This window comes from Giraffa tippelskirchi, chromosome 6 (genome assembly GCF_054371585.1).
Source record: "Giraffa tippelskirchi isolate mGirTip1 chromosome 6, T2T-mGirTip1v1.2.pri, whole genome shotgun sequence".
Taxonomy (NCBI): Eukaryota; Metazoa; Chordata; class Mammalia; order Artiodactyla; family Giraffidae; genus Giraffa; species Giraffa tippelskirchi.
In genome coordinates this window covers 105422227-105998942 of record NC_137280.1, presented here as the reverse complement: position 1 = coordinate 105998942, position 576716 = coordinate 105422227, and the positions used below count along the sequence as shown (strand labels likewise).

The window sequence follows — 576716 nt, the reverse complement described above, 5'->3', positions numbered from 1 at the left end:
AAAAAAAAAATTATACAAGCAACTTCTGCAGCTGAATTCCAGAAAAATAAACGACCCAATCAAAAAATGGGCCAAAGAACTAAACAGACATTTCTCCAAAGAAGACATGCAGATGGCTAACAAACACATGAAAAGATGCTCAACATCACTCATTATTAGAGAAATGCAAATCAAAACCACAATGAGGTACCATTTCACACCAGTCAGAATGGCTGCTATCCAAAAATCTACAAGCAATAAATGCTGGAAAGGGTGTGGAGAAAAGGAACCCTCTTACACTGTTGGTGGGAATGCAAACTAGTACAGCCACTATGGAGAACAGTGTGGAGATTCCTTAAAAAATTGGGAATAGAACTGCCATATGATCCAGCAATCCCACTGCTGGGCATACACACTGAGGAAACCAGAATTGAAAGAGTCACGTGTACCCCAATGTTCATCACAGCACTGTTTACAATAGCCAGGACATGGAAGCAACCTAGATGTCCATCAGCAGACGAATGGATAAGGAAGCTGTAGTACATATACACAATGGAATATTACTCAGCCATTAAAAAGAATACATTTGAATCGGTTCTATTGAGATGGATGAAACTGGAGCCCATTATACAGAGTGAAAGAAAGAAAGAAAGAAAGAAAAAGCCAGAAAGAAAAACACCAATACAGTATACTAATGCATATATATGGAATTTGAAAGATGGTAACGATAATCCTATATGCGAGACAGAATAAGAGATACAGATGCATAGAACAGTCTTATGGACTCTGAGGGAGAAGGTGAGGGTGGGACGTTCTGGGAGAATAGCATTGAAACACGTATATTATCATATGTGAAACAGAACACCATTCCATGTTCGATGCATGAGAGAAATGCTCAGGGCTGGGGCAATGGGATGACCCAGAGGGATGGGATGGGGAGGGGGGTTCAGGGTGGGGAACACATGTAAACCCATGGCTGATTCATGTCAATGTATGGCAAAAACCACTACAATATTGTAAAGTAATTAGCCCCCAACTAAAATAAATAAATTTATTAAAAAAAAAAAAAAAGAGTCAACTGTTAGGAAAAGGACCGTTTGGCATGCCAGTCAACTCATTCACAAAAACAACAGGAACCATCACTTTCAGAGTCTGAACTCAGGAGTTCTGGAAAGGTTTGTCTGCAACCAGATCCTCACCCACCTTTGGTATTTCCATCTCTTAAAATGCCTTCTAGAGAGATCTTGGGGGCAAGAGTGTTAGATTGTGTCCAAAAAGTTCTCTGATATAAACTACAAATATTCCTGACATGCTAAAGCAGTATAGTATTATTAATGCTGAGTCGTTTCATCAAAAACCTAAAGGAATGGAAATTCTGCAAGAATGAAGAGAGGGGAGATAGTTTTGAAATAGGTACCACTGACCTGGAAGTATGAGAGCACAAGACCAGCGCTGAAACAATGGGAAAGATTCTGAACTTGGAACGGGGAAACAAGGATGGTGGGAGTTAGAGAAGTGTGAAAAGACATTTAAATTTCATTTTTTCCTAGGATAAGATTATTTTAGTTCTAGCTTTCTAAAGTTAGCGCAAGGATGGTGCTTTAGAGTATCTGGTAGTTTCTTTAAACACCTGATAAAATTTAAGGTGCAAAGAACACAAGCTTTAGAATTATAATCAGTTTTAAACTACTCTCTGCTTCAGGGAAGTTAAACTCTCTGAAGCTAACTGGGGCTAGCGATATGTCTAGTGGACATATGTGGATGGCCTTGCTGGCATTCAGTTCTCTTTACCCTTTTCTTAAGAAAATTCCCCTATTTCCCAGCCAGTGGCAGTTTGGGAAGGATTAAATCCAATTCTAAATCTAATAGTTGGCTTTGATGAGGACAAACTAATCATTTCATCAGTGTAGGCTAAGGTTGCTTAGAGACCTTAGGGGGTGGGGATGAGGCTTCTGGGATACATGCTAACTCTTCCAAGACATATGCAATAGTAAGCGATTCTCACTGCTCTTACATATGGTGTGATGTGCTGATGTGAGTCATGGAATGACTGCAGCCATTTTGCTACCACAAAGGAAGCCAGCTGAAATGGATTTGATGCACAAAAGAAGGCAAAGCTGAGAGAACTGAAGAGAAATTCAGCCAGAGCAATGTTGAAATTGTACCTGAAGACTCACCTACTACTGAACCTTTTAGTTATACAAGCCAATACATTCCTTTTATTACTTGAGCTAGGTTTTGATTTATATGTTCTATTATTTGCCACCAAAATATTGCTAACCAATACATGGATCTGATAGGATTTTTGTGAGGACTGTGGCCTAGCATAGTGCTTGGTACATAAATATTAGTTAAACTAACACCTCTCTACTAGTTTATTTTTTAAAATTAACAAATATATGGTGAATATCCAGAATATCACGTATTACACAACACCAAGTTCTAGGATCATGAAGATAAATAAGACTGGATCCTTGCTTTTAAGGAGTTTATGAACCACTAAGTGGTATATACTAGTCTTTCAATAATATTTGGATATAACTAGAAAAGTGTAAGTAATCAGAAACTGTGTCCTTTCATCTAGGATACAAAGTTAGGTTACCTAGAACTTAATTCGTGAATACAGAAATATTGACTAAAAAGTTAGGTTATCTTAATATATTAATATTGACTATAGTAAGGTAATCTAATCATTTCTTGAGAAACAGATAAATAGCATATAATAAATGTTAACTGGTTTTAGCTGTGTTTTTCACTTCTTTACAAATATCAATAACTGTTAGGGCTCCTTTTGGTATCATTTAAAAATATAAACATTCTTCTGTGATTCAGAAAGTAATCTAGTAAGTACAGCAGAATTTCTAGTATGTCTCATTTAAGTATAAATTTATCATATTTCAGAAGAACTTATAGATCTTTCGTAAACGGAGAAGCATTTTTTCCTAGGATTTCCAGTTGGACTTCTGTTGCTACTGCTGCTAGTATTCTCTGAGTGGGAGAGAGCTATTTTTAGAGCCAGAGTACAGTTGCTATTATAAGCTTTCTTAAAAGTAGTAATACTTACCAGTGACCATTACTTAAAATTTGGTTGGCTTCTGAAGTGATTTAAATTTGTTTCTTGATAGTTTGGGGAACAATACATGGTGTATGATTATGCTTCTACTCTAAGTTATTCTTATACTAGCATCACATTGGATTGGGTATTATAATAATTATTTGTGCAGTGTAACTTTGCAAAGTTGATCATAGTAATTTTCCTTTGTTATATCACTCTTTGCAAAGGGGAGCACCTACTCTAAGTGAGAGGATTATTCTCAAAAGTGAGTTAAAATGTACCAATAAAATGTTTAAAATTGTTTAATGATATAGCAACTGGACTGGTTTCAGAAATAACAAGTGTTGGACACAAGCTATGTCTAAAATCATTTTCCCTATTATTTCAAGGCAATCCATTTCAGCCAAAGAATGTAGTACTCTCTTTAGCAATCTCAAATGTTGGCCTATTTAATTGAAATTTCAATGAAGAGTTTCAATGAGTAGTATCTGATTTCACTTTCGCAGGGAGAAGTTAATCAATAAGGAGTGCATGCACTCAAAATAGTTTCTCTTCAACGTAGGAAATAAATTCATGTAATGCTCCCTAAGGAAGCAATATATATTTTCTACAAGCGATGATTAAAAGAAAAGAAGGAAGATAAGGCAGCAAGATAAGAAACTAACATGTTATTACCACTTGATGTGTCAATCTATTGTTACTGATGAATGATAAAGTGTTGTTTGCTTGTCCAGCAGTTTGAGCTAAACTGCCTTTTGAATCTGCTGATTGATTGACAGTACATTTGCTCTCCAAGTTTCACCGATTTTTCATAATCCATAATTAAATGTTGGATATTTTAAAACTTTGTTTTATGTTAAAAGTATGAAGCAGAGAGGTAAATACGAAGAAAAGACAAGCTGGCCAGCACCTATTACAAAGGAAGGACCTTTGTTCCCTGTTTCAATGTTGGTTTGTTTTTGTCTCTTTTCTCATTCACACTGTATCAGCTTGAAGTCAATTCCAATGATGAACGGTTCTTTCTCTTCCTCTTCCTCATCGTCATATTAAATCCTTGTCTGCTTATGCAGAATTCAAGTAATTCAAGACCTTCTGGGACTGAGTCAGTCCTTGTGCATCTATGATTAAAAGTGAAGGTCACTTCCAGACAGGATAAGATGGTGTAGACCTGTTTTTCTCACTCCTCCCTGCTAAGTACAAATATAGACCCTGGAAATGGTGCATGAGACAACTGAAGGAGAAATGCGAAATGTGTTTAGAAGAAAGCAAGGTGGTTTGTGACCCTGAGATTGTAGAACAATATAACTGTAGGAACAATACAATCCCCCTACCCAACAAAGGAAGGCCATCCAGACCCAGGATACCTTGATTTTCAACCTAGCAATAGTAGGCAACTCAGTGGGCTCATTCCTTTCCCATACTCCCTCTGACAACACCACATAAGCCTGATACCACCAGCAAGTGAGATGTATTGGGAACACTGCCAGCAATAGGTGACCAGAGGAGGTAGCCTTCTCCTTTGCTGGGTTTGAGATTCCCATTTTCCACTGAAAGATACTAAGGCAGGCAGAGCTAGCAGGAGAGACCCAGGACAGTAGCATGGTCTGGGAAGCCTCTTTGTCCTTACAGGCCTTTGTCCTCTCCTTCCTCCCCGCCGCAGGGGAGCAGGTGGGGGTGGGAAAGGGCAGGAGTGATACTTCTCTTCCAGATGACAGACGAAAGAAGGACACTTCTCAACAAATTTTACGAGGGCCATATTATCCTGATGCTAAAACCAGACAAAGGTGGCACCAAAAAGCAAGCAAACAACAAATGTACAGATCCATATTTCTCAGGAACCTAAATCCTCAACAAAAATCTGCAACAAAATATGGGAAACCAACAATATGTTAAAAAAATTATACCATGACCAAGTGGCTCTTATTCCAAGTATGCAAGCCTAGTTAAATATGCAAAGCTCAATCAATGCAATCTACTGTATCACCAACATTCATAATGGCACTTCGATTAATGCGGAAAAGCGTTTGGTTACAAAATCTAATACCCTGTTTATGATTAAAACTCTCAGCAAATTACAAGTAGAAGATAATTAACACAACCTGATAAGAAGCATCTACAAAAACCCTACAACTCATATCATACTTAATGGTAGAAAACTAAGATCGAGGTTGGGACTTCCCTGCTGGCACAATGGTAAAGAATCTGCCTGCCGATGCAAGAGACTCGAGTTCGATCTCTGGGTGGGGAAGATCTCCTGAAGGAGGAAATGGCAATTCACCCCAGTATTCTTGGGTGGATAATCCCATAGACAGAAGAGCCTTGTGGGTTACAGTCCATGGGGTCGCAAAGAGTCAGACACGACTCAGTACAGCACTCTCTAAGATCAAGCTAAGGAGTCTACTCTCACTATTTTAATCAACATATTGCTGGAAGGTTTTTTTTTAAGTTATTGCCACTGTGATAGGCAAAAAAAGAAATACAGTTTGTAAAAGAAAACAATCTGTAATGTCAGGTGACATGATTGTCTACACAGAAAATAACAAGAAGTCTACAAAATATAACCCCACAAATTCCTAGCACTAGAAAAAGAGTTCAACAAGATGGTTCAAGACCAATACACAAAAACCAATCACATTTCTATATACCAAAATGAACATGCAGAAGTCACAATTTAGAACACAATACCATTTATAATTTCTCCAAAGAAAATACTTAGATGTATACTTAAAGACATGTCTAGATTTTATATGTTGAAAATTATAAAACACTGGTGCTGGGAAATCAAAGCAAAACTAACTGAAAGGAGGCAAATACCATATTTATAGATTGTAAGACTCAACTGAATAAAGATGTCAATTTTCCTCAAATTCATCTATAGGCTAAATACAATTTGCACCAAAATTCCAGCAAGAATTTTTGTAGTCATAGACAAGCTTATTTAAAAATTCATATGGAAAATCATAGGCCCTAGAATAGCTTAAAATCACTACAAAGTGGAAGAATTACTATACTTGGTATTAAGTCTTTTTACATAGTCACAGTAATCAAGAATATGGTATTGGCAGAGGGATACACAATCAGTAATAAGTACTTTTTGAATAAGTAAAGCAAAATAAAAATGCTCGAACTTAATACCTATATGAAAATTAACTCAAAAAGAATCATGGCTTACATGTAAAATGTGAAACTGCACAACTTTTTAATCAATCAATCCATTTTTGGCTGTGTCCCACAGCTTGTGGGATCTTAGTTCCCTGACCAGAGACTGAACCCTTGGCTGCAGCAATGAAATTGTGGAGTCCTAACCACTGGACCTGGTAGCTTAGTTGGTAAAGAGACTGCCTGCAGTGCAGTGCAGACCCAGGTTCGATCCCTGAGTTGGGAAGATCCTCTGGAGTAGGAAATGGCAACCCACTCCAGTATTCTTGCCTGGAGAATTCCATGGACAGAGGCGCCCAGCAAGCTACAGCCCATGGAATCACAAAGAGTCAGACATGACTGAGCCACTAACAACCACTGGACCACCAAGGAATCTTCTAAATCCCAATCCCCTTATAGAAGAAAACAGCAAAAAAAAAAAAAAAAAAAATCTTTAGGATCTCAAGGCAGGAAAAGACTTCTTAGACATGACATCAAAGCATTTTCCATATAAGGAAAACTTGATAAATTGGACTTCATCAAAATTTTAAAATTTTCTCAGAGAATGATCTCATGAAGAAAATATGAAGACAGGGCGAGACTGGGAGAAAACATCTGTAAAATGCTTATTTGACAAAAGACTGGTATCTTTAATATATAAAAGAACACTCAAAATTCAATATTGAGACTTCCCTGGTTGTCCTGTGGCTAAAACTCCATGCTTTCAGTGCAGGGGGCCTGGGTTCAATCCCTGATCAGGGGAACTAGATCCCACATGCTGCAACTAAGACTTCATATGCTCCAACTAAAACATCCCTTGTGCTGCAGTGAAGATCGAAGATCCTATATGCTGCAACTAAGACCTAGTGCAGCCAAATAAATACTTTTTAACAACCCTCAATAGTAAAATACCAAACAACCCAGTTAGAAAGTAGACAAAAAACACGAACAGTTATGTCACCAAACAAGTATACAGATGGCAAGTAGTCACGTGAAAAGATATTTAACATCATTAGCTTTGGGGGAAATGCACATTAAAACAATAAAGAGATACCACTACACACCTCTCAGAAGGGCTAAAATTTAACTAGCAACAGTACCAAATGTGGGTGAGAATTAGAGTATGAATCACTCATACTGATGGAAATGTAACATATTTCAGCCACTCTGGGAAATAGCTTGGCAGTTCCTTAAAAAACTAAACATCTAATTATTGATATACAACCTAACAATTGTATTCCCGGGCATTTATACCAGAAAAATGAAGACTCACAATCATACAAAAACCTGTACTTAATGTTCACAGTAGCTTTATTCATAATAGCTGCAAACTGGAATCAAACCAAATGTCCTTCAATAGATAAGTGGTTACATAAACTGTGGTAGATATTATTATATAGTGCATAATACTACTTAGCAACAAAAAGAAATGGACTATTCAGTTAAAGCTGAAGAAGTAGTAGAAGGAAAAGAAGGAGTACAAGTAATGGAAAAACAGGAGACATCTGTGAAGTAGAAGAAAAAGGATGGGGGGGGAAGCATTAAAGAAAAACCACTTTCTGAGGAAGAACCATGCACGGGCACATCAATTGCTGGTCCAGAGAAGAAGGAAAAAGAAGAAAAAGAGAGTTAATGATGACTACTGGAAGGAGCCATTGTTTCAAAGACTTCGTAATCGAATCACCTGAATATATCATGTGTAAGATTCAGTCAGAAATATACCAGAGATGCTCTCTAAAATAGTGGGAGTTTGGATGAAACAAAATGATTAATCATCAATAGCATTTCATTTCTACTTGTGCCTTGATGTCAACTCTGTTAATTTTATTATGCCATCATTTCTTAGAATATCTGCTATACAGATAAAAATATTTCCTTTATATTAAAAAAAGAAAAGAAATGAACTATTGACAGATGCAACAACTTGAATGAAACACCAAGAAATTAGGCTGAGCAGAAAAAGCCCGTCCTGGTGGACCCTTCCCTTCTGTGAGGGGAGAACATGGCGGCTCCCTTTCCTGAGATCTCAAAAGTGACCTGTGATGGAAAAGTCCAGTACTGGTCAGCCTACGGGCCTGTAAAGAGAAAAGAGAGGACCCGGAACCAGCTGTCTTGATTAACTAGAGAATAGCAGGCAGCAGCAGGGTGGACTGGACGGGCCTGTTGAAAATAAGCCTCAAGAATGCGAGCAACTGTGCTGCTCAGATTCCTTTTTCCCTTCGGAGTATGACAACCTGGGTCTGAAGGGCCAGCAAGTTACCTTAGAAGTCACTCGAGCGTCTCCTTGGAAACCACACGTCTTGAATCCTGCTGTGATGCAAGAGGCAGTTCGGGACTCCAGGCTTTTCCTGGTTGAGAGCCTGGGAGCGAGAGGCGTCCTGCTCTGGTCTGCTCAGGCTCCTTTCTGTGGATGCCGCCACTGGGCACTCACACCTGTGAGGACTTTCCAGGGCATGAACCCCTTGCAGGCGAGAGAGGGCCTGTTAACTGGCGGTACTAGAAAGATCTCCACGCTTTCCTTTCCTATATAAATCACTGCTTTTCTTCAGGTGAAGACCTTTGATGATTGAAAGGGGAGGAGAAAAGTGTTAAAGAGAAACATATGCTATTCTATTATAAAATATTCTCGAACAGACTTCTAGCCTTTAATCTCAATAAATAACTCCAGGTCCTCTACTTTTCTAGTGGGACAAGTTTAAGTCAGAAGTTGGCTTCATAGAACCTGAAGTTTACTCAATCCAAGTTCAAATGGCACTTAAAAAAAAAATTAGAAATTACAGTGAGTAGCCTTTTCCCAAGCTCGCTGACATCTCATAATTTTGGGGTTTATCCCTGCAATGCGTTAAACTACTTTAAATCCTTGGAAAATGGAGGTCATTGTTAATTTCTCATCCAATGAAAAAACTGAAACGTATAGTACTTACAGTACCTGGAGAAGGAAATGGCAACCCACTCCAGTGTTCTTGCATGGAAAATCCCATGGACAGAGGAACCTGGAGGGCTACAGTCTATGGGGTCACAAAGTGTCGGACACGATTTAGCAAGTAAACAACATAGTATTGAGAAAAACCTTTATCCTAACCTATGTTCCTTCATCAAAGGACAAGATAATGAGCAAGCCTGGCTCATTTGCTAATCAAAACAGCTGTGAACCTTAGTGATGATTGTGGCATCTCCTCCCCTTTCTACACACATGTGTGCCTGTTGCCCATCACAGTAGTCTCGAGTTTCTTTATTGGAGGGGGCTGTAGGGAAGGCCTCTGTGAATTGTTTAGTGGATAATTCTGCTGTTCTGCCGGTGTTGTTTTTTAGTCACGTATTTGTCTCTGACTCTTTACCACGCCATGTACAATATAGCCTGCCAGGCTCCTCCTGTCCATGTGATTTCCCAGGCAAGACTACCCGAGTGAATTGCCATTCCCTTCTCCAGGGGAATCTTCCCGACTCAGAAATTGAACCCACGTCTCCTGCTTAACAGGAGAATTCTTTACCACTGAGTCACCTGGGAAGCCCAATTCTGCGAGTATTGATATTTTAGGAAGCAGTCACAAGATAGAGCATTCCCAAAGGGTGTTTTCCTAATCGATGGCAGTCTCAAGAATTGGGACCTTTGAGCAAAGAGCAGGAGACACCACTCAGCGTGTCAGAAGGTTCCTGGCTCCTTGGTGCTTTCCAGGTGTTCATTCCTGGGCCTGCCTTTTCACTTAGCCTCCTGAGGCATCTAGTTGATGAATGTTTTCTCTCTGGTGGGTATAGTAATATCCTATAAATTCTTGGTGTGGTTTTCCATATCAAATGCATGTTTGCCTTAAAAAAAAAGCCCATGCCCAAAGGTTACATACTGTATGATCCCATTTGTAAATACTTCTGAATTAACAAAATTTTAGAAGTAGAGAAGAGATTACTGGTTGCCAGGGATTACAATGAGGAGGATAGTTTTGAGGAGAAGGTTGGAGAGAGATGAGTATGTTATAAAATGGTAAATTTTATTTTAAAAAGGGGGGGGTCCTTGTACTGTTCGGTATTATAACTGGTCATTATATGAACCCACACAAGTGACAATGTCATATAAAACCTCACACAAACAAACACACACACACAGAGGCACAGACCGCAGATGAGTACAAGTAATACTGGGGAAATCTGAATAAATTAGGTGGACTTTATTAATGTCAATATCTTAGTTATGATATTATGCTATAATTTAGCAAAATGTTATCACTGGAGTAAACTGAGTGTAATGTACTGGGATTTCTATTATTTCTTATAATTGTGTATGAATCTATCATTATTTGAATAAACACTTCAATTAAAAGAAGTGAAAGTCAGATTTATACCTTGAAGCTTGAAGTTGGTAAATGTGGGACAATCAGAAGAAGTTGATTGCAGATTTATAGATTTTGTTGGTCTAATTTTAGATGCTGAAAAACATGAACAGAATAATTTGAGATAGTTTTACATAGACATTCTATCCATAAGGGATTCCATAAGGTAATTAGGATATTCATCACTACCCCTAAGCTTTAGTGGAATTCATGCTCTTCCGAAAATGTTCTTTGATGCCTCTGAAATTTAATGTATTCAATAGTACTTGGAAATTGGTTGATATAATTTTTAATGTCAGTGACTGGCAATTTTTTCAGGTGTTTCTGAAGGGAAAATTCCTGTATAAATTTGATTTCCTCCAAATATTTTTCATTTGCAAGGAATAATCTCTTGTATTCAAGTTTTGTGTTCTTCTCTGGAAAATATAATTTTTAATTAAAGTATAAATTATAAGGAAAGCATAGCCTATACTCCAGCTATTTTCCATTTTTGTCTTGAACCAAGTCATGATGTAGTCCTCTGAGACATTAAGTTCTATACACTGCCAAATTTATCCTTTTATAATAATTAAGATCATCGTGAAGAATGTATAATATAAATCACTCCAAGATATACAAAATATCACCTGTTCAAAGCTCTTTTCAGCTCATTTTCAAGAGGCTTCCCATAGCAACTGTCAAATAGGAATTTTTTGGGGTGATGCTTTATAAGATACTTTATCTTCCTTTGTTTCTTAGTATGGATTTGAAGAAAGCTCAAAGTGGATAAGATTAAAATATCAACTTGTGCTAACATTCTCTTTTTTTCTCCAGAAGAGTAATACATAGAACTGCTCAGACCACAGATAGATAAACTTATGCCTGACAGTGGGAATCCCAGGTGGCACAGTGGCAAAAAAAAAAATGCCTGCCAGTGTGGGAGATGCAAGAGATGCAGGTTCAATCCCTGGGTTGGGAAGATCCCGTGGAGTAGGAGATGACCACCCACTCCAATATTCTTGTCTGCCAATATAGTTTTCACCACTATGTGGTAATCATTTTCACTTGGGCTTATTCCTGAGATTCTGGCCGCATTCATCCATAGTATATAGAAACTTATTTAAGGGTTTGAGTCTAACCTGGGGTAGGTCTGTGGTAACAATAAGGATCCTAAAACCACCTTTACAGCAAGATTAAATTAATGTGTAAGAATGCAATGGAGTTAATTCAGATCTGTGTATGTGTTAGTTGCTCAGTCATAGGCAGACCAGAAATTACACGCCTAAGAGTCCTTCAGTTTAGTAATGGTCTGAGTCAGCAATAATTCCCCAGGCACTCCCACCTCCAAGAGTCAGTGGAAACCAAATCAATTCTCTGAAGCATATGTGCAACTAGAGAGGTGGGCATGTTGCCAATACAGTCTCTCCATAGAGATCATCTTGTTATGACATCAGCCATAAAAGAACTGTCAGCCCATATAAGACAAAGCAAATGCAAAGGGATCTTTTAATACATAAAATGCATAGACCTTGGTTAATGTTTTGAAAATACATATGCATATTAGATATTTTGTAGTTGGTATTAATTTTACAGATTTTATAAATTCTATTCTATTTGGACTTTTAACAGTCCTTGTTTTACCTTTTAATCTTTCCAAAATGTACCCATAGCCTTTAAACTCTTGAGTTAATTAAATTACAATTAAATGTTATACTCAGCAGCAGAGAACAATTTCATCAATTAGGAAAGTAAAAGTAGGGCTTTATTTTCAGGGTTTTCATTATAAAAAGGATATCATTAAAGGAAGGATGATTTTGTGATTCCTAACTGATAAAGTGTAAATGGAAAAAAAACTGATCTTGACCAATATCAATATCCAGAATTATTTTCTATAACCTATATTAACCCCAGGAATACTCTTATTATGGTAATGAGGCAGACTGAAACAGTAGTGTGGTAGATAGCCAATTGTTAAATAATGAAGAATTTTTGTAAGACAGCTGATGTCACATTGGTAACTTTGGAATTGGCCATGGTGGGAATATTCATGTTACGAAAATTAGCAAATTCTACAAACCACCAGCTCCCCTTTCCTCCCCAGAGAGCCAGTTGTTAAACAGTTACCAGCATACCACTGGAGTTTACTCACACTGGTAGAGAAAGTGGCTTATTCATTTGTGATTTTGAGGAAAAACTGAGAGAGTTCCATCTTCAAGTAACTTCTTAACTAGTTTGCCATGATAAGCATTAGACCATTGTTAGATAGAGAGTTATATCCAGAGAGTCAGTCTGATAGTGAATTACAACCTAGAAAACTCATAAATTTCTATATTGTCTTGTATAATTTACAGACCTCTCAACATGGTTGGTGTCATTTGATCTTTACAACCATCCTAGAGAGCGGGTTTCATTACTATTCTCATTTTATACATGTGGTGACTGAGGCTCAAATGGATTTAGTATCTTTTTTGAAGGTTACACACCAGTGATGGAACTGATAAACTTATACTATATCTAACTTTAGCATACCTTCTACTATGCTGTATTTCGGGCTTCCTTGGTGGCTCAGGTTAGCCCCAGGGGTTTGCTTTCATCTCAAGTGCTACTTTAGACTTCTGTCAGTAGCAGTCAGGGAATTAGAAACCACTCTAGGTATTTCAGGGTTTCCCTGGTAGTTCAGATAGTAAAAAAAATCTGTCTGCAGTATGGGAGACCCAGATTCGATCCTTGGGTTGCGAAGATCCCTTGGAGAAGGGAATGGCAACCCAGCCCAGTATTCTTGTCAGGAGAATTCCATGAACAGAGGAACCTGGCGGGCTACAGTTCGTGGGGTCCCAAAGAGTTGGATATGATGGGGCAACTAACACTTTTACTTTCTAGGTATTTCTAGGTATTTATGAAGGCTTTTTTTTTTTTTTAATGAAAATTTTATAAGGTCTGAAAGATAAAATAAGGAAGGTGATGTCTAGAAATCAGTAACTGTAGGAAGTTTCTCTCACTCTCAATCTTGAAGATATTTGGAAAGCTAGCTTTGTTCAAGAGTCACCTTAGCAACTCATGTTTTTCTAGTTAATTAGTGGTTTGTACACTTTAGGGTGGGTCAGGTTGGAGAATAGGAAAGGTACTAAAGAGGTCAGGGAGAAGTTATCCTACCAACTTTGTTCTATTGTAGGCAAAATGATCCACAGTGAGGTTGATTAGGACCAAAGAATGATTTTAGAATTAGCTCAAGGTCTAGAAGTGGGATTAAAGTGGAATTAGTTTCAACACATTTAGATCTGATTTATTTTCCAAAGACAGAGGTGCCCTTGCTTCCTGTCTGAAAACACATGATATTCTTAAGGATCGGTTTCAAAGTGATCTGGAAGTCTATAGTTTGTATAAAGAGATATAATTAAAGGTGAAGAAAAAGAGCCATTTACTATACCAGGGATCAACAAAACTTGGTCTAGAAGTCTTTTACAGTTCAACGTGGTTGAATTTATTTGCTCACATGAGGCAATGCAGAGCTAATGCCACTGAAGGGTGGATGGATAAGATACAAAGCAAAAATGCTTCACAACAAAACAACTACTTATTTTTCTGTTGTATATCATATACATAAACATATTTACATATTATATGCATGTACATTACATATTATATGCATACATATTATATACACTATGTGACATTTGTTGATTATATATTATCCAAAGGCATATGATATTATACACATACACACATATTTAGAATGTAGATAGCTACAAACTCACAGTGACATTCTTTATGACTGCCCACCCCACCCTCAATCTTGTCCAGGCTCAGCCAATGGCCTGGTGGCAGTCTCATGCCACGATAGAGAATCCATAAAACATATAATCTACTTGCAAACAGTAGAGAGACATATGGGAAACTCACATTAGTGAGACCACAATGCAGAGATCATAAAGAGAGAAATTATATTTGAGGTAAAAGAGGGTAAGAATTAGCCCTTTGGTGGGACTGGAATGTCAACATCATCATGCTAGGTCATTTGAAATGCATTTTATTTTTCAGGAGCTGAAAATTTGGTAACTCACAATAGATTCATTTTACTCACATTTCTTAGGCTTGAGACGTGACAAAGATTTAAGTTGATTGTCACATTTTTTTAACCTTAGACTTTCCAGGCTGTTAGAATCCTTGTTGCTTCCTTTACTTTACATGTGGAAACTCTGTATTAAGTTGAGGACAATTTTAGACAATTTTAGTTCTTAATATACTTCTAATTTTCTGGCTCCCTAACATCTGTTCCCTCATGTTTCTCAACACAGGGGTTTGATGTCTGTTTAAAGGATAACTGACGTGGCGTTCACTAACAGGAAACATGATGAAGAAGGTGGCAGTGTTCTCCAGCTCTCCCCACAACGAAATCATATCCCTTTGTTGGAAGGCAGTCTCTCTGAGTGGTATCAAACCACCAGAAAAAAGGCTCTGGCTTTACCCTCAGCATCGACTGGAAAGATAGGGGGACTTTATTTTCTGATCATTTGACATTTGATAACCTTCATTTAGGGGCTTCCCAAGTGGCACTAACTGGCCTGCTAAAGCAGGAGGTGCTGGAGATGTGAGTTTGATCCCTGAGTCAGGAAGATCCCCTGGAGGAGGGCATGGCAACCCACTTCAGTGTTCTTGGAGAAGAGCCTGGCAGGCTATGGTCCAGGGGGTAGCAAAGAGTTGGACATGACTGAAGCAACTTAGCATACAAGCACAACCTTCATTTAATATTTATTTATTTATTATTTTGGCTGCACTGGGCCTTAGTAGCATCATGCAGGATCTTTTATTTTGGCTCACAGGCTTAGTTGCCCCTTGGCATGTTAGTTAGATCTTAGTTCCCTGACCAGGGATCCAACCTGGGTCCCCTACATTGAAAGGTGGACTGTTAACTTCTAGACTGCCAAGGAAGTCCTGACAACCTTCATTTAGCCTACTGAAAGCTACTGTCTTTGTGAAAGAAAAGTTGTGTGCCATAACACAAACACACCTAGATTATTAAACTATATTCTGAATCTCACAGCTCTCAGCACCTTTATTACTACTTCTCTGCTCCTAGTCATCATGTTGTGTGTGCACTGTTATAATAGCTTCCTTAATGGCTGCCCTTTTAGCCTAATTCCTTCAGAGCAGGCAGAGAGACCTTCTTCAGATGTAAACTGAATTATGCCAAGTGAAAAGTGAAAGTGTTGGTTGCTCAGTCATGCCCAACTCTTTGCCACCCCATGGACTGTAGCTCGCTACGGAATTTTCCAGGCAAGAATACTGGAGTGGGTAGCCATTCTCTTCTCCAGGGAACCTTCCCAACCCAGGGATCGAGCCCAGGTCTCCTGCATTGGAGACAGATTCATTACCGTCTAAGCCACCAGGGAAGCCTGAATTATGCCGAGCTCTTTGATAAATCCCCCAGTGGCTTTCCTTTACATTTCTCATTTGTAAAAATGGATTTAACAAAAATTCCTACTCACTGAGATTCTGAAAATTAAATAAGTATGTGGTATATAGTAGGTATTCAATAAATGTTCAATAGTATCATTGCTAATATTATTACATTTGTTCAATGTGTAATGAGTTGATAGTGATTTGCTACTTAAAACATTTTTTGAATTACTTGTGATGCTTCAGTTGATAATTTTTTGGAAGAATCATTAACCATTGCTAAATAAATTAGTTCCAGCTACTACACATTTTGGAATGCTATATATACAGAATGCATATATGGAAAGCAGCTTCATATGCAAATGACTGCCTGATCCTGCTTATTTGTTTGGGTTTGTATTTGAAGATGGTGCTTCCCAGGGGGCTCTAGTAGTAAAGAACCTGCCTGCCAATGCAGGAGATGTAAGAGACTTGGGTTTAATCCCTGGGTCTGGAAGATCCCCTGGAGAAGGAAATAGTAACCCATTCCAGTGTTCTTGCCTGGAGAACCCCATGGACAGAGAAGCCTGGCGGGCTACAGTCCACAGGGTCGTAAAGAGTTGGACACGACTGAAGAGACTTATCATGCACACATATTGGAAGATACTATTTTTTCTCTTGTAAAACACTTTAAGAGTGCATTACTCCTCATTTACGGTCATCTGAGTCTTGTACCTCAGTTTCGTCTGCTCCAGAAGATGAATATATTTCTCTTCCAGGTGCCCCTCAGGAACCCCTAGTGTGAAATTCAGGAGAGTCACATTCAGGTCAGAATGACCCAATCTTGCCTGGAGAATCCTATGGACAGAGGATCCTGGGAAGCTACAGTCCAAAGGGTTGCAGAGTCGGACACAACTGAAGCAATTTAGCGATCGTGCACACACACACACCCCAAATAAACTCTCCAAATTTTGAAAAAAACTAACAATTTTCATGACTGTGCAAAATGAATAAACAGGCAATATCATAATTCTTTTTCACATATTTTCTATATTCTGTTTCATTATCAAAGGAACCAAGGCAGTTTACCAAAATACTTACAGTATAACAAGATAAAAATAAAAGGGAGATAACATATGATAACATACATGATATAAGATAATTCCAGAGCTGGTTCACTAACATGCTTGTCAAAAGTTATATGGATTGCCTAGAAATAGGCTAAAAAGTTAGTTTTAGACTTCCTAGAAATCAGTGCTGGAAGTAAATATAAGAGTTAAATGATTTATGACATCTATAAGATGAAAACAACCAGCTCTCTAAAAGAAGCATGGCTCTTCCTGGTATTGTAACATAAAAGTTATTTGTTTGTTGAGCCCTCTTGTAAACGAAATCATATGGTATAGTAAATATCATCCTTAAAATATTCTGATAGTAACTGCTCTATATGAGTTTCATAGGGCTGTTTCTTATAATATCCCTCAATATCAAAACAGAAAGAGTTTGGTAGTTAAAACAAGTCTATGAAGGTGTTTTTGAGAGGGCAGTGGAAGAGACACAAAATAATATGAGCCAGATCCATCTGACTAAATCCCGGGATAAATTTGAGAGTATCTGTAGAAATTGAACTGTATATTTTTTAGAAAAGCCTCCAAAAAGTATTTTTTAAGATGAATTTTTGGTGTCATGAAAACAAGCAGCTTGAAGTTATACTATCAAGTGTATGTCTCTCTTGCTAATTAATGGCAGACATGGAGAAGCTCTATACAGTCAGCAAAAACAAGACTGGGAGCAGACTGTGGCTCAGATCATGAACTCCTTACTGCCAAATTCAGACTTAAATTGAAGAAAGTAGGGAAAACCACTAGATCATTCAGGTATGACCTAAATCAAATCTCTTATGATTATACAGTGGAAGTGACAAATAGATTTAAGGGACTAGATCTGATAGAGTGCCTGATGAACTATGGACAGAGGTTCGTGACATTGTACAAGAGACAGGGATCAAGACCATCCCCATGGGAAAGAAATGCAAAAAAGCAAAATGGCTGTCTGAGGAGGCCTTACGAATAGCTGGGAAAAGAAGAGAAGCAAAAGGCAAAGGAGAAAAAGAAAGATATTCCCATCTGAATGCAGAGTTCCAAAGAATAGCAAGGAGCAATAAGAAAGCCTTCCTCAGCGATCAATGCAAAGAAATAGATGAAAACAACAGAATGGGAAAGACTAGAGATGTCTTCAAGAAAATTAGAGCTACCAAGGGAAAATTTCATGCAAAGATGGGCTCAATAAAGGACAGAAATGGTATGGATCTAACAGAAGCAGAAGATATTAAGAAGAGGTGGCAAGAATACACAGAAGAACTGTACAAAAAAGATCTTCATGACCCAGATAATCACGATGGTGTGATCACTCACCTAGAGCCAGACATCTTAGAATGTGAAGTCCAGTGGGCCTTAGAAAGCATCACTATGAACAAAGCTAGCGGAGATGATGGAATTCCAGTTGAACTATTTCAAATCCTGAAAGATGATGCTGTGAAAGTGCTGCACTCAATATGCCAGCAAATCTGGAAAACTCAGCAGTGGCCACAGGACTGGAAAAGTCAGTTTTCATTCCAATCCCAAAGAAAGGCAATGCCAAAGAACACTCCAACTACAGCACAATTGCACTTATCTCACACGCTAGTAAAGTAATGCTCAAAATTCTCCAAGCCAGGCTTCAGCAATACGTGAACCGTGAACCGTGAACCTCCAGATGTTCAAGCTGGTTTTAGAAAAGGCAGAGGAATTGGAGATCAAGTTGCCAGCATCTGCTGGATCATCGAAAAAGCAAGAGAGTTCCAGAAAAACATCTACCTCTGCTTTATTGACTATGCCAAAGCCTCTGACTGTGTGGATTACAATAAACTGTGGAAAATTCTTAAAGAGATGGGAATACCAGAACACCTGACCTGCCTCTTGAGAAACCTGTATGCAGGTCAGGAAGCAACAGTTAGAACTGGACATGGAACAACAGACTGGTTCCAAATAGGGAAAGGAGTACATCAAGGCGGTATATTGTCACCCTGCTTATTTAACTTATATGCAGAGTACATCATGAGAAATGCTGGGCTGGAAGAAACACAAGCTGGAATCAAGATTGCCGGGAGAAATATCAATAACCTCAGATATGCAGATGACATCACCCTTATGGTAGAAAGCGAAGAAGAACCAAACAGCCTCTTGATGAAAGTGAAAGAGGAAAGTGAAAAAGTTGGCTTAAAGCTCAATGTTCAGAAAACTAAGATCATGGCATCTGGTCCCATCACTTCATGGGAAATAGATGGGGAAACAGTGGCAACAGTGTCAGACTTTATTTTTTGGGCTCCAAAATCACTGCTGATGGTGATTGCAGCCATGAAATTAAAAGACGCTTACTTCTTGGAAGGAAGGTTATGACCAACCTAGATAGCATATTAAAAAGCAGAGACATTACTTTGCCAACAAAGGTCCATCTAGTCAAGGGTATGGTTTTTCCAGTGGTCATGTATGGATGTGAGAGTTGGACTATAAAGAAAGCTGAGCGCTGAAGAATTGATGCTTTTGAACTGTGGTGTTGGAGAGGACTCTTGAGAGTCCTTTGGACTGCAAGGAGATCCAACCAGTCCATCCTAAAGGAGATCAGTCCTGGTTGTTCATTGGAAGGACTGATGCTGAAGCTGAAACTCCAATACTTTGGCCACCTCATGTCAAGAGTTGACTCAATGGAAAAGACCCTAATGCTGGGAAGGATTGGGGGCAGGAGGAGAAGGGGATGACAGAGGATGAGATGGTTGGATGGCATCACTGACTCGATGGACATGGGTTTGGGTAAACTCTGAGTGTTGGTGATGGACAGGGAGGCCTGGCGTGCTGCGATTCATGGGGTCGTGAAGAGTCGGACACGACTGAGTGACTGAACTGAACTGATATTAATTAGATGGACATCCTCTTATCAAAGCTAAGGCTAATCAGTACATGTTAGAACAAACACTAATTTCAAACAATGTAGCTTCCTATTGAATCCCCAAGGATAAACTAGTTGAAAAGAATGCCTGGGATGTAGAATTATTAACAGTTAACAGTTGGAGAATGTTTACTAAAAATAATTATTAATAACTATTTGTGTACTTACATGGCTTAAAAGACCAGCATATATAAGAAAGCCAATTGTACACAAGTAAATATTAGTTTTTTTAGTTTAAAGATCCTCTCATTCATTGGGACTTGACATTTGGAATAAGAATGGATTAAGAAGTATTTAAGTACAGACCATAGTCGTTCTCTGACTGGTGCTGTGCCTGTGAGTGGTAAAATCCACAAAGCTGTGCTGAGAAATAGGTCTTGATTTTCTCTCAGCCCTTTGCTATCCATCCTTCATATGTATAGAGTTGGTCTAGTTTAGCTTGATATAAATCACTAATTTAGGATCCTACTTTCCCTACTTGCTTTCTCCCTTCCTCTTTTCTTTCTTCCTTCCCTCCTTCTTTCTTTCTTTGCCTAGACAGGTTCAATCTGGAGAAGCAGCAGTAGTGGTAGTAAGTAATCCCTCAGTTGGACAATTTGTGCCGGGATCTCCTTATTTACTTCTTGTTACATCATGAAAAGCAGCATAAATTCATGGACTTTGGAGTCAGACATATGTATTGAAATTTTAGCTCTGCCATTCACTAGTTGAGTGATCAGAACATTGCATCGACTGTCTTCTCTTCGAGTCTGATTTTTCTCATCTATGAAAAGGAGAAAATGATACTTACCTACAATAAAAGAGATGGTTTCTAGAAAGTGTCTGACTCTCTTTGTTCAGGCACTCAGGAGTTGTTTGTTCCACTCTCTCCCATTTATTATTATGTAAAGCTTATAGGTATTATTGATAAAATTATACTAAAAGTGACTTTTATAAGTGGATCCTTATCTTAGCAACTGGGGTTAGGGTTTACTTCCGCAAAAAGAACTCAGATCCTTCTATTTGACTTGGTACCTGTGGCAGGCAGAATAATTGTCCTCCCGAAGATGTCCACACCCTAAATGCCAGAACCAATAAGTGTATTATCTCACACAGCAAAAGGGGCTTCACATTAAGTGAAGGATTTTGAGACAGGGATTATCCTGGATTATCCCAGAGAACTCAGTGCAATCACTGGAGTTCTTATAAGTGAGAGAGGAAGACAGGAGAGAATCTGAGGAGATGTGAAGATGGAAGTAGAATTTAGTGTTACGTGATGCTGGCTTTAAAGGTGGAAAGCTGCCAAGAGACAGGGAATACAGGAAGCCTCTGGAATCTGGAAAACACAAGGAAAGCAATTTGCCCCTAAACACTCCACAGTCTTGCCAACGACGAGATTTCAGCTCAGTGATAACAATTTTGGACTTCTAACATCCAGACCTGTAAGATAGTAAATTTGTGTTGCTTTAAACCACTAAGTTTGTGGTAGTTTGTTACACAGCAGTAGGAAACTAATATTGTACTGTTCTCTGCTTGTCTTTCTTACAAAAGCTCTGTTACTTGTAAAGTGTGCAAGCTAAAGGTACTCAGTTCAGTTCAGTTCAGTTCAGTTCAGTCGCTCAGTCGTGTCCGACTCTCTGCGACCCCATGAATTGCAGCACGCCAGGCCTCTCTGTCCATCACCAACTCCCGGAGTCTACCCAAACCCATGTTCATCGAGTCGGTGATGCCATCCAACCATCTCATCCTCTGTTGTCCCCTTCTCCTCCCACCCCCAATCCTACTCGGCATTAGGGTCTTTTCCAATGAGTCAACCCTTCGCATGAGGTGCCCAAAGTATTGGAGCTTCAGCTTCAACATCAGACCTTCCAATGAACACCTAGGATTGATCTCTTTTAGGATGGATTGATTGGATCTCCTTGCAGTCCAAGGGACTCTCAAGAGTCTTCTCCAACACCACAGTTCAAAAGCATCAATTCTGCGGCGCTCAGCTTTCTTCACCGTCCAACTCTCACATCCATACATGACCACTGGAAAAACCATAGCCTTGACTAGACGGACTTTTGTTGGCAAAGTAATGTCTCTGCTTTTAAACATGCTATCTAGGTTGGCCATAACCTTCCTTCCAAGGAGTAAGCGTCTTTTAATTTCATGGCTGCAGTCACCATCAGCAGTGATTCTGGAGCCCAAAAAAGTAAAGTCTGACACTGTTTCCACTGTTTCCCCATCTATTTCCCATGGAGTGATGGGACCAGATGCCATGATCTTAGTTTTCTGAACGTTGAGCTTTAAGCCAACTTTTTCACTCTCCTCCTTCACCTTCATCAAGAGGCTCTTTAGTGAGTAAAGGTACTCACTGCAACTAAATTGGGCTCATTTGGAGACTTTTCAGTGGATGGAGTTAAAAAATATTTATACAAAATTCCTCTGAGTTCATGACGATATCTTGCATCCAAATTCAGGATTACTGGCTGTTTAGGTGGTCTCTTTTTTCATCTGTATCAATATCAGAGATGGTAGAATAAGATATTGTAATTACTCATTTTGCTTTATCCCACATTACACATATAACACTCTCAGAAAAACAGCAAGACTATTACCAACAACATGATTACTGGAAAGTTAAAAAAGAAAAAAAGAAATCTTTTTGCATTTTTTTGTCCTTTAGGATAAAATCTATGAGGGATGTATAGTCAGATTATTTTAAAATCACTTGAGATTACAAGCTTTAAAAAAAATCAGTTTACATGTACAGAATGAAAATCATCATTCTTTTCCTCTGTTTACCAATCATGACCCCAAAATCTACCAGACAGTTATGTTCATTTCTTTGGATAATGTTTTAGTCTACTGAGTTTATTAATAATTAGCCTTTATTATGACAATTGTATGTAATTGGGTTTTTCTGATATCTGGAAATGAATTCTAAAGCCAGATTCTATTTTCTTTTTTGAAATCTTGGTCATGACTCTGTTTCCTTTTCAACACTACTGATAGATTTCTAGTGAAATGTCAAGGTCTGGTTTAAAAGCATGATGGGGGAAGCTGAGGGCTGTAGCTTTGGTTTGGAGTACAAACACTCCACAACTAGATTCTCTTTAGTATTCCAAAGCTAGGATTAAGTTGATTAGATAGCTTCCAAAAACAAGGGATGAGGCTTCCTAGGTAGCTCAGTGGTAAAAGAATCTACCTATGAATGCAGGAGATGTAGGAGATGCCGGTTCAATCCCTAGGTTGGGAAGATCCCCTGGAGAAGGAAATGACAACCCACTCCAGTATTCTTGCGTGGAAAACTCCATGGACAGAGGAACCTAGCAGGCTACCATGGGGTCACAAAGAGTCAGACATGACCAAGAGACTGAGCACATATACACACACACGAAAAAGAGGGATATCCCATCGCTAAGGACTCCAATAGCTATAGTAATTTTAGACTACAGAATCTATTCCATTGTAAAGAGACCACATTAATGTCTCTTTGCTGATATGAGTCCAGAACAGAAGAGTAGAGGTAAAATATGGAAAGGCAACGAGATACGTGATGACACTGGCTTTCATCGTCGTAAGTATAAACTGACAAGTGCACACTAATATATATCAGACTAAGAGGGCTAGAAAGCAGCAATATTGGCATTTGGTTGAAGTTTTTTCTTAGTTAATATCAAGTCACCCAAGCTGACAGAACGCAAAGCATTAAGTCACAGTCTAAAGGGTTAGGTCTGCAGTTGGCAGGGTTTCAGCCAGAAGCTTAGGTAGAGCTGCCTGGTGACTGGAGCAGCTGCACTGAAATACAAAGCTCTGGCAGGGTGTGGCTGGCTTTGTCAATTAGGAGAATACAAACCTGAAGCCAGGGAGCCTCACAACAACAATGAGATAGTCAGAGATTATATTAGAGCAAAGCTAAAGAAGTGAAGCCGCACTGAACTACAGTTCGGAATTCAGGTATTCTCGTGGAAACAGAGCCAGGCCACACAAGAAAGAATATAAATAGGAGAGACAGCGGTGAACTGAACCCAAAGACAGAAATGAACGCCTAGTAGTCAGGATTCTTCAGTTGCAAACAATGGAAACATTCTGGTAATGCAAGCCAAACAGAATTGAATGAAAAGCATTGCCAGCCAAGTGGGGAGGGGGGTTGGTTGTCGTGGGTGGTAAGAGTGGTCTAACAGAATTAACAGGAAGCAGGAGGCAGGAGGGCCAGGTTTGGGTAGGATCCAAAATGTTCCAAAGCCAAGTAGGATCATAACCACTGTTCAAGAGCATAGATCACAGCCCTAACCCTAACCCTAACCCTAACCTTAACTCTATGGCCAGAATGCTGCTTTTAGACGGAGTGTGATTGTAATTGTTTTTAGAGTCCATGTCTCTCTGCTCAAGATTTAAACAGGGCATCCATTGGCGTTGTTAGGGCAATGTGTTCTCCTATTACACTTCCCCCACCTGATAATACACCGATAGGGAGCCAGAGCCCCAGGTCAAAGAATACCATGAGATGGAGAAAAGTTATCAAAAGGAAATCTGGGTGCCATTGTTGTTGTTGTTGTTTAGTCGCTAAGTTGTGTCTGATTCTTTGCCACCGCATGAACTGCAACACACCAGGCTTCCCTGTCCTTCACTATGAACAACAACGGCACCCAAAACAGGAAAGGGTAAACAGATGCTGGACAGCTAATACACCACGAATGTCCAAGTATACATGGTAAAATCAAGAAAAATAGGGCCTGGAGCAGATTTAAATAATGATTTGCTGTGGACCACAGATTCAGTACCATAATTCTTGGGCTTTAAAGCTATAAAACAACTTGGGATCTGATATTTTCAACGACTGATCATCATTCATGTTGACTTAGAAAATGCAGTTTCCTAAGGGTCACATGGTGACTAGCAATGACCATGAATTTAATGCTTTCTGTATGCTAGACACCGTGGTAAGTGGATATACCATTGCATTTAATCTTCCCGATATCTTTGTGATGCAGATATTACAGATGCATTTTACAGGTGAGCCAGCTGGGGTTTCTGACAGCTTAAATTGTTCAAGGAAGAAAAATAGAAGGAAACTGAACAGTGGTATAGTTCAAATTGTAAGAAGAGGTAGAATGAGAGCTAAACGAAAGTGAGGTTCTAACTAAGGTCAATGTTAACTTTTGTTGACCTTGCGATCTTGTTCAGTCAGATATGGTATCAGCAGCATAATAGGAACAGGTGGGAGGATGAAACTATGTCGGGAAGTCAGCAGTACAGATCAAGTGCAGCCAAACATGACGGGGACTCAAGGAACATAATTAGACACAGATTCCGACCCCAATCGAGGTAGCCCTTTGTTCACTGTCCAAAGGGCACATGAAGTTCAGACATGGCTTAGATGAGCTTTGGAAACAATGTAGTACTACGCAGGAGAAGGATACAGTAATCCAGTAAGCCCAGTCAGGAGGTGATATTTAAAGAAGTTGCGTCGTTTGAGCCTCAGAGCGAGACCGTAGCCAGTGACCTAGGGTCTAGTCTGAACTTGGTTTAGTGACAATGTTCCACACCAAGTTTATACCTTTTTGATATCGGATAGGGCTCTGGGAAACCAAAGGAGAAGTCCAGGACTAGAGACTGGGAACCATTATAGGGGTAAGAGAGAGAGAAGTGGCACAGTTGGAAGGCTACTCCCTAATACCGAGCTCCTCCTTGGCACTCTGCATCTTCAGCTGGAGGACTGCATGATACCTGTGCGTGGGGCTGATGAATCACTCAGTCTTGGTCACATTTGGCCCATGAGCTGGGATGGGCTCTTGGGGAAGATACTGGGGAATATAACATAGAAGGGGGCTTCCCTGGTGGCTCAGACAGTAAAGAATCTGCTTGTAATGCAAGAGACCTGGGTTCAGTCCCTGTGTTGGGAAGATCCCCTGGGAGGGGAATGGCAACTCACTCCAGAATTCTTGCCTGGAAAATTCCGTGGACAGAGGAGCCTGGCAGGCTACAGTTTATGGGGTCACAAAGAGTCGAACACGACTGAAGTGATTATCACTTTCAACAAACATAACCATGGAAAGCAAAGGGAGACCAGGGTGAGGAAAATGGAATGGGGACCAATGATTATGGCCATCTCTAAACTTTGGCTTCATATGTGATCCAGAATTCAAACTGCAATTGAGAATATTACAAAAACAAAACAAAACAAAACCAAAAAGCATAGCTTTAGTTGATTCTTCCTTTTATTACAAAACAGCATCCTTTGAATAGCCAAACTTGTTTAAAAGCTGCCAAAATTCAGGTCTGTTAATGGAAAAAACAAAAATTAAATTGCCTGCCTAGGGATTTAACCACTGTTTTTGGCAAGAACACTTTTCAGAGTGTTTGTAGCTCTTCTCTGTAGAGAAGAGCTCCTCTCTTTATTTACTGAAGTTTTTTCTCTTTCAAATGCATTCTTTCCTCTGTGAGGTTTTAATGTTACGTTGTTTACAAATTGTCTTTTCTTATTTACATCCTGTCTAACCTTTAGATTCTCTTTCACTTATAGATGATACACTCTATATAGAAAGTATTCCTTTCAAGAGTGCTACGGACTGAATTGTGTACCCCCCAAATTCATATGTTGACATCCTGTGCGTGTTTGCATGTTAAGTTGATTCAGTCACGTCCAACTCCTTGTGATCCCATGGACTGTAGTCCACCAGACTCCTCTGTCCATAGGATTTTCTAGGCAAGCACACTTGGGCTTCCCTGGTGGCTCAAACAATAAAGAATCTGCCTGCAGTGCAAGAGACCTAGGTTCGATTCCTGAGTCAGGAAGATCCCCTGGAGAAGGGAATGTTGACACCCTAACCCCTAATGTGGTAGCATTTCTAGATGAGACCTTTTGTATATAATTAGGTTTATATGAGGTCATGAGGGTGGGTCTCTCATGATGGGATTGGTGCCCTTTTAAAAAGAGGAAGAGTGACAGATTGCATGCATCGAGAAAAGGTCATATGTGTACACGATGACAAGGCAGCTAGCCATCAGAAAGCCAGGAAGAGAGCCCACGAATCGACCATACTAGCACCCTGGTGGCTAGACTTCTAGCTTTCAGAACTGTGAGAAAAATTTCTGTTGTTTAGCCACTCAGTCTATGATATTTTTACGTCAGCCTGAGCTAAGACAAGGAGTCTGAAAGATGTGATTATAAAATACAATACTGAAGATTATGACTATAAAATACAATAAAATCTCTCAGAAAAGTTCTTTGACTCTTATATTTTCTTTTTTGCCAACTACAGAACACTTAAAATAATTTTCTTGGGCTGTGTAAATCAGTGCCTTGACCCTTTCTGACTTTACTCATGTAACAATCTGAAGGAAAGGTTGCTAAGTGATAGCTTTCCCCAAACCTGACCTAGCTGCTGTCTGTGACTGGCTTTCTCCCAGAATCCTTCCCTTGCTGCCCCTACTTCAGGCTTGACTGGGGAAGAGGTTATTTTTCTATTCTGAGCAGAACATGCATCTTTGCTTCCAAGCTCTGGCTATTGCTAGTGTCTCATTTTGCATTCTTCCTGCTTCTACTTGACCATATATTAATATTTCTTTTCCTCTTATTTTTTTAATTTTTAAGAAAATAAATGTTTTTTGAGGCCACATACCTTAATTTTTTTTCTCCTTCTAGTTTTATTGATATATAATCGATATAGAGCACTGTATAAGATTAAGGAGTACAACACAATAATTCGGCTCACATATACATCATGAAATAATTACCACACTAAGTTTAGTGAATATCCATCATCTCATATAGATACAAAATAAAAGAAAAAAATTTTTTCCTTGTGATGAGAACTCTTAGGATTTACTCTCTTTACAACTTTCATATATAACATACAAGAAGTATTACTTGTACTAATTATGCTGTACATTTAGCAGTTACTTATCACATAACTTCCAGTAATAAGACTATTTACTTTTTCATGTTTTAAAATTATATTTATTTATTAATGGCTGCGCTGGGTCTGCGTTGCTGTGTGTGGGCTTTCTCTAGCTGTGACGAGCAGGGGCTATTCTCAAGCTGTTATGCAAGGGCTTCTCATTGCAGTGGCTTCCATTGCAGAGAATAGGCTCTAGGGCACACCAGTTATAGTAGTTGCAGTTTGTGAGTTTCAGCAGTTGTGGCACATGGGCTTAGCTGCCCCATGGCATGGAACTTAGACCTGTCCCCTTCATTGGCAGGTGGATTCTTAACCACTGGACCACCAGGGAAGTTCCATTTATTTTTTCTTAATTACATCTGTCCTCCACATAAATGAATGTTTCCTCTATTTTTATTTTGAAGAGTTCTGGTAAAGATTTTAATCTCACTTTGTAGTTTATATTTAACAGTTTATCACTTGTACATCTTGGACAAATCAATTTATCTTTTGAGACCATCCTTCTTCTTTCCTAAGAGGGAAAAAAATAATATCTGCTATATTACTTCATAAGCTGTTGTCAGAATCAACAGAAAGAATCATATACATCAGAGTTTGTGCAAACGTTGCTTGTTCCATTGTTAGTTGGAAAATATCTGTCTGTATTTAACTCAGCCAGGTTGGCCACCTAGTTGATGAGTGAGTGAGTAAGTGAAAGTCACTCAGTTGTGTCCGACTCTTTTCAACCTCATGGATATACAGTCCATGCTATTCTCCAGGCCAGAATACTGGAGTAGGTAGCCTTTCCCTTCTCCAGGGGATCTTCCCAACCCAGGGATCTAACCCAGGTCTCCCGCATTGCAGGTGGATTCTTTACCATCTGAGCTACCAGGGAAGCCCTACACAGTTGATACACTACACCAAAGTAGAGTGTAATCTTTGGTGCTTATTTATATTTTTGGGGTATTTCTTGACCAATACGTGCAAAGCAAGTTTGGCTTGGGAGAGTATTTTAATAGTATGTATGAGGGGCAGAGGAGAAAATGATTATAACACAGTTCTATAGGTTAGTGCTTATAATCTTTAATGATATCCTGGAAACTTGTATTTATCAAATTTCTCTTTTGACACATGCTTTTTTTATCATGTCCTACAAACTTTTTGCTTGAGAGAAAGAAAAGTAGGTAGTTTTGTGGAAAGTAAAGCTGGCCATTTTTTCTTTTTTTGGCATGCAGTAAGATTTCAATTGAGACAAAAAAGGAAATGGAATAGCTTTCCTGCTTTTAAAACTCTAATTGAAGGCCTTATTCCTAAACTCTCTCCATTCTGGTTGTATGTGTGTGTCTGTGTGTAAATTGGAATGGTTAGGTAACACAGTGAGTGTGAAAAGACATGAGAAGAGATACAGTAACAGAAGTAAAGAATCAAAAGATGTAAGGGAGATATTGGAATATTTATACTATTAAAGGCACCCAGAAATTTTGCTTTTTCTTCCCTTTTCAAATTCTCACTTGATAAATTTTTTCCTAAGGAATTCGTGATAGTCTTAGACTGAAGTCATTTTGAAGTAACTTTCCCCCCTTGTGCTAAAATGTGTGGATAAATCTGCTTTCATCCTGTTTTTCATAGTAATAATAGTTGTTGCATGCCCAAATGATGGAATGAATATTTGCTTATATCTATACAGATATAAGGGCTCAGCAGTCAAGAATCTACTTACAGTGCAAGAGACCGCCTACAGTGCAGGAGATGTAGGTTCGATCCCTGGGTTAGGAAGATCCCCTGGAAAAGGAAATGGCAACCCACTCCACTATTCTTGCCTGGGAAATCCCATGGACAGAGGAGTCTGGCAGGAGACATTTCATGTGGTCACAAGAGTCAGATCACCACCACCATAGAGATATAAATTCAACAAAATAAAGTTCTGGGTGATAAAAAATGCGACACTGCTTTGGGAAATATGAAAATAATAATAATATAAACACCTAAGGAATAGCAAATGCTAGGAAACATGTGGTGAAATTAACTATAGATAATGTAGCAGATAAAAATGATGATCTGTCTGCTTATGCTGAGACATCATGCTACAGAATAAAGAGTTTTGGTTAAGATGCCTGTAATTTGATTATTTTCTCTTTAACATAAGTTATTTTTGTATTGCCAAATTTTTCTTAGAAGTTAATAGAACCATAAGAAAACATTATTGACTTCTTACTTAGGTTACCAGCCAATTTTAATCTATAGGAGCTTCTAAGGTCAAATTTTAACAAAAACAGTCTTTACTGAAGTGTTTAAAAACATAAACATTTATTCCGATCCAGATATAATTAAAAAATGTGACTTGATCTAATTAAATACTTGTATTTCTTAAACATTTATCAGACTTTGATGTAGACGTGTTCTTGATCTAAAAACTGAGGTTTTTGAGGTGCAGAGTATAAAATGGTTTGTTGATTGCTGATGACAATATTTACAGGTCCTGAAATGCAGACATTTCTTCTGCCTTTAGTGAGATATGCTTAATTCTGTTTCTTGTCCAGTATCTGGTCCTGGAATATATCAGAACTGTGGAGATGTGTTATTTTAGGCATATTATTCCCAAGCCCGAGCATGCACAAACTGTAGTTGCTTTTGAGTCTCTAAAAGAATGATGGTAGTGTGGTAAACACAGAAGCAGTCCTTACTACCACTGTTCCTTTATGACACTTGATACCAGTCACTTCATAGCCTCCAGTTTGGGAAAGCATGAGAGTACAGAGGTAAAAAAAGAGGTACTGTTGTACTACAAAAACAAAAATGGCATCTTGCCATACTAACTACCCCTCTGAACATTACACATTGACTCTATCGGCAGCTTGCTAAAGTAGAAAGGGAAAATGAGATAAATCCTCAAAGTGCATTTGTTTCATTGAAGCCTTTCAAGTATTTTGTGTGGTGTGTGTGTGAGAGAGACTGACTCAAGGCTTCCTTGATGCAGCAAGTGCATTGAAAATATAAAAAGAAGTTTGATGTTTGATTTTTCTTCATGCACACCTTCATGTCTGACTTTTGAAAGGACTTTAGACACAGTGTCCAAGAAATGATAGTTTCAGAGTCCTCTACAATGCCTTCATGGTGGATTGATTTCCATAGAGGTCTCCTATAATAACGTATTTTCATCCCAGATAACCAACCGTAAGAGAAAGAATGTAATCTGCCTCCCCTGTTTGGGCAGAGTGGACTGGATGGAGAACAGAGTTAGAATCGGTTTCAATTTGATGAGTTGATGAGTTGAGTGATGTTTGGTTTCTAGGAACTTCAGGAGATTGGCTAGATAGATAATATTACATAGATAACAGTAATTATAATAGTTACCACACTATATAGTTGAGAGGATTACTTGAGCTCACAAATGACTTCTCTATAGACAGCAAATGGAATGCAAACGTGAGCCACAATTTACATTTCTAAGCGTCTGAATCCTTGATACAGCACTGGAGTTATAAAAACGTGGGGAAAACGTCAATCCAGTGATGTCATTGCCAGAGCACAGGCTTTCAAATTCTTTGGCACCTGGAGGGCTGTGCTCCTCACACTACGCAAAGCCTTGGCAACCTGACTTGGCACAATGGCGCCCTTAGGCTCTCTGCTCATTCAAGCAGAGGGTAACTTTTCATTGCTCCTCTAAACCATGGGCGATTTTCTCTCAGTTCTCGCCAGACACCTACCTAAGCCTCTTCTCCCAAGGCCTCACCCAGGGAAACAGACGCGTAACCACAATTACTCCACGATCTCTACACGCACCGCGGGTGCGGAGGTGGAGAGGGAGGCGTGGCTTGACTTTTATAGGCCTTTCCAGCCAATGAACAAGCTGCTTTTCTTCCGGTCGGCAAGCCGACCAATCTGAGCAAGTCGGTGTAACCTTCGGCTGGACTCGGCTCTTTTCGCTGATGCGGGCAGCTCAAGGGGCGGCCGCCGCTGGAGAGACGCTTCCCTTTTTTATTTTTTTTTTCCCCCAAGCGTTCACTTCCGGGTCCGGCGCCGATCCGGATGCCCGAGGCAGAAGGATGTTTGACCTCCGGATAAGCGAGGAGGCGCCGCTGTGCATTCATTCCCGGCTGCATCGGTGGCGACAGCAGCGGCCCGGGCGGCGACTCTCCGACCAGAGGCGGCGGTAGGACGCACCGGCAGTAGTGAGGGGACCGAGTCCGAGCCGAGCTGCGTTACCTCCCTCGCTCGTTCCTTCCCCCTCTACCTCGCTCGCTCCCTCCCTGCGTGTCTCGCTTTCCTCCTCCGGCCGCCGGCGGGTGCAATGTGCCGCCGCCGCTGCCCCCGCCGCCACTGACTGACGGACCGGGGGGCGCCGCCCGCGCCCGGGACCGACCCGCCGCTGGCGGCCGCGCTTCTGAGGTAAAGTCCTCTCTGCGTTGGCGCCTGGCTGGGCGGCCCCGGCCCGCCGGCAGCCTCGGCTCGGCCGCGGCGCCCTCCTGCCCGGGTGGGGCTGGGTGGGCTGGGGTCCCGGAGTGGGTGGGGTGGGGCGCGGCGGGGGCGGCGCCGCCGGCGGAGGCCTCGGGAAGGGGTGGGCGAGGAGGGCCCGGGCGGGGACGCGGAGGCGCGGGACTGGAGGGGGCCGCGGCCGGGGGCGAGGGCGCCGCGGGCTCGCGGGGCAGGGAGGGGGCCGCGGGCGGCGGGCCGGGCTGGCCGCAGAAGTTGCCCGAGTGGTGCGGCGCGAGTGGGGACCGCGGGGAGGTGGGCGAGGTGGGAAAAGGCAGGGGCTTTTGGGGGGAGGGTTGGGAGGTCGGGAGTGCAGCCCTCCAGCGCTCCTAGATTTTGTCCAGACAATTCCCTTCGGAGTAGGGATTTTAGGCAAGACGGTGGGAGTTACCGGTCGGGTGGAGGGAGGGGTCAGGGGCTAGCATTCATTTTAGGGAGAAACTTCCCGATGGGGTTCCAGGTTGGGGGGGGGGGCAGGGATTTACCTATTTGTTAGTGCTTTTGACTTAGCTCAAAACTTACCCAAGGCATTAGTCGGGGGAACAAAATTACTCTGATGGTTACTGTTAGGGTGCTGGTTTGTTTGTTTATCTCACTTGCTAGGAGAAGAGACACACAGAAGCGTCGGCTCTCTTGGTCCACAGCCCCCACGTTTCTTTTCTGCGGGGTGGTGATGGAGATGTGTGTTTGCTTCTGGGGTGGGGGTAATTAGGCCTGTGTAAGAATGGTTCCACTTCTCCCAGGGAAGGAGGAAAAGTTAATGGGTGGGAGAGAGTGTGTGGGAGATGGCTACTGTTGCTGCCATTGTGCGAATTAGTTTTAAACTCTGTTGTAATGAGTGCCTGGGCTGGTCAGCAAGTGACCCTTTTTTAACCTTTGATTTTAGAACATCGACTTTAATTGGACAATTAAAAACCTACTGATTTTTAGGAAGTTAAGAAAAAGTCAGTACTTAATTTCTTTTACGTTTGCAGTTACTTCTTGTGATAGAAATGATATTGGCCCACACAAATAGTAAAAGAGGTTAAACTATATCTGACTTAGAATACTTTTTAAAATTAAAAATACCTAGTTAGTAAAGCCATGTATATGTTTTTGAAGAATATTTGCTATCCCTATAAATAAGCAATTGTGAAAGAAAAATATCATAAAAGTTGGAAGGTGTGAGGCCAGTTTAAGAAAACATTTCCCACCAAAAATCAGATCTGGTTTGTGACATTTTTAGTAACTTTTTGGGGGGAGGGAAGTGGAGAGATGTACTTTCTGTATTTTATAATTATTCCCAAACTTTTGCACTAACTGTATTCTGAGCTAAGATAAATTATCTTCATATTTTATAGTTTGTACAAAATAATGGAAATCATATTTATGGGAATTGGAAGAAAGGTGTAATAAAATAAATTGCATGACTTTGGTATAGATTCAGAGTAGAGTGTATCGACACTTGGGTATTCAGGGAGCTTCCTTTTCTGGATATGCCTCAGGTATAAGTAGTTCTTCTTAGAATGGGGAACAGAAAGTTTAATGTTGATGTGTATGAGACTTTTAGGGGAATCTTGGAAAATGATTTTTTTTTTACTGATAATTTAGTGTGCTCATTGACCAAGAGGTCATTAACCTAAAAATTAATGAATTATATACTTATTGACATTTTCATTGTTAGATTGGCAAGCATTAAGTATAAACAAAATCTTCAGCACATGAAATGCATTTATTCCTTCAAATGAAAGAACTAGGATTCAAACAAAGGAATAGTATAGTTCAAACTGAAACTTTACTGTGTGCAAGGGACTTTTGCTGTGTGTTGAGGATGAAAGAGTGGGTAGACACATGAAGAGGAATTAGATCCAGTTAGTTACCTTTAAGGGAGAAGCAGACATGCACAGAAAAAATTGCAACACAGGACTCCTGTGGGGCTTATTAGAGATGTCCGGAAGTGTGGGGGTGGTGGTGATGGTGTGTGTGTGAGAGAGAGAGACTAATTTTTGACTGGGAATTACAAACTGAATTTAAAGCTGGTGATACTCCATTTAGGCCTTAAAATATTTTAATGGCCAAAATGGTTCTTTGTGTGCAGAGGCGGTATTTTTGTAGGTGAAGGGAGCAGTTGAGCACGGACGTGTTGGTTTGGTATGGTGGGGCCTGTTGAACCTGGAGGTAAGGCTGCTGTGCCAGGAGGTCATTATGGGAAATGAAGCTATAAAATTAGGTGGTGATCAGTCCATGAACATCTAGAATGCCTTGTATTTAAAAATGAGTCAGTTCACCATATGAAGATCCAAGTGTATAGATTCTAAGGTGATAGGGAGTACCTATGAAAATAAGGCTAGTAAGTGTAAAGGAAACAAAGTATAACAGAATAGTCAATTTGTTATCATTCATGCTAATAGAAGAGAGCCAGAAGAGTATATGAAACAGTTTATACATGGCTTTGTCATATTTCTTTACTTGCTTTTGGATATGAGTGTGTGGTAATCTGGCAGTTGGTTATATGAAATAAATCTAGATTTTTAAATATGTGACTTGGAAAGAAATGGGAATCTTTGCATTTCTTCACTGAGTCCCCTCTGTAATCCCCTTCATGCTGGTAGGAGACCATCATTCTGGCATGGTTTTTTGGTTCATATTTTTTCAGAATGGAACAAGTGGTTGTTTAGTTTTCAGGAGCTTTCTAAAAGAATATAATAGACTAAATAGAGGGAATGCGAAAATAATAAACAACAAAATACAGGTCTTTGGGTAGTTATATTATTGTTAATACATTTTAAGGTGAGATTTGCTATGGATGAAGTGAAATGTGAGGAATCTACACAGGGTGAGAATTGACTATAATAGTAAGATGACAACATGAAAAAATTCCACAGTTCTGGATAAATATGTATAAAGCTTTTAGTCATCTTAAGTATCAACAACTCTGAAAAAATTTAACCCCCAACTTGATCATTATGAAAGCAGTGCTTAAAAAATATCACCCTTACAACACCAGTGTTTGATCATTTAGTCATGTTGCAGGGGAGATTGATAGTTCTTACTAACTGTTCCCTTCTTAGTGTTCAGCAAGGACTTACTTTATAACTGAATTTGTATCTCAAATCTCCCAGTAATAACAGTACCTATTACAATTTATTAAATGCCCGCTTTGTCTGTGGACCTTAAATGATACTGTTATAGCTCTGTGAGTTAGGTGGTATAACACTTGCTTTTGACAGTAGGAAACAGTCTTCTAGAATTTAAGCGTCCTGTTTAAGATATATCTTGGGAGTAGCAGAGGGCATATTTAAATCTTTTTTTTTTTTCGGCTTTGCAGTGTTAGACCAGTGATATCTTTCCTAATCTTCCATCATCTTCCTTTTTGTCTTCTCTTATGCAGTTGGCGGTATTGATTAGTGTTTTTAGTATGTGTTTGGGTGTTGTTTTTCTAAGACGTAATTTCTTTGGAAATGGTGGTTTGGGGATATCTGTAGTTCTCTAATTGTAGGGTCTCTAGGAGCAGAAGATGTGGTTCTAGTAACTTAAGCTACCGCAGAGTATCATTTTTGTGACGATCAGTAGGAAAGAACCATACATGGTATTATTAATATGTAGAAATCAAGTGTGTATTGTCTATTAATGTAAAGTGACTTTGGAGAGCCTCTGAACTAGTCAGAAACGTGGAATGAGACAGAAACGTGGAGATGGGTAAGTTTTAGAGACAGTGGACACTGCTGTTAGCCATGATCTTTCCAGCTCCCTTCTCAAAGTTGAGATTTAGGAACTGTGAATGTTTAGGTTTCTATCTATTATGGGATGTAAGGAAGATGCATAGTGATTTGTTCTTTAACCATATTAAGTGACTGGTTATAGTCTCTCCTTCTTATCCCTGCCATTCATCTTGGTTCTGAATGTGAAGTATTTGTGTATTTGGTAGATAAGACACATTTTGATCATTTTCTTTTTTTTAATGATCATTTTCTTTACTAATGACATATCACATAGTTATAATTTAATTTGATGAAAATCTGTAACTGTTACATCCAATGACTATACCATATTCACATTTTTTTTTCACAGCTTTTACTGTAATTAGGTAAAAATCTCATGATAGCTGCTCTCTTTCTTAAACACAAATTTCTAATGTTTTTTTCTTCAGTGAGTTGTCCGACTTTTAACTGTATTCAAATTTATTACATATATTTAGCTGATTAAGTGTTGAACTACGTTCGTTAGCTGAAAACAGTGGGGATAGAGAGTTTCTCTACCATTATATTTTTCATCAGGATTGAGATAACTCGTATGAAGTGCCAGGATGTGATGCCTGGCACATAGTAGGCACTGTGCAAGTCTTCTCTTAAACGTAAAAGTTGCTGATGCATATGAGTTGTCAGAGGGTTGATTGGTGCGTAGAATCAGCAAAGACTATTAGGGATAGCCTGTTATAGGAGAATCTCTCAACTCACCTCTCTTTAACCCACTCAAAAGGTTGTTGTACTCTCCATTCATTTACTGTTTGGTGTCCATGCTACATTAAAAGGCAGTAGACTACCCTCTAGTTCCATCAGTTACTGTATACCTGTTTACCTACCAAGAATCATTTGTCTTTGTACCCAACAAATTGTTAATGGCAGTTGTACGTCTTGTTGTAATTACATAGTTTAATGAAACATTATTCAGTGAACTATGAAGGCAAAAAGGTGTTTATATTGAGACCCAGTGGGTGCTTTGAAAAGCAGTTGAGTAATTGAGTAGTTGAAGTCAATTATAGTTAAAATAGTTTTAGGTGAAATAACTTAAATGGTTAGGGAAAAAAACCCTAAAGATCTTAGATTTCACAATAAGATTCTTCAGTAAAATTGCTTTTAAGTGTTGTGTGATGTGTTTCCATGTTCAAGAGACAGAAGCTGGAAATCACAGGTGATGTACTATGGGTGTGGTTTTTGCAAGAAAAATAAAGTAGGACTACAATCTGTAGACTTACGCTTGAAGGAATGGCCTTGGCAACCTGCGTTAAAAGACTGTCTTGTGATTGTTTTAGTGTTGGTGGCATTAAACTGTTTAAAGTGTAGATTTTTTATGATTCCCCTTGTTAAACTCATTTATCAACTGTTGGTTAACAATAATATATTAAAGAGGTATCTTCTTCTGAAATAACACCTCTTTTATACTCAACAGAGATTTATTTAACAGCATCCTCTTTTAAAAAAGAGAGAAATACTGGTCTTCCTGAACGTACAGTCATTCTTATTTTAGGATGACTTGTTCAATTATCAAGTCACATGGTATCCGCTTGTTTCCTGATACAGTCCCTCATCTGGTTTTCTGTGTTCCCTTTCAGCTGTTACACAGTGTCAGGGATGGATAGAGCCATTTGTAATTCCACCATCTCCTCAATCTGAATGGGGACTGCAGGAGTGAGTTGGTAGAGGAAATTGTCTTTTGGAAGAGGAAATGCCATCCCCTTGATGTATACCAGGAGCTGTTGAGCTTGGTGTAAAGCGTGCTGGTCTAACAGCTTATGGTAACTACTCACCTTTCCTGTCTAGTTCAGCCCAAGTAGAAAGGAAAGCATGCAGGTATAGGAGAAGAAGGTCCAAGTTGGAGAAGGAAAGGTAGATGGGGTATACTGTTTATCTTGGTGTCACAGATTACAACACCAGAAATGCAGTAGCTTCTGAAATGGAACACTGAAGTATGAAGGCAGGGCTAGTTTTCAGAGTGTTGGTTAGCTCCTGTGTAATTTACTTGGCTCTGCTTTCCCCTGGGTATGGGGTTCTTCTTCCTACTGGTAGCAGGATCCTGGTGCATTGACCAGGACATCTTTTGCACAAGGCTACCAGCATACTTTCCCCTTCATGTTTTTTTTCCCCCCCTTAAATTTTTGTTTTTTGGCTGTGTTGGGTCTTTGTTGCTCTGCATGGGTTTTCTCTAGTTGAGGTGAGCAGGGGCTACTCTTCGTTGCGGTGCATGGGCTTCTCATTGTGGTGGCTTCTCTTGTTGCTGAGCACCGGGTCTAAGTGTGTGGGCTTCAGTAGTTGCAGCTCCCAGGCTCAAGAGCAAAGGCTCAGTAGTTGTGGCGCACCGGCTGTCTTAGTTGCTCTGTGGGATGTGGGATATTCCTGGAGTGTGGATAGAACCGGTGTCCCCTGCGTTGGCGGGCAGATTCTTATCCACTATACCACCAGGGAAGTCCCTCTTCATGTTTTATTGACCAGAATTAGATCACATACACTTCTAAACCAGTTATGACACGGGGAACAGGGTTACTGTAGTGAGTTTCTACTAATCAGGATATAGTCCCTGCAGTTGGAGATGGGGTCACATTTCCCTGAGTTACATGGTGGAGGGAGGATGTTTTAAAAAACTGTGGGAAGAGTATGGGGGAGAGATGTTATAGAGGCAATCAATAGTGACCACCACATCTACTTGTTTAAAGGATGAAAATAAATAATGCATACAAATGCACTTTGAACTTTAAAGTGTTGTGCAGATGTAACAGATGAAAGATTAGAAAGCTGTTTCTATGTGACTGTCTTAAATATGCTCAGGTATGAATATTTTAGGAGATGAAAACACGGTTAGTTTCTTATTGACTAACATTCGCATCAATAAAATCGATTATTACTTTTTTTGTGGAAAAAAGCTATTTTAACTTTCATATGGCTATTTTAACTTTAAATTAAAAATTTGTACCTTTAAACTTGTTTAAATTTTTTTGTGTGTTGTTGCCCTCCTTCCTGGACAAAACTTGCCCAACATCTTTAATCTCATCAGATTTCTTTGTGACATCTGGAGGGAGAGTAAGATGCCTTGAGTAAATGTGAATTTATGTCAGAAATGGTTGGTTTATTTTGAGTCAACGAATCTCATTGAGGTAGGAGGGAAAGATGGGTGTTATATTATCTTGACTAGAGCCCCCCCGCCCCGCCCCGAAAATAGATGGGCCAGAGGAGAATCACAGACTTTTAGAAATGAAGTGAATTGTGGAAGGTTGAAATGCTTAAGTCATGTACCTGGTTAATAGAACCCTCCTATCCTCACTGATAGGGTGATGTTCTTTCTGACCAAAAAGGGAGAGGCCATGAAAAAGTTTGTGTATTTTGCAGTTTTGCTCAGGACCATGGGCTAGTTATGTAAAGCAGTCAGCCAAGTACCTTTAAAGTTCTCAGGGTTTGGAAAGTTGTAGCCAGAGTTGAAGTGTGTGTGTATGTGTGTGTTTGGGTGCATATGTGTTTAAATAAAACAAGCAAACAGGCAAATCTTTTAATCTTCTCTCAAGCAGTTCACAAAAACAGCACACTCGCATCTCCCCCCACCAACACACACAAAGTAACACCCCCCCCCCCCCCCCCCGCCCCAACACACAAAGGAGCTTCAAACCTGGCCTGCTGAAATGAAAAGGCAGAAGCACAGTGAGGGCTTGGAATAGTTCTTGTATTTTTAGTTTCAAGAAAGTTATCTTAAAGATTTCTTTATTGTATGTGTAAAAGAAAGAAGTTGTGTGTGTGTGTTTATGGGGACGTATACGGAGATACATGTATGTATAAATACATAATTAGTATGCATAATTAATTATTGTAATTCTAATTGCTGCAGTGTTGTTGTAAATATACAAGCAAATCCATCCATCCCCTGGAAGAATATTTACGTTAATGACATATTTATAAATAGATTTGGGATGATTTTTGTTTTTACACTTTTTAAACTTCTCTGTATTGTTTGGATTTTCAGCTATGATTGTGCATTATTTGACCATCAGAAAAAAATACTGAGTTTTTTTATTTGAGGGAAGAAAATAAAATTTGGGGATGGGATGTTTTCTCCAACCTAGAATTTACCACAGTCCACTTTCATTGTAAATTACTTCGAATAGAGTATGCACTGAATGCACTGTTACTTCGTAATAGCCTTTATTTAAAAAACTGGGCTTGTTAAAATTATGTTTCTTAAAATTTTAAGTTGAAATTAGCCATATGATACCATATGATACAAGAACATTTTGTTGAAGTAGTAGACTTCTGAATTTTTGTAATTATTAATTGTGTTATCTGTTTTAAACTTGTTTGGTTTTGCCTTCAGGTGGCATACTTGGCAGGGTATCAGAGTATGATATACTGGAGTCAAAGTTACAGTCAGAATTTCCTTTAATAAAAAGGGAAGTGAAAATTTATTTTTCCCCTTACACCCAGTCTGTGTCATGTTTATTTTCTGTTTCTGTGAAATACTTATTGCAGTGAATACTTTCAGGCTAATATAGTAGGTAATGTTACAGGGAGAGAAAATTCCTGATATTCTGCTATATATATGGCTATAAAGCCTTTTCATAAAATCCTAGTTTGGCATGTAAAAATAACCTAGCATTGTTTTGGAGGTGAAACTAGTAGGTATCAGTTGTTGGTGAGACATTTGAAAAAGAAACTGGTATTTGTAGATGCGTATTTTTATAAAACATATTTTATATTCTTTTGTTCCAGGGATCTGAAAACAATATTAACATTCCTCCCCACCTCCCAAAGTGTAAATCTTAAAGATGTGGAATCATGTAATGCCAGTTTTTATTTAAAAAAAATGGTAGACTATTTACTGAATTCTTTTTGTGTCATATGAATGTCAGAGCATATTATTGCTAGTATTTTTTTTAATATATTTAAGATTCTGAAAATATTAGAGTAGTTAAAATATCAAAATGTAATCAGCCCTTGAAACTTATTTTTTTGAGTATTTTCTGATAGTCTGTTGAAAGTTGATTACTGAAATATGTGTTGTGTGTTTATATACTGTTAATCTAAATACTCTACTAATGAAAGTTGTTTTTTGAAGGCTGACTGAACAATAAAATTCTGAGCACTGGAAATGAGAACATCAAATAAGTTAAAATAAATTTTACTATATCCACTTTTTAAAAGATGTCCCAACTGAAAATTAGTAATTTTTGTTTTTTTCTGTGACAGAATAAAGAAGAGAACAAAATTGGGCAATTTTAAAGATAGTGCTTTCAGTCCTTGCTATAGGGCTGGGAGTGCTAATACTTACTAGTGGGTGAGAGAAAGAGGTTGTGGAGAAGGCAGCTTGTTCCAGTGGCTCTCAGCCCTGACTTCACATTAACATTTTCTGTGGAGTTTCAAAAATGACAGATATTGGGATTCTACCCATGGTGTTGAATCTGGGGATGGGGCCAGGGCATTGATCTATTTTAGGATTTCTACAGGTGATTCCAGTGTGCTTCAGGGTTAAAAATGACTGGTTTGCTTTTTTATGTACATCTCTTGGCTCTTTTTGAAAAAATGACTTCCTTTTACTTTCAGATTGTCTTTTTAATCAGGGATGGAGGTGTAAAGATAAGAAAGAAATGCATAGAAAATATATGCAAGAGGAACAGGTTAATGAAGTGAGCTCTCTTCAGGGTTGCACACTCAGAATCCTTAGTGAGGCTACTGTATTGCTTGTTCATTAGCATCTTTTGAATAGTATAGCACCACAATTAGTGGAGTTTAGACATTTGGAAAATTTGTTAAAGGGAAATTTATCAGATTAAGGCACCAATTCAGATTTTGCTAGAAATCTTTTTTTTTAAACTTTTTATTTTATATTGGGATATAGCTGATTAACAATGTTGTGGTAGTTTCAGGTCAACAGCAAAGGGACTCAGCCATACATCTACATGTATCCTTTCTCCCCCAAACTCCCCTCCCATCCAGGCTGCCGTGTAACATTGAGCAGAGTTCCATGTTCTATACAGTAGGTCCTTGTTGGTTATCCGTTTTAAATATAGCAGTGTATACATGTCCATCCAAACCCATAAGCTCCTTCTCTAAGTCTGTGTTTCTGTTTTGTAAGTGAGTTCTTTTGTATCATGTCTTTTTAGATTCCACATACAAGGGTTGTCATAGGATACTTCTCATTTTCTGTCTTCTACACTCAGTATGGCACTCTGTAGGACCATCTATGTAGCTGCAAATGGCATCATTTCATTGTTTTTAATGGCTGAGTGCTATTCCATTGTATATACGTACCACCTCTTTATGCAGTCCTCTGTCAGTGGACATTAAGGTTGCTTCCATGTCTTGGCTATTGTAAACAGGGCTGCAGTGAACATTGCAATGCATGTATCTTTTCAAATCGTGTTTTTCTTTGGATATATGCCCATGAGTGGAATTGTAGGTCATATGGTAGCTCTATTTTTAGTTTTTTGAGGAACCTCCATTCTGTTCTCCATAGTGGCTGTACTGATTTACATTCCCACAACCCCACAACAGTGCAGGAGGGTTCCCTTCTCTCTCCACACCCTCTCCAGCATTTATTGTTGGTTGGTTTTTTGATGATAGCCATTCTGGCTGATGTGAGGTGATACTTCATTGTAGTTTTGATTTGCATTTCTCTAATAATTAGCGTTGTTGAACATCTTTTCATGTGCCTGATGGCCATCTGTATGTCTTCTTTGTAGAAATGTATACATAAGTCTTCTGCCCATTTTTTGAGTGGGTTGTTGGTTTCGATGCTGTTAGATGTCTTGAGATGTTTGTAAATTTTGGAGACTAATCCCTTATTGGTCATATAGTTGCTTATGGTAGTCTCTTAGGATCTTTGGTATTTCTGTGGAATCAGTTTAACTTATCCGTTTTCATTTCTAATTTTATTGATTTGAGTCCTCTCCTTTTTTTTCTTGATGAGTCTGGCTAAAGGTTTATCAATTTTGTTTATGATTTCAGAGAACCAGCTTTTAGTTTAATTATCTTTGCAATTGTTTTCTTTGTCTCTATTTCATTTATTTCTGCTGATTGTTTTGATTTCTTTCCCTCTACTATAGGTTTTTTTTTTTTCTTTAGTTTTTTTAGGTGTAAGGTTAGGTTGTTTATTTAAGATTTCTCTTGTTTCTTGAAGTAACATTGTATTCCTGTATAACTTCCTTTTTAGAACAGCTTTTGCTGCATCCCATAGGTTTTGGACCATTGTACTTTAATTTTCGTTTGTCTCTAGGTATTTTTTTCTTTTTTTCCTTTTTGATTTCTTCAGTGACCCATTGGTGGTTTAGTAGCATGTTGTTTAGCCACCATGTATTTGTGTTTTTTAGAGTGTTTTTTTTTGTTGTAGTTTATTTCTAATCTCATAGCATTGTGATCAGAAGAGATGCTTGATATGATTTCAGTTTTCTTAACTGTACCAAAGCTCGCCTTGTGGCATAGCATGTGCTCAGTCCTGGAGAATGTTCCATGTGTACTTGGGAAGAATTTGTAGTCTGCTGCTTTTGGATGAAATGCTCTTTAAATATCAATTAAGTCCAGCTCTTCTAAAGGGTCATATAAGGCCTGTGTTTCCTTACTAATTTTTTGTCGGGATGATCTGTCCATTGATGAAAGTGGGGTATTAAAGTCCCCCTGTAGTATTGTGTTCCTGTCAGTCTCTCTCTTTATTGTTGTTAGTATTTGCCTTACATATTGAGCTGCTCCTTTGTTGGGCGCATGTGTGTGTGCATGCTCAGTCGCTTCAGGCGTGTCTAGCTCTTTGCTACCCTGTTGACTGTAGCCCGCTAGGCTCCTCTCTCCATGGGATTATCCAGGCAAGAATACTGGAGTGAGTTGCCAGGAATCTTCCTGACCAGGGATCAAACCCAAATCTCCTGTGTCTCTTGTACTGGCAGACGGGTTCTTTACTCACTAAGCCATGTGGGAAGCCTATGTTGGGTGCATATATATTTATAATTGTTATATATTTTTGGATTGAACTGTTGGTCATTACGTGTAGTGTCCTTATTCCTCTCGAAATCTTAAGAAACCTAAGTGATAAAAGCAATCCTGTCTTTAAAGTTAGTGTAAGAATGTTACTCATCAAAATTTGATTAGTTTTGGGTTATATGAATATTGTTGAGTTGTATTTTTCATGGAACATAAGGATGGAAAGAGCCTTAATGGTTTTTTGGTGTAATTATACTTCTGCTTTACTCTTTTTTACCATTGTTGATGAGGTATTGTTTCGTTTTTCCCCTTGGTGGAGATAGTTTAGTATTTACAGTATATTGTGCGTGTAGTATATTATTTATATCAGATATAGTCAGTAAATGTATACGTGTAAGTACACTCTGATAATAGGGTTTTATGGTTATTGTATCTTGTCATTTATGGCAAATCCGGTTCCAAGGTGAGTCATTTACTGCTCCTCTGTAGGTCAGGAACGCTTACTGGTTATAGCATTTTTCTTATGACAAAATGAGAGCAAGCCATTTTATGAGTTCAATACATTAAATTCCATTCAATAGACATTTTTTTCATAGTGGAAAAATTGGATGTGGCATTCCTTCTATCAATTTCAAAGGTTAGATATTTGTAAACTGCCCTGATAGGAGAATTTGTGGTAGAGAAATTTAAGAGTGGGTACAGTGTAGGGGGCTTCCCTGGTAGCTCAGCTGGTAAAGAATCTGCCTGCAATGTAGGAGACCTGAGTTGGATCCCTGGGTTGGGAAGATCCCTTGGAGGAGAGCATGGCAACCCACTCCAGTATTCCTGCCTGGAGAATCCCCATGACAGAAGAGCCTGGTGGGCTATGGTCCAGGGGGTGCAAAGAGTTGAACACAACTGAGTGACTAAGCACAGCACAGCAGAGTGTAGAGGAGATATGATGTGTGAACCATTGGGAGACTTTTAGATTTATTTTGAGTTCATCAATATACTACAATAAAAGCCATGATAAAGAGGTTACCAGTTACATCTTGCACACATAATTAGTAATGGAGTAATGGGTACTCTTCTACAGGGCCACAATTTCTTATCAATAGTTTTGACATCCCAAATGCCCTGAAAACCAAAAGAAAAAATTTTTTTTGTATATTTGACACAAATTGGTTTTCTTCCCAAAACTTGTTAACTGTCTTTATTTCACGTGAATGTGGGTTTCACTGCAGAAATAGTAAATATTTAATCACAGTGCTGTCTCAGACTTCTCTGTGCCATTCCAGCTTTCTCTATGGGTATTTCAAAGTACATAGTGTTTACACACTGTATCACTTGTCAAAAATGCCCTGAAATTCTGAATTCCAGAATGATTAACTGCAAGAACTTTGGAAAAGGAATGGTGAAACGGCATTGATTTGCTTCTATCATTTGTTTTGGATAGAAACTACTCAGTATCTTACTCCTCTGAGATGGAGTTTGAGTAAGATCCTGGTAAATTTCTCTTGCTTTTTACAGTTGTAAGTATATGGATACCAAGAGGCACTTTGTTTTAATCTGGGTTTATTTCTTTAGCAGTTGTTGAAAGCTTTTCTGGTTTTTTGACAACTGAGTCTTATGGGGCCCATTGTGATCCCAGAAGCACTGTGTAATCAGGATGCTTGAGATGGAAAATGTTTCAGATAACTTCAGCGAAGCTGAGTATTCATCACACTCTCTTTAGTTCTTGGCATTATGTAAGTTTACCTCTATAACTCATGGTAACTTCATGCCACAATACCTGCAAGCACCCCTCTTTTTTTTCATATCTTGGCTTCCTTTTTCATAACAGAAAGTAGAAGGGGTGTGGTTGCAGTGCCTCTGTTTTAGTTTCCTTAAACTTCCTTAATTTGTTTTTCAGAGTTCACTGCAAAAATCTTGATACCTACTCTGGCTTCTTCCCCCCACTCCTTACCCCTCATCCTGTTTCTTTTTCTCTTGATTACTTCCCTGCCCCCTTCCCTTTAAAATAATATTCCTCAGCCAGAGAAGTTCATACTTACGGTATTCTGTACCAGAAAAGTACAGAAATTTGTTTGCTGAAAAGGTGACAGAAGTAAATGTGCACATTCTGTTTCCCTAAAGAGGACCTTTCTGTAGGGGAGTGATTATTCTACTGCTTGTGTATGGATAGTGTTCTGTGTATATAATCTTTGCTTTCTTTCCATCTTTAGATACTGAAGGGTGATGGTGTGGTGAGCACTGTGGTACATGTATTTTTGTGTTTACCGTGATACTGGACACTTTAAGGTGTAGATCCTAATGGGAAATGTAGACCTCTTCCATGGTGGCTCAGCGGTAAAGAATCTGCCTGCAGTGCAGGAGATGCAGGTTCAATCCCCAGGTTGGGAACCTCCCCTGGAGAAGGAAATGGCAACCCACTCTAGTATTCTTGCCTGGGCAATCCCATCCCGTGGACGGAGGAGCCTGACGGGCTGCAGTCCGTGGGGTTGCAAAGAGTCAGACACGACCAAGGGACTAAGCACACACAGCGTGTTTAGCTATGGTGCCCTTGCTGTGTCCTCTGAAAGCATTGTAATGCTCCTGGAGGACAGATTTAACCTTGTGTTATAGTTTGTTTAAGCTGTGTGATGTCAGGGATTGTAATGGTTTTATTTGCCATTTGTATTTCCTGTGTTTGGTATGTAATAGGCCTCTAATGATTACTTCTTTGTTGAATAGATCAATCATTTCATCTTTTATTAGGGAGAATTTTTTTTTTCTTTTCTTAGGGAGAATTTTAACATGGAAGAACCTTCATTAATTAAATCCCTCCTGAGGCACCATACTCATCCCAGACCAGTTTAGTTTGCATCATCACAGTTGTATAAGATAAAATTCAAACAAGTAAATTGGGCCTAGTTTAAATAAAGTAATAAACACAACCCTCTGACTGACTTACTCAGGCTTAAAAGTAGAGAGATAGATTATAGAAAGATTTTTGAAATGAAAAGCATGCATGGGCTAGCTAGAAAATTTAAAGGAAATATTCTGTTTTTTTTGGACATTTGAGTTAATTATGATTTTGTCTTAAGACATTTTTTATATTAAAGTTTTTCTCTCTTTTAAGTTCACACAGCAAAATTCAGTCCCTATCACAATCAAATTAGAAAACAGTTTCATCACCGTAGAATACTCTCTCATGCTGCCCCTTTGTAGTCAGCCCCTTCTTCCACTCTAGCCTCAACAACCACTGCTCTCTTCGTATACTTTTGCCAAATACCATGTAAATGGAATCATGTGGTGTGTAGCCTTTTGAATCTTTCTTCTTCCACAGTGCAGGATGCATTTGAGTTTCACCCATGTTGTAGTGTGTATCAGTAGTTTCTATTTGCTGCTGAGCAATAGTCCATCATGTGGATATACTTCAGCATATTTATCCATTCACCAGTTGAAGTACTTGTTTCTAGTTTTTGTGATCATGGATACGGCTGCCACAAAACTTTGTATGCGGTTTTGTTTTTGTGTGTGAATCTAAGTTTTTATTTCTCTTGGGTAGGTTTCTAGGGGAATTGTTAGGTTGGTCGCAAAGAGTCGGACACGACTGAGCGACTGAACTGAACGCAAGTATGTCTTTCCTGGTGGCTCAGATGGTAAAGAGTCTGCCTGCAATGTGGGAGACCTGGGTTCAGTCCCTGGGTTGGGAAGATTCCCTGGAGAAGGAAGTGGCAATACACTCCAATATTCTTGCCTGGAAAATCCCATGGACAGAGGAGCCTGGTGAGCTACAGTCCATGGGGGTCTCAAAGAGTAGGACACGACTGAGCAATTAACACACACACATGGCAAGTGTATGTTTAACTTTATAGCAAACTGTCAAACTATTTTCTAAAGCATTTTGTATTTCCACCAGTAATGTAGGAGAGTTCCACTAATAATCGGTTCCTAAAATTTAAATTGGCTATATTGAGTTACTCTAGTAATTTGTTGGTTTGATTGTATACCAGAATATCTTGACAATAACATCAATTCTGAACATGATATTTTTATAGTTGTAGATCTGTTAGACAGAGATAGTGATTTTGGGGAGTTTCACTTTTCAGTGAATGCAGTCTTCTGTATGGTTTGGAACTATTTTTTCTTGCTAAGATCATACAGCCCTGATCTTTGTTAAAAAAAAACAAAAAGCAAAAATGTAGGCCTTAACCCTGGTGTTCATGTTGGGGGTTAAGGTGCCTTTGGATCAACTCTGTCTCTGTCTTCAGGTTTATAACACTTACTTTGGGGATGGATTCTTTTGGTTTGAACTTGGCAGAAGAAAATCCTTCCTGTGGAGAAGTGGTTGTACCTTCAGCTAGTGTCTGTCACCTGTTAGATGTTTCGTTCCACAGTTTTGTAGAAGTCAACTTATTTATGATTTACTGTCAGTTATACTAGTTAGGGGCTTCCCTTGTAGCTCAGAGAGTGAAGAATCTGCCTCCAGTGCAGGAGACCTGGGCTTGATTGGGAAGGTCCCCTGGAGAAGGAAATGGTTACCCATTTCATATTCTTCCTTGGAGAATTCCATGGACAGAGGAGCCTGGCAGTCTGCAGTCCATGGGCTTGCAAGGAGTCGAACACGAATAAGCAGCTGACACTAACTATACTAATAAGTCTTTTCTGCGATGAGGGTTGACAGTATTAACTTCATAATTGGAATTTCCAAATGTTAATACCCTTGAATGACTGTTTTAAATCTGAGGCCTTTGCCTACACTAAACTGTTGTTTTTAATAACATTTTTATACAGTAGGAAACAAGCACTGTAGTTAAGAAAGAATATAACTTTGTTATGGGAACCATGCAGGAAATAGCTGCTGACTTTCCTGAGGTGTTTTCTCATTTATCTGGTATTATTAGGGAACAACCTGTTAGATAAATTAGAAGTTTGTATTTATAGTTAAATATTTTATTAAAATTGTTTTAAATGGTAAACTTTACACAGTAGTACTGTTTTCTCAGTGTTTTCTAAACATATTCGGATCTTGCTGATGCCTGGTTCTCATTCTGAACATCAGTTGCAAACTGTGGTGTTATGCGTAGATGCCAGAATTTATTGAAGATGCCAGAATTTATTGAAGTTGTATAAGGTTGCCTTCTTCCTGTTCTCTGTCATGTTTTTATAAGTCACCTCAAACTTTCCATTTTAAGTTTGATTTCTAGTGTAAACTTGTTAGAATTATGTTAAAATTAAAATAGAGTTTAGGGGCTCTTATTAAGTGAACAGAATATGCATTTTGTGACCTCCTTTAGTGAATTTTGTTTTCTTCTGACTCCTGGCTATGTCTTGGAGAGCTGAAATTATGGTATCAATGACCTTTGACTTGTGAGGTGTTACTCCACTTGCTTGTAGTATCTTTCAGAGCCATAAATGGCCTGCCCGCCCTCTGATACCTTTTTCTTTCCTCCTTTATTTGGAAAAGAGATGATTATATAAATTATGAGTAGCCTGGTGGGCTGCAGTCCATGGGATTCTCAAAGAGTTGGACACAACTTAGCGACTAAACAACAGCAACGGCGACAACAGGGTAAATAATAAGTATTTGTTGGATGAAAGTAAGTGCCCCCAAATGGAACATGATTTTTTCATTGATGGCTTGGAGTTTAACATCATTCCTGTGATTGAGATATGTAGTCAAGTTTATGCTTAGAGATAGTGAGATGACCTGCTCTTAGTATAAATTGAATGTGATGTCTGCTTGATTTTTGATTTCTATCCTGCAGGAAATAAGAGTGATCGGATGTATTTACAAATGCTTAAGGGGCTGGATATTTTCAAATTAAACATTCCTTCCTCTTTCAAATATTGAGACTCACTAGCAATGATAAGGGATGTTACCAACGGGAGTATAAGTTCACCTGTGAAATTCAAGAGGAGGCTGCTGCTGCTGCTGCTGCTAAGTCGCTTCAGTCATGTCCGACTCTGTGCAACCCCATAGACAGCAGCCCACCAGGCTCCTCTGTCCCTGGGACTCTCCAGGGAAGAACACTGGAGTGGGTTGCCATTTCCTTCTCCAATGCATGAAAGTGAAAAGTGAAAGTGAAGTCGCTCAGTCGTTTCTGACTCTTAGCGACCCCATGGTCTGCAGCCCACCAGGCTCCTCCGTCCATGGAATTTTCCAGGCAAGAGTACTGGAGTGGGGTGCCATTGCCTTCTCTGTCAAGAGGAGGCACATGTCCTCAAAAGACATTGTGAGGACCTATGAAACAGTCATATCTTAGTTAACTAGAGAACAATCAGATATGGATAATTAGAAAATTTACTTAATTAGACTCAGTAATATTTATATATTTTATGAAAGTTGAGATTTTAATACCATAACATAAAGTTGGCTTAGTTATAACTGAATATAGTATGTTTTGCTACTCCTCTGCTATTATGTATTATGCAGTAGCTTTCAAATTTAGAAATATTTTTGACTACAGCACATAGAAAAATATTTACCACAACTTAGAGAAATATATTTTGCATTGTAACCTAGTGATATGTATATATTCATATAAGGAACTAAAACAAAATCTCATTAAACAAAACTATTCTTACTACAATTGTGCACTCTATTTTCTTTCTTTTTTGGATACTATTTCATTTAAAAAACTGTTGCTTTAGACCCATTTGTTTAAACACCCAGTAATGGGTCATTATCCACAGTTTGGAGAACACTGTTGTCTAGTAGAACTGATGATAAATTTTAAAGGCTAGAATTTTCTGGGTCTTAACAGAAATATACAAGGGACATCACTGAAATCAGGTTTTGAAAATCTAAAGTGTTGTAGTTGATAGTTACTAAACATTTCTGAGATAAAATAAGTTTCTGTGGTATGTAATTAGAGAAATTGATTTCCATTTTTGTCATTACAGTTAATGATTTAGCTTTCAAAAATAAGTGTTTAGTCTTTTCTTAGACAACCACAGTTGAGCTCATGCCAGAAGCTAGTAACTGGGACACTTGCTGCTAACAGAAGCATGTGATGTAACGGCTAGCCATCACATCACAAATATCCTTACTCATTTAAATTTTGGAGAAGCTTGGAGACTTGTAGTAGTGTCATTTTTATAGAGACTGCATTAGGCATTTAAAACACTGAACGGCTCGTCTTGTGTATGGATTTTTAAATTTAAGATAACAAAACAGGAAGAAATCAATGCTATGACAATTAACGTGTGAAAAAAATTAAAAATTTCTATTCTGTGTGATTTTTTTATTTGCAAAGAATATTGAATAACACTCTGAACATGAAAAGATACCTGTAGATACTTTTAATATTTAATATTACAGGTACATGAAATTCTATATTGATTACAACATATTTTGGAAGATAGTTTCAGTTTCAGTTCAGTCACTCAATCGTGTCTGACTCTTTGCAACCCCAGGAGCCACAGCACACCAGGCCTCCCTGTCCATCACCAACTCCTGGAGTTCACCCAGACTTACGTCCATTGAGTCTGTGATACCATTCAACCATCTCATCCTCTGTCGTCCCCTTCTCCTCCTGCCCTCAATCTCTCCCAGCATCAGGGTCTTTTCAGATGAGTCAGCTCTTCACATGAGGTGGCCAAAGTATTGGAGTTTCAGCTTCAACATCAGTCCTTCCAATGAACACCCAGGACTGATCTCCTTTTGGATAGACTGGTTGGATCTCCTTGCAGTCCAAGGGAAGATAGGTAGAGTACTAATAATTATTTTAAACAATTTAGAACTGATCATTAATGTTTACTGGAAAACTTTAGCTAGCTGTATGGCTTTTTATGAAGTAGAACATACTATACTAATATGTTCTCAGATTACTTTGATTTATCTATTTGCAACTAAAGGAGGTCAGTTGGCTCTGTAATGTCCTAAATTATTGGGCCATGCAGATTAGAGAATCTGATTTTCTGTTTTCTGTTTTGAAGATTCAACAGTGATCATCAAATTAGAAGTATGCCTGTGACCTACATTTTCATTCATATAATCAGATTATATCTAATGTTTTCTGTATTTAGCAGCTCATTTATTATCTTTATTAGTGAATGATACTCCATCAAAATTGTAATTGTTTATGAAAGAAAAGCAATTGATTATTCATCTGTTCTCAAGGATAATTTGAAAATGCATCCCTTAGATACATTCTGTCTTTTTAATGTAGATATTTAAGCTAGTATGTTGAGAATTATGATAGAATCAGACATAATTTAAAATATTCTGTTACCATTTGTGTGCATTCATGTTAACTTATATTCATGTTAACTTATATATAACTTATATATTATAAAATGCATAGTTTTTCTTTTTGGTTGTATAATGTTCAAGGTTTCAGTTAAAAGAAGTAGTATGTCTTATATAAATTAAAATATCCTTAAGCCATGTGAATCACTATCTTGTGTTATGAGAACTTGCAAACCAGGGATATTTCTATGAAACTGTCTTCTCTCACCAGTTTTCATTTTTGTGGTTGCCCAATTTTAAAGTCTTGAAGCTGCATTTTCCTATTCCTTTCCTTGCTTTGAATTTAAAGCATCTCGGAGAAGCTTTGTGGGCTTTTTTCTTTTTTTTTTTTATTTCTTTTATTTTTTTTTACAAACCCTTGTGTCGAGGGCTGACTTTCAATAGCTTTGTGGGCTTTTTATCAACTGGTGTAATTTTAATGGACACTCTGAATCTTATCTACTCATATTTCTGGTTTTGCTTATCTTCCCAAAAGCAGCAGAATTAAGTATGTGTATTGAACTGCATGTTATCCATTTCGTGTGTTAGTATTACATCCCAGTTCAGTCGCTAAGTCATGTCCAACTCTTTGCGACCCATGGACTGCAGCATGCCAGGCCTCCCTGTCCATCACCAGCTCCTGGAGTTTACTCAAACTCATGTCCATTGAGTTGGTGATGCCATCCAGCCATCTCATCCTCTGTCGTCCCCTTTCTCCTCCTGCCTTCAATCTTTCCCAGCATCAGGGTCTTTTCTAGTGAATCAATTCTTTGCATGAGGTGGCCAAAGTATTGGAGTTTCAGCTTCAGCATCAGTCCTTCCAGTGAATATTCAAGACTGATTTCCTTTAGGATGGACTGGTTGGATCTCCTTGCAGTCCAAGGGACTCTCAAGAGTCTTCTCCAACACCACAGTTCAAAAGCATCAAATCTTTGGTGCTCAGCTCTCTTTATAGTCCACCTCTCACATCCATACATGACTACTGGAAAAACCATAGCTTTGACTAGATGGACCTTTGTTGGCAAAGTAATGTCTCTGCTTTTTAATATGCCGTCTAGGTTGGTCATAACTTTCCTTCCAAGGAAGGAGTAAACGTCTTTTAATTTCATGGCTGCAGTCACCATCTGCAGTGATTTTGGAGCCCCCAAAAATAAAGTCTGTCACTGTTTACCCATCTATTTGCCATGAAGTGATGGGACTACATGCCGTGATATAGTTTTCTGAATGTTGAGTTTTAAGCCAACTTTTTCACTTTCCTCTTTCACTTTCATCAAGAGGCTCTTTAGTTCCTCGCTTTCTGCCATAAGTGTGGTGTCATCTGTATATCTGAGGTTATTGATATTTCTCCTGGCAATCTTGATTTCAGCTTGTGCTTCATCCAGTCCAGCATTTCTCATGATGTACTCTGCATATAAGTTAAATAAGCAGGGAGACAATATACAGCTTTGACGTACTCCTTTTCCTATTTGGAACCAGTCTGTTGTTCCATGTCCAGTTCTAACTGTTGCTTCTTGACCTGCATACAGATTTGTCAGGAGGCAGGTCAGGTGGTCTAGTATTCCCATCTCTTTCAGAATTTTCCACAGTTTATTGTGATCCACACAGTCAAAGGCTTTGGCATAGTCAGTAAAGCAGAAGTAGATGTTTTTCTGGAACTTGCTTGCGTTTTTGATGATCCAGTGGATGTTGGCAATTTGATCTCTGGTTCCTCTGCCCTTTCTGAATCCAGCTTGAACATCTGGAAGTTCACGGTTCACGTATTGCTGAAGCCTGGCTTGGAGAATTTTGAGGATTTCTTTGCTAGCCTGTGAGATGAGTGCAATTGTGCAGTAGTTTGAGCATTCTTTGGCATTGCCTTTCTTTGGGATTGGAATGAAAACTGACCTTTTCCAGTCCTGTGGCAACTGTGTAACTAGTAGTACATAGTTTTGCTTATAATATTATTTTATTTCCATCCTGATTTCCTTTTTTAAAACTATTCTCAGTCTTTTGGTAGTATCTGTGTGTTGTAAACTGTCCTAAAAAGCTTTTTATAACAAGGTTGGCTTTTAAATTAAGTACAAATGTTATTTAATTTTAGGATAAATTGTTTCTAAGAATATATAAAATAATTCAGTGAGAAACTAGCTGTACTTTTCAACAGTTCTTAACTTTAGGGTCATACACTCGAGGATTCTTTCTTAAGGAAATGATTTGGAGGTTCCCTGGATTTTAGGTTAAGAACCAGTCCATCCTAAAGGAAATCAGTCCTGGGTGTTCATTGGAATGACTGATGTTGAAGCTGAAACTCCAGTGCTTTGGCCACCTCACGCGAAGAGTTGACTTATTGGAAAAGACCCTGATGCTGGGAAGGATTGGGGTCAGGAGGAGAAGGGGACGACAGAGGATGAGATGACTGGGTGGCATCACTGACTCGATGGACATGAGTTTGGGTAAACTCTGGGAGTTGGTGATGGACAGGGAGGCCTGGCGTGCTGTGATTCATGGGATTGCAAAGAGTCGGACACGACTGAGTGACTGAACTGAACTGAAGTGTCTTTAGTATTGGTGGACTCTATTATTGACTTCCCTGGTGGCTCTGACAGTAAAGCATTTGCCTACAATGCGGGAGACCTGGGTTCAATCCCTGGGTCGGGAAGATCTCCTGGAGAAGGAAATGGCAACCCACTCCAGTACTCTTGCCTGGAAAATCCCATGGACGGAGGAGCCTGGTAGGCTACAGTCCAAGGGGTCGCAAAGAGTCGGACACGACTAAGCGACTTCACTCACTTTATTATCATGCAGGGCAAACCAAATCAAAACAGAAACTATATAGAGGCTCTTAATACTTTGCTACTCAATTATTTGAAATATTCTTACCAAATTTTAATACTAGTTTTTAGTTATTTATTTCAGGATTAAAGTTACCTGTTTGTTTATAGTAGAGTTAACATTTTTATTAAGTTGCTGCAGATATATGCAAGAATATTAAAATAATACAAAAAGATATATAAGTAATAGTCTCTTGCTTCATGTCTTTGAATTTTTTACATTTTTCAATAGATAAAGCCACTTTTTTTTCTTAAGGAAATATTAAAAGCCTGTCATTAGGTCATAAAATGAGAAAAAAATACAACTTTAAATAAGACCATTTAATCAGGATCCTAGATAGAAGAAAATTTCATATTTAAAAGATGAGTCAGTTTGATATTTTTCAGCGTACTCAGAAGGAATTTATTATTCTCACAAACTTTAATGTTTAAGTATGTAGATTATAAATGCTCCTGTGTCTAGTGCTAGGTTCATTCCTCTCTCCTAAACCGTATCTAAACTCTCTCTGAGACTGAGCATGTTTGAAATCACTTTTAAATGCTTCAGGTGGTTACTCACATAACTTAAAATAATGTTCATACAGTTTTTTCTTTGGTTCTTCAAATTTTGCATTCTTTTTAAAACTAGTTTTCTATTTATTTTTCCACCTTTATTGAGGCAAATAAAATTGTCTATGTTTAAAGTGTACATGTCACGTGGTTGCCTTTTTTTTCCCCCCTCACCGTTAGAAGAGTTAAGATCTACGCTGTTAGGAAATTTAAAGTATTAGATTATTATTATTATTCAATTATTAGAACATTGGATCTCCAGAACTTAATTATTTTTATAACTAAATGTTTGTATCCTTTGACTAACAGCTCCCATTTCTCCCAGCCCCTGGCAACCCCCATTCTACTCGGTTTCTTTGTTTTAGATTCCACAAACAAGTGGTTTCATACAGTATTTGTCTTTCTCTGTTCGGCTTATTTCACTTAGCATAATGCCTTCCAGGTTTATCCATGTTGATATAGTGGCAGGACTTTCTTCGATTTTATGACTGAATAATATTATTCCATTGAATAGACTATATTTTCTTTATTTTCTTTATCCATGCACCCTTTTTCATCCTTGCTTTGGCTGTTTGCGGTCTTTTGTGGTTCTATTTGAATTTTAGGATTTTTTTTTCTATTTCTGTGAAAAAAAGCTATTGGAGTTTTAAGAATTTCATTGAATCTGTTGATCACTTCTGATAGTATAGATGTTTTAACAATATTAATTCTTCCAATCCAAGAACATGGATATCTTTTGATGTATTATGCCTTTTTCAGTTACTTTCATTAAATATCTTATAGTTTTCAGTGTAAAGGTATTTCACCTCTTTGATTAAATTTACTCCTCTCAGTATTTTAGTCTTTTTGATATTATTGTAAATGTGATTGTTTTCATAATTTTGCTTTTCAGAGAATTCATTGTTAGTGTATGGAAGTGCAACTGAATTTAGTATGTTAATTTGTGTATGCTCCAACTTTACTGAATTTGTTATAACTGATAAGTTTTTTGATAGAATCTTTGGAAACACTACTGAACAAAACTAATGAGATGCAGCAAAAGCAGTTCCAAGAGGGACATTTATAGCAATATATGCTTACATTAATTAAAAAAACCCCAAAGATCTCAAATAAACAAACCTAACTTTACACCTCAAGGAACAGGAACAAAAGTTGAAGAAGGAAGGAAATAAATGCAGATCAGTGCAGAAATAAATGAAATAGAGAAATTACATGACATTTCATGAAATAGAGAAATGAAATAGAAAAACAATGGAAAAGATGAATGAAACTGATGAAACTGAGATTTTTTTTTTTAAGATAAAATTGACACACTTTTAGCTGTACTAAGAAAAAAGAGAAGACTCAAATAAAATCAGAAACAAAAGAGAAGATATTGCACTTGATACCACAGAAATACAGTGGATCTCAAGAGACTGCTGTGAATAGTTAGATGCCAGCATTGGATAATCTGGAAGAAATAATGTCCTAGAAACAAACAACCTACGAAGAGTGAATCAGGAAGAAACTGAAAATCTGAACAGACAACTGCTAAAGAGATGGAAACAATAATAACAAAGAATCTTCCATGTAGCAAAAGCCTGAGGCCAGATGGCTTTACTGGTAAATTCCACCGACGTTTAAAGAAATAACATCAATTTTACTCTGACTCTTCCAAAAATTGAAGAGGAGGGAACACTTTCATTCACACTTGCTTCTTGAGTCCAGCATTATTATCCTGATACCATAGCCAGGTAAGGGCATTACAAGAAGAGGTCACAGGCCAATATCTCTGGTGAATATAGATGCAAAAGTTCTTAATAAAGTATAAACTCAGTGAATTTAACAGAACACCTGTAAGATGATATTAATATACCATGATTAAGTGAGATCTATCCCTGGATGCAAGGATGATTCAGCATACACAAATCAATACATGTGATACATGACATTAACATAATGAAGGATAAAAATGGTCTGATCATCCTAATAGGTGTGTAAACAGCATCTGACAAAACTCAAGTTCCTGTATGATAAAACTCTCAACAAATTAGATAGAGAGGGAATGTATCTCGATAAAGGTCACATGTGACAAGCCTACAGCTAACATCTTACTTAATGGTGCAAGAATGAAAGCTTTTCCTCTAAGATCAGGATGCCCACTCTCATGCTTCTATTCAGCATAATTCAGGGGGTCCTAGCCAGTGCAGTTTGGCAAGAAAAAGAGATGTACCCAAGTTGGAAAAGAAAAAGTAAAATTGTATTGTTTGCAAATGCATTATCTTTTATCTACTGAGTGATGAAATTTTAGCTCACATACTCCCTCCATCCCCTTTTGTCTTTAAATATTTGGGTAGTTATTATATTCACTTCATCTTTTGCTCCCCTTTGACACTTTTGTTCTTACATTTCTGTCTTTTTGTTCCAGCAAATTTTACATTATCTCTTTAATCTGTGCTTACTAAGATGCAGGTGTTCATATCCCTGTCCTTCCCTCTACCTCTTCTACTCCACCTTAACAGCTGAGTGTCTGTCAATTGCAGTGTTATTTTAACACTGGAAAAATTTACATTTTCTTCAGTAACATCTTATTTGGGGGGGATAAAATTGATTCTAAAAGCTGAAAATCAATTAACCTTGCTTACACTTTTAGAATTTACAGTGGAATTCCTGTGTTAGTTTTTGTTTTTTTTTTGCCGCATGTGCAGCATGTGGGATCGTCTTCCCCAAACAGCCACTGAACCTGCGTCTGCTGCAGTGGAAGCATGGATTCCTAACCACTGGACCGCCAAGAAATTCCCTAGTGTTTTTCCTTGATGAACCCCCAGGGCCCTTTTTGCTATAGCTCAGAAAAAATTTCTTTTTTTTAATTTCCTCTGTCCTTAATGCTAATTTATTGTATTAGTTGGAAGTCAGAGGTATTGAATTACTTCTCTCTGTTCCTTTATTTTTTGTTTCTTTATATTTTTGTTTCACATAATAGGATTGTTTTCCTACTTCGGTTATTTCATATAATATGGCATTATTTTCTTACTCAGTGTTTATTATTGTCCTTCTCGAAAGTCACTGAGGATCTTTTTTTTTTTTTTAAGTTCCTTTTTCTGAATGGTGTACCTCCCTGTATTTTTAAAAATTTGCTTTTTGGGGGGCATTTTTCTTTCCTATTGTTAGTTTTCTTCATGAATCTAGTGATTCTGTCAGTTCATATTTGTGAAGGAGTGATTAGGTTACTATTTCTGTGCAGATTGCTTTTTCTGTATCAGCCTCTTGAATCTGTCTATACAGATGGGGTTTATTGACCAGCATATTTCACATAAGGGTAGGCACTCTGGGAACTACAGCCAATATCATACTTAAATGGTAAAACAATAAACTCTTAATCAAGACTAGGAAAAAATACAAGGAAGTTTGTTCTCAGATCTTCCATTCAACATTGTACTGAAGAACTAGTCTTTCGGCAAGAGGTTCTTTCAAATGCCACCTTGGCTCAAATTAGAATCTGACAACAGTGAGGTGCTGTAGAGACAGTATAGGCTGGCAGGAAGGGACAGACTGTACCTGCTGATCCAGATAGAAAGGCAGACACAGTTTAGACTTTGGGAGATCAGAGAATTAGTGGAAACCCCATCAGAGTTTTAGTGGGTAAGATGTGAACTCAGGAATCTGACTCCTTGTGATTGTATTCTCACTGTACCATTCATTAACTTGATGATGCTTGTCAAGTTGTATAATTGCTTTATGTTTTAGTTTCCTTATTGGTAAAAATAGGGATTGAAATAGTATTTTATAATTGTGGGAACTGATGAGCTGATCTATTTAAAATACTTAGCAAATTAAGTGCTTAGCAAATGACAACTGGAGAGATTTTATGTAAAATCCAGGTTTCTGGATTTTTCTTGAAAAATTTGGACATCTGATGGTCCTGAACGGTAGCAGTTGTTTATAGCTGAGTGGTAGCTGCCTCTTTTAATTGGAGTATTTGCTTTCCAGATTGCTGTAGCCCCCAGTACTCCTTATTGTCTCACACTTTATTTGATTCACTGTCTTTATGGTACCTCTTTGGGCATTTGGATTTGTGACTTCTGATGTACCAGTTCTTAACTGTAGCTAAAATGATATGTGCAGTTTTCAAAACTGATTTTTCTTTGATGTTAGAACGAAGCAGTACCAAAGGCACAAACATAGACCGTAGTAGAAGAGTAATTCAGGCAAGGGAATGCTATCACATAGAGGAAATTCTTGGCAGTGCTTGTAGCACACTGGTTGGTGAGGTTTAGTGAATGCATCAGGTGAATGAAGAGACTGATGTTGGAGGGTGTGGTGATATGTAACTGGGAACCTCTAGGTAGGAACCATACCACTAAAACCTTAAAATGTTTAGAGATAGAAAAAAACTCATTTCTTGATCTATAGCTATTGACTGTCCTAGGTGCCTGACAGTATGCTAGGTTCAGAGACCACCAGGTTACATATAATGAGTCCTTGTCATCAAATACAGCAGACAATTATGTGTATAATATAAGAATAGCCTCAGAAGTCTCTTAGTCTAATCCTCCTATTTTATAATTATTAAAATAAGCTTAGACAGATTAGGCCTTGCCTAAGGCTTTACAACTAGTTGAGACTCTAAGATGACTTCTTTGTTTTTTAATACAATACTCTTTCTAGTACATAGCCAGGCAGGCAACATCAAAGTGGTTTGGAAGCACCTGGCAGGGATTCCAAGACCCGGGAGAACTGATGTATTGGAGCATGGTACAAAGATTGGGGCTTGGATGGGAAAGAAGGTTACGTTGCCTTATTTAAGACTTACTCTTCAAAGATTGGAGCTAGAGATTCTTCTTAGGGGTGTGAAGAAGGGGCCATTGTGGAGAAGTCTGTGTGGCAAGGAACTGTTGGTAGCTGCTGGTAACTGTCGACACCATGTAGGACCTGAGGGTGGCCTCTGTCTGAGAGCCAGCAAGAAGCTGACACCGTCAGTTATACACTGCAAGGGTGTGAGTTCTACCCACTATCTGAAGCAACTTAGAAGAAGATTCTTTCCCATTTTCACTTCCAGGTAAGAGTGTCGTCTAGCTGATCCTTTGATGAAGTCTGTGAAACCCTGAGCAAATGCCTCAGCTGAGCCGTGCCCAGACTTCTCTGATCCACAGAAACTGGACTAATAAATGTATTGCTATAAGCTGCTAAGTTTTTGGTAGTTTTGTTCCAAAGTAACAGAAAACTAATACTTTTGGTCATGTCCAAGTATATTATAGTCTTTAGTGTCATTACATAATAAACACCTCACTTTGCCATCTGATTTGAAATACATAATCCACACTCCGCTATGCCTTAGAAGCATGAAAATCACTGCAGTTTGTGGTTTTCTGGCAGCACTGTGAAATGATAAGAGTGCCCCACACAGTCTCACATCTATTGTCTTGTAGCATGAAACAGCTTTAACAATGCATAAATGACTTAGCATGGATTCATTCTTAATGAAAGTTTGTTTATGAACACCAACATTTGAATTTCATATAATTTTCATGAATTTCATTTGTCACAAAATACTATTTTTTTCTCCAAACATGTAAATATGTAAAGACCATTCTTAGTTTGTAGACTGTGTATAGTGGACAAGAGACTGGATTTAACCTGCAGGCTGGAGTTTGCTGACCATGACTATAGACAGACTTGTCTATACTAATACTGTTTGATAAGGTGCAACAATAGGGAAAGTATTAGCACTCTTTGGGATCCTTAATAAAAAAATATTTAATCAAAAATTCTATTTGTTAACTATATTAAAAGACTAAAAAAATCTAGTAAGACAGGTTTGTGAGCACTTTCTTGAATGTGGTGAAAAGGATGGAGTAAAATAGGAAGCAGCCTCATTCCTCCCAAACCACTAAATTGTATACTTTGATTATTCTTCTTTCCCCACTCAAAAATGATATAAGTGGCCGGTTTCCATTGATTCTTACCATATATTAATAGGAATAAGTTCAGTTTTGGCAAGACTTATTTTGGGGTGTTAATACTTGTTCCATTTTCAAGTACAGTTTTAAGCTATTTGATCACTTCTTCTTGTCTCTCGAAATTTCTTCTGGGGAAGGAATTTGGGGGTGTCTCTTGACTTTTCCTCCTGCCTCCTCAGCCATTCATTAAGCTGACCCTTGATCCTCTAGGGTCCATGTGAGTGGAGAGTTATGAGAGGGAAAAGGCAAAAGTTTTTCAGTGGATGATATGTTTTCAAATGCTGTTTCTTTTGTGAGGAAGTTTTAGTTCGTCAGAAGCTGTACACTGACGTACTCTGTAAAACAAACAGACCTGCAAGTATTGCTATACATAAATATATGCATGCACAGGCATTACAAAAAAGAGTTGGATCATATAAAACAAACTGAAAGTAATGTTTACCTCTGAGGAGAGCAAGTGGGATGAAGGATAAGGCGTATGGGCATCCCAAGGGTATTTTTACTTTGTATTTGAATTCTTACAACATGTAGAATATATTTTGAATATTTGGTAAATGAAAAGGTATGTATTGAAAATAGAATGAAAAATTGCAAATGGGAAGGAAATTACTTCCTTCTAAATAGAAAAAATTGTAGAAGGGCCTTTTTTTCATTGTTGTTGGTTGCACCTTGTGGCATGTGGGATCGGAGTTCCCCAACTAAGGATTGAACCCACACCCGCCTGCGTTAGAATGGTGGAGTCTTTTAATCACTGGACTGCCAGGGAAGTCCCCTGGAAGGGCTCTTTTAAAGAAAACCTTCTAAAATATTTACACGTTCATTAATCTTACAAAGCTGTAGTGTTTTCACATGAGTTTTGGGATAAAGTTATAGTAGAGAAAACATATGAACTTTGGGATGTAGCATTATTTTTGGAGTGGGTTATTTCTAAAAATCATGTTTTGAAGTATTATCTACATACAATACAACACATAGATTTTTAGTTTGATGAATTTATATAAATGTATACACTTGTATAATCCCCTCCCAAGCACAGTAGAGAATATTCCTTTCTCCCATAAAGTTCCCTTATGCCACTTTCCAAGCTTTCAACCACTCTTGGCAACAGCTGATCTGATTTCTATCACCACAACTTATTTTTGCTTATTCTAGAACTTCGTTTGACAAGAATTGTATAATATGTATTCATTTGTGCCTGACTTATCTCAGTCTCATATCTGAGAGATTCATCCATATTGTTACATGTATCAACAGTTCTTTCCTTTATACTTACTGAGTAATATTCCACTGAATAAATATATCAGTTTGTATATCTGTTCTCCTGTTAATAGACATTAGGATTGTTTTCAGTTTTGGCTGTTACTGATTTAGGCTGCTATAAATACAGGTGTACAAGTCTTTCTCTAAATATATGTTTTCATTTCTCTTGAATAACTACCTATGAGTGGTATTGTTAGGTCATCAGATAGGTGTATATTTTACTTAGAATAAACTATCAAACTTTCTTAGAATCAAAGTTGTACTATTTTATATTCCCATTAGGAAGTGAGAGATCTAATTGTTTCTCATTCTTGCCTGGACTTTCCTTTCTTGGGAGGTTTTTGATTACTGATTGCATATCTTTACCATTGTTCTGTTGAGATTTTTCTTTTTTTTCCTAATGATTCCCACAGTGATCACGGTGAGGCAAGACCAGAGTGGGCCTCCCAGGAAGCATCATGCCAGACCGGGGCAGCTGGAGGTCCACCTTGGACTCTCGTTTTCCCGCTGGGGAAACCATAGGCTTGAGGGCCCTGCGGTGTGATGCTGTGCCAGCCTTGGGGGAGGGTCAGTGTGGACAGAGTGTATCCACTCCTCTTGCCCATCTCTGTCTCTCTGGTTCAGGAGGGTACTTTGGCCACAGCCCTGGGTTCTGGGAATTTTTTTCAGTGGTGTCTTGTCTATGGATAGTTGCTAGTTGGTCTTCTTGTGAGGGGGACTGAAGTTGGGAATGACCTATGTTGCCCTCTTGATGATGTCTTCCTATAAAGTTTTCTGCACACACAATTATAATGTCTCTGAATAACAGTAGTTCAGCCTTTTCCTCTTCACTTTTCATGCCTTTTGCATCTTTTCTTAACTTACTGTACAGGCTAGTTCTTCTGTACAATGTGTTGAATGGAAGATCTGAGAGCAAACATTCTTTTGTTTTCTCCTTGTCTTGATCAAGAGTTCAGTGTTTTACCGTATAAGTATAATGTTGGCTATCTTTTTTTTTTTTTTTTTATAGGAAAAACCCTTTTATTAGGTTGACGTTTGATTCTCTTTCTGGATTACTGAGAGGTTTTAAACATTAATGGATTGAATTTTGTCAGATGCATTTTATTGTCTGTTGAGATTTTTTTTTCCTGTTAATTTGTTGAATTCATTTCAAATATTAAATGTTAACATTTCTAATATTAGAAATACTAGATCAGAGAGTATACTTTAATGTTTTAGTTATTTGAGACTTAAATAATGTTAGCATATGATCTTTCTTGATGAACATTTTTTGAAAGGAAATACTATTCTTCAGTTTTTGGGTATTGTATTTTATAAACGTCAGTTCAGGGTATTTGATGATATTTAGATCTACTGTTTCAATATACATACTGTTATTTTTGTCTTCTACTTTATCAAACAACAGTGAAACAACAGTGTTAACATTTCAACTATGATTGTCTTTTTCAAACAGTTATTTCAAACTAACCCTTGTTTTTTAAAGTCTTTCCTTCATTTTGCTCATTTACATGTCATTTTTATGATTTTCACGTTTTTCTGTTGAGTTGATATTTCTGTTATTATGAAATAGATCTCTGTATCTTTGGAGATTCTCCCTTATTTCGATGTTTACTTTGAAATGTTATAGCCTCTCAAGCTTATTATGCTTGATGTTTGCATTGTTGTTGTTCAGTCGCTCAGTCATGTGCAACTGTTTGCGACCCCATGGACTGCAGCACACCAGGCTTCCCTGTCCTTCACCGTCTCCTGGAGCTAGCTCAAACTAGTCCATTGAGTCGGTGATGCCATCCAACCATCTCATCCTCTGTCATCCCTTTCTCCTCCTGCCTTTAGTCTTTCCCAGCATCCAGGTCTTTTCTAATGAGTCAGCTCTTCGCATCGGGTGGTCAAAGAATTGGAGTTTCAGCTTCAATATCAGTCCTTCAATGAATATTCAGGACCGATTTCCTTTAGGATTGACTGGTTTGATCTCTTTGCAGACCAAGGAACTCTCAAGAGTCTTCTCCAACACCATAGTTCAAAAGCATCAATTCTTCAGCACTCAGCCTTCTTTATGGTCCAACTCACACATTCATACATGACTACTGGAAAAACTACAGCTTTGACTATATGGACCTTAGTTGGCAAAGTAACATCTCTGCTTTTTAATATGCTGTCTAGGTTGGTCATAACTTTTCTTCCAAGGAGCAAGTGTCTTTTAATTTCATGGGTGCGGTCACCATCTGCAGTGATTTGGAGTCCAAGAAAGTAAAGTCTGTCACTGTATCCATTGTTTTTCCATCTGTTTGCCATGAAGTGATGGGACAGGATGCCATGATCTTAGTTTTTTGAATGCTGCATTTTAAGCTGGCTTTTTCACTCTTCTCTTTCACCTTCATCAAGAGGCTCTTTAGTTCTTGTTCGCTTTCTGCCATAAGGGTGATGTCATCTGCAAATCTGAGGATGTTTGCATAGTATATCTTTTTCAATTATTTTACTTTTAGTTTGTCTGTGTCTTTGTATGTAAAGTTGTTTCTTAGAGACAGCATATAGTTGAATCTTGATTTTTTTTCATTTTTAAAGTCTTTTTGCTTTTTATGGGGAGAATATGGTCCATTTTCATTATATGTGTGTTTTTAAGTCTATTCTCTTGATGTTTTCCTTTTTGTCTCATATCTCTTTTATTTCTCTTGTTTTAATCAAATGTTTATCATTCTACTTTATTTTTTGTAGTAACTTTTTAGCTGTTTCTATTGCAGTTAATTTTTAGTGTTTGGTCTCGGTATTACAATATGCATTTTTAATTTGTCATGGGCTACTTAAAATTAATACTGAACCACTCATTCTTAACAAATAGAAGAATCTAAAAAAATAATGTCGTTCCATTTACTGTCTGCCCTGCCATTTAAAATTAATATTTAACTACTTCATTCTTAACAAATATAAGAATCTTAATATAATTCCATTTGCTTGCTTCTCCTTCCATTTCTGCTATCATATATTTATTTTGCTTCCACATATCTTGTAAATGACACTAAGAAATTATTTGTGCTTTAACAAGTAACTTATCTTTTGAGGAAATGAATACCCATGCATTTCCCATTTCTAGTGTTCCTCATTTCTTCTTAAAGTTTCACATTTCTCTTTGGTATCATGTGATTTAATTAAGCTTAATGTATTATTTAAAAAGTATTTCTTGTGGAAGTGTGCTGGTGACTATTCTTAGCTTCCTTCATCTGAAAATGACTTTATTTCATTTTCCATTTTAAAGACTTAATTTTGTCGGGTGTCATGTTCTTGGTTGAGAGTTCTTTTCCTCCTTCCATTGGTTTGAACATATTCTCCCATTTTCTTTCCAGTCTCCATTATTTCTGATAAGTTTGAAGTTCACCTGTGTGTTGTGTAGTTTTCCTCTGTCTGCTTTCAGGACTTTCCTTTTATTTTCGGGTTTTTGCACTTTGATGTACCTAGGTTTAATTTTCTTTGTATTGATTCTTTATGGAGTTGCTGAATTTCCCCATTTTGTAGGTTAATGTTTTTCAGTGAATTTGGGAAGTTTTCAACCATTATTTCTTCAAATATTTTTTCTGCTCCATTCTCTTTCTTTAATGTAGTAGAACTTTAATAGCTACTTAGTAGTTTTGAAGTCCTGTCTTCTAATTTCAGTATCAGGTCATCTTGGGGTCTGTTGCCTTTGATAGCTTTATTTCTGGCTGCATGTCACATTTACTGATTATTTTCGTGTCTGGTAATTTTTAACTGTATGCCAGACATTATGAATTTAATGTTGTTGAAAGTCTGCTTTTTTTCCCTCTGTCTTTTTAATTATGTCAACTTTCATTCTGGAATGCAGTTAGTGTAGTTGGAGATATTCTTAACCCTCTGTAGGCTTGGTTTTAGGCTTTAGGTGGGCTATTCTAGAGTAGTCCTTACTCTACAGTATGATCCTTACTGTTAAGACTTGGTCTTTCTGGTATCTCAACTGAATTCTGGGATATTAATGAGGTTCCTCCACCATGACTAGGTAGGAACTTTAAGATATCCTGGCACTCTACAGCCTTTGGTATCTCCATTCTTTATTTAACCCCAGAGTAGCCTGTCTACTAGCCTTGTTTCAGCCCTGTCACCTCCTACCCCTAAAACTGTACAGCTCCCTCACCTTCAGTACTGTCCTGCAAATTCCACTAGCTTCAACACCCCAAACTCTGATCTGTGATCACTGGGCACTGCCCGAGTCACCACTTCCCTGTGCTGTAGTCAGAAAACTGTCCCTAGCTGGAGATCTTGAGTAAAGGTGGAATTCACCTTCTCTGTTTCTGTATTCTCAGAGATCACAGTTTATTCAATGCCTGAAAATATTTGTCCATTTTCATAATTATTTACAGCAAGGGGGAAGTTCAGTATTAGTAACTCTATTGTAGAAAGTAAACAGTATGTGTAAAACTCATTAAATTTTACTTATACCAAACAGATGCTTGTATTTCATCTGCAATATTAAGAGCATGGCAGATATAATAAGAAACTTTATAAATAGATTGAGTGTTAGGAATAATTGCATATTTGGTGGGTTGCTAAAATTAATCAGAAATGTACTATTTATTTCAAACCTTGTTATGATTGCTCCATTCCCATATGTAGTTACAAGTAATAAATATTTGAATGAATGAAGAGCAAATAAAAATGTATATTTGAAAAGCCCTTGAAAATTATTAGATGTATGAACATGTGAAAGATATTAAACTCTTTTACTAATTTGCAAAATGTATTCTCTTTAAATTGATATTCCTGTATTGACTTACTGGAATTCTTTGAATTTTTTTTTTGTTTGTTTAATTGGAATGATTCTACGCTGGAAGGTCTAGGCTGGTGAATGTATATTGGCTTATGAAATACTCAATACATTTTTGTTACTTTTATTTATTTTTTTAAAAGTAAGCAGCTCACTGATTTCGTTTGGTTTTGTTTTTGTGATCCCTTTGGTATTAAAGTATAGGAATAAAGGGTAATGATTAAGAGTCTGCTGAGGTTTGATTTCAGTGGACATCAACTAATAAGTCCATTGCCTGAACTTTTGTTACGTTATTAATTCCCGAAACATGGTTTTTAATTCTCTGTAAGTTGACTAATTTTCTTTTCTTAATATTCTAGCTCTCTATCAGTATCAGCTCACATCATTGAAAAAATAATTTTGAAGACATGTTTTGCTGAAGAGACAGCTGAGAAAAATTTTACGAATGGGATGAACACGCGCCAGTTCATTGACTACCTACTGCAATTTGAATGTTAACATCACCCACCTGGTACAGTTACCTAGTGATGTACCAGTTCTCACGATATCCTATTTCAGTGTGCTTGTCTTGATTAAAGAATTCAAAGTGGAGTACCGCAAACTTGATATGGAAAATAAAAAGAAAGACAAGGACAAATCAGATGATAGAATGGCACGACCTAGTGGTCGGTTGGGACATAACACTCGAGGAACTGGTTCTTCATCCTCTGGAGTTTTAATGGTTGGACCTAACTTTAGAGTTGGAAAAAAAATTGGATGTGGGAATTTTGGAGAACTACGATTAGGTAAGACTATTTTGTTTATTCCACAATAATGGGAGCATTTTTTTTCTTTTTAATGAAGGGTACTTTTTAATGAAATGATTTAGTTACTTGTTCAGTTGTTTCATTGTTGTGGTAATTTTAAAGAATACAGATACTAAGAATTTCTTATGTACTTGTATTTTCATTTGTGAGTCATTACTTAGTATAACAGTGTCTGTTTTCTTGAGATTGGCCATCCAGATTAAGAGAAAAAAGAAAGTCAATGAAAAAGCCCTAGCAGTCTGAAAGAGATACCAGGGGAGTCTTTGCAGTGTACTCTTTAGGAATGATATTTAGGCTACCTTTTCTGATTGGAAAACATTTAGTAATTGGTTACTTTAGGAGGATAGATATGGCTTAAAGTTAAGGTAATATCCTCAAACTGCATAAAAAATCAGTGCAGTTTGCAGTGCTGTAATTTATTCCCCTCTTCCCCCATGTATGTTCAAGGTGGTTTAGGAATCTATATTCTTAACAAGGGACACAAAGTACTGATTCAGTTTATTCTTATAATCAGGTAAGTTTGGGAAACATTGGTCTACTTTAACCTCCTAACTCTACATTTAAGACATTTGAAACTCAGGGAAGGTTTCTTGACAAATGTCACACATCGATGTAATGATGGACTCACGATCCAAATCTATCTTTTTAACTCCTAATGCAATGAAGATGTGGCTGTCTTCACTGAAGAGAAACAAGAAGGAGGACGGCACGGTTTTATGGGAGTTAGCGTTGAGGTTCCTTGAGGGCTGTCTGCTTAATGCACCAGCATGAGTGTAAACTTCCTTAAATAAAAAGAAAAAGCTTACTTTTGCAATTTTCATTAGATTCAACCTTGGTGTTATAAAAATATATGCAATTGTATGTTCATCTACTCAACTACTTCTCTTTATCATCTTGTAAAACACTCTGAAAGAAAATAAGTGTTAGTCTCAAAGAGTATCAGACTCCTTGAGACCCTCATGGACTGTAGCCCACCAGGCTCCTCTGTCCATGGAGTTCTCCAGGCAAGAATACTGGAGCGGGTTGCCATTCACTTCTCCATGGAATCTTTCTAACCCAGGGATTGAATCCAGGTCTCTTGCATTGCAGGCAGATTCTTTACCACCTGGGCCCAAAACTCCAATTTTTAGTTACTTCGTTTTATTACTGTTTTATGTAGTTAATGTACATTAAATCTTTGAATGAAGCAAGCCAATGAAAGTTAATGACATATTTTATACATGTGATGTGTCTGATAGACTCTTCTGCATTTTAGTAGGGATTCAAATATTTGAAAGGGTGAATGTTTTATATTTTATTTTTTAACATATTGTAATGATACTTTGAAATTCTTAAACTGCTTCTGATTTTGGCATAAAAAAAACCAGATTATTTACTTCTCTGACCTTGAATTACACCCATCCATTACAAATTTATCGCATGTCTACAGTATTATGTGTGAAGCATGATTAGACACTGATGATACATTGGAAAAATATAAAAATTGTCTCTGCCATTATGGAACGCATAAGTCATTTAACCACATGGGGCTTCAAGTTTGTCAACTTTAAAATGGAATTATTTCTGCTTCCTGAATTACTGTGAAGACTAAATTTAGAAAACAATATAAAAGAACCAACACTATCCCTGCCTGTTTTAGGAAAGCAGTAACTGTTCTGCTCCTTCAAAGGATGTCAAAATATTTGTTCTTAATTAAGATTATAGCATGTTGTATGTATATTTAAATTTTTAATATAAATTAGTTTTCTAGCTATATATTCTGACATATATTTGTACTTTGTCACTCTCTGTGTAAATGACTATAGTGCTATAGTACTTTGGCATTTATTATTTAGAATTGATTTCATATAATTTATTTCAAAATAACTATATATATATATATTCACATCTGTGTGTGTGTATGTATGTATATGTGTCTGTGGGTATATGTGTGTATACACACAAAAGAATCCAGTGGAACATTTTAGCCAGGGCATAAGAAAACTGTATTACTCCTATATACTGAAACTAACGTGCTGTGTACTGCAAAAAACAGCAAAATACCCCCATTCTTTTGCAGTCTGTGAATAAGCAGGAATAGGGATAAGATGACTTATTAGTCTATCCATCCATCCACCCATTTATCATCATCTATTTATCTATCTATATCTAATCTACCTGTGGGTTTTTATTGTATATTTGTATAGATTTTATTTAAATGTATTATTATACGTTACTGTTTCACTACTTACGATACATGTAACATGTATACTTGCATAATTATTTTAATCATTTTTCTTTCTTGATAGGCTACTAAATAAAGGGAGGTTTTATCCGGTTATAAGTATCATTCTTTCTATGATAAATGTGAATAAACATGTTTATTTAATCTGGATAAACATGCTAGTGTTAAAAGCTGGTTTGAATTCTTAAAGTGCTTTCTTTAAAATCATGTTAATAGACATTGATTTCTGGCACTAAATTTTTTGATTAGTATTGAGTAAGAAAGAATATAGAGTATATATGTTATAGGTAAGTGATTGTCAAAAAAGATGCTATTAGCATCTTGGGCTGGACAGTTTTTTGGTTTTGTTTGTTTATTTTGTAGAAGACTGTCCCATACATTGTGTGGTACTTAGAACTTCAGACCTCTTAGATGCTAAACAGGAGTTGCATCTCCACATGCAGCCCCAGATTCCTTCCCCTCAGCCCCCACTGCCATTTCCAAAAGCCTCAAGGAGAGACACTGTTACCCTTTGTTGAAAGTACTTTTATAGAGGATTACTAAAGAAAGAAGGAAATGGCAACCCACTCCAGTATTCTTGCCTAGAGAATTCCATGGACAGAGGAGCCTGGCAGACTATAGTCCATGGGGTCATAAAGAGTTGGACACGACTGAGTAGCTTACACACACACACTAAAGAAAGAAAGCCAAACATAAAAAATTTGCCTTGAGATTAAAAAGAAAATAGTTAATCTTTTAAAAAAATCTAAAATTAAGTTTAAGTAGATGTGTTTACTATCATTTTTATGTGTATTTTTAATTGTAAAATGATGAATTGATATTTTTGGTTTTATTTTGTCCTTGTATTGGTGGTAAGGCTTGCATCCAGCATGTTGGATATATTCCTAGCTTAGACAATTAACCAAAACCCCTGGAAATGTTTTTAACAGGTATAGAATGAGACAGAACAAAGCTAGCTAAGATGTGGGGTTATAGTGTATACATTTTATATTTTCCTGGGTATTATGAGTCTTTAACATCTGAAGAAAAACTTTTCTGGTCAGCTATATAGACCTCTTACTGTGGATGTATTCTAGAATGTATGGAATACAAACCAGCTAATATAATACTGCTTTAATAATAAAAAGAAACCAAAAATCCTCAAATCCTTTCATTCTATGGAAAAACCATCCTTCTACGGTTAGCCAGTTCTTCAAGATAAAAAAAATTGGGAGCATGCCTTTGATCTGCAAACTAGCCAGTCTAGAGCCATACCTCCTCTCTCTGGCCCATGCATTCCAGCAGGCAATCTTCCTGAAGGTATCCCGTGGTAAAGTACAAGACAGCTGGAGAAACTGTCCACTGAAGGCTAACAGAGTTATTCCAACTAGTCACTCCTAAGCTGTTTACCCTCCCCTATCTTGTTTTCCCTGCAGAAATACCAAAGCTCTTGGCCAAAGCTCTTCCCTTGCTCCTGTCTTTTACCACCTGACCAAAACATGATGTTCTTCTGTGACCCCTTCTTTAGTACCAGGAAAACTTTGTTTTTCTGAGCTGCTTCTGTGTCTCCTCTTGTAGCTGTGCCTGACTGACCATCACGTGAAAGAACAGAACAAGAGTGTTATATATTGTTTTATGAATTACCATATCTGAAGTAAGATATTATAAATTTTGATTAAGTAGACACAGAAGTTTTTATAACTTTTTATTTTTGTTTAAGAATTGTTTTGCTGAAAATTCTTCAGGCCTTACCGTATATATCAAGTAAATATACAGATTTGGGTGGATTCATCTTTTTTATGTTTATTGATTTTTCTACATTTACTAGCTGAAGCTTAAAATTTTTCTGAAAAAATGTAACAAGGAGTTGGCTGTGATGCTATAAGAAAGAGGTCCTAGCATACAGCGGTGTTAGGCAAAGTAGTTTCTTTCTTTTTCACATAACACAGGCCAGAAGGACAGCACCAAGGGCTGTCAGGGTATCTCTGCACCCTCAGTATGTGGCTTCAGTCTCGATGTGTGAGTTGTTGACTCCCACTGTTGCTGTCTCCCAGACACCCAGTTAGCAAGAAGAAAAGGGCCTGAAGATAACATGTTCATTCTTGCAAGTGGGCAGTGACATACCTTATGTTGAGTCATATTTAGAACTTAAAATCACATGTCTGCACCAAGTTGAAAGAGAGGCTAGAAATGTAGTCTAGCTGGACAACCATTTTAGGGCGTTCTTTTACTAAGGAAGGTCAACAGGGATATTTCAGTTGATTAGTAGTCTCTGATATAACCATATATGGAGTTTCTGTAGAACATAGTTTTATAATAATGACCATTCAAATATCCCAATATTGGTAAACCCATCTTTTCAAGTTCAGTATGGCACAAAGTACTATTGGGAACATCTTTTGAAATTGGATTAAAACTTCAGTGAACTGGAACCAGTTTACTTGGAGCCTTCTCTTAATTGGATTTCCTCCATGCACACACTCCTCTCTCTTGCTTGTATTGTACCCACAAACATATACTTTGTGCATTGAACATACATTGTTAGTTTGTTCATATATATACCAAATATGGATTTAAAAGCTGATTATTTAAGGGCATGTGTATACAAAGGGGATCATTGAAAAAGCAAGAGAGTTGCAGAAAAATTGCTGCTGCTGCTGCCGCTAAGTCGCTTTAGTCGTGTCCGACTCTGTGCGATCCCATAGACGTCAGCCCACCAGGCTCCCCCGTCCCTGGGATTCTCCAGGCAAGAACACTGGAGTGGGTTGCCAGTTCCTTCTCCACTGCATGAAAGTGAAAAGTGAAAGTGAAGTCACTCAGTTGTGTCCGACTCTTCGCGACCCCATGGACTGCAGCCCACCAGGCTCCTCCGTCCATGGGATTTTCCAGGTAAGAGTACTGGAGTGGGTTGTCATTGCCTTCTCTGAGAAAAATGTCTACTTCTGCTTTATTGACTACGCTAAAGCCTTTGACTGTGTGGATCACAATAAACTGGACAATTCTGAAAGAGAAGGGAATACTAGACCACCTGACCTGCCTCCTGAGAAATCTGTATGCAAGTCAATAAGCAACAGTTAGAACTGGACATGGAACAACAGACTGGTTCCAAATCAGGAAAGGAGTACATCAAGGCTGTATATTGTCACCCTGCTTTTTTATCTATGCAGAGTACATCATGAGAAATGCTGGACTGGATGAAGCACAAGCTGGAATCAAGTTTGCTGGGAGAAATATCAATAACCTTAGATATGCAGATGACACCACCCTTAAGGCAGAAAGCAAAGAAGAACTAAAGAGCCTCTTGATGAAAGTGAGAGAGGAGAGTGAAAAAGTTGGCTTAAAACTCAACATTCAGAAAACTAAGATCGTGGCATCCGGTCCCATCACTTCATGGCAAATAGATGGGGAAATAGTGACAGACTTCGTTTTTGGGGGTTCCAAAATCACTATAGACAGTGATTGCAGCCATGAAATTAAAAGACACTTGCTCCTTGGAAGAAAAGTTATGACCAACCTAGACGGCATATTAAAAAGCAGAGATATTACTTTGCCAAAAAAGGTCCATCTAGTCAAACCTATGGTTTTTCTAGAAATGTATGGATGTGAGAGTTGAACTATAAAGAAAGCTGAGCACCGAAGAATTGATGCTTTTGAACTGTGGTGTTGGAGAAGACTCTTGAGAGTCCCTTGGACTGCAAGGAGAGCCAACCAGTCCATCCTAAAGGAAATCAGTCCTGGGTGTTCATTGGAAGGACTGATGTTGAAGCTGAAACTCCAATACCTTGGCCACCTGATGGTGAAGAGCTGACTCATTTGAAAAGACCCTGATGCTGTGAAAGATTGAAGGTGGGAGGAAAAGGGGACAACAGAGGATGAGATGGTTGGATGGCATCACTGACTCAATGGACATGAGTTTGATCAACTCCGGGAGTTGATGATGAACAGGGAGGCCTGGCGTGCTGCAGTCCATGGAGTCGCAAAGAGTTGGACACAACTGAGTGAGTGAACTGAACTGAACTATGCAAAGTGACAAAAATGCATTGGTAGTATTCAATCATGGCTCATTTTTATAACCTTCAAAGTTCAGTGAAATTGCTAATATTCAAAAAAAGAAAATGCTTTTAGGATTTAGTGCTTTCTTCTGTAACTTAAAAGTAAGCATTTGACCATGTAAATGACAAGAACAATATTTTTAGAAGTATTTTGTTTATTTTCATTGTATGGAATCTGTTTAAGCTAACCTTTTGTCCTGTAAATATTTTTTCCCTATGTGGTTATGAATAAATATCATACACAATACAAAATAATTCTGAGAATATGATAATGTCTTGATGAAATATAAATTCCATTTTTAAACTAAAAATTTTTCCTTTGTTAGACAGTCAGGATTTAAGTGTTCCTCAAGATTTAAATTTTTCATTGTATCATTAAATTATTCACTAAGCCAATTTTATACATCGTGTATTCTTGAAAAAATATATGGTCACATCTAAATGCTGAACTAATTTGCTAAAAAAGGGTATGTTTTCTAAAATTTTTTTTAATTTATGGGCTCAGGAGTACTTTGGCTAGAGCTTAGCATACACCACTTAGGTGCTCCTATTAATCTCTGTCTTTGTGATCAGTGTAATAGGTTTATGAGACTTATGCTACTTAGCATTAGAATGAACATTTTTTCCCCACTCATTTTTACAAAACAAGAACAAAATTTGGAAGATCATTATAATATTTGTATGAACAAACACTACTGTACAGTGTTGGCAGTGGTTCTAACTGTTTTTGCCATGACATTCTTTGTCACAAGTAGTCTTGCTGTTTGGCCGTACAACTCATTGACTATAAGGCAATTTTGCCCTAAAGGGTAAGGTAACTGGTTGACAATTTGGTTTCAGTGCTCTAAAAGATAAAAAAAAAAAGGTTGACAGTTTGATTTTGAATGGTTGACAGTTCGGTTTCATTTCTCCATGGATGCAGTGCTTTCATGATTTTTTTTTTAATTTCATTTTATAATGGATTATAGTTTATTTACAATGCTGTGTTAGTTTCAGGTGTACAGGAGGTGATTTAGTTATATATACAGCCCCATCACCTCATGGTAAATAGAAAGGAAAAAGTGGAAGCAGTGACAGGTTTTCTTTCCTTGAGCTCCAAAATCACTTTGGGCAGTGCTGCAGCCATGAAATTAAAAGATGCTTACTCCTTGAAAGGAAAGCTGTGAGAAACCTAGACAGTGTATTTAAAAGCAGAGATATCCCTTTGTCGACAAAGGTTCATATGATCAAAACATGGAAATGAGAGTTGGACCATAAAGAAGGCTGAGTGCTGAAGAATTTATGCTTTCAAATCGTGGTGCTGGAGAAGACTCTTGAGAGTCCCTTGGACTGCAAGGAGATCAAACTAGTCAATCCTAAAGGAAATCAACCCTGAATATTCATTGGAAGGACTGATGCTGAAACCAAAGCTCCAATACTTTGGCCACCTGATGTGAAGAGCTGACTCATTGGAAAAGACCCTGATGCTGGGAAAGATTGAGGGCAAGAGGAGAAGAGGGCGGCTGAGGATGAGATGGTTAGATAGCGTCACTTACTAAATGGACATGAATTTCAGCAAACTCTGGGAGATAGTGAAGGACATGGAACCCTGGTGTGGTGCAGTCCATGGTGTTGCAAAAAGTTGGACACGACTTAGTGACTGAACAGCAACAACAACAACTTTGGCTAATTTAGATACAATTGCTTGTTCTCTAATGCCATCTTTACCAGGTTTATCATGCAATTAGAAATTGAAGGCTAAAGAAGAATCAAGCTCTTCGTGTCCCCCATCAAAGAAATGGTTACACGATTCCTGATGAGTGTTAAAAGTTTCTTGAAAATCGTCAAAATTTTTGCTGTTTGATAGTGGAGAACATGATGGAGACAGTTTTTGTATCTGGTACAGAATCTAGCTTAGTTGATCTGGTGAATTATAAGGAGTGGGCATGTGTTGGAACATTTAAATGTAGTGCAGTGATTTACTACCAGTTATATAGGTTACACCTGGAGGAGGAAATGGCAACCCACTCCAGTACTCTTGCCTGGAAAATCCCATGGATGGAGGAACCTGATAAGCTACAATCCATGGGGTTGCAAAGAGTCGGAGACAACTGAGCGACTTCACTTTCTCTCTATATATAGGTTACATGTATTGATAATCAATAGGAGTGTCCCTTGATTATTCATTTTATTTCCAGGGAAATCTGGGGAGACTTAGTGTAAATTTTTTTTATATCATAGAGAATTTAGGTCCAGTATGAGATCCTGAATCCTTAATGATTTACTTTGACAAAGAAAGTATCACCTTTTCTCAGATATACCATAATACAACTATTATCATGAATCTTTACAAATTTTAAATGTTTTTTATATTTTCATTTTTCACAATAAAGTCTTTAAAAGATTTTTTTTTTTTTACTAATTTTTCATGTGTCATTGTGTCCTTTTTAAAGTTTATTTAAAATTTTACTTTCCTTGTTTTTTATGGCAAAATTGCCTTGGGCCGTTAGCTGGGCTGTGAAATTGCTTGTGGCAAAGAGTCTTATGGTGAAAATACTGCTCACTGTGGCAGCATATCCAAGACTGAAATTTTGTCTGGAAGTTTTACTGCTATTCATCAGCTGCTGAATAAAATGAAGTTAGGAGTATTATTTTCGAAAAAATGGCATGTGTGAAAGTTGATGATTACTTATTTTATTCAGTAGTCAGTGTAACCAGGGCCATTTACTGTCACAGTTAAACACAACAACTATCATTGTTCTCTTTTTCTTCAGAAATTCAGAAATCAAATATTGTTCTATTTTTTTACCCTTTTAGCTATACTTGTAAAGAAGCACATGAATTTATGTATCAGATTATCTTTATATACCTAATTCTCTATAGTGGTGTACTTAAACTACAGATACTGACCCTGTGGAATTTTCTAGATTATTTTCAACTTGCTGGTGCCAATGATTAGAGTAATTTACTTGGATTCTTTATATATTAATTATGTTAAATCTTTATTCGGATTTGTCTTCTACCTGTTCTTTGTGTAGGTTTTTCGACTTAAAAAGGTTTAAAATGTTTTAAGCTATCAAATCTGTATAAAATCTTCTGATCTCTTAATCTTTTTCCATTTTTTTTTAATGCTCAAAAGTCTTCTATATACTGGCCTGATAAATATTTTTTCTTGTTTTATGGCTTATATCTAACTCTTAAAATAATGGAATTTAATTTGGTTTTAAGGTGAGTTGCTAATAACACTTCTTCCCCTCAAAGTAAATAACTAGTTTGTCCAAGCCAGTTATTGAATAGTATTTCTAAAATTTTATTTTATTTTAAATGTATTCTAGATTTTTCTATATATTTACTAGATAATGTAAGAGCCCTATTAAGATCACATCTGATAATAACAAAGGATTTAAAATGAGGTGGTGATTGAAAAAGGAATTGTGTAGTCTTGTTTCTATATACCGTTCTGGTTTTGAAACTTGGTTTGTTTGCCTATTGATTACTTCCTAAGTGGGACACAGTGTTCTAACAAAGTAAGAGTTTTTCTATTTTTTTTTTAAATAAATAGTCTAAAGTATTTCTTAGTCTTACTTTTTTCTCTGAATCCAGGTGAAATACTAAATGTTACTGAGTTGATCATAAATTTAAATATATCCCTGTTGTCAAAGTTTCTGCTAAATAGTTGGAAGCAAAAATCTATATTTTATTTAAATGTATCCTGTGCTTCTCCTCCTATCCCCCCAGAGCGGTTTTACAAAATATATCTTTAAAAATTCACTTCTGGTAGAATCTGACATTTCTCTTTCTTTTTCAAGGGAAAAATTTGTATACAAATGAATATGTGGCCATTAAATTGGTAAGTTCATGTTTCTTATTTTTCTTCAATTATTTTCTTGTTATTTCTCTAATGATTAAGTTGCATTTTCACTAGTTTTTTCCATACCATTTGTAACTTGTGTGTTTATTTGGCAAGTGCGAGGCATAACTGATCTTTTGTTATTAAGCTTCTAGCATCAACGTGCCCCTCAAGTGTATGGTAATGTATATGTAAGATATCTGTGTCTTTCTGTGTTACAATAACTTAATTCTTTTACTGTGGCAGCATTATAGAATTGAATTCTTAAAATTTGACACTGCCTCAAAGTTGAGGAAGCTGATGTACTGGCATTTTTAATATGATAGAAGTTAGAATGCAAGGTTTTTCTTCCTGATTCAAGCATTTGGACAAAAGCATCTTTAGTATTTAGGATTACATTATTTGAAAATATATTTCCAGGTAGCTTCCAAAATCTTTTCTGTTTGTGTTTTATGTTTGGTAAAACTGGGTCTTGCTTGACCTTCAGGGATTCAGAAATTCTTGATGTGGATAGAGGTTAGCCAGGTAAGCAAACTCTCAAGGGACTGATTTGAAGTCCTAAAGAAGCCTGGTATGACAGCTGTAAGGCAGCTTTTTTTTTTTTGTATAGTTGAGATCTGGGAATTTTTATGACATGTAACTTTCTTTTGGTGCAACTTTACTATTTGGTTTGCCAGCCAGGTTTCCCTGAGGTTGAGCATGGCTTGCTTGGTTTTCCCAGCCTGCCTGCCAGTCTTGATCTTGTTTCTGCCAATATAACCTCTGTTATTAGAGTAATGTGACTACAGAAGAGACTATTCAAGCAAGAGGCAAGTTGGAGAAATTGAAAAACAAAACTTTGGGGATAAGATAGAAAACTGTGCTTTAAGTTAAAAAGCACAGTTTAAGTATCTTTGTGAGTGTAAACCAAGTTTCACTGGAACAAATGCTGTCTATTTTTACTGGAAAATAAAAATGTGCAGTAGGGGTTGTGGTGCTACTGAGATGGGCTCACTGACATGTGAGTTGGGACTGGCATTTACCTGGCATGAGTTCATATAGGTTTAAGTTCTGGTCCTTGATTTTTATGACAGAAAATCTGGTTAGGTTGTCTCATTAAAATTGTCACTGTTAATCAGAACTAGATTCACAGTATTCATCAATTCACTCAGTCAATCAAGCTCTCAGGTGTATTTCAGAAGAGTTAATTTCTAACTTACAGTGGAGGTATTTTACCATTATGTGTCCAGAATGCCCACAACAGTATAAATCATGTTTTCTTTCTGTAGGCTGGTCTACAGAGAATATTAAGTTAAAATTACAAAAAAGAAATTTACAAGGTTCCCTCATGAGGGTGTAGTCAGGACAAGGGGAGTTAGTTTGTGTGAATCACAATAGGGAGGCCAGGATGCAAGGAGTGGGCACTGCTGACTTTTCTTTTCCCATGGTCTAGGCCAGTGGTCTAAGATACAGATATTGAATGGTGTTGGGAGTGGACATGGCACACTTGGATGGCAATACCTATATTCTTTGTTATTGATGGCTTGTAGTGAGTAGTTCCACTCACGGGAGCATGTGAATGATACTTAACTGATAGATTAAGGCAAATAAATCTTTATGTCAAAATAGGAGCTACACTAGGCTCACCTTTATTTGTCAATTTCAGTCATTAACTGGTGACCCTTAGCTCCAGTTATTTTCAGATTTGAAATTTGTTTACCCTGTTGACATCTTTGATACCTTAGTAAAAATGTACTATGCCATCTGTTAGCCTTCCTCTGTATACACATGTAAGTCACTTGTTTTAGTTTACCTTCATGCTGTATCACTGTTCCCATATATTTTTTTTTAATGTCAAGTTTTTTTGATTCTGGAACCTAAACTTATTTATTAATTTATTTTTGGCTAAACTGAGCCTTTGTTGCTATGCGAAGACATTCTCTAGTTGCTGTGAGCAGGGGCAGCTCTTTGTTGTGGTGCGTGGGCTTCTCATTGTGGTAGCTTCTCTTGCTACAGAGCATGAGCTCTAGATGAGCAGGCTTAAGTAGCTGTGGTGCATGGGCTCAGTAGTTGTGGCTCCCAGGCTCTAGAGCACAGCCTCAGTAGTTGTGGTGCATGGGCTTAGTTGCTCCACAGTATGTGGGATCTTCCCAGACAAGGGATCGAACCCACGTCCCCTGCATTGGCAGGTGGATTCTTTACCACTGAGCCAATGGGGAAGTCCCGTTATTTTTTTTTCTTTTTTTGTTTTCTGACATTATTTTTCTGCATTGATTTGTCCCTTATTAAAGTACAGTGATCAGAACGACATATAATAATGTTGATATTCAGTATTCTTTGGGAGAACTGGGAGTATTTTTATATCTATATGTGGTATTTTGAGGTTGAAGTATGGTATAGAGTTATGCTTGCCTCAGATTCATCCAAAAATATATTGGCAGGACAAAATTTTTCATATAAACTGTTGAACCATGGTTGGTACTTAGTTTCCTGAATATTTGCATGTGTGTGTGTGTATGTATTTATATGTGTGTTGTATGTATATACATATATATTAAAAATGTCCTTATATATTTTTTCTATCTTATATGTTTGTCTGTTTGTATCTGTTGTCTCTGTTTATAGAAAACCACATAATTTTGTTCAGAATCTGCCTTAAAAGTAACCACTTGAAAATGTTGTACTTGTATACCTTCAGTACTATCTTATTTTTATACCTTGGTACAAAGGCATTATTTGATGACAGTGGTGTTCATTCAGAGAGCAAACTTTAGTGACTAATTTCAGTTTTGTTATATATCCCATATAAAGGTTTACATACTTATTTAATGTTACCCTAGTTCATATTGATAGTTTGCTTCAGGTTAATTTGTTAACTTGATTTCAGTCACCACTCTCATATCTTGTTTGTTCAGTTCAGTTCAGTTGCTCAGTCATGACTCTTTCTGACTGTTTGCGACTCCATGGACTGCAGCACGCCAGGCTTCCCTGTGCATCACCAACTCCCGAAGCCTGCTCAAACTCATGTCCATTGAGTTGGTGATGCCATCCAACCATCTCATCCTCTGTCACCCCCTTCTCCTCCTGCCTCCTGTCATACAACAAATGACAGGTTATTATGTATCTTGTTTATAGTTATATAATAACCTGTCATTCATGAATAATGAAAAATTCATCCTATGGTGAGGTGACTTCTTGTATGGTGGCACAATAAAATTTTAGTGCTAGTAAAGTATTGGAATCAAGCTGAACTGACTCTACTGAATTAGATCTGGGTTTCTGTTTTTACCTAGGGAATATTAGTGATTGAGTGAATTATGTATTTTACTTGTGATTGTCTACTTGGGTATCTTTTTACTATATCTTATGGTTATATACTTTAATATAGTTAACTAAAGAATTCCACTGTATGGAAGGGGCTGTTTTAAGTCATATATATGTGTGTAGAAATAAAATGAGAAAATATTTTATCTGTCTTTTGTAAATGAGGGAACTGAAAAGTACAAAAAGATTAAGTAAATCTAGCAAGTAGTGAATTTATGATTCACACCCAGCACAATTTAATTTCAGCGCCTCTACCTTTACCCTACCATCCTGCCTCTCAAGAACTAAGTTGATTGTTTTCTCTTATAATAATCTTTATGATTATAATTGTTCCACTGGGATTTTACAGCTTCCTTATTTGAAGTCTTTGTCATTGGTTCTTTCATTACAATATGTCCAAGTATAAATTTCTTTTTAGTTACTCTGTTTGGGATTCACATTCCTCTTGACTCTCTGGTTTGTTATCTTTCATCAGTTCTCGCATTTATTTCTTCAGTTATTGCCTCTGCTCGCTTTTCTTTCTCTTTTCCTTATCAAATGCATATTAGTACTCATTATATTGTCCAGCTCTTTAATCTTTTTTCTGTGTTTTCTGTTTTTCTTCCTGCATAATGCATTTTGTATAATTTATATAAATGCATTCTACAGAATTTTCTCATTCTTTAGATATTTTTCTGTTCCCAGTTTCCAAATTCTCTTTGCAGTTGTGTTAGTGTGTTGACAGATTGGCTTTAAATTTTGGTTATTTTGTTTTTTTTGTACTTTGTGAAGTTTTGTTGGTTTTGTTTAAATTTTGTTAGCTTGTTATATACTTTTCTGTTGGATCTTGTTCAGTTTTCCTGTGTTATTACTCTGTTATAGTTTTGTTTCCTACAAATATTTTCATACATTTATATCTTAAATCTACTTTGCTTCTGTTTATGTTCTATGAGTGTGTGTGTGTTTGTCTGTGTAGGTATAAATACCAAAAACATGATGTTGAATGAAAAGTCAGACATATACATATAAAACATATCGTACAATCTCATTTGCATGAAATCCAACAACAGACAAAACAAATCAAAAGATGATAGAGGTCTAAGAGAAGGGTAACAGAAAAGCACTAAAGACTTTTTGAGCTAGTGGTTGCAATTTACAAAGCTCATGAGCCTAATATTTAGAAATTGTGTGTTTTACTCTAAGCTGTACTCCACCTACGGAGAAGGCAATGGCACCCCACTCCAGTACTCTTGCCTGGAAAATCCAATGGATGGAGGAGCCTGGTAGGCTACAGTCCATGGGGTCGCTAAGAGTCGGACACGACTGAGCGACTTCACTTTCACTTTTCCCTTTCATGCACTGGAGAAGGAAATGGCAACCCACTCCAGTGTTCTTGCCTGGAGAATCCCAGGGACGGCAGAGCCTGGTGGGCTGCCGTCTCTGGGGTCACACAGAGTCGGACATGACTGAAGTGACTTAGCAGCAGCAGTACTCCACCTAAAATTTTTAAAAATGTATTTTTGCTACTGTCAGAATTTTTCCCATCTCCATCGTTGTTCTTTTTTACTTTTCTGTAATGTCACTTTAACCCAGAACCTTTCCATCAGAAATATATAGTGTAGAGGGCACAGTAATTCCTGGGAAGAGGAGAAATAGAATCAGGGCCATCATTGTCTTAGTCAAGAATGTTCACAGTATACTTTTCTTCAGGGTCAAAGAGTCAAACATAGAGTTCCCTAATGCTTGTCTAATAGCCACTTAACCTTGTGTATGTTTATGGCATTTATTTATTTTACATAGTACTTAAAGTTGATTATTATCTGGATTTAACCTTAGGGAGACAAGGATACCTAATAGAGTGTTACACTACATAAGAGTTGACGTCAAGATTTGTAACGTTCATAATAATTGGGGCCTAGTGACACTTTAATAACTTAAATATTTTTTATTTTTGCTTTTTTTTTTTTTTTTTAAAACAGGAGCCCATGAAATCCAGAGCACCACAGCTACATTTGGAATACAGATTCTACAAGCAGTTAGGATCTGGAGGTAAAGTCTTAAATTAATTTTCAAATTTGTAATAAAATGAATTGTCATGATAGTAACTCTAGTTTCAAGGAATACTATGTTAAATTTAGTTAAAAGTAATACTTCTTAAGGCTATGCTTAGTAGGTTATTTTCTTACTCACTCGAGTCTTCCCTTTTTATTTTAAATATGCCATTTTTGGAGCTTTTTGTGTTGGTACCAATAGAAATAGAGAACATTGTGAAAAAATTTAATTGGGGAATATAAAGTTCATATAGTTTCCAGACTCTTAGCCTTTTTGGTGGTATTGTGGTTACTGAAATGACTTAATGACATAGTAGTAGGCTGAAAAATGGCCCCTTAAAAGATATCCATATCACATTCCCTAGAATCTATAAATGTGACATTATAGCAAAGACTTTGCAGGTATGAATAAGTCAAGGATCTTGAGATTAAAGATTATTTTGGGTTATCTCAGTTCAGTTCAGTTGTGCAGTCTTGTCCGACTCTTTGCGACCCCATGGACTACAGCACATGGGTTATCTGGGTGGCCCCAAATGCACAGTAAAAGACAGTCAGAGGAACAGTTTACGTAACAGAAGAGAAGCTAAGTGGCCACGGAGGCCAAGATTGGAGTGATATGGCCAATAAGCCAAAGAATCCTGAAATCCTGGTGTAGGATTGTCTCGTAGAACCTCTTTGATTCAGCCTGTTGAAAGTGATTCCAAATTTTTGGCCTCCAGAATGATGAGAAAATAAATTTCTATTATTTTAAGCCACAAATGTGTAGTAATTACAGTGGCTGTAGGAAATTAATACCAGTGTAGTTTTACATAAACTCTAAATCTAAGTGAGAATGGATATTTTGTTCCATTGGAAAAAAACTAATGAGAAAATTTCCTCTTTTATGTTGTATTTACTTTACGTTAACGTTTCTCTCAGCTCCACTTTTCATTTCTGTTCTACTAACTGTAATGATTTTTATATGTACAATGTCTTACCAAGTAAGGATATTTTGTTTTCCCAGATTTAATAAAATGGAATTTTTTCATGTGTCTTTTTGTTAAGCTCATGTTTACCTTCTGCTTGGTAGAGCTGTACATTTCTTAATACATTATCAATTTTGCATTCTTTTCTTTTTCCTTAGAGCATGCTTTCTAAATGAGTCATCATTGTGGGGACACTAAATTGACATTTTGTAATAATGGTTTTATCATTATAAACTTTCTATAGTGTGTGTTTGAGTCTGATACAGACAGTCCTCCAGGACTTATCAAAATTATCAGTGACAATTGAGATTTAAATGATAAGGGGATACAGTTAGTTATATGTGAAACTATACATGTTAGTTAGGACTAGTAAGTGACAGAAAGCCCTAAGAAGCTAAGTAGGGGGGAAAAAAAGGAGTTTATTGACCACGTACTGTAAATTCAAGGAAAAGACTTGTTTATAAGACATTGCAGTACTGTCACCAGAGACATTCTTTAATTTGTCTCTATGCTCTGTATGTGTGTCTGTGTGTAAGCAAATGCGTAAGCTTTGTTCTCTGATTGGCCCTTCTTATGAAATGACAGAGAAGCTTATCAACAGCCTAGCTTAGCACTTCTAAAAGTATCTCTTAACTGAAAATTTCAACAAAAGTTCTAGAACTGAAGTGGGAAGGGAGGGATAGTTAGGGATTTTAGGAAGGTCATGTGCATACTGCTGTATTTAAAATGGATAACCAACAAAGACCTACTGTATAGCACATGGACTCTGCTCGGTGTTATGTGCCAGCCTGGATGGATGGGGGTTTGGGAGAGAATGGATGGGGGTTTGGGAGAGAATGGACGCATATATACATATGGCTGAGTCCTTCACTGTTCACCTGAAATTACCACAGCATTGTTAATTGGGTAAAAGTTTAAACTTTGGGAAAAGTTATAGCACCCAAAAAATAAAAGTTCTAGGACTGAATCGTACTTATTTTGTATCTAGTGATTTAATCACTGTGAATTTGATTGCCCAGTCTTGCATCTTGTGCTCATCTCAGGCACTTCCTGAAATCCAGGGGCCGAGAATAGGGAGAGGTGGTTGTCTCATGGGAAACTGAGATGTTACCAGAAGAAGGAAGATTGGATGCTGGGGACCATGTGTTGAGAACTGCTGAGAACTGCTGAGCTAGGAGTATAAGCATTTGTGCTAAAAGTTAAGAATGCCTGAAAGCAACAAATTTCCTTGGAAAAGAACATAACCTATGTGATAATTCTATAGTTAGTTTTTCTAATCAGACTTCAGTTTTTCTTGATCAGATCTGTAGAGTTTAAAGAATGTTGGTATTGATGTGCGTGCACTCTAAGTTGCTTCAGTCATGTCTGACTCTGTGCAACCCTGTGGACTGTAGCCCTCCAGGCTCCTCTGTCCGTGGGGATTCTCCAGGCAAGAATACTGGAGTGGGTTGCCGTGTCAAGAATACTGGAGTGGGTTACCGTGTCCTCCTTAGGGGATCTTCCCGACCCAGGGATCAAACCCATGTCTCTTATGTTTCCTGCATTGGCAGATGGGTTCTTTACCACTACTTCTGTTCTAATCCTTCCTACATGAACAATAGTGGACCTGAAAATGGAAAGAAACATCATGACAATAATTCTTTTAATAACATGCTTAACCATTGCCCACCTATAGGGAACTGAAGTACCAAGCAGTATTAAGAGTGTAGGATCTCCATATGTTATTTTGTGACTTACTTGATGGTGTTTTATCACATAAGTGAAATGCTGAAATATAAAATGAAGTGTTAAATTTATTTTGGGAGAGAGATGGTGCAATTGTACTTTCACTAGTGTGTGAATTTTGTATTCTTACCCATTCTTGAGTGTTTCTTGGGAAAAAATATACTTGTCTCCAATGTTGGAAATGCTAATAAGCATCACTGAAAATTAGTGATGTTAGAAGTTACCAGAGTAACTTTTGTCAGCCCACAGTCGATGACTTTTTGTGGTAGTCTCAAAAATGCTTTTAGAACAATTGAAATTGGGTGGACTCTAAGTTTATAGTTGAAAGTTCACTGGATATAAAAACAAATAAAAAGCTTGCTTTTGCCCATTGAGTTGGATTGTGTTCATGCTTTTCAGTAGCCAAAAAACTTTGATAAAGAGACACAGCTAGTAACTTAAAACCTCATTACTCTCTGTTCTCAACCATCTCTCCAGAGCCTCTCTTCTTTCTTGCCCTCTTGTCCCTCACCTCTCCCTTCTGGTCTTGCGTATCATATTTATCTTGCTGTGGTTGCGTTGTTTTATTTGGTGCTTGTTTAGGGTACTCCCTATCCCCTGTTTATTAGTTGCAGCTTTTCCTAATTCATAGCAATTTGATTTGTTTGCTCATTGTTAGAAAACTGCCCAGCCATGTCCTGGGAAATGGAATTTTAGTTTGGTTTTTACAGTGCTTGCTTTTTGCTTTGTACTCTTGATTTTAAAAAGATATGTAACTCTGATCCTGTACTTCAATGACAGAATTTGTGTTGAAATACATTATCCATTCTATTAGTAGTTATGTAAGAAGTTTTTGCATTCATTGACTCATGAAGCAATATGTATTTCAAAGAGTTATTTAGAGTTAGATCATTTTTTTTTTCACCAAAGATCTGTGCTGAGTCATTTTAAGGTAAAATTATGTTGAATGATAAAGCTGAGGTATTTTTATTCAGATTGGAGACTAAATATTTAATTTACTCAGTGAAATGTAATGCTGTTTATGGAATTTAGCCATCTTGGATAAGGTAGAGATAAATATTTTTGAGACTCTTTGAAACCATTAAAGAAAGGAAGTTTTGAAGAAAATGGAAGCAGTTCTCATTTGTTCCTTTATTGATCTCTTTCTCAGTATTATTTTAGAAAGCCAAAGATATATTATGTGTATACCTTGCTTGAACGTACATGTACAACTGCCAACAATGAGTTGGCTTATATGAATTCACTTACATACACGTCTTTTCAATTCAGAAATTCTATGTGAATAGATATGAATTTTGAGTTATGCCTAATAGTCATGTTTGAACAGAGGAGACTTAAAGGTTGGGAAAAAAGAAAAGTTGGTGATTTGGATAGCAGAACTGGGGTAGAAAACTTTGAAATGCAGCCTTAGAACAGAGTAGCAAGGCAGAGTAAATCTGGGCCTTAGAATGGGAGGTGTGGTGGGGAGGGAGAGGAAGGCAAAATTACATTATATGGTGGCGGAGTCTGAACACTACACAGCTGATCTGGAACAGTGTGGGTCCACTTATACATGGATTCTTTTCAGTAGTAAGTACTACTTCCCCAGTGGGCTTCCCTGGTGGCTCAGACAGTAAAGAATCTGCCCGCAATGCAAGAGACCCAGGTTCCATCCCTGGGTCTGGAAGATCCCCTGGAGAAGGGAATGGCTACCCACTCCAGTATTACTGCCTGGAGAATTCCATGGACAGAGGAGCCTAACAGGCTACAGCCTATGGGATCACAAAGAGTCAGACAAGACTGAATGACTAACACTTTCACTACAATACTACATGATATAAGGTTGGTTGAATGTGAGGATGTGGAACCACAGACACAAAGGATCCGAAACATGTATATGGAGGGCCGACTATGAGTTACATGTGGATTTTTGTGCAGTGGGGTCAGTGCCCCTAACTCCTGTGTTTTTCAAGGGTCAGTTCTTTGCTTGCTTCCAAGGAGCTCCAAAATGAAGTTCATGGTTAATAAGAATAGAAGTAAGGCTTTATAACTTTGAATATTAGGGAGAGTGTTTGAGAAATACTTACTCAGTTACAGTTAATACTTGGATTAAACAAATGTGGCCTAAATCTTTTTCCAATTCGTTTTTCTTTGTCGTCCCTGAAGAGCTTTCTTTTTTAAGTTATTAAAAGTTTCAGATGTGCAGCATTATAATTTGACATCTGTATAGGCATTCCTTGCTTTGTTGGGCTTTACCAGTATTTTTTTTTTTAATTACAAATTGAAAGTTTGTGGCAACCCTACAAAGAGCAAGTCCTTGGTGTCCTTTTTCTAACAGCCTCTGCTCATTTCATGTCTTTGTGTCACATTTGGACAATTTTCACAGTATTTTTGACTTTTCTGAATGGGAGCTTCCCTTGTAGCTCAGTTGGTAAAGAATCTGCCTATAATGCAGGAGACCTGGGTTCGATTTCTGTGTCGGGAAGATCTCCTGGAGAAGGAAATAACAGCCCACTCAGTATTCTTTCCTGGAGAATCCTATAGACAGAGGAGCCTGGCAGGCTACAGTCCATGGGGGTCTCAAGAGTCTGACCTGACTGACCAACCAAACCACCACCGTGGAACTTTTCCATTATTATTATGTTTGTTCTGGTGAACTATGTTCAGTGATCTTTGATGTTACTATCACAACTTGCTGAAGGGTTAGATGATGGTTAGCAGTTTTTAGCCGTAAATGGTTTTTAAGTTAAGGTGCGTACATTGTATTTTTAGACATAATGCTACAGTATACTTAATAGACTTCAGTATAGTGTAAACATAACTTCTATATGCACCAAGAAACCAAAAAATTGTTTAAATTTATTTTGATGTTCCCATTATTGCAGTGGTCTGGAACTGAACCCAGAATATGTCCTAAGTATGCCTGTACACACTACAAAGTGATCATCACCACATTTCTATTTACCATCCATCACTGTACAGCTGACTCCCCTTAACCCCTTTCACTTATTCCCCCAACTCCCTTTCCCTCTGGTAACCACTAAGCTAATTTCTACATCTGTGAGTTTGTTTTTGATTTATTTTGTGTATTCATTCATTTTGTTTTTTTTTTAGATCCCACACATGAGTAACATTTTGTGGCATTTGTCTTGTTTGCTTAACTTATTTCACTTAGCATAAAACTTTCAGTGTCCATCCATGTTGTCACAAATGGCAGGATTTCATTCTTTTTTTGTGGTGGAGTCGTATTCCTTCATGTATATGTACCACATCTTCTTTATCCATTCATGCATCCATGAACACTTAGGTTATTTCTGTTTCTTGGCCATTGTAAATAATGCTGCAGTATTTAGGGGTTCATGTGTCTTTTAACATTGTGTTGTGTTCTTTGGATAATACCTAGAAGTGGAAATAGCTGGGTCAGATGGTAGTTCTATTCTTAATTTTTTGAGGACTCTCATTGCTATTTCCCATATGACTGCACCAATTTTCAGTCCCACTAACAGTGTACCAAGGGTTCCCTTTATCCACATCCTCTCCAATATTTGTTTTTTTTTTTCTTATTGATGATAGCCATTCTAACAGGTGTGAGATCTTTCATTGTGGTTTTGAGTTGCATTTCCCTCATAATTAGTGATGTTGAACATCTTTTCCTGTGCCTTTTGATGTGTCTTTAGAAAAATACCTGTTCAGATCCTCTGCCCATTTTTTTAAACCATAAATGGATTTTTCAAATTCAGTCATAAATTGAATTTTGTGAGTCTGCTGAGATAATCGTGTAATTTTTATCCTTCATTTTGTTAATATAGTGTATCATGTTGATAGACTTGCAGATGTTAAACATTCTTGCATCCCTGGAATTAATCCCACTTGATCATGATGTATGATTCTTTTAATGTATTGCTGGATTTGGTTTGCTAATATTTTGTTGAGGATTTTTGCAGCTTTGTTCATCAAGGATGTGTGTGCTCAGTCGCTGAGTTGTGTCCAACTCTTTGTGACCCCGTGGACTGTAGTTCGTCAGGCTCCTCTGTCCATCGAATTTTCCAGGCAAGAATACTGGAGTGGGTTGCCATTTCCTACTCCAGAGGGTCTTCCTGACCCAGAGATCAAACCCGAGTCTCCTGTGGCTCCTGCATTGGCAGGTGGATTCTTTACCACTGTGCCACCTGGGGAGCCCTCATCAAGGATATTGGCCTGTAGTTTTTTTTTAATGGGGGTCATTGTTTGGTTTTGGTATCAGGGTAATGCTGTCTTCCTGAGATGTGTTTGGAAGGTTTTCTTCCTCTTCAGTTTTTGGGAAGAGTTTGAGAAGATTTGGTGTTAAATCTTTTGAATGTTTTGAATGATTTACTGATGAAAGCCATCTGATCCTAGATTTGAGTTTATTGGGAACTTTTTGATTATTCTTTGAGTCTCCTTACTGGTAGTTATTCTATTCAAATTATCTGTTTCTTCATGATTCAGTCTTGGGAGCTTGTATGTTTCTAGGAATTTTCCATTCTTTTCTAAGTTGTCTATTGATATATAACTGTTCATAGTGGTTTCATAATTTTTTGTGTTTCTGTTGTATCATTTGTAATTTCTCCTCTTACAGTTTGATTTTGTTTGAGTCCTCTTTTTCTTTTTAAGGTTAATCTAGCCAAAGATTTGTCACTTTTATCTGTTCAAACAACTAGCTCTTGTTTCATTCATCTTTTGTATTGTTTTTTAAATGTCTTTCATTTATTTCCCCTCATATCTTTATTATTTCCTTCTGTCTAATTTTGGGCTTCATTTATTCTTTTTGTTTCCTTTAGGTGTAAAGTTATATTATTTATTTTGGATTTTTCTTGCTTCTTGAGGTAGGCCTGTATTGCTGTGGCCTTTCTTCTTTGAACTGCTTATGCTGCATCCCATGGATTTTGGTATGTTGTTACTCTGCTTTCACTTGTCTCTAGGTATTTTTAAATTTCTTCATTGACCTATTGGTTGTTTGGTACATGTTGTTTATTAATTTCTATGATTTTGTGCTTTGTGGTTGATATTTAGTTTCATAGAATTGTGGTTGGAGAATATGCTTGATATGATGTCAGCTTTTCTGAATTTATTCTGAGACTTTGTGACCTAATATATGATCTGTCTTGGAGAATGTTTCATGTGCACTTGAAAAGAATGTATATTTTGGTGCTTTTGGATGGAATGTTCTATATATTAAGTCCATGGAATCTAATACAGGATTTAAATTTGTTTTCTTTTTGATTATTTTTTTCTGGGTGATCTATCCATTGATGTAAGTAGGGTGTTAAAGTCCTCTACTATTATTGCTTGCTTTCAATTTCTCCTTTAGGTTTGTTAATATTTGAGTTGTATATCTTAGTCCTCCTCTACTAGATGCATATACATTTATAAATGTTTTACCTTTATCCTGATTGACACCTTTATCATTATGTTTGCTCTTCTTTGTCTTTTATAGTCTTTGTTTTAAAATCTCCTTTCTCTGATATGAGTATAGCTAGTCCAAATTTGTTTTCATTTATATTTGCGTTGAAATGTTTTTCAATTTCTTCACTTACAGACTGTGTGTATCCTTTCTCCTGAAGTGAGTCTTGTGTAGACAGCATGTAGATAGGTCTTTTTTTTCCCCCTTTAAATTCAAACAGTCCCTCAAGTGTCTTTTAATTGGCTGTTCTAGTCCATATACATTTGAACTAGTTCTTGATAAATACGTACTTATTGTCATTTTGTTAATTTTTTTCTGGTGGTTTTGAAGTTCCTCTCTGTTCCTTTCTTCTCTTTTCCTCTTTCTTTGTGTTTTGGTAGTTTTCTTCAGTGTTATATTTATATTTCTTTCCATTTTCTTTTGTGTATTTACTACAAGTTTTTTTCCCAGTGGTTATTATGAGATTCACATAGAACTGTCTATATAAGTAGTAGCCTGTTTTAAACTGGTAGCACCTTAAATTCCAAAGCTTTATCTAACAAAATAAAGTTTTTCTCAATGTTTTATGCTTTTGATGACATATATTGTCTCTTAATTTAATGCATCTGTTGTTATTGGAATTTAATTTAAATTTACTGCTTTTTGTCTTTAAACCATCATATTTGCTTTATAAGTGATTGATCCACTACCTTTATTATATATTTACCTTTTCCAGTAATATTTTTTACTTGTGTATGTTTTCTTATTAATTAGTTTTCTTTTCAGCTTAAGAATTCTCTTCAATATTTCTTATAGGGCCAGTTTAGTTGTGATGAACCTCTTTAAGCTTGTGTTTACCTGGGAAACTCTTCATCCTTTCTTCAATTCTGAATGATAAACTTGCTACATGGAGAATTCTTGGTTGAATGTTTTTTCCTTTGTAGCACTTTGAATACATTATGCTACTTACTCTTGGCCTGTAAAGTTTCTGCTGAAAAATCTGATTATCTTATGGGATTTACTTTGTAGGTAATAAGTTGGTTTTCTCTTATTTTTACGATTCTCTCTTTATCCTTAACTTATACCATTTTAATTATGACGTGTCTTGGTGTATGTTTGTTAATCTTTATTGGAACTCTCTGGAATTCCTGGACCTGGATGTCTTGTTTCCTTCCGCAGATTAGAGAAATTTTTAGCCATATTTCTTTCAGATGATTTTTCTGGCCCCTTTTTTCTCTCTTCTTATTCTGGGATCTATGTAATGCAAATGTCATTTTGCTTTATGCTGTCTCAGTGGTTTCTTAAGTTAATTCCACTTTTTAAGATTCATTTTGCTTCTCTGTCTGGATAAGTTCAGTTGTTTTGTCTTGCAGCTCACTGATTCAGTCTTTTACCTCATCCAGTCTACCATTGAACTCCTCTAATATATATATATTTTTAATTCAGTTATAACTTATTTAGTACTTCCTTGTATTTCTGTCTCTGTGTTAATCCATTCTCCTCCTGAGTTCTGTGAGCATCTCTATGGCTAGAAGCAACAGGAAATGGGTTATTAGAGATTGCTAGATTAAAGAACATAAAAATACTTTTCAGTGGCACAGAGACAGGAGAAAACATCATAGAAATATTTTTTAAAACTAAGTAACTAAGAGCTATTGATAAATCTTAATTGTATCACTAGGTCTTAATGTATATAGCATAGTAAAAGCAGTATGTCAGAGTTAGAATAAACATTAATGAGTCTCTTATACACTATTTCTGAGCCTTTTGTCTTTTTTACACATCATTTGGGTAGATATAACTCAAATATGGTATGAGTGGCTCTAGTAAGAACTCATGCTAAGGTGGTGGTTTAGTTGCTAAGTCTGACTCTTGTGACCCCATGGACTGTAGCCTGCCAGGCTCCTCTGTCCATGGCATTCTCCAGGAAAGAATACTGGACTGGGTTGCCATTCCTTCTCCAGGGGATCTTCCTGACCTAGGAATCGAACCTGGGTCTCCTGCATTACTGGCAGATTCTTTACCAACTGAGCTACAAGGGAAGCTCCCATTCGGAAAAGTCAGAAATACTGTAAAAATTGTCCAAATGTGACACAAAGACATGAAGTGAGCAGATGCTGTTAGAAAAAGGGCATCAAAGACTTGCTCTCTGTAGGGATGCCACAAACTTCCAATTTGTAATTAAAAAAAAAAAAAATACTGGTGAAGCGCAACAAAATAAGGAATGCCTATACAGATGTCAAATTATAATGCTGCACACCTGAAACTTTTAATAACAACAACAACAACAAAAATAAAAGCGATTCAGGGATGACAAAGAAAAACTTGAATTGGAAGAAGATTTAGGCCACATTTATTTAATCCAAGTATTAACTGTAACTGAGTAAAGTATTTCTCAAACACTCTCCCTAATATTCAAAGTTATATAGCCTTACTTCTTTTCTTATTAACCATGAACTTCATTTTGGAGCTCTTTGGAATTAAGCAATGTTGAACTGACCCTTGAAAAACACAGGCGTTAGGGACACTGACCCTCTGCACAGTCAAAAATCCACGTGTAACTCATAGTCGGCCCTCCATATACATGTTTTGGATCCTCTGTGTCTGTGGTTCCACATCCTCCCATTCAACCAACCTTAACTCATGCTAAGATAATGATTCTTCTGGCAGGGGAAAATGTGTGTGTTTGTCTGGTGTGTGGTGCAGGGTGATGATATATACACATGAGAGTGTATGTATATATATGGGAGTGTATCTTTATACACATGGGTTGTATGAGAATCTCTGTTTTTGAGGAGGGGACCATATGTGCAGTTTGACTGTGTCTCCTTCCTTTGTGCCTATCATGACTATATTATGTTACCTTCCTATCTTCAGCTGTCCTAATGCCTCCCTTACATTCACATTTCAGGAAAAATTGGTCTTTTCTAAACTATTGATATGATAGGTAAACTGAAGTCTACTTGAGAGGTTGAATAGTTAGTATTAAGACAGACCAAGAACCTAATTATTTTGGCTTCCAGTCCAATATTTTATTTTGCCCATGCAATACTTGCTATGCAAAATGATAGAATAAACAGTAAGAGTGAAATTGCATTCCTCATACTCTTTATTTTTAAAAGAATGGGGGAAGGTTTTAGTGTATTTTAGAGTGTTTTTTCCCTTCCAAAATCATTACACAAAACAAAACAAAAAACACTTGTTAGTAAAACTGAGGCATTTAAGATGGAAGTTGTTCATTTCCTCAAAACACATAGATAGATACAGTATTAAAATGATCACCTATTATGTGTTAATTTGTTGGGAGTCTTAGTTCTAAAAATGAAGTATATGAGAAGTTCAAGAGGGAGGGGACATAATGTACATCTGTATCTCATTCATGTTGATGTATGGCAGAAACCAATACAATATTTTAAAGCAGTTATCCTCTAGTTAAAAACAAATAAATTAAAAAAAATACATGTAAAAGTAAAGTACATTCCATTTCTGTGCATTTAGGCTTTATATTTGGAGTTTGTGTTATTTTGTGTTCTTGCATAATGAATTATTTAGTAATTAGTGATATAGAATAAGAGACTTGTCTTCTCCCAGTTTCTATGGAGTCCAGGCATAGTTTAGCTTTGTCCTTTTTTGAGAGTCTTTCTAGGCTTAGATCAAGGTGTAAACCTGGACTGCAGTCCTTTCTGAGGCTCAGAGTCCTCTTCCAGGTTCATTGGTATTTTCAAAATTGACTTTTTCAGGGCTATGGGAAGCTCTCAGTTCCTAGAGCCTGCCCACCATTCCCTGGCATGTGGCCATCTTGCGCAACATGGTAGTTTGTTTTTAACGTCAGCAGAACTTCTCTGCTGCTGTTGAATATTTCTGACTTCTAGAATGGCTTTTTAAATGTCTTACCTAGTTAGATCAGGCACATCAGAGTAATCTCCCTTTTGATTAAACTCCAGTGACACGGGCCTTAATTATGTTACCTTTGCCATATAATATAATCTAATGATTAGAGGAAGATCTGGGAATCTTGCCCACAGTTGGAGGAGAAGAATTATACACCAGAGGGATGTGTACACCAGAGGATGGGAATCTTGGGGTTGATCTTAACATTATGCCTACCACAAGGTTATCAAAGAGTGCAGTGGCTCCTTTTTTCACTACAAATAAGATCTTCCCTGTGTGCCAGATATTTCTGTAGGCCATGGAAATAATAAGGCTCAAATGCACAGTTCCTTTCTGTGGTGAAGTGGTGGAGACCAACGGTGAGGCCGTGTTTATAGCGTAGTTCAGCAATGCAGGTGGAGCAGAGGTGTAACCTGGCTCCCTGTGATTCACGAGGGAGGAGGCTGGGTCAAGAAAAGTTTGTACAGAAAAAGTAAAAATCCTGCTGCAGTTCTTAAAACTACAGAATTTTTAAAAAATTGTGTATTGATTTTCTAGGAAGCAAAGTTTGATATTTAAGATGAGTAAGTTATTAAAGTCCTTCTTCTTTCCCCCAGATGGAATACCTCAAGTTTACTATTTTGGCCCTTGTGGTAAATACAACGCTATGGTGCTGGAACTACTGGGACCTAGTTTGGAAGATTTGTTTGATTTGTGTGACAGAACATTTTCCCTTAAAACAGTTCTCATGATAGCTATCCAACTGGTAAGTAAAGCAGGATGTTTCGAAGCTGCTTGAACAATTGTATGGTTCCATTTGGTTACTAAGTTACATTAAAAGTTAAAAGTTCTGCAACATTGTCATCCACAGCATTCAACCTAATAAAAATACGTCTGCTTTTCATATCATTGTCTTGTTAGGATGAATGTAGCTTAAAATAACTGATTCAGGTATTTTTTTAATATGAAAAAATTAATATCTTATTGCTTTAAGATCAGAATGCTCAGTTTGAGAATTAAGTTGTTTCCAGCACTCTTTTCATGTCAAAAATGATTACTTAGGGAGGTTCAAAAGGGAGGAGATATATGTATACCTATGGCTGATTCATGTTGAGGTTTGACAGAAAACAACAAAATTCTGTAAAGCAATTATCCTTCAATAAAAAAATAAAAAAGAATGAAAATAGCAAACGTAGATGAAAAGAGAACCCTTGAACACTGGTGGTGGTAATGTAAATTGGTACAGCCACTGTGGAAAAACAGCATGGAGATTTCTCAATAAAACTAAAAAAAGATCTGCCATATGGGGAAAAAAAAATGAATACTTAGAGAAGAGAACCCTCAGAAACACAGGTTTTTAATCTCAGTAAATTAATGTCAAATGGCCTAGGAAAAGAAGAAACAAACTAATGAGGGAGTCTTAGACATCATTTAAATTTCAGGGAGCCTATGGGGAAATAACTTAGAGGATAATTTTTAAGGAAGTTTCTAAACAATAAGTATATGTTGTAGAAGTCTTAAAATTGTTTTTATCTGTTGATTTTTTTCACTTCTTCAGATTTACCCTATAGAAGTATTCAGGTGTACGTAAAGCTTTTTGTCCAGAGATGTTTATAATAAAGTGGGAAACAACCCAAATGCAGAGAAATGTTAGTTGAATAAATTATTAATAATGATAAGAGAATATGTAGTCATTAAAAAATGTTTATTAAAAGAATATTGCATGACCTGAAAAATGCTCATAACACATTGTTATTGAAAAGTATAGGTCATAGAATGTTATGTATATATATGACCCCAAATTTGTTAACAAACGAAAATGGCTTGAGTGACTGTGTTCACTTACATTGTATTGTGAACCATGATTATTACTAAATGAAGCACTTTTATTTACTTATTTTTAATGTTTTATTTTGTGACAATTTATTCAATGAATATTGAGTAATTGTAAAGCAAGGAATAAAAATGTATTATATTATTATTAGAGTTGTATTCCAAAGTTTTCTAGTTTCAGTATCTTTTTAAATGTTTAATACGTAAGAAAAGGAAACAAGTTATGAAAAAGAAAAATATGACTGAAGGGTGCTCTGTTAACTGTTTTTAACAGTTTAGACTCTAAGTTTCTTTAGTGTAATTGTAAAAGTTTTTCCATTGTTGAACTGAAAAGGAAAAATAAATTGAAATTTTCTGAATATATCTGTTTATACTTTTAAGATTTTGTAGTGGCAGATCTGTTTGATTGTATAAGGTGGCATCATCTGAAAGTTTTGATTAAATCAGTCTTCCTGATGTGAAAAGAATTGATAAAATTCAAGCAGTTCCATTTATAAGTGACCAAAATAGAAAAAGCAGAGATTTTTAATCATAATTGAACGTGTTTTTGAGAAACTATGGAGTGATAGCATGTTGCTTTTAAGGGGATAAAACAATTTGGTTTTTTTTTTTTTTCTTCTTTACGTTGTTTTCATTGTGAAAATTGTCTTGCCGCTCTCATCCTATTTTATGCTAGTCAAGCCTAAAATAAAATTTATCTTTTTTTTTTTTTTCTTTTTTGCATCAAGATTTCTCGCATGGAATATGTCCATTCAAAGAACTTGATATACAGAGATGTAAAACCTGAGAACTTCTTAATAGGCCGGCCGGGAAACAAAACCCAGCAAGTTATTCACATTATAGATTTTGGTTTGGCAAAGGAATATATTGATCCAGAGACAAAGAAACACATACCATACAGAGAACACAAGAGCCTTACAGGAACAGCTAGATATATGAGCATAAACACACATTTAGGGAAAGGTATGTGTACCTTTTGTAAGTATGGATGTTTGAACTCAGTATGCTGACAGTGTGAGTTTTTATTTGTTATTATGGTTCAGCTTTTGCAGGTTACAGTTGCTTTTATTGTAATTTTTATTTATCTCATCTAGAGTATACTTTCATTTGTATTTGATAAGTCTTTTAAAGTAACTTGTTTAAATGGATAACAGATATTCTTATATTCACTATATCTTTTTTTTTGTAACTTGAAATATTCAACTTTGATACACTTAGGGTGATCCATTTGATTATTTCTGTTAAAAGAATGTCAGAGAATACTTAATTTTAACTGAATTTAATGTGTGTAGTGTAAAGATTTTGGATTGAGACTGTAGCTCTCTGATACAGCTAGCCAGGGAGATAGCAACCTGCCTAATACATTGAATACTGAGAATACTTACTTAGAGGTACTGTTTACTTTGTCCTATTATTTAACCTTTTAAAGAAGGTTCTTTATTTGTATAAAGGATAAAATAATATCAACTTCACAGAATTTCTTATAGCTTTTTCTCCCCCTGGTTCAAGTTCCAGTTCCGGATCACATATTTCATCTTTTTGTCATATCTCTTTAGTCTCTTTTCACCTGGGAAAGTTCCCTGCCTTTCTTTATGGTTCATGACCTTGATATGTTTTTGAGTGCAGGCTGTTTTGTAAAACGTCCTGTGTTTGAGGCCGTCTCATATTTCTTCATGATTATATTTTGGTATGCAGTTTAAGCACAGATATCGTAGAAGTGATATGATCTCAGTGCATCACGTCAGAAGGGACATGATGTCACCTTGGTTCCAAGTAGCTTTGATCACTTGCCTAGGGTAGTGACTGCTAAGTTTCTCCACTTAACAGTTTCTTATTTTCCCTTTGTATTTAGAAAATATTTTCTAAGGTGAGTGTTGAGATTTTGTAAATACGTTTGTTTCTCATCAAATTTATGCCCACTAGATTATTTTCTGACTCCATCATTCCTTATGTATTCTAGTTTACATTCTTTTGCCTACACTGGCAAAAGCTGTCCCTTCTTCCCTTATTTGTTAACTTATATAAGCATGGATTCATGGATTATTATATAATTGGATGTATTATAGTGCATTGCTGTCATTATTTATATCATCATTTATTTTGAAGCGCAGATTGTCCCAAATTTGGCTACTGGTTGCTCTGTCATGCTGGCTCTGCTGTTCCTTTGGCATGTTCTCATGACTCTTGGCAATGGCACCCCACTCCAGTACTTTTGCCTGGAAAATCCCATGGACGGAGGAGCCTGGTAGGCTGCAGTTCATGGGGTCGCTGAGAGTCGGACGCGACTGAGTGACTTCACTTTCACTTTTCATTTTCACGCATTGGAGAAGGAAATGGCAACCCACTCCAGTGTTCTTGCCTGGAGAATCCCAGGGACGGTGGAGCCTGATGGGCTGCCTTCTCTGGGGTCGCACAGAGTCAGACACAACTGAAGTGACTTAGCAGCAGCAGCATGACTTTTGGAAAACTTCTTTCCTTTTTTATGCAGCATGTTGTTCCATGCTCATCTTATAGCTTTTCTACTCTAGCCTAGATACAACACTTTCTAAGCAGCCCTGGGACCTTTTATTGAATAATAAACACACACACATAATAAAACTAGGAAACATGTGTAGGTGTGTCTGTTTTGATTTCTACCAGCAGTAAATGGGAGTTGTGTTTGTTTCAAATTCTTCACAACATTTGGTATTGTCTGTCTTTTTCATCCTAGCCATTCTAGTGAATATCTGTAGTGGTATTTTATTTTACTGTGACTGATAGTTGTGAGCACTTTTCATGTGCTTATTGACCATTTGGATATCTTCTTTTGTGGTGTGCACATTGTTTCATTGTTTACTTTTAGGAGTTCTTTATATATTCCAGATGTGAGTCTTTTGGCAAATGTGTATGCCGTGTGAACATTTTCTTCTAACCTGTGGCTTGTCTATTCGTTTTCCTAGTGTTGACAATTGTTGAGCAAAAGTTGTAAATACTTAGGAAGTCTAATTTATCAATTTTTTCTTTTATGATTACTACTTTTTAAATCCTAAGGAATCTTTGCCCCTTTTGTGTTTTCTTCTGCCACCTAGAATTCATTTTTTGTGTTGTGTGAGATAGGATTGAGATATTCTTTTTATGATATTCTTTCCCATTGGATTACTTTTGTGTGTTTCTGAAGAAAATTGGTTCTAGGTTGTGTTTACAATAGTTTATTCTTAAGTCTTAAGCCTTGGTCAGGTTTCGTATCATAGGAACTCTAACTTAAGTTTCTGCTTTTAGATTCTATATCTACTGTGTTACTCACAGAGAGAAGAGACAAGAACGTAAATTGATCAGTATTTATCCACTATCACTGCTCAATGTACCTTAAAATACAATCACAATTTGTCCAGAGCCTTAGAAGTCGTCTAATCCAACCTCTAACTCCTGATCTTAGCTGCTTCTTTAACCATTCTCTCCAGACCTGTCTGCTCTCCTTGGTTGTTTCCTGCTTCTGCCTCTCAGCCTAAATAGCACATGACATCTTCCCTGACAGCTTACCTGATAGTAGACTCGTGATGTTTTTTCAGGTTTTTGAAATACCTGAAAATGTAAGATTGCCTTTTTTTTTTAAGTCAGTAGTATTTATATTTCAGGTGGCATTTGTGTGAGTGCCTTTCAATAACAGACTTCCCTGCTAGATTTTAAAACATGTTTGAGTAGATACACAGCTTTCAGGATTGTGTCTTCTATTAAAACCAGGCACATCTATGTTTATATGAACAGTGTCTGAGAAATTTTCATTTCATGGTAGTTGTTAAGACTATTTTATAACAACTAACAAAGGTTCGCCACCATTTTATTATGAGACATGAAGTCATGATTTCCTTCTGGCCTGGTGTTCTTTATCTGAACAATGGTAAATGTAATAGGATTCTATTTTTTAGAAATGGCAAAGTAGTCTGATATGTTTGTCCTTATTAAAAAAGCCTTCAGAGCTTGGGAAATGGCATTTAACTATTGTAATAATCTCTTTTTTACTCTTCTTTCAGGATGCAAATACAAAATTTTTCTTTGGCAAGTTCTGCAAAGAACAAAAGCTGTAAACCTTACTTTCTCTCATTTGTAAAAGCTCTCATTCTCAGTTTTGATGTAGAATTTGGGAATGGATGGTAAAAATAAAAAATTTATTTGACAGATTATATGAGTTCCTTTTTTTAAAATTAAGAATGAGCTAATATAGAGTGACTTTGAGTGCTAGAGTTAAAGCATTCTATGAGTTTGAAAAGGCTGTGAACATGAAATAGTGGTGTTTTGAGTTTAGAGCACTTGGCATTGTGAAGAATCAGGAAGAGATTAATAGTGAAAAAGTGACCTTGTAGTGCTTATTTTTTTTTTTAATTAGTGCTGATTTTAATTTATGTATATATGATTTCTTCCTTTCCTACTTTACTGGGACTTTGGTTGTTACTTTTAAAGCCTTCTTATTCATTCATTCACTTTTGTGCACTCAAGGACTTCTTACTTACATGAGCTTTTCAAAATAGAGAATTTGGTCAGAGGAACATTTGTTCAGGTTTATATGTATTTTTATTTTCTGAAGATGGACACTGTATCAGGTTCAAAAAGGAAAAAGTTGTCCCTTAATATAATATGGAGGAATAGTGTTAAGATCACATTATAGAATTTAGTATCTTTATTTCTGTGGTGTATGTCTGTTGATCTTAATTAGGAGATTTATGTCTAGAAGGAAGATATAGTGATTTATTTGTATAATATTTTTCTTGTACTTAAGTCACTGATCAAAATGAAATCTCAATAAAGCTTCTGGTGACAAATGTTGATTTCCTCGGTTTGCTTTAATGGAAGCATTCTTTAGTACTATCAGGTTGAATTATTTTTAATTGCATCTCATCAAGTATCTTTCCTCAAGTGCTTTGGGCCTCATTTTATAATCTTCTTTGGATTACTTTTTTTCTTTTTTGTCTTATTGGAGTCATTTGAAATTAAGTAAATACTATGTATTTCTCTTTAGTAAGTGTCTTGAAATAAACTTGTCTTTTATTGTTAAATATTATTGAGTATTCATGAGTAAAAAGATGAGGTTTTGAGGAATAAGTTGCCAGTTGCTTTGTAATTGTTAAGAAAAATCTGTGTTCCAAAGAAGAATGGTCTTTTAATTCCCTCAGAGGAAAGTGCTCACAATGGGAGAGAAGTAATCACAGAATTATGGTGTTACAAAAATCATAATTTTTTCATTCTGTGATGTGATTCGTATGATTTCCAGCTAATTGCCCCAGATCCTGAGACCTACTCTTGAAGCCTCCCCAAACAGCTTTTTAACAGTTTAAAAGCTCGTGTTTTCATTTTTCAATTACATTTTAACAGTTTAAAAATATACTGCACAATTCCTTGCTTTTTGAAACAAAGTGTAATAAACCTAATTGATGTTTTCTTGATATTTCAGTGTCATAATGTTTGTATGATTGTTGTTCTAAAGTGATACCTCAAGGTCACTTGGAGAGTGTTAGGATGTATATTTAAATAAGTTTAGAAAAAATGCATTTCAATAGTTTTGCATTTTTAAAAAATAACATTAATTTTTAGAGCAGTTTTAAATGCACAGCAAAATTAGGCAGAAAGTACAGAGGTTTCCTTTTTACCCTGTCCCCACATGTGCTCACTGTAATACGATCACACCAAAGTGGTACATTTTTGATAATCGATGAATCCACCCTGATGCATCATTAATGCCAGGAGTCTGTAGTTTACTTTGGGGTTCACTCGTGGTGTTGTGTATTATGTGGGTTTGGACAAATTTATAATGACATGTATCTACCTGTAGTATCCTGCAGTTTAGTTTCACTTTCTAAGCATCCTCTGTGCTTCACTTAATCCCTTCCTCTCTCCAGCCCCTGACAACCACTGGACTTTTTCCTGTCTCCATAGTTCTGCTTTTTCCAGATTCCGTATCGTTGGAATCATACAGTGTGTAACCTTTTCAGATTGCCTTCTTTCACTTAGTAATATGTAGTTAAATTTCCTCCATGTAGCTCATTTCATTTGGTGTTGAATAATTTTCCATTGTCTGGAGATAACACAGATTATTTATCCATTCATCTACTGAAGGACCTCTTCATTGCTTTCACGTTTTAGCAGTTATGACTAAAACTGCTATATACATCCTTGTGTAGTTTTTGTATGACATAAGGTTTTCAACTCCTTTGTATAAATATAAAAAAGCTCAGTTGCATCAACATGTAGTATGAGTATGTTTAGTTTTGTAAGAAACCCCCAAATTGTCCTCCGAAGTGGCTACCATTTTGTATTCCAACTACCAATGAATGAGAATTCTTACTGCTCTGCATTCTCACTAGCATTTGATATTGTTAGTGTTCTGGATTTATACCAGTCTAATAGGTCTGTAGTGTTATCTTGTTTTAATTTGCATTTTCTGATGACATGTGATGTGGAGCATCTTTTCATATGCTTATTTGTCATCTCCGTATCTTCTTTGGTGAGGTGTCTATTAAGGTCTTTGGCCCATTTTAATCAATTTGGTTATTTTCTTATTGTTGAATTTTAAGGGTTGTTTGTCTCTTTTGAATAAATTTTTTATGAGATGTGTCTTTTGCAAATATTTTCTCCCAGTCTATGGCTTATCTTTTTATTCTCTTGATGGTATTTTTTGTAGAGCAGAAGTTTTAATTTTAACGAAGTCCAGTTTATCAGTTATTTCTTTCATGTATTATGCTTATGGTATTACATCCTAAAAGTAATCACCAAACCCAAGATCATCTAGATTTTCTCCTGTGTTATCTTCTAAGAACTTTGTAGTTTTGTGTTTCGTGTTTAGGTCTCATCTATTTTAGTTAATTTGATTAGTGAACAGTGTAAGTTCTTTGTCTAGATTCATTTTTCTACATATGAATGTTCAGCTGTCTTAGCACCGTTTGTTAAAAGACTTATCTTTGTTCCATTGTATTGCCTTTGCTTCTCTGTCAAAGGTCAGTTGACCGTGTTAATGAGAGTCTATTTCTGGGCTCTCTATTCTGTTAGTTGGTCTATTTGTCTATTCCTTAGCCAATACCATACAGTAGGTCTTGAAGCAGTGTTTTTTTTTTTTTTTTAACAGATTTTTATCCCATCAACTATATTTTTGATTACTTTTTGTTATTATGTGTAGTACACCTACTGCCGGCAGCACATTCTCATCTTTTGTTTTGCTTCTTGTAACCTGATAGCCAAACTTATTGGAATTATATCTAAACTAAGATAACTAGATCTTTAAGAGGATTTTTTGAGGAATAAGATGTATGCATATTTTGAGTTCCATTGCTCAGAAAATGTATTTTTTCTTTCTGAGTTTTTGATGTTGCTAGATAAGGTTATTTGGATTAGTGGGTTGTTACTGAGAATTGTCTTGCATAATTATACTTGTCTTTTTTCTTTTGAGTTTGTGTTTTCATTTCTAAAAAACTCAGTTATGTGATTTTGAAAAATGTGAATAAGCTCAGTGAATCTTGTGAAAGGGTTGAGTTTTTTTTTCCTTTTATGAGATGCCAAGGAAACATAACTTAAAACCTTTTAGAAGCAGATATAAAGTGAAACTTTATTTGCTTGTAGTGATTTTTGTTTTTATATCTTGGTTGCATATAAAGAATAAACTTTCTTCAGTGAGAATTTTTGTCATTCAGCTCTCTTGTCATGCTTGTATTTAGTTTAACTAACATGTTTTTAGCCTCATTTTTTATTTTTGCAGGGAAATGCAGTAACAAATTTATCTTTGGAAATACACGTGCATATATTAGAGAGTTTCCTACCTTTTAGTGGGACTTTTGATATTTTGGAGTGGGGCACAGGTAAATTTTATTTAATTTAAAACAATATTTTTCTGTTGAAAATTGAATAGACATTCAATTGCAATGGAAACAATGCTAGGTAATAAGTCAGCTTTAAAAAGAGGAAAATAATGTTGAGTTGCAAGAGTAGAAGTTTTAAATAGAAAAGCATTGTAGAGGTTTGTAATAAGCGTTTGATTAATTGATTGACTCTACCTTGTTTTCTGAAATGAAAAAAAGTACAGACACATCTGAAATTCTGCATAGTTTTGAGCTAGTCACAGTCATTCTGAGCCTTAATTTCTTTATTGGGGGATTACTGACACTTTGAGTATAGCTATAATTTTAAAAGATCATCTGTATGAAGCACTGACACACACTAGGCTCGTAATATGTGTTGGTTGTGTTACTTTATGTGATACATATATTCCCGAAGAGCAGAATTTTAATTTGACTCTTTACATAACTTTTAAATTTATTGGAGAACCTATTTAACACATTATTGACTGGGAGATTTTTGCAGAAACTTAACAGCTGTGGTCAGTGATTTGTTAGTTGAGTGAATATTGAAACTCTCTGGTCAATAATGTTCAGGTTACAAAAGATGTATTAATATTAATAATATTAATTGGTCTCTGGCCAATAAGTTGTTAAAATAACAATAAGTTGTTAATGATACCTATTGTAAAGAAAATTGTCACTTTTTAATGTTTTAGTTGCTCAAAGCAAGAGTTCCTATAATGAAGATTCTGCCTTTGACACAAACATCCATATTCAAATGATCCTTTGTAGTTAACTGATTTAAAGATTGTTGAACAAGATTTACTAAGGGCCAAATTACCTTTGGGAGATTTTTTTTCATCTAACTCAACTGTTAAAGACCAGAGGAGGTATTCTTTAGTTACTATGTTTCAAAGAGAAAGCCCTCTTCATGACTTCTGTTACTGCACAGTGAAATTTATTTTCAAATTTGTCAGTTGGTGATAGAAAGAAAGGAATTATGAGAGTAAGGAATATTTCAGACCGAGTTTCAGTAATAGGTTTATTTTAATAGCTCCTATTTATGATTTGAATTTTTAAATACTCTGTAGGTTATGAGACTGTTCTGTGAGACAAGCATGTAGGCAAGATCACCTTATGATCTTGACTTATTGTCACTGCGATAACTAAACCTCCCCTTGGATTGAATTCAATGGAGAATTGCCTTTATAACCAGTTCTTCTCCTTAGTAAAAATCCTACTGTAGGGCTCAGTGTACTTGTCCCTTGGTATCCACAAATTGGTTCCAGGACCCTGAGGATGCCAAAACCCAAGGATGCTCAAGCCCTTAATATAAAATTGCATAGTATTTGCATATAACCTACACATATTCTCCCATATACTTTAAATCATTTCTTGATTATTTATAATAACTAATACAATGTAAATGCTTTGTAAATAGTTGCCAACCCTTGGCAAGTTCAAGTTTTGCTTTTTGGAACTTTCTGGAATTATTTTTTACAGATATTTCAGTCTGTGGTTGGTTGAATCCAAAGAGGCAGAACCCATAGATATGGTGGGCCCACTGTATTTCTATATCACTTAGCATTTAGTCTTTAAAACCTATAATTACTGTAAGCAATACTACAAGGTATTGCTTGTATATTGATAAATTTATCCCCATGTTTCATGTTTTCTGATGCTATTGGAAATTTTATTACTGTTCACATTCATTTTCCAATTGTTCATTTCTAGTATAGGAATACAATTAATTAATTTTTATATACTGACCTTGTATCATATATCCTTGCTAAAACTCATTTACTAGTCCTAAAACTTTTTTTTTTTTTTACTGGGGTTACTTAGGATTTTCTACATATGCAGTCATATTGTCTGCAAAGAAAAATAGTTTCACTTCTTCAGTTACAATCTGGATATCTTTTAATTTTTTCTCTTTCTTTTGTTGTACTGACAGGAACTTCTAGTACAATATTGAATAGAAAATGTGAGTGAACATCCTTGCTTTGTTCTGGATCTTAGGGATGCCTTTTCCTCACATAAGAATTTTTGTTTTTGTCATAGAGGTCCGTTTTCAATATGAAGAAGTTTCCTTCTTTTTTTATTTGAATGAGAGGTTTTTTTTTGAATCATAAATGCATGTTAGCTTTCCTCAAATACTTTTTCTATATTTTTTTGAGATGTTCTTATGATTCATATCTTCTTTTAATTTTAGAGAATTATATCAACTGATTTTTGAAAGTTAAACCAACCTTCAAGTCATAAGATGACCCCTACTTCATCATGATTTACTTTCTTTTTAAGGATTTTGCACCTGTGTTAACCAGAGATACTTCCTGTAGTTTTCTTTGCTTGTAATGCCTTTGTCTGGCTTTGGTAACAGGGTAGTGAATTAAGTTGGGAGGGGTTTCCTTCTTTTCTATTTTCTGAAAGAGTTTGTGTAGAAATGGTATTGTTCCTCAAATGTTTAATAGAATTTACTAGTGATCATTTCTGGGCTCATAGTTATATTTGGAGAAGATTATAAATTATAAATTAAATTTTGTTTAATATAAAGCTGTTTTCTTCTTGAGGTAATTTTGGTAATTTATAGTTTTCAAAATACTTGTCCATTTCATCTAAGTTGTTGAATGTATTGGCTTAATGTTAGTTTGTAATGTTCCTTTATCATCCTTTTACCGTTTGTAGGATCTGTCCTGATGCCCCCAGATAATAGTAATTTGTGTTCTTTCCTTTATCTTAATGAGAGGATTAATTTGATTGAACTTTTCAAATAACCAGCTTTTGATTTCAAGGTTTTTCTCTACTGGTTGTCCATTTTCTCATTATTAGTTTTCTAATTTAGCATTATTTTTCCTTTCTTTTACTTATTTTGGGTGGTGTTGGTATAGACATAGATAATTGAATCATAATACAGTTCTGAAATAGACCCATACATAGATGCTTAATTGATTTTTGAGGATAGTGCAAAAGTTACCCAAGGGGAAAAGACAGCCTTCTCAAGAACCTTTGTGAGAATAACTAGGCATCAGTATTGAAAAAAAAGAATCTAAACCCTTACAACAAAAGCAAACAGGAGAAAAATACTTCAAATGATTTCATAGATTTAAATGTTAGAACCAAAACTATAGAATTTCTTGAAGGAAAAATAAAAAATCTTTGTGACCTGTCTGCTGTTGCTAAGTCGCTTCAGTCGTGTCCGACTCTGTGCGACCCCACAGACGGCAGCCCACCAGGCTCCACCGTCCCTGGGATTCTCCAGGCAAGAATACTGGAGTGGGTTGCCATTTCCTTCTCCAGTGCATGAAAGGGAAAAGTGAAAGTGAAGTCGCTCAGTCATGTCCGACTCTTAGCGACCACATGGACTGTAGCCTACCAGGCTCCTCCGTCCATGGGATTTTCCAGGCAAGAGTACTGGAGTGGCGTGCCATTGCCTTCTCCGTGTGACCTGTCTAGTTAAGACCTAAAAAAAGCATAAACAATAAAACAACAACAAAGATGTCCAATAAATTGGGTTTCATTTAAATATAAACTGCTGGACTTTGAAAAGGATACTGCTAAGCAAATGAAAAAAACATGCTACAGTGTGGGAGAAAGTATTTGCAAACCTTATATCTGAAAATGACTTATATCCAAAATACACAAACAACTCTTTAAGATTTAAGACAAGTAATATAATTTTTAAAAAAATGGGTACAGTATCTGAACATGTCACAAAAAGATATGTGAATGACCAGTAACAACATGAAACAGTGTTCAAAATGTTGTCACCAGTGAAACTCAAATCACAGTGAGGTAATACTTCATGGCCATTAGCATGGCTAAATTTGAAAGATTGACCATAGTAAATGATAGATTCTGGAGCAACTTGAAGTCTCATGTATTGCTCATGGAAATATAAAACAGGACAAACCCTTTGAAAAACAGTGTATAAGTTTCTTATAAAGTCAAACCTACATTTTCCATATTATGGAGTAATCCCACTCCTGGATATGTGAGAGAAATGAAAACATATGTCCACACAAAGACTTGTGCAAGAATGATCCTAACAGCCTTATTTACAATAACTCAAAACTGGAAGTTCCTCAAAGGTACATCAGTAGCCGAATAGATAAATAATTTTGGCAATAAAAAGTAATGAGGTACTAATTAATGCTTATAGCAACAGGAATAAAGCAAAAGAATCTGGATACAGTGGTCCATACTGTATGATCCAATGCATGTGAAACTGTAGAAAATCAAGTCTACTGTAGTGTAACAGAAAGCATGTGCGTGGTTGAGGCCAGGGGAGGGGGAGAATGGCAGGCAAGGCGTAAAAGGGAATCTTTTGGAGTGTTGGAAATACTTCTTGATTGTGGTAGTACTTATATGTATGTGTTGTCAAAATTTATCAAACTGTACCCTTTAATAAGTGTATTTTATTATATGCAAAATTAGACATAAGTAAAAGAAGCTTGCTTTTAGTGCTTATCAGATCTGGTTACACTTCAGAATCATCTGCTAAACTTTAAGTAGACCTTCTTCTACTCTATGTCAAACCTAAAGAATCAACATCCAGCATTAGGTGTACTCATCTGATGTTCTTAAGAGCTTCAGCGGTGATTCTGATTCTCAGTGGGACTTCAGAAATAATATTTTTTCTCTCCGTGACTTCTCATTCTTTAAGACTCCTCGGGTCTAATAAAGTGAAATTTTAGTTATAAAAGTCATTACTGGACTTTTTTCGTGTTATTCATATCCTGCTTTAATTAATGGGTTTTAGAAGAATTTTAAGGCTATATTACTAATTTTGAAAGTTTGCTTTTTTTTTAAATAAAATATGCTTGCATTGTTAAAATATGAAATATAAGGAAAAATTCCCATTGTATCACATTTTTGAACATATGACATGAGCTATTGAAATATCCTGTCTAGTCCTCCGGTTTTATACCCCTAATTACTAATGATTTGATGCCTATTCTTCTAGATATTTCCCTATATTTATAGAAAAGAGACATAATCTAGTATTAATAAGGACACATCTAGTATATTTTTAAATAGTCACTTATATATTTAAGTAGTACGCCTTGATTGCCTGTTTTGTGGCAGCCATTACACTAGGCCCTGAGGCTATTGAGCCAGAGACCTCTGTTCTCCTGTGATGTTGTCAGGTGAGAGGACAGATGTTGATTAAATAAAAGCACAAACATATTTGTTAAAACTGTAACAAGTGTTTCAGAAGACAATTACAGAATATTCTAAGGTTGCATAGTAAAAATGAAAACATTTTGACCCTTTCACTCTAGTTCAGATCTGTCCTTTGAAAGGTTTGCTTTTCCTAAAGCATTTAGTACTGCTTGAATGTTCTTAGTGTTCATTTGGATGAAACATCTTGGACATGAACATCCTCTTATTAAACTATTATTATCTCCTTTTACTGTTAGCATTTTTGTATTATTTTAAAATACTAACAAAAATTAAGCATTTAGCTCAAGTGACGAAAAAAATTGAAGAAAAAAAAAATCACTCAGCAAATATTTGTAAGTACTTCCCTGAGTCTTGGTCTGTTATTATATCATTCAGTTATATGCTATACAACATTTTGTTACTAGAACAATAGAAACTTGAAAATGGCAATTTGTTCTGGTAGCATATTTTTGGTGCTGCCAGAGGAATTACTACCACTGGAATGCGTCAAACACAAGTGCTTTTAAAAATATATTGTGCAATATATTAGTGATATTTAATACTAATGGAGAGTGTTTGGGATGGAATTTTTGTGCTCATTTAAGTTTAGGAAATGGAGGACTAAAGAAAGTTAAACATTGTTAGTTCTAGGTATTTTCAAAATTTTTAATATGTTATATTCTAAATCTTGTAAAATGGAGCTGTAGTACACAGTGACTCTGTTTTTCATCATGGAACCCTTTCCTCCTTACCTTATTTGTAGGAATACATATTAATATTTAAGGAAAGAAATAAATCTCCAGTAGCATGTAAAAAAATCATAGTGGCATATTTTTAAAATGCATGATAATTGTAATGTAAAACCATTATTGTTTAGACGTGATTAGATTTGTATTTTATATGCTGAACTTTGAGGAATTATCAGGAATTAATTTACATGTAAGGAAAGAATCATTTTTCCATTCTTGCATCCTTTACTGGGAAAGGAAAATTAAATTTATGTTTCTCTTATATTTCAGAACAAAGTAGAAGAGATGACTTAGAAGCTTTAGGTCACATGTTCATGTATTTTCTGAGAGGCAGTCTTCCTTGGCAAGGTTTAAAGGTAATTGTTTTTGTGTTTCTTTATTGAATTTAATAAGTTATTAATCTATTAAGATACTTTCTTCCAAGTATTTAATTTTAAAATTACTTCTCAAGAGTTTTTTCTTTCTGTTTTAGGCTGACACATTAAAAGAGAGGTATCAGAAAATTGGAGATACAAAACGAGCCACACCAATAGAAGTGTTATGTGAAAATTTTCCAGGTAATGAATAATGCTGTACTGATACATGCGCTTATTATACACAGAAAACTGTAAGTGTTAATCGTCATTACTTAAGTTTATAAGTACTTTTTTCATGCTTAAAAAATATGATTTAAAAGATGTCAGCATTTGATACACAGACCACAGGGGTAATTTATATATTTGCTTTGTAAGATGGTATTAATGGAAAAAAAATCCTTCTTTTAATAGTATTGACCAGTACCAGCTAAAGTAATATTTTCTTCAACAGCATACTTTCAATAAGTTGAAATATTTGGTCAGAAATACCAACTGTAAAGTTTTGGTATCCAGTATTAGTCATTTGAATCTCAGTATCAATCTCAAAGGAGGTATGTGATATATGATGTAGTCTAGTTTTCCAAGTACAGCAAAATCTACTAACCTTACTACTTCTGGGCTAATTTTTTATTTTATGACGATAGTTTTGCTCTCTTGTAGCTTTTTTGGCAACTCACATGAAATCAACAAAAATTTACTTAAGATTTCTAAATTAATTAACAGATAAGAGTAATGTGTCCGTAATGTGTTAAAATACCTGATATAATATGTTGCTGTTGTGCAGTCCCTAAGTCATGTCCAACTCTTTGTGACCCATTGGACTGTAGCATACCAAGCTCCTACTTGACCATGTCCAGTTTACCTTGATTCATGGACCTAACATTCCAGGTCCCTATGCAGTATTGCTCTTTTTTTTTTTTTAATTTATTTGATTGGAGGCTAATTACTTTACAATATTGTGGTGTTTTTTGCCAAACATTGACATGAATAGACATGGGTGTACATGTGTCTCCCCATCCTGAATCCCCTGCCCCACCTCCCCCTGTACCCCATCTCTCTGGGTTGTCCCAAAGCACCAGCTTTGAGTGCCCTGCTTTATGCATCGAACTTGAACTGGTCATCTGTTTTACTTATGGTAATATACCTGTTTCAATGCTATTCTCTCAAATTGTCCCACCCTCGCCTTCTCCCACAGAGTCCAAAAGTTTTTTCTTTACACCTGTGTCTCGTTTGTTGTCTTGCATATAGGGTCATCATTGCCATCTTTCTAAATTTCATACATATGCATTAACATATTGTATTGGTGTTTTCTCTTTCTGACTTACTTCGCTCTGTATAATAGGCTCCAGTTTCATCCACCTCATTAGGATTGACTCAAATGTGTCCTTTTTTTTTTTTAATAGCTGAGTAATATTCCATTGTATATACGTACCACAACTTCCTTATCCATTTGTCTGCCGATGGACATCTAGGTTGCTTCAGTGTCCTAGCTACAGTATTGTTCTTTACAGCATCTACCTTACTTTCACCAGCAGACACAACCATAACTGAGCATCGTTTCCACTTTGGCCCAGCTGCTTCATTCTTTCTGGAGCTATTAGTAATTGCCCTCCACTCTTCCCCAGTAGCATATTAGGCACCTTCAGACTCGGAGGGCTCATCTTCTGGCATCATATATCTTTCCCTTTTCACATAGTTCATGGAATTCTCCAGGCAAGAATACTGGAGTGGGTTGCCATTTCCTTTTCCATTGGATCACGCTTTGTGAGGACTCTTCACTGTGACCCATCCGTCTTGGGTGACCCTGCATGGCATGGTTCATAGCTTCATTGAGTTACGCAAGCCCCTCCACTGTGACAAGGCTGTGATCAATGAAGGAGGTTGTGGTTTATGCGGTAACAGTAAATGAGAACCAAACTTGAAAGTAGAAGATGGAGCTTATATTAGGTTGCTGCAAAAGTAATTGCAGTTTCAGACAGTGAATTTTAAATCATTATAACTAGGCTCTGACCCATGTTTTTAAATCAAAATAGGAACCATTACAGACAACACAGTTTTGCCTATGAGAGAGAAGTTTGTTTATTCCTGTAGTATAAAAATCCGTGCTTCCAGATTCGATGAAGTCTTGGAAAGCATTTTCTGCCTCCTGCTGATTGTGGAAGCATTTTCCCTGCAAAAAATCATTTAGATGCTTAAAGAAGTGGTTGTCGGTTGGCGAGAGGTCAGGTGAATATAGCAGATGAGGCAAAACTTCTTAGCCCAGTTCGTTGAACCTCTGAAGCATTGGTTGTATGACGTGCAGTCAGGCATTGTCATGGAGAAGAATTGGGCCGTTTTTGTTAACCAATGCTGTCTGCAGGCATTGCAGTTTTCGTACATCGATTTGCTGAGCATACTTCTCAAAGGTAATGGTTTTGCCAGGATTCAGAAAGCTATAGTGTAACAGACCAGCCAGCATCAGACCACCAACCAGTGACTGAGCTTTTTTTGGTGCAAATTTGGCTTTGAGAAATGCTTTAAAGCTTCTCGGTCCAGCCACTGAGCTGGTTGTCTCTGGTTTGTCATATAAAATCCACTTTCGTCACATGTCACAATTTGATCGAGAAATGGTTTGTTGTTGTAGAATAAGAGAAGACAACACTTCAAAACGGCGATTTTTTTGACTTGCGTTTGGCTCATGAGACACCCACTTATCAAGCTTTTTCAGCTTTCCAATTTGCTTTAAATGCTGAATGACCATAGAATGGTTGACGTTGAGGTTTTTGGCAATTTGTCGTGTAAGTTGTAAGAGGATCAGCTTCGATGATGCTCTCAATTGGTTGTTGTCAACTTCTGATGGCCGGCCACTGGGCTCCTCATCTTCAAGGTTCTGGTCTCCTTTGCAAAACTTCTTGAACCACCACCACAGTGTATGTTTTTGTTAGTATTTCCAGCGCCAAATGTGTTGTTGATGTTGCGAGTTGTCTCCACTGCTTACAACCCATTTTGAACTTAAATAAGAAAATCCACTTGTATTTGCTTTTTGTCTAAGATAATTTGTGTAGTCTAAAATATGTATACAATAAAAAGCAAGTAATTAGTCATTAGCAAAAAAATAAAGTGAGAAATGTGCATTAAAATGATGTATAACCATATTTATTTAAGAATGTATTCTAATATCAAATGGCAATGTTCAACTGTGCAAAACCACACTTTTTCATCAACCTAATATCTCACTTCAGTATTTGCAGGATCTCTTGTACAGTGCTGGCATTATTACTATAAAAGTACCAGCAACATAATCTCAGGGAGCCCTTTTTCAAGTTTGCTTTTTTTATTCATTGATAGCAAACTTCAGTTATATGTTTTGTTTTCTTGCTATCACATCTAGAACTGGAAGATTTAAAAAAATCACTTGATAATATAGTACCAAACAGTTTAACTGTAGACAGATTGGCTCTACATTAAGAAGCTTGTACAAATTTCTGCAGGAAAAATGGGAGTGCCAAAGTAAATTAGATGATTAGCTAGAAAGTAGAATATTGGGAGTCACCATGTAATTGGGTTGGTGCTAATTTCATGCCTCTTAGGCTCTGGGTTACCCTGTTCTTATCAGTTGCCATGAATAAGTTGGATCAGCTAGTTATATCCTACCATCTCTTATTATAGTGCTCACATGGTAAAACTCTGTTTTACTGATTGCTCACCATTTTGCTTGTTGATTTTTATGACTTTTTTTACTTCTGGAAAAGATGACCTTTTAAAACATGCATATCTCTAATGCATTTGGGAATTATAATACCATTCAAAGGTTTATGTATTACCAAATAATTGTAACTTTTATGACCAGAAATTAAGAGAAGAGTTAAACTGTTCTCCTGAATCTGTTTTAGCTCTATGTTGCTAGGTCCGTTGGGTAGAATACCATTTAGCCTAGGTTAAATATTTGAATCCACTTTTGGTCAGTTAGTGTGTGTCACAGATTCTAAAGGAAATCCAGCAAACTAGTGCAAATGTTTTCACGTATACATCAGCTCCCATCAGTGTTAACAGTATGAGCTGAGTGTGGTGTTTTGTGATTAGATAATTATGCATTGTTGAAATTTCTATTTCAACCTTCGGTACTATCCAAGGTTTCTATTAAAAATATTATTTTTAAGAATTTTCAGCCTTTTCTAATGAAGTGAAGCAAAAATACTTGTCAAATCTCAGGTTTTTCTTTTGTCTCTATTTCCTTTCCTCCCTTGTTTTCACCCTTTTAATTTCATTGTTATTAAGTTCATAATATTTTAAATGATAGTAGAATCTTGCTACTTTTTCATGTATTCTTATAATACTTGTCTTTTTAGATATTTATAATTTTATTATTAAAATGTATATAGAAAAGTTTAATCAGTAATTTTTATTTTCTTTCTAGAAGAAATGGCAACGTATCTTCGTTATGTAAGAAGGCTAGATTTTTTTGAAAAACCAGATTATGACTACCTAAGAAAACTTTTTACTGACTTGTTTGATCGAAAAGGATATATGTTTGATTATGAATATGACTGGATTGGTAAACAGTTGGTGAGTACTCCAGGCTGTATAAGAAAAACAAAAGATTATTTGTAGTATTTAGCTTCCTTTTTCATAGTACAGATCCTTTATTTGAAAAGAGTTGAGGACAAATAATTTTTTATTTTGAAGTATAGTTGATTTACAGTTTAAGTTTTAGGTGAACATCATAGTGATTTAATATTTTTATAGATTATGCATTTTAAGTTATTACAGAATAATATCTATATTTTTGTGCTGTACAGTATATCCTTTTTGCTAATTTATTTCGTAGATGGCAGTTTGTGTCTCTTAATCCCTTACTCTTGTCTTGCGCCTCCTCTCTTTTTTCTCCTCACTGGTAACCACAAGATTGTTCTCTATATTTTTAAGTCTGTTCCTTTTTTGTTGTATTCATTTGTTTATTTTTTAGACTCCACATATTAGTGATAACAAGAGTATATTTCTCCTAAGCATAATACTCTATAGTTCCAGTCACATTGTTGCAAATGGCAGAATTCCATTCTTTTCTATGGCTGAGTAATATTTTATCATATAGTCTAGTTCAGTCACTCAGTCATGTCTGACTCTTTTCGACCCCATGGACTACAGCATGCCAGGCTTCCCTGGCCATCACCAACTCTCGGAGTTTACTCAAACTTATGTCCGTTGAGTCGGTGATGCCATCCAACCATCTCATCCTCTGTCATCCCCTTCTCTTACCTTCAATCTTTCCCAGCCTCAGGGTCTTTTCAAATGAGTCAGTTCTTCGCATCAGATGGCCAAAGTATTGGCATTTCAGCTTCAGCATCAGTCCTTCCAATGAATATTCAGGGCTGATTTGCTTTGGGATGGACTGGTTGGATCTCCTTGTAGTCCAAGGGACTCTCAAGAGTCTTCTCCAACACCACAGTTCAAAAACATCAGTTCTTTGGTGCTCAGCTTTCTTTATGATCCAACTCTCACATCCATACATGACTACTGGAAAAACCATAGCTTTGACTAAACGGACCTTTGTTGTCAAAGTAATGTCTCTGCTTTTTATTATGCTGTCTAGGTTGGTCATAACTTTTCTTCCAAGGAGTAAGCATCTTTTAATTTCATGGCTGCAGTCACCATCTGCAGTGATTTTGGAGCCCAAAAAAAGAAAGTCTATCACTATTTCCCATCTGTTTGTCATGAAGTGCTGGGACCAGATGCCATGATCTTAGTTTTCTGAATGCTGAGTTTTAAGCCAACTTTTTCGCTCTCCTCTTTCACTTTTCATCAAGAGGCTCTTTAGTTCTTCTTCGCTTTCTGCCATAAGGGTGGTGTCATCTGCATATCTGAGGTTATTGATATTTCTTCCAGCAATCTTGATTCCAGCTTGTGCTTCATCCAGCCGAGTGTTTCTCATGATGTACTCTGCATATAAGTTAAATAAGCAGGGTGACAATATACAGCCTGACGTACTCGTTTCCCTATTTGGAACCAGCCTCTAGTTCCATGTCCAGTTCTAATTGTTGCTTCCTGACCTGCATACAGGTTTCTCAAGAGGCAGGTCAGATGGTCTGGTATTCCCATCTCTTTCAGAATTTTCTAGTTTGTTGTGATCCACACAATCAAAGGCTTTGGTGTAGTCAATAAAGCAGAAGTAGATTTTTTTCTGGAACTCTCTTGCTTTTTCGATGATCCAGTGGATTTTGGCAATTTGATCTCTGGTTCCTCTGCCTTTTCTAAAGCCAACTTGAACATCTGGAAGTTCATGGTTCACATACTGTTGAAGCCTGCCTTGGAGAATTTTGAGCATTACTTTACTAGTGTGTGAGATGAGTGCAATTCTGCCGTAGTTTGAACATTCTTTGGCATTGCTTTCTTTGGGATTGAATGAAAGCTGGCCTTTTCCTGTCCAGTAGCCACTGCTGAGTTTTTCAAATTTGCTGGCATATTGAGTGCAGCACTTTCACAGCTTCATCTTTTAGGATTTGAAATAACTCAACTGGAATTCCATCACCTCCACTAGCTTTGTTCATAGTGATGCTTCCTAAGGCCCACTTGACTTCGCATTCAAGGATGTCTGGGTCTAGGTGAGTGATCACACCATCGTGATTATCTGGATCAACAAGATGTTTTTTGTATAGTTCTTCTGTGTATTCTTGCCATCTTTTTTTAATATCTTCTGCTTCTGTTGGGTCTGTACCATTTCTGTCCTTTATTGTGCCTATGTTTGCATGAAATGTTTCCTTGGTATCTCTGAGTTTCTTGAAAAAGCTTCTAGTCTTTCCCATTCTATTGTTTTCCTCTGTTTCTTTGCATTGATCACCGAGGAAGGCTTTCTTATCTCTCTTTGCTATTCTTTGGAACTCTGTATTCAAATGGGTATATCTTTTCCTTTTCTCCTTTGCCTTTCTCTTCTCTTCTTTTCACAGCTGTTTGTACGGCCTCCTCAGCCAACCATTTTACCTTTTGCATTTCTTTTCCTTGGGGATGGTCTTGATCCCTGCCCTCCTATACAATGTCATGAACCTCTGTCCATAGTTATTCCATAACGTTCCTTTTTAAAATGTTTATTTTTTTATGTTTTTACTTTTGGCTGTGCTGGGTCTTCATTGCTGCACAGGCTTTTCTCTAGTTGCAGAGAGCAGGGGCTATCTCTAGTTGCAGTGTGTGGGCTTATCACTGTAGTGGTTTTTCTTGTTGTGGAGCACAGGCTTTAGGGCTTGTGGGCTTCAGTCATTGTACACTTGGGCTCTAGAGCACAGGCTCAGTAGTTGTAGCACTCAGGTTTAGTTGCCCCAAGGCATGTGGGATCTTCTGGATCAGGGATTGAGCCCGTGTCTCCTGCATTAGCAAGCAGATTCTTTACCACTGAGTGACCAGGGAAGCTCCTTTCCATATCTTCTTTGTCCATTCATCCGCTGATGGGCACTTAGGTTGCTTCCATATCTTGGCTGTTGTATATAATGCTGTTTTGAACATTGAGGTGCATATACCTTTTGAATTACTTCTTTCATTTTCTTTGGATATATACCCAGCAGTGTAATGATGGATCATATGGTAGTTATACTTCTGGTTTTTTCAGGAGTCTTCATAATGTTTACCATAGTGGCCGTACCAATTTAAATTCCCACCAGTAGTGCACAAGGGTTCCATTTTATCCATATCCTCACCAACAATTGTTATTTTGTGTCTTTTTGATAATGGCCATTCTGACAAGTGTGAAATGATGTCTCATTATGGTTTTTATTTTAATTTCTCTGATGATTAGTAATGTTGAACATTTTTTCATGTATCTGTTAGCCATCTGTATGTTTTCTTTGGAAAATATCTATTCAGGTCCTCTGCTTATTTGTTGTTTTTTTTGGTACTGTATGAGCTGTTCATAAAATTTGAATATTAACCTCTTGTCAGTCATATCATTTGCAAATATATTCAGTAGGTTGTCTTTTCATTTTGTTGATGGTTTTCTTTGCTGTGCTAAAGCTTTAAAGTTTAATTAGGTCCCATTTGTTTATTTTTGCTTTTGTTTCTTCTACCTTAAGAGACAGATCCAAAAAAATATTGCTACAATTTAAGTCAGAGTGTTCACTTATGCTTTCTTCCAGGAATTTTGTGGTTTCATACATAAAGGTCTTTAATCCATTTTGAGTGTGTTTTTGTATATGGTGTTAGGATATGTTCTGATCTCATTCTTTTACACACTGCTGTCCAGTTTTTCAGCACCACTTATTAAAGAGACTATCTTTTCTTGTTTGTATATTCTTGCTTCCTCTGTCATAGATTAATTAGGTTAATCGACCATACATATGTGGGTTTATTTCTGAGCTCTCTTTTCTGTTGACATATGTGTCTGTTGTTACGCCAGTACTGTGCTGATTTGATTACTGTAACTTTGTAGTATAGTCTGAAGTCAGGGAGTGTTATACCTCCAGATTTGTTCTTTTTTCTCAAGATTGCTGGACAAGGTCTTTTGTGGTTCCATATACATTTTAGGATTGAGAATAAATAATTTTGAAAGGATTCATTCTTTGAGTTTTGTAAAAATGGATAATTTGAAGTCTGCTTTTTAGAGTAATGGGTTATTTTGAATGTTTTACTTCTGATTTAGTTCTTAATATCAAACATACTTTTAAAAAATACAGTATTCTAGCGATTACTTTAAAAGATCAGCTATTTTTTTCTTTAGTCATTGTTCAAGATATTTGTAATTTTAGAATATACTTTAATTATTCTAGCAGTTTTAGGTTATTTTGCAATAGACTGATACTTATGTATCAGAGCAAGTTTAGGTTTAACTGTAAAAACTGCCCCCAAAATTTGTCTTGATCGTAACTATGAGATGAGTGTCATTACTTAAAAGAACACAACATTAAATTCTTTCTTTGAAGAGATGACTTAAAAAAAATCAAATATTTATTCTCACTAGTCTTCTTTTTAAATAAATAAGAATGCTTTACAAAATTTACTTTAATTTCAGTTCACCGATACCAATTTTTGTCCATATTTGGAACTATGAAGCTCTCAGATTGAAGTACTTTTGGACAATTGGCTTACTTAAATGTTTAATCTGTATTTTTCTTAGCTCCAAAGTGATTTGAATATATATTGTATCTAAAATGCAAACCTGAATGTACTTTGATTAATGCATTTATTATGAAATTTTGAATTATATTTGAAAGTTTAAATTTTATAAAAGTCTCTTCTAAGTTAAAATGTTGACAGTAACCAATTTTATTAGGTTATTTAAAAAATTATTCCCTTAATTTTCATAAAATAATTTTTTCTGTTTATATATTGGCTTTGGAAATGAGAGACATAAACAAATACATTTTGTTTTTTTCATAAGAAGAATTAACCTAAAAAGTAATGGTAACATTAAAAGGTCTTTTGTTGATATAAAAATAAATACTTGATAAAGTATTTAAATATTTTGAAGCTACTTTAAATAGTAGCTATAATTTCTTTGCTTTAATTCGGTATATTTAACAACATATTTTAGGAAAGATACCTTTTCTTAATTACGGCTTTGTGTAATAGTATCTTTTATTATTTTTTGATTATTTTAAGGTGCTAAATAATTTTAAATAAGACTTCTGAAATAGAATGCATTGATGCTAATTGTTATTGTGTCGCAGCCTACTCCAGTGGGTGCAGTTCAGCAAGATCCTGCTCTGTCATCAAACAGAGAAGCGCATCCACACAGAGATAAGATACAATCCAAAAATCAGGTTTGCTGTCCTTTTAGATATGAAATGTCTTGATTTATCTCTGTATTCCCTTCTCACTGTTTATAAATGTATTTGGTGTTTTATCATGCCCAGATGACAGCCTTGTATGTGCATGCATTTGTGCATGTGTTTGCACATGTGTGTATACATACTTATATATACATATTGAATGATTGAAATACATATCCTTTTCTTCTATAAAACAGACCATATACAGACATATTAAGGATAAAAATGCACATATTTTCAATGCAGAGGCTATTTCCCCTAATGTTCACATTAAAATTGTTTAATCACAAATCCTGATTAGTGGTGTTAGTATAAACTTTGAGAATATTGTTCTCTTGGAATGGAAGTATTTGGATACCCTGTTGGAATGAATTGTAATAGTAGTTGTTCTTTCTAACTGTAGTCATTTTAGTGTAATAAATTATTTACTGAGTTCTGTTATTTGAAAGCTACTGCTCTCCACATTGCAGAAATGCAGAAGTAAGGAAAAACATACAACCTGTGAGAAATGACTTTGTAATGAGTGGCTAAGAGCTCACTGAACCTCAATCAGACCTGGTTATGGCAGGTTACTCATTCACTCAAAGCCTCAGTTCTCATCTATAAAATAGAAATAATGCATGTTAATTCCTAGCATATAGTAAGCATTCATTAAGTCTCAACTCTTGTGGCTGGTGTTCCTGTTATCATTATTACAATAAATTCACAAATAACTACATAACAATGCAAAATAAACTGTACCATGGGAGATACATTAATAAAGTGCCATAGAGGATCATTGGAATATGTAGGATCTGTATGCAAAGGTGGTTTTTGAGATGAGCATGAAGAATGAATGGAATTTTTAAAGGCAGGCCAAGGAATAAGAATTTTGGAGAGAGTGAGCTTTAAAAAAATACAAGGCAAAAGTTTAAAAATGTGGAATATGTTTGAGGAGAAATAAGCAGTTGGTTTGAAGCAGAGAGCAGGTTCAAGACAAGATACAGAAGATTCATTGAAGAGTTTGTATTTTCTGGGTAAGATAAATTGGAAGCTGTTGAATTTTTGAGCAACATTTTCACTCATCTTTTTTATACAAAGAAACTTTACTGAATCCATTTTTGACACAGAATTTTTGCTGTTACCTTGAATTAAACAGTATCTTTAGAATTTTTGGTTATAACCCTTTTTGGAGAGGGGTTTTGTATTCCATCAGGGTTGAGGTGAGGGTTAAAAAAATGACATCAAAGAAGAAACACATCTTACTAAAAATCATAGTCAAATGCTACATTTAGGAAGTATTTATAATTTTATGCTTTAAAGTATAGACAATTTTAAAAAGATTAGTTTTATAATTTTGCCTTAGAAAAACTGGGCAGTAAAAGGTCTTATGTATAAATTACTTCCAGTATAAATCAAAAGACATTGCTAGCTTGACTACTCTGATAAGATGCTATATATAGAAAGAAATGGGAGAAGTGAAGACTTGGAGTATGTGTTTTATAAATCAGTTAATTTCTCAAATGTATGTGGAACAAGACCAGTAATTCATGTTCTGTGAGGATCTCCACTTGAGCTATATAAGATATTGTAATAAACGAAACTCTTCTTTTATTGTTGAATTAAATTACTCTTGAAATAAATTTAAATATTTTAAAGTTTTAACTTTCCACTTGTTTCAGATATGTCTTGCTAGCTTGAATGCTAGCTCACTGAGGGTGAGAACCATATTTCGTTGATGTAGTCCTTCTTGCAATAAATGTAGGGAGTCAAATTTTTTTTTTTTTTCAGAAAATCCTTTAAGATAGTTTATATATTGAATTTGCAACCTAGATATGTAGATTCTTATCATGATAGAAACATTGTATATCTATAAAAAAAATTTCTTAACTACCTGTGCTGCAGTAAACAGCTTAAGTTGTGTGATAAAGCCACAGTTCATAATCCCAAAAGAAGGTTAATTCTTTAAGTGTCTGAAACCTTTGTAGTATCCCCAGATAAACAGTTTTAACTCAGAGTCAGTGGTTGAAGTTCATGGGATCCTGAAATTTTACAGGATATGTTGGGTGGATGCAAATGTTTATTTTGAGAAGAGGTTGCATAGCTTTTGGTGTCTTCTTAAAAGGTCCATGATTCCCAAATGTTGCCTGCTGTCCCATGGTCTCATCTAATTTATTTCACTTTACAAGTCAGCTGAATTCTGGTGACAAATTTGGAGGATTTAATGAAGGGACATTAGAATTGTCACAATTGTTTTGATGACATGTTTTATGCCACAGAGTATGTAGTTTTGTACTGTATAATTTAATTTAGGAAGCTTAGTGCCAAACATTTATTCTTTGTGTCTACTTGATTTTAACATCTCTTTTCCTAAGGGGTTACTCTGGCCACTGATATTCTTAGTCTGCATATAGCCCAGTGTACTTGACACTTTGTGGCAAGATTTTCCTTACTTTAGTTGAAAAAGAAAGAAAAGAGCCCTGAAGTCTTTAGAACATAATGTAATTGTGGTAATGAGCTAGGTAGTAATATTGGGAAAACAGTAGTCTCTCAGTTTGAATCCCAGGTGTACTATTTGCTATTTCAGTGATGTGAGAGAAGTATTTAATGTCTTAGTGTCTTCATCAGTAAAATAAGGATAATACTTTCTGTCTCAAAAATGAGATAACACATATAAAGCAGCCAATGCAGAATCAAACATGTGATAGAAACTTAAATATTGTATTCCTTCCTCCTTATTAGTACTGTCCACATTTTCCTGAAACATAGAAACTGCTCCCTATTAAGCCGTTACTCGATTCTTTTAGTAGATTATTATTTAGTTTGTGGTTATTGCCATACAGGCTTGCCAGGTCATCTAAAATCTTCAAGAATTATCAGCCTGTTTCATGGAAATAGGTCTCTTAATTTGAACCAGATGAAAAAAATAGATGAAGGAAGCAAAGGGATTCATAATGAAAGATTGTCACTTTAAAAAAAAATGTGTTTGTCATATCCGCTTGGTATTCTGTATAGCAGTTCTTATTTTTCAAGGAACTTTTCTGTTTTCTTGTATTATCCTCACAGCCAGAAACAGGGTACTAAGCAAGAAGAGAAAATTTTTTAAGTTTTCTGAGACCTTAAGTGTAGCTGTTTAAGTAATGTCTTTTTTTTTTTTTAAACATTACTGGAAGTAGTTCCTTATCAGAAAACCGATGGGGACCTGTACTGTAAGAAAATAGAGTGGATGGCTTTTTAGAATATTTCATGGTTTATGGAGTGCTTTCTTGACCACATCATTTTTACCTCTCTAGTTTTTGTTAACTTTATTTGTAAAATTAGAGAGTAGAGTCTATGATATCTAAAGTCCTTTCACTTCTAAAATTCTGTGGTGCTATTTTATTTTTGTGGTTGATCATTACATAATTGTAGCATTTTCATTGAAATCTCTCCACATTCACTATGCAAAGATAACTGCATCTATAACTCAGAATAGTAAGGGTTTTTAAAATTTCCTTTTATACATTTGTTTTCTATATTATAAGGATGCGATGTTTAACATTTTGGGTTTCTCTTCTTCCATGCATGCCACATGCATTAAATAAATGGCAGTCGGCAGACCACAGGGCAGCTTGGGACTCCCAGCAGGCAAATCCCCATCATTTGAGAGCTCACCTTGCAGCAGACAGACATGGTGGCTCGGTACAGGTATTTTCCGATTTTTGCATGAGTGATTATTTCCCAGATCTATACAACTAACCCTTTTTGGAACTCATGGCATGATTTCTTATCCTAATGAAAGACTTGTTGCTGAACTCTCCATAATTCTATTCCTTTGAATTTAACCAAAGAAGAAAAATTAACATGGTCTAGCAAGACCACCCAAGGGATACTAAGATTTTGCCTTTGTTCATTTTTGCAAGCACATGCAACAGTATTTAAGTAAGTTGTACTCAGAACAACAAAATGTATTACTTGAACTATCTGTTAAACTTGATTGTCCAGTAATAAGCTCAGTCTTTTTTAATGCTTTAAGTAATAGAACATTTTTATATCTTATCCTTTCATTATTTTGCTTCCTTTAAATTTAGTTAAGCAGTTATCTAACATTTTCATTCTCAGTCCTTAGAATGTATTTTCTGATTAATTGGTCAAATAAATGTTTTACAATGACATATTTTGTTTTATTTGCATAAAGTATAACATGGAGAAAATAATTTCAAGGACAGATATTTATAAAACATTTCCCTCTATTTTCTGGATATTTACAAATATTTAAAGTTGTCCCTTATTTTTTTGATGTGTTCCTTTTTCACCCTTTTCTATACATTTAAAGATAGCTACTATATTCTTCCCTTAAATACCCCCTTAAATTTTAATCTTTTATATATATTATAAAATTAAGAAAAGATTATTGAGTCTCTTATTTCTTTTAAAAATGTTAGTTTAAGATAATCTGAATGCTGGCTTAAAGTAATTGAGATGAGAAATGTTCTCTCAATCCATTTCAGTCTAGAACCTATTTTTGATTTTTTTTCTCCACATAACTTTGAGTTGAACAATTTTCTGTTATATTTTACCAAATTTATATTTTTCTTTATATATATTATTCTGAATCTATGCTTGGATTTTATTCTGTCTTGATTTGAACTGTAAAAAAGCCAATTCTTAATTAAATCTTATGAGTTATCATGTTTTTCCCACCTTTAGATTTTAGAGGTAGTTTAAATTGTGAAACCAAATTTTATAGAATTTTGTAGTCTGTGGAACTTTCAGTCATGTATTAACAGAAGAATTTGAATAGTGCTGTCAGCGTTTAGAGTGAGGGATTCAGAGGCAAGTGAGCCTGAGAGGTAAAACTTTTTTGTGATCTAAATTCATATCATTGGAAAAGTTAATTGAGGAAATTATGTTTAATTTGCATAAACACAAGCTGGATTGTGTATGTATCTGTATACATTTACGTGTTTCTAAGTGTTGTATGTTTTTATAGCAAGTGTCTTACTTAGGGTTCAGGGAAATCTATAACAATTAAGATACTGATAGAAAGCTTTCCTACCACTTTTGTACCAATGCCACAAATTTATCAGTAGTTTTTTTTTTTTTTTTCCCCACTTTGTGGAATTCCCAAAGATGGCTCATGGGATCTCTTTGGACTGTCAAAGGGTGAATGAGTTTCATTGTTGGCTCATCATTCCAGTATTTTATTCTGTTTTATCACATATTCTCAAAGATGTATTTTAAATCTGCTTATTTCTCGTCTCTTTAAAACTTTTCTACCTTATAGAGATTGCATCTGACTTCATTCTAATATTTAGTAAGTGATCATTTTACTATTCTGGTAAATACATAAGTGAGTCAAAATTTTTACACTATTTTTCAGTTACTTCCTGAATTAACTTGATGTGATGAACATTAAGGTAGTTTTACTGTCATGAAAAATTTGCTAGCAGCATAGTAAGATCATGCTTGAATCTTGCTCCATCCCAAAATGTTGAATTTATGTATAATTTAAAATTTGAAAAGTTATGACACTGGCATAATCGGACTAATGAAGTGGTAGTTTAAAAATTAATAATAGTGAGAGGAAGTAAAGGTACCTTAATCTGAGCTAATATGATTATTCCAATAATTGAATACTATATTTTACTTTGAATGAAGGAAGAAGGGAAAGCATGTGTTTTTTTCATTCTCATTATTTGATAAAGGGAAGATAGAAAGATCTTTTTATTAATACATAAGTGTGAGAAGAATTTGCCTTGAGGTTCTTTGTTCCATGGTTGTTAAACCACATGTTGGACAAAGTTTCAGTCACTGGCTTTGCAAGGTGTGGGAGACCTGGGTTTGATCCCTGGGTTGGGAAGATCCCCTGGAGAAGGGAAAGGTTACTCACTCCAGTATTCTGGCCTGGAGAATTCCTTGGACTGTCCGTGGGGTCTTGTAAAGAGTTGGACACGACTGAGTGACAAAGATCTTACATGGCAATTAAAAAGTTTTCCTCAACAGATAATAAGGGCATATCATCAAATAGTTTTCAGGAAATACATTTACAAAATAAATAGATTGCTATCTGGTAATAAAATGTGTATGAACACCTCTTGCCTTTTCGACCTATAGAAAAATCCTCACTCAATATTTCACATAGGCCCCTTGGAGTCTATATTTGAACTCCTTATCTCTTCAGAATTATTATATATATATTATAGATCAGATATATAGGTTACCAAGTTGATTTAATTGTGGTTAGCAGCATAATTTCAAATTTCGTGCCTTAGATTATTCATTAGTAACATGGGGATATTAATAATAGCTTTATTCATGGTTTTGTGAGGACTTTTTAAAAAAGTATTTAGCATAGAATCTGGGACTAAAGAAGTACTAAATGGTAGAATCATCTATTGCTGTGGCAAATTAAGAAGCTTGACGAGTATTTTTATCCATCTCTGAAAAGAAGTATAAAGATGTAGCCAAAAGAATGCATTGTGAAATGGGATTTGTCTCTTCAGTTAATTTACTAATCAGAAGGATAATGCCATCTATTTGATAAACTTACCCCACTTAAGAGATTAAGAATAATATTCAGCTATCTTGAAGTCTGTACTTTCAATCTGTTCTCGGCTTGTATGGGATTTGGAAAATTTCCTAGGGGTACAAGTGTGTCCCCCCCTGCCCCTCTGAGAATCACTGATAATAAATGTGGTTGAGAAGCTTAGACCTACCACTTTCAGTTTCTTGGCTATTCATTATTCAGCAAATATATATAAATGTCTACCACGTGCTTGGCACTGTGCTAGTAGGTTCTTTGAATAAAGGAGAGAATAACAGATATGGTGTCTGTCCCCATGGAGCTTTCAGTTAATGGAAAGAGCTAATAAACAGGTGGTATGATAAGTGGAGAAAGTACAGGGTGCTATGAGAATATGTAGGAAAAGCACCTAACTTGGATTTAGCAAGTTAAAGTTTCCTGAAAAAAATATTGTTTATATTCTATTTTTTCACATGTTTTCAAAGTGAAGAATCGGTAGGACTTAGCATATGAAGAAGGTAGAAGGGGTTAAGAGAGGAGTGTACCCGGCAGAGAAAACTGTGTGTAAGATTGTGGAGGAGAGAGTGACAGATTGAGGAATTAAATGCAGTTCTGTCAAGCTGTTGTGTATTCAGAAATGAGACTGACAGGCAGATAGGAGGGGAATTGTGAAGGACCTGAAACTTTTGTTATTAAATTTGGGTTTTGGTCTAAGGATATTGGGTAGGCATAAAGAGAATTACAGTAACTTGATTAGATTAGCATTTACAGAGATACTTTTGGTCGAGACCAGATGGGAGGGAGACAAGTCTAAGGCAGGGCCACAACTCTCAAAAGTCCACAGTTGAGGAGAGATGATGGGTAGTGGAGATGAAGAGAAACAAAAGGACTTGAAAGATATAAGATACTATTTAATTGCGTATGCGGGTTGAGGGAAGGGGAGGGGTCAGTTATCCCTTTTTGATAGGTTTCCACCTGGCAAATCAGGATTTCCAAAATGAGGTTTTAAAAATGTACCACTGGCAGCAGATAGTACTAGTTTCTTATTTCCCCTGTGTTGAACTTTTCACTGTAACACAGTTCATGGAGCTCTATGCTAAGCTAACTGTAAACATCTGATCTGTAAATGCTGAGAGGTCATGGCAAGCAGAGGAAAGAAGACAGCTATTGAGGGCACTACTCAAAGAATTATTTTACTTGGTGTGGCATACCTTCTGATTGTTGAAAAGCTCCTCTGCTTGTCCAGCCTTTCTTTTTTCATGTAAGGAACCTTGTGACACTGGGGAGAAAGGGCAGAATCACAAGTGGTGCAGATGTGTTTTGCAGCCAGGCACTGTTGATGAAGTGAAAGAATAATATTAATTGTTATAGTAAGCAGTCTGATATTTTAGTTATTATCACTTCAGAAATGCAGATACAGGTGATGATAACAGAAAAAGAATCAGACAAACATATCTTGAAATGATAAGAAAACATATATGGTTAAAAGTCAGAGGAGTCATATCTAAGCTCTCCGTTATGCTAATTGTTAATGCAGGCCTTTTCAAAACATTTCAGATAACCAGTTTTAGTTTTATTTGTCAAATCTTTGGAAATATTGAGGTCCTAACAAGGAAAAAAAATTGAGTGACGAACAGTCGTCTCTTTTATTTTCGGGGGGGGGCGGTGATACTAAAGTGTGGAAAAGAGAGGTTTGTGGAATGAAAGAAGTTATATGCCTTTATTACATAAATAATTTCCAGTTCCTCTTTTTTTTTTTATTTTAGTTTAGGAGATCCCTTGTTTAGTTGCAATTGGGGAAAAATCAGCATTACACATTTGTTTTGATACTCTTTTTTTTTTCTTTTCTGACAGTAAAGAAAGATTTTAATAGCTGCTGTAGTAGGGAAGAGAATATAGTGTAAACTGAGCTTGCTCTACCCAAAACAAGAGGCAGGAGACTTTTTGAATGGTTGGGATTTTGTTGACTAAAAAATATATTCACAATCTAAAAGTTGAGAGTTATGTTTTATTCAGTGGGAATTTTAAGAACTTCAAGCCTGGAGGCAGTATCTTAAGTAACTCTAATAACTGCTCTGAGGAGGGCAGGGGGAGAGCTAGAATATATAGGAGTTTTGCAGCAAAGGGCTGGTAGTCTGAACATTGAAAGTAAGTCGCTCAGTCATGTCTGACTCTTTGTGACCTCTTTGGGTATAGCCTGCCAATCTCCTCTGTCCGTGGAATTCTCCAGGCAAGAATACTGAAGTGGGCTGCCATTCCCTTCTCCAGGGGATCTTCCTGACCCAGGCATTGATCCCAGGTCTCCTGCATTGCAAGCAGATTCTTTATTGTCTGAGCCAACAGGAAGCCCAAATATTATTGTTAATGAAAGAAAAACAGATATCTCATGTTAAGGAATTTAACACCTTTCCGGTATCATTTGCAGTAACATGTTGAAAGACTGGAATACTCAAAGAATAGAGTGCTGTTAAGTTTAAGTGAACATTAGATCACTTAGAGATCTAATAGAGAGTCTATTTTGATTTCTCTTTGCTGAAAGTCACTGAGAATGTCACTGGGCCTTTGGGTCATCAGTTGGAATATTAATTATATTTCTATAGCTTTTAGAATATGTTAGAAAGCTGGTTTCATACAGTCATGTTGAACCCTAGTACAGGTCTAGTAAACTCTTGGAAAATTACTCTTTTAACTGTATCTCATTTACTAGTGTGCTTTCTTATAGATGCCTTTAAAAAAAGCTGAATGTCTTAAGTAAAATATATGATTTTTTAATATTTCTAATATATTTTTTGGCTAGATGAAGATCTAGTTCATTAATATATTGTGCCTCTACAGGGCATTTGATAACATGCTCACAAACTTCAAATAGAAGTTAGGAAGATAGTAGTATAACAAATTTGAATTCATTCTGTTCGGAAACTAAATTAATTGGCCTTTTAACATCCTTGAGTACAAAGATTGTACTCATCTACGATAATGATTTCTTTTTGGGGCAGGCAGGCATTAAATGAACCATTATTCCCCCCCCACTCTTAGCTACAGGCTGTTTGCCCACTGCTTCCCCTTTAACTCTGATATTGTGAGAGTAAAACTGGAGCCTAGTTACCTTTTTTAAAACCTCTTAAAATGAGAATTACACTAAGTTTCTTATCAAGTGGGAATAACAGTGAAAATTTCTTCAAGAACAAGAACAGCAACAACAAAAATCCTATAAAATAGCTGAATTTTCTTTTGAAATGTCAAACCTCAAAGCATTTGTGATTTTTAGATTTGTTGTTGTTTAGTTGCTCTGTCATGCCTGACTCTTTGCGACCCCATGCACTGTAGCACGCCAGGCTCCTCTGTCCTCCACTATCTCCTGGAGTTTGCTCAAACTCATGTGCATTGAGTTGGTGATGCCATCCAACCATCTCATCCTCTGAAGAAACTAGCCTGATAAACACTAATATTGCAGAGATTCTTATGTTCTAGTTTGAATTATCATTCTAGAAATGTCACCTAAGTGGAATCATTCCTCAAAATTTGGCTTACAAAAATAATTTTTGTTTGTTTGATTGATTGCCTTTGGTTTCCAAGAAGATATTGACACATTGTTTATAATATTATGTCTTTGTTTTTTCTTGTAAAATCTGTTTAGAAAAGACCACTCCTTTTCTTAAGTGGAAACAATTTTAATGCCTGATTCACTCTTAGGTCATTGCTGTTAAGTGGGTCAGCTTAACAGAACTCTGTTACCACATTGATTGTATTCTGACCCTGGGCTATTGGCTTTTACTCAGAGGATTAGGGAATCTGGGGAGCCCAGGAAAAATAACATTAAAATTTTTATAAAGTCAGATACTAACTTCTTTTTAATCTGGTTCTGATCAACCACGTAGAATGGAATTTGAAACATTTAACTAAAATAAAATTTATTGAAGTCTGATATAACTTTGTAATGAAATTATATGAAATGAAGTAAATCAGGTTATATAATTATAATGCATGTATAGATACTGTTGCTGGAAATTTAGAGCACTGGAGTTTCAAATTTTCATTTATGCTGCTTAAGAAAGGGAAGACACATCAGAGAAACTGCCTATCAGTTGATGGGGTAAGGAGTGTCCTTCCAACTATGTAGGGCCATTGAACAAAAGGAGGGGGGAAGAAACCTGTTGACTATCATGTTAAGGAAATAAAAATGGAAATAGTTCATTGAACTGTTAGTTATCTACTACATGCAAGGCACTCTGCTAGTTAAAAGTGATGGAGAATACAAAAGTATGGGATAAGAATTCTGCTTTTTAGCTTCTTTCCAGTTCAAGGTAGAGGCTCACATTTTAAAAATAAAGAACCCAATTATATTCAGTAATTAGAACAAATAAGTATCTTTTCACATTTTCAGAAAGAGAGGAAATTGGCACAGAACCACAGAGCTCAACAGAATGACAGAAAGGAAGAAGCAGGTGCCCCAGAAGCTGAGAGGGTGACTTAGGAATATTCCTCCCATTGAATTGCCTCTAAAGAGGATCAAGGCAGCTTTGTGTTTTCAGCTGAAGGAACAAATGCAGTGCTCATTTCTAAGTACTTGTTCCATATAGGCTATAGGAAATGGAACTTGTATAAATCATGACCTAGTCTAGATACATTGATTGATTTCTGGTTATCTTCCTTGAGTTGGGGGGAGAGGGCCTATTTCTCTACACTGACTATTAAGTCTACAAGGACAGGGATGTTTTTCAGTATTGTTTACTCTGGTATTCCAAGTTCCTAGAACAGTGCTTAGCATGTTGTTGCCTTTTAGAACTTAAACTTTTTATATATAATTTTATCTAATATTTTTGGCTGTGCTGGGTCTTCGTTGGTACGCGGGCTTTCATCTAGTTTCAGTGGGCAGTGGCTACTCTCTAGTTGTGGTGCGAGGGAGGTGGCTTCTCTTGTTGCTGAGTATGGGCTCCAGGGTGCCTGAGCTTCAGTGGTTGCAGCACATGGGCTCAGTAGTTGCAGCTCCCAGGCTCTAGAGCACAGACTCAATAGTTGTGGCGCATGGGATTAGTTGCTCAACAGCATGTGGGATTTTCCTGGGATCAAAGACTGGACCCATATCTCCTGCTTTGGCAGGTGGATTCTTTACCAGTGAGCCACCACGGAAGCCTGGAATTTAAGTTTTAGAAATACGGGCCTCTGTAAATGGAAGTATTAAGTCTATTAGTCACCTGTCAACTCTGATACTTAGACTTTTGTTACATCGTAAAGAGATCACGTAGAGGAAGCATCAAAAATGATTCTGAGATTTTGAGCCTGGAGGTCTGGGAAGAGGGTAGTAGGGCTTTAGTAAAAGTAGGGACTATAGGAAACGTAGCAGATTTAAGAAGGAATATGATGAATTTGGTTTTAGAAATAACGAGGTGCCAAAGTTTGTCTAGCTAACTAACCATGTAGGTGAGTGGTTAGGCTTGAGGAATCCTTTTCGTAAAGGTAATAGGTGAAGCCGTTCTTTAGGTTAGACTGATGGTAATAATGATGGCCACCATTTGTTGAACTCTTACTATATGCCAGTCATTGTATTTTATATATTAATTTTATTTCCTATTCATACCAACCTTATTAAACAGATAACTTCTGTTTCCAATTTCATAGTTGAGAATACTGAGGTTTAGCAAGGTAAGGTGTCTTCCCAGAGTCACATAAGTGGTAAGTGGTAGAACTAGGTTTTGAATCTAGCTCTTATCTCACTTCAAAGTCATTAGCTGGTGCCAAGTGATAGAGAGATGTACAGGCAAATGAAGACTGAGCAAAGACTACTAACATTCTTTTTAGGAACTATTGGTAAACTTCAAAAAAAACCTCAATTTGAGTTCTGATATAGGGTCGGAGTATAGATTGGGGGGAGTTAAGGAATAAATGGGGAGTTTTATAAAAATGTAAGTGGTAAATTAATTAAGGTGATTGTTTTTTATTAAGTTTAGAGGAAAACAAGAGATAGGACAGTAGAGAGACTTTGTTGGACCAAGAGAATTTGGGAGTGTTATGATTTTTATCTTGCTTCAAGCTTTCATGTATGCACACATATGTTCATTTATTCCAACAAATATTTATTGAGTGCCTATTCTGTGACAGATAGAGGTGAGATCTCTCAGGAAATAACAGAAGGCTTTTGGTGTTACGGAGCTTAATTTTAATGGAGTTTGGGATGGGTATTAAGAAACTCATCAGTCAGTCAATGAGAAAAACATCAATATTGATAAATGCTATACAAAGAATTACAAATGAAGTATAACATATAAGAGTGTTTTCTGCACAGAAGTTCTAGATTATATGTTGAAAAAGATCCTATTCTCTGAGAATCTGAAAGACAAGAAAACAGCCAGTAAGCAAGAAGAGAATTCTAGGGAGTGAGAAAAGATAATGCCAAGGCCTTAGGTGGAAATAAGCTTGATGTTGCATGGAGGCTAGTGAACAAAGGGAAAGTGCTATGAGATCAAAGGGGTAGACAGGATTGAGATCTTGTGGGGCTTTGTAAATTGGGGTAAAAAATATAGATCTTTATTTCAGATGAAACCATAAAGTTGACATTATAAGAGTTTTAAGCAGAGAGTTATATGTTACCTAATTTACATCTTAAAGGAACATCTCGGTTGTTGTGTGGACAATCCATTAGTGGGAGGTAGATGAAATAAAAGCTGACCAGTTGATCCGTTTTTGCTCTTCATTCAAGAAATAATGGTGCTTTGGACTGTGGTTCTAGTAGTCTTAAGAGTGGGGTGGACCAGTTAGGTTTGGGGTTTGTGTCAGGGAGGATTTAACATAATCTGCTGATGGTTTATGTCAAAGAGAGGAATCACAGTGATGCCTAGATTTAGGGCTTGAAAAACTGGGTGAATGAATGGAAAAAAATGAGGGTGAGACCTGAGCATGATTACTGACTGAAATGGAAGATCTGTTGGAAGAACAATATTAAAGTTTCCAAAGGAAATAATTCATGATGTAGCAAAGTACCAAAGGAGATGGGTACCCAAAAGGGAACTGATTGCATTAGCCTTAAAAACCAGAGGACAGCAGACAGGACAGAAATTTCAAGATGACCAGGAAGTAAGTTGAAAAGCAAGTGTTGATTGACTGTATCTTTAATGTAGACCTGTTAGTGTATTTAGTTATGAACAACTACATACTAATTGTTTTGTGTTCTTCATATTAACTTTCTAATTTAAATACTTTAATTATGTTTATCATTGTATAACATTACTTTTTGTGTGTGTGTGTGTATATATATATATATTTTTTTTCTTTTTCTTTTTTGCAGGTTGTAAGTTCTACAAATGGAGAATTAAACACAGATGACCCTACTGCAGGACGTTCAAATGCACCCATCACAGCCCCTACAGAAGTAGAGGTGATGGATGAAACTAAGTATGTATTGGTTTTGCTTGATTTAGTCACTTTTTTCCTTAAACTGTGCATGTTTCAGACTTACAGTCATGTGCAATTATTTAAGGAAATTTTTTTCAAGGAATAGGTGCATGCAAAACAAGTTGGTATATTTAATTGTTTTAACCACTAAGTTTTAAATAGTGCAATTTCAGTAAACATTTTAATAATACAAAAATAGTTATTTAAGAACTGTGCTCAAATTCTTATTTAGAGTTAACAGCATGTTTTTAGCTTATTAGTTTTAGGAATGTTGGTGCATGAAAATTACTGCTATACTTTAGAGGCATATTTTTTTCTGTAAACATAAAAATAATTAATTTTGTGGTATGCTGCATGTATTAATACTAGTTTTAAATTAGTTGTTTTTTGTTAAAATTATAATAATTCTGCTTGGAAAAAAATTAAGCATGAAAGCAATGTGATAATTTCAGTGTGGGCAGTTTCTGATGATATCTCTCTCTCTCTTTTTCCTTCTATTTTTTTTGTGTTTAGCTGCCAGAAAGTGTTGAACATGTGGTGAGTTCTCAAGTGTAGGCAGGCAGAAATAGCTCCGTTGACTGTAATCTCAAAGATTTAGCACCAGTTTGTGTTTTTAAAAACAAACTTTTCAACATAGAAATTATGATTGGTAAAAGTCATACAAAAGTCTTTAATATCATTTACATTAACTCTGAAAAGCAAGAAATAATTGAGGAGCTCTTTTGCCTGCTGCAGCTTTTTTGTTTCAAGTGACATAGACTTGGGGGCACTTTTTATTGAGTAGATGATACACCAATCTTGCTTGTGCTTGTGCATTTGTTTTGTAACACAATGCATTATTTGCTTTTAAAAGAGGCAAGTTTTTGAGTTAAACTTTTTTTCCTATTTGTAATTGTTAAATACACATAGCAATAATATCACTAAACCAGTACTTCACTTACTAATTATATTGCCGTTAAATACACATGCTATGCATTATTAAATTTCATGATGAACTATAGTAAGAGAGTGTTATGAAAAATACTCATGTAAATAGTAACTGCTAAATACAGATAGTATGAAAAATAATATTCTTTTTTTTTCTTTGTCTTTTATTATTATTATTTTTTTTTATAAATTTATTTATTTTAGTTGGGGGCTAATTACTTTACAATATTGTAATAGTTTTTGCCATACATTGACATGAATCAGCCATGGGTTTACATGTGTTCCCCTCCCTGGACCCCCCACCCACCTCCCTCCCCATCCCATCCCTCTGGGTCATCGCATTGCCCCGGCCCTGAGCCCTTGTCTCATTCATCGCACATGGAATGGTGTTCTGTTTCACATATGATAATATACATGTTTCAATGCTATTCTCCCATTATACAGAGTGAAGTAAGCCAGAAAGAAAAACAACAATACAGTATACTAATGCATATATATGGAATTTGAAAGATGGTAACGATAACCCTATGTGCGAGACAGAATAAGAGACACAGATGCATAGAAAAATAATATTCTTATCTGTTGCAATAATACTGAATTTAAACTATCTGTTGACACTTGCCTTTAGTTATAATGCTGTGTTTAAAATGCTTCTCTCAATTTTAGGACAAATTTTGAGTTAGCCTTGGGGTAAATAATGAAAGTTGTTTTGATTAGTAAATTGTGTAACATTCTGCTCCTGTCTAAAAGGAACTTTATATAATTTTTAAGACAGTGCTCATTTATTGACTGCAAGATGAGGAAACTTTTGTGGATATTTCTGTTTAAGAGAGTAATGAGCAAATGTCCCTTTTAACCAGTTTGACTGTGGAATTTATTCATAGTCAGTGTGGCTTAGTTTTGGTGGATTTCAGGATATAATCAGTCAGCTACATACTTCTGTATTTTCATGTCAAAAGTAAAAAACAGTTATACGTGCTGGTGCAATCCCAAGCACAGTTATAAAAGGGGGTGGCATACGGCAGAGAGTAATGCACATGGCCTTTGCAAATAAACATAAGTTGTAGAAACCTACTTCTGCCACCGTTTGTTTCCTTCTTCAAGCTTGTTTCTTTTCCTGTAAAATGAGGCTAATAATATCTACCTTGTAGGCTGTTGAAAAAATTAAATGTACTAAAGCGCTGGTAGTTTGTCTGGCACATGGCGTGGCAGGTACTCACTTGCCATTATCACCCCTTCTGTTTCTCTACTTCTCGCTGCCAGTGACCTTGCTCATCTTCCCAGGCTTTGCTTCTTCCATCAACATTCTCTGTTTTTACTTCCACACTGAGATTCTTCACCGAAACTGGCTATTCTGTGTTCTCATCCTCCTAGAGATCTACTTTCTACCAAATCTATTGCATTTTTTTCCATGTATTCATTCAGCATTTACACTGCTTGGATTTCAGAAACACTGATGCTATCCTTCCTTTTATGAAGATCACTCTTCAGCAGGAATAATTGCAGCTGTATTAGCATTTATCAGTGTATGATGAATACTGTGGAAAAGGTCCCGTTAGAGTTGTTTGACAGGATGATTAGAGAATGCTTTGTAGAGGGGGCTTTGAAGAATGGGTAATACTTTATTTAGTTGAGATGGGTGTGAGTGTGTATGTTTATGGTTTGGGTTTCTATCTATAGGTGTTGGAAGATAAGAAAAAAGGAAGCGGGGGGGGGGGTGGGGGTAGACTCTTTTTGAAGGGAGGTTCTCTTTTGCATAGAGCAGCAAGTCCAGATCACTTGGCATGGCACGAGGCCCTTCATGGTCGCTCTTGTCTGTCTTTCCCAGCCTCATTTTCCATTCTGAATTCTGTGTTCCATCTGTTTCTTAAGTCTGTCATTGATATGTTATTCTCTTTATCTATCTCCCACCTTTTAAAACTTCTTGAAGTGGAAGTGAAAGTTGCTCAGTCGTGTCTGACTCTTTGAGAGCCCATGGACTATACAGTCCTTGGAATTCTCCAGGCCAGGATACTGGAGTGGGCAGCCTTTGCCTTCTCCAGGGGATCTTCCCAACTCAGGGATCAAACCCAGGTCTCCCACACTGCAGGCTCTTCACCGCTGAGCCGCAAGGGAAGCCCAAGAATACTGGAGGGAGTAGCCTATCCCTTCTCCAGGGGATCTTCCCGACCCAGGAGTCGGACAACTGGGGTCTCCTGCATTGCAGGCAGATTCTTTACCAACTGAGCTATCAAGATTTCTTAAAAACAAGGCCTTTTTTATTGTAAGATCCCCAAAGCCTCAGTAAATTATTACTAAATAATTGACTACATAATGTAGTGTATCAATGCAATGTACTATAAGTTGACAATATAAAAAAATAAAATTGAAAACATGATGCAATGTGACGTAAACCAGACATAAAAGGCTACACATTATAAGGTTCATTTATGTAAAATGTCCAGAATAAGCAAATATACAGAGACAGAAAATAGACAGTGATTGCCTAGGACAGAGAAGAGGAGTAGGGGAGGGACTGCTGATAGGTTATGTGGTTTCTTTATGGAATGAAGAAAGCATTTTGAAGTTAGATAGTGGTGAGAGCTGAAAAACCCTTTGACAATATTAAAAAGACATTGCATTGTACACTTTAAAAAGGTGAATTTAATGGTATGTGAATTATATCTGAATACAGCAGTTCTTTAGAAAAATAGATAGCAATCCATGATTTCAGTTAAGCTTTATTCCAGATGGGTTACAGAAATTCTCTGAACTTCCCAAACTGTTCATTAGTTGTTCATTGTTTTTAAACACACAACATTTTGTCTTGTCTTTGATCCAAGGTTATTCTAATGTTCCTACAGCCTTATTATTGCATTCCTTATACCCTCTTAGTCTGTGATTAAGAAATGTGAGCATAATTTCTTTTCCAAAGTTGGGTCTAATGCTTCTGTTCTCTCTTCCACAATTTTCTGGGTAGCTAGGAGCCGGCCTAGAATTCTTTTTCAGAATCTGTTTGCTACTTCCGTCTTTTCTTCTTACCTGTGATTGGCAGAGGTCTTTCTTACCCCATCTCATAAACTGAAATGTATTCTACAACAAATATTTTAGAGTTTCAAGTTTACGTAAATGTATGATTTCCAAATGATGGAAAATAATCTCTTCCCCCAAGACAAGGTGGCTCCTTCAATAGTAATGCGATTTTGCCACACACCCCCCCCTTTTTAACTGTAGCAGAGAATTTTTGTAAACAGGTGATACAAATGATAGTACCCTCATCATTTCTTCCAGGAATTTAGGAGACTAAGGCTTCAAGTTTAGTTACTGAGTTTTGAAGTATTGTGAATTCATCTTTTTTCCTTTGTTTCTCTGTTTCTCTGCACCACCCCTCCCCCCATTTTCTGTCATTTACTGAGTAGTTATTGTGTATATGGTGATATGATGATATGAAGATAAGTCAGGACCCTGTTGTTCCATTAGAGAAAGTAGTAAGTACACCAGAGACTTTTGTGTGGAGTGGTTCTCAAATCTGGCTTGATATCACAATCATCTGGGCAGTTTTCAAAATATGCCAGTACTTAGGCTATGCATTCTCAGTGGTGGTGGGGTCTGGTTACCAGTATTTTTAAAATGCTTTTAAGCCGATTCTAAGGAATAACCAGGATTGAGAATCACCAATCTAAAACAAGGTGTTATAGGGTTAACACTACAGAGTTCAGAGACTGAGTATGCATTTCCAGCTGAAGATCATAGAGGTCTTTGTCGGTAAGGATACATTTGCAGTAGTTCAAAGGTGAGTATGATTTGACAAGGGGAATAGGGGTCAGAGAGAAGAGATTTCACGACAATGGGAAGCAAGGAAAGAATGGGTAAGTTTGAGTAGTGACCCATGCAAGTAGAGTGTGTTTATATTAATGGGAACTGAGACAGGCTGAGTGCCTAATCTCAAGGTTAAAAAAAAAAAATTGGACATTATCTTTCTTAGCACAAGAAAGCACACTGTGGGTTTTAAGCCAAGAAACGGTATAATCAGATTAAACCTTAAGAAAATTATTTTGGTGCCAGTTTTGAGGCTTATGTCACTTACTGGGCTTCAGGAAATCTCCCTTCCCTCCTTCCTGCCCTCTTTTCCTTCCTTCCTTCTAAGGTACAGACTGTCTGGAAAGGAATCCTAATGTAGGATGAGACTGAGAGGAGAGTAGAAATACATTGGAACCAAATTTTTAAAACTGATGCCTTAGGACAGGGGAGAACCGTTGTTAAGATTTAAGAGTAAAGGGCATGGCCATATTTATGATGAGGGAAGTTTGGATGGCAGATTGGAGAGAGGTGAGTCTTGCATGAAAGTCAGTTAAAAGGCTCATAGCAGTGATGGCGGCAGGAAGGTATAAACTAAACCAGCATGAGAGGGTGGGCAAATTTTGAAAGTCTTTTCAGGTTTGAGACACTTCTGCGTGGGGATGGAAAGGAAGAAACGGAAGGTGCAGTTTCTCTGTTAGAGTGGTTACATGCATAGTCTTGCTCTCTGATCTAAACCCTACTTGTCTAACCAAATAGTTTCTCATTTTTATCATTGAGAAACCTAGAGAAATGAAATTACATTTCAAGTATAAGTTTTAAGGGGAAAAAAATCCTTTGTCAGTGAATTAATGTTTAGATGTCATGAAAGATACTTCCTACATCCTCTTCAACCAGAGGAGGAGAGGCTAGGTTCTGGGGTCCTAAGTGCAGAGGGTCTGGCAGGTACCAACACTCCCTCAACTGGATACCGATGAGCCAGTGAGTTATTACAGGGGCACATAAGAACGTCAGATCCAGATAGAGGAACATGCTGCAGTTTCTGGGTAGACTTTTGAGAAGAAAGTTTATAATGTAGATCCAGGAAGACAAGTTTTACAAGAAGAAAAAGGCAGTCAGTAATTGGAAAATGGTGGTTTGATGTCGGTAGCAAAATCTTGGTTGTTTCCATCTATGTTTTCTACAGAGTTTAGGACTTTCACCCATTATCATTTCTCATTTCCTATGTAAACAGTATTTCAAGCAACAGTGTTCATCAGAAATAGAACTTAATGTTTATTCCCAAAGGATTTAAGAGTAGAGATGTTGCTTCAAAGATTCTAGGCTAGCCTCCAAATGATCTGGTCAGAAGCGTGACTCTGACTTGTGAGAGCATTTTGGCTCACTGGAACCACACAAGGGATAATCAAGAAAGAGCTGAGAAAAATAGAATAATTGACAGGAACATGATTTAAATGTCTGCTCAGTCTAAATCTTTTCCCAAGGTAGTTGTCAGTGTAGTTCTGAGGAGACTCCATATGAGGTATGAACGAATGGATAAGAAAATGTAGTCACTGAACAACAAGAGAGAAAATGTCTTTGAAAATTTTAAAAGTATAAGTTATTTTCTAAGACCAAATAATTGGACTTATTGATAGAATAACTTGCTCACATTATCTGTGAAAATTTCTATATGTGCTAATTCCTGGAATCTTTGCTATTATTACAATTACTGTTTCTGATAACTACCCTCTGTATCCCCCCTTCAGCTGTACCAAGTTAAAATTATATGGTTTCATTTTATGCATTTGCCTGCTCTCATGTAAACTGATGACATGGTGTCCACTCAGTATCTCTAGTGCTCAGCTCATTGCATCCAGGACAAATGCTCATTAGAAATGGAGACGTAGGAAGTTGACCTGGTAGTTGCATCTGGAAAGCAGTGCCTCTTGTGATTCAGATTCCTTTATTAATTCCTTTATTGATCATTTCTTTCCAGAAAAGTTTCCATGGGTACTAAGATCTATATTTTGTAATATTTCACTAGAGTTTGTGGGCCCAAGGCTAAGAGCTTTGGCTTTAAAACATGGTTTAGGATTTTGACCAGGTTCTTACTTTAGAAGTTAGTTGCATTTATGAGGCAAAAATTTCATTTATTCAGTAGATGTTAAATTAAAAGTACCAACTTTGTGCCCATTTGTGGAATGTATCATGATCAGGACCTTAGGAAATTTAAGGTTTTTGTTTTTCAGTCACTGAGTCATCTCCAACTCTTTGAGACCCCATTGACTGCAGCACACCAGGCTCCTCTGTTCTTCACTATCTCCTGGAGTTACTCAGATTCATGTCCATTGAGTTGGTGATACTATCTCTGCCACCCTCTTCTCCTTTTGCCTTCAGTCTTTCCCAGCATCAGGTTCTTTTCCAGTGAGTCGGCTTTTCGCATCAGGTGGCCAAAGTACTGGAGCGTTAGCATCCATCCTTCCAATGAATATTCAGGTTGATTTCCTTTAAGATTGACTGGTTTGATATTCTTGCTGTCCAAGGGACTCTTAAGCATCTTCTGTAGCACCACAATTCGAAAGCATCAGTTCTTCAGCACTCAGCCTTCTTTATGGTCCAACTCTTAAATCCTTATATGACTACTGGAAAAACCATATGCAGTCTAGGTTTGTCATAGCTTTCCTTCCAAGGAGCAAGCATCTTTTAATTTCGTGGTTGCAGTCACCCTCTGCAGTGATTTTGGAGCCCAAGAAAATAAAATCTGTCACTGTTTTCACTTTTCCTCCATCTGTTTGCGTTGAAGTGATGGGACCAGATGCCATGATCTTAACTTTTTTAATGTTGAGTTTTAAGGCAGCTTTTTCACTCTCCTCTTTCACCCTCATCAAGAGGCTTCTTAGTTTCTCTTCATTGTCTGCCTTTAGAGTGGTGTCACCTATATATCTGAGGTTGTTGACATTTCTCCTAGCAGTCTTGATTCCTGCTTGTGATTCATCCAGTCTGGCATTTCCCAAAATGTACTCTGTATATAAGTTGAGTAAGCAAGGTGACAGTGTACAGTCTTGAGGTACTCCTATCCCAATTGTGAACCAATCCATTGTTCCGTGTCCATTTCTAATTGTTGCTTCTTCACCCGTAACCAGGTTTCTCAGGAGACAGGTAAGGTGGTCTGGTGTTCTCATCTCTTTAAGAATTTTCCACAGTTTGTTTGCTCTACACAGTTAAAGGCTTTAGTGTAGCAGAAGTAGAGGATTTTTCTGGAAATCTCTTGCTTTTTCTATGATCCAACGAATGTTGACAATTTGATCTCTGATTCCTCTGCCTTTTCTAAACCCAGTTTGTACATCTCAGAGTTCTCTGTTCACATACTACTGAAGCCTAGCTTGAAGGATTTTGAGCTTTATCTTACTAGCATGTGAAATTAGTACAATTGTATGGTAGTTTGAACACTATTTGGCATTGCCCTTCTTGGGGATTGGAATGAAAAGTGACCTTTTCCAGTCCTATGGCCACTGCTGAGTTTTCCAAATTTGCAATCATAGTGAATGCAGCACTTTCACAGCATCATCTTTTAGGATTTGAAATAGCTCAGCTGGAATTCCATCACCTCCACTAGCTTGGTTCGTAATAATGACTCGTAAGGCCCAGTTGACTTCACACTCCAGGATGTATGGTTCTAGGTGAGTGACCACACCATTGTGGTTATCTGGTCATTAAGACCTTTTTTTGTATAATTCTTCCATGTCTTCTTGCCTTCTCTTCTTAATCTTTTCTGCTTCTGTTAGGTCCTTGCCATTTCTGTCCTTTATTGTGCCCATCCTTGGCATGAAATGTTTCCTTGATATCTCTAATTTTCTTGATGAGATTGGTAGTTTTTCCCATTCTATTGTTTTCCTCTATTTCTTTGCCTTGTTCATTTCGGGAGGCCTTCTTACCTCTCCTTGTTATTCTCTGGAATTCTGCATTCATTTGGGTATCTTTCCCTTACCTTTTGTTTCTCTTCTTTCCTTTGTAAAGCCTCCTCAGACAATCTCTTTGCCTTCTTGCATTTCTTTGGGATGATTTTGGTCACTGCCTCCTATACTGTGTTACAAACCTCCATCCATAGTTTTTCAGGTTCTCTGTCTACCAGATCTGATCCCTTGAATTTATTTGTCACTTCCACTGTATAATCATAAGAGATTTGATTTAGGTCATATCTGAATGGCCTAGTGCTTTTCCCTACTTTCTTCAATTTAAGCCTGAATTTTGCGATAAAGAGTTCATGATCTGAGGCACAGTCTGCTCACAGTCTTGTTTTTGCTAACTGTATAGAGCTTCTCTATCTTCAGCTGTAAAGAATACAGTCTGATTTTGATATTGACCATTTGGTAATGTCCATGTGTAGAGTCATCTCTTGTGTTGCTGGAAGAGGGTGTTTGTTATGACCAGTGTGTTCTCTTGACAAAACTTTGTTAGCCTTTACCCTGTTTCATTTTGTACTCAAGGGCCAAACTTGCCTGTTACTCTAGGTATCTCTTGAATTCCTACTTTTGCATTCCAATCCCCGGTGACGAAATGACATCTTTTTTGGTGTTAGCACTAGAAGGTCTTGGAGGTCTTCATAGAACCATTCAACTTCAGCTTCTTCGGCATTGGTAATTGAGGCATAGACTTGGATTACTTGTTGAATGGTTTGCCTTGGAAATGAACCGAAATCATTCTGTTGCCTCTGAGATTGCATCCAAGTACTGCATTTTGGACTCTTGTTGACTGTGTGGGCTACTCCATTTCTTCTAAGGGATTCTTGCCCACAGTAGTAGATACAATGGTCTTCTGAATTAAATTTTCCCATTCCCGTACATTATAGTTCACGGATTCCTAAGATGTTGGTGTTCACTCTTGCCATCTCCTGCTTGAGCACGTCCAATTTACCTTGATTCATGGACCTAATATGGCAGGTTCCCATGTGGTATTATTTACAGCATCAGACTTCGCTGTCACCAGCAGACACATTCACAGCTGAATGTCCTTTCCACTTTGGCCCAGGCACTTCATTGTTTTGGGAGGTATTAGTAATTGTCCACCACTCTTCCTCAGTAGCATGTTGGGCACTTCCAGACCTGGGGGGCTCATCTTCCAGGGTCGTATGTGTTTGCCTTTTCATACTATTCATGGTGTTTTCACGGCAAGAATACTGGAGTGGTTTGTAATTTCCTCCTTCAGTAGACCACAGACCATGTACGTTTTGTCAGAACTTTTCACAAGCTCTTTCACCGTGATAAGGTATGATCCATGAAGGGGTATGTGGAGGTAGAGAATAAGCAAATAAATAAAATAAATTAAGATTAGTACTACGTACTGAGAGGAAAATTAAATAATCGTGTCGGAGTGGTCCTATGCTAAGAAGTGTTTTAGACTGAGTGCTGAGGACAATTGAGATGAGTCCTAGTTTATTAATCGCTAACACTATAAATCAGCTGTTTTGGTAATGACTTTTAAGAAGTCAGCCGCAAGCTTAATATAAATTTCCATATCATATTTTGAGAACATTTCTGTTCTCTGTATGTGGATGCGTTCATATCAGATAAAGCAGTGCTGTCCTCTGGTGGCCGTCGGTTTAATAGCATCGCCAGCTCTGCTTGGGCAAATCTATTTCAAGGGTGTACTCTAGTGGGATTTACTTTTGGAAAATGGATGTCTGTTTTTAGATTGCTTTGATTTTAAAAGATCTCTACAATTATCATGCATTTGAAGATCTTATTTAATCTTAAGTAATGCTTACAGTAGTTTTCTGTATTCAACAATACTTATACAAGAGAAAGAAAAATTACCTAGGAAATAGGAAGAACTCAACTCTCAGAACTGAAAGCAGGTTAATAATGGTAAAAAATAAATAAATCAGACAAGGTGAATTGCTAATACAAGTGTGGAAAATCTGAGCCTTGAACTTGTTTATCAAAACATCTATGAAAGCCCCCTTTCCAAAAGGCTTATTATGTATACCTTTCAACACATTTTTAGTAGAAAACTTTTTTAGAAGAATATACTTTGGAATTTGAGAAGACAACATTATTAAAAATAGTGAACATTGTTAATAAAACTTCATATTAAATAATAAATTTCCATTGACATATGACCATATTCTTAAATTTAATCTTCTAAATATTCAGTCTGTTTCTTTTAAATACTGATTTTTTAACATTTGCTGTTTACAATATATACATTTTCTAACTCTTTTCTAAGTCTTTAATTGAACGGTTCTTTTTAGAATAATGATTTTTATCTCCTAGTATTTTTTTTATGATTAAATTTATTTATTTTTAATTGAAGGATAATTGCTTTACAGTATTGTGTTGGTTTCTGCCAAACGTCAACGTGAACCAACCATAACATAGGTATTCCTAGCAGTTTTTTGTTTTGCTTTTTTATTTTAGAAAATATATGTAACAGATTTGAGAAAGTATTAGGTAGCTGACAGAAAAATTTGACTTTCTCTTCTAAATCTAGGGAAAATGTATTGTGCCTGAAGTCTTCTTTTACAGTAGTGACTCTTTTTAAGACCCTTGATTGAGTAATTTATTTCCATTCTGTCTGGTAGTTATCTCAATAAGAATAAAACTTATAAAGACTGATAACAGCACATATTTCTAGTTGACTCTATCAGCTGATATATGCAATTTTAAATTAGTTACATTCCCTAATCTAGTCATTATGTGCTATTTGAATGCAATTTAAAAATTGGTTTTGAATGCTTCATAGTGATTTCATAATCATGGCATAAACCACAGTAAATGTTGAAATTATTTTTTATAAAAATAATGTGAGCTGAGAAAGTGTGTAATTTAACTGGACAATGTGGGGCTTGTTTACATTTATTTCACAGAAATATATAAAAGATATCTAGCCATTATTTCATCTGCAGTGATCTTTTGCTGGATAGAACTCCTGAAGCTACACGGTCTCTTTTATGCTTAGCTTGAAAATGTTTGAGTTAATATCCTTTGCGGAAGGTGGGTTGGTAAGAATTAAATGCGTATCTTTGTAAGCCCTTCAGTGGGGCAAGGAAAAGAGCCTCTGCGTATGTGGCACCTGTCATCTTGGTATTTTGATAGATTGACTTTTAAGTATGGAAGGGGGAGAAAGCCAGACCTTTATTTGAAGGAATGATAGACTTTTAGAATACATGTGTGTATTTGTTTTGTTAGTTGGTAATCAGTGATTCTCGTTTGACTCTCATCTCATACCAGCCTCAGCATATCTCTGCATGTGATGCCTCTTCTCATAATTAGGAGAATTCACTGTGAGAAAAACTAGTACCTTCAGGGATCATATCTAGATTTTGTTCATTTAGGCATAAAAACCAGATATTTCTTTAGTAGACTTCAGAAACTGTAGTAGTTTTCAGTTATGAAACTGAATGTAGTAGTTTTCAATTATGAAACTGAATCACCTTGATTGTGTTGTTTTAAATGTTAAGCATAATTTTTACCTTAATTAAAATAACTTATGATAAGCTTGACCTTCTTTAACCCCTAAAGAATTAAAAATGCCAATATTAGCTTTTTTATTCTAGTTAATGTATTTTTTTCTCTCTTCCACTTGTAAACATGATGGAGAATGTTTGTTGAAGAGTATTTTGGGAATTTCTCTCTTCATTTTTGAAATCTAATTCTTAGTGAGAATAAAATCCCTAATATTAGGCTCATTATTGCTGTTCTAACATTGGCTGCTACAATCATATCCCACAATCAGGAAGAAAGAGAAAGACTACATAAGATCAACTTTATATACAGCATACAATTAGCAGAAGTTAGTATCTAAAATAGGATGTGGTGGGTTAGTTGGGGTTCAGAGCTTTATGGGTTTTTAATTAGTCTTGGTGCAGAGCCTTTTCAGTTTAATGGCTCCTTTTAATATTGCATAGAATGTCTTGCTATTCTAAAAAGGCACATTGATGAAATGACAGTAATAATTGCCATCATTTCACTAATATATATGCTTCATTGGTGTGTTCACTGTTTGTTGCACCAGCCTATGGCTTTTATGATCACTTACATTAATGCAATAGAGTCAATCTTATTTTGCAATATCCTAGTATTTTTATAATAAAAGAAGTATTTCTCTCTATCTGCAGGTGCTGCTGTTTTTTCAAACGAAGGAAAAGGAAAACCATACAGCGCCACAAATGACTCTGGACACAGACAGATCATGGGGAGTTACTTACGTGTTCATCTGCTGTCTTGTGATTAAAATCATCTCTGTAGTGACCACATATATTTTCAAGGACTCACTCTTAGAAACAAAAATGTCATACTTTCATACTTCATTTTGCGGTTGTCTTACAGTCATTTTTTTTTTTTTTCCTAATTTAACTTTTATGGAAGCTTTAAAGTTTTGTCAAAACATGAGTGCTTTGCCCATCAGTGAATGGAATGGACCAATGAGGTGGTATTGATGACTTACACAGTTCTATAGAAGATTTTTCAGAAGCTCTCCTCCAATAGTAGAAAGCAGTACAGTATCTGAAATGTCAACCAGTTATATACATAACTGGTTTTTTTTTATAACTTCTGTAAGAGCATAATCAAACAGGAATTTTCTCCCCGGCGGATAAAGCAACAGAGAAAACAGTTGCCCAAATATTTAAAAGAAGTTATCCCTTGAGAAGTTCATTATCTCTGTGACATCTGCATTGATTTCACTGTTACCAATGGTACTGCTATTCATGAATCACATTAACATTCTCTCTGTGAAATCAAGGTACAGTCACTGCCCAGAGGTACTGAGGAAAAAGCTCTATGGGTTCAGCCAATGGTAGTTGGTAAAATGAATCACAAAATAGCGTGGTAAATACAAGCTCTGCTTTTGTTGCACCACTATGTGAAGTACAGTGTTGCCGAAGTGGCAAAAGCGCTTATTTTTTAAAAATGCGAAATATTTGTGTAATGTAACTTTATGCTTCCAGATAATGATGTATGTTAGACAGCAAGGAATGAATACTTGGAGAAGTGAGATATGTTGGAGTTTTTGGAGAAATACACTAGGAGAAGGAATAAATATGAATCTCACCGCATCGTAAGAGGTTGAAGTCTGAGGAGATCCCACTGAAACCTGCTGCTGAACGACTACATTCTCCTTAAGCAGAAAACTTTGGATGTGCCACGCAATGGTGTCTGTTTATTAATTAGTTGCTCTTTGATTAAAAAGAAGGGGCCCCCCAGCAATAAAAATGGGGTCTCCCTATTGCCATCTGCGCACATTAGTCTCTTGTATTCAACTTTGCTGGTTCTCTGGAATTTTCCTACTCTTTAGTATAATTTTGATGATTGAAAACTATTTTGGAAAGGATGGGTCAGGTGCTTTGTTCCCATAGTCTTTTGAAGTGCCTGCATATGAACAAAGAAACGGTTCTGTTTAAAAAAAATAGGAAACCCATTCCATTTTTCAAGAATGTTTTGTTTTAAGCCATACAAACGCAGGTTATACTTTTGTCACATTTTCCTAGCCAGAATTTTCAAGGAGAGTTAAGATAAAAAGACTGGCTAGAAAGATAATTGTGTTGTTCAGATCTCATATTCACCGTTCGTTTATGAAATTGTTACTTACTCCTTCATGCAGCCCCTTCTTTTTGTCTCTTAAGTGTGTGCCTCTGGGCAAGCTTATTTATTTTTATTGTTTCAAGGTAACATTTAAAATGTGTAATTAAAGTAAATAAATCTACATTTTTGACTTCACTATTGCATTTCCAGAAATTTGCTTGTACTTTGTAATTTATTTTCTTATTAGCCAAAAGTTCAGTGTGTTGTTTTTGATGAATTAGGCACCCATATGAATAGCGCAGATCAGGATGTTGTTTGTCATCATCGCTTGGAATCCTATAAATGATCTTTATAAGTTCTTGATTTTAAAGATCTACACTCAGCCTAGAAAACATATACTGTATAATTTGGTCAACAGTTTCCATTTTATCTATTTGTATACTGTCATGATGTCTTAAACTACAGGAGTTAAATACTGAGTTTTTATTTTTGTTTGCTTTGAGCAAGGTAGATGGATGTTTTAGCCATTATAATGTGAAACCACTTCTTTCTTTACAGTATTTGACCAAATTTGTGTGTCTATGATATTTGTAAATACATGTGATATCTGTATTTCTTATCATAAGCCTGTTTAGTTTTATTCTCAGTAGGGTTTTTGGACTGTACAGTGTTTATATGATCTGAACTCCTTATACATAAGAAGGTGTGTATATTAATCCAATTATGGACTTAAAATATTTTAAAAGTATAAATACCCTTATTTGCTGCAAAGACCAGTGTGTAGACATTTGCTTTTTAGCAATATTTTTAAGTGCTCCATTTTAATGCCAAGGAATAAGTCTTTTGGCAACACAAACTGGTCAATAATAGGTAATGCAGGTATGTTCAGGTTAAGCCAACAATGTTTTGCATTTTTATGCTTCTTTTCTGTCAACACTAATGAAGTCAACATTGCCTGAATGTCTGAATAATGAAACACATCCCTGTTTAAAAGTATGTAACTGAAAAAGAAATAAAAAATAAAGGTAGTTTTTTTAAACTTGCTCTTTCCCCTTTCCTCTGATCATGGGTAAAATAATGCCACTCACTGACTGAAGATAGAAATTTTTAAAATTCAGTTTATGTGAATGAATTTAGTATATGTGAAAAGCAGAGCTGAAGGAACATTCTTTTGTGTTTTTGATTTTTGTTTTGCTTTGTTGAAACTCTATGGTAAGGAGTACGTAGCTGGGTGTAGCCAAGCTTTCTTTAATGAAAGTTTAAAAAGAATTTTTTATTTCTCTGAACTCTTTAATAGAGCAATTAATTAGAATTAATGCCATTAATAAACAAAGGAAATAAACTGTATCATTTCATTCCTTTTAAAAAATGAAGTCATGCTATTATGTTTCCAGAAATGAAGTATTATTGCTCCAGTTTGAAGTGAATGACTTTAAGATCATTGCAGATGCAGAGCACACATCTGTGGCAGTATCTCACAGTTGATCATTGTGCTGTTCGCTCTAGGGGGTTTTATGAGATGCTGCTCTGCTTACTGAAAGATGGCAAAGGTAAGGTAAGTCAAAGCAGCAGTCTTAAGTCCGTATGTGTCCACTAAGGACCACCATTCAGAAATGGTAAGAAGATCTGGAGATCAAACATAGCATAGGTTAAGCATGGGTTAAAAGGCCCTATCTAGAAATAAATGACCTAAGATTAGAATTTGACCTGAATGATTATATAGTTGCATTAGTCAGCACCCTTGGCTTTTCAAGTGCTAGAAACCTAAGTTGGCTTCAGCAGTACGCATGCACATTATTGCATTTGAAAAGTCCATTCATAGGAGTGGCTTCAGACATGCTTGATCCTGGTGTAAGGTTCAGGAACCTGTCTCCCTCTGTATCTCTCAGTTTTGCTTCCTACCCTTCTGTTTTTGTTGTCAAGGAGATTTTTCACATGAGATGGTAAAATGACCATGAAACAACTTCAGACTACTGCCGCCTTCATAGACTCAGCCAAAACAAAGGACAGTTTCTCTCAACAGTTTCAACAGAATCCTGACATACATTCCTTCGTTGGTTCACATGCCCACCCCAGAGCCAATTACTGTGGCCCAGGAAATGTTCTCCCATCTTCACAGGACACATTGGACTGAGAAATGAGGTAGAAGGGGTGTTCCCAAAAGAAAATGAGGGTAGTGTTATCAGAAGGAAAGTGAGTGGATTCTGTGCAGGCAAAATCGAGATATTTGCTGTCATGGTGAGAAAAACAAAATAGAGTGTAAAGGGAAAAAGAATTGCTTTAAATTAGAAAACGTTTCTATTATTGAGACATATTATTCTGAATATATTATTGGAAATCACTAATACACATTTGAAAAATGTTTTGGACTTAGGTAAAAATGGATGTCATAAGTACTGTATTTGATGTGTTTTTGTTTAGTTTTTAAAGGTTTTTGTGATTACCATTGGATTAATAGAGTGAAAAGCTAATCTTTCTACTAGAGTAGAAGTAAATGGAATTATAAAGTTTTGCTGATGTTTGGGATGACGAGTTTCTTCTCTCTGCCCATCTCTAATATGGACCCACATATTATTTTCTTAGGAAATTTACTTCATAGGAATACATGGATCATAACCAAAGAAAGGACTCCATACACAAGTATTACCAGGTAATACTGCTGGGGTATGAGAATGGTTTTAGAAGGAACAGTTTTTCACAGGAATGTTTACCATACTGTGATTTTACTTAATATGAAAAACAGTCCTGCACTGCTCTAGAGTGGGGTTGGCAAACTTTAGTTTTATGGGACCAAAGGCAAAATTGAAGCTTTTATATACTTGCATAATGAGAAAACAAATTTCCAGTAGTTTTGTATTGATGAAGTTCAAAATACATAGGAACACTTGAGTACAATTTTTTTTGTAATACAAGTCTACTGATAAGACTTGAGTTATTTTGAGAGGATTATATTTCACTTAGGAATTTGAAATTGATTACAAATGATCATCTGTTATGCTGATCTGTATTGTGATTTTATGTATTTCATCTTTGAAAATGTCTTCAGATAGATATTACCAAATACTGTATCAGTCCCTACATATATGATTTTATTTGAGCATATTCACCATTTGGAAGGTGTTTTATAGAATTTTCTTAGATTCTGCCCTTGATATTTGCCTTTGGCATATCATTACACTGCAGATTAATTACTTCCTATTGAAGATTAGATGGATGCTCCTCATTTGTACAGTTAAGTGGATCCAAAAATGTAGCTGAAACAGCAGTTGAGTTTGAAAAACATATCCACTGCAAATTGTGTAGGAGTGGATATCTTGCTGCTTGTTTTAACTTGACAGCATAGGAAGTGGATAAAGCAGCTTGACATTACTTGTGATTTAAACAGCATTAATTTTGTCATAATGATTTTGTTGCAGTATAAATTGCACATATAAGTACTGTTTTGCCTTATAATTTTTAAGTTGATTTACTAAGAAACATTATCAAATCTATTCAGTATTCATTAATAATAGATAAAGATGATACCTACTCAGAAAAAATTCAGTGTTGGTTCTGAGCTCAAAAAAAATTGCAATAAAACTTTCCTACTAATATCAAACTGCTGTGTAGTTGGACAAGTCAGGATATTCAGTTTCCATTCCTAGCAAAAACTTAATGGAAGTAATGATAGTTAAAACTACAAGAGTGAATGAAATTCACCACTGACTTAACTAGTTCAATAACATAACGGATTCAGATAGTTCCCATAGAATACCTGCTGATGAATCATGTAATGCATAAAGATTGATTTTAAACATTTTACACTTTCACAAGTTTTGTAAATTTGCCCAGTAAACCATTTTCTACTCCATATGCCCTTACCACCATTAAGTTACAGCACATCTTCTCAGACACCACTTCAGTTAGCACTGATGTTTTCTCACGTTCTTTAAAAATCTTTTCTCTTAAAAAAAAAAAAATTCTCTATTGGAGTTGTTCCACGGAGTCTATTCACAGAGGCCAATTCCTGAGTTACTTTCAGCTCCATACTGACTTCTCTTGTAATCAACAACTAGGCAGTATTGGTAACATGTATTGACTCATGAAAAGCCAGATCATTTGCCTTGTTTTTTAGTTGACAGTTGGTGTCTTCAAGCAACTGTCCTTGCTCAAAAACTAGTGGTCTTCAATGTGTTTATCTTCTCTGGACACACTTTGTAGCTGCTGCAGTCAAACACAATTTAATTAACTTTAACTCACCATCAATAAAGAACTTTGTTTGCTTGGCTAACAAATGAGCCACTTGGAAAGTAACTTTGGTTGCACCTTCATTCTCATTTTTTGTGTGTTTGAATAAATTCTTGTTATAAGATACTCTGCTTTAAAGTTTTAATTGTTCTTACTGTTGCTTTCCTGTGAGTTGGGGATATTGTGATGAGTGCTTGGTCTGGTAATGTGAAAATAAATTGTATTCTTTTAACACAGCTGAAGTGTCACTGCATAATAAACATGGTGCTTTGCTGTTACAATTTTATAACAATAATCCACATTCCACCGTGCCTTAAAAAGCACAACACTCAAACTTCACTTTACTTTTTAAAATATGATTAACCTGCATTAGTAATAAAAGTAATAAAACGTTTATATGACACTGTGTAGCACTTGAGATGCTGTCGAATAATCGCTGTGTCCCTGAGATTTGTAGTGTGTTGAGCAGCAGTGTAAAGTAGTGAGCACCATATATGGTCCCTTGTCACAGCTATTCAGCTCTGCCTTCGTAGCGTGAAAGCAGCCATAGACAACATGTCAATGAATGAGCATGGCTGTGTTCCAATAAAGTTTTATTTATGGGTACTGAAATTTGAATTTTATATAGTTTTCATGTGTCATGAAGTATTCTTTGGATTTTTCTCAACCATTTAAAAAATGCAAATACCATTCTTAGTTCATGGGCCAAATGAAAGCAGGAATTGGACTGGATCTGGCTTGCAAACCATGACTTGCAAGCTTCTGTTCTGGACCACATTGGAAAGATTTGGATATTTGAAGTAACTTTTTTTTTTAACCTAATTGAGTGACACAGCTTCAAAGATAACCTTTCTTCACTTTATAAAAGGAGGGGTCATTTTGAAATAACCTGAAGGGTTATGGTAATGTTAAAGAAAATGCTCTGTAGTACATTTGGGAGTTAGAAATAAATGAGATAATTCACTCTCCAGTTTGAGCTTAGGTGTTGAAGCAGTGCATGGTCTTAGAAAAAGCATGGATTTGGGGACCAAACAAATTGAATTTGATTTGCAACTTTTTCATTTGCCTTGTGAGAACTGTGGCAAGGTACTTGACTTCTTAGCATCAGTTTCCTCACCTCAGATTGGAGTAACGCTTTCTTTGCAGCACGTCTCTGAAGTTTAGCAGTAATATTTATAAGAGCTCTCAATGTAGGCTGCCATTTACCGTTACTCTCATGATAAACCATATTTGAAAACGGAGCAGCACCTTTATTTCTCAAGCAGACTGTGTTCTGCTTTTTGATACAAGACTTTGGTCCGGTATTGATTAAACTGTGTCTTAGATTGAAGCTGTCATTCCTATCTGTTTAAAAATATTTGTACCCTGATTTTATCACATTGTACAATTGGCTATTTTGACCCATAGCAGCATTGATAAGTTAAAAATCATTAATTCTTTAATGATAAAAATAACAAACAGCAGAGGGCAAGGACAAAGCCCGATGTTATGTCACTGTATTCCTGCTTGCTTTAAGCTCAGTATCAGTCCAGTAAACCTAAGACATGATGCCTAAGTGGGCTGTCTAATATATGACAATCCTCTGCCATTTGGCTACCGTGAGCTATTTATGTTTTTCTGAAATCTAGGTGAACTGAACCATTTAGTCCATTTCTTTGCCCTCCCATTCTCATTATTCCATCTGAAAAAGGAACTGGATTTAGTTTGTAATGTCTTTTCCTAATAAATCCATGTTTACTTCAAAGATCACCATTTCTAATACTATAAACTGCCTTTTAACTAATTCAGTCTAATCTTATTTGGAATCCACATTATTGACCAATCTGTAGCTGTAGTCTACTCTTTTTTTTCTTTTAATAGAAATTTCATTTCCAGTCTAGTCTTTTTGCCTTGCTCCATTTACCATCTGCAAAGTCTCAGGATGAGTTTTGTCCAGGTCTGGAGACTTATTTGTACCTATGATGGACCTCATTTCCTTCTTACTTTGCCCCCTTATCACCCACTTAATTTTCTAGGCTGAAGATTATTCTTGATTAAAAAAAAAATAAAAAATTTTAAAGAAGCTAAGTCTTATATTATCATTGTAGCCATTTCCTTACATTTGTCTCTACACATAGTTTATAAAACCCTTTTTATTGACTTGAGCTTTGTTTTTTCTTTTAAGAAATTGTCAGCTAATTGGGAGAGGGAGGTTAAAGATTTTACCATTTCTTATATTCATTTGCTATGCATACTTGACTTCCATTCTTTTAAGAGTTTAGCGTGTCAGAAGAGATTTTTTTGCAAGCTTGCATTTTCCCCCTCCCCTTATAGAGTCATTTTTGATTGCAGAACTGGAATCAACAGTCTGAGTTCTCTTCACTAGGTATCACCAGCCTTGAAATCACATTCTCGCAAGGTTCCCGAACTTTCCACTTTATCAGTTAGTTCCTTCCTGTTGGTCATTTTGTCTGTCCAGAGTAGTAGCTTTAGTATTTGCCATTTCCTCTATTTCCTGGAAGGTTTCCCAGATGGCTCAGAGGGTAAAGAATATGCCTGCAGTGCAGGACACACAGAAGACATGGGTTCATTCCCTGGATTGGGAAGATCCCCTAGAGTAGAAAATCGCAACCTACTCCAGTATTCTTGCCTGGAGAATTCTATGGACGGAAGAGTCTGGCAGGCTACAGCCCATGGAGTCTCAGTCTGACAGGACTAAGCATGAATACCTGAATTCCTGGAAGACTAGTTTTTTTGGCATATAAAGAATCATCAGGTGCTGTGGTTTTGGTAAAATAAAACATTTTTAGACAATTGAAGCTATCATGACCATATGTTTCCCAATTCTGGGCTTTTAAAATTAAAATTCATGTATTTAGCAACTTTTTTTTTTTAAATAACACCTTGTTTCAGTCAATGGTTGCGTGCTTAAATCTGATTTTCTGGCCTGGAATTCTGTAGTGTATTTTCATGATTGTATCCCAGTTTTCTTCTCTCTTCTTTCCGTAATATTTTCGACAGTGCATTTTATGTTTGGTGTCCAAGTACCAGTGCTATCAGTCCAGGGTACTTCCTGTACCTCTTCTCTTCTGTGTATATTCCAGTCAGGAACCTTGCCGTACCCATTATCAGTAACTCCTGTGTCACACCTCCCATGCCCTCCTGTTGCCTAAGCCTTGTTTATAGCTTGTGTCTGCACATTAGTGTGAAGACTGCTGGGTGTTGTTTCACACTTCTGAAGTTCTCTTCTAGAGTGAATCACTTGACCATTTCCAACCTGACAGTGTATATAACAGTCAGTTTCTTGTTTCTTAGCTGATTTTTTCACCCTTATCCTCATTCAGTTAAAAAATCTCTTTAATGAGTCATATGTGTTCATACCAAGATCTAATGAGATAACATTCTACCCATTTCAAATAGTGCCTTGGAAATTAAAATCATGTAAAAATAATCGTATGGGCAAAAAAATCACTTCCTTTCTTATTATTATACCTTGTATTTTGAATTCCGTATTAAACTTTGTCAGGATGTTCTAAATAGTCTACAGTCAACTTTTTTTTTAAATTTAATATGATCAGTTGTGCATGTGTGTATATATACACATAGATAAATGTATATAATGAATTATAAAGATTTGGCAATTAGAGCTATTTTTTCTCCACAGTAATTGGTGCTTAATTTGCTTAAATGGCAGCACCGGTTGAAAATCATACCTTGAAAAATTAATATCTGGATAATCTCTTATGATCTCCTCTACAGGTTTGGCTGATGGAAGACCAAAAGGGAGCATTGAGAATCGAAAGTGCTTATTTTTCATATTCAAGAAAGGTAAAGGCTGTTCTTCAAAGTCCCAAGTTGTGAACAAGTAACCACTGGTAATCAAGATAACTTCCAATTAATTCACAAGCTCTGAAAATGAATCAGCAACATCACACCAGTGTCTCTGGTTCCAAAAATGAGCAAGTCAACAGCAGCCTCACCACAGTCGTGAAACTGGGCAAATTGATGACAGCCTTACATTTGTGGACAACAGCTGGTCAGAAATGCCTTGCTCCGGTGACCACACCGCAGGTATTTTAGCAGCCCTTTCGGTTTCCCGGAATCCTGCTGCACCATTGTAAATAGTTTATGTATTACATTCTTCTCTATTACTCTCTTTGTGTTATCTCTCTCCTCTCTAAAGCTCTCCCTCTCCCCGTGCCATTGAGGACACAGTGAGAAGGCAGCTATTTTCAAGCCAGAAAGAGAATTCTCACCAGGAACTGAATTTGTTGGTACCTTGATCTTGGACATCAGCTTCGAAAACTGTGAGAAATAAATGTTTATTGTTTAAGCCACCCTGTTCATGGTATTTTGTTCTAGCAGCCTGAACTGACTAATGTAGGAACTGTTCAAGAAAACTAACTCCCAAGTTTTCGTGAAAGTGATTCTGTTAGCCTTTGACATCTTTACAAGGACGTGATGGTCAAATGAAATAATGGATTTGGACGACATTGTGATCTCTAAAGTAGAGGTTTTCACACCTCGCTGAGTGTAACAGTCACTTATAGATAGTACTTTCTTTTAAAGAAAACCCTTGGGCTCTCTACTCCTAGCACTTCTGATGGAGGAAAAGAGTTAATTAGAGGAGTTAAGAAGTTCTTTAAGGAGTTCTTAAAGAACTCCTCTAATAATTCTCATGTATCACCACGTTTGGGATGCATTACTCTAAAACAACTGCTCTAAATTTTCCTTGAAGGTGGTGACTTTTTAAACAAATATTTATTTCACTACACTGGGTCTTAGTTGCAGCACTCGGGATCTTTGATCTTCACTGTGGCATGCAGGGTCTTTTTAGTTGTGGCATGTTGACCAGGGACTGAACTGCAGCCCCCTGCACTGAGAGCATGGTGTCTTAGCCGCTGGACCACCAGGGAAGTCCTGAAGGTGGTGACTTATATTAGGTAAACTTCTGAGAGTTGGTGACTGAGACGTCCCTTTAAAATATTCTCTTCCAGGGTACTGTACCTTAGTACTGTTCATCAGGTGTTTCTGGTTCTCCCCTTATCCGGATACATGGTAGTATTGTACTTCCTGCTCACTTGTGTTGGGTGAGGCCATGTCACTCACCACCTAGACCATTGTCCTCTGACTCCTCTCAGTTTTTTAGCTCCTGACTGGCCTGCCTCCACAGACCTGGGTCAACACTCGTCCAGTCTCCTGTTATATTCTTGACTCAGTGAGCAAACACAGTCAAGGGGTTTTGACACAAACAAACTCCCCTTCATTGATCGTGCTCCCTCATCCGGTTATTCTTCTATTTTTCCCCTTTCTCTTGGCGAGACATCTTGAAAGAAGAGTTACAATATTATCCTGTAGTATTCCAGTGGCTGAATCATTGTGTAACATGATCACTGCTTGACCCTTACAGGTCTTGCCTCGATATGTTTTACTTTGAGGTCCGAGACTGTGATGGTAAAAGCTCTATATAGTATTTACTGCACTTGAAAGACAATTTTTGTTTAGTTTTGTTTTGTGAGCATCCATGGATAAGTATGTTCAGATGTAAGGAAAAGTAAAAATTGTTAGAAGTCAGGTGGTGTGACATTTAGGGGAATTATGGGCTAAAATCCTTCCTTCTCTTGACCAGGTCCCAAGTTAGTTAATAGGTTCTTGTCATAAGACAGGGAGTGAAAAGTTCAGAATACCAAGGGACAGATTCAGTCAAAAATGCTCTTTTATTTTGCACTTAATATAACGTGGTTATTAGATACTATGCCTACTAGATTCTCAGTTCTCTGCTGATGTAGCTTCTTTCCTTGAATTATTCAAAAAGCTTAAAGAGTGAAAACAGCCAAACGAGAGATTTAATGTGTTTAAGCTCCATGATGTAATCTGGTCACTGCTTCATTTTTCATACAGCAAAGAACATCAACAAAATGATGATATTAAAGCTCAATTTTACCTTTCACAGGACAATGAAAAGTAGATTTTCTGTCTTCTCTAATAGAAATATTCAAAAGTTCCCATGCCACAGAGAAAGACAAACTGATTAAAAATGATTGCTTGTGGTTGTTTCCTCCCCTGGTTATAGGCTATATAAATTACTCCTGGGAACAAAAGAGCATGTTTTATGCTGCACTGCTATCCAGAGATGGCTAATTTTTATCCCAGAGGAAGGAAGGATGGCCATTTGGCCAAAGGCCAAGAAACCTTGCCTGAGTTTTCTAGGAGCCCCCTGACAAAGATAGGCCTGGACAAAGAAGGGAAACTTTTGTTTATTAAATAATTTTTCTTTAAAAGTGGTGAGATTGTGGATTAATTTTGTTTTAGATTTTTTCCAATATTTTGCAAATGAAAATTTAAAATCAGTGAAATGAGTGAAAATATGAAAAAACAGAAACTTTGGAAACAGGTTGTTCTCTCATGAAGCCTGGCTGAGAGAAAAAAAGAGAAGAATAAGTGGATGTTTTGCTTGTGTTTTTGGGACTGGAGCAGCTTGAATGGGTTTGTTTGCTGGGGGAATTACTCTCAGTGAAGATGAGGTCAAAGCTACTGGAGAGAATGATGTGGAAGAAAGGAAATCTCTGGGGGAAATGAGCTAGGATTCCAAAGAGAAGGGAAAGTGGAAAGGAGAAAGGGCTAATTGGGCTTTGTAGAGATGATGCATGCTTCCCTGGTGGCTCAGATGGTAAAGAATCTGCCTGTAATGTGGGAGACCTGGGTTCAATCCTTGGGTTGGGAAGATCCTTTGGAAAAGGGAATGGCTACCCATTTCAGTGTTCTTGCCTGTTGAATCCCATGGACAGAGGAGCCTGGTGGGCTGTAGTCGATGGGATTTCAAGAGGTGATATGTGTGAGGGAGGTGAGAAAATCATTCGGGTGATTGGCTGTAGCATCTATGTTGAATTGAGAGAGAAGTGAACCTGGAAGGAGGCTGTCTGTGGGTTGCTTTTTATCTGGAAGAAAATGGAGCCATCTAGAGACTGGGGGTGGTCCTGAAGAAAAGTTCAGTTTGGTCGCTCAGTCATGTCTGACTCTTTGCGACTTCATGGACTGCAGCATGCCAGTCCTCCCTGTCCATCACCAACTCCCGGAATTTACCCAAACTCATGTTCATTGAGTTGGTGATGCCATCCAACCATCTCATCCTCTGTCATCCCCTTCTCCTCCCGCCTTCAATCTTTCCCAGCATCAATGTCTTTTCAAATGAGTCAGCTCTTTGCATCAGGTGGCCAAAGTATTGGGGTTTCAGTTTCAACATCAGTCCTTCCGACAAACAACTAGGACTGATCTCCTTTAGGATGGACTGGTTGGATCTCCTTGCAGTCCATGGGACTCTCAAGAGTCTTCTCCAACACCACAGTTCAAAAAGCATCAATTCTTCAGTGCTCAGCTTTCTTTATAGTCCGACTCTCACATCCATATATGACTACTGGAAGAACCATAGCCTTAACTAGATGGACCTTTGTTGGGAAAGTAATGTCTCTGCTTTTTAATATGCTGTCTAGGTTGGTCATAACTTTCCTTTCAAGGAGTAAGCGTCTTTTAATTTCATGGCTGCAGTCACCATCTGCAGTGATTTTGGAGCCACCTGAAATAAAGTCTGCCACTGTTTTCACTGTTTCCCATCTATTTGCCATGAAGTGATGGGACCAGATGCCATGATCTTAGTTTTCTAAGTTTTTCCAAGCCAAGCTTCAACAGTACATGAACCGTGAACTTCCAGATGTTCAAGCTGGTTTTAGAAAAGGCAGAGGAACCACCGATCAAATTGCTGACATCTGCTGGATCATAGAAAAGGCAAGAGAGTTCCAGAAAAACATCTATTTCTGAAGAAAAGAGCAAGCACGATTACTTCAAACTTAATTTTGTTATATGACCTTCAGTTTTTCCTTAGGCAATGTATAGTTAGTGACACAAAAATTATTGAATAGTAATATGATAGTTAAAAATGAAAGAAATCTTTCACCTGCTGTTACAGTAAAGACCTTTTAAAAAGACCTTTTTATACAAGAAGTGTTTCATAAGAAAGTTGCTCTTTTAAAGAGCCCTTGGTAATGTAAGTTGTATTATGCACTTAGCTGACATTTTATGAATGCTTCATGTTAATCATACTACATTTTTCTTGGTATATTTATGGAAATCTGGTTAGCTCAAGATCTAAAATTCAATATTAATTCAACTCAACATTTTACTTTCAGATACGTGTAGACTGTAAATTATAATCTCTATATATTTACATAGAGTGTTATATACGAAGGACAAAGTTTTCCCAAGTCATATTGCTTAAAAACATAAAGTTTAAATTCTATTTCAGAGGAAAACAAAGTTTTAACCAGCAAAGGTCTGAATCTTTACGATGATTTCAACACAAATAGGCAAGTTCTGTTTGCACATATGGCATCACCGACTCGATGGACATGGGTTTGGGTAGACTCCGGGAGCTGGTGATGGACAGGGAGGCCTGGCGTGCTGCAATTCATGGGGTCGCAAAGAGTCAGACACGACTGAGCGACTGAACTGAACTGAACTAGATATCAATACACCTAGGAAATTTCTTTCTCTAGTGGCAAAAATTAGATTTATTTATTTATTTCCATCCTTTGTGCTTTCACAGTATACCTACAGTAAATAAATTGTGTGTAATACTAACTAAAGTTTAGAGGCCAAAAAGAATATGAATGTAAATCAGCAGCATTCTCAATTGCTAGTCTAAAAGTGTTCTTCCTAGTACGCATTTCATCCTTGAAGCGATATTCTCTAATTTTAAAAGAAACCTCAAAATAAGCAAACTCTTGTGGGTTTGCACTATGTGTAAGCACAGTTGTCTGTCTTCTGTCTAACAATGAGAACAAATTCCCATAAAAATTCATTATTTTAACTATATACAATTCAATTGCATTAATTATGTCATGCAAATAATATCACTGCCTAATTCTAGAACATTTTCATCACTCTCAGAAGAAATGCTGTCCCATTAAACAGTCATTTACCTTCCTCCTCAAGACCCCAGCCTCTGGCAACCCCTAATCTGCTTTCAGTCTCTACTGGTTTGCCTATAATGAACGTTTCATCTAAATGCAATTACATATGTAATCCTATGGCTGATTCATGATAATGTGTGGCAGAAAGCCACACAAAATATTGTAAAGTGATTATCTTTCAATTACAAATAAATAAACTTAAAAAATAAATGCAGTTACATAATATGTGGCCTTTTGAAATTGGCTTCTCTCTTTTAGCTTAATGTTTTCACGGTTTATCCTAGTTGTATCATGTAAGAGTACTTCTTCCTTTTTTTGGCTGAATAAGACTCTGTTACATGTGTGTACCATTTTTGTTTATCCATTCTTCTATTAAGAAACATTGGTTGTTTCTGCCTTTTGTCTGTTATGAATAGCGATGCTGTTAACATTGGTGTACACACTTTTGTGTAGTACAGTGTAGTTCAGTCATTCAGTCGTGTCCGACTCTTTGCGACCCCATGAACTGCAGCACGCCAGGCCTCCCTGTCCATCACCAACTCGTGGAGTCCACCCAAACCCATGTCCATTGAGTCGATGATGACATCCAACCATCTCATCCTCTGTCGTCCCCTTCTCCTCCTGTCCTCAGTCTTTCCCAGCATCAGGGTGTTTTCAAATGAGTCAGCTCTTCACATCAGGTGGCCAAACTATTGGAGTTTCAGCTTCAATATCAGTCCTTCCAATGAACACCCAGGACTGATCTCCTTTAGGATGGACTAGTTAGATCTCCTTGCAGTCCAAGGGATTCTCAAGAGTCTTCTCCAACACCACAGTTCAAAAGCATCAATTCTTCGGCATTCAGCTTTCTATATAGTCCAACTCTCACATCCATACATGACCACTGGAAAAACCATAGCCTTGACTAGACAGACCTTTGTTGACGAAATAATGTCTCTGCTTTTTAATAAGCTGTCTAGGTTGGTCATAACTTTCCTTCCAAGGAGTAAGCGTCTTTTAATTTCATGGCTGCAATCACCATCAGCAGTGATTTTGGAGCCCAGAAAAATAAAGTCAGCCACTGTTTCCACTGTTTCGCCATCTATCTGCCATGAAGTGATGGGACCAGATGCCATGATCTTAGTTTTCTGAATGTTGAGCTTTAAGCCAACTTTTTCATTCTCCACTTTCACTTTCATCAAGAGGCTCTTTAGCTCTTCTTCACTTTCTGCCATAAGGGTGGTGTCATCTGCATATCTCAGGTTATCGATATTTCTCCCGGCAATCTTGATTCCAGATTGTACTTCCTCCAGCCCAGCATTTCTCATGATGTACTCTGCATATAGGTTAAATAAGCAGGGTGACAATACACAGCCTTGATGTACTCCTTTTCCTATTTGGAACCACTCTGTTGTTCCATGTCTAGTTGTAACTGTTGCTTCCTGACGTGCATACAGGTTTCTCAAGAGGCAGGTCAGGTGGTCTGGTATGCCCATCTCTTTCAGAATTTTCCACAGTTTATTGTGATCCACACAGTCAAAGGCTTTGGCATACTCAATAGAGCAGAGGTAGATGTTTTTCTGGTATTCTCTTGCTTTTTCAATGATCTATCAGATGTTGGCAATTTGATCTCGGGTTCCTCTGCCTTTTCTAAAACCAGCTTGAACATCTGGAAGTTTAGAGTTCACGTATTGCTGAAGCCTGGCTTGGAGAATTTTAAGCATTACTTTACTAGCGTGTGAAACAGTGCAATTGTGCAGTAGTTTGAACATTCTTTGGCATTGCCTTTCTTTGGGATTGGAATGAACTGACCTTTTCCAGTCCTGTGGCCACTGCTGAGTTTTCCATATTTGCTGGCATATTGAGTGCAGCACTTTCACAGCGTCACCTTTGAGGATTTGAAGTAGCTCAACTGGAATTCCATCACCTCCACTAGCTTTGTTCATAGTGATGCTTTCTAAGGCCCACCTGTCTTCACATTCCAGGATGTCTGGCTCTAGGTGAGTGATCACACCATTGTGATTATCTGGGTTGTGAAGATCTTTTTTGTACAGTTCTTCTGTATATTCTTGCCACCTCTTCTTAATATCTTCTGCTTCTGTTAGGTCCATACCATTTCTGTCCTTTATCGAGCCCATCTTTGCATGAAATGTTCCCTTGGTATCTCTAATTTTCTTGAAGAAATCTCTAGTCTTTCCCAATCTGTTGTTTTCCTCCATTTCTTTGCATTGATCACTGAGGAAGGCTATCTTATCTCTCCTTGCTGTTCTTTGGAACTCTGCATTCAAATGGGTATATCTTTCGTTTTCTCCTTTGCTTTTCGCTTCCTGTCTTTTCACAGCTATTGATAGTTAGTCTCTCAAATTTCTCATATAGAATTCCAGGATTCCACAGTAACTATGTTTAACATTTTGTGGAACTGCCAACCAAACTTTTCCACAGCAGTCGTACTTTTTTCATTCCCACCAACAGAAACATGTGAAGATTCCATATTTTCCATATCCTTGTCAACACTTGGTACTTTCCATTTTTCAGAATATTTTTTAAGTATAGCCATCCTAGTCAGTATGAAGTGGTATTTGATTGTTGTTTTGGTCTGAATTTCTCTAATGACTACTGGTGTTGAGCATCTTTTCATGTTTTTATTGACCATTTGTATATATATTAGAGACATGTATTTTTGAGTTATTTGCTTATTTTTGAGTCATTTCTCTTTTTTATTTTTGAGTTGTAGGAATTTTTTTGTATTCTGGATACTAGACCCATATCAGTTTTATATTTGTAATATTTTTTCCCATTCTGGGTTGTATTTTATTTTGTTTATAATGTCCTTAGTGCACAAAAATTTTAAATTTTGATGTTAAATTAATTTTTTTCTTTTGTTGCCTATGCTTTTGCTAAACCATTGCCTAACTCAAGACGAAGAAGATTTTCCCCTGTGTTTCTTTACAAAAGTTTTACAGTAGTATCTCTTACATTTAGGTCTTTTATCCACTTTGATTTCATTTTCATATGTGGTGTGAAGGTCCAAATTAATCTTATATGTGGATCTCTAATTGTTGAAATCTATTTGTGTCTTGTTGCTGATGAGCCATCTTACGGTGGCCAGGCAGGAAGCCATTTTTCCCTAGGTGTTGACCTAAAACAAATGAACTACTAGGTATTTTTCCAGCAAAAATGAAATTATTTAGAATCAGCAGAGAATTACAATTTGGGCTCTCTTGTCATGGTGAACCACCTGCAAGTTCCCCTCAGCAAGGGAAACAGAGCAGTTTTAAACAGGGGAGAATGAAGGTGGGTGGCTACAAAAAAACAGAGTCCAGTGCTTTTCATTGGCTGAGTCCTTGCCAGGAAAGGAATCTGTGTTCCTCTTGTTGGACTCTGCTATTGTTGCAGGGCATGAGAGCTTTCCCTGCTGGTGTCTTGACTCTATTTGAATAAGATTCCTGTTTGTTAATTTCTTTACATTTTTCCCTTTTGATGAAGACCTCAACCTGAAAGCATCATGAGTAAGAGTCAGATTTTCCAGCGTTAGAGGCTTTTTGTCATTCAGTGCCAGGATGGACCTTTCTGTCCATAGTGTCTCATATGGAAGAGTAAGTGGTCATATTGGGAAACTAATAAGGCCACATTTAAGTAATAATGAGGAGTAAGAGTGAAAACTCTCAGACTCTTTTATCTGAAGTTCATATATTTTCAAGGTCATAGACATTGGAGATCATTTGATGTGTTATGTCATCATCATCATCAGCCCCATCTGGATATGTGGAGAAAACCATTTCATCAGTTACTATCTGCTTTGATTCCAGGAAATCTTTACTTTCAGGTTACTAGACAATGTGTAGGTCCAGTTGAGTTTGGTGCTTACTTTAGGTGTATCACATGAGTCCAAGAGTCTATTCCCTGGAAATTCGTAGTACCAGGTTTGGTTCAGTTCAGTCGCTTAGTCGCGTCTGACTATTTGCGACTCCATGGACTGCAGCACACCAGGCTTCTCCGTCCATCACCAACTCCTGGAGCTGGCTCAAACTCATGTCTATGTAGTTAGTGAGATCCAACTATCTCATCCTCTGTTGTCCCCTTCTCTTCCTGCCTTCAATCTTTCCTAGCATCAGGGTCTTTTCCAAAAAGTCAGTTCTTCACATCAGGTGGCCAAAGTATTGGAGTTTCAGCTTCAGCATCAGTCCTTCCAATGAATATTCAGGGCTGATTTCCTTTAGGATTAACTGGTTTGATCTCCTTACACTCCAGAGGACTCTCAAGAGTCTTCTTCAACACCACAGTTCAGAGCATCAATTTTTCGGTGCTCACCCTTCCTTGTGGTCCAACTCTCACATCCATACATGACTACTGGAAAAACCATAACCTTGACTAGACGGACCTTGTCCACACAGTGATGTCTCTGCTTTTTAATATGCTGTCTAGGTTGGTCGTAGCTTTTCTTCCAAGGAGCAAACATCTTTTAATTTCATGGCTGCATCACCATATGCAGTGATTTTGGAGCCCAAGAAAATAAAATTTCTCACTGTCTCCATTTTTTCCTCATCTATTTGCCATGAAGTGATGGGACTGAATGCCATGATCTTGGTTTTTTGAATGTTGAGTTTTAAGCCAGCTTTTTCACTCTCCTCTTTCACTTTTATCAAGAGGCTCTTTAATTCTTCGCTTTCTGCCATAAAGGGTGATTTCATCTGCATATCTGCAGTTATTGGTATTTCTCCTGACAATCGTGATTCCAGCTTATGCTTCATCCAGCCCAGCATTTCACATGATGTACTCTGCATGCAAGTTAAATAAGCAGGGTGACAATATACAGCCTTGTCATTTTCCTTTTCCAATTTGGAACCATCCGTTGTTCCATGTCTGGTTCTCACTGTTGCTTCTTGACCTGCATACAGATTTCTCAGGAGGCAGGTCAGGTGGTCCAGTATTCCCATCTCTTTAAGAATTTTCCACAGTTTGTTGTAAACTGTGGCTTTAGCATAGTCACTGAAGCAGAAGTAAATGTTTTTCTGGGTCTCTTGCTTTTTCTATGATCCAACAGATGTTGGCAGTTGGATCTCTGGTTCCTCTGCCTTTTCTAAATCCATTGTGAGCCTCTGGAAGTTGTTGGTTCACATACTGTTGATGCCTCGCTTGGAGAATTTTGAGCATTACTTTGCTAACATGTGAAATGAGTGCAATTGTGTGGTTTGAGCATTCTTTGGCATTGCCTTTCTTTGGGATCGGAATGACAGCTGACCTTTCCAGTCCTGTGGCCACTGCTGAGTTTTCCAAATTTACTGGCATATTGAGTGCAGCACTTTTACAGCATCATCTTTTAGGATTTGAAATAGCTCAACTGGAATTCCATCACCTCCACTATCTTTGTTCGTAGTGATGCTTCCTAGGGCCCACTTGACTTTGCTTTCCAGGATGTCTGGCTCTAGGTGAGTGATCACACCATTGTGGTTATCTGGGTCATTAAGATCTTTTTTGTATAGTTCTGTGTATTCTTGCCACCTCTTCTTGATATCCTCTGCTTCTGTTATGTCCATACCATTTCTGTCCTTTATTGTGCCTATCTTTGCATGAAATGTTCCCTTGGTATCTCTAATTTTCTTGAAGAGATCTCCAGGGAATCCAATAGGATTCCCATCCTATTGTTTTCTTCTATTTCTTTGAATTGATTACTGAGGAAGGCTTTCTTATCTGTTGCTGTTCTTTGGAACTCTGCATTCAGATATATATATCTTAACCAGTGTTGGTTAGCAGTACCTGATAAGGGCTTTTCCAGTAAAGTTGAAGAGAGTCTCTCTGGCTATGTCATTTTCAGTAGAGAAAGTCTCTAGGTTGCAAGGTGTGATGCTTAAGTCTCCTAAAAGTGCACTGTGAAAGATTGCTCTACAAATCTTGTTTCTTTGTTTTTGGCCATGCTGTGTGGCATGGGGGAATCTTAGTTTCCCAACTAGGATTCAAACCTAAGCACCTGCAGTAGAAGCAGGGAGTTATAACCATTGGACTACCATAGAAGTACCAAGACAGTGTTAGTTTTAATGTTAATAGAAACACTTAGATCTTTACAATGTCAAATTATGTCTCCTTTTGTCAATTGTGGGTCAAAAGAGGCAAGAGGCAAGTGCATTGGGCACCCTGTGACTGTCTCAAAGGGTTAAGAGTTTGAGTTACAAAAAGGCTGGATCTAAGATTTAGAAGGAGCGATGGCAATATTTTTGGTCAAGGCATTTAGAAATCAGCTCCAGTCCCTGTGGTGGGGGAAGGGGAAGGGGAAAGTGAAAGTGAAAGAGAAGTCGCTCAGTCCTGTCAGACTCTTTGCAAGCCCATGGTGTGCAGCCTCCCAGGCTCCTCATCTATGGGATTTTCTAGGCAAGAATATTGGAGTGGGTTGCCATTTCCTTCTCTAGGGGATCTTCCCCACCCAGGGATCAAACCCGGGTTTCCCAATTGCAGGCAGACTTTTTACTGTCTGAGCTATCAGGGAATCTTGGTGGCGGGGGGCACCGTCAAATTTTAGATAACTGGACACTCATTTCTCAGAGATTTTTCTCCAGAGTAAAAGAATAATTTTTAAGCAGTTAAGTTTACAGCTCAAAGACCTTAAACAATTCAAACAACTCAACTTGCAGGCTTAATATGAGCCATTTTGAAGGGAACAGTTTGGTCCCAGAGAAGCCAGACTAGAGCCTTCTCAGTCAGTTCCCATAGAATAGCCCCTATTCCAAAGGAACGGGGTGAAGGCTGAAAAACGGTGAAATTTCATTGAAACACCTCTGTTGCTGAAGGAATGGACTGAATGCTTCTTGGCCAGTTTCAGTTGAAATAATCTGATCTCAAACTCAGACTTGAGTGCCACATCAACACTCGCATACAGAGCAAGGCCTTAACCAGAAATAATAAAACCTTAAAGTAGATCCTAAGTAAAGCCTGAAGAGCTTCACAGGCAAAGTGGGTATAAGTTCGAATCCAGGAGAAAGATGTGCCTTTAAACTCCAGGGTTGACAAGGCAAGCCTTTTAGTTGAGGTGACAGTGTGGACGTCATACCTGTTCACTAGCCCTGGAGCCACTAGGAGTCTTTTCTGATCCCCATAAAGCCATAAAGTGATGAAAATGTTGACCTAAAACAAATAAACTGCCAGTTCTTTGAGATGAGCAGAAAATTGCAATGTGGGGTTGGTTACAGGTGGCTTAGTAGTAAAGAATCCGCCTCCCAGTGAAGGAGATGCAGGAGGTTTGGGTTCAATCTGTGGGTCAGGAAGATCTCCTGGCAAAGGAAATGGCAACCCACTCATGTGTTCTTGCCTGGAGAATTCCATGGACAGTGAGTTGGACATGACTTAACTGTACAGCTAAGACCATAGAGATCCACCTGCAAGTCCCATCAGAGCAAGGGAAAGAGAGTGCTCTTACTGAGAGGAAGAGGGAATTGGGAGGACTGTAGTAAGCAGAGTCCATGGCTTTTTATTGGCTGAGCTCTAGCTGGGAAGTTCAGTTCAGTCGCACAGTTGTGTCTGACTCTTTGTGACCCCATGGACTGAAGCACTCCAGGCTTCCCTGTCCTTCACCAACTCCTGGAGCTTACTCAAACTCATGTCCCTTGAGTTGGTGATGCCATCCAATCATCTCATCCGTTGTCGTCCCCTTCTCCTCCTGTCTTCAATCTTTCCCAGCATCAGGGTCTTTTCAAATGAGTCAGCTCTTTGCATCAGGTAGCCAAAATATTGGAGTTTCAGCTTCAACATCAGTCCTTCCAATGAGTATTCAGGACTGATTTCCTTTAGGATGGACTGGTTTGATCTCCTTACACTCCAGAGGACTCTCAAGAGTCTTCTCCAACACCACAGTTCAAAAGCATCAATGCTTCAGCACTCAGCTTTCTTTATAGTCCAACTGTCACATCCATACATGACTACTGGAAAAACCATAGCCTTAACTAGATGGACCTTTGTTGGCAAAGTAATGTCTCTGCTTTTTAATATGCTGTCTAGGTTGGTCATAACTTTTCTTCCAAGGAGTAAGTGTCTTTTAATTTCATGGCTGCAGTCACCATCTGCAGCAATTTTAGAGCCCCCTAAAATAAAATCTGCAACTGTTTCCACTATTTCTCCATCTATTTGCCATGAAGGGATGGAACCCGTTGCCATGATCTTAGTTTTCTGAATGTTGAGCTTTAAGCCAACTTTTTCACTCTCCTCTTTCACTTTCATCAAGAGGCTCTTTAGTTCTTCTTCACTTTCTGCCATAAGGATGGTGTCATCTGCATATCTGAGGTTGTTGATATTTCTCTCAGCAATCTTGATTCCAGCTTGTCTTCTTCCAGCCCAGTGTTTCTCATGATGTACTCTGCATATAAGTTAAATAAGCAGGGTGACAATATACAGCCTTGACGTACTCCTTTCCCTATTTGGAACCAGTCTGTTGTTCCATGTCCAGTTCTAACCGTTACTTCCTGACCTGCATACAGGTTTCTCAAGAGGCAAGTCAGGTGGTCTGGTATTCCCATCTCTTTCAGAATTTTCCACAGTTTATTGTGATCCACACAGTCAAAGGCTTTGGCCTAGTCAATGAAGCAGAAATAGATGTTTTTCTGGAACTCTCTTGCTTTTTTGATGATCCAGCGGATGTTGGCAATTTGATCTCTGGTTCCTCTGTGTTTTCTAAAACCAGCTTGAACATCTGGAAGTTCACGGTTCACGTATTGCTGAAGCCTGGCTTGGAGAATTTTGAGCATTACTTTACTAACTTGTGAGATGAGTGCAATTGTGCGGTAGTTGGAGCATTCTTTGGCATTGCCTTTCTTTGGGATTGGAATGAAAACTGACCTTTTCCAGTCCTGTGGCCACTGCTGAGTTTTCCAAATTTGCTGGCATATTGAGTGCAGCAATTTCACAGCATCATCTTTTAGGATTTGAAATAGCTCAACTGGAATTCCATCACCCCACTTTCTCTGTTTGTAGTGATGCTTCCTAAGGCCCACTTGACTTCACATTCCAGGATGTCTGGCTCTAGGTGAGTGATCATGATTATATGGATTGTGAAGATGTTTTTTGTACAGTTCTTCTATGTATTCTTGCCACCTCTTCTTAATATCTTCTGCTTCTGCTGGGTCCATACCATTTCTGTCCTTTATTGTGCCTGTCTTTGCATGAAATGTTCACTTGGTATCCTTAATTTTCTTGACAAAATGAGGTCCACTGGAGAAGGGAATGGCAAACCACTTCAGTATTTTTGCCTTGAGAACCCATGAACAGTGTGAAAAGGCAAAAAGATTGGACACTGAAAGATGAACTCCCCAGGGTCGGTACGTGCCCAGTGCTACTGGAGATCAGTGGAGAAACAACTCCAGAAAGAATGAAGAGATGGAACCAAAGCAAAATAACACCCAGTTGTGCATATGACTGGTGATGGAAGCAAGGTCTGATGCTGTAAAGAGGAATAGTGCATAGGAACCTGGAATGTTAGGTCCATGAATCAAGGCAAATTGGAAGTGGTCAAACAGGAGATGGTAAGAGTGAACGTCGACATTTTAGAAATCAGTGAACTAAAATGGACTGGAATGGGTGAATTTACCTCAGATGACCATTATATCTACTACTGTGGGCAAGAATCCCTTAGAAGAAATGGAGTAGCCATCATAGTAAACAAAAGAGTCTGAAATGCAGTACTTGGATGCAGTCTCAAAAACAACAGAATGATCTCTGCTCATTTCCAAGGCAAACCATTAAATATGACAGTAATCCAAGTCTATGCCCAACCAGTAATGCTTAAGAAGCTGAAGTTGAATGGTTCTATGAAGACCTAGAAGACCTTCTAGAACTAACACCCCCAAAAGATGTCCTTTTCATTATAGGGGACTAGAATGCAGAAGTTGTAAGTTAAGAAACACCTGGAGTAACAGCCAAATGTGGCCTTGTAGTACAGAATGAAGCAGGGCAAAGGCTAACAGAGTTTTGGCAAGAGAATGCACTGGTCTTAGGAAACACCCTTTTCCAACAACACAAGAGAAGACACTACACATGGACTTCACCAGATGGCCAACACCGAAATCAGATTGATTATATTCTTTGCAGCCAAAGATGGAGAAGCTCTATACGGTCAGCAAAAACAAGATGGGGTGCTGACTGTGCCTCAGATCATGAACTTCTTATTGCCAAATTCAGACTTAAATTGAAGAAAGTAGGGAAAACCACTAGACCATTCAGACATGATCTAAATCAAATCCCTAACAATTATACAGTGGAAGTGAGAAATAGATATAAGGGACTAGATCTGATAGACAGAGTGCATGATGAACTATGGATGGAGGTTCATGACATTGTACAGGAGACAGGGATCAAGACCATCCCCAAGGAAAAGAAATGCAAAAAAGCAAAATGGCTGTCTGAGGAGGCGTTACAAATATCTGTGAAAAGAAGAGAAGAAAAAAGCAAAGGAGAAAAGGAAAAATATACCCATTTGAATGCAGAGTTTGAAAGAATAGCAAGGAGAGATAAGAAAGCCTTCCTTAGTGATCAGTACAAAGAAATAGAGGAAAACAATAGAATGGGAAAGACTAGAAATCTCTTGCTAGGAAAAGAGTCTTTTTTTCTTCCAGTTGGGCTCTGCTACTGTTGCAGGGCCCGAGAGCTCCCTCTTCTGATCTCCTGAGTCTATTAACTGAGGCTTCTGTTTATTTGTTGTGTTTGTTTTATATAAGAAATTCTTTCTTACTGGCATGCAAATGTCTTCTAAAATTGTTTAATATCTGTTGAAAATATTTCATCTCTCCCATTGAAGGGTACTTGGCCTAGTTCCTAATGGTCTGTGTTTGGTGGTGAGAAGGGGATTTTTCTTCGTTACATTAGTTTATAAAACATCTTCCTGTTTTTAATTCATGTCTCATTCATGATTCCTCTTTTCCTGGTGTCTCCTCAGTCTCTTAGGATTTTGAAGAATAAAATGGTTCTCTTATTGTTTATACCTCTCTGGTTACTTAAGCTGAGGACCACACTGTTAAATCTAATTTGTTGCTCTTGGTTGTTCTACCTGTCCATGTGTATGTTTTAATTCCAGCTTTACCAGGTGAGTGAATCTGATAGGTGTTTTAGAGCTCAGATGACAAGAATCCTCTGAACAGGACTGAGATAGATTTTCCCTAGTATCCTTTCATTAGGAGACTTGTTCAGTTCAGTTGCTCAGTTGTGTCAGACTCTTTGCGACCCCATGAACCGCAGTACGCCAGGCCTCCCTGTCCATCACTAACTCCCTAAGTCCACCCAAACCCATGTACATCGAGTCGGTGATGCCATCCAGCCATCTCATCCTTGTCATCCCCTTCTCCTCATGCCCTCAATCTTTCCCAGCATCAGGGTCTTTTCCATTGAGTCAGCTCTTCACATCAGGTAGCCAAAGTATTGTAGTTTCAGCTTCAACATCAGTCCTTCCAAGGAACACCCAGGACTGATCTCCTTTAGGATAGGCTGGTTGGATCTCTTTGCAGTCCAAGGGACTCTCAAGAGTCTTCTCCAACACCACAGTTCAAAAGCGTCAATTCTGTGGCACTCAGCTTTCTTTATAGTCCAACTCTCACATCCATACATGACCACTGGGAAAACCATAGCCTTGACTAGACGGACCTTTGTTGGCAAAGTAATGTCTCTGCTTTTTAATATGCTGTCTAGGTTGGTCATAACTTTCCTTCCAAGGAGTAAGCGTCTTTTAATTTCATGGCTGCAGTTACCATCGGCAGTGATTTTGGAGCTCAGAAAAATAAAGTCAGCCACTGTTTCCACTGTTTCCCCACCTATCTGCCATGAAGTGATGGGACCAGATGCCATGATCTTAATTTTCTGAATGTTGAGGTATAAGCCAACTTTTTCACTCTCCTCTTGCACTCTCATCAAGAGGCTCTTTAGTTCTTCTTCACTTTCTGCCGTAAGGGTGGTGTCATCTGCATATCTGAGGTTATTGATATTTCTCCCGGCAATCTTGATTCCAGCTTGTGCTTCCTCCAGCCCAGCGTTTCTCATGATGTACTCTGCATATAAGTTAAATAAGCAGGGTGACAATATACAGCCTTGATGTACTCCTTTCCCTATTTGCAACCAGTCTGTTGTTCCATTTCCAGTTCTACCTGTTGCTTCCTGACCTGCATACACGTTTCTCAAGAGGCAAGTCAGGTGGTCTGGTATTCCCATCTCTTTCAGAATTTTCCACAGTTTATTGTGATCCACACAGTCAGAGGCTTTGGCATAGTCAATGAAGCAGAAATAGATGGTTTTCTGGAACTCTCTTGCTTTTTCGATGATCCAGCGGATGTTGGCAATTTGATCTCTGGTTCCTCTGCCTTTTCTAAAACCAGCTTGAACATCTGGAAGTTTAGAGTTCACGTATTGCTGAAGCCTGGCTTGGAGAATTTTAAGCATTACTTTACTAGCTTGTGAGATGAGTGCAATTGTGCGGTCGTTTGAGCATTCTTTGGCATTGCCTTTCTTTGGGATTGGAATGAAAACTGACCTTTTCCAGTCCTGTGGCCACTGCTGAGTTTTCCATATTTGCTGGCATATTGAGTGCAGCACTTTCACAGCATCATCTTTTAGGATTTGAAATAGCTCAACTGGAAACTCCATCACCTCCACTAGCTTTGTTCATAGTGATGCTTCCTAAGGCCCACTTGACTTCACATTCCAGGTTGTTTGGCTCTAGGGGAGTGATCACACCGTCGTGATTGTCTGGGTCGTGAAGAACTTTTTTATACAATTCTTCTGTGTGTTCTTGCCACCTCTTCTTAATATTTTCTGCTTCTGTTAGGTCAATACCATTTCTGTCCTTTATCGAGCCCATCTGTGCATGAAATTTTCCCTTGGTATCTCTAATTTTCTTGAAGAGATCTCTAGTCTTTCCCATTATATTGTTTTTGTCTATTTCTTTGCATTGATCGCTGAGGAAGGCTTTCTTATGTCTCCTTGCTATTCTTTGGAGCTCTGCATTCAAATGGGTATATCTTTCGTTTTCTCCTTTGCTTTTCGCTTCCTGTCTTTTTACAGCTATTTGTACGGTCTCCTCTGTCAGCCATTTTGCTTTTTGGCATTTCTTTTTCTTGGGGATGGTCTTGATTCCTGTCTCCTGTTCAATGTCTGAACCTCCATTCATAGTTCATCAGGTATTTGTCTATCAGATCTAGTCCTTTAAATCTAATTCTCACTTCTACTGAGGCTATTTTAAAAGATGTTGGTGTTTTACAGAGCCTAGTATAGGGTTTTACCAATCAATACTACTCAAGAAATAATTGTTTTTTATTTGGTTTTATTGTAGCCTAGTGAGAAAGAAGTGTTCTAATCTATGTAGGGAGAAGATAAAGTGGGACTTCATCAGGGAAAGTGGGGGGCAAGAAAAGTGTTGATTGACTAAAGTCTGTTAAACAAGAAATATCAGAAAATAGATATTTTTGCATCAACAGAAAGGTTGAGATGACTTAGCAAAACATCATATGGTTACTAGACTCCAATAATTACCCTAATCTGTTCCTCTTACAATTATAATGTGCTTGTCTTCTCTATTATATAACTAAAAATACAGTATACATATTAATATTTTAAGTAACATTATATAGTAGCTGCTGCTGCTGTTAAGTTGCTTCAGTTGTGTCCAACTCTGTGCGGCCCCATAGATGGCAGCCCGCCAGGCTCCCCCATCCCTGGGATTCTCCAGGCAAGAACACTGGAGTGGGTTGCCATTTCCTTCTCCATTGCATGAAAGTGAAAGTGAAAATGAAGACGCTCAGTTGTGTCTGACTTCGCAACCCCATGAACCACAGCCTACCAGGCTCCTCCATCCATGAGATTTTCCAAGCAAGAGTACTGGAGTGGGTTGCCATTGCCTTCTCCATTTTATAGTAGACCTAGCACTATTTAGTCAAATGCTTTTTAATTTTGGTTGATTTTATAGCATCTAACCCCTAGAATCTCTATACTAAATGCTTTTCTGAAGCTATTGACTCTTCTCCCCATTTTACAAGGATAGTAGATTAAACTGAAAGTCCAGTTAGGAAATGACAGGTCGTTTACTTGTGAGAGGTTTTTGAGGAACCTACTTGATGGAGTAACTACATCTAAATTGCAATGATATCCTTAACTCCTTTATTTACCTTTCACAGGTCAAATGTACCATCATCATATACCCTTAAAAAGGTACTCTTCAATTGCAAAATGTTTTCAGAACAAAAGAGCATGAGTGAATGAATATGTCATTCTCATATGAGCCTCACTGTGAGCCTTAATTTCTTTATGGCCCAAATAAAGTTCACGTGAAACTATGGGTACAAGTACACTTTTGGAGTGCTGAAACTTAAGGAGTTATCAAGAATATGCCAAAGCTCTGCCTTCTTACTGAGATCTTTTTCCATGAAGCAAATGTAAATTTGTTAGGAAAATAAATTTTTATATTAAACTGGCTCAGAAAAGAATTATTCTGACTTTTGTTTCTGTGGTCCTCAAACATCACCAGATAGTTTCCACAGTATATTCTAATTATGCCTTGAAATCAGAGCCTTTGCCCTCAAATAAAGGAGACCAGATATATTGAAGTAATTAAAAAATGTGTTGAACTGTATTTTGTTTTTCTGGAACATATGTAATGAATATAACTTTTATATCTTTACAGCCTGATATAAAGATATTAGATCATTGATTCTAGAATTAACTGTTAGAATAAATGATATACTACAGCAGTGTAACATTATTCTGACTCTATGCATCTTTTATAATTAATCAAGCACTTTATAACTTGTGGTAATTTTACCTGTAGCTGGAGCAATAGGTCTATTATTACTGAGATTCCCGGGCCCTGGGAAGTACAGTTCTGTACACAGCTTCTCTGACTTCTCTGCTAACTGGAGCTTTAAAGTATCTTTTTATTAATCCAAAGAATAATATATGCCAATGATAGAAATCCAAATAATATAGATGGTTATGCAAGGAAAGGAAAGTCTCCTTCTGTTGCCAGATAAGCAATTCATCAATCCCTCCTCCTCAGAAGCAACTGTTAAATTTATTGAAAATGTTGTCTAGAAATGTTCTATGCATGTATAAACTAATATATAATATAAATATATATAAATATTAAATATATATCTAAAGTATGTATATGTACATATATACACAAGTATATATCATACAATATAATTCTATGTAAGTATAAATATACTGGGCACACTGTTTTGTCCCTTGCTTCTCTATTTAAAAATAGATCTTAGAAATTATTCTATATTAGCACAAGTATTACTTACTAAGGGCTTCCCTGGTGGCTCCGATGGTAAAAATTCAGCCTGCAATACAGGAGACCCAGGTTCAATCCCTGGGTCAGGAAGATCCCCTGGAGGACAAAATGGTAACCCACTCCAGTATTCTTGCCTGGAGAATCCCGTGGACAGAGAAGCCTGGTGTGCTACCGTCCATGGGTTCACAAAATGTCAGACACGACTGACTAACACTTTGACTTTCACACTTTAATTACTTATTAGCAAATATATAAATTGGACATATCCCTTGAATTGGAATCGCTTGATCAAAAACAATATGTATTTACAACTTTTAAAAACTTTTGATCTGCTTGGAATTTATTTTAATAGGAGTAAGGTGGGGATCTACTTTTTACATTTCCAGATAGCTGCTAGTTTTCCCAAAAATTCTTTGTTGATTAATAAATCTGTCTCCACTACTCCAAAATATATAGTTGTTATCATATACTAAATTCCATATATATGTGGAATTCCATATGTATATATTCCATATATATATTTAGACGTTATTCTGTCAATAAGCTAGCCTGTTCATCTTTTTAAATTACCATAGTTTTTATATTAAGATCAGAGGTTTGTCAACTATATTTGCATATTTACTTTTTGGCCTAATCCTTAAAATTTATTATTTTTTTTTTTAGCTGAAAAAGAAATCCTATAATAGTACCCCCTCCACACCCCAGGCCCTCAACTTAATTTATGGATTGATTTATGGAGATTTAAAATCATTGTTTCCCTTATGTAATAACAGGGTATGCATATTACTTTATTTACTTGGTTGTATTATTTTTGTATATCTTTATGTGTCTCCATTTATATTTTAAAATAAGATTATCTCCATTGCTTGATTTATCAGCTCTAAACAATATCCAGTGATAATCTGCCTTAGAAAATTAGAAAATCAGTGTGCTTACATTTCCTTTATTCTTCTTCTCAATATTTATTAATTAGATTGTTTTTCAACATATTATTTACAATATTTATATTCTATTCTTTCATCCAATTCTAGTTTTTCATAATTTCCATGGCTCTAATATTTGAGTGGAATCAACTATTATTTTTCTGATTCTTCTTGCATTCCCTCATGTTTGAGATGTCATTTTTCTTTATTTGTGGACGATATCTGGCTAGAAATAAAATTTATACACCATCCTTTTGCCTCCGGAACCCTCTAGACTTCCTTCACTGATACTTGGCAATGAAAGTTTCTCATGGAAGGTGAACTCAGTTTATTATGCACCCCATCCCTAATGACTGGATTGATTTTTTGGCTTGGGTGCTCATAATATCTTCTAAGTCCATCTTTGAAGTCTTGGGGTTGACTGTTCAGTATAAGTTTTGGAGGGGGAAATTTACCTTTTCAATCTTTTATTTCAGGAAAGTTTTTTCCTGTAATATCTTTTAGCAAACTTCTGTATCATTTGTTCTGTGTCCTTTTACAGCAACATCAATTACACCTATTTTGGAGCTTTAATCTGTCGTATTCTTTCATTTTTTCCTACTATTTTTGAGGTGTTTTCTCTTTTTCATTTTATGTTGCTCAGTTTTATCAATGTTGTTCTGCATATTCATGACCTTGTTTTCAGTAGCATCAGTGCCCCCTTTTTTGATGCTTCTAATGTTTCATTCATTTAAATCATGCTTTTATTTTTCTGTTTATTTCATTAGTTTTATGTAAAAGCTTTTTATGGCCTTCATCTACTTTCTTTATATGTTTTGTGGTACAGTTTTTCTGATGTAGTTTTTGGTTATCTTAATTTTTTTCTTCAAGTATTTCTTTATATATTTTGGTTCTTTTTGTTCCCTTGGGGTATATTCTTACATATTTTATGCTGGTTCATTTCTATTTGTTATTGTCTTAGAATTAAGACTTCTGAAAAATGGAGGAGGGAAAGCTGAGTCATTTGTCAAAATAACAGAAAATATGGCCCATTGAAATAAGAGCATTGAAAAGAGATGAAAAAGTACATAGGAAAAATGAAACAGAGAGAAATGAATAGTGAACTGGTAGAGCTCAAAAACAAATGGGAGAGAAAAACAAAATCCTAATAGGAATGAAGACATTAGATGCTAAACAGGATAGAATGAACAGTATGAAAATAGAGTCAGTGATGAGAAAAATAGGTTTGGAAAGCCTTATTTTAGTGGACCAGCTTTTTTTTTTTCTTAAAATAAAGTATAGTGGAAGTGCTTTAAGAGTGAACTGGATTAATTGTCTTTGTAGGCTTTATAAATTAAGGAAAAACCTCATCTGTGGGTTGGATTCTGCTGTTATATAGTAGAACTTCATATTGAGTCATGTTGAAAATTCCTACGTTTCAGAATTTTTTTAATGTACTGATTTAGTGTTCTTACTTTGCCAAGAGCTCCGTCTCTCTTCTCATTTCTCACCCAACAGGTGCATTTTTTTTTTTCTCTATGTCAGTTTTTCCTTACTTGGTTCCATCTCCTTTGCCACAGTTGGTGGTCAGATAGCTATAGGGACTTGGAAGTGCTCTGCCACGTACCCAGGTCTTGCCTTTGCAAGTTATGACTTGTTGCTTTCACTCCTCATCTGGTGCTCTTCCTGCCATCTGGAGATGTGAATAATCGGCTCTCAGCTTTCTCTCTCAGTGAGATCTAATACTCATTGTACTTGGCAAGCTTCTTAAAGTATGGTTCCGCATTGTGGCTACATACACATACACATTTGTATTTTGTATTTCCATTTATATTTCATATTTCCCATTTTTATTCACCTTGTCATTTTGTCTTTGTATCAAAGAAGAGAACCTAGGCTTTGCCACATTAACTAGACATCTTGACAACAGTCATATGAGAAAACCATTCCTCTGGACTAAGCATTGCTCTCTCACTGTCAGTCACCTTCTAGAAAGAAGATACTGAGTTAATGACATGGTGACACTTGAAATTAGAGTCCAAATTTATTTTCATCGTGTTTTGAAGGACATAGAAAAGTGCCTGAGAAGCATGAGTGGCAGCTGCCTGAAGCGTAAAGAATCTGAAGAGGGAAGAAGTATTGCCTTGTTTCTCCAGGCACTGATTTTCACAGTGATAGCCACTGGCATTCTCCTAATAATCTGTACTTCCATGGTTCCTGAGACAATCCTGAACAAGGTAAGATGTTAATAGCCCCAGATCCATTGGTTGGTAATACCTGGAATTAGCAGTGCTATCCACAGATCAAGGATAAGGCCAAGGTGTTCAAGTGCTGACAATTGCAAAAGTACCTTCCTACTACCCAGCTTATCTTTTATGGTTGGACCATACCCATCAGATCCTGGCTCTACATAAAACAGCTGCTGAATGGATGAATGCTTTGATTCCCTTCTAGGACGAGGGCCAGGCCAGGCTTCAAACCTGGCTACTCATCTGGGGCCCTGTTGTTATTCCTCTATATTCACATGGCCTCTACTCTATGCCACTCTCTTCTCCTTTTCTGTCTATAACAAGGACACTGTCATTGGATTTAGAGCCCGTTTGGTTAATGAGGATGATCTCATCTTGAGGTCCTTAAATACATCTTTGAAGACATTCCCCTTTTGTCAAATAAAGCCATGTTCAAAGGTTCTACATGGATATGTATTTTGGGGGTTATCATTCAGCCCATTACATTTACGAAACATGTATTGGAGAATATTCTCGTGCGTGACAGACATATATGTCCATCAGTAATAAGTCAATATATAGAAAAGTTGTAAACTGTGATGTATGTGAGATTCTCAAAGAGTTAGCTACAACCCCACCTCCTTCCTGCCCGCTAACCTCTAACATACTGAATTATTCCAGTGGTGGCTGAAAATAAATGAATGGTTAGAAGGCCACTTAAATGCCTATCTTTGAATATCGCCAGGATTTTACTTTTTGCTGTGCCTCACCCACAAGGCTGAACTCTCCTAACATTGATACTCATCCCCAGCTTCATTTAAACTTGCTCTATTCTTTTTGCGTTTTACTTTGCTGACCCATGTGGGCCTACACTTTGACACATTGCCTGGTCATTGTTTTGACCATCAGTTTGACACATTGACTCAGCTGTATTGTGGGGTCCTGGAATGATTTCAGTACACACTGCATTTTCAATGAAGAAAATACTTGCAAAGTCTGCCATTGTACCTAGACTCATTTTGCCGCAGTTCCGTAAACAAGTAGTGATGACAGAACAGTGGTCCTCAATTTGTTGAATGGAGAGCAGAGGAAGTTAGGGAACCCGCCTATGTTTGGTAGAACAAAGTTTCACATCCAGATCTTTCTAATTCCAAAGCCCAACGTTTAGCCACTATGCTGTAAGGCTCCACTGGAAAGCAGCCACTTGAACCAGGGATGGGATTATGTCACGACCGTGTGCCGGTTTAATAAAACCCTAAAATAGGCAATCTCTGTGAGATCATCTGACTCTTCAAAATGGTGTAGAGAATGAAATAAATTACTTTATCCAGAGGATTAATTACTTGATTAAAGAATTTTGCAGAAGCACCTAATGAGTATAACTCTTCTTGCTTTCTGGTAATAAAGGCAGACTGCCTTTAAGTTAAATTTTCAATTCTGTGCATGTTACACAAGTCCTATAGGTAGTAGAATGTTAGAAATAACCTCACTCAGTCAAAAAAGGCACCAGAGGGCAGGGATAACAGTGGTGATCACAGTAAAATGAGGAACAGTCGAAGGCTCTACCATAAACAGCAAGAAAGGACGTTGAAATTATACTACACAGCCTAGAGACACAAAATATTTCATTTCCCTTTGAATGAAACTGGTTTGACCTTCACCATCCTGAAATAACAGGAAATATTGTTTCTCTGGTAACTGTATTGCGTTTTGGGCAAGTAGTTAAGCAGAATGCTCAGCATGAATAAATACAGTTAGAAATTGTTCGGGCAGATTTCTATGAAGAGTGCATGTTAAGCAGTAATATAAATGTAAGAGCTTACAGCAAAATGAAATTTGTATTGTAAAGGTCAAACTTGCCTAAGAGAGATATTTAGGTAAACTATTTGGTGGAAAAACTGATTCCCATTTTGTTTTAATCGTTAGTAACGTATGGTGGCTGAGGTGATGGGTTTCAGCTGAGTGAATCTTAACAGTATTATCTTGTGTTTGATTCAGCAGAGTGTGGATGATTTTTGCAGGACTATGAAAAATGGCTGAATTCCCTCTTCCTGAGTCTGAAATTAATGACTGGAAACATTATCAACAAGGTAGGTTGTCAAAAGAATAGTGTAAGTACTTTATCTAGAAATGGTGTATTTTCTCCTAGGTAAACATGGAGGATTTTATGGGATAGTTTAGGCGTACAAATTTATGTAATTTTGTACTCAGCCACACTATTAGCTAAAAACAACTGAAGGTAAGAGTCAGATATATAAATATAAATATATGATATATGTGTGTGTGTGGGTGTTCGTCCCCGGTGGCTCTGTAGTAAAGAATCTGTTTGCAGTGCAGAAGCTGCAGGAGATGTAGGTTCAATCCCTGGGTTGGGAAGATTCCCTGGAGGAGGGCATGGCTACCCACTCCAGTATTCTTTCCTGGAGAATCCCATGGATAAAGGAGCATGGCAGGCTACAGTCCATAGAGTCACAAAGAGTTGGACACGACTGAAGTGACTTAGCACAGACACGTGTGTATATATATATATACACACATACTGAACTGCAAGGAGATCAAACCAGGCAATCCTAAAGGAAATCAATCCCGAATATTCATGGGAAGAATGGATGCTGAAGCTGAAGCTCCAATGCTTTGGCCACCTGATGTGAAGAACTGACTCATTAGAAAAGACCCTGATGCTGGGAAAGACTGAAGGCAGGAGGAGAAGGGGACAACAGAGGATGAGTTGGCTGCATGGCACCACTGACTCGATAGACATGAGTTAGAGCAAGCTCCTAGAGATGGCAAAGTACAGGGAAGGCTGGCGTGCTGCAGTCTGTGGGATCACAAAGAGTCGGACATGACTGAGCGACTGAACAACAACAACAGTATGTATAAGTCTCTGCCTGATTGCTGGATTTGAAGTATGCTGTCTAGGCTCATTCCCCAGTAAGGAGACTGGCTGGGGCTGTAAGAACTTGTAGTAGGATCAGAAGATCCCTAATACCACACCTGGGCTGGTGGATGAGCCCTCAAAGATCACCTCTGCCCTTGGGCAATTTTATACTTACTTACCTAATCCTTAAATTTATCAGGCATTTATTGAACCCCACTATATACCAGTCGCTCTTCTAGAGATGTGGGGATCAGTGAAGCATAGTTACTGCCTTCAATGCTGTTTCAGGAGGGTGAGCATGGTGATCAAGCACATAGGCTAGTTACATTTCAGAGCGTGAAGGGAATGCTGATGCCGTGAGGGAGCTCAGCTGATTCCACTCCATCTAATTAGAGGGAGGGGAGGAATTGAGGGAAATCTCAAAAGAGTTGCGGTTTGTCGAAAGAGTTTGCGGTTGTAGTTGCGGGACTACAGAAGTTACTTAATCTATGGGCCTGTTTCTTCTTCTATAAAACATTGAGAAATGGGTCCACCTATCTTTCTGGGTTGTCTGTCTTTCTGGGTTGTCTGTCTTTCTGGGTTGTCTTGAAGATTACATGAGAGCGTGTGTGAGAAGTCTGGTGCTTGTTAAGTATGGTTAAGTTTTCATTATGATCACTTTTGGCCACTTTCCTTAGGATTTAAAAACAAAAGCTTCTTAACTCCTTCCAGAGGGCAGGGAGGTCCTGAAATCTCTTGACTATGAAATCCGAATAGCCTTACCATTTTTGTCTGATAGCTGCATGAAGTTAAGGTATAAGTAATTTCTCAAGTAGGTGATTCTGCTAAGAGTTAATGGCTTAAAAGTGAATTGTTGGCCACATGCACATCTAGACTATAAGGAAAATAAATTGTTAATCTAGTGTTGAGCTTTTTGTTCTTTCCTGTCTCTGCCTTAGTCATTCAGTCATGTCTGACTCTTTGTGACCCCATGGACTGTAACCCACTAGGCTCCTCTGTTCATGGGATTTTCCAGGCAAGAATACTGGAGTGGGTAGCCATTCTCTTCTCCAGGAGATTTTCCTGATCCAGGGTTTGAACCTGGGTCTTCTACATTGCAGGCAGATTCTTTACCATCTGAGCTGCCAGGGAAAGCCTGTCTTACTCTCTTCCTTACTCCCTCTGCAGCCACCTTTCTCTGTAGAACACCACTTATGTCAGTTGTTCCTGAGACAGCCATCGGTGCCGTGTTTCCAGCTATCGTCACACATGAAAACACCCAAGAGAAGCATTTTTAAAGTTTGTTTAGATATTATTAATCAGCTCAGGAAAGTTGTGTGACTACTGGATAGTGATTTTATTAGAAGAACCTGGAAAAGTAGTTTTCTTGGGGACTGATCCTTGTTTCATTGGCTGAAGCACTCATCCCAAACCTTTTGATCCAGTTTAGTGAAAAGGTTAAAGTGAACCCACTTTCAAATGGTATAGCTTAACTAGAAATAATTTTAAGAGCTCACAGTCAGGTATCTGTAACTTTAATAGCTGTTTATTTATTTAAATCAACTGAGATCTTTGGGCATTTACAGTGCTATTGGTATTTTGTATTTTCTGCCCGGGATTTCTTTCTTCACTAGTATGTCCAGTCCTGTGATAATCACGGTCTCTTCTGAACTTGCCACCTTCCTGTGAAAATTTTTCTTGCTTCATCCTAGTAGCTTCCTGTTCTGGCTCTAAGTTATGGCATAGATTGTCATCTCTACTCATCAGCTCCTCAGTTGGTGGAGAGTGAAATAGCTGTCTCTGTCCTGCAATTCTCTTAGTGTCAGGAACAGCTAATATTAACAGTTTCTCTGAATATCATAGTTCTTCTAAGCTGCTTAGAATAAAATTGAGGTGTCATTTCCTAGAGGACTCTGACATAGCTTTCCAGGGCTGTTAAACCATTTTAGTTCATTGGGAAGACACACCAGAAGCATATTGTGAAAGTTATTCGTACATGAAAGAAAGAATATCAAACTTGATGGGTTACATCATCTTTTAGATAAACTTCATTTTTCTCTGCTCTTTTTTGGCCCATGTGCCAGTGAAATGAAAGACTGTTATAAAACCACAATTACAGGAAAAAGGGGAAGCACTGTTTTTGTAAAAGCAACTCTAAAACATAGCTATTGAAAGAAGCTATCTTTAAAAAATTTAGAATAGCCCCATCTAAATTCTCAGTTTAAAAAGACTTACTAATACAAATACCTAAAGGTTTTAGATAATTGTCAATGCTATTGAATAAATGTTGAATGAGACAGCAAGGTGTCTTGAAATTGGGTTATGATTTATTATAATTATTTGTGGAATTTTGGTTTCTCATTTTAGATAGTGTACCTCCTGCAGGCAGGAATGGGGTTCATTGCCCTCATCATGGTTGAGAGAAGACTAAAAGCTCCTGTCTTTACAGGGAAATGTGGGCTGGCTCAGCCTTAACCAGCAATTTCGGATCTGTTTGTCTATTGGTTTATTTTTGCCTAATCTTTTTCAAGACTTTCAGAATCACTCTGTTATATAGCAGATGATTTTGTCTTTTTAATATAATCTGAGAGCTTTAGATATAGAAGCATGGAGGGTTTTTTTGTTCCTTTGCATTTAGTGTTTTGACAACAATTTTTGTTTTAAACCTGTTCCTTTTTATGATATACGTTTAGTTTTTAATCATTTTTATTTACTAAATGATCTGAGATGTTTATCTTTTTCCTTGTGTTTATATATATTATATATAATATATATATTTATATATATATTCATCATGATTTAATGTTATCTCTATAAGATTGAAGAATCTGTTTAATGTCTAGGCAATGTAGATGGGAGTATGCTTTCTCTCTATTCTAGTTCCTCTCCTTCTCATCACCAGAGGTAGATTATATTATTATCTTTTAAATTGTTATGATCTGTAACGTTTACATTCTGTTCCACTTATTCTCACAGGTGAATAGTGTCTTTATAGTGATTTCTCCGCTTAATTCTAAGTTTATGGGATATCATACTACAGTAGTTGTTTTAAAGAAGAGCTCAAAGAAGCTATGCTCCTGAGTTTTTGCATCTTTCATATTATCTGTCAATGACCTTTATACTTGATAACTTGTTCAGATTGAACAAGTTATATATTTTCCTTTATATTTTCCTTTCCTAAGGACTTGGTAAATATTGCTTTATTGCCTCCTACAGTAATTGTTTTTTATAAGTCTGAGGTCAGTCATATTTTTTTAAATAGGGGAATTGACTCTTTCTTGCCCTTATCACTCCCCCCCCCCCCCCACAGAAAGCTCTGTCATTAAACTCCAGAGAGTTTCTCCAGGTTATGTGCTGATCATTCTAAAGCAACTTTTCCTGGTACACAATGTACCCATTTTACCTGTACACAATGAGCTCATTTTACCTATATGCTTGATTTTTCCTTTACTTCAAAGAAATGTTCTTTTGTTTTATATTTGGGTATTTATTGTTATATTTCTTCTTTAGGAAAGTCAACTATATCCATGTTGCATCTCCTTTAGCTCCATAACAGTACTGTTCTTTCAAATACTTAAATGTCATTGTTCTATATTTTTGTGCTTTTGGAAATGGTTTGTTTTTTCCTTCTGATAGCTTTAATGTGAACTTCATTGTTGTAGGAGTTTTATTTTTCTCTCTTTTCTTTTTTTGGACTTTGACTCAGCACTTTACATTTGTTTTCTGATCTTTTTCTTGAGGCCTACTATGTCTTATCTGGATTCTTATTTCAGAGGGGTTGTGATTTTTGAAATACTTTTTATTTAAGGAATACTATATTTTACATAATTTTTGGCCTGATTTGTGTTATAGTCTTAAGAATTTTTTTATCTGCCTTCGCTTGTCATATTCTTTTCCTTAGTCTTTTAGTACTATTTTTATATATGTCCCAGCTGATGTTTTTCTCTATTTTTCACCTCTAATACGTATCTGAATCAGCTGTTTGATGTACCGTAATATAGAGGAGAGTTAGTTAGAATGCACGGAGAAGGCAATGGCACCCCACTCCAGTACTCTTGCCTAGAAAATCCCATGGATGGAGGAGCCTGGTAGGCTACAGTCCATGGGGTCGCTAAGAGTCGGACACAACTGAGCGACTTCACTTTCACTTTTCCCTTTCATGCATTGGAGAAGGAAATGGCAACCCACTCCAGTGTTCTTGCCTGGAGAATCCCAGGGACGGCGGAGCCTGGTGGGCTGCCGTCTATGGGGTCGCACGGAGTCGGACACGACTGAAGCGACTTAGCAGCAGCAGCAGTTAGAATGCAGCCGGAGGTTTGGATTTTAGACCAAGGATTTTGAACACATTTCCATGAGCATTCTACCCTAAGTATATAGTAAACCAATTCTGTGTAACCTAGCAGTCTTTCTGGCACCTAGTGAAGCCATAAGCTCATTCTTTCTTTCTGTCTTTTTCTCCCCTCCTTCCTTCTCTTCCTTCCCCTCCCACCCCCTTCTCTTTCCCTCCCCCTTTTTTTCTCTCTAGCTTTTTCTCTCTCTCTCACCTTTTCTCTCTCTCCCTTCTCTCCTCTTCCTTTCTTCCCTAATTCTCTGCAGGGCTACTTGCACTAATAATTTCTCTACAACTACATTTCACCCACAGCAACTCTTTTGGAAAGATGACATGTCTGAATGCTTTCATATTCAGCTTGGCAATATTTGCCACAGTATAAAGTAAGGTTTACTGAGAGCTCCACAGCTCCTGCATGAAACCCAGCTGGGTGTTCAAGTGAAGAGGGACTCTTTTTGTCTTGGCATATCCTGCCTATGGTGGTGAATGCTTCACTGTGCTCAGGGCCTCAAGTGGCTTCTGTCTCTTGTGGAGTTTTCCCCTGTCTTTGTGTTGTTTTCACTGTACTTGGCAGCCGTTGTGGTTTAGCACTGTGGTTGCCTCTTCATTTGTTGTGGTTTATGGTTGTGGTGGTTTCTAAGTGTATTAGTTACCTTTCGTTATGGAACAAAGCACCTCAAAACTTGGTGACTTAAATAACTACAATGTGTTACTTCTCCCAGCTCTGTTGATCAGGCAGTTCTACTGATCTCGCCTGGGTTCATTTACGTGGGTTCAGTCAGCTGGTGACTCATTTGCAATGGCCAAGACAACTGGGATATTGTGGTCTCTCTTTCCACGTGGTTTCATCCTGGCTATCTTCATGGCATGGTGATCTCAGGGTTCCAGAGGGCAGGAAGCTTCAAGACCTCTCATGGCAGAGGTTAGAAAGTCTCATAGCAACATTTCTGCTGCATTACATTACTCGAAGCAAGTCAGAAGACCAATCCAGTTTCAAGAGGTGGCAAAGTCGCATTGTAACTGGCATATAGTTATAGAAGGAATTATTAATATTTTTTCCTCTATTTGGGCAAACATTGCGTTTCATTTTTTGATTTATGTTTCTTCACCCTGTTTTCATTTGGTTTAATGGTTAAAAAGGAACAGTTTTACACTATTGCCTTTATAAGAAAAAGTGAAAGTGAAAGTGAAGTCGTGTCGGACACTTTTCGATCACATTATAGCCAACTAAGCTCCTCCATCCATGGGATTTTCCAGGCAAAAGTACTAGAGTGGGTTGCCATTTCCTTCTCCAGCGGATCTTCCCAGCCCAGGGATTGAACCTGGATCTCCCGCATTGTAGGCAGACGCTTTACCGTTTGAGCCACCAGGGAAGCCCCTCCTTTATAAGAAGTCATCTATTTAATGGTAATTAATATTAATATACCTTATTTAGAATAATATAGCACCTTTTATTTTTTAATTATTAAAGACCATAAGGTTTAACATAAGAAATGACTCCTCTGTTTGTTGTTAATAGATCCCAATCATAGTGCAAGGATTCTGAGACTTGAAATGGGAAAGCTTTTTCCAGTTTATAATATAGGATAATGAATTTTAGGCTGGAGACCAGGAAGGCAGTCTTCTATTTTGGATTCTAATCCTAGCTGTGTGATCTTAAAAAAATGAGTTTACTTTTGTTTCTCGTTTACTAAAGTAAAGAGGTTCTTAAACTTTAAGGTCATAGAATTTAACTATGAGATTTGTTAAAAATTCAAATTCAGTCTCTTTCTCCCTTGAAATTCTTATTCAGTAGGTCCAAGATAAGATCTAAGAATCTGATTTTTAAAATAAGCATTTTATATGATCTTGTTGTGGGTCATCTGTTGACCATATTGTGAGGAATACTTTATATCTTAGTTTTCACAGAACTTTGAAAACCTCAGAATCAGCTTCCATTTGCAAAATTCTATTGATTATTAAATGTATATTTAAAATGTGTTTGTTATTTGAGCAGTGATAAGCTGTTTAATTACCTGCCTCACTTAAAATGTAAGAATAAACATCCTAACCTGGCCCAGTGTTTTCACATCTACCATTATGAAAATGAAAGAAAAATTAGCTTCTCATGCACATCATTAAAATCTGTTGATTAAAAAAACTACATTTTTAAAAATTCTCATCTTTGTACTATACTTTTATTCTCTGCATGCAAAATGAAAATCAGTTGACATTATACAACCCACTCCAGTATTCTTGCCTGGGAAATCCTATGGACAGAGAAACCTGGCAGGCTACAGTCCATGGGGTCGCAAAGAGTCAGATACAACGTAGCGACTAAACAACAACAAATAATTACTCCTACAGATCTGGGGACCAATCTTTAATGAGTTAAAAATTTGTACTTCCCACAGCCTAATATGTGAAAGTTTCATGCTCTATGCTAGGGAAGCTATTTCTCATGACTCCGACGTATCTACTTCAAAGTTAATTCTAAGCAATGAACAGTGGAAATCATTAAAACAAAGCTTGCACATATAAGGTGCTAAGATTTTTAGATAAAACATTTTTAAATATGAGAAAATAGAGTTCAGAGACTTTTAACATTAAATAGTTCAAGTTCAGTGTCACCAGCATATCAGCATAGATGGGCTTTGAGTTAGGGATATATGATTTAGTAATAATGTACCCAGAACTAAAGAATATTCACTTGCAGGGTATTGTAATTTTTTTTTCCTCAGATTTTTGCAGGCCACGGTTTTAGCTTGTGGGCCACACAGAAACAGACCATGGGCCACTTTTGGCTCTCAGGTAGTAGTTTTAAAGTCCTTCTTTATTATAAAGGGCTTCCCTTGTGGCTCAGCTGGTAAAGAATCTGCCTGCAATGCAGGATACCTGGGTTCGATCCCTGGGTCGGGAAGATTCCCCTGGAGAAGGGAAAGACTACCCACTCCAGTATTCTGCCCTGGAGAATTCCATGGACTGTATAGTCCATGGGGTCGCAAAGAGTCGGACACGACTGAGTGACCTTCACTTTCACTACTTTCACTTTTATTATAAAACCACTCTTTATGATAAAATGCTTGTCAAACTCGGAATAAAAGATTGGGTCCAGGTTTTAAACATTGTGTTAGTAATTTAGCTGACTTTATTTTTGTTAGAGCAACTCTGTATTTGGCCACTTGATGGCAGCATTTACTACGTGTTAACATTGAACTTTTTTATTTTTTTTTCCCCTCCTCTAGGTTGTTCAGCCTCGTTTAACATTGGTAGTGGAAAAGATTGATAGCAATGCAAATGTATTTATAACCAAGAGAGATAGTCACCTTCCACCCCAATTAGCCTTTGCATTGATTTACTGAAGAAAAACATCTATTACTGAAAAAAGTCTTACAGATTAGTGTTGCATTATTTTGTTACAGTTGAAATATGTAGGGAAAGTGATCTTGGAGAGGATACACTTTAGTCTAACCAAAAATGTATTTTCCCAATAGTTAAAAAAAAGATACATCATTGAGGATGCAGCTCTGGTTCAGAATACCATACCACAGTTTTTTCCCCCTTAAAGCTATCTGCTTAGCTATTTGAATATTTTCTAGTAATGAGCTTGTGTCACATTTTAGATCTTTAAAAAGAGATTTATTCATGAACTGTTGCTTGGATAAAGCCATTGATCTACCGAAAAAGAAAAATCCCATTTCTCAATTTCTTTGTGAGAATATAATTATGGTTAGAACTAAAGTCTTTTTTTTTTTTTTTTTTAGTGGAAAGGCTTACTGCCTCCTGAAATACATTTTTGTACCCTCTAAAGATCGGAACTGCAACCGTGACTTTTTTCCTGCAGAAAAAAACCTACCAGTAATGACTGTATAAACATCCTGGTAAGTACTTTCTAGGGAAGGTTTTCTAAGAGAATTCCTGTTTGAGATTTACATGGAGCACAAATTGATAGAGATTTACAAGGCAGTTACAATTTAGCGCTTTTGGCTTGAAAGAAGAAAATAGTATTTTTGTTTTGTTTTAACCATGGCCTGTTTTCTCTTGGTTCCTTGTTTCTCTTAAAAAATCATGGCATTTGGAAAAGTTTGATAGGCATTTTGTTTTTCGAGCTTTTACCAGAGAAGATTCCCCATGTTATAATTCCTTGCTATCTGAATTTATATGTCAAAGTTAGGATAGGGTACTCAGTATTGTAAAGAGACTCTGCTGAGCCATCAGGACTGCAAAAATGACAAAAAAGTAACTTGGGAAGTTGTGGACGGATGGCGAGTTTATATAAATATCTTTGTGGGTGCAAATAAATATTCTGGGGAGGCAATTCCAGCTCTGCTATTTTCACAAGCTCAACTCTATTTTCTGAGCTCTATGTGTGTTTACTCACATACAATTGTACATTTCCTTCTGTTTATATACGCTTGGATATTTTGAGTCTATAAAAGGAGACTTATTTATGTTCCTTATACATTCTTCCTGTAGCTCATCTCATGCTAGTTTAAAATTAAAAGAAGATTCTATAGTAAAAGTAATGCAAAATTACTGTAGAAAGCTTATAAAATATAGATATGTGAAAAGTGAATAAAAACCTATATCTTACCATGGCTTTATTGAGTGTTATAGTCATAAATATGTATATATAGCACAAAAAATATAAAAATATTATAGAAATTAGGTCATACATTAGTCTTGTACAGGTTTTCACAACCTAGTCAGACACAGTTTCTATCGCTATACAATTCACTTATATGCCTTGTCTTTTTAACATAAGCACATAATCCTCATTTTCAGATTTATCATTATGAGATGTGCTACCTGGTTTGGACCCCTGGAAAGAGAACATTTAAGTGATACCACTGTAGTCACCCACTGGGTCTGATTGCATACATATGGGAATTCGTAAAGAGGACCCATCTCCAGATGGCCTCACGTTAACAGGGACATTTTCAAAATCGTATAGGAAGTTAAGGTCGAGAGCTGACAGGCATAATTGCTATGATGTTCAGTCTCAGATGAAATCAGTGTGGAAAAGAGAAAGAAAACAATAGCCCTGACAGCTTTCCCAGTCTGGAAGCTTTGCTGTATGTAATGTGCTGTTCAGTTCTAGCCAGAAGTTGAGAAAGGAAGGAAGCGCTTAAGTGGCTGCACTAGAGAGGGGCTGGTTGCCTTTCAGGAGAGCCTTGTTTTTACTTTGTGCTCTGAAACCCTGAGAGCCCAGCACAGTGCTGTCTCCTTCACTGGTGACAGAAGGTGCTGAGAACTGCCTGCCCAGAAATGCCAGCTGGAAGTCAGAACAATCTTAACTGCATCCCTCTTACCAATTACTTGGTGAGCATGCATGCACGCATATGTGTGAGCGTTCTTGCATGGATGAATGCATGTTCACACATGTTCCATGCATGCTGAGTTTTCTAGTTAGTCTAGTTCCATCGAAACCTGGCCACAGGAACTTGGGTGTTTTAGGTGTGACCCATCTCAGAAAGTGTGTGATCTCTGAATACAGGTACCCAGCCTGACTACAGTGAAGGTATCTCCATTACGTTCAGCAGTGTCTCAATTAAAGCAGAATAGAAGGGTTTCAGCAAAGAGAAGGAATCAGGTTATGCTGCTGGTTTGGTCTGACTGTGAGTGGAGAAATGGTGAAGCAATTGAGGGCTCCTACCTGCTATAACATTGTGGGAATCTCGCGAAACTATGAAGCAAACTTAGATCTGGCAAGTTTGCTTAATAGTTTTGATAAGCCCTGTAGCCAGATACTATTTCTGGGTTTAGAACTATTCTAAATTTGAGTTCTGTGTCAAATTTGTTTTTTGTTGTTTTGCCGTTTGCAAGTGTCTAGCCCCCATGAAATCTTTGCATATTCAATAAAAAATTACCCAGAGAGTTGAAATTGGCATTGATTTTTAATTTATACAGAACTTATTACAAATATACATCAGTGTCAATTAAAACAGTTTCATTGCCTACAACATATAGGAAATCAAATTTCATAATTGCATTTACCATGTGGGCGGTAACACTGGCTTCAGAGTTTAAAGGTCATTGATAATTAGGCTCTGAGTTTAAATTGCAGTATTTTTTTTCCTCTCCCTCCTAGACTGCAAATGTGACAAAGAAACACTGGCACAACTTAGCATTTTCTAATAAAAGAAACATTGATGCTTGCTTTCTGTTTGCCTTCCTTCTTGTGCCACATCCTTCATAACTGCAAAGATAACTTGCAGATAAATATTCAGTCAATGTTAGAACAATGAGAACAGTAATACCAATTTGAGTAACAAAATACAAATGGGACCTTTGGCTTTGATTTGCAGAAGTGACATGAATAAAAAAGTCAATTCTCATTTATTAACAAGTGGGAACTTAGTGTTCTCAAATTTGTCTGTCCTTGTTAAAATTTTCTCTTTAATTTTAGTAAGACTCTTCCCTAAGAGTTTTCTCTCTTGCACTTCCCATTTTCCATCCTCCTTTCATCATTCTCAAGTTTGTCATTCCTGGAATTTTGCTTCTTTCCTGGTAAGTTGTAGTAAGGGAAAAAAATTCATTTCGTTATCAGATTGTAGTCACTGATCTGACCGAGTTCTGGTTTTCGTGTGTCATCTAGTATTAATATGTGTCAGTTCTCCAGGCCATGACTTCTTCACCTGCAGAATGAGGGTGATGAATGGTTTGACTTCTGTGGTCACTTTTAATTTTAAAATCCTGTGCTTCTTAGTTTCATTTCCCTTGTGGAAAAATTCAGAAAGAATTCACCTTGCTTTCTACCTTTTTTTTTTTTAAAAAAAAGTAAGTACAGAGCCTTCTTCCACAGCATACATTTTTATCAATGAAAGTGGGTATGACTTTTTTTTTTTGCTTAGGAAGCGTGGTTTATATTGTGGAAAATGCTGTGTGTTGTGATGTGCTAACTGCTGGAATAAAGCTGTTGCCGAGCAACTCAGGTGCTTTGAGTGTTTCAGTGGTTTGTTCATCATGGCAATGGGTGATACGGATGATCAGATTCCGATAATTATTGCAAGAAGGCTAGACAAGTGAAAATACTGGTTGTAATAGGAAAGAAATCATTGATTTTGAGCACTGTCTAAATGTAAATAAATTTTTGTTTTGTTTTATTGTATTTTGAATTTATTGGAGAAGGAAATGGCAGCTCACTCCAATATTCATGCCTGGAGAATCCAATGGACAGAGGAGCCTGGTGAGCTACAGGATGTGGGGTCAAAAAGAATTGGATGTGACTGAAGCGACTTAGCATGTAGCATTTTGAATTTATAGCTATAGAAAGTATCTTTATAACCAATATGTCTGGAAGACATTAATTTTATTATTTTGTATCTAAATTTATTAAATAAAGAACAAAATCAAAAGCTGGTTTAAAAGCTTTATGACAGACAAACCTCTACCAACACTGATAGAGACTAGACAAGAGAGAGAAGACAAAATACAGGAAAAAACCTCCATATCACTTCTGGTAGCAAAGGGTTTAAAAATTAGTAAAAATATTAGGAAGGAATATATGCAAATGATTTAAAGCATAGATGAAATGGATGATTTCTGAAAATGCCAAAATTTGTATGAGGAAAAGGAAGAACATGAGTGGACCAATAATTACTGACCAAAAAAAATAAAATACAGCAGTGGTGATCAAAGACCTCGTACCAGTAAAGTGTCAGACCCAGAATATTTTATAGGAGAATTTTACCAAAAATTTAAGTGTAGAATCTCTCTATATTATACAGATTGTTCTAGAAATTAAAAATATTAAATCCACCCAACTTATTTAGAAGCTGCTATCACCTTGGTTACAAAGTGTAAGAAATAAAATTATAAGCCTATTTCATGTATGAGCCTAAATAATAGAATCTAAGTAAAATATTAAGAAAGTTTAATAACAATAAAATAATAGCTGATATTATTATGTATATCTAAGTAGAATTAAAGCCTTCATACTACAAAATATTCCAAAATGTTGGAAAAAGTATAATAAATCACCTCAATTGCATAACTAAACTTTGAAGAAGTAAAGGAAATCAGTATTGATCCAAAATGGTGGGTAGTAGGGCTGTTGAACACCAAAGAAATAAATCTGAGTTGACATTGTGGTTGTCTTAGAGACTGGATACTAGTTTCACTGACCAAGGGGCTTGGTAGTCAAACAAAACAGGCTATCAGCAGTAGGAAAATTGAACTCAGAGATGCTGATATTAAACCTTCAAGGGACTATATGCTGTGTGCAAAATGGAGCAGAAAAATTCTGGCATTTTACCAGTCTTTTGTTATCTCACCAGCATAGAAGGAAAACTTTTTTCTTAGAAAAAATTATTCTCATTTAATTCTTAATTTGTGAGTATGCCCTAATGCATCTATACATTTTTAATTGACATAAAAATCAATCCTAAGATAATACTATCCCTCAAGTGCTTCAGAAGAAAATGTAAGGTCACATAAACTGCACACACAAGGTTATGTTGAGTTCCTGCTAATAATATGTCACTAAAGAGATCATAACCTCCAGAATATAAAACACACATGGAAATAATCAAGCATGTGTAAGAATCAATGGTTAGTAAAATTTAACCCTCAAAAGGTTAAGATATAATTCATGTGAAATTTATACTATAAAAGTAGCATATTTTAGATTCGTAAGGACTTAAATGTCAAAAAAATGAGAAGAAAACATGAGATTAAACAAATATAACATGAGAAGTTCTAACAGCTGAGTTCAGCAATATCGCAGGATACAAGATAAACATATAAAAATCAATTATATGTGTATATACTAGCAATGAACACATGGACACTGAAATTGAACTATCATTTATGGTCACTTAAAAATAATGAAATACTTCATTGTAGATCTAACAAAACTTGTACAAGACTTGTATGTTGAAAAGTATACAATGCTGATGAAAGAAAGAATATGTACAGAAATAGAAACATCTATTCATACATTATTGGAGAAGGAAAAGGCAACCTACTCCAGTATTCTTGCCTGGAGAATCCCATGGACAGAAGAGCCTGGTGGGCTGCCGTCTATGGGTTGCACAGAGTCGGGCACAATTGAAGTGACTTAGTAGTAGCAGCAGCATTCATACATTAGAAGGCTCAACAAAATAAAAATATTAATTCTCACAAATTGATGAAAGGCTTAATGTATATCCAAGCAATATCTTTTATAGATACAGACAATATTATCCAAAATTTACAGGGAAAGAAAAAAGGACTAGATTTGCTAGATCTATTTTGAAACAAGAATACTAAAGTGAGAGGGAGTCTATGTTTCCAATTTGAAGAGTTATTTATAACTAAAATATCCCTGCCTTGAGAACTCCATGAACAGTATGAAAAGGCAAAAAGATAGGACACAGAAGGATGAACTCCCCAGTTTGGTAGGTGTCCAATATACTACTGGATATCAGTGGAGAAATAACTCCAGAAAGAATGAAGAGAAGGAGCCAAAGCAAAAGCAACACCCAGTTGTAGATGTGACTGGTGATGGAAGCAAGGTCCAAAGCTGTAAAGAGCAATATTGCATAAGAACCTGGAATGTTAGGTCCATGAATCAAGGCAAATTGGAAGTGGTCAAACAGGAGATGGTAAGCGTGAACGTTGATATTTTAGGAATCAGCAAACTAAAATGGACTGGAATGGGTGAATTTAACTCAGATGACCATTATACCTACTACTGTGGGCAAGAATCCCGTAGAAGAAATGGAGTAGCCATCATAGTCAACAAAAGAGTCTGAAATGCAGTACTTGGATGCAGTCTCAAAAACAACAGAATGATCTCTGTTCATTTCCAAGGCAAACCATTAAATATCACAGTAATCCAAGTCTATGCCCCGACCAGTAATGCTGAAGAAGCTGAACTTGAATGGTGCTATGAAGACCTACAAGATCTTTTAGAACTAACACCCAAAAAAGATGCCCTTTTCCTTATAGGGTTGCTGCTGCTGCTAAGTCGCTACAGTCGTGTCCGACTCTGTGAGACCCCATAGACGGCAGCCCACCAGGCTCCCCCGTCCCTGGGATTCTCCAGGCAAGAATACTGGAGTGGGTTGCCATTGCCTTCTCCAGTGCATGAAAGAGAAAAGTGAAAGTGAAGTCGCTCAGTCGTGTCTGACCCTTAGCGACCCCATGGACTGTAGCCTACCAGGCTCCTCCGTCCATGGGATTTTCCAGGCAAGAGTACTGGAGTGGGGTGCCATTGCCTTCTCCGTCCTTATAGGGCACTGGAATGCAAAAGTAGGAAGTCAAGAAACACCTGGAGTAACAGGCATATTTGGCCTTGGAGTACAGTATGAAGCAGGGCAAAGGCTAATAGAGTTCTGCCAAGAGAATGTACTGGTCATGGCGAACACCCTTTTCCAAAAACACAAGAGAATACTCTACACATGGACATCACCAGATGGTCAACACCAAAATCAGACTGTTTATATTCCTTGTAGCCAAAGATGAAGAAGCTCTATACAGTCAGCAAAAAGAAGACTGGGAGCTGACCGTGGCTCAGATCATGAACTCCTTATTGCCAAATGCAGACTGAAATTGAAGAAAGTAGGGAAAACCACTAGACCATTCAGGTATGACCTAAATCAAATCCCTTATGATTATACAGTGGAAGTGAGAAATAGATTTAGACTATTTAGACTATCTATTTAGACTCTTTAGACTATTATATATTTAGAAATAGATTTAGACTCTGATAGAGTGCCTGATGAACTATAGATGGAGGTTTGTGACATTGTACAGGAGATAGGAAGCAAGACCATCTTCATGGAAAAGAAATGCAAAAAAGCAAAATAGCTGTCTGAGGAGGCCTTACAAATAGCTATGAAAAGAAGAGAAGCAAAAAGCAAAGGAGAAAAGGAAAGATATACCCATTTGAATGCAGAGTTTGAAAGAATAGCAAGGAGAGATGAGAAAGCCTTCCTCAGTGATCATTGCAAAGAAATGGAAAACAGAATGGGAAAGACTAGAGATCTCTTCAAGAAAATTAGAGATACCAAGGGAATATTTCATGCAAAGGTAGGCACAGTAAAGGACAGAAATGGTATGGACCTAACAGAAGCAGAAGATATTAAGAAGAGGTGGCAAGAATATACAGAAGAACTGTACAAAAAAGATTTTCACAACCCAGACAGTCATGACGGTGTGATCACTCACCTAGAGCTAGACATCCTGGAATGTGAAGTCAGGTGGGCCTTAGGAAGCATCACTATGAACAAAGCTAGTGGAGGTGATGGAATTCCAGTTGAGCTGTTTCAAATCCTAAAAGATGATATTGTGAAAGTGCTGCACTCAATATACCAGCAAATTTGGAAAACTCAGCAGTGGCCACAGGACTGGAAAAGGTCCGTTTTCATTCCAATCCCAAAGAAAGGCAATTCCAAAGAATGCTGCAACTACCGCACAATTGCAGTCATCTCACAAGTTAGTAAAGTAATGCTCAAAATTCTCCAAGCCAGGCTTCAATAGCATGTGAACCATGAACTTCCAGATGTTCAAGCTGGTTTTAGAAAAGGCAGAGGAACCAGAGATCAAATTGCCAAAATCCACTGGATCATCAAAAAAGCAAGAGAGTTCCAGAAAACCATCTATTTCTGCTTTATTGACTATGCCAAAGCCTTTGATTGTGTGGATCACAATAAACTGTGGAAAATTCTAAAAGAGATGGGAATGCCAGACCACCTGACTTGCCTCTTGAGAAACCTGTATGCAGGTCAGGAAGCAACAATTAGAACTGGATATGGAACAACAGACTGGTTCCAAGTAGGAAAAGGAGTACGTCAAGGCTGTATATTGTCACCCTGCTAATTTAACTTATATGCAGAGTACATCATGAGAAATGCTGGGCTGGAAGAAGCACAAGCTGGAATCAAGATTGCTGGGAGAAATATCAATAACCTCAGATATGCAAATGAAAGAACCCTTATGGCAGAAAGCGAAGAAGAACTAAAGAGCCTCTTGATAAAAGTGAAAGAGGAGAGTGAAAAAGTTGGTTTAAATCTCAACATTCAGAAAACGAAGATCACGTCATCTGGTCCTATTGCTTCATGGCAAATAAATGGAAAAACAGTGGAAACAGTGGCAGACTTTATTTTTTCGGGCTCCGAAATCACTGCAGATGGTGACTGCAGCCATAAAATTAAAAGACACTTATTCCTTGGAAGAGAAGTTATGACCAACCTAGATAGCATATTAAAAAGCAGAGACATTACTTTGCCTACAAAAGTCTGTCAAGTCAAGATTACAGTTTTCCCAGTAGTCATCTATAGATATGAGAGTTGGACTATAAAGAAAGCAGAGCGCCGAAGAATTGACGCTTTGAGCTGTGGTGTTGGAGAAGACTTTTGAGAGTCCCTTGAACTGCAGGGAGATCCAAGAACATTCACTGGAAGGATTGATGTTGAAGCTGATACTTCAATACTTTGGCCACCTTATGTGAAGAACTGACTCATTTGAAAAGACCCTGATGCTGGGAATGAATGAAGGTGAGAGGAGAAGGGGATGACAGAGGATGAGATGGTTGGATGGCATCACTGACTCAGTGGCCGTGAGTTTGAGTAAACTTTGGGAGTTGGTGATGGACAGGGAGGCCTGGTGTGCTGCAGTCCATGGGGTCGCAAAGAATCGAACACGACTCAGCGACTGAACTGAACTGACTGATAACTAAAATAATAATAACTATGTGGTAATGGTTGTGGGATAGACATAGACATTGGAACAGAATAGAGAACACAGAAATACACACAAACATGCCTGAATTTTGACAAATCTGCAAAAACAACTTAATAGAATTAAGATAGAATTTTCAACAAATAGTGCTGGGACAGTTGGACATCCATAGGTTAAAAAAATAAACCTTCAACCTAAGCCCCATACTTTATAAAAGTTAAAATGAATCACAAGCTTAAGCATTAGACATAAAGGTATAAACTTTTAGAAGAAAACAGAAAAATTTTAGGACCTGATACTAGGCTTAGGTTTGACTAGTTCTTAGGTTTGACACCAAAGAGCAATCTGCAAAAGGGAAAATTGCTATATTGTACTTTATCAAAATATAAAATTTTTTACTCTTTGAAAGAACCTGTTAAGAAGATAAAAAGACATTTTCCAGAATGGGAAAAAACACATGTTTCTGACAAAGGAGCAGCCACACATTAGACAAAAGACTAGTATCTAGGATATATAAAGAACTCTCAGAATTCAACAGTAAAAAAGATCCAAACCTTCCAGTTAGTACAAGTGTGAAAGGCATAGACATTTCATTGAAGATAAACAAATGTCAAATTAAGCACTTGAAAAGATGTTCAACATCAGTAGACAACTGAGGAATTCAAACTAAAACCACATGATAATATCAGTATACACCTATCAGAATGGGTAAAATAAAAAATTGTGACAGCAGCAAATCCTGAGAAGAATACAGAGAAGTTGGATCAATCATACATCGCTGATGGAAATGTAAGATGGTATAACCACTCTGGAAAATAGTTTTGGCAGTTTCTTTAAAAAAACTAAATATGCAACTACCATGTGGTATAACAGTTACACTCCTAGACCCTTAAACCAGATACATGAAGACTTATGTTCACATAAAAATCTCTACACAAATGTTTATAGTAGTTTTATTTGTAATAGCCCCAAACTGCAAGCAATAGGTTGAGCAAATTGTAGAATATCCATACCGAGAAATACTACTCTTCAGTAAAAAGGAAAGAACTACTAATATACTACAACCTGGATGCATTTCCTGCATCTGCCTGCAATGCAGGAGACCAGGGTTTGATCCCTGGCTAAGGAAGTTCCCCTGGAGAAGGAAATGGCAACCTACTCCAGTATTCTTACATGGAGAATTCCGTGGACAGAGGAGCCTGACGGGCTACAGTTTATGGGATTGCAAAGAGTCAGACGTGACTGAACGACTAACATTTTCAGTTGCACTTTTCATGCTCAGCTAAAAAAGCCCACCTCAATAGGTTGCATACCATATGATTCCACTTATATAACACTCTTAAAATGACAAAATTATGGAAATGAAGACTAGATTAGCAGTACCCAGGCATTGGGACAGCAGGGAAGTAGATATGATTATTAAACTCAACAGGAGGGATCCTTGTGATGATGAAACTGTTCTGTATCTTGACTGTATCAATGTCATTATCCTGGTTGCTATACTGCTATAGTTTTACAAAGTGTTACCATTGGGGAAAACTGAATGTTTCTATATTATTTCTTATAACTGCATGTTAATCTAAAATAGGCCAGGCTGGAATACTGGAGTGGGTAGCCTTTCCCTTCTCCATGGGACCTTCCCAACCCAAGGATCGAACCCAGGCGGATTCTTTACCAGCTGAGCCACAAGGGAAGCCAAGACTACTGGAGTGGGTAGCATATCCCTTTTCCAGTGGATCTTCTGACCCAGGAATTGAACTTGGGTCTCCTGCATTGCAGGCAGATTGTTTACCAACGGAGCTATGAGGGAAAAACCCTAAAATTACATTTAAAAAGCTTAATTAAAAAACCTAAAATAACAATGCAGAGGGAGCCAAATAAGAAAAATGTGACTATCCTGGGTTGAATTGTAGATATGGGTGCCCAGTGGATCAGAGTCAGTAGTGGCAGGAATACCTTTTAGTGTATTCCTTTTTCTTAACATAGGAAAATTTACAAATCATTAATTTATATCTTGATAACTTATCACAAAATGGACCCACTTACATGACTACTACTCAGATTAAGAGCTAGGATATGACCTGACACCAGAAATTCCTTTTATGCCCCTTCCTTTCACTACTCCCTGTCACGCTTCCAAAGGTGATGACTAAGTTTAAGTACCATAGATTAGTTTTGCCTGTTTCGAATTTTACAAAAACAAAATCATACAAAAATCATTCTTTTGTGTCAGGCTATTGCCAATCAACATTACATTTATGAGATTCATCCATGATGGTGCATGTAACAATAATTTGCTCAGTTCTGTTGCTATGTAATATACTATCATGTTCATTTGATCAGTTGTGGCTGATTCTGCTACCCCATGATCTGCAGCACTCCCTGCTTTCCTGTCCTTCACTATCTCCCAGAGTTTGCTCAGACTCATATCCATTGAATTGATGATGCCATCCAACCATCTTATCCTCTGTCACCCCCTTCTCCTACTGCCCTCAATCTTTTCCCAGCATCAGGGTCTTTTCCAATGAATTGACTCTTTGCATCAAGTGGCGAAAGTATTGGAGCTTCAGCTTCAGCATCAGTCCTTCCAATGAATATCCAGGACTGATTTCCTTTAGGATTGACTAGTTTGATATCCTTGCAGTCCAAGGGACTCTCAAGAGTCTTCTCCAGCACCACAGTTCGAAAGCATCTCAATCTTCTTTATGGTCCAACTCTCATATCTGTACATGACTACTGGAAAAACCGTAGCTTTGACTATACAGACCTTTTTTGGCAATGTAATATCTCTGCTTTTTAATAAACTGTCAAGGTTTGTCATAGCTTTTCTTCCAAGGAGCAAGCATCTTTTAATTTCATGGCTGCAGTCACTGTATACAGTGATTTTGGAGCCCTATAAAGTAAAGTCACTTTTTCCATTTTTCACCCATCTATTTGCCATCCACTCCAGTATTCTTGCCTGGAGAATCCCAGGGACAGCAGAGCCTGGTGGGCTGCCGACTATGGGGTCGCACAGAGTCGGACACGACTGAAGCAGCTTAGCAGCAGCAGCAGCAGCAATGACCTATATTGGCCCTACTTAGTTCTTAGCGGAGTCGGACATGACTGAGCGACTTCACTTTCACTTTCACTTTCCTGCATTGGAGAAGGAAATGGCAACCCACTCCAGTATTCTTGCCTGGAGAATCCCAGGGATGGGGGAGCCTGGTGGGCTGCCGTCTATGGGGCCGCACAGAGTCGGACACGACTGAAGCGACTTAGTAGCAGCAGTAGCAGGTGCAAATTTACCTTAGATGAAACAATGAAAATGAAATTGCATTTCATGATGAAATGAATTAGCATTTGCCATGAAGTGATGGGACTGTTTACCATGATCTTAGTTTTTTGAATATTGAGTTTTAAGCCAGCTTTTTCACTCTCCTCTTTAACCTTCACCAGTATACTGTCATATAAACTATAATTTACCCACCCTACTCTTTATGAACTTTTTATTTTTTCCTCAAATTTTATGAATAATGTTGTCATGAAAATTATTTTTTTTCCTATGTGATTTTCTTTTTACTGTGTATAGTTACAAATTTTGGAGAAGGCAATGGCAACCCACTCTAGTACGCTTGCCTGGGAAATCCCATGGACGGAGGAGCCTGGTAGACTGCAGTCCATGGGGTCACGAAGAGTCGGACACAACTGAGTGACTTCACTTTCACGCATTGGAGAAGGAAATGGTAACCCACTCCAGTGTTCTTGCCTGGAGAATCCCAGGGGTGGGGGAGCCTGTTGGGCTGCCATCCATGGGGTCACACAGAGTCGGACACGACTGAAACGACTTAGTAGCAGCAGTAGCAGGTGCAAATTTACCTTAGATGAATCAATGAAAATGAAATTGCATTTCTTGCAAGACAAGCCCAGTGATGATGAATTCTCTCAGCTTTGTTTATCCTCCATTTGGAAAGCACAGTTTTGTTGGATGTAGTATTCTTGTTTGGCATTTTTGTTTTCTCTTTCAGTTCTCAATAAGAGTCTTGGGGCACATGCTCCTCTCTCCTTCCCCAGAGGGAGAGGGGTAGAGCTGTGTCAGCCTCTGTCTGTCTGCTGTTCTGCAGGTACTTTGGAGCAGCAATGTGCTGCCCAGCTCTCTTGTATTGTTCAGCAAACCCCAGGCATCTAGAGATCTAGAGTATATCATGTCCCATTAGTGCTCTGAGGCAGGAGAGAGATACCAGTCCTCAGGCAGCCCACAGAAAAGATGGAATGCTGGATGTATGTTCCAACTCTCTCTCTCTCCAGGGAGAAGTCAAGAATTGTTTTTTTTTTTTCCCCTTGCTTGATCCACTGAACTGGGGAATGGCCTATGGGGAGTGGGTGCCTCAAAACAGTGCCTTGGTTCTCTGGAACTTCCAATCTGGTGCTCTTTCTTAACAGTGCTTAGGTTAAGGCAAGACAGAAACCAGTCTTTCAGGTAGCCTCCTTGCCCAAAGTCTAAATCTTAGACATATGTTTCAGTCTTTTCTTTCTCTCACCAGGGAGAAGCTGAGATCTGGGAATCTTCTGATTGTGCCATGTTGAGCAGTGGGAGGAATTGTGGTGAGTGCCATGAGTTTTCCTTCCCTCTTTGAGCTTGCCTGCTGTATCGAAGTCTATTAATTGACTTCTAGGTCTCTCACCAAGGGAATTGGTTCCTGTATCATTGTTGGGTCAGTGTCTCTCTGAGGGGAAAGAGGGTATCAGACTTCCTGCTCTGCTCTCGATTATTCTTACTCTTGATTCTCTTGTTGTTTTGGCTTTGTCTGTTTTTGCACCAGTACATCACTGTCTTAATTAGAGTAACATATCCAGTAGTGTAAGTTTTCTAATTTTTTTTCAATGAAGTCGGAGTTATTATTAATCTTTTAAATTTCCACATAGTATTTAAGTTAGCTAGTTTCCATGTGTACACATAGGTACACACCCACACACACCTGCTGAAATTTTGTGTGGAATTTCCTTGAATCTTTAGATAAAGCATGAACACTAACATCCTTACAATTTGAACTCACAATATGTGAACATACCACATCTAACTGTTTATTTAGATCTTTATTTAGTTTCTCTTAGTAATATTTTGTGGTTTTTACATAGTTCTCATTAGATATTTTCCAAGCTGTCAGGTATTTTAAAGACCTTATTATAAATATTTTTTAATTTAAATTCTATTTGTTATCCATATTTAGACACAAAATAGATTTTAAATGTTGTGATTATTTGAAATTCATGTATTAGTTCTAATAGTTTATCTGTAGAATTTTTTGGACTTTTTACATACTTATTATACTACCTGGAAAATAGCAGTTTTGTTTTGTTTTTTCCAATCTTTTTCTTATTTTTTCTTGCCTTAACTTATTGCAATAGCTAGTATAGTGTTATTAGAACTGGTGATAGCAGACATTCATATCTTGTTTTTATTCTTGGATTTAAAGTTTTCACTGTTTTACCATTCAGTATAATTTTTTCAGTAGGATTCATAGATACCTTTTCACAATAAGCTGTTTTATTTATTTCTAGTATAGTAGCAATTTTTATCATGAATAGATGCTTAATTTTATAAAGTCATTTTCCTGCATCTACTGAGATGATCATATGATTTTTCAAACTTAATCTTTTGATGTAGTTAATTACATTGATTTTCAGATGTTAAGTCAGCCTTCTACCACTAGAACAAACCAGATTTGATCTTCACATATTATCCTTTTCAAATATCTTTGTCCTTTGCTAGTATTTTTTATAGTATTTTTACATCTTGAATCCTTATCTTAGGGTCTACTTCTGGGAAGCCTCGTATCAGACTGAGAATGTATAATATAGGATAAATACAGTTTCAAGTCACAAAAAATCTCAGCCATGATTAAAGAAATAGTGGTTTACTTTTGTCACATGACAAAGATTACAGTGCTTAAATCTGATAGAATTAATCCAAGTGCTTTGTGATGCCATCTGGAACCTAGCTTTTTTCTAACTTTTTTTCTTCTCTCCTGTCTTTAGTGTGCCTTTTTAACTCCATGGTAGTTATCTCATGCTGTAACTTAGAGCAAGGAAAGGAAGAGGAGTGGGCACGGCTTTCTCCAAGTGAAGCTATTTATGTATGAGGAAGGGAAACGCCAAAGCATGTGTCCTATTTTGTTTCTTTGTCCAGAACTGTGTCATATCTGATATCTAAGGAAATTACTGGTAGAGGAAGTGCGGTTCCTATGACTGGATTGAATCAGTCAGATTCATCTTCTAGGGCTAGAGAGAGAGTCTGAATTTTCCTTGAAATCAGAGATCTATCTATGTGTGCTACAATGTTTGTGTTCTTTTAGCTGGGAAAAAACAGGGGAATCATATCTGCTACAAATAGTTCAAGAAAGAACAATTTTTGGAAATTTGACTACATAAAAACTTGTAAATTTCTATTCAGTGAAGGGAACCATCAGTAAAGTCAACTGACAGAGAATAGGCTGAGAGAAGTTAATCGGAGAACTCAAAAACTGAGAAGGGATAATATCTAGAATATTTAGCAAATGTTTATTAAAAAAAGAAGAAACTAACAGAACAATGGTTCAAGCAGAGACTATAGATTCCAACAACTACTCTGGAAAATAGTCTGGAGATACTTAGTTTAATTTCATATGTGTAGATCCCAGGAGCCATCCACTCCACTCCTGTAGAACTTTTAGTTTCTAAGGAGGCGTATATAAGCTTGATTACTCGCAAATGATTTGTAGAACAGGGCATTGTCAAAAACATAGATATCTATCTCTAGGGGAGCAGATGGGAAAAATGCTGTGGATATTCACAGGGGTAACAAATTAAAGACAGAGTTATGTGGAGAAATCTTTCAAACATGGTGTTGAGAAGAAAATGGAAGATAACAAAAGACCTGTAACATGATATAACTGGCAAATTTAAAACATAAACACACAACAGAACAGTACCACCTTTCAAATATACCTGCATGTTTAGGAAAGGTGCTAAATATATTAGAGTAATTTCTTACAGGTGGAGGAATGGATTAGAAATGGAGATTGAAGATTAGAGGAAAAATAAAGCAAAACAGGGACCTTGCATGGACAGTTGAATGGCTGTGTCATGAATTTGGAGTCCAACCAATTCAGTTCTTTGTGTTCTAGTTTATGTGTTTACTTTCTAAGTCCTATTAAGATTCTAGTTTGCATGCTAGCTCTTAGCTAAGCATACCCACTATTTTAAATATTGGTTGTAAAGAAAGACTACATAGAGACTTTTGAGTAATCATTTAATTTGTAGAAGCAGTGTATACCAATATAAGTCCTCACTGTAAACAAATGAATATCTTCTTCAAAAATCACACTTTTAAATTATCAATGGGGATATGTTGTCTTTTCCATTTGGTCTCAAAGGCTTTAGTTTGTAAAACACCACGGTCAACTTCATCTATCATTTTACTCAATATAAGTTCGATTTTGCTCTCTACTTTCTTATTCCCCTTTAAAAATCAATAACACATGTTTTGTTATTGAATAACAAAACTATTATGGAATAGTGATCAGGTTTTCACTATTTTTTTCCATTTTTCATGAGAATGAAGTTCATGAAGAAATTTGGAAGAATTATACCTTGATCTGAAGACTTATTATAGCTGAAGATTTGGCTGGTGAATTTAAGCTATGGTCCAAAGCTGACCACACTAAGTTCACCTGGTAGAAAATTCTGAAATTCATTCAGCAGTATGGGAATGAGAAGATTTTTGATGTAAGTTTTCTTTAGGTAAATTTCCCTGTGCCTTATATAAATCTAATTTATTATCTTTCTGACGAAATTATGATTTGAGTTTTTAGAATTGACTGCTTATTGTGTGCCAAGACATATATGTTATTTTATTAACCATGGATAATTTTGCCTGACCCATGAAGCTCACCAAGATTCTAGTAATGGCAAGACCAATTAGTTGATGCTGACTAGGAAATTGCTACTCAAAATGTGGTTTCAGTCAATAGAATTACCTGGGAGATTTTCAGACATACCAAAACTCAGGCTCAGTCACATACCTAGTGAATAAAAGTTGTATTATAATAAGATGCCCAGGTGATTATTAAGTACCTAAAGTTTGAGACCTTCTGGCAATCTTTCCTTGGCGTCTAGACAGTGATGTCAGGTTGAAGAATAGCTGTTTTAAAATTTAACCTATTTTTACATAGTCATCCTTGCTTTTCTGATTATTTCTATCATTCATTTGTTCAATAAGCATGTAGTGAATATTTCCTGTATTTCAGGCTCTATATTGGGAGTATACAAAAGCAAGTAAGACATGCTAAGGAATTCCTGTGGGTTTTTTTTGAATGCAGAAATAAATGTAGAAGTTGGAGTGAAATATGCTTTTGGTTGTCTGGGAAAAAGTTCCTAGCTCATCATTCTGACAGTGGCCACAGAAGTTATGGAGACAACCATCTAGAACCTGTTTGGTGGCAAGTCTTGGCCCTAGAAACTCTCAGCAAGGCAGTCAACCTGAAATTAGGCACTGCTTGGCTGGGGGAGCTTGGTTTCTGGGTTCCCAGTTGAGCCTGGGCCAGTCTAACTCTCTGACTCATAGCTGGTGGCTGGCACCCAGGCCTACCTTCTCAGCTTCAGGGATGGCTTGTTGGTCAAAGAGCCAGAGAATGAAATTTCCATGACAGGACTGGGCAGGGTTTATCCAGCATGGGGTATCTTCTATAAACCTGTGTGATCTGATTCAAGTGCTATGAGCAAAGGTTTTCAGAACTGTGAAGGAATAGAAATGATTGAGTGGATTCTAATGGAGAACATTGAAAAACAGTGCATCCAGGCTTAGTCCCAAGAGATGGTAGGAAAATGAAGTTCTTTTATATTAAGCTTTATGGCACACCCAGATCACATCTTGTTGGAATTTTTAAAATAATGTGTATATTGATTGCATAATTCTTGCTTCAGGACTGAGAGTTGAAGAATATCTGATAGCCACTCCTTTTCATGTGAATTAGCCACATAATGAGCTAGTCTAGGAAGTAGATATGAGAAATGTCTAATTTATAGAAACTACCCCTTATCCAGGCTCACACACATGGATTTTTTTCTTTTTTTCCTGTTCAATGTCTGTTGCCACAAAGTTGGAAATACTGTTAAGAAAAAGGCAAGGGAAGCAAACTTTAGTTAGGGAAAGAAAAATCTCAGCTCTGTTGATATGAATTTTCTTCTTTCCTTCCCACATATAATGCATACATCAGTCTTTAGTATCTCTCTGTGTGGTATCAGACTGCCAAATGGATGAGGAAGGAAGAAGTTACTTGAAGTAGCTGATTATTCATTGGTGGTAATTTGTGAAATGCTACTTGGCTTTAGATATGGCTTTATCTTATTTGTGAGATTTAGTTTGCCTCACCTGTAAAATGAAGATACTTAGACTACACCCAGTATTAAATGAAATAATGTTTGTTTTGTTTAACTAAGACAGGTTTTTAAAAATTGAAATATAGTTGATTTATAATGTTGTATTAATTTCTGCTGTACAGCGAAGTGATTCAGTTATAATATATGTGTATTCTTTTTAAATATTATTTTCCATTATGATTTATCATAGAATATTGAATATAATTCTCTGTGCTATACAGTAGGACGTTGTTGTTTCTCCATTCTATGTATAAAAGCTTCACTTGCTAACCCCAACCTCCCACTCCATTCTTCTCCCAACCCCTCTCCCTTGACAACCACCGTCTGTTCTTTATTTCTGCGAGTCTATTTCTGTCCCATAGATAGGTTCATTTGTGTCCTATTTTAGATTCCACATATAAGTGATATCATAAGGTATTTGTCTTTCTCCTTCTGACTCATCTCACTTAGTATAATAATCTTTAGGTCCAGGCATGTTGCTGAAAATGACATTATTTCATTGTTTTATATGGCTGAGAAATATTCCATTGTATATGGACTACATCTTCTTTTTTCCATTCTTCTGTCAGTGGACATTTAGGTGGTTTCTATGCCTTGACTACTAGATTAGATCTGATAGACAGAGTGCCTGAAGAACTGTGAATGGAGGTGTGTGACACTGTACAGGAGGCAGGGATCAAGACCATCCACAAGGAAAAGAAATGCAAAAAGGCAAAATGGTTGTCTGAGAAGGCCTTACAAATAGCTATGAATAGAAGAGAAGTGAAAGGCAAAGGAGAAAAAGAAAGATATAGCCATTTGAATGTAGAGTTCCAAAGAATAGCAAGGAGTGATAAGAAAACCTTTCAGTGATCAGTACAAAGAAATAAAGGAAAACAATAGAATGGGAAAGTCTAGAGAACTCTTTAAGAAAATTAGACATACCAAGGGAACACTTCATGCAAAGATAGGCACAATAAAGGACAGAAATGGTATACACTGAACAAAAGCAGAAGATATTAAGAAGAGGTGGCAAGAATACACAGAAAAACTATACAAAAAAGATCTTCATGACCCAGATAATCACGATGGTGTGATCACCAACCTAGAGCCAGACATCTTGGAATGTGAAGTCAAGTGGGCTTTAGGAAGCATCACTACGAACAAAGCTAGTGGAGGTGATGAAATTCCAATTGAGCTATTTCAAATCCTAAAAGATGATGCTGTGAAAGTGCTGCGCTCAATATGCCAGCAAATTTGGAAAACTCAGCAGTGGCCACAGGACTGGAAAAGGTCAGTTTTCGTTCCAATCCCTAAGAAAGGCAATGCCAAAGAATGCTCCAACTACTGCACAGTTGCACTCATCTCACATGCTAGCAAAGTAATGCTCAAAATTCTCCAAGTCAGGCTTCAACAGTACATGAATCGTGAACTTCCAGATGTTCAAGTTTGTTTTAGAAAAGGCAGAGGAACCAGAGATCAAATTGCTAAAATCCACTGGATCATCGACAAAACAAGAGAGTTCCAGAAAAACATCTATTTCTGCTTCATTGACTATGCCAAAGCCTTTGACCATGTGGACCACAACAAACTCTGGAAAATTCTGAAAGAGATGGGAATACCAGACCACCTGACCTGCCTCTTGAGAAACCTGTATGCAGGTCAGGAAGCAACAGTTAGAGCTGGACATGGAACAACAGACTGGTTCCAAATAGGAAAAGGAGTATGTCAAGGCTGTATATTTTCACCATGCTTATTTAACTTATATGCAGAGTACATACATCATGAGAAACGCTGGGCTGGATGAAGCACAAGCTGGAATCAAGATTGCTGGGAGAAATATCAATAACCTCAGATATGCAGATGACAGAACCCTTATGGCAGAAAGTGAAGAAGAACTAAAGAGCCTCTTGATAAAAGTGAAAAAGGAGAGTGAAAAAGTTGGCTTAAAACTCAGCATTCAAAAAACGAAGATCATGGCGTCTGGCCTCATCATTTCATGGCAAATAGATGGGGAAGGAATGGGAATGGTGAGAGACTTTATTGTTTTGGGATCCAAATCACTGCTGATGGTGACTAAGGCCATGAAATTAAAAGACACTTGCTCCTTGGAAGAAAAGTTATGACCAACATAGACAGCACATTAAAAAGCAGAGACATTACTTTACCAAAAAGGTCCATCTAGTCAAAGCTATGGTTTTTCCAGTAGTCATGTATGGATGTGAGAATTGAACTATAAAGAAAGTGGAGCACTGAAGAATTGATGCTTTTGAACTGTGGTGTTGGAGAAGACTCTTGAGAGTCCCTGGACTGCAAGGAGATCCAACCAGTCCATCCTAAAGGAGATCAGTCCCGAACCTTCATTGAAAGGATTGATGCTAAAGCTGAAACTCCAATACTTTGGCCACCTGATGGGAAGAACTGACTCATTTGAAGAGACCCTGATCCTGGGAAAGACTGAAGGCAGGAGGAGAAGGGAATGAGAGGATGAGATGGTTGGATGGCATCATCGACTCAATGGACATGAGTTTGAGTAAACTCCGGTAGTTGGTGATGGATGGGCCGCCTGGCGTGCTGCAGTCCGTGGGGTCGCAAAGAGTCGGACACTACTGAGCAACTGAACTGAACTGATGCCTTGACTGTTGTGAATAGTGCTACTATGAACATAGGATTGCCTATATCTTTTTGAATTATAGTTTTGTTAATTAGGGCAGTTTTGGGTATATGGAAAGCATTCAGTAAATTCTAGCTGTTACAGTAGGGTCAAAGGGTCAAATTTTACACCTAGGAACTAAAGCAAGATAATGGCATGGGAAAACTCTAAACTCACCTCTTCGCATGGATTAACAAACATAAAGCTACCTATGAAACAATTTCATCTGATAAGAACCTGAAAACTAGCTCCACAACAAAGGATAAAAGATACACACTGAAATGGATAGAAGGGGCAGGGACAGGCTATTACCAAAAAGTCCCACCCTCTGGCATGGTGACTGACAACTGGCAAGAGGGAAGGGTCTTTTAATAGTAAAAGACCTCCTCCCTGAGGAGCAAGGGGTTTGTACTCCACATTTGAGTCTAGTTACCATATCATAATACAAATTTAATACAGTATTGTTGTATATAGCTCTCTTCGTCTGTCAGAAATGAGTCCACCAGGTTCTTTTTTTCTTTTGGGTCATTCACATTATGTATAAATCACTTAGTTTTCTAGCACTTAGGAAAAGCATCTATTTTCCCCCTTGAAACTCCAACCCTGTAATAGATTTATCCCCTGAACAGTCTTCTTTTTGTGGAGAAGGCAATGGCAGCCCACTCCAGTACTCTTGCCTGGAAAATCCCATGGACGGAGGAGCCTGGTAGGCTGCAGTCCAGGAGGTTGCTAAGAGTCGGACATGACTGAGCGACTTCACTTTCACTTTTCACTTTCATGCATTGGAGAAGGAAATGGCAACCCACTCCAGTGTTCTTGCCTGGAGAATCCCAGGGACAGGGGAGCCTGGTGGGCTGCCATCTATGGGGTCTCACAGAGTCGGACATGATTGAAGTGATTTAGCAGCAGCAGCAGCAGCAGTCTCTCTTTGAGGAGGAGAGATCTTATTTGGTTTGCTTCACAAAGTGGCTGGCTTTTCTTTGCATCTTGGAGAGCAGAGGGGAATATTCTATAACTGAATTATCCAACCTCCTGAAATACAGCCATTGTGCTTTCTTAGATCTATTTGATCCCGCTCATCTCTGTTCCCATATGATTTTCTTTAATTTAGTGTATTCATTATTGCAGCGTGGGAAAGGGAGCTGGGTCATGAAAGAAGAACCAAAGACTATGCAGAACAGAGTTGAAATTATTAATACATTTGTTCTAAAAAATGTGGGAACACCTTTTTAGAAATATAATATAAGTTTTTCAATGGGCAGTTCTTCCATCCTAGGCTGAGGCCCACTCTCTATGTAAATGGATACCCTTCAGTGTCTGCTTTCCTACAACAAAGAGGTGCTTTGTCTGTGCCAGAAGTTAGGGCTCCAAAAATGATAAATATGAAATTTTTTTTGGTGTTTTGTTAGGGACATAGTACGATACCAAAGAGATGGAAATAACAAAACACATTTGTCAAAGTTCAGATTTATCAGCCCCAAGAACTTGCATATCTTAATGACATAGATGATGCTTGATGCTTTCTTGCCTGTTACAGGATTTAGCAACCTGGTTCTGTTGTCTTGATTTGTCATGTGGGTTATTTTTAATGTGTGGAAATAACCTAGAGGAAAAAGTTCTACCATATAGAGGGGATGCTCTGATTTTCTAAAGAAAGTGAAAGTGAAGTCGCTCAGTTGTGTCCGATTCTTTGTGACCCCATGGACTATAGTCTGCCAGGTTCCTCCGTCCATGGGATTTTCCAGGCAAGAATACTGGAATGGGTTGCCATTTCCTTCTCCAGGAGATCTTCCCGACCCCGGGATTGAATCCGGGTCTCCCACTTTGTAGGCAGACGCTTTACTGTCTGAGCCACCTTTTCTAATTGCTTACTAATTGCGTATTCTGAAAATCCCAGGAATAGATAACAGATTTTTTTTTGTTTTTTGTTTTTGTTTTTTTGCCACCGTTTTGTGTTGCTCCCTTTTGCTTACTTGTGATGTTGCTTTTCTGATGCTTAAATTTTATGTTAGGTGTCTTTAGCGTGTCTGGCATCAATACCATGAAATTTGAAGCCAAACTTAGTTAAGTAGAAACAAGTGAAGAATTGGAGTTATGATCTTGGCAATTTAAACAAAGGAAAATTTGCTTTAACCTTTGAAAGGAAACGTTGGTTTCAAGGACACATGATTATTTCTGCCTAGTTGTGTGTATTGGTTTTTGTCCCTTTTGTTTAAGTCTCCATTTTAGGGGTTGACCTGCACTCATTCTGGCTTTCTGGCATTGTATTCATGTCTAACGAACTCTTAATGGAATAAAATTGCAAGGCATAGAGTGAAATAAAAGACTGTGGGTTAGACTAGCAGTCTGGGTAATACATGATCAGAATTTTAAGTATCTGTTAATCATCAAATCGGAACAGATCTGTTTAGCATACAATGAAATTTAGTTTACAGTACCTTGATGGATTTAGTGTCATCTGGACAAGAAATTTTTGCTTGGAGCCTTGTTTTTTCTACTGAAATACTGACATGCTCTGGGCTGCTATGTAAGTATTTGATGATTAGTCCTTCAGTGGTATTTTACTTATTTAGCATTCACATATGACGTTACATCTGAAAGCTAGATATAAATAACCAAGAGTTTGATAAATAACCAAATTGAGTAATAGCACCTTGCATTTTTTATTATTATATAATTCATAGGGTGTACAATATAATGACATATAATTTTTAAAAGTTCTGCTTCTTTATATTACTATAGATTATTGGCTGTATTCCTTGTGTTGTCCAATATATCCTTATATCTTATTTTATACCTAGTAGTTTGTACCTCTTAATCCCTTACCCATATATTGTTCCTCCCCCCTTCCCTCTTGCTATTGGTAACCACTAGTGTTCTCTATACATATGAGTCTGCTTCTTTTTTGTTACATTCATTCACTAATTGGTTGTGTTTTTAGATTGCACATATAAGTAATATTGTGTAACATTAGTCTTTCTCTGTCTTACTTTGTGTGGATCACGACAAACTATGGAAAATTATTAAAGAGATAGGAATACCAGACCACCTGACCTAACTCCTGAGATATCTGTATGCAGGTCAAGAAGCGACAGTTAGAACTGGACATGGAACAACATACTGGTTCCTAATTGGGAAAGGAGTACGTCAAGGCTGTATATTGTCACCTTGCTTATTTAACTTATATGAAGAGTACACCATGCAAAATGCTGGGCTGGATGAAGCACAAGCTGGAATCAAGATTGCTGGGAGAAATATCAATAACCTCAGATATGCAGATGACACCACCCTTATGGCAGAAGGCGAAGAAGAATTAAAGAGCCTCTTGATGAAAGTGAAAGAGGAGAGTGAAAAAGTTGGCTTAAAAGTCAGCATTCAAAAAACTAAGATCATGGCATCTTGTCCCATCACTTCATGGCATATAGATAGGGAAACAATGGAGAGTGAGAGACTTTATTGTTTTGGGCTCCCAAATCACTGCAGATGGTGACTGCAGCCATGAAATTGAAAGATGCTTACTCTTTGGAAGGAAAGTTATGACCAACCTAGACAGCATATTAGAAAGCAGAGACATTAGTTTGCCAACAAAGGTCTGTCTAATCAAAGCTATGGTTTTTCCAGTAGTCATGTATGGATGTGAGAGTTGGACTATAAAGAAAGCTGAGCACCGAAGAACTGATGCTTTTGAACTGTGGTGTTGGAGAAGACTCTTGAGAGTCCCTTGGACTTCAAGGAGATCCAACTAGTCCATCCTAAAGGAAATCAGTCCTGAATACTCATTGGAAGGACTGATGTTGAAGCTGAAACTCCAATACTTTGGCCACCTGATGTGAAAAACTGGCCCATTTGAAAAGACCCTGACGCTGGGAAAGATTGACGGCAAGAGGAGAAAGGGATGACAGAGAATGAGATGGCTGGATGGCATCCCTGACTTAATGGACCTGAGTTTGAGTAAGCTCCAGGAGTTGGTGAAGAACAAGGAAGGCTGATGTGCTGCAGTCCATGTAGTTGCAAAGAGTCATACACAACTGAGAGACTGAACTGAACTGAACTGTCTTACTTACTTCACTTAGCTCCAAATGGTCTCCAAATCCATCCATTTTGATGCAGTTGGCAACATCTTTCTTTTTTATGACTGAATAGTATTCCATTGTATCTTGTTTTTTCATAGGAACATCTTTCAGATTTTCCTGTGAAGCCTCTACATTACCACTTAAAATAAGGAGGCTTCTGTTTTCTAAGATGTGGTCAATTAGGAAGGTCCAGATTTCTGGTTGATAAGAGAATTCTTGCAGTTGAATACATTGACTACAAGGAGTTTCATAACAAAAGAAACCTGCAGTGTGAGAGCTGTAGGGGAGTAAAATAACAGGAATAAGATAGAAAGTAAATGTGAACTCAAAAACACATGTGACTGGAGTGAGTACAGAAACTGATATTCATCATGATTATCCTGAATTTACCAAGAAGAATCCATCCACTTATGATTGCTGTCTTTTGATTAAGAACGCGAAATCCATTTTGAAAAATTTGCCAACCAAATAAATAAGTAAATAATTATAAACCTTTTGATATGCAAACCTTTTGATATATTCTCCTTTATCAGCAACACTTAGATTCCTGAGCAGTTTTTTCTTCTTAAGAAGGAGAGTGGAAACTATAACTCATGGGCTGTATTTGATCTACAGATGTGTGGATTCATTGGAATGGAAACTTTGAGTTTGTCACTCAATTCAGCTGTAGCCCAGGCCTGTGCCAATGGGTAAGAAGACTGCTTTAGGATCACACCTAAAAAGAGGAATACAGGTTTTCTATATATTCTCAAACAAATAGCCAAATAAAAACCCATACCACCCCAATTCCTTTCCTCATTCAGTTAGCTAGAATTTCATTTTCTGTAAAAGCTAAGAAAAATTAGTAGGTTTTACTTTCAGTTTTATTTAAGGCATTTTCTCAAAACTAAAGTATGTATACCTTCAAGTGTATAAAATGAGTAGTGGAAAATAACTAAAACAGTTGCAAGAATGTAGATTTGAAATGGCCCAAAGATTTTTTTTAAAGGATTGCTTTTAATAATTCAGGATTAGAGGCATGGAAAATTCCAGAATTAAAAATATTCCAGGTCCTCAATTCAGCTAGTGTGAAAGAAGCATAGTACTCAGAAGTTCTTCACCAAAGAATCTTTTCCTTCTTCTGGGGGTTGTTCTCTTCGACATTGTGGGGAGAATGAGAGACGAGGGCGGGAGACAGCTGGTCCTACCAGCCTGCTGCACAAATCCCCCCATGCCAACGGTGTCTGGAATAAGAAAGTGGGCTAGTTAAATATTTCATTTAAAAGCAAAATTTGTGAAAGCTGAAGAATATTCCAGTCTTATTAATTATGTGCAGTGAATTCTTTCTGAGTAAATGGCTTCATATCCCTTAGAGGGATGTTTGCTATCCAAGCCTCTGACTTCTGGCCCTCCCCTCTGCCTTCCATATTGATCTGTTGCCCCCCTGAGTTAACTGCTGCCTTCATGCTCTTGTTCCACTTTCTGTAATTAAATGTGTTCTCAGGAAGGGCCCTGGAAGTTATTTATGCTAAAAGCGAAAACTAAAGGAATGATTAGGAATTCAGTCATGAGCCAGAAGGTAGAGGAAGTACGTGGGACTTTCTAACCAGCTTGTTTTCAATTTATCTGATATAGATTCATATAGACCATTTGTTTCCAAAGTGAGAAAGCTGGGTGAGCATTCTAGGATGTGTTCAAGATAATCACATTAGAACGTGTGTACACATGCACACAAATGCACACTCAAACTCATGTTTTAAACATACATTTCTGTGTATGGTTTTATAATATATATAATATGCTAGCACTTAAGGGGCTAGCACAGATGGGGCTTCCCAAGTGGCTCAGTGGTAAAGAATCTGCTTATGAATGCAGGAGATGCAGGACACACAAGTTTGATCCCTGGGTTGGGAAGATCCCCTGGAGAAGGAACTGGCAACCCATTGCAATATTCTTGCCTGGAAAATCCCATGAACTGAGGAGCCTGGTGGGCTACAGTCCATAGAGTTGCAAAGAGTTGGACATGGCTGAGCATGCACACAATATATAAATGAACACATATAGTGATTTGTGATGGATATAGGTGTCAACTTGACTGGGATAAGGGATGCCCAGATAGATGGCAAAACATTATTTTGGGGTGTATCTGTGATGGTGGTCCCATAGGAGGTTAACATTTGAGTTGTTAGATTGAGTAAGGAGATGCTCTTTCCCATGTGGGTGGGCATCATCAACTCTTTTAGGGCCTGAATAGAACATGGGGGCTGGAAAAGGATCAGTTTGCTCTCTGCTGGAGCTGGGACATCTATCCTACCCTGATCTTGGGCATTGGTACTCCTGGTTCTTGGGTCTGCAGACCATTGGCCTCCCAGTTCTCAGACTTCAGGGGTTGAGTTGGAGTTACACTAGCAGCTTTCCTGGGCCTCCAGCTTGTAGATGGCAGATTTTATTACGTGTCAGCCTTCATGGTTGCGTAAGCCAAGCCCTCATAACCAAACTCTTTCTGTATTTTGTATGTTACATATTCTATTTGTTCTGTTTGCTTAGAGAACTCTGACAGACACAGGTGTCATGATCAACAGTTTTTTTTTTTTTCCTGATTCAACTTATGTGAAATATTTTGGAGATTACTTATTTAGATGATCATCTGTACCTCTGAACCCTGTATGTGCATGCTCAGTCATGTCTGACTCATTGCAACCCTGTGTACTGTAGCCTGCCAGGCTCCTCTGTCCAGGGAATTCTCCTGGCAAGAATACTAGAGTGTGTTGCCATTTCCTTCTCCAGGGGATCTTCCCAACCAAGGGATTGAACCCATGTCTCTTGTAGTTCTTGCATTGGCAGATGGATTCTTTAACCACTGAGTCACCTGGGAAGCCTGATCGTCTGAATGCTTGGCTATAAAGCTGCACTTGTGTTTCAGATATTTGGTATAATACTTATATAATGAAATTATTTGTCTTTGTAATTCCTCTTTTGCTGTTTCTCTTCTCACACTTTATCACGGTCCACTGTGTTCTGCTATGTCAGATGGGGGAGTTGGCAAGTGGTTTTTAGTTTAAGTCTGGAGTTTTGGTCTCTGGAGACTTCCCTTACTCTTTTCACATCTCAACTATCCCTGTAAAAGAATGTTAGTTAGATTTAATCCAGCATTTCCAGGAAGTTTAAAAAAAAAATGTGTCATATATACCATAGTTCTCGAAATGGAGCATATGACATTTCAATCAGGGAAACTGCTTTCTTATTGTCCCCCTATTTTGTTTTAATATGCAGCTGAATAAATTCTTCCTTATTACTCATTTTTTTCTTAATTCTGAACTATTACTGTCTGTGCGAAGAAGGCAATGGCACCCCACTCCAATACTCTTGCCTGGAAAATCCCATGGACGGAGGAGCCTGGTAGGCTGTAGCCCATGGGGTCGCTAAGAGTCGGACACGACTGAGCGACTTCACTTTCACTTTTCACTTTCATGCACTGGAGAAGGAAATGGCAACCCACTCCAGTATTGTTGCCTGGAGAATCCCAGGGACGGTGGAGCCTGGTGGGCTGCCATCTATGGGGTCGCACAGAGTCGGACACGACTGAAGCAACGTAGCAGTAGCACTGTCTGTTCATTCTTCCAAGGAAATTTAGTATTAATTTTGTCAAGTTTGAAAGAAAGTGCCATTGAAAATTTTATTATGTGTGGATTAGTGCTAGGATTGCTACACACTTTAAGAAGATGTCTTCCAGTCATCTCCCCTTCTCATAGCCAGAGGGCTACTCTATCTCACATAAATAAAAATTTCAAAGTCATCATTTCCTCCATGTCTGGCATATGTATTTATAACATGGAAATACTTATGTTTCTAACATTTACAGAAAAGTAAAAAAATGTTTGAGCATGAGCATTGTTCTACTTCAGACATTCTATTTGCTTTATCACGTATCTATCAATCCTCTGTCAATTCATATCTTGTTTTTTGCATTTTAGTGTAAATTCCAGATATCAGGAAAGTTCCTTATGAAAACTTCAGCATGTGTCTCATTAATCAGAGTTCAATATTTGTTCTTTTATTCTTTTAGTTAAAATTTAGATACAATTAAATGCAAAAACAAAAGAATATATCTACTGAGTTTTGAAGAACACTTGCTTGAATCTCTATCAAGATGTTAAATATTACTACCACCCTAGAAATTTTCCCCAAAAGTGAGAGGAGGTTCTTTTTATTTGTCTGATTTGCAAAGTCATAGTACACAAAGCAACTCTATAGATAAGTAATGCTTTTGGCTGCAAATAACAGAAAACCTGACACACAGTGAATATCAAGTAGAGTTAAACTGTCACATAACAAGTCTGGAGGGAGGCAGCTGTTGATATTAATATCAAGGATTATGTCTCTGGAATTCTCCTGATTTTTACCTTTAAGTTTCAAGTAGCTGCTGTAACTCCTGGCATCATTCAAAATATTTATTTATTCAACAAATATTTATGTATATTACAGGCACTGTTTTTTGTTTGTTTTAATTTTTTTACTTTTATTTTTTATTGAAGTATGGTTGATTCACAATGTTGTGTTAATTTTTGCTCTACAATCAAAGTGACTCAATTTTATATATATATATATATGTTCTTTTTTATACTCTTTTCTTTTCATTATGGTTTATCCCAGGACATTGAGTATAGTTCCCCATGCTACACCTTAGAACCTGGTTGTCCATCCATTCTAAGTCTGATAGTTTGTGTCTACTAACCCCAAACTCCCAGTTAATCCCTCTCCCACCACCCCCACCCCTTTTGCAACCACAAGTCTCTCCTCTTTATATGTGACTCTGTTTTTGCTTAATTTCATTTCGTATTTGTTCATTTGTGTCATATTTTAGATTTCATGTATAAGTGGTATCATATGATAATTGTCTTTTTCTTTCTAACTTACTTTACTTGATAAGTCAGATAATGTATGATAATCTCAAGTTGCATCCATGTTGCTAAAAATCGCATTATTTCTTTTCTTTATGGCTGAGTAGTATTCCATTGTATATATGTACCCTACCTTCTTTATCCAGTCATCTGTCGATGGACATTTAGGTTGTTTCCATGTCATAGTTATTGTAAATAGTGCTGCTGTGAACATAGGGGTAAATGCATCTTTTCGAATTAGAGTTTTGTCTGGATATATGCCCAGGAGAGCGATTCCTGGATCATATGGTAGCTCTGTTTTTAGCTTTCTTAGGAACCTCTATACTATTTTCCATAGTTCCTGAACCAACTTACATTCCCACCAATAGTGTAGGAAGGTTCTCTTTTCTCTACACCTTCTCCAGCATTTGTTATTTGTAGACTTTTTAATGTTAGCCATTCTGACTGGTGTGAGGTGGTACCTCACTGTAGTTTTGGTTTGCATTTCTCTAATAATTAGTGACGTTAAGCATCTTTTCATGTGCCTACTGGCCATCTGTATGCCTTCTTTGGAGAAATGTCTATTTAGGTCCTCTGCACATTTTGTGATTGGGTTGTCTATTTTTCTCTTATTGAGTTGTATGAACTGTTTGTATATTTTGGAATTTAATCCCTTGTCGGTCTCATCATTTGCAATTATTTTCTCCCATTTCATAAGTTGTCTTTTTGTTTTGTTTATGGTTTTCTTTGCTGTGAAAAAGCTTGTAAGTTTGATTAGGTCCCATTTGCTTTTTTTTGTTTTTATTTTTATTGCCTTGGGAGACTGACCGAAGAAAACATATGTCAGAGAATGTTTGGCCTAGGTACTTTTTTAGGAGTTTTATGATGCCTTGTCTTATATTTAAGTCTTTAAGCCATTTTGAGTTCATTTGGTGTAAGATGTGAGGGTGTGTTCCAACTTCATTGATTTACATGCAGCTGTCCAACATTCTCAGCACCACTTGCTGAAAAGACTGTCATTTCTCCGTTGTGTGTTCTTGCCTCCTTTGTCAAAGATAAATTGACTGTAGATGTGTGGGTTTATTTGTGGACTCTCTCTTCAGTTCCATTGATCCATATGTCTGTTTTGGGGCCAATACCATGCTGTTTTGGTTACTATAGCTTTGTAGTAGTGTGTGAAGTCAAGGAAGGGTATGCCTCCTATTTTGTTCTTTTTCCTCAGGATTTCTTTCCCCCAGAATTTTCCCAGTTCTGGGGCTTTTATAATTCCATATAAATTTCTGTTCTAGTTCTGTAAGAACAAGTACTGTTTTCTTATGGAGACAGAGCAGCAAACAAAAGCATTCTTGTTCTCTGAGTAGGAATAAAAAGGAAGACATCACCTAGGCCTGACTGTCCGTTTATCATGAAGACAAAATCTTGCCCAGAAAACCTTTTGTCTCTTTGGCAGAGTTATTTTTTTTCATTGGATGCTAGAGAAAAAAAGGAGTATTTGCATGTTTTAATCTCTTCCTTGTGAGAAGATTTAGCGTAACTGTGGAGTCAGCCAAACAATATTGTCTGCCAGAGGAATGTTGGGAACTAAGTGATGGTTCTGGTCTCCTTGCAGCAATAAATTGTATTTGAAGTTGTCCTAGCATTCAGATGACAGTATGATGAGTTTTCATCACACTAGAAAGATTGGATTCATTTTCACTTCCTAGAGTGATGAGTTCTACAGTTAACTTCTCCTTAATGCTGACAGTAAGAAAGTTATCAGTCACTGGCATGTAGCTTTATGTAGGAAAAGAGTGCTGAGTTGGGAGTCAAGTGACCTGGTGTCTAAGTTGGTCTTTGGTTTGCTTACTGTGAAAATGTAGGTGAACTGTATCACCTCTTTCGGCCTCAGTCTTTAATCTGTGAAAAGAGTGGCTTTTGTGCTACTTTGGAGTCATTTGGACCAATGTCTTAGGTAAAGTCCGTAGATTAAGCACCTCTCTATTGTAGAAATGCAGACCCTCTTAAGTGCATTTCATTTGCACAGAGAGTAAGCCTCAACTAAACACATACGGGATAGAGTGACTGATCATTATAAGTTAATGTATTTTTGTTGTAGAATGACAATGTGCCAGTGTTTTTTTGAGAACAAGTGGACTTGTAAAATTGTTCTGCATACTATTTGACTTTCCTCTGTTATCCCCTCCTCTTCTGCAGTAGGCAGAATAATTGCCCTCCTAAAATGTGCATGTCCTAATCCCTGATATTTGGGAATATGTTATGTTACATGGCAAGGGGAGATTAAAGTTGTGAATAGAATTAAGGTTGCTGATCAGATGACTCTAAGCTGGGGAGTTTATCTCGGTTTATCCTGATAAACGTGTGTGTTTAGTCACTCAGTCATGTCCAACTCTTTGCAACTCCACAGACTGCAGCCCACCAGGCCTCTCTGTCCATGGGATTCTCCAAGCAAGCATACTGGAGTGAGTTGCCTTTCCTTTGCCCAGGGGATTGAAGTGGAGTCTCTTGCATTGCAGGCAAATTCTTTACCATCTGAGTCACAGTATCTTTTCCTACATTATTAGGTCAAATAAACTAAATTTAACAAAGCTAAGCAGAAGGGAACACAAAAGGGATCAAATAAGCCAAGGCAAGCATCATATTGCATTTCTGCCGGTTAGGTAATATAATATTAGAATATATGTTTTTATGTGTCTAGATGCAAAGGGAAGTCAAACCATCACCTCTAGAGGATCAAATATGATTTTTCCTCTTCAAACAGGTACTATGTTGTAGAGTAAATTCATTATAAGATAAGGGTTTAGGAAGAAAAAGAATGCTTTTCCTAAGTGCTAGAAGACAAGTGATTTAGACATATGCGAATAGCCCAAAAGAACTTGGCTGACTCTTCCTTGACAGGAGTAGAGCCACAAAAAAGGTGATAAGATCCCAAAGTCATAGAGTCAGGATGGAAATGTGTCCCTTTCCATCATGGGTCATTGTGAGGATAACTTCAGACTGAGTTCCCATACTACTAAAAGGACCAGCACTGGAGACTTAGAATCATAGCATGTTTATTTTCTAATCATTCAGCCTCATCATGTGTGCTATTATGTTCCTGCTCTTCGCTTTAGGTATTTCCTTCCCCACCCCCATTCAATCTTGAGAAATATTCTCTTCCAACAAGTTTTCTTTTAGGCTGCTGAATGTTTGTTTTGATAAGAGTAATTGAAGGCATGGGAGACTTTTCATTACATTACAGATTGCCTTGAGTAGTGCCTTGAGTACACACTCCATGAGTATTTGTTGAATCCAACTATGTTTAATAAACATTTAAGGCAAATCAATGGAAAAATTATTCATTGGTGTTTAAGCCACATTTGTTTGTCTTTGAATGAGAGAGACTCATGCTTCAGCCCAAAAAGAAAAATTATGTTCACAAATAATACCGTCTTATAAATCTGACCTTAGTAGAAAAGAAAATCCCCCAAAACAGATAATTATTCAAATAATTCAGCATTTTAAAATATTAAAACAAATGCTAAATTATGAGATGTAATTGGGTTTATAAAGTCATTCTTTCCTTTCTTTTGAGTTTGAAGATATGAAGATGTAAAGATATAAAGTTTAAAGATGTAAAGGGCAGGGTTTGGGCAGCATGATTCCTGGGGTGTCTTGGAGCTTTCTCACACCAGTTGATGAGAGTCAATTGTACACATCTCTTTACAGATCTGTGTTCAGTAATATCATACTGGTAGCTTGAAATTGGCCATGGTGGGAGTAAGTTCACTTGGAGAGCTAGTTGTGAAACTTTTACCTGCACACAGTTGTAATAGACCATACCAAAATACACCATGGGCTAAAAAATGTACCAAAGAGGGTTAATATTTTTGGCAGAGAGATGAGTATAACAAATCATTTTTGTTAGGGCTCAAGTTTTTTCCCTTAATCCTAGGTAGTCCTTAGACCTTGAGTGCTGCTCTCCGAGTACGCAGAAATTCCAGCCCTTCTCACTTGGCTAGGACCTTGCACTCCAATCCCTGTCTCCTCAGAACCAGGAGGCTGCTCACTGCTATGCTTAGCCTTCTAGCCTCCTAACTGCTGTCTTTTGTCGGTTTGCTTTTGTGTGTGTACTATAATCCTATGCACACAGACCCTCGCTGTCAGCCGACTACCAAACAGAAATTGATTTTCAAATTTTTAGAGGAGTTGTGGTTCCTTGCTCTCTAAGACTTTGCCTTTACATTTCAGCCTCTTTGGCTGCCCAGAGTTGGACCTCTGCCTTGTTAGCCCAGCAGTACCACTGTTTTTGTTTGGGTTTCCTTCATTCCCCAGCTCTGTAAATTCAGAAATGTTCTTAGGAAGAACAGCCAAGGTGATTGTAGAGTTCACTTCCTGTGTTTCTTTTTCTGAAGAAACACAAAGCCTCTTAAATACTGCCTGCATTGGCTTCTCTATATGCCTTCAAACGTTTTTAAAGTATGTTATCCAGCTTTCATAACTATGTTCAGCAGGAGGGTTAGTCCAATACCATCTACATTGTCACAGCCAGAGCTAGAAATCTGAAGGCAAGCTTTTAAGTCTGGAAACATTATCGAGTTTTCAGAAAAACTAATTTTAAAACCGTTCAGTATTGAATAATCATAGTTGAAGGCAATTCTTCTCATTCAGAAAAATTTCAGTCTTGGCCTTGAGCTCAAAGAATAGCAAAAATTTTATCTTGCTAAGCCATGAAACTGCTGTATGATATGACAAGTGAGAATATTCAGCTTTTATCCTGACAAAATGAAAAGAACTGACAATAGTTTCAATAGTTTCATGTGTTATGAAATATTCTTCTTCAAAAATTTTAACCATTTAAAAATTCCCAACTCATCGGCCATATGTAAAATGGTCAGGGACTGATGTTTCCCATTTCCTAGTATATAGTACAAAATTTTCAATGTTGTTTTTGAAGCTCAGTAGCCAGTAATTTAGCCCTTTCTCTGATTCTCTCATCCTATCTCTGATGCCAGACTTCCGAGTTTCATTCCCTGTCAGTTGTAACTTCTGTGACCTTGGGCAAATTACCCAACTTCTCTGTGATTCAGTTCCGTAACTTGTTAATCGGAATCAATAATAGCACTTCTTATTGTGCTAGTATAATAATATAATAATAGGGTGGTTGTGATAATGAAATGATTTAATAAGGATAAGATAATGAATTCAGAATGGCCTGGTTGCCTTGAGGAATGGGTGATGGGAAACCTAAGGTTAAAGTAAAACTAAGAGCAACCCAAGGATTAATATTTCATAAATATTAATGTAGTTATTCTTCTTCAGTGTAGGAATTTACAGTTAAAAATTTATCTCTGTGAACTAATTTGGCTGTATCCAATAAGTTTTGATATGTTACAGTTTTGTTTGAAAATCAGAATTTTCTGATTTCTGTTGTGATTTCCTGTCTAATTCATTGGTTGTTTAGGAGTATGTTGCTTCAATATATTTGTGAATTTCCCCAATTTTCTTTTGCTGTTGATTTATATTTAATTCTATTTTGATCAAGGGATATACTTGGTATAATTTCAACCCTTTTAAATTTATTTAAATTTGTTTTATGACCTAGTACATAATCTATGTTAGAGAATGTTCCACATGTACTTGAGAAGAATGTGCTTTCTGCTGTTTTTGGGCAGAGTGGTCTAGGAATGTCTGTTAGGTCTAACTGGCTTATAATGTTTTTCAATCACTTGGTAGCCTTGTTGATATTCTGATCAGTTGTTTTACCTGTTATTAAAAGTGGGTTATGACATTTCAACTATTATTCTTAAACTCTTTGTCTTTTCAAGTCTCTCAATTTTGCTTCACATAGTTTGAGTTTCTTTTGTAAGATGTGTGTGTTTGTTATTGTTATGTTTTACTGATAGATTGACCATTTTATCATTATAAATGTTGTTCTTTGTTAACAACTTTTGCCATATTTTGTCTGATAGTAGTATAGTCACTCTAGCTCTCTTTTGATTCCTGTTTGCATGGTATTGTTTCCACTCTCTTACTTTCAACTTTTTGCGTCTTTAAGTCTGAAGTGTGTTTCATATAGTTAGAGCCTATTTTTAAAATCCATTCTGCAATTTCTGACCTTGCTATTTCTTTTACTATATTTTTTTGAGGTGTTTTTAGTTGTTATCCTAGAATTAACATTAACATCATAACTAAAAACAATCTAGTTTGTGTTAGTACCATTCTCTTCCCGCTCCTTTGTGTGATTACTGGTTAACAAATTATATCTTCACATATTGTAAAGGCTTCAATACAGTTTCATAATTATTACTTTATGAACTTTTCTTATAAATCAGATAGGAAACGTGTTACAAAAATACATTTGTACTTCTTGTATTTATCTGTGATTATCAGTATTTTTTAATTTCTTCACTTGGACTCAAGTACTCCCCTGTGTCTTTTCATTTAACTTAACTTAACTTGTAGGGCAGATCTGATATTGATGAATTGCTTCAGTTTTTGTTTATTTGGTAATATTGTAATTTCTCCATTTTTAAAGGATAATTTTTCTGAATACAGAATTCTTGGTTAAATCTTTTTATCAGCATGTTACTTATGTTAACCCACTGTCTTGAGATCTTTCTGATGGAAATCAACTGTTAATCTCAATTGGAATATTCATTTTCTTATTGTTGAATTTTAAATGTTCTTTGTATATTTTAGATATATTCCTTTATCAGATATGTATTTCCTTTATCGGATGTTTTTTGTGACTATTTTCTCCTAGTGTTCGGTTTGTATTCTTATTCTCTTGACCATTCTTTATACAGGGATTGCAATGTTTTAAACATACTTATAATGATTAATGATAATAAAAATGAAAGGTTTCATAAAATAAGTCCAACATTTGGTCCTCTTCAGATCAGTTGTTGTTTTTGCTTATATGTTTGTTTTGCGACTTTCTTAAGCTAATTCTGTGAAGTATGTATCCCCTGTTTTGTGCAACTGCTTAAGTCTTTGCTTGGTTAACTTAGTGGTCAGGTAATGATTGCTTAGAGATTTCCTTAAATGACTTGGAGCAATAAGTCTTCCGCTCTTTGTTGAGGAGTTGTGTATGTGTTGGACCACACTGTCAACCCTTATTCAACCACAGCTCTCACCTTAGCCTCATTTCCTGCTTGCAGAGGGTCTCAAGGTCAGCCAGAGGTAAGAGATAGGTGCATGAATAGGTCTTTTCTGGGCATGCGCATAGTCCTGCACATGACTTTGGTCTTCTAAATCCTCAGAAATATGTCAGAGTTTGTTGTGCCTGCCTCCCCCCACCACCAGACATCTCATTCCTAAGATCTTCTTTTTAAAATTTTGGCCAGGTTCTTGTTTGCTCAAAGGGGTATCACGGCCTCAGGAAGTTGTACTGGTAAATAGTTGTCACTGATTGTTTTTGACAGACACTATAAGGACAGGTCTTTTTCTTTGGAATGAGCTACTAATAGTTCAAATAATAAAAACACACTGCAAATTGGCACTTTTTCAATTTGCTGTGAGGTCAAATAGTGTCAGTGCTCTGGGGATGTGGCTTTTTGAGGCTCTTCAAACCTAGTGTGCTTTCTTTTATTTCTGTAAGGCTATTGTTGGATGTTGATTGAAAGATTGTTGATTTTCAAGGCTCCCATGGAGCTAGGGGGGCTTCCCAGGTGGTGTGCTGGTAAAGAATCTGCCTGCCAATGCAGGAGACACAAAAGGCACGAATTCGATCCTTGGGTTGGGAAGATCCCCTGGAGTAGGAAATGGCAACCCACTCCATTATTCTTGCCTGGAAAATTCCATGGACAGAAGAGTCTGACAGACTACAGTCTACAGGGTCACAAAGAGTCAGACAGCACTGAGCATGCATGCACACACTAAGGGAGCTTGGGAAGGAGGTTGGGGGAGTAGGTCAAGTTAAAATGCCAAAAGTCCTCTGTTCTTACTGAGATTTTGCATTATTTCTTTAATAGAGATTTCCAAGATTGTTGAAACCTTTGGTTAAATTTTAGAGTTCTGAATTTATTATTATTTTAAATTATTGAATTAATTCAAGTAAATTTTGCTAGGTTTTCACTGCTATTATGTAGAAGTAGATTTATAGAGGTACTCACTTGATCATTTCCTCCACCTGTTTTTGAGCCTCTGTAGGATCTGATTCTGTGACTGGAATTTTAAATATTTGATTGTGATTATGATAATAATGAAATAAAAATAATAGATCTATTATCTATTTTAAAAAGTAGACCATTCAAGAACTTTAAATGTATGTGTATTCATTTCTCCAAAAAGTAAACAGTATAATGAATTTTGTTGTATTCCTCTTTTGTTTGCTTTTCATGATCTGCTGTGTATAAATATATGTACATATATACGTATCCCTTAAGCAACATATTGTTTTAGTTTTGCTTGTTTTTACAAAAACAGTATTATAATGTGAAGGTATTTGTTTATAAAATGCCTTCCCCTTCCCTCAACCTTATTTCTAAGAGTCATTGACAAGTATAGCCATGGTTCTTTTCTTTTCATTGTTCAAATGTTTTTAATAGCAAGAATGCGTAGGATTCCATTGTATAAATGTCAATTACATAAAGTTGGTTAACAGTATTCAAATCATTATATCCTTACTATCTTACTGTCTTTCTATCAGTATTGAAAGTGGGTTTTTAAAATCTCTGACTATAATTGATGAAATAAATAGGTACAGAGAATAAAGACGATGATTCAATGTAAGGAAAATAAGAATTCTCAATAAATAAATATAAAAATATAAGGCAAATGTCATATGGGAATGAAGAAAATTTTTTTCATAAGCATGAAAAACTTAAGGTTCAATTAAAAGTGCTCACTTTTTTAACCAAATTAAATATAAATACAAATTCATCTGGGTTTTTTTTGTGTGTGTGGTGAAAATTTGAACTTACATGATATTGAAAATCGCTTGCAAGCTTCCTAGCAGGAAAAAACTGCTGCTGTATTTCAAGGGACTCAAATAAGGTAAGCCTCAGAACTCCCTGAAGCGCAAAGTGCTGGAAGATAATACAGCATCTATCAAAGAGGTTTGTGATAAAAGTCTGTGCTTCAAATATTCTCTTCCTAGTGAAAATGTTATTCATATGTATAGACAATAGAAAAACGTTCTCAAATATGCTAAGACACAGAAAACATACTACCCACACATCATTGAAAAATTTACTTCAGCTCCTTGCTGATCAAAGGTATTGCATCAGTATCGCCTGGGAGCTTGTTAGTAATGCAGAATCACAAGCCCCTCCCCAGACCTCTGGAAATTAGAACCTGCATTCTAACAAGATCCCTAGGTGATTGATATGCATATTAAAGTTTGGAAAGCGTGGCTATTACTGATCTAAAGTCAAAAATAAGAAGTAAACAGGAAGTCTGACTATAAAAGACTATATTGTCCATTAATACAATTTAAACATGTAGAGATGTCTAGATAAACCTTGAGCATTAAAAATCATCTTTGAAAGATGTGATCTGTAATGTAAAAGTATAATAAAACAATTTATGTTTAAAACCTTATGTTATATTGGCCAAGATCAGTATAATGTGGGAAATAAGACTGTACTAAATTCTTTACTTTTAAAGGTAAAGATGTCATTTCATTTTTTCACCATCATGAGGATGGTGTCATTGCACAAAGGAAGTGTGAAGTGCCTAAAACAAGATGACACATGAATTTATTAACTACGGAAATTACAGTTGAATAAATTAGACCATTGTTTTTTAAAAAACCTTTAAGATAGGGTTAAGAACATTCCTGTAAGGAAAAAGTTGGGGGAATAATGATTTAATATTATTACTGTGTATGTCTAGTCTATAGTGGCTCAGTGGTAAAGAATGCTTCTGCCAATGCAGGAGACATGGGTTCGATTTCTGGTTTGGGAAGACCCCCTAGAGAAGGAAATGGCAACCCACTCCAGTATTCTTGCCTGGAGATTCCTATGGATAGAGGAGACTGGTGGGCTACCGTCCATGGAGTCACAAAGAGTCGGATATGACTTAGCAACTAAACAACTGCAACAAAAGTTAGTGATATCTATTCTCTCTGGACAAAACCACACTTTGATTCTTTTCTTTTTTTTTTTTTTTTTAATTACCAGGTGGAAACTAAAAAGATATCAAAAGGTGGAACATGATCAGTGAGTTTTATTAGTTTATTCCCTATTGATTGCAAAGCCGAGTGTTTTCTGTCCTTCTTCCAGACTCTTCCTGAAGGTGGGCTTCTCCATGGCTTCAAACAGTCCTAGGGGATGGGGGCAATAGCAAAGGGATTTTGCATGTAATTGACAGCCTGCAGTTAACCACTGCAGTGACAAGCAGGTGAATGTGTCACCTTGAGAGTGGGGGTTGGGGGAAGTGGAAAATGGCAAGAGTGTGGCTCCATTCTTTAAATTCTTCTTTCAAAGACAATAATCTGAGGCCACCATCTCAAATTCTTTTTGTCTTATATCAGGTATAAAGGAACAAATTTCATCTAATTTTATTTTTTTCTCTGCTTTAAAAATCAGTAATGCTATTATGAAATACTTTACATTTGTAGATAATTATAGAGTTTAGTGTGAACACCTAGATATCTGTGATCATGTTTATTAAATTATAACATTTTTGCCATCTTTACTGGAGATACTAAAAAAAATTAGAGTTAGGAATACTCCCTAACACTATTCCCTTGCCCCATTCCAGAAATAACTACTATCATGAATTTAATGTCTTTAAAGTTGATGGTTTTTAAAATATTTTTGTACAAATCTAAACCTCCGTGTGTGTGTGTGTGTGTTCAGTTGCTCAGTCATGTCTGACTCTTTGCGACCCCATGGACTGTAGCCCACCAGGCTCCTCTGTCAATGGGATCCTCTAGGCAAGAATATTGGAGTGGGTTGCCATTTCCTACTCCAAAACCTCCATGACTGTTTAACAAATACTTGTGGATTTTCAAACTGTGTTATACTGTGTGTTTACTTCTGCAACTTTTCTTTCAACATTGTTTCTGAGGACTCTCCATGCTGATTATATGTGGACCCCATGTATTCATTTTAACAGGTGCAGTTTTCCATTGTTGAATATGCTACAATCTAGCTAGTCCCCTGTAATGGAGCATTGAATTTGTTTCTGAGCTTTTGCTTTTGCACACAGTAATATGAGGGTTATTCTCATACAGGTCTCCTTGTGCACACATATAATCTAAGTTTCCTAGATATCACCAAGTTGCTCTATAATGCATGAGTACCAAGCTCCTCTCTCCTCAGGAGTGAAGGAGAGGTCCTAGTGCTACACTACTTCATCAACCCCTGATATTGTCTGACTTTAAAATATTAATATTTTCTAGTTTAATGAGCATAAAGTTGTATCTCAGTATTTTAATTTGCATTTTCCTTATAACTTGGGGGCTGAACACCTTTTCATTAATTGGCTATCTGGATTTTCTCTTCTATGAATTGCTGCTCATATTCTTTACCTATTTTTAAAACTATAGACTTTTCTGTCTTTGTTTTCCATCAATTTGTTGGAAGGCCCTGTGAATCCTGGGTACAAATTGTTTCCTGATTGTATGCCTTCTCCCAAACTGTGGCTCCATTTTTATTGTTGTTGTTTGCCAAAGCTTTTACTTATTATCTAATCAAATATAACAATGTGGATTTTACTCTATGTCCTGTTTATGAAATTCTTTTCTAAGTTCCTACAGATGTTCTTCTGTCTTTTATTCTAAAAAATTTCTACCTATTACTGATTTTTATGTCCAGTGTGAAGTAGAGGTCTAATTTTATTTTATTCCAAATGAACGAACAGTGGCTCCAACGCTACTGACAGGTCTATCCTTTTTTCTCTTTGTAATATCACTTTTATCCTAAACCTGGTATCATTCTGTAAGAATGTAAGATTTTTCTTTTCCTTTGGTCATGTGGTGTGGCATGCAAGATCTTAGTTCTTTGACCAGGGATGGAAATCATGCCCCCTGCATTGAGAGTGGGTCCATCAACCACTGGACCACCAGGGAAGTCCCTAGAATGTCTGATCTATGATGCCAAAGAACGTGGTCTTTTTTGTTCACGGATGTGTGCTAAACATCTAGGACAGTGCCTGGCACGTAGTAGCTATTTAAATTTATAGGTAAATGAATGAATATTCAAAAGGCATTTCTGCTGTAGAACATAAGCAAGCATGATTTCTCAATAAAGGGACTTTAATTGGGGGATTTAAAGCTGTTTTAGTGTTTTCTTCCCTTCTTTCTGAGAGGTAGCCCATGTCTCTTGAAGAGTCAGAGAGACTTTATAATACTTCATTTGAGAACAATAACTACATGAATTGAATCTTTTCTAGTTAAAAGAAAAAATTGTTTCACTTCAGTAATAGATACCAGAGGAACCATTACATAAATTTTTAAATATAGATATTATGTGATAACATTTAAGTGTGAATGGGACAGGAGAAAGAAAGGATAAAATTTGATTCATTGGGTATCAAGTGACTTTTACTCCAATTCCTGTTTCTTTTTTTTAAGGAATGTAATAATAATGCTATAAGGGTTGTCTTGGAAGGGAGTGATCAGCATGTGGGGAGGGAAGTTTAGGGTGATGGGTGTGCTCTATGGCAGCAGTCACAATCCTGTAGGAAACTGTCATGGACATTGTCCTTTAGGATTTCATTCAGGTCTAGAATTGAAGGGTTTTTTGAGTTTACACTCTACTTCTCGTGATTTGATAATGGCTCTTTGGTGTAAAATCATGGGGAGAAACAAAAAGCACTGAGGGGTTCAGATAATACCATTTATCGAGGAGAGTCTAAAAGAGAGTTTGGGCATAAATACCTTGAACAATAACTTCAGTTAGAAAGAGTTGCTTTCATTGAATTTCTCTACCCTATAAGATTACTGCCATGGTGTTTGAGAAATCAGCATCTCATGAGGAGTCTAATGCCTGCAGCAGCACAGTGTCAGTGGCCTTTGGCGTTGGCCCATGGAATCCCTTTGTTTCCCTGAATGCACGTAGATGTACACTGTCCATGTCCATTGTGGCATACAGGGAGTCCCCTCAGTGTGCTGTACCCACACATGTGACGATGCACCTGTTTGACGGGCCACATAGTATGGAGGGGGCTTCTCCAGTGGCTCGGTGGTAAAGAATCCACCTGCAGTGCAGGAGCTGCAGGAGACCTGGGTTTGATCCCTAGGTTGACAATATCCTTTGGGGAAGGACCTGGCAATCCACTCCTGTATTCTTGCCCAGAGAATCCCATGGACAGAGGAGCCTGGTGGGCTACAGTCCACAGGGTTGCAAAGAGTTGGACATGACTGAAACAACTTAGCAAGCACACACACTCTAATATAGAGGATGGATTGGGATGGATTATCCTGTTCACAGAGTTGGACACAATTGAGCACCTACACACACACACACACACACACACACACACATCCTGTTCTCAGGAAATCTGATCATGTTATAGGTTAAAATGTTAACAAGTTTTAAATCAATGAGTGATTTATTTACCTGTTGCAACAAATGACATCATTTGATCCCCTTATCAATTTTCTGAGGCCAGAACCTTCACTTATCACATGACATGAGATGTGTGAATTCCTCTGTGCTTGAGATGTCTTTAAACCTTTATACCAGTCTGAGGTCATCTCGAGGGAGAGTCAGGTTTCCTTTCTCTCTCCATCCCCTACTGCGCATATACTCCTCACTTAGTACCCTTATTATGAGTTATGTAAAGGTTTGTGTTTTGTCTCTATTTAATCGAAAGTTAGTAAACAGAGAGGTCTTTGAAAACAAGGAGTTGGTGTTATTCACTCTTGTAGCTGTGGGCCTAGCACAATGTCTGCAGCTTCAGGCACGCAGAGTGTGTGAGGTGAAATGAGATAGAAGCGTGCCTAAATTAGCTGGGCTACACTAGCTTTCTCATGGCCCAGGCTAGTGTTCTATGATTAATCAACTTCCTCTCACTTCAATTTGTATGTGTAAGTTTTTTATATTTCATTTTTTATTGAAGTATAGTTGATTTATAATGTTGTATTAGTTTCATGTGAAAAACAAAATGATTCACAAATACATATATATATACTTTTTCATATTCTTTTCCATTATAGGTTATTACAAGATACTGAATATAGTTTCCTGTGCTATATAGTCCTTGTTGTTCATCTATTTTATATACAGTAGTGTGTATCTATTAATCTCAAACTTCTAATTTATCTCCCACTCCCCCTTTCCCCTTAGATAACCATAAATTAATTTTCTATGTTTATTAATCTACTTCTGTTTTGTAAATAATTTTATTTATATCCTTTTTTAGATTCCATGTATAAGTGATACCATATGATATTTGGTTTTGTCTGATTTACTTCGCTTGGTGTATGTAATCTTTGATTTTTGTTTATCTGCTTCAGAATTTTAAATTTTTATAGAAATTGGTAGACTTAGGTATATATATCAGACTTAGGTATATACATCAGTTTCAAAGAGTGACAATTTGTTTAAGGCTCCTTCTAGCTCTGGCCTAGTCTGAATCATTGGCTAAGAGTTTCAGGACAATTTATAGCATTAAAACAAGTGTTAAATTACAAATGATAATATCATAGTGAAAATTGTAAATTTACCAATATATCAGAACTTTTAACCAGAGCTAAAAACCCATCTGAACAACTTAAATTTTTATATCCATCTCTCTTAGTACATTTGTTTTTTGTTTAATCAGTTTCCTAAAATCAGAATGTCCGGGAATGAACTCTGTTGTGAAGCTGGTCATCAGAACTGGTAGGGTTTGAGACCTCAACTGAGCAACATTTTACTGAGGTGTTCACTGGGTCAGACAAGAATAGTCTGACCGAGTAATCAGTTTTTTTCAGACAGGCTGCTGGCTATTAGACGTATATCTGTGTATGGGATGCTGAAAAGGAAACAGTAAATAAGAAGACATCTAATTCTCTCTTTTTTTTTTGCTGATGTCATATATTTGTTGATGGATTATATTTCTGGGAGAAAGGAGGTTTCTAGATAAGTAGTACCATTCTTTCAAATTGAAAAATATGAAATGTGTGAAGAGTTCCTGGGGACTTGACTGAATAATCAGTTCTAGGAGCTTTGCCCGTCTATAAGACCCAAATTTGCTTCCTGCAAGAGTGTATTAGTCCTTGGGGCCTACGGGAAGCAAATGTTGACAGCAGCACTTAAATCAGTGTGCTGTTCTTTACTGCAGGCGTTTTCGCCTTGTAGAGACATCATAGTCATGCTGTTGTACACTTTTTCCCCCTCATTGTAGATTACATTTTCCAGGTGAATAGAACTTGAAACCCTCAGATGATATAGCATCCCTGTGAGAAATTATGTAGCTAGTATAGAGACCTATTCCCAAACAATTACCAAATAAAGCAGCCTTCAGAGCCTGCCATTATACTAGTGTTATACTCAGTCGGGTACTGCCATCTATATCATTTCCTAGGCAGGAAGCACATCGTTTTAAGTGGCATACTGTCACCCTTCGTGTCAGATAGGCTTTGGATGTTGGGCGCCTTTAAAAGGTCTTATTTGCTATTTTAGCAGAGACTCATCTTTTCTCTGCCAAACTGTTTTTAATGAGAGGGCTATAGTTATTACACGCTTTCTCCCCTTTCTTTTAGTATTTATAAAGCCAAGAACCCTGTAAAAGTTTGCTTTTGTGTGCATACGTAGGGACATATATTTTGGTTAAGTGCTGACACCTTTTTTTTCCTTTCAGAGGAATCAGCTGTCTCTTTTTTGCTTACCTTGCTACACTTTCACTTTTAATACTCCGGTCACTCTTTCAAATGCCTCAGGGAAGTAAGTTGATGGTTCGGTGGGAATAGGAAGAGAAAGAAGTTTTCAGAAATGTTTTCTGGGTTGTATTATTTGGTGGTATTTATTGTCTTCCTAATATATGAAGAGTTTCAGTAATTTAACTGTCATTCTGGTATTATGTTCTAAGCAACAAGGAAGGAACACTTGAAAAAAAAAAACAGCTCTCCAAAATAGAACATTAAGGAACCTAACACTAAATCACTGACATGTGTATTTCTGTATGCTGCTGCTGCTGCTGCTAAGTCGCTTCAGTCGTGTCCGACACTGCGCGACCCCAAGATGGCAGCCCACTAGGCTCCCCCGTCCCTGGGATTCTCCAGGCAAGAATACTGGAGTGGGTTGCCATTTCCCTCTCCAATGCATGAAAGTGAAAAGTGAAAGTGAAGTCGCTCAGTCGTGTCTGACTGTTAGCGACCCCATAGACTGCAGCCCACCAGGCTCCTCCGTCCATGGGATTTTCCAGGCAAGAGTACTGGAGTGGGGTGCCATTGCCTTCTCCGGTATTTCTGTATACATCATAATAAAGTAAAAATCATGGAAGCTTAGTTCATTTGATCAAAATGATATGTCTTTAATAGCAGTTTCTTTTCTTTCAACATTTTACCCAATTTACCCAATTAGTTCCTTATTTAATAATAGAAGAGATAAATATTAATTTGGACTCAGAGACTTGAGTCCTCACTAAGTGAATGATTTTGTTCATCTCTTTGGTAACTCAAAGTTATAATCCGTTAATGTAGTAATATGAGATGCTTCTTCATACCTGTGAAGATTTCCCAGTATGGTAGAGACTGCTGGTGCCCTTGTTATGAATAAAGTATGCCCCACTGCGAAAAGACACAATCATATAAAATGAAAACAATAGGAAGAAGTAAGCCTTCTGAGCAACCTCATGTACAGGGTCAACATATTATGTGCTTTGTTGTATAGACATCTCATTTGATCCTCAAATGTTGTAAGTAAAGTGTTACTGTCCCCATTTTACAGATGAGGAAACTGAGGCTCAACAAAAGTGAATAACTGGCTGAAAAATGGGAAGATGAAAAGAAAAAAAATATGTTTTTCTGATGCCAAAGCCCTTACTTATTCTTATCATGCTTCCAGAATGATTGTGGTGAGTGGAGGGGGAGAACTGCTGTTCAAGAAACATACTACTTTGCATTTAGAATTCACTTCTGATGATATGATGGAGCCATTCCTTGCTCTTTTGGATTTAAGTTAGGGGTTCTGTAGGAAAGGAGGCAGGAAGAAGTTTTCAGAAATATTTTCTCGCCTGTATTATTATTTATGTGTCTGTTTATTGGCCTTATTATCTTCCCAGTGGGTGGAAACCTTCAACATCTCGGTTGTTATTTTAAATTTTCTAGGGGAAAAAACACTTGAAACAGTCCTCAGTCTTAAACTAGGACCTCTAGACTTAAGTAACTGACTCATTTCAGTTCAGTTCAGTCACTCAGGTGTGTCCGCGTCTTTGCAACCCCATGAACCACAGCGTGCCAGGCCTCCCTGTCCATCACCAACTCCCGGAGTCCACCCAAACCCATGTCCATCGAGTTGGTGATGCCATCCAACCATCTCATTCTCTGTCGTCCTCTTCTCCTCCTGCCCTCAATCTTTCCCAGCATCAGGGTCTTTTCCAATGAGTCAGCTCTTCGCATGAGGTGGCCAAAGTATTGGAGTTTCAGCTTCAGCATCAGTCCTTCCAATGAACACCCAGGACTAATCTCCTTTAGGATGGACTGGTTGGATCTCCTTGCAGTCCAAGGGACTCTCAAGAATTTTCTCCAACACCACAGTTCAAAAGCATCAATTCTTCAGCGCTCAGCTTTCTTTATAGTCCAACTCTCACATCCATACATGACCACTGGAAAAACCATAGCCTTGACTAGATGGACCTTTGTTGACAAAGTAATGTCTCTGCTTTTTAATATGCTGTCTAGGTTGGTCATAACTTTCCTTCCAAGGAGCAAGCGTCTTTTCATTTCATGGCTGCAGTCACCATCAGCAGTGATTTTGGAGCCCAGAAAAATAAAGTCAGCCACTGTTTCCCCATCTATGGCGACCATGAAGTGATGGGACCAGATGCCATGATCTTAGTTTTCTGAACATTGAGCTTTAAGCCAACTTTTTCACTCTCCTCTTTCACTTTCATCAAGAGGCTCTTTAGTTCTTCTTCATTTTCTGCCATAAGGGTGGCGTCATCTGCATATCTGAGGTTATTGATATTTCTCCTAGCAATCTTGATTCCAGCTTGTGCTTCCTCCAGCCCAGCGTTTCTCATGATGTACTCTGCATATAAGTTAAATAAGCAGGGTGACAATATACAGCCTTGACATACTCCTTTCCCGATTTGGAACCAGTCTGTTGTTCCATGTCCAGTTCTAACTGTTGCTTCCTGACCTGCATACAGGTTTCTCAGGAGGCAGGTCAGGTGGTCTAGTATGCCCATCTGTTTCAGAATTTTCCACAGTTTGTTGTGAAGTAGCCGACTATTCTCCTGTAAAACAGATTCATCCAAAATGTGTCCTTTCAGCCTTTGTGTTTGATATGAATGTCTCCAGTTTGTTAATTAATATTGTGCTTATTTTTGGTATGATTCATATGTCTTTCCAGCCTGATTGCGCACTGAATCTTATTAAAATGAATCAATATTTCTCTGAGCTGACATTGAGTCTAAAATGTCCCACGCAGAGTTGGGTGTTGGTTATTAAATAGTATGTTAAATGTTATTTGGTCTCTTTGTGCTTCTTATGTGTGTACTGACTTATTATATGCACTTTCAACGACCTTCAGGGAAAAAATATAAAATACACAAAGAAATTCTGGTTATTTGAGAAATAGTAACTCAGTTTACTCAGTAACTTCCCTGGTGGCTCACACAGTAAAGAATCTGGCTGCAATGCGGGAGACCTGGGCTCGATCCCTGTGTTGGGAAGATCCCCTGGAGGAGGGCATGGCAACCCACTCCAGTGTCCTTGCCTGGAGAATCCCCATGGACAGAGGAGCTTTATGGTCTACATCCATGGGGCTGTAAAGAGTTGCACACAACTGAGTGACTAAGCACAGCACAGCACAACTGAAGTATTGACAGATGGATAATGAACAAATGGTAAGTGCCAAGTGATAATTTTTTCTTTTTAAAAAGAATAATTTGAAGCATACTTTTTCATTGTAAACCAGAAAACTGTGACTGTGTTTCTTGTCTCCTGTGTGCATGCATTCTAAGTCACTTCAGTCATGTCTGACTCTGCAACCCTATGGACTGTAGCCCACCAGCCTCCTCTGTCCATGGGCTTCTACAGGCAAGAACACTGGAGTGGGTTGCTATACCCGCCTCCAGGGGATCTTTCTGACCCAGGGATTGAACCTGTGTCTTTTACGTCACCTGCACTGGCAGGTGAGTTCTTTACCACTAGTGCTACCTGGGAAGCTCCTTTTTGTCTCCTAGGTATCGGTTAATCTTAACATGTTTGCAGTTACATCACATTCATTTTTAATAGGAGCATTAAATGAAGATGATTAGTTTTAGCTGGAAGTTAAGAGCTTTTAAAATTTATCAGTTTCAGATGTCAGATTCCCAAACCTCCCCCATATCCACTTACTTTTTCTAAATGCACTTGTCCTCCTCCCCATCCTACTTATCCAAATTTTAGAATCCAAATAGTTTTGCAATCCATAGATAAGAAAACTAGATTCTAAATCTGAATGCAAGCGTGAGAACAGTGAAGTTTTAAGTGCAGTTGATCACTAAATTCAGTGCTGTGTTAGCAGATAATACTATAGTAAGACTGACATATTGAATCTTTCTACATTCAGAGATTTAAACTCATGTCAGCACATACTCTATTCACTTCAGGCTGTGCACGAACATAAGTCAACTTTGAATATGTTGTAATGTAATCCAGAATAGATAGAAGCTGCAGGAAATTTATAAAGAGAAACATAATGGTAAACCTCCATGGACCCGGTTCTTTGAAGGTCATTTGAGAACTTTGTCTCCTCCAGATCTTCACAGTCATGCCTATTGGCATTACTTATCCACTCCCCATGGGAATTCCAGGATCCCAAGGAACATGTTGAATGATCTCTAGAGTTAGGAATTAGATGAAGAAAGATTAAATCTTTGTACCAGACACTTCACTTTGAAATCTGTCATTAGTTATTGTTGTCTCTTTAATCTGACTCAGTGCTTTCGGGAGCATTTTACAGGTAATAGAAACTGCTTGACAACATGTTAGATTGAATGATGTGTCAGAGGCATTCCTCTTAAAGCTTGGCATTAAGTTATGTCCTATGATATCGTATTACGTTTAGCATAAGTAATATTGGTGCATAGAAACTGCTATGGGAAGGTAGCCTGCAGAATGTCTAAGTATGGCTCCTAACTGTTTTTATGATTTTGGTTCACCTGCCTACACACTATAGTTTCTTGCATGTATATAAAGGGAAATCCCATAGTAATTGATGTGCGTGCCATATACAAATACAGTGAACAAGACCCACATGGCCTCACATTTTTGAGGTAGTCAGATACAACTCTGGATAGAATACTGTTGAGATATTTTATTGGAAAGGCATCAGAAACAGACGTATCAGCTTCATCCTCAAAGGAGTTTTCAATCTGGTGGATGAGAAAGAATATACATAGATGTGAGTTACTGGAACTTTACAATTCACCCTGCAAATAAGTGGAGGCCCAGTGCACCAGGCTAAGGAGGCTCACAGTAAGGTGGCATTCAACAGGATTCCATCAAGGAGGGCTTCAGGAAGTGGTAAACTTTTTTGAATTTTTTTCTAAAAAGCTTAAAAAAATAATATATCATTACAAGTGATCTGAAAGTTCAAATAATTCAGAATTACATACAATATTGGGTATAAATTTTCCCTCATAATTTTCCTCCAACTTACTATTCCACTCACTTATCCAAAGATAACTTCTGTTAGCATTTATTATGTAATGCACCATTTATCTATTCAGACATCTCTTTATCTATCATCTATGTTTTATGATATACCATATACATTATTCTGAATATGACTTTTAACTTGTCAATATGTATTAGAAATTCTCTCATGTTAGCATATGTATACATGTGTTTTATCCTTTTGAAAAATTTTACATAGCATGAATGTATCACAATTAAAACTTTTATTTACTGATATATTTTTCTATCACAACCAGCATTGTGATGAAAATCCTTGCAGTTAATTCATTAATTTATTTGTCTAATTTGGGGGGATTATTACATGTCAGATATTGTCTTAGGCATGGCAAAAATGAACACAAAACACAAAATAAACAATAATAAAAATATATGGTTCCTGCCAGATTTGGAACCAGGCTGAGGTGAGTGTGCCATTTGTCTTAGGCCCCAAATTTAAGCTCAGTAATCAAGACAAGGGACCTTCCAGGTGGCTCATTGGTAAGAATCCACCTGCCAATACAGGAGACACACAAGAGATGAGTTCGATCCCTGAGTTGGAAAGATCTGGAAGGGGAAATGGCAACCCACTCCAGTATTCTTGCCTGAAAAATCCCTTGGACAGAGAAGCCTGGTGGGCTACAGTCCATGGGGTCACAAAGAGTTGGACATGACTGAGTGACTGAGCATTCAAGCAATCAAGATAAATAATATTTTAATACACTTTAAAAAAATAAAAATTTAAAATTTTGTAATAAACAAAATATGACATTTTGAACAAAAGCAGATTCTGTGCTTAGCTTGCACTAAGGAGATATTAAATAATCACAAAATTACTATTTTATTTTTATTAATAATATTCACAAATTGTGCTTAAAAAACACTAGGACAATAAAAAAGAGGATTTTGTGTTAAATTATATTTAGGTTTCAGAGACTGTCACAGATTAGGTTCCTTGAAAAGCCATTTCAAAGACTAGCATTTAGGGCATTTATTAAGGCATGTTCTTGGGATGAACTCCCGAGAGGAAAGGAAGAGAAGTGGGATTTGGCTGGATAAGATTTGGCAGTATTTGCAATGCTGTGTCAGTGGACACCTCAGGTGATCCTCTAGGGAATTCTGAAGATAGGATGACTTCTCAAAGCCCTACTAGGTTAGGATGGTGGGTCTGGGCTTTTCAGTCCTCATGTCAACACGTCACTTGATGTGGCCTGCCCTGGAACACGGGTGTGTCCCTGGACCAGTTGGCTCTCTTCATTTAAGCCAGTTCCTGAAGGGGTTGGCAGTGGACTGTTGGCTGCACTCCCAACATTTTGGTAATAAGTGTTTCATTCTTGAAGGGTAGGGGTCTGAGAGGCACATCAAAGAGATGCCAGGGTCTATCAGAGAGCTTTCCCAGAGGAACTGAGGCTGCTGGTGAAGTAATAATGTGAAATTCATTCAAGTTTTTGAAGCTGCTGTGATACGATGGGCCTGTTTTAAGTTCTGGGAAATACAGCAGAGAACAAAGACAAATTTTTTAATTGAAAGCGTATGTTGTGTCATACTATGTGTTAAACCTTTCACATGAATTATTTGATTCTTTCTTTTTGATGAACTTGTAAAATAGGTCCTATTATTATCTCTATTTAATAGATGACAAAAGTGAGGTTCAGAGATTTTGCATCTTACCCAGAGTCCCAGAGTTAACAAAGTTGGAAGTAAGATTTGAACCTAAAGTTTTCATACTGCAGATCCTTGGGTGCAGTTGACCACAATAATTTCTCTTATTGTGTGCATGTTAGGTTATTTCTATATTTTGATATCTAGAAGTATAGTAGTTGAGTCAAAGTGCATACACATTTTAAAATGTTGGTAGACACTACCAAACAACTCCTTCAGTTCAGTCACTCAGTCGTGTCCGACTCTTTGTGACCCAATGAACCGCAGCATGCCAGGCCTCCCTGTCCATCACCAATTCCCGGGGTCCACCCAAACCCATGTCCATTGAGTTGGTGATGCCATCCAACCATCTCATCTTCTGTCGTCCCTTTCTCCTCCTGCCGTCAATCTTTCCCAGCATCAGGGTCTTTTCCAGTGAGTCAGCACTTTGCATCAGGTGGCCAAAGTATTGGAGTTTCAGCTTCAACATCATTCCTTTACACCCAGGACTGATCTCCTTTAGGATGGACTGGTTGGATGTCCTTGCAGTCCCAGGGACTCTCAAGAGTCTTCTCCAATACCACAGTTCAAAAGCATCAATTCTTCAGCGCTCAGCTTTCTTTATAGTCCAACTCTCACATCCATGCATGACCACTGGAAAAACCATAGCCTTGGCTAGATGGACCTTTGTTGACAAAGTAATGTCTCTGCTTTTTAATATGCTGTCTAGGTTGGTCATAACTTTCCGTCCAAGGAGTAAGCATCTTTTAATTTCATGGCTGCAGTCACCATCAGCAGTGATTTTGGAGCCCAGAAAAATAAAGTCAGCCACTGTTTCCCCATCTATGGCGACCATGAAGTGATGGGACCGGATGCCATGATCTTAGTTTTCTGAACGTTGAGCTTTAAGCCAACTTTTTCACTCTCCTCTTTCACTTTCATCAAGAGGCTCTTTAGTTCTTCACTTTCTGCTATAAGGGTGGTGTCATCTGCATATCTGAGGTTATTGATATTTCTCCTGGCAATCTTGATTCCAGCTTGTGCTTCCTCCAGCCCAGTGTTTCTCATGATGTACTCTGCATATAAGTTAAATAAGCAGGGTGACGATATACAGCCTTGATGTACTCCTTTTCTTATTTGGAACCAGTCTGTTGTTCCATGACCAGTTCTAACTGTTGCTTCCTGACCTGCATACAGGTTTCTCAAGAGGCAGGTCAGGTGGTCTGGTATTACCATCTCTTTCAGAATTTTCCGCAGTTTATTGTGATCCACACAGTCAGAGGCATTGGCATAGTCAATGAAGCAGAAATAGATGTTTTTCTGGTGCTCTCTTGCTTTTTCAATGATCGGATGTTGGCAATTTGATCTCTGGTTCCTCTGCGTTTTCTAAAACCAGCTTGAACATCTGGAAGTTCACGGTTCACGTATTGCTGAAGCCTGGCTTGGAGAATTTTAAGCATTACTTTACTAGCGTGTAAGATGAGTGCAATTGTGTGGTCGTTTGAGCATCCTTTGGCATTGCCTTTCTTTGGGATTGGAATGAAAACGGACCTTTTCCAGTCCTGTGGCCACTGCTGAGTTTTCCATATTTGCTGGCATATTGAGTGCAGCACTTTCAGTTCAAGAGATCAATACTTTTCAGTTTCCCATGTGATTTCTTCTTTGACACATGGATTAATTAGCAATGTGGCTATTACATTTCCAAATATTGGAGGATTCTTCTTGTCAGTTTCTAATATAATTCCATCTTGCCAGAAAACATAATTTGTATGACTTGAATTCTTGTAAATGTATTGAGACTCATTTTGTAGTCTAGATTATGATCTATCTTAAAGAGTATTCTGTGTGAATTTAGATACAATGTATATTCTGCTGTTATTAGGAGAATCTTCCTTAAATATCAGTTAGCTTGAGTTTATTTATAGTAGACTTCAGGTATCTTATATCCTTACTGATTCTCTATCTACTTCTCTTTCAGTCATTAAGAAAAAGGTGTTGAGATCTCTGTCTATAGTTGTGGATTTTTCTATTTCTTTTTCCATTTCTGTGTATGCTTGCTTCATGTATTTTTAATCTCTGCTATCGGGGACATAAAAATTTAGGATTGTTTTCCTCTCAATTCCTCAACTTTATCTTTTGAAATGATCTTTTTTATTCCTGGTAATATCCTTTGCTTGGAAATTTATTTTGTCTAATATTACTACTCTAGCATTATTTTAAATTTGGATGTATTTGTTTCCATTGTTTCATCTTTCATCATTCTATAACTTTATTTAAAGTCATAGGTTTTTTTTTTTTAATAGACGGTGTATAATTAGTTCTGACTTTTCATCTGTGTTTCAGTTTGGATAATTAGCAACTCTATGTTTTCAAGTTTCCTGATGTTTTTCTTTTTATTTAGCTGATTTGGCTCTGCTCTTCAAACACAACCCTTTGGGGATGTTTCCTTAATATGCTGGGCCATCAGTGAGGTCTCTTCATTATGACTTAGCAGAACATACATATCTCTCAGCTCTTTGTAAACTTGGAGATTGCTTAGATTAAAAATTCCCTATAATTCTTCGCTTCCTGGCTTTGTCAGATGTGTGCCTGTGCTCAGGCATGTCCAATTCTTTGCAACCCCATGAACTGTAGCCCGGAGGCTTCTCTGTCAATGGGATTTTCCCAGCAAGAGTATTGGAGTGAGTTACCATTTCCTCTGGGGATCTTCCCAACCCAGGAGTTGAACCCACGTGTCCTGCATTGTAGGCAGATTCTTTACTGCTGAGCCACTTAGTGTGGTTTGCTTGGATTCCCCCTCTATGAACTATGATTTTTTTTTTTTTAAAAGGTCTGTAACCAGAAAGACAGTATGACTGTAACAGTTTCCTCAGTAATTTCCTTCTCTTCAGGGATCGCAATCATGTGCTGCCTGGTACCCAATGTCTGAAAACAGATGCTTCTTGTAAATTATCCTGTTTCCTATTTACTTATAGTGGGGGCAGCAAGTCTGCTACCATTTACTCCTTCATTGCAGAAGTGGAAATTCTCTTTCTAGTTTTTGATTCTGTTGATGTACTGAATTTCATTACTAATAGTGACATTGATATTTAAAATCCTTTTTATATTTGCATGCATAAATGAGGTTTGCTTATAATATTTTAATCCTTTTTTTCTTTGACTTAATATCAGTTCTGGTAATTTGCAAATTTATTTTGGACATTAAAATTTTTTACATGTTATTGAAAAATTTTTTAAACTTTGAATTTATACATTGTGTCTTAATTTTCCCAAGAAGGTATCTGTATCAAATGCTTTTTTTTAGGACGTGGAGGGTGTTTGATATCATTGACTGTCTGAAAAATTTTTTTAACTGAAGTTTAGTTTATATATAGTGTTGTGTTGCTTTCTCTATAGAACAAATTGATTCCATATATATATATATATATGTACATATATATCTGTATATTGGACTGATATATTTGAATTTTTTAACTTTTCTTTTTAAGTTTTCATTTTGCTAAATACTTTTCATTTCATCTAGCTTTTAAAATGTACTCATATATTTATATCTGTAATTCTTTTGTTATTTGGAAAATTTCCCCACTTATTTATGATCCTTTCTCATTTCTAATGTTTTAAAATTTGTTTAACATTTTTGGGTGTATTTGCTAAATTTGTGCCTATTTTTTCTTTCAAATAATACATTTTATTATTTTTAAAGTAGGTGGAAGTTTTTAGTGAAGGTTAGGAAAATAAAAGGGCTGAGGAAAGAAGACAACATTATATGCAGAGAGAGACAACACATGCAAAACATGCTGGCAAGAAGGGAAAGTTATGTGGGGTAATGAGATAGAAAGGGAAGAAGTGAAGAAGTTTGACAAACATCCTAAAAATTAGGCAAGAAACTTCTGAGTTGAAACAGTAGATGGTGAAAAACATTACAATATTTATAAGCTTCAGAGGCATGTAGTATAACCATATACTGAAGAAAATATTTTTAGCAGCTTTGGGTATATTGACATGTGCAGATATTGAAGACAGAAATATCTTCTTGGGGTGTTGTTGCAGAAGGTCAGGTGATAACACAGGTTAGTTTAGATGAGTTATTTTGAAAATGGAATAACAAACCCAAAATGATTATTGAGGAGCATATGACTGAACAACCACAAATGTGAGAATATATGTATGTGGTTTCAGTGGTGGGGAAGAGAAATTTAAAAAAGGAGAACACTACAAAGTGGTAAAGATTTTGAGAACTGGCGAGTGGTGTAATTAATAATGATAAAGAATTGTGCTAATGGAGGATGTGAGGATCTAGATGGAGTCAGCTCAGGATGCATAGTTAGTGTGAGATATTTAAGTGTTGATGTTCTACAGACATTCTAGAGACATGGATAAAATATTGGACCATTATCAAGGTCACCAATGACCTCAGGGGTCTTGCTACCCTATGCTTCTGGAAGCACTTTTATGTGATTGATAGCTGTCTTGGCTCTTTTCAATCCTGAAATTAGAGTGAGTCCTGATGTTTCTAGAAGACTCGTACCATGTGAGTGGGAGAAAGGTCAGGTAAATTAAAATTTTTTTAATGTGCTGGGAGATTAATATGGTTCACTTAGGGGTATTTGAAAATTAAAGATATCTTTATCAGGGAAAACTTATGGTCAAGAGAATAATGATATAGTTTTTAAATTCCTTTTTGTTTTTTGATGATCAACAGAAACACTCAATTCTGAAGGGAGGGCCCTGTGCTCTGGTGGTCCTTTCTTGTATTCTCTACCCTTGCTCTCACTGGAAAGGCCAGAGACTGTCACTGCAGCAACTGTAAATATAACATTAAGGTCTAGACTGACAATGTGCTATTATAACACTCTGACCTCACTGTTTTAAGTCTAGTAATAGCTGTTGTTTTAAAACACAGCATTTAACAGCAGTTGTTTTCCAAATAATGTAGCATGTTTTCCCTTACTCTAATAGCTTATTTAAAGAGCCATTTTCCCAAGTTACCCAGGGATGTTGGAAGTAATTTCTGCATTTCCCCTGGCTTATATTCTAGTTGTCAAAAAGTCAAAACACAAACACTAGCTGAACAGACTCAGTTGCATCTCAACATGGTAATTGTTAAATCACTCAGTAGGAAGAAAACCAAAAAAAAAAAAAGTCACACAAGGAGTTATTATTATGCATATGCATTTTTAATGTCTGATTCTCTGTATAACCTTAAATTACAATGCAGGTTAAATTTCCCTGGCTGATTTATAAGCATAATGTAAACTCTAGACACAGTTAATGATATTGCCGTGTAAAACTGTTCTGTTGCAAACTAAAGACCTTGCTTAGCACTGCAAAGCTCTGGGCTCATTTCAATGTGATCATTGAGGCACTATGCAGAGATTATGCATTTATTGTATTTTTTTCATGAATACATGAATGAATAATAAGTTCAACAAACAAGAGTTTCCTACTGGGAATGTCAAACAAATCATTCTGCAAAGTGCTCTGAATTTCAATCAATCACTCTCCATAACACTTGTCCCACTGAGGTCTTCAGCTTCAGCAGAGTCAGCACTTAGAAATCCTACAGACAGCCATGATAGGAGACACAGGGTATAAGAGTGTAAGAGTGCAGAAGACATATACCATTGAACTGTCCTGTTCTTTTTACAGGGCATCCTTGCTGAAGTCCCTATTGGTTGCTCCTGTATTGGTAGAGACCTAGTGTACTGGTGAATCATATACCTATAATCTTTCTTCCACCTTACCCCTGCTGTTACCTATAAGCTGAAATCTGGAAGCTTTAATGGTTAGCTCAGTGGAGGGAAAGTATCCACTTTAGGTGAATGGAAAAGACAGAGCAGCATTACTTATATGTGAAATATAAAATATGATACAAAGGAACTTATATACAAAACAGAAACAGACTCACAGATGTAGAAAAAAATTTGTGATTACCAAAGGGGAAAGGGGAGAAGGAGGGATAAATTAGGAACTGAGGATTAGCAAACACAGACTACTATGTATAAAATCAATAAACAAGAAGGACCTACTGTATAGCACAGGCCAACTATTTTCAATATCTTATGATGGAAAAGAATATGAAAAAATATATATATCTGAATCACTTTGCTGTATACCGGAAATGACTACAATGTTGTAAGTCAACTATACTTCAATTTTAAAAAAAAAAATGAAGAAAAAGAGGGATGGTATTACAACATTGTGATACTTTTATGACCCAGATGAATGGTGAGATTGGGCTGTTGAGTATGAAGACACCAGCAAAGACTTGTTCAGAGAGCATGGAATCTTCATCTTAGGAAGTATCACTTGATGTTCAGAAATTGAAGTTTGGTGCCTCTATCTTGGGGAATCCTTGTTTTCATATTAGAGGGTTCAGCACTGCTCTTCTGGGGTCTTGATTTATACTGACATAGAGGAAGGAGAGGCTTAAAGCAGAGAACAATCCTTTATTCGGTGTTGTTTGTCCAAAGGTAGTTTTAGGACATACAGCTCTTTCTATGATCTGTTTCCTCTTTCTGTCCTTTTGCCCACATTGTGACCTGCAGCAAGTACTGCTGATGTCGAGAACACCCCCAGAAGGGGATGCCAGTTGGAGGTAGAGTTCCTGTGGCTTGAGGTTGCATGTTCCATATGAAGAAACTTGACCGTGTATGAAGGAAGCTTACTCTTCATCGCCTACCAAATCAACAAATACCAACAAATTGAGTGAATTCCAAAGGCTGTGATAGTCAGATTTCTACTTCAACATCAGTACAAATGCTTGTTTTATTTATAGCTTCTAAAATAAGAATCATATTCTTACTAACTCTTATTAGATCCTTCTGGCCACAGGACCTGCTCCATATCTGTGGGATCAGATATTGCTTGTCAGTTTTCATGGAGCATGGCGTGCCAAGCATAGTGATTACTTAATACAAGTTGATTCTGTTCTTCTCTTCCTATTCTTTTACATTCTTCACACAAACAAATACCAACAGTTACAAATTTATCAAGTTTTGTTACAAAGATGCCTTCCCCACTATGAATCTGATATGAATAAATAATGTTATTCATTGCATTTTCTATAGAAGAAAGTAACTGGATGAAATGTTAACAAGCATTTCAACCTCCAGGGCAGGCCCTGGATTATTCATTTTGGGTTGAAGAGTGTTTCCTATGGAAACGGGCTCTCAGAATTCTATAATGGGCTGATTGCCTGATTGGCTGTGTAGCATAAAACAAATGATATGACCTTTGTGAGACTCAGTTTTCTCATCTATAAAATGCAACAGTTGAACAGATTTTTTCCAAGGACACTTTGGTAATATAGCATAGTTTTAAGAGCAAAAATTCTGAATCTAACTGCTTGAGGTTCAAGTTCTTAGAGCTGTTATTATACTTACTCACTCTGTGCTTCAGCATTCTCATCTGTGGAAAGGTCAGTCTAAGGATCAAATGAGTTGGCCATTCTAAGGATCTGTCCTTTTCACAGATCTGTAAATGTAAGCTATTTTGGATTCTGACTTCCGTGGCTTTAATAATAATCAACAATATTTAATAATAATATCTACTGTTGATTGAGTAGTTAAAATGGACTGAATATCATTTACATTATCTTGTGAAAATATCACAATAAATCTACGATGAATGTACCATAATCATCTCCATTTTACAAGTGAGGAAATGAGGCTGAGGGCTGAGCTAGTTCCCCCCGGGTCTGGCAATTTGTAAGGAACTAACGCTGAATGCTAGTTAGGAACCAGCTCTGCGTGCCTGCTCTCCTTCCACTGTCCATTCTTACCCCACCCTCTCTCTCCAGGGCTCTTCTTCAACAGCCTGAAGGGTTTGCTGGAAGACAAAGGCAGGCAGAGTGAGGAGGGAGGCTCCTTTGCTTAGCTTTGTGTCACACTGAAAAATACTCTGCTGAATTGATTTCCACCAGTTTCTTCGCTGACTTTGGTTTCACGTTTTGTCAGTGTTGATCTCAATGGGTTCCAGCTCTTTTCTTCTCCTGAGCTAAGCCACGATGACCCTGCTTCTGAATTAAGCCCAAGTTCAGCGTGTTAGTGTTGCTGCTCTCCTCCTTTGCTCCCTGTTGCTTTCACGGCCCTGTTTGTTACTCTTTCAATCTTCTTTTCTTCTCTCTCCCTCACTGTGTCTGCTCCTTCTCAGGAATATAACTCTGACTTACATTGTACACTCATCATCATTTCCTGTGGTTTCCCCCTTTATTGTGTGTTTGTGTGTGTGTGTGTGAGAGAGAGAGAGTGAGTGAGAGAGCAAGACACTAGAGGGAAGAGGAGGAGGAGAGCGGGAGAGAAAGGGAAAGAGAGATAGAAGCACTGCACTGTCTTTTCTGTAGTTTACCCATCAGAAATACACTCAACGCTCTGTGGTGAGTGACAGCATATCCATTTCTTACTTGAGAGTCCAAGCAGATTCCAAATGATGGTAAGCAAGAGATAAAACTATGGCATGTTTCTCAAAGTCCATTTAAGTCATTTATTTCTGCCGAGTCTTTGAAGTCAGGATTTGTTGTCTTAGGAGAGCACATTACACTCTCTAAAGAGTGGGGAGTCCAGTGCTGCTTCACCCAGAGGCAAGCATATTTAGATAGTTGATTTACAAAGGCAAGCACACTCTCTATTACTGATTATAGTGCTTATTTTAAATAAAAATGTACAGCTCTAGTCTCTGCCATACTTTTAATTGACCATCAGAAGATTGTGACTAAGGAGGCAGTGAGCAGCTGGAAAGAACATCAGGTTATCTAAAGTGGGTTTACCTTTGAATTTCCAAATCAAATAGGTAAAGGATTCTAATATTTGGCTCTCCTATTGTGGCTACACAGTGAGGCAGAAGTCCACATCTGGACCAGAGAGGGAAGAGATTCCTGTTTCACTTTGCAGTACTCTCCCATTTCTCTTTTAGTTACTGATATGCACTGAAGGGCATGTGTGTTTAGTATTCATAGGGACAAATGTAAATCAATATAGTGAGAGCTGACAGACAGGACCGGAGAAGGCGATGGCACCCCACTCTACTACTCTTGCCTGGAAAACCCCATGGACGGAGGAACCTGGTAGGCTACAGTCCATGGGGTTGCGAAGACTCAGACACGACTGAGCCACTTCACTTTCACTTTTCACTTTCATGCATTGGAGAAGGAAATGGCCACCCACTCCAGTGTTCTTGCCTGGAGAATCCCAGGGACAGGGGAGCCTAGTGGGCTGCTGTCTATGGGGTCGCACAGAGTCGGACACGACTGAAGCAACTTTGCAGCAGCAGCAGCAGCAGCAGACAGAACACTTGACTGGGGAATGAGAGTTTGGGGCATTCTAAACACATTTCATCACTAATAAAAAGTTTGAAGGGTGAGACACATTGCAATTATTACCCCTTAAATGTAGAAATTACAAAAACACAGGTCTCTGTCAAGCTGATTATAGATATACAAAAAACTCTCTTTTTGTCCATGAAACATAATTTGTTTTCTTTTGCAGCTTGTGGAGTGGTAACTTAACTGCTGTCGAAACTGTCTCTCTACTTCTGACTTTTCTCCTCTGTCTCCTCTGCTTTAAAGATTAAAGTTATTTTAGAATTAAAATAATCCATGCTAACTGCACTTCTAAATATTCTTTTTGAAGTGTTTGTGCACATACAGTATCATCAGAAGTCTTTTCTTGGATGTCTATGTCCTTCAAAATGTGAACAAAATCCATTTTGATACGAGAGGTTTACTAGTTGGCCCTTAAGCTGTCATCTTGTCCAAACAACAGATCCTCCTTCCTTCCTGTCAACCAGGGTCTCCACTTAAATATCATCAGACCTCTAAACCAAACATACTCAGTAAAACTCATCATCTCTTTTCTTTTGTTGTTCGAAACTCAATCCTCCCACTATTGTATTGTTCCCAGTTAACAGCTTCATCACTTTTTACAACTGCCCTACTAGACACTTTGTATATTGTACAGGAGGCAGGGATCAAGACCATCCCCAAGGAAAAGAAATGCAAAAAGGCAACATGGTTGTCTGAGGAGGCCTTACAAATAGTGGTGAAGAGAAGAGAAGCAAAAGACAAAGGAGAAAAGGAAAGATATACTCATTTGAATGCAGAGTTCCAGAGAATAGCAAGGAGAGATAAGAAAGCCTTCCTCAGTGATCAATGCAAAGAAATAGAGGAAAACCAGAGAATGGGAAAAACTAGAGATCTCTTCAAGAAAATTAGGGATACCAATGGAATATTTCATGCAAAGATGGGCACAATAAAGGACAGAAATGGTATGGACCTAACAGAAGCAGATGATATTAAGAGGTGGCAAGAATACACAGAAAAACTATACAAAAAAGAACTTCATGACCCAGATAATCACAGTGGTGTGATCACTCACCTAGAGCCAGACATCCTGAAATGTGAACTCAAGTGGACCTTAGGAAACATCACTATGAACTAAGCTAGTGGAGGTGATGGAATACCAATTGAGCTATTTCAAATCTTGAAAGATGTTGCTGTGAAAGTGCTGCACTCGATATGCCAGCAAATCTGGAAAACTCAGCAGTGGCCACAGGACTGGAAAAGGTCAGTTTTCATTCCAATCCCAAAGAAAGGCAATGCCAAAGAATGCTCCAACTACTGCACAATTGCACTCATCTCACATGCTAGTAAAGTAATGCTCGAAATTCTCCAAGCCAGGATTCAAGAATACATGAACTGAGAACTTCCAGATGTTCAAGCTGAATTTAGAAAAGTCAGAGGAACCAGAAATCAAATTGCCAACACCCATTGGATCATCAAAAAAGCAAGAGAGGTCCAGAAAAGCATATACTTCTGCTTTATTGACTATGCCAAAGCCTTTGACCATTGGACCACAACAAACTCTGTAAAATTCTGAAAGAGATGGGAATACCAGACCACCTGACCTGCCTCTTGAGAAACCTGTATGCAGATCAGGAAGCAACAGTTAACACTGGACATGGAACAACAGACTGGTTCCAAATCGGGAAAGGAGTATGTCAAGGCTGTATATTGTCACCCTGTTTATTTAACTTATATGCAGAGTACATCATGAGAAATGCTGGGCTGAATGAAACACAAGCTGGAATCAAGATTGCCAGGAGAACTATCAATAACCTCAGATATGCAGATGACACCACCCTTATGGCAGAAAGCGAAGAAGAACTAAAGAGCCTCTTGATGAAATTGAAAGAGAAGAGTGAAAAAGTTGGCTTAAAGCTCAACATTCAGAAAACTAAGATCATGGCATCCAGTTCCATCACTTCATGGCAAAGAGATGGGGAAACAGTAGAAACAGTGACAGGCTTTACTTTTGGGGGCTCCAATATCACTGCAGATGGTGCTTGCAGCCATGAAATTAAAAGACTCTTGCTCCTTGGAAGAAAAGTTATGACCAACCTACATAGCATATTAAAAAGCAGAGACATTACTTTACCAGCAAAGGTCCATCTAGTCAAGGCTATGGTTTTTTCAGTAGTCATTATGGATGTGACAGTTGGACTATAAAGGAAACTGAACACTGAAGAACTGATGCTTTTGAACTGTCTTATTGGAGTAGACCGGAGAAGGCAATGGCACCCCACTCCAGTACTCTTGCCTGGAAAATCCCATGGACGGAGGAGCCTGGTGGGCTGCGGTCCATGGGGTCGCTAAGAGTCGGACACGACTGAGCGACTTCACTTTCACTTTTCCCTTTCATGCACTGGAGAAGGAAATGGCAACCCACTCCAGTATTCTTGCCTGGAGAATCCCAGGGACGGGGGAGCCTGGTGGGCTGCCGTCTATGCGGTCGCACAGAGTCGGACACGACTGAAGTGACTTAGCAGCAGCAGCAGCATTGGAGTAGACTCTTGGGAGTCCCTTGGACTGCAAGGAGATCCAACCAGTCCATCCTAAAGGAATCAGTCCTGAATGTTCATTGGAAGGACTGATGTTGAAGCTGAAACTCCAATACTTTGGCCACTTGATGCGAAAAGACCCTGATGCTGGGAAAGATTGAAAGCAGGAGGAAAAGGGAATGACAGAGGATGAGATGGTTGGATGGCATCACCAACTCAATGGACATGAGTTTGAGTAAACTCTGGGAGTTGGCGATGGACAGGGAGGCCTGGTGTGCTGCAGTCCATGGGGTTGCAAAGAGTCAGACACGACTGAGTGACTGAACTGAATTGAACTAGACACTTTGGAATTAGTTGCAGCTTTTTCTGTTTCTCCCCATTCTTCCTCCCCACTGCTGGGGCACAAACTCATTTTTCTTGGTTTAGACGTTGTACCTGTTCTGTCTGTGCCTTTCCTACCACTTCAGGTTCTTATCATCTCATCACTGGATGACTTCAACGTCCTTTTAACAGAAACCCCTGTGTTCAGCCTCTTTTCTCTTAAATCCATTCTTCCAATTGAGGCCAGGGAAGTAGTTCTAAAGTCAGGGCTCATGTCATTCCCAACATTTGTCATGGCTAACCTTTGCATGAGACCAAAGTCTAAAGAAAGCACGCTCGTGGCACGTTCTCTTCCCAGTGTATTCACCATATATCCTGCCCTACACTGAACAAACTGCTCACTTTCACTGTTCTTTCAAATCACCATGAAATTTTATATATCTGTGCTACTTTTTTGACTAAAATGCCCTTCCATTTATCCGAAGGGACCATGTCTGTTTCATCCAGTGTTAAATCCCAACAACCCAAAACAGTGTGGAGCACGGAATGAATACAGAGATGAAAACTCATTTTCCCGAGGACACAAATACAGGCAAGAAAGAGCTAGAAATTGGATGTGTTGATTCTTATCCTTCTAATTTTTGTTCCAAAATATTTGATGATTCAAAGATTTGAGAAAACATGTTTCCCAAGCTGTGTCAAGGAGATTCACTGGCCTTTAGTTGTTTAGCCCAGAGACTTTATACAATATATATTAAATGCAAGTTGGCATTTTCTGGGGGCTACAGGAAAGACATAGGGAATACATTGGGTTTCATTCTCTCTCTGATTCTAACATCATAAATGTAACTATATTAGTGCTTCTCAAAATTTAATGTCCATCTAACCAACCCCTGCCGGGATCTTGTTAAAATATGGATGCTGCTCTAAGAGGCCCAGTGACATCTGAGGTTCTGCGTTTCTAGCATGTTCCCAGTGGTGGCCATAGTGCTGATCCCTGAACACATACTTCATGTAGCAAGGAGCTGGATAATTAGATACAGCCCAACCAGGTTCCCTGGAGGAGGGCATGGCAACCCACTCCAGTATTCTTGCCTGGAGAATCCCATAGACAGGGGAGCCTGGTGGGCTACTGTCCCTGGGGTCACAAAGCGTCAGACACGACTGAAGTGACTTAGCATGCATGCACCCAGGTTAACTAGTGTTTTTCTCTTTTGCTAAGAAATTTGTTGGATTTTAAAGATTTCTCTTCTCTATATCCCATGATAGTCTATAGAAATCAAAGTTCAATTATTATAACAATATGCAGAACAAATTATCTCGAGGCAATATGATGTCAATCAAACCATAGTACAGATTGATGATAAACATGATGGTTGGGAAACATTGTTCATCTACAGCAGTTCTCTTCTCCAGTCTTATTTCAGAGGAGTTTTCCAAACTGCTGATTCTCCATGCCGATGCAGTAATCACGTCAGTATTTCTTCAAGGAGATCCTTAGTATCATTAATCTGAAGCGGCATCAAAACTAATCTGGAGAATGCACTATGAAGATATTGGTAGCTACACTTTAATGAAAGTATGATTCCCTCCCTTTACCCAGGTGTCTATCTCCACATAGTAACTCCATTAGGGGTGATGTCATCTATCACTGCTTGACCAGCTGTATTCAGAGTGGTGAAATGCAAACCTTTAATCTCACTGTTACCTGATGGACTTTGAAGAATTCAGAATATGACTAACCATATACAATATCAAAAAGAGACATAACAACTATCAGTAGTCAGTGAAACCTCTGGGCCTAGACTGCAATGCCTTTCAGCAATGCCATTGTTGTTTAAGCTGATCAGTGTCTCATTACTGATGAGTAATATTAAATTTGGTTATGTAACTATTGCACTGTATTAGTGAGTAATGTGGGTACATATTTTAGTTGTATAATCTCTACACCCCCAGCTTTATTGATTATTGATTTTTTTTTAAGGAAACTGACAATAAAAGACAACATGGATAGTAAATAGTTTGGTTCTTAAAGATACTTCTATGTACTACATAGGCTCTATTTATTTATTTATTTTTTTAAAATAAATTTATTTATTTTAGTTGGGGGCTAATTACTTTACAATATTGTAATAGTTTTTGCCATACATTGACATGAATCAGCCATGGGTTTACATGTGTTCCCCTTCCTGGACCCCCCACCCACCTCCCTCCCCATCCCATCCCTCTGGGTCATCCCATTGCCCCGGCCCTGAGCCCTTGTCTCATGCATCGAACATGGAATGGTGTTCTGTTTCACATATGATAATATACATGTTTCAATGCTATTCTCCCAGAACGTCCCACCCTCACCTTCTCCCTCAGAGTCCATAAAATTGTTCTATGCATCTGTGTCTCTTATTCTGTCTCGCATATAGGGTTATCGTTACCATCTTTCAAATTCCATATATATGCATTAGTATACTGTATTATTGACTCTATTTAAAGATAAGTCTTACTGAAAGTTAAAATAACACAGAGTAATTCCCACTATAACTGGATTGATCTAAGAATGGGGGTTTACTGAGTCTGGGAAGGAAGTAGAGTGATTACTATGGGCTAAGATTTGTTTTATCTGTCTGGTTACTGGCAGTGCTCAGAACTTTATGAACAATGCTGGATATTGAACTATTAAATTTGATGGTCATAGAATGATTTTAAAACTTAGTAACAAGTCCTCTTAAGTGTTATGCGTGCTTGCTAAATCACTTTAGTCGTGTCCATCTCTTTGTGACCCTATGGACTGTAGCCCGTCAGGCTCCTCTGTCCATGGGGATTTTCCAGGCAAGAATATTGGAGTTGGTTGCTGTGCCCTCCTTCAGAGGATTTTCCCAATCCAGGGATCGGACCCATGTCTCTTATATCTCCTGCATTGGCAGGCAGATTCTTTACCACTAGTACCACCTGGGAATCCCCTTAAATCTTAAAAGGGAACTCCAATTTCTGCAACTCACAGAAGATGAAATACTTGGTTGTTGACATGAAAATGGTCTGTTTTGGTAATGTTTTGAAAATTAACTTTCCCCCAGTCATCGACCCTCCCCTCTTCCTCACCATTTCTAGACTGTTGGCATTCTGGTATGATTGTTCAATGTGTTCCATTGGATCACACCAAATTTCTATTATTATCCTGGTTTTGAGGGAATGGTGTAGGCTGGAGCTGTTCACCTGGAAATGGAAAAGATGATGTTCAGGAGGAAATAGTTATTGCACTGTTTTTTGTTTTTTTGCCCTGTAACTAAGAATCTGTCTGTGTATTTGACATTTCAGTGGTAAGACAGTTCCCAAGGTTCTGTTGGGGAAAAAAGTGGATGCTGAGTGACTGACCACATCTCCTTACAGCTGGTAGTTTATATCCAAGTATATATCTCAAAGTTCACTTGAGTGATTTGACTGAACACTTTTCATGGGTGGTGGGCTCTGGGGGAGGTTCTTCTCTGCTGTGCCTGGAGGAGATGGGCTGTTGAGGGAGGTAGGGTGGAAAGTACGTATTGCTGAAGTGTGCAGTTGGGAGCCACATATTCTTCTTTCATTTTCAGGCTTTTTCTCTGCCTAACAGCTCTGACTGATGGCAATGAGGGAGGAGGTTTTGGTACATGTTTGGTGTTTCCTAAAGCACTCTGGAGGAAGAACAAAACATCCTCTTGAAGGCGTTCTCTGCAGAACCCATTTCAGGATTAAACAGTTTGAGGCTCTGTTATGACTTTCATGGAGCCATGTCTGTTTTCCTATTGAGGTCATCATCTCCTGTTCCCCACTGAATCCAAGGAAGGTGTGAGTCACTGTCAATGAAAATCACACTGGGAATAGATGATGTTGCCCTGTCAGAACCCAGAGTTGGGTGTTCCTGTATATGATGTGTTGGACAACCTGATGAGCCTGTAAAGGTTTACAAGTAAGTATATGTGTGTTTTAAGTAAATATGAATGAATTTAAGATAGCTTTCATTTTGGGCCTGGCCTGCGAACCAGGACACCTGGAACTCTGCTATTAATGGACTTTGTAATTTTGGGTGAGCAGCTTGATGTTTTGAAGTTTCCATTTTTCCATTTAAAAATAAGATTGCACGATCTCTAAGGTCCATTTTGGCAAACTGGTTCTATAATTCTCCTTTAATTTACCACAAAGAGTGCTCAGCCAGAGAACTCTGTGAAAGCTTGTTTTTATCTTAAGATCTATCTGATGAATATCACCAATGTAAAAAATAAATCACTATCAGGTGCATATGGTATTTGTAGTGTTATTTGTTTCTTAAAGGCTAATCTTCAGTAAACTACTTGATCATTTGGTATGCAACATGCTCTTGTGTATTACATACTGTATTTGTATTTTATATTTGGAAATGCCATTGAACATTGCATATGGTTGTTCTGAATTTGTCAATAATGTTCAATATGCATTCCATATGTGAACAGCCATGCAATCCTTGCATGGTGATACCCTTTTGCACTTTTAATAGAGTGTAATTAATGTTTTGTACAATCAATGCACACGTATTTCCTAGTCTTGTACCTTCCCAAGTTATACTTTTAAGATGGAAATGATGATTAGAGCAGTTCTGTATAGTAAAACAGCTAACTTTATTTACTTATGTAGCTAACTGACCCTAACGAGTAGTATTTTTCAGGGAAAAATCTGTAATAATATTATTAACTTTTTAGGAATATTTTTGAGTAGCAAACTCATATGTATTTAGCTTGGATATTATTAAATCTTAGTTAAATATGACTTTTCAAATCTTATTTCAATTCTTCAAAGCTCATATTTTGATAAGGGTAAATTTCTCTAATTGTGAACACAATTATTTACACAGTCTCCATATTAATACTATTTTATTATGAAAGCTAAAGAAGATTAAAAATTAGTGATAATTCATATTCTTTTGACTTCAGTGTGTATATTTTAATTTTTACAGCATGTACTGGGAAGAGCTTTATCTTGTGTGAGAAAGCATCAAATTTTATGGTTATGAATTAGCTATGAAGTCTCATTTTCAAGGAGCCATTCAGGACATATGCTGGCACATTCTGTTACCAGCTAGTGATCCAAATGGAGAAAAAATTTCCATGAGAAAGGCAAATTGTCTAATGAAAAGGACCCTAATAATCCAGAGGAGCCTATTGAAAACATTTCAGATTGTCCAGGTTGATGATATGCATTTTGAAATATTTTAAATCAGAAGTCTTTGTCGTTGATCGCTGTGTTTTGTTAATGACCTCACTGTTTCACTCTCTTAAGTAAAAGCATGCCCTGTTCTGAACAACATGTTTATTTAAGACAAAGAGGTCCTTCTCCCTTGCTGCCAGCTGAAGCACATACCCTGTCTGCTCTGCTGCACCACTCATTTTTCTGACTCATCTTCAGGTTCAAAAAATTACGTATTTGTTTGGCTGTTTGCAAAAACCTCGCAGTATTGTTTTTCTCATGTCTGAATTTGTTCGTATTAAAGCTTTCATAATACCCTTCAGTTTCTGTGTTAAACCGATGTTTAAATTGGAAAGCAAGTGGGAACTTTGGCAGTTGAGATAATTCACTTCATCTGGTGGCCAGCTCTGTTAACAATCACATCATATGCCAGCACTTAGACAAGATGAAAAGAGCCCTCAGGGCACTAAAGCTACACGTTCGGAGTGGAGGGAAAATACAGTTACAGTTCTTTGTTTCATCATTTTATTCTCTAAAATGGGAAATTATTTTGACCGGAATCTTAAAGTGTTCAAAGAATGATTTAAAGGTTATGTGGTGGCTTCGCCGTGGAAGCTGAATGCAGATTTTTGATCAGTATGCTGGACGGAAATTGTTGCACCCCATGTCAGCAAATGATGTCTTTTATTCTCTGTGTATTGAGTGCTGTGAGGAAATGGTGATATTGTTAGCATATGAATAGCATCAAAGCCGTCCATTGGAAGATAAACCTCCATCTTCTGAAATAGATTCGGGGCCTGCCCTCCTGCATGAAAGTGCCTCTCTTGCCAACAGTATGCTCCCTCTAACCCCTGAGCGGTTTCTTCCAGAACAGGCACGTTGATATTCTGCACCGAGTTTGCTGGTGCATGACTGCGCATTCCATCACTTAGGAGAGAACATTTTCACATCAGATTGGCTTTCTACAGGAGGCAAGGGAGGAAGGCTATTAGCTAAAATAAATTTTATATTTTAAAGTTTGTGGCGAGGTGGAATTGACATTTTCTTTATGGTTTTTATTATTATTTGTCCTAAAAATGAGAGACTGATCTAAGCCGTTGACAAGAAATAGAGTGGGTAACTGCCTCTTCATGTCTGAATGCAGACACGACTCTCTTTCACTCTTGCTGGATTCTTCAATCAATCCTGACATGTCAGCCAGACACAATTTAAAAATAATGCATCGGTCCCCTTCTTCTTTGTGTGCATGTTATTGGAGGTTGATAAGTCCTCCTCATCAAGCTCCTTCTCTTTCCACCTGTCCTGATGATCAACAAATCCTGCGGCTACTCAAGATGGAATTTTAGTTCCACGGCAGAATTACTGGGGCTTTTAAGAGCACCAGCCACATCAAATAGGTCCTGAGATGATAAACTGACAGCCCATAACAGGGCAAGTAATTCCAGATGCCTTGGATGTTTAGTCTATTAGCTCATTGGGACATGTAAGGAACAGTCAGTTTCCATTAATGTTCAATTTATTATTGGCTAAGATGCTTAGGGTATGATGCTGCTAGTCATTTCCTATAACAACTTTATTTATAGAGGAAGTCTTTTCTGAAAGGTACATGGCTAGAACTTCGTTTCTGAGCTCATATGTTATGCTGACCAAAAATGTCTGTCAAAACTTAAATCAGTGTCACAGGTTATATTTTCATTTTCATTACTCTTGGAGTCATTTTTTTAAAAAAATCACGTTGCCAGCGGTTATATTGACATTGAGCAAAGTTTAGGTCAGCTCAATTCCAGCCTATGGTTTAGAAATAAGCAGAGCATAATGTTGACATGATTAATTTCCAGTTACGTATTCTGTGTGGTTTCTCTTGCATGTTTAAAGACATATCCGTGTACAAAAGCAAAGAAACAACACCTTTGTTTTATAAAGAGTTGAATATACTCTTGATGGAAAACTGTTTTATACGTTACTGTAATAGAAGACCTTTCCTTACTTTCTAGCTCTCACTCACACTAAGTAAATGTTCCCATGGTCTCCCTGAGTGATACACACTGAGAAAGTGAATCTTGGTGAATCAACTTTGTCTGATTGTGAGATTCTGGATTGCTTCCAAGTGGGAGGTTGGAATCGAAAGAATGAACACAATGGCTTCAGGGACATGTTAGGAATATCAAGTACTATCTCCAGATTTTCTAATTAGTATTCAAGACAAATGCTCAGGAAATTGTAAGAGTGTACCTGATTCAACTCAAATTTTAAACATAGTGGATTTTAATAAGAATTAGTATTCTGACTTTTAGGTGATACTATTTTAGGCTTCAGCTTATTTAGTTATATTTTAAGGCTCAACTTGTTTCTTTCTAATTTTTTTTTTTTAACCCACATATTGATGAGCACATGTCATTCTCTGAACTAGATTTTCCTCTCTGATGAAGAAACTGTTTCATATAAACCTAATCAAAGAAGGTGAAAAGATTCAATACTTAATTCAAAAATGAGTAAGTCATGGGAATGGTAGGGCATAAGAGCCTGCTTGTTTTTCTAATTATTTGATCATAATATCCGATGTAAATTTAACAATTTATACATTTTAAACAATGCTTTATGCAGAACTTGGGAGGGCAGAGCTTGGAAAGAACCAAGTGATTTTACTGATAAAAAGAATAGTCTTACTTAATGATGTCAGAGTTGGATGAGCTGATAGTTTCATAAGTCAGAGATTTCAAGGCATCTAAATTACTGTGAATTATTGCCAGCTATCTTGATTGTTTGGGATAGCTGTTAAACATCACACACAGTCATTAATCCCCAGGCTGGCAAAAAAGATGATTAGAGTGGCCTGTAAAAATAAGAACTATCATACTAGCAGATTAAAAAAAATCACTTGGCCAAGTATTGTTTTGAGACTAAATAGAGTATGGAAAAATGTTCCACCAGTGCATTTCAGAGCATATACCCCACCCTTTTCTGTAAATAATGATTAAATAAGGTCATATTTCTGCCCTGGAATCAGGACTTTAGTGATTTGGTAATTTGCCAGCAAGTCTAGGGACTAATTTTAGAGCCTGATTAAGCTTTGAAAGCATCTGTATATGTTTCATTCTATAATATTACTAATAATCTCAACTCCCCAAACCCACCATTTTCTTTGGTTAGGCAAGAATTCCTTTTTAAGGTCACAGAGAAATTTCAAGCTTCTAATTATGAACCTCAAAAAATTACAGAGGGAACAAAAGTGAGAGAGAGAGAGAGATAAAGAGAGAGATTCCCTGTGTGATCATGTGTCTGTGGGGAGGGGCAAGAGATAGCTGAATAATTTCTAAGCCACCTTCAAACTGTATTTTTATTCAGAAGTTTACTGAATTATCTCTAGTTCTCTTTTAAACTATTTCCTTTCTATTCTTACAAAGCATCATTATTTAGCAAGGACTTCAGAACACTTTTATTTCAAAAAAGATAGCAGCCTATATCTGGTGTGCTGTGCTTAGTCGCTCAGTCAAGTCCAACTCTTTGCAACCCCATGGACTCTAGGCCACCAGGCTTCTCTGTCCATGGGGATTCTTCAGGCAAGAATACTGGAGTGGGTTGCCATGCCCTCCTCCAGGGGAATCTTCCCAAATCAGAGATCAAACCCAGGTCTCACTCATTGCAAGCAGATTCTTTACCATCTGAACTATCAGGGAAGCCCAAGAATACTGGAGTAGGTAGCCTATCCCTTCACCAGGGAAACTTCCTGACCCAGGAGTTGAACAGGGGTCTCCTGCATAGAAGGTGGATTCTTTACCTGCTGAGCTACCAGGGAAGCCCAACAGCCTATATAAACTACATATAATTCTTCAGGAACAGCTTTTTTATCTCAACATTTAAAAAATTAGATCCCTATTTTTTTTTTTTTTTGCTTTATTCAAATTATATATTAAATGGTCAAATGAAATATTTGGGAGAGTTAATAATTAGGAAAAGCATGCAGAAACATCTAGGTACTTAATGGGGAAACAATGGAAACAGTGACGGACTTTATTTTTGGGGGCCCAAAATCACTGCAGATGGTGACTGCAGCCATGAAATTAAGAGAGTCCTGTTCCTTGGAAGAAAAGTTATGACCAACCTAGACATAATATTAAAAAGCAGAGACATTACTTTGCCAGCAAAGGTCCATTAGTCAAAGCTATGGTTTTTCTAATAGTCATGTATGGATGTGAGAGTTGGACTATAAAGAAAGCTGAGTGCTGAAAAATTGATACTTTTGAACTGTGGTGTTGGAGAAGACTCTTGAGAGTCCCTTGGACTGCAAGGAGATCCAACCAGTCCGTCCTAAAGGAAATCAGTCCTGAATGTTCATTGGAAGGACTGATGCTAAAGCTGAAACTCCAGTACTTTGGCTATCTAATGCAAAGAACTGACTCACTAGAAAAGAGCCTGATGCTGGGAAAGATTGAAGGTAGGAGGAGAAGGGGACAACAGAGGATGAGATGGTTGGATGGCATCACCGCCTCAATGGACATGAGTTTGAGTAAGCTCTGGGAGTCGGTAAGGGATAGGGAAGTCTGGCGTGCTGCAGTCCATGAGGTTGCAAAGAGTCAGACATGACTGAGAGACTGAACTGACTGACTTAAGGAAATGTTTTAATGTATGTGTATGGCTCAAAAATATACTAACATGATTTAAAATATGCTACTTTATGAATCAAGCAGAAATCTTGCTTTATAATAGGGAAACATTTTGAGTACCAAAGAAATGATTATAAATTATTTTTCCTTATTGAATAACTAGGAGTTATTGAATCAGTTCAGTTCTGTTCAGTCGCTCAGTCGTGTCCGACTCTTTGTGACCCCATGGACTGCAACATGCCAGGCCTCCCTGTCCATCACCAACTCCCGGAGTTTACTCAAACTCATGTCCATTGAGTTGGTGATGCCATCCAACCATCTCATCCTCTGTCGTCCCCTTCTCCTCTCATCTTCAATCATTCCCAGCATCAGGGTCTTTTCCAATGAGTCAGTTCTTTGCATCAGGTGGCCAAAGTATTGGAGTTTCAGCCTCAACATCAGTCCTTCCAGTGAACATTCAGGACTGATTTCCTTTAGGATGGACTGGTTGGATCTCCTTGCAATCCAAGGGACTCTCAAGAGTCTTCTCCAACACCACAGTTCAAAAGCATCAATTCTTCAGCGCTCAGCATTCTTTATAGTCCACCTCTCACGTCCATACATGACTACTGGCAAAACCATAGCCTTGACTAGTTTTGTTGGCAAAGTAGTGTCTCTGCTTTTTAATATGCTGTCTAGTTTGGTCATAACTTTTCTTCCAAGGAGTAAGCGTCTTTTTATTTCATGGCTGCAATCACCATCTGCAGTGATTTGGAGCCGAAAACAATAAAGTCTGTCACTGTTTCCACTGTTTCCCCATCTATTTGCCATGAAGTGATGGGACTGGATCCCATGATCTTTGTTTTCTGAATGTTGAGTTTTAAGCCAACTTTTCATGCTCCTCTGTCACTTTCATCAAGAGACTCTTTAGTTCTTCTTCACTTTCTGCCATAAGGGTTCTGTCATCTGCATATCTGAGGTTATTGATATTTCTCCCGGCAATCTTGATTCCAACTTGTGCTTCATCCAGCCCAGTGTGTCTCATGATGTACTCTGCATGTAAGTTAAATAAGCAGGGTGACAATATACAGCCTGACGTACTCCTTTCCTTATTTGGAACCAGCCTCTCGTTCCATGTCCAGTTCTAACGGTTGCTTCCCGACCTGCATACAGGTTTCTCAAGAGGCAGGTCAGGTGGTCTGGTATTCCCATCTCTTTCAGAATTTTCCAGTTTGTTGTGATCCACACAGTCAAAGGCTTTGGCATACTCAATAAAGCAGAAATAGATGTTTTTCTGGAACTCTCTTGCTTTTTCGATGATCCAGCGGATGTAGGCAATTTGATCTCTGGTTCTTCTGCCTTTTCTAAAACCAACTTGAACATCTGTAAGTTCATGGTTCACATTCTGTTGAAGCCTGGCTTGGAGAATTTTGAGCATTACTTTGCTAGCGTGTGCTGCTGCTGCTGCTAAGTCGCTTTAGTTGTGTCCGACTCTGTGCGATCCCATAGACGGCAGCCCACCAGGCTCCCCTGTCCCTGGGATTCTCCAGGCAAGAACACTGGAGTGGGTTGCCATTTCCTTCTCCAATGCACGAAAGTGAAAATGAAAGTGAAGTCGCTTAGTCGTGTCCGACTCTTCTCGACCCCATGGACTGCAGACTACCAGGCTCCTCCATCCATGGGATTTTCCAGGCAAGAGTACTGGAGTGGGTTTCCATTGCCTTCTCCTGCTATCGTGTGAGATGAGTGCAAATGTGCAGTAGTTTGAGCATTCTTTGGCATTGCCTTTCGTAGGGATTGGAATGAATCCATTCTAATCCTGTGGCCACTGCTGAGTTTTCCCAATTTTCTGGCATATTGAGTGTAGCACTTCACAGCATCATCTTTTAGGATTTGAAATAGCTCAACTGGAATTCCATCACCTCTACTAGCTTTGTTTGTAGTGATGCTTCCTAAAGCCCACTTGACTTCACATTTCAGGAGGTCTGGCTCTATGTTTGGGTCGGACAGCGGCTCTGGGTGTGGGTATGGCATAAGTCCTCTTGGAGGAGGTTGCCATTAACGCCACCACAGAGCTGCCAGAACTTACATAGGACTGGGAAATAGACTCTTGGAGGGCACAACAGAACCTTGTGCACCAGGACCCAGGAGAAAGGGACAGTGACCCCACAGGAGACTTGCCTGTAGGTGTCCAGGAGTCTCCGGCGAAGGCGTGGGTTGGTGGTGGCCTGCTGCAGGGTTGGGGGCATGGACTGTAGCAGTACATGCATGGGATCTTTTGAGGGAGGTCACTGTTATCTTCATTACCTCCATGGTAGTTTGGCCCCAGGTAAATAGCAGGGAAGGAACACAGCTCCACCCATCAACAGAAAATTGGATTAAAGATTTACTGAGCATGGCTCTGCCCATCAGATCAAGACCCAGTTTCCCCCTCAGTCAGTCTCTCCCATCAGGAAGCTTTCATAAGCCTCTTATCCTTCTCCATCAGAGGGCAGACTGAAAACCACAATCACAGAAAACTAACCAATCTAATCACGTGGACCACAGCCTTGTCTAACTCAGTGAAACTATGAGTTATTGAATAATCTATAATAAAGAGCATGGAGGATGCCAACTAGATTTCAGTGACTCAAAATCAGGCATTCATCCATTTATTCATTCACTGTCATAAACATTTATTGAGGGTAGCAGGTATAGAGCAGAGGACAACATTCAGTTCAGTTTAGTTCAGTCACTCAGTCGTGTCCGACTCTTTGCGACCCCATGGACTGCAGCACACCAGGCCTCCCTATCCATCACTAACTCCTGGAGTTTACTCAAACTCATGCCCATTGAGTCAGTGATGCCATCCAACCATCTCATCCTCTGTCTTCCCCTTCTCCTCTCACCTTCAATCTTTCCCAGCATCAGGGTCTTTTCCAATGAGTCAGTTCTTTGCATCAGGTGGCCAAAGTATTGGAGTTTCAGCCTCAACATCAGTCCTTCCAATGAACATTCAGGACTGATTTCCTTTAGGATGGACTGGTTGAATCTCTTTGCAATCCAAGGGACTCTCAAGAGTCTTCTCCAACACCACAGTTCAAAAGCATCAATTCTTCGGTGCTCAGCTTTCTTTATAGTCTAACTCTCACATCCATACATGACTAGAGGACAAGGTATGAAACGGCAAAAGCCCATTGATTAAGGTACGGAATGATAAAAGCTTGGATGATAAAGGCAGAGAAGAGGAGAGGGGAAGTAGGGGGCTTTAAGAGCTGTCCAGGAGGAGGAGTGGGATGTAAGTGAAACTACAGAATCACCAGTACTGATCAGCTTGAATGTTAGAACACTTATCTGTGCTTTGTCCTTCAGCTATTTATGAGTATTAAACTCTATGAGCTCAAGAAGATGCTCTGTGGGGTTAGCCTGCTTAACATGCTATCACATTGCCTCTCCTGTAATTGATATCTCTTGGGAAACCACTATCCCACTAAGCACAGAGGTTGTTTGTCAGTCTCTACTGTTATCAATATCTTTCTGGTATGAAAGAGGTGATGCTGTTGGGGAAGGAGATATTATTCCTTACCCAAAGTATGGGCAAGAATATTGTTCTAATTCCCCATGGTTCAAAAGTGTTAATTAAAATACTAAAATGATGCATGTTATGAGACACAGGAAAAATTCCAACTATATAGTCCCCATTACTTCCTACTCCCACAGCCATACTCCCAGAAGCAGCCGTTAAAGCTCAAGAAGATAATGTTAAAGTCTCAAGACAGTATGTTAACACAAGAGAGTATATTAAAATATATTAATATTCTCTCTTTTTTGCCATTCTTTCTACATGGACTTTTCTATGGTTAACTTGAAGCATCACTTTGCCTTAAGGAATAGGGTTAGAATTTTTACAGTAGCGTTGCAAAGAGTCTATACTCAGCTTTTGAAACTTACTAGAGATACTTGAGGTCAAAGCATAGTGATAGACTTGAAGTCTTGCAATATCTGAGAGAGACAGAAGCTCCCCAAATTCCTTTACCTACCCCTCTAACACATCGAAAGGGGCAGACTTGGTGGATAAGACCATAGAAAATAATATACCTTAAGTAGGGCAAAGGAGGACCAGAGTAGAGAGAGTACATGTTCTAGACCTGCTCCTCTTGTTCCTATGGAGTGGTTGCTGAATACAGGAGACTGAAGGGGGAAATGTGACCAGATCTATACTCCCTGGGCTTTTCACTGCAGTGCAGACATTGTGCGCAATTGATTGAGAGGAATGTTTGTTCCTTGGTTGGGGCAGTAGAGGAAGGTATTCCGCAAGCCTCATAAACCAATCTGGGGGTTGGCGACATGAAGGTAAATTCAGTGGCCCAATCTAGCTAGGTGGAAGGAGTCAGTGTATTTTCTGAGCACTCCTGACTTCCCAAAAAAGAAACAAGCTGGTTAAGCTGATAGTCAGTGGTCTCTGGCCTTTTGTGGCAAGGGGTGAGGTGCCCTGGCAGCAGAAGCCACAGTGTTCAGAAGCTATGATGGCTGAGATCCAGGTGGGGCACAAAGAAGATGCTCAGAGAGTTCCTCATTGCCTTTTCAGAACCAGGTTGATGGCACACTAGCCAGGGAGCATCAGCAGGGCTGGCTAGTACTCAGTAGTTGAGATGAACAAGAGGAGAATGCTGGCAGATCTAAGGACTCTATTTTGGCTTCAGTCATGTTGCCTTAAAGTACAGATGACACAATTTTCTTTCCCCTAACTACTTGTCATCTTAGAGGAGCAGAGGAAATGCATGGAAATCAAAAGGGTGATGTCTTCCTAAAAAAGCTTTAAAATTATTGCATTGGGTTGAATTTACTGGTTTGGACTAAAATATAGGTTTCTGTGACTGACCAGGCGGGGAACGCATGCGGTTCATGAAATTGCCTATCTATAAGAAATAAAGTAACTGCTTTGATCAAGCATCTGAATGCAGTTTGAGTGAACTAACTGGATGTCGGACCTTGTGAATTGATCTTGTGTCTCATAAATGCTTTTTATCATATACTCTATTTGTGCCTTTTTATTCTACCTCTTGGGAAATTTACTCAAATTTTTCTTCCAAAATTCCTATCAAAATTTTAATTTTGATACTAATATTTTTAATTTTGAGGAACATTTTCTTGATTTCTGATAGTTCCTATCACAGAAGCTTCTACTTTTATTTGTTATGGATGTAATATTCCCTCACATCCCTACTGTTATCATGAGAGTTTTTAAACAATTCTCTGTACAGTTGCACAATCTGTACAGCTCTGTAAACAATTCTCTTTCAAACAGTTCTCTTTTGTGGATTGTCTTTGTTTCTTCTGAGGTCACCTGTTCTGTTTGTTCTTCCTGGCCCCTTCTCTCTTTTAATGTTTACAGATTTATGTAGAAGACATCAAAAAGCCTAGATTGAGTGTCTGAAGCTACAGATGAGTCTCTGTAATTCATTCCTCACCAGGCATTTGAGCACTCAGTCCAACTGTTTGTTCAGCCCATGGTTATGTTCTTACAGTTTGATGTGAAGATGGTAAATACAGGAGAGGAGGAACTCAATGGTCAAACTCACCTCTCCAAGTATTTTTTTATACTCTCATGATTTCCAAAATTATCTTTCAGTCCAAATTTCTCTGAAATTCAGATGCAAGTGTCCAGTTACACACTGGACATTTTCATGTGGGTGGAGGACCCTTAAATGTATCAGCACACCTCTCTCAGTCTCCTTCTTTTCTTCCTCCTCCCATATATGTTATCTCAGTGCATGGCCTGACCATCCGCTTGGTATTCCAAGCCAAAAACCTGGTGGCCATTATCAACTCTTTGCTCCTCATTCAGTCAACTATCCAGTTCTATCAGTACTGCTTCCAGAATAGCTCTTGAACTTTTCCACTTCTTTTATCTCCTTTACCCATAGAACATGTGTACGTCCTGACCACTATAATTACACATTTGAATGATCACAGCATCACTTTATATGGTCTTCCTTCTTCCAATCTCTTTATATACTAAGTTCTTTCTCCAGAATGAACTTCTAAGATGAAAACTCTGACTATAACATTCCAAATTGATCATTATCCATTTCAATGACTGTCCATTGATCTGAAGGTAAATCTTGAGCATCTTACTCTGGCTTACAAAACCCTTTATGATCCGACCCCTGGTCATTCATCTGATTGATCTCTCACGTTGTTCTACCTCACCTTCTGTAACCTAGTCATACCAAGCCTCTTGTAGAATTCAGAATGCATTTTGCTTTCTCTTACTCTGATACTGTTATTTATGAGCTGCACAGTGAAAGTGGGGCTTATGAAATTGAAAAGGCCAAAGTTATAAGAGGAAGTTGAAGAGAGAGTTCTGAAATAGGATAAAGGGATCATGAGTACCAAATAAAGCAAAAAGAGCAAGTAAGATACAGATGAAAAAGTGTTTGTTAGTTTTAATAACAGTGAAATAAGAAATCGTGTTTACTTGTTAAATTGGAAGGGATTCTCAGGTGGGTCAGTGGTAAAGAGCTGGCCCGCCAATACAGAAGATGCGGGTTCAGTCCCTGGGTCAGGAAGATCCTCTGGAGAAGGAAATGGCAACCCTCTCCAGTATTCTTGCCTGGAAAATCCCATGAACAGAGGAGCCTGGCCAGCTACAGTCCATGGAGTTGCAAAGAGTCAGACATCACTGAGCACGCACACACTGATCAGTAAGTTTTTCATTTTCAAAATTAATTGTTACAGCCTCTGTCTTTATTTGAAAATAGACAATGACTAAATAGTATTCACAAACTGTAGAATTTAAAAGATGGTCATTTTGTGAACTTATTGAAATCAGTGATAATTAGTGGAAGCAGATTGGTATGGATTAAAAAGAGGATGTGAGGTGAGGAAGTGACATAGTATTTGTAGACAACTCTTCTAATATATAGGACTATGGTGTGAAGGAGTGAAACAATATGGTGATTAAACTCCAGATAGAGTGTTTATTATGTATCTCTGTGTTAAGGTGGTATAGATGTGAGCATGCTTATATGCTGACAAGAAGTCAAAGCCACATTAAGTTCTCAGATTGATTTCTTTATGCCTGTATTCCCAGTTTTCAGACATCACCCCCCACCCCTGCTGATACTTCCAACTCCAGGGAAAGGCATAGTGTAGGTTCTTGTTGAGATCTTCTTCTCCCCTAACATCACTTACATGCCTGTTGACTTAATGCACCTTAGTTCTAGATGGCAAGATGTAGCCTCCCCTTCCCCTTCATGCACCCCCTGTAGGAGTCAACTTCCTGTTGTCCCTGTGGGATGTGGGGGATTGTCTTCCATCTGGTCATCAGTTGCTTTACACCATTGCCTTTCTCCCGTTCCTAATAACTCCACATTAAAGAAATAAGAGACTCTATATGATCAAAGTCAGAAATTTTATTTCAGAGGACAGGCATGTTGAAAGTTCTCTAAACTAGGAAACCATTGTCAAAAAGTGTCCAAACACAATTTGGAAGCTCTAGGATTATTTTAGGAAATCTGAATATAGAAATTACCTGTCAAGCAATGGGGTGTTGAGGTCGGAAAAGTTGTTGTAACTCAAGTCAGGTCACAGTTACTCTTGTTATATGGCAAAGTACTGGCCTTCTTGCAGGGTTTTCCAATCACAGAGGAGGGTTAGAATTCTAGCTTCTCTGATCTTCAGTCATCTCACTGTTCCATACCTTCCACTTGGCAAAGAAAATGAAAAATAAGTTCAGGGGAATTTGTTCAAACAACCGGCCACTTTTTATAGAAGAAAAGTTCTGTTTGCTCATACTCCTGTTTGAATGATGTTTTTAAAAAAATCAGAAAACACAATCTTATAAATAAAGAAAATAATATTGTGTGTAAGTTAATAATCTCTATATTTTACTGATTTGGCTAAAAAGAAACTTAAACCTTTTTGTGTGTCTTTTATTTATTTAAAAAATGGAGGCTTCCCTCTCAATCCAATTCCTTGGCATTTGGAATTGAATGAACCATGATAAGTTTCAGTGAAGTAGACAAATTTTGGCTAAATGATAAAAGTGATTTTGTTGAAAGAGTATCAGAGTACACTCTGGCATCAGACCTAGCCTTTTAAAACAACTTTATATTGACATCTTTTTAGTTTTTTAATTAAAAAATGTAATTGAAGTATAGTTGATTTACAATGTTGTTTTAGTTTCAGGTGAACAGCAAAATGATTCAGTTACACACATACATGTATCTATTCTTTTTAAGATTCTTTTCCTTTCTCAGTTCAGTTAGTTGCTCTGTCGTGTCAGACTCGTTGTGACCCCATGGACTGCAGCACTCCAGGCTTCCCTGTCCTTCACCAACTCCTGGAGCCTGCTCAGACTAAAGTCCATTGAGTTGGTGATGCCATCCAGCCATCTTATCCGTCTTCATCCCCTTCTCCTCCTTCCTTCAATCTTTTCCAGCATCAGGGTTTTTTCCAGTGAGTCAGTTCTTCCCATTAGGTGGCCAAAGTATTGGAGTTTCAGCTTCAGCATCAGTCCTTCCAATGAATATTCAGGATTGATTTCCTTTAGGATGGACTGGTTGGATCTCCTTGCAGTCCAAGGGACTCTCAAGAGTCTTCTCCAACACCGCAGTTCAAAAGCATCAATTTTTCAGCACTCAGCTTTCTTTATGGTCCAACTCTCAAATCCATACCTGGCTACTGGAAAAACCATAGCTTTGACTAGATGGACCTTTGTTGGCAAAGCAATGTCTCTGCTTTTTAATCTGCTGCCTTGGTTGGTCATAGCTTTTCTTACAAGGAGCAAGTGTCTTTTAATTTCATGGCTGCAGTCACCATCTGCAGTGATTTTGGAGCCCAAAACAATAAAGTCTGTCACTGTTTCCATTGTTTCCCCATCTATTTGCCATGAAGTGATGGGACTGGATGCCATGATCTTTGTTTTTTGAATGTTGAATTTTAAGGCAGCTTTTTCACGCTCCTCTTCACCTTCATGAAGATGCTCTTTAGTTCTTCTTTGTTTTCTGCCATAAAGGGAGGTGTCATCTGCATATCTGAGGTTATTGATACTTCTCCTGGCAATCTTGATTCCAGCCTGTGCTTCATCCAGCCCAGCATGTCTCATGATGTGCTCTGCATGTAAGTTAAATAAACAGGGTGATAATATACAGCCTTGACGTACTCCTTTCCTGATTTGGAACCAGTCCATTGTTGCATGTCTGGTTCTAACTGATGCTTCTTGACCTGCATACAGATTTCTCAAGAGGCAGGTCAGGTGGTCTGCTATTCCCGTCTCTTTCAGAATTTTCCAGTTTGTTGTGATCCACACAGTCAAAGGCTTTGGCATACTCAATAAAGGAGAAATAGATGTTTTTCTGGAACGCTGCTTTTTCGATGATCCAGAGGATGTAGGCAATTTGATCTCTGGTTCCTCTACCTTTTCTAAAACCAGCTTGAACATGTGTAAGTTCACGGTTCACATTCTGTTGAAGCCTGGCTTGGAGAATTTTGAGCAGTACTTTGCTAGTGTGTGAAATGAGTACAATTGTGCAGTAGTTTGAACATTCTTTGGCATTGCCTTTCTTTAGGATTTAAAGGAAAACTGACCTTTTCCAACCCTGTTTCCCCTGCTGAGTTTTCCAAATTTGCTGACATATTGAGTGCAGCACTTTCACAGCATCATTTTTTAGGATTTGATATAGCTCAGCTGGAATTCCTCACCACCACTAGCTTTGTTCATAGTGATGCTTCCTAAAGCCCACTTAATTTCACATTCCAGGATGTCTAGCTCTAGGTGAGTGGTCACACCATTGTGGTTTTCTGGGTTATTAAAATCTTTTTTGTATAGTTCTTCTGTGTATTCTTGCCACCTCTTCTTAATATCTTCTGCTTCTGTTAGGTCCATACTATTTCTGTCCTTAATTGTGCCCATCTTTGCATGAAATATTCCCTTGGTATCTCTAATTTTCTTGAAGAGATCTCTAGTCTTTCCCATTCTATTATTTTCCTCTATTTCTTTGCATTTGTCACTTAGGAATGCTTTCTTATCTCTCCTTGCTATTCTCTGGAACTCTGTATTCAGATGGGTATATCTTTCCTTTTCTCCTTTGCCTTTCGCTTCTCTTCTTTTCTCAGCTATTTGTAAGGCCTCCTCAGAGAACCATTTTGCCTTTTTTCATTTCTTCTTCTTGGAGATGGTTTTGATCACTGCCTCCTGTATAATGTTACAAACCTCCATCCATAATTCTTCACTCTGTCTATCAGATCTAATCCCTTGAATCTATTTGTCATTTCTACTATATAATTGTAGGGGGTTTGATGTATAGGTCATACCTGAATGGTCTAGTGGATTTCCCTGCTTTCTTCAATTTAAGTCCTTATTTGGCAATAAGGAGTTCATGATCTGAGCCAGCTCAGATCCTGGTCTTGTTTTTACTGACTCTATAGAGCTTTTCTTCAGCTGCAGCTGCAAAGAATATAATCAATCTGATTTCGGTATTGACCACCTGGTGATGTCCATGTGTAGAGTCTTCTCTTGTGTTGTTGGAAGAGGGTGTTTGCTCTGCCTTTGCCCTGCTTCATTTTGTACTTCAAGGCCAAACTGCCTGTTACTCCAGATATCTCTTGACTTCCTACTTTTGCATTCCTGTCCCCTGTGATGTAAAGGACATCATTTTTGGTGTTAGTTCTGGAAGGTCTTGTAGGTCTTCATAGAATTACTTCAGCTTCTTCGAAATTTGTGGTTGGGGCATAGACTTAGATTATTACTCTGATATTGAATAGTTTGCCTTGAAAGTGAACAAAGATCATTCTGTCGTTTTTGAGATCCAAGTACTGCATTTTGGATCCTTTTGTTTACTATGAGGGCTACTCCATTTCTTCTAAGGGTTTTTGCCCATAGTAGTAGATATAATGGTTATCTGAATTAAATTCCCCTAGTCCAGTCCATTTTAGTTCACTGATTCCTAAAATTTCCGTATTCACTCTTGCCATCTCCTGTTTGACCACTTCCAATTTATGTTGATTTATGGACCTAAGATTCCAGGTTCCTATGCAGTATTGTTCTTTACAGCATCAGACTTCACTTCCATCACCAGTCACGTCCACAACTGGGTGTTGCTTTTGCTCTGGGCTCGTCCTTCATTCTTTCTGGAGCTATTTCTCCAATATTCTCTAGTAGCATATTGGACACCTACCAACCTAGGGAGTTCATCTCTCAGTGTCATATCTTTTTGCCTTTCATACTGTTCATGGGGTTCTCAAGGCAAGAATACTGAAGTGAATAAAAAGAAATTTTCCTTTCTAGGTTATCATAAAATATTGAGTATAGTTCCCTGTGCTATATGGTAGGTCCTTGTTGGACATCCATTTTATGTAAAGTAGTGTGTATATGTTAATCCCAAACTTCTAATTTATCTTCCCATCCCATATCTATTTTTAAAGGGACATGTCTTTGCTAATGTTCTTTGATTGTAACAAAATTGTTCACATGTGTGGAAGTTACATAAATATGTCAATCAAATCAGATCGGTTCTAAGGTTCCCTGAACTGTTACTGGATAAGTTTTTAATTTTTTGATAATGTGTTGTCATTTTCTTCTTGACATGCTCTAACACCGTTTTGTTTCCTAGGTTTGACTCATTTTGTTGCCAAATCCTGGAAACATAGAGAGGAAAGCCAAGGAGTTAATAATGTATTATAAGCCGTGAGTTCATTCATACACTGCCTGACTCACCCTCCAAGAATTCCTCTCAAGGGCGATTTATTACTATTATAGTCAGTACTAAAGATAAGTTGGGATTTCAGATGCTTTGGTATCCACATATCTAAATAATTGTAATTATTTTGCTTCTAGCTTTTTCTAATGTTTCTTAGTTTTAATAGCTAATGGTATTTCTATTTGATTCTGCAGTAAATATCAGTTTCACTAAATCATTAGGGTTGGGTCCTACAGTTATAAGAATATTGATTTTTATGTAAACCAGCAGAAAATGTTAACAAATCATATAAAATGTTTGACAGTTTATTGGGGTTTTTCTGATAGCCACTTTACTTTCCAGCAGGCAGCATAAAGATTGGAGATACTGGGTTAGGGGTGAGTTGAAAGAGCAAGTGGGAGGGAAAGAGTGATGATAAATGCCTTGACATTCTTTCACACTAAATAAGAAGTTATATCATATTCACAGTGTTAAAGGATGACAGAAATATCGTGCAGCTTAAATGATTAGTCGGGGTCTTGTGTTCCTAGATTATATGATTTAGTAGCTATGCATTGGGTTTTATTACAAACAATGTTCTTTCAAAAGTCAACCAATAAAGAGAGAACACAGAAAAATGGACGCTTTTGGCTACAGCTTCTATTTCCTTATGCCTAGTAACTTTAAAAATACAGAAGCACAAGTGTTAAAATGAAGAAGTTAATATATATGGGGAGTCCTGAAATAGCCCTACTGTTTTAGAAAATTAAGTTCAGAGTATCTACTATGAGAATTCAATAAAACTTTTGGCCTTCAATATAAGATAGACCATAAATCAACGAAGTTTAAATAGTTCTGCTCTCTTGAACACCTGCTTATCTGTCTTGAGAAAATTCTGTAGTGTTTTAACCATCATTTTATGACATTAAAAAGTAATGCTCACTATTGCAGTACTTGGAAAGACTATTAACGTTAAGGGTATGTCAGCCATTCTATTATAAACCCTGATTTCCAGGAGTTTCATATAACCCAGACATTGCATGTAATAAACCCTAATGCAGGAATCTGAAACTTGGATCATTATTTTCTCTATTTAAAGGCCAACTGCCTTGCAAGGACTGTCTCTAGCCATGGCAAATATCTTTAAGATAAGTTATAATTTAAAAAATTTACCAAATGCTATTTTTTCCTTGCTGTGATATTTTCCCTCTAATTTAAGATAAGGGCTCCGAAAGGAAGGCTGTGTGTACAATAGCTTTTGAATGAAGTTAATCTTTGTATTTGCAGAAGAGCTCTCATCTCCCCATCCCCAATAGAATTTTATGCTCTTTCCACAGAGAAGAACCTTTCAGTCCATGAATATGGTTCATCTTCTACACTTGTTATAACAAATTACCATAAACTTAGCTGCTTACAACACTGTAAATATGTTCTCTTAAGGTTCTGGGAGTCGGAAGTCTGAACTCAGCTTCACTGGGCTAATGTCAAAAGTGTCAGCAGGGCTGGTTCCTTAGGAGGTTCTGAGGGGAGAACAGGTTTCTTTGCCTTTTTCAGCTCCTAGTTCCTGCATCTATCCCTTGGCTTGTGTTTGACTCTTTTGAGACCCCATGGACTGCAGCTGGCCAGGTCCCTCTGTCCACTGGATTTCCCAGGCCAGAATATTGGAATGGGCTGCCATTTTCTTCTTCAGAGGATCTTCCTGACCCAGGAATCGAACCGGAGTCTCCTGCATTGGCAGGCAGTTTCTTTACTGCAGAACTACCAGGGAAACCCTCAAATATCTGACTTAAACACAAAAATGACTGACCTAGGCCCAGCCCAATCTGGGGAGGAAGGAATATGTTTTGGAGGCATGAAGAAGAAAGATGCGGAGAAACAGTTCTGTTTCTTGCCCACTGATCATCTTTATGTTGGGCAGGCTAAGATGTGGTGATCAGCAGCCTTATTTTTATTTTGTTCAGTTGCTAAGTTGTGTCCAACTCTCTGCAACCCCGTGGACCGCAGTGTGCCAGGTTTCCCTGTCCTTCACCATCAAAGTCCACCTCCAAAAGTGAGAGAGTTCTTGTATGATGGGTGCTGAGTGGCTAGAGGTTATTAAATTGCAGTGGAAGGAGGTACGTGGAGCTAAGTGTTCCTTTACCTTTTGTATTCCTTTCTCCCTTTCTGTTACAGGATCTGTTTTCCTAAAGAAATTATGTTGTAAAGAAGATTTAAAAAAAGAAGTTTAGGATCCCAGACAGGCTTGCTGACATTGCATTGTTAATCCTTGGTGTCGCCAATATACATACATATATGTATATATACACACATATTTAGAGAATAAAGTGTAAGCAGTGTAATAACACAAGTGGTAAAGGCAAGTGGATCAATTTAAACAATAACTGTATACTGGATTTATTTCTACTTCATGATGATTTAAGTGAGGATGGTTTTTTTTTTTAAGCTACAGAAAAACCAACCACCCTTTATTGTTGTTTTTCTGACTCAAGTATTTTCTGAAGAATGAACAGGCAATTAAAGAACAAACTTTTGGGGAGCCATCTGGTTGAATGAGGAGATATCTTTGTGGCCCTCTCCATCAGTGGTCTCAGGATTAACTTCAGACTTGATGACTCACCAGGACTCAGAAAGGTACTTATACTCACAGTTGTGATGTTTTACAGAGAAAAGATTCAGATCAAAATCAGCGAAGGGAAAAAGCTCAGGGGCGAAATCCAGGAGAAACAAGCTTCCAGGTGTCCCCTTCCAGTGGAGTTGAACAGGGACATGCTTGATTCTCCCAGCAATGATGTGTGACAATGTGTGAAGTGTTGCTAAACAGGGAAGCTCACCTTTGTGTCCAGGTATTTTATTGGGGGTCACTCACATAGGCATTAGCACCTATGTGGTCAGGAAACTAAGATGCCACATCCTGTGTGGTGTGGCCAAAAAAAAAAAGATAGGGTCCAAGACCTAAGGCAGTCTTCTTTTAGATAAGCTATTTTTGGAGTCATTTTTCTTTTAAAAGCATATGTATTGACAACTGGCTTTCCCGATGGCTCAGGAGTAAAGAATCCGCCTGCAATACAGGAGATGCAGGAGATGTGGGTGGGTTTGATCCCCAGGTCCGGAAGATCCCCTGGAGGAGGGCATGTCAACCCACTCCAGTATTCTTGCTTGGAGAATCCCATGGACAGAGGAGCCTGGCAGGCTACAGTCCATAGGATCGCAAGGAGCCAGACTCAGCTGAGCATGCACACATTTATACCAATCAAAGAATGCATTCCATTGTCTCCAAGGGGGTTTAATGTCTTCTCTTTTAAAGGGTGCCCCTTCAGGTAGTTTACTTTCCCCAAAGTCACTTTCCCCAAAGTGGCCACTGCAATTCTGAATGATCCAAAAGTTTACCCGTTTTCCAAAAAGACACAATATCCTGGTCCTCAGTGATTCTACCTATAGGAAGCAGTTTTTGAGAAAGGCAGAATTTTTGACCAGGTGGAACCCATATTGCCTTTAGTATCCTTAAACCATCTTAACTATGACGGGCCCTTCTTCCAATAGCTGTTACCAACCACAGGCAATCACGTTTTCTTCTCTTTTGAACAGAGTAAGAAGACTTACCAAGAAGTATCACCAAGCAAAATACAGGTATGCACAATAAAGTCAGACAGCACAGAGCACAAACAGAGTGGAGCTCAGATCCAAGAGAGACCCTCGAACTCCTGGATCTGAGAGAAAGCAGTGAACCAGTGGGCTCTGTGGATATTGACATCTAGTTGCTGACTGTCCTTAGAATCTTTGGGAGTTTTCCTTGGGTCCTTCTTCTGATATGAGAAACTGTAAAAATCCAGAAATAGCAAAATTGAAACCACTAATCAATAGATAGTACTTAGTAAGAGTTTATTGTCCATATAAGAAAAATTCATAAACTGGGAGCTTTCAAAGTCAAAGACTGATATAAAGCTCAGGGGCTGAAGTAACAGGATGATTTATAAAGGGAAAATGAGGAAGCTGTTTACTCTTTCTAGTGATTGGTTATTACAACCAGGGTTTCCAGATTGGAGGAGATAGGTTAAGAGTGATTTACTGTTTTGTTGTTGTTTTGGTCCCAAAGTCGTGTCCAACTCTTTTGCGACTCCATGGACTCTAGCCTATGGACTGTAACCTGCCTGGTTCCTTCTGATTGTTCCGGGCAGGAATACTGGAGTGGGTTGCCATTTCCTTCTCCATGGGATCTTCCCCACCCAAGGATCGAACCCATGTATCCTGCATTGGCAGATGGGTTCTTTACCACTAAGCCACAAGGGAGGCCCTAAAAGTGATTACCTCATATCATTTTTAGGAAGATGACTTAAACTTTTTTTATGATTGTCATTTATGGCATTTATTGTCTTATGTGGCATTTATAAGAAATAACATGTTCGTGTAATAAGAGATTTCACTTATCTTCATGTAATAAGATATGTTCAGTTTTGTTTACACGGCTTAAATGGTTTTGTCGGCTCAAGGAATTTTCAAGTGCAACCTGCATTTTGTGTTTAATTGTAAGAGAAGGTATATGGTTCCTGTTACTCCACGTTAGCCAAAAGAAGAAATGCCTCAATGTTTTAAAGCATGGAACTGCTTTAAAAAGTAGTTTAAAAAGTAGTCCATTTCAAAAAGTACCACATAGGATTCAACGGCATATTTAGCAATCATTCTTTTTCATAATTTACATGCTCTTAACCAATCTAACAATTCCATCTGAGAAAGACATTAATGTGGAAAGATTTTCTTTCCCTTTAATCAGGAATACAATCCCCTGGAAGACTCAAAGGAGACATAGAATCAACATTTCTTCCTGTTTTAAAAACAAAATTAAGGAAGACAATTTAGCTGATGTGAAAGGTTTTACTTAACACTTCATGACGTGGACAACCTTTTTTTCAGAGAATTGCAAGATGGAGAGGAAAGCGGGAAGCTTTAACAGGGTTCTCCAGGCAAGAATATTGGAGTGGGTTGCTATTTCCTTCTCCAGGTTTAACAGGGTAAGGAACACAAAACAGGTGGGAGACAAACAGAAACTATCTGATTGGCTGGGGCCACGCGGTCACGTAATTGTTTGAAGTGAGAAGGCGGGATGTTGGCTTGGCATTTGGGGAGTGGCTCAAGCCGTAGGCTGCGTGCGTTCCTGGTCACGTGATGCATTTGCACGTGTTGCGAAGTATTTGGTGACGTGGACCCCGGGGCAGAAGCAGCTCCATCTTGGGCTAAAGACAGTTGGTTCAACAACTGAAATAGAACTTGTTTATGCTGACCCTCATCCCTTCTCATCTCACCTGGTGCTTTATTGACTTGGAAAGCAAAGCTAGAGCCAGCCAGTTGAGCCCTGTCTGCGTGAACGGTGGAAGGACGTGCCTCTGCTCTCTCAACGGAACATGGAAAAAAGTACGTGAAATCTTAAGAATATATTTATCAGGCATGTGAATTGTAATGTTTCGGTTTGGTAAAGGAAGTAAGTGGATTAAACTGTGTTGCTCCTAAAGTAGGCTCTTGGATGGAAGACCTTCTGCTTTGAACTTAGAATTGGCTTGGTTTGGTGGGTAATTCAATCCCTCTGGCTTGTGTTATTACAGGAATGGGTTAGTGTGTTACAGTGTAAGCCTAAGGGGTTATGTCTGTGATTGTACCCTAATGTCCTGAGTTTAGAGTTATTTGAAGTTCATGGCTTATTTTATTAGAAAAATACCTGGGCTTTGGGAGAGAGCCAGCGGTTCTCAAGTTTCATATATTGTTGTAATGGACGCGTTTTCTCCCTTGTAAATATCAGCGGCATAGATTTTATTGGTATTCAACAACCTTTCAATCCAGAGAGCCCTAGATTCAGCCCAGATGTGGTTCTTATGACTGTCACGGGAATGTAGCTAGTGACATTGCATCAGCCGGTTACCACGAGCCTTTAATATCTCACCCCCAAAGGAAACTTAGAACTGCAGTCTGAAAGTCTCCCAGCTACTACTGCATCTGGCTTTCCTTAAGTCCTGTGGGCTTTTCCTTCTCCTCTCGAGGGAATTTGGCACTGAAATAACTTCCATTCCACACGAGACAGGAAAACACATCGTTTGGATCAAAATAACTTCTTTCTTTTTTCAAGGATTATGATATATTTTTAAAATCACAAACATCTGTCAGCAGCATGAAGCCCGCATGATTTATAAAAGGCATTTCCTTAAGGGCTTTTGTGTATGATGACTTCTTACTGGTCTGACATAATTTAACCTAGGCATCTTTCTGCGTTTATTTACTTTTAAGTTTCAATATATTGTGTGAAGGCTATTTTTGGAGCCACTGTGAGGAAACTACTCATATGGAATGCATTTCCCAGGAAGACCATGTGTTTTCAGTGATGAATCAAACAAAGCCTTGCCCCTTATGCTAATAGAGAAGAATGCATCTCCTTCTGTCTCTGTTTTCCTGTCTCTCCACTCCTTGTATCCTGAGCCAGGGAGACAGCTGTTTTCTCCCGCACTTGGGAGGAGAGGATGAATGCTAAACTGAGGTATCTGGCTGGCTGTCAGAACAATAGGAAACTGCACACCTGTCGGCTCTTGGCAAGCAGGGCTGCTGAAGTGACTAAACGTTGCTTTCCTAGCTCTCCTCGACAAGCACACCATTGGCTACGTTTCTCTCCCTTTCACTTCACAAAGGCTTAGATTGCTCCCTTGAGGCGTGGGGGGGGGGTATTAAGCAGTTTTACTACTGCTTCTAATAAACAGCTTCCTTTAGACAAGGTGGATTTTCTTGCAGGATGTGGTTTATGGCCGCTTCTCTACCCCCTTCCCACACTGGTCCCCTCACCCTCCCTGGAGCACTGATAACCAGGGGTCTTTCTCCCTGTGTAGTCGCTGCTTTGCATCTGTAAGGGTTTTTCTTGTGCAGCCTCACTTGGCTTCCTAGAGGCAATCTGAAAGCCCCTTCAGCTAATGGCTCATTTAGCAATCAATTTGTCAAATAATGTTCACAGATGTTTTTCTGATGGAGCAGCATGCAGTGCAGGTAATGACCGAGTGAGTGATCATTTATGATAGGTGACAGGATCAAGTCCTTGCTTTGCCAGGCGGCTCAGGAGTTAGGGGTTACTGGTCACGTTGAGAGAGAACATACTCCTTTTTAACACATTAAACCAGCCCTGCGATTCCGTTACCACTGAATCATGGGCTTGCAGCTGAAGTATTTCCTTATATCCACAGCTGGAAGAGTCACACCAATGTGAGACCTAGAGGAATAGAAAAGTAGTGTCTCTCTTAACTTGGTGCTTCCTGGTTTTTGAGCTTTGACCATAATGCTGGGGCTGGGAACATAAAGAGAGCAGAAAAATACTACACACATAATAATATCATAGTGGTTTGCAACTGTCTTCATACCTGTGGACATTTTCCAGCCTCAAACACAATTCAGTCAAGAGAAACACTTATTTTACCAGAAATGTGGAAAACTTCGTAGCTGTTAATGTGGAATGATCTGTCAAAGTTCTAGAATATTGGAATCCAACTACTAAAGCCAGGACAGAACTGCTGAGCTGAGCAGTCTTAAGATTCCCACAGCTGCACTAGCTATGCTTTCTTTCATGGTCCTGAATTGTTTCCATTACCCTGAAAAGGGTTATAAAACCTACAATCAATTTAGTTTCTGGGGCATTGTGTTTTGAATACCGTTTAATAGGGTGTGACAAAAACACATAATTTCTCCATGTGTTCTTATGCTGCAAGCAGATCTTCCGTGGTGCTAGGCAGTGCACCAAATCAGATGAACCGCACCGGAAGCTTTGGGATTAGAAATGAAGGGAGAGCAGCAGATAGCCAGAATGTTAACTGTGTGAGGAGAATTGTAAATTTACTAGTTGACCACAACGCCATCAGCAAAATCTTTATCCTCTGCTTTCAACTGAGCTCGGTGCTAGCCAGAGATAAACAAATTTAATTATTTTATACATGAAAAAGAAAGTCATGTTTCAGAATGCACAGGATGAGCTTGAACACAGATGGACAGAATACATTTAATAAGAACATTAATAAGGAGAGATTGGTTGAATCTGATCTGCAGCTGTGGATGTTGGCGGATAAGGGTTTCTATTCCTTTTGATGAGCAGGAACTGAACTGCTCTTCCAACTCGATGCCCCAAACGTTTGTTTTTTCCTTCCTTCTCAAATGAGCAGGCTCATTTATTTTAATGAGAGTTTTTGACGAAGGAAAGAGACCAGTGTGCAGCTCCGTCACTGCTCCTAATCCACTTAGGCACCGAGTGTCTGGATGTCTCTTTTATGGTTGTGTTGACTTCTCACACTGCATCAGGTTACCGAGGAACAGGATCTGTTGGTGCTTGTTAAAGCTGCGAAATTTACATACTCTGGAAATTGCATTATTGGGCATATGTGTGATGTGGATATTTTAGGTAACTTAACAGCATACAGGAACACACGTTGTTCAGCTGTAATAGACAACCTACGGGAACAGATGAGCCAAAGAACTGTCAGAGTGTTCCTCAGTGGCACCAGCCCCACACTGCTCTGTTTCAGAGCAGGTATAAGTTTGTGTATTTTGAGCTGCCTATGGAGATATTTCTCCTACAGGGTAAGAAATAGCTCTGTTGTTCTAGCTTTACTTGACCTTTGTGTCTGGGAATCTAGGTCGGTGGAAGTTTTTAATAGGCTTAGCTGTTCAGGTTTTATTTGGAAATTCAACTAGGTTGTGTGAAAAGCTCTTCTAGGCAAATTGATTTACCATTTACTGAACATTATATTAGCACTTTATAGATACAATTTATTCCTCAAAAGAGGTATATGTGTTAGATGTTACTGCCTCGTTTATAAGTGAAGAATCTGAATGTTAAGAGAGATTTTTTAAAATTCCCAGCACAAGCTGTGATATGAACTGAACTCTTACTCCAAAATTCATTCTGTCATAGGCTTTCATTAAAAATATGTTGCAAAAATTTCAAGCAATCCAAAAATGTCAAAGTTAAATTCTGTTCATGCTAATGCAAGTTTGGTGAATGTTTTCGATCATTTCACCATACATATATACACCTATATTAGTGGGTCTGAAATTTCATATAAATGAGATCATAATAAACTTTGTAACTTGTTTTTAAGAAGTAATATGGAATGGTGTTCTGTTTCACATATGATAATATACATGTTTCAATGCTATTCCATGTTCGATGCATGAGACAAGGGCTCAGGGCCGGGGCAATGGGATGACCCAGAGGGATGGGATGGGGAGGGAGGTGGGTGGGGGGTCCAGGAAGGGGAACACATGTAAACCCATGGCTGATTCATGTCAATGTATGGCAAAAACTATTACAATATTGTAAAGTAATTAGCCCCCAACTAAAATAAATAAATTTATTAAAAAAAAAAAGAAGTAATATGGATATATTTTCAGTAAATTTCTATGCCATTATTTAAAAGGCTGTGTAATGTATATATCAACCAAATTGATATAACCAGTTCCATGTTGATGGATATATAAGTTTCACTATTACATATAATGTTTTAATTTTTGTGCATACCTCTTCCCTTTTTCAGTTATGTTTTAACATCTCTCTCTCTCTTTTTAGAATTTCTATTTGAGTTGAAGACGACATGCATTTAAATGTTGAGGTAGTTTATAAATATATAATTAATGAAAACCATAGGCTCTAGAATCAGTTTGCCTGGGTCTGAATTTCAGTTCCTCTACTTAATTTTTAAAATCAGGAGGATAATAAATAAAAAAGAAACTACTGTTTGAAGTTTGTTGTGAAAATGAAATGACATGAGTGGGTAATGTAGTGTCCAGTGTGTGAATGCATAGTATGAAGTGGTGCATTACTTATAGCTCTGTTGTTGTTATTATTACTGGATATATTTTGCAAAGCTATTTCCTAGAAAAGATTTACCAATTTGTATTCCCACCAACAGTCTAAGACTGCCCGTATCACCTCTTTCCTCCTTCCTGGAAAAACAAACAAACAAACAAACTCTAGCAAATTGCATTCCTGGGATAAACTTTCCTAGCTCGTGGTTTATTACAGTGCTGAATCTAATTTGCTAATACTAAGGCTTTTTATGTCTTCGTTTGTGAGGCAGATTGGTTTGTAGTTTCCTTTACTTGAAATGTCTGTCTGATTTTGGTATCAGGCTAGTATTGGCATATTCTTGTGTGATTTTCTGGAAGATTGGTGTGTCACTGGTAATGTTTCTTCCTTAAATGTTTGATAGAACTCACCACACCAGTGAAGCCAACTTAGGGAGTTTTCTTTGTGGCAAGGTTTAAATCTAATAGATATAGAAATACTCATATTTTCGATTACTTCAGGGTCAACTTTGATAAGTTGCTTTTTCAAGGACTTACTCAAATTAGCACTTACTGTAATTTTTTCCTTTTAAAATATGCTGGATCTTATGATACGTTTTTCAGTCTAGACATTGATATTTTGTGTCTTCTTTTAGTTTCTTCATCAGTTTTTCTAGAGGACTATGATTTTATTAATCATTATAAAGAACCAATTTTATCTTTGTTGATTTTTCTCTATTTCAGTGATTTCTGCTCTCTATCTTTGTTCTTCTGCTTACATTAGGTTTAATTCGCTATTTTTCTGTTAAGGTAGAATAGTATTTTAAATTTTTCTTCTTTTTAAAACTGTTGAGTTTACTCAATGCTCTATTTCATTGTATCCCACAAATTGATATATAATATTTTCATTATTCATTTCAAAATATATGCTAATTTCCTTTGTGATTTCTTTACTGACCCATTGGTTATTTGGAAATATGTTCCTTAATTTCCAAATATTTGGAACTTTTCTAGAAATCATATTGCTACTGTTAGTTTATAACTTACCTCCATTGTTGTTGATCATATTTGATAAGCTTTCAAATGATGTTTATTGGACTTCTTATGCACAGCATGTGGTTTAATCTAGTGAATCCATAGTTTGCACTTGAAAAGAATGTTGGGTATAGTGTTATATCAGTGTCAATTAAGTAAATTGGTTGATAGTGTCGTTCAGATCTTTTATATCTTCTATGCACTTGTTAAAAATTGTTATTTTTGGTTGCACTTGGTCTTTGTTGCTGTGCACAGGCTTTCTTTAGTTGTGGCGAGTGGGAGCTACTGTCTAGTTGTGCGTTGGCTTCTCATTGCAGTGGCTTCTCTTGTTGCAGAGCATGGGCTGTAGGGCGTGTGGGGTCAGTAGTTGCGGCACATGGGCTTAGTTGCCTCTTGGCATGTGGGATCTTCCTGGACCATGGATTGAACCTGTGTACCCTGCATTGAACACGTGGACCACAAGCGAAGACCTTTAGAGAAGTTTTAGAATCACAGAAAAATTGAGAGACTTTCCATGAAGTACATGCCCCACATAGTAACAGCCTCCTCAATGATGAATATTCTGCATAAAAATAGCACATTTGTTGCAGGTAATAATCCTATAGTGGCACATCACTATCTCCCAGAGTTTACAGTTTACATCAGGGTTCATTTCTGATGTTGTAAATTCTTTGGGCTTCTGCAAATGTATAATGCCATGTGTTCACCATTACAGTATCACGCAGAATAGTTTCACTGCCTTCAAAATCCTCTATACCTATTTGTCCTTCCCCTAACCCCCAGGCCCCAGCTACCACTGAACATTCTACCGTTGCATAGTTTCGCCCTTTCCAGAATGTCATATCGTTGGAATCATATAGTATGTAGCCTTTTTGAATTGCCTTTTTTAAAAATGATACTATTCATTTAGGGCTTCCCTGTTAGCTCAGATGGTTAAGAATCTGCCTGCAGTGCAGGAGATGTGGCATTGATCTCTGGGTTGGGAAGATGCCCTGGAGAAGGGAATGGCTGCCCACTCCAGTATTCTTGCCTGAATACTTCATTTAATATTATTCCAGGTGTTTTCCTGGCTTGATAGTTCATTTTTTTTTTTTTTAAAGAGATGAGTAACACTCTATTGTCTGAATGTACTGCAGTTTATTTATCTATCTACCTACCAAAGAGTATCTTGATCTATTCCAAGTTTAGGAAATTATAACTAAAGCTGATGTAAACATTCATGGACAGGCTATGGTATGGACATAAGTTTCCAGGTTATTTGCATAAATATCAAGGAGTATGGTGGCTGGATCATATAAATATGATAATATTTAGTTTTGTAAGAAACCACCAAACTCTCTTCCACACTGTCCCATTTTGCATTTCCATCAGCAATGAATGAGAATTCCTGTAGCTCCATATCCTTCCGAGCATTCGGTGGTGTCAGTGTTTTCGATTTTGGCCATTCTAATAGGGAGAAAGTGATATATCATTGTTCTTTTAATATCCATTTACCTCATGGCGTATGATGGGGAACATCTTTTCATATATTTATTTGTCATCTGTATATCTTCTTTGATGAGATATCTGTTAAGGTTTTGGTCGATTTTTAATTTTTTTTGTTGTTGTTGAGTTTTAAGGATTCTTTGTATATTTTGAATGACAGTCCTGTATCAGTTGTGTCCTTCACAAAATACTTTCCTTTAATATATGGCTTGTCTTTTCATTCTCTTGACATTGTCTTTTTTTTTGGCTGCACAGCTTATGGTCTTTTACTTCCCTTACCAGGGATTGAACCTGGACCCTCAGCTGTAAGAGTGCAGAGTTCTAATCACTGGATTGTCAGGGAATTGCCTTGACATTGTCTTTTGCAAAGCCTATTAACTTTCTTTCATGGATCATGTTTTTGGTGTTGTATATAAAGTGTCATCACCATACCCAAGGTCATCTAGATTTTCTGTCTCATGTTATCTTCTAGAAATTTTGTAGGTTTACTTGTTACATGTAGACCTCTGATCCAGTTTGAGTTCATTTTTGTGATATGTATAAGATCTGTGTCTACACTGATTGTGTTTTTTGACATATATATCTTCAGTTGGTCCAGCGTTGTTTGTTAAGATTATCTTTGTTGCATTGTAGTACCTTTGATCCTTGGTCAAAGAATAGTTGAGTATATTTTCATGGGGTTTCTGTTCTGTTCCACTGGTCTATTTGTCTGTTCTTTTGCCAGTACTACGTTGTCTTGAATACTGTAGCTTTATAAGTGTTGGGTATTGTGGATCTTTTGCCTCTCCATGTAAACTTCAGAAATGGTTGCTATCCACAAAATAAGTTGATAGAATTTTGATTTAGATTGCATTGAATTTATATGTCATGGGCTTACCTGGTGGCTCAGATGGTAAAGAATCTGCTTGCAATGCAGGAGACCTGGGTTTGATCCCTGGGTTGGGCAGATCTCCTGGAGAAGGGACTGGCAAACCACTCTAGTATTCTTGCCTGAAGAATTTCATGGACAGAAGAGCCAAGTGAGCTACAGTCCTTGGGATTGCAAAGAGTTGGACATACTGAGTGACTATTTCTGTATATCAAGTTATAAAGAACTGACATCTTCACAATTTTGAATCTTCCTACTCTTGGAATCTCATGATATTCCTTTTCGTAAAATGGAATATCTCTCAACTTATTCAATTCTATTTCTCATATGAGGATTGTGTAATTTTCTTCATACAAATTTTATATATATATTGTTAGATTTATACCTAAAGATTTCATTTTGGTGGGGGGGGCTAGTGTAAACAGTATTACATTTTTAATTTTAAATTCTACTTGGTCATTACTCGTATGCAGGAAAATTAATGATATTTGTATATTAACTTCTTATCCCAAGACTTTACTATAATCACTTACCAGTTCCAAAAGGGTTTTGTTTTGATTTTTGGTTGATTCTTTGGTATTTTCTGCATTTATGACTATGTAATCTGTAAATACAGTTTTATTTCTTCCTTCTTTATATATATATATATATATATAATTATTTATATATACTATATACATGCCTTTAGTTGCTTTTCTTGTCTTTTATTTATTTTTGGTTGTGCTGAATCTTCATTGCTGTGCGGGCTCTTCTCTAGTTGCGGTGCATGGGATTCTCATTGCAGTGGCTTCTCCTGTTGCAGGGCACAGTCTCTAGAGTGCATCGACTTCAGTGGTTGCGGCACGTGGGCTCCGTATTGTGGCTCCTGGGCTCTAGAGCACAGGCTCAATAGTTGTGGCACATGGATGTAGTTGCTCTGTGGCATGTGGGATCTTAGATTAGAGATCAAACCTGTGTCTGCTGCATTGGCAGGTGGATTCTTTACCACTGAACCACCAGGGAAACCTTTTCTTGTCATATTTCATTACATAAGACCTCTAGTAAAATGTTGAAATGGAGTAATAAGATGGATATCCTTGCCTTGGTCTTAATAAAAATGGAAAAACTTATAGTTCCTTAACTTTAGGTATGATATTAGCTATAGATTTTTTGTAGATATTCTTGATCAGGTTGAGGAAGTCATTTCCTATTCCTAGCTTGCTGAGGATTTTTATAGTGAGTGGGTGTTGAATTTGTGAAATGTTTTTTCTGCATCTATTATGTAATTTTTCTTCTTTAACCTATTGATGTGAGGATTATATTGATATATTTTTTTGAATTTTGAAGCTGGTTTGGATACATGGGATAAAACTCACTGTGTTGTGGTATATGATTCTTTTTACACCTTGTTGGATTCAGTTTAGTGTTTTTTTTTGAGGATCTTTAAGGGTATGTTCATGAGAGTTACTGGTCTGCAGTGTTTTTTTTTTTTTAATTGTCTTTGTTTGGTCTGGTGTTAGAATAATTTTGGCCTCATAGAATAAGTTAGGAAGTATTCTCTCTGACATTCTCCTGAAAGAGATTGTAGAGAATTGATATAATTTTTTCCTTAATTATTTGGTAGAATTCATCTGGGCCTCATGCTTTCTGTTTTGGAAGGTTATTATTCAATCTCTATAACAGATGTAAGCCTATTCATATTATTTATTTATCCTTGTGTCCATTTGGGAAGATTGTATCTTTCGAGGAATAAGTCCATTTCATCTAGGTTATCAAATTTGTAGACACAGTTGTTCATATTCCTTTGTCTTTTAATGTCAGTGAGATCTTTAGTGATGTCACTTCTTTCATTTCTGATATTAGAATTTGTGTCATCTCTCTTTTTTCTTAATTAACTTGGCTGAAGGCTTATCAATTTTATTGATCTTTTCAAAGAAACATTTCTTCTACTTACCTTGAATTTAATTTTCTCTTTTTTTGCTAGTTTCCTAAAATAAGAGCTTAGATTTTTTATTTTAGACCTATCTTCTTTTCAAATATATGCACTCAATGCTATAAAATTTCCACTAAGCACTACTTTCGCCACATCCCACAAATTTTGATAATTTTAAAACTTTTCATATTTAATGTGTTTAAAATTTGAGATTTCATCATTGACCAGTTGTGTTATTTAGAAATATGTTGCTTAATCTCTGGGTATTTGGGAATTTTCCTGATGTCTTTTATTGATTTATAGTTTAATTCCATTGTGCTCTGAGAAAAGGCATAGAATAATTTATATTCTTTTAAAGTTATTGCGATGTGTTTTATGGCCCAGAATGTGATCTCTGTTAGTGAGTATTCCATGTGAGCTTGAGAAAAAGGCATATTATGCTGATTCTAGACGGAGTGGTATTATATAGATGTTAGTCATATCCAGTTGATTGATATCCTCTTTTAAGTTAAACTATGTTCTTATTAATTTTCTACCTGCTGTATCTGTCCATTTCTGAGAGAGTGATGTTTAAGTCTCCAACTATCATAGTGAGCTAATTTATTTTTCCTTGCAGGTCTGTCAGTTTTGCCTCATATAGTTTGATGCTATTGCCAGACACATACACATTAAGAATTATATCTTCTTAGAGAATTGACCCTTTTATCATTATGTAATGCCCTCTTTATCCCTGGTAAGTTTCCTTACTCTGAAGTCTGCTGTGTCTTAAATTAATATAGCTACTTCTCCTTTCTCTCAATTAGTATTAACATAGTTGTTGTTGTTTAGTTGCTAAGTCATGTCGAACTCTTTTGTGACTCTATGGACTGTAGTCTGCCAGGCTCCTTTGTCTGTGAGATTTCCCAGGCAAGAATACTGGAGTGGATTGCCTTTTCCTTCTCCAGGGAATCTTCCCAACCCAGGGGGTTGAATCCCTGTCTCCTGCATTGGCACACAGACTCTTTACTACTGAGGCACCAGGAAAGCCCTATTAACGTGGTGTGTATAAGTATGTATATTTTTTGTTGTTGTTCCCTATCCCTTTACTTTTAACCTATATATGTGTTTTTAAATAGATTTCTTGTAGACAGCATACAGTTAGGTCTTATTTTTTTATCCACTCTGACAATCCCAATACAATTGTAATACCAATACAGTTAATTGGTGTTTGTACCATTGATATTTAAGTGATTATGAATATTATTCCATGATGTGCAAACTGATAGGAACACTTGTTAATAGGTATTTAGTAATGTGGTGGTAAGGTGTGGAGGTAAGAGAAGCATTTGTTCATCTTAAGATTATATCTCAGGTTTTTAGTGAGCCAGTGGCCCTGGGACGTGAACTTCCTAAGTGCTTATCAGTTTTTTCCCCAGCCTTAAGTGGGCCCAAATGACCAAGGGGCTCTGGAATCCAGTATTTCCCTTCCCTCCTGTGGAAAAGCTAGGGCTGGCTGAACTGGAATATTTCCTTCCTCCAGATTGATTAGGCCCTGATAAGGTAGTTTATGGTGAGGAGGGCTAGTGTGGTTAAAAATTATAGAATGTTCTGGCATATTTCAAAATGACTGCTTTCTCCCTTCCCATGCCAGAAGCCTAAGAGGACTTTTTCTTCAATACTTACTGTGAAAACCTGGTAGAATTACAGGAAGTAATTAAAGTAACAGTGTGAGAGCTTCCCTCCCTCACCTCCTCTCTGGAGATTTTACTCTTCAGACTTGTCTGCATTGAGCATTTGGCAATTCATCTATTAAAGTTCAGTTGTTCCTATCCTGGCACTGGATCTCATGGAGGTTTCTGTTTGTGGGTTTCAGCTTTAGAAAGTTAATGTTTCTCTGTAACCACCTGTTTGCCTCTCCAGTGTTGGGGACAGCAGTTTGCCCTGTGACTTGACCTCCCAAGGAGATCTGAGAAGAGTTGTTGGTTTTTCAGTTTGTTCAGTTTTTAACTTATTAGGATGCAGTAGAGGTTTGTAAGTTCCTTATATGCTAGCCTGGAAAATGGAAGTCCTCTAATTGGCTATTTTATTTAGCAATTTTTGGTCATATTTTCCTTTCTCTTAATGCTTAGTTGTTTTTTTTCTTTTAAATTATATGCTGGAAATTATAATTGTACGTTGTAGGGGCAATGTTGAATTTTGTTTGTGAAGTCAGTGAAATCCTAGCATATACTCTTGATCTTGTCAGGGTTTGTTTTTTGAGTTGCTTGTGTGGGAATGTTTTGATTTTGCTCTTAATCCTAGGTCATGGTCCTACTCTAGACTGTCAGCATTATTACTAATGTGTGATCTTTTGTGGTCTCTTATGAATGCCTGAAGTGGTCAAGAAGACAATTCTTTTATGGATTGGCTGAAATTTAAACATGGTCTTGTAGTCATCTCAGTTAGACTGTTTTGCTTGGGTTCCACTTCTTGTTTCATGGTCCCGAAAAGGATTCAAAACAGAAAGGAAGGGTAACAGGGGGCTTACCTCACATATTTTTCTTTTGTCCATGATCTGTTTCGTTGTTGCCTATTGTTGAATACCTAAGTGATTTCATAAGTTTTGTCTGGTTTTAGAGTTGTTCATAGTGGGAGAGCATGGTTGATACTTTTCACTTTTGTCTTTGCTGAATGAAGTCCAACACCCTCTTTTACTAATGTTAGCTTTACTATGTTTTAATATGTTATGAAGACACTTCTGTCTCTTTGCCCAAAACATTATCTTTAACTTTGCTTTAATTGTTTGTAGATATTCTCTCATAAGTACTTAGGTAACTTTGCCAAGTTAAGAAATAATTCTGTTGAGATTTCGGAGAAGGCAATGGCACCCCACTCCAGTACTCTTGCCTGGAAACTCCCATGGATGGAGAAGCCTGGTAGGCTACAGTCCATGGGGTCGCTACAAGTTGGACACGACTGAGCGACTTCACTTTCACTTTTCACTTGCATGCATTGGAGAAGGAAATGGAAACCCACTCCAGTGTTCTTGCCTGGAGACTCCCAGGGACGGGGGAGCCTGGTGGGCTGCCGTCTATGTGGTCGCACAGAGTCGGACACGACTGAGGTGACTTAGCAGCTGTTGAGATTTTGATTGTGACTGCATTAAATTTAGGTTTAATGTAGGGAGAATTTACATTTTTTTCAACATACTTTTCTTCAGTAGCGAGAGTTTATAAGTTTACGTTAAATCAGTTTCCCTTAATATTTCTCACTTTTAGTAATTATGCAAACATTAATAGCTTTTATACATTTAAGTTTAACATAAGAAAAATACATTGTTTTGTTGCTATTGTGGATTTTCTTCTGTTTTATATTATAAATCTCCATTATTTATATGAAATAAGTAGATTTAAAAAATTTTAACTTTAACCAGTCTTTGAAGTCTCATTCTCTTCTAGTTTTCTAGTTGATCATTTTGTGTTTTCTCTCTATGCCATCTAGATACAAGCAATAATATTTTTTGCTCTACCTTTCAGATGTATAATACTAATTATTTATGTTGTCATTATAGTAGATAGTACTTCCAGAATATTGTAATCTAAAAGCATTTTTCTTATCATCAAGTTTAATGGTATTTCAAAATTTGACATCATGTCCCAGAAATAAACCCATGTACCTGTGGTCAGTTAACCTGTGACAAAGGAGGTAAGAATGTACAATGGAGAGAAGACTGTCTCTTCAATAAATGTTTCTGGGGAAACTGGATAGCTACATGTAAAAGACTGAGATTAGAATATTTCCTCACACCATATACAAAAATAAAGTAAAAATAGGTTAAAGACCTAAATATAAGACCTAAAACCACAAAACTTCTAGAGGAATATATAAGGAAGTCACTCTGACATAGAATGTAGCAATAGGTTTTTGGATCTTTCTCCTGAGGAAAAAGAAAGAAAACCAAAAATAAACAGGTGGGACTTAATTAAACTTAAATGCTTTTACACAGCAAAAGAAACCATCAATGAAATGAAAAACCTACTGAATGGGAGAAAATATTTGCAAATGATATGACAGGATAATGGGTTAATATCCAAAACAGATAAACAACAATATACGCAGTATCAAAAAACCTACAAACAGCCTAATCAAAAAATGGGCACAAGACATGAACAGACATTTTTCCAAAGAAGACATGCATATGGCCAACAGATACATGAAAAGATGCTCAACATCACTAAGCATCAGAGAAATGCAAATCAAAACCACGACATATCACCTCACACCTCTCAGAATGGCTATCATCGTAAAGGTTACTAATAACAAATATTGGTGAGGGAGTGGAGGAAAGGGAACCCTTGTACACTGTTGGTGGGAGTGTAAATTGTTGCAGCCATTGTGGAACACAGTGCAGAGGGTTCTCAAAAAACTAGAAACAGGACTACCATATGATCCAGCAGTACCACCCCTGAGTATATATCTGAAAAAAAGCAAAACACTAATTCAGAAAGATACATGCACCCCAGTATTCCAAGTAGTAGTATTTATAAAAGGCAAGATATAGAAGCAACCCAACGTTCATCAACAGATAAAGGGATACCGAAGATACAATATGTATACACACACACACACACACACTCAGAATGGAATATTATTCAGCTATTAAAAAGAATGAAATTCTGCCATTTGCAACAGTGCAGATGGACCTAGGGAGTAGCATGCTTTATGAAATAAGTCAGACACAGAAAGACAGATACTGTATGTTATCACTTATATGTGAAGTCTGAAAAACAAATATATATTAAAAAAAACAGACTCTCAGATAAAGAAAACTAGTGGTACCAATGGTGAGATGAAACGGGGAAGGACAAGATAGAGGTATGGGATTAAGGGGTACAAACCACTATGTATAAAAAGAGATAAGCAACAAGGATGTATTATAAAGTACAGAGGAATAGAGCCATTATTTTTGAGTAACTTTAAATGGAGCATCATCTATAAAAATATTGAATTACTGTGCTGTACACCTGGAATGAAAAGAATATTGTAAATCAACTATATTCCAATAAAAAAAAGAACTTGAATTAAGAAAAAAATGTAAGTATCATGTCTTGGATTATGAAGTTACATATATCTTTTATTGTATTTTTTAAAATTTTCAAAAACGTGACAAATATTATTTAATATCTCATACCTCTTTGGGCTCCATAAATATTACCCTATTATTTTTCTTCATTGGCTGATTAATTTGGTGATTAATATACTTAGATATTTAAAATATTTAATCTCCTTGAATTTTTAGTGAAACTCACTAGATTATGCTGGCTTATAATAAATATTTTGCTGGCTCGATTTGTGTAGTGTTTTTTGCTAAGTAAAATTTTGGCCAGCATTATACAAGTAAGTTTAATGTTTTATTTTTGTTTGCTGACATTTTCAAATCAGTGTTATGCTGATTTACTGTCTGAAAAAATTAAAATGGGCATGGACAGTTTTTATGTTTTTGGTATATTGACAGAAATCAACTCCAAAGTCATTTGAGCCTGATGTTTATTGTTGGTGGCGGTGGCAGTAAGGAAAGGGCTAAATAACTCTTAGCTCACAATTTCTTCCTTGTTTATGATTGTTTTGGCTCTCTAACCCATTGTGAATCAGTTTCGTTAAACATAGTTTCCTAAAAGTCATCCATTTTATCCAAGATTTGGATACATTAGCATGTGATTGTACAATGCATTGTTTTATGGTGCTGGGTTTAACAGCTTTTTTTTTTGAAGGAAGAAATAAATGATGCTCACTGTAGGAAAAGAAGCAGCAAATACAGAGTATACAGAGTCATGTAAATACTACTTAGTTTCATGACCCAGCAGTAACCTCTATTACTATTTTAGGTGTATTGCCTTCTAGAGTTTATCCTGTAAAACCTGAAGTATTTATCTCTGTAGTTTGTGCTGTCTCCAGGAAAGAGGCTATGACTTGGTTGGACAGAAAGCATTATATTTCCTTCCTCCTGGGGTTTTTGATTGCTGGAGGTGGATGTGGAAGTGTGCAGATCTAGTCCACACCAGGAGGAACACCAGAAAAGGGAGACCATACTCTGCACAAAGACTGGAGAAATCGATGGACAGTGGGAAGTTAGATACCTAATGCAGTGAGCCTAGAAATAAGTTCTTGTGCAGAATAAAGACACTGTAAGTGTAGAAAAAATATGACGAATTCAAGTGGTAAACCAATGTGTTACACAGAGCGAGAGGTACTCTTGAATGATTTATGAATTCTGATAAAGAGTGGTTAAGTGTTCGGCATTGATTCAGATGAAAAAATCAGATTGTTTGGCTTTATCATAGTGGTATTTAGGGTTTTATCCTTTCAGATGCTCTTCCACGCGATGAAAGAAGCTGTACTTATTCAGGTATTCCAAGTAAATACATTTAAGTGAACTGAGAGATCGAGGCAGATTTGGGACTTTGAGTCAGTTGTCTATTTTTAGCTCTGTGATTTATATAGTATCTTTATATCTCTTTAAGTGTAAGGTACAGTGCCTTCACATGCCGTTTGCTGATTTAATGACTTCAGTTAGATTTCCACTTCCCGAATTGATATATTTTCTTTAAAATATTGAGACTGTGAGATGGAATACTGAGGGCAGACAAACAAATGTGTGATCCTTACCAATAAGTAACTATACTGCTTAAAGCTAAGAGAAAACAGGACCGGAAAAAAAAATGTTTTTCAGAGTATGTGAAAAAGGAGAAGTAGATAGTTTAACTGTACTGAAATGAGTGAAGCACAGGCTTTTGGAGTGAAGAGAACTTCAGAAGTGGAGAACTTAAGAAGTGGAAAACAGGTTTGTGCTTCTATTCTGATATGAACTAGCTGTGTGACCTTTTTACAGTTCCTTAGTTTCTGGAGCCCAGTTCTTCCTCAGTATTTGAGGATAGTAGTCATCAATTTGTCAGAGGATTTGAGTTTCAGCTTAGATAAAGAATATGAACTAAATGTTTTTACTTGTAACTTTTGCTTACCGAGTAAGTGAGTGCCTTCTATGTTTGGGCCATACATGTGCTAGCAGTTGTTGCTAGAACAATAAATGAGACAAAAATCTGTGTGTTTTAAGAGTCCGCTGGGGACATGGGGGCTTATGGTTCATAAGTTACCAATTCTTTAGGACAGGAAAAGGCAGCCTTCCATTTCAGCAAATATCAAAATAATGTATCTTCTTCAGAAGAAAAGAAACTATAGAAAAGGAGAAAGGTGAAAAAAAAAAAACCTAAAAATCTACCACTCTGAAATAAATATTTTATCACGAGGTAATCATCACTCCGGGTTTCCCTTGGTGGCTCAGTGGTAAAAAATAAGAAATCTGCTGCCAGTGCAGGAGACGTGGATTCCATCCCTGGGTTGCGAAGATCCCCTAGAGGAGTGCGTGGCAGTCCACCCCAGTATTCTTGTTTGGAAAAGAGGAAAGATAGAGGAGCCTGGCGGGTTGCAGTCCATGGGGTTACAAAAGAGAATCTGACATGACTTTTTGACAAACCAACAATAATCACCCTGTGAATCTCTGTGAATAAACAAAATTGAAAATCTGATGGATACAGGCAAAAAGATAAACAGGTCCCACTATTTATGTGAAAATGGAGTCTTATGTATTTAAAAATGAAATCATTGAACTTAATTTTATTTGTATCTAAATGAAAAATATGTAACTACAGTGATAGAAAAGGAATTGCTAAAACTTCCAAAAATTTTTCCTTCACTGCAAATGGTGTGAAATTCTAAAAGACCTTGCTAGGGCTCAGGTGCAACATTATGTATATTCAGAAATTCAAGTCATTTTTTTCAACTTTCATCTTTCAAATTTAGTGAATAATAGATTTTTTAATTATGAAAGTTGAGAAAATAAGCACTTTCTCGACCTTTTTATACCTTCTATCCCCCATTCCCAACTTTTGCTTTACTTTATAATTATACTGCTAAGATTATCCTCTTGCCTACAATCATTTCCACAGTTGTTTAGTCTTAGTTATATATTGAATGCTCATTGAATTTTATATTGATGCTCATCAAGATAGGTTGCTATACTGATGCTCATTTTCAGTCCTTTAATAATTTCCAGTTTGTGTTGATTGACTTCTTGGCTGAATGGAAAATCCGGCTGAAGGCATCAGAGAGCGACTTAGGAATCAGACAGCTCCTAGGCAGCCAAAAATTGCAGAATCAGGAGCCTGGAGAGAATGAGGGGCAGGAAAGGGTGACCTGCACTCAGGATTTTTCCTAATAAGGCATTTGCTAAGTGTTTAAGCTGCAGAGGTGCATGGCTAAGATGAATGGAGTTTTTGGTGTTTTCACTGTACCACTGTAAAGAAGAAACAGGAGATTATGACATTTTAAGGAGGAGGGACTGCGGTAAACACTCTAGATCATCAGCTGAGATCTCTGAAGAACCAAATGCTAGAAATGAAGGCAGACCAGAGGCTAAAACCTTGTGAAAACTGCAATGCAGCCTGGGGTAGCTCAGCTACTGATTACATTAAAATATCCCCATTTCACCTGCTCACTAGAGATTAGAGCGAGTTCAGTCTGGAGGAAGATAGCCTTTTCCAGAGCTTCTATTACTTTTCATTTGTATTTCATGTATCTTTCATATATGTTAATCTCTTTAAAAAACACCTGCCACCTGCACCAGAAAGCAAGACCAAAAAACAAATGATAAAAATAGACTCATAGACGTCCTCACACATTATCAAGCACAGACGTTACCATAACTGTGATGAATATGTTCAGAAAAATATATGACAAGATGGAGAATTTCTCCAGAGAAAGGAGTCTATTTTAAAAATCAAATGGAAATATTCGAACACTAGAAATGTCACAAAGCAATAATCTATAATCTCCTTTAGAGTTTGAGATCTGAATCAGTTCTTCCCCTCTTTCATGGAAATCCTTCTTGTTTCCTTTTAACCTATATTCTGTTCATTGTTTTCAGAGTGGTCATTCCTGTCGTTTTCTGTGAAAGAGAGTATAAATATTTTTCAGTATATTTCAAGACAGTCACAGTCCAGTACTAAGCATAGTAGACTTGTAAAACTTCACTCTGTTATGAAAGAAAATTAAAAATCTCACATGATGTGACTGAACATATGGTAGAGAGATATTTTCTTTAAAAATCATCTTTAACATTCCAGAAATAAATGCTAACATTTGGAAGTTTTTATTTCTCAAAAAAAGGCCATCTTTCATTTTTGAAGTTATATGTTTTACTTTTTAAAGCCCAACTTTGAATAGAAACATTATTATGATTACATAGCATATTTAGAAGTTGTGTAAAGTAATACTAATTACAAATTCTAAATTTATTGAAAATTGTATATACTATATTCTCATGCCTGATTTTTCTATGTAAACACTAAAAAAAAAAAATAGGGGATAACAGTGTAACATCTGACTCTTGATAACACTGATAACTATGGTCAGCATCCAGACATATCTTTGACTAATTATTTGTAATTCAGTCATCCAGCCAATATCTGCTGAGTATCTGCCATGAGACTGTCTTTGCTTTTGAGAAATTTGAAATCTAGTGGTAGAGGCAGACATTTTTAATTTGAAAAACTACCACAAAAGTGGCAAGTGAGTTGGAGCAGGAATGCTTCATCTTATCGAGTGTGGGTGTGGGAAAGGGGTTTTTGCAGAAGTCCTCACAGTGGAGGGAGTGTTGAATATATCTGGAAGGTTAGTAGGGGCACACCAGGTAGAAAAGGGGAAGGAGCAAAGAACAGAGCTTTGGTGGGGTTTTGTTTTAGAGTTTGTAAAGAATGCTCAGTCGTGTCAGACTCTTTGTGACCCCACAGACTGTAGCTCGCTGGGCTCCTCTGTCCATGGAATTCTCCAGGCCATAATACTGGCATGGGTAGCCATTCCCTTCTCAAGGGGATCTTCCCGACCCAGGGATCAAACTTTGGTCTCTCGCATTGCGGGCAGATTCTTCACCATCTGAGCCAGCAGATGAGTGTATGGCGTGTTGCACTACATGGGGTCGCAAAGAGTTAAACACCACTTAATGACGAACAACAGAGTCACTCCTGCCTTCCAGGAAATGATAATTTAATGGCCTCACAGAATCCCCAGAAAAGCACCCCCCTCACCCTCAGCTTGGCTGGCACTTGTTTTATCAAGGTGGAAATCGGGTTTCCATCCGTGGACCAGCTGTGCCCTATGTCCTCTCTAGCTTCTCCTCTCGTCATCTGGTCCTCGGATCTGTGCTAAGATCCCATTGTTTCCAGAAGCAGCTTCCTCATGGAGCTCAATTCAGGGATGAAGAAGCTAGGAGGGCAGACTCGTTCCTCCCAACCCCAAGACTCCTAGCACTGAATCAGACAGTGAAAGTTAAAGTCACTCAGTCCTGTCCTACTCTTTGTGACCCTGTGGACTATACAGTCCATGGAATTCTCCAGGCCAGAATACTGGAGTGGGTAGCCTTTCCCTTCTCCAGGGGATCTTCCCAACCCAGGGATTGAACCCAGGTCTCCTGCATTGCAGGCGGATTCTTTACCAACTGAGCTATCAGGGAAGCCCAAATCAGTCATTCCTAGTAGCTAAAAAGACCCAGTGAAAAAATGCCAAAGGTAGAAAGAGTGGGGGTAGTACAAGCACGTGAATGGATGTCTCAAGCTTCAGTGTACATCAGAGTACTTGTAAGGCCTACTAAAGCACAGATTTCTAGGTCGCAGAATTTCCTGTGTGGTTGGTCTGGAGCTATTCTGAGGATGTCCCCAGATGATGGTGGTCCAGTAATAAGCACACTCAGAACTGCTGCTTAGAGAAAGTGAATTTTTCTTGCCTGTAAAAGGAAGGGGCTGAATTAACTACAACAAAAACAGTACTTCGATATTTCACCTAGGCTAATACAGATTTGATAATTCTTCAAAATTATGTCATATCATTAATAGCTTAATTTGATAATGTGTTAGAGAATGGTAATCCTTGAGCTGTCTTCATAGATGAGATATAGAATATAGACTCCAAATTTAGAAACTTGAAAATTATAAACCTTGAAAGGGAAGGAGAACACAGATTACCTTATGAAGAAAAAACTTGAAATAGCCTTTAAAATTTAACTTTTTCCTGTTTCGTTTTCCTCATTGCATCAGTCTGCTCTTAATAAACAAATTTAGAAATAGAAACTCTAATAATGTCAGCAGTAGCTATCATTATTTTTGCATGTTTAATCTAACTCAGGTTTATACTAAACAACAAAAAATGTATTTGTATATTGGATGGGGCTGTCATTCTCAGCTCTGTCCGAATACTAGAAATATCTGAGAAAATCTGGATTTAGTGAATCTGTGGTCTAGGCATTGGCATTCTCTTTAAAACTTACCAGGTAGTTATAATTTGTGTCAAGGGTTGAGAATCACTGGTGCAGTCATTGAGCTCAGGGTAACCTATATTTCATGGGTTGAGATTTTACTAATTACTTTCCCGCTAAAGCCCACATCAACTAATATCTCTATGGAAGTTTTATTTTACGTACGCCTTCATAAACCAAAACTCCCCAATTTTGGTGAAAAATACTTTGAAATAATGCTGTGTTCCATTTATTGCCAATTGGTAGGGAAATTATATCTTTTCTTCAAAATGAGTTTCATTATACATGCAGATTAGGAATAAACGTTATAGTAAGTCATGACAGTGGGGAAACCAGGCAGAGTCTGTTCCAGCAACATGACAAAGATGATGGAAGTTTTCAGAAATGTCCTGGCAGCAAATTCACTGCCAAAGAGCCACAGATCATGTTGACACCTTGTTGGTTGTCATCCTGCTAGTTAAATTGAAGGGAGTTTTTGATTAAGGGTGCAGTCCAACCTAGATCAAAGTGGAAACGACTCTTGACACTTGGGTTCTTTTTAAGAAAGAGGAGTTTGATTAGTCACTCATAAACTTGACTGACCACATAGAAGCATATAAATTATTTGATGAAATAGCTTCCTATTTAGAATCATAGGGATTACAAGAGAAATCTTACTAATTAATCGTTTGTTCTAGTTGCTCAATTCAGGCTTTATTTTTCTCAGGTCCCCAGATTTAATAAATACAAATAAAGGATGTTCAATTAAAAATGAGCTTCACATGACAATGTATGATTTTTAATATAATTTAATCTTAAATATGTATTCTAATAATTACTCTTTGTTTATTTGAAATGCACATTTAACAGGGCATTCTGTATTTTATCTAGCAAGTTTAAATCTTACTCTGTCTTCCAAAGGGGTTTTGGCAGGATTGTGTAATAAAAAAAGGACTGTCTTGAAACTACTATCTTAGAACATTAGATCTGATTCTCACTCTTCTTCCCCTTGTAAATGATCATAACAGCAAAGTACACTCCTCTGCTTTATTATTGTGACGTTAGGAAGATAAAGTATAGGAAAGATAGATACACCCAGTATATCCAATGAACAGAGATAGCAAAATCTTGTCCTATTATTCCATTGTTTGCCCTCCATGTTTATCAAGATCTCCCCAAACTGAACCTTCTCTTAGTCTCTGAGTTTAGCACCCTTTATGATCTCATTGTCTCCTTTCTCATCCTGGATTCTGTGATTCTGTCTTTGATACCTCATTCTTACCAACAGTCTCAAATTATTTGTTCTTCTGGTCCATCTACTCAAGAAGATCCTTATTGCCAAGGGGAAGGAGTTTTAATATTAGAATGACCCGGGGAACTTTTTCTAGCTGGACATTCCTGCTCTCCCTTTCTGCATCCTTGATACAGAAGCCTGGTCTAGTGTGAATGAGTGGGAGAAAAGTCAGGCTATTCCTCTCAAGTCTTCATTGGTGGGAAAAAACCCCATTGTCTGTGTCTAGTTTGCCTTTTTGGAAGGTGTTTCTAAGAAGAAGGTACAAATAGTCCTAGAAGTAAATATGTGGTTCTTCAGTTGTGCCTCCCTAGTTATCATTACTTCTATTAAAGGAATTAAAAGATAGTGTAGACTTGAATATAATTTTATATGTCAAAGATATCCTAATTTTAAAAGGGGAAATGAGTTTTTCCTTCTATTATCTCAGTGGCCACACTTTCCTGCATTAAGAGCACTTGCCACAGAGATCATGTGAGGCTTCCAGGCGTCATGGGGGTAGCAGAGTACCTTCCATAGCATGGGTTTGCTGGTGCCCCTGCATGTAATCACTGCAAACCCAGAAGTGATAGGAGACAGGTGTAAAGTACCTTTAGTGCTTGCCAACTGGTTCAAAATCATGGCCACAGAATAAAAGTGGGAGAATCTCCAGCTTCACACCCACACTCCAGAACAAACCCACATTATCATGTGTTTATCTTTGGGCACATATTTACAATGGAAAGTGAAAGTGAAAGTTGCTCAGTCTTGTCAGACTCTTTCCGACCCCACAGACTATACAGTCCGTGGAATTCTCCAGGCCAGAATACTGGAGTGGGTAGCCTTTCCCTTCTCCAGGGGATCTTCCCAACCCAGGGATCAAACCCAGGTCTCCCACATTGCAGGCAGATTCTTTACCAGCTGAGCCTCAAGGGAAGCCAAAGAATACTGGAATGGGTAGCCTATCCCATCTCTAGAGGATCTTCCTGACTCAGGAATCGAACCAGGGTCTCCTGCATTGCATGGCGGATTCTTTACCAACTGAGCTATGAGGGAAGCCCTTTACAATGGAAAAATATATTGCAAATTGCTGCTTATTTTTAATGTTAGGATTTCTTTTTTTTTTTTTTTTACCCTTTTAACAGTGGATACTTTTTGTAAACATTGAAAAGGTAAAGCATTCTGGAAAAAAAAAGCCTACCTTTAAAACCATGTATTTTCTTGGCTGCTTTATTTACTTGTATTTATTGAATGTAACTGTTCCTGCCTGCATGACATGTGAAAACTCATTTACTCTCAGTTGAGCTAAAGCAGTTTGAAGCTCAAGAGAATGACATTTGGCTCTGCTTGTCAGACAAGCTAGTTGATTATGTAAAAACACTTAGTTTGAATGCAGAGTTTTCTCCAGGGAGGAGCAAAAGCAATGATTGAAATCACTATCATATTTCAGTCATGGAGTTGGTCATTTGGAGGCAGATGAACTTATCAGCAATTCCTGAGCAGTACTTTGCAAAGGCCCAGCGGACTTGTCCTTGGAAATGGGAGAGGTGAGCAGAGCGGTTCAGCAAGCGCCCCCAGCCCCTTGGACTCTCCTTCTTTGGAAAGTGGGCTTATGTCTGTGGTGGAGCTGACACCACGCCAAAAACACCTCATTACTGTGGTGTGATTGAGGTCATGCCCTCGAGTCACTTCATCCAAGTCTCCAGTTTTCACTGGAAAGTAAAACACTTTCAGTGAGTCTTCATGAGGAGGAAAAACCCGGCTTCGGCTTTTCTTTCCATAAAGTCCCTGCCTGCCAGGCCTGAGTGCCAAGGTAATTGTCTGTCTGTCTGCATCTGCTTGCAGCCGCCCAGATGGTAATAATGCCAACACCTCGGGGTCAGAACTTCCCCTCCAGATGTATTACAGAATCTCTGACAGAAATGGCAGCTCAGTGCAAGAGGGAGCTCCTTGCAGGTGGATCTGGGTGGGGTGGGGGGGCGGGGATTTCTCAGGCTGTAGAGAAAGTTGAGTGGTGAACAGAAGAGATGGGGAGGAAGTAAGGCGAAATCTGGGCTCGGTGGCTTCCAGAGAAGATTTGCAGAGCTGTAGGAATGGAAGAAAGTGCTGCTCTAGCTTAGTGGTTCTTATGCCCAACAGGATACAAACAAGTGCTCTTAAATAGCCTCAGAATATTTGTCGGTGCTGAGGGTCGTGATGAGGGCAAAGGACACATGGGGTTGCTGGGACCACAAACAAGGCCTGAGCTAGAGAGCTGCAGGTGTGTGTGTCAAAAATGAGGGATAAATTACAAGTTTGGAAGTAACAGATACACACTCCTATATATAAAAAAGATAAACAAGGACCTCCTGTATAGCACAGGGAACTATATCCAGTGTCTTATAATAACCAGTTGTTGTTGCTCAGTCACTCAGTCCTGTCCGACTCTTTGCAACCCCGTGGGCTGCAGCACTCCAGGCTTGCCTGTCCTTCACCATCTCCCGGAGCTTGCTCAAACTCATGTCCACTGAATCGGTAATGTCATCCAACCATATCGTCCTCTGTCGTCTGCTTCTTCTCCTGCCTTCAGTCTTTCCCAGAATCAGGGTCTTTTCTAGTAAGTCAGATCATTGCATCAGGTGGCCAAAGTATTGGAGCTTCAGCTTCAACGTCAGTCCTTCCAATGAATATTCAGGATTGATTTCCTTTAAGATTGACTGGTTTGATCTCCTTGCAATCCAAGGGACTCTCAAAAGTCTTCTCCAACACCAATAATAACCAATAATGAAACATAATCTGAAAAAGAATGCATATTTAGTATATATATCATCTATTTAATGGAGTCACTTTCCTATATACCTGAAACTCTTTGCGACCCCATGGACTGTAGCCCACCAGGCTCCTCCGTCCATGGGATTTTCCCGGCAAGAATGCCGGAGTGGGTAGCCATTTCTTACTCCAGGGGATCTTCCTGATCCCAGAGTTTGAACCCGAGTCTCCTACATTGCAGCGAATTCTTTACTGCTGAGCCAGACAAACACATATACCTGAAACTAACACACTGTAAATCAACTATACCTCAATAAAAGAATAAATTAGAAAAATGAATCTTTGAGACATAATCTTAGAAAAAAATTCTAATGTGGGAAGACATTTGAGTCTTAACCCCTTTAGTTTTTGGAGGTTGGTAAGGTCAATAATACAGGGAAAGTTAATGGAAGGAAGTGTCACTTAAATACTTATTAACTGGGAAGTGGTTCCAAAATTTCAAATCTAGTGATTTTGGGGTTATGAATATGAATTGGGACTACATCTCCTGAGAAGAGTTTTCTCACTATTTCTTATGTATATATACACACACACAAACATATGGTAAATGTATATATTTGCCATTATATGTATAAACAACTTTGGAAGCTAAGGGACTGAGAATTTTTGTTGCAGAGTAAGTGTTGTTAAGAAATTGATTTGATGAGAGCCAAGTGTGTCAGTTTACTATAAGAAGCCAAGAAAGAGGGTGAACTATGTAACTTCTGGTTTAGCACAGCATTCTTTCGTATGTATTATATGATCTTCTGTCTCTCAGTGAAGGTTTGCAACATACAATCACAAATTTGTGTCCTAAAATGCCTAGAGAGAGGGTATATATGCGCACACACACACAAGGCAGTGTTTACAGTGGAGTTGTGGCTTATGTTGGGATCAAGTTCTAAAGTCAACAAGTGAAACAGAAACCATGAATTATAAACTTACCCCTGGAAAGCTTTGAAGTTGCTTATAAAAACAGTATGTACAATTTTGTTTTTAATAGTAACACTTGTACATGCTAAAGTGTAAGTGTGCATAGAATGAGCTAGACTGAAGAAAGAACAAACACAAAATTTTCATGCTGATATTTGGGTGTTAAAATCATTCTACTTGGCATAGACAGCAGGCCTCAGAAACAGCTTTCAAGTCCCTATTGGGATGGGGGACTGCATGATTTTAAGGGATTCCTGCTTTCTGGCATTTTATCTTAATAGTAGGGCACTGTACTCCTAATAAATACTTCTTTTGTTCTGTAATGATGAAGATTAGAAAAGGTACTGGAATCTCAGATCCTGGAGCTTGAGTTCTAAAGCCTGTGCAGAAGGTAAAGGAGTATATGATGCAGTTGCACTTTGCTTTGAGGAAATAAACTTCCAGTTGAGTTGATTTCACTTCTGGAAGTCATTTTCTTTACACTTTGTCTACCTACACTTGTTGTTTTTATTTTGGTGGAAGGTGGATTTCATCTCCTGAAGTCAGTACCAATTAATTGGTTTACTGTATCTGGTAGATTATATTTACCATAAAACATACATTGTCAGTCTCTCTCTTTTTTTTTTTTTACAATTCAGTTTGCTTATGGGGCGTGTGTTGGGATGTGTGTGTGTGTCTGTGTGTGGTGAGTGCCTGAGTGTATCAGGACATCTTGTACAAACCTCTGTCAATGCTTGAGTGTGAGGGAGGTGCAGACATGTCTGGAACTTCCTACACCCTGTGGGAGGGAGTCCAGCAGAAGCCTTCTGATTGGAAGACAAAGGAAGTTTGTGTGAAAATTCAGTCTGAGGGAGGAAGGAGTCTGGCACGGGAACTGGGCCCAGTAAGGAAGACTTAGCTGTCAGTGGCTGTGAGGATGTATCTGAGGACAGCGTGGCATTTTTCACTCAGGTCTCTCTCCTAACCCAGCGATCTGTATACTCTTTTCTGACTCCTCCACAGAGGAGCAGGGTGGACTGTCTAGAGACTCTGTAAGAGATGTGGCCCAAACAGCATCGCCTTGGTAACCCTCTGATAAGGGCAGCTCAAAAGACAGAATAGGACAGAAGCTGTGACCATTTGGTGACTTGACACCTGACACAACAGCCGAAGTACCAGTAGAATTGGAATTATTTATGAGCATGTAAGTCTCTCTATGGGGACTTCCAGAAATTGGTGAAAGTACAAAGCAGAGAAATTTGAGTTATCCCAGTTCATGTGACCACATCTGTACCTACAGGCTAGTGAGGCTGAGACACAATTTGTTTTTAATCTCAATTATGAAACATCCTGGTGAATGGTAATTATTTATTTACATAACCACCCCCCTCCTAGGCTCTAAGGCCTTGCCGGCCAGGGCTATATTTTATTCATCTTTACTTTTCTAGAGTCTAGCTTTTTGCCCTAGTACACAGTAGATGCTCACCAAGTGGCGGTGGTAGTTTTTAAGTTGAAAGAGTGATTTCTGTGTGTGTTGATTATGGAAATAACTAGCTGAAATATAAAATTATTGGATTGAGAGGAAGAGGAGAAGGCTGGGTTCTGACTTTGTTTCCATCTTTGTAGCGTCTTCCTTTACCTGCTATTGCCATGGGCATGAATAAAGTAGCAGATAGAGCTTCCTGCCTGAGAGGAAATTGCCAAATTAGGAATCGGGAGAAGAACCTCAGAATACCCCATTAGATCAGAGCAGTTGTGTTTTTTATACAGAGGTTGGATAAAGGAGAAAAGAGTATTTCGGCTAGAGGCTTTGAAGGGCTGACAATGAGTGCAGCATGATATAGGGCTCAGTTTATTGTGTCTGAATGAATACGTTGGCATTTCTAGACTGTAACCTATACATCTGTTTTACAGGGGGGAGGGGATGAGTGAGGCAACCCGGGAGAGGAGGGATTAGGGTTGTGAAAATAGAACCAGTGTGAGGGGCTGAAGAAAGGGATGTTAGCTATGACCCGGCTCAGCCACTTAGGCAGCTCTGCCACATTCCTCTGAACAAACAACCATTAAAATCCAAGTGCACAAAGCCTGTAGCAGGCTTGGTAATGACAAGCTCTGTCAGCACACTGTAATTAACATGAGGTGGTATAATTTATAAGGAATGTATTATGCAGTTTAATGCCAACACAGAGCAGGGAGTATCTGTAGCCTCATCCCTCAATGCAAGCATCTTTCTCTCCATATGGGCTTTATTTCCTTTTTTTAGACTCACAAAAGCTTTTGTCACACTGAGTGAGTTTTGCACAAGGCACAAGTGAGACTTGCAGGTGACCCTTCACCTTCCCTCCCCCTCCCATATTAATCAAGAAGGACAGTCTCAGCAGACTGTCTTTACTGTACATAATTAAGCAGTTCTGAATGCTCAGTGAAACTCAAATGGGATGGCACGGAGCCTGGTAATATGACAGTTAATGGGATGAGACTAGCACTTATTCTGCCTCTATAATAAGCAAAGGCTTTGTGCTTTCCACCTGAGGACAGGAAGAGAAGGAAGCAGTCACAAAAGATAACACTGACAACGTAGTGTTGTTGGGCACCTCTCTCTACCTTTTGTGATTGTCGCCAAAAAGGAAAGTGCACTGGAACTGGAAGAGATTACTGCTTAATTATCCTTGCTTGGTGACTGTAATAAGCTCAGGCTTTTACTTCTGCATAGCTGTGGATTGGTGTGAGAAGCATTCCCAGAAAATAATTCTAATGGAAGGTTTATAACCTCTCTACTCCTCTTATGCCTCCTACAAGCCTTTAAGCTAGTCAGAATATTGCCTTAATCCTACTTCTTTGGTGATGTGGATGTTTAAGAAAATGATGTGTTATCAACATAAGTATGTGTCATAAAGGACCTTTTGCTAGGACCTTGTGGCTTTCCTCTGCTGACCTGCACACACAAAAATAGCATCTCTTTTCTTCCCCCTAAAGAAAGAAGCTGGGTAAAATTACCTTTGAGGCAAGAAAAAATATGGTGACAGGAAACAGGCATCATTTTTAGCCGCGTAATCTTGGTATCACAAATTAAAAAGGCGTGTTGGCTTTGTCCATTGAACAACTTGGTAAAAAAAAGAAAAACCTGTTTGTGCTTTGTGAGCTGTGGGAATAACTGGCATACGGCAGTCATTAAATGATCCCGCCAAAGAGAAAACATATCAGACATTCATCTGAGAGGCAACCACGCAGCACCAGGACTCTGTACTCTTGTGTTAGGAGACATCCCTGGGAGGCAAAAATCCAAAGGATCAGAAACCAGCACTGTATTGAGAAATCAGTCCAAGTGACTACTCTGAATCACTTAAAATGTAATTGTCTACAGAGAGATCCTGAAAAGGGATCACTTACTGTTACTGTTTCCAGGGAGGAAGGAGGGGCTGGTGGCCTGACAGTCGTAAGATTTGTGGAAAGCTGAGGTTTGGAGTTAGGAGTTTGTATTTTAGGCTGTGCTGCTGACCTTCTGCGTTTCCTTTAGAAAGGGCCTTGATTTCCTGAAGGATAAAGGAGAAAAACGTCATTCAGTGATTTGAGGCTTTCAAGTGAGAGAGAGTCATCAGAAGCCTGCCTGATCAGCATTCCAAATTCTCTTCCTTTAGGGACTGTTTTCTGAGATTAGAGATGGCATTTGGCTCCTGAGAGTGTTTTCTCTGGGTTTAGCTGAGAATGCAGGTGTTTTGCTTGAAAAACTGCTGCTGGAAACTGTGAGAAAACACTCTGTTTCGGAAAGGTAACAATTTGGAGAACTGAAACCTTCACTTCCTTTCCATAAGGACGAACAGAAGTCCTTTCATTCACATCCATCATATTTTATTTCAGATTCAGAAACCTTTTCATTTCAGCAGAAATCTCAGCATATGTTATCTTGCTCCAAAACAGCAAACGGTGGCTTAAAATACACTTCATGCATTTCAAATGCTTGCTCTCAAAACAATATATATATGTATATATACATTTCTACTCACATGGCTCCCATTTCAGCAATTTTGTAGGGTTTTCTTCCCCTTCTTCTTCCCTTTTCTGTAAACCGTGCAAGCATGAAGCACATGTAAAGAGATTTCAGGAGCATTTTGTAATTCTTGAAAGGTTAATTGCACTATTTATAGACCAGACTGTAAAGCAAAATCCCTCTGCATGACCTTTTGGGGTCACCATAGTAATAGCAACCTCAGTGGAGCCCTGACCAGTCATGAATTACTGTCTGTGATACCAGGAATGCTGACAGTTCAATCACAGCACTGTTTCAATAGAGAACTCCATATATTTAAAGCGCTGATACTGTTTTCCCTCTAAATGACAGCCTTGACAGATGGGCCAAAAGCACCGCAGACGTTTGAACAAGGAAATAGAGAGGGAGCCGGCTGGAAGCTGGGCTTCACGCAGCCAGCCGAGAATGATGAATAGAGTGTGATTGTGTCTGACAGGTAGTAATATAACTATTCATTCACCACAGCACACCTGGAGCACACTATATTAAATGGTACAAGATGGAGAGATTCTGGGAACAGAATAGGAAGTGTGAATCCCAGGCCGAGTTTAGGTACAGCAAGAGAAAAGGTCAGGGGTCAGGCAGTATCAGCTACCTCAGAGAAGGCTGTAATTAAATTATTTGCTTACCAAAGTGTTTCTAATGTTTTGCTAACATGTTGCCAGGATCATTACTTCAGCACATCTGAACACTTCAAATAAAAGCAGATTTCCAACCCCCCCCCACCGCCCCCCGCCGCCCACCCCGGCTCCCTGACAGCTCCACTTCTTTCTTTTCTCATCTGAAGTCGCTTTCTCTCTTGCTGCCGACGGTGCTGCTGGTCCAGATCATCGTCCTGGAACAGTCCAGAGAAAGGTTGATCAGCTAGAGAGAGGGTCATCACCTGGAGTAGAAGCAGCCCCTCCTGACCCCAGCACAGTTCTGCTCGGACCAGGGTGTGGAGACCAGTCATTGTGAGTCACATAACTGGTGGACATCCACCCAGCTGCAGAGCAGGAGCCAAGGACCTGATGGGGGAGAGGGTTGTCGGCAAGTATTTGCCTTTTGCCTGGAAAAGTCATCAGAGACCCTGAGATGCCACTGACCAGTCAAAGAATTGTTTGCAAATCAAAGTGCAAGAATGGGGGTGCAAGGCTCCCCCCAAAAAGAGAGTAGGACTGTTTTTTCAGAACTTGTGACTTCTTTTCCAGCCTTCCACTGCACCCATGGCTAAATATTTTTCCACCTGCCTTAGCATTAATTTCTAATTACCAGGTCTGACTGTCACATTCTGAAAGCTTTATTCCTAGAAAGTATCGTCTCATCATAAAATAAGATTGAATGGGCTCTCAAATCTGCATTTTAACTTTACTTACACATGTCTTATATAGTAACACCTACAGAAGGAACTTAAAATGTCAGCACTCAGATAGTGCTCTGTTTTATAGTGTGCGTGTATAAAAGAGAGAGAATATATACCACATTCTGTGCTCAGAGTCACCCAGATAAACAGGGAGCCTGTTCTGGACCCTAGCTTATTTCTAAGATCCTTGCAAAAGGAAACACTTGGTGGTGGCTTTTACATGGTGAATGTTCATCAACTGCCGCCTCAAATTAGTTGTGCCTGTCACTTCCTTTATTCACAGGATCCTGTGATGGCCAGGGAGGTTACACTGCTGCCATGGCTGCGCTGTTTGGAGAGTCCCTCTGGGAGCCGAGATCCTGGTCACTTTTGTCTCCCCACATTCCATTTTCTCTTCGTGTCTTTGTGGCTGATTGGGCTAGTCTGAAGCTGACTCTGACAGCAGGGTCACTGCCTACGTAGAAAGCTCTGTGCACCCGACTTCGCCATTTCAGCTTTTCCTTTCTCATGAAAATCACATTTTTAATAGATGGAGTTCTCTTTTCCCAGCTTACTGCGGGGTGAAACCATGGGCTTAACACTTAGAGAAGATTTTGCATGTGACCTCTCTGATTAGCTATGGAAACCCAAATCCAGTTAAAAGTACCCCCACCCCACCCTGGCCCTGACAATCCAGGTTTTTTGCCTCCTTCACATCCTTCTTCTCTAGCTGGTATTCATCCTGTTGGTTACTGGGTTATGGATATATCTTTTTCTGTGTCTTCATCTGTGTCTATAAAGCTATATATATTTTATCTCTCTAATCTTGAGAAAGAATATTTAACAGCTGTTGGTTCTAATTGACCTCAAAAGCATGCATTTCGGAGAATTGGTCAAAGTGCAAAATCCTATTTGGCACATTTCTTAAGAGAACTCAAATGAAAACTTATAATAAAACTTCACATTTTTTTAAACCTCTCAGTAATACTCCCCCCTTCCCCATTAGTCTTTGCTGTGGGCATTTTGTACATATACTTTTAAAAGCACAAACTAATGTTTCTCCAAATGCCTCTCTGCCTTCTTTTTAAATGGACTCTGGTGTATATACTGAATTGAGTTGAGCACAGTCATTGTGTAGCCTTGTATCTAATGCGTATCCTTTTTCACTCTAGTTGAGAGGCTGCACAATGCTTAGTGCTGCCAATAAGGGGAAAGGGACTGTTTTGCAAAATAAGTAAATTGGATTATCCAGTGTATAAATAGGCACTCAGTCTTTTTTTCCCATGTAAATCAGGAAAAGCAATTTGCTTGTGTAGAAGGAAACCAGCACCGCTACCCACACTTCCCCCGTCTTGGCTGGATTGGGAGTTCATTATAGGTGACGAGAAGGAATTTGTTAGCACCCTCACTGGTTGGGGACAGTAATTAACTAACTTGCTTTCATTTTTCTGCAGTTTAGACATAGGTATTATGAAAAATAGTCTTTTGAATAACCCAAAATCCTTTGGGTTGCATTCATATTAAGACAGTAAAATGAACAACTGGGTTTTTAGGTTCTTTAGCCTTGGCCAAAGAAAAAAAAGCTACATGCAAATTTGCCCAGTAACTTACAATTTGTGGTTAGTGAGACTCAGACTTGGGCATCACAAAGATAAATTGAACTTGGTTTCTTTTAAGAAACAGTAGGTCAGGGTTGCCATGGTGTAAATTGGGCATTATTTGAAATGAGACACCACATTACTTCATTTGTGCATTGAAGAAAAATTGCTGATTTTTAAGAACTGTTTTCATCTTACTAGAATAAACCTGAAATGTAGTCAGAATTAATATTAGCAATTTAATGGTCTTGGACACCGTGCTTGTTAGGGCTCCTTTAATCATGGCTAAAAAGGTAGAATTATAGTAGAGTGAAAAGAAACTTAGCCATCATTTTGTCCTCTTCTTACTCAAAACGTGAAATGGCAAAGCTTAAAGCTATAGCACCTTGTGGTGGCTGGTGGTTGGACTGAGCACCCATGCCTGCGACATCTCTGTTGATTGAACAAAAGAGATAAGCCATGAATTATTGACCTACCCAGAGAAATGCTACATATAATGGCTATAGATAGCAGTTTATAATGTTTAGTTAGGAGTTTGCATACAATGTATAATGAGTGTCCATTATGATTTATACTTATTCTCACCTGCTTTCTCTTTTAATCATGTCACAGGTGGGCATTTGCTTTTTATTCAAAGAAAATTTCATTGAAATACAGTTGATTTACAATGTCATGTTTCTGGTGTACACCAAAGTGATTCAACATACATATATATGTTGAATCAATATATATATCAAGTGATTCAACATACATATATATATATTCACAAACATATATTTTGTGAATATATATATATTCACATGTGTTTGTGAATATATATATATTCACATGTGTTTGTGAATATATATATAAATCCTTTGTTTACATTCTCTTCCATTATAACATTGCAAGATATTGAGTAGAGTTCCCTACGCTATACAGTAGGCTCTTGTTGGTTATCGATTTCATGTATAGTAATGTGTATGTTTTAATCCCCAATACATAAGTTATCCCTTCCCCCACACCAACCCCTATTTTTTATTCTTTCTATTCTTCCATCGCATTAGTCTGATTGTCAGTCCTGGGTAGATAATCACAGAAAAATGAGGGAAAAAAATTGGAAATTTCTCAATAATCTTCAGGGAAAAAAATAGAAGAAAAGAAAGTGGGTCTGGGAGGCATAGGTCAGATGTATAAATTATTAATCTTTGTATTCTTGTTTATGGACCGTGGCTAACTTGGGTAGGTTTTCTAATCTCCATCGCAGAGTGTAACATAGGTACAGCTCATGGCAGCTGTATCTAAGTATCCTGTATGTCAGCGCCGATTAGGAATGCTTCCTGGTCACCTTTCTCATTGTTCTGCTCCTCGTGTTTGATGTCTCGAGCAGAGCAGTATTTGTAACCAAAGATTATGATTGGTGCACACAGTTCTGAGGAAGTGGAGTTCATAGCATTCCTCGCATCAAGGGCAGCAGCCTCTGAAGCAAACCACAGTGTTCCTAGGCAGAATGAAGCCAGGACTGTAAAAACAAACTGAGCAGACAGCCAATAAAAAGACAAAATCACATCTTTCCATAGTTTTAATTTACGGGGGCAAATTATAGAGGATAAACTGAAAAAAGAACCAGATTTAATGAGGGATTTTGACTAATATTGTATTTTAAAGTGCAAATGGCATGCTTGTAATGGGGGAGAGAGAAGGGGGAGGGGAGTAAACTGGTAAAAGAGTATTACACTGAGGCCTGCAGGTAAATATTAGGCTTGCAGATGAAAAGCTGCACTTTGGAAAAGTGTTATTGATTGGAATTTTCTCTGCAAGTACTATTTTAGGACACATCTATAGGATTTATTCCATACAATAGAGGATTGCAGTCACCGTGTCAGGATCCGCCTTGCTCGGGCATCAGACTTCAATTAGATAATGACCATGGCAGGGAGTGAATAGCCAGAGAGTCATTCATCTTTCTCTCTACACGACACAGTGTAACGGGTGTTTCTGACGATCCGTGCACATTGAATTGGGTCATTGCTGAGTTTGTCGGCCTTTGAGAGTCTGTGCATTTACATGTGATGATTTCACCAGCCCTTTTCTCTTTCCTCTCCCTCTTTGCAAACAGCGTCTATTGTTCAGGAGCCCATATTGTAGTGGAGATCTGAATTTATGTCCACAGATTATAAGCAAGGGATACCACCACAATCCATAATCAGCTCATGAGCATTCGGCTCACGTGAGCCACTGTGAGTAAAATTTTCAATGGCCTAATGTGACAGGTAATCATAAATTAGTATTTGCTTTAAAACAGCGGCAGAGTACACAGCCTGCATACTTAAGGAGAATGACTCAGTAAGTAGTCCAGCTCTGTAATGAAGTGGGAGCTCATTAAACAGATGCTATCTACTTCACTGAGCTGTACAAGCAGCAAACAAACCAAATGGAAATGTTTCAACAGAACACTGCAGTCAACCAGGACAGGTTCAGGTTCATTAGCTGTGGCACCATCTACAGGAATTAGTCACAGTAATAATTAAATAGTTGCTTGCTAATTTATCATTTTACATTTGCTACTACATTTGCATAATGTGTTGTGTCTCCCCCTCCCCATCTCTGGTTAAAACTGATAACTCTGTGATTAAAAAAAAAGACATCAGAAGCACCCATATTTGGCAGTTGGTTGGTGATAACCTTGTTGTTTACTTCAAATATTTAAGCTGTGTCTCTATTATAACACTGGCATCGTGTCACTTTAACAAGCTGCACTTAGGCCATCCCCGGAGGAGCGAAAGACCCAGACTTGTCTTTAAGCAGCTAGTTGGTGAGTTGGGTGAAATAAGAATTCAGCAGCCAATATTGCTAAATAACCTGCTGTTAGGAAGAGCTTGGCATGCAACTCTGTAATTTCAATGTCCAAAGATAACAAAGCCATGGGGTGAGACTTAAGGCCATACAGAGATCAGGACCAGTTACTCTGCAGGTTCCTTGGGGCCCTGTTGAGCTGATCTGTCCTAAATGAGAAACAAAGTTACACCGTCTTTTTCATGTGAAGCACAGTCCTCTTTTAAAGCTGATGAAAAGTATCAAAGTTAAGTAGTTACAGAAGGATTTAGGTTCTTAGAGGGAACTACTCAAAACCATAGTGATCAGCACTAAAATGTTCATGAAGTCACAGGATTCAGATAGTGGGGTGGGCTGGTCAGGGAGTGGGAAGATTGTCAGGCGTTCAGGATGGGAGGGGCAGAGTTAAAGGACCAGAGAGAGAGAGAGGCTGCTCCTTATATACTATGTCTGTGTTTGGGTTGGTTGATGAGGTGGTGATAAATTACTCAGTGGAACAACACAGAACAAGGACAATTTTTCAGGGTTTTCATTAATTATCCCTCATTGTTATTGATATAAGGTCCCTTTATAATGTAAAATAAATCACTGAATGCTTTCTTTGTGTTCTTAATTCTCTTCTTTCTCAGGGTTTCACTAGCAGCCTAGACAGTGTGTTTTGGGTTGGAATAGTGATCTGCAAAGCTAGGGGTCCTTGACAGAGAGAAACCAAGAGTGAGGCAGACACCAAAAGCAAATTTTACTTCTTGCTTCTGTTTGGTCAAAGTTGGAGCAGAGACAGAGAACATAACATACTCTTTTTCTCCCCTCTTCACCTTTGTTGTGACCATTTGGAGACATTATCTTTTTAGCAGTGTAAACTAATTGGGTATTCTGAGATTTTAAAATCTTTGTGAGTGTGTGGGTAAATTCTACCTTAGTGGTGTGCTGCAAGTGAAGGTGAAGACGTTCAGAGAACATTGGTGGCCAATTAAACATAAAGATGTGTAAACTGAGGAGCAAGGAGAAGCACATTATGTTTATGACAAATAAACAGGCAGTGGAAACTGCCATTCAGTGTGTTGGCAAGGGCCATTAGAGCTTTCTTAGGAAATCAAAACATACGCCTCATTGTAAAATCTCAGAATATGCATATTGCCTCTGTTTTGTCAGTAAATTTAGGGTAGTAGAACATGAATACTTTTTAAATGTTAAAAAATTCAGAGAGCGGTCATTCAAAGATTTTATCTGTTCAGCAGCATCTTTTCCTTTCAGGAATTATCCATCCTTTGCATGCAGAGACTGAAAAGCACAGGGTCGCATATCCCAGTCCCCAGGGTGGGCACACTCCCTGGACTGGTCACCAGAGTACTGCATTCCCGGCCCCGGTGATTGGCTGGCTCTGGGATGGTCACATAACCCAGCAAGCTAATTAGAACCTTTCCTGAGAGTTTTCCTGGGGTGAGGAAGGAACTCTCCATTTCCATGAGGAGTGCTGCCCATGAAGTTTTGAGCTGCTACAGCTATCCTATGTGGAAAGGACTTTTCTAAAAATGAGTCCAGTGTGAAGAAAAACCAAAAGGAGAGACAGAGAAATGGGAATAAGCCATTACTATTATTTTTTTTTTCTTGCTTAAGCCATTTTGTGACTGTTTGAACTTGTAACTGGTACAGTCTTGAATAACATACTGACCCACACTTCCATTTTATGATGGAAACTGAGGTATAGTTGGTAGAAATGCATAGACTGTTAACTTCCAGCCCAGTCTCCTTTTCTCTTGTGCCTGTATCAGCATATTTTAGATTAATTCTGTTGTCTGAAGGAGTCCTTGTAAGTAATTTAGGACTCCTTACAACATGAAACAGTATTTTTTGTGTTAGAGTAATCAGTGAAAATATCTATAATAATACTAAACAAAGATGTAGTATTTGAAGAAACATATTCTTGGGGGTCATTTTCAGAAACCAGATCTTCACTGTACTTAGCTCAAACCCATCTTCATTTACAAACTGGTTTCTTCCCTTTTCATGCCATCTTCATCTCAGCTGCTCAGCCTGACTCAGAACTGTCTTTCTCAGGAAGACTTCTCTATCTCCACAGCTTTGGGAAGCCACTCGGCCTTGATAATGGTTCATCATTTCCTTCTGAGTCTTATCATACTTGCTTTGCATTCCCCCCTCCATCCCTTATGTTTATTTGCCTAATATCAGTTGCTTCTGCCACTAGACTTAATGGCTTTTGAAGGCAGTAATTATTTTTCTCCACCACATTGTATCCTCAGGCTAATACAGTATTTAGAACAATCAGGAGATTTCTTCTGTACACAGTTATATGGATATATCTGCATCTGTCTATAATGAATAACTGTTATAATAAGAGACATTTTTGGTCTTTGTCCTTGGTTCCTGGGACAGTGATGCTAAAACCCATGGAATTTCCTTAGTGATAAGAGTGTCTTTTATTATTCATAAGGAGCCTCTTTTGACCATATCTGAGTTTCCATTAATGAGATGACTTAGGGTGGGGCCCTTCTATAATCTCAGGATGGAAGCATTGTGATCAGAAATCTAAGTGCTTAGAGGGTTGGAATTTTCAGACCCATTCACCCAGCTTGAGGAAGGGGGTGAAGATCTTGAAAATTAAGCTCTGCAAGAACTCTGTAACAAGGAGATTTTATGAACTTTAACATTGACAAACACATCCACGTGCTAGGAGAGTTTTTGTCGTTGTTTACTCAGTTAGTCGTGTCCGGCTCTGTGACCATGGACTGCAGCATGCCAGGCTTCTGTGGCTGTCACTATCTCCCAGAATTTGCTCAAACTCATGTCCATTGAATTGATGGTGTCATCCAGCCATCTCATCCTCTGTCACCTCCTTCTCCTCTTGCCCTCAGTTGTTCCCAGCATGAAGGTCTTTTCCGGTGAGTCGGCTCTTTGCATCAGATGGCCAAAGTATTGGAGCGTCAACATTAGCCCTTCCAATGAATACTCAGGGTTGATTTCCTTTAGAATTAACTGGTTTGATCTTCTTGCTGTCCAAAGTCTTCTCCAGCACTACAGTTTGAAAACATCAATTCTTCAGCACTTAGCCAGAATTCTTTATGTTGCAAGTCTCACAGCCATACATGACTCCTGGAAAAACCATACCTTTGACTATACAGACCTTTGTTGACAAGTAATGTCTCTGAATTTTAATATGCTGTCTAGGTTTGTCATAGCTTAAGGAGCAAGCATTTTTTAATTTCATGGCTGCAGTCACCATCTGCAGTGATTTTGGAGCCTAAAAAATGAGGTCTGTCACTGTTTCCATTTTTCTCCATCAATTTGTCATGAAGTGATGGGACTGGATGCCATGACCTGAGTTTTTTTGAATGTTGAGTTTTAAGCCAACCTTTTCACTCTCCTCTTTACCCCTCATCAAGAGACTCTAATTCTTCTTCACTTTCTGAAATTAGGGTGGTATCATCTGCATATCTGAGGTTGTTGGTATTTCTTCCAGCAATCTTGATTCCAGCTTGTGAGTCATACAGCCCAGCATTTCACATGATGTACTTTGCATATAAGTTAAATAAGCATGGTGACAATATGCAGCCTTGACATCCTCCTTTCTCAATTTGGAACCAGTCTATTGTTTCATGTCCGTTTCTAACTGTTGCTTCTTGACCTGCATACAGATTTCCCAGGAGGCAATTAAGGTGGTCTGGTATTCACATCTCTTTCAGAATTTTCCACAGTTTGTTATGATCCGCACAGTGAAAAGCTTTACTGTAGTCAGTGAAACAGAAATAGATGTTTTTCTGGAATTCCCTTGCTTTTTCTATGATCCAACAGATGTTGGTGATTTGATCTCTGGTTCCTCTGCCTTTTCTAAATCCAGCTTGAACATCTGGAAGTTCTTGGTTCACGTACTGTTGAAGCCTAGCTTCAAGGATTTTAAGCATTATCTTGCTAGCATGTGAAATGACTGCAATTGTGTGGTAGTTTGAACATTCTCTGGCATTGCTGTTCTTTGAGATGGAAGTGAAAACGGAACTTTTCCAGTCCTCTAACCACTGTTGAATTTTCCAAATTTGCTGTTATATTGAGTGTAGCACTTTAAAAGGATCATCTTTTAGGATTTGAAATAGCTCAGCTGGAATGCCATCACCTCCACTAGCTTTGTTCTTAGTAATGCTTTCTAAAGCCCACTTTCTTTGCACTCCAGGATGTCTTGCTCTAGGTGAGAGACCACACCATTGTGATTATATGGGTCATTAGAGCTTTTTTTGTACATTTCTTCTGTGTATTCCTGCCACCTCTTTCTTAATCTTTTCTGATTCTGTTAGGTCCTTACTGTTTATGTCCTTTATTGTGCCCATATTTGCATGAAATACTCCTTTGGTATCTCTGATTTTCTTGAATAGATCTCTTGTCTTTGCCATTCTGTTGTTTTCCTCTGGTCCTTTGTATTGTTCACTTAAGAAGGCTTTCTTATCTCCTTGCTATTCTCTGGAACTGTGCATTCAGTTGGGTATATCTTTCCCTTTCTCCTTTGCCTTCCGCTTCTCTTCTTTTCTCAGCTCTTTGTAAGTTCTCCTCAGACAACTGTTTTGCCTTGCTGAATTTCTTTTTCTTGGGGATGGTGTTGGTCATGCGTCCTGTACAGTGTTATAAAATTCTGTCCATAGTTCTTCAGGTTTTCTGTCTTTCAGATTGAATCCCTTAAATCTATTTGTCACTTCCACAGGATAATCATAAGGGATTTGATTTAGGTCATACGTGAATGGCCTAGTGGTTTTCCCTACTTCCTTCAGTTTGTCTGAATTTTGCAATAAGGGGCTCATGATCTGAGCCACAGTCAGCTCCATGTCTTGCTTTTGCTGATGGTATAGAGCTTCTCTATTTTTGGCTGTAAAGAATATAACCTGTCTGATTTTGGTATTGATCATCTGTTGTTGTCTTGTGTGTAGAGTTGTCTCTTGTGTTGCTGGAAGAGGGTGTTTCCTATGACCAGTGTATTCTCTTGGCAAAACTGTTAGCCTTTGCTCTGCTTCATTTTGTACTCCAATGCCAAACCTGCCTGTTAATCCAGGTATCTCTTGACTTCCTACTTTTGCATTCCAGTCCCCTATGATGAAGAGGACATCTTTTTTTGGTGTTCATTCTAGAAGGTCTTATAGCTTTTCATAGAACCTTTCAACTTCAGTTTCTTTGACATTAGTGGTTGGGGCATAGACTTGGATTAGTGTGATGTTGAATGGTTTGCCTTGGAAATGAACCGAGATTATTCTGTTGTTTTTGAGCTTGCACCAAAGAATATGAAGGCTACTCCATTTCTTCTAAGGGATTCTTGCCCACAGTAGTAGATATAATGGTCATCTGAATTAAATTTGCCCATTCTGGTCCATTTTTGTTCACTGATTCCTAAAATGTCGTTGTTCACTCTTGACATCTCCTATTTGACCACTTCCAGTTTACCTTGATTCATGGACCTAAGATTCCAGGTTCCTATGCAGTATTGCTCTTTACAGCATTGGACTTTTCTTTCACCACCAAAGACATCCACAGCTGGACATCGTTTCCGCTTTGGCTCAGCCTCTTCATTCTTTCTGGAGCTATTTCTCCTCTCTTGCCCAGTAGCATATTGGACACCTATCATCCTGGGGTGCTCCACAGACATAGAAGCTCATGTGCTCAGGGCCTTTCCAGACCTCATCCTGTGTACCTCTTCATCTAGCTATTTATTTATATCCTTTATAATAAGCTGTTACACATAAATAAAATGTCTTTCTGCATTCTGTGAGCTGTTTTAGTAAATTACTGAAGCTGAGTATGGGGTCCTGGGAACTTCTAGTTTATAACCAGTTGGTCAGAAGGTGCCTTGGAACTTGTGACCAGTATCTGAAGTGGGTATATTCTTGTGGGCCTCCATTCTTAATCTGCAGGGTCTGTGCTGACTCTGGGTAATATCAGAATTGAATTGAATTCTTGGGTAAACAGTTGGTAACAGAGAATTGGAGTAATGGTTGGTGTCAGAGAAAAATCCCCCCAACATCTTGATCACATAGAATTTCTAGATAACATCAATAAGCTAAAATTGATATTTTATTAAATAAGTTTTACATGTTTCAGATATGGTTAATAACTGTGCTGTGATTCAAATAACTGCGCTGTGATAATGTTGATGTTATTAATGCCAAAGTTTAGTTAATGTGCAATGTGGGAGACATTGAGGGACAGTGTCAGTGATATTTTATACTAGTTCTTTAAGATAGATCAGATGTCATCTCAGAGCAAGAAAGGTTGAAGAATATTACTAACTCAACCTGGGGCTGGGTGAAGATTTTAGGAAACAGAATTGGTATTGATCTGAGTGTTTTATTACTGAATTTTTTAAAAGTTCAATTCAAATAACTCACCTTTGTTTCCTAAGAAAATACATAAGGTTACTTGATTAGAGTTAGAGAATAACTTATTTTGACTATTTGGTTGAAAGAATAGGCAAGAGGTTTGAAAGTCCTGAAGTGTGTTTAAGCTTAGGCTTATTTCTGGAAGTGCCGTAATTCTGCTTCCCATTCATAAAATCTGGATTAATATTGCCTTACTATCACTTCCTATAACTTCATGGATGTTAGGAAAATAAGTTGGCCTTTAGCAATAATTTTAACTTCAAATTAAAGATAATCAGTAAAGACAGAATGTTTTTTCTTATTGTGTCCGTCTCTGCCACCACGCTACAACTGTGCACTGGAAAAACAAAAATGACAGTCCTATTTAGATTCTAAAAATGTGAGTAGGGACATACAGTTCCTTCTCTCTCTTACTTGGAAATGTTGCTTCTGAGGAGAGTCCAATGACTGTCATGGCATACTGAGTCAACACCCTGGTTAAGTCCCCTGTCCTTCTCTAGTTTAGGACTCTAACCGTAAGATGGGATAGGACCATATTAAGGGGAATTCCCACTCAGTATGTGTTGTGCTGGGAGTAGTGAGTTAGCATTTGATAGATAAATTAATAAGTAAAAAAAACTGATAAAAATAAATTGATGATTGACTGTGGAGCACAGCACCACTTGTACTGGATAGAATCAAATATTATTTTGTCTTAAGGGCCAGGGTCTTCCAGCCCCTGCCAAGTTTCTTTAGCACTAATTTAGGGTCCATTTGAAAGAGTAAGAGAAAGCACTAAAGCAATGATCATGATTAATATATTGAACAGTTGTATATAACTTGAAGGATGGAAAGACCTTCATCATTCTTGGTCTGGTTATATGTTTTCATTTTTAATCATCTGCAAAGGCTTCTTTTTGAGAAAGAAACTACATTTATTGGTCTCATAAAAGGTATTAATATGGTGATAACCACCACTTTTGACAGATCTAAATTCTCAAATAGCTGACATTTAATCTACAGGCTGTGAATTCAGTCATCATTGGAAAAGAGAAATCAGCAAAGCAGAGCATCTTTAACTGGTCAGTTAGTTTAACTGTATTTATGGACATCATTTAGTCTTTTTTTGGGGGGGAAATATTTCCATTGAAGAATTTGCATGAGTACTTTATAAACATTTCTATACCAGGAATTTTGGAAGAAGACAACGTGACTTGACATCATTAAATACATTTAAAACTGGTCAAGTATTTTAATGTCTGAAGGTAACTTCCTACTTAGAAACCTGGTTCTGCTTTTATGAAATAAATTCATGCAAGAAAGAATCTGCACACATAGTGTGTGGGTTCATGTCTACTAGTGCGTTTCAAAATGTGAAAAAACCCATGTACAAGATAAGCCATTATTGATTGCAGTTTCTTATCTGCAATCTGTATTATTTTCTGGATGCTTCCACAGAGCAAATATCTTTACCTGCATTTTGCCTAACACCTAATATACTTTTATAAGTGCGAAGTTTGTATAGTAACCCAGTTATTTAGTTTTTTTATTTTTCCATATACTGAACTTGTTTAAGTGCTTTGAAAAGTTTGTAGTGATGATTACTTGGATGTGATCAGTTTTACATTAATCAGACGTGATGCCTACGCAGTTTGAATTCCTAATTCTCTTAATTGTATTCATTATATATTATGAAATTGCCTCATTTGATAATTTTACTTGGAGACCATGGGGAAAATTAACTAGGATGATCCATTCTATTTAATACCTACCCTAATGTAAAATTATAATCAATAATAACTCAGAAAATAACTAAGATTTTGTTTATTGAAGTCATGTGTTTGTTCTTTGGAAAAAAACTCAGTTGTTCAGGATTGATAATTCACTCCATTTGATTGCTTGATGGATAGATACAAATGGATGAACAGATAGATATTGGCAACAGAATTTTTTAGCTACCCAGCAATGTTGAACTTTTTTGCTCTGATAGCGTATTACTGCTCTCCCTGTTTACCTTTAGAGGATGACTTATATGTGACTATATTCTGGAGGAAAATCAGTGTCTCCATCTCTTTGACAAAGTATTGAATATAATGTCATTTTTTTGTTACTAAAAAAAAAAAAGCCAACAAATTACCTGATGTCTTAAGAAAGCAGATGGAGCTTTTGGTCTTCAGATGTCATCTGCAAGACCCTAGCTAATCAATTCTGTGCTACCCAATTTATCTGCCTTCAAAGGGTGAAGGACTTAGTTGAAGCTTTTGAGATTGGAATCTCTAGTTCCCAGGAAACTTGAGTATTTTGACCCTGGGGTCTCTACCGCTAAGCCAGTCCTCTGGCATCTGACAGTTCATATTTGTTGAATTCCATAACCTTGATCCTGGTTCTGTTCCCCTGTGAAATGTGTCATCATTTTTGTTTGCTCCTGAAATGCGTAGCACATGAGGCAGAATATATCTGCTTCTCAGTAGCAGTCAAGCCACAGGAATTCTAAAACTTGTGTCACTGAAATGGCATTTTCAAGGAACTGGATGTGTCTGCATTAATAGCTTTCACATGGCAAGTTGTCACAGTACAAGGCCTCTGTAGCAATTCTTGGCAATTTTTATATACATATAGATGACTTTCACAAATACATTGGTCTTTCAGTTCTTTTAATTTCCTTTTTTTCCAATTCTCTTGACTACTACCCTAATTCAGTTCAAGGAGGGACACTGGAGAACTTGTCATAATCAAATGCCAATCTCTTTTACATACTCACAATTCAAAGTCTCTCCCTCTCCAACTATAGCCTGCTATCTTTCAACTTCACTCCTTCTGATACCATGACTGCAAAAAGTACTTTCTGACATCCCCAGGACCTATTACCCACTGTTCCTGCCACCTTTTTGTGATTCTTGTCTTTCCCTCCTATATCCTTATTTGCATCCTCATTTAGTTTAGCTTCTGTGGTCCACCCTTAGAATCATCCTTTGCATACACGCTTAACTCCCTTCTGCTTCTTACTTTGCATAATCATCTAGCAAAGCCCCATCCCTGGTTACATCCTACTCTGACTAATCCAAGCCTGCACCTGTTCATCTAAATGTGCCTAGGGGGAAAAACAAACGACTATGCTTCCTATTGTCACTTTAAATTCATGCCATCTCAAGTTGTTTCTGAGTGCTACTTGGCAATCCTACTGCATTTCATTCTTCCACTTCATGGATGGCTCTTTTACACCTCTTTTTCCTCAAAGCTACAAACCTCAGTTTCCCATTATCATTATCAGCTATCAACTATGTTCTCTATGTATCTCAGAAAACAGAAGCAGAGTATTTCTTTGATCCCTATGACTATGTCACCCTACCTACCTGCATTTGTGCCCATATACTCTGCCTTCCATGCTGTTATTGTGAATGAATTGTCCATTCTGTCCTTTTCCATTTATAGGTTAGATCCCATTCCTTGTTGTTCATTATTTCAGGATTCTCCCATTATTTCTCCTGCATCACCATTCTTTAGTCTCTACATTTGGTCACTTATATCAGCACATACTATTTAAAAAATTTTTGTTTTCTATTATAGTTGATTTACAATGTGTTATTTTCAGGTATACAGCAAAGTGATTCACCTATACATATACATATATCCATTCTGATTCTTTCCTCATATACATTATCATAGGTAGAGTTCTAGGTCCTTGTTGATGATCTATTTTATATGTAGTTAGTGTGTGTAGGTTAATCCCAAACTCCTGATATATCCCCCCACCCTTCTCCTTTGGTAACTAAGTTTGTTATCGAAGTCTGTGAGTGTTTCTGTTTTGTGAATAAGTTCATTTGTATTGTTTTTTTAGATTCCACACATAAGTGATATAATTTTTGTCTTTGACTTACTTCACTTAGTATAATAATCTCTAGGCCCATCCCTGTTACTGCAGATGTCATTATTTCACTCTCTTTTTAGCTGAGTAATATTTCATTGTATATATGTACCAAAACTTGTTTATCCATTCCTCTGTCAAAGGACATTTACATTGCTTCCATGTCGGTTTTATAAATAGTGCTGCAGTGAATATTGGGGTTGTTGTTGTTAGTTGCTAAGTTGTGTCTGACTCTTCTGTGACCCCATGGACTGTAACCCACCAGTTGCCTTTGTCCATGGGATTCCCCAGGCAAGAATACTGGAGTGGTTTCCCATTTCCTTCTCTAGGGAATCTTCCTGACCCAGGGATTGAATACACGTCTTCTGCATTGGCAGGCAGATTGTTTTCCTCTGAGCCAGTAAGGAAGCCTGAATACTGTGTTGCATGTATCCTTTTGCACTATGATTTTCTCTAGGTAGGTGCCCCACAGTGAGACTGCTGGATCATATGGTAGTTCTATATTTAATTTTTGAAGGAACCCACATGCAGAAAGTGAAGAAGAACTAAAAGAGCCTCTTGATGAAGGTGAAAGAGGAGAGTGAAAGAGGAGAGTGAAAAAGTTGGCTTAAAGCTCAACGTTCAGAAAACTAAGATCACGGCATCTGGTCCCATCACTTCATGGGAAATAGATGGGGAACCAGTGGAAACAGTGTCAGACTTTATTTTTTTGGGCCCCAAAATCACTGCTGATGGTGATTGCAGCCATGAAATTAAAAGACGCTTACTCCTTGGAAGGAAGGTTATGGCCAACCTAGATAGCATATTTAAAAGCAGAGACATTACTTTGCCAACAAAAGTCCGTCTAGTCAAGGCTCTGGTTTTTCCAGTGGTCATGTATGGATGTGAGAGTTGGACGGTGAAGAAAGCTGAACGCCGAAGAGTTGATGCTTTTGAACTGTGGTGTTGGAGAAGACTCTTGAGAGTCTTGGACTGCAAGGAGATCCAATCAATCTATCCTAAAAGAGATCAATTCTGGGTGTTCATTGGAAGGTCTGATGTTGAAGCTGAAACTCCAATACTTTGGCCACCTCATGCGAAGGGTTGACTCATTGGAAAAGACCCTAATGCTGGGTAGGATTGGAGGCGGAAGGAGAAGGGGATGACAGAGGATGAGATAGTTGGATGGCATCACTGACTCGATGGACATGGGTTTGGGTAGACTCCGGGAGTTGGTGATGGACAGAGAGGCCTGGTGTGCTGCAATTCATGGGGTCGCAAAGAGTCGGACACGACTGAGTGACTGAACTGAACTGAACATGCCGTTCTCCATAATAGTTTTACCAATTTACATTGCCACTAACAATTTCTCCACACCCTCTCCAGCATTTATTGTTTGTAGACTTTTTATGAAGGCCATTCTAACTGATGTAAGGTAGTTGTTTTGATTTGCATTTCTCTAAAAATGAGTGAAGTTGAGCATCTTTTCATGTGCTTTTTGGCCATCTGTGTGTGTTCTTTGGAAAAATGTCTATTTAGGTCTTCTACCCATTTTTAAAAAAATATTTATTTTTTACTGAAGGATAATTGCTTTACAAAATTTTATTTTTTCTATCAAACCTCAACACAAGTCAGCCATAGATATATGTATATATATCCTTCAAAAGGGAAGGAACCCTTTTCAACCTCCGATCTCCCTCCCCATCCCACTCTTCTAGGTAGATACAGAGCCCCTATTTGAGTTTCCTGAGCCATACAGCAAATTCCCGTTGGCTATCTGTTTTACATATGTTCTACCCATTTTTTTTTATTGGATTGTTTGTTTTTTTAATAGTGAGCTATACGAACTATTTGTATATCTTGGAGGTTATTTCCTTGTCTATCATTTCATATGCAAATATTTTCTCCCATTATGTGGGTTGTCTTTTCACTTTGTGTTTTCCTTTGCTGTGCAAAAGCTTTCAAGTTTAATTAGGTCCTGTTTGTTTATTTTTATGTTTATTTTCATTACTCTGGAAGGTGGATCAAAAAAGATACTACCATAATTTGTGTCAGAGTGTTCTGCCTATGTTTTCCTCTAAGAGTTTTATAATATCAGTCTTACATTTAGGTCTTTAATCCATTTTGAGTTTATTTTTGTGTACGATACTAGAGAATGTTCTAATTTCACTCTTCTACATGTAGCTATCTAGTTTTCCCAGCACTACTTATTGAAGAGATTGTCTTCTCTCCATTGTATATTCTTGCCTCCTTTGTTGTAGATTGATAGACTATAGGTGAGTGGGTTTATTTCCGGACTTTCTTTCTTGTTCCATTGACCTATATTTCTGTTTTTGTGCCAGTACCATACTGTTTTGATGGCTGTAGCTTTGTAGTGTAGTAAGTCAGGGAGCATGATTCCTCTAGCTCTGTTTTCTTTAAGATTGCTTTGGCTATTCGAGTTTTTTGTGTTTCCATACAAATTAAAATTTTTCTGTTACAGTTCTGTGAAAAATGCTATTGGTAATTTGATAGAGATTGCATTATTTGTAGATTGCTTTGGGTAGTACAGTCATTTTCACAATATTGATTCTTTCAACCCAAGAACATGGTGTACCTTTCCATATGTTTTGTGTCATCTTCAGTTTCTTTCATTGAGGTTTAATAGTTTTCCAAGTATGTAACTTTTTCCTCATTAGATAGGTTTATTCCTTTGTATTTTATTCTTTCTGATGCAGTGGTAAATGAGAGTTTCCTTAATTTTTCTTTTTGATATTTTGTTAGTGTATAGAACTGCAAAAGATTTCTGTGTTTTAATTTTGTATCCTGAAACTTTACCATAGTAGTTTTCTGGTAGTGTCTTTGGGAGTTTCTGTGTATATTATCATTTCATCCATAAACAGTGACAGTTTTACTTCTGTTGCAATTTGGATTCCTTTTATTTATTTTTCTTCTCTTCTAGCCATGGCTAGGCCTTCCAAAACTATTTTGAATACAAGTGGTGAGAGTGGACATGCTTGTCTTGTTTATGCTCTTAGAGGCAATACTTCAAGCTTTCTGTGGTTTTCTGTTATGTTTTTTATTATGTTGATGTGCCCTCTGTGCCCACCCTCTGGAAAGGTTTTTTTTTTTTTTTATCATAAATGGGTGTTGAATTTTGTCAAAGCCTTTTTCTGTATCTATTGAGATGATTATTCTTCAGTTTGTTAATATGGTATATCACACTGATTGATTTGTGGGTACTGAAAAATCCTTCTTTCCCTGGGATTAAATCCCATTTGATCATAGTGTATGATCCTTTTGATGTATTGTTGGATTTGGTTTGCTAGTGTTTTGTTGAGGAGTTTTGTGTCTGTGTTTATCAGTGATATTGGCCTGTTAATTTCTTTTTCTGTTTGTCTGGTTTGGTATCAGGATGATGGTGCCTTCACTTGATGAGTTTTGGAGTTTTCCTTCCTCTGCATTTATTTGGAAGAGTTTCAGAAGAATCAGTGTATTATTGCTGTTGTTCAGTCACCAAGTCATATCTGACTCTTTGTGACCCCGCAGACTGCAGCCAGCCAGGCTTCTCTGTCCCTCACCATCTCCCGGAGTTTGCCCAAGTTCACGTCTATTGAATCAGTGATGCCCTCCAACCATCTCATCCTCTGTTGCTCTCTTCTCTTTCTGCTTTCAATCTTTCCCAGCATCAGGGTCTTTTCTAGTGAGTCAGCTGTTTATATCAGGTGACCAAAGTATTGGAGCTTCAGCATCAGTCCTTCCAATGAGTATTCAGGGTTGATTTCTATTAAGATTGACTGGTTTCATCTCCCTTCTGTCCAAGGGACTCTCAAGAGTCTTCTCCAGCACCACTGTTCGAAAGCATGAATTCTTCAGGACTCTGTGTTCTTTACATCCATACATGACTACTGGAAAGACCGTAGCCTTAACTATAAAGACCTTTGTTGCCTAAGTGATGTCTTTGCTTTTTAGCACATTTTCTAGATTTGTCATAGCTTTCCTGCCAAGAAGCAGTTGTCTTCTAGTTTCATGGCTACAGTCACCAGCTGCAGTGATTTTAGAGCCTAAGAAGAGGAAATCTGCCACTCCTTTCCCCTTTTCCCCTTCCATCTGCCATGAGGTGAGTGGACTGGATTGGATGATCTTAGTTCTAATATTGAATTTTAAGCGGGCTTTTCACTCTCCTCCTTCCCCCTCATCAAAAATCTCTTTAGTTGTTTGCTTTCTGCCATTAGAGCGGTATCATCTGTATATTTGAGGTTGTTGATATTTCTCCCAGCAATCTTGATTCCAGTTTGTAATTCATCCAGCCTGGCATCCTGCATGATGTGCTCTGTGTATAAGTTAAGGTGACAATAAACAGCCTTGTCGTACTCCTTTCTCAATCCTGAACCAGTCAGTTGTTCCATACAAGGTTCTAACTGTTGCTTCTGGACGTGCATGCAGGTTTCTTAGGAGACAGGTAAGATGGTCTAGTATTCCCATCTCTTTAAGAGTTTTCCACACTTTGTTGTATCCACACAGTCAAAGGCTTTAGCGTAGTCAATGAAACAGAGGTCGATGTTTTTCTGGAATTACCTTACTTTCTCTGTAATCCAGTGAATGTTGGCAATTTGATCTCTGGTTTCTCTGCCTTTTCCAAACCCAGCTTGAACATCTGGAAGTTCTCAGTTAACATAATGAAGAAGCTTAGCTTGAAGGATTTTGAGCATAACCTTACTAGCATGGGAGATGAGTACAATTATCTGGTGGTTTCAACATTCTTTAGTACTGCCCTTCTTGGGAATTGCGATGAGGACTGACCTTTTCCAGTCCTGTGGCCACTGCTGGGTTTGCTGACATATTTTGTGCAGCACTTTAATAGCATCATCTTTCAGGACTTTAAATAGCTCTGCTGAAATCCCATCACCTTCACTGGCTTTATTGGCAGCAGTGCTTCCTAAGACCCACTTGACTTCACAATCCAGAATGTTTGGCTCTGGGTGAGTAACCACACCATCATGGTTATCATGGGTCATTAAGATCGTTTTTGTACAGTTCTTGTGTGTATTCTGGACATCTCTTCTTGATCTCATCTGCTTCTGTTAGGTCTTTACTGTTTCTGTCCTTTGTTGTGCCCATCTTTGGATGAAATGTTGTTTTGACATTTCCAGTTTTCTTGAAGACATCTCTAGTCTTTCCTCTTCTGTTGTTTTCCTCTATTTCTTTGCATTGTTCTTTGAAGAAGGCATTCTTGTCTTTCCTTGGTATTCTCTGGAACTTTTGATTTAAGTGGTTGTACCTTTCCCTTTCTCCCTTGCTTTTTTCTTCTCTGCTTTTCTCAGATATTTGTAAAACCTCTTCAGACGACTTTGCCTTCTTGTTTTTCTTTTTTTGGGAGGATGGGTTTTTCTTTTTACTGCCTCCTTTACGGTATTACTAATCTCTGCCCATAGTTCTTCAGGCATTTTGTTTACTATATATAACCCCTTGAATCTATCATCACCTCTACTGTATATTCATAGGGGATTTGATTTTAAGTCATACTTGACTGGCTTAGTAGTTTTCCCCACTTTCTTTATAGTTTAATCCTAATTTTTTCTATGAGGAGTTGATGATCTGAGCCATAGTCAGCTCCAGGTCTTGTTTCTTCTGACTGTATACAGCTTCTCCATCTTTGGCTACAAAGAATGTGGTCAATCTGATTTCAGTATTGACCACTTATTGATGTCCATGTATAAGGTTGTCTGCTGTGTTGTTGAAAAAGGGTGTTTGCTATGACAAGTGTGTTCTCTTGGCAGAATTATATTAGCCTTTGCCCTGCTTCATTTTGTACTCCAAGGCCAAACTTGCCTGTTACTCCAGGTATCTCTTGACTTCCTACTTTTACATTCCAATCCTCTATGATGAATAGGACATATATATATATATATATATATTTGTGTCTGTGTGTGTGTTAGTTCTAGGAAGTCTTGTAGGTCTTCATAGAACTGATCAGCTTCAGCTTCTTTGGCATTGGTGGGTGGAGCATAGATGTGGATTACTGTGATGTTGAATGGTTTGCCTTGGGAATGAACTAAGATCATTCTGTCATTTTTGAGGTTGCACCCAAGTACTGCATTTCAGAGTTTTTTGTTGATTATGAGAGCTACTCCATTTCTTCTATGGGATTCTGGCCCACAACAGAAGATATAATGGTCATCTGAATTAAATTCAGCCATTCCTGTCCATTCTAGTTCACTGCTTCCTAAGATGTGGATGTTTACTCTTGCCATTTCCTGCCTGACCATGTCCAGTTTACCTTAATTCATGGGCCTAACATTCCAGGTTCCTATGCAATACTGTTCTTTATAGCATTGGATTTTACTTTCATCACCAGACACATCCACAACTGAGTGTTGTTTCTGCTTTCTTTCAGAAAGCCACTTCTTTCTTTCTGGAACTATTAGTAGTTGTTCTCTACTCTTCCTCAGTGGCATATTGGACACCGTCTGAGCTGGGGGCTCATCTTTTGGTGTCATATCTTTTTGCTTTTTTATACAGCTCCTGGGGTTCTCACAGCAAGTATACTGGAGTAGTTTGCCATTCCCTCCTCCAGTGGATCACATTTTGTCAGAACTCTCCACTATGACCTGTCCATCTTGGGTGGCCCTGCTCAGCATGGCTCATAGCTTCCTTGAGTTATGCAAGCCCTTTCACCACAATACAGTGATCCATGAAGGGGATAGGTATGTTAACACCTCTCTAAATGTTTGATAGAATTGGCCTGTGAGGCCGTCTGGTCCTGAACTTTGGTTTGTTGGAAGACTTTTAATCACACTTCCAGCTTTAGTACTTGTGATTGATTTATTCATATATTTTTAATTTCTTCTTGGTTCAGTCTTGGAAAGTTGTGCTTTTGTAAGGATTTGTGTTTTTTTCTAGGTTATCCATTTTCTTTGCATATAGTTGCTTGTAGTAGTCTCTTATGAGCCTTTGTATTTCTGTGGTGTCCATTGTAACTTCTTTTTCACTTCTGATTTTACTGATTTGAGCCCTCTCCCTTTTTTTCTTGATGAGTCTGACTAAAAGTTTATAAATTTTATCTTTTCATGCAGCTGGTATATTTAGAGAAATTGTATTTTCTATTCTTTAGTCTCATTGTATTAATTTTTGCTCTGATATTTATTATTTCTTCTATTAACTTTGGGTTTTATTTGTTATTTCATGTTTAAGATTGAGACTTTTTTTTCATGGGGAAACCATGCCATGTGCACGTGAGATCTTAGTTCCTTGACCAGAGATTGAACCCATGTTCGCTGCACTGGAAGCATGAAGTCTTAACCACTGGGCCATTAGGGAAGTCCTCTTCTTTCTTTAGTTGCTTTTGGTGCAGGGTTAGGTTGTTTGAGATTTTTCGTGTTTCTTGAGTTAAGATTGTAGTGCTATAAACCTCCTTCTTAGAACTGCTTTTGCTGCATCTCATAAGTGTTGAGTAATTGGGTTTTTGTTGTCAATTGTCTCTAGGTAATTTTTTATATCCACTTTGTTTTCTTCAGTAATCTATTGGTTGTTCAGTAACATATTTTTTACACACGTGTTATTATGTGTTTTGCAGCTTTATTTTCTTATAGTTGATTGCTGATCTCATAGCATTGTGGTTGGAGAAGATGCTTGATATGATTTCAATTTTATTAAATTTACCAGAGTTTGCATGTGATCTATCCTGGAGAATGTTCCATGTGTCCTTAAGAAGAATGTGTAGTCTGCTTTCAGATGAAATGTTTTATAAATATGAATTAAGTCTTTCTTGTCTAATGTATCATTTAAGGCCTGTATTTCTTTATTGATTTTTCCATCTGGATGATCTGTCCACTGATGTAAGTGGGTGTACTAAAGTCCTCCAGTATTATTGTTATATAGTTGATTTCTCCTTTTATGACTGTTAACATCAGCTTCATATATTGAGGTGCTCTTATGTTAGAGGCATGCTGCTGCTGCTAAGTCGCATCAGTCGTGTCCGACTCTGTGCGACCCCATAGATGGCAGCCTACCAGGCTCCTCTGTCCTGGGATTCTCCAGGCAAGAACACTGGAGTGGGTTGCCATTTCCTTCTCCAGTGCATGAAAGTGAAAAGTGAAAGTGAAGTCGCTCAGTCATGTCCAACTCCTCGCAACCCCATGGACTCTAGCCCACCAGGCTCCTCCGTCCCTGGGATTTCCCAGGCATGAGTACTGGAGTGAGTAGCCATTGCCTTCTCCGGTTAGATGCATATATATTTACAATTGTTACATATTCTTGGATCGATCTCTTGATCACTGTGTAGTGTCCTTCTTTGTCTCTTGTAACAGTCTTTATTTTAAAGTCCATTTTTTCTGATATGGGTATTGCTAGTCCAGCTTTTTTTTTTCATTGCCATTTGAATGGAACACCTTTTCCCATCCCTCAGTTTCAGTCTGTGTGTGCCTGGAAAATCCCATGGACGGAGGAGCCTGGTAGGCTGTAGTCCATGGGGTCGCTAAGAGTCAGACATGACTGAGCGACTTCACTTTCACTTTTCCCTTTCATGCACTGGAGAAGGAAATGGCAACCCACTCCAATATTCTTGCCTGGAGAATCCCAGGGATGGCGGAGCCTGGTGGGCTGCCGTCTATGGGGTCGCACAGAGTCGGACACGACTGAAGCGACTTAGCAGCAGCAGCAGCAGCAGTGTACCTAGATCTGAAGTGGATCTCTTGTAGATAGCATATACCTGGGTTTTGTATTTGTATCCATTTAGCCAGTTGATGTATTTTGGTTGGAGCATTTAATTCATTTACATTTAAGGTAGCTATTGATTTGATAAATTTCCCCATCTGAAAAATTCTCTCTCAACACTATAGCTTTTGCCCATTTCTTTGCTCCCTTTTATAGGAAAATTACTAGAAAGCTATATATTTCTTTTTATTTCTAATTCCCCTCCTCCCATTTCTCTCAGAACCATATCAGGGCTCTGCCCCCTAAAACTCCCCAAAACACTTCTGACCAAGGTTGCTGATGACTTTCACTTGACTAAATGCACTACAGAGTTTTAGCCTTCATCATACTTGGCCCATGTACAATGTTTGACCTGGCTGATCACCCCCTCCTCTTTGTTAATACTTGCTTTATTTGGCTTTTAGGACATCCAGTTCTCCTTATTGCTTCTGAATTCACTGGCCTCCCCTACATTCATCTCCTTTGCTAGTTCCTTCTCATCTCTTCACACTTCAGTGTTGTATCCCAGGAAATCCTTTGAAATTCTTTTCCTCTCTGTCAATACTAATTCCCTTTGGACTTTTGTCTTATTTTTATAATTGCTATACTTCATTATTTTTTAGTATAGTTTTAGATATAAAGAATAGTTGAGCAGATATAAAATTCAATACACCCAACTCCAACCTCCTCAGGTACACAGTTTCCTTTGTTATTACTATCTTACCTTAGTGGGATATATCTGTTGTACTTAATGAACTGATACATTATTATTAATTATAATCCATGGGTTACATTAAGATTCATTTTTTCTGTTGTATAGTTCTATGAGTTTTGACAAATGTATAATGACATGGGTTCACAATTATAGTTCTGTATGCAACAGTTACACTGCCTTGAAAATCCTCTGTGCTCCACCTAGTCATCCCTCCTGAAAGCAACTGATATTTTTATCTCCTTCACAGTTTTTCTTTTTCCAGAATGTCATATAATTAGTCATAGAGTCTATTCAGATTGGCCTTTTTCTCTTAGTAATATGTGTATAAGCCATATCTTTTCACAGATTGATAGCTCTTTTTTTTTTTTTAAGTAGGGAATAACATTGCTTTCTGTAGATACATCACAGTTTATCCTTTTATCTATTGAAGGACATCTGGATTGCTTCTTGTTTTTGGTGACTATGAGTAAAGCTGCTGAAAAAGATTTGTGTGCAGGCTTTTGTGTGGAGGTTAGTTTTCAACTCAGTTGGGGAAAATTCCTAGAAACTTGACTGCTGGATCACATGAATGACAATGTTTAGCTATGTCATAAACTGCTGAACCGTATTCCATGGTGTACCATTTTGCATGCCCACCAGCAATAAATGAGTGTTTTTATTGCTCTGTAATCCTGGCAACATTTTGTATTATTAGTTTAATAGATTTTAGCCATTCTAATATGTATGTAATGATATCACTGTGTTGTTTTAATTTGCAATTATCTGATGACATAAGATGTTGAACATATTTTCTAATAATTATTGGCCATCTGTGTATATTTTCTGGTGAGATAGCTGTTCAGATATTTTACTCATTTTATAATTGGATCCCCTTTCATGGATCACAGTCTTGTCACGGCAAAGGGACTTGTGTAACTCAGTGAAGCTTGAACCATGCTCTGCGGGGCCAACTAGGACGGACTGATCATAGTAAAAATCTCTGACAAAACGTGTTCCACTGGAGAACGAAATGGCAACCCATTCCAGTATCCTTGTCTAGAGAACCCCATGGAAATTATGAAAAGGCAAAAGATATGATGCTGAAAGGTAAATTCCCCAGGTTGGAAAGTGTCCAGTGTACTACTGGGGAAGAGAGGAGGGCAATTACTAATAGCTCCAGTAAGAATGAAGCAGCTGGGCTAAAGCAGAAACAGTCCTCAGCTGTGGATGTGTCTGGTGCAGAAAGTAAAGTCCAATGCTATAAAGAACAATACTGCATAGGAACCTGAATGATTAGGTCTGTGAATCAAAGTTAATTGGACATGATCAGGCAGGAGATGGCAAGGTTGAACATCAAATGGACATGAGTGGGCAAGTTTAATTCAGATGAGCATTATATCTACTACTGTGGGCAATAATCCCTTAGAAGAAATGGAGTAGCCCTCAGAGTCAACAAAAGACTCTGAAATGCAGTACTTGGGTACAATCTCAAAAACGACAGAATGGCTTCGGTTCATTTCCAAGGCAGACCGTTCAACATCACAGGAATCCAAGTCTCTGCACCAACACTGATGGTGAAAAAGCTGAAATCGACCAATTCTATGAAGACCTGCAAGACTTTCTGGAACTAACACCAAGAAAAGATGTCCTTTAATCATAGTGGATTGGAATGCAAAAGTAGGAAGTCAAGAGATACCTGGAATAACAGGCAAGTTTGGCCTTGGAGTATGAAATGAAGCAGGGCAAAGCCTACAGAGTTTTGTCAAGAGAACACACTGGTCATAGCAAATAACAACCCAAGGGATGACTGTACTGGTGGCCATCTCCAGATGATCAGTATTGAAATGAGATTGATTATGTTATTTGCAGCCAAGATGGAGAAGCTCTATCCAGTCCATAAAAACAAGACCTGGAGCTGACTGTGGCTCAGATCATGAGCTGCTTATTGCAAAATTCAGGCTGAAATTGAAGAAAGTAGGGAAAACCATTAGGTGATAGGCCATTCAGATATGACCGAAATCAAATCCTTTATGATTGTATGGTGGAGGTGATGAATAGATTCAAAGGATTAGATCTTGTAGACAGCATGTCCGAAGAACTGTGGGAGGAAGTTTATAACTTTGTACAGGAGGCAGTGATCAAAACCATCCCAAAGAAAAAGAAATGTGAGGAGACAAAGTGGTTGGCTGAGGAGGCATTACAAATAACTGAAGAAAGAAGAGAAGCGGAAAGGCAAGGGAGAAAGGAAAGGATGTACCCACCTGAATGCAGAGTCCCAGAAAATAGCAAAGATAGATAATAAGGCCTTCTTAAATGAACAGTGCAAAGAAGTAGAGGAAAACAATAGAACTAGAGATCTCTTCAACAAAATTGGAGATACCAAGAGAACATTTCATGCAGAGATGGGCATAATAAAGGACAGAAACAATAAGGACCTAAACAGAAGCAGAAGAAGTGGCAAGAATACACAGAAGAACTATATAGGAAAAGTCTAAAGGACCTGAATAACCATGATGGTCACTAACCTACAGCCAAACATCCTGGAGTGTGAAGTCCAGTGGGCCTTAGGAAGCATTGCTATGAATAGAACTAGTGGAGGTGATGGAATTCTAGTTGAGCTATTTTAAATCCTAAAAGATGATGCTGTTAAAGTGCTGCACTCAAAATGCCAGCAAATTTGGAAAACTCAGCAGTGGCTACAGGACTAGAAAAGGTCAGTTTTCCTTCCAACTCAAAGAAGAGCAATGCCAAGGAATGTTCAAACTACCACACAATTACACTCATTCCACATGCTTGCAAGTTAATGCTCAGAATCCTTCAGGCTAGCCTTCAGCAGTATGTGAACTGAGAGCTTTCAGATGTACAAGCTGGCTTTTGAAGAGGCAGAGGAACTAGTGAGTAAATTACCAACATTTATTGGATCATGGAGAAAGCAAGGGAATTCCAAAAAAGGCCTATACTTCTGCTTCATTGACTACACTAAAGCCTTTGAGTGTGTGGGCCACAACAAAGTTGTGAAAAATTGTGAATGTGATGGGAATACCAGATCACCTTACCTGTCTCTTGAGTAACCTGTATGCAGATCAAGAAGCAATAGTTAGAACCAGACATGGAACAACTGACTGGTTTACAGTTGGGAAAAGAGTATGACAGCGCTGTGTATTGTCACACTGCTTATTTAACTTATACACAGAGTACATCATGTGAAATGTTGGGCTGGATGAATCACAAGCTGGAATCAAGAATGCCAGGAGAAATATTAACAACCTTAGATATGCAGAATGATACCACTTGAATGGAAGAAAGTGAAGAGGAACTAAAGAGGCTCTTGATGAGAGTGAAAAAGAGCTGACTTTAAACTCAACATGAAAAAAGACTAAGATCTTGGCATGTGGTCTCATCACTTCATGGCAAATAGAAGGGTTGAAAAAATGGAAGAAGTGATAGATTTTATTTTCTTGGTCTCCAAAATCCCTGTGGATGATGACCACAGCCATGATATTAAAATACGCTTGCTCCTTGGAAGGAAAGCCAAGACAAACCTAGACAGCTTATTAAAAAGCAGAGGTATCACTTTGCTGATAAAGATCTGTATAGTCAAAGCTATTATTTTTCTAGTAGTCATGTACAGATACGAGAGTTTGACCACAAAGAAGGCTGAGTGCTAAAGAATTGATGCTTTTGAACTGTGGTGTTGGAGAAGACCCTTGAGAGTCCCTTGGACAGCAAGGAGACTGAACTAGTCAATCCTAAAGGAAATCAATCCCTGAATATACATTGGAATGACTGTTGCTAAAGTTGAAGCTCCAGTACTTTGGCCACCTGATGCGAAGAGCTGACTCATTGGAAAAGACCCTGATGCTGGAAAAGATTGAAGGCAAAAGGAGAAAGGGGTAACAGGGGATGAGATAGCATCAGCAACTCCATGGACATGAGATTGAGGAAACTCCAGGAGATAGTGAAGGCCTGAGGAGCTTGGTTTGCTATAGTCCATGGTGTTGCAAAGAGTTGAACATGTCTTAGCAGCTGAACAATAATAACAGTAATTGGATTCATTTGGTTTCCCTTTTTTGAGAGTTAAGAACTCTTCATATATTTTGTATGAAAGTGAAAGTGTTCATCGCTCAGTCATGCCTGGCCCTTTGCGACCTCATGGTCATGTGACCCTGCTAGGCTCCTCTGTCCATGGAATTCTCCAAGGCAAGAATACTGAAGTCATTTGGCATTTCCATACCAGCCCTTTATCAGAAATGTGGTTCACAGATATTTTCTCTTGGTCTATGTCTTGTCTCTTGATTCTCTTTAAAAATGTTTTTCACAGAAGTTTTAAATTTAATGAAGTCCATCCAGCCCAAGCTCCCCTAGATTTTCTTCTGTGTTATTCTATAGAACTTTTGCAGTTTTATGTTTATGTCTATAAATTATTTTGAGTAAAAGAACGTGAAAGGTGTCAGGACTCGTTCTAGATTCATTTTTTGTATATGGTGTGAGCAAGTGTTTCAGCTTCATTGATTTGCATGTAGTGTTTATGTTTTCCAAAACCACTTGCTGAAGAGACTGTCTTTTCTCTGTATTATATCCGTGCTTGCTTTGTCAAAGATTAAGTGACCATAGGTGTGTAGGTTTATTTCTGGGCTCTCTATTCTGTTTCATTGATCTGTATGTCTTTTTTTTTTTTTTTTTTTGTACAAATACTATACTATTTGATTACTGTGGCTTTATAGTGCTGTCTCAAGTTCAGGAGAATTATACCTCTTACTCCCCCCTCCCCAGTATTTTGTTGGTAATTCTGCATCTTACATGATTCTATATAAAGTTTTGGATTATTTTTTGCAGTTCTGTGGAAAAATATGGGTAATTTGATAGAGTTTGCATTAAATCTGTAGATTGCCTTGGGTAGTATTGCCATTTTAACAATATTAATTCTTCCAATCCAAGAGCATGGTATATCTTTCCATTTCTTTGAATCCTCTTTAATTTCCTTTGTTACTATTTTATAGTTCTCAGTATTTAAGTCTTTCACCTCCTTGGTCACGCTTATTCCTAGATATTTCATAAAGGTTTAATTTTTACATTCCCTTTCTGATATTTCATTGTTAGTGTAGAAAAACACAACTGATTTTGAATGTTAATCTTGTATCCTACTACTTTGATGAATTCATTTATTAGATCTAGTAGTTTCTGTGTGGAGATCTTAGGGTTTTCTATATATAGTGTCATGTCATCTGCATAAAGTGAGAATTTTAACCTCTTCCTTAACGACTGAGCAACTTCACTTTCACTTTTCCCTTTCATGCACTGGAGAAGGAAATGGCAACCCACTCCAGTATTCTTGCCTGGAAAATCCCAGGGACGGTGGAGCCTGGTGGGCTGCCGTCTATGGGGTCGCACAGAGTCGGACACGACTGAAGCGACTTAGCAGCAGCAGCAGCAGCAGCAGCAGCAGTAACAGTTTGGATACATTTTATTTCTTGTCTAATTGCTGTGGCTAGGACTTCTAATACTAATATTTCTAATATTTCGAATAGAATCAGTGAGAGTGGGCATCGTTTCCTTGTTTCAGGTTTTAACAGGAAGGCCTACAGATTTTCACCATTGTATATTACATTGACTATGATTTGTCATAAATAACTTTTATTATGTTAAGATATGTGTCCTGTATACCCACTTTGGTAAGAGTTTTTATCATGAGAGCATGTTGAATTTCATCAAATACTTTTTTCTGCATCTATTGAGATGGGTTTCTTTTTTTTTTTTTTTTTTTGCTTTTCTTTTGTTTATGTGATATATTATGTTGGTTGATTTGCGTATGTTGAACCACCCTTGTGTACTTAGGGTGAATCACATTTGTTTGTTTGTTGCGTATGATTTTTTTAGGTGCTATTAGATTCAATTTGCTAATATTTTGTTGAGAATTTTTGCATCTAATTCATCAGAGATACTGGCCTGCAGTTTTATTTTTTTGGTGGTATTTTGCTTGGTTTTGATATCAGGTGGTGGTGGCTTCATAGAATGTGTTTGGAAGTGTTCCCTCCTCTTCAGTCTTTTGTAAGAGTCTGATAAAAATTGGTATAAGTTCTTTGTATCTTTGGTAGAATTCGCCTGTGACTTGTTTGTAGGGAATTGTTTTTAAATTACAGATTCTAAATATTTCACTTCTAGGGATTGCTCTGTTCAGAGTATCTGTTTCTTCTTGATTCAGTTTGGGTGGGTTGTATGTTTCTAGAAAGATGTCCATTTCTTCTAGGTTGTCAAATTTATTGGCATACAATCATTCATAGTATTCTCTTGTGGGTTTTTTTTTTTTTTTTGGTATTTCTGTAGTATCAGTTGAGATTTCCCCTTTTTCGTTTCTTATTTTGTCTATTTGGGTTCTCTCTCTTTTCTTTTCATGTTGGTGAGCCTGGCCAGAGATTTGTCAATTTTGTTTAACCTTTCCAAAAACTCTGGACTTTAGGTTTTGTTGTATAATTATTTTAGGTGGTATGTTAGGTGGTTTATTTGAGATTTTACCTCCTTTTTATTTTTGAGGAAAGCCTGTATTGCTGTGAACTTTCCTCTTAAGAACTGCTCTTGTTGCATTCCATGGATTTTGTATGGTTGTATTTTCATTGTCATTTGTCTCAAGGTATTTCAAAATGTTCTTTTTGATTTCCACATTTACCCATTGATTTTTTAGTAGCATATTGTTTATTCTCCTTGTAATTATTTTTTTCTCATTTCTTTTCCTGTGGTTGATTTCTTGTTTCATGCTGTTGTGGTCAGAGATTATGCTTGAAATAATTTCTATACTCTTAAATTTGTTAGTTTTGTGCTGTAAATGTGATCAGTCCTAAGGATTGTTCCATGTGCACTTGATAAGAATGTGTATCCTGGTTTTTTTGGATGTAATGTTCTGAAAATATAAATCAAGTCTAACTGTTCTATTTTACCATTTAGGATCTCTGTTGCTTTATTGATTTTCTCTCTAGAAGATCTGTCTTTTGATGTGAATGGGGTGTTAAAGTCTCCTACTCTTTATTGTGTTCCATCAGTTTCTCCCTTTATGTCTGTTAGTATTTGTTTTAAGTGTTTGGGTGCTCCTATATTAGGTGCATCTATTGATGAGTGTAAAATGCTCTTGTAGTAATCCTTTTACTATTATATAGTATCCTTCTTTGTGTTTCTTTATTACTTTGTTGTCTGATGTGTCTGATGTGAGTGTTGCAACCCCTCCTTTCTTGTCATTTGTTTGCATGAGTATATTTTCCAGTCTTTCATTCTCAGTCTCACATGTGTTCTTTACCCCAAGGTGGATCTCTTGTAGACAGCATTTTGTAGCCTCTTGTTTTTAGTCCAGCCTGCCACTCTGTGTCTTTTGATTGGTGTGCTCAATCCATTGACATTTAAGGTAATTATTGATACATATGTATTTATTGCCATTTTTAACCTTGTTTTCCGGTTGATTCTAAGTTTCTTCTTTATTCTTTTCCTTTTCTCTTTTTCTTTTGGTGGTTTGATGATTTCCATTTATTTTATGCTTGTATTCTCTTCTTTTTGTATTTTTGTGGTTCTGTTGTATGTTTTTGATTTGTGGTTGCCCTGTTTTTCAGGTATGTTAACTCCTTCCTATATCTGCTTACTTTAGACCAATAGTCATATAGGCTGAAATCAGTTCAGTCACTCAGTCATGTCTGACTCTTTGTGACCCATGGATTGCAGCACGCCAGGCTTCCCTGTCCATCACCAACTCCCGGAGCCTACTCAAACTCATGTCCATTGTGTCAGTGATGCCATCCAACCATCTCAACCTCTGCCGTCCCCTTCTCCTCCTGCCTTCAATCTTTGCCAGCATCAAGGTCTTTTCCAGTGAGTTGGTTCCTCACATCAGGTAGCCAAAGTATTGGAGTTTCAGCTTCAACATCAATCCTTCCAATGAATATTCAGGACTGATCTCCTTTAGGATGGACTGGTTGGATCTCCTTGGAGTCCAAGGGACTCTCAAGAGTCTTCTCCAACACCACAGTTCAAAAGCATCAATTCTTCGGTGCTCAGCTTTCTTTATAGTCCAACTCTCACATCCATTCATGACTATAGGCTGAAACATAGTCTTAAAAAAATCTATAATTTTCTTACTTTCTTTCCCCACAATTTATGATTTTGATGTCCTTCTTTACATCTTCATGTTTGTTTTTGGTGTTCTGTTTTTATCATCACTTTCACAAATAGATTTTCTTTCTTTTCTGTCTGTATGCTAGTTAATTTAAGTGATTTAATTTCCAACTGTGATTCTCCTTATATCTTCTTGCTTTTTTTTTAATGCATCATTCATTCTGCTATTCATTTTCTTTCGCTCAACTTTTGTCTCAGCAAATGAATTTTCTAATTTTTCTTGGCTCATTATAGTTTCTAGTTCCTTTTCACAATAGCCTGAATTTTTGTCAATAGCCTTTCTTAATTCTTTCAGTGTTTTTGTTACTTGTGTTTTGAACTTGTTGTCTATTAGACTGAAGAGGTCTGTTTCATTGTTTGTTCCTTCAGGGTAGTTTTCTTGGTCTTTTAACTGGGAGTGGTTCCTGTGATTCTTCATTTTGCTTGCATTTCTCTTGCTCTGTGAGAAACACTAACCTACTATAGTCTTCAGGAATGTTCCTGTATAGCTTGTGTTGGTTTAATACGTTTTTGGTGTGAGGGCAGTTTTTGGTTTGGTTGCTTGCCATCTCTCTGTTAAGTGTTTGCTGGCTGTTACCCCCTTGATAGAGGGTGTGCAGGTACATGGCCTGAGCACACTCTCAGGGAGGTGGGGGCAGCAATTGGAGCCCATGGGCGGGATCTGGTGGTATCAGGGGTCCGTGCCCACCTCTGGAGTCTGAGAGGGCAGCAGTGGCTCGAGCCTGCTCCCAGAGCTCTTGTAGTTGATGCCCTGCCACCTGACAATGCACACATGGAGAAAAGCTCTTATGGTGGTCCTGCCCCTCTCTTTGCACACCTTCCAGCTATGGTACCCTGCCTCTCTAGTGGGCCCAGGCCTCCTCCTGTACTCCCTGGGTTGTGGCAGGGCACACCACAGCGCCCCGTCAGGCTGTCTCCACACAGCCAATACCAGTCTTCTCCCTGGTTCTGCCCTCTGAAGCCTAAGCCTCAGCACCCAGCCCTCACCCTTCCCAGAGGAGGAGTACCTCAGGCTGGGGAGTTCCAGGCAGTGGCTTTGACCTCCTATGCAGGTCTTGCTCCACTTTGCCCTCTGTAATGGGTTGCTGTGCTCTCCTCTGAGGTTCTAAAACTCCCCCTCTGTCCCAGCTGTTCTTCCTGCCAGCAAGGGAACTTCTCTGAGTACAGAAACCACTCTTCTTTCATGGCTTCCTCCCAGGAGCACAGGTCTCATCCCAGTTCTTTTCTCTCTCTTCCGTTTGTGTTACCCATCTATGTGGAGATTTTTTTCCTCTTTTGGAAGTCTGCAATCTTCTGCTAGCATTTAGTAGATGTTCATTGAGAATCATTCTACGTATACATGTACTTTTGATGTGTTTATGGGAGAAGGTGAGCTTGATGTCCTACTCCCCCCTCCATCTTGACTCGATCCTCAACTTCATAGTAAGTCTTGAATGGGATAGCATCAGTCCACTGAATTTTGTTCTTTTAATTTAATACTGTGTTGGCTTTACTGGACCTTTTTTGATTTCCATATCAAATTTTAAAAAAGTTTTTTGATATCCACAAAATAACTTGCTGGGATTTTGGTTAAGATTACTGTGTATCTATAGATTAATTTGGAGAGGATTGACATCTTAAACAATATTGAGCCTTTCTATATGTGAACATGAAATATCTCTTCATTTAATTAGTTGTTCTTCAATGTGACAAATAGATGCAAGGGATTAGATCTGATAGGCAGAATGCCTGAAGAACTATGGATGGAGGTTGGTGACATTGTACAGGAGGCAGTTATCAAGATCATCCCTAAGAAAAAGAAATGCAAAAGGCAAAATGGTTGATTGAGGAGGCCTTACTAGCTGAGAATAGAAGAGAAGCAAAAGGCAAAGTATAAAAGCAAAGATATACCCATCTGAACGCAGAGGTCCAGAGAATAGCAAGGAGAGACAAGAAAGCCTTCCTTAAGTGATCAATGCAAAGAAATAGAGGAAAACAATAGAATAGGCGAGACTAGAGATATCTTCCAGAAAATTAGATGCCAAGGGAACATTTCATGCAAAGATAGGCATAATAAAGGACAGAAATGGTATGGACCTAACAGAAGCAGAAGATATTAAGAAGAGGTGGCAAGAATACACAGAAGAACTATACAAAAAAGATCTTCATGACCCAGATAGCCATGATGGTGTGATCACTCGACTAGAGCCAGACATCCTGGAATGTGAAGTCCAGTGGGCCTTAGGAAGCATCACTACGAACAAAGCTAGTGGAGGTGATGGAATTCCAGTTGAGCTATTTCAAATCCAAAAAGATGATGCTGTGAAAGTTGCACTCACTATGCCAGCAAATTTGGAAAACCCAGCAGTGGCACAGGGCTGGAAAAGGTCAGTTTTCATTCCAGTGCCAAAGAATGTCCAAACTACCATACAATCGCACTCATCTCACACGCTAGCAAAGTAATGCTCAAAACTCTCCAAGCTAGGCTTTAACAGTATGTGAACTGAGAATTTCCAGATGTTCAAGTTGGATTTAGAAAAGGCAAAGGAACCGGAGATCAAAATGCCAGCATCTATTGGATCATTGAAAAAGCAAGAGAGTTCCAGAAAAACATCTTGCTTCTGCTTTATTGATTACTTTTTTACTTCTGCTTTCTTTCTTTTCACTTTCTTTCTTTACTTCTGCTTTATTGACTACGCCAAAGCCTATGACTGTGTGGATCACAAAAAACCGTGGAAAATTCTTAAAGAGGTGTGAATACCAGACAACCTTACCTGCCTCCTGAGAAATCTGTATGCAGGTCAAGAAGCAACAGTTAGAACAGGACATGGAACAACAGATTGGTCCCAAATTGGGAAAGGAGTATGTCAAGGCTATATATGGTCACCCTGCTTATTTAACTTACATGCAGAGTACATCATGCAAAATGCTGGGCTGGATGAAGCAAAAGCTGGTATCAAGGTTGTTGGGAGAAATATCAGTAACCTCAGATACTCAGATGACACCACCCTTAGTCGCAGAGAGTGGAGAGGAACTAAAGGTCCTCTTGATGAAAGTGAAAGAAGAGAGTGAAAAGGCTGGCTTAAAACTCAACATTCAAAAAACGAAGATCATGGCATCCGGTCACATCATTTCATGGCAAATAGATGGTGAAACAATGGAAACAGTGAGAGACTTGATTTTCTTGGGCTCCAAAATCACTGCAGACGGTGACTACAGCCATAAAAGTAAAATACACTTGCTCCTTGGAAGAAAAGCTATGACCAACCTAGATAGCATATTAAAAAGCAGAGACATTACTTTGCCAACAAAGGTCCATCTAGTCAAAGTGATGGTTTTTCCAGTAGTCATGTATGAATGTGAGAGTTGGACGATAAAGAAAGCTGAGAGCCGAAGAATTGATGCTTTTGAACTGTGGTGCTGGAGAAGACTCTCGAGATGCCCTTGGACAGCATGGAGAGCAAACCAGTCCATCCTAAAGGAAATCAATCCTGAATCTTCGGTAGAAGGACGGATGCTGAAGCTGAAACTTCAGTACTTTGGCCACCTGAAGTGAAGAACTGACTCATTTGGAAAGACCCTGATGCTGGGAAAGATTGAAGGCAGGAGGAGAAGGGGATGACAGAGGATTAAATGATTGGATGGCATCACCGACTCAATGGACATGAGTTTGAGCCAGCTCTGGGAGTTGGTGAAGGACAGGGAAGCCTGGCATACTGCAGTCCACAGGGTCACAAAGAGCTGGACGCCACTGAGCAACTGAACTGTTGTCATTGCTGAATAAAGACAGTTTTATTTCTTTCTTCACAATCTATGTATCTTTTACTCCTTTTTCTCATCTTATTGCATTAGCTATGCATTCCAGTACAGTAAATAGGAATGGGGAGACGGGGCATCTTCGTTTTGTTCCCAAACTTAGGGGAAAAATATATAGTTTGTCACCATTAGGTATGATGCTAGCTGTGAACTATTTTTGGTAGATACTCTTTATCAAGTTGAGAAATTTCCTCTCTATTCCTAATTTACTAAGTTTGTATCGTAGTGTTGGATTTTTGTCAGATGCTTTTTCTGCATCTGTTTACGTGATTATATTATTCTTTAGCCTGTTGTGATGAATTATATTAATTGATTTTTTAAAATGTTGAATAAGCCTTGCATATTTTCCTGTATTTTTATGACTAAAATTCTATATATTGGCGACCTCCAAACTTAACATCTCCAGCTTAGACTTACCCTTCTCTGTCAGTCACCCTCTAACATTTCCTAATCTCCAGATCTTTGTTAACAAAAATTCTCCTATTGTCTTCTCATCTCAGCAATCATAAACTCTCTTCTTCCACTGCTTCTTCTAGAAAGGACTACAGTTCCTGGCTCTTCGGCAGTGGAACCCAGACTAGAGTTAGTGGTGCTGCTGTGATTTTGCAGCATGTTTCCAGGATATGATTGGCACTCTGGGGAAGGTCAGGGACATACAGAAGGCAGAGGCAGATGGCATGCCTGGACTCCAAGGCTATTCTACCCAGTCATGAGCAGTCAGCAGAAGAGGAATTGTGTACAGACAGAAGGATTTTGTTATTAGAGTCCCTGAGGGAGCATAAAGTTCAGAAATAAAAGTTTCTGTCAGAAAGCCAGGATTCTGCTCTACTGTGTGAATCCATTAAGCTGATTCCAGCAGGAATTTTCTGCGCAAGGTCTCAAGTGAAGGTAGCCTATGGCAAGAAAATTGTAATTAGGGAGACCATACATCTCCTAGGATGGTCTCAATTTATACCTGTTGTAAGTCATGTATTTATTTTCAGTGTCTTATCTCATTTTAAAAGGTGTCCCAATTTGAGGGTGATGCATCATTTCGTTACTTGCCTATAATCCAAGAGACATTAGAAACTTGGATAGCTTCTGGAGATGGAAACATCATGTGGGAGATTCATAGGGAGGATCCAAACCATTTTCCTTCTCGCATCAGGTTCTTTTGCTGGTAGCTTCCCAGAAGCATTGGGACTACATTGTCTTTAACTTCTGGGTATGAAACCTCAGAGTTATTTCAGGGTGTTATAGAGATGCCATTGCCAGGGAAAGAAGAAAACATGACGTATAACAGGATCAATTAGGGACATGTGCAGAATGGGGATGTTTCTAATTATGAGAATTCAACATATTAGAGCTGAATCTGAGGGAGGGAAGCCAGGAAGAGCCCCTGAAAGGAAGTCTAGTCTTCACAATAAGAAATTGATGAGAAATTAGAGGAAAGGGACAATGAGCAAGAATTGCTGATGCTACTGCACCAACTAGTTAATGCATCTCTACAGACTTTTGTGGCCTCTGGCAAGGTCCTCAAAGTACACACAGAAATATCGGCTTAGAAGGCATGAGGACCTCAGGAATATGATAGAAAGAAATCTGTGGCCTTTGATCATTAAGTCATATTTGAAATGGGACTATATACCCCATTTGAGTTTTTAGTTCTGGTGTGATTTTAGGTGCATGTATATTGTATGCACATACATTATATACATATAATATATACAGAGTATACATATGGTATACATAGAATATAAGGATAAGCAAATACATATACTAATTGGGTTGGCCAAAAAGTTTGTTTGGGTTTTTCCATAGGATGCTACGGGAAAACAAACTTTTTGACTGAACCAATACAGTACTTTATCCTAGGCACAACAAACTGTGGAATAGTCTTAAAGAGATGGGAACACCTGATCACATTACCTGTCTCTTGAGAAACCTGTATGCAGGACAAGAAGGAACAGTTAGAACTGGATATGAAACAATGGACTTGTGCAAAATTGGTAAAGGAGTACGTCAAGGTTGTATATTGTCACCCTACTTATTTAACTTATATGCAGAGTACATCATGTGAAAAGCTGGGCTGGATGAAGCACAAGCTAGAATCAAGATTGTAGGGAGAAATATCAACAACCACATATATGCAGATAATACCACGTTAATAGCAGAAAGTGAAGAGGAACTGAAAAGCTTCTTGATGAAGGTGAAGGAGGAGGGTGAAAAAGCTGGCATAAAACTCAACATTCAGGAAACAATCATGGCATCTGGTCCTGTCACTTCTTGGCAAATAGATGGGGAAAAAGTGGAAACAGTGGCAGATTTCATTTTCTTGGTCTCCAAAATCACTACAGATAGTGACTACAGCCCTGAAATTAAAAGATACTTGCTCCTTGGAAGAAAAGCTATGACCAACCTAGACAGCATATTAAAAAGCAGAGACATCAGTTTGCCAGCAAAGATCCATATAGTTAAAGCTATGGTTTTTCCAGTAGTCATGCCATGGATATGAGAGTTGGACCATAAAGAAGGCTGAGAGCCAAAGAATTGATGCTTTTGAACTATGGTGTTGGAAAAGACGCTTGAGATTCCCTTGGACAGCAAGGAGATCAAACCACTCAATCATAAAGTAAATCAACTCTGAATATTCATTGGAAGGATTGATGCTGAAGCTCCAATAGTTTAGCCACCTGATGGGAAGAGCCAGCTCATTGGAAAAGACCTTGATGCTGGGAAAAATTGAAAGCAGGAGGAGAAGGGGACGACAGAGTATGAGATGGTTGTATGGCATCACCGACTCAATGGACATGAGTTTGCGCAAACTCCAGGAGATAGTAAAGGACAGGGAAGCCTGGCGTACTGCAGTTCATGGGGTCACAAAGAGTTGGACACAACTAAGTGACTGAACAACAACAATACAATGCTAATTACAAATACATATAACATATACAAATACAATATGGAATACAAAAACAAACACACATCCATACATACATTGATGGAATGTCCTCTTAAAATTGTCTGATAAAATCACTTCTTCAATACTTTTACCTGTATTAATAAATGCCACATCCAACAAGACAGCACTGAGTGGCTATTAGGGGAACAAGATATTAGAATTTATTATTGATTGAAGTCAAGAAACAGAACTAAATTGAGAAACTTGAAGGGTAAGAAAAAAATGGTGGTTGCTCAGGAAAGATGTGGTCCTTGCCTTTCCCTGAACTCCTGTGCATTACAATGGGGAACAGGGTAGATAATGAATGAGAGGTAAGGATTGACAACACCTGGAGAATGGGGCTTCTTGGCTTCCCAGCTTCTCCTGAGGGTGATGTGCCTTTACCCACCACTCTGCATGAGAGGGATGTCCTCCTCCTACATCCTTCCTCCACAGGCGTCAGGGTCCAGGAATCGTGCCTAGGATAAAGAACTACCTAACTATATCCCCAAAGTAGGGGAGAGTGTTAACAACAAGGAAATGACCTCAGAGTTCATTGTGGACCAGCAGAAGTACCCTTGTAGAGGATAGACATTTGATTACCTGAGGCAGGAAGAAGCAGGTGGAGGCAGGCAGCTTATAGTCTGGATACAAGGAAAGCTACAAAGAGATGCTCTGTTAAGTAAAACAAATGAGCGCAAGTTCTCTGCTGTGTTTAACCCACAATGGTGGGTGGAGCTAGAATTGGCTGGTGAGGGCTGATTGTGCCATCTCTTCCCAACTCCTCATTCATGAGCTCAATAGGTAGCTTGAAATAAATCATGCTAGAAGTATTTATACTATCAGTGAACCAGTGAACCAGTGAAGTTGCTCAGTCGTGTCCGACTCTTTGCGATCCCATGGACCGTAGCCTACCAGGCTCCTCCATCCATGGAATTCTCCAGGCAAAAGTACAGGAGTGGGTTGCCATTTCCTTCTCCAATTTATACCACAGAAATAGGCAAATGATGTATATCAGAGTTCATTTAAAAATCTTCCAGAGAACCAGATGTTAGCTATTTACTGACACACCACTGGGTGTAGACTCTTTGGAAATAGAGGTCAGAAATTAACATGTCAAATTGTGTTTTAAACTGAGCTCTTACACATCTGTCAACCTGCTTTGTTGACAGGGAGGCTGGTTATGACCTTTTTCTGGAATGACTGAAGGAGGCCTGTCTCATTAGACTACTGTGGCCCAGTATTTGATTCTGAGTCAGAGCAGGCATTTCTGCCCAGAGTGCGTCCTCAAAACTCCAAAATAACCCTGTCATGAACTTCGTGCCCTGGGCATATTGTTGCCTCAGAACTGCCAGATTGTTTATCCAGGGGTGAGAAGGTTGGGGAAAAAACAGTGGTATGACCTTCCTGAACTTTGCTGCATACCAGAAAGTCTGTGGTTGGTAGTTAGCCTTCTACCAGTCTCTCAGGGGGTTATTTCTGAATATCAGAAGTATTTAAAGAAACGCAAAGCCCTAAAAACCCCATACGAGTTTGATAAATTGCGATTTGGTTCTGATCACATTTTGCTAGAACCTCAAATCCAAATATGAGGTCTGTGATTCTGCACACAGTTGTTAACCATGCTTTTCATCATGCTGTTTAAATGTTGAAAAAAAAAATCATTGCTACTTGTAAATGGAAGACTCACATGGACAATAAAAGACGTGTTTAACTTTCTTAGAGTGAGTTTGTAGGACCCAGATTAATTCTGTTATTTTCACATAGTGAGAAATCATGTGTTTGATATAAAGAAGAAAGTATCATCCTATATGTATAAGAGGTGAAGTCAGTTGTTGAAAATATATGTATCTAGATTGACACTTACAGGAGACAGTTGGCCTATGGTATGTCATCTGGCAGCCTCTGGCTGACTGGTGGCTTGTGAAGTGGGTGTCATATTTTAGAAGAAGAAAAAAAGCTGGCTAGTTTATTTATGGATTCCAAATAATTTGAAAGCATTAAGAAGTTATCTGGTATAATTTGCTGTTTTAAATAATTAATTGAATCTCCATTTATAATCTTTATAACTTTTCCTTTCAAATTATAACTAACCTAAAAATATAAGTTAAATGAATAAAGTAATTTCAAAGGGAATTTTTAAATTATTTATTTACTTATTTGCTCACTGGCTGGATTGATTTTTTTTTTAGCATTTTTTTTTTCAGTTATACATACATATGTATCTCTTTTTTCCAGATTCTTATCCATTATAGGTTATTATCAAATGTTAAGGATAGTTCCCTGTGCTATGCAGTAGGTAATTTTTGGTTATCTATTTTATATAGTAATGTGTATATGTTAATCCCAAACTCCTAATTTATCTCTTCCCATCACTTTGCAATTTGATATCCATAGGTTTGTTTTCTATGTCTATAGATCCATGTTTTCTATGTTTTGTATTGATATATGTTCACTTGTAGAATTTTCTTAGATTCCACACTTAAGTAATAACATATTTGTCTTTGACTTCATTTTAGTATAATAATATCTTGTTTTTCAGTCTCTAAGTTGTGTTTGACTCTTTGTGACCCCATGGATTGCAGCATGACAGGCTTCCCTGTCCTTCACTATCTTCAAGAGTTTGTTCAAATTCATGTCCACTGAATTGATGATGCCATCCAACCATCTTATCTTCTGTCATCCTCTTCTCCTCCTGCCCTCAATCTTTCCCAGCATCAGGATCTTTTCTAGTGAGTTGTCTCTTTGTATCAGGTGGCCGAACCATTGGAGTTTCAGCTTCAGCATCTGTCCTTTCAGTGAATATTGAGGGTTGATTTCCTTTAGGGTTGACTGATTTGACCTCCTTGCAGTCCATGGGACTCTCAAGAGTCTTCTCCAGCACCACAGTTCAAAAGCATCAGTTCTTTGGCACTCAGCCTTCTTTATGGTCCACCTCTCACATCCATACATGACTACTGGAAAAAGCATAGCTTTGACTTGACGGATCTTTGTTGGCAAAGTGATGTCTCTGCTTTTTAATATTGCTGTCTAGGTTTGTCATAGCTTTCCTTCCAAGGAGTAAACATCTTTTAATATCAGGGCTGCAGTCACTGTCAGCAGTGATTTTGGAGACCAAGAAAATGAAATCTGCCACTGTTTACATTTTTTTATCCACCTATTTGCCATGAAGTGATGGGACCAAAATGCCATGTTCGTTTTTTGGATATTGAGTTTTAAGCCAGCTTTTTCACTCTCCTCTTTCCCTTTCATCAAGAGGCTGTTTAGTTCCTCTTCACTTTCTGCCACTAGGGTAGTATCAGCGTATCTGAGTATTTCTTCTGGCAGTCTTGATTCCAGCTTGTGAGTCATCCAGCCCAGCATTTCATTTGAGGTAATCTGCATATAAGTTAAATAAGTAGGGTGACAGTATACAGCCTTGACATACCCCTTTCTCAATTTGGAACCAGTCCGTTGTTCCATATCTGGTTCTGACTGTTGCTTCTTGACCCTCACACAGTTTTCTCAGGAGGCAGGTAAGGTACTCTGGTACGTCTATCTCTTTAAGAATTTTCTACCATTTGCTGTGATTCCTACAGTCAAAGGCTTTAGTGTGGTCAATAAAGCAGAAGTAGATATGTTTTTCTGGAATTCTCTTGCTTTTTCCATGATCCAACAGATGTTGGTAATTTGATCTCTGGTTCTTCTGCCTTTTCTAATTACATCTGGAAGTTCTTGGTTTACGTACTGTTGAAGCACCAGCTTGAAGGATTTTGGTATTACTTTGGTAGCATGTGAAATGAGCACAATTACATGGTAGTTGAAACATTCTTTGGCATTGCCCTTCTTTGGGATTGGAATGGAAACTGACCTTTTCCAGTCCTGTACCCACTGCTGAGTTTTCCGGTTGCTGGCATATTGAGTGCAGTACTTTAACAGCATTATCTTTTAGGATTTGAAATATCTCAGCCGGACTTCCATCACCTCCACTAGCTTTGTTCATGGTGATGCTTCCTAAGGCCCACTTGAATTTTCACTCCAGGATGTCTGGCTCTAGGTGAGTGATCACACCATCCTGGTTATCTGGGTCACAAGATCTTTTTTGTACAGTTCTTCTGTGTATACCTGCCACCTCTTCTTAATCTCTTTTGCTTCTGTTAGGTCCTTGCCATTTCTTTCCTTTATTGTGCCCATTTTGCATGAAATGTTCCTTTAGTGTCCCTAATTTTCTCAAAGAGATCTCTACACTTTCCCATTCAATTGTTTTCCTCTATTTCTTTGCATTGTTCACTTAAGAAAGCTCTCTTACCTCCTTGCTATTCTTTGGATCTTTGCATTCAGTTGGGTATATCTTTCCTTTTCTCCTTTGGCTTTTGCCTTTCCTTTCTCTTCTTTTCTCAGCTATTTGTAAGGCCTCCTCAGACAATCATTTTGCATTCTTGCATTTCTTTTTCTTGGGGATTGTTTTGGTTACCCCATCCTGTGCAGGGTTACAAACCTCAGTTCATAGTTCTTCAGGCACTCTGTCTACCAGATCTAATCCCTTGAATCTATTTGTCACTTTCACTGTGTAGTCATAAGGGATTTGATTTAGGTCCTACTTGAATAGCCTAATGGTTTTCCCTACTTTCTTCAATTTAAGTGTAAATTTTGCAATGAGGTGTAGATCCGAGCCACAGTCAGCTCCAAGTCTTGTTTTTGCTGACTGTATAGAGCTTCTCCATTTTCAGCTGCACAGAATATAATCAATGTGATTTCATTATTGATGATCTGGTGATGTTCAATAATCTCTAGGTCCATCCAAGTTGCTGCTAATCGCATTATTTCATTCATTTATTTTTTTTTATGGCTGAGTAATGTACTGTTGTGTGTGTGTATAAACTACATATACACAATAGACACACACTACACACAACAGACACCCATCTTTATCCATTCTTCTGTCATATCTTGGCTATAGTAAATAGTACTGCTGTGAACATTGGGTTGTGTGTATCTTTTTGAATTATGGTTTCTCTGAATATATGCCAACTGCCGGGTAATATGGTAGCTATATACCAGGCTTCCCTGGTGGCTCAGATGGTAAAACGTCTACTTGCAATGCGGGAGACCTGGGTTTGATCCCTGGGTTGGGAAGATCCCCTGGAGAAGGAAATGGCAACCCACTCCAGTACCCTTGCCTGGAGAATCCCATGGACAGAGGAGCCTGGTAGGCTACAGTCCATGGCGTCGCGAAGAGTCAGACACAACTGAGCAACTTCACTTTCTATGGTAGCTATATAAATTTAGTCATTGGAGCACACAGTAATTGTTTTTGGAAGCTCTTGGGGCTCTGGAATTTGTCCTTGATTTTACCCATGTATGTATACTCGGAGTGACCTGAAAGTAATCAATCTTATTCCATGAAGCTGCAGTGCTGAAAAGGGGGTGATGTCAAAATTGGCAGCTGTCAGTGATTGCTGCCTGCCATTAAGCTGAGTGCAGTTCTTCCAAATTCAGAAGGCGATGAGGGAATATGTGTAGAAGCAAGCACTATTTTAGGTAACTACATGCATTTTATATATCCAGTCATTTATCTTCCTCATCTTACTTAAAAATTTTTAAGGACACTTAAAAAATGTGATATAATACAGTTAAAGTAGGAAAGATTTAATGAAGTAATGAGAACAAGGGTAATGAATATTGAGCCTTAGTTCATGTATGAGAAATGGAACACACATTCGCTCTAAGCTTTCCAGTAGCTACCACTAAAGACAAAAGTTGATTGGCTCTGGATCTCACAATGTCCGTAAAAGTAAAACCAAAATGAAAGTGAAAGTTACTCAGTCGTGTACAACTCTTTGTGACCCCATGGACTGTATAGTAGTCCATGGAATTTTCCAGGCTAGAATACTGGAGTGGGTAGCCTTTCCCTTCTCCAGGGGATCTTCCTAACCCAGGGATCGAACCCAGGTCTCCTGCATTGCAGGTGGATTCTTTACTAGCTGAGCCACAAGGGAAGCCAAAACCAAAGTAACAACCTAAAATGAGAAAAAAAACCCAATTGCTCAGAAAAAGCAAAGCACTTGCTGCCATTAAGAGAGATTTCTCCTCTGGGTCCCCTTAAAGAGGACACTTTGCAAAGTATTGAGCAGAATCCTCAATAGCATCCTTAAAGAAAAGTTGCCATGAGATTCTGTGGGTTGTCACAGTGTTTCCTAATGTGAGCTGCTGGGGCTGTATCAAAATGTAGTTCAGGAAGCATATATACCTGGGCAGGGCCACTGGGATGCAAGTAGGCCCAGAGCTGTCTGATAATCTGGCTTAATGTGGGAGAAAGTTTTAGATATTTAGCATAATGGACAGAAAAAATGGATAGACTGAATATCCTTTAGATGATTCTGCATAACTAATAAATCACATGAAATTTTGATCAATATGTAGCACAGTAAATTAAATATTAGCCTCTTTTCCCCTCTCAGGCTAATTTTTTTAAACTTTTTATTTTATACTGGAGTATAGTTGATTAATAATGTTGTGTTAGTTTCAGGTGTACACCAAAGTGATGCATATACATACACATATACATATACATACACATATACATATACATACATTCATACAGATACATATACATATGTTCAGTTATACATATACATGTATCGATTCTTTGCAATTTTTTTCCATTTTAGGTTGTTACGTAACATTGAACAGAATTCCCTACACTATACAGTAGGTCTTTGTTGGTTATCCATTTTAAATATAGTAATGTGTACATGTCAATCCAAACTCCCTAACTGTCCCTCCCCTACTGCTTACCCTTTGGTAATCATAATTTTCTTCTCTAAGTCTGTGAGTCTGTTACTATTTTGTAACAAGTTCATTTGTATCTTTTTTTTAGATTGCTTGTATAAGTGATATCATATCTGTCTCTCCGACTTCACTCAGTATGACGGTCTTTAGGTCCATCTATGTTGCTGCAAATGGCATTATTTCATCCTTTTTTATGGCTGAATAATAGGTATATGAAATTACATATCTTAAAAATTGTTCAGGATGACCTCCAAGGAAATAGCGGGTGGGGGAAACTGGTAAGTAAACAATAACAGTTGGAAAACCTAGGCTCAGGGCAGCTTTGACAAGGTGATGTTGCTAGGTATGATCATCAGAGACCAACAGAGACAAAGTGATGTCTTTTCTTTGGAATGTCTCAGAGCATTTCGGAGGCTAATGTACTCTGTGAGATACCATGAACACATGTACCATAAGGGGCTTCCTAAATGTATTGGACAAAAGACCTTTCTTTGTAGAGGATCCTGTAGTAGTGTGCATGGTTCATTTGGGAAATATTAGCCTGAAAGAGTAGTTCTGCTTTGGAGCCACCTGGGGAAACTTAAGCCTACTGACTCCTAAGCCCCGAAGAGTTCAATTAAATTATATTCTTGGTGGTGGAACAACATTGATATTGAAAAAAAGAAAAACTCCATAAGATTCTAATGCATAGCCAGGATTCAGAACAGTCTAGAGGGACTAGGTCTTCAGTAGTTGGAGATCTATTTCGCCCTGGCTCTTAAAGAATTTTTGTCTTTCTAACAAGAATAAACAGGTAGAAAAGTTGATATCCGTGTCTTTATCAATATACACCTCTCAAACTCTACTTTTTTTTTTTTTTTTTTTTAAAGCTACGGTGGCCTTCTGCTTTCCCTTTGGCCCATCTGTACAACCTGCCTTGCACAATTCCCAGTCAGTCCAAAGTCAAAAGAACTCTGGATTGTTTCCATTACTTTTCTCAACTCACTGTTGCTTAGATTAGTAACTAATAATCACATTGTCCAGGTGGTTATGATTCTGGGATTGTTAGAAATATAAGAATTATATTGCAGCATTTTAACTTTCATTGGTACCATTGGAACTTTCAATTCCCTCCTTTCCTTATAACCTTCTTTATCTCTTGCCCCTGACTTGGACAGAAATGCAATACAGTTTTATAAAATTTTAAAATAACTTGCAGATGAGCATATATATAGATTGATTGATTCAGGCTCTATTTTTTAAGACTAGGCTTCTTTTTACTACTGATATGGTAACCTATTCATGAGATGTTGCTTTTCCCTGAGACTCTCACCAAGTTGATAGAGCACAGAATATATTCTTAGAAATTTTTGTTTTCAGATTCTGCTCATGGTCATCTAAGACTGGAGCATAAAGGCAAAATACTGGAAAACGTGAATTTTTAGTGCACCATACTATGCACAGCCTATGGATTGTTCTGGAAGAAGAGTTTCAATAGATGATCTAATTTGAATCTGAATGCTATGGAAGACAAAAAGGTTGTAAAGATATCTGTAAATCCCTTTTCCATGTATTATGATGTACATTCTGAATTTCAAGCTCTGAAACATTGACTGTGACAATAGCTTATGAAGCCAGCACAAGGCTAAGATACCTGAAACACAAAAATGCATGTCAGGTGCATTGGAGTGCTTGGGAATATGAAAACCTAACAGGGAAATATCAGCAAGTGCATCATCAGATCTTTTTAGGAAAGTTGAGACTTTCCTAAAAATGTAACTTGAGAGAAAAATAGAGTGAATCATGGTGTTTGTTTCAAGAGCCCTGAAAGACTTAAATTGAGTTCTTAGGGTGTGTTACTCCAGCCACAGAGGTTAAAGTGATTTTGGCTTAAAAAGTCTCAAAGAACCCTAGCATCAGAACAGTGGAGAGAAACAAGAAAACAGAAGGAATATGACAGGAAAAGGGTCATGAGTAACCTAAGCTGAGAACAGAAACCCAGTGTGAGGAAACTGGTAAGGATAAATGTGGGTCATGATCTAGCTGAGAAACCTTTTAACTGTCTGCAGCTTTGAAAAGGAACATAAACTGTAAAGGGGAGAAGGGGAGGGACAAATAAGGAGCTTGGGATTAAAATATATATACTACTGTACGTAAAATAGATAATCAGCAAGAAACTAGAGTACAGTACAGGGACCTATACTCAATATCTGGTAAAACTACAATGGAAGAGAATGTAAAAAAAAAGCATGTGTGTGTGTGTGTATAACTGAATCACTTTGCTGTACACCTGAAACTAACACAACTTTGTAAATCAATCATACTTCAATAAAAGTTTCTACAATTTTTTTTTAAATAAAAAAGACAGCAAGTTGTCAGATAGTCAGTTGAAAGTAAACTGGACTTAACTGAAATAAGCCCAAATTGCACACAGTTCTTCTTGGAAAGAATCAATAAACAGACAGAACTGCAGAAATGAACAGTATAAAATGACACATCAAGGTTAAGTTAAACTGATACAGAACATTTTGTCCTGGTCACTAGAGTTGGCTGGTAAATAGGGAAATGAGTCCAGGGAGCGGGATGTGGTATGGGGAATGGACGGTATAAGGAAGTGGGCCAGAGGACTTTGGAATTTTTGGAATGTTGAAAAAAGCTTTCTTAAGTGAACAGTGCAAAGAAATAGAGGAGAACAATAGAATGGGAAAGACTAGAGATTGCTTCAAGAAAATTAGAAATACCGAGGGAACATTTCATGCAAGATGGGCACAATAAAGGACAGAAATGGCAAGGACCTAAAATAAGCAGAAGATATTAAGAAGAGGTGGCAAGAATACACAGAAGAACCATGCAAAGAAGGTCTTAATGACCCAGATAACAATGATGGTATGATCACTCACCTAGAGCCAGACATCCTAGAGTGTGAAGTCAAGTGGGCCTTAGGAAGCATCACCATGAACAAAACTAGTGGAGGTGAAGGAATTCCACCTGAATTCTTTCAAATCCTAAAAGATGATGTTATTAAAGTACTGCACTCAATATGCCAACACATTTGGGAAACTCAGCATTGGCCACAGGACTGGAAAAGGTCAGTTTTCCTTCCACTCCTGAAGAAGAGCAGTGACAATGATCAAGCTACCACACATCCTAACAAGGTAATGCTCAAAATCCTTCAAGCTAGGCTTCAACAGTATGTGAATGGAGAACTTCCAGATGTAAAGCTGGCTTTAGAAAAGACAGAGGAACCAGAGATCAAATTACCAACATCTGTTGGATCATAGAAAAAGCATGGGAATTCCAGAAAAACATCTACTTCTGCTTCATTAACCTAAAGCCTTTGACTGTATGGATCACAACAAACTGTGGAAAATTCTTAGAGATGGGAATACCAGACCACCTTACCTGCCTCCTAAGAAACTTGTATGAAGGTCAAAAGGCATCAGTGAGAACTAGACACGGAAAAATGGACTGGTTCAAAATTGGGAAAGGAGTATGTCAAGGCTGTGTATATTGTCACCATGCAGAGTACATCGTGTGAAATGCTGGGCTGGATAAAGCACAAGCTGGAATCATATTGCTTGGGGAAATATCAATAACCTCAGATATGCAGATGATACCACCCTAATGAAGAGCCTCTTGATGAAGGTGAAAGAGGAGAGTGAAAAAGCTGGCTTAAAACTCAGCATTGAAAAATCTAAGATCATGCCATCTGGTCCCATCACTTCATGGCAAGTATGTGGGGAAAAAATGGAAACAGTGACAGATTTTATTTTCTTGGGCTCCAAAATCACTGTGACTGGTGACTGCAGCAGTGAAATTAAGAGACACTTACTCCTTGGAAGAAAGTGAAAGTCACTCAGTCGTGTCCAAATCTTTTGTGACCCCATGGACTATAGAGTCCATGGAATTCTCCAGGTCAGAATACTGGAGTGGGTAGCCTTTCCCTTCTCCAGGGGATCTTCCCAACCCAGGATCGAACCCAGGTCTCCCACATTGCAGGCAGATTCTTTACCACCTGAGCCACAAGGGAAGCCCAAGAATACTGGAGTGGGTAGCCTATCCCTTCTCCAGCAGATCTTCCCGCCCCAGGAATTGAACCAGGGTCTCCTACATTGCAGGTGGATTTTTTACCAACTGATCTATCAGGGAAGCCCAAACCTAGAGACATCACTTTGCCAACAAATGTCCGTCTAGTCAAAGCTGTGGTTTTTCCAGTCGTCATGTACAGATCTGAGAGTTGGACCATAAAGAAAGCTGAGTGCTGAAGAATTGATGGTTTTGAACTGTGATTTTGGAGAAGACTCTGGAGAGTTCTTTGCACAGCAGAGAGATCAAACCAGTCAATCCTAAAGAAAATCAATCCTGAATATTCATTGGAAGAACTGATTGTGAAGCTGAAGCTCTAATAATTTGGCCACCTCATGCGAAGAGCTGACTCATTGGAAAAGACCACGATGCTGGGAAAGATTAAAGGAAGGAGGAGAAGGGAATGACAGAGGATGAGATAGTTGGATGGCATCACTGACTCAATGGACATGAATATGAACAAACTCCAGGAGATAGTGGAGGACAGGGAAGCCTGGTGTGCTGCAGTTCATGGGGTCGGAAAGAGTGGGACGTGACTTTGCGATTGAAGAATGATGACTGTAATTAGTGTCAGAATATGATAAAGAGGGTCTCCAACTACTCACCATAGCCAATATAGGTGATGACAGTATTGGATAGAAAGGGGAGAAGACTCAAGTGTCTGTCATCACCCCCAGCACTGTTCTTTTTTCTCCAAGTTTGATATCATTTGGAGTATGACTCCAGATTTACTTTTACTCCCGTTTTTTTCCCCTTGTAAAGTTGTTTTCTCCCATCATTTCCTCCACTTTCCGCCTGTGATAAACCTGAGTCATGGTTTAGGTCAGGAAAGTTCTGTTACCTTTTGCTAGAGAGTGGTTAAGGATTTTGTACTTTCTGCTATTTTGGAGATAATCTTGGAATTTCCTTGTAAAATTAAATCTTTGCATATAGAGCATGCTCTTTTCTTATCATTTCATGGATACCTTAGCACATATGCTAAGATACCAGCGAGATAGTGTAAAGAAAAAGTACTAAACGATTACAAAGTAAACTCAGGATATGTTTTTTCTTAGGAATGCCACATATCAGCATGGCTGCAAAAATTTAAGCTTAACTGCAAAAGATAAGAGGCAAGGAAATGGGTGACTGGACAATTAACTCTAGTATGAAATATGCGAGTCTGGTTTAGGAGTCTTGACAGATTGGAATGTTACAGGTATTGAAGATCATGATAAAAGAGAGAGAGAAAAAAAGATTAAATGGAACTCCTTTCCAGGAAAAATCAGTCAATAGGTTGAAGATTAAAGGAGTAAGAATAAAGACCTATTGATACTAAACAAGAGAAAAAGACCACGTAGCATAAATCAAATTTGATATTGACTTTTAACATAGTTTCCAGTCATGCTGTTTCTATCACTTGTATTTTCCTTAAATTTGAAGAGATAATCAAGAAAATATGCATTTCCATAAACTCCAATAGCAGTTTTTTAATCCCCACATGACAAGGCAAAGCTGTAAGCTACGTGACTTTGTTTCTGCTAGGGTGTAGGTTAAAGGGAGGTTAAAAGACTTCCTGATTGCTTATGAATCATTAGGAGGCCTAGTGGTACAAGAATTACAACTTGTCTTTTCCTGCCAGCTAATTTCTGTTCCACCTGCCATTTGATAGCCACAAGTTGTGCCTTTTTGTAAAGAAAACAGGTCTGTTGAACCCTGCACACCACAAAGAGACAGAAAGGCTGTGTATTATAGTGTTTCAGATTAAAGTAAGTCTTAGGCCCAGCTTTTCCTTCTTACCAGCAGTGTGTCCTTGAGAAGTTAAGTAGCCTCTGTTATTCCCAGCTAACAAAGTGGAGGTAATAATATGTATTTCACAAGATTGTTTTAAAGATTAAATGAGAACACACATATAAATCACTTGGTACATAGATCCATAGATGATAGCTATTATTGTTAACCGTTTAGGCTTAATGTTAAGAAGTTGATGAAGCTCAATTATAAAACTTCAAAGGAATGAAAATTCTAAGTGTTTTACATTCATAATCAAATCATTCCACTTTTCCTTTCTTTGTCTTTGGTCTTGGCTTTTGTCTTTAAAGTTATATTTTATTAAGGCAGTGACGAACTCTTGAAGGACTGAAAGCTGGTGTAGTGGTTCTCAATTCTGGTTACACATCCAAAGGCAGTCTCTCCATTCAGCCCCACTGAGATCTGGGGTTGGAAAATCTTTGTTACTGGGGTTGGTTTTATGCCTTGTAAGGTTTTTAGCTGTATCCATGGTTTCTACCTACTAGATGATAGTGGTGTATCTCTTCTCAATTGTGGCAATCAAAAAATATTGAAAATGTCCCTCTTGGGGGACAAAATTACCTCCGCTTGAAAAACACTAAGGGGAGAAATGTGATTTAAATGGTTTGGTACAGGAAACAGGCATTGGTATTTTTAGAAACACCCCAGATTTTTATTCTTCATATATATATTTTATTTAAGTATATTTGACTTACAGTGGTTCAGGTGCAGAGAAAGGTGATTCAGTTATACACATATACATGTATATGATTTTTGAAATTATTTTCCATTATGGGTTATTAACAGGATACTGACCATAGTTCCCTGTGCTATAGAGTAAACCTTTGATGCTTGTTGCATATCATTTTTTTCAAATTAGAAATCTAGCATTCTATTCAAATTAAGTCAAACAAGTGGAATCAAAATGTTGTAAGTTTGTAAAAATCCCTAACTTTTCTAAAATACATATATGTATTATTCATATATATGTATACAAAAGCTTTCCTACTATGCATGATAAAGGCTTGAGAGAGAATATTAAAAAAACATTGGAGAAACTGGAAAGCATAAACTAAATGAAACTGGAGCACTGAATATGAAATAGAAGTGAAACAAATGAGGTAAAAGTAAAATATCATCATATAGTCCAGTTGTAGTCCAGTTGTTATTATTTAAACATGATTGCTCAGTAGAAACGTATCTGGAGCTCTGGAGAAGGAAAAGCAATACCTGGGCATTTGTATTTTTCAAAAAATTCCAAGACAATTCTGATACACATCTGGATTTTAAAAAGTGATTACAAGTTTTTCTATTAAGTCATAGTTTTGGTGAAGCTGGGCTTCCCTGGTGGCTCAGACAATAAACAATCCACCTTCTATGTGGGAGACCTGGGTTCAGTTCCTGGGTTGGGAAGATCCCCTGGAGAAGGGAACAGCTACCCACTCCAATATTCTTGCTTGGAGAATTCCATGGATAGAGGAGCCTGGCAGGCTACAGCCCATGGGGCTGCAAAAAGTCAGACATGACCGAGTGACTTTCACTTCACTTCACTTTGGTGATACAGAGTTCCATTATTTTTCTGTTGGCCAATCATGATGCAGTGGTATTGAGTAATAGTTACATAATCACAATAGTAAAAGATGTTTATCAGTTTTCAGAATCAACAGTCAGACAAAAAATAAAAGATCATTACAATTGCAAGCCATAATGGGAACATGATTAACTTAACAATATAAAATACTTACATACAATTTGGGGGGGTCAAGCAGAGTGATGGGGCAAGTGGAAGAGCATACAGGCACGTGTTTTCATCTACACAGTCAGTGTCTTTTGGTTGGTGCATTTAGTCCATTTACATTTAAGGTCTGACTCTTCGTGACCCCATGGACTGTAGCCCAACAGGTCTCTATGTCCTTGGGGATTTTCCAGGTAAGAATACTGGAGTGGATGCCATGCCCTTCTCCAGGGGATCTTCCGAACCCAGGAATCAAACCCGGGTCTCCTGCATTGTAGGCGGATTCTTTACCGTCTGAGTCACTAGAGAAGCCCACATTTAAGGTAATTATCAATATATATGATCCTATTACTGTTTTCTTAATTGTTTTGGGTTTATTTTCTGTACGTCTTTTCCTTCTCTTGTGTTAACTACCTAGAGAAGTTCCTGTAGCATTCATTGTAAAGCTGGTTTGGTGGTGCTGAATTCTCTTTAACTTTTGCTTGTTTGGAAAGCTTTTGATTTCTCCATCAGATCTGAAGGAGAGTCTTGCTGGGTAGAGTATTCTTGGTTGTAGGTTCTTCCCTTTCACCACTTTAAATATATCACCCCATTCCCATCTGGTTTGTAGAGTTTCTATTGAGAAGACAGCTGATAGCTTGATGGGAGTTCCCTTGTAGGTTACTTGTCATTTTCCCCTTGTTGCTTTTAATATTTTATCTGTCTTTAATTTTTTTCAGTTTGATTACTATGTGTCTCCGTGTGTTCCTCCTTGGGTCTATCCTGCCCAGGACTCTCTGCGCTTCCTGGACTTGTATGACTATTTCCTTTCCCGTGTTAGGGAAGTTCTCAACTGTTATCTCTTCAAGTATTTTCTCAGGTTTTTCTTCCCCTCTCCTTCTGGCACCCCTATAATGCAAATGTTGGGGTGTTTAATGTCCCAGACATCTCTTAGGCTATCTTCATTTCTTTTCATTCTTTTTTCTATATTTTGTTGTGTGGCAGTGATTTCCACCATTCTGTCCTCCAGGTCATTTATCTGTTCTTCTGCCTCAGTTATTCTGCTGTTGCTTCCTTCTAGTGTATTATTTATCTCTGATTGTTTTTTAGTTCTTCTAGGACTTTTGTAGACATTTCTTGCATCTTCTCCATTGTTTTTCCTGAGATTCCCAGATCATCTTCACTATTGTTATTCTGAATTCTTTTTCTGGAAGCTTACCTGTCTCTACTTCATTTAGTTTTTCTGGGGTTTTATCTTGTCCACTCATCTGGGACATGACCTTCCGCCTTTTCATTGTGACTAACTTTCTGTAATATGGTTTTTGTGTTAGCCACTCTGGGACTGTGCTTCTTCTGTTTGCCCTCTGATGGAGGATGGTTAGAGGCTCGTGTAAGCTTCCTCATGGGAGGGACTGGCAATGGAAAAAACGAGTCTTGTTCTGGTGGGCAGGGTCTTGCTCGGTAAAGCTTTAATCCAATTGTCTGCTGATGGATGCAGTTGTACTCCCTCCCTAGTGGTTGTTTGGCCCAAGCTGACCCAGCCCTGGGTCCTGGGGGCCCTATGGTAGGGTAGATGTTGAACTCCAAGAGGGTTTATGCCAAAGGGGACTTTGCTGGCCTGCTGCTGCCAGTGCCCCTGTCCCTGTGGTGAGCCCCTGCCGACCCACATCTCCATAAGAGGCCCTCAAACACCAGCAAGCGGACTTGGTTCGGTCTCCTGTGGGCTCACTGCTCCTTTCCTCTGGTGTGAGCAGGGTTTTGTTTGTTCCCTCCAAGACTGAAGTCTCTGTTTTCCTCAGTCCCATGGAAGTTCTATAATCAAATCCTGCTGGCCTTCAAGGCCAGATTCCCTGGGGATTCTTAGTCCCTTTGTGGGATCCCCAGGTTGGGAGTTCCAGTGGGGGGTTCAGAACCTTCATAACACTGGGAGAGCTTCTTTGGTATTATTGTACTCCAGTTTGTAGGTCATCCACCTGGCAGGTATGGGATTTGATTTTATCATGATTGTGCCCCTTCTGCCATCTTGCTGCGGCTTCTTCTTTGTCTTTGGACGTGGGGTATCTGTTTTTGGTGGGTTCCAGCATCCTCTTGAGGGTTGTTCAAAAGCTAGTTGCAGTTTTGGTGCTCTTACAATAGGAGATGAGCTCATGTCCTTCTACTCTGCCATCTTGAACCAGAACTCCTAGATGTTTTTAATATGGAATCGGAATCAAATTTAGAATGATTTGCCAGGAAGTCTGTATTTTGTTTTATTATAAATATTTGATATTTTTACTGTGATATAATTGACATTTAACATTATATTGCTTTCAGGTGCATCAGGTGTATGTACTGCAAAATGATCACCACAAGTTTAGTAAACATCTGTCACTGCACACAGTTACAATTTTTTTATGAGAACTTTTAAAATTTACTCTTAGTAACTTTCAAATATACAATGCTGTATTACAAGCTATAATCACCATGTTGTATATTACATCATCCCAGGACTTTTTTTCTTTTTATAACTGGAAGTTTGTATCTTTTGACTCCCTTCACTGATAAACTCACCTTGCACACCCCACTTCTGGAACCACTGATAGATTCTCTGTTTGTATAAAGACATGAAGTTTTTTCTTTTTCAAATTGTATATATACAGTATTTGTCTTTCTCAATCTGACTTATTTAACTTAGCATAATGCCCTCTAGGTTCTTCTGTGTTTTCACAAATGGTAGGATTTCCTTCTTTTTATGACTGAGTAATATTCCAGTGTGTGTGTGTGTGTGTGTGTGTGTGTGTACCACATTTCCTTTATCCATTCATCCATTGATGGTTGCTTAGCTTGTTTCCATGTCTTGGCTATTATAAATAATGCTACAATAAAGATAAGGTGCAGATAGCTTTTCTAATCGGTATTTTTGTTTCCTTCAGATAAATACTCAGGAGTGAAGTTGCTGGATCACATGGTAGTTCTATGGCTGCACTAACTTAAATTCCCACCAGCAGTGCATGAGGGTTCCTTTATCTCCTTATCCTCACTAGCGCTTGTTATTTGTTTTCCTTTTGACAATAGCCATTATAACAGGTGTGAGGTAGTATCTTATTGGGATTTTGATTTGCATTTCCTTGATGATTAATGATGCTGAACACATTTTTACCCATCAGCCAATCTGTATGTCTTTTGGGGAAAATTGTCTGTTCAGGACGTCTGTGCATTTTTAATTGGATTGTGGATTTTTTAAAACATTTTTTAATTGTTAGGTTGAATTCTTCATGAATTTTGATACTAAACTCTTACCAGATATATGACTTGAAAATATATTCTCTTATATGTTCACTTATTTATTAATTTATATATACATGCATCTATTCTTTTTCATATTCTTTTCACATATAGTTTTGTTACAGAATTTTGAGCAGACGTTTATTTATTTATTTACATATACACTCATCTATTCTTTTTCAAATTCTTTTCCCATTTAGATTGTTACAGAATATTGAGCAGAGTTCCGTGTGCTATATAGTAGGTCCTTATTGGGTATCTATTTTAAATATAATAGCCTGTATATGTCAATCCCAAACTTTCAATGTATCCCTTCCTAGCACCTTTATCCTTTGGTAACCAGAAGTTTGTTTTCAAAGTGTATGAATCTGTTTCTGTTTAATAAATAAGTTCATTTGTATCCTTTTCTTAAGATTCTGCATAAAAGTGATACCATATGGTATTTGTCTTTCTCTTTCTGACTTAATTCACTTGGTATGATAATCTCTAGTTGCATCCATGTTGCTGCAGATGGCATTATTTCATTCTTTTTAGTGACTGGGTAATACTCCATTGTCCTGGAGTAGGACATGGCAACCTGCTCTAGTATTCTTGTCTGGAAAATTCCATGGACAGAGGAGCCTGGTGGGCTGCAGTCCATGGGGTCGCAAAGTGTCAGACACAACTGAGCACGTACCACATCTTTATCCACTCATCTGTCAGTGGACATTTACGTTGTTTCCATGTGTTGCTATTATAAACAGTGCTACAGTGAGTGTGGGCAAATGTGTCATTTGAAAACATGATTTTTTCTGGATATGTACCAGGAGTGGGATTGCTAAATCATATGGTAGCTCTGATTTTAGTTTTGTAGGGAACTTCCACGATGTTCTCTGTAGTAGCTGTACCAATTTACTCCTACAAACTGTAGGAGGGCTCCGTTTTCTCCATACCCTCTCAGCATTTATTGTTTGTAAACATTTTGATGATGGCCATTCTGACTGGTGTGAGGTGATATCTCAATGTAGTTTTAATTTGATTTCTCATAAATAGCATTGTTGAGCATCTTTTCATGTGCCTCTTGGCCACTTGTATATCTTCTTTGGAGAAATGTCTGTTAAGGTTCTGCTTGTTTTATGATTGGGTTTTCTTTTTTTATATATATTGAGTTGCACTATTGAGTTACACTGTTTGAGCTATTTGTACATTTTGAAGACTAATTGTCAGTTGTATCATGTGCAAGTATTTTATCCTGTTTTGTGGGTTATCTTCTCGTTTTGTTCATGGTTTCCTTTGTTGTGTAAAAGCTTTTGAGCTTAATTAGGCTCCGCTTGTTTATTTTTCTTTTTATTTCTGTTACTTTAGGAGATGAGTAAAAAAAGATCTTGCAGCAATTTATGTCAAAGAGTATTTTATTTTGCCTATGTTTTCCTTTGTAACTTTTATGGAATCAGGTTTTATATTTAAGTCTTAAATCTATTTCGAGCTTATTTTTGTGTATGATGTCAGAGCATGTTCCAATTTCATTCTTTTACATGTAGCTGTCCATTTTCCCCAGAACCACTTATTGAAGAGACTGTCTTCTCCATTGTATATTCTTGCCTCCTTTGTCAAAGATTAATTGTTCATAGGTGTGTGGGTTTATGTCTGGGCTTTGTATCCTGTTCCATTGATCTTTCTGTTTTTAGTGCCAGGACCATACTGTTCGGGCTTCTCTGGAGGCTCAGTGGTAAAGACTCCACCTGCCAGTGGAGGAGATGCGGGTTTGATCCCTGGGTTGAAAAGACCCCTTGGAGCAGGAAATGGCAACCCACTCCAGTACTCTTGGCTGGGAAATCCCTTGGACAGAGGAACCTGAAAGGCTACAGTCTCTGGGGTCACAAAAAGCATCAAGACACAACTTAGCAACTAAACAACAACTGTACTGTTTTGATGGCTGTAGCTTTGTAGTATACCCTGAAGTCCAGAAGCCTGATTCCTCTCTGTTTTTCTTACTCAAGATTGCTTTGGCTACTCAGGATCTTATGTGCCTCCATTTAAAAATTTAAAAATTTGGGGGTTCCAGTTCTATGAAAAATGCCATTGGTAATTTCATAAGGATTGCACTGAGTCTATAGATTACCTTGTGTAGTACAGTCATTTTGACAGTATTGATTTGTCCAATGTAAGAACATAGTATAATTTTCCATCTATTTGTGTCATCTTCGATTTCTTTCATTAGCATCTTGTAGTTTTTGGATTACAAGTTTTTCATCTTCTTAGGTAGGCTTATTACCAGGTATTTTACTTTTTATGCAGTGGTAAGTGGAATTATTTCTTCAATTTCTCTTTATGATATTTTGTTCTTAGTGTATAGAAATGCAACAGGTTTTTGTGTTATTAATTTTGTATCCTGCAACTTAATGTCCTAGATGTCCTTAATGTTTTGTATCCTAGAACTTAATGAGTTCTAGTAGTTTCATGGTAGCATCTTTGGGATTTTCTATGCATAGTCATCTATCATGGTTTCACTTTTTTTTCAATTTAGATTCCCATTATTTCATTTTCTTCTGTGATTGCCATGGTTAGGACTTCCAAAACTATATTGAATAAAAGTGGTGAGGGTAAATATCCTTGTCTTGTTCCTCATCTTGGAGGAAATGCTTTTAGCTTTTCATCAATGAGTATGATGTTAGTGATAGGTTTGCCATTTATGGTTTTTATTATGTTGAGGTGTGTTCTATGTCCACTTTCTGGAGAGTGTTTATCTTTAGTGTATATTTGATTTTGTCAAAAGGTTTTTATGTATCTATTGATACAATCATATGATTTTTATTCTTCAGTTTGTTTATGTGGTATGTCACAATGATTGATTTGGAGATATTGAAAAATTCTTGCATCCCTGGAATAAATCCCTTTCAGTCATGGTGTATGATTCTTTCAGTGCATTGTTGGATTCGGTTTGCTAGTATTTCGTTGGGTATTTTGGCATCTATGTTCATCGATGATACTGGCATGGAATTTTCTTTTTTTGTGTGGTATCTTTGGTTTTTGTATTGGAATCATTGTTTTGTCATAAAATGAGCTTGGCAGTGTTCCTTCCTCTGTAGATTTTTGGAACCGTTTCTGAAGGACAGGTGTTAACTCTTCCCTACATATTTGATAGAATTTGCCTATAAAGCCATCTGTTCCTGGTCTTCTGTTTGTTGGGAGTTTTTTAGCCACAGTTTCAATTTCAGTACTTGTGATTCGTCTGTTCATATTTTCTGTTTCTTCCTGGTTCAGTCTTTGGAGACTGTACCTTTCTAAGAATTTGTCCATTTCTTCAAAGTTGTCCATTTTATTGGCATAGAGTTTTCTGTAGTAGTCTCTTATGATTCTTTGTGTATCTGTGGTGTCTGTTGTAGCTTCTCCTTTTTCATTTCTAATTTTATTGATTTGAGCCCTCTCTTTGTTTTTTCTTGATGAGTCTGGCTAAAGATTTATCATTTAAAAAAATCTTTAAAAAAACCCCAACTTTTAGTTTCATTGATCTTTCCCATTGTTTCTTCTTCTCATTGATTTATTGCAGCACTGATCTTTATTTCTTTCCTTCTACTAACTTTGGAAGGAAGTTAGTTCCTTGCTGCTTTGTTCTTTCTCTTGCTGCTTTAGGTGTAAGATTAGGTTACTTATTTGAGGTTTTTCTTGTGTCCTGAGGTAAGATCGTATTGCCATAAACTTCACTCTTGGAACTACTTTTGCTCCATCCAGTAGGTTTTGAATTGTCATGTTTTGGTTGCCATTTGTCTCTAGGTATCATTTGATTTCTTTTTTGATTTCTTCAGGGATCCATAAGTTGTTTAGTGGTATATTGTTTCGTCTCCTTGTGTTCGTGTTTTTTACCAGATTTTAATCTTGTAGTTGATTTCTAATCTCACAGAACTGTGGTTGGAACAGATGATTGATATGAATTCAGTTTTCTTACATTTACTGAGTCTTGATTAGTGGCCTAGTGTGTGATCTCTCTTGGAGAATGTTCCATATGCACTTGAGAAGATGTATTCTTTTGCTTTTTGAATGCAATGCTCTGTAAATATCAACTAAGTTCATCTAGGCTAATGTGTCAATTAAAACATGTGTTTCCTTATTTTCCGTCTGGATGATCTATCCACTGGTGTAAGTGGGATGTTAAAGTCGTCCACTATTACTGTGTTACTGTTGATTTCCTCTTGTATGGTTGTTGGCATTTGACCCATACATTGAGGTGCTCCTGTGTTGGAAGCGTATATATTTACAGTTGTTACAACTTCTTCTTGGATTGATCCCTTGATCATTGTGTAGTGTCCTTCTTTGTTTCTTAAAAGAGTTTTAATAAGTCTGTTTTGACTGATATAAGTATTGCTACTCCAGCTTTCTTTTCCTGTTTGCATGGAAAACGTTTTTACAACCCCTCACTTTCAGTCTGTGTGTGTCCCTAGATCTGAAGTGGTTCTCTTGTAGGCAATATACATATGAGTTTTGTTTTTGTATCCATTTAGCCAGTTTTTATCTTTGGGCTGAGGCATTTAATCTGTTTAAGATATTTATTGATAGGTATATTCTTATTGCCATGTTAATTGTTTCAGATTTGTTTTTGTAGGTCTTTTTCCTTCTCTTCTTTTGTTTTCTTCTCTTGTGATTTGATGACTAACTCTAGTATTGTGTTTGGGTTGTTTTTTCTTTTTGTGTGTATGTATTGATTGGAGATTTTATGGTTGTGGTTCTCATAAGTTTTTGATAATGCAGTTTGTATAAAACAAGGTTGTTTTGAGTTGCTGATCTCTTAATTTCAAATGCATGTCCAATATCTTTGTAATTTGTACTCTTCTCACAATTGCTGGTTTTGGTATCATATTTGTGTGTAGATGGTTTCCTAGCTATACTTTATGTGCCTTTACTGGTGAGCTTTCCTATTTATAATTTTTTTTTTTAATTTCATTTGTGGCATCTCACTTTCTGCATAGAGAATTCCTTTAGCATTTGTTGTGAAGCTGGTCTAGTGGTTCTCTTAGATTTTATGAGTTCTCTTAGAATTTACTTGTCTGTAAAACTGTTGATTTCTTTGTCAAATCTGAATTATAGTCTTGCTTGGTGTAGAGTATTTTTGGTTGTAATTTCTTCCCTTTCATCACTTTAGATATATGCCATTCCCTTTTGGCCTTGCAGAGTTTCTGCTGAGAAATCAACAGATAAACTGATGAGAGTTTCCTTGTGTGTTATTTGTTGCTTTCCCCTTGTTGCTCTTAATAATTTTTTTTTTTTTAAGTTAGTTTGATTACTGTGTCTCATTGTGTTCCTCCTTTTGTTAACCCTTTCTGGGCGTCTCTGTGTTTCTGCACTTGGATGACTGTTTCCTTTCTCATAGGGAGGTTTCCAGCTATTATCTCTTCAAATATTTTCTCAGGTCCTTTCTTTCTCTTCTCTCCTTCTGGGACCCATATGATATGAATGTTTTTACATTTAATGTTGCCCTCATTTCTTTTCATTCTTTTTTCTTTACTCTGTTCTGTAGCTGTGATTTCTGTTATGTCTTCCAGCTCTCTTATCCATTATTCTGCCTCAGTTATTCTGTTGATTCCTTCTAGTATATTCTTCATTTCAGTATATACATATATATGTATATATGTATGTGTGTGTGTGTATATGTATATATTTGGCTGCACTGAGCAGCTGGCAGGATCTTATTTCTTAACCAGAGACTGAACCCGTGCCCCCTGCAGTAGAAGTGAGGAGTCCTAACCACTGGGATGCCAGGAGATCCCCCAGTTATTGTATTGTTCATCTCTCTTGTCTGTTCTTTAAATCTAGAATTTTTTTAAACATTTTTTGTATCTTTTCCATCTGTGCCTCCATTCTTTTTCTGAGATCTTGAGTCATGTTTCCTATCATTACTCTGAATTTTTTTTTGGGTGTAGTTAGCCTATCTGCACTTCAGTTAGGTATTCTTTAGGGGTTTTATTTTGTTCCTTCATCTGGGATATATTCCTCTGTGATTGCGGTTTCTGTTCTGCAGGCTGCAGTGTTGTAATTCTCCTTGTTTCTGCTCTCTGCCTCCCATGGATGAGAGGCTTATGCTTGTGCAGGGTTCCTGGTGGAAGAGACTGTTGCCTCCTCACTGCTGAGTGGAGCTGGGTCTCCTCTCTCTGGTGAGCAGGGTCATGTCATGGGGTGTGTTTAGCAGGCATCTGTGTGCTCAGGAAGACATTAATCAGCCTGTCTGTTGATAGGTGGGGCAGTGTTCCCACTCTGTTGGTTGTTTGGACAGAGGCATTCCAGCACTGAAGCTTACAGGCTGTTGGGTAGGGCCAGGTCTCACCCTCTGGGTAGGGGTGAGGAAATGGCAGCCTCCAGAAGGGCTCACGGCAGTGAGTACTCTACCATGGCCAGTGTCTTTGACCCAGTAGAAAGCTATAGCCACCCCTTGCCTCCACAGGAGACTCAATACTACCAAGTAGGGCTGGCCCACCCTGTGAAGTCACTGCTTTTTTCCCTGGGTCCTGGTCCACACAAGATCCTATGTGCACCCTCCAAGAGTGAAGTTTCTATATCCTCAAGTCTGGTGAAATTCAATTAATCATACCCTGCTGGCTTTCAAAGCCAGATATCTGGGGGCTGCTCCCTTTGGTAGACCCTTAGGCTGAAGAGCCTGAGGTAGGGCTCAGAACTTTTACATCTGTGGGAAAACTTTTTTGATAGGATCATGTCCTTCTATTCTTCCATCTTCCCTCTTACTTTCCTCCCTCTTTAGTAGGTTGCCTTTTCATTTTGTTGATGGTTTCCTTTGCGGTGCAGAGGCTTTGTTAGTTTGATGTTGGCACAGTTACTTTTCTTGCTGTTATTGCCTTTGCTTTTGGAGTCAGAGCCAGAAAACTTGTTGCTTAGAAGGGTGTCAAGGAACTTACAGTTTATATCTTCTAAAATCTTGGATTTAGGTCTTCTGTTCAAGTCTGTTATCCGTTCTGAGTTACTTTATATATATGGTATAAGATAATGTCTAACTCAATGAAACTATGAGCCATGCCATGTAGGGCCACCCAAGACGGATGGGATATGGTGGAGAGTTCTGACAAAATGTGGTCCACTGGAGAAGGGAATAGCAAACCACTTCAGTATTCTTGCCTTGAGAACCCCATGAACAGTATGAAAAAGCAAAAAGATAGGACAGTGAAAGATGAACTCCGTAGGCCAGTAGGTGCCCAGTATGCTACTGGAGATCAGTGGAGAAAAACTCCACAACAAGTGAAGAGATGGAGCCAAAGCAAAAGCAACATCCATTTGCGGATGTGACTGGTGATGGAAGTAAACTCTGATGCTGTAAAGAGCAGTGTTACATAGGAAACTGGATGTGAGGTCCATGAATCAAGGCAATTTGGAAGTGGTCAAACAGGAGATGGCAAGAGTGAATGTTGACAGGAAGTGTGAACACAAAACACACAGGAAGTAGTGAACTAAAATGGACTAGAATGGGTGAATTTAACTCAGATGACCATTATATCTACTACTGTGGGCAAGAATCCCTTAGAATGAATGGAGTAGCCATCATAGTCAACAAAAGAGTCCGAAATGCAGTACTTGGATGCAATCTCAAAAACGACAGAATGATCTCCATTTCCAAGGCAAACCATTCACTATCACAGTAATCCAAGTCTATGCCTCAGCCAGTAATGCTGAAGAAGCTGAAGTTGAAAGGTTCTGTGAAGACCTACAAGACCTCCTACAACTAACTCCCCCAAAATATGCCCTTTTCATTATAGGGAACTGGAATGCAAAAGTAAGAAGGCAAGAGATACCTGAAGTAACAGGGAAATCAGACTGTTCTGAATCAGACTGATTATATTCTTCGCAGCCAAAAGTGGAGACGCTCTATACAGTCAGCCAAAATAAGACCAGAAGCTGACTGTGGCTCAGAACATGAACTTCTTATTGCTAAATTCAGACTTATATAGAAGAAAGTAGAGAAAACCATTGGACCATTCAGGTATGACCAGAATCAAATCCCTTACGATTATACAGTGGGAGTGACAAACTGATTCAAGGCATTAGATCTGATAGACAGAGTGCCTGAAGAACTATGGACAGAGGTTCATGACAATTGTACAGGAGACAGGGATCAAAACCATCCCCAAGGAAAAGAAATGCAAAAAGGCAAAATTGTTGTCTGAGGAGGCCTTACAAATAGCTGAGAAACGAAGAGAAGCAAAAGGCAAAGGAGGAAAGGACAGATGTAACCATTTGAATGCAGAGTTCCAAAGAATAGTAAGGAGAGAGAAAAAGCCTTCCTCAGTGATCAGTGTAAAAAAAAAATATAGGAAAACAATAGAATGGGAAAGATTATAACTCTCTTCAAGAAAATTAGAGATGCCAAGGGAATATTTCGTGCAAAGATTGGCACAAAAAGAACAGAAATGGTATGGACCTAACAGAAGCAGAAGATATTAAGAAAAGGTGGCAAAATACACAGAAGAGCTATACAAAAAGGAACTTCGTGACCTAGATAACCACGATGGTGTGATCACTCCACTAGAGCCAGATCCTGGAATGTGAAGTCAAGTGGGCCTTAGGAAGCATCACTAAGAACAAAGCTAGTGGAGGTGATGGAATTCCAGTTGAGCTATTTCAAATCTTAAAAGATGATGCTGTTAAAGTGCTGCACTCAATATGCCAGCAAATTTGGAAAACTCAGCAGTGGCAGCAGGACTGGAAAAGGTCAGTTTTCATTCCAATCCCAAAGAAAGGCAATGTCAAAGAATGCTCATACTACCTTGAAATTGCACTCATCTCACACGCTAGCAAATTAATGCTCAAAGTTCTCCAAGCGAGGCTTCAACAGTACGTGAACCGTGAACTTCCAGATGTTCAAGCTGGATGTAGAAGAGGCAGAGGAACCAGAGATCAAATTGCCAACATCCATTGGATCATCAGAAAAGCAAGAGAGTTCCAGAAAACCATCTACTTCTGCTTTATTGACTATGCCAAATCCTTTGACTGTGTGGATCACAATAAACTGGAAAATTCTTAAAGAGATGGGAATACCAGACCATCTGACCTGGCTCCTGAGAAATCTATATGCAGGTCAAGAAGCAATAGTTAGATCAGGACATGGAACAACAGACTGGTTCAAAATAGGGAAAGGAGTACGTCAAGGTTGTATATTGTCACCCTGCTTATTTAACTTACATGCAGAGGACATCGTGTGAAATGCTGGGCTGGCTGAAGCACAAGCTGGAATCAAGATTGCCAGGAGAAATATCAATAACTTCAGATATGCAGATGACACCACCTTTATGGCAGAAAGCAAAAAAGAACTAAAGAGCCTCTTGATGAAAGTGAAAGAAGAGAGTGAAAAAGTTGGCTTAAAGCTCAACATTCAGAAAACTAAGATCAGTGCATCTGGTCCCATCACTTCATGGCAAATAGATGGGGAAACAGTGGAAACAGTGGCTGACTTTATTTTTCTGGGCTCCAAAATCACTGCAGATGGTGATTGCAGCCATGAAATTAAAAGACGCTTACTCCTTGGAAGAAAAGTTATGACCAACTTAGCATATTAAAAAGCAGAAACATTACTTTGCCAACAAAGGTCCGTCTAGTCAAGGCTATGGTTTTTCCAGTAGTATTGTATGGATGTGAGAGTTGGACTGTAAAGAAATCTCAGCCCCGAAGAATTGATGCTTTTGAACTGTGGTGTTGGAGAAGACTCTTGAGAGTCCCTTGAACTGTGCGGAGATCCAACCAGTCAATCCTAAAGGAAATCACCCCTGAATATTCATTGGAAGGACTGATGGTAAAGCTGAAACTCCAATACTTTGGTCACCTGATGCGAAGAACTGATTCATTGGAAAAGACCCTGATGCTGGGAAAGATTGAAGGCAGGAGGAGAAGGGGCTGACATAGGATGAGATGGTTGGTTGACAACACAGACTCAATGGGCATGACTTTGAGTAGACTCTGGGAGTTGGTGACGGACAGGGAAGCTTGGTGTGCTTGAGTCCATTGGCTTGCAAAGAGTCATACACGACTGAGTGACTGAACTGAGCTGATAAGGTAATGGTTCAGTTTGATTCTTTTTATATATCTGTCCAGTTTTGCCAATGCCATTTATTGAAGAATCTGTCTTTTCCACATTGTATTTTTTGCGGGGGGAAGGAGAATCTATGTTTTAATTAACTTGGTAAAGAATTTCTCTGAAATTCAAAATTATTTACAATTGTTTAATAAAACAGTTATGTTCTTAGATTTTAGTGAAAGTTATTGCAGGTGACAGTGATAGTCATTGACTCCAATTTGGGCAGAGAAGTTTCAGGAAATTTTTTATGAATTAAAAAATGAGCTGTGCAGGGACAGTTAAATATGTGACAGTCACTCTTTATTTAACAGATTATTGACCAGAGATGTATTAATATGTCTTTCATTACATATTTTGTTATCTGAGGGATTCCCTGGTAGCTCAGCTGGTAAAGAATCTGCCTGCAATGCAGGAGACCCCGGTTTGATTCCTGGGGCGGGAAGATGTGCTGGAGAAGGGATAGGCTACCTACTCCAGTATTTTTGGGCTTCCCTGGTGGCTTAGCTGGTAAAGAATCCGCCTGCAATGTGGAAGACCTGGGTTTGCTCCCTGGGTTGGGAAGATCCCCTGGAGAAGGGAGTGACTACCTGTTCCAATATTCTGGCCTGGAGAATTCTGTGGACTTAATAGTCCATGGGATGGCAAAGGGTCGGACACGACTGAGTGACTTTCCTTTCACTTTGTTATCTGAATATTACTGACAGGAGTGTTTCAGTGTTCACTTACATAACAAATCTACCAGCCATGGGCATAAGTTTCTGCAAAATTCCCCTGTCAGTAACGTGTTAACATTAGTTTTACTTACTGTTTTAGTCAGCTCTGGCTGCCATAACAAAATATTATAATAGGTGGTTTAAACAGTGGAAATTTATTTTCTCAAAATTTCTGAAAGCCAGAAGTCCAAGGTCACGGTGCGAGCACAGCTGTTTTCCAGTGAGATCTTTCTTTCTGCCTTGTGGATGGCTGCCTTCTTGCTGTGTCCTTTCATGGCAGGGATTTAGAAAGAGAGAGAGAAGGGGTGGGTTGGGATGGGGAGTCTCTTTGGTGCTTCTTCTCTTAAGGGCTCTAATCCCATCATGAGGTCCCCATGCTCATGACCTATTCTGAACTTAATTATCTCCCAAAGACCCCCATCTCCAAATACTACCACATTGGAGGCTGGGACTTCAACATATGAATTTCGGTGCCAATTCAGGCCAAAGCAATTATGAAGAATTTTGCATTTCTCTGTAAGCATAGAACCAAGTGCAGTAGGCAGAATAATGTTTAACTCAAATATATAACATTTTAACCTCCATATAGTGTGAATGTATTACCTTTCATGGCAAAAGGGACTCTGTAGATATCATTGTTATGGATCTTGATATGGAGAAATTATCTGGATGGTCCTAGGGTAACCTCAAGGGTCCTTAAGTGGGAGAGGGAAACAGAAAAAATAGTCAGTGACTATAGTGTGTGTGTATACAATCTTTACAATCGTGTTTTAACTTCCTATATATTGCATTTAAAAACAAATCATGTGTCATTTGACACCTTCTTAAATTTTTATCTACTATCAAATCATAATATTTTATTCACAGATACCCTTTACTATTTTTTCTTAAAGTATTATAAAATCTCCCTTCATTCATTTTTGAGTTCAATACTTGTCTTCTAAGATAGAACCATATTTTGTCTTTGGTCCTGCAGGGAGTTGAGGCCAAGTACGAAGTTAGAGGGATCGCAGTAGTCAGTACAAATCAGAACTGGAGTACAGTAGCAAAACAAAACCTCCTGGGACTAAAGGTGGCACAAGCTCCACCTAATACCTTCAGACACTTCACTCTTGGAACCCAGACCTCATGACATGAGGAAGCCAAGCAACCATACAGCGGCCACCTGTTTCAGCCCTAGTCCCAGCCAAAAGCTAGTACCAGCTACCATACATGTGAGTAGTGAGCAAGCTTTTGGATGATTCCAGTCTTCAGCCTTCAATGTATCCCTATTTTGACACTGAAATGACTTATCCCAAAAGTCCTGACCAAATTTCAGATAGTGAAAAAACAAATGCCATTGCTTTAAGCAACTCATTACATTTTGGTGTGGTTTGTCACATACCCATGGAGAACTGCTATAACCTCTACATTTCTACGAAACCAATTATATATTCCTCTATCCCTCAGTACTTACAGGCACCTGACATTAACTTTCCTAGTCTGATCTATGGTGCCTCATCCCTTAGGCATGTAATGCTTAACTCAGTCTTAGCATTGGAACCTTACACTCTTTTCCATATAGAGCCCAGTATTGATGTTTTGTTCTATCTTGGCTCATCTCAGTCCTGGTCTTCATGGTCCACAATTCAGATCCTGCAGTGCACATCTATCACCTAGTTTTTACCATATCCAAGATTACTGGTCTGGTGCCAGCAGCCTAATTTACTTTTGAAGAAACCATCTTTTGTTTACACTCCATCTAGAGGCTTCTAATGAGGTAAACTTCACCTTCTAGTCTAAGGTGGGCACAGAGCCCAGACTTTGCCAGTTGGCATCATTGATCCTCCTGGCCAGTTGATTCATTCAAGAATAGACACACACCCTGAGTTGACCCAATGAGGTGAAAGCCTAGGCTTTTCTCAGAACAACGTTTCTCTAGTGCCTGCTGAACCACGAGACTGTCAGCAGGCTGCTGGTGGCCAAGGCAGGACGAAAGCCTACCTGAGAATGAAGCCAACCCAGAAGAAAGCAGAGCCAAGTGTCGGATTTCTTACGGCATCACTGGAGCATCTGGACTCAGCCAGGCCTGAAGTTCCATCCCTCCTCCCACTCACAACTTCTCAGTTGTGTGTGCCTAGCAATTCCTTTTTGGCTAAAAGCCAGATTGTGTTAGATTTATATCACTTGGTAATGATAAGAGTCCTGAATAGTTTAAGACCACATCTTCTTATTCATTTTTGCAGTTCCTGAGTGCCTGTTTCACATATGATTCTGTAGTTGGAGTTGAGGCATGAACACTGAGTACGACAGGGTCCATGAGGCTTAACCTTATTGTCTTCTCCTTCCATCCCTTCAGTGAAGAGTTCTTCATGATACCATTTGTTTACAGGACTCCCTGCAGCCATTTTACTGTATAATTAGCTGTATGCATGCCATCATAAGCTTTGAGAAGACAGGAATAAAGACATCTTTATTTGATGACATAAGAATCCATGTATGAAAGTGCAGGCATTATAGTGTGTACTCCATACATATTTCCTTTCTTTCATGTTGTCCCTACATGGGGCTTATGCCTGGTTGTTGAATGATATGTATATTAAACAATCCTTGTCTCTAATACTAGATAACATTTATGGAACAATTATTGGATGCCAAACTTAAGTACCAGCTCAATTCTCACAGTGACTAACGTGAGGTAATATGTGCTATTAGCCTTCCTTTTATATAGGTAGGAAAAATCCCAACAAATTAAAGCATGAAAAGTTAAAAATCTTGTCCTTAATCTCACAGTTCATAAGTGGCAGAGTGAGGACTCCAACTCATCTCTCTCTCACACACGCTTAGCTCATAGCCAATTCACCATATAAAGTGCATGGGGTTTCCTTCTTGAAAAACATTCTACGTATCTGTTCTGAATAAAGGTAAATTGGTTGGGTTAAAAAGCTTTGAAGCACGAGAAATCAGTCCTCATTTCTGTGCCGTGGTCTTAGCCTTGATATTAGCTGCCTAGGCTACAGAAGGGACTTAGCAACATTTTGGGAGGTGGACAGGGTAAGTGGAAATTTGGAAGGCATGGCCATAAGCCAGATAGCAGGAGCAAATTGCCTGAGCTTTGTTCTTCCCGCATCTGCCACAGATGCGAAGAAAATGACAAGAGCGAAAACGGCAAAAGCCTCTTCTAAAAAGTGTTGCAAATTTGATGGCTGCCAGCCAGGAAAATGTAGCAACCCTGGTTGTCACAAGTGCATAACAGAACAAAGAATCTCAGGCTGCCGGGAGAGATGATAGGGTTGGAAATGAAGAGCTTATGAAGAAGAAAATATAAAAATCTAACCAAGGGTATATGGGAATAAATGGTCCTTGAAAGTTTCAGGAAGACCTATACAGAGTTCCAATGAGTATGTGCAAGGAAATATGCTCTTGGTAGAGTTGCACATAGGTTTCCCATCCCACCCCCTCAAGGAATAGAACAGGCTCACTATTAACATTCCAGTGGTTCTTTAGGAGAAGAAAATACATTCTTAGGCAAACTGAAAAGGATGACCAGCACATGTCTTTTTCTTACAGTGCAATGAAAAATTAAATATTTATTACAGATTTAAAAACTCATGAAAAAGGCAAATTTTTTTCATCTCAATTTCCTCTGGGTGCTCTGCAGAGCTGTTGAGGAGAACTGCTCTCCTGAGTCATGATTCCTTCCCCAAGCAGTCTGGTGGCCAGAGAGAGAACTGGAGACAGAAGGAGAATTTTTGAGGCACTTCTGTGCACCCTGAGCTGTGAGGGCAGCAGGGTGGGACAAGGGTGGAAATGGAGAGGATAAACTTCTTTTAGACTGCATTTTGACTCCTCAGTTTTCACATCTGAAAAACAGGTCATGGAAACACGTTTCTCACTTGATCATTTTCAGGATTAAATGGATAACACACAAAAAATCTCTGCTGGTCCATCCCATTCACTCACTCACTTTCCTCTTGTTAGTCTGAGAGCCCCTTGGGGGCAGAGGCCAGGTCCTGCTTGCTCACTGCTGTGCCCCAGCGCTTCGCAGAGAGTCTGTGCTGAACAGTATGCATTGGCTTGAATCGATGCCTGCTGTTTGTGTGTTTAGGAAGATGCCAAACCAGTTTTCTATTATGTTTATTCTAAAGCAATTTGTGCAAGTAAATGCTTTTCCAAGAATACTAAATTTGTCCCTAAGTGATCTGAGAGATCCTGATGCTGGATTAAAATGGCCAGTTGCATTTTATGACAGAAATGGGGTTAGAGGGGCCAAATGGGCCAAGAACTTCCTCCCACAAATGATAGTCCTCTCTAATTAACATACTCTATCTAAAGATCATTGTGTTAATCAAAAAGCACCTGAGATGACAATTTACATGTGATCTTTTAAGGACGCCATATAGCAAGAACAAATCCTTTGAAATAGACGTTGTTCTTTTTTGCATCTGTTCCCCAGAGGAAAGAAGATGATATAGCAAGTGAAATTTGCTAGGCTCTGCTTAAAACTGTTGGAATTTTGCTAACTGCCATTCTAATTGCAGCTTAGAGCCATCTCTCCCAAAAAAGCCTTCTTTGACATGAATGATACATATATTTGAGAAGTATGAGTAAGAGACATTAATAGTATGAACAGGTAAGAATAGATAAGAGTTATTGAGGGCTCTGGCAGCACATATGATAACTGGGTGGTGGGGGAAAAGGAATATCAGGGAACTAATGGTGTCCAAGGAGAATCCTGAGGATAAGAGAGTTAGCCAATTCATTTAATTCTTTCAAAAGTTCTATAATGAAATCATTGTTCTTATTTCATAGATAATATAACACGCCAACTTTAGAGTAAGTTACTTACTAAAATTCATACTTTTTGCTGTACCAACATTTTGCAGTGTATTTTTTTTTTTGGTCTTATCCCTTTCACCAGATTAAATATTTGTGAACTTATTAAGGATCACTTGAATCATTTCCTAATATTTTGCATAATAAATTACTTTTAAAATTCTAAAATATTTTGTTAGGTAAGTATATGATTAATGGCTGTATTACAGTGTTTACTTTCAATATAATTTTTATCTTTGTATTTATGATGTATAATAATTACCTTTAGTCCTTTAATAAATATGGCACTATTTACTACCAAAAGTATAAGAAAAAATCATGATTTGGCTATAAATTTATAAGTATTAGATTATCTTTAATAAGAGATCAAAACCATAATAAAATATAAAGTTATTTTAAGGATTATGAACATAAACAGTGGTCAGTAACTGCCTTCATTTAATGTTTGGATGTTTTGATTTTTCCAGTTACAAATTGGTTAATTTTTATGCTTTATTTATCAATGACAGGATAAGCTGGAAGGTATGAGACTGCTGTTTTCAATCATTTACCCATAAGTAAGACATTCCAGATGTTGGTAGCCTTAATTACCACTGAATAAAAATCTAACTCAGTTATAACTGTCACAGGGCTTTCTGTTGTTAGCTTTTTCTTCATTAGCAGAGACTTCTTACAGGTCTGTATTATGAAGATATGTGTCTGAATAACAAATCTAGTGGGGAGAATCTTAACATACATGTCTTAACTCAGGCTGCCATGACAAATATACCACAGACTGGGTGCCTTAAACATAAGGATTTGTTTCTCCCAGTTCTAAAGGCTAGCAGTCCAAGATCAGGGTGCCAGCAGATTTGGCCCCCAGGTAAGGGCCCGCTTCCAGATGGCTGCCTTCTCACTGTATCCTCCTCACAAGGTGGAGTGAAAAAGAGCGTTGGCCTCTCTGCTTATTTTATGAACACTAATTCTGTCGAGGAACCCTATCCTCATGACCTCATCTGAACCTAAATAGGGGCCAAGGTCCCCATCACAAATAGCATCACATTGGGAGTCAGGGCTTCGACATATAAAGGTGAGGGGACACAAACCTTCATTCAGTTCCTAACAGCACATTTATAGAAATGTTTTGGCCCAGAGAAGAGGGGCCCCACATGACTCTTTGGGATCTGTTCTGACCTTCCTCCTAATAGGGAGAAGAATCTGCAGGGCCAAAAGGACAAGAATATTCTGAGGTTACACTGACTGCCTGGAACCCCACAATTATTTCCTAGCTAAACAATCTGCACCTGCTGCCCGGGCCTGCAAAGCTCCTTCCCTAGGTTGCCCCTCTTGCCTATGAACGGCAAGGCCACTGTGAAACATCTCCTCCCAGGAGATGGCCAAGGGGTGGCAGTTTTGATTCAAGGGAAGAATGATTAGAACTTGTTACATGCTGGCTGGGAGTCCACAGGCACGTATACGTGATGGAATTGAGGACAGAGAGGGAAGGGAGAGAAGAGAGCTGGCTCTCCCCACACCACTGTGTTCCAGCACCGAACTTTGAAAAGTACAAGAATTCTGCATGCAGACGTCAGCTTCCAGGTTATTAAGAAGGTGCAGTTGTGAAGGTATGAGGATAGAACATACTTTATTTCAGATATGTTACATTCAGTATTGTTGGATTTTTTCCCAGAACTGCTATACCTGTTTTGACTTCTATGAGCAGTTTACATGTGTTTCCATCTCTCCATATAGTCACCAACACTTAACAAAATGTCTTGAATAGTAAGACATTTGCTATGTGGTCTCCTTTTGTATTCTTGATTTACTTTTCATGAATGATAGGGGTGGGTCTGATTATGACTAATGCTGCTCATTAACTGGTAACTAATATTGCTAACAGTACTATAATATTAGTAATTTTGTGCAACTTCCCTTTAATATTATAGACATCAAGCAGCATATGGCTGAGAATAAGAGCTACTGTAAACTCAGTACTGTTTGAAACCATCTTGGTGGTTGAGTGTTGAACCAAGTGAGAAACCAGTTAATTGAGTCATGAGTTTGCTCATCAGAGCTCTACTAAATGGCCATGAGGATGAATCTGATATACTGTTATCAGTACCCCAAATTACTCCATTTTGAAAGGAAAATATATACAGAATTACTATTCTGTTTGATTCATTAGCTAAAAAGTGTTTTTTTCATTCCTAATTGCCACTGCAATTCCCTACCTCTATTCCCCACCTCTATTCCCCTCATAGGCTGCCTTTCTAATGCACTTGTCATATGACCCGAAATTCGTACTTTTATAAGGAATGTACTGTTGTTTTGTATGTGTATCTTAAAAGCTTTACACCACAGGCCTTGAAATTTACATCCAATTCTTTCTTGCTTTTTCCCCCACTTAGTGGTCTATTCATATTGCCACATGGATTGAATTTATTGCTTCTAATTACTGCATAGCATCCATAGAACATATATATTAACTTTTACTTATCTGCTCCCCTAGTTATAGGCATCTAGGTGGCTTTCACTCTCTGTTATCACAGATAAAATATGACCATAGTAAATATATCATATGTGATCCACACTAAATCATGTGAGAATTTCTTTGAGGTATTTACCCCAAGAGTGGTATTGCTGATAGGATACGAGCATACGTATTATATTAAATATTGGTGGATTGTTTTCTAGAATTGCTGTACCTATTTTAATTTCTTTGAGCTGTTTACATGTGTTTCCATCTCTCCATATCGTCACTACACTTGGTATATCACACTTGATGTTATATACTTTACAAAATTTTGCCATTCTGATGCATTCACATGGTTCTTGTTCAGTCTCTAAGTCATGTTGCATTCTTTGTGACTGCATGGATTGTATCACACCAGGCTCCACTGTCCTTCACGATCTCCTGGAGTTTGCTCATACTCATGTCCATTGAGTCAGTGATGCTATCTAACCTCAGAGGATATCTAATCATATCCTCTGCTGCCCTCTTCTCCTTTTGCCTTCAGTCTTTCTCAGCATCAGGGTCTATTCCAATGAGTTGGCTCTTTGCATTCACATAGTATCTTATCATTTCAATCTGGTGATATCTTTGTATTGTTTTCCACAATTATTACAATTAAAAAAGAATAAATATTGTTACAAAATTACACTTTCCTTTTCCATTCTCTTTTTTTGTACGTTGTTTCACCCAGGGCTTCCCTGATAGTTCAGATGGTAAAGAATTCACCTGCCATGCAGGAAACCCTGGTTCGATTCCTAGGTTGGGAAGATCCGCTAGAGAAGGGAAGGCTACCCACTCTGTATTCTTGGGCTTCCCTTGTGGCTCAGCTGGTAAAGAATCCACCTGCAATGTGGAACACCTGGATTTGATCCCTGGGTTGGGAAGATCCCCTGGAGAAGGGAAAGGCTACCCACTCCAGTGTTCTGGCCTGGAGAATTCCATGGACTGTATAGTGCATGGGGTCGCAAAGAGTCGGACACAACTGAGCAACTTTCACTTTACTCACTCAGGTTGGTTTTTATGTTCTTGTTCTCAATAGAAAATGTAAGGTTCTGCTACTGTGTACCAGAAATATAAAAAGATAATTTGCCAATCTTGTAAAAGAAGGTGGTAGTGGTGGTGTATGTGTTTAATTAACAGAAAGAACGTTGTTGTTGTTCAGCTACTCAGTCATATCCAACTGTTTGTGACCCCATGGACTGTAGCATGCCAGGCTTCCCTGTTCTTCAGCATCTCCTGGAGCTTGCTCAAACTCATGGCCATTGCACCGGTGATGCCATCCAACCATCTCATCCTCTGTCGTCCACTTCCCCTCCTGCGTTCTATCTTTCCCATAATCAGGATCTTTTCCAATAAGTCAGCTCTTTGCATCAGGTGGCCAAAGTATTGGAGTTTCAGCTTCAGCATCAGTCCTTCCAGTGAATATGCAGGGTTGATTTCTTTTAGGATTGACTGGTTTGATCTCCTTGCAGTCCAAGGGACTCTCAAGAGTCTTCTCCAACACCACAGCTCAAGCATCAGTTTGTCAGTGCTCAGGCTTTTTTATTGTCCAGATCTCACATCCGTACATAACTACTAGAAAAACAATACCTTTTACTATATGGACCTTTGTCAGCAAAGTAATGTCGCTGCTTTTTAATATGCTCTCTAGGTGTCATTGCTTTTCTTCCAAAGAGCAAGCTTCTTTTAATTTCATGGCTGCAGTCACCATCCACCGTGATTTTGGAGTCCCCCAAATTTTAGGTCTGTCACTGTTGCCCATTGTTTCCCCATCTATTTGTCATAAAGTGATGGGACTGGATGCCATGATCTTAGTTTTTTGAATGTTGAGTTTTAAGCCAGCATTTTCACTCTCTTTCACCTTCATCAAGAGGCTCTTTAATTCCTCTTCACTTTCTGCCGTAAGGATGGTGTCATCTGCATATCTGAGGTAATTGATATTTCTCCCCGGCAATCTTAATTCCAGCTTGTGCTTCATCCAGCCCAGTGTGTTGCATGATGTACTCTGCATGTAAATTAAATAAGCGGGGTGACAGTATACAGCCTTGACGTACTCTTTTTCCAATTTTGAACCAGTCTGTTATTCCATGTCCAGTTGTGACTGTTGCTTCATTACCTGCATACAGGTTTTGCAGGAGGCAGGTAAGGCAGACTGGTAATTCTGTCTCTTTAAGAATTTTCCACAGTTCATTGTGATCTACACAGTCAAAGACTTTAGCATAGTAAATGAAGCAGAAGTAGATGTTTTTCTGGAATTCTCGAGCTTTTTTGATGATCCAACGGATGTTGGCAATTTGATCTCTGATTCCTCTGCCTTTTCTAAATCCAGCTTGGACGTCTGGAAGTTCTTGGTTCACATACTGTTGAAGCCTAGCTTGAAGGATTTTGAACATTACTTTACTAGCATGTGAAATGAGTGCAACGGTGTGGTAGTTTGAACCTTCTTTGAAGTTGCTCTTCTTTGGGATTGGAATGAAAACTTACCTTTTCCAGTCCTGTGGCCACTGCTGAATTTTTCAAATTTGCTGGCACATTTGAGTGCAGTACTTTAACAGCATCATCCTTTAGGATTTGAAAGAGCTCAGCTGGAATTCCATCACCTCCACTAGCTTTGTTTGTAGTCATGCTTCCTAAGGCCCACTTGACTTTGCACTCCAAAAATTTTGGCTCTGGGTGAGAGACCACACCATCATGGTTATCCGGGTCATTAAGATTTTTTTTTTTTTTGTATAGTTCACCTGTGTATTCTTGCTGCCTCTTTTTTTAATATCTTCTGCTAGGTCCATGCCCTTTCTTTCCTTTATTGTGCCTATCTTTGCATGAAACATTCCCTTGGTATCTCTTCGTTTTCTTGAAGAGATCTCTAGTTTTCCCATTCTATTGTTTTCCTCTATTTCTTTGCATTGTTCACTTAAAAAGGCTTTCTTATCTCTTCCTTGCTATTCTCTGTAACTCTGCATTCAGTTAAGTATATCTTTTCTTTTCTCCTTGGCCCTTCACTTCTCTCTTTTCTCAACTATTTGTAAGGTCTCCTCAGACAACTAGTTTGCCTTGTTGCATTTCTTTTTCTTGGAGATGGTTTTGATCACTGCCTCCTATACAGTATTACGAATCTCTGTCCATAGTTCTTCAGGCACTCTGTTTACCATATCTAATCCCTTGAATCTATTTATCACTTCCACTGTATAATCGTGAGGGATTTGATTTAGGTCATACCTGAATGGCCTATGTTCCCTATGTTCTTCAGTTTAAGTCTGAATTTGGCAATAAGGAGTTCATGATCTGAGCCATAGTCAGCTCCTGGTCTTCTTTTTGCTGACTGTATAGAGCTTCTCTGTCTTTGGCTGCAAAGAATATAATCAATCTGATTTCGGTGTTGACCATCTGGTGATGTCCATGTGTAGAGTTGTCTCTTGTGTTGTTGGAAAAGGTTGATTGCTATGACCAGCACATTCTTTTGGCAGAACTCTGTTATCCTTTGTCCTGCTTCATTTTGTACTCCAGGGCCAAACTTCCCTGTCACACCAGGTATCTCTTGACTTCCTACTTTTACATTCCAGTTCCCTATGATGAAAAGGACATCTTTTTGGTGTTAGTTCTAAAAGGTCTTGAAGATCTGCATAGAACCATTCAACTTCAGCTTCTTCGGCATTAGTGGTTGGGGCATAGACTTGGATTACTGTGATGTTGAATGATTTGTCTTGGAAATGAACCAAGATCATTCTGTCATTTTGAGATTGCACCCAAGTACTGCATTTTGGACCCTTTTGTTTACTATGAGGGCTATCTGTTTTTTTCTAAGGGATTATTGCCCACAGTGGTAGATATAATGGTAATCTGAATTAAATTCCCCCATTCCTGTCCATTTTAGTTCACTGATTCCTAAAATGTCAGTGTTCACTCTTGCAATGTGTTTGACAACTTCCAGTTTACCTTGATTCATGGACCTAACATTCCAGGTTCCTATGCAATATTGCTCTTTACAGCATCGGACTTGACTTTCACCACTAGACAAATCCACAGCTGGGCGTTGTTTCCACTTTGGCCCAGCCTCTTCATTCTTTCTGGAGCTATTTCTCCGCTCTTCTCTAGTAGAATATTGGAAACCTACTGATCTGTAGGGTTCATCTTTCAGTGTCACATCTTTTTTCCTTTTCATACTGTTCATGGGGTTCTCAAGGTAAGAATGCTGATGTGGTTTTTCCCATTCCCTTCTCCAGTGGACCATCTTTGTCCAAACTCTTCACCATGACCCATCTTTCTTGGGTGGCCCTACAGGGCATGACTCATAGTTTCATTGAGTTAGGCAAGGTTGTGGTCCGTGTGAACAGTTTGGTTATTTTTCTATGACAATGGTTTTCATTCAGTCTGCCTTCTGTTGCATGAGGATAAGAGGCTTTTGCTGGTTTCCCCACTGGCAGTGAGGAAAACTGGGTCTTGTTATGGTGGGCAAGACCATGCTCGGTAAGTCTTAAATCCAATTTTTCTGCTCTTGGGTAGAGCTGTGTTCCCTCCCTGTAGTTTGAACTGAGGCCAAACTATGATAAGGGTAATGGTGATAATGGCAACCTTCAAAAGGTTTCAAAAGGACTTATGCCAGCATGCCAGGCCTCCCAGGACTGTTGTAGTCAGTGCCCCTGACCGTGTGCAGGCCAGTGTTGACCTCCACCTCCCCCAGAGACTCCCAAGCACACACAGGCGAGTCTAGCTCAGTTTCTTATGGGATCACTTCTCCCTTCTCCTGAGTTCTGGTGCTCACAGGTTTTGTTTGTGCTCTCCAAGAATCTCTGTTTCCCCAGTCCTGGGGAAGTTCTGTAATCATAACCCACTGGCCTTCAAAGTCAGATTCCCTGGGAATACTCAGCCCCTTGGCCCGATCCCCAGGGTGGGAAATCTGTTGTGGTCCCTAGAACTTTTGCCAGGGTGATAACTTCTTTGGTAAAATTGTTCTCCAGTTTGTGGAGTTGCCCGCCCTTTGGTGCTATTGTTGTTCAGTCACTCAGTCGTGTCCAACTCTTTGTGACCCATGGACTGCAGCACTCCATGCTTCCCTGTCCTTTACCATCTCGGAGCTGGCTCAAACTCATATCCATTGAGTTGATGATGCCATCCAACCGTCTTGTCCTCTGTTGTCCCCTACTCCTCCTGTCTTCTATCTTTCCTAGCATCAGGTTTTTTTCCAATGAGTTGGCTCTTCGCATCAGGTGGCCAAAGTATTGGAGCTTCAGTTTCAGTGTCTGTCCTTCCAGTGAACATTCAGGATTGATTTCCTTTATGATTTTCTGGTTTGATTTCCTTGTAGTCCAAGGGACTCTCAGGAGTCTTCTCCAACACCACATTTCGAAAGCATCAATTCTTCAGTGCTCAGCCTTCTCTATGGTCCAACTCTCACATCCATACATGACTACTGGAAACACCATGGCTTCGACTCTATGGGCCTTTGTCGTCACAGTAATGTCTCTGCTTTTTATTATGCTGTCTAGGTTTATCATAAAGCGTTTCTTCCAAGGGGCAAGCATCTTTTAATTTCATGGCTGCAGTCACTGTCCATAGTGACTTTGAAGCCCAGGAAAATAAGATCTTTCACTGTTTCCCCATCTATATGCTGTGAAGTAATGGGACCAGATGCTATGATCTTAGTTTTTTGAGTGTTGAATTTTAAGCCAGCTTTTTCACTCTCCTCTTTCACCTTCATCAAGAGGCTCTTTAGTTTTCTTCACTTTTAGCCACGAGGGTCATGTCATCTGTGTATCTGAGGTTATTGATATTTCTCCTGACGGTCTTTGATTCCAGCTTGTGCTTCATCCAGCCTCGCATTTCTCATGATATACTCTGCATATGCATTAAACAAGCAGGGTGACAATATACATCCTTGACGTACTCCTTTCCCAGTTTTGAACCAGTCTGTTGTTCTGTGTCCAGTTCTAAATCTTGCTTCTTGCCCTGCCTACAGGTTTCTGCAGGCTGTAGGGCTGTAGTTCTTGCGTCTGGTGTCTGCTGCCTGGTGTGCAAGGTTGGTTCTGGGGTTTGTGCCAGTTTTCTGGTAGAAGGGACTGGTTCCTGCCCTCTGTGTGTGGATTTGGATCTAGTCCCTTTGGTGGGCAGGGCCATGTCAAGCGGTGTGTTTATAGTTAGCTCTGAGCTCGGTACAACTTTAGGCATCCTGTTTGCTCTCAGGTGGGGCTGTATTCCTTTCCTGTTCGTGGTTTGTTCTGAGGGGCTCGGCACTAGAGCCTGCATTCTGTTGGGTGGAGCCAGGTCTTGGTGCCAAAATGGCAGCCTCTTGGGAGAGCTCACGCAGATCAATATTCTCTGATCAATTTGCTGCCCAGGCAGCAATGTCCTTGACCCCACAGTGAGCTATAGCCCAAGCCCTGCTCCCCTCTCCTCCTCTTGGGGACCCCCCAAGACCTGCAGGTAGGTCTGGCCCAGGCTCTTTTGGAATCACTGCTTTGTGCTGGATCCCAGTGCACCCTCCAAGAGCAGAGTCTCTGTCTCCCCCAGTCCTTTGGCGCTCCTGTACTCAAGCCTCCTCGGCCTTCAAAGTCAGATGTTCAGTGGGCTCCTCCTCCTAATGCCAGACTCAGGCTTTGCAGCCTGACTAGGGCTCAGAACTCATACTTGTGTGACAGAACCTCTGTGATATAATTATTTTCCAGCTTGTGTGTCAACCACCCAGTGGATATAGGATTTGATGATATCGTGAAATTACCCCTCTTACCATTTTGTTGTGGCTTCTTCTTTGTCTTTGGATTTAGAATATCTTTCTCAGTGGGTTCAAGCCTGTTCATTCAACAGTTAGTTGTGATTTTAGTATTGTCATCAGAGGAGGTAAGCTTAAGTCCTTCTACTCTGCCATCTTGTTGGGAATTGGGTGGCTGCTTTTAGTTGGGATGCTTGCTACCTCTTTCCTCAGTGTGTTGGCCATTAGCCCCTTGATATGGGGCATGCAGATGTGGTGGCCCGTGTGTACTTCCAGTTTGGCTCAGACAACTATTGGAGCCCGCCTGTGGGTCTCTCAACAGCAGTGGTAGCTTGTGCGTCCCCAGGACAGTGGCAGCAGTGATTGGCTTCTGCTCCCAGGCCTCCCAGTAGCAGCAGCAGCCCACTCACTCCCAGGACAGCAGGAGTAGTGACCAGCACTTGTTCCAATGTCTCCCAGCAGCGCCAGTGGCCTGCATGCTCCAGGAGAGCGGGGGCAGCAGTTGATGGCCACTCACAAGTCTCCCAATGGCAGCAGCTGGCCCCTCACTCTCAGACAGTGGAGGGCAGTGTTGGGTTCCTGCTCATGGGTCCTGCCATAGTAGAGGTGGCCCACACACTCCTGGAACAGCTGAGGCAGCAGCTGGAGCCCACTTTTAGGTCTCTCGGTTGTTGCCAAAATCCTGGACTCTGTCTCTGGTGCCGAATAGAAACAGAGACGGAGTTTTGGGTGAAGTAGAAAACAGTAGCTTTTATTGCTTTGCCAGGCAAAGGGGGCCATAGTGGGCTAATGCCCTGAAGACCGTGTGACCCATGCTGGTGGGGGTAGTGAGGAGTTTTATAGTGTTCAAGGAGCAGGGTGCGATCATCTCGTGGACAGTTCTTGAAATGGGAAAACAAGACCAGCACAATAGCTACCACAGCTAAGAGCTTCACGGTTGCATTAGCATCTTTCTACCTCATCTGAGAGAAAAATGCCCCAGCGTGTTCCCCAGGAAAAGGCTCGATATTGAGTCTGAACTTGATGGTGTGGTCAAATTGCACATTTATGTTGGTTTATGGTTATCTTGACTTTTTCTGTTTTTATGTTCGTGCCATGGGCCTTTAATTTGGGTAATAAATTCATAGGGCTTTCTTTTGTGCTGTCTGCCTTTTACACTATTGCTGAGTCAGTTGACTTTCAAGCTGTGTTTTTTACCAGTAGACAGGAAGAGTTTTGAGGGTGGACAGGGAAAGGGGATTTCTGAATCTGCTACGTAGATGTTACCTTGTGAGTGAGCACAATTTTGAACCCTAAAAATATTCTGACAGGTAAGAACCACATCAGGGGATAATCAGGAATTTGAAGAGGTATATTTTTGGAAAATTTGAAATTATAGCATCGAATAGAGTTTCTTTTCTGAATGTTGACAGAACAACTTGACCTTGCTTCCTACTTAAAACTCTCTTTCTGGAACTGATGCAAGCATCTATTTAACTTGTTGCTTCTTTTCTGTACATTCCAGGGGTTCCACTGAGCAGAGCTCATTTTGGGATACGGACAGAATCATGTTCCCCATCAGTGCCCACCAGATACCCACAATGACACTGCTTAAGAAGATGTGTGTACCATGACTTGGAATCTCATCCGTGCATAAAAGTAAGTCTGTCACACTGACTAACGTGATAGGTGATCTCCTGTGATATGTGTGGTCCACTAATTTTCTGTGGTAACATCCGCTTGTACTTTCTGCCTCCTAGCTGTCCTCATCTAAAATTTATCATCCTGTCTATTACAAGCTGAGAAAAGGCCTCAACCTTCAGCAAATTCCTGTTTTCTCTAAGCTCTGCTCATTAATAAATAGTAATAGGAAACAAACAGAAAAATAGCTAGAGAAGCAAAATGGATAGTCAGGGCAGGCTCATCTCTAATCCACGTTTAGATCATCTGTCTGTGAGTTTATTTTCATGACTACTGTAAACTGTTGTTCTTTATGTTGGTAAATCATGGCAGAAGTTCTTGGGTGTCCGAATGAATCAGGCAGGACTTGTCTTCCATTGCCAGGGGATGTGATTCCAGGGTGATGTTCAGGCTCCTTCCTCTGCTGATTTCCCTGCCCCATTCTGTTAGCTGCTACATGCAAGTTAGCAGTGATACTCCTTGTTTAGTATGGATGTGTTTGTCAGATATTTCCTTGAGTGTTTTTGAAGGCAAAAAGAAGAGGAAGTGCAAAAACACTGGTAGCTTACAGGATGCTAGACAACATCCTGCCTAGAGCTGGCACTAGACCTTAGCTGAGGTGGCCTCAAACTTGTTTCCTTTGCTTTTTTGCCAAAAGTTCATGTGGTGGTGATGGAAATGGAATGGGACTTAGTTTTCAAGTCCTGGATTCAAGTCTTGGCTCTCTCTAATCGCTTGTCTCCTGTGGTACACAATGAGGATAATCTTTACCTCATTACACAGGAAGAGTCAGTCCAACACAGTGTGATGTAAGGTAAGACTTTTTGTTTTGTTCTTTCTTCTTCTTTGCTCTTTAGTCGCTAAGTCATGTGCGACTCTTTATGACCCCATGGGCTGTAGCCAGTTAGGCTCCTCTGTCCACGGGATTCTCCAGGCAAGAATACTGGAGTGGGTTGCCATTTCCTTCTCCAGGGGATCTCCCCGACCCAGGGATTGAACCTGTGTCTCCTGCATGGCAGGCAGATTCTTTACCAGCTGAACCAAAGGTAAGACTAGTATTATTAATAAGGCTACAAAAACATTCCCTGTTACTACCATTTCTAAAAGGAAACTTTAATATCATTCGCACCACACTGTATAGAGAATCCTCTGTCCCCAGGGTGTATCATGAGTCCCCCTGCTCCCCCTCCTTACTGTCTTGATGTACTACCTGGTTTGGCGTGTGATAGCTTGGGGAACTTTCTTGTTATTGCTCCAGCTGTGGTTGCTGTTTGTTGTGCTGTATAACATAGTTCTTGGTTCACATTAACTTGTGTGTACTATTATCCAGAAATAGAACAAGAGATGCATTTCATTAAAAATACATATTGAGATATAGAAATATTTAAATAAACCTCTAGGCCCACAGGATAACGTCTTTTTTTCTGTCCACCTCCCCTCCAATGTCTAAAGTACATCCCTAATGCCAGCATTTGGGAACTTAAGTCCTGTGGACTTGCTATCATATCCCGTGAGGCAAAGCTGCGGTTGTTAAAATATGATGTGTGATTTTAGAAAAAGGGCTAGCATAATTCTGTATCATCTAACATGGTCTTAATAGGTCTGTTTCCTTTTGCAAACATTTATTAATAGTGTGGTAACTCATACTGTAGATTTGGGGGAATCACATTTTAAGACTCAACTGATGTAGCCAGAGGTGGTCAGCAGCAATTAGACTTCCTAATATTTGACTTTCCTTAGGTTAATGAAACATTTATATGCCAACACCTGCATCACATTAAAGCCTGGCTTGCCTTACTCACCCTCTACTCCTGGGCCAGCAGCAGCACCTGGGAGCTTGTTAGAAATGCAGAGTCACAGGCCTGCCCCAGACCCAGTGATCAAACTCTGTCTGCTGGTGAGTTACACGTACATTACAGTTCAAGACTACTGCCCCAGCGGACCTCACTCTTAGTTTTCAGAAGGAATGAAGAAGGTAAGAATAACTTACTGCTCTTGTTACTGAATGATCAGAGTCAGCAAAACAGCTTGCTCATCTGTGTTGACCTTCACTATCAAAAGAAACATACTGTGAGCTACATGTGTAGTTTTAAATTTATGGTCAGCATGTTAAAAAAGAAACATAAAATTAATTTTAATGTATTTTATTTAAACCAATACATGCAAAGTAATATTTCAGTGGGGAATCAATGTGAAAAAAATGATATTGTACATTTTTTTCATAATGATTGCTCATAGTACATACTTATGTGCATATATACTTATAGCACATCTCAGTTCACACTGACTAGCCGTACATTTCAGGTGCTCAACAGCCACATGTGGCGAGTAGCTGTCATAGTGACAGAGCAGTTGTAGACAATGATGTATCTGCCATCCACTCCAGGGTGCAGTGAAATGTCTTTCCTGCAGGGGTGTGCACACACTTCCTTCCTGGACTTTATTATTGCGTCAGACTTTGTGCTTACCTCCAACCTTAAGATGCACCTGTTTTAAAAAACTGACAGTAGCACAAGATAAATACAGTAGAAGACATTTGTACCAAGTGCTCAGGAAGCATAGGAGACGGAGTATCAAACATTGTACAGGGCAGAAGACAGCATCAGGCTTAAAAGCTTGCACTATGGAAACAAATAGACCCATGCTTCAGGATTTACGTTAGTCCTCTGGGTTTTCAATAGGTGCTTTTCATAGAGTGTTGTAAGGATAAAATGAGAATTGGATATAAAGAATAATATTATGCTTTATTGATTTCATTATTAAAAGAAAGGTAAGGGTAAATTTGATTGTGGATAAGTGGAGTTTCACAGGTGTATCTGCCAGGATCCACCAAATATATGAACATTTGATTTCTCTACTTTCTCTCTCTCTATATATGTAGTATAGTGTAATATATGAACATATGCATGTATATATATATATATGTACATTTTCCTTAAATTGTTGGAGAATAATCTGTAGGCAGCAAGACTATCCATATATATTTCCTGAGAATGAGAACATTTTCTTACATGATTAGGGGTGTAATTATCAAATTTCAGAAACCTTAAGACACAATTTCTGTAATCTATCACATCTCTGTGGTCTCCTGGAATCTAGGACAGTTGCTCAGTCTTTCCTTTGGGGGTGGAAAAGGGTGTGTGTGTAAAAACTCGACATTTTTAGAGAGATGAGGCTAGTTATTTTGTGGACTATCCCTCAACTTGGGATTATCTGATGTTTTCTCATATATTTGGGCAGGTTAGCTAGGATACTTTAAAATCTTTTTAAAAATATTATGTAAGTTTCAATATAGTAATTCACAATTTTTTAACCTTATACACCATTTATAGTTTAGTTATTATAAAATATCGGCTATATTCCCTGTGCTGTAGAATATATCCTTGTAGCTCTATTTTATACACAGTAGTTTGTCTCCCTTAATCCCCATATCCTGATCTTGCTCTTTCCCTCTCCCCACTGGTAGCCACTAGTTTGTTTTCCCTGTTTTTTCTGTTATATTCACTATTTTAGAAGATTTTAGATTCTACATATAAGTGATATGCAATTTTTGTCTTTGTCTGAGTTATATCATTAAGCATAATGCCTTCTAAGTCCATCCATGTTGTTGCAGATGGTAAAATTTTCATTTTTTTATGGCTGAGTAATAATCCTTTGTTTGTATATACACTGCTGCTGCTAAGTCGCTTCAGTCGTGTCTGACTCTGTGCGACCCCATAGAGGGCAGCCCACCAGGCTCCCCCGTCCCTGGGATTCTCCAGGCAAGAACACTGGAGTGAGTAGCCATTTCCTTCTCCAATGCATGAAAGTGAAAAGTGAAAGTGAAGTCGCTCAGTCGTGTCCAAGTCTTCGTGACCCCATGGACTGCAGCCTACCAGGCTCCTCCGTCCATAGGATTTTCCAGGCAAGAGTACTAGAGTGGGGTACCATCACCTCCTCTGGTATATACACTGCATCTTTTAAAAAAAATTTTAAATTGAAGGATAATTGCTTACAGAATTTTGTGGTTTTCTGTCATACATTATTGATTTGTTGAAAGCCAGATAGGTTGCGTCTGTATCTTGGCAGTTATAAATAATGATGGTATATGAACATGGGGATGCTTGTTATTTTTTGAATTAATGGTTTTTCATTTTCTTTGGAATATATACCTGGGAATGGAATTGCTGGACCATATGGTACACATTACTGTGTATGTGTGCGTGCGTGTTTTCCCTTTCTTTTTCTCTAGGAGTGTTATAGCATCCCAGTCTTACATTTACATCTTTAACACCTTTCTCAGCTGGTACGTGAGACTAGCAGGGTAGATGGTGGGCAGGCTCAGGGATTTTGGGACTAGTGCCTGCCCACTGGTGAGGAGAGCTGGGTTTTGGGGTCTTAATGCAGCCTATCTGCAGGTGGGTGGGTCTGAAGACCTTGTGTACATCCTGTAAGAATGGAATTTCTATCTCCCTTGGCTGATAGAAATTCCAGTCTTACAGGATGCATACAAAGTCTCATGCTCCAGACTCACCCACCAGTAGACGGGTTGTATCAAGACCCCCTGGAGTAGGAAATGGCAACCCACTCCTTATTTTGCCTGTCTATTCCATAGACAGACAGAGGAGCCTGGTGGGCTACAGTCCATGGGGGGGGTCACAAAAAGTCAGACATGACTAAGCATGCATGTACACACACACTTCTGGGACTCCTGAAAGTAAAGCCCCACTGGCCTTCAAAGTGAGATCTTCTTGGGGTCATCTGCCTGGCACAGGACGACCCAGGTTGGGAAGTCTGATGTGTGGCTCAGATGCCTCACTCCTTTGGGAGAATCTCTTCATTTTTAATTATTCTCTCGTTCGTGGGTCACCACCCCTTTGGTATGGGACGGACTCTACCATGACTCTGCTTATTCCTACCTGTCTTGCTGCAGTTTCTTCTTCTATTGTGGAAGATCCTTTGTTTCCGGTTGAGTCCAGTCTTTTCTCCTGATGGTTGTTCTGTAAATAACGATACATAAGAGGCGATGAGCTCAAATTCCCATAAGCTAGGATTTTTGAAGATATTTTTAAATGAAGATGCCAGTAATAGCAGGAAGGCAACATCATTGCAAGACCTAAAAACAGTGATGTGATTAGATCCTGCTTCCAAGTTGTAGCTGCAGAGGATGGACCACTTGAGAGAAGCTGTATTTACTGAGGGGTGCCACCAAACCCAGAACTGTGGTAGGGGAGAGGAGGAGAAGTCAACACCCAGATCTTTCTCTCTTCCTGTCCTTGGATCCCTTGCTGCTGCTAAGTCACTTCAGTCATGTCCTACTCTTCGCAACCCCATGGACTGCAGTCTACCAGGCTCCTCCGTCCATGGGATTTTGCAGGCAAGAGTACTGGAGTGGGGTGCCATTACCTTTTCCTGGATCCCTTGCAGGTGCTCTCATTGGCTCAATTCAACAACAACAACAACAACAACAAAAGACATTTAAGGGTAATCCGGGTGATTGAGTGAGTCTTCAGCAGTCAGACTCATAGAGCAGTGAGAATGGGATTACGGGGGAAAAGAAAATCACCTGCACTCCAAGCAGAGGAGGCAGTAAATGCAAAGGGAGTGTGCAGTATGAAGGGCCAAAAAGTGCTGAGGAACATTCTGGGATGCAGTCAATGAGGTTGAGAAGCTAGCCTGGGCCCACTGTGTAAAAGTATTACATAACAAGTTTAAGGGGGCTTCCCTGGTGGCTCAGATGGTAAAGAATCCACCTGCCATGCCAGAGACCTGGGTGCGATCTGTGGGTTGTGAAGATCCCCTGGAGGAGGGCATGGCAACCCACTCCACTATTCTTGCCTGCAGGGATACAGTCAACAGGGTAGCAAAGAGTTGGACATGACTAAGCACAAGAAGTAAGACTCTGGAGTTGATCCTGCTGAAATAATTATTTTTGAGCATAGGAGTTAATATGATCAGATCAGTGTTTCAGAAAAAATAGCTATGGAACAGAACTGCAAAAGAAATGGAATTCAGGGAGTCATTGAAACAATTCAGAGCAGAGATGAAAAAGTGTCACTACTTGCACAGAAGGTAAAGAAAAAGACAAATATGAAGCTTTTGGGACATTTAAAAATCAGACAACAAAAAGATACAAGATGCTGGAAGTTTAGTTAATAATAAGTAATATTGTTGGTCATGGCAGCTAATAGGTAGTAAATACCTACTATCTTACACCAGATTAGAGAGCTTCATCTTCAGAGCAACTCTGTGAGGCAGATGTGATTCTCACAGTTCTAATTATAAGAAATAAGAGTGTTTGGGGGGATGATAGTACCATGAATTGAGACAGAATGTTTGAAGTTGCCCATGGGGCATAATGAGTCCTAACGAGTTAAGCTACTGGGAGATGAGATAGGGAGCCATGGACGCAGATCTGGGCTGGTACTGGGAACTTGCTGATGTGAGCTGTAATCATAGAATGTATGAGGCTGACCAGGATAAACTCTGAACAAGAGGAACCACTACTCTATGTGAAGGAGTGTTTGGAAAGAATGTCAGAGATGTTTGAATGGCAGGAAGAATATCACATGTACCCTTTTGTTGTTGATAATAACTGGCCTACCCAACTGTGGTGTCATCATCATTGTGATCTTTCAGCTGGCCTACATTTGTAAAGGACATACACTTTACAACTTTGAGTAAGAGGTTCTGGTTCAAGGTGGTAATGTTGGCATGTCCTGAACTTGCCTCTTTCCTTGGACACACCAAAAATACAACCACACACAGCAATTTCTTTTGAAGAAATACTTGCAAACCAGCTGAGTGACTCCTATTGTTGTTGTTGAGTCACTCAGTGATGTCTTGACTCTTTTGGGACCCCATGGACTGTAGCCCAGGGCTCCTGCATTGTAGGTGCATTCTTGATCACTGAGCCAACCGGGGAAGCCTAGATGACTCAGATATTTGGCAAGAGAAAAACCAATGGAAGCAGTTAGGAGAAGCTGAGATACAATCCTACCATGTGACCTACATTTGGGAGGTAACTCAAACCTGGAGTTTCTCCCCAGATAAGACCTGCACCCGAGAAACAAGCCCTGAAAAGATCTAACTCTCAAAAACCAACAGGGCTTGTATCCATGAGACCCACAAGGCTATAGCAAACTGAGAAATGGCTCTTAAAGAATTTGTACACAAGGACTCACTCACCTATCCCCAAGACGTTGTACTTATCATAAAGTGTTGGCCTGCCGCGCAGGCATCTAATTTAACATGAATCTAGAGGCTTTCCAGGGCACCAGCTTTACCTTCTATCTTGCTCCAGCAAGTGGGGACCATCTTTGTGGTCTCCCTCTGCCACACTCTAAACACCAGTATCTTCTGGAGGGAAGCTTTCACATGCACTGTTACCCTAGTTTTACAGCTGCCACCTAGGGCACACCTAGCTTTGCTTGGCAGAGGGGCTTGCATTCCTGAATTTCATGGGGTTGTAATCAGAGAGAGAGTTCTTGGCAGACTGTTCCCTCTGGGCACAGTAATGAACACATTAAAAGGTCATACACCATGATCGAGTGGGATTTATCCCAAAGATGTAGGGGTTATTCAGTATCCACAAATCAATCAGTGTGATACACCACATTAACAAATTGAATAAAAACTGTATGATTATCTCCATAGATGCAGAAAGATTTTGAAAAATCTTTTAACACCCATTTATGATAGAAACTTTACAGAAAGTGGGCATAGAGGGAACCTACCTCAACATAATAATGCTGAAAGCATTCTCTTCCCAGGTGGCTCAGTGGTAAAGAATTACTGGCACAAAGACAGAAATATAGATCAATGGAACAAAATAGAAAGCCCAGAGATAAATCCACGCACTTATCGACACCTTATCTTTGACAAGGGAGGCAAGAATATACAATGGAGAAAAGACAATCTTTTTAACAAGTGGTGCTGGGAAAACTGGTCAACCACTTGTAAAAGAATGAAACTATAACACTCTCTAACACCATACACAAAAATAAACTCACAATGGATTAAAGATCTAAACGTAAGACCAGAAACTATAAGACTCCTAGAGGAAAACATAGGCAAAACACTCTCTGACATAAATCCTAGCAGGATCCTCTATGACCCACCTCCCAGAATATTGCAAATAAAAGCAAAAATAAACAAATGGGACCTAATTAAACTTACAAGCTTTTGCACAATGAAGGAAACTATAAGCAAGGTGAAAAGACAGCCTTCAGAATGGGAGAAAATAATAGCAAACGAAGCAACGGACAAAGAATTAATCTCAAAAATATACAAGCAGCTCATGCCACTCAATTCCAGAAAAATAAACGACCCAATCAAAAAATGGGCCAAAGAACTAAACAGACATTTCTCCAAAGAAGACATACAGATGGCTAACACACACATGACAAGATGCTCAACATCACTCATTATCAGAGAAATGCAAATCAAAACCAGAATGAGGTACCATCTCACGCCCATCAGAATGGCTGCTATCGAAAAGTCTATAAACAATAAATGCTGGAGAGGGTGTGGAGAAAAGGGAACCCTCTTACACTGTTGGTGGGAATGCAAACTAGTGCAGCCACTATGGAGAACAGTGTGGAGATTCCTTAAAAACCTGGAAATAGAACTGCCATATGACCCAGCAATCCCACTGCTGGGCACACACACCAAGGAAACCAGAATTGAAAGATACACGTGTTCCCCAATGTTCATCACAGCACTGTCTACAATAGCCAGGACATGGAAGCAACCTAGATGTCCATTGGCAGACGAATGGATAAGAAAGCTGTGGTACATATACACAATAGAATATTACTCAGCTATTAAAAAGAATGCATTTGAACCAGTTCTAATGAGGTGGATGAAACTGGAGCCTATTATACAGAGTGAAGTAAGTCAGAAAGAAAAACACCAATACAGTATACTAATGCATATATATGGAATTTAGAAAGATGGTAACGATGACCCTATATGCGAGACAGCAAAAGAAACACAGATATAAAGAACAGACTTTGACTCTGTGGGAGAAGGTGAGGGTGGGATGATTTGAGAGAATAGCCTTGAAACATGTATATTACCATATGTGAAACAGATTGCCAGTCCACATTCGATGCATGAAGTAGGGCGCTCAAAGCCAGTGCACTGGGACAACCTGAGGGATGGGATGGGGAGGGAAGAGGAGGGCGTTCAGGATGGGGGACACATGTATACCCATGGCTGATTCATGACAATGTATGGCAAAAACCACTATAGTATTGTAAAGTAATTAGCCTCCAATTAAAATTAAAAAAAATCAGCCTGCCAATGCAAGAGACACGAGGTAGATTTCTGGGTCAGGAAGATCTCTTGGAGGAGGAAATGGCAACCACTCCAGCATTCTTGCCTGAAAACCCATGGACAGGGGAGCCTGACAGGCTGCAGTCCATGGGGTCACAAAGAGTCAGACACAACTGAGCACGCACACACAGAGGCACTAAAGTCAGGAACGAGACAAGTATGGCCACTTGCATACACTTTTCTTCAACATAGTTTTGAAAGTCCTAGCCGTGGCAATCAAAGAAAAAAAAAGGAATCCAAATTGGAAACAGAGATGAGAAACTGTCACTGTTTGCAGATGACATGAAATATGTATATAGAAAATCCTATCAGAAAATTACCTGTACTCAACAGTGAATTTGGTAGTTGCAGGATACAAAATTATTACACAGAAATCTGTTTCATTTCTATACACTAACTTATTGGCTGTCACAAATAAGATGTTATGCTCTAGGAACATGACAACTGCTCTGGCTCATCACTGAAGGTAGAGCTTGCCTTGAAGTATACCTGATTTGTTCTAGACAACATCTAGACAACAACTATTTAACTATGTGTCCTTTCAATATATACCATTTAACTTCTACCTGGGAATTAGTACTTGCTGAGCTCCTAAAAGGAAAATTATATTTTTCCCATTTGAAAATTATTTTTGCAAACTATTCCAAAGTCCTTGAATTATAAGGGATAGATTTTTTAAATGTTAGTTTTATACAGCATTGTGGCTAGATCTTGCTCACAATGTAAAAGTGCTCTGCATTAGATAGGTCCTAAATTAGTTTTTCTTGATTGCCTGATGTAGATTTATTATGTGTTTTTATTTGAGGCACCATATTGAAAATATTTTCCATGTGGAATATGTTTCATTTAAGGAACTATAGAAACCGCTAATCTGGTTTGATGCTCTTTATTTTTTCGGAAACATTTATTTCATCCCTTTGTTACTGGCTGTTCTATTATGGTTTAGAGACAACAATAAAGATCTTATTGTTTATGCTTCATTGGAAAAAATAATAGTTCAGATATTTGACCTGAGATAATTGTGAATCCCATTGGGGAAGTGCTGCATATTTTTGAAGATTATGTGTTTTTAAACTACAAGAAAGAATAGAACACAATTTATCCTGGGAGCTTTTCTTTAGGATCTATAATATTTTTGTGGACTATTAATAAATACACTATATGGTTGTATTGTATATTATATCTCTTATTAACTCTAGTGCCATCACTAATGTTTTAATATATAACCATATGTTCCTCAAGGGAGTAGTTTGTGTGTTTTACTGGCAAGTAGCACACAAAAAATTCTCCCTGCTATTCTCTTCTACTATAAATTAATATCCACTACCAGGGGACCTCTTATGATATAAAATTGTCATCCTGTGAGTGGTATGGATGAAATTACCATGGAGGAAAGCTTGAGCAGTTACTGGACTATGAATAAGACAGCACCAAAAAAAAAAACAAAGCAAAAACAGCACCTATTCTGTACATAGGACCCCTGGTGTGTTATATTAATTTATGATAAATAATTTACTTCACTAACTTCAAAGTTTACTACTCTGAATTACCTTTTTAGTCACAGTGTTTTCTTAATGTAAGTGCATTTTCTATACTGAAAAGGAATACTCTAAAAGCATGGCATCATCTTAGCCAGCTCCAGACTATTCTGCAGTTTCTACAACACAAGATTTTATCCAGTAAGAGTGCCTGGAGCATGGATCCTTTTAAGTGACAGTGTTGTCTGCACTGCTTTTCATTTTGGCAGTAAAGGAGTTACAGGAAAAGATGGATCCATAATGACAGTCCTGTGTGTTGTAATGTGATGGTTGCCTGGCAACTCTACCTGTAGAAATAAATATGGGACTTGTATCTGTATTAATCCCCTCTTGTTGTCAAGGTTTAGAGGTTTTTAATACATTAAGCTTAGAAAATACTTAAAAGCAAAAAGGCTTGATCATTTGATGGTCCTTTAGAATTGTATGAGATTGCTGGATGTCGACAAATAAGGGGTCTTGGGGAGTAAGGGGTACCTAGTGCTGTGAATAAGTCTTGAATGTATTTGAACATCTCTTAAATGAGTCTGAGCCCTACCTTGGCATCTCACACAGCTTACATCTTCCAAGGACATATTTCTTCACTTAATAGTTATTGACTATCATTAAATGTGTTACTTCTGCACCAGAAATGGGCTAGGGTATAAATACAAGAAAGACAGAGCCCTGGGCTTTTAGTCTAGAGAGGTGACTTTATCATCTAGTGAAGAGCACATCTAGAGAGGAATGTTCTTACTTGTAACACTCAGGGAACACGCCCATCAGTACCAACTGTTCTTTTTATACTCTTAACAGAGACCAAAGCCAGCTGTGGATTATGCCCCAGCACACTGCTTGTGGCTACAGTACAAGCTTCCCTCTTCCACCCTCTCATTGAGTGTGCCAGAACATAGGTTATCACACTGGTCTGCTGGTCCCTGTATCTTCATTCTTTTCTTCTATGCCTCAGCTTTCACTTTCAAAGTCTTGACTCTTTTGTACTTCAGTATAACGTATTTTCATCCCATCAGTGATACCCCCTCTGTTTAAATAAGGATCTCAGAAAAGCTGTAAAGGAAAGTTGGCTAAAAAGATGACATATTTTACTGATGCAAAAACTCTTAAGGATTGCAAATTCTAGAAATAGACAAGGTCTCAGGATGATATATATTAAATTGTATTTTCAGTGCATAGACTAAGAACCTATATTGCTAATGATAAGAAGGATCACCTTTTATCATTCCAAGCTCTTCCAAATGGTGACATTTTGTCATTAATCTTAAATAAAGTCAGTATTTTAATTGGCTAAAAAAGTTAAAAAGTAGTCACTGCTTTTATCTTGTTATAATCATATAAATGTTAAGCCTTCTCAGTGGTCACCAAAACACTCATGACTTCGTTCAGTTGATTTAATTCTAAATCAGGACATCTGGTCACATGGAACAAAGGGATGAGGGATGAAATTATCTGTCTCCCCTAACTCTGTCATCTGCTAAGACAGCACAACAATGTCTGCCACAGCTCATCAAGAAAGCCCACATTTATTAGGTATGTGACTGAATCCACTGGCATTCAGCTGGGGAAACCAAAGCAATTTATTGTGGGATAAAGATTCATTACAGGAATGAGATCTTATGCAGTTTTAGAGAAGCCTGGGAAATATCTAAGGATCCAGAAGAGAGACATGAAAGGTTAGAGCTGACTAGCACCCAGCTCTACTGAAGCACTAATGGGTAGGGTAAGCTGAAGCTGATGGGTAAGGGTAAGTCAGAGCTTTCAGGGGAATTTGAGAAGCAGGTTGTTGCCACTGTAGGGGGCAGCAAAGAGGAGCTGGGGAAGAGAGTATGAAAAACATCAACTGTGCTGGCAACTACTTCTGGAGGTGTTCAGGCAAGAGGCTGGTGATGAGCATGGCACCTCTGCTCACCAGCAGGGCTACCATTCACAAGCAAGAGCTGGACAGAGACTCACGGTGTCTCCTTCCTCTTTTTATCACTATGCTCATCTCTGAACCTATAGTGGGAGAACAGAGGAAGAGAAAGTATGACTGGCTGTAGCTGTAACTTTATACTTAACTGTAGCCCTGCCATAAAATGACTGGTTAGTGATTAGCCTTGAAAGTTGGTCTTCCAGGACAAGCTTGTCTACTCCTTCTCATCTCCCAGCTGTAGCATAAACCCCTTAGCACAGATGGCTCACCAGTTAGGCTTTTCATGCCCATTCTATAACTCTGTAATACTCACAAGTTCCTCTGCACTAGTCATGAGGAACTCAGTGATAGATATAATTTGCTCACTATTTAGGCTTTTAATAGAGTAGCAATCCCTGGTGGCTCAGATGGTAAAGAGTGCACCTGCAATGCTGGAGACCCGGGTTCAATCCCTGGGTCAGGAAGATCCTCTGGAGAAAGAAATGGCAACCCACTCCAGTATTCTTGCCTGGAGAATTCCATGGACAGAGGAGTTGGGCAGGCTGCAGTCCATGGGGTTGCAAAGAGTCAGACACGACTGAGTGACTTTCACTCACTTCACAGAGGAGCAGTCCAGTAGGAGAAAGATGACAGAGTCATGGAAGGTTAAATATCGTTAGTAATAGAAAATCAAAATGAGATAAACACATGCCACATCTACAGGAGGAAAATCCACTGTGTGCCAGCACTATGAAGAAGAGTTCTTGGAGGAGGTGGCAAAGGAGAAAGGCATGTAGACCGTGAGAGACAGGATAAGCTGAGCACCTGTGATCATTGCCAGTCAGCCTTGGGAACAAAGAGAGCATGTGTGACCTTAGAAGTTACCACTGGCTGAGGTTAAACTAGTCAACTTGTTTAATCCTGTATAGGAAGAAAAATTTTAAGGACTAAAGTCAGAGTAACTCTGGAAAGAAAAGGAGGACCAAGATTATACCATGAGAAAAAGAAAGAGAGTAGATATCTGTTTTGAATCTTTTTTATAAAGAATCAATAAAAATGACAACATATATGCTTGAAAATGTTTGTTATGGTAGCAACCATGTTTTTCCTGTGTTTGAGACATTTTTGTCTTTGAATGATTAATGTGTCAAGTGTGGGCTTCCTTTCAGAATGAAACTGAATACAATAACTCCCTTACATACAAATAAGTTCTGTCCTGAGAGTGCATTCATAGCTCTGGTTTCTTTGCAAACCCAACAAAATTAGCCTCGGTATCCAACTTTTACAGATAATGCCAAATATATGAACTAACTTACGTGATTGGACATGTGAACACATGTTCATATCTTTGAAAGTTTGCAACTTGAAGATTCACATGTAGGGGACTTATTGTATTGGATCAGCATACAATTTTTTGGATTATAATTACAGTTTTAAAAAGTCCTGTACCTTAAAAGGTACATTGGAACAACTGATGCTGAAGCTGAAACTCCAGTACTTTGGCCACCTGATGTGAAGAACTGACTCATTGGAAAAAACCCTAATGCTGGAAAAGACTGAAGGCAGGAGGAGAAGGAGACAACAGAGGATGAGATGATTGGATGGCATCACCGACTCCATGGACATGAGTTTGAGCAAGCTCCGGGAGTTGGTGATGGACAGGGAGGCCTGGTGTGCTGCAGTCCATGGGGTCCCAAAGAGTCAGACGTCACTGAGTGACTGAACTGACTGACTGACTGTACCTTAATTGTCAATTCAGGAAAACATAAGAAACAACCTTGCAGAATAAAGGAAGTCAAGAGTTATAAGTGAGATTGAAAGCCATGAAGTGGATCTTCTTTGAGGAAAATGTTTTCCACAGAAGACATAGAGATGGCCAGCTGGTACATGAGAAGATGCTCAAAGTCACTAATCATGAGGAAAATGCACATCAGAACCACAAGAGAAACTGCCTTCTGCCTGCTAGAATGGTTATACTCAAGAAGACACTTAAAACAAGTGTTGGTAAGGATGTGGACTGTTGGTAGGAATGTAAATTAGGGCAACTACTATGAAAACCTGTATGAAGGTTCTTCAGAAAATTAGAATTACCATATGAGCCAACAGTTCCATTTCTAGTATTTATTTGAAGAAAACAAGGCCACTAACTCAAAAAGACATATGCACCCCCAATTTCAATGCAGCAGCCAAATAAGGAAGCCGTCTGTCTTGTCAGTGGATGAATTGATTAAAAAAATGTGATACAAAATAGAATACTATTCAGCCATAAAAAAAGAATGAAATCTTGCCATTTGTGACAACATGGATGAACCGTAAAGATATATTGCTAAGTGAAATAAGTCAGATGAAGACAAATATCATAGAATCTCACTTACATGACTCTAGGAAAACAAACCCAAACTGAGCTCATAGATAGAGAAGAGACTGGTGGTTGCCAGACATGGGAGGTTGGAATTGACAAAATGGATGAAGGGAGTCCAAAGGTACAGACTTCCAGGTAAGAGGTCATACATATGTAATGTACAGCATGGTGACTGTAATAGTTGTATTGTGTACCTGAAAGATGCTAAGAGTAAATCTTGAAAGTTCTCATCACATAGACACAAAATTGTAACTGTGTGTGATTATGGATGTTAACTATACTTACGGAGGTGATCATTTCATAATATATGCAAATTCTGAATGATTATGTTGTATATCCGAAACTAATATAGTTATATTGTCAGTTGCCGCTGCTGCTAAGTCACTTCAGTCGTGTCCGACTCTAGGCGACCCTATGGACAGCAGCCCACCAGGCTCCTCTGTCCATGGGATTCTCTATGCAAGAATACTGGAGTGGGTTGCCAGTTCCTTCTCCCATATTGTCAGTTATATTTCCTTATTAAAAAGACTCGTCTGATAGAATAACACACAAGTGAGGTCATGTTGATGAAAGCACAGTGTAAACTGTAAAGCACCAAACAAATACTAGTTATTGAGTGATGACACAAAGTACTGCATGGTGGTATCACAGATAAAGACTAAATTGATGACTGTATATGGGAAGCTTCAACAAGTATTTATTAGTAAGAATTAGATGGTCACAGCAGAATCGCTAAACCAAACTGACAATGTTGTAGAATATAGTTTCACAAAATGCAAAAATTTGTTCCAAAAAATGGTTGCCGGAATTGCTACCCAGTATCAGAACCTCCCATGATGATTAGCCAATCAAGTGTCTATTTTCTCTTTATCCTGCACTTCATTTCTTCAGCTCAGAAGCATGACCTCTGACTTTCTGAAGAGCTGTGTAGAAATTTCTAAGATCAATAAGGGAAAAACATCACGAGAAATGGCAAGTGGGTAGAACAGTGTAGTCAAACGTTGACAAAAATACAGCCCCCCCTCCCGCCCCCCCACCGCCCAGTCAGTTCATTGCTCTGTAACAAAGGGCTCCGTTACTAACAGAACTAACCTACTCTAAAGGATATATTCTGGCAGAAATACTTCAAACATTTTTGATGTTTGATGGTGATATGAAAATGAAGGGGTGTAAAATGGAGCCCCTAAATAAATATGTGCTGCTATCCGTCAGCAGTGGTCAGCTGAGAGAACTGTATTATTGGGGAAAGTAAATCTCTAAGCATTGCCTTGACCACAGAGGCCAGAGGTGTTTGTGTTTGTTTCAAGACACTGAGTCTAGAGTTGAGGTCTGGTATTTTGCTGGTGACTGCTGAAGAGGAGGGATTTGGCTTCTGGCAGCACATAAAGCCAAGCTGACAACAAAGCTTTCCTTTCAAGCTATCCAAATGAACACATTTCTAATCTGAAATTCAAATACTTGACAACAGAGAGCCTGTGAGCCGGGCTTTGAACAGGAAATTGCTTCATGGTTTTAGCATAATGAATTAGGCAGTTAGACTAAATCCATTTAGTAGGAAAAGAATGCTTTCACATGCTTTTTGAAAGAAAGGAGAGAGGGGTGATCTTCTTAATTTCCCAGATTTCTCAGGACTTAAGAGACACAAATGCTCCATGTAAATTGTATCTGTTCTGTTCTATGATTGGTATGTAAAAAGCCATCTTAGCCCCAGTATTCAGAAATCATCTTTGTTAGAAAACGCTCTGCTTTTGAATGTTAGGGAAACCGAAGGTGATGAATAAAGGTTAGGAAGGTCTCATCCTCGTTGTGTCCTATACTTCCTTCCCATGATAATGGGGAATGCATTTTAATTCTGAAACCCTGTCTTAATCACTGGCAATGTTTTCCAGTGGACACAGCATTGCAGTCTTTAGGGAATTGGGGAGAGATGTGGACACAGGGAACAAGCTTGGACAGAGAGGTACGTAAAGACAAACACGCTCCATGGTCATTTTTGTCCAGAAATGTACCTCCAGCCCACAGTCCTAACACAGAAGCAGGCTGGTCTACAGCTGGGTTTGTGACAACAGAGGCAGCTCTAAGACTTTTAGCACAGCCAAGTGAAGGACCACCATGAGGAGAAGGGAAATAATGTTTGCTTGTGTCAGGTCCATTTAACAAGGCTGACCTTAAGAGAGCCTGATGACAGACCTCCTTTGGGAAGGAGAGGACTAGAGAAAATGGAAAAAAAAAACCAACAGTCCCCATCTCTCCCCCTAAAAAGAAAAGGCAAGAGTAACGGCATAAACAAGAAGGAGACAGACCCTGGGAGAGGAGTGGGTTAAGCCTTGTCCTGGGTAAGTTTGCCAGAGATGGGCTGATTTGTAACGAAGCCCCAGCAGCACTGAACACAGACGTGGCTGTGCCTAAGACAGCTAAGGGAAAATTGTTCTGCGTAACTAGGTTTTCACCAGAGCAGACAAATACACAACAAGGTCTGCCATCTTTGCGTTCACAACTTGCTAGGTAGTATACCCAAACTATCTCCTGCTCCCAACCACTACGGAAACAGGATGTAAGTAAATATGGTTTCTTTTTAGTCATTGTTTGCAATTTCCTATCAGAGGCAACAGTAAAGTTCTTCCAGTTGGCATAGTGATGAGGATACTGTGACAGATGACATTACAAAGCGATGTTTTAAAAACCTTCACGTGTGCCAAGTGTCTAATTCATGTTTACAGTTAAAAAGGACTGTGTCCCAGTTTCCTCATTGCTAAGCAGTTGCCTTTCTTGGCAGAGGATGGGAGACCTTGGCATATATACAGATCAGCTATGTGATCACCGACTTGAAAGGATGCGTGATGAATTAAGCTGAGAAATATTGACTTTAAATGTACGAGAAGAGTTCTTATCTAGAATAGTAATGATCACCCAGAAGCACAAAATGAATATTTACTAGACCTTATGAGTTGTACCAAGACACCAACTAGAACTAGTCCGATTCATTCATGATAGTACTTCAACCCCAGGAGTGAGACATGGGCAGAGAGGAGAGCGGGAGAGTCGAGGACCTTGCATCTATCTATCTGGGTAAAGCAGGACAGAATCCCACATTTGAGCCTGCGGCCAGACAACAAGCTTTCCTTCAGAGTCATATTCTGGAGTCTTGGGAGAGGAAGTGCCAGCAGAGGGGCCATGTGGGCAAGGGAATGTGCGCAGCAGTGGGCCCTCTCTCTTGTCTGTGGAAGCAAAAGCCCTTTAGTTGACACAAAGTCTTTAATTCTATGATAAGAGATCAAATATAAAGTCTTGGCAAGCCTGGGAGAGCTAAAGAGAATGAAATTTGTGTTGAAGGAGAAAGGCCTAATAGCAGTGTTCTGTTGCAGGGTGGAGAGAAAGTTTCAAGAAGGGCTTGTTAAATTTAGGTCCTTATAGATACTGAAGATATCTCTGTGGGCCTCCAAAGTTAAGGCCAAGCACACAAGGCTGCCAGGAGCCAGAAGCACTGAGAGAAGGAAGTATATAGATGGGGATGGTTACAAGCCTCAGTTACGGTAAGGGTTCCTTACATTTTTCACCCAAGTCCTTGTTAGGTAGAGGAGAAGGGGTGTGTTTCCTTCTGGGGAAGTAGGAGGGATTTAGCCTAAACAAAATTGATGCAAATTCAGTATTGCTTTCAGATGCGGTAGCTTAATCTTAAAAATTCTTCAGTATTTTCAATTCCAGTGTATATTCATTTTTGCTTTGATACAGAAAATAAGAACAAACTAATCTGAGCATTGGGAAGAGTGTGGGTGCAAGGTCACCTCATTCATGTCTGTCCCTTTGCTACGCTATGGACTGTAGCCCGCCAGGCTCTTCTGTCCAAGGGAGTCTCCAGGCAAGATAGGGGAATGAGTTGCCATTGCCTCCTCCAGGGGATCTTCCTGACCCAGGGATCGAACCTGCGTCTCTTATGTCTCCTGCATTGGCAGGTGGGTTCTTTACTACTAGTGCCACCTGGAAGAGGGGCTACGTTTATTGTGTGGTGATGCCTGGCTGCATGCCCACGGGCTGCATCCAAGTGAGGAACATAGACCTGGGGCCAACACTTGATATAATCGTTGCAAAGTGAGATGCTAAAAGCCTAGTTCTGACTCTTGTTTTCCTATTTGGTCCTAACTTGGACTCACTCAAAACAGGCAAAGTAATTTAAGGAGAGTGTGTTTTTCTCCTAGTTCTTCCAATGCTGCCTCTAAAGTATTACCTGAAAGGAAAACTAAATAAGAAGACTTCAATTTTGTCCCTACCCCGACTATGAGAGTTTTAGCATCTTCTTTGGTATGACTTCTCCCCAATCTAGTATGTAAAGTATAGTAAGAATTAAATTGCTAACAAGAAATACAAATTGATTATAAATGCATCCCATCCACCAAGGTTATCATTCTCTTCTCACCCCTCTGGAAGAAAACAAACAGATTTTAACTAAGTGTTGGCATAGGCACAGGGCAAGCCTTACAAGTAAAATATTGAGGACAACCTTCCTGGGTTCTGCCTTGTGGCCCCGTAGCGTGGCATGGGTGACAGAACCCCATCTTGGTAGGCTGATGGAGCTTTTCCAACGTTGCAACAAATCATTCCCTTTTCCAAGTGAAAACAAAGCATAACAAGTCAGGAGAAATGTTAGCCATGTATTTGTATCATTTTATTAGCGTTCATTAAAGTTTTTAGTGAAACAGCTAATATTTAATGTTCACACTTGGGCATTATTAGAGATCACTTCCTTTCCTGAATTATTTTCTTCCCTGATAGAAAAGGCAGAGTCACACTGTTATTCTCAGCCATGACCCTGAGTCAGCCATCTAGTCAGGGTAGGACATAGCCAGAAAGGTCACTCATTTGCATGCTGTCTTCATGTGTCATCTGTACATATTTATTTTTCATTGTATAACCATATTTTTTGTTTTGGGGGGCTTATTTCAAGCAAAGTGAAAGTCACTGAGTTGTGTCTGACTCTTTGTGACCCCATGGACTATACAGTCCATGGAATTCTCCAGGCTAGAATACTGGAGTGGGTAGCCTTTCCGTTCTCCAGGGGATCTTCCCAACCCAGGGATCGAACCCAGGTCTCCCGTATTGCAGGTGGATTCCTTACCAACTGAGTTATCAGGAAAGCCTGATTTGAAACAAAAATACTTATCAAATTATAGTTTTGATATGCTCATGTGTGTCTCAGTATATTAAAGAAGTGCGCAACTCAGACTGTAAGATAGAAAAAATTGTCCATCTGCCAACTAAACCATCCTGTGAAACCCCAGTAAAACACATAGAACTGGTAGCACCAGATTACATCACATCCTATAGTGCCAATACTGGCTTAAACACAGAGGCAGGAGGTAGATGGGATGGCTGATATTCTGTCAGTGGTAGCAACTCCCAGAAATGAAGGTAGGCGTTGAGCTCCAAGGAGGAGGATTTGGGGCCACAGGCCAGGAAGAAGGGAACTGGAGTCTCCCTTGGAATTTTTAAGGGAGGCTGAGGGCTAAAGGAAATACACAGGTGAAATCATAGGTATGGTATCAGAGCTGGGATTATAGCACTGTGGTCCAGGGACTTCCCTGGTGGTCCAGTGGCAAAGACTCCATGCTCTCAATGCAACGTTCTTAATGGGTTTGATCTCTGGTCAGGGAACTAGATCCCACATGCCACAACTAAGTCCGGACACAGCCAAGTACATATTAAAGCACTGTGGTTCAACCTTTCTCCTGTTCAGCCTGGTTGGTGACTGCTGCAGTAATGGAGACCAATAATGAACTTTTGGAGGATGAGGCGGAAAGTGCCTACTGAAGGGTAGCGGGATATGCCACTCTGACACAAGGATTTAAACTGAAGGCAGTTGAGAAGAAGCAGTTATAAGAAAACCCCTCTGCCCTCTCAGTAGTTGCCTTTAAAAGCATGACAAAAATTTGTAAAGGAGTCCTCCTCCTCTCTCAGTAAGTACAGAAGCTAGTCACCAGAGACAGTTCTAGACCCAATCAGCCCAGAGACAGCACCAGAGGAATTCATGCAAGATAAACCTCGTTAAAACCAGTGCTCATCTGCCGTTAGTCCTCACCGTCCCCACATGATTTGCCTTCCACAACTCACTAACCCTAGAAGCTCAAAGTCCCTTTCCTTTGTATTGTCACTTGTCTGAACATTTATTTTAATTATTGTTATTGGTAACATGCTATGTAAGTCCAAGCTCTAACCACCCTTTTGAATTCCTCGGTACCTGTGTGAGTAAGTGTAATGTCCGTACTAATAAACTACCATTTGTCTTTCTCTTGTTACTCTAATTTACAAGGTCACAGCCAGAGAACCTAAGATGAGTGGAGGAAAAGATTTTTTCCCTCCCGTATACTACCTGTCTGATAGTTTCCTCTGCATTGAGAGTAACTGGAGATTATATTCTTTTAGCCCCTACTGTTGCAACAGAATGAGATATATTAATTTTTTAAATGGATGTCTCTTATTTTCTTTTTGGGCAACTGAGTATTAAGGGCTGGGTAAATGATCCCTGTGTCTGTGCTTGCAGTCCCTGAGCACAACAAGAGAGATGGGTGTTTTCCTGGGAGAATGTGCAGAATCTGCAAAAAGTTTCCAGCTGAAGTCTAGTGTTAGCTTGCAAGGTCCTAAGCGGCTGGCTGCTGCCATGGTGCTGAGCAGGCAGGGGAGCACATGGATATCACATTCAGAGTGACCCTGGCAGGCCCTGGGAAATGGACTGCTCATTTTGCCCAGGACCATTCCTGTTTTGAGCCACGTTCCTCTTGGGGTATGAGTATTGTTGGGAAAACTAAAGAAAAGATAGAGCAAGGACTATGTCTTGCTGTTGTTAGCTTTTCATCAAATCACTAAACAGATCAAAGTTTAAAAGGCTATTTGGCAGGAACGTTACTGAAGGGCACTGTTTTACTTCTGCTAATAGCTTACTATGTATGGGCTACTCTCTTGAGTTCGTGATCTACAGAAATTCACTTAATCCTCACCATAAGTTATCTTCAGTATACATTATCCCCAGTTTAAAGATAAACTAAGCCCAGAGTGGCTAACTGACCCAAGGTCATATAGGTATTTGAGGCAGAGCCTTTGAGAATGAAAGAAGTCTGGCTTCAGAATCCGTACTCCTCTGTCCTATGCCATTCTGCTTTGCTTATTAAGTGGATGGATGGGAGAGAGGGTGAGACAGCAGCTTATATGACTTACTGAGACTGATGCATCTGGCCTTATGTGCAACCAGGACCTTAGTGGCTCTGATTACTTACGCCAGAAAGATTATGGGTTTTCTTTCCCCCACATTCAGAAATGAAATAAATGACCCACAGACATAGGAAACAAACTTTATGGTTACCAAAGGGGAAAGAATTTGGTATTAACATATACACACTACCACATATAAAATGGGCTTCCCAGGTGGCTCAGTGGTAAAGAATCTGCCTGCCAATGCAGGAGACTTTAGAGATGTGGGTTCCATCCCTGGGTCAGGAAGATCCCCTGAGGAAGGAAACGGCAACCCACTCCAGTATTCTTGCCTGGGAAATCCCACGGATAGAGGAGCTTGAAGGGCTACAGTTCATGGGGTTGCAAAGAGTTGGACACGACTGAGTATGTATAAAATAGATAACCAACAAGGATGTACTATATAGCTCAAGAACTACACTCAATATTTTAGAATAAGCTATAAGGGAAACGAATGTGAAAAAGGATACACACACATATGTATATGTGAATCACTATGCTGTATACCTGAAACTTACACAACATGGTAAATCAACTGTGCTTCAGTAAAAAGAGAAAAAATGAAATGAATGGAATTTGAACTCAGGATTGCCTTTGGAGTGTTTAGGGAAAATGTTGCCAGATTCCTTTTAACAACAAAAACTGTGTGGATAAGCACTATATGTTTCCTAACATTAACATCATCTTTAAGGTATAAGTGGTCTTTCTTTTTTTTCAACTTTAGAAGAGCAAGCAGGATATAAGTAATCTGACTCTTCTGTTTTTCCTTGTTATAGTTCCTGGTCGAAATCCATTCACAACAGTCAGGCTCCTTGAAATAGCACATGTGCACATACACTTTATTGTAAGTAGGTTGGACTTGTTTTGAATTTTAGAAACAGTTACCACAATTGGGTTTTCAAATTAAAGCTCTGGGCCAGTATATGGATATTAAAATATTAAAAAGCATAATATGGCCTGATCATTCTTTTAGTGACATTCAGGAACCATTATTGAAATATATCCTAGTGGGTATTTCAGTTCAGTTCAGTTGCTCAGGTTAAGCTCTGGAATCAGACACCCTACGCTGGAAAACCATTAGCAGGCGGTGTGATATGAAGCAAACGACTGAACCTCTCTGTGCCTTTGTTTCTTCTAGTATAAAATGGGCTAATATATGTTCCCATGATCATGAGATGGTCTGTGTAATGAGGTCTTAGTACAGTGCCTATTACACGGTAAGTACTCACTAAAAGTTAGGCAGAGTGAATAAAGTACATTGTGTAATTTTCAATTATGTTATACTAAGATTTCACTCAATAAAAATATTTATATTAGAAGAAGGTCTAGCCTCAAGTCTCTGAGAGAATGCAAGCTCACCAGGTGTTAAATCTGTGTATTAATTATCCATTGATAGCCACCTGGTGTATGCTTTTTCTGACACACTATCTACAAAATAATCCCCCCTTAGGCCTTCCAGAATGAAGAAAGCAGGAAAATAATCTGAGGTTGTCTTCTCTACAGTAAGTACAACTGCAGTTTGAAAACAGCCTTTCCATAATGGTACATTATTTTTTTCTTAGCAGTGTCACTCCTGCAGTCATCTAATACCTTTGAAGCAGATTAATCCATTAAAAGGTGTTCTCCTAGTGTCTAGTAATTGCCAGTAAAGTCTAATCACAGTGGCTACACAAGAACCTTCAAGAAATGCTATAAGATAATTAAAACATAAAGGGTATGCAAAAGTAGCAAATCAATAGAGACAGTAAACACGGTTTATCAACAGTCCTGAGAATATTCTTTCAATTCTAAAATGTAAATGGACTTGGGTTGGAGCACATGGCTAGGATGACAGATAGGATCCCGGTAATGGTTTAATTAACTCCAGTTTCCTGCATGTTAAAGGTTGCCTCAGCCCACTGGCTCATGTAACAAACCCTCTGAGGATTTTGTTAGCCAGTGTCGGATAGGAAGACCAGGCAGCCTTCCTTTGCTTACAGGGTTACATTTTGCCCTCCTCCCCTGGAGGCCTTATCAAAACACAGCCCTCTGTTTTCTCTATAAATACACAGATATTTCTAATTTCAGCTCAAACGGTTTGACTTTGTAATCAAGGTAAAAGGAACACACAACACACACGCTGCCTAAGTAATGAGAAGAGTGCGCTGGGAAGGATTGCGTAATTAAAATTATATATTAAAATTCACACATAGTGTATGTAGAGTGTTAGAAAAACCCACGGCAGCTCTCCAGATGATTCATTTGCTGTTTTAATTCTTCTGTAATGTAGGCTGTTTTATAATTAGCCACAGAACTCTGCCACTTGGTTAGTTTAACCCGATGAAAGGAATAATAAGGAATATTTACTATTAATGGATATTGAAACTACTACTCTGAGCAGCCCCAATAAAGAATAGTTATTTACTGGTCTTAGCTGGCCATTTGAAATGGAATATAGCCAGTGTTTTGCCTGCAATCGTGAATTTAACTCTTCCAGGAGAGAGAAGGGTAAGCTTTTTTTGAGGAATTACAATCTGTTTTTTAAAACTGGCTGTGAGGGCCAAGTGTTAGTTAAAGAACAATTCTTTTTCCAACCTGCGAGAATGAAGTTGCGCACAATTAACTTTATCATTAGTAAATAAAGGAGTTACTTAACCTCTGCCCTTGCAGAAGTTCCTGATATTTTGCTGAGGAGAGGGCAAGAGACCCATTATGTTTATTTATTCACTTTGTTAAAAGGTTATTCTTGAAGACCGTGATATAGAAATGTGTAATACATAATCTGTGTTAATAAAGATCTATTTACTCCACAATTAAAGAAGCTGGTTATTATATGCTACTCATTAATACTATGAAGAGATTGTTTTTTTTCCTGTTGCTCCCAAAGGAAAGATTATCAAACTGTCAGTAAAGGACTCATTGTCTTCAAATTAGAAATCACTGAGGTATCCTGTATGAAGGATATTAAAAGCAAGTATAGTCATGCCATCTTACTGCAAGATGAGCTAGAGGTAAGTATATTGCTTATCTTTTGAAATGAAATGTCTAAAGTGCCAACTACCTGCGATTTAAAAAATTTCTCTCTTCCTACACTTAGGCTTTTTATCCTGAAGCAGGAATCTAAGCTTGTCCTTTTAAACAATGATTTAGAGGAAGAAATTTAACACCTCCTGCTTGCGACATCTATTTTTCAATAAATCTATACTGTCTCTGCCCTCCGCTATGTTATCAGTCATTCACGTCCCAGAGGAAATGCTTCAGGCTTGGGGTCAAATTAAGGTCCTATCTCCAGTGATTGTCTAGAAAGCTGTCTACATTCTCAAACAAACTTATCTGCATTATATACAGCCATAAATGCTTCCTGCCAAGCGAAGACACTGTTGTTTTTCTCCATTGATGTCAATGGTTAAGATTACTACTTGTCAGTTGAGAATTAAAAAAGCCACAATTATATTTCATTGTAATTTGTAAACAGGTTGAGCTTCTATCAGTTTAGTTCTGTGATGCTGAAATCAACATGGGATATGAATGTCCTATATTCTTACTAAAAAATACAGGTCTAACAAGATGCACTGTATTATTTCTCAAAATACTATTTCAAGTTATACTACTTCTTGCTGTCTGTCTTTGATGGCTTGGTGATAACCCTTTCTGCTGATTTGAGAGCTGTATAGTATCTGAAACATCCATTGTTTTACAGCTTAACAAAACAAAAGCTAGAAAAGCACACCTGACATAAATTAGTTTTACTAAATAGAAGAATTGTTTCAGACATCAAAGGAGGTTAGTTGGGGTTACATATAAATGGGCCTTCTGATAAAAACATTAAACACATTCACATTCTCTTCCCCCACTTTAACCAAACCCATTTCAGTGCTCTTGAGTGGGATAGAAATACCAACCAGCATTGATTGGGAGCTAAACAAAGCCCAGTTGACAAAATAAGAAGGTGTCCACAATAATCTACTGTAAAATCTCTGAACTGAGGGCTAGAAGAAGGCATCGCAGGGAAATACCTGGGCGGGATGAGGGTAGCATATCCTGATTCGCTAGCAAACCACAGCATAGTTGCAGAAAGAAGAGGGATAGTTTGTATTGTATATTTAGCCACAAATTTATAAACTCATTCATTCAATAAATATATGTTGAGTGCACACTACATGCCCAAGTATAGTTCTAGGCCCTAGGGATGTATGAATTTACAAAGTCCATATCCTCATGGAGCTTATATTCTAGTGGAAGAAATCAGATAAACACATAACTAATGGGCACTCTGTGCTCTGAGAAAAACTGACAGAAGAGGTCTTCAGATGATATGTTTAGGAGAAGATTTTATGAGGCCAATTCTTGCATCTGCTCATAACTAGAAAAGCGTGAAAATCATTAACAGTGACATCTGCTTCTTGTGACTAAGAGCAAGCCTCTGCACATACCCCCCTTCACTAAAATCATATATAATACTGACCTCTTCCCTTATGTGTTCAGAGCAGTTTTTCAGAGATCTCTGAAATGCTGTCTCTTGGGCCATAGTCCTCATTTTGTCCCAAATCATACTTAACTCACACACAGAAAAGAGAAACATATAACTATATATATATACATATATATGACTGATCAGAGTTAGTGCCATGGAAAAAATTGGCATGGAGGTTGGGGATGGCACTGTTTTGTACAAGGGAGGCTCTGGAGAGGTCTCATAGGTGATCTTTGAGCAGAGAGCTGAAGGGAGCGAGGGGGGTGGGCCCTGTAGATGCGTAGGGAAAGAGAATTGCAGACAACAGTAAGCACAGAGGCCCTGGGGTGAGTGCTCGGCAGAGCAGGGAGTCAGCGCAGCATGGTTAGGGGGACAGTGGCAGGAGATGAGGACAGAACAGTGATGGTGCACAATGAGACGAGCTGTGAGCATGCTCTGGGTGGGTCAGGTAGCACCTTGAAGGACAGACAACCTAAGTACTGTGGAAAGAGAAGTATCATGATCTGACAAAGGTTTTTAGAGCATGACTATGCTCTATGCCGGAGAAGGCAATGGCACCCCACTCCAGTACTCTTGCCTGGAAAATCCCACAGACGGAGGAGCCTGGTAGGCTACAGTCCATGGGGTCGCTAAGAGTCGGACACGACTGAGTGACTTCACTTTCACTTTTCCCTTCCATGCACTGGAGAAGGAAATGGCAACCCCCTCCAGTATTCTTGCCTGGAGAATCCCGGGGACGGCGGAGCCTGGTGGGCTGCCGTCTATGGGGTCGCACAGAGTCGGACACGACTGAAGCGACTTAGCAGCAGCAGTAGCAGCAGCATGCTGTGTGCAAAAGACACTTAGGGGACAGGGGTGGAAGCAGAAGGAAGAATAGAGGACTATTAATCATCTATAGAAGAAATGATTGTGGCTTGGATGATGGTGTTGACAACAGAGGAGAGGAGAAATTAGGCACATTTTGAAGAAGCCTAAAGAATTTATTGTCAGGTTGCGTGCAGTGTTGAGAGAAGGATCTCTGTAAGGTTTCTGGCTGGTAAACTTGGAAAAATACAATTGGTACTTAACAGACATTGGGATGACTTCCACAGGACCAAGAATGTAGGGGTAGAAGTGACTGGTACAAGAGCTTGATGGTGGACTTAAGTTTGAGATGCCCATTGGACATCCAGGTAGAGGTGTCAAATAGAGAACTGGATGTTTGAGCCTGGAATTCAGGGAAGAGGTCCAGGCTGGGAACACCAATTTAAAGTCATCCAAATATAGATGCTGGAAAAGATTGAAGGCAGAGGAGAAGGGGGCGACAGAGGATAAGATGGTTGGTTGTCATTACTGACTCACTGGACATGAGTTTGAGCAAGCTCTGGGAGATGGTGAAGGACAAGGAAGCCTGGCGTGGTGCAGTCCATGGGGTCACAAAGAGTCAGACACGACTGAGTGACTGAACTGAAATATAGATGACATTTAAATCCAAGACACTAGGTGAGCTCAACTGAGAAGTGGATGTACACAGAGAATTCTGAAAGCTGAGCTTGGAATACTCTGTGGCTAGAACGCTGAGAGGTAGGGAAGAACCAGCAAAGAAAACAGAGAAAGATGACTGGTGAAGATGGAGGATAACCAAGAAAGATAATTATTTCATTAGCCAAGGAAAAATGCTTTATGGAAGGAGTAATGCTTTATGTCAATGCTGGTGGTTGAAAGTAAGAATAGAACAGAGAATGACCACTGTGTTTGGCTTTATGAAGGTCACTAGTGATCTTGACAAGAATGCTGTCAGTGCAGCAATGAGGACTAAATCCTTATGGGAGTAGACTCAAGACAGAATGGGAAGAAAATAGCTAGCAAGGTCCTATGCTCACAGGAGTTTTACTGTCAGGATGAAAAGAAAAACAGGGAAGTACTTGGAGAGGGGTCTGGGTAGCGTTCTTTATAATAGGAGATATTACAGTACATTTGTATACTGATGGATATGATTTAGAAGAAAGGGAAACACCAGTGATGCATGAGAAAGAGGAGATAATGGCCCATATGTATCTTAGGTAAGCACCAAAATCTATTAGTAAATTCCACAATATAGATTTACAAATCCCTTGTCATCTCTCACAAGCTCATACAATTTTATGGAGAGAGTAATGGGTTTAGGGGTAGGACTAGATGACTTCAAAGTCAGCTAACTAGCTGACACTGATTGTCTATATTCACAAGTCTAAATACATGTTCAAAATCAGGGGTAATAGTAACTTTATAAGGAAGAAACATGACTAAATCAGAAGCAGCAAAAGTTTAGCACTCCCCTGTGCTTCCCTGGTGGCTCAGTCGGTAAAGAATCCACCTGCAATGTGGGAGACCTGGGTTCGATCACTGGGTTGGGAAGATCCCCTGGAGAAGAGCATGGCAACCCACTGCAGTATTCTTGCCTGGAGAATCCCCAAGGACAGAAGGAGCCTGGCAGGCTACAGTCCATAGGGTCACAAAGAGTCCGACATGACTAAGTGACTAAGTACAGTACTAACATAAGTCATTTTTCAAGTAAAGACAAAAGACAGTGATATTTTGATGATAGGGTTAGTCTTACATTAAAAATGTATGACTATTTCAGGTCATTTACCACTCCATATTGTTGGTTCAGATTGAATTTAGAACCCTGAAGACATGAAGAAAGTAGCTCTTTTATGGCATTCCTGCAGCACTGGTTTTGTTTCATGGTATCTCTGTGAGATTACTGACAGAGTATTTTAATGAACAGAGTGTTAGGGACCAACCTTGTTTTGTCCTATCATGGGAGCCACAAGCCAAGCCCTTCTCTGTGTGCCCCCCCTCTCCACCTCTGTATTATCTGACCCCTCCTTTCAATCAGGAAAGATCAAGAACAGTTTCCTACAGTTCTGAACCACGATGAGCTAGCACTTGATTTAATGGAACCTATACTTCCTAGATGTGTTAGCTGGGCCATTTGATGTTGCTAGAAATATATATTTCTATATATAAGCATATATGCTTAAGTGCCTCAACTGAAAGGCATTTGTTCTAAGTAAAGGAAAAGTCTTACATAGGAAAGTAAGACAAGAAATAATTTAAACTGTATGTATCCAGGTCTCTTAAGACTATAATGCTACTCAAGAACTGGACATTGTTTGAAATATTCCCTGTAAATATATAATGCCATTCACCCCTCAACAGCAAACATCTGCTGCCCTGATCTTTGAGTCACTCTATCTCTATTTCTTTCATTTCCAACAAAAGCACCTCTCAAATACTGCCCACTTTGCAGCTTCTGCATGGTTGTCCAGTCTGGTTTCATGTATATCAATCCTGGTCTCTTCTTCTCTAGTACTTTGTCCCCCAGCTTATTTCATTCAGCCACGCTGTTGGCCCTGATATCTATACCCCTGTAATTTTATCTGGATAACTGCTTCTCCTTCAGATAGCAGATCAAATATCACTTTCATTAAGAAGCCACATTCAACCAGTCCTCCTTTTCACTATGACTATGTCTTCCTTATAATCTTCTGTGACAGGGAAACATTTTGACATACTTACACATACTTGCCCTAGTGTCCAGGAGTTTCTGGCGGAGGCGTGGTTCGACAGTGGCCTGCCGTGGGGTCAGGAGCACTGAACCAACAGTCCTGGGAGCCATGGGGTGTGCTAGCATAAGTCCTTACGAAGGAGGTCACCATTACCAGCATTACCTCTACCATAGTTTGGCCTTAGCCAAACTATTTCGAGGGAACACAGCCCTACCCACCAACAGAATAATTGGATTAAAGATTTACTGAGCATGGCCCGGCCTATCAGAGCTAGACCCAAATCCCCCCCCAGTCAGTCCCTCCCATCAGGAAGCTTCCACAAGCCTCTTATCTTTATCCATTAGAGGGAACATAGAATGAAAACCATAATCACAGAAAACTAACCAAACTGATCACATGGATCACAGCCTTGTCTAACTCAATGAAACTATGAGCCATGCCATGTAGGGCCATCTAAGATGGATGGGTCATGGTGGAGAGGTCCAACAAAATGTGGTCCACTGGAGAAGGGAATGGCAAACTGCTTCAGTATTCTTGCCTTGAGAACCCCATGAATAGTATGGAAAGGCAAAAAGATATGACACTGAAAGATGAACTCCCCAGCTTGGTGGGTGCCCAATATGCTATTGGAGAAAAGTGGAGAAATAACTCCAGAAAGGAAGAGATGGAGCCAAAGCGAAAACAATGCCCAGTTGTGGATGTGGCTGGTGATGGAAGTAAAGTCCAATGCTGTAAAGAACAATATTGAATAGGAACCTGGAATGTTAGGTCTGTGAATCAAGATAAATTGGAAGTGGTTAAACAGGAGATTTCAAGAGTGAACATTGATATTTTAGGAATCAGTAAACTAAAATGGACAGGAATGGGCGAATTTAATTCAGGTGACCATTATATCCACTACTGTGGGCAAGAATTCCTTAGAAGAAATGGAGTAGCCATCATAGTTAACAAAAGAGTCTGAATGCAGTACCTGGGTGCAATCTCAAAAATGACAGAATGATCTCTGTTTGTTTCCAAGGCAAACCATTCAATACCACAGTAATCCAAGTCTGTGCCCCAACCACTAATGCCAAAGAAGCTGAAGTTGAACAGTTCTATGAAGATCTACAAGACCTTCTAGAACTAACACCAAAAAATGATGTCCTTTTCATCATAGGGGACTGGCATGCAAAAGCAGGAAGTCAAGAGATAACCTGGAGTAACAGACAAGTTTGACCTTGGAGTACAAAATGAAGCAGGGCAAAGGCTAACAGTTTTTCCCAAGAGACTCACTGATCATAGCAAACACCCTCTTCCAAAAACACAAGATAGGACTCTACACATGAACATCACCAAATGGTTAGTATCGAAATCAGATTGATTATATTCTTTGCAGCCAAAGATGGAGAAGCTCTACACAGTCAGCAAAAATAAGATCAGGAGCTAATGTGGCTCAGATCATGAACTCCTTATTGCCAAATTCAGACTTAAATTGAAGAAACTAGGGAAAACCACTTGACCATTCAGTTATGACTTAAATCTCTTATGATTATATAGCAGAAGTGACACATAGATTCAAGGGATTAGATCTGATACACAGAGTGCCTGAAGAACTATCGGCAGAGGTTCATAACATTGTACAGGAGGCGGCAATCAAAACCATCCCCAAGAAAAAGAAATATAAAAAGGCAAATTGGTTTTCTGAGCAGGCCTTACAAATAGTGGAGAAAAGAAGAGAAGCTAAAGGCAAAGGAGGAAAGGAAAGATATATCCATCTGAATGCAGAGTTCCAAAGAATAGCAGAGAGAGAGATAAGAAAGCCTTCTTAAGTGATCAGTGCAAAGAAGTAGAGAAAAACAATAGACTGGGAAAGACTAGAGGTCTCATCAAGAAAATTAGAGATACTAAGGGAACATTTCATGCTAAGATGGGCACAATAAAGGACAGAAATGGTATGGACCTAACGGAAGCAGAAGATACTAAGAAGAGGTGGCAAGAATACACAGAAGAACTATACAAAAAAGATCATGACCCAGCTAACCAAGATGGTGTGATCGCTCACCTACAGCGAGACATCTTGGAGTGAAAAGTCAAGTGGGCCTTAGGAAGCATCACTATGAACAAAGTTAGTGGAGGTGATGGAATTTCAGCCAAGCTCTTTCAAATCCTAAAAGATGATGCTGTGAAAATGCTGCACTCAATATGCCAGCAAATTTAGAAATCTCATAAGTGGCCACAGGACTGGAAAAGGTCAGTTTTCATTCCAATCCTAAAGAAAGACAGTGCCAAGGAATGTTCAGATTTCTGCACAATTGCATTTATTTCATTCGCTTGCAAAGTAATGCTCAGAATTCTCCAAGCTAGGCTTCAACAGTATGTGAACAGAGAACTCCCAGGTGTTCAAGTTTGATTTAGAAAAGGTAGAGGAACCAGAGATGAAATTGCCAACATCCATTGGATCATAGATAAAGTAAGAGAATTCCATAAGAACATCTATTTCTGCTTCATTTACTATGCTAAAGCCTTTGACTATGTGGATCACAACATGTTGAAAATTCTTCAAGAGATGGGACTATCAGATCACCTGACCTGCCCTCTGAGAAATCTGTATGCAGATCAAGAAGCAACAGTTAGAACCAGACATGGAACAACAGACTGGTTCCAAATTGGGAGAGGAGTACGTCAAGGCTGTATATTGTCACCCTGCTTATTTAACTTACGTGCAGAGTACCTCATGTGAAATGCCAGGCTGGATGAAGTATAAGCTGGAATCAAGATTGCTGGGAGAAATATCAATAACCTCAGATGTTTTGATGACATCACCCTTATGGCAGAAAGTGAAGAAGAACTAAAGAGCCTCGTGATAAAAGTGAAAGAGGAGAGTGAAAAAGCTGACTTAAAACTCAACATTCAGAAAACTAAGATCATGGCGTCTGGGCCCATCACTTCATGGCAAATAGATAGGGAAACAATAGAAACAGTGACTTTATTTTCTTGGGCTCCAAAAGGGCTCCAAAATCACTGCAGATAGTGACTGCAGCCATGAAATTAAAAGATGCTCGCTCCTTAGAAGAAAAGCTATGACAAACCTAGACAGCATGTTAAAAAGCAGAGGCATTACTTTGTTGACAGAGGTCCATCTAGTCAAAGCTATGGTTTTTCCAGTAGTCATGTATGGACGTGAGAGTTGGACCATAAAGAAAGCTGAGCACCGAATAATTGATACTTTTGAACTGTGGTGTTGGAGAAGACTCTTGAGAGTCCCTTGGATTGCAAGGAGATCAAACCAGTCTATTTTAAAGGAAACCAAACCAATCCTGAATATTCATTAGAAGGACTGATGCTGAAGCTGAAGCTCCAATACTTTGGCCACCTGATGCAAAGAGCTGACTCACTGGAAAAGACCCTGATAATGGAAAAGACTGAAGGCAGGAGGAGAAGGGGATAACAGAGGATGAGATTGTTGGATGTCACACCGACTCAATGGACATGAATTTGAGCAAGCCCTGGGAGTTGGTGATGGACAGGGAAGCCTGGCGTGCTGCAGTACACGGGGGTACAAAGAGTTGGGCACAGCTGAGCAACTGAACTGATAGGATACTTTGGCTTCTGTTTCTCTCACTAAACTGTAAGATTCAGGAGGGTAGAGCCTTCTCCGATTGAGTTAAGCATTGTATTAGTAACCAGCTCCTTGCAGAGCATGGGACACTTAATATGATCTCTGTAATTAATGAAATAATGAATCAACCTCTAATTTAGATTTTTTTCCCCAACGAACAGAGTTCATATGCTAAACAATCTCATAATCAAGGCCCCATATCTGATATATCAGTAATTATCAGGAAGTGGAGCCCATGAAATGAAACAAGGAATCTTTTCCATCCATTTTCTTTGGAAGGGGGTTTGGTGAGTGGTAGACCTGCAGATATGCTGATGACACCACCCTTATGGCAGCAAGTGAAGAAGAACTGAAGAGCCTCTTGATGAAGGTGAAGGAGGAGAGTGAAAAAGTTGGCTTAAAGCTCAACGTTCAGAAAACTAAGATCATGGCATCTGGTCCCATCACTCCATGGGAAATAGATGGGGAAACAGTGGAAACAGTGTCAGACTTTACTTTTTTGGGCTCCAGAATCACTGCTGATGGTGACTGCAGCCATGAAATTAAAAGACACTTACTCCTTGGAAGGAAGGTTATGGCCAACCTAGATAGCATGTTTAAAAGCAGAGACATTACTTTGCCAACAAAAGTCCATCTAGTCAAGGCTATGGTTTTTCCAGTGGTCATGTATGGATGTGAGAGTTGGACGGTGAAGAAAGCTGAACGCCGCAGAATTGATGCTTTTGAACTGTGGTGTTGGAGAAGACTCTTGAGAGTCCCTTGGACTGCAAGGAGATCCAATCAATCCATCCTAAAGGAGATCAATCCTGGGTGTTCATTGGAAGGTCTGATGTTGAAGCTGAAGCTCCAATACTTTGGGCACCTCATGCGAAGGGTTGACTCATTGGAAAAGACCCTAATGCTGGGCAGGATTGGGGGCAGGAGCAGAAGGGGATGACAGAGGATGAGATGGTTGGATGTCATCACCGACTCGATGAACATGGGTTTGGGTAGACTCCGGGAGTTGGTGATGGACAGAGAGGCCTGGCGTGCTGCAATTCATGGGGTCGCAGAGAGTCGGACATGACTGAGCGACTGAACTGAACTGAACTGAGACCTGCAGATTCTTTCCCAATACATTCTGTCGTTTCTTTTCAGAGCTTACCTATGACCAGTTTTTCCTTGTAGGACTGAGTCAGAATATAATACATAGTCACCATTGTGACTCCCATTAATACACCCCTGGGAGATTAATGTATGTCAGTGATTCACTATACCTTATATCTTGTCAACAAACATTTATAAGAGGATAAATGTCATGGAAAGAACACACAAGAGAGGATACTGTTCTGTGTGTGCTTTGATTTCAGAATTTAGAGCTACTTAGACAAAAGAAGGTTTATTTTGCTTAAAGATGTTTGACTGGAGTAGGTATGTCAATAGTCTAAGATTAAATAACTGTTTTTCCCCCTTAGAGCTGCAAATACTCTTTTCCCAGATTGTTGGATTTAACACTATTCCTTTTTACTATGATAATCATTAAAAATTTTTGGTAGCTTTGTGTTGAGCTCTATCAGCATTTGTGAACTGATTAGAATAAAAGTTGTGTAATAACAAGCTAATAACTATAACTAACTCATGGTTGATAATTAGGAAAAACCCTTTCTCTTGCATTGGTATGCTCTGTTATTGCTTTAACTTTCACTTTCAAGGTCATTTTCCCCCATAAACTCTCTGAAGCCACTTAGTTAAATACACTACATTACGTAAAAATAAAATAATTTAAATCCAAATGTAACTAATTAATTTTATAGAAGTGAATAGTGATACTCATGTTATTTTTTTTAACAAAAGATTGTTGACAAATCGAAAGCAATATTTACTATACTTGGCAGAGCTAAGGCTAATTATTAATAAAATTAATGATATAAAGGGCTAAGGCCAATTTTTGTTTTCTATACAAAAAGAATAAAATTTAAACTGTAGTAACATATAGAATAAAAAACTTAAATCAACCAGAATACAACCCTTCTTATATTACAGTGAAGTAATTTGATAAACATGGGTATATAGAGATAAAACTTTATATTACAGTGAAGTAATTTGATAAACATGGGTATATAGAGATAAAACTTTAAATAGGTAAAATTTTATAAAAACTTTACATTAATTTTAAAAGCATGAACATTTTAAAATTTAATATAAAAATAAATATTAATTGCTGAAACACAAGTACATGGTTTACTTTAGGAAAAAAGAGTATAAAAACCTAAAGAGACAGGACTTTATTTTAAAAGTTAAATTCTTAAACTTTAGACAGTATTTATCCCTGACCTGCTATGAAAGATGCTGACATTTGGACATCAGCACATTATAATGACCCTCTCCTTTCTGGTAGTTCTGAGATTAAAGTGCCAAGGTTTATAAAACAGTGTATTCTGTAATCATATTACCCCACTTTAAAAAAATCTTGAGTCCATATTTCTCTTCTATATACTGTTGTCGTTCAGTCGCTCAGTCGTGTCCAATTCTCGCGACCCCATGGACTGTAGCATGCCAGGCTTCCCTGTCCTTCATTATCTCCCACAGTTTGTTCAGGTCATGTCCACTGAGTTGGCTATGCTTTTATATATCTATGTCTCTATTAATTTCCTTTTCTTAAAAAGACTGATACCACTACCTAGATTCAACCATGGTTTACATTTTTTCCATATTTGTTTTATCTTTGATTCTATATATACGTTCTCTCTCAAACACACATGCACATTTTTGCTGAATCATTTGAAAGTAAGTTATAGATACCATGACACTTCACCCCTCTAAAGACGGCCCAAATACTCCAGCATGTATTTCCTAATAAGCACACTGTCCAACATTACAACAGTATAATCATTGCACCTAAGAAAATTAAAAATAACTTCCTAACATTTAATGTTCAGTCCATATTGTTCATTTGTAACAGAACACTGGGGAAAAGTGATGATTAATGCAAAGGGTAATGGTTAAATGAATTGTGGGAACATCCAAAATCCAGACTACTGGGCACTTGGTTGGCATAGGTCAGTATTCACTAACTTTTAAAGATTTTCAAGACATATTATTAAATTTAAAAAAATCTAGCTGCAGAGAGAATTATATAGTAAAATTCCATGTATGTGAAACACCAAATTTATGTATTTCATATGTATATAGCCTAGGAAAATGTGTAAGAATCAATTTTAAAACACTAAACATGATTACTTTTGAAGTGGGGAATGGACATGTCTTGAAATTCTCTCAGCCAGAGCTGGTGTACTGCAGTAGAGATTGACCTCTCTTTGGGTTTTAGCCTCTTAAGTCCCAGTCATAGATAAGGGGATCTAGCTATGTTTGCCTGAACTGTTTCACATAACTTAGACAATATTGATAATCAAAATTAGTCTTTCGATGTGACACGACCATCAGTAAAAAGCTGTCTTGCAGTACTTCAAGTACACTTGCAACTAAACCATTCTCACTCTCTGAGCACTGGAACTACTTGTATTTTTATTGGGAAAAAAAAAACTGTAGCAACATTTTGAAAGAAAATCATTGACACATAGGCTGTTACTTGTTTTACCCCTTTCAACTCAATACCCTAGGTTAGATAATAAGTGACAGAACTTAAAAGTAAACCACATCCACAGTAGCTATGAAATAGTGTCTGAAGTGGTCAAGTTGAACAGAAAGTCATAGAATTTTCATATTTTCTGTGAAGTATTTTAGAGATGCATAAGCAATGTCCTAGAAGATGAAGTAAATTGTGCAAGGTCAAAATGGATTATTATTAATAGAAGCAAAACAAAATGTGATTTAGTTACCTGCCCCCTAATCTAATCCTATCCCTAAACTGCATAATGAATCATCAGTACAGTTTGATTGCTTTGAGTGGGCATTTTTTACTTGGAAAGTATGATTTTTGGGGGTAATTACATTGTACTTAATGGGTGTAATAACTGACACTATATCAACATAATGTGCATTTTTTATAAATAAAATATTATAGGTGTCCTTGGACATCTATCTTGTAAATTTGTACAGATTTATACAGTTATCTCTTGGTATCCAAAGGGAACTGGCTCCAGGGCTCTGGGGCTATCATAATCTGAGATGCTCAAAAGCCTCACATACAATAGTGTAAATTTACATATAACCTATGCACATCTTCTTGTATACTTTAAATAACGTCTAGATTACTTATTGATATCAAATACAATGGAACAGGAGAGACAGCCCAGAAATAGACCCACATACCTATGGTCAACTAATCTAAGAATACAGAATGGAGAAAATACAGCCTGTCAAAAGTAGTGCTGGGAAAACTGGATAGCTAGATGTAACAGAATGAATCAGAACATTCTCTAACAGCATACACAAAAATAAGCTCCAAATGGATTGAAGGTCTTAATGTAAGGCCAGATACCATAAAATTCTTAGAAGAAAATACAGACGGAATACTCTGACATACATCTCAACAGTATCATTTTGGATCTATCTCCTAGAGTGGTGAAAATAAACACAAAAATAAACAAATGGCACCCAATTAAACTGCAAAGCTTTTACACAGCAAAGGAAAGCATAAAACAAAATGAAAAGACAACCCACAGAATGGGAGAAAATATTTACAAACATGACCAACAAGAAATTAAACGCTAATATATACAAACAGCACATGCAGCTGAATTAAAAAAAAAAAATAACCCAACCAAAAACTGGGCAGATCTAAATTGCTGCTACTGCTGCTGCTGCTAAGTCGCATCAGTCGTGTCCGACTCTGTGCGACCCCATGGATGGCAGCCCACCAGGCTCCACTGTCCCTGGGATTCTCCAGGCAAGAATACTGGAGTGGGTTGCCATTTCCTTCTCCAATGCATGAAAGTGAAAAGTGAAAGTGAAGTCGCTCAGTCGTATCCGACTCTTAGCGACCCCATGGACTGTAGCCTACCAGGCTCCTCCATCCATGGGATTTTCCAGGCAAGAGTACTGGAGTGGGATGCCACTGCCTTCTCCGAGATCTAAATTGACATCTCTCTAAACAAGACATACAGATGGCTGAAAAGTACAGGAAAAGAGGCTGAATGTTGCTAATTGTTAGAGAAATACAAATCAAATCTACAGTGAGGTTATCACCTTACACCAGTCAGAATGGATATCATCAAAAAGTCTATAAACAATAAATGTTGGAGAGGGTGTGGAGAATAGGGAACCCTTCTATACTGTTGATGGGAATGTAAACTGGTATAGCCACTATGGAGAATACTGAAAGTTCCTTAAGAAACTCAAAAATAGAACTACCATATGACCTAGCAATCCAACTCCTAAGCACATATCCAAAGAAAACCATACTTTGAAAAGATACATGTACCCCAGTGTTCACTGCAGCACTGTTTACAGTAGCCAAGACATAGAAGCAAACCTAAATGTCCTTTGACAGAGGAAAGGATAAAGTTGTGGTATATGTATACAGTGGAATATTGCTCAGTCATAAGAAAGAATTAAGTAATGTCATTTGCAGCAACAGGCTTCCATTGTGGCTCAGCTGGTAAAGAATCCACCTGCAATGTGGGAGACCTAGGTTTGATCCCTGGGTTGGAAAGATCCCCTGGAGAAGGGAAAGGCTTACTCACTCCAGTATCCTGGCCTGGAGAATTCCATGGACTGTATAGGCTATGGGGTTGCAAAGAGTCAGACATGATTGAGTGACTTTCACTTTCACTTTGCATGGTCCTAGAGATGATCATACTAAGTGAAGTAAGTCATACAGAGAAAAACTGATACCACATATCACTTATATGTGGAATCTAAAAAATGGTACAAATGAATTTATTTTAGAAAACAGACTCACAGATTTTGAAAACAAACTTGCTGTTACCAAAGGGAAAAGGTAGAGGGGGAGGGATAAATTAGGAGGTTGGGATTGACATATGCAGTACTATATATAAAACAGATAATCAACAATTTCCTATGTATAGCACAGGGAACTCTACTCAATACTCTGTAATAATCTATACAGCAAAAGATTCTGAAAAAGAACAGATATATGTATATGTATAACTAAATCACTTTGCTGTACATCTGAAACTGACACAACACTGTAAGTCAACTACAATATAAAAATTAATAAAAACTAACACAATGTAAATGCCATGTAAACAGTTGCCCAAGCAAGATAAATTCAAGTTTTGCCTTTTGGAAATTTTTTTGCCAAATATTTTTGACCCACATTTGGCTAAATCCATGGATATGGAATAAGCAGATGAAGGACTGACTGTAATTTCTTATATAAGACTTTGGCATCATCTATTATTCTAGATATATGCAGTTCTTAATATGAAAATTGCCATTTCATATTACTGCATTTGAACTTCTCAGCTTTAACATTTTACACTAACATACAAATATATATTTTCCATTTTGAACAAACTGAAGTTGAGTCCCACAAAGGTTAAGCAGTTGAATCTGGGATCCCTATTTCATGCTTTTTCTTCTCACTTGATAATGAAGTGTAAGTTATCTTAGTGCTGTAAAGGGGCATAAATATTAAAAAGAAAAAACCTTTAGCAAGCCAAAATACCTTTTTAGCTCTTCATTTTTTTTTTTTTTGTATTTTCATTTTTTCCTCTCAGATTATTGAGAAATGGAAATAGTCACGGGATGGAGACCCCAGGTTGGTTCAGCACCTGTTGATGTTTCTTGGTTGTCTCACTGAGAAACCAGTTTTCTGTTAATCGAAAATGTTCTTTGCTGTTGTAACTTTTGACAATTCCTTTTTTAAGAAGGAAGGATACAGTAGTTATTTGGAGAACAAGAAATAGGTAAAAGTGAAAGTCGCTCAGTTGTGTCCGACTCTTTGCGACCCCGTGGCCTATACAGTCCATGGAATTCTCCAGGCAAGAATACTGGAGTGGATAGCCATTCCCTTCTCCAGGAGATCTTCCCAACCCAGGGATTGAACCCAGGTCTCCCACTTTGCGGCCGATTTTACCAGCTGAGTCACCAGAGAAGCCCAAGAAATAGGTAACACTGACTAATTGATGCCTTTACATCAACAGTTGTCAGTACTGAGACATTTGTCAAGACTCTCACTAAAATTACAGATTCTTCTTGCTTTTGAGTAATATACTGTGTTACATGAAATATTCTGATGGTTTTAAGAAACTCTGATCTTTTCAAACAGAAAAATTGATGAAGATTAGAAATATTGCAGGCTAAATCCTGAATGCAAGTAAACATCACATGTAATTTCTGAGGCTACTTGACCACCTAATAGCTATTCATGAGCATTGACTGAATGTGATGCCCAATCAAGTGACTGTTTTAAGATGATTTAATTTTGAAGCTATACATGGTAACTGAATAAAGAACAAAAATACTATAGAACATAAAATTTACTGTATATCATTGGGTTAAAAGCTACAAATTTAATGTATGACAAAGAGGTGACCTTTGTATTCTATGTAAAATGACTACTGCTTTGAAGAATCAAAGATGTAAATTGTTTTTATTATTAAGCTTTTAAAATAATCACTAAAATTTAATTTTATGTTAATAAGTGGTTGACTTACATGAGAGGAAATATGCTATTCTTGGTATGATCTTATTCCACATTATATTTTTATTCTAATTTTCATATATTTGCCATGATACAGGTATAGAAGCTCTCCCTACTACTTTATCTCTTCATGAGAGGGAAGTGTAATTTGTTTCTAGACTTGATAAAAATTGATAACATTCATTGAGAGCTTACATGATTAAAAGCAGAACATACTTTCTTGAACTTTCTCATAAAACCAACTTGTGTATGATGGCTTCAATCTTATAAAACAAATATTTGAGAATAACCCTGACAATAGGAGAAATGATAAAATAGTCAAAATTATACTTGGTAGGAATGTGTTAATATGATCTATCCATTAAAAAGCCGCCTGAGTTAATGCTAACAATTATGCATTAATTTTTTGCTTACAGTTTTGATCAGTTAGGAAACTCTGGTAGCCATTTTCAGCTCCTTAAAAGTTTAAAGAATTGTCTTTTATAAACTGTTCAAGTTATTATATTACTGAGAAAATTTACAGACATATTAAAATCAGTTTCACTTAAAAAAATTCAGTTTTCAAATGGAAAGGCTGATTGAAGTAATTGACATTAAGTGCTGTATTGAGTAGCAAACCAGTGAGTTCTTAATTGACATTAAACAGGAAAAAGTTTGTGAAGTGATATTAAATTAACATTTACATTAAATTAATAAAAATAGTTTGGAGGATGAGAAAAGAACTTTCCCATTAGTGGGAATTTCCATCAACAGAGTTGATATTAAGTGAACTTGATAATAATAGGCAGGGGAAAAAGATGTCTGGCTGCCTGGAAATGAGAGAAAAATTAATGAGCAGAGAAGAAACTTCTAGAAACAGCATCAACTCCAAGACAGGTGACTTGTTTGATTTTCATTAGTGAGATGGTTAAAAAATTAGCATGAACTGCTTAGCAAAGAAAAACCAAAGATCTGTTCAACAGTCCAGAGACAAGTTTTTATAAAATGGTCTTTCAAATGCTGATCATCATGTTTTTCAAAAAACTAGTTTACAAATTTTTTTTTCAAGAGGAAATGGAAATTGGATCTTTTCAACAAGCATGATTTAATAGAAGAATCTTAATGACTAGCCAGTCTTGTGATATTTGTTCCTTAAGCTTTCTTTATGAGCAGCTGGCTAAACTATAAAGTCTCAGATGTTTACTGACTATGGTATTTCATTACTGAACTATATATTCCATCAATGTGCTTAGGTGTTATTACCTCAAAGAAGAGAAAAAAGTAGGGAGAATTATGTTTAACCAGTGATCACCCAAATGCTGTTGTTGCCTTACGATGAAGAGTATGTCCAGAGGTTTTGCACATCTAATACAATTGTGCTTCAAATTGCTATCAACAGCACTAGGATCATACAGTGTAAATGATAAATAAATAGATCATCCCAGTTATTGACAGTTTGAGCACACTGCTCATTTCAAAAAAGAGAACTTTCAAAATGCCAGATACTCATTTTGATAGGACTCAGCCAATCAGATATATCGCCCTTAATTTTTACTTCTGGAGCTAACAACACAACACTGGACAGGAGAGAACTTTTTTGGGGTTTTGGTGAAGTTATCAGCACCTATGTCCTAGGATGGGTATGAGTGGAGCAAGCTGGGGTGTGCAGCATCTAGTCACCAGCGTTGGTGTTGATGGCCCAAGTTCTAGAGAACTGTGGCCGGTGGTGGTGATGGTGTTCCCATTGCACTGGGCCAGTGGCATGTTGGGGTTGTAGCTCTGGCTGTGTGGCTTCCCTCTGTTCTGAGCCAGGTTGTCTAGTACTCCCAGCAAGCCGTTGCAATCTTTTCCTTTTCCCTCAAATAAGCCTGAGTTAGTCTCTGTTGGTCGCGAATAAGAACCTTACTGATACAAGTAACTTGCATTTAATTATATGGGAATATAATACAGGGTGGGTATTTAATAAATATTTGTTAAGTGAATTGAAAATGTGAATAAGACTCTTGATTTTCAAATATAAATTTACCTTATCTTGACACCAGTGTCACTGCTAATAAATGAAATGTCTTGAGGAAATGTATAAGCTGTCCTTGAAATACCTCTACCAATAACAGGTAGCTTTTTGAGTGTTCTCAGTGAGAATGGCATGGAAAGCTGTAGCAATTCTGCTATGAGAGTGATCCCTTTGGAACTCTTCTGATCTGCCTGTAGGGTCATGTGTGCAAAAGCAGATTTGGGGGTGATAAGAATCTGTTACCCCTCATGGGGTACTACATTTTTACAAGTGATTTTAATAGCTCTGCTTTAAAAAAATGCCTAACATACTAGTCTTAATTTCTACTTTATCAAAAATGTATACAATAAAGAGGACCTTATCTATAAGCAATGAAATACATATTAAAAAGCATCATTTGTCCTTTTTCTCATGGTTCGCATTGTCACAAGAAACCTGTCACTAAAATTACCATCTCATATTATGTACTGATTGTTATATTTTCTACTTCGAGTACAATTCTTCCCAGCCCGGTCATTTCATCCTCTTTATCTACTTTCTATTATTAAAACAAAAACAAAACACTGTCATTTTTATAGCCGTTCCCCTGTTACTTTTAGTTACTAAATGGGAAGAACCTTGTCTTCTGAGTTTTTTGCAGTATTTCCTCACAGGGCATGCAATGACTCTAACATATATGCTAATAACCTCTTTTAGAACACGTTTGCTCATTACTGATGACCCTTTCGTTTTGAAGGAATACCATTTCATTATGCCATCAAGTTATCAATCTGAAAACCAGACAGGACAAAGAATGGTGATGGACAGGGAGGCCTGGCGTGCTGCGATTCATGGGGTCGCAAAGAGTCGGACACGACTGAGCGACTGAACTGAACTGAATGCTGTATAACTGTAGGTTTAAAAAAAGGAGAAGAAATCAAGGAATATTGGAACAATTAGGAGTCAGCTGCAACAGGGTGGGAACTGTGGTACAGTATGTGAAGTCCCTTAACTGGGAGAGGCTGGGTGATGAAGGTGCTGGCAGTGGCTGGTGGGACTAGAGGAGGCAGAAGGATGCTCAGAGGTGAGAATGTTTGGTTCTTCAAAATTTCAGTGTACTATTTCTTTTGTACTTCTCCCCATATTGGGTAAAAGCCAAGTCTTGACTGGGCTTTCTCCAACTATAAAATGGGACAAAAAGTCATTGGGATTTCGGATTTCATCTGGCTCCAGTCCATTTCCTATATGGAGGGTCATGGAAATTGGACATGTAAAAAAATGTTCACTCACTTCTGCAGAGTATTACTTAATTCATAGCCTAATTTTATAGAAGAGAAGGGAACTGAAGAAAATATTTGAAATTCCAGGAGGCAATGCAGATCTCCCGTGTCCACGATTAAAATGAACTCAGTTCAGTGCTCTGTGGTGGTGAATGTCAACTAAACAGTGCTGCAATTGTGAGCTGGTTTGATGTGATGGCTAGGGGGTTCTTTTCCAGCCACTTCCAATTGGAAAGGTCAGTTAATCACAGTGATTAGGAATTCTTTTGTATTAGCCTCCTTCAGCTAGGAAAGACCAATAGTTAACGACTTCCAAGGTACAGTTTCTTCACAGAGACTATCATCAACCTTAACCAGGGATTATTACAAAATAAAGAAATTTTCAGGTTTTGAGTCATAAGCATGCTTATCCTCACTTGATCTATGGAGAGTGATTTTACAATTAGGCTTTTGGTATTCACTGTTAACAAAAAGAAAGACTCTGAAAACTGAATAATCTATAATGGATTAATCACATTAAATCCACAAATACTCAGATTTCAATACTTAGGAAAGTTCAAGCATAGATGCTGTTCTGAAAAATATACAGTGAATCCTACATCAACATCAGTCTAAATGATAGTAATTCTTTGTTGAAAGCAATTTTCTGTTGAGTTTATATGTATATGTGTGCTTAGTAAAACATAAATTGCAAGATTTTATTTTTTGCAGGAAAAAAAGCAGGTTTTGGGAAACGTGAATCGTTACCTATTGAGGGCAATGGAGTCTTGCGCTCCTGACAGGCAGATTCAGCCTCTTTTCCCGGCCCTGCCAGTATTTGGAATACTCATGTTACCCTCTCACAGTTTGTGTTTACCTGCTTTGTTTTATCACCACGGGACATACTATTATGTTTTCTCTAGTTAATAAATCTCACGAATAGAACTCAGAAGTGTTTGTTTGGTTCACTGTTTAATACCTGAACTGACAAGGGGCATGACACACAAGTAGGAGCTCAAGAAATATTTACTGAATGAGAGAGGAAGAAGTAGCTACTAATTTTCCTATCACGAGCTGACTTAAAAAAAGGTACTCAAGTCTCAGTTTTATCTGCATACATTGGAAAGGGAAGTGTGAATGTGTAGACAAGTTTTTGACAATATTCACATATAGCCACTGGAACCAGGGGAAGTGGATGAGCTTGCCAAGGTAACATCTGTGTGTGACATCCCTAGGACAACAGAACGTGTTTCAGTTATGAAGTGAGATCAGAAATAGCAGGCCATATGATCCAGCAGCCCTGCTCCTGGGCCTGTATCTGGAAAAAACTGTAATTCAGAAAGATACATGCACGCCTGTGTCCACAGCAACACTATTCACAACAGCCAAGACATGGCAACAACCTAAATGTCCACTGAGAGATGACCGGATAAAGAAGATATGGTAAACATATGCAACAGAACAGTACTCAGCCATAAAAAAGGATGAAATAATGCCATTTGCAGCAACATGGCTGCAACGAGATTATCATACTATATGAAGTAAGTCAGAAAGAGGCAAATACCGTGTAATATCATTTATATGTGGAGTACCACCTATATATGGCACAAATAAACCTGTCTGCAAAAGAGAAACAGACTCAGTGACACAGAGATCAGACTTGTGGTTGCCAAGGGTCGGGGGGCGTGGATGGACTGGGAGTTTGGGGTTAGTAGATGCAAACTCTTACATATAGAATGGGTGGACAACAAGGTCCTGTATAGTATAGGGAACTATATGCAATATCCTGGGATAAACCATAATTGAAAAGAATATGAAAAAGAATGTGTATGTGTGTATAACTGAATTACTTTGCTGTACAGCTGAGATGAACAGAACACTGTAAATCAACTATGCTTCAATTAAAAAAAAAAACAACAGAAATTGCAGGCCACTGTCTAATAAGAGTATTGAGAACTACCACAGGCTGACGGAGCAAAGCAGAAATCCTTCAGATCTGGCTCTCTGCACGCCCACCCCTCCCATCTTCTCCCGGCCTCCATAAGCCTTGATCAAGGCAAGAGCTCTTTTCTCTTAAGGTTTTTGTCTCTCTCCCTAGACCTGATTCCTTTGTCTTTCCAATTCATATGACAGGTACCATGCCACTAATATATTCTGATTTTGCCACATAAAAATAGATTTGACTTTTTAAAATGCCAATTCCAGTATTATTTGGGAAGAACTCTAATGGGCTCAAATTGGACCAGTTGGCTACCTTGGAAGAGTAATAAGCTCATTGGAGGGAGAGTCACATTGTGTTAACATTAGGATAATTAAATAATTTATCATCCAAATTGAGTGTTAAAATACTTAAATTAACTAGTTTTTGAAATAATGTTTACTAATCCACAAATTGGTTTTATTACAATGGCATGCCCTTAAAAATAATCTCATTCAAAATTGTCCAAAAAAGTAAATACTCTCCTGATATGACTTATATGTCTACAGTAAAGCAAAAAGGAAAATGGAATTTTATGTCAGTTATTTGAACATTAAAAAATGACCATGTGGCTTTAGGCTCCAGTAATTATAGGCACTTAGTAAATAATTACTGGATAAGGGATGAAGAAGAGTTAAATTTCAGTGAGTTTTATTGTTTTGAGCTGCTAACTGCAGAACTCAACAATTGCTATCAAATCTTCTATTTGAGTAAGTCTGGATTCCAACACCCACTCAGCTGTAAAGTCTACTTTGAGAATTTGTCAACATTTCAGAAATCCTTGGAAGACAGGGAATGGTTTTTGAAAGGTTCTCTATAACCAACATGGGAGGCAGGGCTTCTTGATACCACAGCTAAATGTTTATCTTGTCTTCAAATGCTTTTTGTAGACTTCCATCCTGCAAACCACTGGATAACTTAACCTTCCTAAAAAGTCCGTCACCACCACATTCCCCACTTACAAATTTTGTTTTGCTCTAAAGAGACTCCCACTGGAATCAATCATCTTTACTGATGATCTCAAATTATGCAAATATAGAGGACCACTTATACTTTGCCATTTAATAAAGAAACAGGGTCACTGACGACAAAACAAATATATGACTCGAGTGAATCCTGTACTGAGTTAGGAAAACGCTCTATAAAGCACTATTAGATTATCTGACAAAGTTAGAACATGACAGTAGAATCAAGTATTGTGTGTGCAGGCTAAGTCGCTTCAGTCATGTCCATTCTTTGTGACCCTATGGACTGTAGCCTGCCAGGCTACATGTATTCTCCAGGCAAGAATACTGGAGTGGGTTGCCATGCCCTCCTCCAGGGGATCTTCCTGACCCAGGGATCGAACCCAGGTCTCTTTACATTTCCTGCATTGGCAGGCAGGTTCTTTATCACTGGTGCCACCTGGGAAGCTCAAGTATTGTTCCCATTTATAAAATTAGTAACTACTGTAGTTATCCAAGATAATATCCCTAATCTTGGGAAATACACACTGTAATTTTACAGTAAAGAGCCATTTATGGATAGTTTACTCACAAATCAGAAAAAAATAAAACAGAGGTGGAGGGAGAGAGAGAATAACAAAGCCAGTGCAGCAAAATGTTAACATTTAATGTTAATGTTAAATTAATTGGGGAAAGGGTATATATATAGGTGTTAACTTGTAGCAGTTTTATTTTGGTAACTTTTTGTAAGTTTGAAATCATTTCCAACTTAGAAGTTTAAAAAGTATTTGATACAGTAAAGATACACCAAAACACAGCATTTCCAGTTTAGATCTATACTGCTGAAGCTACCATCATAAAGATTTTCAGTTTCTCTTTTGCTTTTATAGAGATAATTTTCAATTTTGATCATCTTTCTGATTTAGTCATGTGCTAAATATCAAGAAATCCATTCACTGCCTGTGCCTTTCAAATTAAAGTGTAAAGTGGAGGTCACCAAACCCATCTTGGCTTATTTTAATGCAGCTCTTCATAATGATACTTCATTAACAAGTGGGAAATCCTATACAAACAACAAACCTGGTGACTCAACTATTATAAACAAGGACTGTCTCCAATAAGCTGAATGAAGGGATACTGCAATTAACAGGAAGGCTCCTGTGAAAGCCGTGGAGATAGAACTAGAGGAAAGTGATTCCCCCAACAGGGATGATGTGAAACAATCCCAAATATTTCACTCCAGATGATGAAGGTAGGGAAGGCATTAATGGTTAAAACATCAATGCCAAATAGTCCCACTCTGGAAAATAGTTTTAAAATAGAGTTATGCCATTTAGACAGTTGAGGGTCAGTAGAGATTAATACTTGAAACATCTGCTGGCAGTTTATATGCATTCTTTTTAGAAGCAGTAAAAATATTATGTTACACTGTCAGAAACAGATGAAAGATGACAGTTTATAGTTTGTTGTTACCACTGGTGTAATTCCTTCATATTTCTATCTCGGTGACATTCAGTTTCATTTCTCTTTTTTTTTTTCTCTTGTGAAGTTGTAGAAGCTAAATAAGCTGTCAGGTGTCAAATACAGAGAAGTCTTTATTTCTTCTTCTGGAGAGATGAAAGATTACTTAGGATACACTCTCATTATATATTGTAAAATTGTAGGCTTTTGCCTTCAGTTTTGCAGTGGTTAAAGCAGTGCCTTACGTCAGTTTGTTCTCAGTCAAACCAAAGAATTTTAGGATAGCTGTTACCCTACTATGAACAGTCTTTCTGTCTAGAATGGTGTCACCTGTGTAATGAATAGATAATTATGAAACATATCAGAAAGGTGGTCTATTTGTATTTTGTAGCCCCAGGATGAATAGTATCAGTGCCTCCCGCCTCCCTCCTCATTAGTTTCAATCATTTTTAGTGCTTTCTCTGTGCCAGACACTGCAGTAAGTGTTTTACATCTATTTTCACGTTGTATTATCCTTTTCCAAAACTCTGAGGTAGGTATCACTTCCATTTAATAGAAGAGAAAAATGACACTGAATTGTGAAACATTTACTTTAAAGGCAGTTAATGAGAACAAAATGTTGGCAGAACCAGAGTTGATTTAAAGGTCTGACTCTCAAGTCCTAGGCTTAAAAACCACAGTAATATTCTACCTTCCAAAGACTCATAACCTTGATTCCTGGATGAGCCGTTTCCTTTTTAAAATGCATTTAAAGGGCATGCATTTGCCCTTTGCCAGTATCTGGAATATATTTGGAAACCCCTACAGGTGTCTTTCAGGTGTGTATAACTATCCTGATTCCAGCAAGTCCACCTGTTCTCTCAATTTGAATAATTCCTTAAAGCCTTACTTCACTAGAAGTGAGTTTATTTCTAATGCATTCTACTCTTGAATTCTAAATTTAAGAATGACTTTACAGTATATTAAGTTCAAATGTGTCTTTGTAACTAATTTCTAACCATCTGTCCATATCTATCTTTTGGAATTGAACAGAATTATTCTTACATTTGATAAACTATCAAACATCTTAAAGATAGGGACATTTTGTGCTAATTTTTTTCTTTTCTACAATGAAATTCTCAGACCATTGGCTGCCTATCTGGTTCCATTGCAGAAATCTCATTTTTCCCCCCAGAACAGTGGAGATTTAAGAAAACAATTTTAATGTTTACAATCTTCTGAGAGTAACTTGGGTTTTTCTTTTCATTCTAGCAGTCTCTTTCAGAGATTTCTGCTTCAGTTGACCCCAGATCCTTAAAAAACTTAATTGGCTCTTCTCCCCCTTCTCATGAGTTAGAACAGTACGGACAGACCAAGCATACAGTTCGATATTAGCTTGCTACCTTGGTCCTTTGTCCACAGTGGGTCTTACATCAACTTTGTGAAGTGGTTAATTTCGAGCTGTTGGTTTTCTGTCAGCCTTCTAACTCAAGTGGTATCACTTTACAGAGTTCTTTCTACATGAAGTTCTTGCAGTAATCCTCAGAAGAGGATGCTACTGCTCCCAATAAATGTGCTTTCCTTTCTTCTATTCTAAACTGAAGTTTAAAGCAATTAAGTAATTGCTCAACACAGTATAATCCAATTTTCATTATCAGATCTTTGGATTCCAAAACTTCTTCCCTTACTAGTTGTGCTTTTTTAAACTCCTTGAATCATTTTCTTAAATGAAGCCATAAGTGCAACTCAGTGTCTAAAAGAGATTAAGCCATCATTGAACAGTACACAGGGTATACTTGTGCATAGTTGCTTAGCCATGTCCGACTCTTTGCGACCCTATCGACTGTACCCTGCCAGGCTCCTCTGTCCATGAGGATTCTCCAGGCAAGAATACTGAGTGAGTTGCTGTGCCCTCCTCTAGTAAACAGGGTGTAGTCTGAGTTAAATTTATCACATTTACTATTCCAAAATCGATTAGTAAGGACAATGAAGCTTCTCTGGTGTGAACACAACTTTGGAATGGGTAATTATGCTGAAATGATATAAGTGTCATTTATATCAAATTGATTTTCTTATGATTTCCATATGTACCTGTAGATAACATTTCTAATAGCTCACCTACTCTGAGGATACCCTTCAACTGAACTGATTCAATAGCTTCAAAATAGAAGAGTAGGACTATATTGTCTCAAGTTCAGTCATTAAGAAGTGCTCACATTCCTTATTCTTGAGAGATGTGACGGGTTACAAGTGTTCTGTCATCAGACTGCTTTGTCTTCAAATATTGAGTCTTAGTCTAATAAGAGTTTGAACTTTTTCAAATTACTTAAGGAAACTGAATTTAAAAAAGTTTATCAGTAAAATAGGCACTTTGTTAAGAGTTCTCCAGATTCTAGCCACTACTTTTAGATATAATCAATTCGAGCAAACTCGGGGAGATTGTGAAGGATGGAAATCTGGCATGCTGCAGTCCATGGGGTAGCGAAGAGTCAGTCAGACACGACTGAGCCACTGAACAACAATAATATAACATATGATAGAGGCTCCCCAGGTGGCGCTAGTGGTAAAGAAGTCCTTTGCCAATGCAGGAGACGTAAGAGACATGGGTTCGATCCCTGGGTCAGGAAGATCCCTGGAGGAGGATATGGCAATCCACTCCACTATTCTTGCCAGGAGAATCCCATGGACAGAGGGGCCTGGCGGGCTGCAGTCAATGAGGTTGCAAAGAGTTGGACACAACTGATCATACAACATACAATAAAATACGGCTCTCCAAACTGTAAGTTATATATAAATGTATCTATAGTATCATCATGACTAAATATTGACGTGACAGCCAGGGAACTATTATGTCAGAATGAAACTGTTCCCCCAAGCAGATCTACTTAAACCTTCCTGGGCATTATTTGAGTGGTATTAGGAACTAGAGTCTAGTATTTGATATCCAATTTTATAAGCACAAACATTCACTGAACTGCAATTTCAAGAGGGCCAGTCCTGAGCTATCAACCACTCAATAAATAACACATTTACAAGTTCAGACATGTTCTCAGTATGGAAGATGAGGCTTTTATCCCAAAAGTGACTTAAAATAAGAGCTCAAGTCAACTCATATGTTAATATGCACTATGTGATAAGCTGTGCTTTCACAGTTTCAATAAGGACTCATATAGAAATGCGTTAATAGGTTTAAATCAAGTGCTTTCTGGAACATCTGAAGTACGTATAGAATATAGTTTAAAAATTTGTGATCATAATATATCTTGAGGCTAGAGAGTTTTCTTGTTAGTTTATCAATATTCCTTTCAAAATTGACATGTGCTTCCCTTCCCCCTCCCCCACTTTGTCACTAATAGGCTAGCTATTAATACATCTATTTGGTTTAACTGGATACATCACCTAACTTTTCTAAGCCTATTTCTTTATAGCAAAAACAATATTTGCTTTATAGCAAGTATTGATAACTTATCTGATTAGTAAATTATATTCATAATGTACTTAGCATTTCTCTATAGCATGGTAAGTATTCATTAACTGATACTGTTATCAATGTTGTTATTTTTTTCTTAGATATATGTTTCTATGTCTCAAAGTAGACAAATTAGAAACATTATTTGAAGAACAAAATTATGAAGGACACCACCATTCTGTTGCCTGATCAAGAAGCAAATATAATCAATTTTACTAGCTTAGAATTGAACTTATACAAATAAAGAGAGCTAACTGTGGGAAACTGGCTATAATTATATGTATGCAGATGGTTTTATAATTCAGAATATTGCCCATGTGGGAGACTTTGGTAGGTGAATAAAATAAGAACTTTAATGACTCGATTGCTTTTTATATGACTGCAGATTTGACTAATTTAAAATGTTTGGCTCTTGGAAGATTGAAGGGAGTAGAAATGCCTGGTCTAAGGCTAAATCAGTTTTGCTGAAGTGAAAAAGTATGAGGGAAACAGCCTCCACATAGAAATATAAAATCCTCTAAGAAGCTTGCTTTTACCTGTTATGCAAATAACTTATAGGCAATGGGATCTTGTTTCTCTTATATTGTTATTTTAAATATTTCAAGATACCAGAGGAATGCTTAACACCAGAGCTCAAAAAACAAGCACTCCTAAATAATAATCTAACAAATAATATATTACAGCATACTTTCATAAAATCAGTTTGTACAAAAACACATATCAAAATAAATGATCTGTCTCATTATCATTCAGGAGACATCTTGCTCAGCTGGAACTAAACTTACTTCAAACTCACATACAGAAATCTCAGTTAAATTATAAATATATGGACACACACAAATTAAATAGAATACACTTTATAAGTGAGGTGCTAAAATTATTTTCGAGGGTGCATCTGTATATTTTTATGACATACTGTGTCACTGCCTTTTCAAATTTGAGTAAATTACAGTTTGGAAACCATAATTACATTGGCTTGTGTTTGATGGTTGTGCTTTGTAATACTGAGCCAATATTAATCAAGATTTCCTAAATTTATATCTCATTCCCAGTATGTCATGTTACTGCTTATGTGCTTTGGATAATTATACTCATCTACGGCTTTTATTATGTGGATGGATGCCACTCCCTGAGTCCCATAGCTTTCATTCATCTTTCAGTATTCAGAGCATGGTTTAAAATTCCCTTCGTTCCCTTTTAGGCCAATACTTGTTTTTTAACCGAATGATACTTTCACCTTTTTGTCCACCATCCTTCCTACTCATCAAAACCAGATTGAATTTTGTTGCAGAAGAAAGATGTGTTCAATAAAACTTTGCCAAGAAGATGGTTATTGATATGTCTTTGAAAGGCAGCTGTATTGCTTATGTACCTTTGGGGACTGGAGTAGTGAGACTTAAATTGCTTGTGGTACCAAGCAAAAGCAAGTCAGTTTCTTTGCAACTTAAAAATTTGAAATAAAGTAGTCTCTATGTCTTTCTCACATTTAAGAAAAGAGTTGTGAGTAAAGAAATGGTCCTTGGAGATAGTCTTATAAAGAATTGGGCTATCATTATGGAAATGCTATCCATAGGTTCACTGCAACACTTTATGGTGATAGTCTTAAGAAAGTAATTAGATTTACAGCTAACAAAGAAAAATAATTTACAGTCAGTTTTTAAGTCTTTTAAAAATTCCTGTAAAGATATCTTTGAAAATACCAACAGATATTTAAAATCCTTAGAAAGACCACAGTTGCTTCCTGTGAAATATTTCATTTTAGGAATATTTCACTTGATGGCTTTGATGAACTTGGCTATGGACTAAGATGTAAGGAAGCAATGTGTAAGTTTTTGGATTTATGTAAAGGAAAGTGAGTGACTTGTAAACACAGTAGGGACTCACTAAAAGGTCCCTGCTTTTAGGGAAAGCAGGACAACTGAAATGCAAAGATGTGCCCCTTTGTTTTATCTAGTGCTGCTGCTAAGTCGCTTCAGTCGTGTCCGACTCTGTGCTACCCCATAGACGACAGCCCATCAGGCTCCCCCGTCCCTGGGATTCTCCAGGCAAGAACACTGGAGTGGGTTGCCATTTCCTTCTTCAATGCATGAAAGTGAAAAGTGAAAGTGAAGTCGCTCAGTCGTGTCTGACTCTTAGCGACCCCATGGACTGCAGCCTATCAGGCTCCTCCATCCATGGGATTTTCCAGGCAAGAGTACTGGAGTGGGGTGCCATCGCCTTCTCCGTTTATCTAGTGAGAAATGTGAATTGCAAAATATGCTTTTGCAAATAGCAGCTACAGAAATTCTCCTTTAGTAGCCTAGTCTGAGACATGAAAATGGCTTTGCTGAGGCTTTTCTGAACAGCTTTTTTGTTAAGGTTGAAAAACATTCTTGGCATGGTACATTTCTTTATACTCCCTAACTAAAGAATTGTCACCTCAAAGTATGTTTAGTGTAAACCAATCCAAAGTGTTTTCAGCATTACAAGTTTGTTTTCCTTTTTTATTCTGCTTTTCTCTCTGCTCTTGTGTTAACATGACGCATCTGTGATTTTTCACATTATTTTCATTATTGTCATCAATAAGAAAACGAATCTTATGGAGACACGACTTATCTTCACATTTTCATTCTATGTGCTACATACATGGAAGATAGAAACAGATACGGGTGTGCAGTGTAGGAATTTACTCTCCTGTTCCTCAGGGGGCAGGGGGTGGCATATACTAGGCATATTAAAGCACTTCAGTCGTGTCCAACTCTTTACAACCCTATAGATCATAGCCCCCCAGGCTCCTCTGTCCATGGGATTCTTCAGTCAAGAATATTGGAGTGCATTGGCATTCTCTTCTCCAGGGTATCTTCCTGGCCCAGAGATTGAACCCACATCTCTTACGTTTCCTGCATTGGCAGGTAAGTTCTTTACCACTAGTGCCACTGGGGAGAAGGCAATGGCACCCTACTCCAGTACTCTTGCCTGGAAAATCCCATGGACAGAGGAGCCTGGTGGGCTGCCGTCCATGGGGTCGCACAGAGTCGGACACGACTGAAGCGACTTAGCAGCAGCAGCAGTGCCACTGGGGAAGTGGGGGTGGGGGGAAGTTCTTAAATGCTACTCTTGCCTCCACATTCTTGCCCCTCTCATACCACCTTCTAAAATATCACCAGACATACACTTGGTAAAGTTATATATATTTATAAATATATCTTCAATCCTCTTTCCATATCTCAATACATGTGAGAGGAAATGCAAAAGGACCCAACAGGGAGTAAAGCCAGGCAGTCTTTGAAATTGAACTTGGAGTACGCTGTTCTACTACCATTCCTATCTACAGTAAGAGAACTGAAGCCTTACTGACTTAAAGTGCTGAGAACAACCTCTATCCAGTCACTGGATGACAAATAAGCTATGTAAACACAGGGGAAATCCCTAGGAAGCCAAAGGTAAAAATAACAGTAGTTACCATTATTTTAAAACTTCAACAGAGATGTCCCCGGCCACACAGTATGTGAGAGATAGATCTCACAGTTTTAAACCAAGCAGGTTCTTAGACACAAAACAAAAACAAAACCAACAACAAGAGCTTTTGGGGAGAATTCAGAATCTATAGTTGGTGCCATGAAGAATTTAAAACGTATAGTTTCAAAAAATTATAACCTATGCAAAGAATGAATAAAGTATTCATTTAAGGCTTGGGAAAAGTACCCCTTCCCCCCAAAAAGAAAAACTTACAGAGGATCACCCCAACCATTTACAGATATTAGATCCAGCAGACAAAAACTCCAAACTGGCTAATATAAATATGTGCAAAGAACTTAAGAAAACTATGTTTAAGGAATTAAAGGAAAGCATGACAATAATACATCAACAAGTAGAGAAGAATCTCAATATGGAGTTAAAATTTTTTTAAAAATGTAAACTGACATTGACATGTGCAATAATAAAATTAAAAGTGAAGTACTTTGCCAACAAAAGTCCGTCTAGTCAAGGCTATGGTTTTTCCAGTGGTCATGTATGGATGTGAGAGTTGGATGGTGAAGAAAGCTGAGCGCCACAGAATTGATGCTTTTGAACTGTGGTGTTGGAGAAGACTCTTGAGAGTCCCTTGGACTGCAAGGAGATCCAATCAATCCATACTAAGGGAGATCAATCCTGGGTGTTCATTGGAAGGACTGATGTTGAAGCTGAAACTCCAATACTTTGGCCACCTCATGGGAAGAGCTGACTCACTGGAAAAGACCCTAATGCTGGGAAGGATTGGGGGCAGGAGGAGAAGGGGACGACAGTGGATGAGATGGTTGGGTGGCATCACCGACTAGATGGACATGGGTTTGTGTAGACTCCGGGAGTTGGTGATGGACAGAGAGGCCTGGCATGCTGCAATTCATGGGGTCGCAGAGAGTTGGACATGACTGAGCGACTGAACTGAACTGAACTGAGAGGGGTTCAACAGTAGATGGGAGATGGATTAAAGGAGAATCTATAAACTAGAAGATAAACAGAAATGATCCAGTTTGAAGAACAGAGGGGGAAAAAATGGAAGAAAAATGAACAGTCTCAAAGACATATGAAACTACATTGAGTATACCAATGTGTGTAACTAGAGACCAGAAGGAGAAGAGAAACAGAGATAGGAAAAAAGATTTGAAGAAACAATGGCTAACCTCCCAAATTTGATGCAAAAAAATGAATCTATACAGCCAATAAGTTCAACTAACCCAAAGTAGGAGAAATCAAACAAATCTATGCCTAGGCACATTATATTGTTGAAAGTAAAAGGCAAAGTAATAAATCTTAAAACCAGCAAGAGAAAAACAACTTATCACGTACAGTGGTGCATCAATAAAGTTAATGCCTGATTACTCAAGTGAGAGGGCAGAAGCCAGAAGAAAGTGGAATTGCATATTTAAAGTGCTGAAAGAAAAAAGCTCTCAATCAAGAATTCTGTAAAGCAAAACTATCTTTCAAAAATGAAGGCAAAATAGAGACAATCTTATTGAAAGAAACATGGAATTAACTGCCCACAGTGCCACAATAAGTGGTATCTGAGAGAAGTTCTGAAGGAAGTGAGCTACATGTACATCTAGTAGATCAGAATCCCTGGCAGTGGGAACTACTAGTTCAAAGTCCCCAAGGAAGGGTCTTGTTCACTTTATTTGAGGAACAGTAAAGGGACTAGTATGTTTGGAGCAGAGTGAATGATTGGAAGAATAGAAGGGAATAGAATCAGAGAGATAACGGTGGCCAGATCTTACAGGACATTTTTTGGTTATAGAAATATTTTTACTGGGAGAATTATGGAGAGATATTTGAAGGTTTTGAGGTGGCAGGGGGGAGATGTGGCCTGAACTGACTTATGTTTCAATAGGATTTCTGAACACTGTTAATATAAATAGTCTGAGAAAGAAGAGGGTTAAAGGATGAAGACCAATTAGGACTTTATACTACTTTAATTCAGGCAACAGTTAATGATTCCTTAAACTGTGTGGTTACCACATAGTTTAAGGAATCATTGAGATTAAAAAATGATTGGATTCTTGATATAATTTGAATGTAGAACCAAATAGGATGTGTTGATATCATGGCTGTGGGTTGTGAGAGAAACAAGCAGGTCAAGAAAGACTGGAGATTTTTGCTGGAGTATTTAGAAATACTAAGATGTGAGATTATGGGAGGAACCACTGTGGGGAGGAATATAAAGAGCTACATTTTGGACAAATTAAGCTTGAGATGATTATTACATGTTTAATTGAAGACATTAAATAGTCTATGGAATATACATACCTGTATTTCAGGAGGCAGTGAATCTAGGCTAGAGATATAAATTAGGGGATCACCAGTATTTGGATAGTATTTAAAGCCATGGGACTGGATGAGATAATTGAGGATTAACTGTCCTAAAGAACACTTTACTATGAAAAGACCAAAACTATGAGCGGGAGCCAGCAAGAAGAATTAAGGAGGAGTTGCCAAAGAATTAGGTGGAAGATCAGGTGACTGTGTATGCTTGAACGTGAGACAGGAGAACGTTTAAAGAGGAGGGTAATATTAATTGTTTGATGATGAGTCAAATGGGATGAGAACTGAGAGTTGCTGTATGATTTAGCAGTGTGGATATCTTTGGCAAAATAAGAGCAGTTATATGGCTTGATGGGGGCAAAATACTTAGGATGTGGGCTTAAGAAAGGCTAACAGAAATTGGAGATATCTAGTGCAAAGAAATATTTAAAGTTTTATTATAATGGTAAAGATTCTCCAGGCAAGATTACTGGAATGGATTGCCATGCCCTCCTCCAGGGGATCTTCCTGACCCAGGGATTGAACCCATGTCTCTTAGGTCTGCTACACTGTTCTTCACCACTGGTACCATGTTGGAAGCCATAATGATAAAGAGAAATGTAGTAAAAATGTAAAGCTATAGAAGTGCTCAAACTTAAGGTGTCATAACTTAAAACTCTTAGGTTATAACTTAAAACTCTTAGGTTATTATATATAAGCTTCATGGTAACCAAAAAGCAAAAAGCTATGAAAGATAAAAGGTAATGTGAAAGGAATCTAAGCATACCACTAAAGAAAGGAATAAAACCACAAAGGAAGAGAGTAAGAGAAAGGAAAAGGAAAAGAAAACTAGGAAAGTCAGAATAAGAGTTAATGAAAGCCACTGACTATGTAACTATGAGTAATTACTTGAAATGGACTAAATTCTCCAATCAGAAGACACTGAAGGGTGGAATGGATCAGAAAGCAAGGTATAGACCCACATACATGCTGATATATGAAGAGATTGACTTCATATGTCAGACATACACAAACTGAAAGTAAAGAGATTGAAAAAAGATGTTCCATGCAAATGTAAAACAAAGGAAATGTGAGTAGCTATTCTTGTATCTGCTGCTGCTGCTGCTGCTGCTGCTGCTAAGTCGCCTCAGTCGTGTCCGACTCTGTGTGACCCCATAGATGGCAGCCCACCAGGCTCCGCCGTCCCTGGGATTCTCCAGGCAAGAACACTGGAGTGGGTTGCCATTTCCTTCTCCAGTGCATGAAAGGGAAAAGTGAAAGTGAAGTCGCTCAGTCATGTCCAACTCTTAGTGACCCCATGGACTGTAGGTTTGCTTTATTGACTACGCCAAAGCCCTTGACCGTGTGGATCACAACAAACTCTGGAAAATTCTTCAAGATGTGGGAATACCAGACCACCTGACCTGCCTCCTGAGAAATCTGTATGCAGGTCAAGAAGCAACAGTTAGAATTGGATATGGAACAACAGACTGGCTCCAAATTGGGAAAGGAGTACGTCAAGGCTGTATATTGTCACCTTGCTTATTTAACTTATATGCAGAGTACATCATGAGAAAAGCTGGGTTGGATGAAGCACAAGCTGGAATCAAGATTGCCGGGAGAAATATCAATAACCTCAGATATGCAGATGACACCACCCTTATGGCAGAAAGTGAAGAAGAACTAAAAAACCTCTTGATCAAAGTGAAAGAGGAGGGTGAAAAAGCTGGCTTAAAACTCAACATTCAGAAAACTAAGATCATGGCATCTGGTCCCATCACTTCATGGCAAATAGATGGGGAAACAGTGGAAACAGTAAGAGACTTTATTTTGGGGGGCTCCAAAATCACTGCAGATGGTGACTGTGGCCATGAAATTAAAAGACACTTACTCCTTGGAAGAAAAGCTATGACCAACCTAGACAGCATATTAAAAAGAAGAGATACTACTTTACCAACAAAGATCCATCTAGTCAAAGATATGGTTTTTCCAGTAGTCATGTGTGGATGTGAAAGTTGGACTATAAAGAAAGCTGAGCGCTGAAGAATTAATGCTTTTGAACTGTGGGGTTGGAGAAGACTCTTGAGAGTCCCTTGGACTGCAAGGAGAGCCAACCGGTCCATCCTAAAGAAAATCAGTCCTGAATATTTATTGAAAGGATTGAGGCTGAAGCTGAAACTCCAATACTTTGGCCACCCGATGTGAAGAACTGACTCATTTGAAAAGACCTTGATGCTGGGAAAGATTGAAGGCGGGAGAAGGGGATGACAGAGGATGGGATGGTTGGATGGCATCACCGATTCCATGGACATGAGTTTGAGGAGGCTCCGGGAATTGGTGATGGACAGGGAAGCCTGGCGTTCTGCAGTCCATGGGGTTGCAAAGAGTTGGGCACGACTGAGTGACTGAACTGCCTGACTGATTCTTGTATCAGTCAAAATAGACTTTGTTTTTCTCTTTTGACTTACTTCCCTCTGTATACTAGGCTCTAGGTTCATCCACCTCATTAGAACTGACTCAAATGTGTTCCTTTTTATGACTAATATTCCATCGTATATATGTAGCAAATATGGTATACTAATGCATATATATGGATGAAATTATTTGCAGGGCAGCAATGGAGACACAGACATAGGGAACAGACTGTGGTCATGGAGAGGGTGAGGAAGGAGAGAGTGAGATGTATGGAGAGAGTAACATGGAAACATACACTACCGTATGTAAAATAGACAGCCAGTGGGAATTTGCTGTATGACTCAGGGAACTCAAACTGGGGCTCTGTAACAACCTAGAGAAACTCAAAACTAGAGGGCTCTGTAACAACCTAGAGGGAGTGGGATGGGGAAGGAGGTGAGAGGGAGGTTCAAGAGGGAGAGGACATATGTATACCTATGGCTAATTCATGTTGATGCTTGGCAGAAACCAACACAATATTGTACAGAAATTATCCTTCAATTAAGAAGAAATTAAAAAGTTTCTTAAAAATGTTTCTAGGCAAAAAGGAAACAGAAAAAAGAAAGACTTTGACCAAAGACTGTATTGAGAGACAAAGAAGAGCATTACATAATGATAAAGGGGTCAATCCAACAAAAGGACATAATATTTACAAGTATTTATGCATCCAAAGGATTGATGCTGAAGCAGAAGCTTCAATACTTTGGCCACCTGATGCAAAAGAACTGACTCATTGGAAAAGACCCTGATGCTGGAAAAGATTGAAGGCAGAAGGAGAAAGGGATGACAGAGGATGAGATGATTGGATGGCATCACTGACTCGATGGACATGAGTTGTTTTTCTTTTTAATTGGAGGCTAATTACTTTCAATATTGTGGTGGTTTTTGCCACCCATGAATCAGCCATGGGTGTACATGTGTTCCCCATCCTGAACCCTCCTCCCACTCCCCTCCCCATCCTCATCCCTCAGGGTCATCCCAGTGCACCAGCCCTGAGCACCCTGTCTCATGCATCAAACCTGGACTGGCGATCTGTTTCACATGTGATAATATACATGTTTCAATGCTATTCTCTCAAATCATTCCACCCTTGCCTTCTCCCACAGAGTCCAAATGTCTGTTCTTTACATCTGTGTCTGTTCTTTACATCTGTGTGTCTTTTGCTGTCTCTCATACAGGGTCATCATTACCATCTTTCTAAATTCCATATATATGCATTAATATACTGTATTGGTGTTTTTCTTTCTGACTTACTTTGCTCTGTATAATAGGCTCCAGTTTAACCCACCTCATTAGAACTGATTCGAATGCATTCTTTTTAATGGCTGAATAATATTGCATTGTGTATATGTACCACAGATTTTTTATCCATTCATCTGTTGATGGACATCTAGGTTGCTTCCATGTCCTGGTTATTGTAAACAGTGCTGCGATGAACATTGGGGTACACGTGTCTCTTTCAATTCTGGTTTCCTTGGCGTGTATGCCCAGCAGTGGGATTGCTGGGTCATATGGCAGTTCTATTTCCAGTTTTTAAGGAATCTCCACACTGTTCTCCATAGTGGCTGTACTAGTTTGCATTCCCACCAACAGTGTAAGAGGGTTCCCTTTTCTCTGCACCCTCTCCAGCATTTATTGCTTGTAGACCTTTGGATAGCAGGCATTCTGACTGGCGTGAAATGGTACCTCATTGTGGTTTTGATTTGCATTTCTCTGGTAATGAGTGGGTTGCCATTTCCTTCTCCAATGCATGGAAGTGAAAAGTGAAAGGTGAAGTCACTTAGTCATGTCTGACTCTTTGCGACCCCATGGACTGCAGCCTACCAGGCTCCTCCATCCATGGGATTTTCCAGGCAAGGGTACTGGAGTGGGTTGCCATTGTCTTCTCCGCTAAAAGCAGCAGAATAATGCATTTTTATCAAGTGCACATGGAACATTTTCTGGGATAGATCAGGTGTTAGGCTCCAAAACAAGTCTTTAAAAATGTAAAAAAAATTACATCATATCAAGCATATTTTCAGATCATGGTGGTATGAAACTAAAAATCATTTACAAAAAAACAAAATTCACAAACATATGGAGATGAAATGATATGCTACTGAGCATGAATCAATGAGGAAGAAAGAAATCAAAAGAATACATTTCCCCAAATGAAAATAGAACATACAAAACATATGGAATGCAGCAAAAGCAAATCTAAGACAGAAGATTGTAGCAATAATTATCTTCCTCAAGAAACAAAAATCTAAAAACATAAAACAAAACCTTAAATTTTACACTTCAAGGAACTAGGGGGAAAAAAAAGAGCAAATGAAGCCCAAAGTTAGTAGAAGGAAAGGAATAAAGATCAGAGTGGAAATAAATGAAACAGAGAATAAAAGAACAAGGATGAATAAAATGAAGAGCTGGTTCTTTGAACAGATAAAATTGACAAGCCTTTACCTAGAGACTCACCAGGAGAAAAAAAAAGAGAGGACTAAAGAAATGAAAAGAGGAGATATTATAATTACTACAGAAATAAAAAGGATCATGGTAGACTTTTATGAACAAACTTGACAATCTAGAAGAAGTGGAAACGTTACTAGAAACATACAATCTTCCAGACTGATCATAAAGAAATAGACCAATTACTAGTAACAAGATTGAGTTAGTTATCAAAAATCTCCTAACAAACAAAGTCTAAGACCAGATGGTTTCATGATGAATGCTAATAAACATTAAACGTGTTAATACCAATTCTTCTCTAACTCTACCAAAAAATAGAAGAGGAGGAAACACTTCCAATTCATTTTACAAGGCCAGCATTACTTTGATACCACTGTCAGACAAGGACACTACAAGAAAATTACAGGCCAATATTACAGATAAATATAGATGCAAAAGTCACCAATAAAATATTAGGAAGCCAAATTCAGCAATACATTAAACGGATCTTACAGCATGATTAAATGGTATTTATTCCAGGGATGCAAGGATGTTTGAACATCTGCAAATCAACATATATACCACAAAAGCAGATGCAACCCACCTGATCATCTCAATAGATACAGAAAAACTCTTGACAAAATTCAACATCCATTTATGATAAAAAAAAAAAAAAATTTAACACAGTGAGTTCAGAGAAAAAATACCTCACCATAATGAAGTGTATATATGATAACTAATAACATAGTGAAAGCTTTTTTTCTAAGATCAGGATCTAGACAAGGATGCCAACTCTCACCACTTTTACTCATAGTATTGGAAGTCCTACTCAAAGCAATTACCTAAGAAAAAGAAATGGAAGGCATCCAAATTGGAAAGGAAGAAGTAAAGCCATCACTATTTGCAGATGACATGACATTATATATAGACACCCTAAAGACTTCACCCCAAAGCTGTTAAAATCAATTAAAGAATTCAGTAAAATTGCAAGGTATAAACTCAATATACATAAATCTGTTCTTCTATATAATAACAAATTATCAGAGAAATTAAGAAAATAATGCAATTTATAATTACATCAAAGAGAATAAAATACCTAGGAATACATTTAATGGAGACTATGAACAGCCTGTTGGAGAAGGCAATGGCACCCCACTCCAGTACTCTTGCCTGGAAAATCCCATGGACGGAGGAGCCTGGCAGGCTGCAGTCCATGGGGTCACTGAGTCGGACACGACTGAGCGACTCCACTTTCACTTTTCACTTTCATGCCCTGGAGAAGGAAATGGCAACCCACTCCAGTACTCTTGCCTGGAGAATCCCAGGGACGGGGGAGCCTGGTGGGCTGCCGTCTATGGGGTCGCACAGAGTCGGACACGACTGAAGCGAGTTAGCAGCAGTAGCAGCAGCAGCAGCATGAACAGCCTGTACACTGAACACTATACTACACTGATGAAAGAAACTGAGGAGAGACACAAATAAATGATAAGATATATTCTATGCTCATGGATTGGAAGAACTAATATTTTTAAAAATGTTCATACTACCCAAAACAATCCACAGAATCAGCGCAATCCCTATCAAAATTCCAATTGCATTTTTCACAGGAAGAGAACAAAAAATCCTTAAATTTATATGGAACCAGAAAAGGCTGAATAGCCAAACTAACCTTGAGAAAGAGGTACAAAGCTAGATCACGTTTCCTGTTTTCATACTATATTACAAAGCCATAGCAATCAAAACGATATGGTACCGGCCTAAAAACAGACACAGATCAAAGGAACACAATAGAGCACCCTCAAATAAATCCATGTATATATGGATAAAAAAGATGGGGTATATACAGAGAATGAAATACTACTAAGTCACAAAGAAGAATGAAATCTTACCATTTAGGACAACATGGATGGATTTCAAGGCATTATGTTAAGTGAAATAAGTCAAAGAAGGACCAATATTGTATAACCTCACTTATATGTGGAATCTAAAAAACACAAAATCAAAGTCATAGAGAATATAACAGTGGTTGCTTAAGGAGGGGCAGATAGAGGTAGGAAATATGGGTACAGGGGGTTAAAAGGTACAAACTTGCAGGTATAAAGAATTCGTGGGGATGAAATGTACAGCATGGTGACAACACTTTATGACAAATATGACAAATACTGCATATTTGAAAGCTACTAAGAGGATGGACCTTAAAAATCCTTATCAGAAGAAAAAAACATTTGTAAAGTCTTTATGGTAACAGATGTTAATGAGACTGTGAGCACTTTACAATGTATACAAATGTTGAATCATTATGCTATACACCTGAAACTAGTATTTTATATGTCAGTTATACCTTAAAAAGGGGGAAAAAGAAATCAGAGCTATCTGGTACAAAGAATATTCTTTTTGTGTGTGAAGGGAAGGAGAGAAATGGACTGACAGCTGACAACAGGTGGGGAGTGAGGTTTATAGAGAGATGTTTTTAATGGAAAAAATAACACATGTGATTGCTACTGGTAATAATTCAGTAGAGGAAGAAAAACCTACTGATTGCTGCAGCCATCCTCTTGAATTAATGAGAAGGGATGGGAGGTCCATAAGTTTTGGACTGGTCTGATCAAGGAGTGGGGACACTTAAGCCACATTTGCACAAATGACCACAGAGTATGTGGGTGCAGATGTCAGTAGGTTGAAAAGTTCTTTTGTCACCGTCCTCTGCAGTAATGATCACTTTTTCTGATCATGAAAATCTGTGGGTCTATGTATTCTTTCTGGTCAGTACTACCAGTATTATCCTTAGAAACAAAATCAATTTATTGTACAAGTCATCTTCTTTCATCAGTAGGCTGTAGGTGTACCCATATTTTCTCTATGAGAAAAATGCACACTATCTTTGATGGTTATTTCCCTTGATACACACAGGCCTCCTTTGTCCTTATTTATAAGTTTATGACAATTTTCTAGGTGGTTTAGGTATCCAAAATATGACCATCTAATAAGCAGAGTGTTACAATGCCATTATTTGTATGTTAGTGAAGTGAAAGTCGCTCAGTTGCGTCTGACTATTTGTGACCCCACAGACTATACAGTCCATGGAATTCTCCAGGCCAGAATACTGGAGTGGGTAGCCTTTCCCTTCTCCAGGGAATCTTCCCAATCTAGGGATCAAACCCAGGTCTCCCGCATTCCAGGTGGATTCTTTACCAGCTGAGCCACAAGGGAAGCCCATTATTTGTATAGTGCTGTGTGGTTCACATATTTTTATATATCTTATTTACTCTTCAAAAAATATGAAGATTAAATAGATGAAATTAATTTTTTTTTTACTGTTGCTATTTTATAGAATAGGAAACCAAATAAGTAGCATGTCCAAGATACAAAACAAAACAAAAAGACACTAGTAGCTGGTGAATCCAGGATTCAAATCAGATAGTCTGATTTCAAGAGTTACCAGGATATACTATGCAAGGGGCCAGAATCCCATAATTCCCATTTACTTGTAAACACATTCTAATTTTAAAGTAAGTTTTCTGATTCAGGGAGGAAAAGCACCATTTATTTCCAGCAGTAAGTTTTAGCCTTTAACAAGTTTACCAAAAATTTGGGAAATAAAAACAACACCAACAGTTATGTGTGGTAAATTTTAGTAAATTTTCTGTCCAAAATGCAGTGCGTGTGTTTAGGAGGCTTTTGCTGTTTTCGCTGTGTCAAAATCATTATAGGATGATTACTATTACAGTAGTCTTCAGGAGTATTTTACCAGTGAATCCTAACAGTATTCTGATGACAGAGATGACATTTACAAAGTAAAAACAAAGAACAGATGTGAAGTAATTCTGTGGTGGAGTGGAATTTAGAACTAGAGTCTTAGTACATTGCCCCGAGTCCAGTCATGGAAAACAAAGCATGTTCTCGTGAAACTGCAGCTGAAACTGTGAATTCCTCACAACACAGTGTGTTCACTGCCAAACCAAAGAGATCAGAATTCTTCGTTTCAGAGCACAGTGGTAAACTCCACGGGCTCCAGATTGTGTGTCACAGTCTTTTTCTGACTTCCTTCAACTCTGAGCTGCGGGAATGATCATCAAATTACTTACAATGGGTTATTTGACTCTTTGAGGCCAAAAGAAAAAATAAGATGAAATTTATGGTCATTTTTCTTCCACTAAAATTAAGTACCTGATTTATTAGGTAAGAGGGAATTTAATATGTATATTTAAACAACAGATCATTAGCACTTCATTTTTTAAGATCTTTTACAACAGGGCAGGGCTGAGAGATGATTTTTGCTCCTTGTTTTTAAAATGACTGTATGGTCATTCTTTATTTCTCTTTAAGTCATCTGGAAGCCAGGCACTTCTGACCCCTGTGTCTTTTTTTCCTTCACCACATAAACCTGGTTTGACGCATCACAAGTGTTGTATAGCTCATTTACGCTGCAGAAAGGAACCAAGGAACTGGTGAATTGTAGCTGCTTTTAAAAAAGAGTTGAAAAAAATCAATAATAAATTATCTTCCTATACAGCCATTTAGGTTCTTTGCACGTCCCCTCTGACATGTAGATGTAGTTATAAATTGATTTAGTTGGGGACCGTAAAGAATCTCACTTGCTCTGGACTGCCTGTGAATGTACATTAGTGAAATAAAAATAACCCACCTTGTCAGAGGGGCCTTTCTAGGAGCTGGCAAACCCAGCAAGTTATTTTTATAGTTTAATGAGCTAGGCCCTGGCTTCCACGGGGAGACACAGCAAGTGGAGTGCTTCATAATTTACTGCTGTAAAATGATCAGGATTCATGTTGTCTATAAAACATGAAAAACATTCTTCATTCCTTACCAATTAGATCATAGTTACAACTCACAGTTCCTTTGAGCTTAAAAGAAAAAATTTAACTGCTAGACATAAATGAATGTTGTGGTTAAATTAAACCCTTCAACAGCCCAAACAGGCTTGAAAGAAATGCCTTCTGGATGTTATTAACACACATATTTAAGTGCTATTTTTAAATTTTAACTGCAAGCCATAGCAAGCACAAATGTTTAGAGTAGCTATTTTGACATCATAGCATTACTTTCACATTTTCATCTTCACTAATTCTTTCCAAAAATTATTTCACCTTTTATTATATTAAAATTTTTTTGCAGATATAGGACACTTGTTTTATGAGAATGACTGTGTTTGAAGAAGCAACAATTAATGGCAATGTAACTTTGCAGTAGAAGGATCTATACATTTATTACATCAACAGGATCATATGAGTCATTTTCCTTGAGTATTTTAAAATTTCCAAGAACTGAGAATTTGAACTCAACTTTTTAAAGGTTTAGAATTATTTAAAAATACATTCTTTGTTTAAAAAAGAAAACTTGAAACATAACCACAAGGAAAAAAATAAAATTGCTAATTTCTATCCTGACTTCAGCTAATGGGCTACTTGGTACGTGCATGCTAAGTCGTTTCAGTCATGTTGGTGATAATGGTTGGTGATAATGTTTCAAATATTCTCTATCTGTATTAATTTTAAGTTATTCTATCAATTACTCAGGGTTGGGGGAGGTGACAAAATCTACAACTCTGATTGGACATTTAACTTTCTCCCTTTTTTCTGTCTTTTGTTCCATGTACTTTGAAGCTCAGAATTAGGTGCATCCTATAAGATTGTAATGTTTTGTTGATGACCTTTTATCGTTATGGAATGTTTCTCATTATCTCTCATGATCCTTTTTCTGGAAGCCTATATTATCTAATTTAAAATAATCACCACTGCCTTTTTTATACGTTGAGTTTGCATGGTTTATCTTTTTTCTGTTTTACTTTCAAACTTTGTGTCTTTAAATATTATTTGTGATACTTGTAAATAACACTGTGCTGATATTTGATTTATCCAGTTTATGGTATATTTTGATCATATGCTGGTTAGTAAATATTATCACCCTCCAGAAGAGGTATACCCCTTTTCTGTCACACTGGTAGTATGAATGGATAAATCCATCTAATCTGTAGTTGAGTTTGCTTGGGGCTGTGTTACAGCTTTAGATAAATTTAGTATATCACTGACTTCAAATGATTGAGGGTGAAATCAGAACTTTTACTTTAGCAAGAGTTTGGATCTGAGCACTTGCTGAATTTTAGTTATCTCTTATGTTTTACATCCTAAATGACAGATCTTTCTCTGTTTTACAACCTGGCTGACAGCTTTGTGGCTCACTAGGGAGTTTCTTTTTCCTCTCCAGTCCATCCTGGCTTGCTGGGCTTTGAAAGACTTCTCTCAACCCTGCTCCTCTGTCCCCAGCATTCAAAATCTGCTGTCTCCCCATTAAGAAAGATTTAGTGTACCTTTGAGGGTTTTATCCTTTTTTCTGCCCTGCTCTCAACTTGTAGCAGGTCACTGCTGGGCACTGTGTGAATGTCTGGGCACCTGATCAGTGGGGCTTCTCTCGGTTCTCCTGCCCTTCATGCTACCTTGATTAGAGCACAACAGTGAATTTCCAGAGTGATCTGAAAGAATTTATCTCAGCTCTCCTTTTGTATTAACAAGCTGCAACATACTACTTCCATGTACTCATTTAGGTCTTTAAGAAAGAATTGTTGGGTAGGTGCCGATTTATTCTATGGCTGGAGATCCTTGGTACTATAATCCATCTTGTCTGCCCACAAGACTATTAAAAGTTAATTAAAAATTGGCAGGCTTATCCTTTTGTTTGTGGTATATTTCTTCTCTTCCAACTGTGCCAGCAAAGCTGAAAACATGCATAGGTATTTTTCCCCTGGGAAGGGACCATCATGTTTAAAATTTAGTTCATTTAGATATCTTTGTGCCTTCAGCTTGGATTTAAAAAAAAAAACAAAAAACTAGAATCTTGTCACTTATCCAGCTTGTTCTTATTGTTGGGAGAGAGGCAACAGTCTTTTGTGGCTTTCCCTATCTTAATTGGCAGTGAAAGGTCCCCATTGGAATTTTCCTTGGAAAATTTAGTTCAGCTAATTAAGCATTTTGGCAAAAACTGATAAACTCAAAATATCCAAACTTATCATCCTGAAACATACTGTATCTCTCCATTTAAATGTTTATATACTTTATCCAAATCCCACTTTTAGTCACTTATTACAGGAAAACATGTTAAATGTGGTTAGAGAATATTTGAATGTATGACAAACCCTTGGCTAAACTAAGAAATAAAAGAAAAAATTCAAGTAAAAATCAGAAATGAAAGAAGGGACATTACAATGAATGCCTCAGAAATGAAAAGGACCATAAAATATAAGAATAATATAAAAACTATGAATAATTATATGCCAATAAACTGATTAATTTAAAAGAAATGGATAGATCCCTAGAAACTTACAATCTACCAGTCTAAATTATGAAGGAATAAAAAGTCTAAAAAGACCTGTATTTAGTATAAAGATTCAATCAGTAATCAGAAACCTCCCAACTAAGAAAAACTCAGGACCATATGGCTTCACTAGTACATTCTACTAAACATTTAAAGAAGAATTAACACCAACACTTCTCAAACTCTTCCAAAAATTTGAAGAGGAAAGAACACTTCTAAACTCATTTTATGAGGCCAGCCTTGCCCTGACACCAAAACCAGACAGCGATACCATAAGAACAGAAAACTACAGGATAATATCCCTGATAAATATAGACACAAAAATACTCAACCAAATACCAGCAAAGTGAGACAAACTGCACACTAAAAGGATGGATCAATATACAAAGCTCTATTAATAGGATACACCACATTAGTAGAATGAATGATCAAACTCATATTATCATCTCAACAGATGCAGAAAAAGCTAGAAAAAGCTTTTGACAAAATTCAGCACCTTTCATGATAAAAACTCTCAAACTCAGAAGAGAAGGAAAGTACCTAAGTATAATAAAAGCCATGTATATGAAAGTTGCTCAGTTGTGTCCTACTCTTTGAGACTCCATGGACTATACAGTCAATGGAATTCTCTAGGCCAGAATACTGGAGTGGGTAGCCTTTCCCTTCTGCAGGGGATCTTCCCCACCCAGGGATCAAACCCAGGTCTCCCACATTGCAGGTGGATTCTTCACCAACTGAGCTATCAGGCAAGCCCCAATAAAAGCCATAGATGGCAAGAATTAGCATACATGAGAAAGTGGTAACAATCAGTTTTCACAGTATGCATAATATATTGCATTTTTGTAAGTAAAGTATTTTATGTATAGAAAAGTACGCATGGAGGACAAAATATTTATATTTGAATAATGGGACTATGACTTGTTTTCTTCTTTTTACATTTTTGTTTTTCAGTGAACTTGCATAAAATTTTAATGGTCACATTAGTATAAAAAACAAATTTAGCTATTGAATAAAGTGACCCAAACAGGTTTTAAAATTAAAGTTTTCTTAAAACAAGAACAGAAGCACACTTTTCCCAGGAAAGCTTATGAAATGTCAGGAAAGAATTTCAAAGCTTTGCTATTTTGTCGAGTCAAGAGTGCCTTCAAATGTTATTGTCTTGGCATATATATTTCCTGTCTTTTTCTTTTCACACTTGGCATATTCCAAACTCACACATGCTACTTGATCTTTGAAACAATGTTGATTACTGGTCTCAAGTGACTTCAGCTTTGGCCACAAACTGACTTTGTAAATGTGCTTCCTGGACATGCCAAGTAAAAGAAAAATGTCAACATTCAAGTCAGGTCACTTTCCTACCATATCCTAAGCAATGACCCTAACCAAATGCTGAAATACAAGATTCCAAGAAGAGCTTACTGGTTTTTAAAGACTTAAGTAAGTATTAAAGAAAGGGAAAGTAACAAGTAAATATTTGTTTTAAAATGTTACATTTTTAAAGTAATATCGTATCCTAAATACATAATCAGTTGGGTTCTTGGCTTAAAGGCACAGAAAGATTTATCTCCAAACCAAGTATACACTGGTTCAGCTTTTCTTTTAAGGAGGCTCCCAAGGAGTCCTAATGCATAGCACCATTCTTTCCCACCCAAACCTGAATTTAGAAAAAGAACATTTGAAAAAAAGTGGCATTTGAGATCAGATTCAAGGTTATGGCTTCATACAAGTATATCAGTCTAGCAGTGTTGGGAATAGCGCGCACCAGAATTAGGCAGAATTATCCACACAGACAGACCCAAGCACGTACGGACCCATGAGGTATTCATCCTTGAGGATGAGCAGCGGAACCTGTACTCAAACATTTTTTACCACACTCAGCTCGTTTCCTCTCACCTCTCTTAGTTGCCTTTACAGTACCTTCCTCTTGCTTACAATTCTAAATGTCAACATGCTGACTTGTTTCGTCTTTGTACCACACCTGTTTTTCTGACTACACTCACTCTCTAGATGATCTCATCCTATCCCATGACTTCAACTTCAGTCTCTGAGCTGATGCCAAGCTTGGGCTTTTCCTCTGAACTCCAGAGTCATGCATCCACTCTTGGGTTCAATATCTCCTCTTGGATGTCTGATGAGCATCTTAAACTCAATGGGTCTAAAATGGAACTCTTGATCTTTACCCCCCAACTGTACCGAAAACAGCTCCTTTCCCAATCATGCTCACCTCAGTTAGTTGCAAATTCATTCTTCAGTTACATCGATATCTTTGATGCTTATCTTTGTTCTTGATACTCATCTTTCCTCACACCACCCTCTCATTTATCGGCAAATCTTGTCACTCATACTTCAAGTATGCCCAGCATCCAACTCTTTGTACCTGCCTTCACTGCTAGTGTCACCATCTTGGTTCTGGATTGTATCAGTAATCTCTTAACTCTAAGGGAGTGTTTCAATCTCCCCCATCTCCCAGATGAGTCTTATCACAGGAGTCAAGTGATTTTGTTAAAACACAAGTCAAATTAGGTTACTTCCCACCCACTTCCCAGCTACTGTGTTCTCTTGCTCTCCCTCAAATTCTGGAGGCAGTCTTGGTCTCAGGCCCTTCGCATGACTGCAGAAGGATCTGCTTGGGATTTCTAATCCCAGACATCTACATGCTTCTCTCTCCCATTTCCTTCTGGTGTTGGTTACAGTCATCTTCTCACGTCCCTGCACTTCCTATCTAAAATTTCAGCTCCCTCCCATCTAGATATTTCTTCTCCGCTTTTTTCTTTAACACTTGTCACTTTATCTTCTGAGTCTCTTACCAGAATGTACGGAATTTTTGTCTCTTTCTTCACCACTGCCACTCTAGTGCACAGAACAATGTCTGATATACATAAGCACTCATTTATTAAATGAATGAATGTGTTGGGTCACATTTAAGAAGAGCTGAACTGAGTCAGATGGAGAAGCTCTATACAGTCAGCAAAAACAAGACCAGGAGCTGACTGTGGCTCAGACCATGAACTCCTTATTGCCAAATTCAGACTTAAATTGAAGAAAGTAGGGAAACCCACTAGACCATTCAGGTATAACCTAAATCAAATCCCTTATGATTATACAGTGGAAGTGAGAAATAGATTTAAGGGACTAGATCTGATACATTGCCTGATGAACTATGGACAGAGGTTCGTGACATTGTACAGGAGACAGGGATTAAGACCATCCCCATGGAAAAGAAGTGCAAAAAAGCAAAATGGCTGTCTGAGGAGGACTTACAAATAGCTGTGAAAAGAAGAGAAGCGAAAAGCAAAGGAGAAAAGGAAAGACATTCCCATCTGAATGCAGAGTTCCAAAGAATAGTAAGGAGAGATAAGAAAGCCTTACTCAGTGATCAATGCAAAGAAATAGAGGAAAACCAGAGAATGGGAAAGACTAGAGATCTCTTCAAGAAAATTAGAGATAGGAAGGGAATATTTCATGCAAAGATGGGCTCGATAAAGGACAGAAATGGTATGGACCTAACAGAAGCAGAAGATATTAAGAAGAGATGGCAAGAATACACAGAAGAACTGTACAAAAAAGATCTTCACGACCCAGATAATCACGATGGTGTGATCACTAACCTAGAGCCAAACATCCTGGAATGTGAAGTCAAGTGGGCCTTAGAAAGCATCACTACGAACAAAGCTAGTGGAGGTGATGGAATTCCAGTTGAGCTATCCCAAATCCTCAAAGATGATGCTGTGAAAGTGCTGCACTCAATATGCCAGCAAATATGGAAAACTCAGCAGTGGCCACAGGACTAGAAAAGGTCAGTTTTCATTCCAATTGCAAAGAAAGGCAATGCCAAAGAATGCTCAAACTACCGCACAATTGCACTCATCTCACACACTAGTAAAGTAATGCTCAAAATTCTCTAAGCCAGGCTTCAGCAATACGTGAACCGTGAACTTCCAGATGTTCAAGCTGGTTTTAGAAAAGGCATTGGAACAAGAGATCAAATTGCCAACATCCGCTGGATCATCAAAAAAGCAAGAGAGTTCCAGAAAAACATCTATTTCTGCTTTATTGACTATGCTAAAGCCTTTGACTGTGTGGATCACAATAAACTGTGGAAAATTCTGAAAGGGATGGAAATACCAGACCACCTGTCCTGCCTCATGAGAAACATGCATGCAGGTCAGGAAGCAACAGTTAGAACCGGACATCGAACAACAGACTGGTTCCAAATAGGAAAAGGAGTACGTCAAGGCTGTATATTGTCACTCTGCTTATTTAACTTATATGCTGAGTACATCATGAGAAATGCCAGACTGGATGAAGCACAAGCTGGAATCAAGATTGCCGGGAGAAATATCAATAACCTCCGATATGTAGATGACACCACCCTTATGCCAGAAAGTGAAGAAGAACCAAAGAGCCTCTTGATGAAAGTGAAAGAGGAAAGTGAAACAGTTGGCTTAAAACTCAACATTCAGAAAACTAAGATAATGGCATCTCATCCCATCACTTCATGGCAAATAGATGGGGAAACAATGGAAACAGTGAAAGACTTTATTTTGGGGGGGCTCCAAAATCACTGCAGATGGTGACTGCAGCCATGAAATTAAAAGACGCTTACTCCTTGGAAGAAAAGCTATGACCAAGCTAGACAGCATATTAAAAAGCAGAGACATTACTTTTTCGACAAAGGTCCATCTAGTCGAAGCCATGGTTTTTCCAGTAGTCATGTATAGATGTTGGACCATAAAGAAAGCTAACTGGCGACGAATTGATGCTCTTGAATTGTGGTGTTGGAGAAGACTCTTGAGAGTCCTTTGGACTAAGAAGATCAAACCAGTTCATCCTAAAGGAAATCAGTTCTGGGTGTTCATTGGAAGGACTGATGTTGAAGCTGAAACTCCAATACTTTGGCCACCTCATGCGAAGAGTTGACTCATTGGAAAAGACCCTGATGCTGGGAAGGATTGGGGGCAGGAGGAGAAGGGGACGACAGAGGATGAGATGGCTGGATGGCATCACCAACTCGATGGACATGGGTTTGGGTGGACTCAGGGAGTTGGTGATGGACAGGGAGGCCTGGTGTGCTGCCATTCATGGGGTTGCAAAGAGTCGGACATGACTGAACTGAACTGCGTCAAGCCTGTCTTGTTTTTTTTTAATTTTTCCCTCTGCAATTTACCATCTTATCAGATCTTCCCTTCCCTAAAGCACAGTGACTGAAGGAGTAAAAGGGAAGCCTTGTGTGTTGCAGCCTCAAGAACGCAGAAGGAGCACTGGGAGCAAGAAGCAAGGTGCCTGTGACACTCTGTCCCCACATTCCGCACTAAAAGCTAAAGTAATGTTGCAGTTATCCTTCCAGAAAAGCCAAAACAGGTCTTCTTACTATGGTGGGGAGGGCCAGATCTGGCCTGCAACCCGATTTCTGTATGGCTCTTGACTTAAGGATGTTTTTCACATTTTGAAAGGATCAGAAAATATAAGGAAGGGAAGGGGAGCGGGATGAATTGAGAGAAGAGCACTGATGTATATACACTACCATGTGTAAAGCGGATAGGTTGTGGGAAGCTGCTCTGTAGCGCAGGGGGCTCAGCCTGGTGCTCTGTGATGACCTGTAGGGGTCAGATAGCGGGGGCTCAAGAGGGAGGGGATATATGCATACTTAGAGCTGATTTACTTTGTTGTACCGCAGAAACTTACAGCAGAAAATAATACAGTCTTGTAGAGCAATAATCCTCCAATTAAAAAATAAAAATTAAAGAAAACAAGAAAAAGAAGGAAAGAATCCTCCTACTCAGATCTCTAAACTTCTCTGAGCAAGAGAGCTTAAATTTTGAGTCTGCTTTCTTTCTCGCACAAGAGATGTCATTATTGCAGTCAGTGCCACGCCAAGAAAGAAACAATACACACACGCAAACCATTGTCTTTAGGAAGGATCTGCATTGACCCCCAATCTCACTGAGAAGAGCAGGGGCTCCTCCTGACATATTCCCAGGCCCTGAGTGCAAGCAGCAGGGTTGAATCTGTGCTGTGTGTTTTCTCCCAGCTGGAGACGTCAGGTGCGCTCTGCAAGGGCACTTTGAAGAACAGGCTACTGTTGCAATGCGTATGGGAGATGGTGTCCGAGAGACAATAAACGGGACCCTGGCTTAAAGTATATTAAGGGATCACAGGAGGACATCTTGACGGCATTTTCAAATCTTCTAATTCAAAGACGCACTTCTCATCTCCCAAGGGGTGAGGTCAACCTAGCAGAGGATATAGACAGAGCCTCACAGGTAAGGTTGCCAACTGCATGTCAGAGATGAGGAGTGAGAACACAGTGAGGGCTCCATCAGTGCCTGCAAAGCACAGTCAGGGAGGCAACTCCGGGCATCTGTGCTGATTCACAGCCTAAATCTCAAGGCAAACCTGCGTCATGGTGGCATTGCAGTGACTCATGGCCCACCGGAGGCTCCACCGGGAAAGGGAAAGTGATAGTCACTCAGTCGTGTCCAACAATTTGGGACTGCATGGACTAGCCCGCCAGGCTCCTCTGTCCGTGAAATTCTCCAGGCAAGAATACTGGAGTGGGTAGCCATTTCCTTCCCCGGGGGATCTTCTGACCCAGGGATTGAACCCGGGTCTCCTGCATCTCCTGGCAGGCAGAGTCTTTACCACTGAGCTACCTGGGAAGCCTGGTGACTAATTTACTTTCCAAATAATGACTGAAACAGCAGGTTTACCTGCATCTGCAGTGAATACGCACAGCAGCCTTGGCCCATCTTGTACCCATTATGTTTGTATGTGTCACTTTCCTAATAGGATTTGAGATGATTAACTCTCAAGGGCATGCATACCATACAAATTACTATAAATATTCAAAATTGTGAAAAGGAAGAGAAAGCAAATATGGCAGATCTGAGGCCTAGAAACAGTTGTTGTGATAGGCTTTCCAACGTCCTTCAGTTTGGGTCAGCCAACTTGCCTTTCCTGGTAAAGACAAGTGGGGCGGTCATGTAGTCAGGCACAGCAAGCCAGGAACGAACCGCTATAGAGCAGTCGTCTCATTCCTTTCTGCAGTCACCTGCCCAGGGAATTCATGGCATAGACTCCCTCCAGAATGTCCTAGCTTTCTAATTAAATGCTTCTCTGAATTTAATCAATGTTTATGTTGCCAGTGAAAATTTTATGAGGGAATGGTGTGAACAGAAGCACATTTTGTCACAGACTGCCAACCAATAAATAGAGAAATGGTCAGAGAGGAAAACCCTAAATAGCTGTGTGCTGCCTTTTTCCTATTATATTTTTTCCAATTCCTTTTAAACTTACTTGGTAACCAAAGATCGTGTGAGGTATGTGTGTGGTTCACTTCCATCAGCCCCTTCCCCTGCAGTTTAATTGGACTGCTTTCTCACCTTACACATCCTATTCACTCACTCCCTATACTCTTGCCTTCTCTCCTGCAGAAATGAAGAAAGATGGGTGAAGATTTCTTTGAAGTCATTTCAGCTCCACAAGAGTGTATATGCTCTCTCGTTATCAAAAACAAATCCAAAAACAAAAAAACCCCCAAAACCACACATCACTGTAGTCCAATTGCAGACACAGCCAAACATGTGAACCACAACTCCAGAGGCTTTGGGCCTTACCTGAGTTCTTGAAAATTGTGTCTGATTTAATTAATAGATGCCACTAGCAGGGTGGTTGCCAATAAGCCTGATATTTAACATTACCCACACTCTGGTGACTCAGACGGTGAAGAATCCACCTGCAGTGCAAGAGACATGAGTTCAATCCCTGGGCCAGAGAGATCCCCTGGGGAAGGGAATAGCTACCCACTCCAGTATTCTTGCCTGGAGAATTCCATGGACAAAGGAGCCTGGTGGACTACAGTCTATGGGGTCACAAAGAGTTGGACACGACTGAGTGACTTACACATATACTCAAATTGTGAGAACTGTTACCTGTGAATTATTTCTATGGGTCTTTTTTCTATACAGGGTGCTCTGGTATGCAACCATGCAGTCTTGTTTTCAGACCTCAGATACACACTGCAGCTTACTCATCAAGTCCATTCTGGTATCTAAAATGCACCTCACATCTCAACATATTCCAGAATGTGTCATTGTGTCTTCACCATGTTGTTCAGTGGCCCTATGCCAGTGAATCTCACTTCCCTGCATTTACTTGCACAAGCCTCAAACTCAGGAATTGACTGAGAATACTTTAACCCTCACCGCAGGTCAGATCCATCACAATGTCCTGTTCAACCTGAAGAGCTCCCAGATATATTAATACCGTTTCCCCCTTAATTCCCCATTGTCCTTGTCCTTGATGCCATAATTTCTAATATTTGTTCTGTTACACTCCCGATTTCTTTTTGACAAAGTAGCCAGGATTATCATTTAAAAATGCATCTCTGATCAGGGTACTTCACAGCTACATTCCAGTCAAAATGCTAAAAATCCAGCAGTGGTTTTCCACTGCTCTTAGGAGTCAGACCAACATCCTTAACACAGCATTCATGGCTCCTAATGGGTCAGCCTTGCCTACATCTCAGTCCTTACCTCATTTCTCACTCTCTCACGATCCAGCCACCCTTTCTTTTTCTCTTCCTTCTGTCCTTCCAATAGCCTGTTCTCATTTTAGCCATACAACCTTTGCACATGCTGTAGCTCTACACAGAATGCCCTCTCTCCATCGTAAAGCTTTTTGAATAACTTGGTCTCACCAGTCAAGTCTTAGCCAACTGTTCTTTTTCTCAGTGAAGCCTTCTCTGAGCCTTCAGGCTAAAACACATTCTCCTCTATTCTTCCCTTCAGATCACTTATTTGAGTTTGTCTTAATATTCTTCGTATCAAGGGTGTGATCTCTAAATTAATATTTGTCTATACCATGAGTCTAACTCCATAGGACAAGCAGCTGTGATGTTTACAAGTCATCTATGCCAGTGTCCAACAATGTACCTACTAGGCATCAGCTGGCTGAGAGAACAAGTAGCAATTTTAAGACAAATTTTTAAACTCTGCCTTATATTTATTGAAGTAGAGTCTATGGACTATGTTTCCAGATTCTGTATCTAAGAATTATCTCAATACTTCAGTAGTTTGGTCATCTGATGCGAACAGTCAACTCATTGGAAAAGTCCCTGATGCTGGAAAAGATTGAGGGCAGAAGGAGAAGAGGGCATCAGAGGATGAGATGGCTGGATGGCATCACCGATGCAATGGACATGAACTTGGGAAAACTTTGGGAGATGATGAGGGACAGAGAGGTCTGGCGTGCCACAGTCCATGGGGTCACAAAGAGTTGGACACAACTGGGCAACTGAACAACAATTCTGATCTAGCCATGCTTAGAAACCACTATTAAAGGAAAATCACTTCTTTACTTACAACACCTGACACCAGATGCTGGTATTTCTTTCTCCCTACACCAACTACTCTTCCAACAACTGGGTGCCCTATAATTTATTCAATTCAGACACTAATTCCCTGGAGTCAGTGCCAGAATCTATAGCTTTAAGATTCAGTCCCAAAAGAGTGCCCTCACTTCATGTTCTGTTACAAGTAGTGGGTCCCAGGGAACCCGTATTTCTGTCCCAATCTGGTGACAAAGTTGGGGTTTCCCACCATCACCCCCACTCAGCTTCAATAATTTGTTATAATGGCTCACACAACTCAGGGAAATATTTATTTACTAGTACTTATTTATTATAAAGGATAAAGATGAACAGGCAGGTGAAGGGGTACATAGTGCAAGGTCTAACAGGGTCCCAACCACAGCAGTTTCTGTCCCTACAGGGGACAGAGTATACAAGCTTGATGTCACCTGGATATGTTCATCAACTCAGACGTCCTCCAAACCCCACAGTTTAGGGGTTTTTATAGACATGTCATCACATAGGCATGATCATTTATTAACTCGATCGCCAGGCCATCTCCCTTCCCTGAGGGATGGAGGTGGGTACGGTTGAAAGTTCCAGGCTTCTCATCATGGCTTGGTCTTTCTGGTGACCACTCCCATCCTAAAGGTCTCCGGGAGTCCACCAAGAGGGGCCTCATTAGAACAAAAAATTCTCCCATCACCCAAGAAATACCAAGGGAAGTAGGAGCTCTGTGTAAGACCCTATCACCCCCATCACTCAGGAAATTAAAAGGGTTTTAGGAGCTCTGTGTCAGGAACTGGGGTCAAAGGCTAAATATTAGAACATAGGATGCTCCTAGTCTTCCTGTCATTCAGGAAATTACAAGGGTTTTAGAAGCTCTCTGTCAGCAACTGAGGTCAGAGACCAAATACACATTTCTTATGTCACAACTGTCTTAGAAACCTTCCGGCTCACATCATGCCGGAAGGTTTCAAATAACTTCCCGGGAGGTAATTATTTGAACTCTGCCAAGCACTTTAAGGTCGGGGGTGGGTGGGTGGGGGGAAGTGGGGCAGAATGGCACCATAGGGGAGTCATCACTTAAAAAGCTGTATATTTCATTTGGGAAGTGTTCATTGTTAGAAAACTTCATTAAATGGTGCCAGGACCATAAATCTCATTTTGCTGACCTGAGATTTTTTTAGGGAGTTTCACAGTAGAAGTTTGATCTGCCTTCTAGAGGTCAGTCAATACTGAAAGAATCAAATACTTCAAATACTGAAAGAATCTGTACCATACTACAAATATTTTTTAATACTACTAAACATAAGCAGGTCCTTTAATGGTTCCTTAAATGACATGGTTTCCAGATGCTAACCCTTTCCAGATGCACTTCAGTTTTCCATTGTCTCTCCTAAAATTGTCACTCAGAACAGGTCATACAGAATGGTCTGATCAATGTACAGGTTAGCAAAGCTATTCCCTTCATAGTTCCAAACTGTGAAGCCATCTTGTACTTTTGGGGTACAAGGAAATCAAGTTACTTACTCAAGTGAACGCAGTTAGTATTAGAGATGGAAATAGGATTTAATTCCATAATTTTTAAACTAATTTTTTGTCTTCCTAACAATATGACCATTTAGCATCAAAAATGTCTGGTAAATTTATCTGGTCGACACAATTTCCTTCACTAAACACAAAATTCAGGAGTCAAACATCTTTCACTTTCTTCTCTTTGTCATATTCCTTGATTTTCTGTATATCACTTATCAGTGATTCTTGATGATAGGCTATGGTGTTTATCAACACCTCTACAACTGTCCACTGTAACATCTCGCGTTGAAGTAGGATTGAAAGTGTTCACTGAGGTAAGATTACATTGACCTCTTAATATTGTCTTTCACAGTTTAACCTCATTGCACTGTTCAATCTTATTGAATTGTAGCTATAGTTTTTAGATATGACAATATCCACACCACTTGCATTAAAAAGAGTTTTAATGTTTTATTGTTCATAATGCTTTTCTTGGAGGGTACTTTGAGAGTGTTGTAGAAAGTATTTCTTTTACTTTCCAGGAAGAACTACAGTAAATTATTACAGTATAGCAGAATGGTGGTATGAAAAACTGAATTTGAATTTAGGAAATCCTAATTTCAATTTGAATTATTCTGCTACATATAGTTGCATAACATTGAAGAATTCACTTAACCTTTCAAGCCTCAGCTTTCATTAAACAAAGTAGGTATTTTATGTCAAAATACTATGAGAAACATATACCATAGGAATTTAAAACATTGTTGGGGTGTATAAGTTCCCAGAGGAAAATGTTGCTTACCTAATTACTGTTATCTCTCCACCTCCTCCGTAAAACATTTAGACTAGCAAGTATGGCAAACAAAGCTGTGCAGAACCCATATTTAGAGCCTGAAATGGGATCAAACTTCATAGACTTTAGTTAAAGGGTAAGGAGAGAAATCAACACCCGCACACAGCAGGGGGCGCTCTAGAGCTCACCCCAGAGAGGGCAGGTGGCAGAACCAGGGAGGGCGGGGGGCGCAGGCTCGGGAAGGCATCAGAGGCTCTGTATGACAGGATGCCAGGTCAAAATTATCCCCTGGGAAGGAAGGCTCACCCCCTAAATTCTATCTTAGAACACTCAGAACATGAGACCTGGTGGTGTGAGACACTGACCACTAACGACTCCACAGGCAAAGACTTAAGAGAATCTGTTAGAGCTGGGATGAAAACCTTGCAAGGGCCCCACTGCAGAGAACCACAGATGACTTTGAAAGGTAAGAGCACCATTGGAGGATTTAGGGTGAAAGAAAAGAACGAGGTTTACAGAAAATTTTTTTTAAAAATCGTAGAAAATAAAATGTCCCTCACCGACCCAAATCAAGCACTACTAATTTTAAAATGACAACGCAGTATACAAAGATAAGGGCATCCACACACTAAGAGGCACTGTAAGCCAAACATACTTTTCACCCCTACCTTCATACCTCATTATTGCTGATACAGAGAAAAAGAAGTCATTTCAAAATTAGCATAAGTTGGCAGACAGCATCCATACAAAGGTTTTATAAATAGAAAAAGAATCAAAAGATGTTAGCAGAAAAAGGACTACAATGCACCATCACAATCTGACTAAATATTCTTAAGCAAGCATTTGTACATCAAATAAAATATGTCAAATTAGAAACTCAAAAATGAAGAATCAAAATGGGTACTGTTGTTGGTCAGTTGCTCAGTTGTATCTGACACTTTGCAACCCCATGGACTACAGCACGCCAGGCTTCCCTGTCCTTCACCATCTCCCGGAGCTTGCTCAAACTCATCTCCAATGAGTTGGTGATACCATCCAACCATCTCATCCTCTATCATACCCTTGTCCTCCTGCCTTCACTCTTATCCTACATCAGGGTCTTTTCTAATGAGTTGGCTCTTTGTATCATGTGGCCAAAGTATTGGAGCTGGAGCTTCAGCTACAGCATCCGTCCTTCCAATGAATATTCAGGACTGATTTCCTTTAGGATTGACTGGTTTCATCTCCTTGCTATCCAAGGGATTCTCACGAGTCTTCTCCAATACCACAGTTCAAAAGCATCAATTCTTTGGCACTCAGTTTTCTTTATGGTCCAGCTTTCACATCCATACATGACTACTGGAAAAACCATCGCTTTGACTATATTAACGTTTGTCAGCAAAGTACTGTCTCTGCTTTTTAATATGCTGTCTAGGTTTGTCATAGCTTTTCTTTCAAGGAGCAAGCATCTTTTAATTTCAGGGCTTCAGTCACTGTCCTCAGTGATTTTGGAGACCAAGAAAATGAAATCTGCCACTGTTTCCACTTTTTCCTATCTATTTTCCATGAAGTGACAGGACCAGATGCCATGATTGTTTCTTGAATGTTGAGTTGTAAGCCAGCTTTTTCCCTCTCCTCTTTCACCTTCATCAATGGGCATATACACATATACTACACACATACACACAAGATATGTACCTAAACTCAAAAAGAAAAAATATAAAATCAACTTGGAAATAAAGACTAAATTACAAGATGTCCAAAGGAAACTAGCTTCAACTGAGGATGTAACTTTGGATATGGAATAAAAGATAAATATAGGCAAAAGATTTGCAGACACCAAATACTGTCCTCATGAGCAGAGGCTCTATGAGAGGACAGGCTTTATTCCATCAAGACATGACAGAGGGGATGCAGTTATAGGGCTAACAGCGGGCACTGAATATGCTTAATTACAGAGCTAAGGTTAAAGCAAATGTGGGGGACCAAGGTAGAAGACAAGTGTATAAATGTTACGAATTCTAACCTAGTAGAAATAATTCAACAAAAAATCAGAGGAAGAAAGAGACAGAAAAATTAGGTAAGCTCATTGTCACATAATAAGTAGGAGTAGAAGATATCACTTAAAGCTGTCCAAAGATAAATTTACCTAAATAAGGGAAAAGAGGACTAAGAATATCATACAAAATAACTAGTCAGTAGTACAAAAATATAGATCTTCCTAATAAACAGAGCACTCTAGAAAAAGGGGCAAAGAAAATAGAACACAGAGGGAAAGAAAAACAGTAAATATAGCCTATAATATGTAAATACATACAATATAAAACATAAAAAGAATGATCAAATGGAGACCAAACATTCTGTGGTATAAATATTACAAAGCTGGCTTATCTCACATGTTTTTAAAATTTAGATTGATTCACAAGGGAAAACCCTATTATATGCCAAATGCAAAAAAGAAAAGTTAAAAAATAATTCTAAAATGCTAACAATAAAAGGTTGGGCAAATGTATACCATGAAAATACAAACAGTAAGAAAGCAGGGATGGTAACACTGGGAATAAATAGGGGAGAATTCAGACCAAAAATCAGCAATTGTGACTAAAGCTTTTATAACACTAAGAACATCAATTCACAATGATTATATAACAATTACAAATATATATGAACCAAACAAAAATTCATCAGTGATAACAGGAAGTGTAAAATCCTTTTTATTCCCTTCACTTCATATCAAACCTGCAAAGTCAATCAGCAAGTCTCAAATTTTATGTTACATCAAAATTACAGGCAGACCTTTATAAACACTGATGGCTCTGCTTTTACACTCAGAAATTGTAATTTAATTGGTTTGTAATAGACCTAGGCTCTAAGAATGTTAAGTTTCCTAGATGGTTCTAATGTGCTTTAGAAGACAGAAAACCACTGAAATAGAGGCACAAGGACTGGAAAAATAGTAAAATGACCTCTCTACAATGAGAAAATAATACTCACAACAGGCAGGTAGATAAAATCCCTAAGAATAAACTTAGGAACAACATGCAAAAAATGATGAGAAAATCTGAATAAATAAAGAGGCATTTCATCTTGAAGAGGATGTAAAGTCCTCGTGTACACAGTGATTGTCTCTAAGAGAATATATGAATTTAATATGAATTTAATGCCGTACCCAGAAGCACACCAATGAGTTTTTTGGGAACTATATCTGTTAAATCTAACATGTCTAAAACCAGACATGTGTATATCTAGGAAACTTCATTTTAAAAATAGTAAGGGTTGAATAGCCCTAATATATAAGTATATAAGACATATTATCAAAACTCAAAATTATGCAGTATTGGTATATGATTGACAGACTGACCAGTAGAACAGGATAGGAAGTTCAAAAACAGACTCCAAAACATGTAGCGGCTTAGTGAATAATAAAGAAGGCATATATCAAATGGCTGGTGGGAAAGATGGACTTTAAAATAGACACGCATGAAACATCTGAAAAATGGTCATTTGGACTCATACTTTATACTAAATGGACAAGAGATCCAAATGTAAAAACTGATGTTTAAGTACTAGAATAAAACATAGGTAAATTACTTTAAAACCTGGATATGAGCAAAGCTTTCCTAAATCAAAATTCAGATGCAATTAAAAAAAAATTCTGCTGAATTAAAAAAGTTTTCATTGCAGAATCATATCAAAGAATAGATCAAAATTTGGGAGAAAACAATTGTAATATGTCCAACAAATAAAAGGCTAATTCCCCTATTTCTGGGCTTCCCTGGTGACTCAGACAGTAAAGATCTGCATGCAATGAGGATACAAAGAACTCAAAATGAGAAAAACAAGCCAAACTGATAAAAAAAAAAAAAAGGGCAAAATATATCAATAGTTCACAGAACAAGCTAGAATAGATGCCTCTTAAATTTTAAAAAGATGAATCTACATTTAGATACCAATAAAAATGTCTCAATAAATATTAGTCCTCTTATCACACAGGCTTTGTTCTTTTTTTGGCCGCAGCTTGCCCTTGTGGGCTCTTAGTTCCCTGACCAGGGATTGAGCCCAGGCCAACGGCAGTGAAAGCCCAGAGTCCTAACCACTGGACTACCAAGGAACTCCCATCACACAGGTTTCCAAATGCCATTCTTCATTAAATGAAACCAGGCCTCTTTGTTTAAAATGGTGGATTTCAGATTTGGGATTAAAAAGGGTAAGATCAACCCTAAATATTGTATTCTGGAAAGCAAGAAAGCGCTCTAAGACTAATGAGGCTTTGCTAGATGGGCATGGGAGTCAACTTTAAGTGTCTACCATTGGTAAAATTTGGGACAATTAAAGCGTCAAAATATAAGGAAAGTAATGAGTTATATAATACTGAATATAATAATTTTATAAAAGGATCTGTGAGTCCATAATGATACTCAAGAGTGAAAGAAGGAAAGAAAGTACTAAAAAGAGAAGCAAGGGAGCTAGTAAATGAGGAAGCATTGACAGAGTTTTAGTAAATACTACCAATCACAACTCCCAGTCTAAGAATTTTTTAGGACAAGAATCGCCAATGCTTGCTAAACCAATTGGATGCAATTTTAGGGACTGTAATCATTTTCTGTTATAGTTGCAGCAAATTATCAAAAAAGTAGACACAAATTTGTTACAGTTCTGTAGATTATAAATCAGACATGGGATCCACTAGGCTCAAATCAAGTGGGTCAGAATTCCTTGCTGGAAGCCTTATGGGAAATCTGTTTTCTTGCCTTTTCTGGCTTCTAGAAAACACCTACATTCTTTAGCTTGTGACTCCCTTTCTCCATTTTTTAAAGAAAGAGAAAGACCAATATCGTATATTAAGGCATATATATATATATGCAATCTAGAAGATGGTGCTGATGAATCTATCTACAGGGCAGCAATGGAGATGCAGTCGTAGAAAATAGATTTTTGGACACAGCGAGGGAGGGAGAGGTGGGATAATTTCAGAGAGTAGCATTGAAACATATACATTACCACATGTAAAATAGACAGCTAGTTGGAATTTGCTGTATGACACAGGGAACTCAAAGCCTATGCTCAGTGACAACCTAGAAAGGTGGGGTAGGGAATGATGTGGGAGGGAGGAGACACATGTGTACCTATAGCGATTCATGTTGATGTATGGTAGAAACAATCACAATACTGTAAAGCAATTATCCTCCAATCAAAAATAAAAGAAAACAATGTTACAGTTTGTTAGCCATTCTTCCTTAGTCACATCTCCCTCTGAGTCTTCTATCTCCATGTTTGATTTCTAAGGACTGATGCGATTGCTATAATAATCCAGGATAATTTGCCCATATTCAGGTCAGCTGGTCAGCAACCTGCTACTTTCATTCCCCTTAGCCATCCCTTAACCTAACATATTCACAGGTCCTAGGGACAAGGACATACATGTAGAGGTAATGGAGTGAGGGTAGTATTATTTTGTTTACCATGGAAGGAAGAAGGGGAGAGAGGACTGCATGTATGTATATGGGGGATGGCGGGAGGTACCTTTACAAGGGAGAGATCCAGCCTAATTAAGGGCTCAAATGCAGCCTCAGCAATAATGGCACAAACGGCCATTTTCAGGCCTCTGGATGTAAAGCAACAGCAAGAACATTTAACTCACCTATGCAGTATTATTGTCAAAAAACATTTATTCTTAACTTACACCTGAGGAAAGAAATCAACAGATCAAGATAACACATTCTACAAACATGTAGCCTGGACTCTTAAGATTATGCTCAAAATCCTTCAGCCTAGGCTTCAGCAATAGGTGTACTGAGAACTTCCAGATGTATAAGCTGGGTTTAGAAGAGGCAGAGGAACCAGAGATCAAATTGCCAGTGTTCGTTGGATCATAGAGAAAGCAAGAGAATTCCAGAAAAATATCTACTTCTGCTTCATTGACTACGAGAAAGCCTTTGACTATGTGGATCACAGCAAACTGGAGAATTCTTAAAGAGATGGGAATAGCAGATGACTTTATCAGTCTCCTGAGAAACCTGTATGCATTCAGGTCAAGAAGCAACAGTTGGAACCTTACAAGGAACAACAAACTTGTTCAAAATTGGGAAAGGAGTACAACAAGACTGTGTATTGTCACCCTGCTTATTTAACTTATATGCAGAGTACATCATGTGAAATGCCGGACTGGTTGAGTCACAACCTGGAATCAAGATTGCTGGGAGAAATATCAATAAGCTCACATATGCATATGATACCACTCTAATGACAGAAATCGAGGAGGAACTAAAGATCCTCTTGATGAGGGTGAAAGATGAGAGTGAAAAAGCTGGCTTAAAACTCAGTATTCAAAAATGAAGATCATGGCATCATGTCCCATCACTTCATGGCAAATAGATAGGGAAACAATGGAAACAGCAACTATTTTCCTGGGCTCCAAAATCACTGCAGATGGTGACTGCAGCCATGAAGTTTAGAAGACACTTGCTTCTTAGAAGGAAAGCTATGAAAAACCTAAAGAACGTATTAAAAAGCAAAAATATCGCTTTGCCAAAAACGATCCATATAATCAAAGCTATGGTTTTTCCAGTATCCATTTATGGATGCAAGACTTGGACAATAAAAAAAAAAACAAAACCGCACTCCAAGAATTAATGCTTTCAAATTGTGGTGCTGGAGAAGACTCTTAGGAGTTCTTTGGACTGCAAGAGCAAACTAGCCAATCCTAAAAGAAATCAACTCTGAACATTCATTAGAAGGATTGATGTCAAAGCTGACCCTCCAATACTTTGGCCACCTGATGGGAAGAGACGACTCACTGGAAAAGACCCTGATGCTGGGAAAGATTGAAGGCGAAAGGAAAAGAGGGCAGCAGAGCATGGGTTGGATGGCATCACTGACTCAATGGACATGAATTTGAACAAACTCCAGGAGAAGGGAGGGACAGGGAAGCCTGGCATGCTGCCGTCTGTGGGGTTGCAAAGAGTCAGGCATGACTTAGTGACTGAACAACAACAAAATAGTTAATTTACAATGTCCTTAGTTTCAGGTGTACAGCAAAGCGATTCAGTTATATACATATACATATATCTGTTCTTTATCAGATTACTTTTGGGGATTAACATATACACACTACTGTATATAAAATAGATAATCAACAAGAACCTCCTGAATAGCACCTAGTAATCTGTGATAACTTGTATGGAAAAAGAGTCCTTCTATGTATTTTTGAATTTCATATCTGTTGTGAAATTTTTTAAGTTGGTTTAAAAGTTTCATAGCTTAGACTTTTAATTATTTTGCTACCATGAACTTCTCTTAGACAATATTTTCTCTTTCTTTCTTCTAAGACTTGGTCAAAATTTTACTCACCTATAAGCACATTGTTAAGAAGAATACTGTAAGTATCTTCTTATTTTCATGCCTAATGAAATGTCTCCTTCCCTGTACCCAGGTAAAGAAACAATCTGCAGTTTCTCGCATAGTTCAGAATACACATGTTGACGACCTGTTTGTTAACTATGCTCCATAGCACAGGAGACCCTTTCTTGACGTTCTGCCACACTGAGCTTCCACCTTGTGGACATTTCATACATGTTAGAGTGGCTCAGTGGTGAAGAATCCACCTGCCAATGCAGGAGACGCGGGTTTGAACCCTGAGTCGGGAAGATCCCCTGGATAAGGAAATGACAACCCACTCTAGTATTCTTGCCTGGAAAAGCCCATAGACAGAGGAGCCTGGTGGGCTACAGTCCACGGGGTCACAAGGAGCGACTCAAGAACAACAGAGAAACATAAGGGAGGTTTTTCTAAGCCATAGTTCCCACATATTTTGGGGGATGGAAGCTTTCAAACCAACTCTTTATCCTCCTTTGAGGGTGTAACTTTGATTTCCAGATAGCAGAAGTGAGGATAAACAGAAAAGAAAAAACACAGGAACATGTAGCATTACAAAGCCAGTATAAATGTTTAAAATCAGTTCCCTAACACTTATGGCTGTTTTGTTTCCTCGTAGAAGTTTCCGTATGATTCCAGCATTGTGTCACCTGATAAGCTACATTGCTCCTTACTATTCCAGATAATACACAACTGGGTTTTGTAGAACTCTTTATTAAAATACCCTAAAGTCATAAAAGCGACTTTGAAGTAGAACAGTAGGCAGCTGCTTCAGTAAGTTGAAGATCAAAGATGTTGCTCTCTCCATGGCCAATAAGAATGAAAACTTGATTTTAGTGCAGAAGTGTTTGGGGAGAAGAAATGATTTCTTGCTGATAAAAGAAAGCTAGAAATGGAGCAAGGAGGCTGTGGGTCCGTCTCTTTCACTCCACAGGTCATGTATTTCTCCAATAGCTGAGCAGACCTTCTTTGAATCTGTCTTTTTACATTTAAAATCTTTTCTTCAACTCCCCATTCTTTCTCTTCTCAACAGCTGGCCCCTTATCTTTGCCCTTGAAAGAGAACATGCTTGCCTGCCCCCCACAGACAAGCCCTCGGAGGCGAGCGTGTGCCGTTTCTTATTCTCACTGCCCTCGTTCCAATACAAACCACCACACATTACACTGTTTTCCATCCTCATTATATTCCCATTCATGGGTTGTGAATGCCAGCAACAGGACTTCAGAATAAAAACACTCACAGCAGCCACTGCAAAAAGCTGTGTCCTATTGACTTTTGAGATGGACTGTTGACTGTTGTTTCAAGGTGACGGGCTAGTGAGCGAAACAGAGCCAGTTCAGCATCTCTTGATCATACAACTCCTAGGGGTTTCCTGAATTCTGATGCAGAATGGTCAGTTAATCTCAGTGTACAGTGTTAGGGAAGAGAAGAGAGGGATTGGGCAGCCAGGCTGGCTTTTCCACCGTCCTGTACCCATAGATCAGCATCTGGTCGCAGGAGACCCTCTGCACTGATCTCAGAGAGAAGGTCTGCACAGAGCAAAGGCTCAGGCTTGAGGTTCCCAGTGAAGGCCTAGTTTATGTTAAATACTGTACCCATCACACTACTTGATATTTAATTCACATTCAAGTATGGTTACCAAAACACGAGTCTCAGAGTTTAGATCTGAGGACTATCCACTTCGTATTCTCTTTTACAACTAATGGAGATTATAGTCCAAGGAGCCATTTCTTTTGAAATTTTCAAGAATTCCCACAGCTACCCAAAGATCACATGGGGATGCCCTAAAGAGTTTAGCAAGAGTCCAAACCTGATCTCACATACACATGTCAGACAGATGGACAGATATATACATATACGTAAGAACAGAAAACTCAGTAAACATGGGTCTGAACATAGCTCTGCGCTCCAACCACCCCATAACCTTCTTTGTCCAGATGAGAGAAGGTCTAAAAATTTATGACTGTTTCCTAGGATAGGATTTAATTCTGCACGTAAATCCCAATAAACAGAGTACAGATTTCAACACATAACACGAATCACAGGAAACAGACTTTTTTCCCTTTTGTGTAATTTTTCTCAAATGCTAAATGAAGGGCATAGGAAGAATGAAGCCAGAAAGATACATCTGGTCATGCAAATATTTCCAACTATGTATTAACTATACATTGGTATATATTTTTAATATGCTCATATAGATAATCTTCCATACCTAAAAAGTCCTTTTCTCCTGGCATTCTCTTACACCTCCACCCCAAGTAAACAAATGTGTTTGAGGACAAAGAGCTCTACTGGAATACTCTTTTATAAAACCATTTCAAACTCCTAGTGTGAAAGCAAATGGTGTCGTCGTAACTGAAAGCTCTTTGGTTCTTAGCTCATTTTGAAATGAATGGAATGGATCAAATCAGCAATCTGTTGGCAACCCCGGTAGTTCATGGGCCTATCTTTACTCTTCTCTGCCTCCCTCCACCACGAGTACTTCTAATAGAAGAGCAGCTACAACATAGGGCTCCATGTTAAGGGACTTTATCTGGGAGTGTGTTTTCAATAACCTGGTTTAGAGAAAGAGTAATGTGAGCCTCTTCAAGAAGCTGAAAACATTTAGACTACCTTTTGGGGAAAGGAAATGAAAACACCTCGTCTTCATGAAGTGATGCTTGTTGCGTTTGTTTTCATGTGAGACTGGTCATAATATCTTGCTTCTGAGAAGTCAGCAACAGGAATGAACAAGGCAGTGGGGAGTGGCGTCAAGGTTGCTGCTGCTGCTGCTTTTAAATATGTAGACTATTTTTTAGTTCTCAGTTCACAGCAAAATTGAGTAGAAAGTAGAGGTTTTTCATCCATCCACCCCTACAACCACAGCTTCCCCCACTATCAAGTGATATCATAGGGTGGGGCCCTGATTCTATAGGATTACTGTTTTTATAAAAGAGATACCAGAAAGCTTCAACTGGGCAGTGCTGGCATGGCTGCTGTTCTTACGATTCCAATTAAATGTTGGCAAGAGCTGGAAGAGCTGAGGATAGGCACTTCTCATGTATGCTCAGGGCACACATGGAGTCTTTCTGCACAGGCTGTGAGACTTCTTAAGAGCATGAAAGCCTCAGGGTTGTCAAACTGCTTGTGTGGCACATGAAGGTGTTAACAGCTAGTATCCAGCAAATAAGGCAGATGAGTCATTTTCTTTTATTGATCCAACCTCAGAAATCACTCAGTGTTACTTCCATCCATTCCATTATAAGCTAATAATGGCATGATCACTTTGAAGGAGAGGTAGCCAGCCTCCACCTCTTTATAGGGAAGTGGTAAGATTTCAGAAGTATGTGTGGGCTGGGAGTTTTTTTTTATGGCTGTCTTTTAAACAGTCTGCCACAGATAATATTTGGCTCCAAGGACAATGATTTTCCCACAATAATTTGATGATGGTAAAACAGAAACCCTTCTTCCTGCGGAGGCATTTAAAATATGGAGTTTAGAAACAAGAGATGAGTCATAAGTTAGGATGAAATGAGCAATGTTCTGTGACCTAGGGGGTCACAGAAGGCGTGTCCAAACAGGTGTCTTTAAACCACCTCTCTTAGCTAAGTCCACTGGAGAGGGCTTGGGGTCAGCTTGGTTGTGCAAAAGGATGATTCATCTTCTCATAAAGCCAGAGAACAAGGAAGCCCTAAGCATCAGCTGGGACACTAGTATGAGGGGATCTGACCCAAAACTGAGCAATGAGTAGCTTGGGTTGGACCTAAGAGTCCCTCCCAGAATGGAGCCTGGGCCAGTGGGGGATGGGGAGGAGAGGAAGGACGGGGTAGAGGGAGTGATGGCTGTGCGAGAGGAAGGTGGGCACCAGGAACTCCAGAGACTTGGCAGCAGTGCATGAGATGGGAACAGCTGGATGAAGGTGCCCTGCAAAGATACTGAGACACCAAATCGACCAGCAGCATCACCCAGCAAAGACAGGAAGGAGAGAATTTTGCTGAATGGTAAAAAAGCCATGGTTGTCAAGACTAGTGGAGAAATCATAAAACCACTTGAAATGACCTAAAAGCTACATTCATATTTTCTGTCTGGTGCAGGACTGTCTCTTAGAATAGAGTTTCTGAGTACACAATGTCCCTTCTCTTATGCATAGAAGAGGATGGAAAACAGATCCTGTATATTTTGTATTCAGAACACCTTGCAAAAGTGAAAAGAATGAAACAAAAATTCTCAAAAGATCTGGACTTACTTCACAAAGACAGATCAAATACTGCTCAGGCTACTGAAAACAGCTTTAATAAAGAACCCAAAGGTTAACTGGAGGGCTTGATGCTCCCTCTGTCAGTTGTTTCCTCAGTACAGGTCACAGGATAAAAGAGTACCAGGGCTAGGTAAGGAGTCAAGGTAAATCAAGATATTACTAGAGATATTTCTTTTCGAAGGGCAGAGATTCATAAATAAATATTTTAAAAGTGGGTCTGATTGAAACAACCTAAATGTCCACTGACAGATGAATGGATAAAGAAGATTTGGTATATAATATACATATACACACATACATACACAATGGGATATTACTCAGCCATAAAAAAAGAATGAAATAATAACCATTTTGGATGATCTAGAGATTATCATACTAAGTGAAGTCAAGTCAGACAGATAAAGACAAACATCATATGATAATAACTTATATGTAGAATCTAAAATATGACATAAATAAACTTATCTACAAAACAGATTCACAGGCACAGAGAACAGACTTGTGGTTACCAAGGGATAATGGGGGAGGGTTTGATTGGGAGTTTGGGACTATTAGATGCAACTGACTATACACAGAATGGATAAACAACAAGATCCTACCGTATAGCACAGGGAATTATATTCAATATACTGTAATAAACCATAATGGAAAAGAACATAAGAAAGAACAAGGAAAAAAATGTGTGTGTGTGTGTATATATATACACATACACAAATATATATATGTGTGTATATATATACACATACATATATGTGTGTATGTGTATATATGTGTGTGTGTATATACACACATACATGGGTTTCCTGGTGGCTCAGATGGTAAAGAACCCATCTGTAATTCAGGAGACCCAGGGTTGATCCCTGGGTCAGGAAGATCCCCTGGAGAAGGGAATGGCTACCCACTCCAGTATTCTTACCTGGAGAATTCCATGCACAGAGGAGACTGAAGGGCTACAGTCCATAGAGTTGCAAAGAATCAGACATGCCTGAGCAACTAACACTTTCACTTTCTCATCTATCTATCTATCTATCTATCTATCACTTTGCTGTACAGCAGGAACTAACACAACACTGTAAATCAACTCTACAATTTAAAAAATAAAAAATATTAAAACTGGGTCTGATAGGACTATGGGGGGGGCACTGTTAAGATGCATTCGAGCAAAATTGGATAAAATAAGTTAACTTTCCAGTGCCCCTTCTCTCTTTTGTATAACCCATGGTAATATCTTTTTTAAAAACAATGACTCTGTCTGAGCTACAATATACTAACTAAGGACTAACCTAAGCTCAGAGGAGACTGGTAATAGTTCAGGGAACTAGAGAACATGTTTTATAGCTTTGTTATCTTTGTTATTTCCTTTCCACTTTCCTTTCCAATTTCAAGAAAATATTCTACTCTTGGCAACAGGTTAGTATGAACTATTTTGAACTTAATATTCCCCCGTGCATAAACTGGTAAGTGAAACTAAGGGGTGTATTAATTTAGAGGAACAGAGTATAGAGACTTAAGCCTTGGGGAATAAATTATAATTTTTTAATTAAATATATGGGAGAGCATAAGAGGAAAATGTATCTATTGATGTATTTTCCTTCCAAACTTAGTGTATTCTGCTTTGATAATCATTCATCATAGAAATTCATGTCAAGTCTGTCCTTCTTATCCTTACCCACCCTCCACAATGCAGAGTGGTTTGAAGAAACATTATCAACCTAAGTGAGGAATGAGGAATGTTCTGCTACTTGAGAAGGCTGTTCTGCTGATCTAGGGGAAAGCTTTGGGGCAGAGAAAGAGAACACCACAAAATCAATGCATTCAATCTCAGTGATCAGTGGAGGGGCTGCCAACCAATCCGAATCACTGCGGTTACCATAAAAGTCACTGCCTCTCCAAGGCCTTCCTGCCAATTAACCAACAGTACTTTTTGATAATCCAATGGCAAGAATTTCCTATGACATATTGTCTTCAGAATTGCTTTCCCTAGGAGAGTCACATACATGGAGTTATTTTCTCATCCTGTTTCAACAGCCCATAGATTTTAGAGTAGAATTCAGAGCCAAATTAATGGAAAGACAAGCTGGGTGTGAACCTCAGATGCAGGTCTAAAAGGAGAACTGCAACATCACTGTAAATTAGCAAAATGTAAATTGGTTTCACTCCTCACTACGTTGAGTACTTTTGTGAATTGCACATGAGCCTAAATTCAAAAATCAGTAATGCATGCTGTTTTTGTTTACCAGGCATGAGTGACTTAGCTTAATTATCTGAATGTTAAATCCTTTAATGTGCCATCCAAGATACTGTCTCATCCAGAAAATTTCAAAAGAAAATTGAGAAAACTACAAAAATATGGGAAATATTTTGTTTTTGTTTTAGTCTACCCTTCTGCAGTCAATGAAGTTAGTGACTGTTTTTACATAGTTTTTGTTAATTAAAAAAGCTTCTTCAAGCTTCAATAAAAAAAGGAGGTAGAAATACTTAAATATGGTATGGTGCATGCATGCTCAGTTGCTTCAGTCGTGTCCGACTCTGCGACCCCAAGCAGGCTCCCTTGTTCATGGAATTCTCCTGACAAGAATACTGGAGTGGTTGCCAAGCCCTCCTCCAGGGGCTCTTCCTGACCTAGGGATTGAAGCTGCATCTCCTGCATCCCAGGCAGATTCTTTACCACTGAGCCACTGGGAAACCCTAAGTACGGTATAAGAGGTGCCAAGTTTTCAGTCTTCCCAGAGCAACCACATGTCTCAGGTCAACTCTGAGTGACACAAGATGCATCTAACCAGCTTTAAAGCACCTTTGTTGTGGGGGGCAGTCCATAAATGGGGTGCACTTAAAAGTAGCATTGACCTTCAAAGGCCCACTTACTAGGTATGTTATTAAATAAACAAGTCATTTAGTGAACCATGCTTTTGACTGTTTTTTCCCCTAATTCTCACCATTAACTTCTCTAAGCATATAGAATTATTTCTTCACTTTTACTCCAGAACTTCTTTTGATGTCTGGCTAACCGCCAATTCATCAATTATGAATTCTCTCTCTGTTATTTATAATTCATTAAGAAACATCAGGAAAATTCTATGTCAAGTTAATTTGGTTTCACTGTTATTTGAAGGCTAACCATAGCTTTTTTGGTACTTAACATATGTCAGGCACTGGGCTATCGGCTATATACATTTATACAATATTCATTTTATCCTCATAATAACCTTCTAAAATAGATAATGTCTTCATTTAAAGCAAGAAAATGGAAACTAACACACATTGCATTTCTTTTTTTCCTAGCATTTCACAGACAGTAAACAGGAAAAGTAGAATTTGACCCCTGGAATATCAACTTATCTGACAGCAAAGCCTGTAACAGAGAACAAACCTGACTCCATGTTGGATCTGTTCCCTTAGCTTGACGTTTGTGCTCTGTTGCCTATGCTTAGTCAAGCTGGCACTGCCTATAGCCAGACATAATAGCCCTTTCTACCTAATAGCCCTTCCTTGAGGCTCTGCCTCCCAGGCTTGATCTTAAAGGGTGTAACACTTTTCATTCATATGCAGATTAAAAAGTTGCAGAACAGAGAATAACATTTGTCTTGTTAGAAGTATACAGGAACCTCATGACCAGACCTACAAAGACAGTTGGGAAAACAAAGGCTCATCACATCCCCTCTGGGGTCTGGTTGGCACCAACAAGTCTACCACACCCAGCCACAGCCCCTCCTCTTTAGTATAAGAGAAGCCTGAATTCTAATTCAAGTAAGATGATTCTTAGCCTGTCTTCTTGGTCTGCTGGCTTTCTGAATAAAGTCGTTATTGCTTGTCCCAATACCTTGTCTCTCATTGGCCTGTGATGAGAAGAGCACAATGAGCTTGGACTCGGTAACAAACCTGTGCTCTAAAATTCTACACTAATCTGTATCTATCATTTTCTGATTGAGTGATATGTACCATGCTTTTCACTGTGCCCTTAGGGATCGTTCCAGGTGGACTCACCAAAATTCATAGAGGCTAAATACTTCCCAAGTGGTCTCACAACCTGTGAGTGGTAAAGCTAGAGATCAGACCTATCTCTCCAGGTATACAATACCCACTGCTGCTGCTGCTAAGTCGCTTCAGTCGTGTCCGACTCTGTGCGATCCCATAGACGGCAGCCCGCCAGGCTCCGCTGTCCCTGGGATTCTCCAGGCAAGAACACTGAAGTGGGTTGCCATTTCCTTCTCCAATGCATGAAAGTGAAAAGTGAAAGTGAAGTCGCTCAGTCATGTCTGACTCTTCGCGACCCCATGGACTGCAGCCTACCAGGCTCCTCCCTCCATGGGATTTTTCAGGCAAGAGTACTGGAGTGGGTTGCCATTGCCTTCTCCGATACAATACCCACAGCAGACAATACTCACAGCATGGTTCTATCTTTAGGAAGAGTATGAGGGTCTGCATGGAATGACTGGAGGACTAAATTCCCTCGCAGTACCCAGAATCTCCACTGACACCGTAAGTTTTTATAGTACTGAATTTTCAATCTTTGGGAGTTAGTTTTCATTTGTTTTTTAATTTTTTGGTATAGCTTTGAGAAACTTGTCAGTATCTTAGTTAATCATCCTTAATTTCTTCTGAGAACCTCTGGGTACCACCTGGCCAAAATTTCTCACATACAAAAATTAGCTTTATCTATTACTTTTCTGAGGCTTTAATACAGTGCTCTTTTTTTAGTAGTAAGTGAACAGTTTATAAGCACTTATCCTAAGTCATTTTTCAGTTTAGCCTTTCATTTGATGTTGGCAAAATCAGAAAGATAGAAATTGACATTAACGTAAGTACTTAGCTTGTCAACACTGCAATATTCAACAAATGAAAAAAGTGGCTATGACTGACTATTAACTGGAGCTCTTGAGGTAGGTAGCTTCAGGCATGGCTTCCACTGACCACCACCCCCACCAACACGCACACCCTCTTATATTCCTGCCCTCCTGTATATCCTCCTTTTGAATTGTGGTCTGGATCTAGTGACTTGCTTCTCATGAGCAGAATATAGCAAATGTAATGGATGCCATTTCTGTGAATAGATTATAAAAACACAAGTTTTCATCTTGCTAAAATTCTCTTTCTTGCTCACCCTCTCCCTTTCTCACTCTGATGAAGCCTATTGTGAAATGGTCAATGAAGATGCCCATGAGGCAAAGATCCAAGGAAAGCTCTGGCTAATAGCTTATAAGGGACTAAGGTTCTGTCCAGTAACTCACAATGAAATGAATCATGCTGGCAACCATGAGTTAGCTAGGAGCATATCCTTCCCAATCACGCCTTGAGATGACTACAGCCTTGTTAGAGAACCCAGATAAGCATGGTTGAATTCCTGACCCAGAGACACTGTGAGATAATAAATGTGTATTGTTTTAGTCTTCCAAGTCTTAGAGAAATTTGTTAAGCAGCAACAGATAACAAACACAGCTCATTACTACTAGACTTCCGAAGAGCTGTGCTGAGATATGCTTTATTCAGGCTGGCCTGCCTAGGGACTTGCTCTTTGCATTCCCAGGGAGTACCATCTACTCTCTGTTTTGAAGTCCATATTTCTGAATGTGGGAGCTCATTTGCTTTAACTGTTTTGCTCCTTAGAGAGAAGACAAAACTCCATTTTCTTCAGAAATATCATCTCCACATCACTGGGATATTGCTGTGTAGTTGTCTATCTGCCTTGCCTTCTTCAGACTTAATTTCAGTCCTGAATAAGAGTCAACAAATAGACTTTCTCCCCTGATTTTAAGCTCACGCATTTTATTATCTATTTTAACTTTTTCTAATTATAACAAATAAAAGTATTTGTACACACTGCTGTATTTAAAATGGATAACCAACAAGGACCTATGGTATATAGCACAGGGAACTCTGCTCAATGTGATGTGGCAGCCTGGGTGGGAGAGGAGTTTGGGAGAGAATGGACACATGTATAACTATGGCTGAGTCCCTTTGCTGTTTGCCTGAAACTATCACAACGTTGTTAACTGGCTATACCTCAATACAAAATGAAAGTTTTAAAAAATTTTCTAATTTGGTGATAGTAGTTGTATATTTCATAATAACTTAAACCATAGCTTTCACTGAATGAGTGCTCAGGTTTTATTACACAGAAGTTAAAAGTTACAATTTCTACCTGTTACAATTTCTATTCTGTTTTTTACAGGTGAGTAAATTGGACTTTTAGGGAGGTTGTGTACAATCATATGCCTACAGTTGCACAGAAAGAAATAGTCCTGAGATATGAATTGAATCCAGACAATCTTTCTCCAGAGGCTACACTCACAGGCTGAAAAGTATAAAAAAAAATTTTTTTTTAAGATTAATTATTTAGAGAAGTTTTAAGATCACAGAGAAATTGAGAGTAAGGTACAGAAATTTCCCATACATCCTCTGCTCCCACACATGCATAGCCTCCCTGTTACCAACATTTCCCCACCTAGTGTTATGTTTGTTGCAACTGATGAATCTACACTGACACGTCGTCACATCGTAATCACTCTAAAGTCCACAGTTTATGTTAGGGTTCACTCTTGTTGTATTCTATGGGTTTGGACAAATATATAATGACATGTATCCTCCATAAACTTGCAGATGTTCAAGCTTGATTTAAAAAAGGCAGACGAACCAGAGATCAAATTGTCAACATGGGTTGGATCATAGAAAAAGCAAGAGAATTTCAGAAAAACATCTACTTCTGCTTCATTGACTACACTAAAGCTTGTATGGATCAAAACCAACTGTGGAAAATTCTTCAAGAGATGGGAATACCAGACCACCTTACCTCCCTCCTGAGAAATCTATATTCAGGTCAAGAAGCAACAGTTAGAACCAGATATGGAACAACAGACTGGTTCCAAATTGGGAAAGGAGTATGTCAAGGCTATATATTGTCACCCTGCTTACTTAACTTATACACAGAGTACATCACGCAAAATGCCAGACTGGATGAAGCACAAGCTGGAATCAAGATTGCCGGGAGAAATCTCAATAACCTCAGATATTTTGATGACACCACCCTTACAGCAGAAAACAAAGAGGAACTAAAGAGCCTCTTGATGAAAGTGAAAGAGGAGAGTGAAAAATCTGGCTTAAAACTCAACATTCAGAAAACTAAGATCATGGCATGCGGTCCCATCACTTCATGGCAAATAGATGGGGAAACAATGGAAACAGTGACAGACTTTATTTTCTTGCACTCCAAAATCACTGTAGATGGTGACTGCAGCCATGAAATTAAAAGACACTTGCTCCTTGGAAGAAAAGCTATGGCAAACCTAGACAGCATATTAAAAAGCAGAGACATTACTTTACAGACAAATGTCCATCTAGTCAAAGCTATCATTTTTCCAGTAGTCATGTATGGATGTGAGAGATGGACCATAAAGATAGCTGAGCACCTAAGAACTGATGCTTTTGAACTCTGGTGTTGGAGAAGACTTAAGAGTCCCTTGGACTACAAGATCAAACCAGTCAATCCTAAGGGAAATCAGTCCTGAATATTCATTGGGAGGATTGATGATCATGCTGAAACTCCAGTACTTTGGCCACCTGATGTGAAGAACTGGCTCACTGGAAAAGACCCTAATGCTGGGAAAGATTGAAGTCAGGAAGAGAAGGGGACAACAGAGGATGAGATAGTTGGATGGCACTGTCGACTCGATGGACAGGAGTTTGAGCAAGCTCTGGGAGTTGGTGATGGACAGAGAAGTTTGGCATGCTGTAGTCCATGGGGTTGCAAAGAGTCGGACACGACTGAGCGACTGAACTGAACTGAAAGAGTATTTTTGCAAGTTTGCTCAGCTGGTCAGTTGCGTCTGATTCTTTGCAACCCCATTGACTATACCCACCAGGCTCCTCTGTCCACGGGATTTCCCAGGCAAGAATACTGGAGTGGGTTGCCATTTCCTCCTCCAGGGGATCTTTCCAACCCAGGACCAAACCCATGTCTCCTGCAGGCAATTCTTTACCACTGAGCAACGCAAATCCTTTGTGCTCTGTCAAGTCATCAATCTCCCACCCCTAAACGCTGTAAAAGAAATTTAAAGTATAAAAAAATAATTTAAGCCATCACAAATCCTACAATCAGAAATAATTTCTATTAAATATTGACTTATTTGGTTTATTTAGCTCATTTCCTAGTTTCTTTTCTATGTGTAAATGTAAATATTATTTATGGGGTTAAAAGTTATGCTTTTTCTATTTAATATTTTATTATGAATACTTTATTATGCTCTTTTTTTAAAAACATGATTTCTAATAAGTATATAATATTATTCCAAAATGCTACATATCAATTTTTAAATCACTAATGTTGGACAGGACTCAAGTTTTTCCTAATGAATAACACTGTAGTATTCTTGAATGTAATGATTTATATCCTTAGAAGTGGAAATATTAGGTTAAATATGCATTTCCAGGTTCTCGTTATGTAGTAACCAAATGATTTTTAGAAAGAGGAAAACTAAGTCACATTCCTGTAAAAAATTTAAATATTTGCATGTCTTGTCAAACCTACTCCATTATTTTTATTATTCCAGATTTTCCAATTATTAAAAAATTGTAAAATTATTTTAATTTCTACTCTGCATTAAAGATGAAAAATTATACAAATGTTCATTTGCTTATACCCAGGTTTATTAATCTGGTGGTATTTTATTGAGAGAAGAAGAGGAGGGAAGAATAAGGGGGGCCTGTGAAGCAGAGGGGAGAGGCTGGTCAGAGGCACAGAGATGTGAGAAAACAAGACCTAAAGGTAAAGGAAAGCCATTATAGAATTTTGCATCTGGAAATGACAGGACAAAAATGACATTTTTCCCAAGTTTATTCTGGAAACAAGGTATAGGGTAAATTCACAAAATGGGAATAGAGTGAATGGGTAACATCCAGTTCAGAGCAGTCAGCTGGAAGCCTGTTTAGTAACTGACACAAGAAAGTGTGTGTCAAGATGAGTCAAAACTAAGGTGAGGACCATGAAGATGGGGATCAGGGGAAAGATTCAAGGGATGTTTGGGAGGTGGAAACGATAGAGCTTGGAGGCTCTTGGATATGGGGAAAAGGAGATGTCTGGGGTAGCTGCCAGATTTCTGGTTGGTAAGACTTGGGTTGGAAGAATTTCAAGGATTAGAGAGGAATGTTGAGACAACCTCGACATTCAGGAGCCAGTCAGTGGTGTAGATTTGCCACTTGGAAGAAAAGTGGAAGCAGGATACAGAGGTTAGAAAGTGCCAGCCGGTACCTGAGGTTGCCTTTGTTTATCATTTATAATGTGTGGGAAATACTGCTTAATTCATAGGATTATTGAAAAGAACAAATGAAATAATGTTTATAGAGTTTAGCTTAGTGCCTGGAGTATAGTAAACACTAAATAAGGAGAGCTGCTGTTTTACTCCTTATAAGAAGGCAAGAATGGTTATCAATATATCACACTTAACAGACCCTGAGAAAGATAAGCCCTGAAGTGTATTGGGTTAACATCACCATGGGGAGAATCTAGGTGACCTTGCAAAGAGTGGTTTCCACAAAGAAGTAATTACAATTGGGAGAGTTGAGGGCTGCTTTGAAGTGTTCCAAAAGCAAACAGCAGTAAAATCAAGAGACTGATGAGGCTGAATATCAAACAAGAAATGCAAGAGTAAATCATGGTGTTCAGTCCCTGTCATAAGCAGAATAATGACTCTCCAAAAATCTGTATATCCTAATCCCTGGAACTTGTAACTACATTACTATACACACAAAAAATATTTTGCACATATGATTAAGTTAAGAAAGTTAAAATGGGGAAATTACCTTATATTGGGCTTCCCTGGTGGCTCAGGTGGGAAAGAATCTGCCTGCAATGTGGGACACCTGGGTTTTATCCCTGGGTTGGGAAGATCCACTCCAGTATTCTTGCCTGGAGAATCCCCATGGACAGAGGAGCCTGGTGGGCTGCACTGCATGGGGTTGCAAAGAGTTGGACACGACTGAACGACTAAGCACACAGCTTTTATTATCTGGGTGGGTGCAGTGTAATTATAAGGGTTCATGTAAGGAGGAGGCAGGAGGGTTAGGATCAGAGAAAAAGATGGTATGACACAGGCAGAGGTCAGAGTGATGCAGCCACAAGCCACAGGCCAAGGGAAGTGAGCAGCCTCTAGAATAGAAGCTGGAAAAGAGAAGGAACAGATTCTTCCTTAGACTCTCCAGAAGGGACAGTGACTTTAGTCCCATAAAACTCATTTCAGACCTCTGACCTCTAGAACTATAAGAAAAACTTGTATTATAAAAACACTGTAATGAGTTTCAGCAGCCTGGGAAATGAATACGGTGTAAGATCCAGACCCACGTTAGGGGATCAGACCTGGTTTGGATGGGGGCCTCAGCAACTTATACAGGGTAAACAAGTGTCCAGATAATCTCCAAGTGTCCAGTTAGCACAGCTGTGATTAGAGTCTACAACTATGCCTGACACATAGCATGTGTTCAATTAACATATACAGAATAAATAATTCTGAGCACTTTATGTTTTTTATTACACTTTGATCTCACTTCTATCTTTGCAACCTCCTCAGATGGCTACCCTGATAGCTCAACTGGTAAAGAATCCGCCTGCAATGCAGGAGACCCCGGTTCGATCCCTGGGTTGGGAAGATCCCCTGGAGAAGGGAATGGCTACCCACTCCAGTATTCTGGCCTGGAGAATTCCATGGACTGTATAGTCGGTGGGGTCACAAAGAGTTGGACACGACTGAGAGCCTTTCACTTTCAGATGCTTCTATAAAAACTCCAAATTTTAGAGGCTGTTTCATTTCCCCTGGAAAGTTTCGTCGTCTCATGTGATCTGCTGAGTGTAAAACAAAAGTTGACATGCAAACTAAAAGTATATAGGCAACTAAAGTTGATGAATTTCAGTTCAGTTCACAACCTTTTCTCATTTCTAACTCCCTTGCATGAAAAGTTGATCTGAACAATTCAGACTCCACTGAGATGAGTCACAAATTAGAAGCTTTCTATGCAGGTGTAAGCAGTTCTGGGATTTGTCATTACACTTCTACAAGTTTCTTTAGAGGGAGCTAACAATAAAGATTAAAGCAATAACCCTGCAAAGAACATACTACTATAGCTAGATTTGAAAGGACACAACAAGCTCCCACTTTAAAAAAAAAAAAAAGTTCCTGTGGCTGAGGTTCTGGTCTTCTGTGGATTCAATTCTTTATCCCCCTGAGGTTCTTTGAAAACAGTAGCTATGTTGTTAATTTGACATTCAGAGAAGACCCTGTGAACCATGTGGCTCTACTGTGATAAAATCGAAGTGTGTGAGAGTCCCCCCAGGCGTGGAAGAAGGGCCTGGCATTCTGGCACTCCTCAGCCTCTACCTTTTCTTCCTGGACTCGCACCATTTGCATCCAGTCTCATGATCTGCTTCCCTTCCACTACCATCCAGAACAGCTTGTCATCAACTTAAAGGACTATGCAAGGCTGCTTGGATCATCAAAGAATAGTGTTTCCACATCTTCTTTCTCCCACAAGCATTTAATTTCAGAACATTACATTTTAAAAGCAATTCACATCTTCCTACCTCTCCTGATACTCTCTTCCTTCCTCTTCATTTGTACCTGCCTCCAGTCAGTGAGACTGAGGACTTGATACTAATATTGACTAGAAAGGTCAGCAAATATTTTGAGGAGAGTGTAGGGAGTATTCTGGGGAAAGGAGATGAAGAGGAGACTTAATAAACATAAAAAGATGGAAATTATTTTAAATATTATAATCAGATGATCATAAGCCACGCCTTTTCATGATTCCTTAACTGGTCCATTCTATCTGCCACGTAGGATAGCACTGTAGATTTCCATAGCAACTCTCTTTAATTGTAATCATGCCAATGCAGTAGTTATCACATTCACAAAGGAAGACTGGTATTTTCTCAGTAGGGAAAGAAAATAACTATGGTCTATGGAGGAGCCAGAAAAGATGAATCGGTTATTCTCTTCCCACTTAACTACATCCTGAAGCATTCCTTACCAGTTTTACAAAAACCGTTACTTTGGAGTTTGTTAATTTTGCAAGCAGAGTGAACTCTTTCAGGGCCCTGAGGCACCTGGCAGACAGATAATCACCCATGGGTCTGGGTAAATGTGGCTTACAGTGTTGGCTTTCATGGAGTTGTTTGCAGATGAACAAAAGCAATACATAATGCCATTTTAGAGGCCTTCTTCTGGTAATCAGAGAGAGGGCCTTAAAGATGTGTGTGTGCTTTCACGTACACACACACACACACACACACACACACACACACACACACAATGCCCTCCAGCCTTAGAAAGCTCCAGTTATTATGATTATCTGGCTTAAGTATATAGATAAAAGCTCCATTCATAACAGCTTCAGGCATTCCTGGCATCTAAGATAAATGATATTTTTAGATGAACCTTTTGTTAATTTTCTGTATGTTTGAAAATGATGGTCAGCATAGCAAAAGGATCCATAAAACAGACTAGAGCTTTTTTTTTTTTTTACAGTGTATTTTTCAAATGCTTTCATTGATAAGGTTGAGCTAGAGAGGAGCAGTAATTTGTGTCTAATATTCTTTTCTCTGCTTTCATTATATGGTTGTAACAGAGAAATGCCTAGTCGTTATCAGTGAGATGTGCAGTCCATGTGTCTCTATGGCACCATCCTGTCTGTATGTTCCAGGGTGGAAAATTCTCAGTTACTCAACAAATACACATCTTTCTGAGCTCCTGCTATGAGCCAGGCAATGTCCCAGCCCCAGCAGAGAACAAACCAACCCCATTTTTGCAGTCATGGAACCTGCGTTCTCATGGCAGGAAATGGCCTACCCATGAATAAATATATCATGTGACAGTTGATGAGAGGTACTACAAGGAAAAATAAAGCAGGATAAAGAGGATATATACTAATAGGAGTGAGGTTTATTTTATGTGGGGTGGTCAAAAGAAGACCTCTCTGAGGGGCTGACATTTGACATTTGAGCAAAGTCTTAAAAGAAATGGCTTTTCAGTCTTGCTAAATGCTCTCAGATCTCTGTACCGCTTTCAGTAAGTCTGAAGATGAAACAAACATCTGCCAGATGAAAGAAGCAAGAAGGTAAAGACAGGAAACAGGAGTGATAAATCCACACCAATTCAATTCGGGGACTAATTTATGCTTCCAAAGCGTGTTCAGAAAAAAGTGAAGAAGAAATCCCCTCACTGAAACCCTTTGATGAATCACCAGTAGCTAACTGTTTCCGAGCGTCCCACAGGCATGACATATCATCTGAAATCTGGGTGGATTTCAGAAGAGAAATGTTATTGCATTTAAACAATACCATTAGCCAATCTGATTTCACTTACTGGTATGCACTTTGTTCCAGCTATCTAGTCTAAAGATGAATTGCCCGATGGTTCTATTGTCAAAATGACAGCGTGAAAAGAGAAGCATGTGGGTTGTAATAATAATGTGGTACATGTGTAGAAGGTCAGAGAAGCAACAGATTAACATTCCAGCAAAAGATTTCCCCTGGGACATCTCTTCAAAGTATCAAAGGCCAAAGATCAGGACACTGATAATGTGTCTGGCATTGGTGGTGAAATTGTTGTATGTATTTAGCTCTGCTGAGGACAGAGCTGTGTTCTTTTCAATTAGTTGATGAAATCTCTCCTGAACAATGAAGAAGCCAACCACGGAAACCAGCTTTAATACAGCTGAATGAATGGAAATGAGCTTGTGTGAAAATACGAGTTGCTTACTGCAGATTAATGAAATAAATTTGAACATGTTCCCTGGAGAAGGCAACTAAATAATTCCCTGCCCTGGAGATTTAAGCCTATCATGTATAGCATGCCATTTCTTTACTGCATTTTTAACTCGATTCTCAAGTTTGCAACCCTTCTGCAAGGTGAACCTGGGGATTATGGGATGGGGGAGTCCAGTGGTCCTAAGTGCTGGCTCTATGAAGCGATAGAGTTGGGGGGGGCGGGGAAAGTAAGGGGGGGGTGGTGAGCATACCGGCTTTACAAGCAGAGGGACCTGGGTTTGAAACTGGGTTTCATAATTTACTGATGTGTACAAATGAAATACATTTTCCTTATTTTTAGAACAGGGAAAATAACACAGCCTAAATATTTATAAGACAGATTTTTAAAAGGCAATGCTGATGTAGTATTTTGTGATCTTGCAAGGAATGGGAGCTGTGGCTTAATTTTACAGCTTCTTTGTGATTTCTCTGACATTCCTGCTGCCTCACCTTCCCTGGTGCTGGGAGAGAAATCCTGGGTGGCTTGATACATATTAAGAAGGAATGGTAAGTTTATATTTCTAAATATAAGCACCCCTTAACTTCAGAAAGGAAGATTGTCGGCTTTGTTTAAAATTTCATTTATGTGTTCATTATCAAAAGTTAAGATCTGAAAACATAGGGGGATATTTAAAAGAAAAGTTCAGGAAATAAGTAAAATACAAGTGATTTGCAGAGTACACAGGAAATACCAAAATAATAATTTGTGAGGCAGTGTGTGTAAAGGTTGCAATGTAGTTCCTGGGTCCAGTGCATGTGTTTAAATTCTAGCTCCATGACTACTACCTGGGTAACCTCCAGCAAGTTACTTACCCTCCCTGGGCCTTTCCTGCTTATCTGTAAAATGGGCAAATAATAGGACCACATCACAGGGTTGATAAAGGATTAAACTGGCAAAAAGTCTTAAACAATGCATGTTATTTACTTTGATTACTTAAACTATCATAAATGTAATTCCAACCAGAAATGTGTTACAGGGAAACTTAATGCTTTCAGATAGAAACTTTAATTGTGATTTATAATTTCATTACTAACATAAGGTGGTTGTATTATTACCTCTCTGCCGTGAGGTCTTACTTCTTTTGATAAGCATGGCTGCTGTAAATAGCAGTAAGACAGCCTTCCTCAAAGCTGACTTGACTTTGACCTGTTTTGAGAAAGCAGGTTGTCCTCTTCACAGGGAAATCCTGGAGACTCTCAGAGCAGCCCCCCGAAACAGACAGAACCTCTACCTTCCCCCATGGGAGCCACATTTCATAGCAACATCATCAGTTCCCTCCTTCAATACAAACCTGGAGGGCCTAGGAAGACAGTCCTATCAACACTGGTTATGACTTGAGGACTCCAAAGAAAAGTTCCATGAAGATATAATATCAGTGTGGGATGCACAAATCTTTTTTTAAAATCTAGCCTCTTTTATGACTTGGATGGGTAATGTTTGGGTGAGATGTTCGAAACCAATGAAGTATAAGACCTTGGGCAGAACTCCTAATCTTGTTAAGGTCCTTGGACAGTGGTGTCGACTCCTCTCCTGTTCTTGACAATGATCACTTGATAGTCTTTGAATCAACAGTAAAATGGAAAGGAAGAGACAGTCTGACCTGGATCTTAAGAGGATGCTGTAGAGGGCTTACAACGATTACCTGAGGAAGATGCAGCCTGATGGGCACTAAAGCAAGGATTAATAGATTCAACAGCTGCTTGATGAATTTCTCTGAAAAGAGAGGCTTGAAGGACACGGGCAGAAAGAAATGGGAGAAAACATAAATGGCTTGTGAGAAAGAGCCAAATGGCCTTTTCCTGTTTCCTGAGAGACTGAATCTCCTGGGCTGGGGAATGCACTGTTTCTTATAAGAGCTTCTGAAAATGCACTTTCTTACCAAAATTCAAAGCAGGGCCACAAATCATTTATAGGAGACAAAAAACAATAAGCAGTGTCAGCACGGAGGAATATATTTTACTTTGCTCTGCCATGAGGAATTATGGTGGGCTGTGATGAGTGGAATATAAAGTAACATAAGTTGCCTGTTGACAACAGGGTTTGAAATTATAAAATGTAAAACCAATACATTTCCTGCACCCTGTGAAACAGCTGGGGTGTTTTTATGGCGTCTAGCAGGATCCCATGCCATCTCTCAAAACCCTATAATTCTGTAAGCACGTTAAGTGCATCTTGATATTTATTCTGGTTGCTTATTTAGCTTCAAGGATTTCACAGGCGGTGCTGCATAGACTCAAATGTAAGGAAAGTGATCAACACTGAACTGTGCTGTGTTTAGGAACACCAAGTCCTGGCTCTGCTAAAGGATGGGTTGGCCATTATGTTCAAAGTGCCAAAACACCTAGGCAGAACAGCATCTTTTCCTTGTAAGAAAGGGAAAGAATGACTCAAGCAAAAATTCCACAGGAATATCTCCCTCCATAGCCTGTCTGGACTCTAAGTATAAAAATTAAGTCTTTTATGAGGTTGACAGCAGCAGAGTTCATATAAGATCCCTTTAAATGACAGATGGTGATAAGCAAGTCAACACTTTATGTGTAGGACTTCAGAGGTGTTGCAGCCACTGACCCACATTAATGCAGTGCACAGACAAAAGGCAGGAAGCAAAACTGTGTGCTGAGCATCTCACCCTAAACAGTGATTGACTGTATTGTCTTTTTTTCTGCTTGCTTACTGGAAATTCATGCATGTCAATCAATCAGTACAAAAGACACTGATTGCTTAAAATGCTTTGGCTGTTACACTTGTTGTGGTTTTATGTTTTAATCAAATATCCGTTTTCAATTATTATTTATAGGCTGAACTCCTGGGATACAGAACTGACTGGCAGTTTGTTAGGACTTGGGACAGTGTCGGCAGTTAATGATTTGAAGTGCATAAGTGGCTGTAGAGGAGCAGAAGGTTGGGAAGGGTGTGTGGGGGGTGAGTCCCAGAGGATGCCCAGCTTGGGGATGGAGAGCACCACGGTACCTGGAAGCAGATTTCTGCTACCTGAAAAAAGCAGAGAATCTGAGCAAATATCCTCTCCCTGTTTGAGACAGAGGTCTTCTCTCTCCTGATTGCAGGGTCAGGAGTTTTGTGAGGGGAAGCATTGCCCTTCACACAGCAGTTTGTCAGCTGTCAGCAGCTCCTGACATGACAAAATCCCAAAGCAGAGGGACTGGGGCTGCGTAATACAGAAGTGCCCAGTTGTCTGAGTTGAAAAGAGAGGAAACCATCAGATGTTGCTTTTCAAACAAAGACCCAGTTTCATGCTTAACACCACAAAGATAACTTGGTTTTCTGTTCTTAGGATTTAAAAAAAAAGGGAAAAAAAAACCCACCAAAAAACCTTTGTACCTTTGAAGTAAGAGCAAGCTATGTGAAACGAATTTTAACCAGGTTCTGCCAATATCTATCAGCACCAGCATTTCACATTGCAGATAATAAGCATCTGGAGAAAATGACAGGCGAGAGCAAGGGAAATCTGGAGGTGAGGGCCAGAGTTTGCAGTATCCAGGTCAGACAAGGGTTCATAAGACTTTCGGGATGAGGGTGTGACTAGAGATGAGAACATGCTGAGTGCCCATATTCTAAGGTGCAGATTTTTTAAAAATAAAAAATACATTAAACAAAGACATTGGGGGGTTAATTTTCCTTTTACAATGTCCACCCGTAAGGGAAATAAATGTGCTGATGTAGAGAAGACTTAATCATAAATGAATGGAAAATGTAGCTCATTACTCATGGCAATAATTAAATATCATTTATTAATAAAGTTTATGAAGACTTTCTCCTCTAGATAAGGCAGAGAAGTTGAAATTGCTTTCCACTTAAAGAAAGAAGCCAATACTGTACCAATAAAAAAGATGTCACATCTTCCCAAAGACAACACGTTTTAAGATTTAGTGTTTGTGACATCTGCAGATGGAAAAACAGATGATATCTGAAAAATAGAGTAATATAATCATGAGGGCTTGGTGAAAGGTTCAGGTTAGGTATCCTTCTTTAAATAATGTTTTAAGACTGCTTGACAACACCAGAGAATTTTTAAAAGAACAAGAAAAGAAAATGCCTTAACCACAGCTGGTGGAAATAGAAAAAAAAAAAAGAAGGCACGAGATCCAGTTATTAATTCTGGTAGCTGTTTCTTGGATACTGAAAAGAGAAGTCAAAAAACCAGAAGCAAGTTCAATGAACATCTCTAATATGAGGCTTTTTCTGGGTAGAATTCTCCACTAAGGGAAACAAGAAATCATATTGTACTGAGATTTATAGCTGGCACATCAACCATGTCTGCAAGTCTGTTATTTCCCTATAGTTTGTCTTTTTTTACCCTTTGTCATTTTTTTTCCCCTCTAAGACTTTGTATATGTGTGTGAGTGTGTGTGTGCATGCATGTGTGTATGCTTAGCACTAACTGTGCAGAGATAAAAACAAGTAAATGTAGTTAAAGGTAAGGAAGATCACGTGGTGACACAAGCACTAGAGTGACTGGCAAGTTTAAAGGGCAAACTGAACGCAACTCACCAGGTGACCTAAGCCATGCGATTAACTTCCCTGGGCTTTTCTTCCTCATCTACAGGAGGTGGCTTTAACATCAGGCTTCTGGGAGACCTTTCCTAAGCTTGATATTCTACAATGTAAATGTTCCCCGCATTTTCTCAAGAATAAAATCATCAATGATGCATGTGTAATGTAGGGTGGGTTTTCAATTGCACACACAGAGAATGACAATAATTTTAATTGTGTGTTGTTGTACTGCCTATTAATTTTAATTGCATTTTGTTGTATTTCCTATTAATTTTGGAGCAGAACTGCTATGTGTAAAGAAAACTGCAGAGGACAACAGCTTAGAACATAATTGCTGGGCAAAAAAAAAAATTCAATGTAGTCTAAAATTTTGCATTAATCTAAGGCTAAGTAAAAGGATACTAAACTGAGGGTTAGATATCTGGGTCTAGATTTTGCTCTGTTAGGCTCTGGGCAAAGCTTTCATTTTCCTTTACTTCAAAGTGAAGGGGGTATTCAGGTTAAACAATTTTTTAGATGACTTCACAACTCCCTTTTCACGATGTCCTGAGAGAGTGTGTGTTGTAATGAAAAAAATCTGTTTTTTCAGTCAGTGAGTCCTGGACCTGACACACAGCTCTACTACTCCTTACTCTGTGGTGTGGGTCTTAGAACCTCTGTTAGATTTTCGGATTATTCCAGGCATAAGGATGCATATAAAGTGTGCGTGGTGGGAGCGGTGTATACGCAACTGGATTCAGAGCATCTTAGGGAGTATTATGGAGCCTGCTCTGATTTCCCTTTGATTCTGAGCTTTTGTACCCACAGCAGTTTCCATGGTTTATATACAATAATCTGTCTCTAAAAAAATATTCATCATACAGCGTAAAGGCCTTTCATTTGTATGTGAACAACTGAGTTGAAGTTGGGACCGCTGTCACACCCTCCGAAGACTTCAGAGGCCACGGAGTTTACCTCTATAGTCGCATTCACAGCAAAGCACTGAGCCTCAAGTGCTGTAACTTGTACAGAGTAAACCCAAGGGACAGAGCTCCACCTTAGCAGGGAATCCATATAAGCCAAGACTGACTCCCAAATAAACCAAGAAAATGAAATGGCTCCAATGAAAGGGCTCTCAGGCTGCCCCCCCAGAGATAAATCAGGTGGGCACATATCCACCCATCTGTCTATCACGTCTACTTCACCTAAATTATGTAACAGATATGCCCCAGAGCCAGAGCCTCTCCCACATCAATTCTGCACTGTTAACTGAAGAAGAGAGAGGTTCTAGAGGAAAAGAAATAAGATGGCAAAGAACTGCCTTTCTTTAACATCTAAGCATGTTCACATGCACACACTGCTTTTATATATTTCTAGGAAGGAAGCATAAAAAAATGCCAGTTTACATTTTGCAGAAATAAAGACTATATGAAATAGTTTGATTTTAATTCTGTATTTTTGGAAACAGTGCTAACCTGTGTGCCAGTGATGTGGAAATGTGGACACGGAAGCCAACACTGAGATCACTTAGTCTAGAATCATTATTTTAGAGGAGAAAGCGGCTTTTAAAAATGGTTGCCATATATATACCTATGGCTGATTCATGCTGAGGTCTGAAAGAAAACAATAAGATTCTATAAAGCAATTATCCTTCAATTAAAAAATAAATTTTAATGATGGTTGCCATCATTTCACCATTACTTCACTTCATCTGCCATCACTTCACTCTCTGAGTCTCCCATGGCCCTTGATTTAATTCAGAATTAATATTTTATATACAGCCTGGTCACTGGAACAAATGTTCCACCAAGGAGTTAAGTGATTTATGCATTCATGTTACTGTCCTTCTAATGCCATTTCCCAGTGGCTGCATGTTGACCACACATTTTATGTGGCTAAGAACCTCAAAGAAATACCAAATGATTAAATTCAAAGGGTTCTTGATGTAAATCAAGCTTTTATAGACAGAATAGGTTTGATCACCAAGTACTTAATTCTCAGCCATGCTGAAAGAATAACTCCGTATCTCGTAACGTAACCTGAATGTAAAGTTAAGTTGTTCCACACTCAAGTTTTTCCAGTGTCCAGGTCATGTCCTAGTAGAAGAATTAGTCTCTTAAAATAGAATATTTTTCTTCATTAGGCAACATTGCTTCCAGTAGCAAGGAGAACAACCGGTACATTTATTTACCCAAGCCAGGAGATACTAGTATTTTGTAAATCATACAACAGCTTTATTAGCACCAGAGTCAAATATGGATCCTACTGTAATCAACTGGGATAGGACAAAGCACTGAAGTATGGACTAATTTCATATAAATCATGCCTTTAGCAATATTAGGAATATTTCCACTAAGTTGTAAGTCTGTAGGTAACTATCTTAGCATCTAGAGTTTCTGATAAATGAACATTCCTCTCAGGAATGTACACTGGGCTCTGGGAAAACAGAATCCACTCTGTTGGCTTATTCACCCTAAACAGAGGAAATTCTCATATTCTACTTGGGCATCTGAACCCAGGAGAAAAGTTTGGATTGAATTATGCTTTTATTTCAGCATGGTATAATTTCTACTCATATTTTCAGAGTTCTGGTAGGAAGTCAGCCAGGTTGATAAATTGATAAAATTAATTTTCTTGAGTATATTTATTAAATGATTCATTATCTTATTACTAACGTCTACTGAGCCTAATTTCTTCATAAATACTTTATTATCATCTCTGAATTTCTCACAATTAAACATAATGCATAAAAAAGGTGAAAATCTGATTTGCTTAAATACTTAAAAGTCAAAACTCTTGAAAAAAATTTGGGGTCCAAGATACTACAAGGTTTTCTGAAATGTATGGGAAACCCTAACCAGATCATCAACCAGATATTAAAGAATCAGAGCTAAGATTATTTTTTGAAATTTAACTAATTCTATTAATAAAGTATGTGCATATGAGTATTAAGAATCTTTGTTTCCTCAAGGAGAAAAATGTGCCAGTGTATTTATAATTTTTTTCTAGCTATTTATAACGTTTGCGTAGGAGAGAGACACTCAAGTTAACTAAAAGTGTGGCAAGTATACATGTTCTGCCTACAAGAGTCTCACTCTTTGCCTGTTATCTAAGATTAATTATTCATAGCGTCTGATTTCACTTTCAAAGACATCCTGGTTGAGAAAATAAATTATGTGATCAATATATATATTAAAAAAAAACACACACCTGGGATTCATTCTAAAGCTATATGAGAAAGTAAGAAAGCACAAGTAACTGTATCAGCCACAGACAGCCAGGCAAGATGGAAAGCTGGAATTCTGTTCAGAATACCATCATACTCGAGAGACCCAATGGTAACTCTCTGTAATCAGAGTGCAAACTGTGAGCAGAGACAGAAAGAACAGTACGGAAATTGTTAGTGAAGGCTGTACAAATGGCAAGAAAAGTGCTAGCAAAGTCTGAGAAAAATGGTGAGAAAATTTTTATTGAAAGTTGGAAAATGGTACCCCATGTTGTACAGTAAGTAGTAGAACAGCTATAAAGCAACTGCCTGAAGAAATGCTGAAGAAAGAAAATATACTTTATATGCTCTGAGATCTTGGTAAGATGATTTTCAAATACAGTGTTGAAAATGGCACTTGGCTTCTTTTAAATGAAAAGATTTAAAAGATTTATTTAACTGAAAAGAAAGAAGTATTCAAATTTTAAGAAAAATTTAAAAGGACTATAAAGTGACTAAGAACTTCTGAGTTGGAAAATTAAACTATTTCTAATTTTTACTCCATTCTAAAAAGATTCTCAAAGTGAAATACTGACTGGGGAATATAGGTCAGATCAAGTGTGTGGCAATAAGACTCTGTTAAGATTTCTAAAATATTTAAGGCAGTTTTGAGTAGACCTACCTCAACAACAACAACAAAAAAGAGTTAATTCCATCCAGTTTATTTATTTGTTAAATTTAATCTCACTTGAGTCTGTTTTTGATGTCATCACAATGTGATTTCCACTGAATTGGATATACAGTTGACAGGTGTTGGAGGTGCCAAGCCTCCACATACTGGAAAATTCACATATAACTAACTTTGCTGACTCCCCAGAAACTTAACTACTAATAGCCTGTGTTGACCAGAAGCCTCACTGACAGCACAAATAGTCTATTAACACATATTCTGTATGTTATGTGTATTATATGCTATAATCTTACAATAAGGTAAGCTAGAGATGAGAAAGTATTATTAAGATCATCATAAGAAAGAGAATATATATTTACAGAACTCTACTATAGTTATCGATACCATACCTTTACACGGTCAGTTTCCAAGATGAACAGTCTGTCAGTACCTATATCAATATTGTCTTACATGATACAAAATATTATAGATATTGTATATATTACTAACACTAGTCATCAAAAATGAAAAGATAATGTGAAAAAGAAATTCACGTTTATTTACAGGTAAAACAACCCATGCAATAATAATGAACAAGCAACCGCGATTGTTTATGATAGTGCAGCGTCATCAACAGATTGTTTCACGGTAGCCTAGCCTATTCACCACTAAATGACTTGTTATACAACTGTTATGGCATAGAGTGTTGCAGTAATATTCTTATTATAGTCTCGGGAACATTGTTAGACTTTTAAAAACCACTCACCTGTAACAGAGGCTCAGATGTAGAGAGCAGACTTGTCGATATCACGGATGAAGGAGAGGGTAGGACGAGTTGAGAGAGTGGCACTGACATATATACATTACCATGCATTAAACAGATAGCTAGTGGGAAGCTGCTGTATAACACAGGGAACTCAGCACCTGCTCTGTGATCACCTAGAGGGCTGGGATGGGGAGGGAGTGTGAGGGAGGGAGGGAAGGGATATATGTATACTTATGGCTGATTCATGGTGATATACAGCAGAAACCAATACAGCATTGTAATACAATCATCCTCCAACTAAAAATTAAAAAAAAAAACAACTTACTGTCATGATGGGCTGATAACGTGGTTTCTCCTATTCCAAGAGAGAAGTCTACTGCACAGTACTGTAATTCTTTGAAAGCAACACTATAAAAGAGAAATTAAATTTTATATTAGATATCACTGACTTTATGCCTATGTAAGGATAAACTAGTACCTACATCTGTTTTACGCATTCAGGACATACTTTTTAATTTTTATGATATTTCTATGCCTACATGGTAGATCATCTTTTTTCAAAATGTCACAAATATCAAAAGTAGTCCCAATATATTCATTGAAAAAAATTCATATATAAGTAGACTCTCACATTTTAAACTATATTGTTTTAGGGTCAAAAGCTTAGGTCGGACACAACTGAGCAACTTCACTTTCACTTTTCACTTTTATGCACTGGAGAAGGAAATGGCAACCCACTCCAGTGTTCTTGCCTGGAGAGTCCCAGGGATGGGGGAGCCTGGTGGGCTGCCGTCTATGGGGTCGCACAGAGTTGGACACGGCTGAAGCGACTTAGCAGCAGCAGCAGCAGCATTTCATAGTATTTTTCATGGAGCCCTTTTTAACACAGAACTTACCTCCAGAACTATTAACAGTAACACAGTTTGGAACATGCTCCTCTATGTTAAAATAAAAATTTGTTTTTGACCTTTCCCAATGTGGGAAAATAGTTCATTAGGTGTTATATTTGCTGCCTGTGGTTTAATACAAAGAAATACCATTGTTGATTATGGAGAAGACATAGACTAAAGCATGTGGTGAAAATATGAAATATAAAAATTCCATCTGGTCAATGGCAAAGAAAATGACGGACATGGTTACATTTCACAATGATGTGATCCTGTCTTTCATCTTCTTGTTTAAGCAGAAAGCCATCTTATTTCTCTATAATGACCACTTCCACGCTTTCTGTTCACGTTGTTATATCAGGAATCTTGGTTTGTGTGTATCATTCATAAACGTGTGCTAAGCTAGGATTGTGATATTAATCATTTGGGCTAGACTAAAATTATGAAACAAAAAAAGCTGTGATAGGTAATATGGATGACATAAGTTTAAATAAGCATATCACATGATTATACTGTTTCTTGAATAAAATAAATAAAAAGCCAAGCATCTAGATATAGATGATTATATTAACTAGCTATATGTTTTGCTTTTTAATTATTACAAGTAAATATTTAGGGTTATGCTTTTGATTTTTCCTTTCTCCATAAGGTCATTTTAAAAAATTTAAAACTCCTAGACTTTAACTAGATTGGAGAAAGTCAAATCTTCTTTGTAACTGTTTAAGGTTTACCGTCAGTGAAGGATTATATTTAACATATGCCCAGGTGTGTTTGTCAGTCTTATTTCCTTCATATCTTTAATTTGATAAAAGATGTAATCATGTTTCAACAGTTAAAATTAAATATGTGAATAATTTAGCTTTTCACAAATGGGTCTTTTCACGAGTCATTCCATGCCCTTACAAAATGTACTACACTGATGTACTAGAGTCAATGTCCAGATCTATGGATGAAGGCTCATCACAGACATTAAACACAGTTAATCTTAATTTAAATGTGAGATGTGGCATGCGATTTCTAAAGAAAATAGAAGTTCCTAATGACATTAGGTTGATTTATACCAGTGAAGATGCCTTTATTATTTGGAACAAATGATTAATTTTTCTCCACCAAAGTTGCTGTTGTGCTTTCTCAACTAGGCATTTTAATTTTCACGTCGACAACCAGTCAGAAAGAATCTATTATAAATGATCAAAGCATATGCTCGATAGGCTAGTTTCTTAAAATGACAAGTAGGACAGTTTTGTGATAGAGAAAACTTGATGTGTGCTTTAATCTCCATATTTTGATGCACTGCACACCACGCTGCCTTAGTTGAAATGCATTTTGTTCATAAAGCTTTCACTAAGTGTTTCCTCTTTAAACACTTTGTCAGGTAGAGAGATGCTCTGGGTGGAAGTTGTTACTAATGGTGTAGTAACTGTATTACTACTTAATACGTGCAGAGAATTGGTTTGCCTTGCTAATATCTGACATAAAATTTTGTTCATAAAATTGAAAGAGAAATGAAAACAGGGAAAAGGAAGGAAACGTCAGCATTTTATTCTCGACTATTTTAAAACTCAGGGGTTACTTAAAACAAGCAAAGTTAGTGTTTAAAAAAAAACAAAACTATTTGACAGTATTCAGAGTTGTGCAGGAATAGAAAGGCCAGGTGTGGAGGCATTGGAGCGTAAAATACCAGATAATTTCAGGTGACCAGACAAATCATCCACCTTAGGAGTCTGAAACAGGTAGCTGGAATTTTCCTGTGCCACTTTAGGTACATAAAGTGTCACATTTCTTTGTATTTCTAACACAAATACATATCCATCTCCAAGCTTCAATAGCCAAGGTTCATGAAAAAGCTTATACTCTGTAATTCCAGGGAGGGGTCTCAAGATTGCAGAAGAGAAGGATGGGGGGCCCACCTCTGACCATAAACACATCAAAAGTACATCTACTTGTGGAACAATTCTCATAGAAAATTAAGTGGAAAGTGGCTGAAGAATTCCTATACAGCCAAAGCTGCAAGAAAGATCTCCACATAACCAGGCAGAAGAGGGGAAAACAGGCATCCTGTTGGGATCTGTACCCTTGGCAGGAATCTAAAAGGAAAAGAAGGTCTGCAAGGGTGGACTCTCCCTCTGGGGAGCAAATATGTAGAGACACAATCTGGGCATCCTAGTCCTGGGGTCCTGTCTGGAGAAGACCAAGCCCCACCGCCTACTGGGAAATCATTGGGAAAGAGACAGGCAGCAGACGCCCAGATTTTACTCCCAAGGACACGTGTGCTGGCATGCTAATAATCAGGGGGAGAGAGTCTTGCACCCGTGGCCACTGCCTCCCCAGACTCCCCCATCTGAAGGGGAGGACACCCTGGCCCTGCTCCCTCCACGCTACACAATATCTGGGCAAAGACTTGGTCTGGCTATGCAGAGACAGGCTGGGGCATCTGCTGTGTACTCAGAATGGGGCGGTGGGGGCCACTGTCAGCACAGCCATGGTGTGGCACCACGGCAAAGTGTTTAATCTCTGGCAGGTGGGCCCTGGAAGGGGGACTCAACCAGCTGTGCAGAGAGAGCGTGGGAGGCTGGGATGTGATCCAGGTGGGGCGGCTGTGACCACTGTCAGTGCACCCAGAGTACATGGCGGTTCATGCACAGCAAGAGCACTCTAGCTGCTCCCACTCCACATCGCATCTCAGGGTTAACTGGGGCAGACAGGTCCTGGGAGAGGTCTGCCACAGAGGCAGCCTGGATCTTAGGTGGCCACACAGTCATCTCAGTTCTTGTAGCCACGGTGCCCCAGACCCCTGTCCCGGCCCCAGCCTGCTCCATGCCACAAGCTTGCACTAGATCTGGGATGAACACAACAGAGAAATGGATGTGACCCCGAGCTGCTTCTGAGCATGACCACAGGGGCCTGTCTCTACAGGCAGCAAAGGTACACTGTGACCATTCAGCCCTCACCTGCTTAGGCAATCACCTCCTTTGGGGCAGGGCACGCACTCAAGGGCAGTGGGGCCTAATCAAACCTGAACATCAGATTTTTATTCCAACAACGGGGGGCAGACCCCACCCCTGACAGGATGGTGACAGCCACAGAGCAGAGAGAAGTCCCTGACACACACTGTGCACCAACGACACCCCTTATCAAGGGGCCAATGGGCAGCACACTCTGAGGAAAGACATGGCAGCATTCATAAGGAAACCAGTCCTCGCACCAGAAACCCTGGATCCACACAGCAGAAACATGAATTCTCCCACTAGAAAACTTCCCTTTGAGGCCAGAGTAGATAACTGTTTCTCCTAAATTCATAAAGACAGAGAAAGCTAAAAAAAAAAAAAAAATGAAAAGGCAGAGGAATTACTCTCAATTAAAAGAACAAGAAAAATGAAACCTATCTCACCAGTCTACTAGACTGAGTTTAAAAATGTGGTAATAACACTAACTGAATTAAGAAAGATTATCAACAGAAACACAGATAACTACAGCAAGAAACTAGAAATTATATACATGAACAAATTCAAAGTAGAAAATTCAATTGCTGAGATAAAAATCAGTCTGGAAACAATGAATAGTTAACTAAATGACACAAAAGAATGAATAAGTGATCTGGAAGATAGAATAAAGTAAATCACCCAATCAGAACAGCAGAAAGTAAGTAGGTCAAATTTTTTAAAAATGAAAGCAATACAGGTGATCTATGGGATAACAGCAAACATGCCAACCTATATATAATAAGGATTCCAGAAGGAAAAGAGAGAAAAAATGCTACTCAGTTGCGTCTGACTCTGCGACCCCATGGATTATAGCCCGTCAGGTTTCTCTATCCATGGAATTCTCTAGGCAAGGATACTGGAATGGGTTGCCATTCCCTTCTCCACAGCATTTTCCCAACCCAGGAACTGAACCCAGGTCTCCCACATTGCAGGCAGATTCTTTATGGTCTGAGCTACTAGGGAAGCCCAGAAGAGAGAGAGAAGGGGACCAAAAATGTATTATAAGAAAGTTTGGCTGAAAACTTTCCGAATGTAAAGAAGGAAACAGTGATACAGATATAGGAAGCACAGAGGATTTCAAACAAGATGAACCCATACAGACCTACACCCAGGCATGTCATAATTAAAATGGCAAATGTGAAAGATAAAGAGAGGATTCTAAAAGCAGCAAGAGAAAAACAGAGTCTGCTACCAGGAAACCTGCATAAGGTTATCAACTGATTTCTTTGCAGAAACTTTGTAGCCCAGAAGGGAGTGGCATGATATATTCAAATTCCTGAAAGGGAAAAATCTACAACCCAGAATACTCTACCTAGCAACATTATAATTTAGAATAGAAGGAGAGGTAAAGAATTTATCAGAAAAGCAAAAACTAAAAGACTTCAGTAATACTAAACCTACCCTAAAAGAAATATTGAAGAGTCATCCCTAGAAAGAAAAGAAGCAAAAATCTATAGGAAAAGGAAAATCACAATAACAAAGACCAATATAAAAAAGGAAGGAATTTTTTTTCTTTTCCAGATACAAGCCCAAGAGAAAAAACAAATACTAAGTATCCAAATAGGAAGGGAAGACGTAAAACTGTCACTATTTGCAGGTGACATGATACTCTATGTAGGGAACCCTAGAGTCTCCACACAAAAACTATTAGAACTAATAAATGAATTCAGTGAGTTGGAGGATATTACATTAATATACAGAAATCTGTTGTATTTTATTACACTAACAATGAAATATCAGAAAGAGAAAGTAAAAACAATATTTCAAGTAAAACCATGTCAGAAAATAAAATACTTAGGAATAAACTTGACCAAGGAGATGAAAGACCTATATGCTGAAAACTATAAAATAATGATAAGTAAAACTGCAGATGATCCAAAGAGATGGAAAGATATCCCATGCTCTTAGATTAGAAGAATTAATGATAAGAGGGCCATGCTACCCATACTACCCAAAACAATCTACCGACTTCATACAATGCCTATCAAAGTAACGGTGACATTTTTCTCAGAACTATAACAAATAATCATAAAATCTCTGTAGAATACCCAAAAGGCCCAGAATTGCTGAAGCAATCCTAAAGAAAAAGGACAAAGTTGGAGGCATAAACCTTTTAGACTTCAGACTGTACTATAAAGCTACAGTAATCAAAACAGCATTGTACTATCACAAAGCAAATGTATGAATCAATGGAACAGAACAGACAGCTGAGAAAAACTCACACACCAACCATTAATTAATCTATATTAAAGAGGCAAGAATACACAGTGGACAAAAGACAGACTCTTTAGCAAGTGGTGTTGGAAAACATGGATAGCTACAGGTAAATCAATGAAATTAGAACACTCCCTCATACCATATACAAAAAAAAAAACTCAAACTGGTTTCAAGACCTAAACCTAAGACATAACACCATAAAACTCCTAGAAGAAAACAGGTCAATCATTCTGACATAAATTGTAGCAATATTTTCTTAGAACGTCTCCCATGGCAAAAGAAATACAGAGAAAAATAAATGGGACCTAATCAAACTTAAAAGCTTTTTTACAGCAAAGGAAACCATCAATGAAACAAAAAGACAACTTACAGAATAGGAGAAAATATCTGCAAAAGGTGTAACTGACAATGGGTTAATATCCAAAATACAGAAACAACTCAGAAAGCTCAATAGCAAAAAAAAAAAAAAAAAATCCAACTTTTAAAAATGGGCAGAAGACCTTAATATACATTTTTCCAAAGAAGACATACGAAAAGCCAACAGCACATGAAAAGATGCTCAGTGTTGCTGATTATTAGAGAAATGGAAATCAAAACCACAAAAGGTATCAACTGACATTGGTCAGAATGGCTAACATTTATTATTACAAATAATCAATTCTAGAGAGGGTGTAGAGAAAAAGGAACCCTCTTACATGGTTGGTTGAAATGTAAATTGGCACAGCCACTATGGAAAACAATATGCAAATTTCCTAAAAACTAAAAATAGGGCTACCATATGATCCAGCAGTTCCATCCCTGGGTATATATACAGAAAAAAACAAAAATTTTAATTTGGAAAGGTACATGTACCCCAAGGTTCACAGCAGCACTATTTACAATAGCCAAGACATGAAAACAACCCAAGTGTCCATCAATAGATGACAGTTTCTTCTTGGCTTAAGAAGAAACATTACTCAGACATTAAAAACAATGAAATATTACCATTTGCAGCAACGTGAATGGTCCTAGACAATATTATGCTTCAGTTCAGTTCAGTCGCTCAGTCGTGTCTGACTCTGCGACCCATGGACTACAGTATGCTAGGCTTCCCGGTCCATCACCAACTCCCGGAGTCTACCCAAACTCATGTCCATTGAGTCGGTGATGCCATTATGCTTAGTGAAGTAAGTTGAACAGACAAAGACAAACACTATATGATATCACCTATATGTGGAAACTAAAAGGCAATACAAATGAATCTATATACGAATGGAAACAGACTTTCAAACACAGAAAACAAAGGTATGTTTACCAAAGGTGGGGATACACATATAGGCACACGTTTTGCCTAAGATCCCATCCCACAGTTGTACCAGGTAGATGTAGGTCTGTTTATCAACAAAATGCTTGTTCTTAATCTTGGTTCTGTAGCACTTGGGCACATTTTGGAGGTGGGAGATAGGATCTCAGAACCCAAATTTAGATGATTATTTATAAGACAAACAAGAGGGATCTGCCAAAAATCACCTTGTTTTTTCGAATATGAAAAACTAAATGGGTAAACTTATTCATATAAGAGACACTGTAATTCTGTATTTGTGGGACTTGGGACCCTTTTGAGGTTTTGGTTGCTGTTTTGTTGTTTATTGTACTGTGATGCAAAGTAAGGGAGGCAGGGAAGAATGAAAATTATGACCCAAGGAAAGTACAACAGTTGATCACTCAATTTTATTTGAAGCAAAGAAGAGTTCTTGTTAAAAACTCACGTTTCTTTTCTGTGACTGTTTTTAACTACTACTCAATTCACTCGTGTCATGTGAATTGCATTCCAAGTTTCAAAAATAAATGAATGAAATAGTTATTGATATTTCAGCAAACATTTTCCTTCCCTATTTCCAAGAAGTTCAAAGTGGCCAAATAAAATTCATCATTCAAACACAAATCATTTTTAACAGGTCATATATATGACTGATTCTATTAACTATTGAATCAATAAAGTAGAAACTCCTTTAGTGCCCTGGGAATTATATGATGGATCTTTCCTTTTCATCAGTAACTCTGAATAGTTCTGTGTTAATAAGTACTTTGTATTTCTCATCACAGATTATTTTTCAGAAAGTAGGAAGACTGGAGAAACCTCTCAGATCTCTGATTTGATTGACTGTCTGTGTGAACTTTAGGGATAAAGACTCTAAGGAGTTCTCCCCCCAAATGATGACAATGGCACCCATTAGGAGAAATATAATTATACTGAATACATGAAAATCAAAGTCTTGCATTTTTTCCTTATCTTCTTTCATTCCTTCTTTATCTTATTTGTAAAACACTATGTTCTTAATGATTTTCATTTTTTCCTAATTTTCATCTTTAAATGCACAAGGGAATTGCATACTATTTTCCTTCTCTTTCTCTATTTTATTCATCCATTTGTCTTCCCTATATGTTTTGGGGAGGTTATCAAATTTCAAGGATATTTTTCTATAGATACATAAGTCATATAAACAAAACAACTCTACCTAATTTCAAATGAAATCGTTCTGTGGTGTTCTAAAACAACTCTCATATTTGACAAAGTATATGTACTCCAGATAAAGTATTTGACAATGTATATATGTACTCCAGTATATGTACCCTCCAGATAAAATGATAGGATTTTAATGTTGGCATGGTTTCCTTTTGTGTCTGTGCATGATCTGAAGAGTTAAAACTCATGATGATATTAATATCTTCCAGTGATCCTAACTTGGCTTGTTTATCAGTAACAGGAAACTCTAAGGTTGATGAAGAGAAATTATTAAAAAAAAAAAAATCTACTATTATCATATGTGAAACAGAACACCATTCCATGTTCGATGCATGAGACAAGGGCTCAGGGCCGGGGCAATGGGATGACCAAGAGGGATGGGATGGGGAGGGAGGTGGGTGGGGGGTCCAGGAAGGGGAACACATGTAAACCCATGGCTGATTCATGTCAATGTATGGCAAAAACTATTACAATATTGTAAAGTAATTAGCCCCCAACTAAAATAAATAAATTTATAAAAAAAAAAAAAATCTGGCTGAGCACACAGATAAGCAATTTATTTCCTAAAGAACATAAAGAAAAGAAAAGGTTTAACTCAGGCTTTAATAACTAACATTTAGAGATGTCAATCTCTTTTCATATTTTGGTCATTATTGTGACTCTGAATGGTAACATACTGTGGTTTTAATTTACATTTCCCAAATGACTGATGATGTTGGGCACCTTTTTCATGAGCTCTGTGACCATTCACATATTCTTCTGTGATGTTACAAAGTGTTTTTTTGCTTTTTATGCAGGAGGGAATTATTTGTCTTTTGATTATTGATATGTAGGAGCCTATCAGATATTCTGGATTTTTTAAAATATTCTGAGAATTTTGCTGCAATTAATTTTTTTTCCCATCTGTGGCTTGTCTATTCATTTTTAGTTGTGTCTTTTGATGAGGAGCTATGCTTAATTTTGATGAGGTCCAATTTATTAATTCATATTTATGATTAACACTTTTTGTATTCTGATTAAAATAGCTTTGCCTGTCCAAAGGTAATGAAGATATTCTCCTAACGTTTTCTTCAAGGAGCTTTATGATTCTGAGTTTCACATATACACCTATGCCCATTCAAATTAATGATTAGGTATGGAATGCAGTTTATTTCTAACAGGCCCAGCAAGATCTGTTCAAAAGACTTCGCTATCCCTTTTGGATTGAGTTGGTACCTTGATTAAACCTCAATTTCCATATGTATCTATTTCTGGAATTTCAGGTTTTTCCCACTGATCTATTGTCTAACTTTGTACCAAAGTACATGATTTTAGTTACCACAGTTTTATATGTCTTGATATCAGATAGCATAAGTTTTAATAATTTTTTTTTTACTGTTGTTTTGCTATTCTGTTTTAGATTCTCTGCATTTCATATGAATTTTAAGTCAGCTTATTTCTTCCCAATAGTATGCTGGAATTTTGATAGATATTGCTTCAATTCTGTATTGATTTATGGAAAATGAAAACTATCTAGTCATCCAAAAATATTTTATATCTTTCCACTTATTTAAGTAAGTATGCTTTAATTTCATTCAGCAATGTCTTGTAATTTCAATGTAGAGATATAGTCCATATTTTGTTAGATTTATTTCTACATATTTGATGCTTTTAACGTTCAATTTTATTTTTCAGTGAGTCATTGCTATTATACAGAAATATAATTGATTATTTTATAATGATTTTTATACTGAAAACATATGTTTTCTTGACAAATTGATCTTTTTATCAATATAGAATGTCTTTCATCTCTGGGAATTCTCTTTGTCCTGATATTAATATAGTCAGTAGCTTTTTAATTTTTGGTATTTACATGGTATATCTTTTTTACTTTTTTTTTACAGTTTCAGAATTTTCCATTTATGATTCTTTCAGAATCTTTTTACTTTTAACCTATCTCTGTCTCTGTAGACAGCTGATAGTTAGGTCTTCTTTTTTAATCTAGTCCACAAATCTCTGCCTTTTAAGTGAAATAGCTGGCCAGTTTATATTTAATATAATTATTAATACTGTTGTTTTAAATTCCCAATTTGATTTTTTTTCTATTCATTCTGTTTGTTCTTTATGTGTCTGCAACTTCTTTCCTGCCTATTGGGGGAGAAATGAATATTACTGAGAACTTTATTTCATGTATTGAATGTTAAACTATTACATTTTACATGTAATTTTAATACTGCTGAATATGCATCTTTAAGTTATCTTATTTTTATTTCAAATAATAATATACTAATTCCTAAAATTATAAAAATTGTATGGTAGTATTTTATGTATCCCTCCCACCCACTGTGTTCTTTCTGTATTATATTTTACTGGTATATATGTTAAAAGCCTCACAATACATTGTTAGGTTTTTGCTTTAAACGATTAGTCTTAAAAAAAAAAAAATACACACATTTAAAACATAAAAGGGTTCAAAGAAAAACTCTTTCTTAAGTTCCATTTGGTATCATTTTCCTCAGCCTGAAGAATTTCTTTCTCCATTTTATACTGTGAAAGTTGCCTGGAAATAAAGATTTTGAGATTATTCTCTAGAGTCTCTTCATCTCCAGTCTTACCACCAACTGCTTTCCATATCTCAGGAGATATTTTGCAACCTTCCCCTTTTTTGTCTATTCTTTAGAAAGCAGATGACCGTATACTCATAAAGGGCCTCAGGACCTTACAGTGGCTACCTTAGCTCTCTTACCCACTCTGATTCTATGATAATTAGAGCCTGGAGTTCCTGGGCAGAGAGAATATTCCTTGAGGTCGTCTGCCAGGCCCACAATCTATTTGTATGTAAAATTCTAGATGGTTTCAAGCAGTTTATCTTAGTGCTTCAATGAAATTTTATCCCAACAGGAGCATCTCAGAATTTTTCTTTAGAGATAACATCACATTATTACTTAAAAAGAAATCTGTTCTTTAAAATTATGCAACCCAGAAGAAGACAGTTTGATATTACATATTCTGGTTGACAAAACGTGGCCCACTGGTGAAGAGAATGGCAAACCACTTCAGTATTCTTGCCTTAAGAACCCCATAAATAGTATGAAAAGGCAAAAAGATAGGACACTGAAAGATCCAGGTCGGTAGGTGCACAATATGCTACTGGAGATCAGTGGAGAAATAACTCCAGAAAGAATAAAGAGACAGAACCAAAGCAAAAACAACACCCAGTTGTGGATGTGACTGGTGATGGAAGCAAGGTCTGATGCTATAAAGAGCAATGTTGCATAGGAACCTGGAATGTTAGGTCCATGAATCAAGGCAAATTGGAAATGATCAAACAGGAGATGGCAAGAATGAACATCAACAATTTAGGAATCAGTGAACTAAAATGGACTGGAATGGGGGAATTTAACTCAGGTGACCATTATATCTACTACTGTGGGCAAGAATCCCTTAGAAGAAATGGACTAGCCCTCATAGTTAACAAAAGAGTCCAAAATGCAGTACTTGGATGCAATCTCAAAAATGACAGAATGATCTCTGTTCATTTCCAAGGCAAACCATTCAATATGACAGTAATCCAAGTCTATGCCCCGATCAGTAATGCTGAAGAAGCTGAAGTTGAACAGTTCTATAAAGACCTACAAGACCTACTAGAACTAACACCTGAATAGATGTCCTTTTCATTATATGGGATGGGAATGCAAAAGTAGGAAGTCAAGAAATACCTGGAGTAACAGGCAAATTTGGCCTTGGAGTACAGAATGAAGAGGGAAAAGGCTAATGGAGTTTTGCCAAGAAAATGCACTGGTCATAGCAAACACCCTCTTCCAACAACACAAGAGAAGACACTACACATGGAGATCACCAGATGGTCAACACCGAAATCATATTGAATATATTCTTTGCAGCCAAAGATGGAGAAGCTCTATACAGTCAGCAAAAACAAGACCAGGAGCAGACTGTGGCTCAGAACATGAACTCTTTATTGCCAAATTCAGACTTAAATTGAAGAAAGTAGGGAAAACCACGAGACCATTCAGGTATAACCTAAATCAAATCCCTTATGATTATACAGTAGAAGTGACAAATAGATTTAAGGGACTACATCTGATAGACAGAGTGCCTGATGAACTATGGACAGAGGTTCATGACATTGTACAGGAGTCAGGGATCAAGACCATCCCCATGGAAAAGAAATGCAAAAAAGCAAAATGGCTGTCTGAGGAGGCCTTGCAAATAGCTGTGAAAAGAAGAGAAGCGAAAAGCAAAGGAGAAAAGGAAAGATATTCCCATCTGAATGCAGAGTTCCAAAGAATAGCAAGGACAGATAAGAAAGCCTTCCTCAGTGATCAATGCAAAGAAATAGAGGAAAACAATAGATTGGGAAAGACTAGAGATCTCTTCAAGAAAATTAGAGATACCAGGGGAACATTTCATGCAAAGATGGGCTCGATAAAGGACAGAAATGGTATGGACCTAACAGAAACAGAAGATATTAAGAAGAGGTGGCAAGAATACACAGAAGAACGGTACAAAAAAGATCTTCACGACCCAGATAATCACGATGGTGTGATCACTCACCTAGAGCCAGACATCCTGGAATGTGAAGTCAAGAGGGCCTTAGAAAGCATCACTACAAACAAAGCTAGTAGAGGTGATGGAATTCCAGTTGAGCTACCTCAAATCCTCAAAGATGATGCTGTGAAAGTGTTGCACTTGATATGCCAGCAAATCTGGAAAACTCAGCAGTGGCCACAGGACTGGAAAAGGTCAGTTTTCATTCCAATCCCAAAGAAAGGCAATGCCAAAGAATGCTCAAATGACCGCATAATTGCAGTCATCTCACATGCTAGTAAAGTAATGCTCAAAATTCTCCAAACCAGGCTTCAGCAATATGTGAACCGTGAACTTCCAGATGTTCAAGCTGGTTTTAGAAAAGCAGAGGAACCAGAGATAAAATTGCCAACATCCACTGGATCATCGTAAAAGCAAGAGAGTTCCAGAAAAAACATCTATTTCTGCTTTATTGACTATGCCAAAGCCTCTGACTGTGTGGATCACAATAAACTGTGGAAAATTCTGAAAGAGATGGGAATACCAGACCATCTGACCTGTCTCTTGAGAAACCTGTATGCAGGTCAGGAAGCAACAGTTAGAACTGGGCATGGAACAACAGACTGGTTCCAAATAGGAAAAAGAGTATGTCAAGGCTGTATATTGTCACCCTGCTAATTTAACTTATATGCAGAGTACATCATGAGAAACGCTGGGCTGGAAGAAGCACAAGCTGGAATCAAGATTGCTGGAACAAATATCAATAACCTCAGATATGCAGATGATACCACCGTTATGGCAGAAAGTGAAGAAGAACTAAAGAGCCTCTTGATGAAAGTGAGAGAGGAGAGTGAAATAGTTGGCTTAAAGCTCAACGTTCAGAAAACTAAGATCATGGAATCTGGTCCCATCACTTCATGGGAAATAGATGGGGAAACAGTGGAAACAGTGTCAGACTTTATTTTTTTGGGCTCCAGAATCACTGCTGATGGTGACTGCAGCCATGAAATTAAAAGACGCTTACTCCTTGGAAGGAAGGTTATGACCAACCTAGATAGCATATTTAAAAGCAGAGACATTACTTTGCCAACAAAGGTCCGTCTAGTCAAGGCTATGGTTTTTCCAGTGGTCATGTATGGATGTGAGAGTTGGATGGTGAAGAAAGCTGAGCGCCACAGAATTGATGCTTTTGAACTGTGGTGTTGGAGAAGACTCTTGAGAGTCCCTTGGACTGCAAGAAGATCCAACCAATCCATCCTAAAGGAGATCAGTCCTGGTTGTTCATTGGAAGGACTGATATTGAAGCTGAAACTCCAATACTTTGGCCACCTCATGCGAAGAGTTGACTCATTGGAAAAAACCCTGATGCTGGGAAGGATTGGGGGCAGTAGAAGGGGATGACAGAGGATGAGATGGTTGGATGGCATCACCGACTCGATGGACATGGGTTTGGGTAAACTCCGGGAGTTGATGATGGACAGGGAGGCCTGGCATGCTGCAATTCATGGGGTCGCAAAGAGTTTGACATGAGTGAGTGACTGAACTGAAACTGAACTGACGTAAACCTAAGCATGTATTACCATAGACATTTTTTATTTTAAAAATTATTTTTATATTTAAAAAATAATAGTAGTTTTTCATTTGTGTAGTACACATCACTATAAAGGTTTAGAACTCATCCTACTCAACAGCAAGTTCAGTTCATTTCAGTCACTCAGTCATGTCTGACTGTCTGCGATCCCATGGACTGCAGCATGCCAGACTTCCCTGTCCATCACCAACTCCTGGAGCTTGCTCAAACTCACATTCATTGAGTCGGTGATGCCATCCAACCATCTCATCCTCTGTTGTCGCCTTATCCTCTGCCTTCAATTTTCCCCAGCATCAGGGTCTTTTTCAATGAGTCAATTCTCGCATCATGTGGCCGAAGTATTGGAGCTTCAGCTTCAGCATAAGTCCTTCCAATGAATATTCAGGACTGATTTTCCTCAACAGCAAAAAACAATACAATTTTTAAATGGGCAGAAGATTAGGTATTTTTTCAAAGAAGACCAATAGAAAGCCAACAGTTATGTTAAAAGATGCTCAACATCACCAAACATCAGAGAAATGCAAGTCAAAACCACAATGAGGTAGCATCTCACATCTGTTAAAATGGCTTTTATCAAAAAGACAAATGGCAAGTATTGGCAAGGATGTGGAGAAAACAGAACACTTGTGCACTGTTGGTAGGAATGTAAATTGGTGCAGTCACTATAGAAAACTGTATGGAGATTCCTCAAAAAGTTAAAAATAGAACTACCATGTGATCCAGCAATTCCACTTAGGGGTATTTATTGCCCCAAGATATATCAGTTCAGTTCAGTTCAGTTCAGTCACTCAGTCGTGTCCGACTCTTTGCGACCCCATGAATTGCAGCATGCCAGGCCTCTCTGTCCATCACCAACTCCCGGAGTCTACCCAAACCCATGTCCATCGAGTCAGTGATGCCATCCTACCATCTCATCCTCTGTCGTCCCCTTCTCCTCCCGCCCCCAATCCTACCCAGCATTAGGGTCTTTTCCAATGAGTCAACCCTTTGCATGAGGTGGCCAAAGTATTGGAGTTTCAACTTCAACATCATACCTTCCAATGAACACCCAGGACTGATCTCTTTTAGTATGGATTGATTGGATCTTCTTGCAGTCCAAGGGACTCTCAAGAGTCTTCTCCAACACCGCAGTTCAAAAGAATCAATTCTTCAGCGCTCAGCTTTCTTCACCGTCCAACTCTCACATCCATACATGACCACTGGAAAAACCATAGCCTTGACTAGACGGACTTTTGTTGGCAAAGTAATGTCTCTGCTTTTAAATATGCTATCTAGGTTGGTCATAACCTTCCTTCCAAGGAGTAAGCGTCTTTTAATTTCATGGCTGCAGTCACCATCAGCAGTGATTCTGGAGCCCAAAAAAATAAAGTCTGACACTGTTTCCCCATCTATTTCCCATGAAGTGATGGGACCAGATGCCATGATCTTAGTTTTCTGAATGTTGAGCTTTAAGCCAACTTTTTCACTCTCCTCTTTCACCTTCATCAAGAGGCTCTTTATTAACTCAAAAGAGATATATATACCCTCATGTTCAGTGCAGTATTATTTACAATAGCCAAGATCTGGAAGCAACCTAAGTGTTCAATGACTGATGAAAATGTGCTAGACACACAGAAAATGGAATATTATTCAGCCACAGGAAGAACGAAACCTTGCCATTTCTGACAACATAGGTAGACATCACGGGCTTATTACACTAAGTGTAAATGAATCAAAGACATATACCATGTTATCGCTCTTATCTGTGAAAGTGAAAGTCACTCAGTCATGTCTGACTCTTTGCGACCGCATGAACTATACAATCCATGGAATTCTCCAGGCCAGAATACTGCAGTGGGTAGCCGTTCCCTTCTCAAGGGGATCGTCCCAACCCAGGTATTGAACCCAGGTCTCCTGCATTGCAGGAGGATTCTTTACCAGCTGAGCCACCATATGTAGAAACTAACAAAGAAAAAATAGATACAGAGAATAGATGGGTGGTTGCCAGAGGTGGGGTAGGTAAAATGAGTGGAGGGTCAAAAGGTATAAAATTCTACTTATAAAATACATAAGTCACAGGAATATAATCTACAGCATGGTGACTATAGTTAATAACACTGTACTGCATATTTGAAACTTGCTAAGAGTAGATCTTAAAAGTTCTCATCACAGGAAAATAAATTTTCTTTTGTATGTATGGTGATAGTTATTAACTAGGCTCATTGTGGTATTCATTTCTCAATGGACTTCCCTGGTGGCTCAGATGGTAAAGAATCTTCCTCCAATGCAGGAGATCTGGGTTTGATCCCTGAGTTGGGAAGATCCCCTGGAGAAGGGAATGGCAACCCACTCAAGTATTCCTGCCTGGAGAATCCCATGGACAGAGGAGCCTGGCAAGCTACAGACCATGGGGTAGCAAAGAGTTGGATACAACTGAGCGACTAATGCTCCATAATACAAACATTAAATCATTATGTTGTACATCTGAGATATATGTCAATTAAACCTTAAAAAAGAAAAGAAACAGGAAAAAAACGTATTCATCACCATGTAGATGAGGACTAGCTGGTGATTTACAGATGTAATGTTATCTACACATGGGAGCCTGTATACAGCTTTTAAGATCTTGGAAGGAATTATAGAATTCCTGGTGGATATAAAAGACTACTTGAACCAATGACAGTTCAGGGATTATATTTGGAATTGTGCCCTATGCTAACTCATGGAAAAGAATAAATCTTTTACATCATCATGGAACATGAAGTGTAGCTAGTGGTCATAATGTGTGATAATTTTGAGGACAAAACTATCAGACTATATTTCCCAGACCATTGAGAAGCCTCTTTTCTATAAGCCCTTGTAAGTGTTCCAAGAAGAAATTTTAAGCTCTAAATGGGCATGTCCAATACTGAAGCACCTATAAAAAGGTACTTTATAATTAGAACGTTTAAAACTGTGGTGTAATTTAAATGTTCAAAGAATATTCTTTTTTTCCTTCCATCATTGCATACAGTCTGCAATGTGAAATTGAACACACTATGATACATAAATAGAATAATGACCCAATTAAAAAAAAAAATCAGTGCCTCTGTTATGTGGCAGTTTACCAAAGTATCTGTCTTCACCCTTTAAAGAGGTGAAAATTTTACTCATTGTTGTCAATAGAGAGGCTTTTGAATTCTGCACATAGTGGCTTAAGGAAAAGTGTATTTTTTAAAGCCATGCAAATATTCTATTCTCCAAACTACATTTTACAGTTATAAGGAGTTTAATGTTTTGTTATTTCATGAAAAAATTATTCATAGTCTCCAATGAAGACTAAAAAATACACTAGATCAGAGATCTCCAACCTATTATGGTACACTGCTAGCAGTAAAATGATGATAAGCAAAAATCCCCCAATACATGCATATTTAATAATTTATAAATTATATGCATGTACTCTCATTACTAACAAGTATTTAATGGCAGAATATACACTTGGGATTATAGCCATCTCAACTGATGAATGTATAAACTTATATTTGAAACAGTCTTAATAATTGCACTTTTGTTGGCCAACTACTTGTCCACTCTGTTTATGTTTTGTTTGTTCGTTTTTCATGAATATTGGCTGATGTTGCACTTACTTGAGAAGTAACAGTCATGGCTCTGCCAGTGTCTAGTTGTTTGTTTGTGCCTGCATTATGAGAACAATCTTTAATTTGCAATTGTTCTGCCAGAATCTTCGTTTGTACTTTTAAATTAAGAATTATCTTTCATCAAAATGGGTGATATAATGCACAGACTTCCTAAACCAGGCACACATAAACTGTAATACTCTGAAACTTACCTGGTGGTGCAGTGGCTAAGACCCTGTACTCCCAATGCAGGGAGCCTGGGTTTGATCCCTGGTTGGGAAACTAGATCCCACATGCCACAACTAAAGTACCTGCATGCTGCGACAAATATCAAAGAGCCTGCATGCCACAGCTAAGACCCAGCACAGACAAATACATAAATAAAAGTTTTAAATTGCAATAGACTGGATATTTGTATAGCATACATGATGTATGACACTGTGACATATGAACTGGGTAAGAGTGTCTTGATCATTTCACATGTTAAATACGAGAAAAAATAGTTTATTTCATATTTTTAGATTAAAAAAGGGGTAAGTTCTATTTTTGTTTTTTTCCTGTGTTCCATCAGGTTCACCCACTAGGTTGTGTGCCTTCCTCTTTGGAACCCATGGGCTTAAATGACTCATATTTGAAAATGGAAAAACAGAACACGACTAAAGGAAGGGAAATGCTATTATTCATCTTCAAATACATTGTGCTTCAAGTAAAAATCAAATTGAAAATCAGGAAAGGATGACAAAACAAGCAAGAATCAAATTACATACATTTCTAACTATCTTAATTTAAAGAGATGAGACAACTTCTTTCCTAGAAGAGAAGGAGCCAGGGTAACATATGACAGGGAGAGCCGACTCTAGGGGTATAGAAGCAGCATGCAGGAGACTGATGTGGCTGGGAGAGTGAGAACATAAAAATCAAAGACTAAGACTGCTTAAAGAGAAGAAGTTTTGTTAAAATAACAGTTAAAAAGTCAGTGGAAATCAAACTGAAAAAGGAGAGATGTATTTTCATTGTAAGTGGGCCTAAGAATGTGCTTCTGTTGTCATGATAAGGTGGTAATAAAGGGGAAGGAAGTTTATTGTCCTTTTCAATTATTGGCTTTAGCATTTACATCACTGGTAAAACCAAGTCATCATCCGTTAGTACATTTAGCTACAATGACTCAGTGACATCACTTCTTACTTTTTATCCTTGTCTCTCCCTTTCCTCCTGTAAAGCTCAGGACTCCTTTTGTGCAACCTGGCTCTTCTCGTCCCAGTACCATCAAGAATATTCTCAAATGATTCCCGCCCTCTCAGGCACCATCAAATCCTCCTTACAGTTTTTACCCTATACCTTCAAACACGTATAGTTCTCTGCTCTTCTAGAAAATGTTCTCTTGACCCAGCTGCCCTCTCTAAATGCTGCTATATATTTTTTTCTTTTTACTGTCAAACTTTTCAATTTTCAAATAAGCAGCCCATATCTGCTGCCTCCATTTTTTCCCTGACATATACTGGAATCAGGCTTCTATTCTTATTACTTTGCAAAAAAACAATTTCCCATCCTCATCCAATCATTATTATGGCCTATTTATGTTAGATGGTTGCCTCATCTCATCTCTCTCTCCCTCTCCTTTCCTGCTATATCCCTAGCCTGGCCTTTTCTACTTCCTGTCCCTAATCCAGAGTCCTTTCTTCCTATCTAGAATCTTCACTGCACCATAATGATGCCTCTCTATTTACAGTATTAATGTTTCCTCAGTTTAATTCCTCATCCTTACTCTGTACTTTCTCAGGTTTTCCCATCTATATTTATAAAATCATTGTTGCAGTAGAAGGGACTGAATTTTTTGTGAATGGACATGTATCCTATGTCCTGATCAAGAAATGACTATCATGCCCAAGTTACCTTCTGTCTTTACTATGTTGATAAACTATACCCATATAGTTTTGGTATGCCCCTGAGTCACTGTATATAACTAAATGTGTCAAGCTACTTAAATGCATGAACTAGCCAGGAAACCTTAACCTGCAGTATGTGATTACCTGCAACACAGGATAGGGTTGAGTCACACAGCTTTTTGTGGAAGCCTTCTCATGAACATGGACAACTACTCTTTAGGCACATTTTGTTTCTCTATATTATCCTATTTTTAACACAGTAAGAAAGATGCTAATAAACATATATATGTGACAAGAGTTATAAGAAATAGGATGTAATATTCAAAATTTAAACATTATGAAACATACACATTTAGGGATGATCTGACCGTTCTATCTCCAATTACTATAAATTTCAACATTTTGGTTCTTGGGTTGCCTGAAGCCTGGTATGTGTTCAAGCCTTTCAATTAACTCGCTAGTATATTTAAGCTCTTCCCTAAGTGACATTCACTACTTTCTCTTTGCAAGTGCTTGCTAATCGATAGCTAGCTGAGATGAACTCAAAGTCATGAATAAGGTGATGATGTGGCTTTTCTGCTTGCCTGACTATGCCACTTTCCTCCAGGGAAAACATGACAAGCTGAGGTTCCTACTTGCCTTGCCACATCACATCCCTGACTTTTGATTTGGCTGATTTTCTACACAATGAAAATCATATAGACCCCTCTACTTCCTCCCAGTAGCGTATTCTTGAAGTAGGTAAACTGAGCAGAGAAATCTGTTGACAAACTTTCCTTTCTGGTTAGAGGCCCTCATCAGCAGTTTGCAAGCTGGTTATCAGTAATTCCTTCCATGGAAAACCAAAACTCCACATAACAACAAAGCAAACAGATATAATACACAACATAACCTTATAAAAACCATGATAGAATATATTATATTATTTATTGGGTTGGCCAACAAGTTCCTCTGGGTTTTTCCTTACGATCTTATGGAAAAAACCCTAAGGAACTTTTTGGTCAACTCAATATATTATTCTTCAATTTTAAGATTTGTTTCTGTTCCAGAAAGCCTTCTATAATTAGTCTAACCTTTACTGATATCTTTGGCCTCTGAATTCTTAATAGAAATAAAACTTCTGCACTGAATTACACAGTGCATATGCTGTCATTTTTTGTTTGGTGTCAACCACTTATCCCTCTTTGAGGGTGGGGACTGTATCATGTAGTTAAGATTGGTATCATATTACATATTGTAAAATGCAATGTAGTAGTAAATTGGCATTTATGTGTCTCTGGACAATTAATGTCATCCAGGTGATGGGGAGGAAATGGTGGAAGGTAGTGAACAAAATAGTGTTAGAATATGAGTCAGGAATTTCCGAATTTCAAGTAATACAGATACAACCCAAACTAGTTTTATTCCTTGCATTCAACAAATATTTATTGAACACCTACTGTATATGGACACTGTCCAAGGCCCTTGGAATATATTAGTGCATAAAACAAAGCAAGATTCCTCCTCCTGAAGAACTTCCATTGAAGTAGACTGAGATAGATATCACACAGTAAACATAACAAGTAATTAGAAAATATAATGGAAGATTATGGGGGAGAAAAGAACAAAAAGAACAGTGTAAGTGATATTGGAGAGTTGCTGGGAGGAGACTTCAGGTCAGCAGCGGTCTCACTGTGAAGGTAACAGTTTGTAAAGACCTGAAAAAGATGAGAGAGGATCATGCTAACACGGGCATGTTCCGGGCAGATATAGCAGTGAATGCAAAGGCCCTGGAGTATAATCACGTTCAATATCAAAGCAGGAAGATCACTTAAAGAGGCATTTATAATAATCTAAGTGTGAGATGGGAATGGTTTGAAGCATGGGAGCAGTAGTGGCATGCTATTTATGTTCTAGAAATGTAACATATTCTAGATAGAGTTGGAAATTAGAATCAACAAGATTTTCTGATAGAGTAAACTTGAGAGGGGGAGAAAAGGAAGGAGGACAAGGATAAATTCAAAGGTTTTGGCTTGAGCAATCAGAAGGCTGCAACTGCCATTTCACTGAGATGGGGAAGACCATAGGTAGAGCAAATATTGAGGAAAAGATGAATTTGGGGCATGTTACACTGGACATTTCTAACAGACACTTAAAAAGATATTGATTAAACAAGTGGATAACACACCTGAATTTAGACGTGAGATCTGAGCTGGAGCATAATTATGGCTTTAAATCATTGTTGTTAACAGCCAACCCACTCTCCAACTGCAAAATGGCTAAATGGTATTATGTCTGTACTAATTGTATAAAATCATCAAGGTTGTGTTTATAAGGGAAGAAAGCCTGTGGAAATGCATTTATTACTTTATACTTATATTCTGATTATCTCTTAAATAAATTAAAAAATGTACCTCTTACACTGACCCCCATTCCCCAATTTGGGTTTTTCTCCAAAACAATGAGTATCAAAAATTAAAGGTGATAGAAAGTACCAATATCTTACATCTACAGATATCTTCTTTTCCTATATCCTATATATATAAATATATACCTACAATATACCTACATCTTTCTCTCTCTCTCTCTGTATATGTATATAAACACACACAGCATACATATGTTCTTTGAGACAATGCCATAGATGTTACTTTATTATATTGAATCAGACTGACAAAAGTAAAATGCTACTGTCATTCACAGCTATGGGAATAAAAGTTAGGGTGTCTTTTTCCAACAGTGATTTTCTACAATGCACATGTTCACTTTATCCACTCAAAGATGATACTAGCATTAAATTTAAGCCAATGGACAGCCATGCTAATTTTTAAGTACCTTTAGTCTCACAGAGTTGTATAAACCACCAGACACCAGTATAAAGTTCTCATTGACAAAAATTTTGATTCTGTTGCTACAACACAGGAAATTTAGAATCAAATGGGTTTTAAAGTAATTCTAAGACGCAGAAAATAGTCCTAAGTAATAGACAATAGGGCAACAAATCTTGACCTTGATTGGAAACTCCAGTTGCTTATTCATAACACTAACACCTAGAATGCTGGATTTGGTGATATGCAAAGGTTGTATTAGAGATACCAAGGGAACATTTCATGCAAAGATGGGCTCGATAAAGGACAGAAATGGTATGGATGTAACAGAAGCAGAAGATATTAAGAAGAGGTGGCAAGAATACACAGAAGAACTGTACAAAAAAGATCTTCACAACCCAGATAATCACAATGGTGTGATCACTCACCTAGAGCCAGACATCCTGGAATGTGAAGTCAAGTGGGCTTTAGGAAGCATCACTACGAACAAAGCTAGTGGAGGTGATGGAATTCCAGTTGAGCTATTTGAAACTCTGGAAGATGATGCTGTGAAACTGTTGCACTCAATATGCCAGGAAATTTGGAAAACTCAGCAGTGGCCACAGGACTGGAAAAGGTCAGTTTTCATTCCAATCCCAAAGAAAGGCAATGCCAAAGAATGCTCAAACTACTGCACAATTGCACTCATCTCACACGCTGGTAAAGTAATGCTCAAAATTCTCCAAGCCAGGCTTCAGCAATACGTGAACCGTGAACTTCCAGATATTGAAGCTGGTTTTAGAAAAGGCAGAGGAACAGGAGATCAAATTGCCAATTGATTGCTGGATCATCGCAAAAGCAAGAGAGTTCCAGAAAAACATCTATTTCTGCTTTATTGACTATGCCAAAGCCTCTGACTGTGTGGATCACAATAAACTGTGGAAAATTCTGAAAGAGATGGGAATACCAGACCATCTGACCTGTCTCTTGAGAAACCTGTATGCAGATCAGGAAGCAACAGAACTGGACATGGAACAACAGACTGGTTCCAAATAGGAAAAGGTGTATGTCAAGGCTGTATATTGTCACCCTGCTTATTTAACTTATATGCAGAGTACATCATGAGAAACTCTGGGCTGGATGAAGCACAAGTTGGAATCAAGATTGCTGGGAGAAATATCAATAACCTCAGATATGCAGATGACACCACCCTTATGGCAGAAAGTGAAGAAGAACTAAAGGGCCTCTTGATGAAAGTGAAAGAGGAGGGTGAAAAAGTTGGCTTAAAGCTCAACATTCAGAAAACTAAGATCATGGCATCCAGTCCCATCACTTCATGGCAAATAGATGGAGAAACAGTGGCTGACTTTATTTTTCTGGGCTCCAAAATCACTACAGATGATGACTGCAGCAATGAAATTAAAAGAAGCTTACTCCTTGGAAGGAAAGCTATGACCAAGCTAGACAGCATATTAAAAAGCAGAGACATTACTATGTCTACAAAGGTCCGTCTAGTCAAGGCTATGATTTTTTCAGTGGTCATGTATGTATGTGAGAGTTGGACTAAAGAAAGCTGAGCACTGAAGAATTGATGCTTTTGAACTGTGGTGTTGGAGAAGACTCTTGAGAGTCCCTTTGACTGCAAGGAGATCCAACCAGTCCATCCTAAAGGAGATTAGTCCTGGGTGTTCATTGGAAGGACTGATTTTGAAGCTGAAACTCCAATACTTTGGCCACATGATGCGCAGTGCTGACTCATTTGAAAAGACCCTGATGCTGGGAAAGATTGAGGGCAGGAGGAGAAGGGGATGACAGAGGATGTGATGGTTGAATGGCATAACCAACTCAATGGACATGAATTTGAACAAACTCCAGGAGATGGCGAAGGACATGGAAGCTTTGTGTGCCGCAGTCCGTGGGGTCGCAGAGAGTCGGACTTGACTTAGCGGCTGAACGACAAAATATTAATTACAGTATTCAACAGATGTAATGTTCACTTAGATTATATCAGGAAATCCTGATTAATGTCTCATCAATAATTCTATTATATGTATGTATATAACCCTTAGTTCTGCAAAGCTTGATCCACAAGTACACATTTAAGCTGTTTTTTCCAACAATATAAAAGCTATTTTATGATCAACTCTTTGGCCTTCTACCACTTCATTTTGCAGAGCATATATTTTAAGAGGACTAGATACAAGAAGTTCAAAATATCTAACCTTAGTGATCTAACTTGGGTGTGACAGGAAAATCCTAGACTGTAATTATTCTAACAATAGAATCAGGTTGCAAACTCCCTCACCACGTGGGGTCAAAAGCTTCCCCTGGAAAGGCAAAGGTATCTCAGTGAACACAAAAGGCAATACGGCTCATAAAAAATTCATTATACTGCCCTTCTCTTACTGTGCTAAGACAGATGTAAAGTCTGGAATTTTCCCAGTAGAGCCTTCTCATAGCATTTAGAAAATGAGGCTAGAAACACACACACACACACACACACACACACACACACATGTTAACAGAGCATATTGAGCTTGATGAGAGAGTCATAAGTAAAGCATGTCACACGCCTCAGATCAAAGGTGTCACACATTCAACAGCAGCCTCTTTTAATGCAAAGGACCACCGCACGCATGTGCTGCCACTGCTGACAGAATTATGGGAGATGCGGGTGGAATGTCGAACATGTAGAGAATAGGCCTGTAATTATTCACAAAACTTCAGGAAATAAACATTCACTTTCAAAAAATTGTTTTCAGCTGCTTTAAAGCCAAGTGACAGCTAAATTACAGTTCAGGGAAAGAAAAGTTTCCATTTTCTAATTTGATGCATTTTGTTGCATCGTACTACATTATCCAGAGTCAGCGCTGCCATTTCCTGTCATGTTTCAAACCGCAGGCTGAAAGCTCCAGGCAGCTGAAAGCCTTGTTTGTCCGGTCACACAGTGCGCTAAGTGTACTGTGAGAACACTGTCTGGGGACTCGGGGCAAGTCTCTTGGTTAACATTCCTAGGATTTCCACAAGTGCTTTTGGCTGTACATGCTGTGGCTGCTCCTTAGCATCTTCTTTGTGCCAAGCTGTGATATGTTTATGGAAACTCTGTGGGTCCTGCCCAGGAATAGCCCCAAACTCACATTTCTCCCACGACTTTGCCAGGAAAGGGGGATGGAAAAGGGGGGAGAAGAAATGGTGGGAATCCAAACAGCAAGTCTTGGGTGCTTACAAGCTGACTGGTAGCTGTCAGGAAAATAAATAAGGTGCGATATATCTGACAGTAGAAGAAGGAAGAAAGGAAATTAAGTTTTTATTAAAAGAGATAACAGCAATGCTATATCAGGCAGGCAGTTTGCTCTTGCCTGCCGAGTCTTGTGATGACAACTCCCAGTTCTTTAAATGATAGACTGTCAGAAATGGCCCATGAATATATAGTAAAAGATTCATAGAAGCTTTGTTTACTACAGACCATACTCTCATAAAACATTTAAGATACTCTAACCAAAAATATAGGGAAAAAAATCCTATATACTTTGCTTAATTTGAGAGCTTGAGCTAGACTTTTCAACATTAAAACTTACACTCTGTATTCAAAAGGCAAATACTTACTACAACAGTTTTACACACAAAAGAAAGAAACTAAAAGTCCTGGCTGAGATTATTATTTATTACAAGAAATTCAAAGTAATGTTCCTGATTCCTTCTCATTAGGATCTTATGATGCCATTTATTTTGACTTTGAGTAGCTCAAAAAAACCAAAACAAATTTTGAAAAGTAAAGGTTAACCTCAAGTATTAAAAAAATGACACTGTCCCTTTAGATTAAGCCACTTCCCTGACAGAATCTGCTGCACAATAAACTGCGGAGGTAGGCAATTTTTTTTCACTCCAAATGATACCCATACCTTGGAAACCTATTTTTTAAAAATTATGAATGGCCCAAATGATTTAGTAGAGAACAAATAGAGGATAAAAGAGAGGACTTGCTCCAAATGAGACAGGCATCCTTCTTAGCACAAATCAACATTGTTCATATGCACTTGCTTCCTTCAGAACACTGAACCAAGAGCTCCCAAACAACACTTCTTCACACTTCACAATTTTAGCATGAAGAGTTCCTGGGTTGCAATGAAAATGGATTTTTTTTTCTAAATAAGTTTTCAAATTCAGATATTATAAGCAGTGTTCAGATGATTACACAACTCGTGGTGGCAAATCCTTCAGTACTGGTGAAGTGGGAAGATCGGCAGATTTCAGTGCAGTCAGGTTACAAGTACAGACACTCCAATTTTCAATTTAATGGGTTATTTTGGTGTGGAAAAGGTTGAAGCTTGAGTTGAGAAATGAGAAAATAATTGTCTGAGGCATGAGAGATGTGTAGAGTTGCTATGGATTTTAAATTATTTTTGCAGAACCCAAATACATGAACTATACTACATGTCCTGTCAAAAAAATTCTGAGTTCTAAATTCATTTCAAAAATTCTAAGAGAGGAGTTCAACTTAATTCACATAAAATTATACTGAAAATCTTTGGGGAAACAAAGCATAATGATAATAAACAAATTTAGTTACTGCATGTGCATTGTTTACTGAAATAAACTACTTAAAATCAAGACTATTCCAGAATATCTGTAGTTCATGCCAAATATTCAGCAGGAAACTTATGGCTATAAATTACTAAAAAGTCTGAAGAAAGATGAATTATACAAACTTATAAGACATTTAACTAAGTCTCAAAAGGCATCTGGTTAAGATGGCTCTGTAAGTTCACACTTAAACACATATCTCTTTCCCCAAAACACAGCAATGGTAGGTAAAATCAACTAGAAATAACTCAGTTCAAAAAAGACAAACAAACATCTTCAAGAACTACAAGTGGAAAGAAATGCAGAGCATTATTTGAACTGAAATTCAGTGCTTTCTCAGTTCTGGCACAGCTTGCTCAGAATCTTGGGTACTGAAAGGTTAACAGAGTCTAGAAATGTTTCATGTGAGATAGCAGGCAGAAGCTAGTGTTACCACTTGAAGCCAAGACTTGAAGCTAGGACTCTCTTCAAACACATCATATAAGAAGGCCAAAAAAAGACCACTGTTTAAAACCCAGAAAATCAACAACTAAGAGCAATTTATTCCATATAAAATTAATTCCAGGGAGCATTTTGTCTTTAAAATAAGGATATTTTTCCATAACAAAGAAATTACAAAATAAAGCACAGAGAAATGAAAAAAGTGGCTATGTGAAAAGTTTATTAGAAACCATGAGAATAAAAAAATAAACTTGTATAAATTGTATAAATGCTAAAATAGTCACAAAGATGGAACCAGTGAATTTTAAGAACTGATGAACTCACTTAAAGTGCATTACTCAGAGATAGATAAAATAAAGAGCAACTGTGGGCCAGAGGATAAAATGAAAGGGTATAAGTCCAATTGGTTTCTAAATGAAGAGAAGAGAGGAAATAAGAGACAGACAATATTTAAAGAAATAGTTGAGACATTCAATAACTGAAGAAACCCATGAATCTTAATACTATAAATTCATTCTGAATGCCAAAATAGAAACAGAAAAATAAATTCTATACCTAGACACATAAAATTGCTCAATATTAATGAAAACAGAGAAATCCTAAAACTATCAAAAAGAAAAGACCACTTATCTACCAAGAATAATTCTGAAACTGGTAAAATTTTCATAAAGCAACAACCAAGTCTAGAAAACAATTTAAGAGTACTCAATAATACCTGCAAAGTGCTGAGAGAAAAGTAACTGGTAACTATAATTTTATACCCAGCTAGCTATCACTTAAGAATAGCAACAACAACCACACCAACAGAATGTAGATGCCAAAAAACAAGAGAGTTTCACTATAAGACTAAAAAATATATTTGATTCAGAAGAAAAATAAAGTTGAAAATTACTGGACAAAAAAGAAAATGTTAGAAATTGATAAGAATGTGTCAGGAAATTTAATTATTGACAGTTAAAATGATAATTATTTTAAAAATGTAGAATGCTACAATATAATAAAAGATGAATCAGAAAAATTTGTACCTACTTATGAATTATCTACAGAGAGTATAAATACCTTTGGTAAAATTTATAACTACTTTCTATTTATAGGTGCTATGCCTCAAGCATTCCAGGTTCATACTCAGCTTATGATCTTTGCACTTGTCCTTCTCTTCGTTTGGAAATGTATCACCTTAAATCTTCTCACAGCTTTGGTTTCTCACTTTCATTCACGTCTCTGTTCAAATACCGTCTTTCAGAAGTTAGAGGTCACGTAGGAGGTGACAAGTCTATTGGAAACAGCCACATGATAGTATATATTTGTTTAGTGAATGGTAATCTCTACTTTTTGATTTAGGCCTCACAACAGACATTCAGTGAATGCTTTAAAAAAAAAAAACCTTTAAAAAATGGTAGTACTGATCTTGCAACCAACATTTTCCTAAGTATTTATTAAAATAGTAATGTGGACTAACGAAGTATTTGAATACCCACTGTAAATGTTATTTTCAGTTTAGTCTGTTCAGTTGCTCAGTCAGGTCTGACTCTTTGTGACCCCTTGGACTGTAGCACACCACGCCTTTCTATCCATCACCAACTCCCAAAGTTTCATGTCCATTGAGTCGGTGATGCCATCCAACCATCTCATCCTCTGTCGTCCCTTTCTCCTCCCACTTTCAATCTTGTCCCAGCATCAGGATCTTTTCAAATGAGTCAGTTCTTCACATTAGGTGGCCAGAGGATTGGAGTTTCAGCTTCAGCATCAGTCCTTCCAATGAATATTAAGGACTGATTTCCTTTACGATGGACTGGTTGGATCTCCTCGCAGTCCAAGGTATTCTCAGAGTCTTCTCCAACAGCACAATTCAAAAGCATCAATTCTTTGGCACTCAGCTTTCTTTATAGTCCAGCTCTCACATCCATTACATGACTACTGGAAAAACCATAGCTTTGACTAGACGGACCTTTGTTGGCAAAGTAATATCTGTTCTTAATACACTGTCTAGGTTGGTCACTGGAGAAGGAAATGGCAACCCACTCCAGTGTTCTTGCCTGGAGAATCCCAGGGATGAGGGAGCCTGGTGGGCTGCCATCTATGGGGTCGCACAGAGTCAGACACGACTGAAGCGACTTAGCAGCAGCAGCAGCAGCAGCAGGTTGGTCATAACTTTACGAGTAAGCATCTTTTGTACTATGATATTGCCAAATATCTGGAAGAGCAACAGATGATATTTATATAGCAAAGTTAAGCTGCATTTCATACATTATCTCACTTAGTCCTCATAAAAATCTAACTGGAGAAGAATTTAAAACCTATAAAGACAGTACTAGTTGTTCAAAGCCATTGAGCTAGTCAATAGTAAAATCAATATGTTGACAGAGATCTGACTCCATAAATGTAATGCTTTATCTACCACAATGCCTTCCAATAGAGATGCCTCCAAAGTACCTGTTTTGTAGGAGGTTTGTACTTAACTATTAGCTGTGTTTAATTCAACATCTCTATTACTAGTGGCTCAGCTAGTAAAGAATTGCCTGCAATGCAGGAGACCTGGGTTCAATACCTGGGTCAGGAAAGATTTCCCTGGAGAAAAAAATGGCAACCCACTCCAGTATTCTTGCCTGGGAAATCCCATGGACAGAGGAGCCTGACAGACTACAGTCCATGGGGTCGCAAGAGTTGGACACGACTTAGGGACTAAACCACCACCACCTTCTTGCAAGTTCACCTCACAGAGGATAAATTGGGAACTACATTTCCTAAAGTCCCTCTCCCTTCTGGATTCCAATGGAAAAGTCCAGAAGTGACTCTTCCATGAAAATGGGGGAGGTAAGAGGGAAGGATAGGTATGATTCTCTTGAGACACATGCAGCCAGACATGTGGACAGACATGAGGTTCACAGCAGCCTTTCTAGGGAGCTCTTAAGGCCACCTGCTTGGCTGAGATCATCAGAGGTGACTCTTCTTTGCTTCCCCAGTTCTTCCAACATAAGCCTGCAATTGTTATATTAAAACTCTTTATACCTGGGGAGCATACAGTGGGTGCAGTTTTTCCAAAAAAATACTGAAAAACGTATTTTCCTATAGTATTTTAACACAATCTCTCTTAGTCTTTTAACAGATGAGAAAACTGAGGTATAATATAAAGAATGAATTTCTTTAGATCACAATAAATAACCAGGCATTGATCCTTCAAACCTATGTTGACTCTGATTAAACTGGAGGAGTGTTTTGGGAAGAATGCTGAGGCTGTTTGGCTCACTGAAAAACAAGGTCATAATCTCTTAGCAGTATCATTAATGAGGCATGGATACAGGGGAAGGAAGTGGTAGTAAAGGTATGTATCGAACATGTACTAAAATGTCAAGGGAAAAATGCAATGACAACTCTGGTTTGGCCCTCACAGACCCAAGTGGGTCCCCTAGAGAGTTATACTATCACTGTGCAAATGTTCAGCACTCTGCACAAATCTGGATTAAAGATGTAGTCTCAAATGTTAGATATTGTAAATTAGGTATACTGCTTTATTTTCATATTTTCAAAGGTCTCCCAATCATGTTTTATTGCCCATTCAATTATTAATACTGGGAACACTTAGTGGGTGAATGGCCCTTCTTCTAAAAGGTTTTTATATGAACATATTCTTTTCTGGACTTACTCAGACAAAATACAGGCTTTTACTAAAAGCCCTTGGTCATTTGGTCAAATGCACCATTCTTCCTATAGTGCTGTATAACTTTGCAGAGAAGCCTGCTTCATACACAAGATCAATAATAACTGTAATATAGTCTGCACAGGCAAGATTTGGTGCTTTCTTCATGAAAGACTCAAAGACACTATAAAGAATAGTGTTACTATTACCTGGCACCCTTATGCTTGTTTTATAAGCAACATGCAGTTTAATTGGGATTTAACTTCCTTATTCTGTAATCTGTACTTCTTTCAGAAAGCCAATATTAAGGAAATGGCAAATCAGAAGAGACCAGTAAACATGCATTTTAAACACAAGGCAGGCATTGTTACATTTACCATGTGTCACATTTTTGTTCTTGGTGCATCAGGCCACAATTCATGCCAAATCATTTATCCCATTTTTATTTCAAGACTACAATTGATACACTATGTAGTTGAGCAGTTAGAGAAAATGATTAATAGGTCTCCTTAGCTTCTGACAAATGGCTGGAAATATAAAAGTGGAACAAAACAAACAACAACCATGGAATATACAACTAGTGATCCAGAATTAGGACTGCAGTCATTTGCCTATTTCTGGGAAAGAAGGAACAATTTGATGAGAATACTTATGTATTTTCTCATTGAAGGCTTCTTATTTACAAGTCAACTTATATTCTTAATTTATTTTCTGATAATGTAGTAGATTCATACTATATTTTAAACAGACTGTGTCTTAGAAGTTTTTAAAGCTGATTTCTCTACGTGCCAATTTGAGGTTAATGGGTGCTTTGGTTCAACTAGGGTATGAGCACTAATATTAGTTATTCCCATTTCATAAGCAAAACATTTGGATCACAGTTTGTCAGGTGATTATGATCTTCTTATGTCCATTCATGTGGCCACTGAATTGCCTGCAATCTGCACCATTAATCAAGTTGTCTACTTGGTTGTTAAGAGAACAGAAAACATCAACTCAGCTATTTTTTCCTGTTTGGTATTTTTCATGTTTTCCCCACTGTATCAATGTTAGTTACTTAATTCTTCTGTTTTACATTCATTTTACACTCACAGTAGAAAAAATACAGCAGTGTATCAGTGTTATAATAGTTTTTAGTCTGCATAAAAATCTGTTAATGCCTTTTAACCTGACCTTGATAAGCAGATTACTAAAATTTTCACACTGAGAAATGTTGCTGGTCTCCAAAAACTAGGTTAGTTCATAGCATGGCAAATGATGAAAACAGAATCATTTTTTAATTTATCAACCAATATTACATTCATGTATATCAACTATCATTATGTACTTCATACTTAGTGGAAATACCAAAGCAAATATTAATAATGAGTATAATATTCCTGAGGACTTTGGCTCTGTCTTCAGAGATAAAATTAAGCAGTTGCTCTTCAGTCACTAAGTCATGTCTGACTCTTTGCGACCCCATAGACTATAATACCACACCAGGCTTTCCTGTCCTTCACCATCTCCTGCAGTTGTTTGCTCAAACTCATGTCCATTGAGTTGGTGAAAATTAAGGAGAGAGCTGAGCAATTAACAAAGAAAAACACTTAGAAAAATCTGGCTAATGTGGAACCTTGTCCTCAATTTTAAAACTCCTTTCTTCATTTTCTCAGCCTGTTTTTTAAAGCAGTAATTAGTTAATTTGATAAATATTTAATGGGCACTCAATGTGTTATAGGTATTTGGATATTCCAAAGGATAAGAACACCCTCAAGAAGTTCTAGAAATGAGGATTCACAGTGAATTCAATTCCACACCTCCTTTCCAACCCCTGTCTACTCAGCAAGTCTCAATTTGGTGCCCCGAAGTAGGAGAAAAACAAATTTTAACCGTGTAAAGGTGATACCCTCTATGAAAAATACATGAAACAAGCTACATATATTATGAAACACACTCATGATGTCTTCAGCCAAGTGTGAAACTGTGTATACATTTTAAGACAGGAAAAAAAAAAAGATTTAAAGTTTTTGACTATAACTTTGTAGATGGTCACCATGCCATCCAAGTTATAAAGTACTATACTGCATCCCAAGCTCTTTGTCTCTATGTATTCTAGTGGAGTCAGAGAACGTAAAAAGCCTTGATAAAGACCAAAGAAATGGTTTCACGGGTGCAAAGAGAAGGAGCAACTACACAGAAACGCGCCCGTCTGAGACTTCTCACTTCAGCACAGATGTCCTCCTCTCTGGTGACATCTGTGCTTCTCTTTTTCCTGATTAAGAGACTGGGGATCTAGAAGGAGACACTGGCAAGAGATAAACAATAGACATTGATTTACTAAATGACTGTGCTCTGGGGATTCATTTGCTGGCTACATGTTCAATGAATATTTCTTAAGTATCTATCATGTGCTAGTCATATGGTACTCACCAAGAATCCCTTATGTGCCAGGTATTACCCTTGAGTGATACCGCTTATGCCCCTGAGAAGGAAAATAATCCTGGAGAGAGTATCAGATACATTATTTTCCCCCACTAAGTGATGAAATAAATCTTCTAACTTCTGTTAAGGAAAGCCATACAAGTCTTCCCAGGATGAGTTTCCCAAATCGTAGGGAAAAAAATTTTCCAGTATGAAAATCACACATTAAAGAAATTAAACTAGCTCTGACTTATAAACCACTGTTAAAGAAGTAAGGAATATTCTGAGCCTAAGGCAAACTCTAAATGACACCTCAAAGGAGAGATATGTCTGGCAAAGAATATCTAGAAGAAATGACAGAGAAGATAATGTTTTGATCACCTTTCTTTGTTTTCAGTGTTGGAAACTTGTAGAAGCAAAAACTTCATTTGAAAAAAAAAAAAAAAGACAACTGTGAGTTATTTCACTTAAATGCAATTTTACCTGAAAGGACTCTTTTTTTCCTTTCAGTGTGAGGCAACAGTAAATTAATTTTGGAGGCTGTTAACCCCTGAAGTAACAGATATATAAATCATATTAAAACCACCTTGGAATTTGTAGTGAGCAATGAAACAGATCCCAAGACCAATAAAAGAGCTCAGCTAAGTGACTTACCTAAAATGTACACCAGGTAGCCAAGAAGATGATCCAGGCTTAATTAAAAGCAAATACCCAGTTTCCTTTTCCTACAGTTCTATATTTCTCTCTTCACCCAGCTATGGTTTCAAAGTAATTTTCTGATTCTTTCCATTAAGATTCCTTTTCTTTCTTTTTTTTCTTTCTCCCTCTTTTTCAGACAGTTTGTTATGAGTTTGGAAGCTACTAACAAGAGCTGTTCAGTTCAGTTCAGTCGCACAGTTGTGTCCAACTCTTTGTAACTCCATCACCAATTCCTAGAGCTTGCTCAAACTCATGTCCATTGAGTCGGTGATGCCATCCAACCATCCTTTTAAAAATCAAGTCAACTTCATGCTTCTCATATATTAGATAAGAAATTTTGCCTGTGTTAAGTTTACAAGCTACTATTTTTATATGTTTATGTAACACTAATTATATTGTTCCAAATTAAAATTTTTAAATGCATTAGGGTAACTATTTTCACATTTCATAAAAAAGGTAATAGGTTTGAGGTTCAGAGGCTTAACTTAACAGGTGGTTGGAACAATGCATATAAGCAATCATTCCTTGTGATTCAAGGTCGTATCCTGGGTTTTTGTTGATCATTTGAAGGTACATAAATACCATACATTTCATGTTTGTAGAGTAATGAAATATGACATACCTCTCATATCATCTGTCTACATTGAATTTTTGCTATTTATCACTAGCAGTGATGTTTCTGCCAAAGGGGTAAAGCAGCTTTTAGGAATGGACACTAAATTGACATAGATTTTGCTTTTCATACCCTTTGATGTCCTACATTATTATCAATCCTTGAAACACATTTTAGTTGATACTGTGTCTGCTGTGAACAAGAAGAATGTGGTATCAGGGCAGGGAACACTCAACTGTCCCAGTTACCCACATTCCAGTAGCCAGAAGGTGCTTCCTGGATTTGCTTCTTTCAGAGGTGGTGTTCTTCAGAATAGCACACGCTGATCCAGGAGTATCCTCCCAGGGTGGGCAGCTCTCCTTTCTGTTCAGTCTAAAACCACACGAAGACAGCAGACACACTCAGGCATGCAGCCACTGCATCTAAATCTGTATCTTTATGAGACTTCTTTATCCAGTTGCGGTGCCTCTACAGAGGAGAGCCCACAGCTAGTTCCTGATCTCACTTATGCAAAGATGGTGTGTTATGTGTTTACCAAAAACACTTTTACTACTTGTAAAGAACACTCTGAGAAATAGCTTCTGAGTAGATAGTTGAAAGTGAAATGGAAGGGACAGAATTCAGGGCTTACTGTCCCTTCACTGGGTTTACTCAGGGACAGAATACAAAGAACAAGATAGAAAGTGGTATTTCAGCCTTGGTACAATCCCGAGGAAAGTGAGAACAGGAAAGGAGGCATGGGGCTGGAAAAAAGGGAAAGCATATGAGGGGCGGGCCCATTACCCAGCTGGCCACCCCCTCGAACATGACAGAGATACTCAGAGAGATCACACAAACTACTCTAGCTTAAGACCATCTGTCTGTCTGTGGGAAGGGAAGACAAAAAAACATCTATCTTTCCCTTCCTTTTCATTCACTGTTTCTGGCTGGTCTAAGTTTGCCCCATGGAACGTTAATATCCATATACTATTTGTCACTATTTCACACCGAGCTGTTCTGGGTAACAACTGGAATAGCCTGAGTCCCCAGAGCTCTAGCTTGGCCAGTGTGCAGGTCCAATGACCACCAACACTGTATGTGGAGTTTCTATACCTGCATCCACAGCAATCAAGTCATCCTAGGGCTATACCAACAAGTCAAGTGAATGCATATACATGGTAGTGTAGAAATTGACCCTGCACATGAAGTCTAGCTTAAGAAAGCTGATTACCCAAGAAAGGATGAGTTATTTTCTCTTTTGTGTTTCCATATCACCCAGTAGATGCCAGTACTATTAATTTTAACTCATTGTACCATAATTACTTACTTGTATGTCTGTCTCTCCTCAGAAGACAGTGAACTTTAACCAGGGTGACCTTACTTCTGGATTTGATTGGGAGTATTGGATTTGCCAGTTTAGATCAGTTAACACTGGATAATTATTTTAATTCTCTCTTTCACTCTCAAAGGGTCCAAGTTTAAATGATGCATTATAGGATTACCATATTCTTATGACATGGGGCACATCTTCTTCAATATTGAAAGTATGTTAGTATCTAGTGTAATATTTGGGTCATAATACATGTTCAACAAGGGTCTGATAAGGGATCATCTCACTGTGAATGGATATTGCTAATGCTTATCCAATAAATATTCTATTCTCACTAACTGAGATTTGTTTGTAGAGGAAATGTGTCCAACCAAAACTTCCCTAGTTTTCTCATCTCTGTTGCATCAAGGGGTTGCCATGAGACACAGTAATGAGACAAAGTGGAAACCTATCGAGAAGATTTCTGAAAAACAAGAAACTTTCTGCCTCTCCTCTTTAGACCTGCCAGAGGAACAGCATCCTTAAAACCACAGGTATGAAAATTCACGTGAGTAGATGCCCCAGTCCTGGGCTGCCAAATTCGAAGCTTCTTATCGTGTATAAGAAATAACTCCCTAACTATTCAAGCCACTATTAACTGCATTTCTGTTACATACACACTTTCCACCTGATACATTATTTAATTCCTATTATATCTCTATGGAGCATTAGGTTGAATCACATAGAATTTTGACCCACAAAAATGGCAATTTCATTCAATCACTTTTCATAATTCATTTAAATACTGAATATCTACTATGTGCAAAACACTGACACTAGAAGAACAGCGCCCCTTATTTTCAAATGTATTACCAAAATATTTACTTTCACCCAAGATTCATAAAACTAGATGGCTGGATGGCATCACCGACTCAATGGACATGGGTTTGGGTCCAACTCCGGGAGTTGGTGATGGACAGCGAGGCCTGGCGTGCTGCATGCAGTTCATGGGGTCGCAAAGAGTCTGACACAACTGAGTGACTGAACTGAACTGAAAACTAAAAGGATAACTACTTGAATATGAGTCAGATATGATAGCATGAATGTACATAGGTACATTATTTTAAGCCAAACAGATGCTTAAAGCATCCTGTACAGCGGCTGTTACAAAGTTCAGAAAATCAGAACTCTACAAAATGGAAGGAACAGAACAGGGGAATTCTATTAGTCTGCAGTTTATAAAGAAGAGGAGCCCAAGATTCAGGGCCTATTGGTGAGATGCTTTAGTTCCTTTACAATTTCCCTTTAAAGTGTAACCCACCAACTTCAGACATCAGCTTAAATCTCAGTTCCCATCCAAGTGATATTTTCTTTCTTCCCTTCTTGTTTTTTTTTTTTGGCCATGGACAAGATAACCAGACTTGGCAGCTTCGCAGGAAGCTCTGAGACACAAGTGTTAGTTTCCAAGTAGCACCAAACGTGTCTTCTAAGAACTGTGGTCAGATATACTAAAGAGATTCTTATAGAGAAAAAATATCAATTTTTGACTTAAAATCTGAGAAAAAAAACAAACTAAAACTGAGAGAGTTACTTTGATTGATTTTTACAGTTGGAAGAATTTCCCTTTAATTTTTAGATTTTCTTAAGAAATATTATTCCTCCAAGAGATCTTGATTTGGGGAACAAAGTACACTTTCCAAACATCTACACAAAAAGGATACTCTAATAGTTCAGGGGACCAAGCAAAAGCTTTGAAATTTTAAGATCATAAGACTTAACTTGAAAGTTAAAATTCAGTTTTGCTTTATAAGACTTTTATGAGAATTATCTGAAGATTATCTAATAAAGTCACTTATTGTTCTGTCTTCACCACTAGGACTTGAAAAAAAAAAGGGTCAATGAGAACAATGAAGGCTTTTATTAAATAAACATTTAGTATCTGAATAAAAATCTCATATTATATATTTATGGCTTAAGCCTACCAGTTTGTTAATCCCAAGCATCAACATATGATAAGAGGCTATTGTAGGAAAGACAGGTATTGAAATTCCTCTTTCCCCACACTTGTTTAGGTGCTTTCTGATTTTGTTGAGGTTATTAGCTCATCTGAGAAGTGCTAATCTTTCCTGAGAGGAGCTAAGGGTGGTTTTGGGTCCTGGTCTACCTGACACCATCTTCTCCAGAGCAAAACATGTGTCCTGAACCTGACACAAGTCCATGAACCTGAGGAACTGTCCACGTCAAGTGTCCATGCTATTATAAGGATGGAACCACCATAGGAATAAGAAATAACAGTAACTACAAATAATCGTGTGTTAAAGAAAGTAATTTCTTTAAAAAATTTTTTAGTTTTAATTCATAAAACTAAAACACATATTTAAGAGTAATAAATTTTGTGCACATTTAAAAAAATTATACACTGGATCCTGATATATGTGCTCAAACACAATTTCCTGGTTGCTGATGGGTATCCTCCAGGACTCCTAAACCGATAAAAATATAACAATAAGCACAATGTAATGAATAAGACCATGGCATTGCCTAGGGATTACCAATATGGAGAGCATTGAGGCATGACAGATGAAAGTTTGCTGAATGAAATGGGAATATCTGAAATTATTTATGCTCAGTAGATTCTCTAGCAATTTATTATCCAAAGCCAACAGATACATTTTATAAAGCATTCCACATGAAATACACTTAAGATTCAGTTTAACAGGGAAAAGGGATTTCCCCCCCTTATATGCGCATAGGCTTAATTCGACACAACTAATCACCCTATTTCTCTTTCTAGGCTAATACTTTTTTCTTTAAAAATCTGGAAAAGTTATAAAACTTCTCTGGGTACCTACCTCACCCTATAAAATTAATCTAATTGTATATAACAGATATATAGAACATGGCTCTTAACACCCCACATTATGAATACTGGTAACACAAATCATTAATAGTAGTGTTTATTAAACTTTTGATCAGAGAATTGTATGTATTGGCTATAATTACTGACAGAAATGAATATCCAGATCAGTGCTATCTTATTTGAAAAGCCTGGGCAATATTAAAAGACCATGTTTTACTTGTGGAGATTTCTATCCAAGCCTCTTCAAGTAGTCAAAATCAGGATCAGCTTATTCAAAGACTGCAGGGGACAGATGGGCAATTAGTGATGGGGAGGCCTTGGTGAGGGCCACAAGAGAAATTCTGGCTTCATCTGAAAAGGAAGCTACCATTCAGCATACAGGGGAGTGGGCTAAGTAGTGGCAGATATTTTTTGGATTTTTCCATGACAAATCTGGGAGATTCAGATTTTTCAGTCAATTCTTATTTTTCAATGTGTTACAAGTCAAATCAACCATGTCTACACGTTGGAGTCAGTCAACAGGTTGCCAGGTTGAGACAACTTAGTTTTAGTATTTACTTCTTAAATATAACAGCTGTATGCATATTTAGCAACTGGGGGTGGGGGAAGCAAAAGTAAATAAAACTGAGAATTAATAGGAACAAACGTGCAAAAAAGGACTGTCAGGCATAAAATCAATAAAATCAATATATGTACTTTCTATAGACTTCAAGAACTACCCATAGGAGATCAGAATGTCAGCAAAGGAGTTTGCCCTGAAATTCACAACCAATTGGAATTTTAGGACATGTCTTAGGAAGACTTTAATCAACATGTTTTTTGGTGGAATAAATGTTGTAGGTAAATACACAGAGAATTAATTATTCAAAAAGAAGCAATGAAAGCAGCAAATCATATCAAAAACAGGTTCTGTTGATGCTCTATCTGGATGTCATGAATGCAGGCAAACAATTAGCAGACTTTCAGTTCTGCTCTCCAAATACACAGTGTTTGATCACTGAGCTAGATAGTGCTCTATTTGGCAAAGCTCGCTCTACATCTTGAACTTCAAAAGCATTGAAGTAACCTTATGAGCCAGCTTTTTTGAAAGAGTTACCCCATGGTGGACATAAAAAATGCAAAGTGTTCTATGAAAATGTTCTCTCATAGCTACATGATATTTATATTTAGCCAAACTAAAACTATTCTGATGTAAGAAGACTGGACTGCAATGTTCTTTTAATAACAGAGACCTTGCTTTTTATAACCTGATATACCAACATCCTTGTAAATTCACATCTTAATTTTAACTAGTCTGGGAAATTAGATACTTGCTCATGCAGTTAGAAATATAGGACAGGACATTCAGAGGAGACTTGGTTTTCCCAAGTCACAGTTCACCTTCACTCTCCATCTTACTGATGATTTCCTCCACTTACAGAAAAGCATAGAGTTCCCCCTCTCCGCCCCCCGCCAAGGGTCTTGAAATTCACATAGAATAGCAAAGAGAAAACATGTACAAGGATATGTTTTTCAAAGAATAGTAGGAAAACAGCTTTTCAAAGAATAGGAGACAAGAGGGGAGTATGGAGGAATGGGTTAAGCAGGCTTGACGCATGGTCAGAGGTCATAGTTGGGAGAAGAGAACACAGGATGAAAGCAAACTTACAGAAGCCCCAGTAAGAGACACTAGACGAGAGGCTTCTGAAGTGCAGACGTGAATGGTTATATAATGAATCTGATGAGATGTGGTCAAACGGGTTTGATAATTGCACCCCACGTGTTCTGTTAAGTCCTAGGTCTCTTACTAGCAAAACTTTTCTTTCTTTTGATTTAACATGTCTTGAGTAATTTCCTCAACTCTCATATCACTCATTCTAATTACCTCTGAATCCACTACCAATCAACCAATCAAGAGTTATCAACACAGGAAGACAGAATTGTTAGCATTTTGAAAGCCCAAAGGTGAGAATTTTGTAGTGGCTTTTGAGGTTACCTGGTCTAATCCTGAAATGTCCCACTTTCTTGCCAACATTTTATATGTCCAAGGATAGGAATTAAATACAAAGTTCACTGTCTATAAAGTCAAACCTGAATTTAGATTTTAGGACAAACTAACCTCCAAAACACATTCAGAGGGGCCATATACAGTTCAAAGTTTCTAAGTCAGGGTCCTAGTGACAAATGAGTAATGGCATTTTAAACTTGCCCATTACCCATAATCTGGTTAGGTAACTGTTTCTGGACATGTCTTTTACAGCCATGCCTTTTTTTAACTTAATATCACTGAACTTTCTATTTATGAACACATAATTTCAGAGGTAGAAATCATAGGTAGTTCAATGAGTTTGAATATATCTCTCAAGACTTCCATTTTAATGATCAAGAATGTATTTTTTTTTAAAGGGAGAGAACCAAAACCTACATTAAACCCAGAATCCAGGGGATACCATTACTCACAAAGCAAAAATATTGAGGCAGATAGTGCTACATATTTTGTGTCCAAGTAAATGAACCCACCAACAACTTCTTCTCTGGGAAGAAATGCTTACTGATTGACCATTCAAAAGAGTCTACTCAATGCATCTACCTCAGAAGGAAGAGACAGGAAGAAGAGGCAGGGTGAGTGTAGTCAGGCCTCTGGGTTACTTACGTATTTTAGTTATTTTAGGTTGTGCAAATTGTTCTGAAAATTCTCCACAAAGAATTAAACTTTTCTAAATCAGACCTCAAATTAAGATTTTGCAAGTAATAGGTTAACTAAAGTAAGAGTTTTAAAGACATTTAAATGTTCTTATCTTTGAGTAATTCAACTTTGAGATATAGTCAAAGAACAGTACAAAAATCTTAGTAAAGATTAGTAAAGATGCTCATAACAGTAGCTTTTTTAAAAATAAGAGTAAAATTTGATTTCCCCCAAATAGTGGGGTTTTTTAATTCAATTAAATTCTACTGCATATTTTAAAATGTGCAAATTATAATAGATTATTCATAAAATAAGGCAGGAGGCAGAAATTTTAGAAAGAATTTTTCTCATATGTGCAAGAGAAAAATGTATTTTGCCATATTTCTAGATTTTCTATTGTAATATATAGAAATCATATGCTTTTTCTAACAATGCCCCCCCCAAAAAAATAAGATTAAGATTAAAAGATATTTAAAAGAAAATACTCCAGAGGGGTTAAGAAAGTTGCCCACCAAAAAAATGCCCTGTCTTCCTCCTTCCTCTCCTACTCCACCTCCTCCTTTTGTTCAAAGGTTAATGCACTTTGTTTCTAGTTGAAACTGCAGATTCTGGCTCACTGCTGTCCATCACTTGACAATAATCTCTTTGAGCTCTTAAGTTACAGATTTATTTTCTACAAATGTACTGTATTATTATTCTTTGAATTATAATTAGAATCATCAGACAAGAATAGCCCTGGATTCCCAAAGACATGTGTCTGATACATTTGTAGACTTCTTTGAACTCCTCTCCAAGACTCCTCAAACAATTTGATGGCTGTCTTCTCTTTCTTTAGTTTTCAATACTAACATTTTTTGGTTCCCTGATATCTGATTTTCTGTGATTTAAAAAGAAAAACAATTATTTGGCAAGATTTTTTTGACTGCTTATTTACTTTGTAGTCACAAATTTATAAATTTTCAAATTTCCAAATATTTTAGCTGTAATTTTAATAGCATAGAAGTCCAATAACTTCCTTCCACCATTTAATTTTTCTACCAAAATCAACTTTACCTAATGTCCCCATTTTTTTTCAGTCTGTGAAATTTTACTTCAATTTACATAAAAATTCATTTTACAATACATAATGTAATACCTTCTATTTGATGTTTCTCTATTTCTTTTAGTTCCCTTTACTGTCTTTTGACCGTTTATTAACCTCTTATCTCTTTGCCACAAGCCTTTAGAAACTCTGACTAGTTGTTTCGTATCTTGTTATTTTTTATAGAGTGTTGTTTTTTAAGAACATCAACAATAGGACAAAAATGCCATGCAGATACACACGTTCATCTTTCTTTACAAAGAATTACAGCGACTGTTGTGGATCAAAGACTTTTTCCAACAAATATTTTATACTTTCTCTTTTATCTGAACGTCATCAACCTGGTCAAAGAAGTAGATTCTATTAATCATGTAGAGACAGTGGTAACATATGACCTGACTGTTACTGAAAAGCAAGAGTTTGAATAAGCACAGAGTAGAGGAAAACATACAAATGGCCTATAGTGAAACAAGGCAGTTTAAAACGGTTTGATTAATGAAGATAATATTGAAAGGTATTTAATTTCATGACTGCAGCCTGAAAATAAAACACCCTTGTTCCTTGGAAGAACAGCTTTGTCAAACCTAGGCAGTGTATTAAAAAGCAGAGACATTACTTTGCCAACAAACGTCCATATAGTCAAAGTTATGGTTTTTCCAGTAGTCATGTACAGATGTGAGAGTTAGACCATAAACATAGCTGAGCACCAAAGAACTGATGCTTTTGAACTGTGGTGCTGGAGAAGACTCTTGAAAGTCCCTTGGACAGCAAGGAGATCAAACCAGTCAGTGCTAAAGGAAATCAACCCTGAATATTCACTGGAAGGACTGATGCTGCAGCTGAAGCTCCAATACTTTGGCCACCTGATGCAAAGAGCTAACTCACTGGAAAAGACCCTGATGCTGCAAAAGATTGAGGGCAAGAGAAGAAGGGGACAACAGAAGATAAGATGGTTGGATGACATCCCTGACTCAATGGACATGAGTTTGAGCAAACTCAGGGATATAGTGATGGACAGAGAAGCCTGGCATGCTGAAGTTCATGGAGTAGCAAAGAGTTGGACACGACTTAGCAAGTCAACAACAACAATTGAAAGGGATGGTGGAAACCACCCTTGAAGTCTTTTAAACTTCAAGTTACCAGTTTTTATTGATACTACAGAAAATCTAATGAAGTCATTGGGAGTACAGGGCTATAATCTTTAGTGTGTACTCTTGGGTCATTAGCAACTTAGGTTGGAGAATATAAAGAACAAGTACCAATTTCAGGTGCACATTTAACTGTGTCTGAAGATTCTATTTGTATATCTTCTGAAAACAGTATTAGTGAATATGGCTAAAATCTATTTAAGTCAGAAATGCACTCAAGAATTTACCTGGCGACTCAGTGATAAAGAATCCCCCTGCCAATCCAGGAGACGTGGGTCTGATCCCTGATTCTAGAAGATCCCACATACTGTGGAGCAACTAAATTCATGCACCACAACTACCGAGCCTGTGCTCAAGAGCCCGCAAGTTGCAGCTACTGCAGCCTGCCCACCCTAGAGCTCGTGCTTTACGAGAGAGCCATTGCCATGAGAAGCCCCTGCACTGCAACTAGAGAGTAGCCTCCGCTTGCTGCAACTAGAGAAAAGTCCACACAGCAATGACGACCCAGCACAGCCATAAATAAATAAATAAATAAAAATTAAAAAAAGAAATGTGCTCAAGGTCTTCTGGATGAAGAAGAACAACATGAAGAGGTGTTTCCCCGACACACTTCTGTTCATTCAGTGTCCCTCTTACTAGACTCCCTATTATCCTGGAATAAACTAAAACACAGTCAAATTTAGCCTCACGGTTCACTGCCTCCCTAAAAGGTTACCTTCCTAAAACTGTACTATATTAAGCAAATGTCTAGTAGGTATTTCCTGACTGACACAACCAGGCTATGGCTTGGAGAGCAATTTATTGGGAAATCTTCTCAGCTCTCAGAGGCTGAGGTACACAATGAAGAGTGTATCTATGTGTCACAAGATGGCAAATTAGATTTTTTTTCTATTATATTTTAATTGGGAATAAATGAGGGAAAGATGCTAGTTATCCCATAGTCTCAGCTAGCAGGGCACCAGTGAGCCTCCAGAAGTGATGACCAGCAATCTGTCTGTGGGGATTTTGAAGAGAGGCACGTGATCACCTTCACTGGCACCCCTAGTTTACTTAAGAAGGGGAGGAGTGTGGTTGGATTTTTGAGCTGAAAGTTTGTGGAGAAATTGCTTTCCTCTTTGCAACCAGGTGTGTAGGGGAGGGGCAGTCACAAAGAGCCACTCTGAGAGAAGGGGAGATGGCCCCCACACCCCAGGATGAGTTATTCCTAAGCTGTAGAACCCAGAGCCCTACCCTGGAGCAGCCACCAGCTTGGAACATGATGACAACATTCTTGGGAAAGATGTTTGACAGTCTCCATTTCTAATGTGTTGTCATTTTCAGTAACCCCCAAGGCCTCTTCCTCATGGAGAAGGGAAAGAGAGGCACTAGATGTGTATTGAGTACACAAGTGGGTCCAGGGACGTCTACCAGCGTGAGGCCTGCTGGAGGAGCTCGGGGCGCTGGAGTCTGAAAGAACCACAATGTCAGAGGCCTGGAAGAAGAAGGTGTCCTTCAATCTTCGGTGCCTCAGAAGAACAGAGAAAGGAACTCAAGCACTTTCTATGGTTTCATGTGTTAGAGAATTTCAGGTGACAAATGACAGTTCCTGTGAAGAATCTTTGCAGCTACTGGGCCAAGCAAAGGGACAGAGAACCCAGGAAATGGGCTGCGGCACATGCTGATAGGTTCTGACAGAGATAAAGGAGGCAGCTCACTGCGCTTGGAGGGAAGGATGGCTCCTGAGCAACAGAGACAGCTTGGGAAAAGGACACTGTTCCATGAAACAGGAGGGACTACAGATCAGCGACGGGCTCCAGGATCAAATGTAACCAGACTGAATTAGAGGGAACCAGAGGCACTCTCCATCACTGACATGCAGCAGCCCACAGGCCTTCTCCTCTTCCTCCTCGATGGTGGACAAGAAGGTGGCCCCAAAGGACAGAGCGCAAAGAGGGCAAGGATGGGAGAATCTTCTAGACGAAGCATGGAGGGACTGCATAAACAGCAGATCACATCTCCCCTCCCTCTCTCCCCAATTCAAGCCAGTATATCCACAGCCAAGGCTGGCACTGGTAACATGTGAATGAAGGTGAGAAAAATGGGGAAAGAAGTCAAGCTTGACATTGTTGGAGACTGATCTGATAAAGTGAACTAGATTGAGTTTTAAACAGCAGCTGAGAATATCTTAAACCAAAATTGAATGGAAAGTTAAGAAATCTGTCCAAGATTTCATTACACGGAAGTGGAACTGTCACTCTAGCACAACAAGGGGAAGGCACAACAAAAACACTCAATAAAATGACTTAACGGCACATTAACGTGAGTTGGAAAAGCCACTTTCATTTTTCCCTCCAGAGCTAAAGAAGAGAGTGATGGCCTTGAAGTGGCTACTTATTTGTCCCATCTCCAAATCAGTCCATAACCATGTTGGTTTGCTTAAAAATCACAAGTATTAGCCAAGGTCTACCCTTGAGTACAGCACAAGTGGTTAAAATGTGACCTTTGGAGTCAGAAGGACTTGGGATGGAATTCCATGACAAGCAGGTCACTCATCTACTGGAGCCTCAGTTTCTTCACTGAAAAAAGTGGTGATAATTACACTTACTTCAGATAGCTGATATAAATACTGATTGGCATAATTAATGAAAATCACCTAGTCCTTAGTCAGTATTCCATAAATATTCTCATTGTTGATGTAAATAATACATTACTCTGCTTTTCTGTCTAGATGGCAGTCATGATCATGGTAAAATTCAATTACTGTCAGTACACTAACCTCTCTGCTTTTTCCAGCTAAAGGTGCCAAGGCTAAGTTGGCTCATGTTCATAATGGTGCCCTGGAACAGTATTGATGGACAGAGAATCTTGCTGAGATACTTAGAAAAAAATAAAATATTGGAAGTGCTTGAGAGAGACTAACACTTTGAGAAGAGATCATGATGTAAATGAATCATGATATGCTTTTGACCCAAAATGCAGATGAGAAAGTAAATACAAGTCTTCCAGTGTCTGTAGTTTTCTCTGAAGGGTTTTTCTTCCTTTTCCACTCACTTGATTTGTTCTCAAATTTAATTTTACTTCCATGTATGTGAATGTACAGCAAGGCTGGGGAACTGAAATCTGATCTACTTCTAAATATTTGTTCATAAAGCTCTAGTGTGTTTCCAGTATTTCAGGGTACTTGCCTCCTCTCCCTACTGAAAGTTAATGCCAGCAGCCCAGAAGTGGGAGTAATCCTCAGCTTTTGAACCAGTCTGCTGGCCTAGGAGAGGAAAATATTTGACTATGCAAAGAAATGTCCTCAACTCTCAAAAATTTGGGAAAATATAGAATGATTTGGAAAAGTATTCAAAAATATTTCTGCAAAGAATTTCTGTGGCTATCATAAAAACTCTTCCAAGAAAGTATCTTTTGTCTCCTCACCTTCTTCCTTGTCTTCTAATGGTGATTTCCTCATTTTTTTTCTATAGATGCAGTAGTTTAAAAAATGGATGCTCTTTCAAGCAATGCTTGGTCTCGATCGAAGTTAAGGTCTAAGATTTTGCTGGGTTTTAGGTGCTCAAATTACCACCTAAAGTTGATTTTTAGAAGTATTCTTACCTACTCTCTCTTCCCTCTCCAATTTGCTCAAAATAATACTATTACTTGAGTAATTTCTATTTTCACAATCTTTAATTCCAACATCTCTAATATCTCATCAACATCACCAATACACACACACACACACACACATACATACTTCATTTTTTTTTTCCTGAGGCAAACTGAAATGCTATTGACAAGCCCAAGAGTGTTATTGAAAATGGAGTTGTTGGCCCTCCAACTCCTCGGATGCAAAGCCCATGGATATAGAGCGCTGACTGTATTCCTTGTACTCTGCCATTTTATATAACAGACATGAGCATCCACAGATTTGGGCATGCACAGGGGTTCCTGAATAAATCTCCCATTGATACCAAGGGACAGCTGTATAAAGAAAAATGCTGGGAAAGAAGTTAAAAAGAGAAGGAGGAAGAAACTTTGAGACTAGAACTAAAACAACGAAATAAAGAGTGTGGAGTGGAGGGCGCTGTATTTAAGTTTACCTCCGGAGTCAATATGTTTCATTACTTGCTTTTAATCCTTTTGCTCAAGATAAGCTGATTATGGGCCTCCAGTGCTATCACTTCATGGCAAATAGAAGGGGAAAAGGTGGAAATGACAGATTTCATTTTCTTGGGACCCCAAATCACTGCAGACATGAAATTAAAAGACACTTGCTCCTTGGAAGAAAAGCTATGACAAACCTAGACAGTGTATTAAAAAGCAGAGGCATCACTTTGCTGACAAAGGTTCGTAGAGTCAAAGCTATGGTTTTTCCAGTAGTCATGTACGGATGTGAGAGCTGGACCACTAAGAAGGCAGAGTGCCGAAGAATTGATGCTTTTGAGTTGTGGTGCTGGAGAAGACTCTTCAAAGTCCCTTGGATGGCAAGGAGATTAAACCTGTCAGTTCTAAAGGAAATCAATCCTGAATACTCATTGGAAGTTCTGATGCTGAAGCTCCAATCCTTTGGCCACATGATGTGAAAAGCCGACTCATTGGAAAAGACTCCAGTGCTGGAAAGGATTGAGGGCATGAGGAGAAGGGGGTGACAGAGGATGAAATGGTTGGATGGCATCACTGACTCAATGGACATGAGTCTGAGCAAGCTCCAGGAGATATGGAAGGACAGGGAAGCCTGGCGTGCTGCAGTCCATGGGGTCACAAAGAGCTGGACACAACTTAGAAACAACAACAACAAACAAGCTGGTTATGGAATCTTTCAGAATTCCCATTATGTTTTTCCCCCTACTTGAACTCCCTTCATTTCAACTAAAAATTATCCTGTATTATCTTTTTCAGTACTTCCAATCAGTTCTGTTTATTCTCTTTAGGACAGGTTGATTACACACAAATGATATGCCAAGATGATGCTGACTGTCTTTAGATAAGATGATCTAAGACAAATCCCCTAACTGCTCATTATTTTAAAAAATATATCTGAACCATTTTTTTCTAACCTGTATAGTATGTCTATTCCTGTCATGTGCTCCAGTGCCTAAGAATTTTTAGTTAGGAACTTACACCAATCAGAGCTTATCTGAGAAGGCAAACTGAACTCTTAAGGCCAGTCCTCTCAAAAAAGACAGCAAATAAGGAAGGGAAGGACCCAGGGAAGTCAGAACTGAGACAGAAGCACTGTTTTCACACACTCCAAAGTATGTTCAATTCAGAGCTCTCCCAAGCTTGTCAAAGTATGTTCAATTCAGAGTTCTCCCAAGCTTGTACCAATAGAAGCATTTCAAAACAGCCACAGTCATTCACTGAATTTTTGCTATGCTTCATGGGTTTTATAAACACACTGTGGTTTTATAAGCCACTTTGTGGGCTAAGTATAAAGTCATCATGCAATGAATATTTGTTTTTGCCTCTCTAGCACCCATCGGAGAAGGCAATGGCAGCCCACTCCAGTACTTTTGCCTGGAAAATCCCATGGACGGAGGAGCCTGGTGGACTGCGGTCCATGGGGTTGTGAAGGGTCGGGCGCGACTGAGCGACTTCACTTTCAAGCATTGGAGAAGGAAATGGCAACCCACTCCAGTGTTCTTGCCTGGAGAATCCTGGGGATGGCGGAGCCTGGTGGGCTGCCGTCTATGGGGTCGCACAGAGTCAGACACGACTGGAGCGACTTGGCAGCAGCAACAGCAGCACCCATTCCCCCTTTTTGGATAAGGGGGCTCCAAATTTTCATTGGGAATCTATCCACTGTCTGGGGCTTCCTAGGTGGCGCTAGTGGTAAAGAATCCACCTGCCAATGCAGGAGACCCAAGAGACCTAAGAGATATGAGTTTGATCCCTGGGTCAGGAAGATCCCCTGGAGGAGGAAATGGCAACCCACTTCAGTATTCTTGCCAGGATCATCCCATGGACAGAGGACCCTGGTAGGTGAAGGTGTTTTTGTAGATATGACTAATATTTACAACCAACTGAATTTAAGCAGATTAGCTCCTATCATGTGGGTGGATGAGCCTCATCCAAACAGCTGAAGGCCTTTAAAGCAAAAACCAGAGAAGAAAGAATTCTGCCTCAAGACCATGACACAGAAATCCTGCTTGAGTTTCCAGTCAGCCTATACAGATTTTGAACTTTCAGTCAATTCCTTAAAATCAATCAATCCATCAATCAATCTCCAGATGTCTCTCAAACCCTGACTAACACAAAGATTAACAGAAAGACACAAAGATTAACTGAGAAATACCCAGGAGAATGTGGGACAGGGCAAAGGAAATACATTTCTCTCCTTCAACAGATCATTTCCCAGATGATTTTCCAAAATGAGACAAGAAGGACAAAGCTCCATAATGGAAGTCACAAGGACACTTTTTCTGACAAGTACCTAATGAGACATTTTGTTTGCTTTGCTTTTTTCCAAAGTGAGAAATGTCTGCAGATACATAAGAATGCTCATGTGTGTGCTCACTCGGTCACATCTGACACTCTTGTGACCCCATGGACTGTAGCCCACCAGGCTCCTCTGTCCATGGGATTTCCCAGGCAAGGATACCAGAGTGGGTTGCCATTTCCTCCTCCAGGGGATCTGCCTGACCCAGGGACAGGCGAATTTGCCTGTATTGGCAGGCGAATTCTTTAGCACTGAGCTACCTGGGAAGCCCATTTAAAAATAAATCATGTCAAATTGTTACTGTTCAATACTTTTTAAAATGCAGGCTGATTTTGAAAATTAAAGGCAATGAGGAAGCACTTGTGTGCACAGGTTTGAGAGGATTTTCATACTCTTTCAAAGAGTTTGATTACAGTTCAGTGCAGGGACAGAGTCTCGAAGGAGAAGTGACCAGTGCTACCATGATTCACACTTGATTTCTCATATCACTCTTTCTTATAGTCACAGCATCCACTCAAAAGATGCAGTGTTTTCAGTATAATATAGAGGGTAACTGAACAATCAGCCTGGCTTCACACTGCAACTCTGCTGACATTTGCTAAAATGCCCAAATCCAATGGGATAAATAATTCAGTTCCCCTGAAAGATATAAGGGAAAGGCTCTGATGGGTTGATAAAGAAGAATGCTGCTGTCCTCTTCTGCTTTCAAAGGATGCAAGACTTGTCAACTCTATCCCAGTTTTCAAATAAACCATGAAATTCACAGCCCCAAATTGAGATTCTCATTTTCAGCCACAGCTATTCTTAATTTCTGTTCCACCAATACTACAGGAATAGAGAGATAAGTCGGATGATTTGCAGCTCGAACTGTAAAAGAAGTTTCAGAGAGACAATAGAAAAAAAAAGGTTTGGTAGGTTTGGAAAATTCTTTTTCTTTTAATACACTATAAAATTTGAAGCAGAAGCACAATGACTTAATGAGTTTCTGTCTCTGTACTGTGACAAATCTACAATTTGGCCATTGTAAAAGTAATGATATGTTTCATTAATTTCATATGCTCCTTTAATAGAGTATTTGGAGGAAAGGCATTTTTGCTTTAGAAATTAGAGCAAAGAGAGCTGATAAAAGCTTCAAGTTGGTGTTTGGTACTGCCTGGAATACATTAATAATGTTCAACCACCTTTTCAAACACACAGACAAATCTCAAAGCAATGCTTTGTCTTCCCAGTCATAATCCTAATAATGAGAGACCCGAAATCCTCACCTAGCATCTCCCCACAATCTGCCTCCTCCCAGTGCTTGCATGTGTGTGTGTGTGTGTGTGCGCGCGTGCATACACACACACACACACACACACACTCCTTTTTACAGGTACTTTTTTTTTCCCCCCAGCTGTACTGGGTCTTTGTTGCTGTGCACAGGGTTTTCTCTAGTTATGGAAAGAGGGGGTGACTTTTCATTGAGGTATGCGGGCTTTTCATTGCACCAGCTCCTCTTGTTGCTGAGCATGGGCCCTAGAGCATGCGGGCTTCAGTCCCCTTGGCTTGTGGGCTCTAGAGCTCAGGCTCAGCACTTGTGTTGCATGGGCTTAGTTGCTCTGCGGCATGTAGGATCTTCCTGGAGCAGGGATGGAACCCACATCCCCTGCACTGGCAGGTGGACTCTCATCCATTACACCACCAGGGAAGCCCTATGGGTACATTTGGATCGGGAAGTTAATATTCTATAACCCCCATCCAGCTATTCACTGGACCAACTTCTTTATGCCATTTCCTAATCCTCTTTGGGGAAAATTCTTTAGAAATAAGCTGTGCATAACTGTCATGGTCTCACCTCACCTTTTTACAAATACCCTCATATTGGGCTGTCTTAAGTGGGATTCTCTAGAAGCTGACCCCAGACAAGGGTTTGATTACCAGAAACTTATTTGTGAGAGGATCCAGGAAGCATGTGAGGTGGGGAGGGGAAATGGGGCCAGAAGACCAGAAGCCATTCAAGGATGCACTACTGAGCGAGCCGCCCTTGTGGGCAATGGGGATGCTAGCCCTGAGGACTGTTAGGAGCTTGTATAAAACATGCCTGAGTTATGCCCACTGGGGCACTTATCCCCCAGTTCTCACACGTCAGTATCCGAGGGCTGCTTCTGGGGGAACACAGTCCCTGTACTCCAGCCTGCAGTGATGGGATGGAGGGGAGCTGTTGGGGGAGATGAAGAACTTGTAGTGGGATCCCAGCAGCACATAGGGGTTGGTGAGAGCTCAGAGGATGTGGGTAATACAAATGTCACTGCCAGCAGTGACACAGGATGGGTCTGTCCCTTAAGACATCCCTTCAACAAGCTCCTTTCTACCCCAATTGTCCAAGCACTACTATCCATGAGCCATCTGGCAAACCCGTCACCCCAGTCACTCCAAACACACTCACCTGCTGTACTTTCTCTCTGCATTCAGAGCTGGACAGTAATGGGTTTCACTTGACTTGGTCTTTAGAAAAAAACTTTGGGCTTGTTCTATTTCACTAACAGAGGGAGCCAGACTCTATAAATCCCTGTGAAATCTGGATGCGTTCAATGTGCTTATTCTCTAAAAATGTCTTATGTCCCTTTGTGCGATTTCTAGCCCAACCCCATGAATAGAAAAATCAGGCTGGAGTAGGCAGGAAGGAAGAATGGGAGCAGGGAAAATTTACATCACAGAGAAAGCTTACATCTAAAAAATAACAGTAACAGGATGAATCTCAAGGTGGGTTGCAGCTTTCTACAGTGGGAAGGTTAAGACTTTTGTGGTCTTTTTTTTTTTTTTGAGAAATACCTTTTACCCAGGCCTAGGCAAGGAAGTGCTGTCCTAGTAGCCTGTCAGGGTGGGTATCTTGGCTGCAGACTGCTGGCATTCTATGGCTTCTGTGGAGCCATTTTCCACTGGTTGTGCTCTTGGCAAGTGAGAGCTATTTTGAGAGACCCACTCATTTCTAGGACTTCATTTATTTACTTTTACAAAAGTATTATCCCCATTAACAGAAAGCATTGATTAAGGCTCTATTGTGAATCACTGCTATAGTTAAAATGGATAACCTATAAGGACCTACTGTATGGCACACGGAACTCTGCCCAGTGGTATGTGGCAGCCTGGATGGGAAGGGAGTTTGGGGAGAATGGATACATGTATATATATGGCTGAGTCCCTTCTTTGGTTTTACCTGAAACTATCACAACATTGTTAATTGGTTATACCCTAATACAAAATATAAAGTTAAAAAAAAAAGCTTATATTTCTCATTTATCTTATCACCTGATTGCTTCCTGAGAACGGAGCTGGAAGAAAGTGGGAAGATGGGCAGAGATTCAGGGCAGATCCAGGTGAATCAAAATGATGGGCTGGAAATATAAAAGCATTTAAAGACAAAACCAAATGAAGAAACTACTTTGCAAATGAGGCATTCATTGAAGGTGTGAACTGTCTCTGGTATGCTATTATTGTGCATGAACAAACTGCTAGGCCTTCACCCTCATGCATATGATGTCAGTTGTTCCCTCCCTCCAAGTACCTGCATTTCTAGGGCCGATTTTCTTGTTTTTAGAGTGATGAGACTTCTGACTTGAAGTCCTAGTATTCCTGAGCCTGGCAGGACATAGGCACTCCTGGGCCTCCAGAGCAGCCCTCCAAATAAGCACTTCTCTCAGTGTGCATGCAGTTAAGTTTTCCATTAATTCAGGTCCTTGAAGACATGAGAACAAATGCCTAAATGGGGACTGTGCAAACGTGTGTGTGTGTGTGTGTGTGCACGCGCACGTGTGTGTGCATGCGCCTTATGTAAAAGCACACACATGCATATGCACACGAGCTGAAAGGGAGCATAACAACTCCCCAGTATGCCACAAATAAGAGAACAGCTGCTTGTTTCAGATATTAAAAGAATGTAAATTGGGCTGAGCTTTCTTTTGGCACAAGAACAAGGAATGCTTAAGTTTCCCACTTGCACTTAATTTATTTTTAGGTTTATTCACCACCATTTGTCAGGTTTCTTGAGCTTGACCTGAAACTAACCTTTCGATAAACGTGAAGGCAAACAGAGCCCTGAAACTCTATCTGTATGTTCTTTTGTCTTGGGAACTGTAAATCGGGGCATTAGGTGAATAACACAGCTTGGCTTTGTGTCATGAAAAGTAATTTGGGGCTGCGGTAAGGGCAGGATTTATGAAGCTGTCTGGCCAGGCTTGGGCAGAATGCCAGCTTCCACCTGCTCTGCAGACATGGCCATGTGCAGTTGGTCACACTGCTGAAGTCGCCAAATTCCTTTCATTGGATGCATGCGTGGCTGTGCAGGCCAAGGCAAAAAAGCAGGTAGGGGAGGAACCTGGGGTGGGAGGGGGCCGGAGCCAACCCATCTTTAGGAAACAAATCAATTACAAACTTTCCTTTATCTCATTCCTGAGCAGAAGTCCCTCAGAAAAATTCACCTCTGTTTCCAAAATACTGTAACTAAGTAATCTTGTGGGATTGGCAAGAAAAGGAAAGTAAGTCAATTTGCAAAGTTTTTTTATTTCTATTTTTTAAAAATGAGGGACTGTGTCATAACTGAGGTAGTTATATCATTTATCATCCAAACGGGGGCCCTTTTCAGAGTGAAAGGGGGAAGGCTATAATTAATTATGCTGGGACAACACCCGTAAATTAGGACTGTCTAAGGCAGACTGGGACGGATGGTGACCCAAGTCGAGAACGTTTACACTGCTGAACAATGAACCCGCTAAATGACTGGTGTTACAAGGATGCTTTTCTGAGAAGTGACAGAAATTATATTGTCTCTTTGATGGAGCTGGACTACCTCCATGAAGCAGATGGCCAAACTGTCAGGGCGCCAGAGCACAATGTGCAGGATCCATAGGAAAATTATCATGCTCCCTGGATCTCAGTCCCTTCCCCTTGTGAGAAAAGTGCGCAAATCTCAGTGCATCTCTGTTTTTCCTGACAAGGGATGGCCAGCAGGTAACATACAAGGCTTGTTGGCATCTGATTAATGGGGATGAAAGGTGCGAGGTGGTGCGTGCATGGGGACTAGCACTATTCTTTGTGATCTCAGTGATAATGAAGTTTGATGTGCACTCCCCACTCTCAAAGTCATCGCTTAGACTTGTCAACCTTCTTCCCACTTTCCCATATTTACAGGTTCTCTCATGAACTAGTTTCCTAGGGGTGTTATAATAAACTACCTAAACTTTGGTGTCTTAAAACAATAGGAATTTATCTTCTACAGTATGGAGGCTCATTAAAAACTCAAAACAGATTTATCATATGATCCAGCAATCCCACTCCTGAGCATATATTTGGAAAAGACAAAAGTTTTAATTCGAAAAGATACATGTACCCCGATGTTCACTGTAGGACTATATATAATAGCACTACATACAATCGTATATATGTAGCACTACATACAATATATACATAGAAAAAGAAAGAAAGTGAAGTCGCTCAGTCGTGTCCGACTCTTTGCGACCCCATGGACTGTAGCCCACCAGGCTCCTCCATCTGTGGAATTTCTAGGCAAGAGTACTGGAGTGGGTTGCCATTTCCTTCTCCAGGGGATCTTCCTGACACAGGGATCGAACCCGGGTCTCCCTCATTGCAGGTAAAGGCTTTACCGTCTGAGCCACCAGGGAAACCCACAATATATATATATGCTGCCGCTGCCAAGTCGCTTCAGTCGTGTCTGACTCTGTGCGACCCCATAGACGGCAGCCCACCAGCCTCCGCCGTCCCTGGGATTCTCCAGGCAAGAACACTGGAGTGGGTTGCCATTTCCTTCTCCACAATATATATATATGGATGCAACTTAAATTTCCATTGACAGATGAATGGATAAAGAAGATGTGGGGTGTGTGTGTATGTGTGTATGTATGTATATATATAATGGAATATTACTCAGCCATAAAAAGAAGGAAATAATGCCATTTGCAGCAACATGGATGGACCTAGAGATTATCACACTAAGTGAAGTAAGTCAGACAAATAGTATATCACTTATATATGGAATCTAAAAAATAAACTTAATTATAAAACAGAAACAAACTTACAGAAATAGAAAACAGACTTAGGATTACCAAAAGGGAAGGGGTGGGGATAAATTGGAAGCACTGGACTCATAGATGCACACTATCATATATAAAAGAGATAAACAATAAGCACCTACTTCATAGCACATGGAATTATATTCAATATCCCATAATAAACTATAATAAAAAAGAATAAAAAAGATATATACATACATACATTCATGTTGCTGTATACTTGAAGCTAACACAATATTGTAAATCAACTATATTTCAATTAGAAAACAGAATTTGTTTTCTCACAGTGCTGGAGGCCAGAAATCTAAAATCAAGATATGGCCAGGGCCTCACTCCCTTCATGGGCTGTAGCAGGGAATCTCTCCTTGCCTCTTCTAACCCCTGAGGGCTCCTGGTGGTCCTTGGACAGTGGCCAAGCATAACCCCAGTCTCTGCCTCTCTCTTCCCATGACCTTCTTCCCTGGGTTGTTTCTGCGTCCTCGCCTCTCTCATAAGGACACCAGTCAATGGATTTAGAGCCCACCTAAATCCAGAATGCTTTCCTCTTCAGATCCATAACTAATGACATCGAAATTATTTCCAAATAAGATCACATTCCAGGCTTCCAGACGGACATGAATTTGGAGGCAAGGACACTATTTGACCCACTCCAATTAAGAAACCAGAAACAAATCTGTTCCTAAAATGTAGCCCCTTAACAGCTGCTGCCCCCTGCCAGGTACCCAGGTAACTGACTACCACCACAACTCTCTCCCCTGTTATTTCCTGCAGAGCTTTGCTTCCACTTCTGTGTAGCTGACACAGGTCCTGAGGATTCCCTCTTCCATCCAGTGACAGCCTTCTCTTTCCATTCCCTCAATCAACCTACCTAATAAACTGTAGAGAACAGTCTCACTGGTAATTTTTCAGGCTACTTATATTCCAATACTCTAGGCTAAGGGTTACATAACTTTCACACACACAAAATAAGAGGGTGAGTTAGCATCTGTTGGGCACCTCAAGAATTGTACCAGGAGGTGAGAGACAAGAAGGGGAGGCTGTCCACAGCGAAGATGGAATGTGAGCTCAGGATTAATAGAAGCTTAAGAGACGTCTGGATGAGGGCAAAGGTGTTTGAATCAGAGTTTCAAATCTCTTTCTTAATCTTCAGCCACAGTGATGACCAAAATATCTCTTCTGAATGCAAGAGTTGGAAAGCCCATTTCAACAAGCGTGCAAAAAATGGACTGACTTATTGGTTCTAGACATCGGAAAGTCCAAGTTTGGGCCCAGGGATGGCTCGATGTTGCTTCTCTAAGATTGCTGAGTTTACATCCTATCTTCATAGTAAATCTGGCAGAAGGCACAGGTCTCTTTCCTGGGGTTCCAGTAAGAGCGTGTGGGCTGTCACTGAATGGCTGCCACTGACACACATCTACTCCTGCACAATCTTTCTGGCAAGGGGCTATGTACTCTCGTCCAGCTCTGAGTCACCTGCCCCACTTGGAGCCGCGAAAGCCGTGGTGATGTTAGAGGTGCGGAGGAAACAATGTGAGCAAGCAAAAAACAAGAGAGGTCCACCCCGCTTACTCTGACCATTCTTACAGCCACTTCAGACACTACAGAAGAATTTCTAGCCTGCTGCCAGAGCCGTGTTTGCCCCCAGAAAATCCACAAGAATACCAAGTAACTGGGGCACTACAGATACGTCAATATATTTTATTTATGCATAGTGCCTCAGACTCTATTTTCAGGCAACTAGACAAAAGGTACATTAGTTAGCTAGGGCTGTCATTACAAAATACAACAGACTGGGTGGTTTAAATGACCCACCTTAATTATCTCCTTAAAAGCCCCATCTCCAAATACAATCACATGGAGGGTGAGAGCTTCAACATCTGAATTTCGTGGTGGGGGGCGGGACGGTGGACACAACAATTGAGTCCATAGGAAAAGCACAAACTTCTTTTCATCCCTTTACCTCTTACTTAGAAGAGTAAGATATGAAGTAATACATTTTGACACTAATTAACTCTGGCATATGCTGCTGTTTCAAATATTTTTTCCAGTGCAAGTTCTACAGTGTTTTCCAGTTTCCAATTCATGATATCTCAGAGGTCGCATTCTGATCCCAAGCGCGGCCAGAATCCTATTAGTCTTCCCATATCAATTAACCCTACAATTTTCTCCATTTAATTGCCAGATGTTTTTCCTTAGGTCAGCAGGCCACAACTAGACGGCTGCCCCCAAGAGCATTTTTAGACGTGAATCTCACACACCCACGCACACACACATATTTTATGGTAAGCTACAGTATTATATCTCAAATACACAGCGATGTTACAGCTAATCATGATTTATGGATACAATATCTAAGCATCACAGTGCTTTGTTATTTAAGTTTCTTCTCCCCCTAAGCCAACGTCAATATACAGAAAAGACCAATGACAAACATGTGATATCTGTTAAGTGTGACATGAAACATGACACTTAAAAGCAAACTGGTTACTAATTCCTGGAGCCGGGTTCGTTCAGTTCCATTTCAACCAAGTTACCTACTCTAAGGAAACATACACAAATCAAAATCTAGGAAACAAAAGCAAAATTCACTCCACGTATGGAATGCCTCATAAAATCATTCTGACTCATTTCTTCAGCTTCCAAGGCTGTGCTAAGCTCTCCCAACACTTGTATTTATAGGATCCTTGCTTGTGTTTCTCAGGTGCTCATCACCCTTCATCAGTAATGCACCAAGTCGCTGTACCCATTTTTGCCAATCAGACTTCCAAGTCATATGTTAGAATTCATTTGCCAAATAATGAACTACCCTTCAGTTTCTAGTGTGCAATTAAAAAAGAACTTACTAGTGAAAAAGAACAGCATAGACATTACCTCTAACATGTTTCCATTTTTCCAAAAGAATCTACTTAACACATTAGTTCCTTTTCGACAAGCCCTAGTTTCAGATGACTTGGGTAGAATTTGGTATGTCATTCTTGGCACTACTTTCATACTGGAACCCTGACAACATCAACACCTCCATCTTAGTGAAGAATAAAACTAGAATTACCACAAATCTTAGATTAGCTATATATTATTATTTAGGCTCGAAAATTATCTTTGTCTCGCAGCTTGCTCTTGAGGAAAAGGCACAAAAAGCAGGGTGAAGGTGCAAAGTCAAACATTTGAAGACTGTACATAAACACTTACATAAAACAGAGAAATATACATTGATAAGGTGATGCAGTTTAAAGTGCTATTCTGCATGAATCAGGCAAGTGTGGAATAAGCTTGGGTATGTATTTATATTTAGCTCTTGTAAAATCAACATACACATAAAATAACTATCAGCTCCAGGCTTGGACATATATGTTCTGACATCAGCCTATTAACAAGAGGAAAATGGCACTGAGGAGTAATTATTATATACTAGCTTCATGAGGACTTTTTTGGAAAATTTATTTCTAAACTGAAATTGAAGAAGATAACATTTTGAATGTAATACCTGACAGATTCTATTATGGTTTCTGTCACCTTTTAGTACATTTCCTAACTGTGCATACCATAGGAAAGGGCAAGGAATTAATCAGGTTGCCAAAAGTTGGGTTACACAGCATGCAGAAAGCACTTCAGCTACATTATTTGCACAATTTCTGTAGGGAGTTCTGCAATAGAGGCTTTAAATTTAATATGTCTGGCCCCCTTCCACTTGGACTCAGTTCAAACCCATTGCCTGCAGCTCGCTGTATCCAGAGTGGGAAATCAGTCATTATATTAGGAATGGATGGCAAATGATTCCAATTCACATTCTTCAGCTGATATGTTTTTTAACCTGGAGCAACACCAAATTGGAAAATTCTGCAATTCTGCAAGCTGGACGTTCGATCTATATTGCAGTCTAAATACGTTTCTAGTTTGAGGGAGTTGATAAGATGATTTTTCTTTAGAATTTCTTAGCTCCTGTGTCACCAACAGAAATTTCAAGGTTCACCACATCACCTCTTTCCTTCAGGTGCTTTTGTCTCTCACTGGGTGTGGAAGGATGATGTCAGTGCAATCAAACTGCAAGGATCTGCATAAACAATAACTGCACTCCTTCATACCTGAAAGTGAAAGTCGCTCAGTCGTGTCTGACTCTTTGTGACCCCATGGACTATACAGTTCATGGAATTCTCCAGGCCAGAATACTGGAGTGGTTAGCCTTTCCCTTCTCCAGGGGATCTTCCCAACCCAGGGATCGAACCCAGGTCTCCCACATTGCAGGTGGGTTCTTTACCAACTGAGCTATCAGGGAAGCCCCAGGGATCAAACCTGGGATCTCCTAGATTGCAAACAGATTCTTTACCATCTGATACATAGGCACACAAAAAAGTATTTATGAAGATTAAATATAAAAGTCTTTCCAGAAAAAAAATTAAATTAAATTTTAAATTAAAAAGTAACTGAGTTTTCAAAAGGCCATTTCACCAGTCTATCTAGGCAGCTGCTTCAGGCATGATAGGGAACATGGTAAGATCCCCAAATTTCACAAGGATAGGTCCACTGCTACATCTCATTTGCTGTGAAGTGGTTTCCTTGATTTGAAGCAATGATACGTAGAATGCCAGGATGGTGGATAAGGCATTCTGTAAGTTCATGGATGGTAGTTTTGGCAAAAGCACTGAATGCAGGGAAGGCAAATCTATGTTCAGATTTATTACAACAGCCAAGACACAGAAGCAACCTAAATGTCCATTGACAGGTGAATGCATAAAGACTATGTGGTGCATATATAAAATGGAATATTACTCAGCAATAAAAAGGATGAAATAATGCCATTTGCAGCCACACGGATGGACCCAGAGATTATCTTATTAAGTAACAATTAGAGAAAGACAAATATCATGTGATATCACTTATATATAGAATCTTAAAAAATGATACAAAGGAACTTATTTATAAATCAGAAATAGACTCACAGACACAGAAAACAATCTCATGGCTACCATAGGGGACAGCAGGGTGAGGAGGGGAAGAGGTAAATTAGGAATCTGAGATTAGCATATACACACTACTATATATAAAATAGGTAAACAACAAGGACCTACTGGGTAGCACAGGGAACTATATTCAATATCCTATAATAACCTATAATGGAAAAGAATCAGAAAAAGAATATATAATTGAATCACTTGGCTGTTCATTTTAACACAACTTTGTAAATTAACTATATTTCAATTTGAAAAAAGAATACTATGCTTGAATCTGGTCCAGAGTGAACTTTCCTGAAACAGAATTGACAGATTGAAAAACACCTCATCTCAGTCCAACTTGGATACTTCAGGGTGGGTCCAAACTGGATTATATATCAAATCTTAAGAAGTAAGAAATGAAAGTAAGAGATCACCCTGGTTTCTGCACCTATTTGGTGGCTGAGCAGCTAATGCAGGTTTGCCTCCATTAACATATACACATCACTGCTGTAGACTCTAACCCTTCCTGGCCAGGAAGGGGAGCAGAGAATGTCTGGACTCAAGTTCTAGCTCAGCCATCTTCCCCAGAAAAATTACTTTATCTGGAAGAGCCTCATCTGCAACATCTAAGAGCTAGGCTTTCAGGTATGCATGTCTATGTTATTCAAAATGTAATATTAAAATATTTTTTAAAAAACACTGAAATAATAATACAAATCTATGGAGCTACTAAAAATATTGCTTTATTGCCAAAGACTTTACTTGTTTCCATGCAACAGGCTTTCGAAAACATGAACTTGAACGAGACTTTATATTCCCACTGGAAGCAAGTGGATGAGATTTTTCTGGAGCAGTGCTGTGCATTCTAAATCAGAGGTCATCCTAATGGGTTACATGCTCCCTTGAGCTGATGTGGGTGGCCATGACATTTAGTATAGAAAATGTTGCCTTTGCTAAATGAAAATAAAACTGTTTGACCTATTGGCTGCAGAACTTGTACTCAGAATTTTGTTCCCAGGAGTACTGGGACTATACTATACTCTTTTCCTATTTCTTGCAGTAATTTAAGAAACAAATTCATAAGCTGCCTGAGGAGTAGACTGCTACTCTTTGAACAGAGGTTTTCTTGGTGAAAAGAAAATGAACTCTTCTAGACACTAAGTGTTTGGTTCTAATGCTCTCAATGACTGGCTTTGGAAC

The 576716-nt window shown here is 38.2% G+C and overlaps 1 protein-coding gene and 4 long non-coding RNA genes across 51 annotated transcripts; all 5 read left to right on the top strand.

Moving 5' to 3' along the window:
* Positions 1–31718: 31718 nt before the first annotated feature.
* Positions 31719–150234, top strand: CSNK1G3 (casein kinase 1 gamma 3). Of its 47 annotated transcripts, XM_081500313.1 has the most exons (15): positions 31719–31836; positions 51185–51475; positions 67684–68109; positions 78174–78214; positions 83476–83545; positions 96105–96253; positions 98049–98283; positions 111302–111387; positions 111504–111588; positions 115784–115932; positions 121014–121106; positions 124686–124781; positions 134882–134988; positions 135502–135525; positions 147791–150234. In XM_081500313.1, the coding sequence occupies exons 3-15, from the start codon at positions 67932–67934 to the stop codon at positions 147843–147845; spliced, it is 1368 nt and encodes a 455-aa protein (XP_081356439.1). In that variant the 5' UTR covers positions 31719–31836; positions 51185–51475; positions 67684–67931; the 3' UTR covers positions 147846–150234. The 47 variants fall into 47 exon arrangements, with proteins under 47 accessions (XP_081356439.1, XP_081356441.1, XP_081356438.1 ...); XM_081500315.1 differs by lacking the exon at positions 51185–51475 and having other exon boundaries at positions 115787–115932; XM_081500312.1 differs by lacking the exon at positions 51185–51475.
* A 53907-nt stretch (positions 150235–204141) lies between these two features.
* LOC145509740 (uncharacterized) lies at positions 204142–261568 on the top strand. Its single transcript, XR_014056374.1, has 6 exons — positions 204142–204286; positions 205085–205145; positions 208137–208307; positions 231628–231742; positions 259640–259995; positions 261016–261568. It is a non-coding gene; the product is annotated as an uncharacterized LOC145509740 (long non-coding RNA).
* Positions 233887–237472, top strand: LOC145509752 (uncharacterized). Its single transcript, XR_014056386.1, has 2 exons — positions 233887–234316; positions 234804–237472. It is a non-coding gene; the product is annotated as an uncharacterized LOC145509752 (long non-coding RNA).
* Positions 261569–282714: 21146 nt separating the features above from the next.
* On the top strand, positions 282715–558668 carry LOC145509738 (uncharacterized). The gene is made up of 8 exons (XR_014056372.1): positions 282715–282897; positions 306606–306702; positions 396894–397027; positions 398021–398094; positions 398789–399023; positions 544796–545045; positions 550794–550917; positions 557156–558668. It is a non-coding gene; the product is annotated as an uncharacterized LOC145509738 (long non-coding RNA).
* LOC145509753 (uncharacterized) lies at positions 294259–296374 on the top strand. The gene is made up of 2 exons (XR_014056387.1): positions 294259–295441; positions 295586–296374. It is a non-coding gene; the product is annotated as an uncharacterized LOC145509753 (long non-coding RNA).
* Positions 558669–576716: the final 18048 nt, after the last annotated feature.

Coding starts and splice junctions, on each gene's coding strand:
- CSNK1G3 (XM_081500287.1), top strand. CDS start 67,932: ATGGAAAATAAAAAGAAAGACAAGGACAAATCAGATGATAGAATGGCA. Junction 98,284..111,301: donor AAACACACATTTAGGGAAAG/GTATGTGTACCT, acceptor CTTATATTTCAG/AACAAAGTAGAAGAGATGAC. Junction 135,014..147,790: donor TATTGGTTTTGCTTGATTTA/GTCACTTTTTTC, acceptor CTCTATCTGCAG/GTGCTGCTGTTTTTTCAAAC.